The 576716-nt window shown below is 39.3% G+C and overlaps 14 protein-coding genes and 9 long non-coding RNA genes across 50 annotated transcripts in view; 12 read left to right on the top strand and 11 right to left on the bottom strand.

The window, feature by feature from the left end:
* LOC127513283 (NAD-dependent malic enzyme, mitochondrial-like) overlaps positions 1-11031 on the top strand; it is a 23787-nt gene extending 12756 nt beyond the window's left edge. For both annotated transcript variants that reach the window (XM_051894960.1, XM_051894961.1), the window contains exons 6-15: positions 1-108; positions 2334-2547; positions 2758-2855; positions 2989-3102; positions 4385-4496; positions 4902-5044; positions 6106-6208; positions 6339-6409; positions 7652-7750; positions 8222-11031. The exon at positions 1-108 is cut by the window's left edge and continues 54 nt beyond it. In XM_051894960.1, coding sequence (XP_051750920.1) covers positions 1-108; positions 2334-2547; positions 2758-2855; positions 2989-3102; positions 4385-4496; positions 4902-5044; positions 6106-6208; positions 6339-6409; positions 7652-7750; positions 8222-8383 — 1224 coding nt within the window. In that variant the 3' untranslated portion in view covers positions 8384-11031. The remainder of the gene's footprint in view (positions 109-2333; positions 2548-2757; positions 2856-2988; positions 3103-4384; positions 4497-4901; positions 5045-6105; positions 6209-6338; positions 6410-7651; positions 7751-8221) is intronic.
* A 925-nt stretch (positions 11032-11956) lies between these two features.
* Positions 11957-14933, top strand: LOC127513288 (zinc phosphodiesterase ELAC protein 1-like). Its single transcript, XM_051894965.1, has 3 exons — positions 11957-12228; positions 12580-13056; positions 14362-14933. Exons 1-3 carry the CDS (start codon positions 12072-12074, stop codon positions 14841-14843), a joined length of 1116 nt encoding a protein of 371 aa, XP_051750925.1. The 5' UTR covers positions 11957-12071; the 3' UTR covers positions 14844-14933.
* A 1840-nt stretch (positions 14934-16773) lies between these two features.
* On the top strand, positions 16774-30614 carry LOC127513285 (mothers against decapentaplegic homolog 4-like). Its single transcript, XM_051894963.1, has 11 exons — positions 16774-16924; positions 17823-18170; positions 18298-18472; positions 18615-18644; positions 20678-20890; positions 21632-21736; positions 22839-22889; positions 23748-23931; positions 24435-24603; positions 25945-26083; positions 26431-30614. Exons 2-11 carry the CDS (start codon positions 17931-17933, stop codon positions 26640-26642), a joined length of 1518 nt encoding a protein of 505 aa, XP_051750923.1. The 5' UTR covers positions 16774-16924; positions 17823-17930; the 3' UTR covers positions 26643-30614.
* Positions 30615-30946: 332 nt separating this feature from the next.
* LOC127513284 (RNA-binding E3 ubiquitin-protein ligase MEX3C-like) lies at positions 30947-37157 on the bottom strand. The gene is made up of 3 exons (XM_051894962.1): positions 37002-37157; positions 36371-36879; positions 30947-34838 (listed from the first exon to the last, which is right to left on the bottom strand). The coding sequence occupies exons 2-3, from the start codon at positions 36849-36851 to the stop codon at positions 33733-33735; spliced, it is 1587 nt and encodes a 528-aa protein (XP_051750922.1). The 5' UTR covers positions 36852-36879; positions 37002-37157; the 3' UTR covers positions 30947-33732.
* Positions 37158-40057: 2900 nt separating this feature from the next.
* Positions 40058-41407, top strand: LOC127513338 (uncharacterized). Its single transcript, XR_007930384.1, has 3 exons — positions 40058-40205; positions 40469-40619; positions 40796-41407. It is a non-coding gene; the product is annotated as an uncharacterized LOC127513338 (long non-coding RNA).
* Positions 41408-42171: 764 nt separating this feature from the next.
* On the bottom strand, positions 42172-49051 carry LOC127512275 (uncharacterized). The gene is made up of 4 exons (XM_051893049.1): positions 44135-49051; positions 43506-43586; positions 42741-42845; positions 42172-42428 (listed from the first exon to the last, which is right to left on the bottom strand). The coding sequence occupies exon 1, from the start codon at positions 47094-47096 to the stop codon at positions 44904-44906; it is 2193 nt and encodes a 730-aa protein (XP_051749009.1). The 5' UTR covers positions 47097-49051; the 3' UTR covers positions 42172-42428; positions 42741-42845; positions 43506-43586; positions 44135-44903.
* Positions 49052-57212: 8161 nt separating this feature from the next.
* Positions 57213-58574, top strand: LOC127512299 (uncharacterized). Its single transcript, XR_007930187.1, has 3 exons — positions 57213-57374; positions 57638-57788; positions 57963-58574. It is a non-coding gene; the product is annotated as an uncharacterized LOC127512299 (long non-coding RNA).
* Positions 58575-59338: 764 nt separating this feature from the next.
* On the bottom strand, positions 59339-65893 carry LOC127512276 (uncharacterized). The gene is made up of 4 exons (XM_051893050.1): positions 61302-65893; positions 60673-60753; positions 59908-60012; positions 59339-59595 (listed from the first exon to the last, which is right to left on the bottom strand). Exon 1 carries the CDS (start codon positions 64261-64263, stop codon positions 62071-62073), a length of 2193 nt encoding a protein of 730 aa, XP_051749010.1. The 5' UTR covers positions 64264-65893; the 3' UTR covers positions 59339-59595; positions 59908-60012; positions 60673-60753; positions 61302-62070.
* An 8321-nt stretch (positions 65894-74214) lies between these two features.
* LOC127512297 (uncharacterized) lies at positions 74215-87956 on the top strand. 9 transcript variants are annotated; one of them, XR_007930186.1, is made up of 3 exons: positions 74215-74567; positions 87000-87150; positions 87327-87956. It is a non-coding gene; the product is annotated as an uncharacterized LOC127512297 (long non-coding RNA). The 9 variants fall into 9 exon arrangements; XR_007930183.1 differs by lacking the exon at positions 87000-87150 and adding an exon at positions 74831-74981; XR_007930185.1 differs by lacking the exons at positions 87000-87150; positions 87327-87956 and adding exons at positions 80916-81066; positions 81243-81872.
* LOC127512296 (uncharacterized) lies at positions 76533-79597 on the bottom strand. The gene is made up of 3 exons (XR_007930177.1): positions 77868-79597; positions 77103-77207; positions 76533-76789 (listed from the first exon to the last, which is right to left on the bottom strand). It is a non-coding gene; the product is annotated as an uncharacterized LOC127512296 (long non-coding RNA).
* A 4645-nt stretch (positions 87957-92601) lies between the features above and the next one.
* LOC127512300 (uncharacterized) lies at positions 92602-94040 on the top strand. Its single transcript, XR_007930188.1, has 3 exons — positions 92602-92820; positions 93084-93234; positions 93411-94040. It is a non-coding gene; the product is annotated as an uncharacterized LOC127512300 (long non-coding RNA).
* Positions 94041-94785: 745 nt separating this feature from the next.
* Positions 94786-132191, bottom strand: LOC127512280 (cystatin-B-like). The gene is made up of 4 exons (XM_051893057.1): positions 130457-132191; positions 124219-124322; positions 95355-95459; positions 94786-95042 (listed from the first exon to the last, which is right to left on the bottom strand). The coding sequence occupies exons 1-4, from the start codon at positions 130464-130466 to the stop codon at positions 94920-94922; spliced, it is 342 nt and encodes a 113-aa protein (XP_051749017.1). The 5' UTR covers positions 130467-132191; the 3' UTR covers positions 94786-94919.
* LOC127512294 (uncharacterized) lies at positions 103147-105079 on the top strand. The gene is made up of 3 exons (XR_007930175.1): positions 103147-103449; positions 104133-104205; positions 104606-105079. It is a non-coding gene; the product is annotated as an uncharacterized LOC127512294 (long non-coding RNA).
* Positions 115477-251620, top strand: LOC127512273 (cytosolic phospholipase A2 gamma-like). Of its 9 annotated transcripts, none has more exons than XM_051893042.1 (20): positions 115477-115637; positions 115968-116107; positions 153832-153911; positions 153994-154104; positions 156841-156942; positions 164234-164304; positions 167373-167398; positions 167620-167728; positions 167849-167991; positions 170121-170322; positions 171097-171199; positions 171282-171422; positions 174833-174898; positions 175356-175412; positions 175521-175646; positions 176577-176720; positions 177778-177855; positions 177957-178111; positions 178465-178621; positions 251343-251620. In XM_051893042.1, exons 1-20 carry the CDS (start codon positions 115542-115544, stop codon positions 251351-251353), a joined length of 2118 nt encoding a protein of 705 aa, XP_051749002.1. In that variant the 5' UTR covers positions 115477-115541; the 3' UTR covers positions 251354-251620. The 9 variants fall into 9 exon arrangements, with proteins under 9 accessions (XP_051749002.1, XP_051748997.1, XP_051748996.1 ...); XM_051893037.1 differs by lacking the exons at positions 156841-156942; positions 164234-164304; positions 167373-167398; ... (11 more) ...; positions 178465-178621; positions 251343-251620 and adding exons at positions 203742-203843; positions 214768-214838; positions 226040-226065; ... (11 more) ...; positions 247897-248062; positions 248144-248740; XM_051893036.1 differs by lacking the exon at positions 251343-251620 and adding an exon at positions 178703-179290.
* LOC127512287 (cystatin-A1-like) lies at positions 140915-152224 on the top strand. The gene is made up of 5 exons (XM_051893070.1): positions 140915-141022; positions 148459-148560; positions 150903-150973; positions 151552-151653; positions 152001-152224. Exons 1-5 carry the CDS (start codon positions 140929-140931, stop codon positions 152127-152129), a joined length of 498 nt encoding a protein of 165 aa, XP_051749030.1. The 5' UTR covers positions 140915-140928; the 3' UTR covers positions 152130-152224.
* A 2381-nt stretch (positions 251621-254001) lies between the features above and the next one.
* Positions 254002-426064, bottom strand: LOC127512278 (L-asparaginase 1-like). Of its 3 annotated transcripts, none has more exons than XM_051893053.1 (16): positions 425798-426064; positions 424277-424400; positions 413820-413931; positions 413433-413558; positions 396083-396166; positions 387656-387782; positions 385762-385871; positions 385400-385582; positions 385216-385326; positions 383452-383571; positions 382211-382306; positions 381792-381955; positions 377599-377685; positions 377126-377186; positions 376353-376418; positions 254002-254348 (listed from the first exon to the last, which is right to left on the bottom strand). In XM_051893053.1, the coding sequence occupies exons 1-15, from the start codon at positions 425943-425945 to the stop codon at positions 376395-376397; spliced, it is 1677 nt and encodes a 558-aa protein (XP_051749013.1). In that variant the 5' UTR covers positions 425946-426064; the 3' UTR covers positions 254002-254348; positions 376353-376394. The 3 variants fall into 3 exon arrangements, with proteins under 3 accessions (XP_051749013.1, XP_051749014.1, XP_051749012.1); XM_051893052.1 differs by lacking the exon at positions 254002-254348 and adding an exon at positions 374748-376066; XM_051893054.1 differs by lacking the exons at positions 254002-254348; positions 376353-376418; positions 377126-377186 and adding exons at positions 254739-254769; positions 255463-255523.
* On the top strand, positions 271155-300913 carry LOC127512277 (60 kDa lysophospholipase-like). The gene is made up of 16 exons (XM_051893051.1): positions 271155-271517; positions 277341-277464; positions 286044-286155; positions 286451-286576; positions 287743-287826; positions 288336-288462; positions 289189-289301; positions 289478-289660; positions 289734-289844; positions 291362-291481; positions 294197-294292; positions 294547-294710; positions 295995-296081; positions 298454-298514; positions 299698-299777; positions 299897-300913. The coding sequence occupies exons 1-15, from the start codon at positions 271370-271372 to the stop codon at positions 299719-299721; spliced, it is 1680 nt and encodes a 559-aa protein (XP_051749011.1). The 5' UTR covers positions 271155-271369; the 3' UTR covers positions 299722-299777; positions 299897-300913.
* On the top strand, positions 310312-320389 carry LOC127512289 (cystatin-B-like). 5 transcript variants are annotated; one of them, XR_007930168.1, is made up of 7 exons: positions 310312-310468; positions 310549-310629; positions 310876-310977; positions 311416-312314; positions 312522-312598; positions 312687-312740; positions 312864-312878. XR_007930168.1 is itself a non-coding variant. In XM_051893072.1 (4 exons), the coding sequence occupies exons 1-4, from the start codon at positions 310436-310438 to the stop codon at positions 320263-320265; spliced, it is 351 nt and encodes a 116-aa protein (XP_051749032.1). In that variant the 5' UTR covers positions 310312-310435; the 3' UTR covers positions 320266-320389. The 5 variants fall into 5 exon arrangements, 2 of the variants coding, with proteins under 2 accessions (XP_051749032.1, XP_051749033.1); XR_007930167.1 differs by having other exon boundaries at positions 312400-312598; XR_007930169.1 differs by lacking the exons at positions 311416-312314; positions 312522-312598; positions 312687-312740; positions 312864-312878 and adding an exon at positions 320131-320195.
* Positions 331782-365193, bottom strand: LOC127512292 (uncharacterized). 4 transcript variants are annotated; one of them, XR_007930172.1, is made up of 7 exons: positions 353181-353827; positions 352573-352784; positions 351662-351709; positions 351172-351316; positions 332750-332844; positions 332403-332504; positions 331782-332040 (listed from the first exon to the last, which is right to left on the bottom strand). It is a non-coding gene; the product is annotated as an uncharacterized LOC127512292 (long non-coding RNA). The 4 variants fall into 4 exon arrangements; XR_007930171.1 differs by lacking the exons at positions 352573-352784; positions 353181-353827 and adding an exon at positions 365049-365193; XR_007930173.1 differs by lacking the exons at positions 352573-352784; positions 353181-353827 and adding an exon at positions 365049-365193 and having other exon boundaries at positions 351177-351316.
* A 74393-nt stretch (positions 426065-500457) lies between the features above and the next one.
* Positions 500458-501606, bottom strand: LOC127512295 (uncharacterized). Its single transcript, XR_007930176.1, has 3 exons — positions 501492-501606; positions 501135-501236; positions 500458-500716 (listed from the first exon to the last, which is right to left on the bottom strand). It is a non-coding gene; the product is annotated as an uncharacterized LOC127512295 (long non-coding RNA).
* Positions 501607-523896: 22290 nt separating this feature from the next.
* On the bottom strand, positions 523897-574223 carry LOC127512290 (cystatin-B-like). Of its 2 annotated transcripts, none has more exons than XM_051893075.1 (3): positions 574061-574223; positions 573702-573803; positions 523897-524119 (listed from the first exon to the last, which is right to left on the bottom strand). In XM_051893075.1, exons 1-3 carry the CDS (start codon positions 574127-574129, stop codon positions 523985-523987), a joined length of 306 nt encoding a protein of 101 aa, XP_051749035.1. In that variant the 5' UTR covers positions 574130-574223; the 3' UTR covers positions 523897-523984. The 2 variants fall into 2 exon arrangements, with proteins under 2 accessions (XP_051749035.1, XP_051749034.1); XM_051893074.1 differs by lacking the exon at positions 523897-524119 and adding an exon at positions 573030-573288.
* On the bottom strand, positions 537598-544578 carry LOC127512279 (proline-rich protein 36-like). The gene is made up of 3 exons (XM_051893056.1): positions 544512-544578; positions 544219-544338; positions 537598-543010 (listed from the first exon to the last, which is right to left on the bottom strand). Exon 3 carries the CDS (start codon positions 541486-541488, stop codon positions 540112-540114), a length of 1377 nt encoding a protein of 458 aa, XP_051749016.1. The 5' UTR covers positions 541489-543010; positions 544219-544338; positions 544512-544578; the 3' UTR covers positions 537598-540111.
* On the bottom strand, positions 556881-557882 carry LOC127512293 (uncharacterized). Its single transcript, XR_007930174.1, has 2 exons — positions 557176-557882; positions 556881-557094 (listed from the first exon to the last, which is right to left on the bottom strand). It is a non-coding gene; the product is annotated as an uncharacterized LOC127512293 (long non-coding RNA).
* Positions 574224-576716: the final 2493 nt, after the last annotated feature.

The following is a 576716-nucleotide window of genomic DNA, read 5'->3' as shown; positions in this document are numbered from 1 at the left end:
TATGGTATGGGTATTCCTGTAGGAAAGCTGTGTCTTTATACGGCCTGCGCTGGAATCCGGCCTGAGAGTTGCCTGCCGGTCTGCATTGATGTGGGCACGGATAACGAGGTTGGTAACCCTTCATTTCCAAACCAACAAGATTTGATGTCTATTTATCTATCTATCTATCTAAAAAATACTTAATATATAGTATTGTATTTTAATCTTTTATATCTATATATAAATATGACAAATTAAATATAAATAAAATATAAAAATATTTTTTATGTAATATATAATATACAATATTTCATTAAATTTAATGTTTAATTTAAACATATTTTTAAAATACATTAGTGCCTTCAGTCGATTTAAAATAAACTAATTAATTGCACATTTTTTCTGTAATTAATCACGATTAAAAACATTGGAGTTTAATATTTTTACACTGTAATAATTTCACAGTTACTCTCCAAATTAATGTAGAAACAACTTAAAGACAGTATATTTAAAATATTTGTTTAATGGCATTTTTTTATGAATTTCCCCACTGCAGAGAAGTTTCTGCAAAACCCTCGGTAGTAGCCTGCCATACCGAGAAATCGGCGCAACTCACGCTTATTGCTGGGGGTAGGGAACTGTAAGATAGCCTCCACTTTGGCAACAACAGGTCTCACGCATCCCTGACCCACTTGTTTCCCCAAATAAGTGACTACTGCTTTTCCGAATTCACATTTGGCAGCATTTAAAGTTAGTGACGCTGCAGCCAACTGAATACACTCTCAAGTGTTTTAACATGCTCTTCCCATGTTTTTGTATAGACAACAATATCGTCGATATAGACCTCACAATCTGTGACACCTACCAGGACCCTCTGCATCAGGCGTTGAAATATAGCGGGGGCATTTCGCATCCCAAATGCTAAAACCTTATACCGCATGAAATGATCTGGTGTCACAAATGCAGAAGTTTCAGAGGCCCGTGGAGTGAGAGGGACTTGCCAATAGCCTTTACGGAGGTCTAATTTCGACACAAAGTTAGCGGAGCCCACCCGGTCTACACAATCCTCCACTCATGGCAACGGGAACATGTCAGGTTTGGTGACTTTATTCACCTTACGGTAGTCTGTGCAGAAACGAAAAGATGAGTCTGGCTTGGGCACCAGTAAACAGGGGGAACTCCACGGGCTTTGACTAGGCTCGGCAATATCATGACGTATCATGGTCTAGAGGTATGATTCTCGCTTGGGGTGCGAGAGGTCCCGGGTTCAAATCCCGGACGAGCCCCCACTTGTTACGAGTCCCTCTGAAAAGGCTAGGGGTAAACAAAATAGTGGGGAGAGGCTGAGAGAACTGCCGTCTCCAAGTCCCAGGGCCAGTACACAAGAAAGCTCAGCACACCATTTTTAAGCAAATAAACCAAAGGTATTTTATTTAACAGAATGTGGAAGATACTTAAATTAAGGCTTCAGGAGGGGAAAAGGCCAACACAATAAACAAAAATGTTCCCCTGACTAGGGTTTTTAAGAAGTAACTTACCTATCAAAAGAAATTGAAACACGATGAAGAAACAGACAGAAGAAACATGATGGCAAGTTAAATCATACAAAATAGAGTAACTTATGGCCCTATGGATGTAACAAAGGCCAGTATCACTGGTACTGGTACTGGTACTGATGTCTCTATGAAATTGTTTTTTTTTAAAAAACAAAAAACAAAAACATTACTTATAGACATTTAACATTACAGTATAACTGAAAGCTATCAATTTCAACATATATTAGGCTTTAAAAAAATCAACTTTTAATTTGAGTGAACTTAAAACAATCTTCACATTAACCCATTATAATAACTTTCATATTTACTGTGGCCTTTCTACATGTCTAACAAGTAGGAAATGTACAGAAATTGAATAAAGTTATCAAACACTTCACAGATTTCACTCAATAAATTATAGATTAATCCTTATTAAAGCTACAGTTTTCTCTGTTACCTTTTGTTCTTTAATTAACATTACATGTTAATCATGACAGACATCATAGCAACTGGTTTATTAGGCTGCTGTCACTTTAAGAGCTGCTGCTGCTGCCGAACATGACGCGGATCTGACGCGCATCTCATTTTCTCTAAGTTCATTTAAGATATTATTTAACTCATTTAAGACTGCTCTTATGAGGATACTCAACAAAATTGGCATTTTGGCATAGTTCTGTGTGTTATTGTTTGTTCAAGCGCGAAAGAGAACTTGATACTGGCACATCGTTCTGTGCACACGAGTCGTGTGTGTGTCACAGAGACACGACATTCACAGATTTTAAACTTAAAAAAGGGGATTATATATTTGTGTTTGTGCAGAAGTTACTGAGGGACCCGTTCTACATGGGTCTGTACCAGCGGCGTGACCGCTCTCAGCGCTACGACGATCTCATAGATGAGTTCATGGAGGCTGTGGTGGACAAGTACGGACAAGACACCCTCATCCAGTTTGAGGACTTTGGCAATCACAACGCTTTCCGCTTTCTGAAGAAATACCGTGAAAAGTACTGCACCTTCAATGATGACATCCAGGGTGAGTACCGGTACTTGCTAAGGCAAGAATCACTATTACTCATAGTGTTAGTGATTTAAACTCCTCAAGTACCGTTTATGCTCCAGATTCCTCAAATCAATGTGTCTTGTTGAGGAGAGGTGTGCTGTTGCTTTACTATTTGAAAATAAGAAATTATTAAAAAATGTTCAAAATCTAAATGAGAATAATGATCATGTTTGTGTGTGGCAGGCACTGCATCAGTAGCTCTGGCGGGTTTACTGGCGGCTCAGCGTGTTGTAGGGAAGCCAATAACTGAACACAAAGTTCTGTTTCTGGGGGCTGGGGAGGTGAGCACACATGACACAGTTTAAAGCCACAATGACGCAAACTCTGTCTTTTAATCTGTGTGGTTTGATTTGAGATTAAACTTAAGCACTGCCTGTGTTTTTTTTTTAAGCTTTAAACAATTTTCACTTTTAGGCAGCTCTGGGAATTGCTAACCTGATTGTCATGGCGATGATGGAGTCGGGGGTGTCTCAGGCAGATGCCAGAAAAAAGATCTGGATGTTTGACAAATATGGTCTGTTAGTAAAGGTGAGCGGACATGGTTACATAAAGAGTATTTATCTGAACGTCATGACAAAATATTACACTAAATTAAAGTCTTTGCAAAAATAGCTCAGAAATAGTGGGCCATATTTTAACGATCTAAGCTCATGGTCTAAAGCGCACGGCGCAAGTGCACTTAGGGTGTGTCCAAATCCACTTTTGCTAGTTTAACGATGGGAAAAATGGTAGGCGCGCCTGGCGCATGGACGAAAAGGGTAGTCCCTATTCTCGAGTAAAGGGTGTGTTTTGGGTGTAACGTGCAAAAAACCAATCAGAGTGTCATCTCCCATTCCCTTTAAAAGCCAGTTGCGCTCGTGCCATGGCGGATTCGCTATTTACATGGCGAAATTTGCAAGCGGAAAAACTGAACGTTTCTCTAGCTAGGAAACGTATCTGCTCGTGTGCGAGGTTAAAGCGCGTGAGCAGACCATCTACGGGAAAAGCCGGATTCCACCAAAACATTTTTCTTTATGCACACAATAATAATCTTTTACATTGTAATCCTTTTATTTTTTTATATTTGGCATGTGTGCTGCTGCGCGTCCCTGTGTGTGTAACAAGCAGAGTGTAGCACGTTGTGCACCCGCATAAAGGAACATATTACTAACGCGCTCTTTAAATAACAAAAACATATTGCGCCATTAACTTTAGACCAGGTTTCAGTTGGTCAATAGTGCAGTCGTTTTCGGTTGCCTCAAAATAGCAACACGCCAACAATGCACCTGAACACACCTCGTTTTCAGACCTGGACGCCCATGGGTGAACAGATGGGTGCGAGTGCATTTGCTATTTAAACAACGTGGCGCAGGATGTGAAAATGATAACTGCGTCGGGCTGAAACTTGCAAAAAACACTTACGTCGTGCCTGGCGTCGCATTGCGCCGGGTCTATGATAGGGTTCATAAAGTTGGATCTCATCATTTGTTTGCACCAGCATAAGTCTGATCGCTTGGAAAAGTAGTAACATACTTTACCTCTTATCATTCATGACAAAGTTATAAGGCAAAGATTAATACTTGTGATTAGGAGTTTGATAAAATGCTTGCTTTAATTAAAATAGATTTTACTATGAAAATGGAATGTAAACCACTGATTAGTAAATCCAGGTTTTGAACCAGTTCATTCAATCATTTAGTAATCTGAGCTCCTCTAAAAACTCTAAACAGGAATAGTAAATCTGTGCCATTGACCAACTTCTTCTTTCACATGCTTGAGGCTGACAACCACAGTCCTCCAGTAATCCTGTGTGCGTTTCTCTGTTTTATAGGGCAGAGCTTATGAGACGGATAGTAATCAGGAGGCTTTTGTTCACTCTGATCCAGGGGACGTGAAAAGCTTCTTAGACGCAGTCAATGTTATTAAACCCACAGCGATCATCGGTAAGATGAGCTGCTTCTCTACGTCTTGCACTGAAATCCAACCCAACATCAATCTTTCTACCTCAGTTTAACCTTAATTTTATCTAGTTTCCTTTTAATGTTAGTCAAGGATTACACTTCAACAGTTGTCATTTAGTTTTTCATGACCTACAATTAAACAAGCTCCTTTTGTTGCTTTGTAGACTTCTGTATGTAAATGTCCTGTTGTAATCTGCTTGCCTCTTGACATTTGAAATAGGCAACAATACTCCCATCAAACTGTTGGATAATGAATAGGTTTACATTTGTAAATGTGGGTTGCTGTTTTTTTATGCATAAAGCTGAATGCATCATGCATAACCCATAAATTCTGTATTAATATATGTATGTGTATAAATGTTTTGACCACTTTCTCAATGTAAACAGGTGTGTCCGGGGCCGGCCGGCTCTTCACTCATGATGTCATCAGAGCAATGGGCAGCTTAAATGAGCGTCCGATTATCTTCGCCCTGAGCAACCCCACCGCTAAAGCAGAATGCACAGCTGAAGATGCGTACAACCTCACACAGGTAAAATATCATTACTGCATTAACGCTTTGAAGCCTGACAAATCTCACCCCCATGTCATCCAAGATGTTCATGTCTTTCTTTTTTCAGTCGAAAAGAAATTAAGGTTTTTGAGGAAAACATTCCAGGATTTTTCTCCATATAGTGGACTTCACTGGGGTTCAACGGGTTAAAGGTCCAAATGTCAGTTTCAGTGCAGCTTCAAAGAGCTCTACACAATCCCAGATGAGGAATAAGAGTCTTATCTAGTTAAATAATCAGTCATTTTCTAAAAAAAAAAAGAAAATTTATATACTTATTAACCACAAATGCTCGTCTCTGCGATGCTCCACGCATTACACGCAATACTCCACTCAATTTCATTTTCTCCTCCAACTTCAAAAGCGTCCAACATTGTTGTTTTACCTTTTTTCGTAAAGGGCTTTTGATTTAGTCTTTGCACGGTCGCTTTGTAGACACTGAATCAGTACTTTCTCCTACATCACGTTTGACCTTTCCAATGTGATTATGTAATGTGTGGCGCATCGCAGAGCTAGTGCAAGATGAGCATTTGTAGTTTAAAAAGGTATATAGTTTTTATTTTTTATATTTTTTTTAGGAATGTAAAGCTACACACTCCATCTTTTAGGGTTAAAAGAACCGTTGCCACACATATAACATGCTAAAAACATAATAATTACTCTAATAATGATCCATCCATAGACTTATTTATTTGCCTATTAAAATCCAAACAGCAGCTTTTTTTTTGTCCGGGCAGTGTATGATATAGGTGGCTTTAAAGGGAAAAAAAAAATATACATAATGCAAAAATAAACTTGTTTATAATTACAGATTTAAACCAGTAAATTTAGCACTAAAATCAGATTAGATGAGCCACATTTGAAGCCATGTATGCATACACACCATAGTTTTTGTAAATTCACTGTGATCCAAGTCCCCATAAAGGCAAGGTGTTCACAGATTAAATACATTTACACCTGTAGTCATACACAGATCTCATGTGTACATGGATTGTCATACCCGTATGAATATGAATATGGAAATATAAGTGTTTCTGTTACAGGGTCGGTGTTTGTTCGCCAGCGGCAGTCCATTTGCACAGGTGTCACTAGAAGATGGCAGAATACTGACCCCTGGACAGGGCAACAATGCTTATATATTCCCAGGTATTAACACACTAATTATAGTCTTATATATTAATGGATGTTTTGGTGGTTAGCTCTAAACACATCTACAATTATCCAAATAAACAAACAAATAAATGTGTTGACCAGAAGGTTGTAATTGTGATTTCAGGTGTAGCTCTGGCTGTTATACTCAGTGGAGTCCGACACATCAGTGATACCGTCTTTCTTGAGGCCGCAAAGGTAAATACACAGACCAAAGTATCCATCTTAATTTTAATGTAAGAGCAGGTGTGGCTATTTGTAATTTGAATGTGTCTGGCTGGTAGTACTCCACAACGTCACCAAGGCTCGCCCCAATTGGCCTGATGGGGGCGCTACAGTGGTGAAAAGTACAAAATCGCTCATAACTCCTAAACTGTTAGGCGTAGGCTCAAGTGTCTTATTTTGTTGGAATCCTTGGATCAAGACGGACAAAATGATTTGATCACTCTTTTGGCCTGATCAGAACCAAACCAGTGCAGCAAGATTCTCTGGAGTCTGATTGTCAATAATTATCAAAAAAAAAGTTGAAATTTCGATTCACGGTCTCTAAGGGCCGCCAAAACGTTCGAAGTAGCCGGAGCCAGTTTTACTAAAATGGCTATAACTCATGAACAGAATGAGATATTTTCACCAAACTTGGCACACATATGTAAGAGCTCATTCTGTGGTCACATGAAAAAGGACGCGGTGACTGCCCACTTGGTGGTGCTATAACATGGAAAAAAAAAACTTAAAAATGGCTATAACTATGCAACCCGACTTGAAAATTGGCATGCGGTGTCTTTGTCCAAGGTGCCAAGATTGCCTTTGAGGACATTTGAGTATCTCGAAAAATGCGGCCAGCGACGACCAATGACATTTGAGCAGCTATCAGACAAGGTTAATGGAGGCCAATCAGAACGAAACTTGCTGGGCCTGTTTGACCCACGGCCCTAGAGGCCTGTGAGAAATTCCAAAGAAATTGGACCAGAGGGCGCCTTTGCGTTTTTCATGTGCGTAAAGGATTGTATTTTTTTCACACATGCCCATGGCATTCATACCACATGGTAGAACTCCTCATTCTGAGCAACTTTGCCTCTAGGACCGCCGCTGTCCATCGAATCGTTCGTTAAATATTGAAGATTATTTCAAAAAACAACTTTGGCGATCTAGTCCTAGGTTTTTGGCTCAACCTCGATAACTGTTAAAAAGCTTTAAAAAAACATACATTTCCTATGGTAAATTGCCTGCATTGGCTGTAAATGGTCTTTTCCATCTATGATCGATGGTACTAAGATGGGTACAGGCTTGATAATTAAAACATACCTTTTTACGCATATGATTAAAGACTTTTAAAGCACTTGAACCCCGATAATTGCTACTTGCAGCTTTATTTTTACTTGTTTTTGTTAATATTTTATATTGTGGCTTGATAAAACAACAGTGGTTGTGTTGTTTTAGACATTGGCGGATCAGCTCACAGATGAAGAGCTGAGTCAGGGCCGACTGTATCCACCGCTGTCCAAAATCAGAGAGGTGTCACTACAGATGGCTGTCAAGGTGAGTGTGTGTGTGTTTTAGGACAGTCTTTAAAAGCCTCAAATTCAAAAAATTTGTATAATATCTTAACTTGTATGAGAAATAATTTCAAGAGCTCTTAAATTTGTGGACAGAAAAAATGAATACCATATGGTATTAATAATGGTATCTATCTATGGTAACATCCAACCCATAAAATGGCTCTAAAACATCAATTTAAACTTTACAGTTCAAATAATACAGGGTTTGATGGAGAAAAAAAAAAAAAAAAAGTTTTATAAAATGGTAAACCTCACATTTCCACCTTTTAAACTATTTTTTTAAGCAAATGAGACCAGTCAAAATTATAAATTATTATACGGTGAACGGTGACTTCTTTATCTGGTTATATATCTACTGTTAATGTATTATTACAAAATATGAGGGACACAGATGTCATTGTTGGTCAGCATATCATAACCCATTGCTAAGACAGTGTGTTTTTGTGCACAGGTGGTGGAGTACGTGTACTCAAATGGAATGGCGTTCCGATACCCAGAGCCTGTGGATAAGGAAGCGTACGTCAGATCAATTGTGTGGAACACCAACTACGATTCATTCGTGCCCGACATGTACGACTGGCCCGGGGTTTCTCACAGCCCCATTGTAGACTAGACGAGCACATGAGAAAACACCAGACGGAGAGAAACAGAACAAAAACAAGGAAGTCTGAAGGGAGCTTTCATTCTTCTGTTTTAGGCACTCCTTTTTTTTTTTTTTTGTGCAACTTCTAGTATTTATTCATATTTCTGGCCCGTTGTTTAAATTGCAATTTTTTTTCAGATGCATTTTACAAATCTTGCACATCTCCAGGTCACATTTCACTCCAGAATCAAAATAAATAAATGCAAAATAATATTTTGCATAAAGAAAATTAAGCCCGTTTTTAGGATCATTAAGATTTTGTTGCATTTTGACATTTTCCTCACAATGATGAAGCACTTTTTAATAAAATATGCAAAAATACTTTATTCACATTTAAAAGTATTTACACATCATAGCATTTTGTTGTATTTTCTGCCATTTTCATTACTTATTACTGAGAATCTAATAAGAATCCATTGAGAATAATGGGAATTAAAAATGAGGAATTATAGTGCTAAATTGTTATGAAAATAATGTCACAATGCAAAGTAACCTAATGGTCTAATTAGGCTTCATTTAATTTAAGCAAAATATATATATATATTTTTTTTTTATTTTTTTTTTTTTTTTTTTTACTCTGCCCATTGCTCCTGTGTTGAGTTTAATGTGCCTTGTCACTCCTCACATTTGTTTTTAAATGCTGCGTGCAATGAAACTTTTTCTAAAATGAAGTCACACTCCATTTGTTCATTGTGTTTGTGTTCGTTTCTTGTTGTGTCTGTAAGAGTCATTCATTTCATAAAGATCCATTTATTTCCTAGTGCAGGAGTAAGTACAGGACATGAAGGACTAGCGGGGTTTCTAGTATATTGCACAATATTACAGTCATTGTATGCATTTGTAGCTGTGACAGTTTTTGCGGATTTACCAGCAAATATTTACACACATATATGTGGATGCTTAGGATACAAACACATTCTTTATATATATTAAAAAAAGGAAATTAATGTCATTATCACAGAATAAACCCAAACGTGGTCATCTCTTTTAACTTATTACACAGCGACCTCCCAAATAAATAAATATATAAAAATATTGATTTGAGTTCAAATTATGTGAGAAGAAGAATGTTGAGTGATATTAAAGATATAAGACTATCAGCTACAGTATGTAGGTTTCATGCAACAGCAGTAATTTATACATTTGAATGGTCATTATATTAAAATATTTGACTATTGACCCATCAGAAAAAATACCACTGTGGTATTATAAGTGCCTGCTTATATATCTTTATATAGTCATCGCTCATCGTATGTTAAAGGCCCGTTTACACCAAGAACGAGAACTATATTAGCGTCCACACCATCAGACATAATCATTCTGTTTTTTAAAGGGATAGTTCACCCAAAAATGAAAATTTTCCCATTATTTACTCACCCTCAAGCCATCCTAGGTGTAGATGACTATCTTCTTTCAGACGAACACAATTGGAGATATATTTAAAAAATACCCTTAGTCCTCCAATGTTTATAATGGTTGTGAATGGCTGCCCAAATTTTGAAGACAAAACAAATGCATCCATCCATAAAAAAATGAATCCATACGACTCCAGGGGGTTAATAAAGGCCTTCTGAAGCGAATCAATGCGTTTGTGTAAGACAAGTATCTTTATTTAAAACTTTTCAAAGTAAAATAATGAGCTTCCGGCACAACAGCCATAGGTATTTGACGTACGTCCAAAAAGCGTTAACTGCCGCGACGTAGTACACAATGACATGACGTACTACGCTATAACGTGTTGTGTAGAACGTGTGGCTGTCGCGCCAGAAGCTCGTTATTTTACTTTATAAAGTTTTACACAAACGCATCGATTCGCTTCAGAAGGTCTTTATTAACCCACTGGAGTCATATGGATTATTATTATTATTATTATTATTATTATTTTTATTTTTTTTATGGATGGATGCATTATTTTTTTTTACTTCAAAACACGGGACCTCCGTTCACAACCATTATAAACCTTGGAGGACTAAGGATATTTTTAAATATATCTCCAATTGTGTTCATCTGAAAGAAAATAGCCATAGGATGGCTTGAAGGTGAGTAAATCATGGGATAATTTTCATTTTTGGGTGAACTATCTCTTTAAGCATGCGCTGCAGTATTGTCGTCTGCCGCTTTAAATGCTCGTGCTCTTCAAAGCTGGATGGATTCTGATTGGCTGTCAATTAGAATATAAAAAAGTTCTGAAAGTGATTCCAACGATATAATTTCTCTGTGCCGTAATCGTTATAGTTGTGCTGCTATTTTCTGCTACGAGTTTTAGAACTATTATCTTTATAGTTATCGTTCTTGGTGTGAACAGGCCTTATATTTTATACGCCAATGTAAATGCAGTAGATCACAACAGCAACAAATTTATAGATTATCATGATTTACATTTTCACAGAAGTTTAAAAACTGCTCATTCAACAGCATATCGAACAAAATAACTACTGAACACTCTCGTATCCAGGACCAACAACACGTAGAGATGCTTAGTTTCTGTCAGTCCTACAATGTCATTAATGTGTCTGAATGCAGTCCTTCCTCAGACCTAGTGGATTGTGGGTAGAGGTTATTTGCTATGTGATGTTGCCTAGTGTGTGAACATAGGAGAATAAAGTGCAGAATAAACATTTGTGGTCTAGTCTGCAGTATTCATTGCTGGTCTATTTGCTGCCCTCATTTTGAACGGATTAAAGTATTATCTTTTTACAGATTAAAATTAATATATATATGAAATACATTATATATATTATTAATAATAATAAGAGATGCCTTGCTCTGACTAAATTACTAAATTATTAGATTAGTATGTGATGTTATGCTGACCTCTAGTGTAACTGTTTCATGTGGAAGTAGTATATAGTATGCATACTGTGAACGGTGAATACCAACCCCGAAAATGAGCCTCTTTAATGTACTTTATCCAATAAAGAACTTGACGAGACCCAGAATAATATCAGTCACAATTTGTAACATCTTTTTCTTGAATAATTATTTGGAGTCTAAGACAATTCTACCAAAAAACAAACAAAAAAAACGTCAAAGTTGGGAAATGATTTATTTCTGGGAAGCAGTATTCCGGGATCTAACATCCCAACAAATATTTTAAACATCTTCTTTTTGGTTTATTATTAGATGGAACTTACTTCCAAACCAGAAGACAATGTTACACAAAAGTGGAATAAAAATGCAAATATATAAAGTTTATATGGAAGCCCATCTAGTCGTAATTTTGACTTTTTATTTAATAATTATGACATAAAAAGCGAAATTGTGACATAAAAATGAATAATTATGACAGTACATACTAAGTCAGACTAATCATATATTTACTAAATCATAATTATGAGATTAAAAAAATCGAAATTATGACTTCCTACTTGCATTTTTTGACATTTCGATTTAGTATGTCATAACTTCGATTTTTCATCTCATAAATTTGACTTGGTATGTCATAATTTCGTCTTTTCATGTCATTATTATGATTTACAAAAGCATAGTATAGTGTGCAGTATGCAGTATGCAGTATGCAGTATGCAAATAAGTTCATAACCCGGATGTTGATTGAGCACATGTTCAGTTGTGGCTCAACTGCTTGTAGAAGGACGTTGGAGGTTTATTTTAACAGTGTTAACTTTATTTTTACGTCAAATGTGCACAAAACAGCAGAATGTCCATGGACATTACGTTTCTCGGGACCGGATCAGCATATCCGTCTCCCAATCGCGGCGCGTCTGCGCTCGTGTTACGGACTGAAGGGGAAAATTGGCTGTTTGACTGTGGAGAAGGAACACAGACTCAGTTAATGAGGAGTCCGCTCAAAGCAAGTCAGTCACTCATTCATTTGCACGTCTGCGTATTTTTTGCGTGTTTACCTTTATATTGACATGTTGCATCATGTATGTTCGTCCTCATCCTGTGTGAATCTCATAAATCTGTTAAAAATACGGTTTTGAAAATCAACAGAAAGAATTAAGAAATTATTTTATGCTAATAGGCCCCTGTAGAACCACCAAGCTTGAGATTTTAATTTATGCTGATATGAAATACTTTTTACTAATTTGTAAATGTTTTTTTTTTTTTTTTTTTTAATGATTTTGCTGGTATAATGCAAATATTGTATTATAGCCTTCTATTCACTGCAGTACAGTATGAAATTTATTTATTTATTTCCCCAGGCAAAATCACCAAAGTGTTCATATCTCACCTCCATGGTGATCATCTCTTTGGTCTTCCTGGTTTACTGTGCACCATCAGTCTGAACTCAAACCCCCAGCCGGATCAGCCTCCTCCCTGCGTGGACATTTACGGCCCGCGGGGGTTAAGACACTTTGTCCGTGTGGCGTTAGAGCTGTCCGGCTCCCAGCTGCTCTTCCCATATGCTGTGCATGAACTGGAGCCATCAGATGACCAGTGTCCTGCTGAGGGGCGTCTCAGTCCTGTGCAGACCTCCAGCAGCGATACTCTTCACCCACAGGAGCGGCCCGGCAGAACCATATGCCTGGACCCGGACACAGACTGCTATGACCTCATTGATGACAAACAGTTTGTGGTTAAAGCATTTAAGCTGTACCACAGAGTCCCATCATTTGGCTTCTCGGTGGAGGAAAGAGAACGTCCAGGACGGTTAAACACAGACCTGTTGAAAGAACTAGGTAACTCGTTAAGTGTAAAAAATCCTTCTTTTTTTTTTTTACTAGACTGGACCCTTTTCATGCACTGTGATGACCCACAGTTATCAACATCACAAATCTAGTATATTTTAATTTTAATAATCTAAATCTATCAGCGGATATATTGGAGATCTGCTGATAAATGCCTGCTTTCAAACACTTCCATGTGTATCTGTGTAAGCACTGTGTGAACAACATGTTTTTGAAGCGTTGATCATTGTAGCCAATCACAGACATATCTGTTGAGCACGTGAACACAATGTCCAATCAGAGGTGTTTAAGAGTCCGCTCAACAGTGCTCAGTATACCGCTGCAAAGGTATTTCCAACTTCTTTTTACCCCTAAACGAAGAATGAAAATGAACTTCGCGGATATTGGAGCCTTTAGCGTCGCATTTAGCAAGTCAGAGATGGGTGTTAATATACTATAATCTGCTTTTTGCAACGATACATACAAGCAATCGAGCAGTTATATACTATATCGCCCTACTCAAGTATACTTTATGTATCTGGATAATGTTGGACATACTTACATATACAACTTCATATATAGAGCTGGCGATAATATAGTTACATTTGCGATGAAAATGCAACAAAATAAAAGTCAAGCAGTTCAGATTTGCTCTAGTATAGAAAACCTTACATGAGTATACTGTATGTATGCATATTAAGTTGGATATAATATTTATCCTACTTTATATAGAGAGCTGTTAAGATTTTGAAACAATATTAACAATCATGCATCTGAGATTTGCTGTATAGTATATATTGTTTTACAAGAGTGTGCTGCTTTATTTATGCAGGTAGTAGGATGTACTATATATCCAACTTTTAATATATTGCTGTGCGATAATATAGTTTACATTTTTTGATGATATAACAATCAAGCAGTTGAGATTTGCTATATAGTACATCTGGCTATACAGTAAAAATATAATGTCAGTAGTTAAAGGGATAGTTCACCCAAAAATGAAAATTACCCCATGATTTACTCACCCTCAAGCCATCCTAGGTGTATATGATTATCTGCTTTCAGATAAATACAATCGGAGATATATTTAAAAATATCATGGCTCTTCCAATTTTTATAATGGTAGTGAATGGGGGGCGAGAAGCCCAAAAAAGTGCAAAAGTTTGTCTGAAAGAAGATAGTCATATACATCTAGGATGGCTTGAGGGTGAGTAAAGCTTGGGATAATTTTTATTTTTGGGTGAACTATCCCTTTAAGTATTTTACTACATTGATTGAACTGTAAAATTATTTCTTATTATCTTTTGCTTTTTGTAGGTTTGAAACCGGGACCTCTATACGGGCGTCTGAAGAATGGAGAGTCTGTGACACTAGATAGTGGACGTGTGTTGACCGCCAGCGAGGTGCTGGAACCAGCACTGAAGGGCCGTAAGGTGTGTGTTTTTGGGGACTGCAGCGCGGCACTGGGGGAGGGGTTTAAAAGGGCGTGTCAGGGGGCGGACGTGCTGGTGCACGAGGCCACGCTGGAGGACGGGCAGCATGAGAAGGCAGTGGAACATGGGCACAGCACTCCCAGCATGGCTGCTGCGGTGGCACTCGCCTGTCGGGCGCACACGCTGGTTCTGCACCACTTCAGTCAACGCTACAAACCCGAAACACTGCGGCGAGACGGCGAAGACGACGTGACAGAGCTTAAGAGACAAGCTGAGCTCATGCTGCAGGGGTCAAGGACAGAGGTCATTCTCGCAGAAGACTTTCTCACGCTGCCTATTGCACTCAAAAAGAATTTGACGCTGTAGTTCCTGCAAGACTTGTGTATGGATACAATTTTTGATGATTATATTTTAATGCAAGGAAATGTTTTAATAAAGTCTGTAATTTTAACCACTGTTATTTAGTCAGAGGTGAATTCATGAATGCATGAGTACATGCGTGGTGAAATGGTTGTAGACTCTTTTGGACATCCATGAGCAGGTGAGATTTGAACATGTTTAATCATTGTTAATCATTGTATTTTCAAAAACAGAGACTGCTGGACCTTGATGCGTCATGTTTGACCTGATTTATTATAATGAACTGTTTCAGTGTTCTGTGGGTATGATGATGATGATATTAACCCTATAAAGCCTACTAATATCAAAACCAATTCACTACATGTCTTCTGTCGTCTGGTTGATATACTTTTTTAGCAAGTAAAAGGCCTTTTAGTGTCATTGTAAAAACGTCTCCCTTCAGCTCGCGGTTCACGTGTCTTTTTGCTGTGAAACCTTTACTGATTTTTTTTTTTTAAAGTAAACTTAAAAATAAATTTTATATTGTTAGTAATATTTCAAGATGAACATTTACTTTACTAAAGCAACTTAGGTTTACTTGATTATCCATATATCATTAATTAGAAAAGTCATGATTAAATGCAAGTATCAAATATGATCCATCAGGCCTTTGAGGAACGTTTATTTGTTCATCTCTAAATCATCATTTTATTCATTGCATTATATGTTTTTCGCCCACAATAAAACTACAGAGCTTTGATCATAAAACTAAGCATTTAAATATCATCTTAAGACATTATTGGAAGATATTGAGTGACAACTGATATTTGTACATTTTATTTATCTGCTATACTGATATAAAGACCTCATTGATTTGCATTAAAAGCTATCAGAATCTCATCTTACTTTTTGGCCTTATAAATAACATCATTTGCACTAAATTGCATATTTTTTATCCATTTCGGCCTCTGAATTATTTTTTCCCCTCTCCGAGTATGAGATCCATATTCTTATCATAAATGGGCCATAAAAGCCTACAAAATTAATGCAAACTTAGATTCTCTTATACTGCGAATTATTCTTATTCTGATTAAAAAATATGTATGTGTGTATATATTATTTCTATTAATACTATTATAATATAACACTACATACTATTATGTATTATGTATGTTGTATGTCATGCCTGACAGGATGAACAATTTCATTAGCTGCACCACAGAAAATTGCATAAACAATTACTCTTTTTAATGAAGTTTCAAACCCTCCCCTGTCTTTTAAATAGGTTGTTCTGCTCTATATTCACACTGTATCTTGATCCATGTCATGTCTGACCCAGTTGAGGCACACAAACAGATTTTCAGTTTCATTTGGTGCTGATACTGCTGCAGAAATTACAATATTTTATACAGAAAGATGGACTTCCAGGAGTATGATTGATTATGCCTATCTATCATACAGGTTTTAAAGACATTTTAGGACCACAGACTAAAAGAAATCCTAGTCCAGGAGTGCCGAGTCTTAAATTATGTTCACAGCACCAGTATAGTGCTTATAGCACAGTACAGTATATACCGTATACTACATACTGTTTTAAAATTATTTGAGTATGCAGTAGGCTATATAACAGCAGCTTTAAACAGTTGTATGCTGCACATTACTTAGATCAAAAACTAAGGGAAGATTCTTGTGAAAATTGCTGCAGATATTGCTTCAAACTCATTCATCAAAATGGAAATAGTCAAATGCGTTGCGTTATTTCCCTGCAGTGTACAAAGGTTTTCCAGGAGTTCTGTGCATACAGATAATTTGCATACTGTGTACAGTATACTACACGTACAGCAGAAAGTAGTAGGATTGTATACTATTGAGAACTTGGCGCTGTAAGTAAGATTAAGTATCGTCCTAGTATATAACATATTAAGCCTGTGACTGGCCTTTTAACTTATTCTCCAGCAGTTTTACACTAACGTTAGTAGTTTTCAGTCATGAAGCAAGAAGAGCATCTGTGTGGGCGGGGCCATATTTACGCTCACCGCGGCGTCACTCGAGCGATGACATTACAGCGCTTACGTAGAGACAATGTCCCTGCCTTTGCTCCATGAATCGTAAGTGTTTCTGTTGGTATTTTCTCATTTTATTTTTAATCTCTACCTACTATTTTACCATAGCAGTCGCGTAGACACTTTGTTTGCCCATTCCCCGCATATTTAAGGAGTATCTGTTAGCTAGTTAGCTCGTTAGCTTCATAGTGAGATCAGTTGTATTGTCAGAGTGAACTGTGATTTATTATTATTCACATATTTGACTGTTATAGTAATTAAGTGTAATAATGTGCTTTTGATGAGTTTATAATTTATTAATAGATGAGTATGAGTTCATTACTGTGTTTGCCAGGAAAAAAATAAAATGTTAATTCAACTGATTAATCATTATTTCCGTGTAAATATAAACAGAATTTTGTGTAAGTCAATTTATAGAGTCAGTCCTAATTATGTGGTATGTTAATTAAATTACTTCACGTTTCACTTTTCTTGAAATCTGTCTATCTGTCTTTCTGTAATTTTTGTATATTGTGCGTATATATATATATTAAGTGTAATGTGCTTTATAGGTATGACAAATAATGTTTGTTTTATATAGCACAGTGCAAAAATAATGTATATTAAAGTCAGCATGAAACGGAGGTTGCAATCTTATTTTCTTCCCTATTGTGTGACGTATATATCAAAGTGAAAAAAGAGGGCGGGACTTGAATTTGTCTATTGGAAATTGATTGGATCGTTGACGTTTACTATTGCTGCGATCTCATGTGAGTGACAGGTTGACACAGCAAGAGGAAGGGAAAGTTATTTTCATTAAATGAAAATACATGAATTAGAAAAAATGCTGCTGTGCATGGATAAATAATTTATAATCAAACTGCAATTAAAAAAAAATATACAAATTGTCCGTTTTTGTTTCATGGTGACTATGTTGTGCTTACAGTTTCTCTGTGTTTTTTAGGCCGGTGTGGATCACGTCTCAGCATCAAGGTGTAAAGTCAGAAGCTCGAGAGGTTTGAAGGACGTTGATTTGTTCGTTCTCGCATGTGGTTGAGTGTATTCCAGCAACATGTCCATCTCCAGCACACCCACCAGTAATGATGCCTGTTTGAGCATCGTCCACAGTCTCATGTGCCATCGACAGGGAGGAGAGAGCGAGTCTTTCGCCAAACGAGCCATAGAAAGTTTGGTGAAGAAGCTGAAAGAGAAGAAAGATGAGTTAGACTCACTGATCACTGCCATCACTACGAACGGAGCTCATCCCAGTAAATGTGTGACTATACAGCGCACCCTAGACGGTAGACTGCAGGTCTGTTTCTCTAGAATAATTGACATTTACTGTCTTAAGTTTATCTTGGATGTTAAAAAAGGAAGTTACTAGTATGAAACTCTGTCCTTTATCTTATCTTCTGTGACTGTGATTATTTGTTTCTCAGGTGGCTGGTCGTAAAGGATTTCCTCATGTCATATACGCACGGCTGTGGCGATGGCCGGACCTGCACAAGAACGAGCTGAAACATGTGAAATACTGCCAGTTTGCCTTTGACCTGAAATGCGACAGTGTGTGTGTGAACCCATATCACTATGAGAGGGTCGTGTCTCCGAGCATCGGTGAATTGTTTTCTGTTGTCTTGCTGTGATTTGAAACTTTGTCATGGTAAAAGTTTATTGCAAGTGCTTATGTTCATGTCATATTCTTATTATTTTGAATAATTCTTATATATATGGTCTCTTTCTGTCTTTCCATTTTCAGATCTCTCTGTCCTGACTCTGGGCGGCCCAGGTAAGGGTGCACTTTAATTGTGTGATTAACCCAAACAACCAATTTGTCAAATACACTACCATTCAAAAGCTTAAGGTCAGGAAGGTTTTTTTTTTTTGAGAGAGAGAGAGAGAAATCAATACTTTTATTCAAAAAGGAGAAATGAAAGACATTTATAATGTTACAAAAAATATTGTTTCAATTAAATGCTGTTCTTTTGAACTTTCTATTAATCAAAGAATCCTGAAAGAAATGGTTTCCACAAAAATATTGTCAAAAACTGCAAAAAAAAGAGAGAAAAAAACAGCAAAAACTGTTTTCAACATTGATAATAATATAATAAAATTAAGGTTTTGAAGCGATTAAAAATTTTAATCTAATTAATTAAATGATGTGCCGATTAATTTAATTAATTGCACATTAAATTTGGCTGAGAAATTACCCCCAAAAGATCATTTAAAGTCATTATTGTGTTAAATGAGAAAAGCAACAAATAGACATTACAAAAAGTAGCTTTAGAAAGAAATATTTTATTTGATTCAACATAGAATTTATTATACATAATCTTTTAGGCTGTGATTTTTTTCTCTCTCTCTCAGAAGCTGCATCTGAATTGGTATTTAGATATATTTACAGATCAAAACAGTTTGTCTATCAACATTCTTCAAAATATCTTTTTTTGTTACGCAAAAGAAAGAAAGTCATACAGGTTTGAAATGACCCTAGGGTGAGTAAATGTAGGGTGAGTAAATGTAGGCTAAATAAACAGAATTTTCAAATTTTTTTTAATGAACTAATACTCTCAATAAGAATCTAAAACTGCCAGTAGGTGGCGGTAAATGTCTAAATGAGTCATAGGGCCCTATCATACACCCGGGGTAATGCAACGCCATTTTTTTGCTAGTTTCAGCCCGACGCAGTTATCACTTTCACATCCAGCACCACGTTGTTTAAATAGCAAATGCACTCGCGCCCATCTGTTCGCCCGTGGGCATACTGGTCTGAAAACGAGGTGTGTTCAGGTGCATTGTTGGCGTGTTGCTATTTTGAGGCAATTGAAAACGACTACACCATTGACCAACAAAAACCTGCTCTAAAGTCAATGTAGTGCAGTATTTTATTGTTATTTAAAGGGTGCGTTAGTAATATGCACCTATAGACGGGTGCACAACACGCTACATTCTGCTTATTACACACACGCGCAGCAGCACACAAACATGACAAATATTAAAAATAAAAGCATTCTTCATGAATGATCCCACACAGCAAAAGTATTCCGCGGCGGATCGGCCGCGGAGGTATCGTGGCTTCCGGAACGTATCCGCAAACGGACCCGTATCGGCGTCCACTTGCGCGCAGTGACGGATCTGCAACGAAGGCATCCATTCCGCATCCGCGATTAAAACCTTACCTCCGCGGCAGGTCCGTTTGGGACCCGCAAATTGATACAACCGTTACAGTAAAGGCACGTGCACGTCCACGGATCTGACATGGGTCCGCTCAGGATCCGCTGATTGACAGTAGAATTTACGGCGCTGCCCGGAGGCGGAGCTGATCCTCTGGGCGGCACCAAAACGAATGTGACAGTCACGCGGGTTTGGCGACTTGAATGCGGATCCGCCTAGGAGTCTCCTGCTGTGTGGGAGCCATTGAATCATTGGTTCACCCGATTGATTAACTCAAAATGTGGATTCATTCAGAAACAAAATAGCTGTGTTGCTTAGAGACGCACAACAGTTCTGTTCTGGCTTTACAGGTAATATCGTTGGTGAAATTTAGCAGATACAGAAAATATTGTGTCTGAAATATAACTCAATATTAACTTCTGGGGTCTCTCTCGTATATATCACTTCACACATTTCTTCTGGCATAGTTAAATAATTTGAACTCAAATAATTATTTCATGTCCATTTATTATTTCATTTGCTAAGTAGTTGAGAAATAAGCAGGATAATGTACAGTTTGTTTCCTAACCGTATTTATTTTGGGATAATGATCAAATATACTGTATATTGCGGATTAGTGAATAAGTCATTTTTCACATTTATGTGTAGGTCCGAGTGGAGAGCTCATGGTGAAGGATGAGTTCGAGGGTCAGCCGTCACATTCATCTGCTGATGGAGGTCATAGTATTCAAACCATCCAACATACTGCCACTTCCTCTGCTCCGCCTGACACTTTCAACAGCCCCGCCCTCCTGCCTCCAGCTGACTCCGCAAGCTCCGCCTCCACTTCTGCATTCACCAGTATGGCTGCCGTTCCAACCAGTAAGTCATTATTTCATTATTCATTAAGTTTGGAAACATTACAATTTTTTTTTTTTTTTTTTTTTTGTGAAAGAAGTCTCTTATGCTCATCAAGGCTAATTTATTTAATAAAAAATACAGTAAAAACAGTAATAATGTGAAATATTATTACAAATTAAAAGAACTGTTTTCAATCTGAATATGTTGTAAAATGTCATTTATTCCTGTGATCAAAGCTGAATTTTGAGCATCATTACTCCAGTCTTCAGTGTCACATGATCCTTCAGAAATCATTCTAATATGCTGATTTACTGTTCCAAGAAACATTTCTGATTATTATCAATGCTGAAAACAGTTGTGCTTTAGAAAATCAGTTATTTATATGCTCACTTTGATCTCATATTTCATCATATTTGTTGTATTGTAGTACTTTTGATTTCTTTTCTTGACCAGATTTGTTGAGGAGGCTCTGCCTCTCTTGACTCCTCAGAGAAAACACATTGGATGGTTAGCCTAAAGTCAGACTTTCCTCAAAATTTTGTTTATATGTGCAAAATAGAACCTTGCATGCAATAATTTTGCATGTATTGTGAGAAGATGATGATCTGGTGTAGATGATATAGTTTTTTTATTTTTCTCCCGGGTTTGTTTATTGGTTTTAAGCACAAAAAAAAGTGATAACAGTAACAAAGCATAGATAAATGCAATGTGTAAAGATATTGTTTTATGACTGACTGATGTCCGTGTGTTTTCCTCCATTAGATGCCCCCAGCTCATGGCCCAGAGGAAGTAGTTTCCCCCCCAGCATCCCCCATCAGAACGGCCACCTGCAGCACCACCCTCCTCTGCCTCACACGGGCCAGTATTGTGAGTGACTAGAACCACCACCAACTACCATCACTGTCTGTTTTGCTCTCATTAAAGGATTAGTTCACATCAGAATTCAAATTTCATGATAATTTACTCATCCCCATGTCATCCAAGATGTTTGTCTTTCTTTCTTCAGTCAAAAAGAAAAGAAGGTCTTTGAGGAAAACATTCCAGGATTTTTCTCCATATAGTGGACTTCACTGGGGTTCAAATGTCAGTTTCAGTGCAGCTTCAAAGGGCTCTACATGATCCCAGACAAGGAATAAGGGTCTTATCTAGTGAAACGATCGGTCATTTCTTAACAAAAAAAAAAGATGTACTTTTTAACCTCAAATGCTCGTCTTGCACTGCTCTGCGATGCGCCACGGAAGGCAGAAGTACCGATCCAGTGTTTACAAAGCAAACGTGCAAAGACTAAGTCAAACAGCCTTTACAAAAAAGGTAAAACAACGATGTCGGACGATTTTGAAGTTTGAGGAGAAAATGAGATGGAGTTTTTCGCCCTACCATGATACTTCCTCCTACGTCACGTGTAACTCTGTCATGGAAACTAGCATGTATAAACCTTAATTAAACAATTTAATAATCAATTAAAAAGGAATTTATACTTGTATGATATTATGATGTACCCACATTGGACCAGCGGTTTGGAAAATGGATGGATGGATGATTCAGCATGACCTCATTCATTCGGCATGACCCTCCCAGTGCATTATGGGTATTCTCTAGCCGCTGAGTGTACATCAGTTTTTAAATTTGTTACTGCGGTGCATTATGGGATTGAATGAGTGCACTCTATAACTCTGGTTTTAAATTAAAAATACTACAAATGGCTGTCCCCTCAAATAGTGCCCTATTTAAGGGTACAGGGGGTGATTTCGGACACAACCTGAGTTGCTTTCACATTCACACTTTCACATTCACACAAATCGCTCCACAGTTCCAGTGCAACCGAATACAGGGTTCGGTACCCCGGTGCGCTCCCGGGTCCGCATGACAGCTTTCACATGACCAATTTTTCATGCAAACCGTGCCCTGTTTCGAACTAAACTGCCAGTGTGAAGCACCCTAAATGTTTCTCTCTTTCTGTCTTTCTCAGGGTCTGTCCACAATGAGCTGGCGTTCCAGCCGCCTATATCCACACATCCAGGTGAGGAATAAAACAGGCTGCTTTCCGATTCACAAACTATAGAAACTGTATTGTATGTAAGATAAAGAATTAGTCTGTCCCAGTCAGGGTTGTTATTGTTAACTTAAAATAACTATTGAAAACATTTATTTTAATTAGAATAAAGATTAAATAAAATAAAATAGAAATATTAGATGAAAAACTTATTGCAAGGCAACATTTCTAATTTTAGTTTAACAGTAAAATTACTGGAAATAAGTTCTAATAATAGATAAATTAAATGCAACTGAACTATAACTAAAACTTAAATGAAGAAAAACTTAAATAGTAATATTCTAAAAATGAAAAACTAATAGAAATGACAAAAGCAAATTAAAAAATGACTAAAAATTTAAATGAAAACTGTAAATATATAAGCTAATTCAAATGTTAATAAAAACTATAATAGTATATAAATAATACTACAGATCAACAACAGATTGTAATATGACAAAGATGCCTGGATTATACATTATTCCTTGTGAAATTTATACATGTAGTATGTATGGATAAAAAGTGTCTATCCTTAGATGCTTTTTGGGCTAATATTACCCACAACCCCTTGCAGTACAGAGGAGGAGGAGTTCATTTTCCCAGTACATCATCACCTTGTCATCGCTAGTGCCACTGATCTCTAGTTGAGCTACAGCAACTACCGTAATGTCTTCTTACATACAGCAATGTGTTTACTTTCCCATCTTCAGTGAAGTAATCAAAATATTATGCAGCCATGGTTTAACATTTATAGTATTTTAATTAAATATGATACCTACATATTTCAGAACTCATATTATACTCATTGATTTGTAACTGTGCTGTTTCTCTTTGTCTTTCTCTCAGCTCCAGATTACTGGTGCTCGATTGCGTACTTTGAGATGGACATTCAGGTGGGCGAGACGTTTAAGGTGCCCTCCAACTGTCCCGTTGTAACGGTGGACGGTTATGTGGACCCTTCAGGTGGAGATCGCTTCTGTCTCGGCCAGCTGAGTAACGTACATCGCACCGAGGCCATCGAGAGAGCAAGGTATTGATTGACATCCATTAGTTAATTGGATCACTAGTGCAGGGATTTTAACTGACTGACTAACAAAATAAATTTGATTAAAGTAAAGAATTTGGGTATGTATACACGTTTTTCCTTTGCGTTTTTCGAGTACAGACGACAACATTGTCAAAACGATCCCCGTTCACACGGAACGGCGAAAACAACTAAAAGCGCTGTATTCTGCTGCCAGGCCAGTAGATGTTGATGTCACTTTGTAAAGAAACAATACTCGCTTATAGACTGAACACATAATATGCATGCGCATGATGTCACCATTTTCACTAATTTGCATTTATGTAGTTTACACAGAGAAGATAAGTGTATCGTTTTCAAAAACTTGCACTTTGAAAGTCCTAGTTAGGATGGTACAACATGAACCAGTTCTGCAGCTCTGATTTATTTGTTACTCTCCTTCAGATCTACCCATAATTCTCCCCTCTTAACTGCAAATAAGTGAATCTCTCTGTTCTTGTCTCCTCCAGGCTTCATATCGGTAAAGGTGTTCAGCTGGAGTGTAAAGGAGAGGGCGACGTGTGGGTGCGCTGCCTTAGTGACCACGCTGTGTTTGTCCAGAGTTATTATCTGGACCGTGAGGCTGGACGAGCTCCGGGTGACGCCGTCCACAAAATTTACCCCAGTGCCTACATCAAGGTAACACAACCGCTACCACCCACTCCACCTGTTATTTACAGTATACTGAAGTCTTCACGAATAAACAAAATTATGTTCTTGACATAGCAGCATGGTAATATGCTGGTATACTTTTAAAGTAGCATGGGAATACTATGGTATATGCTATGTTATACACTACTCTTGATTTAAAGTAGGCAAACTCCAGTCACTTAGCCACTTAGCCACACTCGCTGATTGGTAAAGGTTGAAATGTAAACTGTCATTGTTCTGAGGTGCGAACTTATGACTGCATATGCGCATTGGCTGGGCTGGCCTATTTGAGCATAAGAAACACCATTTATGGGACCGTTCATGTCCGATTTTGTTGCGAATTTGAAATATGTTATTTAATTGTTAGTTCGCCAAGCAGTTTTTGGGATTCCCCCATTCAAATAGATAGGACTTGGTCTTGGATGCCCAAAATGCGTTTCAAATATGGCCACTGAGTGAACAGATTTTCCTCGAAAGGGACTTAGTCTACTAAAAAACAACAACATTTAAGCTATTTAAGGTGACATCTTTTTAAATATATAAAGAAATGATTTAATCATATTACTTATTAAAAAAATATTAGTAATATTAAATAGCAAATAATATTAGATCATATTTATGTTTACTATCAGAATATTTATAATATTAAACAATAAAATGAAATCATTATTTATGTTTACTATCAGAATATATGAACAATAATAAATCATTATTTGTTTTCTATCAGAATATTAATAATATTACATAATAATATTAAGTCATAGTATTTGTGTACTGTTACTAATATTGAATAACAAATAATATTCAATCATATTTATGTTTACTATCAGAATATTTCTAACATTAAATAGTAAAATTAAATAATTATGTATGTTTACTCTCAGAATAGTAATAGAATTAAATAATATGAAGTCATATTATTGGTTTATTATCAGAATATTTATAATATGAAGTAATATTAAATAATTATTAAATTGTATTATATTTATGTTTACAATCATAAATGTTTATCTGGCCCAAGAAGAATAAGGACACTAAATGCAACTAATAAAATTAATTTGTGTAAATTCTTTTATGCCACCCATGCACCACATTAAAAAAATGTAAACATGTTTTTTCGTAGTATTTGTGTCGTTTCAGTACAGTGTAACAAGTTTGCATCATATTTGATGTCATGTCCTGTACATGGCTTTAACTAACACAAAACGTACGGAAGAACAATTCTACATATGTCTCCGCTGCTTCCGTTGCGTCATCTTCACCCACTACTGAATGAATATCAAAGCCGTGAAGTTGCTCTGGTTTGATGTTTCGGTCTTGTGTCTGCAGGTGTTTGATTTGCGCCAGTGTCACCGGCAAATGCAGCAGCAGGCGGCTACGGCTCAGGCTGCGGCGGCTGCGCAGGCGGCTGCGGTGGCTGGAAACATCCCGGGCCCGGGTTCTGTGGGGGGCATCGCCCCTGCTATCAGTGAGTCTTTCATTTATAGATCCATATTACATCAGTTTTCTGCCATTATTAATGACGCCCAATCACAGAGCTGCTTGTGGCGATCTGGGCTGGTAACTGAAAGATTGTAATTTGTGGAATAATCCATGAAATCTTATTATGAGAACTTAGTCAGAACTTTTTCTGCATTAAAAAATACTGGAAAAATAATTTTCATGACATTCCATTAGCCTAACGGTTCTAGTTTTTAAAAATTTTACTTTAATTTTATTTATTTATTTATTTATTTATTTTAAATGACAGTGTTTGATAATTGACTCTGACAGCGTTTCCTGGGTTTAATAATGATCCCGTCTGCCTATCCTCAGGTCTGTCTGCTGCGGCAGGCATTGGTGTGGACGACCTGCGACGTCTCTGCATTCTGCGCATGAGTTTCGTGAAGGGCTGGGGTCCCGATTACCCTCGTCAGAGCATCAAGGAGACTCCGTGCTGGATAGAAATTCATTTACACCGGGCTCTTCAGCTCTTGGACGAGGTTCTGCACACCATGCCTGTAGCCGACCCACAACCTCTGGACTGATGTTCGAACATTTATTACCTTTACATTACAGTGCATATAGCTCAAAATGACTCAAATGACCTCTGACTTCAGCCATGGCATCTGGCATAAGATTGAAAACCAGCAATACATCAAACAACACTAACACTGTTAGATCAAACAGAACTGTTCAGTCAAACGAGCCTTTTTTAAACCTTAACGAGACCTTCACTTTTGATGTTCAAACAAGAAATGGAAAATGTTTGGAGTGGAGACGTTTAGAAATGTGTATTATATTGCATTTAATCCAGTGTCATGACTTTGGATCAGTCAGATCTATACAGTGGCCACGTACACTCTGAATACAGATGTCACTCCTCTTCAGAGGTGCAACACAAGATGAACCATGTGCAAAAAAAATCTGAACTCAACAATTTACACAATGTAGTTTTATGAACAATTTAACTAAGAAATTCGTTCAACTAGTCATTCATAGTTTGTAAAACCATTTCTCTTTAAATTTAATTGAAAGGTTTTACACAAAAATTCAGAATGATGTAAATTGTTGCATTCATAAATGATGATTCACAAAAGTATGTAAATTATTGCATTAAATTGAATACAGTAATTTAAGTAAGAATGGTTTTATGAACGATTTTCACAAAAATTGTTCTGCCTGTTTCTTTAATGAGGCAGTTCTCATATTTACAGAAATTTGGGATTATGTAAATTGTTGCATTCTATGGAAGCTTGTTTCCGCCATGAAATAAAAAAATAAGAAAGGTAATTTCAACTTTTTATCTCACAATTCTGACTTTTTTCCTCAGAATTGCTGGTTATAAAGTCAGAATTTTGTGATATAAAGTCAAAATTGCGAGATATAAAGTCAAAAATGTGTGACAAAGTCAGAATTGTGAGTTATATAGTCAGAATTGCATGATATAAAGTCAGAATTGCATGATATAAAGTCGGAATTGCGTGATATAAAGTTGGAATTGCGTGATATAAAGTCAGAATTGGTGATATAAAGTCGGAATTGTGTGATATAAAGTCAGAATTGCGTGATATAAAGTCGGAATTGCGTGATATAAAGTCGGAATTGCGTGATATAAAGTCAAAATTGTGTGACAAAGTCAGAATTGTGATATAAAGTCAGAATTGTGAGTTATATAGTCAGAATTGCATGATATAAAGTCAGAATTGTGTGATATAAAGTCGGAATTGCGTGATATAAAGTTGGAATTGCATGATATAAAGTCAGAATTGGTGATATAAAGTCGGAATTGCATGATATAAAGTCAGAATTGGTGATACAAAGTCGGAATTGCGTGATATAAAGTCAAAATTGTGTGACAAAGTCAGAATTGTGATATAAAGTCAGAATTGTGAGTTATATAGTCAGAATTGCATGATATAAAGTCAGAATTGTGTGATATAAAGTCGGAATTGCGTGATATAAAGTTGGAATTGCATGATATAAAGTCAGAATTGGTGATATAAAGTCGGAATTGGTGATATAAAGTCGGAATTGCGTGATATGAAGTCAGAATTGCGAGTTATAAAGTCAGAATTGTGTGATATAAAGTCAGAATTGAAATATAAACTCGCAATTCTGAAAAAGTCGCAATTACCTTTTTTATTTTTTAATTTAGTGGTGGAAACAAGCTTCCATAGCGTTCAATTTAAAGCAACAAGTTGTATACGAATTTACACATTTACATTTACTCACATTCGTTCAGCTTGTTTCGTGATTGATCAAGCATTCTTCTATAACTTTAAGAATTGCTTTACAAAACATTTACACTAAAAATTCAGAGTTATGTAAATTGTTGCTTTCTATACTCTAAAAATGGTTTTTACAAACCATTCTATATGCAATTCATTAAATATATACACAATTAACAATTTACATATACACTTCAATGCAACAGTCTACAGGCTTTTATGAACAGTTTCCACAAAAATGTGTTCAGCTTGTGTTTGGCACTTCTAAATCTCAGTGAGTATGTGGCCAGAATATTGTCCTTTGTGTGTGTGTGTTTTAACTCCTATCCATTATTTTTTTATAACACTAATGTTCACTCATTTATATCAAGCACTTGGTTACTTTATATCACTTGTAAAGGTTGTTTTCCCTGGAACAGGCCTCCATCTCAACATTATCGATCATTTCTCTGTCTCAGTATGGCTGATTCTTTCAGAGACCAGACAATGAGTGCATTCACAATAAAAACAGGCTCATCTTGCTTCTAGATGTCTGTTTGACACTATCAGAAGACATGAAATATGATTTCTTTGAGATGGGGCCAAATATATTTTGTCTTTGATATAAAACTCCATTTAGCTCAGGTGGTTTAGATCAGATATCTTGAATAACTGATTATTTTATTGTACAAACCACTTTTGTCTGGTCTTGTTTTAACTGTATGTGCATTTGTTTATCTTTTTTCTTAATGATGCATGTTTATGTTGGCATGGAGACGGAGCAACCTGTGATAATCAAACAGTTGGCAACAGCTTTGAATCTGAAGGTGTGTTCAGAAATTTTGCAGTATGTATATTGTTCACAGTGCATATATGAATAATGCATAATGCTCAATTTGACCTTCTATTTTCAGTACGACTAAGTAATATTGAAGTACTGAAATAATATGAGCCATGATTTTCACATTAAATATATTATTACATAAAATAAGATTACAAATGCATTAATTTTCAAGATGATAACTGGATGCCATTTGCTGAATTAAACATGCAACTTGGCTCAACTTGACAAAAATATAACAAAGTACAGTTTTAACCCTCTGGTGCTCCTCACGTTCAAAAATGACTGAAATTCTTGAAATGAATATACTACATTTTATTTTGATGTTTTTTATTTAATATTTTGTATTTTTAGGGGATTTTATGGTATTTAATTTATCCAATTTTAAACATAGGCCTGAAAATGAAATTTCCAACTTAAACTGTCATAAATCTTAAATGCACAGACATAAGTTTGGTCTCTTTTTAAAGGCGACACTTGGCAGATTATTTCTGAAGTGAAGAAAGTTTTTAAAAAAGTGAATGTAAAAAAATGTATTTAAGTTTATTGTTATGAAAAATGCACAAAATTTAAAATTTTTATATGAAATATAGGGGTGAATTCAGGGACACATTTTGCCATTGAGATGTGTCCCAATAAACCTGAATTCACCCTATATTTTCCAAAACATGTTTTACTCTAAAACTCCAAGAAAATCAAAGCCATAAATCTGAACAAGTTGTGTTCCAAATTTGAGGTTGATATCTCAAAAAATTAGTTTTTAGTAAGATTTTGTTTGGCCGCAGTACCAAACGTTTCCACTAGATGAAATTCGTTTTTCATTCAATTCCATTGCGGCCATTTTTGACCGTGAGGAGTACAAGTGTGACTATTTTTTCAGGACCAATTAACTTTTTCAAATCATGTCCATGATTTTTTTTTTTTTTTTCACATAGCAAGTGCCAAAACCTTTACCAAGTTTCGTACCATTCCGATGGTTCTAAAAAAAAAAAAAAAGTAACCTTTTTTTTCCGTCAAAAACGACTGAAGAGCACTGGTTAAATGTTTAGCATTGAAATATTACAAACTGTTTCACATATTTAAAAAAAGAACAGTATGTAGTATATAGTATGTATGCTAGTATTCCATTCTGAATACAACTGTATGTCAACCAGAGACAGTTGAAGTGTGTGTGTGTGTGTGTGTGTGTGTGTGTGTGTGTGAATGAGTGACTTGTTGAGCAGGTTGTTCAGGCTGATGGAGAAGTTTTCCACTGTTTCTTCACTTTTTAGAGTTTTTCTGTTAATGTTCTTTTGACACGTACATCAACATAATGACTTTATCTGATCAACAGAAGACTGATATCACCATATGACTGAAACATGCTGTAGATATGAGAATACAATAATTTTGATTACTTTGTCATTAATGTAATTTTAACAATGAAAACGTTCTCTCTGAAACTATTAAATGTGATGATCTGGTTTGTATTTTTTTTAAACAATTGTTTATCTTTTTTGTGTACAATCAGAGGCGCTTTTGAGGCTGTAATGAATGTAATCCAAGTTTTTACTCCCAACAGCTTCCAAATGAAAATTATGACTTCAGTAACTTGTCATTTTTGCTGAAACTCTGGCAATTTTTCATAACGGAGAACTATACTACCAAACTTTGTTTTTCATGACTTTCCTCAAATGTCTCCAGAATATTTTATTCAGATTCTTTCTCGCAAAGCCAGTTTGACTGGAGCTTGATGCCCATAAAAATATGGATAAACCTGGCTGAAGGAAAAACTCAAATCACACATATACACTTAGGTAAGTGAGTTTTAAAGGAATCAATTTATTAAGGAACTTTAATATCAGAAAAATAAAAATCTTAATTCTTTTTTACAGCAAATATATAATATCAGTGCTTTGGCCACAGGACAGTAAGGCCATATCATAAAATATATTTTAAATTTTAATACAACTTATATGCCATCATGTCCCTGCATATGTGTATATACATAATAAAAGAACAGTAAAATTATCAAATACAGAAACATTGTTGCAGTGTGATGGTAAAAATCCCTCAAATAAACAAAATTCCTAGTTATGTTTAACATAGGACTTTTATTTTGTTCATAATGTGGTAGTATGCAGACCTAATGCAGCGTATATATATATATTGGATCCTTGGCTTTTTGTTGCGATTTAGGAATCGTTAGATAATAAATCATGCAGGTGTGCTCTTTCCTGCTCTATAGTACCTAACGTCAATACTCTACAAGCTAATACTTACGGCAACCAGCAGCCGACTGCTTGCCAAATAGTCTTACATTTATTCTTAATATATATATATGTATTATATGAAATATAAACTACAGAAATACTACAAATTTGTAAAAAAAAAAAAGTCAAAGTGAATCTTGAGAGGTTATGTATCTCTGATGCCTTAGCTTCTCTGAGTTTAGTGGTGATTGTGAAATAGACGTCATTAGCCGTGTCAACCTGCACTTTGAGAAGGGATTGTATACAGCACGTTCTCGTCAACAGAATCACTCCTCTCAGGTCCTAAGCGCCCCGTTCCTCTCGGTACGACACCCTGTGCTGGCCCGGCACGACCCCGTCAGTTAAGGCAATGAGAGGAGTCTTTACGGACATATATCGTAATGCAACTTACGAAAAGGGCCTCATTCGTAAAACAATCGACCATATTTTTTTTATGTACATTGCCACTCTACCGGTGTTTTATGGAAGCTTGTTTCTGCCAAGCAATTAAACAATTTAAAAGATAACTGCAACTTTTTATCTCACAATTCTGACTTTTTTTCTCTCAATTGCGACATATAAACTCGCAATTCTGACTTTTTCTTGCAATTGCGAGTTTACTGGTATATCCAACCCGATCTTACAGCAATTTGTACGTATTTTACGAGGTGGCTAATTCGTATGAATTTGTACGAATGACCTACCCCTAACCCCGCCCCTAAACCTACCCGTCACTGGGGTTTAGACAAATCGTATGAATTCGTACGAGTGAGGTTGTACGAATTAGCCACCTCATAAAATATGTACGAATTGGTCATGAGATGGCGTACATATTTTATGTATATTCTGACTTTTTTCCCTTGCAATTACGAGTTTATATTGTGCAATTCTGACTTTATAACTCGAATTTGCGAGTTTATATCATGCAGTTCTGACTTTATAACTCAAATTTGCGAGTTTATATCACGCAATTCTGAGAAAAAAAGTCATAATTGTGAGATATAAACTCGCAATTGCGAGAAAAAAAGTCATAACTGTGAGATAAAAAGACGCAATTACATTTTTTATTTAGTGGCGGAAACGAGCTTCCATAGTGTTTTCATCTAGAGTTGCGAATTGAACTTGCGCGAAAAAATGGAATATCGCATAAAACATTGTGAATAAAACAGTTTCCTTGCTGTGTTCGAGTGAACAAAATCTTCACTTCCTGTCAGACTGGTGCAGAGTATTAATAAAATAGTAAAAAATTGCTGCAACCGGGGAAGCCTATGACTCCTTTCCAACATAATGAATTACTTTTGCATCAGAGCATGCAGACGAAACACAATGACAAATGCTTTCATGTTATTTTGTGTTCGGATGCCTGATGTTTGGGAATGTGATTGTGTGAAACAGTTCTGGGAGGCAATTATACCAGATCATTTTGACATCAGACTTTAGCTCAGGTATTTCAGAATTATATTTTAGATGGTGTGCAATGAGATTGATCCACTGGTTAGTTCAGTTATCCAATCACATGATTTTTTTGTTTTGTTTCGCAATCAGGAATTTATCTAGTAAATTTGTTTCTATCATAGTTTATTATGTGCACGTTTTCTTACCAATAATAATAATTAAAATAAATAAATAAAATAAAATTCGCCTCAAATGAGTGTATACGATTTTATACGCATTAAGACTATATGCATTTTGGCGTTTTAAATACAGCATTTATTATGCGATATCCCAAAATACACATAATAATATGTGGATGGAAACACAGCTACTGAATGAAATTGGGTTTTATTCATGCAATACAAATGTTTAAATTTGACTAAGAACTTTTTGTGTGTGTAACGTGACTCAATTTATTGCAACAATTTATGCAGGAACGGATTTATGAGCTTTTAATGGCGATGTGCAACCCCTTAAATGTTTATGGCGATGTTCAAAGTGCAGGTGTCAGGGTCGTGGAGGTCAGGACGGCTCTTGTATGATCGCATGCTGCTTGACTCTAGTGTTGCAAAACAGAAACTAAAGGCCACAGATGCTTTTGCAGCAACAGCGCCAGTGTGCACCGCTACCGTCATGGAGTCAGGCACATGAAAATGTAAACACAGAGTCGATACCTTGAAAACAAAGTAACAAACCAACAAAAAACACGTAGGTGATGGCAATTTAGCGCTGCTAAACCCCAGCACTGCTTGCCGTAAGTACGACGTAGCAGCTAAACGTAAATGGGGAAATCTTTCTTTGAGATGAACTTAATTGAAAACCTGCATTTCCCAGTTATTTAAACATAATAAAGAAGGAAGAAGTATTTATCAATGTAAAAAATAAACCAGTTTACTCCTTGTGATCCCAAATCTCTCGCTCTCTACGCGCTTTGCAGGATGGAGTTGGAACACTCCAAACAGACGAGGTTTTGCCCACCCAGGACGAGCGCCGCCACATTGTCTCCGCAACGTACGCACGGAGGAACCTGGCTGTGTTTGGGGAAGGTGCGCATGTCCGGCGGAGAGCTGGAGCCCGTGCTGTCGCTCGACGGGGAAAACGCGGGGCCAAAGGCCGGGAGACTCTGGGAATTCTCCTGCACCAACCGAACCAGCGGATGATCCAGTGCCTCCGGAAGAGATGGAGACAGACGAGTGAGAAGGGATGGAGAGAGCCTCGGCGTAGTCGGCAAACTCGTGCCTCCCCGATCAAAGGTGCTCCACAAGGGATTGGTGGACGGGGCCGTCATCGTTAGCCCGTCGTATCCGGCCGAATCTTCGGACCCCAAGGGCAGCTGGGTATCGCCAAACCAGAACGTACCGCCGGTGCTGCCGGGACTGAGATCCGCCACTCCGCTTCCTTTCCCGCTGTAGTAGGACTCGCTTGAGTTGCTTCCAAGTGAGCTGGAGCTGTCGTTGCGGTACCCTGCGGCGTTGCTGTGGAAGCTGCCGTTGTTGAAGCCGGAGAAGAGCCAGGCTCGGTTGCTGCCCGACTCGAAGCCAACGTCGGTGCCATTGTAGTGGAAGTCGTCATCGTCTACGCTGGTGTCCACGTTTCCTGCGGTACGCATAGCAATATGGGCTTCGATTTCCTCCCGAGCTCGATCCACGTTCTCAGGCATGCCAGTCACCTCAAACACTGGCTCTTTGTCACGGCTTGGTGTGACGATGTAGGTGTGGGTTTGCTGCTGGATCCTCTTGATAGTTGCTCCTTTCGGTCCCACCACGAGCCCTACCATTCGATACGGCACCCGAACCTGGATGGTTGTCTGTCCCGGATGGCAAGGGACGCTGCTGTGCCCAACGTTTGGTGCCAATTTGTTCCGAGACGCCCGGATGAGGGAAAAATGCTCGGCCGCTGACAGAATCTCACGCTTGGCCATGATGACGTCCTCCTTCCGCCCGGTCACTACAAACACTGGTTCTTCTCCTCTAACGGGTGTTTTAATGTAAGTGTTGGTCTTTGCTCTCAGAGCTTTGATCTTGCAGCCTGAAGAGAGCAGAAATACAAAGACAAGTCAACACATTGCTAGCTTAAAAAGACATTAATCAATCAATCAGTCAATCACAATGATAGACAAGTGATCTCCTCTCAGGTGTAATTAGAGAAGTCCTTGATGTTGATTGGTCAGTACTAAGATAACAGGGGTGTTGTCAATGTGCTAGTTCACTAGTATTACACAACTTGTTGTCATACAGTGCAGTGAAGGAACATCACGTCATCACAGATAAGTGGGGCAGTTATAATCCATAGTGAACACATGCAGTTCAGTGAGGTCAATTAGAGCATATATTTAGACCACCATTTTCATCAAGGTATCATTATAAATGTACTTATACTATTGTTATTATATACGGTCTGCTGATATTTTCATAGACCTCATCTCATCTATATATATATATATATATACACATACATACATACACACATATGCGTGTGTGTATGGGTCATTGGTCATTGACGAATAAGGTTTTTAAACGTGTAAAAAAAAAAAAAAAAACATAATGGAGATATAATTAATTTTGAAGTTTTATTAAGTGTTATCAATGAGATTATGTGGTTTTTAGAATCAATTAACACTGCTTTTGTCATTTTTTACAAGATAGACAAAATTTGTCACCAAAAAGTAATTTGGTTTAACTAAATTTTCGGTTTTACTGAATGACACTTTTGGTTATACCGAATGACGATATTTTCAAACAATGCTAACAGGCTGATCACTAGCTAGCTAGAAAAAGGACAAACATTTTATATTTAATACAAGTTTTTAGAATATTACAACATTTTCCATGTTTTATAACGGCTGTACTGAATGACCTGATGTTTCGGGACATGCGTATGAGCGAGTGAAACATGAATTTTTCATATAGTTAAAAAGAAACGTTAGTTACTTTGCTTCACGACCATGTGGCCCTTTGCAGGTGTCTTAATGATGTCACATGATACAGTATTGACCACATGACTTGATCCAAAATGGTCCTTTTATATTGGTTACTCCAAATGACATCAATGAAATTCATTTTTCCGGACATTCTTTCTCATAACAAAGCAAAGACTTTTACACAAATTTTAATACCATTTTGCACTATGTTGAAATATGATGTTATAAAATCATGCCAAAACAAAAAAATACATACATTTATTACATTTTAAAATATTTTAATCACAAATGAAATGGCTGTATTGGCCTTTGGATGGTTAAACCTAATGACCTTTTGGCACTTCAAAATACCTTTATATGTAGCGAAATATAATTCAATAAAAGAGGTCTAATTGTACTACTTTACATACTTTGGATGTCATATCTTTATATATATATATATATGAGAGAGAGAGAGAGAGAGAGGTAAGATGAGGTCTATGAAAATATCAGCAGGGCGAGTACAAATATGAATCACTAATCCAACAGGCACCAGCACAAAAAAAATCCTTAATGTTAAGCCCTGCTCTGGCTGAAAAGTGAGACAACATGAGTCACAGAATATTAGAATATCAAACATGACACAAGCAAACAAACCCACCCTGTCGGCCAACTATTTCCGCCACATGCTCAGATGTGGGCACCATCACGCACTCTGTTGTGTTCACGCTCTTCCTCCTGGTATTGAGTGCACACCTCTCACCCTCCTGCATCATCATCATTGCCGCCATCATCATCCTCCCCTGAACCTGGTGGTAGCCTTGGGACTCGCCCAGCCCATCCTGAAAGAGCCCACCCGTCCCTGCTGCCTCCATGCCTGTGAGGGCCAGGACCCTCAGCTGGTCCAGATCAGCATCATGTCTGATAATGTTGTTGTTGTTGTTGTTTTCCTCCTCTGATCCAGTTTGGGACAGGGGCTGGAGGTCCAACACCGCACCCAGGACACCCAGATGAGAAGTATCACGTGGTTCTGATAGACTCTCTTCATCCCGGAGGCTCAACCCGCTCAGGTTCTGTACCAGTACCGGGAGGTCCGGTTCAGTATCGTCTGACTCCAAGAGTTGAGCTGCGTTACTGGGCATGCTCGACCAACAACGTGTCCTGCTTTCGCTGCGGGACACACATAAACAAACAAACAAAAGTGTCACGGCGAAGCTCTTCTGTTACTGTATTTAAGTGCACAGAAATACAATATGCCATTTATAAAGTGTGTTAAATGTATTTAAACTTACAGCTGATGTTTATAGCAGCGGCAGCTGTGGTTCCGTGACCCTGTTTTACTGGATCTCTTTGTTTACGGTTCTTCGGGGATCCTCGCGCAGGTTAGTGAACAGCTGATCTGCGCACACAGCGCTACACACCGGCGCGGATGAACTGCCAAACTGTTTTCGTTTGAGCAGCCAAAACATTTTTTGGTGGGGGTGGGGGGGAATTATAGGAACTATAACCATAAATTAACAGCACTTAAAAAATGTTTTAAAAATGTATTTTCTCTGGTTTTGTAATTTCACTTCTGCTTTAAGCTTTTTTTCACAGACTGTGATGACATGTTTTAATGGTCATCAATATCGTAAATCCTTTTAAGGTTTTTATATTTTCATTTCATTTTATATTTACATTTTTTTTCATGTATGTACATTTATAACACTATATTTAGTATTATATTACATTTGCATTAAATTACAAAAAACTAGTTAACGCTGCTGTGAGGGTGTTTCTAATACAGCGGCTATGGGAGTGACGGTAAAAACGACATCTTTCTCTCTTCTGACCGCCGTTATCAATCGCTCTCTATTTTCCCCCTCTTTTTGAAAGTTGTGAAAACACTATTGTGTAGTTTTTCTTTTGCTATTTGCGCAAATGGAAACACAAAAAAATATATTTAATGTAGTCTCTCATTCCCCGCTGTAAAGTTTACCCAACTATGACGACTTCCGCTTCTGAGAAACCAGGAAATGTGAAAAGGGTCAGTTAGGATTTTTTAAAAATTGTAGGATTTTTTTTTTTTATTGAAATTAAATATCGTGACGCTGATAAAATTGTTGGCTCCTTTACTTTTAAATTGTGTTTTTCCTCATTTGTAGGTCGCTTTGGATAATAAGGACTGCTAAATGAATACATGTGAGTATTTGTGTTCACACGATAAATAGGCTATGAATGATGAATTCAAAAGGATTTTTATCTAACACATGAGCTAACTTGCTTAAGCAATATAAATTATATAGTAAATGTATATTACTTGCTCAAATATATAAACGAGAGGTCGATTGAAAATGCAATGAAACAATGGATTTTTTTGTCGTCATTTTACATTTAATAAAAATTATTATTAATTTTGTGTTTAGCATTGTTTCGTCAGACCATAGACTGTAAAAAAGATAATAAGTCTTTACTATCATTGTTTATCAATTTACACACATCCTTGCTGAATAAAAGTATTAATTTCATTAACATTCATAATAAATCATCATATTAGAATGATTTCTGTAGGATCATGTGACACTGAAGACTGGAGTAATGATGCTGAAAATTCAGCTTTGCATTACAGAAAGTATATTAAAACAGAAAACCATTATTTTAAATTGTAATAATATTTCAAAATTGTACTGTTTTTTCTGTATTTTTAATCAAATAAATGCAGGCTTGATGAGCATATGAGACTTCTTTCAAAAACGTTAAAGTTTCCAAACTTTTGACCGGTAGTGTATGTTTGTGGGATCTTTTTTTAATTGTGACATTTTCGCACAATTACGTACATCACCAATTAACAACATTTAGACAGTGTGTTCAATATAAACACAAGGTTTAGTTAAAGATCAGATGAGATTTTTTGAGCAATTAATGCAGATATCCAGTTAAAGGTGCAGTGAGCAATTTCTGAGAAACACTGTTGAAAGTGGATCGGACTGAGCACCAAAACACATGTGTAGCCAATCAGCAGTAAGGGGGCGTGTCTACTCTTGAGGGGGGATTTGCCTGTGCTGCATAGAGACAGAGTGCATTTAGGCCACGCCCACACCGAGGGGAAAACAATCCAACCGTCTCCAATGACTTTGTATAGCGTGAGGCTGCCTCCTTGTCATTTCTGACTTAAAACAAAAAAAAGAACAATGCCTAAAAGCTGCTATGTGGTGTACAGCAAACAAGCTAAAAAACCCAGAACTAAGTTTTAATAAGCTGTCGACCCCAAAAAAATGAACATTTAAGGACCCAAAAGTGGATGCAGGCAATGACACAGAGCGCAAGGTGTCATATTACTCTAAGAACTACGCTGGAGGGGAACGTAATCGACGTAAAAACTTAGTTCTGGGTTTTTTTAGCTTGTTTGCTTTACACCATGTCAGGGCTGTAACCACCATAGACATTGAGGGGGACAAGTCCCCCCCCCCCCCCCCAAATCGTCTGCTCTGCTGCACTTCATTACAGCACTCTGCATGTTGTTAGGATGACAAAAAGGTTTAAAAGTTACATTTTAGTCTGGTCTGAGCAAAGTCTGGTAAAATCACAAAACATTTTCAAAACTCTTAGTACAAAACTCCAAACTGATCACACTTCTAACACAGCTAGTCGTTCTTTCAAAACCTGATCTCATGCTTTCATTCTAGTTGTACATATTTTCATTCTACATAATCACTGTTTCAAAACACAAGATCGTTGTGATATGTATAATGAGAACATTTGGTTTAATCTCTGAAACACAACAGTATGATCTTCTTTCAATTTAGTACTTTTAACAGTCAGTTAATTCAATAGCAAACAATGCAAGATACATGTTTCAAATCACCCTTGTTGCTGAGTTAATTACAGTTACACAGGCTTCAGATGCCACATTAGAAAATGCACTTACATTACCTACACTGTAAAATGTAACTGATGATCTTACAAATAAAATTAAGTGATTTTAAATTATTTGGAATACATTTGTTGACCTTACTGAGTTTAACTAAGTAACAAAAACTTTTTAGAACTGAAAGACATTAAACTCAATAGATTCAATTATCATCTACTTAAAATAATGAGTAGTACGAAATTTTTCGAGTGGTCATGCACAGTTCTACCTGTAGGTCCTACCAGTTAGCATTTTCAAGTTACTGGTCTTTGGCTGCATGTTTTGAATAAAGGAACATTTTTTATGTTTTAGATATTTTTATTATGTGTACAACGTAGACTGGGGAAAACTTTACTAATTACTCTACTGATTTATATTTGGATGCTAGTTTAGGTGTGTTGTACAGGGATGTTATAATTTTGTTTCTTAAGATTAAAATATTTGAAGACTACACAATGGTTCGTAATTAATATTTAAATCTATATAGTAATAATTATTTTCTTAATTTTCAGAGCTTGTTTTGTGGAACGAGACATGTAGATTAATATAAGGCTATTTTTCTTCATTTGCAGGATCTGTTTTGTGGAATGAGATATGCATTGGAAATGTAAGTAGCCTGCTGTATTTTTCCTTTGAAGATAGAGCTCTACTACTGTAGCAATGTTGCTTAAAACATGGAAGCTGCACCAGGACTAGTCCAATTCCATGCCTTCACACTGACTGTTTGTGTTCATTCAAGTTATTTAATTAATTGAAGGGGTATTTAACAAGAAATCATTCTAAACATGTTGATACAAAATAAACAAGTATGCCTTGAACACACTAACTGTGAACCCAATGTACATTTAACTTTTATTTTCCTTGTCACAGATCAATGCAGATTTCAATCACATCACAATCAGAAGCCTCAATCAAGAATTCTTCTCAGCGCTTTATCAGCTTGCAGCTTGATTTCTGGAAATTTGTGCAACAAAGAAAGTGGCAGTTGAAAAGAGAGTTTCTTGCGCTAATTAAATCTATGGTAAGCTTGTCAATGCTTCTTTCTTAATCAAAATTCTGTTACTGTATTAGCTCAATTTTATATTTCATTAAATGTTGTAACATTTATCAGGGTACTGATGTCACTGATTTTTTTTATACTAGATTTTTTCGCTCATTTGATTTTTCAGTCTATTTTTTTTTTTTTTTTTTTCACAGCACTGTCATCACTGCTAAGTGCACAGTTCTTCATGGCCTTCCTCTTATTCTTGGAGAAGAAACCTGACTTTTTTAAACAGTGCTGACAGGTAACTTTCTCTGTATATTTCATTAAAAACTATGATTCCCCACACATACATTACATATAGGCATTCAATATGCTTCATTTAACTCTCTTATCTTGGATCAGACATTCAAACTCTGCATTTGTTTCATTTCTTTTTTTCTTTTCTTTTTTTTTATCCAGCATTTTGTTAAATGCAAGTTCTGTCATCATTATACAGTTATTTTTTTTATTTTTATTTTGTCTATCTTCCAGACAATACTTTAAAGGGTTAGTTCACCCAAAAATGAAGTTTCTGTCATTAATTACTCAGCTTCATGTCGTTCCACACCCATAAGACCTTCGTTCATCTTCAGAACACAAATTAAGATATTTTTGATGAAATATGAGAGGTATATGACTCGTCCACAGACAGCAATATAATCATCACTTTCAAGGTCCAGAAAGGTACTAAAGACATTGTTAAAATAGTCCATGCGACTGCAGTGTTTCAACCTTAATGTTATAAAGCAGCAAGAATACTTTTTGTGCACAAAAACAAAACAAAAATAATGACTTTATTTAACAATTTCTTTTCTTCCATTTCATTCTCCTACGCTGTTTACGTTCAGTGCTTCCAGGTTCTATGTCAGAATGCCGGCTCAGTATTGGCTGACGCTGTTCACGTGAGCAGCATGACGCGTGTGTGATGCTGATGCAGGAGCCGGCCAATACTGAGCCGGCATTCTGACGTAGAACACGGAAGCTGTGGACTGTGTTTACTACTTTTTACTACTAGTTTCAATAAATGGACTTTGAATGTTAAAGTGTGGTCTATGAAATTTGACCATCAAAACATAAATCTGTATTATTATGTCCAGTGAATATGATAATTGTGAACTGATATTTAACCTCAGACTCAATACAGTGCAAAATATATGTACATGTGATGTATATGGTTGTCCTCTCAGCTTTGGTTAATGTTGTCCTCTCAGAAGAATGAAAAAAAAAAGTTCAAATAAAAGGGAACACATGAACTGATAAAAAAAGAAAAGGAATGAAAATATATACCTTGAATGCAACATAAGTTTTTTTTTTTTTTTTTGATAAATGTAAATATAATGTAAATGTGTTAATGTTTGTGGGTTTGTTCATTTATTTTTCAAAATCTTTAATCATTTCACTTTATTTTAAAAAGCGGTCATTTTATTTTGTTATTTTTGATGATTTGGAATTGTGAAAAATATTTATGTTCAGTTATCTCAGCATAAAACATTTTTAGTAAAATGAAGTGAATTTGGTGCTCTTCACATAAAAACACTAACACAAACACTGAGGGTTTGAATATTGAGTTTAATATTGAGGAATGAAACAGTTTTCAATAGTTCCTCTATACAGTATGGCAGATCATTGTGTGTGTCTGTTGTTAGATAAGACAGACTATTTTCTGCATGCGGTTAGACGTGTTCAGAAGGGTTTCAGAGGGTCACTGAGGGCTTTAGGGTACTGGATTCTAAGCACAGTCAGTTTCTCTCCATGGGGGAGAGTTTCAGATGCCATCGCATGAACGCACTCGTCTCCGACATTCACCTAAGAGAGAGAGAAATCCATGTGGGTTTAATATGCACAAACATTTTTCGTTCACTTTTAACACCTTGATGTAAAAATTTTCATAACAGGCAACATGAGGTTTATTTGTGTGTGTCCAGCAATGCTACAAAATTGAGAAAAAAAAAATATCTTAAATGACTACAAAATACTTGATACAGTGTCTTGATACAGTTTCACTTTGCACCTGGTTAGGATACACTGCCACAGCTGATATTGAAAGAAAGCAAGATGTGCCTTGGAGGAGTTTCATTGATGAATTCACAAATTCAAAATCCATAAACACTCACTTACATTGATCACATAGTTCATTCCTCTTTCCAGAGTCTGATAAGCAAAGCTTACAGGACTGTAAACATCAAAAGTGGTTCTAGCCATCTTCTCTATGTCTGGCTTGACCTGAATAAATAAACAAAAATGTTATTTTCAACTATATTTTTATTATTATTAAAAAACTGAGTTTACTTGTTTAGATAGAAAACACATGTAAAGAATAATTTACTTTAAAGAGGAATGTGTAAAATTTGAGAGGATCTATTGACAGAAATGCAATATAACATGCATAACTATGTTTTCAGTGGTGCATAAAGACCTTACATAATGAACCCTTATGTTTTTATTACCCTAGAATGAGGCATTTCTGTCTACATACACCGCGGGTCCTCCCTCCATGTCAAGTTGCCATAATGCGCCGGTATGTTTCTACAGTAACCCTAAATGGACAAACTACTCTACAGAAGGCATTTCGTCACTATGATCTTCTTCTAAATTGTTCGTGTTTTTATTTTTTTTTACAGGCTATGGTTTTTAGAGGCAGCTTGCATCGTCACTTCTCCAAAAGGGAGGAGTGAGCTCCGTTGGTTGCAGTTCGCAACCTCACTGCTAGATGCCGCTAAAATTTACACATTGCACCTTTAAGTGAAAAAGTAACGTCAAGTTCTCTTAAAAATGACAACAAATAATTTCCCCAACACATTTCACAGCACCAAAACAGATCCTCTTACTACTACATTATAAGAGAAAAAGCATTTACTACATGAGTGATTTTCTGTCTCCTACCACAAGGCAGAAATCCTTCATCCCCGGAGTGACAGGCTCCACTTGGCTCCATTTTGCGTTTACTGACATTGCTGCAGTGTGCTGGTGGTGACGAATAAAAATGTATTGGAAGTCTGACTGCCAGATGGATTCTGATTCAGTATTTATCTTGCCAAAATCACATGACCTGTGCCGTCATTCAATTCTATGGAACTATTTCACTCGTAGATCATTAGCCTACACTCATGGTTATTTCACAGGTCATTTTCCACTGAGCTTTTCTTTTCTTTCTTTCTGCCTTTCTTTGTTTTTTTTTTTTTCTTCTCCAATTTAAGGGTGCAGTCAGCACATTCTGCCTTTCTTTGGAATTTTATCATCACAATTTGATGATTAAAAATAGGTTATTGACTCAACTAAAGTAAAGCTATTTGTCAATATCTGTAAATGTAACGTTTGTAGCCTTGTATCCCCGAATAGATGACACACAAGAATCTGAGAAACAATAAAGTGTATTTTATGGACAAGGAAATACACTGCAGACATAAATCATAAACCGCAGCATCATCAGCCATTTTCTGCTGAATTACACACACAACCCGCAACAATTCCATGCATCAAAACAACAAAGAATATACATGAAATTCACATACCTGAGAAACAATAAAGTGTATTTTATGGACAAGGAAATACACTGCAGACATAAACCATAAACTGAAACAAGAAAAACATAAAATGAACAAACTCTGTATGCACTTTTATCACATTTGTTTAACAGTAATCAGCACAGAAAAGAAACACGCATACCCGCAGCATCATCAGCCATTTTCTGCTGAACTACGGTAAGCGCAAAAGGACAAAATAATTACTCTCTGCAATGTATTAGCCACTAGGGGGCACCAAAACACCATTTGATTTAACTTTACTTCTAATTTCATGTAATTAAACAAAATGAATATTGTTATAATTAACATTCTTTTTAACTGTTACATTCACCCCCGCAGAATTACATGAAACTTAGGCATCACCAAAGGTACAAAAATAAAGTCACATAATGAAAATTTCACATCAAAGAAGAACCTGCCATAAAAGGACGGTCAATATGAAAATTATCCCATAAGGATGAATTGATAAGAGAGTAGCGCCACGCTCCCGTATCAACAAACGACAGCAGAATGTCCACATACATTCTACAATATTCTTCAACAATCTCGTATTCTCAGAATACACCAATAAAAGAGAAGAAAACAAAAATATATAATTGAGTAAATAAAGAGGCCCCCTTAATGGTCAACTAAGGCACCCTACATCCTCAGGTATATCATTTGAACATGAACCAAGAACTTTAAACCAGTCCAGACAAACTAGGAAAGAAAGAAGAAAAGGCTTTCTCAAATGTTCCATAAAAGTAGATTAACTTTCCTAATTAACAAAGGCTCGAAACATAGACTTACAAACAGCCTCAACATTACGCTTTGCATCTTGAATTACAGCCTGGCCTGACATTGTTTGAATTAATCTGTCAACTGGCTTGATGGCACGGCCAAAGCGTGATCTGATCTGTCTGGTGGAACTAGGGTTAACTGGCGTATGTGTGGTCAGAATCACACCGGAAGACTGTGAGTGTGCTCGAGCAGGCGTAACAGTGCTTGCAGACTCTCTGTTTCCTGAATTTGAATAGCTTTTATCTTCAGTGACATTCACATCAGTTGTTACTTCATCTGACTTCACAGATGTACTTTCAAAAGACGTCGCTGGAGCAGCTTGTAGTGTTGGATTAACTAGAACATCACCTGAGACTACAGTTGAAGTAGGTTCTTGACTCACATCAGGTAGGTGAGTAACCCAACTCAATGTTCTGTCAGTATCGTCATCCACATGACTGGTCAGAGGAACTGACTCACAGGCAATGTCATCATCCATGTGTGTGGGTGAGGCTTCACTTAACACTGAGCAGTCTTTCTGGCTTGATGAACTTGAAGGCATGTTACTATGGGGTTCACTCACAAGGGAAACCGTACAATCCACAGATATTTCTTCAGGCACAGGCAGGAAGTTGACCAGCAACAGGAGATTGCGATGAACCACCTTCTCTTGACCTGTGGCAGGGTTTCGAATTCTGTAAGTGTGAGTTTGAGGCTTGTGGTCCACTACTGTGTAGACAGTGGACTCCCACCGGTCAGCAGTTTTTCTTTTTCCCCTCTCGGCCTTATTCGCCAACAACACTTGGTCTCCCACGTCGATGGTGAGCCCCTTCACTCGGCGGTTATACAGAGCTGCATGTCTCTTCTGTGCTTTGGTGGCATGCTGTTGTGCAATCACCATGGCCTCTTTTAGATCTTTAACAAGTGTGTCAACAAACTTGTCGTAGCTGATCACATTCTGATCATTCAAGACTGAACGGAAGAGAATGTCAACTGGAAGGCGTGGTACCCTACCAAACATCAAATAGAAGGGTGCATAGCCTGTAGACTCGTGTGTCGTGCAATTGTACAGGAACGTCAACGTCTGCAAACGTCTCGGCCAATCCCTCTTGACATCCGGAGACAGAGCACGGATCATGTTGCCCAGTGTCCTGTTAAAACGTTCCACACTACCGTTGCCCATCGGGTGGTAAGGGGTGGTATGTGATTTCTTCACCCCTGAAAATCTGAGAAGTTCGCTAATGAGCCGACTCTCAAAACTTGCACCTTGGTCGCTGTGAATACGTTCCGGTAGGCCATAGATACAAAAATATTTGTCCCACAGGACCCTGGCAACTTGCTTGGCGGATTGGTCTCGGCAAACAAAAACCTGAGCTAGCCTTGTAAAATGGTCAGTCACAACCAAGACATCGATGGACTTATTCTTAGCGTCTTCTGCTGACCAAAAATCAATACAGACCAGCTCTAGTGGTCTTGTAGATTGTATATTCTCCAGAGGAGCTCTGCCGGAAGGGTCAGGACTTTTACTAATGATGCAACGTTGACAGTGGCGCACATAATCACGTACTCTGTGCTCCATGCTTAGCCAGAAGAAACGCTGCTTCGCCAAACTAACAGTCCTGAATTGACCTTGATGGCCACTGTCATCATGAACACTTCTCAGAATTACATCCACCATCGAGTCTGGGACAACATACTGGAAGCGTTTCGTCCTTAATGACTGGTTATGAGACACCCTGTAGAGAACACCATTCCTCACAATCAATTTCTCCCAATGTTTGAGGTAACGAAGCACTGCAGCTGCCGCTCCTGCTCTTTCCCGCCTTGTGGGTCTCTGGCGACTCTTAACGTAAGATATGACTCTCGATAACACTCTGTCATTCATCTGCTTGTCACGCAGGTCCTCCACAGAAAATGCTGGCAATGTGTCCTGGCCCGCAGGAACCAACTGAGGCAGGTGATCCACGACTGCCATAGCCCGTGTATCAGCACCAAATTCCCACTCCATATGAGAAGTCAAGACAGCAGTGACATCCGAGCTTGCAACAGTAAGATGATCCATGACAAAATCATTATTGACTGTGCATGACTGTCGTTGTTGGATAACACTTTCTTCCTGATTTTTACCACTGGACCATCCGAAAGCATCCTGCACCGAGTTAGTAGATATCCCTCTCATGTCGGTCAACATGGAATCGTAAGGCACTTGAAGCAGTCTTTGTGTCACCCCACTCTTGACAGGAACTCTGCTGAGGGAGTCAGCAATGACATTCTGAGGGCCAGGTACATACTTTATATCAAAGTTGAAGCTGGCCAATTTGGCCACCCAGCGCTGTTCACAGCAGTCCAGCTTAGGCTTAGGCTGTGAGTATGTGAGCAAGCGGATTGTTGTCAGTTAAAACAGTGAAATTGTGTCCCTTTAGCCAGTGGCCAAACTTTTCACAAATGGACCATTTCAGGGCCAAAAATTCCAAGCGGTGCGCTGGATAGTTCCGCTGTGAACGTGAAAGGGATTTGCTGGCGAAAGCAACTGGTCTCGCTCTAGTCTCCCCTTCCTGGACTTGTGACAACACAGCTCCAATACCATCCAGGGAAGCATCAGTCGCCAATATGAAGTGACGTGAGAAATCCGGGTGAGCTAGAACAACACTCCCGACCAGATACATTTTCAGCTGCTCAACTGCATCATGCTGCGCTTGAGACCAATCCTCAGGTCTTAACTTCCTGTTCTGGCACAACACATTTTGAGTCTTATTTTTCCGTCCCCTGACTTTCTGACCTTGAAGAAGTTCGAAGAGAGGTTTTGCTTTAACAGAATAATTCGGAATGAAATGTTGATAATAGTTCATCATCCCCAAAAATGATCTGATTCTCTTCTGAGATGGTGTCTTCCCATCCGCTTCCATGAGGTCAGAACTGTTCAATTTGGAAATACACTCCACCTTATCAGGGTCCGTAGACACTCCGTCCTTGTTTATGACATGCCCCAGAAACTTTACTGATGCTCTCAAGAGGTGACATTTTTTTGGAGCAAGTTTCAGACCATGGGCCCGTAGCCTTCCAAACACCATCTCCAAACGATCAAGTGCAACTTGCTCATTCGGGCCAAAGACGATCAGATCATCTATATAACACAGAATGCTGAGAAAGTTTTGATCGCCGAAAATATTGTTCATCATCCGCATAAAGCTACCGGGACTATTGCAAAGGCCTTGAGGTAGCCTATTGTACTCAAACAGGCCCATTGGAGTGGTAAAGGCAGTGAATTTACGATCGTCCTCATGCAGTGGCATGTTGTAAAAACCCGACGTGAGGTCCATCGTACTGAACAGAGCATTACCACCAAGCGCTGCCAGGCAATCTGCCTGATGTGGAAGAGGGTGGGCATCTTTTAAAGTTCTTCTGTTTAACCAACGGAAGTCAGTACAAACCCGAAGTTCCCCATTCTTCTTCCACACTAAAACAAGTGGAGATGCATACTCACTTGTAGAACGACGAATTATCTCTTTTTCCTCCATTTCTGTCAGGACCTGGCGCAGCTTGTGGTACTGGCTGGGGGCTACTCGCCTGAAAGGAAGTCGGAATGGCCTGGGGTCCGAAAGGTGGATCCTATGTACAAAGCCCTTAGCTTCTCCACAGTCAAGGTGATTTCTTGAAAAGATGTCTTCATATGTCAAGATCAAACTGACTAATTGCTGCTTGTACTGATCAGAAACATCACATGACTCTACATCGAGGTCAGACAGTCCCATGGATTTCAACCTTTCACTTGCAGATATTGACTGGGCCCCACAGTCAGACAGACCCATTGGACAGCTTACAAGGGGGGGTTCGACTGCATCCACACTATCAACGTCCTCAAGTGCAATACAAGGATATATATCAGCCAGTTTTGCATTACGCCTTAACAGTATAGGTCTCCCTGACGTGTTAATCACCTTCAAAGGGACCCATCCGTCGCTCCACAATGACGTGACAAGTCTAGCTACCATGACACCCCTAGGAATCGAATGAGAAGTGGTGGGCTCTGTCATGACAGCACTACCTGGTGATGCAACAGCTGATTTCGATAGTCTCCCCCACACCAAATATTCAGAACCAGGCTAAAGACAAACAGCCGAATTGCATCTCACTGTTCCAAGTTTCTCAGGCATGTCTTTACCTCTCCAGCGATTTAGTCCAGCGAGCATGGACAGAAAGCTCTCACATTCAGGATCCTTCGATGTAGGGCCTGACACAGCTCTCCAGAAACCCTCACACTGCTTGATATGTCGCAGGATTTGTTTGATGACATTAGTTCCAATTATGAGTTCGTCGTGTTGGCCAGAAACCACTAGAGTAGGTACAATTATTTTCAAGCCATAAACTTCCATGGTCAGATTGTAAACAGATTTAGGCTTGACACGCAATCCACCACAGCCCACAAGGACTACATCAGTGCTCAGCTCACTATTTCCATCGACTATTCCCGCTTTTCTCAGTCTCACCTCAGCTGTGTCATTTATGGTGCATGCCATTGATCCGCTATCCATCATGGCTCCCAATGTCACTTTTTCTCCGATTTTTACAGGTGTATAAAAGAGGCTATCGTGTCCCCCAACAACATGTGTGTTCTGATACACAATATTTAGTTCATCAACACTTTTCTCATTCAGATAGTATCCATCCTCAAACTCAGTAACAACTTGGGAGTTGCAAGAATGACCCGTACTGCCTCCCTCCAAATACGGGTCCACTAGTTTCCCTCCATATTGTCCCGGACAGAGGAAAGTTTTGGACAATCATGTTTTGCATGTCCAGGTAAGAAGCATTCGAAACACAGCTTGTCAGTTATGCAGTGCGTCACAGTGCTGTGCTTGTTATCATGACACACACGACATGTATTTCTGGCATAGCGCCTCTGCAACCTTGAGCTGACTCTGTGAGTGGGAACATCACGTGACTGAACTCTATCCATCAGCTGCTCTAACATCTCCATCATACGTGAGAGCACTTGACTTTCAGGCTGCTGTGTATTCTGTGTCATGGTTTGGACTGCAGGCATGTTCGGAGCAGGACATGACCGACATTGAACAGTACTGGGCTCTGCTCTGCAGTTCTGGCTGCTTACATGTACTTGGCACTAACGGAAAACTTGATGCATCCTGAACAGCAGACTGCGGAAAGCTGACGAGGTGATCATGTTCAGTACATTCTTTATTAAGCACTGCTGAAGTGTGGCTCTTCACATGCACACCAGCACGACCCATGTATTCTCTTTGATAGTCATCAATTCTGCTCTGTACAGGTGCTGGTCATATAATTAGAATATCGTGAAAAAGTTCATTTTTTTATTGTAAATTATTTTAAAAAATGAAACTTTCATATATTCTAGATTCCCTACATGTAAAGTAAAACATTTCAAAAGTTTTTTTTTTTTTTAATTTGTTGATTAGAGCGTACAGCTCATGAAAGTCCAAAATCCAGTATCTCAAAATATTAGAATATTTACATTTGAGTTTCATTAAATGACCATCCCTACAGTATAAATTCCGGGTATCTTTTGTTCTTTGAAACCACACTAATGGGGAAGACTGCTGACTTGGCAATGGTCCAGGAGACAATCATTGACACCCTCCACAAAGAGAGTAAGTCACAGAAGGTCATTACTGAATGGGGTGGCTGTTTACAGAGTGTATATCAAAGCATATTAAATGCAAAGTTGACTGGAAGGAAGAAATTGGGTAGGCAAAGGTGCACAAGCAACAGGGATGACCGCAAGCTTGAGAATACTGTCAAGTAAAGCCAATTCAAACACTTGGGAGAACTTCACAATGAGTAGAATGAAGCCGGAGTCAGCGCATCAAGAGTCACCACACTCAGACATCTTCAGGAAAAGGACTACCAAGCCACTTCTGAACCAGAGACAACGTCAGAAGCATCTTACCTGGGCTAAGGAGAAAAAGAACTGGACAGTGAACAGTGGTCGAAAGTCCTCTTTTCAGATAAAAGTAAATTTTGCATTTCATGTTGAAATCATGGTCCCAGAGTATGAAGGAAGACTGGAGAGGCACAGAATCCAAGCTTCTTGAAGTCTAGTGTGAAGTTTCTGAAGTCAATAATGATTTGGGGGGGCCGTGACGTCTGCTGGTGTTGGTCCATTGTGTTTTACCAAGTGCAAAGTCAATGCAGCCATCTTCCAGGAGATTTTGGAGCACTTTATGCTTCCATCTGCTGACAAGCTTTATGGAGATGCTGATTTCCTTTTCCAGCAGGACTTTAGCACCTGCCCACAGTGCAAAAACCACTTCCAAGTGGTTTGCTGAGCATGATATTACTGTGCTTTATTGGCCAGCCAATATGCCTGACCTGAATCTATGGGATATTTTCAAGAGAAAGAGGAGAAACAGTCGATCCAACAATATACAGATGATCTGAAGGCTCAGTAGTGCCTCAGCAGTGCCACAGGCTGATCACTTCCATGCCACACTTCACTGATGCTGTAATTTGTGCTAGGAGCAAGTCATTTGCTGTAATATGTCCTGCCGATCAAGTATTGAGTGCACAAAAGAACATACTTTAAAGAACTTGAACTTTTCTGTTTTGCAAATCCATTTTTTGATTGATCTTAGGAAATATTCTAATATTTTGAAATACTGGATTTTGGACTTTCATGAGCTGTACGCTCTAATCATCAAAATTTAAAAAAAAAACTTTTGAAATGTTTTACTTTACATGTAGGGAATCTAGAATATATGAAAGTTTCATTTTTAAAAATAATTTATAATAAAAAAAATGAACTTTTTGATGATATTCTAATTATATGACCAGCACCTGTATGTCTTTAGCTCTCCATTCATGGATACAGGTGCTGGTCATATAATTAGAATATCATCAAAAAGTTGATTTATTTCACTAATTCCATTCAAAAAGTGAAACTTGTATATTATATTCATTCATTACACACAGACTGATATATTTCAAATGTTTATTTCTTTTAATTTTGATGATTATAACTGACAACTAAGGAAAATCCCAAATTCAGTATTTCAGAAAATTAGAATATTGTGAAAAGGTTCAACTTTGAAGACACCTGGTGCCACACTCTAATCAGCTAATTAACTCAAAACACCTGCAAAGGCCTTTAAATGGTCTCTCAGTCTAGTTCTGTAGGCTACACGATCATGGGGAAGACTGCTGACTTGACAGTTGTCCAAAAGACGACCATTGACACCTTGCACAAGGAGGGCAAGACACAAAAGGTCATTGCAAAAGAGGCTGGCTGTTCACAGAGCTCTGTGTCCAAGCACATTAATAGAGAGGCGAAGGGAAGGAAAAGATGTGGTAGAAAAAAGTGTACAAGCAATAGGGATAACCACACCCTGGAGAGGATTGTGAAACAAAACCCATTCAAAAATGTGGGGGAGATTCACAAAGAGTGGACTGCAGCTGGAGTCAGTGCTTCAAGAACCACTACGCACAGACGTATGCAAGACATGGGTTTCAGCTGTCGTGTCAAGCCACTCTTGAACAACAGACAGCGTCAGAAGCGTCTCGCCTGGGCTAAAGACAAAAAGGACTGGACTGCTGCTGAGTGGTCCAAAGTTATGTTCTCTGATGAAAGTAAATTTTGCATTTCCTTTGGAAATCAAGGTCCCAGAGTCTGGAGGAAGAGAGGAGAGGCACACAATCCACATTGCTTGAGGTCCAGTGTAAAGTTTCCACGGTCAGTGATGGTTTGGGGTGCCATGTCATCTGCTGGTGTTGGTCCACTGTGTTTTCTGAGGTCCAAGGTCAACGCAGCCGTATACCAGGAAGTTTTAGAGCACTTCATGCTTCCTGCTGCTGACCAACTTTATGGAGATGCAGATTTCATTTTCCAACAGGACTTGGCACCTGCACACAGTGCCAAAGCTACCAGTACCTGGTTTAAGGACCATGGTATCCCTGTTCTTAATTGGCCAGCAAACTCACCTGACCTTAACCCCATAGAAAATCTATGGGGTATTGTGAAGAGGAAGATGCGATATGCCAGACCCAACAATGCAGAAGAGCTGAAGGCCACTATCAGAGCAACCTGGGCTCTAATAACACCTGAGCAGTGCCACAGACTGATCGACTCTATGCCACGCCGCATTGCTGCAGTAATTCAGGCAAAAGGAGCCCCAACTAAGTATTGAGTGCTGTACATGCTCATACTTTTCATGTTCATACTTTTCAGTTGGCCAAGATTTCTAAAAATACTTTCTTTGTATTGGTCATTAGTAATATTCTAATTTTCTGAGATACTGAATTTGGGATTTTCCTTAGTTGTCAGTTATAATCATCAAAATTAAAAGAAATAAACATTTGAAATATATCAGTCTGTGTGTAATGAATGAATATAATTTACAAGTTTCACTTTTTGAATGGAATTAGTGAAATAAATCAACTTTTTGATGATATTCTAATTATATGACCAGCACCTGTAGATTTACATCTGAATACAGTAGCCAAACCTTGGTCTGGACAATGCTTGATGAACATCCTTGTCACCTCTTCACTCATATCAGCCAGCTGCTTTCCTTGTCTATGGAGGCCATCGTTTGCCAGATCAGCAGCCTTGTTGATCCGAATCCAGCTCTGGGAAGAGTAGCATAGAAATCGGCAAGAGGTAAGCATGATGAGGTCTCACTGAAATACTGTAGCAGAATATTATAAATCAGCTCAGGATTCTGCTTTACATCAAGCGTATAATCACTACGCAGACTGATTTTAACGACATCTTTTGCTTTTCCAGCAAGTCTGCTCATAATTTCCTCAGCTTGTTCTGAGATGGGACATTTCTGCTTTCTTATACAAGCTTTGGTTCTATCAACCCACTCTTTAATACAGTACTTGTCAGATCTGTCGCCACAGAACATGTCGTGTTCTGACCCCACATGTACTGACACGTGTGGCACCATCATTGGCATAGACTGTTCTGGTCTCATCTGTGATCGACTTTGGTGGTCTAACGAATCACTCTGGTGGTTATTACTTGCATTTACTAAGCCTGCTGAGAGCAGCCTGGAGACGATTGATTCTCCAATCTGTGCACCTAACTGGCCCACCATATCTGTGAGATGGCTAAGAGCATCCCTCTCAGCATTTGGTGTCGAAGTACAAGGGAATTCAACTGTGGCATGCACAACAGGGGAATTATTTGTTGTTAAATTTAAACCACGACCCCCACTGTGGTCATTGTGAGACCTTGACTGACCCACCCCCCTTCTGCCACCTTCACTGAAAACATCATTCCCAGAAGCTCCAACAAGCCAACCACCTCTCCCTCTGGGAAAACCAGTGGCTTCTATGAATGTTCTATCCATATCAGTATCACAATCAATTTTTGTCATATCTCAGTCACTGTTACTTACAAGTAATAAAGAAAACGAGTATGTATTATATACTTAAACTGTGAAAATGACACACTGAAACAACACTCCAGTTAGAAAATATAGAAAATATATACAAGCAGTTCAAAAAGCAGTGTATCAGTGTAAGTGTGCTCAAAAGTCCGTATCCAAAAAGTGTTAAGTGATTGACAGTCACTCGGCTTTGATCATGTATTGTGTATGCGTTTACAGTCTTTGTCCATGACATTGAAGATCCGAACGGGGTTCAAACACGGCTGAGGAGCAGCAACCACGGCCGATCTGCATCAAGCTGATCAGGGCGATCCAAAGAGTCACGGCACCAGTGTAACGTTTGTAGCCTTGTATCCCCGAATAGATGACACACAAGAATCTGAGAAACAATAAAGTGTATTTTATGGACAAGGAAATACACTGCAGACATAAACCATAAACTGAAACAAGAAAAACATAAAATGAACAAACTCTGTATGCACTTTTATCACATTTGTTTAACAGTAATCAGCACAGAAAAGAAACACGCATACCCGCAGCATCATCAGCCATTTTCTGCTGAACTACGGTAAGCGCAAAAGGACAAAATAATTACTCTCTGCAATGTATTAGCCACTAGGGGGCACCAAAACACCATTTGATTTAACTTTCCTTCTAATTTCATGTAATTAAACAAAATGAATATTGTTATAATTAACATTCTTTTTAACTCCGTTACATAAATATAAGTTGTATTAGAGTTTTTATGCATTACATGTGTAAAATGTGAAATGAGATGGTCTTTTCCAGTCATTCTGGTAGCTTTAACACTTTAAAGGTAAAGCCACTATTTTCAGATTAGTACAGTGACCGGGAGGGGACATGTTCGGTTCACTTAGTTTTGTCGTGGCCATGACATATTAACTTGTGGGAACGTGATAAGTCGTGGCCACGAGATAATTTTTTCGAGGTAACAACGGGATGAGTGCCTTTTCGGCTGACATCAAGTAAAAAAAAGACTCTAAGGAGTCCCCATCCCTGAGGTACACACCAGCGGCTGTCATGACTAATTCCCTAGGGCCAAAGCCCGAGCTGCATTTTACCAGAGAAGACTTGGCTGCACCGATAATTAATTTGGGCAGCTCTTGCGCCCACAAATTACACCCCATTGCGAGGTATGGTCTGACAGCCTCTTCAAACGTGGTAACCCACATGTTTCTACGAAATCCTCATTAAGAGCTATGACTCGTGAAATTTTGTCACAATGCAAAGTCTATGGGACTTTTTCGCCTACTTTTTCGCCCGCCGGGCGAACATCATACACCCGATCGCTTATAAAAAGTCATAGCACACCATTCCTCAATAATCCACAAGATTTGACACCTCATTCATGGGTCTATGACAAACGGTGAGGGAGGAGTAGTGTGCCGACATTTTGTGTGGAAGAATTTGCCAGAGGCAAGCACCATTAATGATTGAATTTAAAATCCTTTTTTTTTTTTTTTATTTAAATCCTATTTTTTAAGATCAATTTAAACATATTTTCCCTCACTCTTGCAAGCAATCTTTACAATGCATTATATTAGTGCATGAGAAAGTGCTGAACACTTTTAGTGATAAAATTCCAGTGAAAAGCAAAAAGATAAGCTCAGTGAGAGACAATTAATTTTTAACCTTCAAGTCATCTGGAGTGAAATAGTTCCATGGAATTGGAAAACCAATAAAAAAACCAATAAACATTTTTCAGCCCCTTTGATGTGATCACATTTTCAAACTAAAAACACACAATACAAGTGACTTGCTAAATGTGCTTGAGTTGAGTTTCCTTGCTCAAATGATAACTGGGCTAAGCAGGGTGACAACAAATGCTGCTTAATACATTTTAACATAATTTCTCGTGGTGTTCCTCAAGGCTCAGTTTTGGGTCCTCTATTATTTAACCTATACACCAGGGGTCGGCAATTAAGTTTGGCATTGGGCCAAAAAAAAACATTTCACCACTAGATGGCGGGCCAGAACATAGTCAAAGTATAATTTAAGAAATTAATTGAAAAATGCAACTAGAATTGCCTGTGACAGACTGTTGCAGTGTCTTTTGTAACTGGTATTGAGCTGTTACTCTGTTAAATCCTGTAGTAGGACAGTCATTACAGTTTTTTTTATTCACTTTGGTACTATTTTCACATCTAAGGTGTACATTTTCAAAACTCTTAGTACAAAACTCCAAACTGATCACACTTCTAACACAGCTAGTCGTTCTTTCAAAACCTGATCTCATGCTTTCATTCTAGTTGTACATATTTTCATTCTACATAATCACTGTTTCAAAACACAAGATCGTTGTGATATGTATAATGAGAACATTTGGTTTAATCTCTGAAACACAACAGTATGATCTTCTTTCAATTTAGTACTTTTAACAGTCAGTTAATTCAATAGCAAACAATGCAAGATACATGTTTCAAATCACCCTTGTTGCTGAGTTAATTACAGTTACACAGGCTTCAGATGCCACATTAGAAAATGCACTTACATTACCTACACTGTAAAATGTAACTGATGATCTTACAAATAAAATTAAGTGATTTTAAATTATTTGGAATACATTTGTTGACCTTACTGAGTTTAACTAAGTAACAAAAACTTTTTAGAACTGAAAGACATTAAACTCAATAGATTCAATTATCATCTACTTAAAATAATGAGTAGTACGAAATTTTTCGAGTGGTCATGCACAGTTCTACCTGTAGGTCCTACCAGTTAGCATTTTCAAGTTACTGGTCTTTGGCTGCATGTTTTGAATAAAGGAACATTTTTTATGTTTTAGATATTTTTATTATGTGTACAACGTAGACTGGGGAAAACTTTACTAATTACTCTACTGATTTATATTTGGATGCTAGTTTAGGTGTGTTGTACAGGGATGTTATAATTTTGTTTCTTAAGATTAAAATCTTTGAAGACTACACAATGGTTCGTAATTAATATTTAAATCTATATAGTAATAATTATTTTCTTAATTTTCAGAGCTTGTTTTGTGGAACGAGACATGTAGATTAATATAAGGCTATTTTTCTTCATTTGCAGGATCTGTTTTGTGGAATGAGATATGCATTGGAAATGTAAGTAGCCTGCTGTATTTTTCCTTTGAAAATAGAGCTCTACTACTGTAGCAATGTTGCTTAAAACATGGAAGCTGCACCAGGACTAGTCCAATTCCATGCCTTCACACTGACTGTTTGTGTTCATTCAAGTTATTTAATTAATTGAAGGGGTATTTAACAAGAAATCATTCTAAACATGTTGATACAAAATAAACAAGTATGCCTTGAACACACTAACTGTGAACCCAATGTACATTTAACTTTTATTTTCCTTGTCACAGATCAATGCAGATTTCAATCACATCACAATCAGAAGCCTCAATCAAGAATTCTTCTCAGCGCTTTATCAGCTTGCAGCTTGATTTCTGGAAATTTGTGCAACAAAGAAAGTGGCAGTTGAAAAGAGAGTTTCTTGCGCTAATTAAATCTATGGTAAGCTTGTCAATGCTTCTTTCCTAATCAAAATTCTGTTACTGTATTAGCTCAATTTTATATTTCATTAAATGTTGTAACATTTATCAGGGTACTGATGTCACTGATTTTTTTTATACTAGATTTTTTCGCTCATTTGATTTTTCAGTCTATTTTTTTTTTTTTTTTTCACAGCACTGTCATCACTGCTAAGTGCACAGTTCTTCATGGCCTTCCTCTTATTCTTGGAGAAGAAACCTGACTTTTTTAAACAGTGCTGACAGGTAACTTTCTCTGTATATTTCATTAAAAACTATGATTCCCCACACATACATTACATATAGGCATTCAATATGCTTCATTTAACTCTCTTATCTTGGATCAGACATTCAAACTCTGCATTTGTTTCATTTCTTTTTTTCTTTTCTTTTTTTTTATCCAGCATTTTGTTAAATGCAAGTTCTGTCATCATTATACAGTTATTTTTTTTATTTTTATTTTGTCTATCTTCCAGACAATACTTTAAAGGGTTAGTTCACCCAAAAATGAAGTTTCTGTCATTAATTACTCAGCTTCATGTCGTTCCACACCCATAAGACCTTCGTTCATCTTCAGAACACAAATTAAGATATTTTTGATGAAATATGAGAGGTATATGACTCGTCCACAGACAGCAATATAATCATCACTTTCAAGGTCCAGAAAGGTACTAAAGACATTGTTAAAATAGTCCATGCGACTGCAGTGTTTCAACCTTAATGTTATAAAGCAGCAAGAATACTTTTTGTGCACAAAAACAAAACAAAAATAATGACTTTATTTAACAATTTCTTTTCTTCCATTTCATTCTCCTACGCTGTTTACGTTCAGTGCTTCCAGGTTCTATGTCAGAATGCCGGCTCAGTATTGGCTGACGCTGTTCACGTGAGCAGCATGACGCGTGTGTGATGCTGATGCAGGAGCCGGCCAATACTGAGCCGGCATTCTGACGTAGAACACGGAAGCTGTGGACTGTGTTTACTACTTTTTACTACTAGTTTCAATAAATGGACTTTGAATGTTAAAGTGTGGTCTATGAAATTTGACCATCAAAACATAAATCTGTATTATTATGTCCAGTGAATATGATAATTGTGAACTGATATTTAACCTCAGACTCAATACAGTGCAAAATATATGTACATGTGATGTATATGGTTGTCCTCTCAGCTTTGGTTAATGTTGTCCTCTCAGAAGAATGAAAAAAAAAAGTTCAAATAAAAGGGAACACATGAACTGATAAAAAAAGAAAAGGAATGAAAATATATACCTTGAATGCAACATAAGTTTTTTTTTTTTTTTTTGATAAATGTAAATATAATGTAAATGTGTTAATGTTTGTGGGTTTGTTCATTTATTTTTCAAAATCTTTAATCATTTCACTTTATTTTAAAAAGCGGTCATTTTATTTTGTTATTTTTGATGATTTGGAATTGTGAAAAATATTTATGTTCAGTTATCTCAGCATAAAACATTTTTAGTAAAGTGAAGTGAATTTGGTGCTCTTCACATAAAAACACTAACACAAACACTGAGGGTTTGAATATTGAGTTTAATATTGAGGAATGAAACAGTTTTCAATAGTTCCTCTATACAGTATGGCAGATCATTGTGTGTGTCTGTTGTTAGATAAGACAGACTATTTTCTGCATGCGGTTAGACGTGTTCAGAAGGGTTTCAGAGGGTCACTGAGGGCTTTAGGGTACTGGATTCTAAGCACAGTCAGTTTCTCTCCATGGGGGAGAGTTTCAGATGCCATCGCATGAACGCACTCGTCTCCGACATTCACCTAAGAGAGAGAGAAATCCATGTGGGTTTAATATGCACAAACATTTTTCGTTCACTTTTAACACCTTGATGTAAAAATTTTCATAACAGGCAACATGAGGTTTATTTGTGTGTGTCCAGCAATGCTACAAAATTGAGAAAAAAAAAATATCTTAAATGACTACAAAATACTTGATACAGTGTCTTGATACAGTTTCACTTTGCACCTGGTTAGGATACACTGCCACAGCTGATATTGAAAGAAAGCAAGATGTGCCTTGGAGGAGTTTCATTGATGAATTCACAAATTCAAAATCCATAAACACTCACTTACATTGATCACATAGTTCATTCCTCTTTCCAGAGTCTGATAAGCAAAGCTTACAGGACTGTAAACATCAAAAGTGGTTCTAGCCATCTTCTCTATGTCTGGCTTGACCTGAATAAATAAACAAAAATGTTATTTTCAACTATATTTTTATTATTATTAAAAAACTGAGTTTACTTGTTTAGATAGAAAACACATGTAAAGAATAATTTACTTTAAAGAGGAATGTGTAAAATTTGAGAGGATCTATTGACAGAAATGCAATATAACATGCATAACTATGTTTTCAGTGGTGCATAAAGACCTTACATAATGAACCCTTATGTTTTTATTACCCTAGAATGAGGCATTTCTGTCTACATACACCGCGGGTCCTCCCTCCATGTCAAGTTGCCATAATGCGCCGGTATGTTTCTACAGTAACCCTAAATGGACAAACTACTCTACAGAAGGCATTTCGTCACTATGATCTTCTTCTAAATTGTTCGTGTTTTTATTTTTTTTTACAGGCTATGGTTTTTAGAGGCAGCTTGCATCGTCACTTCTCCAAAAGGGAGGAGTGAGCTCCGTTGGTTGCAGTTCGCAACCTCACTGCTAGATGCCGCTAAAATTTACACATTGCACCTTTAAGTGAAAAAGTAACGTCAAGTTCTCTTAAAAATGACAACAAATAATTTCCCCAACACATTTCACAGCACCAAAACAGATCCTCTTACTACTACATTATAAGAGAAAAAGCATTTACTACATGAGTGATTTTCTGTCTCCTACCACAAGGCAGAAATCCTTCATCCCCGGAGTGACAGGCTCCACTTGGCTCCATTTTGCGTTTACTGACATTGCTGCAGTGTGCTGGTGGTGACGAATAAAAATGTATTGGAAGTCTGACTGCCAGATGGATTCTGATTCAGTATTTATCTTGCCAAAATCACATGACCTGTGCCGTCATTCAATTCTATGGAACTATTTCACTCGTAGATCATTAGCCTACACTCATGGTTATTTCACAGGTCATTTTCCACTGAGCTTTTCTTTTCTTTCTTTCTGCCTTTCTTTGTTTTTTTTTTTTTCTTCTCCAATTTAAGGGTGCAGTCAGCACATTCTGCCTTTCTTTGGAATTTTATCATCACAATTTGATGATTAAAAATAGGTTATTGACTCAACTAAAGTAAAGCTATTTGTCAATATCTGTAAATGTAACGTTTGTAGCCTTGTATCCCCGAATAGATGACACACAAGAATCTGAGAAACAATAAAGTGTATTTTATGGACAAGGAAATACACTGCAGACATAAATCATAAACCGCAGCATCATCAGCCATTTTCTGCTGAATTACACACACAACCCGCAACAATTCCATGCATCAAAACAACAAAGAATATACATGAAATTCACATACCTGAGAAACAATAAAGTGTATTTTATGGACAAGGAAATACACTGCAGACATAAACCATAAACTGAAACAAGAAAAACATAAAATGAACAAACTCTGTATGCACTTTTATCACATTTGTTTAACAGTAATCAGCACAGAAAAGAAACACGCATACCCGCAGCATCATCAGCCATTTTCTGCTGAACTACGGTAAGCGCAAAAGGACAAAATAATTACTCTCTGCAATGTATTAGCCACTAGGGGGCACCAAAACACCATTTGATTTAACTTTACTTCTAATTTCATGTAATTAAACAAAATGAATATTGTTATAATTAACATTCTTTTTAACTGTTACATTCACCCCCGCAGAATTACATGAAACTTAGGCATCACCAAAGGTACAAAAATAAAGTCACATAATGAAAATTTCACATCAAAGAAGAACCTGCCATAAAAGGACGGTCAATATGAAAATTATCCCATAAGGATGAATTGATAAGAGAGTAGCGCCACGCTCCCGTATCAACAAACGACAGCAGAATGTCCACATACATTCTACAATATTCTTCAACAATCTCGTATTCTCAGAATACACCAATAAAAGAGAAGAAAACAAAAATATATAATTGAGTAAATAAAGAGGCCCCCTTAATGGTCAACTAAGGCACCCTACATCCTCAGGTATATCATTTGAACATGAACCAAGAACTTTAAACCAGTCCAGACAAACTAGGAAAGAAAGAAGAAAAGGCTTTCTCAAATGTTCCATAAAAGTAGATTAACTTTCCTAATTAACAAAGGCTCGAAACATAGACTTACAAACAGCCTCAACATTACGCTTTGCATCTTGAATTACAGCCTGGCCTGACATTGTTTGAATTAATCTGTCAACTGGCTTGATGGCACGGCCAAAGCGTGATCTGATCTGTCTGGTGGAACTAGGGTTAACTGGCGTATGTGTGGTCAGAATCACACCGGAAGACTGTGAGTGTGCTCGAGCAGGCGTAACAGTGCTTGCAGACTCTCTGTTTCCTGAATTTGAATAGCTTTTATCTTCAGTGACATTCACATCAGTTGTTACTTCATCTGACTTCACAGATGTACTTTCAAAAGACGTCGCTGGAGCAGCTTGTAGTGTTGGATTAACTAGAACATCACCTGAGACTACAGTTGAAGTAGGTTCTTGACTCACATCAGGTAGGTGAGTAACCCAACTCAATGTTCTGTCAGTATCGTCATCCACATGACTGGTCAGAGGAACTGACTCACAGGCAATGTCATCATCCATGTGTGTGGGTGAGGCTTCACTTAACACTGAGCAGTCTTTCTGGCTTGATGAACTTGAAGGCATGTTACTATGGGGTTCACTCACAAGGGAAACCGTACAATCCACAGATATTTCTTCAGGCACAGGCAGGAAGTTGACCAGCAACAGGAGATTGCGATGAACCACCTTCTCTTGACCTGTGGCAGGGTTTCGAATTCTGTAAGTGTGAGTTTGAGGCTTGTGGTCCACTACTGTGTAGACAGTGGACTCCCACCGGTCAGCAGTTTTTCTTTTTCCCCTCTCGGCCTTATTCGCCAACAACACTTGGTCTCCCACGTCGATGGTGAGCCCCTTCACTCGGCGGTTATACAGAGCTGCATGTCTCTTCTGTGCTTTGGTGGCATGCTGTTGTGCAATCACCATGGCCTCTTTTAGATCTTTAACAAGTGTGTCAACAAACTTGTCGTAGCTGATCACATTCTGATCATTCAAGACTGAACGGAAGAGAATGTCAACTGGAAGGCGTGGTACCCTACCAAACATCAAATAGAAGGGTGCATAGCCTGTAGACTCGTGTGTCGTGCAATTGTACAGGAACGTCAACGTCTGCAAACGTCTCGGCCAATCCCTCTTGACATCCGGAGACAGAGCACGGATCATGTTGCCCAGTGTCCTGTTAAAACGTTCCACACTACCGTTGCCCATCGGGTGGTAAGGGGTGGTATGTGATTTCTTCACCCCTGAAAATCTGAGAAGTTCGCTAATGAGCCGACTCTCAAAACTTGCACCTTGGTCGCTGTGAATACGTTCCGGTAGGCCATAGATACAAAAATATTTGTCCCACAGGACCCTGGCAACTTGCTTGGCGGATTGGTCTCGGCAAACAAAAACCTGAGCTAGCCTTGTAAAATGGTCAGTCACAACCAAGACATCGATGGACTTATTCTTAGCGTCTTCTGCTGACCAAAAATCAATACAGACCAGCTCTAGTGGTCTTGTAGATTGTATATTCTCCAGAGGAGCTCTGCCGGAAGGGTCAGGACTTTTACTAATGATGCAACGTTGACAGTGGCGCACATAATCACGTACTCTGTGCTCCATGCTTAGCCAGAAGAAACGCTGCTTCGCCAAACTAACAGTCCTGAATTGACCTTGATGGCCACTGTCATCATGAACACTTCTCAGAATTACATCCACCATCGAGTCTGGGACAACATACTGGAAGCGTTTCGTCCTTAATGACTGGTTATGAGACACCCTGTAGAGAACACCATTCCTCACAATCAATTTCTCCCAATGTTTGAGGTAACGAAGCACTGCAGCTGCCGCTCCTGCTCTTTCCCGCCTTGTGGGTCTCTGGCGACTCTTAACGTAAGATATGACTCTCGATAACACTCTGTCATTCATCTGCTTGTCACGCAGGTCCTCCACAGAAAATGCTGGCAATGTGTCCTGGCCCGCAGGAACCAACTGAGGCAGGTGATCCACGACTGCCATAGCCCGTGTATCAGCACCAAATTCCCACTCCATATGAGAAGTCAAGACAGCAGTGACATCCGAGCTTGCAACAGTAAGATGATCCATGACAAAATCATTATTGACTGTGCATGACTGTCGTTGTTGGATAACACTTTCTTCCTGATTTTTACCACTGGACCATCCGAAAGCATCCTGCACCGAGTTAGTAGATATCCCTCTCATGTCGGTCAACATGGAATCGTAAGGCACTTGAAGCAGTCTTTGTGTCACCCCACTCTTGACAGGAACTCTGCTGAGGGAGTCAGCAATGACATTCTGAGGGCCAGGTACATACTTTATATCAAAGTTGAAGCTGGCCAATTTGGCCACCCAGCGCTGTTCACAGCAGTCCAGCTTAGGCTTAGGCTGTGAGTATGTGAGCAAGCGGATTGTTGTCAGTTAAAACAGTGAAATTGTGTCCCTTTAGCCAGTGGCCAAACTTTTCACAAATGGACCATTTCAGGGCCAAAAATTCCAAGCGGTGCGCTGGATAGTTCCGCTGTGAACGTGAAAGGGATTTGCTGGCGAAAGCAACTGGTCTCGCTCTAGTCTCCCCTTCCTGGACTTGTGACAACACAGCTCCAATACCATCCAGGGAAGCATCAGTCGCCAATATGAAGTGACGTGAGAAATCCGGGTGAGCTAGAACAACACTCCCGACCAGATACATTTTCAGCTGCTCAACTGCATCATGCTGCGCTTGAGACCAATCCTCAGGTCTTAACTTCCTGTTCTGGCACAACACATTTTGAGTCTTATTTTTCCGTCCCCTGACTTTCTGACCTTGAAGAAGTTCGAAGAGAGGTTTTGCTTTAACAGAATAATTCGGAATGAAATGTTGATAATAGTTCATCATCCCCAAAAATGATCTGATTCTCTTCTGAGATGGTGTCTTCCCATCCGCTTCCATGAGGTCAGAACTGTTCAATTTGGAAATACACTCCACCTTATCAGGGTCCGTAGACACTCCGTCCTTGTTTATGACATGCCCCAGAAACTTTACTGATGCTCTCAAGAGGTGACATTTTTTTGGAGCAAGTTTCAGACCATGGGCCCGTAGCCTTCCAAACACCATCTCCAAACGATCAAGTGCAACTTGCTCATTCGGGCCAAAGACGATCAGATCATCTATATAACACAGAATGCTGAGAAAGTTTTGATCGCCGAAAATATTGTTCATCATCCGCATAAAGCTACCGGGACTATTGCAAAGGCCTTGAGGTAGCCTATTGTACTCAAACAGGCCCATTGGAGTGGTAAAGGCAGTGAATTTACGATCGTCCTCATGCAGTGGCATGTTGTAAAAACCCGACGTGAGGTCCATCGTACTGAACAGAGCATTACCACCAAGCGCTGCCAGGCAATCTGCCTGATGTGGAAGAGGGTGGGCATCTTTTAAAGTTCTTCTGTTTAACCAACGGAAGTCAGTACAAACCCGAAGTTCCCCATTCTTCTTCCACACTAAAACAAGTGGAGATGCATACTCACTTGTAGAACGACGAATTATCTCTTTTTCCTCCATTTCTGTCAGGACCTGGCGCAGCTTGTGGTACTGGCTGGGGGCTACTCGCCTGAAAGGAAGTCGGAATGGCCTGGGGTCCGAAAGGTGGATCCTATGTACAAAGCCCTTAGCTTCTCCACAGTCAAGGTGATTTCTTGAAAAGATGTCTTCATATGTCAAGATCAAACTGACTAATTGCTGCTTGTACTGATCAGAAACATCACATGACTCTACATCGAGGTCAGACAGTCCCATGGATTTCAACCTTTCACTTGCAGATATTGACTGGGCCCCACAGTCAGACAGACCCATTGGACAGCTTACAAGGGGGGGGTTCGACTGCATCCACACTATCAACGTCCTCAAGTGCAATACAAGGATATATATCAGCCAGTTTTGCATTACGCCTTAACAGTATAGGTCTCCCTGACGTGTTAATCACCTTCAAAGGGACCCATCCGTCGCTCCACAATGACGTGACAAGTCTAGCTACCATGACACCCCTAGGAATCGAATGAGAAGTGGTGGGCTCTGTCATGACAGCACTACCTGGTGATGCAACAGCTGATTTCGATAGTCTCCCCCACACCAAATATTCAGAACCAGGCTAAAGACAAACAGCCGAATTGCATCTCACTGTTCCAAGTTTCTCAGGCATGTCTTTACCTCTCCAGCGATTTAGTCCAGCGAGCATGGACAGAAAGCTCTCACATTCAGGATCCTTCGATGTAGGGCCTGACACAGCTCTCCAGAAACCCTCACACTGCTTGATATGTCGCAGGATTTGTTTGATGACATTAGTTCCAATTATGAGTTCGTCGTGTTGGCCAGAAACCACTAGAGTAGGTACAATTATTTTCAAGCCATAAACTTCCATGGTCAGATTGTAAACAGATTTAGGCTTGACACGCAATCCACCACAGCCCACAAGGACTACATCAGTGCTCAGCTCACTATTTCCATCGACTATTCCCGCTTTTCTCAGTCTCACCTCAGCTGTGTCATTTATGGTGCATGCCATTGATCCGCTATCCATCATGGCTCCCAATGTCACTTTTTCTCCGATTTTTACAGGTGTATAAAAGAGGCTATCGTGTCCCCCAACAACATGTGTGTTCTGATACACAATATTTAGTTCATCAACACTTTTCTCATTCAGATAGTATCCATCCTCAAACTCAGTAACAACTTGGGAGTTGCAAGAATGACCCGTACTGCCTCCCTCCAAATACGGGTCCACTAGTTTCCCTCCATATTGTCCCGGACAGAGGAAAGTTTTGGACAATCATGTTTTGCATGTCCAGGTAAGAAGCATTCGAAACACAGCTTGTCAGTTATGCAGTGCGTCACAGTGCTGTGCTTGTTATCATGACACACACGACATGTATTTCTGGCATAGCGCCTCTGCAACCTTGAGCTGACTCTGTGAGTGGGAACATCACGTGACTGAACTCTATCCATCAGCTGCTCTAACATCTCCATCATACGTGAGAGCACTTGACTTTCAGGCTGCTGTGTATTCTGTGTCATGGTTTGGACTGCAGGCATGTTCGGAGCAGGACATGACCGACATTGAACAGTACTGGGCTCTGCTCTGCAGTTCTGGCTGCTTACATGTACTTGGCACTAACGGAAAACTTGATGCATCCTGAACAGCAGACTGCGGAAAGCTGACGAGGTGATCATGTTCAGTACATTCTTTATTAAGCACTGCTGAAGTGTGGCTCTTCACATGCACACCAGCACGACCCATGTATTCTCTTTGATAGTCATCAATTCTGCTCTGTACAGGTGCTGGTCATATAATTAGAATATCGTGAAAAAGTTCATTTTTTTATTGTAAATTATTTTAAAAAATGAAACTTTCATATATTCTAGATTCCCTACATGTAAAGTAAAACATTTCAAAAGTTTTTTTTTTTTTTAATTTGTTGATTAGAGCGTACAGCTCATGAAAGTCCAAAATCCAGTATCTCAAAATATTAGAATATTTACATTTGAGTTTCATTAAATGACCATCCCTACAGTATAAATTCCGGGTATCTTTTGTTCTTTGAAACCACACTAATGGGGAAGACTGCTGACTTGGCAATGGTCCAGGAGACAATCATTGACACCCTCCACAAAGAGAGTAAGTCACAGAAGGTCATTACTGAATGGGGTGGCTGTTTACAGAGTGTATATCAAAGCATATTAAATGCAAAGTTGACTGGAAGGAAGAAATTGGGTAGGCAAAGGTGCACAAGCAACAGGGATGACCGCAAGCTTGAGAATACTGTCAAGTAAAGCCAATTCAAACACTTGGGAGAACTTCACAATGAGTAGAATGAAGCCGGAGTCAGCGCATCAAGAGTCACCACACTCAGACATCTTCAGGAAAAGGACTACCAAGCCACTTCTGAACCAGAGACAACGTCAGAAGCATCTTACCTGGGCTAAGGAGAAAAAGAACTGGACAGTGAACAGTGGTCGAAAGTCCTCTTTTCAGATAAAAGTAAATTTTGCATTTCATGTTGAAATCATGGTCCCAGAGTATGAAGGAAGACTGGAGAGGCACAGAATCCAAGCTTCTTGAAGTCTAGTGTGAAGTTTCTGAAGTCAATAATGATTTGGGGGGGCCGTGACGTCTGCTGGTGTTGGTCCATTGTGTTTTACCAAGTGCAAAGTCAATGCAGCCATCTTCCAGGAGATTTTGGAGCACTTTATGCTTCCATCTGCTGACAAGCTTTATGGAGATGCTGATTTCCTTTTCCAGCAGGACTTTAGCACCTGCCCACAGTGCAAAAACCACTTCCAAGTGGTTTGCTGAGCATGATATTACTGTGCTTTATTGGCCAGCCAATATGCCTGACCTGAATCTATGGGATATTTTCAAGAGAAAGAGGAGAAACAGTCGATCCAACAATATACAGATGATCTGAAGGCTCAGTAGTGCCTCAGCAGTGCCACAGGCTGATCACTTCCATGCCACACTTCACTGATGCTGTAATTTGTGCTAGGAGCAAGTCATTTGCTGTAATATGTCCTGCCGATCAAGTATTGAGTGCACAAAAGAACATACTTTAAAGAACTTGAACTTTTCTGTTTTGCAAATCCATTTTTTGATTGATCTTAGGAAATATTCTAATATTTTGAAATACTGGATTTTGGACTTTCATGAGCTGTACGCTCTAATCATCAAAATTTAAAAAAAAAACTTTTGAAATGTTTTACTTTACATGTAGGGAATCTAGAATATATGAAAGTTTCATTTTTAAAAATAATTTATAATAAAAAAAATGAACTTTTTGATGATATTCTAATTATATGACCAGCACCTGTATGTCTTTAGCTCTCCATTCATGGATACAGGTGCTGGTCATATAATTAGAATATCATCAAAAAGTTGATTTATTTCACTAATTCCATTCAAAAAGTGAAACTTGTATATTATATTCATTCATTACACACAGACTGATATATTTCAAATGTTTATTTCTTTTAATTTTGATGATTATAACTGACAACTAAGGAAAATCCCAAATTCAGTATTTCAGAAAATTAGAATATTGTGAAAAGGTTCAACTTTGAAGACACCTGGTGCCACACTCTAATCAGCTAATTAACTCAAAACACCTGCAAAGGCCTTTAAATGGTCTCTCAGTCTAGTTCTGTAGGCTACACGATCATGGGGAAGACTGCTGACTTGACAGTTGTCCAAAAGACGACCATTGACACCTTGCACAAGGAGGGCAAGACACAAAAGGTCATTGCAAAAGAGGCTGGCTGTTCACAGAGCTCTGTGTCCAAGCACATTAATAGAGAGGCGAAGGGAAGGAAAAGATGTGGTAGAAAAAAGTGTACAAGCAATAGGGATAACCACACCCTGGAGAGGATTGTGAAACAAAACCCATTCAAAAATGTGGGGGAGATTCACAAAGAGTGGACTGCAGCTGGAGTCAGTGCTTCAAGAACCACTACGCACAGACGTATGCAAGACATGGGTTTCAGCTGTCGTGTCAAGCCACTCTTGAACAACAGACAGCGTCAGAAGCGTCTCGCCTGGGCTAAAGACAAAAAGGACTGGACTGCTGCTGAGTGGTCCAAAGTTATGTTCTCTGATGAAAGTAAATTTTGCATTTCCTTTGGAAATCAAGGTCCCAGAGTCTGGAGGAAGAGAGGAGAGGCACACAATCCACATTGCTTGAGGTCCAGTGTAAAGTTTCCACGGTCAGTGATGGTTTGGGGTGCCATGTCATCTGCTGGTGTTGGTCCACTGTGTTTTCTGAGGTCCAAGGTCAACGCAGCCGTATACCAGGAAGTTTTAGAGCACTTCATGCTTCCTGCTGCTGACCAACTTTATGGAGATGCAGATTTCATTTTCCAACAGGACTTGGCACCTGCACACAGTGCCAAAGCTACCAGTACCTGGTTTAAGGACCATGGTATCCCTGTTCTTAATTGGCCAGCAAACTCACCTGACCTTAACCCCATAGAAAATCTATGGGGTATTGTGAAGAGGAAGATGCGATATGCCAGACCCAACAATGCAGAAGAGCTGAAGGCCACTATCAGAGCAACCTGGGCTCTAATAACACCTGAGCAGTGCCACAGACTGATCGACTCTATGCCACGCCGCATTGCTGCAGTAATTCAGGCAAAAGGAGCCCCAACTAAGTATTGAGTGCTGTACATGCTCATACTTTTCATGTTCATACTTTTCAGTTGGCCAAGATTTCTAAAAATACTTTCTTTGTATTGGTCATTAGTAATATTCTAATTTTCTGAGATACTGAATTTGGGATTTTCCTTAGTTGTCAGTTATAATCATCAAAATTAAAAGAAATAAACATTTGAAATATATCAGTCTGTGTGTAATGAATGAATATAATTTACAAGTTTCACTTTTTGAATGGAATTAGTGAAATAAATCAACTTTTTGATGATATTCTAATTATATGACCAGCACCTGTAGGTTTACATCTGAATACAGTAGCCAAACCTTGGTCTGGACAATGCTTGATGAACATCCTTGTCACCTCTTCACTCATATCAGCCAGCTGCTTTCCTTGTCTATGGAGGCCATCGTTTGCCAGATCAGCAGCCTTGTTGATCCGAATCCAATAGTCTACTGGATTCTCTCCAGCTCTGGGAAGAGTAGCATAGAAATCGGCAAGAGGTAAGCATGATGAGGTCTCACTGAAATACTGTAGCAGAATATTATAAATCAGCTCAGGATTCTGCTTTACATCAAGCGTATAATCACTACGCAGACTGATTTTAACGACATCTTTTGCTTTTCCAGCAAGTCTGCTCATAATTTCCTCAGCTTGTTCTGAGATGGGACATTTCTGCTTTCTTATAATACAAGCTTTGGTTCTATCAACCCACTCTTTAATACAGTACTTGTCAGATCTGTCGCCACAGAACATGTCGTGTTCTGACCCCACATGTACTGACACGTGTGGCACCATCATTGGCATAGACTGTTCTGGTCTCATCTGTGATCGAGTTTGGTGGTCTAACGAATCACTCTGGTGGTTATTACTTGCATTTACTAAGCCTGCTGAGAGCAGCCTGGAGACGATTGATTCTCCAATCTGTGCACCTAACTGGCCCACCATATCTGTGAGATGGCTAAGAGCATCCCTCTCAGCATTTGGTGTCGAAGTACAAGGGAATTCAACTGTGGCATGCACAACAGGGGAATTATTTGTTGTTAAATTTAAACCACGACCCCCACTGTGGTCATTGTGAGACCTTGACTGACCCACCCCCCTTCTGCCACCTTCACTGAAAACATCATTCCCAGAAGCTCCAACAAGCCAACCACCTCTCCCTCTGGGAAAACCAGTGGCTTCTATGAATGTTCTATCCATATCAGTATCACAATCAATTTTTGTCATATCTCAGTCACTGTTACTTACAAGTAATAAAGAAAACGAGTATGTATTATATACTTAAACTGTGAAAATGACACACTGAAACAACACTCCAGTTAGAAAATATAGAAAATATATACAAGCAGTTCAAAAAGCAGTGTATCAGTGTAAGTGTGCTCAAAAGTCCGTATCCAAAAAGTGTTAAGTGATTGACAGTCACTCGGCTTTGATCATGTATTGTGTATGCGTTTACAGTCTTTGTCCATGACATTGAAGATCCGAACGGGGTTCAAACACGGCTGAGGAGCAGCAACCACGGCCGATCTGCATCAAGCTGATCAGGGCGATCCAAAGAGTCACGGCACCAGTGTAACGTTTGTAGCCTTGTATCCCCGAATAGATGACACACAAGAATCTGAGAAACAATAAAGTGTATTTTATGGACAAGGAAATACACTGCAGACATAAACCATAAACTGAAACAAGAAAAACATAAAATGAACAAACTCTGTATGCACTTTTATCACATTTGTTTAACAGTAATCAGCACAGAAAAGAAACACGCATACCCGCAGCATCATCAGCCATTTTCTGCTGAACTACGGTAAGCGCAAAAGGACAAAATAATTACTCTCTGCAATGTATTAGCCACTAGGGGGCACCAAAACACCATTTGATTTAACTTTCCTTCTAATTTCATGTAATTAAACAAAATGAATATTGTTATAATTAACATTCTTTTTAACTCCGTTACATAAATATAAGTTGTATTAGAGTTTTTATGCATTACATGTGTAAAATGTGAAATGAGATGGTCTTTTCCAGTCATTCTGGTAGCTTTAACACTTTAAAGGTAAAGCCACTATTTTCAGATTAGTACAGTGACCGGGAGGGGACATGTTCGGTTCACTTAGTTTTGTCGTGGCCATGACATATTAACTTGTGGGAACGTGATAAGTCGTGGCCACGAGATAATTTTTTCGAGGTAACAACGGGATGAGTGCCTTTTCGGCTGACATCAAGTAAAAAAAAGACTCTAAGGAGTCCCCATCCCTGAGGTACACACCAGCGGCTGTCATGACTAATTCCCTAGGGCCAAAGCCCGAGCTGCATTTTACCAGAGAAGACTTGGCTGCACCGATAATTAATTTGGGCAGCTCTTGCGCCCACAAATTACACCCCATTGCGAGGTATGGTCTGACAGCCTCTTCAAACGTGGTAACCCACATGTTTCTACGAAATCCTCATTAAGAGCTATGACTCGTGAAATTTTGTCACAATGCAAAGTCTATGGGACTTTTTCGCCTACTTTTTCGCCCGCCGGGCGAACATCATACACCCGATCGCTTATAAAAAGTCATAGCACACCATTCCTCAATAATCCACAAGATTTGACACCTCATTCATGGGTCTATGACAAACGGTGAGGGAGGAGTAGTGTGCCGACATTTTGTGTGGAAGAATTTGCCAGAGGCAAGCACCATTAATGATTGAATTTAAAATCCTTTTTTTTTTTTTTTATTTAAATCCTATTTTTTAAGATCAATTTAAACATATTTTCCCTCACTCTTGCAAGCAATCTTTACAATGCATTATATTAGTGCATGAGAAAGTGCTGAACACTTTTAGTGATAAAATTCCAGTGAAAAGCAAAAAGATAAGCTCAGTGAGAGACAATTAATTTTTAACCTTCAAGTCATCTGGAGTGAAATAGTTCCATGGAATTGGAAAACCAATAAAAAAACCAATAAACATTTTTCAGCCCCTTTGATGTGATCACATTTTCAAACTAAAAACACACAATACAAGTGACTTGCTAAATGTGCTTGAGTTGAGTTTCCTTGCTCAAATGATAACTGGGCTAAGCAGGGTGACAACAAATGCTGCTTAATACATTTTAACATAATTTCTCGTGGTGTTCCTCAAGGCTCAGTTTTGGGTCCTCTATTATTTAACCTATACACCAGGGGTCGGCAATTAAGTTTGGCATTGGGCCAAAAAAAAACATTTCACCACTAGATGGCGGGCCAGAACATAGTCAAAGTATAATTTAAGAAATTAATTGAAAAATGCAACTAGAATTGCCTGTGACAGACTGTTGCAGTGTCTTTTGTAACTGGTATTGAGCTGTTACTCTGTTAAATCCTGTAGTAGGACAGTCATTACAGTTTTTTTTATTCACTTTGGTACTATTTTCACATCTAAGGTGTACATTTTCAAAACTCTTAGTACAAAACTCCAAACTGATCACACTTCTAACACAGCTAGTCGTTCTTTCAAAACCTGATCTCATGCTTTCATTCTAGTTGTACATATTTTCATTCTACATAATCACTGTTTCAAAACACAAGATCGTTGTGATATGTATAATGAGAACATTTGGTTTAATCTCTGAAACACAACAGTATGATCTTCTTTCAATTTAGTACTTTTAACAGTCAGTTAATTCAATAGCAAACAATGCAAGATACATGTTTCAAATCACCCTTGTTGCTGAGTTAATTACAGTTACACAGGCTTCAGATGCCACATTAGAAAATGCACTTACATTACCTACACTGTAAAATGTAACTGATGATCTTACAAATAAAATTAAGTGATTTTAAATTATTTGGAATACATTTGTTGACCTTACTGAGTTTAACTAAGTAACAAAAACTTTTTAGAACTGAAAGACATTAAACTCAATAGATTCAATTATCATCTACTTAAAATAATGAGTAGTACGAAATTTTTCGAGTGGTCATGCACAGTTCTACCTGTAGGTCCTACCAGTTAGCATTTTCAAGTTACTGGTCTTTGGCTGCATGTTTTGAATAAAGGAACATTTTTTATGTTTTAGATATTTTTATTATGTGTACAACGTAGACTGGGGAAAACTTTACTAATTACTCTACTGATTTATATTTGGATGCTAGTTTAGGTGTGTTGTACAGGGATGTTATAATTTTGTTTCTTAAGATTAAAATCTTTGAAGACTACACAATGGTTCGTAATTAATATTTAAATCTATATAGTAATAATTATTTTCTTAATTTTCAGAGCTTGTTTTGTGGAACGAGACATGTAGATTAATATAAGGCTATTTTTCTTCATTTGCAGGATCTGTTTTGTGGAATGAGATATGCATTGGAAATGTAAGTAGCCTGCTGTATTTTTCCTTTGAAGATAGAGCTCTACTACTGTAGCAATGTTGCTTAAAACATGGAAGCTGCACCAGGACTAGTCCAATTCCATGCCTTCACACTGACTGTTTGTGTTCATTCAAGTTATTTAATTAATTGAAGGGGTATTTAACAAGAAATCATTCTAAACATGTTGATACAAAATAAACAAGTATGCCTTGAACACACTAACTGTGAACCCAATGTACATTTAACTTTTATTTTCCTTGTCACAGATCAATGCAGATTTCAATCACATCACAATCAGAAGCCTCAATCAAGAATTCTTCTCAGCGCTTTATCAGCTTGCAGCTTGATTTCTGGAAATTTGTGCAACAAAGAAAGTGGCAGTTGAAAAGAGAGTTTCTTGCGCTAATTAAATCTATGGTAAGCTTGTCAATGCTTCTTTCTTAATCAAAATTCTGTTACTGTATTAGCTCAATTTTATATTTCATTAAATGTTGTAACATTTATCAGGGTACTGATGTCACTGATTTTTTTTATACTAGATTTTTTCGCTCATTTGATTTTTCAGTCTATTTTTTTTTTTTTTTTTTTCACAGCACTGTCATCACTGCTAAGTGCACAGTTCTTCATGGCCTTCCTCTTATTCTTGGAGAAGAAACCTGACTTTTTTAAACAGTGCTGACAGGTAACTTTCTCTGTATATTTCATTAAAAACTATGATTCCCCACACATACATTACATATAGGCATTCAATATGCTTCATTTAACTCTCTTATCTTGGATCAGACATTCAAACTCTGCATTTGTTTCATTTCTTTTTTTCTTTTCTTTTTTTTTATCCAGCATTTTGTTAAATGCAAGTTCTGTCATCATTATACAGTTATTTTTTTTATTTTTATTTTGTCTATCTTCCAGACAATACTTTAAAGGGTTAGTTCACCCAAAAATGAAGTTTCTGTCATTAATTACTCAGCTTCATGTCGTTCCACACCCATAAGACCTTCGTTCATCTTCAGAACACAAATTAAGATATTTTTGATGAAATATGAGAGGTATATGACTCGTCCACAGACAGCAATATAATCATCACTTTCAAGGTCCAGAAAGGTACTAAAGACATTGTTAAAATAGTCCATGCGACTGCAGTGTTTCAACCTTAATGTTATAAAGCAGCAAGAATACTTTTTGTGCACAAAAACAAAACAAAAATAATGACTTTATTTAACAATTTCTTTTCTTCCATTTCATTCTCCTACGCTGTTTACGTTCAGTGCTTCCAGGTTCTATGTCAGAATGCCGGCTCAGTATTGGCTGACGCTGTTCACGTGAGCAGCATGACGCGTGTGTGATGCTGATGCAGGAGCCGGCCAATACTGAGCCGGCATTCTGACGTAGAACACGGAAGCTGTGGACTGTGTTTACTACTTTTTACTACTAGTTTCAATAAATGGACTTTGAATGTTAAAGTGTGGTCTATGAAATTTGACCATCAAAACATAAATCTGTATTATTATGTCCAGTGAATATGATAATTGTGAACTGATATTTAACCTCAGACTCAATACAGTGCAAAATATATGTACATGTGATGTATATGGTTGTCCTCTCAGCTTTGGTTAATGTTGTCCTCTCAGAAGAATGAAAAAAAAAAGTTCAAATAAAAGGGAACACATGAACTGATAAAAAAAGAAAAGGAATGAAAATATATACCTTGAATGCAACATAAGTTTTTTTTTTTTTTTTGATAAATGTAAATATAATGTAAATGTGTTAATGTTTGTGGGTTTGTTCATTTATTTTTCAAAATCTTTAATCATTTCACTTTATTTTAAAAAGCGGTCATTTTATTTTGTTATTTTTGATGATTTGGAATTGTGAAAAATATTTATGTTCAGTTATCTCAGCATAAAACATTTTTAGTAAAGTGAAGTGAATTTGGTGCTCTTCACATAAAAACACTAACACAAACACTGAGGGTTTGAATATTGAGTTTAATATTGAGGAATAAAACAGTTTTCAATAGTTCCTCTATACAGTATGGCAGATCATTGTGTGTGTCTGTTGTTAGATAAGACAGACTATTTTCTGCATGCGGTTAGACGTGTTCAGAAGGGTTTCAGAGGGTCACTGAGGGCTTTAGGGTACTGGATTCTAAGCACAGTCAGTTTCTCTCCATGGGGGAGAGTTTCAGATGCCATCGCATGAACGCACTCGTCTCCGACATTCACCTAAGAGAGAGAGAAATCCATGTGGGTTTAATATGCACAAACATTTTTCGTTCACTTTTAACACCTTGATGTAAAAATTTTCATAACAGGCAACATGAGGTTTATTTGTGTGTGTCCAGCAATGCTACAAAATTGAGAAAAAAAAAATATCTTAAATGACTACAAAATACTTGATACAGTGTCTTGATACAGTTTCACTTTGCACCTGGTTAGGATACACTGCCACAGCTGATATTGAAAGAAAGCAAGATGTGCCTTTGGAGGAGTTTCATTGATGAATTCACAAATTCAAAATCCATAAACACTCACTTACATTGATCACATAGTTCATTCCTCTTTCCAGAGTCTGATAAGCAAAGCTTACAGGACTGTAAACATCAAAAGTGGTTCTAGCCATCTTCTCTATGTCTGGCTTGACCTGAATAAATAAACAAAAATGTTATTTTCAACTATATTTTTATTATTATTAAAAAACTGAGTTTACTTGTTTAGATAGAAAACACATGTAAAGAATAATTTACTTTAAAGAGGAATGTGTAAAATTTGAGAGGATCTATTGACAGAAATGCAATATAACATGCATAACTATGTTTTCAGTGGTGCATAAAGACCTTACATAATGAACCCTTATGTTTTTATTACCCTAGAATGAGGCATTTCTGTCTACATACACCGCGGGTCCTCCCTCCATGTCAAGTTGCCATAATGCGCCGGTATGTTTCTACAGTAACCCTAAATGGACAAACTACTCTACAGAAGGCATTTCGTCACTATGATCTTCTTCTAAATTGTTCGTGTTTTTATTTTTTTTTACAGGCTATGGTTTTTAGAGGCAGCTTGCATCGTCACTTCTCCAAAAGGGAGGAGTGAGCGCCGTTGGTTGCAGTTCGCAACCTCACTGCTAGATGCCGCTAAAATTTACACATTGCACCTTTAAGTGAAAAAGTAACGTCAAGTTCTCTTAAAAATTACAACAAATAATTTCCCCAACACATCTCACAGCACCAAAACAGATCCTCTTACTACTACATTATAAGAGAAAAAGCATTTACTACATGAGTGATTTTCTGTCTCCTACCACAAGGCAGAAATCCTTCATCCCTGGAGTGACAGGCTCCACTTGGCTCCAGTTTGCGTTTACTGACATTGCTGCAGTGTGCTGGTGGTGACGAATAAAAATGTATTCTCAGGAAGTCTGACTGCCAGATGGATCCTGATTCAGTATTTATCTTGCCAAAATCACATGACCTGTGCTGTCATTCAATTCTATGGAACTATTTCACTCGTAGATCATTAGCCTACACTCATGGTTATTTCACAGGTCATTTTCCACTGAGCTTTTCTTTTCTTTCTTTCTTTCTTTTTTTTTTTTTTTTTTTTCCAATTTGAGGTGCAGTCAGCACATTCTGCCTTTCTTTGGAATTTTATCATCACAATTTGATGATTAAAAAAAGGTTATTGACTCAACTAAAGTAAAGCTATTTGTCAATATCTGTAATTATAAGTTGTATTAGAGTTTTTATGCATTACATGTGTAAAATGTGAAATGAGATGGTCTTTTCCAGTCATTCTGGTAGCTTTAACACTTTAAAGGTAAAGCCACCATTTTCAGATTAGTACAGTGACCGGGAGGGGACATGTTCGGTTCACTTAGTTTTGTCGTGGCCATGACATATTAACTTGTGGGAACGTGATAAGTTGTGGCCACGAGATAATTTTTTCGAGGGTACAACGGGATGAGTGCCTTATCGGCTGACATCAAGTAAAAAAAAGACTCTAAGGAGTCCCCATCCCTGAGGTACACACCAGCGGCTGTCATGACTAATTCCCTAGGGCCAAAGCCCGAGCTGCATTTTACCAGAGAAGACTCGGCTGCACCGATAATTAATTTGGGCAGCTCTTGCGCCCACAAATTACACCCCATTGCGAGGTATGGTCTGACAGCCTCTTCAAACGTGGTAACCCACATGTTTCTACGAAATCCTCATTAAGAGCTATGATTCGTGAAAGTTTGTCACAATGCAAAGTCTATGGGACTTTTTCGGCTACTTTTTCGCCCGCTGGGGGAACATCATACACCCGATCGCTTATAAAAAGTCATAGCACACCATTCCTCAATAATCCACAAGATTTGACACCTCATTCATGGGTCTATGACAAACGGTGAGGGAGGAGTAGTGTGCCGACATTTTGTGTGGAAGAATTTGCCAGAGGCAAGCACCATTAATGATTGAATTTAAAATCCTTTTTTTTTTTTTATTTAAATCCTATTTTTTAAGACCAATTTAAACATATTTTCCCTCACTCTTGCAAGCAATCTTTACAATGCATTATATTAGTCCATGAGAAAGTGCTGAACACTTTTAGTGATAAAATTCCAGTGAAAAGCAAAAAGATAAGCTCAGTGAGAGATAATTAATTAATTTTTAACCTTCAAGTCATCTGGAGTGAAACAGTTCCATGGAATTGGAACCAATAAACGTTTTTCAGCCCCTTTGATGTGATCACATTTTCAAACTAAAAACACACAATACAAGTGACTTGCTAAATGTGCTTGAGTTGAGTTTCCTTGCTCAAATGATAACTGGGCTAAGCAGGGTGACAACAAATGCTGCTTAATACATTTTAACATCATTTCTCGTGGTGTTCCTCAAGGCTCAGTTTTGGGTCCTCTATTATTTAACCTATACACCAGGGGTCGGCAATTAAGTTTGGCATTGGGCCCCAAAAAAAAATTTCGCCAATAGATGGCGGGCCAGAACATAGTCAAAGTATAATTTAAGAAATTAATTGAAAAATGCAACTAGAATTGCCTGTGACAGACTGTTGCAGTGTCTTTTGTAACTGGTATTGAGCTGTTACTCTGTTAAATCCTGTAGTAGGACAGTCATTAGTTTTTTTTATTCACTTTGGTACTATTTTCACATCTAAGGTGTACATTTTCAAAACTCTTAGTACAAAACTCCAAACTGATCACACTTCTAACACAGCTAGTCGTTCTTTCAAAACCTGATCTCATGCTTTCATTCTAGTTGTACATATTTTCATTCTACATAATCACTGTTTCAAAACACAAGATCGTTGTGATATGTATAATGAGAACATTTGGTTTAATCTCTGAAACACAACAGTATGATCTTCTTTCAATTTAGTACTTTTAACAGTCAGTTAATTCAATAGCAAACAATGCAAGATACATGTTTCAAATCACCCTTGTTGCTGAGTTAATTACAGTTACACAGGCTTCAGATGCCACATTAGAAAATGCACTTACATTACCTACACTGTAAAATGTAACTGATGATCTTACAAATAAAATTAAGTGATTTTAAATTATTTGGAATACATTTGTTGACCTTACTGAGTTTAACTAAGTAACAAAAACTTTTTAGAACTGAAAGACATTAAACTCAATAGATTCAATTATCATCTACTTAAAATAATGAGTAGTACGAAATTTTTCGAGTGGTCATGCACAGTTCTACCTGTAGGTCCTACCAGTTAGCATTTTCAAGTTACTGGTCTTTGGCTGCATGTTTTGAATAAAGGAACATTTTTTATGTTTTAGATATTTTTATTATGTGTACAACGTAGACTGGGGAAAACTTTACTAATTACTCTACTGATTTATATTTGGATGCTAGTTTAGGTGTGTTGTACAGGGATGTTATAATTTTGTTTCTTAAGATTAAAATATTTGAAGACTACACAATGGTTCGTAATTAATATTTAAATCTATATAGTAATAATTATTTTCTTAATTTTCAGAGCTTGTTTTGTGGAACGAGACATGTAGATTAATATAAGGCTATTTTTCTTCATTTGCAGGATCTGTTTTGTGGAATGAGATATGCATTGGAAATGTAAGTAGCCTGCTGTATTTTTCCTTTGAAGATAGAGCTCTACTACTGTAGCAATGTTGCTTAAAACATGGAAGCTGCACCAGGACTAGTCCAATTCCATGCCTTCACACTGACTGTTTGTGTTCATTCAAGTTATTTAATTAATTGAAGGGGTATTTAACAAGAAATCATTCTAAACATGTTGATACAAAATAAACAAGTATGCCTTGAACACACTAACTGTGAACCCAATGTACATTTAACTTTTATTTTCCTTGTCACAGATCAATGCAGATTTCAATCACATCACAATCAGAAGCCTCAATCAAGAATTCTTCTCAGCGCTTTATCAGCTTGCAGCTTGATTTCTGGAAATTTGTGCAACAAAGAAAGTGGCAGTTGAAAAGAGAGTTTCTTGCGCTAATTAAATCTATGGTAAGCTTGTCAATGCTTCTTTCTTAATCAAAATTCTGTTACTGTATTAGCTCAATTTTATATTTCATTAAATGTTGTAACATTTATCAGGGTACTGATGTCACTGATTTTTTTTATACTAGATTTTTTCGCTCATTTGATTTTTCAGTCTATTTTTTTTTTTTTTTTTTTCACAGCACTGTCATCACTGCTAAGTGCACAGTTCTTCATGGCCTTCCTCTTATTCTTGGAGAAGAAACCTGACTTTTTTAAACAGTGCTGACAGGTAACTTTCTCTGTATATTTCATTAAAAACTATGATTCCCCACACATACATTACATATAGGCATTCAATATGCTTCATTTAACTCTCTTATCTTGGATCAGACATTCAAACTCTGCATTTGTTTCATTTCTTTTTTTCTTTTCTTTTTTTTTATCCAGCATTTTGTTAAATGCAAGTTCTGTCATCATTATACAGTTATTTTTTTTATTTTTATTTTGTCTATCTTCCAGACAATACTTTAAAGGGTTAGTTCACCCAAAAATGAAGTTTCTGTCATTAATTACTCAGCTTCATGTCGTTCCACACCCATAAGACCTTCGTTCATCTTCAGAACACAAATTAAGATATTTTTGATGAAATATGAGAGGTATATGACTCGTCCACAGACAGCAATATAATCATCACTTTCAAGGTCCAGAAAGGTACTAAAGACATTGTTAAAATAGTCCATGCGACTGCAGTGTTTCAACCTTAATGTTATAAAGCAGCAAGAATACTTTTTGTGCACAAAAACAAAACAAAAATAATGACTTTATTTAACAATTTCTTTTCTTCCATTTCATTCTCCTACGCTGTTTACGTTCAGTGCTTCCAGGTTCTATGTCAGAATGCCGGCTCAGTATTGGCTGACGCTGTTCACGTGAGCAGCATGACGCGTGTGTGATGCTGATGCAGGAGCCGGCCAATACTGAGCCGGCATTCTGACGTAGAACACGGAAGCTGTGGACTGTGTTTACTACTTTTTACTACTAGTTTCAATAAATGGACTTTGAATGTTAAAGTGTGGTCTATGAAATTTGACCATCAAAACATAAATCTGTATTATTATGTCCAGTGAATATGATAATTGTGAACTGATATTTAACCTCAGACTCAATACAGTGCAAAATATATGTACATGTGATGTATATGGTTGTCCTCTCAGCTTTGGTTAATGTTGTCCTCTCAGAAGAATGAAAAAAAAAAGTTCAAATAAAAGGGAACACATGAACTGATAAAAAAAGAAAAGGAATGAAAATATATACCTTGAATGCAACATAAGTTTTTTTTTTTTTTTTGATAAATGTAAATATAATGTAAATGTGTTAATGTTTGTGGGTTTGTTCATTTATTTTTCAAAATCTTTAATCATTTCACTTTATTTTAAAAAGCGGTCATTTTATTTTGTTATTTTTGATGATTTGGAATTGTGAAAAATATTTATGTTCAGTTATCTCAGCATAAAACATTTTTAGTAAAGTGAAGTGAATTTGGTGCTCTTCACATAAAAACACTAACACAAACACTGAGGGTTTGAATATTGAGTTTAATATTGAGGAATGAAACAGTTTTCAATAGTTCCTCTATACAGTATGGCAGATCATTGTGTGTGTCTGTTGTTAGATAAGACAGACTATTTTCTGCATGCGGTTAGACGTGTTCAGAAGGGTTTCAGAGGGTCACTGAGGGCTTTAGGGTACTGGATTCTAAGCACAGTCAGTTTCTCTCCATGGGGGAGAGTTTCAGATGCCATCGCATGAACGCACTCGTCTCCGACATTCACCTAAGAGAGAGAGAAATCCATGTGGGTTTAATATGCACAAACATTTTTCGTTCACTTTTAACACCTTGATGTAAAAATTTTCATAACAAGCAACATGAGGTTTATTTGTGTGTGTCCAGCAATGCTACAAAATTGAGAAAAAAAAAATATCTTAAATGACTACAAAATACTTGATACAGTGTCTTGATACAGTTTCACTTTGCACCTGGTTAGGATACACTGCCACAGCTGATATTGAAAGAAAGCAAGATGTGCCTTGGAGGAGTTTCATTGATGAATTCACAAATTCAAAATCCATAAACACTCACTTACATTGATCACATAGTTCATTCCTCTTTCCAGAGTCTGATAAGCAAAGCTTACAGGACTGTAAACATCAAAAGTGGTTCTAGCCATCTTCTCTATGTCTGGCTTGACCTGAATAAATAAACAAAAATGTTATTTTCAACTATATTTTTATTATTATTAAAAAACTGAGTTTACTTGTTTAGATAGAAAACACATGTAAAGAATAATTTACTTTAAAGAGGAATGTGTAAAATTTGAGAGGATCTATTGACAGAAATGCAATATAACATGCATAACTATGTTTTCAGTGGTGCATAAAGACCTTACATAATGAACCCTTATGTTTTTATTACCCTAGAATGAGGCATTTCTGTCTACATACACCGCGGGTCCTCCCTCCATGTCAAGTTGCCATAATGCGCCGGTATGTTTCTACAGTAACCCTAAATGGACAAACTACTCTACAGAAGGCATTTCGTCACTATGATCTTCTTCTAAATTGTTCGTGTTTTTATTTTTTTTTACAGGCTATGGTTTTTAGAGGCAGCTTGCATCGTCACTTCTCCAAAAGGGAGGAGTGAGCGCCGTTGGTTGCAGTTCGCAACCTCACTGCTAGATGCCGCTAAAATTTACACATTGCACCTTTAAGTGAAAAAGTAACGTCAAGTTCTCTTAAAAATTACAACAAATAATTTCCCCAACACATCTCACAGCACCAAAACAGATCCTCTTACTACTACATTATAAGAGAAAAAGCATTTACTACATGAGTGATTTTCTGTCTCCTACCACAAGGCAGAAATCCTTCATCCCTGGAGTGACAGGCTCCACTTGGCTCCAGTTTGCGTTTACTGACATTGCTGCAGTGTGCTGGTGGTGACGAATAAAAATGTATTCTCAGGAAGTCTGACTGCCAGATGGATCCTGATTCAGTATTTATCTTGCCAAAATCACATGACCTGTGCTGTCATTCAATTCTATGGAACTATTTCACTCGTAGATCATTAGCCTACACTCATGGTTATTTCACAGGTCATTTTCCACTGAGCTTTTCTTTTCTTTCTTTCTTTCTTTTTTTTTTTTTTTTTTTTCCAATTTGAGGTGCAGTCAGCACATTCTGCCTTTCTTTGGAATTTTATCATCACAATTTGATGATTAAAAAAAGGTTATTGACTCAACTAAAGTAAAGCTATTTGTCAATATCTGTAATTATAAGTTGTATTAGAGTTTTTATGCATTACATGTGTAAAATGTGAAATGAGATGGTCTTTTCCAGTCATTCTGGTAGCTTTAACACTTTAAAGGTAAAGCCACCATTTTCAGATTAGTACAGTGACCGGGAGGGGACATGTTCGGTTCACTTAGTTTTGTCGTGGCCATGACATATTAACTTGTGGGAACGTGATAAGTTGTGGCCACAAGATAATTTTTTCGAGGGTACAACGGGATGAGTGCCTTATCGGCTGACATCAAGTAAAAAAAAGACTCTAAGGAGTCCCCATCCCTGAGGTACACACCAGCGGCTGTCATGACTAATTCCCTAGGGCCAAAGCCCGAGCTGCATTTTACCAGAGAAGACTCGGCTGCACCGATAATTAATTTGGGCAGCTCTTGCGCCCACAAATTACACCCCATTGCGAGGTATGGTCTGACAGCCTCTTCAAACGTGGTAACCCACATGTTTCTACGAAATCCTCATTAAGAGCTATGATTCGTGAAAGTTTGTCACAATGCAAAGTCTATGGGACTTTTTCGGCTACTTTTTCGCCCGCTGGGGGAACATCATACACCCGATCGCTTATAAAAAGTCATAGCACACCATTCCTCAATAATCCACAAGATTTGACACCTCATTCATGGGTCTATGACAAACGGTGAGGGAGGAGTAGTGTGCCGACATTTTGTGTGGAAGAATTTGCCAGAGGCAAGCACCATTAATGATTGAATTTAAAATCCTTTTTTTTTTTTTATTTAAATCCTATTTTTTAAGACCAATTTAAACATATTTTCCCTCACTCTTGCAAGCAATCTTTACAATGCATTATATTAGTCCATGAGAAAGTGCTGAACACTTTTAGTGATAAAATTCCAGTGAAAAGCAAAAAGATAAGCTCAGTGAGAGATAATTAATTAATTTTTAACCTTCAAGTCATCTGGAGTGAAACAGTTCCATGGAATTGGAACCAATAAACGTTTTTCAGCCCCTTTGATGTGATCACATTTTCAAACTAAAAACACACAATACAAGTGACTTGCTAAATGTGCTTGAGTTGAGTTTCCTTGCTCAAATGATAACTGGGCTAAGCAGGGTGACAACAAATGCTGCTTAATACATTTTAACATCATTTCTCGTGGTGTTCCTCAAGGCTCAGTTTTGGGTCCTCTATTATTTAACCTATACACCAGGGGTCGGCAATTAAGTTTGGCATTGGGCCCCAAAAAAAAATTTCGCCAATAGATGGCGGGCCAGAACATAGTCAAAGTATAATTTAAGAAATTAATTGAAAAATGCAACTAGAATTGCCTGTGACAGACTGTTGCAGTGTCTTTTGTAACTGGTATTGAGCTGTTACTCTGTTAAATCCTGTAGTAGGACAGTCATTAGTTTTTTTTATTCACTTTGGTACTATTTTCACATCTAAGGTGTACATTTTCAAAACTCTTAGTACAAAACTCCAAACTGATCACACTTCTAACACAGCTAGTCGTTCTTTCAAAACCTGATCTCATGCTTTCATTCTAGTTGTACATATTTTCATTCTACATAATCACTGTTTCAAAACACAAGATCGTTGTGATATGTATAATGAGAACATTTGGTTTAATCTCTGAAACACAACAGTATGATCTTCTTTCAATTTAGTACTTTTAACAGTCAGTTAATTCAATAGCAAACAATGCAAGATACATGTTTCAAATCACCCTTGTTGCTGAGTTAATTACAGTTACACAGGCTTCAGATGCCACATTAGAAAATGCACTTACATTACCTACACTGTAAAATGTAACTGATGATCTTACAAATAAAATTAAGTGATTTTAAATTATTTGGAATACATTTGTTGACCTTACTGAGTTTAACTAAGTAACAAAAACTTTTTAGAACTGAAAGACATTAAACTCAATAGATTCAATTATCATCTACTTAAAATAATGAGTAGTACGAAATTTTTCGAGTGGTCATGCACAGTTCTACCTGTAGGTCCTACCAGTTAGCATTTTCAAGTTACTGGTCTTTGGCTGCATGTTTTGAATAAAGGAACATTTTTTATGTTTTAGATATTTTTATTATGTGTACAACGTAGACTGGGGAAAACTTTACTAATTACTCTACTGATTTATATTTGGATGCTAGTTTAGGTGTGTTGTACAGGGATGTTATAATTTTGTTTCTTAAGATTAAAATCTTTGAAGACTACACAATGGTTCGTAATTAATATTTAAATCTATATAGTAATAATTATTTTCTTAATTTTCAGAGCTTGTTTTGTGGAACGAGACATGTAGATTAATATAAGGCTATTTTTCTTCATTTGCAGGATCTGTTTTGTGGAATGAGATATGCATTGGAAATGTAAGTAGCCTGCTGTATTTTTCCTTTGAAGATAGAGCTCTACTACTGTAGCAATGTTGCTTAAAACATGGAAGCTGCACCAGGACTAGTCCAATTCCATGCCTTCACACTGACTGTTTGTGTTCATTCAAGTTATTTAATTAATTGAAGGGGTATTTAACAAGAAATCATTCTAAACATGTTGATACAAAATAAACAAGTATGCCTTGAACACACTAACTGTGAACCCAATGTACATTTAACTTTTATTTTCCTTGTCACAGATCAATGCAGATTTCAATCACATCACAATCAGAAGCCTCAATCAAGAATTCTTCTCAGCGCTTTATCAGCTTGCAGCTTGATTTCTGGAAATTTGTGCAACAAAGAAAGTGGCAGTTGAAAAGAGAGTTTCTTGCGCTAATTAAATCTATGGTAAGCTTGTCAATGCTTCTTTCTTAATCAAAATTCTGTTACTGTATTAGCTCAATTTTATATTTCATTAAATGTTGTAACATTTATCAGGGTACTGATGTCACTGATTTTTTTTATACTAGATTTTTTCGCTCATTTGATTTTTCAGTCTATTTTTTTTTTTTTTTTTTTCACAGCACTGTCATCACTGCTAAGTGCACAGTTCTTCATGGCCTTCCTCTTATTCTTGGAGAAGAAACCTGACTTTTTTAAACAGTGCTGACAGGTAACTTTCTCTGTATATTTCATTAAAAACTATGATTCCCCACACATACATTACATATAGGCATTCAATATGCTTCATTTAACTCTCTTATCTTGGATCAGACATTCAAACTCTGCATTTGTTTCATTTCTTTTTTTCTTTTCTTTTTTTTTATCCAGCATTTTGTTAAATGCAAGTTCTGTCATCATTATACAGTTATTTTTTTTATTTTTATTTTGTCTATCTTCCAGACAATACTTTAAAGGGTTAGTTCACCCAAAAATGAAGTTTCTGTCATTAATTACTCAGCTTCATGTCGTTCCACACCCATAAGACCTTCGTTCATCTTCAGAACACAAATTAAGATATTTTTGATGAAATATGAGAGGTATATGACTCGTCCACAGACAGCAATATAATCATCACTTTCAAGGTCCAGAAAGGTACTAAAGACATTGTTAAAATAGTCCATGCGACTGCAGTGTTTCAACCTTAATGTTATAAAGCAGCAAGAATACTTTTTGTGCACAAAAACAAAACAAAAATAATGACTTTATTTAACAATTTCTTTTCTTCCATTTCATTCTCCTACGCTGTTTACGTTCAGTGCTTCCAGGTTCTATGTCAGAATGCCGGCTCAGTATTGGCTGACGCTGTTCACGTGAGCAGCATGACGCGTGTGTGATGCTGATGCAGGAGCCGGCCAATACTGAGCCGGCATTCTGACGTAGAACACGGAAGCTGTGGACTGTGTTTACTACTTTTTACTACTAGTTTCAATAAATGGACTTTGAATGTTAAAGTGTGGTCTATGAAATTTGACCATCAAAACATAAATCTGTATTATTATGTCCAGTGAATATGATAATTGTGAACTGATATTTAACCTCAGACTCAATACAGTGCAAAATATATGTACATGTGATGTATATGGTTGTCCTCTCAGCTTTGGTTAATGTTGTCCTCTCAGAAGAATGAAAAAAAAAAGTTCAAATAAAAGGGAACACATGAACTGATAAAAAAAGAAAAGGAATGAAAATATATACCTTGAATGCAACATAAGTTTTTTTTTTTTTTTTGATAAATGTAAATATAATGTAAATGTGTTAATGTTTGTGGGTTTGTTCATTTATTTTTCAAAATCTTTAATCATTTCACTTTATTTTAAAAAGCGGTCATTTTATTTTGTTATTTTTGATGATTTGGAATTGTGAAAAATATTTATGTTCAGTTATCTCAGCATAAAACATTTTTAGTAAAGTGAAGTGAATTTGGTGCTCTTCACATAAAAACACTAACACAAACACTGAGGGTTTGAATATTGAGTTTAATATTGAGGAATGAAACAGTTTTCAATAGTTCCTCTATACAGTATGGCAGATCATTGTGTGTGTCTGTTGTTAGATAAGACAGACTATTTTCTGCATGCGGTTAGACGTGTTCAGAAGGGTTTCAGAGGGTCACTGAGGGCTTTAGGGTACTGGATTCTAAGCACAGTCAGTTTCTCTCCATGGGGGAGAGTTTCAGATGCCATCGCATGAACGCACTCGTCTCCGACATTCACCTAAGAGAGAGAGAAATCCATGTGGGTTTAATATGCACAAACATTTTTCGTTCACTTTTAACACCTTGATGTAAAAATTTTCATAACAAGCAACATGAGGTTTATTTGTGTGTGTCCAGCAATGCTACAAAATTGAGAAAAAAAAAATATCTTAAATGACTACAAAATACTTGATACAGTGTCTTGATACAGTTTCACTTTGCACCTGGTTAGGATACACTGCCACAGCTGATATTGAAAGAAAGCAAGATGTGCCTTGGAGGAGTTTCATTGATGAATTCACAAATTCAAAATCCATAAACACTCACTTACATTGATCACATAGTTCATTCCTCTTTCCAGAGTCTGATAAGCAAAGCTTACAGGACTGTAAACATCAAAAGTGGTTCTAGCCATCTTCTCTATGTCTGGCTTGACCTGAATAAATAAACAAAAATGTTATTTTCAACTATATTTTTATTATTATTAAAAAACTGAGTTTACTTGTTTAGATAGAAAACACATGTAAAGAATAATTTACTTTAAAGAGGAATGTGTAAAATTTGAGAGGATCTATTGACAGAAATGCAATATAACATGCATAACTATGTTTTCAGTGGTGCATAAAGACCTTACATAATGAACCCTTATGTTTTTATTACCCTAGAATGAGGCATTTCTGTCTACATACACCGCGGGTCCTCCCTCCATGTCAAGTTGCCATAATGCGCCGGTATGTTTCTACAGTAACCCTAAATGGACAAACTACTCTACAGAAGGCATTTCGTCACTATGATCTTCTTCTAAATTGTTCGTGTTTTTATTTTTTTTTACAGGCTATGGTTTTTAGAGGCAGCTTGCATCGTCACTTCTCCAAAAGGGAGGAGTGAGCGCCGTTGGTTGCAGTTCGCAACCTCACTGCTAGATGCCGCTAAAATTTACACATTGCACCTTTAAGTGAAAAAGTAACGTCAAGTTCTCTTAAAAATTACAACAAATAATTTCCCCAACACATCTCACAGCACCAAAACAGATCCTCTTACTACTACATTATAAGAGAAAAAGCATTTACTACATGAGTGATTTTCTGTCTCCTACCACAAGGCAGAAATCCTTCATCCCTGGAGTGACAGGCTCCACTTGGCTCCAGTTTGCGTTTACTGACATTGCTGCAGTGTGCTGGTGGTGACGAATAAAAATGTATTCTCAGGAAGTCTGACTGCCAGATGGATCCTGATTCAGTATTTATCTTGCCAAAATCACATGACCTGTGCTGTCATTCAATTCTATGGAACTATTTCACTCGTAGATCATTAGCCTACACTCATGGTTATTTCACAGGTCATTTTCCACTGAGCTTTTCTTTTCTTTCTTTCTTTCTTTTTTTTTTTTTTTTTTTTCCAATTTGAGGTGCAGTCAGCACATTCTGCCTTTCTTTGGAATTTTATCATCACAATTTGATGATTAAAAAAAGGTTATTGACTCAACTAAAGTAAAGCTATTTGTCAATATCTGTAATTATAAGTTGTATTAGAGTTTTTATGCATTACATGTGTAAAATGTGAAATGAGATGGTCTTTTCCAGTCATTCTGGTAGCTTTAACACTTTAAAGGTAAAGCCACCATTTTCAGATTAGTACAGTGACCGGGAGGGGACATGTTCGGTTCACTTAGTTTTGTCGTGGCCATGACATATTAACTTGTGGGAACGTGATAAGTTGTGGCCACGAGATAATTTTTTCGAGGGTACAACGGGATGAGTGCCTTATCGGCTGACATCAAGTAAAAAAAAGACTCTAAGGAGTCCCCATCCCTGAGGTACACACCAGCGGCTGTCATGACTAATTCCCTAGGGCCAAAGCCCGAGCTGCATTTTACCAGAGAAGACTCGGCTGCACCGATAATTAATTTGGGCAGCTCTTGCGCCCACAAATTACACCCCATTGCGAGGTATGGTCTGACAGCCTCTTCAAACGTGGTAACCCACATGTTTCTACGAAATCCTCATTAAGAGCTATGATTCGTGAAAGTTTGTCACAATGCAAAGTCTATGGGACTTTTTCGGCTACTTTTTCGCCCGCTGGGGGAACATCATACACCCGATCGCTTATAAAAAGTCATAGCACACCATTCCTCAATAATCCACAAGATTTGACACCTCATTCATGGGTCTATGACAAACGGTGAGGGAGGAGTAGTGTGCCGACATTTTGTGTGGAAGAATTTGCCAGAGGCAAGCACCATTAATGATTGAATTTAAAATCCTTTTTTTTTTTTTATTTAAATCCTATTTTTTAAGACCAATTTAAACATATTTTCCCTCACTCTTGCAAGCAATCTTTACAATGCATTATATTAGTCCATGAGAAAGTGCTGAACACTTTTAGTGATAAAATTCCAGTGAAAAGCAAAAAGATAAGCTCAGTGAGAGATAATTAATTAATTTTTAACCTTCAAGTCATCTGGAGTGAAACAGTTCCATGGAATTGGAACCAATAAACGTTTTTCAGCCCCTTTGATGTGATCACATTTTCAAACTAAAAACACACAATACAAGTGACTTGCTAAATGTGCTTGAGTTGAGTTTCCTTGCTCAAATGATAACTGGGCTAAGCAGGGTGACAACAAATGCTGCTTAATACATTTTAACATCATTTCTCGTGGTGTTCCTCAAGGCTCAGTTTTGGGTCCTCTATTATTTAACCTATACACCAGGGGTCGGCAATTAAGTTTGGCATTGGGCCCCAAAAAAAAATTTCGCCAATAGATGGCGGGCCAGAACATAGTCAAAGTATAATTTAAGAAATTAATTGAAAAATGCAACTAGAATTGCCTGTGACAGACTGTTGCAGTGTCTTTTGTAACTGGTATTGAGCTGTTACTCTGTTAAATCCTGTAGTAGGACAGTCATTAGTTTTTTTTATTCACTTTGGTACTATTTTCACATCTAAGGTGTACATTTTCAAAACTCTTAGTACAAAACTCCAAACTGATCACGCTTCTAACACAGCTAGTCGTTCTTTCAAAACCTGATCTCATGCTTTCATTCTAGTTGTACATATTTTCATTCTACATAATCACTGTTTCAAAACACAAGATCGTTGTGATATGTATAATGAGAACATTTGGTTTAATCTCTGAAACACAACAGTATGATCTTCTTTCAATTTAGTACTTTTAACAGTCAGTTAATTCAATAGCAAACAATGCAAGATACATGTTTCAAATCACCCTTGTTGCTGAGTTAATTACAGTTACACAGGCTTCAGATGCCACATTAGAAAATGCACTTACATTACCTACACTGTAAAATGTAACTGATGATCTTACAAATAAAATTAAGTGATTTTAAATTATTTGGAATACATTTGTTGACCTTACTGAGTTTAACTAAGTAACAAAAACTTTTTAGAACTGAAAGACATTAAACTCAATAGATTCAATTATCATCTACTTAAAATAATGAGTAGTACGAAATTTTTCGAGTGGTCATGCACAGTTCTACCTGTAGGTCCTACCAGTTAGCATTTTCAAGTTACTGGTCTTTGGCTGCATGTTTTGAATAAAGGAACATTTTTTATGTTTTAGATATTTTTATTATGTGTACAACGTAGACTGGGGAAAACTTTACTAATTACTCTACTGATTTATATTTGGATGCTAGTTTAGGTGTGTTGTACAGGGATGTTATAATTTTGTTTCTTAAGATTAAAATCTTTGAAGACTACACAATGGTTCGTAATTAATATTTAAATCTATATAGTAATAATTATTTTCTTAATTTTCAGAGCTTGTTTTGTGGAACGAGACATGTAGATTAATATAAGGCTATTTTTCTTCATTTGCAGGATCTGTTTTGTGGAATGAGATATGCATTGGAAATGTAAGTAGCCTGCTGTATTTTTCCTTTGAAGATAGAGCTCTACTACTGTAGCAATGTTGCTTAAAACATGGAAGCTGCACCAGGACTAGTCCAATTCCATGCCTTCACACTGACTGTTTGTGTTCATTCAAGTTATTTAATTAATTGAAGGGGTATTTAACAAGAAATCATTCTAAACATGTTGATACAAAATAAACAAGTATGCCTTGAACACACTAACTGTGAACCCAATGTACATTTAACTTTTATTTTCCTTGTCACAGATCAATGCAGATTTCAATCACATCACAATCAGAAGCCTCAATCAAGAATTCTTCTCAGCGCTTTATCAGCTTGCAGCTTGATTTCTGGAAATTTGTGCAACAAAGAAAGTGGCAGTTGAAAAGAGAGTTTCTTGCGCTAATTAAATCTATGGTAAGCTTGTCAATGCTTCTTTCTTAATCAAAATTCTGTTACTGTATTAGCTCAATTTTATATTTCATTAAATGTTGTAACATTTATCAGGGTACTGATGTCACTGATTTTTTTTATACTAGATTTTTTCGCTCATTTGATTTTTCAGTCTATTTTTTTTTTTTTTTTTTTCACAGCACTGTCATCACTGCTAAGTGCACAGTTCTTCATGGCCTTCCTCTTATTCTTGGAGAAGAAACCTGACTTTTTTAAACAGTGCTGACAGGTAACTTTCTCTGTATATTTCATTAAAAACTATGATTCCCCACACATACATTACATATAGGCATTCAATATGCTTCATTTAACTCTCTTATCTTGGATCAGACATTCAAACTCTGCATTTGTTTCATTTCTTTTTTTCTTTTCTTTTTTTTTATCCAGCATTTTGTTAAATGCAAGTTCTGTCATCATTATACAGTTATTTTTTTTATTTTTATTTTGTCTATCTTCCAGACAATACTTTAAAGGGTTAGTTCACCCAAAAATGAAGTTTCTGTCATTAATTACTCAGCTTCATGTCGTTCCACACCCATAAGACCTTCGTTCATCTTCAGAACACAAATTAAGATATTTTTGATGAAATATGAGAGGTATATGACTCGTCCACAGACAGCAATATAATCATCACTTTCAAGGTCCAGAAAGGTACTAAAGACATTGTTAAAATAGTCCATGCGACTGCAGTGTTTCAACCTTAATGTTATAAAGCAGCAAGAATACTTTTTGTGCACAAAAACAAAACAAAAATAATGACTTTATTTAACAATTTCTTTTCTTCCATTTCATTCTCCTACGCTGTTTACGTTCAGTGCTTCCAGGTTCTATGTCAGAATGCCGGCTCAGTATTGGCTGACGCTGTTCACGTGAGCAGCATGACGCGTGTGTGATGCTGATGCAGGAGCCGGCCAATACTGAGCCGGCATTCTGACGTAGAACACGGAAGCTGTGGACTGTGTTTACTACTTTTTACTACTAGTTTCAATAAATGGACTTTGAATGTTAAAGTGTGGTCTATGAAATTTGACCATCAAAACATAAATCTGTATTATTATGTCCAGTGAATATGATAATTGTGAACTGATATTTAACCTCAGACTCAATACAGTGCAAAATATATGTACATGTGATGTATATGGTTGTCCTCTCAGCTTTGGTTAATGTTGTCCTCTCAGAAGAATGAAAAAAAAAAGTTCAAATAAAAGGGAACACATGAACTGATAAAAAAAGAAAAGGAATGAAAATATATACCTTGAATGCAACATAAGTTTTTTTTTTTTTTTTGATAAAGGTAAATATAATGTAAATGTGTTAATGTTTGTGGGTTTGTTCATTTATTTTTCAAAATCTTTAATCATTTCACTTTATTTTAAAAAGCGGTCATTTTATTTTGTTATTTTTGATGATTTGGAATTGTGAAAAATATTTATGTTCAGTTATCTCAGCATAAAACATTTTTAGTAAAGTGAAGTGAATTTGGTGCTCTTCACATAAAAACACTAACACAAACACTGAGGGTTTGAATATTGAGTTTAATATTGAGGAATGAAACAGTTTTCAATAGTTCCTCTATACAGTATGGCAGATCATTGTGTGTGTCTGTTGTTAGATAAGACAGACTATTTTCTGCATGCGGTTAGACGTGTTCAGAAGGGTTTCAGAGGGTCACTGAGGGCTTTAGGGTACTGGATTCTAAGCACAGTCAGTTTCTCTCCATGGGGGAGAGTTTCAGATGCCATCGCATGAACGCACTCGTCTCCGACATTCACCTAAGAGAGAGAGAAATCCATGTGGGTTTAATATGCACAAACATTTTTCGTTCACTTTTAACACCTTGATGTAAAAATTTTCATAACAGGCAACATGAGGTTTATTTGTGTGTGTCCAGCAATGCTACAAAATTGAGAAAAAAAAAATATCTTAAATGACTACAAAATACTTGATACAGTGTCTTGATACAGTTTCACTTTGCACCTGGTTAGGATACACTGCCACAGCTGATATTGAAAGAAAGCAAGATGTGCCTTGGAGGAGTTTCATTGATGAATTCACAAATTCAAAATCCATAAACACTCACTTACATTGATCACATAGTTCATTCCTCTTTCCAGAGTCTGATAAGCAAAGCTTACAGGACTGTAAACATCAAAAGTGGTTCTAGCCATCTTCTCTATGTCTGGCTTGACCTGAATAAATAAACAAAAATGTTATTTTCAACTATATTTTTATTATTATTAAAAAACTGAGTTTACTTGTTTAGATAGAAAACACATGTAAAGAATAATTTACTTTAAAGAGGAATGTGTAAAATTTGAGAGGATCTATTGACAGAAATGCAATATAACATGCATAACTATGTTTTCAGTGGTGCATAAAGACCTTACATAATGAACCCTTATGTTTTTATTACCCTAGAATGAGGCATTTCTGTCTACATACACCGCGGGTCCTCCCTCCATGTCAAGTTGCCATAATGCGCCGGTATGTTTCTACAGTAACCCTAAATGGACAAACTACTCTACAGAAGGCATTTCGTCACTATGATCTTCTTCTAAATTGTTCGTGTTTTTATTTTTTTTTACAGGCTATGGTTTTTAGAGGCAGCTTGCATCGTCACTTCTCCAAAAGGGAGGAGTGAGCGCCGTTGGTTGCAGTTCGCAACCTCACTGCTAGATGCCGCTAAAATTTACACATTGCACCTTTAAGTGAAAAAGTAACGTCAAGTTCTCTTAAAAATTACAACAAATAATTTCCCCAACACATCTCACAGCACCAAAACAGATCCTCTTACTACTACATTATAAGAGAAAAAGCATTTACTACATGAGTGATTTTCTGTCTCCTACCACAAGGCAGAAATCCTTCATCCCTGGAGTGACAGGCTCCACTTGGCTCCAGTTTGCGTTTACTGACATTGCTGCAGTGTGCTGGTGGTGACGAATAAAAATGTATTCTCAGGAAGTCTGACTGCCAGATGGATCCTGATTCAGTATTTATCTTGCCAAAATCACATGACCTGTGCTGTCATTCAATTCTATGGAACTATTTCACTCGTAGATCATTAGCCTACACTCATGGTTATTTCACAGGTCATTTTCCACTGAGCTTTTCTTTTCTTTCTTTCTTTCTTTTTTTTTTTTTTTTTTTTCCAATTTGAGGTGCAGTCAGCACATTCTGCCTTTCTTTGGAATTTTATCATCACAATTTGATGATTAAAAAAAGGTTATTGACTCAACTAAAGTAAAGCTATTTGTCAATATCTGTAATTATAAGTTGTATTAGAGTTTTTATGCATTACATGTGTAAAATGTGAAATGAGATGGTCTTTTCCAGTCATTCTGGTAGCTTTAACACTTTAAAGGTAAAGCCACCATTTTCAGATTAGTACAGTGACCGGGAGGGGACATGTTCGGTTCACTTAGTTTTGTCGTGGCCATGACATATTAACTTGTGGGAACGTGATAAGTTGTGGCCACGAGATAATTTTTTCGAGGGTACAACGGGATGAGTGCCTTATCGGCTGACATCAAGTAAAAAAAAGACTCTAAGGAGTCCCCATCCCTGAGGTACACACCAGCGGCTGTCATGACTAATTCCCTAGGGCCAAAGCCCGAGCTGCATTTTACCAGAGAAGACTCGGCTGCACCGATAATTAATTTGGGCAGCTCTTGCGCCCACAAATTACACCCCATTGCGAGGTATGGTCTGACAGCCTCTTCAAACGTGGTAACCCACATGTTTCTACGAAATCCTCATTAAGAGCTATGATTCGTGAAAGTTTGTCACAATGCAAAGTCTATGGGACTTTTTCGGCTACTTTTTCGCCCGCTGGGGGAACATCATACACCCGATCGCTTATAAAAAGTCATAGCACACCATTCCTCAATAATCCACAAGATTTGACACCTCATTCATGGGTCTATGACAAACGGTGAGGGAGGAGTAGTGTGCCGACATTTTGTGTGGAAGAATTTGCCAGAGGCAAGCACCATTAATGATTGAATTTAAAATCCTTTTTTTTTTTTTATTTAAATCCTATTTTTTAAGACCAATTTAAACATATTTTCCCTCACTCTTGCAAGCAATCTTTACAATGCATTATATTAGTCCATGAGAAAGTGCTGAACACTTTTAGTGATAAAATTCCAGTGAAAAGCAAAAAGATAAGCTCAGTGAGAGATAATTAATTAATTTTTAACCTTCAAGTCATCTGGAGTGAAACAGTTCCATGGAATTGGAACCAATAAACGTTTTTCAGCCCCTTTGATGTGATCACATTTTCAAACTAAAAACACACAATACAAGTGACTTGCTAAATGTGCTTGAGTTGAGTTTCCTTGCTCAAATGATAACTGGGCTAAGCAGGGTGACAACAAATGCTGCTTAATACATTTTAACATCATTTCTCGTGGTGTTCCTCAAGGCTCAGTTTTGGGTCCTCTATTATTTAACCTATACACCAGGGGTCGGCAATTAAGTTTGGCATTGGGCCCCAAAAAAAAATTTCGCCAATAGATGGCGGGCCAGAACATAGTCAAAGTATAATTTAAGAAATTAATTGAAAAATGCAACTAGAATTGCCTGTGACAGACTGTTGCAGTGTCTTTTGTAACTGGTATTGAGCTGTTACTCTGTTAAATCCTGTAGTAGGACAGTCATTAGTTTTTTTTATTCACTTTGGTACTATTTTCACATCTAAGGTGTACATTTTCAAAACTCTTAGTACAAAACTCCAAACTGATCACACTTCTAACACAGCTAGTCGTTCTTTCAAAACCTGATCTCATGCTTTCATTCTAGTTGTACATATTTTCATTCTACATAATCATTGTTTCAAAACACAAGATCGTTGTGATATGTAATGAGAACATTTGGTTTAATCACTGAAACACAACAGTATGATCTTCTTTCAGTTTAGTACTTTTAACATTCAGTTAATTCAATAGCAAACAATGCAAGATACATATTTCAAATCACCCTTGTTGCTGAGTTAATTACAGTTACACAGGCTTCAGATGCCACATTAGAAAATACACTTACATTACCTAAATTATATAATTGACATAAAATCCATAATGTTTGTAATAGTATTTATTCAGTGTGTTGAAGTAAGACACAGTCATGAGGTTTTGTGTAGAACAGAGTGTGCTGGCAATACAGTAAATGAAGGGTGAGTTACAATAATGAGGCAGTCTCTCTCTACCATGGTACTGCCTCTAATCAGTCTGATGTTCATGAACATTCTGCATTTTTACATTTTATAAAAATATAATTTTGTATGATTTAAAAGCCGTTTTCCTCATGGGGACCAAAAAAAAAAAAAAAAAAAGAGAAAAAAAGTCATGGTAAACCCTGTGTTGTGAACCAAATGTCCAACCAAACCAAAATGATGGTAATACCAGTAATTTTAGACCTAGTGAGGACATTTGGTTCACAACGCAGGGTTTACCATGACCCCACACACTCACTTTGACAATTGTGGTCATCATCTAAGATAAATTGCTTATAATGTAAAAAGAATTAATTACATTTGGTTATCCATATCGGAAAATGCAAACAAGTTCTATAGAAACTATGCCTATAGAATCAATATCTATAGAAGTACCAAATGATCCATCTCATTTTCTCCTCCAACTTCAAAATCGTCCGATATCGTTGTATTACCCCTTTTTTGTAAAGGGTGTTTGGCGTTTGACGTAACACTTTAGAAAACTGATCCTTCATTAATGAATGGAACAAATGAGTAATGCATTATTAACACTCTAGTAACTACTATTAACTAACAAGAAACTCTGATTAATGAATTAGTAAGTAATAGTGCTCAGTTGAATGTGGTAGTTCACTATTAGCTAATCAGTAGCTGCTATTTTTTGATACCTCCCAGAGAACTACTAAGAACTATTATTTACAGGTTCATAATTAACATGAATAATGCATAATGTATAATTAATTCTAAAGTGAAGATCATGGTAACCCACTAATAATGACTGAAGTACTACCAAATACTTCAGAAGGAATTACTAATTATTTGGATCAGTATTCTAAAGTAAGAAACATGATAACTCTCTAGTAACTACTGAAGTCATTGTCAACTTTTGAGGTTTTTTTAAAGTATTGGATAGTAATAACTCAAGAGTTACTACATAATTCTAAAGGAACTACTACTTCTTTGGATCAGTATTCTAAAGTGAAGATCATGGTAACCCACTAGTAATTACTTAAGTGTTACCAAATACATCAGAAGGAATTACTGTACAAAACTGTACAAAAATCTCAAAAGTTTACAATGACTTCTGTAGTTACTAGAGAGTTAATAATGTTTCTCACTTTAGAATACTGATCCAAATAATTAGTAATTCCTTCTGAAGGATTTGGTATAAATAACCAATAACTGAAATAACTGAAGGATTTGGTATAAATAACTTTGGTATTTGAATAACTAAATTAATGCTATGCCTGACTATTTAAAGGACTATTTTCTGATTATAAACTAAGTATTACAATATTGATGCTCAACACACTGGTAACACTTTAAAACAAGGTCCCATTAGTTAACATTAGTTAATACATTAATAATGAGCACTACATTTGTTACAGGCCTATTTCTTATTTGTTAACATTAGTTAAACTGTTCTTTGTTAGTTCATTTAGCTCAAGTTAACAGGTATAACTTGATTTTAATAATGTATATATTGAAATTAACATGAACTAAGATTAATAAATGCTTTAGAAGTATTTCTCATTGTTAGTTCATGTTAACTAATGTTAACCAATATAACAATGTAAAATGTTTATGTAGAACATCTTATTCCTCTCTTTACGTCCATGTTATGGACGTAAATGGATTATGAATGCCGTTTCTAATCTAACTTAAATTTCAGCCTGTAATGTGTACATTAGCTCAAATAATTAAATTATTTACTACAATTTTCATTGATTTAGTCAGAATTGTTTCTGTGACATTTTGATGTGCTTGTACTGTTTTTTGTTTGCTTGTTTTTTGCAGGCCGAACACCCGACCTGAGCTAGTTTGTCTTGGACAATTTCACTGAGTTTTTTCTGAAGCAAGGCATTCTGCCAGAGAACATTGCCATCTTGCCTAAAAATGGTAAAACGGCCAACACAGGCTCATTGGAAAAACTACCTGTGGCAACATTTTTGCAAAATGCAAAATACAAACCAATACATACATATCACTACAGTTTCCAACAGAAATGAACACTAGAGGCAGTAAAACAGCAAGCATTTTTAATCGTTTTCACACACAATTAGGATTAAGTCAAGTCATCTTCATTTATATAACGCTTTTCACAATACAGATTGTTTCAAAGCAGCTTCACAGTGATAATAGGAAAATTAATTGACAGATTGTTTTGGCTTTACAGCAGCTCTAAGAAAATATTATTATCGAGCTAAAGTAGGTTTTTGATCTAATCACTTCCGTTGTAAAAATTGTTAATTATTAACTTAGGGGCCACTTAAATGACACCTTTCCTACTGAAAACCGAAGACCTTTAATGCATTCTTGTCGTTCATTTACGTGTTTGAATGTGTAAGTGTGCAGACGCTTGGTCTTTTTACAAAGTGGCATTGCCAAATTACTTGTCTGGTCCGCATAATACAGAAAAATTAGGTGTGTCCGCGGATCTGTGCGAACTGTAATAATTTTGATAACGTTTTATCTATACATAGGGAAAAGAAAGGGAAAGAGGCCTTCGCAGGGGATAGTTGACACTTCACACCCAGGTTCCTAACTGACGATGAAGACTTAACAGAGCAGCCATCAAGTGTTAGACAGTATTCTAGGTTATTATGTGCATAAGTTTTTGGTCCAATAATTATAATCTCTGTTTTTTTCTGAATTTAGTAGTAGGAAATTACTAGTCATCCAATTTTTTATATCAGCTATGCATTCTGTTAATTTTTTGAATTGGTAAGTTTCGTCAGGGTGCGAAGAAATATAGAGCTGAGTATCATCAGCGTAACAGTGAAAACTAACGCCATGCTTCCTAATGATATCTCCCAAGGGTAGCATGTACAGAGTGAAAAGCAACGGTCCTAGTACTGAGCCTTGCGGTACTCCATATTGAACTTGTGATTGATATGACAGGGGCAGATTATGGATCAGTAAAGACTTGTTTTCACGTGGCTCCTTGCACAATTATGTTATGACCTCAAAACACTATTTACCATAGTGCATGATTTGTAAACGAATATATTTTGGAGTTTGCATCGCTTAACCAGCTCCATATGCTCAGTTTTACTTACATACTAAGCTTGCTTGGTAGTTTAGCTGGTTAGTTCACCCAAAAATGAAATTTCTGTCATTAATTACTCACCCTCATGTCGTTCCACACCGGTAAGACCTTCGTTCATCTTCGGAACACAAATTAAGATATTTTGATGAAATCCAAGAGATTTTTTTTATCCTCCATTGAAAGCAACGTAATTACCAAGGTCCAGAAAAGTAGTAAAACATCGTTAAAATAGTCAACGTGACTACAGTGATTCAACCTTAATATTATAAAGCGACGAAAATACTTTTTGCGCGCAAAAACAAAACAGAAATAACGACTTTATTCAACAAATTCATCTCCCCTGTCATTCTGCTACGCTATTTATGTTACAGAGCTTCCTTGTTTATGTCCAAAAGCCGGCTCAGTATTGGCCGGCTCTGGTCACGTGAGCAGCACGACGCATAAAAATAAAATTACACCATGTAGCACCCTGTAACTACACTGAAAAGGAGTACTTTAACAATGTAGATTGCTAATTCATCTCTTTGGGTATTAATAACTTTTAACACTGCAATTTTTACACTGCTGATTTTACTGTGTATTACAAAATTTAAAATTACATATTACATTTGAAAATGTGATCTGTTGCAGTTAATGCTTAACATCGAAATGCCATTACTTTTGGAAATAATCCATCAAACAAGTTGCGATTTGAGGAGTGTGCACTAATATTTTCAGTTCCATTGGTTTGCGCATTGTCTCAAGGACACGCCCACAATAGGGGAAATATCATGAATATTCATGTATACCTACTGCCATTGGAACAGTTGTTCACTAGAACTGAATACAAAACAGCCCCACAACAGCCCCTTTGATTAGATCACATGAAATTACAATGACGACTCATGTCATGTGATTTTGGCAGCATAAATAGTTGAACAGAATCAATCTGTGAGTCAGACTGCCTGATAAGTAAGGAATAACTGACAACGTGAATTCTTAGAAAATAATGCACACCTGCTTCACATCATGGCTGCATTACCACCTCGGGTGTGCATTATTTTCTAACGGCCCGGAGTCAATTATTCCGCTTATACTAGTTACCACACCTCAAGACACTGTTGTGATGTTGTATTAGGTTGTATTAGATTTTTGTCCTTAAAACACTCTCGTGTTGGGACTAATTTCTTATGCATCTCATCCCAAGCCTCCGTTGCTAATTCCAAAACATCATTTCAGAACTAGTAACGGAGGCTTGAGCCAATTGACAGCAGAATAATACAGTTGATAACGCAGTTGAGAGAATTAGCCTACCTGAGTCTGTGCGTCTCTCATGACAGCAGTGTCTCTACTAATAGCGAAACTATATGTTTATCTACCTCAAGAACCGCACAGTTATTACCTCGCTGGTGAGAAATGTCATGTCTTTTAAGTTGCTAAACTATTTTACTGATTCAGAGCAGTGCTGACAAAATGTTTCTGTGTGAATGTGTGTCTGTACTATACTGTACGTTTGAAAGAGAGAGAGTGAGCACACGAGAGAGTATGCGCTTTCAGGACATAATAAAACATATTTTGTGGCAAATATGTCAATAATTTGTCAGTTTCATCCCATTGTTTACTATATTTATTTGGTTGGTCGGTGTCGTTGTGGGTTTTGTTTCTTTTGCAGTTGTAGGCTGTAGGACCTATTGAAATAACTAAAATCATTTGGCGAAGTGATATGGAACTGTAACACGGCCAAGACCTGCCTAGAACTACTTTAGCTGTGCATTTCCCTGAAAATAATTGCACACCTTAGAACGTTGGTCAACCAATCATATTTGAGCATTCAACAGCCCTGTAGTATAATACATTTTTATTTCATCCAGGCTTCTCAATACTTGACTGGACCCCAGTGACACCTGTCACTCCAAAGGTGAAGAACATCTGCCTTGAGGTAGGAGACAGAAAATCACTCATGTAGTAAATTTTTTTTGTTAAAACACAGCCTAGTAAAATTATAATAAAAAATTATACTTCTAACCATCTATTTTGGTGCTGTGAAATGTGTTGGTGGAAATTATTTGTTGTTATTGAAGACTAAAATGTTATTGTTTAATGTTATTTTCAGTATTATTATTCTTTATTCATGGTCATAATTAAATTGTATAATTTATTTTGTGAAGTCAGGGTATGTCTGTACAGGTGTGCCGAGGAGAGACATGGGTTGAGCTATATTTGGTAGTGTGTGTTTAGGAGTGTGTGTGCGCAATGTAGAAAATGTTTTCCATTGATGCATATGTAACTGAAGTAGAAACACATACAGCTGGAATGAAGACAATAACTCTTCAAGTTTTTTATGTCTGACATATAAAAATAATAAATAAGAGATCTCTTGGCAAAATGACTGGTGTACGGTCCTGTGATTCAACCTTAATGGGGATAAAGCTTAATTTCAAGTCTACAGTCATTTTAAAGAGAACTCGGCTTTACTTTTCACTTAATGTCACAATACTTTTTACATAGCCTAAGTTGTCTGAAATCTGAATGAAAGATGTAACTCCCTAGAGACTGATAAACTCAATCTTATTTAAATAATAATAATATGGATGAATATAAAATGTGCATTGGTTTATTCAGGTGAAGTCAGACATAGAGGCGAAGGCTGGAACCAATTTTGATTGTGCAGGAAGGAACAAACTATGTGGTGAAGGTAAGAGAGTGTTTTATTTTGTTTTGTTTTGTTTTTTATGGATTTTTGAGCTTGTGAATTCATCACTGAATCTCTTCCAAGGCATAATTTGTATGTTTCTAATATCAACAAGCCAACTGTGGCAGTGTGTCTTAAATGAGTGCGATGTGTCCACTAATTTTTCTGTCCTCTCTTTGTAGCCTATAAAAGAAAACTTGTCTCAACTTTGTAGCACTGCTGGACACACAAATCTAGTCAGCTAGGGTCACTGTAGCAGAACTCGAGGGAAATTTGCTTGCTGTCACGGAAAATGAATGCGTTTAGTTCGCTATCAATGCGAACAGGGTTTTATATGGAAGAGATCACTCATAAACCTGTGTGGATCTCTCTCTCTCTCTCTCTCTCTCTCTCTCTCTCTCAGGTGAAGGTTGGGGGAAATAAATGTGTTCATGCGATGATATTTCAACTCCCCCGCTATGGAGGGGAACTGACTGTGACTAGAGTCCAGTACCCTAAATCCCGCAGTGACCCTCTGTTCCCCTTCTGAACACGTCTTACCACATATGAAATTGTCTCTTATCTAATAGCAAACACATACAATGAGCTGTATAGAACAACTATTGAAAACTGTTTCATTCCTCAATATTAAACTCAATATTCAAACCCTCAGTGTGTCAGTGTTTATGTGAAGAACACCAAATTCACTTCACATTACTAAAATTGTTTTATGCTGAAAGAAATAATAAACATAAAAAACATTTAAAAACAAAAAAATCCTCATTCCAAATCTTTATAAACAAAAGGTAAAATAAAATCATGCAAAATGACATTTATTTTTTTAATTGTAAGATTTAATTGACTGTCTGAATGACTTTTAAGGGGGGAAAAAATTTTTTTTTTTAAAAAAGAAAGAAAAGAAAAAAAAAAGTAAAACATGAATGACATTCATTTTTATTTTTTTTGTCTAAATGAATGTAATTTTAAAACATTTCTTAATATACAAACTGTATTTTTACACTGATATGAACTGAAATCTTGTTCATCTCAACCTCACGTCATTCCAAACCTGTACAGTTTCTCTTCTTCAGTCAGTTTTCATGAGAGGAGCAGTTTGAAAATGAAATGATCAAAATCCACAAATGCTTACACAAAATATGAACATGAACATGTATTTTTTATTTCCCCTGCAAAAGAGAAGGGTTTAGCTCTGGACTGTCCTAGGAAGTACAAATGTGTGGCCAGGTATAACCATAGATAGATAGATAGGTATAAACATAGATTCATCGCCGAACAAGTGGATTTATTCTGAAAATAAATATCCTCTTCAAGCGTTCCGGTGAGATCGAAAATGTCAGTAAGGCCTTGCAACGTCTGCGTGGGACCCACTGAGCTCCCGGACGGACATGACTTCTGGTGCCGACATCCTCGTGTCGTTTGGGGCTCCCGGTGAGAAGCGTGAGGATGCCATGTCAATGGCTGCGTCCGACTCAATTGATTGGGCAGGCAGCCCCATGGAGTATTCCACATCTCATCGCAGTGAGGCTGCCTATGCGGATTAAGAACTCCTTCGTATTCTCTCTAAGGCAGTGGAGGAACTCGAGCTGGAGTGGGCTTCTCCCGTCGAACCAGAACACAGCAGGTTGGACGAGTGGTTTCTTTAACCCGGCCAAAGACCAGCCCCCACCTTTAAGCCACGGAAGGAGCTGGAGCTTCCAGTCAGGCCCAAGGAGCCCCGAGCTGTTCGTTACCCCTTTCCTAAACGGCAAGGTCTTCGCCCATCAGGAGTCTCGGCCCCGAGAGCCCAGCCGCGCTCCGGATGGCCCGGTAAGGAAGAGGAACCTGCAGCTCAGTGTTGCACATGAGCTGGCATCAAAATGTGCCTGTTTAAATCCTCTGACAGTTTCCCTCGTCCCCCTGCCTGTTGCAGGCGTCGAGAGTGTTGTGAAATGTTCTGTTGTTGTTTGCTGTGCAATAAAAAATGTTCAACTTCACAAAAAGAGCTGTTTTCCTCTTCCGATTGCCACTCACACTCACTGTTCGGACGGCTTTCTGCCCCCCGCAAACGAGCTGTCACATCACTTCACAATGACACCTCTCGCACTCTACGCAGAGAAATGGAGAGCGCTGCTAAGCGCGTCAAGGTGGGTATTGAATATCATAGAAAAGGGATACACTCTGCAATTTGCTCGCAGACCACCCCGTTTCAATGGCGTGGCAATGGCAAAGCGCTCATTCAGAATGATTACATTAAAACAAATCCTCGTTCAATGAGGGATTGGTTTGCTTCTGTGGATCTAAAAGATGCATATTTCCATATCCAGATAGTCCCTCGACACAGGCGCTTTCTGAGATTTGCATTCGAGGGAATCGTGTATCAGTTTACGGTCCTTCCCTTCGGTCTATCCTTAGCTGGGTATGCTACACATGCGCCTGATCCAGATTTGGCTGAAAGCCCGCGTCCGGCGCGCTTTGCATTCAGGATCGTTGCGTGTGTTGGTGACTCACAAATGTCTGGAGGCGATAGCCTCTTCTGTTATGCGCAGACCAGCACCTTTTATCAGGGTGTTCTCCAAGGAGAATGGAGATTACACCCTTAAACAGTGAGTATGATTTGGAGCATATTCAGACCAGCAGAGGTGGACCTCTTCGCGTCAGCAGAGAACACTCACTGCCCACTATTTTACTCCCTGATGGAACAGTCCACTCCGGGAGTGGATGTGCTCGCTCACCACTGGCCAAAAGCATGCAAGTATGCATTTCCGCCAGTAAAAGTCCTGCATCAAGTGCTGTGCAAAATCAGGGAGGAGAGGGAAACCGTGCTGTTAGTTGCACTGAAATGGCCCACACAACCCTGGTTCCCGGACCTGCTAGAACTGTTAATGGGACCTCCCTGGGCAGTCCCGTTAGGGAAGGACCTACTGTCTCAAGCGGGGAGGCTCGATCTGGCACATCTGGCTGCTCAGCGGAGCCAGCCAGTAGCTACACTCCCTCAGCACGTACTGAATACTATTGCTTTCTACAAGGCGTCTGTACGCTCATAAATGGAAGGTTTTCGAGAACTGGTGTACCTCAAACATGGAAGACCCTGTGAACTGCCCAATTTCAATTATACTATCTTTCTTGCAAGAGCGCTTAGATTGTGGCCGCGCGCCTTCTACGCTCAAAGTATATGTTGCGGCCCGGGTGACTGCAAGGTTATAAATCAGCTTTTGTCTCTAGTGAGCCTGTGATGGGGGAAAAGTGTTCAATGAAGCCCATCCTGCTGCAGAAAGGGGGGGTTTCTGCAGCAAGATGGACACTTTTGCCAGATTCTACAATCTGGATGTTTCTTCGATAGCCTCTCGAATTCTGTCTGTACAGGAGAGCTAGGTTTAATATGTGGCCCATTCAGCTTGCTGTATGCTGCTATACACCAAGCGTTATGCTGCTTCAGAGTACAGAGCTGCATGTATACACACCCTGTCCCCTGCTCATGGGTGCGGTGTTTCAACAAGGTCCGCTAGGTTGCCTTTTTCACAGCAGAGTAGCGCCGGCGCTGCCGCTGCTGCCGCTGCTGCCGCCTTAACTACCCAGTTATACTCCTGTCGGAGCGGGTTCCAGCTAATGTTACGTTGCGTCATCCCTGCATTTTGGCATAGCGTAACAACCCTAATGTCGTATTAATGAACCGGGACTCACCGCTTCATTTTGCAATCACCATAAGATGGATTAAACTGCTTGATTTATGTTTCTAAAATAAATAAAATATAATGAGGGAATCGTGTTGGCGTAAGTTGATCTTTGATTAATTTGTACTAATGAACTGGGATTAACCGCTTCATTTTGGCAAACTATCTTTCGGCCGTGTAACATAGACTGCATGTGTCAAGTTAGACCAGGTGCCGCCTCCGTATCAGTTGGATGCGACTGTCATTAAACCGTCTGACATTGGCCCGACCCAACTAGTCAAATTTATTATTCCATAAGCGCATTTTGTCGTTCTTTTGTCTCTTAATAAGCGGTCACTGACCCCTTTTCATCAGCGAGATATGGTTGTGGTTTACAACATTCACAAGCTCACTGGTACTGCTCGATGAACGCGCTTAGGGCGGATGAGTAAGGCCCCCTTCCTCCCCCCTTTCTTTTGATGTGGTGTTTCAACCAGGTCCGCTAACATACACGTCACAATTGGTCGGCGCTGGCGTTGCCGCCACCTAACCAATCCATAACGCTGGACCTCTGAGAGGCTGGTCAAGTCAAGTCAAGTCAAGTCACCTTTATTTATATAGCGCTTTTTACAATGCAGATTGTGTCAAAGCAGCTTTACAGTGATAACTGGTATATAATTTTGGCTGCACAGCAGCTCTTAAAGAAAATGGTGTCAGTATCCATCTTAAGTAAATTAGTACTGGAGTAAACAGTGATATCATCATCCCTCATTTCAGGGAACCGAGGTTACGCCAGTAACCAGAGACATTCCGGGCTGGATCTCCGGCGTGCTGCGTTTGGCTGTGGAGAAAAAAGAGAGTCCTACATTTAAAAAACAAAATAATAATAATAATAAAAAAAATATCACGTTCGAGTTCATGAGTTCCCCTACCAATGGTATGAGAGGAACACAGCTTTCACTCTTAACAAAACTAATATTACTAGCCAATCAATAGTAGAATGGGGCGGGTTTTGGAAAACGTGTGGTTGAGATCCAGCTGCAACCGAGTCCTACTAACTCAGAGGGAGATCGGGGTGAAAAGCACAATAAACCTCTCAAGAATTGAAAATGGGCTACTCTCCCATAGACTGGAGTGAGACCATAGACGTTTCCCGAGGTGTCGCAATCTTTTTTGGCGGTCTGTGGTGTGACAGATTGCTGTAGCGCTTCAGTTCACTCACAGCGCACTTGAACGGACCATCTCCTCCGCTTTACTAGTTACAACACAAAATAAATATGAATGAACATCCTCAGGTTGGTGGATTCGCGCTGAATGACAGACTAGAAGCGCTCGAGCGCGCTCTCTCTCTCTCTTTCTTGCATGCGATCCCAGTTCTCTCAGACAGCGCGTGTTTACGTCCTTAAGTGGACGTAAACATTTGGGTGAAAACAGGATATGTGTCAGTATCCATGGATTCGGTCTTAAAGGGACCGTAGCCTATATTTGTCATTAACGTTAATAAAACAACAAAAGATGTTAAATAAATGTATACATGGTAAATAATGACCACTGTATCTGAAAAACAAGTGTATTTAATTTGTATCTCTATAGTGTTTGTTTTATTGTTTGTAAAAAAAATTTTATATAACAACAATTATATATATTGGTAATTATGCCCTTTGAAGGTTATTGGACACTGTGAAATTTCTGTTTTTTAAGTTTGTGACAAGCACATAAAAATTATTACTTTTTTATATTAGAGTAATAATAAAGAAGCTGTCCTACATTCATTAGTCTCAATGTGTTGGGCTTGGGAAAACTGCAACATCACCCAAAAAAGAGAGAGAGAGAGAGAGAGAGAGAGAGAGAGAGAGAGAGAGAAATTAATAAATGTATAGGCATCGGTATCGGTATTGGCGAGTACCAGAAAAAAAGTATCGGCACTCGTACTCGTGGTATTGGTGCATCCCTACCGAAATCCATATCATGCCACATGTAATCGATCAATCAGCGTGTCAACCGCGAAAACAGCTTGTAAAAATATCACATTTACCATCACATTTACCTCAGAAAAGCCGTTCAATGTCCAAAAATTCATTATCAGCTACAAAAATGAACTTAGAGAGGAGCATTTTGCACTATAGGCTATTGCATATTCATTGTATTTGTACTTTAACCTGCTTCAATATTAAATGTATAAATCTGTTTTATGACAGCCACCATTTAAATGTTTAGACAAATCTGCAAAGTTATAAAGCAAATATTCTCCCACAAAGAGGTTTTTTTCTTGGTTTCGATTGAATCTGACTCGGGCCCGAACTGATAAGGTAAAGCTGACAACATTATTATTAACTGTGTGTTTTTTTAAATGCTTTAAAAGCCTTGGAAGCTTTGGGCAACCCAAGTTCAAATCCCAGCTAGTGGACTTTTCCTGATCCCGTCACCCTCTCTCTCTTCCACTTTGCTTCCTGTATACATACTGTCCTATCACAATAAAAAGCAAAATCACCAAAAAATAAATCTTTAAACTAATGCTGGTTGAGCTCATCCACACACTGAATAGAATTAGCATCTTTTAAGCCACTACATCAGCCTCTCTCATCATATTGGTGAGGGAACAAATCCAACTCTTTTGCCGTTGGATTCAGTTCTCCCCATGGATTTTACACAATGAGGTTCTAATATTTATCAAACTGAAACAGGCTAGTCAATGCCAATAGCCTAGTGGGCGACTCACTGACATATAGCACCCTTGTGCTTTGGGCAACCAGAGATCAAGTCCCAACTCGTAGAATTAGCATCTTTTCAGTCACTACATCAACCACTCTCATCACATTGTTGGGGGAACGGATTCTAACAGCTGGATTGTTTGCTGTTACATTTTTTCTCCACCATGTTTCTTACACAGTGAGGTTCTAAAGGCATCTTTACACAGCCGATTTATGGCTGCTCTAAAGCGATTCTGCGTCTGCTCAGAATTCAGTGTAAAGACGCAATGCCGCATAAAAGCAGACCTAAAATACGCCGAGTCTCACCCACCTCAGGCCCTAGTATCAAAGGCGAATCTGATACTGTTCTGGTTCAGTGTAAATGAACGCAAAATATAGCCACACTAAACTACGTCATTGTCATGACAACCAAAAGCATTCCAGTCAGCTCAGGCGGCGCGAGATTCAAGAAGCAGGGGACGAAACATATAGGGCAAATTAAAAAAAAATGTCTACCAACAAGGGGCAGTGAAGTAAAAGAGTCCTGTACTCACATTGTGAAGCAAACCACCAAAATAACAGCAGAGAATCGTTGTGTGTCATCAATTGGCTTTCGCCGTTTGTAATCTTCCTATGAAGAGACTGTCAGATCAATGCGCTGCTACATTTCTCTCAGATACGGTAAATGCTTAACACAATGCATTGTTATATCTCCTTGAGGACGATATTTCACCCACACACGACGGTCTGGTGACATCTGCTGTCCTGCCTGACACGCAAACGCTAGCATCATTTGTTGTTTCTGGCTCTTTCGGAAAAAAAAAAAAAGAAAAAAAAAATGTTCGACCTCTTTTAATCCTGTGGTGATCTACCTGGTGTAATAATGAATAATTTCTTTGTAGCATTTGTTCCAACTGTAACAATTTTTATTAAGAAATATCAGTATTATTAAATATCAGTATTTATAAAATAAATATCAGTACCACAGAATTATGACAAACATCGTGAGATAGCTATAGCACACAGAGGAAATTAATTTAAAATGTTGTATTTTTTTTTATTTCGAGTTTTATTTCATTGTTTATTATTTCATTATTTTTAAATTCATTTTGTTAAAACTGTAGTTTTAAAATAGTTATGTTCAAAGCATTGTTTCCCACGATTTTAATTTCTGTGTAAATGCATTTATGCTGCTTGAGAGAAGCATTAAACAGTCTGTGTAAATGCAGATTTTTGTGATTTTATGCCGCTTCAGAGTTGGTTTCTGTGCCGTTTTTTCTGTGTAAAGATGCCTTAATATTATCAAGCTGATGCTGGTTAAACTCCATGCACTCACAGAATAGAATCAGCATCTTTTTAGCCACTACATCAGCATCTCTCATCATGGATAACAGAAACACAGGATGGCCACAGGTGATGGCAAACAGGATTTCAGTGGTAAGCCTGTGTAGAACCTAATTCAACAGCAAATGAGTTATGATTTACCTGAGTGTAAGCAAGCAGAAAAATAGGAAATGTTTATAGAGGATAGGCAGTTTATGTATGTATATCCTAATCACAGTCTGTATCACAGTCCATAGAGCTTGTTGATGGACATCACTGCATTGAGCTTCCATTGAAGAAAAAGGATGTAGTGTTTCCCAACAACTATGTTGTTACTTCTCTGCTCAATTTCTGAATAGGAAATTCAAAAGAAATTCGGCTTTCAACTAGGACTATTGTATTTTCATGGAGGACATGTTACTCAAAGGTCATGCTGAAAAAATTCCTGCAAGTGAAATTGAAGGAAACCCTGTCAGAATCTGTATCTATATCCCACACCACAGGGTGTATCACCCACAAAAACACAAACTTTGAGTGCTGTTTGACTGCGCAGCTACCTACTAAGGAAAATCACTCAACTTTCAACTGTTATAAGGACCCAACTTGAATAATTCTCTCATTGGTGTGCTGATGAGATTCAGACATAAGCCAATAGCCCTTGCAGCAGATGTAGAAGGGATGTTTCATCAGATCAGAGTTCCTGCTAAAGACAAAGACCTGTTGAGATTCCTTTGGTGACCTAAAGGGGACACTGCTCAGGAAATGGAGGAATGCAGAAAGACTGTTCACTTATTTGGTGCTACATCCTCCCCAAGCTGTGCAATCTACGCTCTGCAAAGCTGTGCAAAAGACAACAGTGCACAGCACAGATCAGAGGTAATTCAGACAGTCCTTGGGAATTTCTATGTGGATGACTGTTTGACGTCTGTGGCTGCCTGACGTAAAGAGCTGTTCACATTGAGATTGTTAGCTCTTTGGATACTGACTCATGCATTCATGCACTGAGGAGATTCATTTCTAGAAGGTGTTAGGTTCAAACAATCAGATCTGACAATGGAACAAATTTCATTTTCAGAGATTCAGTCAAGACTATATGTTATCTTTAAGAAATTAGTTTGGCTCTTTGGTATAAATAGGTTGGTAATTGTTTTGCTGAACAAAGACAATTAGGGGCTGGTATGTAAGAGCCAATTTAATATGTCAATAATTTGTATATTATTATTGTATGCTTAAAGTGTTGATTTGCAAGTAATAAATAATTCTGATATTTCCTGTATATATTGCCAAAAGTTTTGGGATGCCTGCCTTTACATGCACATAAACTTTAATGACATCCCATTCTTAATCCGTAGGGTTTAATATGGAGTTGGCCCACCATTTGCAGCTAAAACAGCCTCAACTCTTCTGGGAAGGCTTTCAACAAGGTTTAGGAGTGTTTTTATATGAATTTTTGACCATTCTTCTAGAAGCGCATTTGTGAGGTCAGGCAGTGATGTTGGTAAGAAGGCCTGGCTCACAGTCTCCGCTCTAATTCATCCCAAAGGTGTTCTATCGGGTTGAGGTCAGGACTCTGTGCAGGCCAGTCAAGTTCCTCCACACCAAACTCGCTCATCCATGTCTTTATGGACCTTGCTTTGTGCACTGGTGCACAGTCATGTTGGAACAGGAATCCCCAAACTGTTCCCACAAAGTTGGGAGCATGAAATTGTCTTGTCTTGTCCAAAATGTCTTGGTATGCTGAAGCATGAAGAGTTCCTTTCACTGGAACTAAGGGGCCAAGCCCAACCCCTGAAAAACAACCCCACACCATAATCCCCCCTCTACCAAACTTTACACTTGGCACAATGTAGTCAGGTAAGTACCGTTCTCCTGGCAACCGCCAAACCCAGACTCGTCCATCGGATTGCCAGACAGAGAAGTGTGATTCGTCACTCCAGAGAACACGTCTCCACTTCTCTAGAGTCCAGTGGCGGCGTGCTTTACACCACTGCATCCGACGCTTTGCATTGCACTTGGTGATGTAAGGCTTGGATGCAGCTGCTCAGCCATGGAAACCCATTCCATGAAGCTCTCTACGCACTGTTCTTGAGCTAATCTGAAGGCCACACAAAGTTTGGAGGTCTGTAGCTATTGACTCTGCAGAAAGTTGGCGACTTCTGCGCACTGTGCGCCTCAGCATGCGCTGACCCCGCTCTGTGATTTTACGTGGCCTACCACTTCGTAGCTGAGTTGCTGTTGTTCACAATTGCTTCCACTTTGTTATAATACAGTTGAACGTGGAATATTTAGTAGTGAGGAAATTTCATAAATGGACTTATTGCACAGGTGGCAACCTATCATGGTACCACGCTTGAATTCACTGAGCTCCTGAGAGCGACCCATTCTTTCACAAATGTTTGTAGAAGCAGTCTGCATGCCTAGGTGCTTGATTTTATACACCTGTGGCCATGGAAGTGATTGGAACACCTGAACTCAATGATTTGGAGGGGTGTCCCAATACTTTTGGCAATATAGTGTATATTTCAGTATTATTTCCTATGTTTTCTGATGTATAATTTCTGTACTGTTTCTTTAACGGCCACAACCACATGTTGTTATGCAACATTGAACAAGTTCAAGCAGGGAAATAAGGGAGAAACAGTTTTCTTACTGTTTTGCTGTCATTTATGGATAAAACTTGTGTTTAAATCTTTAAGGAAACACAAGATAAAGGTTTAACAAGTGTAATATCATAGGATACAAGAACCAACAGCATTTTTGTATATTTTTGTATTTTTGTGTTTTGATTAAATTCATACTTGTTTACAGATTTTTGACTGACTTCTGTGATGAGTAAGAACCCATTTTTCCTGCCACTGCAATACCAGTGAAGTTAATCTAGGACTTTGCATCTACAGCTATAGGATATGTTGAATAATGTTTGTTTGTTTAATTGATTTCTTTCCCAAGTTGCACTGACTGCTCTAAAATATGAGACACCAATGTTTCAGGAGTTTAGGACACAGAATAGGACACATGCTTATTCAATAATGGATTTATTTCCTATTTGAGTTTATGTATATGCTTTATTTTTTAAGATTAACTGTTTTTCCAAGGCATTGTTAGATTCCAGTGTTTCCTATCATAGCTATGCAAAGATTTGATTTCAAAAACAGTATCATAGATATTAAACTATTTCTTGTTATGATTTTAAATCTTTATTTAACCTCAGAATGATCTCAAAGTAAAAAGAGGTGCTAAAGTCTAATTCTGTGGTGGCTGTGCTTTAAAATTAAATTATTATAAGTGATGAAGAATTTTGAAAGTCTGACAGTAATCAGTCTTGAGTACTATACTGTTAGGTTAACCCGCCTGGTTTAAATGTTTGAAAATGATTAACAGTTGAAAACATTTGTTAGAAATAAAAAAAAATAAATAATCAAATGTAATCAGTTACATTACTTTAATAAAGTAATTGAAATGGTAATGATACTATTTTAAATAGGGTAACTTGTAATCTGTAACCGATAACATTTTCGAAGTAACCTTCCCAACACTGGTTAAGTATTATGTTGAAGTGCGTTCTGGTTTGTATATGTGTGGGAGTGTTTTTGTGTGTAAGGGGCGTGTTTATGTAACGGGGGGCTGCACTATAAAACAGAATTCACCCTTCGAGGCCCAGATTCCCACACACTCTGGACTGAGCTCTGCAGTAGTCATGCCAACCACTGTGCTGGGATTGCTGGGAGTTTTTCTCTGTGCCCTTGCTGTTAGTTCTGAGGTCACAACACAGCCTGACTTCGACATCAAGAGGGTAAGACTGCAAGGTGCTAATGAGAGGAGGAATCTATATATATAGCTTCCCTTACAAAAGATTACTGCAGTTTTTACATATAGAAAACTGCAGTTTTTTCATGTTGTTTCGTGTTTACTGCTGTTGAACTTCAATGTACTGTGATTATATTTCATTATACTGCAAATCTATAGTTGTGCAGTTTTACTGCAGTTGTACTTCAATATACTGCAGTTCTTTTTTGTTTATTGCTATATGTGTATCCCACAGATTTGTAATGATGCGCGGACATTAACTATATTTAGAGAACAGAATATCTTTTGGAAAATGTTGAGTGTGTCCTTCATATAGGTGCCTGGGAAATGGTACCTGATTGGTATTGCCACCAATGCTGAGTGGTTTGTCACCTGTAAGGCGGACATGAAGATGGGAGTCGCCATGCTGACACTGACTGATGAAGGACATCTGAAGGTGGCATATTCCAGTCTCAAGTAAGATAAACTGATCACTAAAAATAAGAAACTATGAATGAAACTTGTTAACCATGTTGGATAATGCAAAGAATTTACCCATTTGTCCTCTGTCTTTCCAGTCCTGATGGCACATGCTGGAAGTCGATCCAAATCGCTAATAAGACTGATATTCATGGAATATTCAGCCTCCGCAGTGAACGTAAGGAAGATATGATCACCTAGACATGAAATACAGTATAGTGGTTTATACAGGACTCAAATGAAAAAAATGTTTGTTCCACAGGCTGGGAGACTGACAATGAAATAACTTTTGTTGATGTTAAGTATGATGAATATGCTTTGATCCACACTGTCAAGACCAAGGACAACTCCACTATAGAGGTCATCAAACTCTACGGTAACAGCTCCAGCATTAACACACCTTAAAATTAACTTGAATTTGTAGCAGGCTGTGACTTCCGGTAAGATGGCGGTGTGAAAAGTCATGAAGTTCTCTGCTCCGGGTATTTCTTTAATTTAACTACTCACTTAGTGACATTTTTCAACACGCCCCGAAAATATAAAGTAAGAACTTCACTAGCACAATACGCAGAGGGCTAATGCTAAAAAAACGGTCGATATCGCAGAGGATGTCGATGATTCTACACGAGGTGCGGAGGGAGCTGCGGGCGCCTCGGACCAGGGAGACGATATTAGAGAATTCCTTGGAGGCATAAGATCTGAAGTAGCGGCACTCAGAGCAGAGATTCTCACTGAACTTAATGGGTTAGTTCACCCAAAAATGAAAATAATGTCATTTATTACTCACCCTCATGCCGTTCCACACCCGTAAGACCTTCATTCATCTTCGGCAGGGGCGGATCTAGAAAATTATTTATAGGGTGGCAAAGGGGTGGCATCAGGTCTGACACCAAAGCAAGCGCCAATGCATAGTTTTTGGAGGTTTATGGCCTGACATACACAATTGTGTTCACAAATATTGCATTACCACAAAGTAGTCATCTATACTGTTTAAAATTACAAATAAATAACAAGATTTCAATATGCATCATAGCACCAAGTCAAGACACTATATGAAAAACATTAACAGATTCTAAATGAGTCTGAGCTTGTATCACTAAAGATGAGCAGTTTTATTAATATTACATAGGCTACTTCTATGGTATAAATCACATGTTTAGTGCAAGTTAAAGAGCAACAAAAACTTGTTTTTTGCAAACAATTTTTGAGTTTCTGTTATTAACAGAGGTGGGAATGTGTGTTGACCCAGAGCACCCTATCAACCACATACTCTAGCAACACACCAGCAACTGCATAGCAAGAGCCTAGCAACCACCCAGAATCTCCTAGCAACCACCTAGCAACACTTTAGCAATCACCCAGAACATCTATATTCTGGCCTAACTGACCAAACTATTTACGTTTTTTAAAACAAGACTTTAAGTTGGCTTTATGACAAGCCAGCATAAATTTGTCTTTCAAACTTTTCAGTCTAGTTATTGTTTTTCTTGATTGCTAATTATTGTTTCATAATTCATGAAACAATTCAACATTTTCTCACAACTATAAACGCAATCTTAAAACTATACACCAACTTGCACAAACCTCAAACTTCCAGATCAAAATAAAATGTTCTAGTCAAAAACTTGTTCTTATCTGACAAAATCAAACTTTGGCATCAGATGACGCACAAAACTTAACAAATACACAGACTACTGCACTGCCCAGTGAACACTAGTGAGATCAATTCATATAACACTGTAACAAAAACCTCTTACTGGGATTCAGGAATTATTTTGCAGCTCAATGTTTACTACACTATACAAAACTAGATGCAGATATAGTAAAATACAGCAATGAACTTTTGGAGGGAATTTTTTTTTCTCATTTTACTATTGTAAATTGATCTTGCAGTAGATGAAAAGCATGAGAAAAATAAGTATGAACTTGGTATGCAACACAATACAGTATACTGTCAATTACAGTAAAAGTAAATTCAGAATCTTCTGCACACTTGGCCAAATTTCATTACAGTATATACAGTGCTATTGCAATGTATTGGTCTTCTGACACAAGACTATATCCCTAGGCAGTCATTTCTCAGTTCTGCAAAAATACAGTACACATAAAAAATGGCTACAAAGAAAGTTGACAATCACAAGTTTGAGGGTGTACAATGTGCTACAGTTTACTGTACATAGAGTAGTGAAATTTCCCTCATCTACAGTACTGGTACTGTGTGTAAATTATTCATTCAGCTCTCTCTCAGATTTTGACTGGTGTGTCATCAGTTTTGCTACCTAATGTTGTCATTGTTAAACTTTGTAAGAAATGTGTCTGAACGAATGGTTTGGGAAATTGGGCCAAATGAATCACTTAGCAATAATGTGTTAGCAATCGAGAAAAGCTAAAATACGTTTGGTTCTTACCTAACTCTGCTATTATTTTCTGTGATCGGGATCTTCTTATTGATTTTATGTTATTGAAAATTTGTGGATGGCAAAAAGACCTTTATCCATGATAAAAGTGTAGCGGGCAGTCAGAGAATCAGCTTGCCAAAAAATTATGAAAATTAATCTCAGACATATTTGGATGGGATTACATTTCTCGAAGGACTTCTAAGTTAGCCAGGAAGCAGTAATTTTCTGATTCACAAACAAATGGAAAAACAATTCGTAAGTGAACTAGGCTGTGTGTTTTTGACTCACAAAGAACCGGTTTATAACAGTCATTTGTTAATAAAGCTGACTACACTGGGCGAGCTGCGTGCGCGTGCAACCATCATGCACAGTTTATTGAAAGATGTGTTTTCTTGCCATTATTTTGCGTTATGCTGTCTTTTTGGTCATCACATTGAAGCGCCGCTGCTGAAAAGCAGTACTTGAAACAATGCTTGCATTTATATTTTATTCTGTGATAATTTTGGGGTGGCAGATGGGGTGGCAAAGCTTTTTCTTAGGGTGGCAGTTGCCACCCCGTGCCACCCCGGTAGATCTGCCCCGGAACACAAATTAAGATATTTTTGTTGAAATCCAATGGCTCAGTGAGGCCTGCATAGCCAGCAATGACATTTCCTCTCTCAAGATCTATTAATGTACTAAAAACATATTTAAATCAGTTAATGTGAGTACAGTGGTTCAATATTAATATTATAAAGCGACGAGAATATTTTTGGTGCGCCAAAAAAACAAAATAACGACTTATACTGTATAGTGATGGCCGATTTCAAAACACTGCTTCATTAAGCTTCGGAGCGTTATGAATCTTTTGTGTCCAATCACGATTCGGATCGCGTGTCAAACCGCCAAACTGCTGAAATCACGTGACTTCATAACGCTTCGAAGCTTTATGAAGCAGTGTTTTGAAATTGGCCATCACTATATATGCATTAATCATAGGTGGGGATTTTAACTGTGTTTTGAACACATTTTTGGACCGATCCTCAACCAAAGTTATACAGCCCTCTAAGGCTGCTCTAAACATTAAGAATTTTTGTGAGCAATATGGGTTGTTAGATCCTTGGAGATTTCTTTTCCCCTCCTCTAATGCATTCTCCTTTTTCTCACCTGTGCATCACTCTTACAGTCGTATAGATTATTTCTTAGTAGATAAGAGTCTCATACCCTTTATTATAACAAGTACATACCACAGCATTGTTATTTCTGATCATGCTCCCTTTTCTTTTTTACTTAGTTTGCCTGCCCCACATTCAACCTTTAAACCCTGGAGGCTGAACCCTCTGCTCTTGGCAGATGGAGAATTTGTTACTTATCTAAATAAGGAGATAGAGTTTTCACTTGATCAACCTCATATTTCAAGATCTACATTATGGGAAGCATTGAAAGCGTATTTACGTGGCAAAATTATGTCTTTTCGTTCTTATGCTAAAAAACAAGTAACCATTAAGCTCAAGGATCTTTCAGCTGCAATTAGCAGGTTGGATGAGCAGTATGCTACATCTCCTAAACCTGATCTATATAAAGAGAGACTGCGACTTCAAACTGAATATAATCTACTATCTACCTCATATGTAGAGAAAAGGTTGTTAAAAACTCAATATACATTTTATCAATTTGGGGACAAAGCCAGTAAACTGTTGGCCTTTCAAGCTTGTCAATCAAATAACTTGAAAATGATCACTCACATTAAGTCCCTGTCAGGCTCACTGTTGTATTCTTTACAAGATATTAACAATAGCTTTGTTAATTTTTTTGCTGCTTTATGTACCTCAGAATATCCTAATGATTCAATAATTATAGATTCCTTTTTTACAAAAGTGGATCAACCAACTATAAATGTCAATTTTAACTCTGATCTTGGCAAACTCATAATGCAAGTAGAAGTGACAAATGCTATTTCAGCAATGCAGAGTAGTAAAGCTCCAGGGCCAGAACACTTTCCTATAGAATTTTATAAGAAATTCTCAACATTATTAGGCCCTCTTCTTGTAGCAGTCTATAATGAATCTTTTATTAATGGAACCCTACCTCCGACACCCACACAAGCTTCAGTCTCTCTTCTTCCAAAAGAAAAAAAGGACCCTACTCTTTGTGAGTCTTATAGGCCAATTTCACTCTTAAATGTTGATTTTAAAATATTAGCCTTACAATGCGTATAGAACCTGGTCTTCCAACTATAATTTCTAATGATCAAACAGGATTTATTCGTGGACGCAATCTATTTAGTAATTTGCGACACCTTTATAATGTAATGTACACTAACACACAAGATGATCAGGACGTTATAATTTCCCTTGACGCTGAAAAGGCGTTCGATAGGGTAGAGTGGAAATACCTCTTTAACACTCTTATGCATTTTGGTTTTTCAGAAGATTTAATTTCTTGGATTAAGTTATTATATACTTTCCCAGTAGCCTCTGTGTGCACAAATAATATTTTCCTTTGCACGAGGTACCAGACAGGGATGTCCGCTCCCCTTTGCTATTTGCAATTTTGATTGAAACTTTGGCTGCAGCACTTCGTCAGTCTGGTAGCTTTAAGGGTATCACTTGGAATGGAATTGAGCATAAGATTGCATTATATGCGGATGATGTTTTGTTATATGTTTCTAACCCTGATTTATCAGTACCCCATATTATTTCAGTCTTAGAAGAGTTTGGTAAATTCTCAGGCTATAAGCTTAACATGCATAGTGAATTATTCCCAATCAAATCATCTCTCTGCATAGATACTTCCCTTATCCCATTTAGAATAGTTCATGAGGGTTTTAAATACCTAGGTGTACAAGTCACATGATCATTTACTGATTTGTTTATTTTGATTTACTATTTTTTCCCTGCTTTTAGGTCGTTGCAAAGATGATTTTACCAAATGGTCCAGATTACCCTTGTCATTAGCAGGTCGTATTAACCTAGTTAAAATGTCAGTCCTACCTTGTTTCCTGTATTTATTTTCAAATATTCCTATTTTTATAAGAAAAACCTTTTTCATTAAATTAGACAGCTTAATTTCTTCCTTCCTATGGGAAAACAAAACCCCTTGTATAAGAAAATTTCTTGGGGGATGGCATTGCCCAATTTTTTATTTTATTACTGGGCAAGTAATATTCAGAAAATCATATACTGGGTGTCTGACTTAGACCCACACAATATTCCACTGTGGGTGCAAAGGAAATAATTATGTAGTAGATTTCGTCTTCGATCCGTAGTCTGTACTTCACTCCCTCTGACCCCCTTTTTACACTTATTTTATTACTGGTGTTGTAAAAAATTTCTATTATTTTTTTAGATTTATTTATTTTATTATTTTTAAATTATTATGACTGCGATTATTAATATTGTATGCTCTTTGGCACCCTATCTTGTCTTTTCTTTCTTTCTTTCTTTCTTTCTTTCTTTCTTTCTTTCTTTCTTTTTTCCTTTTCTTTCCTCCCCCTTTCTCTTAATTGATTTATTATATTTCTCACTCTCAGCCTTTGGCATAGAACAGCAGCTGATAAGCTGGATAATTCTGGAGGTGTACAGGAATTTTTATTTTCTGTGACATTGCAGAGGTTTACTTTTAATTTGATATCAAGTTACCCATCGTAAAGTTTCATTTTTTGCTCGAAATAAATATTTCTCTGTTCTGTATCCTTTAATTCTCCTTTATAAAAGCTTTATGAGGCATAAATAGTCCTCACTTTAAAGTAACTTGATATAAAATTAAAAGTAAACCTTTGCAATGTCACAAAAAATAAAAATTCCTGTAAACCTCCAGAATACATAACTGCGCAGTAAAATGAAACTACGCCTTTGCAGTCTGATATAAAAATAAATTTCTGTAAAGTGTAAACATTTCTGAATAAAAATTTACCAGTGCCAACACTGGATTACAGGAGTGCCAAAATACAACTAATATATATATATATATATATATATATATATATATATATATTTTTTTTTTTTAATAAAACAATAATTAGATAATAAAATATTTCACAGTGTCAAAACTACCTCAGTACTAACTTTAAAACATTAAAGAACAGCAGTGCAGAAAATAACTGAGCCTTTAAATCTCCTTTTTAAAAGCTTTACAAGGCATAAACAGTCCTCACTTTAGATGAGCTCACAAAAATAGTTAACTGACCACTTCTAAATGTTTTATAACTGCCTGAATTAATCATGAATTACAGTAGGAATATGTGTTAATAAAGCATTTATTAACACACTGAGTAACTATTATGTCTAAATAATAATATGCAAAAATGTACATTTAAATAGTTTATTAATCATTTACTTACACTTTCTAAATGATCTTATGAACCACTGACAACACATTAAACACATTATAGATATGCTTATAAGAACAAAGCATTTATAGCTGTATTTATAAACTGCTTACTAATGTATATTAGTATGCTAATGCTTAATAGCATGAGTTATTATAAAGTGTTACCCATTAGGTAAATGAAAATAATAAATAAATGTGGGGAAAAAATACAATTATACATAAATAAGGAAATAAAAGTATAAATACTTATTTATTTTTGTTTTGTTTTTTACATTTCCTTGTATATTTATTTACGTATTTTTTTATTTATTGTTTTTGCAGGTTTTGTCCTCCATACACTTCTTACTTTCTATAATTCACAGATTTTTTTTATTTTACTTCAATATTATTAGTTAAAATGTTTGTGTATGAAAGAAAAAAAAAAAAAAAAAAAAAAAAAAAAATCACACACATAAAAAAGATCATGATTTGGGACCCTCTAGCATCCTGGGCCCATATGCCTGGCATACTTGCAACCCCGTAATGGCGCCCCTGTGCCCTTGAGCAACACACTTGCAGTATTATTAACAGGTTGGTGTTAAAACCTGCTGGGCATTACTGCCTGACGCACCTCTGCCGGTGCCAAATTGCCAGCTGCTGAGTCATCAGCTGGGAGCCACCCTTCACCGATGTTTTGCCCCTTAAGTCCCTGAACATCTCAGGGTAGTGGAGCAGTGTATCTCCACTGGGGAACTTGTTGCTCTCCATCCCTTTCCCTGGCACTAACTGACCTGCTCTTACAAATTGGACAGGCTGCCTCTTAGGGCTCTGGGGCCTCTTGTTCGCCATCACCCTTGCTCTTTCTGTGCATTCTGCCAACTTCCTCACCTGGTCATGGCACCACCTGTAGCAGCCCTAAGCCAAAGCAATTTTGTGTGGAGTCAATATAATGCCACATATGTTTGCAGAAGAATTAAGAATTGCAAAATAAAAATAAAAAATTGAGCAAAAAAACAATGTTTTGCAAGCAAAATAAAAAATTGCAAAAGAAAAACAAAGTATTGAGCAAAAAAGTTGTGTGTGACGTCATTAAACATCATTTCAATCTTTCTTTTTAAAGAATATTAGAGCCATATATGTGCAGGAGAGACTGAAACTAAACAGAGCCGTGGGGACAATAATATTATTTATAAAAGTAAACAAAAAAAAAATCAACAGCATCAAATCGTGCACAATGACAGAAATAAACAGCAGATTTCAGGCTATTTCAGGAGTAGCCTCAAAGACTTTAACCAATCTCTGAGTATTAAAAGCTTTTAATTCACATTTAGTTAACAAAACAAAACCACACACATTTTAAAGTAAAAGTGTGAGTACAACAAGGAAACGATCCACCCACTTGCCTCTCAACCATGGTACCTTGATAAGTGCCTTGATGATGTCACTAGGAGGGAGGCGTGGCCAGGCCCGCTGAACACGCCCCACTTTCTTGACTCCACCCCATGTCAAAACAGTGCCATGAACTGAAACGCACAGAAAAATGAAAATAGGATCAAAGTTCTTAAGCTTCTTTTACAGCTGTAATTGATTTTTGCAATTAATTATATTTTTATTTTTCCAGTACTTATTATCAGTACTGGAATAATACTATTACTTAAACTTTATTTGTGTTTGCATAACTTATTTTTTTCTCTCAATACTTTACTTTTCTTTTGCAATTCTTTATTTTCTTTTGCAATACTTAGTTCTTTTACAAACATGTGGCATTATATTGACTCCATAGTTTTGCACCCATACAGAATGTGGTGGAGGGTTCCCAGAGCCGCTTCACACAGGCTGCAGATTTCTTCAGACCCAAACCACCGTGCCAGGTTGACTGGGCTAGGAAGTGTATCGTAAGTGGCTCTAATAATGAAACTTAACATGGCTTGAGGAATTCTTCAAAGGTCACTCCAACTGACTGACCTTGGCAGGATGTCTGTCCACTTTGTCCACTGGCCTTGTTGACCTTGGCCAACAGATTTTGGCCAAGTTTTTCCTCTTCCAGTCTTGTCACTTCTGTAACCACTAGCTTTTTCCGTTCCTTTATAGATGCTTTTGACTAGAATTTGTGTGGCTTTCCCCAGCCAAGACCCTATCTTTCCTGCTTGGTTCTCCCAACATACTCTTGGTGCTCTAGGTTGGCATTGGTGTTGTCGATGTAGACGTCTGCCTTCCACTTCCTGCTGGTCTGAACCTTGGCACAAACAATTCGTACAAAATGCTCACTTGATTGTCTAAGCTCGAGTACCAGCCTGGTCTTATCCCGCCAGTGCACAAGTGAAATGCTCTTTAGTGGAAGCTGAAGAGCATTTCTTCCGAACAGTGCTGCATCAGAAAGGCATCGCGGCAGCCCAAGCTATTTGTGGATATAGCTGTTGGAAATGGCATCCAGCCTTGCCACTGTTGTTGCTGTTATTCCAGACATTTTCAGCTGCGACATCACATGTTGGTAGACTGTGAACTGGAAGCACCACAGTTTGTTTTTACCAGGGAGGCAGCTCTTGTCAATTTCCTTAAGGCCATCTTTCAGCTGAGCATTAACTGTGGTTTCCATATGCTTATATGTGATTTTTTGTGATTGATCTGTGAATTGGTTGTTTAGAGAGCACTGGAATTCTTTCCCCTGCCACTTGGAAATAAATTGTGTACACTCACCTGCCCTTGCAGATTGAGTGACTGTGGGACTTGGCCAAATTGATTCTCATCCTGGCCCAGCTCGGCAGCTCTTCCAGCCTCTTGATGAGCTGTGCTGTGCTGTGCATGTCGCTGTCTGGAGCAGGATTTTGACATCATCCATGAAGCAACCGGAATCCTGTACTATTCCTTACTCCCCTCGCAATGGTCCTTGCTCACATCAGGATGAACTCAAAGGTTTCTGTGAATAGAATGGGCAAACTGAGCACCCCATAGCTATTCCCCTGCCAAGTTTTTGCCAGCTGGTTGTAAAGTCATGTAGTGAGTGGCAGATCTTCAAATCCGCAAAATAGCTTTGGATGATGTTACTGACACACGGAGGCATGTGGAAGAAGTCCAGGGCAAAGTCAATCAACCGATGTGAGAACAGAGCCATTGGCTTTCTCCAAATCCATCCAGACAACATGAAGATCCTTCTCGTCCCTTTCAGCAAATTGGATCTGGTCCCAGATTGAAGGATTAGTTCACTTCAGAATTAAAATTTCCTGATAATTTACTCACCCCCATGTCATCCAAGATGTTCATGTCTTTCTTTCTTCGGTCAAAAAAAAAAGAAAAAGGTTTTTGAGGAAAACATTCCAGGATTTTTCTCCATATAGTGGACTTCAATGGCTACCAACAGGTTGAAGGTCCAAATTGCAGTTTCAGTGCAGCTTCAAAGGGCTCTTGTGATCCCAGACGAGGAATAAGGGTCTTATCTAGCGAAACGATCGGTCATTTTCTAAAAAAAAATAAAAATTTATATACTTTTTAAACACAAATGCTCATCTTGCACTGCTCTGCAATGCGCATGCATTATGTAATCAGGTTGGAAAGGTCACGTGTGAAGTATGAGGAAGTACCACGGTAGGGCGAAAATCTCATTTTCTCCTATTAAACTTCAAAATCGTCAGACATCATTGTTTTATCTTTTTTTGTAAAGGGCGTTTGACTTAGTGTTTGCAAGTTTGCTTGGTAGACACTAAATCTGTACTTCCGCATAAGTCACGTGTGACCTTTGTAACGTGATTTTTTTTTTTTTTTAGAAAATTACCAATCATTTCACTAAACAAGACTTATTCCTCGGCTGGGATTGTGTAGAGCCCTTCCACCTGTTGAACCCCACTGAAGTCCACTATATGGAGAGAAATCCTGGAATGTTTTTCTCAAAAACTTTAATTTCTTTTTGACTGAAGAAAGAAAGACATGAAGATCTTGGATGACATGGGGGTGAGTAAATTATCAGGAAATTTTCATTCAGAAGTGAACTAATCCTTTATTGTTGCATGCTCTGAGCACCCTAAGAAACTTTTTACTTCCTCATTCCTAGTCATGCAAATTAGCAGTGTTATTCTTTCATCAATTTGGTCAAAATGCAATAACTTGTTCAACTCTGAAGTGACTTTCTGTTAACACTTTAAAATAAGGTCCCATTAGTTAATGCATTAATAAGCAATACATATGTTACAGGCCTATTTCTTATTTGTTAACATTAAACTGTTCTTTGTTAGTTCATTTAGCTCAAGTTAACAGGTATAACTTGATTTTAATGTAAATATTGAAATGAACATGGACTAAGATTAATAAAGGATTTAGAAGTATTTCTCATTGTTAATGAGATTTAATGTTAACCAATTGTTACGAAATGACAGCACCGAGCACAGAGTGAGGATCCACATGCAGTTTAATGAGAAAATACAATCCACAGTCAGTCCAAAAACCAGGCAGAGGGTCAAAGCACAAATTATCAGTCCAAATCCATGACAAGGCAGAAAACAGAACCAGGAACAACAAAACCACTCAGAAAACTGTCAGTAACATGAAACACAAAAACAAGACTTCATAGTAAAGGAGTATAAATAGACAGAGTTAATTACATGGTATGAACAAGACACAGCTGAGACTGATAAACTAATAATGAACAGAGAGTTCTGGGAAATGGAGTCCGGGAATAACACAGTGTGACAATAAGGAAGGCTGCCATCTGCTGGTAAACAATTGCATCCGCAGCTGACAGATGTAACACCAGTATTACCTTAATGTAAATGTTTCTTGTTGAACATCTTATTCCTCTCTGAAACATCATATTACGGAGGTAAATGGATTATGAATGCTGCTTCTAATCTTACTTAAATTTCAGCCTGTAATGTGTACTGTACAAAACATTAGCTCAAATAATTAAATTATTTACTGCAGTTTGCATTGATTTAGTCAGAATTGTTTCAGACATTTTGATGTGCTTGAACTGTTTTTTTGTTTGTTTTTTGTAGGCCGAACACCCGAACTGAGCCCGGTTGTCTTGCACAAGTTCACTTGGTTTTCTCGGAAGCAAGGCATTCTGCCGGATAACTTCGTCATCCTGCCTAAAAATGGTAAAACGGCCATCACAGGCTCATTGGAAAAAACTTACCTGTGGCAACATTTTTGCAAAACGCAAAATACAAACCAATACATACATATCACTACAGTTTCCAACAGAAATGAACACTAGAGGCAGTAAAACAGCAAGCATTTTTAATTGTTTTCACACACAATTATGATTACAGGGGCAGATTATAGATCAGTAAAGACTTGTTTTCACGCAGCTCCTTGCACAATTATGTTATGACCTCAAAACACATTTTACCATAGTGCATGATTTGTAAACGAATATATTTTGGAGTTTGCACCACTTAACCAGCTCCATATTTTCAGCTGGTTAGTTCACCCAAAAATTAAATTTCTGTCATTAATGACTTGGTGACATGTATTGCACAAAAGAAGAATTAAGAAAGCCAGGATAACAGAAAAAGTGTGGCTTGACCTAGTTTAATCAGCGCATCCTGGCTTAGTCCGTTGCACGTTTGCTGAGCCAGGATGAATACGTGCAGCTATGTCAAGCCAGGTTTAGACAGTTGGGATAAGTGCACGTTCACGGCATTCTTAAACAGACCACGTCATTGCGTAGTGTTTTTGCGTAGTATACACATAAAAAATATGATTTTGTAATATGTTCATTTAGATTTGTTCATAAAAAATAATATAAAAATATATTTTATTTGTAAAAGTAATATAAACAACATCTTTATGATCAGATATTTGTATTTTTAAATTCAACATTAAATTATTGAACAGTTACACATTTTTGAAGAATTACATTTTATGTATTTTCTTAACTAGTAAAATTACCAGAATCCTTTCTGTTTTTCTAAAAAAAAAAAAAAAAGTGTACCTTACAGTGTACCTAACTGAACAACAATTATAGGTATAAGATAAAAACACGCTCTAAATAACCAGTGCTCCACTGTAACCATCATAATTACAATTCAAGGAGTTACTTGTAATTTCCACAAATTAACAGTTGTACACTTTGCCTTAAATGTGACCAGTGGACATGCATGTTATTCAGGAAATTTATCATGAAGATTAATTGCAAATACTTATCCACTATGTGCTTTTTATTTGTGTAGTTTATTTTATCTATTTAATCTATCTCATCTATCTACTCTTTTATCTATTTAGGTTTTTTTCCTAATTGATTTCATCCAATCTATAATCTGACAATTTGATCTATTTATATCTATCTAAACGTTTATCTATTTTATCTCTCTATCCTTCTTAAAGAACAAACATGTCTGGACAAATAGGACCTGGCAGCAAGTCAAGATTAAGTACAAGAACATTTTGCAAGCTGGTAAGTGTAAAAATGTACAAATTAGGTGAATAGTGTCTGCTGACACATTTTATTGTCTGTACTGATTTTAGCATTTTAAAAAAAGGCTCATATTTACACTGAACCATGACTGTAACACAATGTATTAATCATCTTTTCTTTTTTTTTCTCTCCAAAGCTCCAAGCTGACAAGTGACGACAGCAAAATAAAAAAATTAAAAAAAAATTCCAAAAACATTGTGGTTTCCTACCTTTTTCATGAATGTCCAGTACACTACATAGTTATTGATCCAGTGAAGTGGAACTAGAATTTGGGAAGATAAACTGCTACCAATGCTAAATAAAATGCATGTACACATGAAAGAGTGACATACATTATCCTTTATTAAAGGATAGGCTAAATCAAAACAAACTGTAATAATATATGTATTCATCAAGCCTCTGACAGCAATATGAACAGCAGTCTTCATAATAACAGTAAAATAACAGTAGGCATAATTAGATGATTGACAGTATATCTAGTATTTTAATGTAGGATAATTAAAATGATGCAACATATTTACAGAAGACCTTGGAGTGACTGTAAAACACATTAATTTCTAGTAGGATTGACAGCAGAACTAACAGATAAATCACTAGGATTAATCTTAGCCTGGTTGTTAGCCTGCTCTGGAGCAAATCTCCATAGTAACTTAATATAACTTAATTTAGCCTGCTTTCATGCATATACGAGCGTATGGGACGCTCAGGGGGTTCAGGTGTAGTGCACCAAAGATGGGGTGTGTGTGTTTCCGGTAAGAAAAACACGAGAGGGAATCCCAGTTTAACTTGTTTAATCAAAGGAGGTTTGTATATGTTACTTCACACATGTGGTCTATAATAAACAGAAGAGAAACAAGGAAAACAGTTGTAAATATATCAGTAAAATGACATAAACATTCAGTTATTAAGTAATATATTAATTAACATAAATTGTTTAACTGTGTGCTGATTATATTTAATAATTAAATAAACAATGACATATGCTCAATATTACAAGGAATATATGCAACGTCATCAAATTCAACAGTTTCAAACAACACTGAACAAAGTGGGCGATATGCAACCAGTAAGTGAACATAGTATCCATACTTCAATGGAAAAACTCTTATTTTCAAGATCAAAGTCCGATATGAAAACACCCTGGTTTCACTTTGTGACGCAGTTCCAAATGCGCTCAATCCACGGGCAAATATCAACATTCAGAACAACAATATCAACCACAAAGGCAAAATACAGATGAAAACTCACCAGCAGTCATTCACGCACTGGAGAAAACATACACAAAGTGGAATAAACAGTCCAGCCAGCCTGACTCATACTCGCAATTCAGCTACCGACTCTGCACGTTTGCGCCTGAATGAGCTGTGTATGCTACATTCCACTAGGGGGCGTGTTAGGGCTTTCTCACATAGCCGCCCCCAAATGTGAGTAAGGACATTTGAAACAGTGAGAAACCCTAACTAATTAGTAGGCTCAAAAGGGTGATCATCAGAAAGCTTAGGGAGTGGGACTATACGGGATACAGGTCTCACATATGTGCGATTGTGTACCTGAACTGCAACTGTTCTGGTACGTCCATCAAGTCCAGGGAAAATATTCGTCACTTTACCTACTGGCCAACATGCACGTGGAAGTTGTGGGTCCACTATCAGTACCACCTGGTCTAGACCAATTTCTCCTCCATCTTTACGCCACTTCTGTCTTTCTTGCAGATTCGGGAGATAGTAATGGATGAATCTAGACCAGAAATGGTCAGCAAGTACCTGGCTATGTTTCCATCTTCTGGTTCCCAATTGATTACTTGAATCATAGAGCACTTGTGGGAGTGAGGAATCATGTCGGCCCATTAGGAGAATGCTAGGCATAACTGGGTCTGGATCCGACACGTCGGAGGACACGTATCCCAAAGGTTTGGCATTTAGGATGCCCTCTACCTCAGTGAGCACAGTACACAGTGCAGTTTCAGTCACTGTTTGATCCTTCAGTACTACCTTTAGGGCTTGCTTTCCTGACTTAACTTCCCGTTCCCAAGCTCCCCAGAAATGAGGGGCACCAGGTGGAATAAATCTGAATGAAATCTGTTGTTCTGCGAGTTGTTCCTTTAGTTGAGGCATCATGGCTTCATAGGCTGCTCTCATCTCTTTGTCTCCTCCAACAAAGTTGGTACCATTATCGGAAAGAAGCTCAAATGGTTTCCCTCTTCGAGCTATGAATCTGCGGAAAGACATCAAGAATGCATCTGTGTCAAGGCTATCTAAGAGATCAAGATGGAGACAACGGGTGGTCAGACATTTGAAAACTATTCCCCATCTTTTCTCTGTTCGTCGGCTGATCTTCACTGTGAATGGACCAAAGCAATCCATTCCAGTGGAATAGAATGGGGGTTTGTACAGACATGCTGGTGGGAGGTCGGCCATTTTGGGTATATTAGGCTTGGCACGCCATTTCTGGCAGTCCATACACGTATATTGATGCTTCTTGATAGCTTCCCTTCCTCGCAGAATCCAGTATCGTCTTCTCAGCTCAGCAAAGACTCTTTCTGGTCCAGGATGTAAAAGGGAGGCATCATAGTCCTTGATCAGAAGCTTGGTTAGGTTGTGTTGCGGATCAAGCACAATGGGATGTATTGCATCCAATTCCATATGCTTAGCATGTCTTAGTCTCCCTCCAACCCTGATAAGTCCACTTTCTTTGTCATACTCGGGGGATAAGGATGCTAATCTGCTGTTGTATGGTAACGGTCGCTCAGAGGCGAGAGCCTTAAACTCATCAGGAAAGGAATCTTTCTGAGCCTTTTGTAGTAGGAGCTTCTCTGCTGAGATGTAACTATCTGAATCATCTGTTGACTGCGTGGAAGATATAGCCGCCCCATGAAGGGTCACTGTGTGTCACTGTAGCCTTTAGTAGCTCAGTCCAGGTACTAAATTGGTTTACATCAGGAAGGGGAATGTCTGAACTAGTGCATACATGCAGGCAAATTGCTGACCTTTTCAACTCTGCTTCTGGTTCAGGTTCATCTGCTGGCAAAGTGGGCCAACATGACTCTGGCTGAAGCAGGAAATTTGGTCCATTAATCCAACGGCAAGGTGGGGTTAAATCCTTTAATGGCTGACCTCTTGTTATGAAATCAGCAGGGTTGTTCGCTGAATCAACGAACCTCCAAGAATCAATATCGGTAAGTGACTGAATTTCAGCCACCCATGTCCCGACAAAGACTTTGTATCTGCATGAGTCAGATTTAAGCCACTAGAGGACGGTAGATGAGTCTGACCAGAGAATGACATGATTAATGTCAACAGTTAGTTCAGCTTGAAGAATATTAGCCACCTGCGCTCCGGTAAGTGCCGCACTAAGCTCCAGCCGAGGAATTGTCATTTGCTTACGAGGTGCCACTCGTGAACGGGCTAACACAAATGAGACATGCACATACATCCTTCATTGTTTTCTGTGCGCATGTAGGCCACTGAGCCGTAAGCCCTCTCCGATGCGTCGTAGAATATATGTAAATCCCGATTGAGGATTTCCCCATGCTCCTCAAATGAAATGTAACATCTTGGGATTGCAATCTGATTCAAACTTTGGAGCTCTTGTTGCCAGTCTTGCCATCTGGTTAACAGGCTGTCAGATGTGATTGGGTCATCCCACCCAAGATTGTTCTTCCACAAATCCTGGACCAGCACTTTGGTTCAGGTAGTAAATGGAATTAGATAACCCAGGGGATCATATTGTGATGCCAAAACTCTGTAGACATTAAGCAGAGTGGGTTCAAGGCATCCGGATTGACTGGGTTTGTAGCTGAATGAGTCTCTGAGGCAGTTCCACAGTAACCCAAGTGTACCTTCCAGAAGGTCAGTACTCTTTTGTGATAGCCAGAGTTCACTATTCTGTGATATTGCTTCAGAGGGAAGATGCTGGATTACCTCGGGTCTGTTGCTGGCCCATTGGCGGAGCTCAAATCCACCGGTGAGCAAAAGTTGCCGTAGGTCGTCTACTAATGCTCTAGCTTCAGCAACTGTATGAAGGCTATGTAGACAGTTGTCTACATAAAAGGAACTTTTGACTGTTCTGACCAGAGCTGGGTCTACTTGCGGGTGGTTCTGAGCGATTTCCTGGAGTGCATATATGGCACAGCACGGGCTGCACGTTGTGCCAAATGGCAAGACTTGCCATTTGTAGATCTTAGGCTGTTCTGTCCTCTGCATGTCTCTCCACAGAAAGCGCACTATAGGCTTATCACTTGGCAAGAGGCAAACCTGGTGGAACATGCCTTTCACATCTCCGCTGATGGCTACAGGGTATTCGCGGAACCTCAGCAAGACACCAAGTAAAGACGGACCAAGAACGGGCCCAGGCAGGAGGATGTCATTTAGAGCTTGGCCTTGGTATGAATAAGAACAGTTGAAAACTATTCTGTCCTTGTGGTTATGCGTCGCCATATGGTGAGGGATGTACCATGACTCAGGAGACTACTCAGCTTCTTGTGTTGATATCTCTGCCACATAGCCAGCTTCTTGCAGTTTTCTCATTTCAGAACAATAAGACTCAGCTCGCCTAGGGTCTTTAGCAAGTTTACGCTCAGTGCTTCGAAGGTTCACCATTACTGCTTCTTTTGGGGCTTTAAGAAGTTCAGAATTGGGCCGTCTAAGCAAGGGAGTGGCATATTGCATAACTCCGCTGACTTCTACCCTTGTTGTATGTGTCTGGAGAAGAGCAAGGGCATACTGGTCTTGTTTGGAACGAGCGGCTGTCTTCTCATTAACATATGGCAGAGTATCAATTTGCCAGAGGTGTTCCACATTCTTGAATAACTCGGTATTCTGTGTGGTTGTGGTTATGTGGAAACACCGTGGGGAGGAAAGATTGGTTTGACTGAGCCCAATGGGACCTTGGAGGGTCCAACCAAGTCTCGTACAGACAGCAATCGGTCCTTTGGCGGGTCCCACGCACACTGACTGAACAGGAGTAAGCAGGTGAGGCATGTCAGACCCAATGAGCAATAGAGGTTGGGCTCGGTCGATCAAGGGTAATGGCAAGGACCTAATATGCTCATACTTGTGCTGAAGAGCAGACACAGGGTAAGAATGTTCGGAAAGTCTCAGGTTATCTGCGGTGAAAGCATGATGAATCAGGTATTTCCGGCCTGGTTTGTGCAAGGGTGACACATGAAGGGAAACAGTGGCTCCATGCAGATTAACTACATCCTGATGGACAGTGCGTAGAATGAGTGTTTCAGGTTCAGTAGGGAGATTCAGCTGGTCTACAGCCTGTGACAGAACAATACTACGCTCTGAACCATCATCCAGCACTGCGTATGTTTCCATGACTTTCTCTTGATTGTGCAGTAAGACCTTGACTATCTTCAACATTACCCTTTGAGATCGGTTAGGCTGGTCTAAATAGACCTGAGGGGTTGGAACATTAACCAACAGCACACTCTTGTGGATCTGTAAGGCTGCATCATGCAAGATGGTCAGATGTAACTCTTTACAATTTGTACAGGTTCTTTTCAGAGTACAACTGTCTGGAGTATGCATTCGCCCACATTTCCAACAGCGCTTCTCTTTGGATATCCACTGTACTATTTGCTCTGTGGTCAGTTTCTTGAACTTGGGACAAGCATTAAGGAAGTGGTCTTTGGTGTTACAGTATGGGCAGAAGGGTTGCATCTTAGAAGGGGTCTTAGATTTCATCTGTCCCTGCAAGACTGAACTAGCCTCAGCTGAATACAAGATTGGGCGATTGGGCGAGAAGGTAGTGACCTTTGCTGATCTTTCTTGGCAAATCTAGCAGTATCAGCCTGATACAATGTAGCTGCTTTATTGGAGATGCGCTTCGCCTGTGACTTCATCTGCAGCCATGCAGACAGATCAGGTAATGTATAAGTGCGGTCTGTGTCAGTTTGCAGAATACCTCGGCTGAAACAGTACTCGACGAGCCCATCGCGATATGATGGTGGCATCTTGCTTAACAAGCGATCAACATGAGAGCCACAGCGCAGCTCGTATCCGTTTGGGCCCTCCAAAGTTCTGAGCATCCCTACTAGTGTTTGGATAGATAAGGAAAAGGAGTCAAACGCTTCTGCATCACCGAACTTGACTGCTGGTGCATTCAGTATGACACCTAATTCGGACTGTACCAGCTGACTAGGTTGACCATATTTTGCTTGTGCTTGTAATGCAGTTGTGTATGGCCTGGGGTCATGCATGTATGCTTTGGCCAACTGGAGAGCGCTAGGAAGTTTTAAGTGACTTAAAAGGACCTGATATTTGTAATGTTCACTCAAATGAGGCTGGTTATTCATTACATTGTCTAAGGACATCTTCAGTAGTGCAAAGTCACTTTCCCTGCCAGTGTCAAAGTATGAGATAGCTGGCTTTGGGACACCATAAGCTGAGGCAGCTAGCATTTCCAGACCAGGTGGTTGGGCTGGGGAGGGGTACAATGCTGGCTGACTATGAGAGGCATCAGGTGGGGGAACAGGATACGGTACTGCTGTCCAATGAGGGCTAGGATTCGTGGTTTGGTAGGACTGAGTATGTAAGGGAGCCCCTAACGTTACAGGAACTGTAGGTGGAGCTGTAGGTAGGACACTAACAAAGGGTGTCTGACTATAGGTGACAGAGATGTCTGAGTAATGGTGCGGTCTGGCCACCGCAGCTGGGTTAAAGGGTAAAGGAGCAGCATAATCTGGCCTAGACATTAAGGTGGGCTGTGCAATAACTAGCGAAGCCGATGACCTTGTAACTATGCTGGGCTGGGTTACCTCGGCAGCTGAGGTGACAGAACTGAATGGGGGTTCAGCTACTGAAGCAGTAATGTGTACAGCAGGTAATACAGGGCAAGGCATTACTGATGACACAGGTATAAAGTTAACATGGCAAGGGGTAGAATGACTAGGCATTACTTGGGCAGATGATTTAAGATCATCGGTAGCAGAAACTCTGTGTTGTTGAGCGCTGACCTCAAACAGAGGATCAACAGCATGGCTAGACTGTGAATCAGGAACATTTACATCTTGAGATTCCTGTTTAATCCATTTGGCGCGTCCGTTGAGAATGTTATTTGTTGACATAATATAGAGGCTACTATGTCCTTTCTAAAAGCTGCTGAGAGACTCAGACAGGGACTTCATTGGTGACGCATAAATAAAATATAGGTGAGGCAAAAAGTACTTCTGGTTGCTTTTCTTTTTATTGCACAGACTGATATTTCTTGATGGTATAAAGGTTTTTGTGGTCAACAAAGAAATACATCGTCCCTGCTCACCCCCTCTCCCCTCCCCCCCTCAATGACAACAGATAAGTAACGCACATTGCCAAATACGATCGCAATTCTTTGCACAAACATTTTTACTGAGAATGACTAGAAGCCTAAGCAACACTGACAGCCTTAGCAACAGCATGTTGCCAATACCTGATAGCTTTAAAACAATGAGCATTAAAAGGAACTTAGCTTAGCATTCAGAGATGAAGGAGAGTGAAATAGCCGGCTGTGACGTGGATGCTTGATCTTCTCTTGAAACCTTCTTCATGCGGGGAGTGCAGATCCATCAGAACTTGTTCTTGAGTCAGTCAACTTCTAGTCCAGTTGCAGCGATGCGAGAAGCAATGCTAACTAGTGATGGGCAAATGAAGCCTCATGAAGCACTGAGGCTTCTCCCTCATTGTTTCAGGAAAAGATTCAAAACGAAAACAGCGCCATCTGGTGTTTAGTAAAAAATAAAGCAGGCAAAACTCTGTGAAAGAAGCTTCGTCGGAAGTGCTCAAATAAAAGCCTAATAGTGCGTGTGTGTGTGTGTTGAATTTATCTCAGTGATAAATAAATGTACCCATTAAACTATGGCATAAATGCCAGTATGAATATCAATATGATGTAACAGAAGAATAAATGTACACATATATGAATTGCATATGGCAAATATTTTATTTTCCTGAAATAAATTGTATTCTTCATATTACTTGTATAACTGGGTATCTAAAATATAGATATAAATATGATATAGATAAATTAACTAAATTAATAACTATTGATTCTTACAATGGAATGAATCAATACTGAATTTACTTAAGCTGGACAATGACATCATTTTCTTTAACAATCTGCATTGTAAAAAGCGCTATATAAATAAAGGTGACTTGACTTGACAGATATCAGTAGATACAAGCACAAGATACAAGGTGTAAAAACCTTTCTAAAAGTGAATTTACAGTAGGTCAGTGATAAAAAGATGTTTGTGTTTGGAAAATGCAGTTACAGGAGAATTAGGTGAAGAAGCAGAGAGTAAGTCATGTTGGCTGTTGTTAGGCTATTCATTTATTTTCATGTATTTTAACTCACTCTGGATAATATGTTGTGGAATGGTCTCGAACCCCGGCCCGATCGCTGCTGGCATGCGAGGCAAATGCATTATCAATAGCTATGTTTCCATCCAAAGTTGCATTTTTAACTTATGCGCAAATTTTGAATATCGCAAAAAACATTTGCGAATAAAGCAGTGTTTCCATCCAATGAGTCAAAGAGAACAAAAACGTCACTTCCTGATACACTGGCGCTAAATATCACTAGGAAAAAGGGAAGTTTCTGCAAAAGAAGCCATTGTATATAATAATTTTCATTTATAATAAATTATTTATGCTCAGACCGCGCAGATGAAACACAATAAACACTGTCATGTTATCTTGCATTCAAATGCCTGGTATTTGTGAACGCAATCGTGTGAGGCGCTGGAGGGAATTAAACCGAACCACTTTAATGACAGACTTTGCTCAGGCATTACAGAATGACCAAAAACAGCATTTCAGATGCTGTGCAACGAGATCGGTCCGCTGGTTGGTCCAGTTATGCTGTTACATTGCAAAGTCACGTCTTTTTTGATGCGCATCAAGAAATTCAACGTTTTTTTATGTGATGTTCCAAAATGCACATTAAAATAGGTGGATGGAAACATAGCTATTGACGCTGAACACCTCATTCTCTAACAGTCGTCAGTGTGCAGTAGTATAACTGCAAAACTCTCACTATTTGGCCACTGTTACACACGCAATGCAAGTGGATGTCTGTTTATTACAGCTGACGCACAACAAAATGCTTCCCGAAAAATAAAGCGCAAATGATGAATGAATGACAAGGAAGCACAAAAAATGAATGTACAGTACACCAGAGTAAATACAGACAAGGGTTTGTTGTTAATCGCCAACAGCACATCAGCTCCAGACAATCAAAACCCAGTGTTACGCACATGATAAGGAATCAAAGCAGCCTCCGCGTCTGTTTTCAGGCCTTCCCACTTAGCTGGAAAGCTGTTCTAATATAAACGCGGGTCCTAAAGCACTTGCTCAGTCATAAACCTTCATTCCAGTGTTATTCTTTTGAGCTGTTTTGTATTGTGTCCCATCTCTTGTTCTGCAGTTTTTTTTCTTTTTATTTTCAAATCTCCTTCTAGCTCGTTCTCTCTCCTCGACCGCCATACGCCCCCTAATGCAAATTGGTTACAAGTTTGTTGTTGGTATCGGCCAGACTAACTTCCAAATAGTGTATTTGAAATAATACTGAGTCCACCTTTAATTTAAACTGGAGGGTTAGATGTTGTTATACAGTTCTATAAAGATCTGTACAGTTTATTGATATTCATTTTTATTTATTTAATAAAAATCGAACTTTGTTTTGTTCAAATTAGTTTACTACGGTAAGACTATTATAAGTGTTTCTAGACCGGGCAGGATTGTTTTCACGGGAAATTGCGTGATACGTCATTTGCCTGTTAGTTGTCACAACAAACGAGAAACCTCGAACCTCTGGAATCACCTGTTTTTTTGTAAAAAACAGGAGATGGCGTTTTTATTACTCAACAGGTGATTAAGCTATTTTATTGAACAGATAAATTGGCATATCATATGTAGCTCTCTGACAGAGTTCAGTGTAGCCTAAGCATTATCTATCTGAAAGGCTCATTTTTATTATGGTTGTTGCAGCGCTGTGCTGGACTTTATTTTCAATGAAGTAGGCTACCGTGAATATTAATGGGGAAAGCTTACAGTAACGTCTTCAGCTAGTCAGCTTCAGACCCTCCCATCTGAACTGGTCATAATGTATCTGTGGATGTATACGATCTGCAAAGTTATAAAGCAAATATTCCAAATAACCCAAGTTCAAATCCCAGCTAGTGGACTTTTCCTGATCCTGTCACCCTCTCTCTCTTCCACTTTGCTTCCTGTATACATACTGTCCTATCACAATAAAAAGCAAAATCACCAAAAAAATAAATCTTTAAACTGATGCTGGTTAAGCTCCATCCACACACTGAATAGAATCAGCATCTTTTTAGCCACCACATTAACATCTCTTGTCATGGGGATGGGGGAACATGACAAGAGATGTTAATGACAAGCTCGATTGTTTGCTGGCAGATTCTGTTCCCACCCTGTTTCTTACACAATGAGGTTCTAATATTTATCAAACTGATGCTGGTTAAACTCCATGCACACACAGAATAGAATCAGCATCTTTTAAGTCACTACATTAACCGCTCTCATCACATTGTTGGGGAAATGGATTCTGACAGCTGGATTGATTGCTGTCACATTTTTTTCCCCACCATGTTTCTTACACAGTGAGGTTCTAATATTTATCAAACTGATGCTGGTTAAACTCCATGCACTCACAGAATAGAATCAGCACCTTTTTTTTAGCCACTACATCAGCATCTCTCATCATGGGATTGGGGAACGGATTCTCACAGCTGGATTGTTTGCTGGCAGATTTTGGCTGGATTGTAAATGGACCTTTGGAGAGAGAGAACATCCAAATGAACAAAACACAGGATGGCCACAGGTGATGGCAAACAGGATTTCAGTAGTAAGCCTGGAGAACCTAATTCAACAGCAAATGAGTTATGATTTACCTGAGTGTAAGCAAGCAAAAAAAATAGGAAATGTCTATAGAGGATAGGCAGTTTATGTATGTATATCCTAATCACAGTCTGTATCACAGTCCATAGAGCTTGTTGATGGACATCACTGCATTGAGCTTCCATTGAAGAAAAAGGATGTAGCGTTTGTTGTTTCTTCTCTGCACGATCAATTTCTGAAAAGGAAATTCAAAAGAAATTCAGCTTTCCACTAGGACTATTGTAGTTTCATGGAGGACATGAAATTGAAGCAAAACCTGGCAGAATCTGGTACATCCCACACCACAGGGTGTATTACCCACAAAAACGCAAACTTCGAGTTGTGTTTGACTGCACAGCTACCTACCAAGGAAAATCACTCAACTTTCAATTTTCAAATGTGTGTGTCCTTCATATAGGTGGCTGGGAAATGGTACCTGATTGGTTTTGCCACCAGTGCTGAGTGGTTTGTCACCTGTAAGGCGGACATGAAGATGGGAGTCGCCATGCTGACACCGACTGATGAAGGAGATCTGGAGATGGCATATTCCAGTCTCAAGTAAAATAAACTGATCACTAAAAATAAACTATGAACGAAACTTTCCCATGTTGGATAATGCAAAGATTTTACCCATTTGTCCTCGGTCTTCCAGTCCTGATGGCACAAGCTTGAGGTCGAACCAACTCGCTAAGAAGACTAATATTCCTGGAAAATTCAGCTACCGCAGTGAACGTAAGAAAGATATGACCACCTAGACATGAAATACAGTATAGTGGTTTATACAGGACTCAAATGAAAAATGTTTGTTCCACAGGGTGGGAGAATGACAATGACATGCGTTTTGTTGATGTGAAGTGTGATGAATTTGCTTTGATCCACACTGTCAAGACCAAGGCCGACTCCACTACAGTGGTCAGCAAACTCTATGGTAACAGCACCAGCATTTACACACCTTAAAATTAACTTGAATTTGTAGCAGGCTGTGAATTTAATGTTTGCACGTGGTTTGGTTCAGCTTTGTTTTGCATGACTTCTCATGCTGCGCCTAACCCCGGGCAGGGTGGGGCAGTATTTCAGATACAGTACATGCATATTTGAGAAACAAAATACTATTTTGTATTTTAAAGCCTTTGAAAAAAAGTACTCAAATACATTTAAGTTAATTATTCTTTTTATATTCTGAATACTATTTCCTGTATCAACTAGTTCAGACCACCAACCTTACCTTTCATGCACATGAGCTGCAGCTGTACAACATCTAGCATTGATTGGGTGAGCGAATTATCTGTGTTAAAAAGGAATAGGATAAGGTTACGATGTCATGGTCGATTCTACTTGTTGATTAAGGTTAAAACAAACATTCAGATATGCCTTTAGTTAAAATGAAGAAATAAAAGAGCACTGGCAAATGAGAAAAACAGTGTTAGCCAGTCAGTCTTGATAGTTAATTGGTTGTTGGTTTTATCAGCTAGCTAATCAAATGTGTTTAAGCATTACTGTTTGCTAGGACTGTATGATTTAACTTTTTCTATATTGTTTATACACTGATCAGGTATAACATTATGACCACTGACAGGTGAAGTGAATGACACTGCTTTTCTCTTCATCACGGCACCTGTTAGTGGGTGGGATACATTAGGCAGCAAGTGAACATTTTGTCCTCAAAGTTGATGTGTTAGAAGCAGAAAAAATGGGCAAGCGTAAAGATTTCAGCAAGTTTGACAAGGGACAAATTGTGATGGCTAGACGACTGGGTCAGGGCATCTCCAAAACTGCAGCTCTTGTGGGGTGTTCCTGGTCTGCAGTGGTCAGTATCTATCAAAAGTGGTCCAAGGAAGGAACAGTGGTGAACCGGCGACAGGGTCATGGGCGGCCAAGGCTCATTGATGCACGTGGGGAGCGAAGGCTGGCCCGTGTGGTCCGATTCAACAGACGAGCTACTGTAGCTCAAATTGCTCAAGAAGTTAATGCTGGTTCTGATAGAAAGGTGTCAGAATACACAGTGCATCACAGTTTGCGTATGGGGCTGCATAGCCGAAGACCAGTCAGGGTGCCCATGCTGACCCCTGTCCAGCAACGAAAGCGCCAACAGTGGGCACCAGAGTATCAGAACTGGACCACGGACCAATGGAAGAAGATGGCCTGGTCTGATGAATCACGTTTTATTTTAAATCATATCATATTTACTTAAAGATTTAAACCCCAAGCATCAATGTTTTACCAAACAAATTGATCATAATGAATTAATGTGTGTCAAGATTAAACATTAGTCACAGAAATAAAGTGGTATTTACTGTTATTTCACAAAAGAAACACGCGCACTTATTCAGTTGCGTCTGTTTCTGTTTATTTGTAGTCATGTTATTTGTAGTCATATGATTACATCACATTTACAAAGAATGATAATTTCTACAAATTTTCCACCAAAAATACGACCTGAGGAGCTTTAGCACTCTCTCCAGTGACAGTCCCAACAGTTATATTTTCAGTCTGAGAAACAGAGGAATCCCGAAAAACGTCTCAGGTTACGTATGTAACCATGGTTCCCTGAGAACAGGGAACAAAACTCTGGGGAACCGTCACTCGTGACAGGTGTCCGAATGCCAAAGAATCACACCACTCCAATCCTATTGGCCTGCGACAGCCTATGACGTCATCATAGCGCGAACCCGGAAGTATAAAAGAGCACTTGGGGAAACAGTCAGTACCTACTCGTCTTGAGGGACTGTTCAGCAGGCAGCCTGAAGCATGGCAAGGCAACGCAGAGCCTCGTTCCCTGTTCTCAGGGAACCATGGTTACATACGTAACCTGAGACATGTTGTAGAGTAATTACTTACCAGTGTAGAAAACAAAGGCATAGACAGAACAGTCCCGAAAGACGAGAAGATACTAACTGTTTCCCCAGGCGCTCTTTTATACTTCCGGATTCGCGCTATGATGACGTCATAGGCTGTCGCTGGCCAATAGGATTGGAGTGGTGTGATTCTTTGGCATTCGGACACCTGTCACGAGTGATGGTTCCCCATAGCGGTAAACGCAGAGTAGAGTTCCCCTTCGAAAGGGAACTGGAGTTGCTTTAATTTAAGAAATATGCGGAGCTAAATATGGATATCAGACAGTCCGTTAAGAGACGAGACGTGCTGACAGATAAAATAAATACATGATTGTGATAGCCTACGTATATGATTTGTCTGATTTCTTCAAGCCGTCGTATTTACCATGTTTACTATGGTAATAACGAGCATAGTCTTGGTGATCAGCATCCACATCGGATCACAAACAGAAGTTATTTCAAACACTTGCTGCTGTCTGAAAGTGAGCTTTGAGCTAAAATGTTTTTAAAAGTCTTTAATGCTGATGTTAGCTGGTAACCTATGTAATCATCCATGGCGCCTCCGTCTCCACACACACTGCATACTGACAGGCAGCTTTCTGTGCATGGCTAAACGGCCAAATGCACACAAAAATGTCAAAATCTGAGTATTCGCATAAACACGGCCAGTCTTGAGTAAAGGTAAACAAATGGGAGAATTTGATGTATATCAATATATTGGGTCCGTGCATAAGCTCTTAAAGTTACAGCAGCCTAAAATGAACATTATTTAAATGAATATAATAAATAAATGTGGGGAAAAAATACAATTATACATAAATAAGGAAATAAAAGTATAAATACTTATTTTAATTTTTTTTTTTTACGTATATTTATTTTTTAATTTTTTTTTTTACATTTCTTCATATATTTATTTACGTATATATTTATTTATTGTTTTTGCAGGTTTTGTCCTCCATACACTTCTTACTTTCTATAATTCACTGATTTTATTTTATTTTACTACAATATTATTACATAAAATATTTGTGTATGAAAGAAAAAAAAGAAAAGAAAAGAAAAAAAAAAAACACAAAAAAATCCAAAGTCATGATTTGGGGCCCTCTAGCATCCTGGGCCCATATGCCTGGCATACTTTGCACCCCCGTAATAGTGCCCCTGTGCCCTTGAGCGACACACTTGCAGTATAATTGGAAAGAGGTTGGTGATAAAACCTGCGGGGCATTAATGCCTGACGCACCTCTGCTGGTGCCAAACTGCCAGCCGCAGGGTCATCAGCTGGGAGCCACCCTTCACTGATGTTTCGCCCCTTAAGTCCCAGAACATCTCAGGGTAGTGGGGCAGTGAACAGGGACGTCTCCCTGCCGCTGGACTTAGATCTCAGGTTCTTATGCCTTGAGGCTTCTCAGCATCCCAGCTCTTGTCAGTCCTCCTCAGCCATAGCCAAAAGCTTTCTTTCTCCGCCTCTTCGGCAAGATCTTTTACTTCTTACTGACCTCGCCAGAGCTGAAGCCGATGTGCCTCAGGAAGTGGCTGGTCGACTGAGCAACGAAGCCAGCCTATCTCCACTGGTTAAGTTGTTGCTCTCCATCCCTTTCCCTGGCATTCCGCTACCAGGTCGGTGTATCGTGACTTTTTCTGCTCATATGCCTCATATCCTGTGCTGCTTCTTCCCAGGGCACTGTGAGTTCCACTAGCACTACCCGCTTACTCGTCTCAGACCACAACACAAGGTTTGGTCTCAATGTGGTTTGTGCGATAGAAGCAGAGAACTGCAGCTGCCTGTCAAGGTCTGCTCAAAATAATCAGTCCCTGCCACTGGTCAGGATTGATGGTTTATGCTAAGTAGGGCACTTCTGCACTAACTGACCTGCTTTTACAAATTGGACAGGCTGCCTCTTAGGGCTCTGGGGCCTCTTGTTTGCCATCGCTCTTGCTCTTTTTGTGCATTCTGCCAACTTCCTCACCTGGTCATGGCACCACCTATAGCGGCCCTGAGCCAAAGCAGTTTTGTGTGGAGTCAATATAATGCCACATATGTTTGCAGAAGAATTAAGTATTAAATAAGTTAGTGCGTTTCACTTCATGGCATTGTTTTGACATGGGGTGGAGTCAAGAAACTGGGGCGTGTTCAGTGGGCCTGGCCACACCTCCCTCCTAGTGATGTCATCGGCTCGAGACGCAGATAACAACTGATCAAGGCATCATGGCTGAGAGGCATGAGGGTGGATCATTTTCTTGCTGTACTCACACTTTTACTTTAAAATGTGCATGGTTTTGTTTTGTTAACTAAATGTGTATTAAAAGCTTTTAATACTCAGAGATTGGTTAAAGTCTTTGAGGCTACTCCTGAAATAGCCTGAAATCTGCTGTTTATTTCTGTCATTGTGCAAGATTTTATGCTGTTGATGATTTTTTTTGTTTACTTTTATAAATTATATTATTGTCCCATGTTTTATACATGTTTTATAAAAAAAATATTATATAAAAAATTGTTCATAAATCATTTTCATAAACTTCTATAACTTTTTTGGTTTCATGTTTTAAACTTTTTTTTTTTTTTTTTTTTTTTTTACACAAATTAAAAAATTTCTGTCACTAAAAGATATGTTGAATAAAACAGAAGTCAAAAATTTAAGCTGAGTCTTAGACCTTTTTAATAATGCATAGTCTGTCAAGTTACATTTATAACTTACATTAAACCTAGTAGTAACTTTGAAATAATGTAATCAAAGTGTGTGCTGGGTGTTAACAGGTTTTAAGCAAACGCTGGTAATACACATTTAGTTAACAAAACGAAACCATAAATGCTATAAAATGTGCACACTCACACTGAGAGAAAAGAACAGCAGATGCTGGCTTTTTCAGACAGTTCAAGTTAGCAAACTAGCCTCTTAACTGATATCTAACTTCTTTAACTTAAGCAAACGTTGTTATAATACACATTTTGTTAACAAAACAAAAAATTTTAATGCTTTAAAAATGTGCACACTGGGAGAAATAAAGAGCAGATGCTGGCTATTTTCATACAGTTCATCAAAAAAAACAAAACAAAAAAAAAACATGCACATATTAATGCTCTAAGCGAGTACAATAAGGAAATGATCCACCTGCATGCCAAACCAAGATGTTCAGGGAGGTTAGTACCTGGATGGGAGACCTCCTGGGAAAACTAGGTAGCTAGGTAGCGGTGTTAGTGAGGCCAGCAGGGGGTGCTCACCCTGTGGTCTGTGTGGGTCCTAACACCCCAGTATAGTGACGGGGACACTATACTGTAACAAGCACCGTCCTTCGGATGAGACGTTAAACCGACGCCCTGACTCTCTGTGGTCATTAAAAATCCCATGGCACTTCTCGTAGAGTAGGAGTGTAACCCCGGTGTCCTGGCCAAATTCCCTCCATTGGCCCTTACCAATCATGGCCTCCTAATAATCCCCGTCCATTGAATTGGCTCTATCACTCTTTCTCCTCTCCACCTACAGCTGGTGTGTGGTGAGCGCACTGGCACCGTTGTACTGTGGCTGCCATCGCATCATCCAAGTGGATGCTGCACACTGGTGGTGGTTAAGGAGAGACCCCCTGATATGATTGTAAAGCGCTTTGGGTATACAGTTGTACATAGGAAATGCGCTATATAAATATACCATTCATTCATTCAGTAACTGTGGTTGCCATATGCGTATCTGTGAGCTCAGCTAATTACTCTGACAGGCTCTTATTGGTTGTTCAGAGAGCACTGGAATTCTTTCCCCTGCCTCTTGGAAAGAAATTGTGTACACTCGCCTTCCCTTGCGGATAGAGAGACTATGGGACTTGGCCGAATTGATTTTCATCCTGGCCCAGCTCAGCAGCTCTTCCAGCCTCTTGATGAGCTGTGCTGTGTGTGCATGCCGCTGTCTGGAGCAGGATTTTGACATCATCCATGAAGCACCGGAGGAGAGGCAACCTGAATCCTGCATTGTTCCTTTAATCCCCTCGCCATGGTCCTTGCTCCAATCAGGATGACCTCAAAGGCTGCTGTGAATAAAATGGGGAAACTGAGCACCCCATAGCTATTCTCCTGCCAAGTTTTTGCCAGCTGGTTGTAAAGTCATGTAGTAAGTGGCAGATCTTCAAATCCGCAAAATAGCTTTGGATGATGGTATTGACACATGCAGGCACGTGGAAAAAGTCCAGGGTAAAGTCAATCAACCGATGTGAGAAAAGAGCCATTGGCTTTCTCCAAATCCAGCCAGACAACATTAAGATCCTTCTCGTCCCTCTTAGCGAATTGGATCTGGTCCCAGATTAAAGGATTAGTTCACTTCAGAATTAAAATTTCCTGATAATTTACTCACCCCCATGTCATCCAAAATGTTCATGTCTTTCTTTCTTCAGTCGAAAATAAATTAAGGTTTTTGAGGAAAACATTCCAGAATTTTTCTCCATATAGTGGACTTCAACGGCTACCAACAGGATGAGGGTCCAAATGTCGGTTTCAGTACAGCTTGGCACTTTTTTGTGTGTGTAAAGACTTTTGTAAAGTCTTTGCACGTTCGCTTTGTAGACACTAAATCTGTACTTCCGCATAAGTCACGTGTGACCTTTGTAACGTGATTATGTCATGCGTGGCGGATCGCAGAGCTAGTACAAGACGAGCATTTGTGGTTAAAATGTATATACAATTTTATTTTTTTTAGAAAATGACCGATCATTTCGCTAGACAAAACCCTTATTCCTCGTCTGCGATCGTGTAGAGCCCTTCCACCCATTGAACCACACTGAAGTCCACTATATGGAGAAAAATCCTGAAATGTTTTCCTCAAAAACCTTAATTTCTTTTCGACTGAAGAAAGAAAGACATGAACATCTTGGATGACATGGGGGTGAGTAAATTATCAGGAAATTTTCATTCAGAAGTGAACTAATCCTTTAATGTTGCACCCTGAGAAACTCTTTTTACTTCTTTGTTCCTGGTCTTTGTGCAAATTAGTCGTGTTATTCTTTCATCAATTTGGTCAAAATGTAATAACTTGTTCAACTCTGAAATGACTTTCTGGTAACACTTTAAAACAAGGTCCCATTAAGTTAACATTATTTAATGCATTAATAATGAGCACTACATTTGTTACAGGCCTATTTCTTATTTGTTAACATTAGTTAAACTGTTCTATGTTAGTTCATTTAGCTCAAGTTAACAGGTATAACTTGATTTTAATAATGTAAATATTGAAATGAACATGAACTAAGATTAATAAATGCTTTAGAAGTATTTCTCATTGTTAGCTTATGTTATTCATGTTAAATCATGTTGACCAATATAACCTTAATGTAAAACATTTCTTGTTGAACATCTCTCTGAAACATCATGTTACGGAAGTAAATGGATTATGAATGCCGTTTCTAATCTTACTTAAATTTCAGCCTATAATGTGTACTGTAAAAAACATTAGCTCAATTAATTAAATTATTTACTGCAGTTTGCATTGATTTAGTCAGAATTGTTTCTGTGACATTTTGACGTGCTAGTACTTTTTTTTTTTTTTTGTAGGCCGAATACCCAACCTGAGCCAGGTTGTCTTGGACAAGTTCACTGCGTTTTCTCGGAAGCAAGGCATTCTGCCGGAGAACATCTTCATCCTGTCTGAAAGTGGTAAAACGGCCAATACAAGCTCATTGGAAAAACGTACCTGTGGCAACATTTTTGCAAAACGCAAAATATGTACCAATATGTACATATCACTGCAGTTTCCAACAGAAATGAACACTAGAGGCAGTAAAACAGCAAGCACTTTTAATCGTTTTCACACACAATTATGATTACGGGGGCAGATAATGGATCAATAAATCATGCAGCTCCTTGCACAATTATGTTATGACCTCAAAACACTTTTAACCAGCATGATTTGTAAACGAATATATTTTGGAGTTCACTTAATCAGCTCCATATGTTCAGTTTTACTTACATACTAAGCTTGCTTAGTAGCTCAGCTGGTTAGTTAATCCAAAAATGAAATTTCTGTCATTAATTACTCACCCTCATGTCGTTCCACACCGGTAAGACCTTCGTTCATCTTCGGAACACAAATTAAGATATTTTGATAAAAATCTGAAAAAATTTTTATTCTCCATTTAAAGCAACATAATTACCACATTAAAGGTCCAGAAAAGTAGTAAATCATCGTTAAAATAGTCAACGTGACTACAGTGATTCAACCTTAATATTATAAACCGACAAAAATACTTTTTGTGCACAAAAACAAAACAAAAATAACGACTTTATTCAACAAATTCATCTCTCCCCTGTCATTCTGCTAAGCTATTTACGTTGCAGAGCTTCTGTGTTTATGTCCAAACGCAGGCTCAGTATTGGCCGGCTCTGGTCACATGCATTGACACTATTCTTTAAGAGCTGCTGTGCAGCCAAACAATGTACCAGTTATCAATGTAAAGCTGCTTTGACACAATCTACATTGTAAAAAGCGCTATATAAATAAAGGTGACTTGACTTGACTTGACATGAGCAGCACGACACATGCATTTGATGCTGACACAGGAGCCAGCTAATACTGAGCCAGCGTTCTGACGTAGAACCTGGAAGCATTGCAACGCTCTAACTTTATAGTTTTGCATTAGATAACGCAACTTGCATGGTAACCGCAAACCAATTCCACGTTCTACACTTCCCCACCTCAGTCTGCAGAAAAACTGCATTTCTTATTTGCACTGTGCGTGACAAGACTCTTAAACACGGTGTAGTTAATGAGTATGAGTCACAAAAACGGAATTGATAATGTGTGAATAACAGTGCCACTTTTACAGTGTTCAAAGCATGGGCACAACATAATGCCACACTTAGTGCTTTCAAAAACAAGTATAAAATTACCATTTGATGAATTCTCTCATCTGCGCAGAAAAACACCCAAATGTGGTGCTTCAGACCTCCTCATCAGCCTCAGCGTCAGACTCGTTGTAAAACCAGGCCTCGGCGTGACTGAAGGCGGAAATGCCAAAATGAAAGACGCTTAAAGTATATGTAACAAATTGTAAGGACATTCCAACAAATTTATTTTACTTGTAAAATCACCTTCATCCAGGAAATCAAAACAGCATGAGAAGCTTTACATTATTCTGTACATCTCTGCCTCTCATGAACTTAACTTTAACGAGCGCCCTTAACCTTGACAAAAAACACATTTAGTTAGTCATTTCTAAAATGTGTTCACCACCACTTATTTTGACTAAAAATGTTTAAAGGAATGTATTTCCTATTTAATTTTAGGCAGAGAAAACCAATCAAACTTACCGTCTTGGTCGCATGAAGATAAAATAGCGGCGGCAGCGTTTTGCGAGGCAGCAGTCATCAAAGGGTGGAGTCAAGACATTTCGGGGTGGGGTTTTTTGCACTTTCAGTGTAAAAATGAAATTACACCATGTAGCACCCTGTAACACTGAAAAGGAGTACTTTAACACTGTAGATTGTTAATTCAACTCTTTGGGTATTAATAACTTTCAACACTGCAATTTTTACACTGCTGATTTTACTGTGCATTACAAAATTGAATATTACATAATACATTTGAAAATGTGATCTGTTGCAGTTAATGCTTAACATCAAAACTTCATTATCTTTTGGAAATAATCCATCAAACAAGTTGCGATTTGAGGAGTGTGCACTAATATTTTCAGTTCCATTCATTTGCGCATTGTCTCAAGGACACGCCCACAATAGGGGAAATATCATGAATGTTCATGTATACCTACTGCCATTGGAACAGTTTTTCACAGGAACTGAATATTACACAACAGCCCCAAAGTGAAACTGCCTATTCATTCAGTCTCTTTGATGTGATCACATGAAATTACAATGACGACTCATGTCATGCGATTTTGGGAGCATAAATAGTGAAACAGAATCAATATGTGAGTCAGACTGCCTGATAATACAGTTTATTTCATCCAGGCTTTGATTGTTTTGTTTATTTCACACTGCAGCAAAGCTAATGAATGGTGGCTTTACCTCAGTGAGGCCTGTCACTCCAGAGGTGACAAACATCTGCCTTAAGGTAGGAGACAGAAAATCACTCATGTAGTAAATGAGTTTTTTTGTCAAAACACCGCCTAGTAAAATTATCTATTTTGGTGCTGTGAAATGTGTTGGTGGAAATTATTTGTTGTCATTGAAGACTTGAAATTTTATTGTTTAATGTTATTTTCAGTATTATTATTTTTTATTAATGTTCATAATTAAATTGTATAATATATTTTGTGAAGTCAGGGTGTGTCTGTATAGGTGTGCTGAGGAGAGACATGGGTTGAGCTATATTTGGTACAGGAGTGTGTGTGTGCAATGTAGCAAATGATGCATAAATGTCCAGTGATGTATATGTAACTGAAGTATTCTTTATAGGTTTATATATTCTTTAAAGTTCTGTGATTCAGCCACAATGGGGACAAAGCTTAATTTCAAGTCATTTTAAAGAGAACTCGGCTTTACTTTTCACTTAATGTCACAATACTTTTGACATAGCCTAAGTTTTCTGATGTCTGAATGATAGATGTAACTCCCTAGAGACTAATAAACTCAATCTTATTTAAATAATAATAATTTAGATGAATATAAAATGTGTATTTGTTTATTCAGGTGAAGTCAGACATAGAGGAGAAGGCTGGAACCAATTTTGAGGTTTACACACCTTTAAGCTTTGCTTCTCAGATTGTGGCAGGGACAAACTATGTGGTGAAGGTAAGAGAGTGTTTTGTTTTGTTTTGTTTTTGTATTTTATGGATTTTGAAATTGTGGCAGTGTGTAATAAACGGGTGCGATGTGTCCAGTAATTTTTCTGTCCTCTCTGAAAGGTAAAATGCATCAAGTCACTGTATAACGTTTCTCTGCGTTTGCAGCCTATAAGAGAAAACTTTTCTCAACTTTGTAGCGCTGCTGGACACACAAATCTAGTCAGCAGCGGTCACTGTAGCAGAACTTTGCATGCTGTCATGAAAAATGAATGTGTTTAGGTCGCTAGCAATGTGAACAGAGTTTTACATGGAAGAGATCACTTATAAATCTGTGTGGATTTCTCTCTCTCTCAGGTGAACGTCGGAGGAGATGCGTGTGTTCATGCGATGATATTTGAAGCTCTCCCCGTCTATGGAGGGAAACTGACTGTGACTAGAGTCCAGTACCCTAAATCCCTCTGTGACCCTCTGATCCGCTTCTGAACACGTCTAACCACATATAAAATAGTCTGTCTTATCTAATAACAGACACAATGAGATTTCATTCCTCAATATTAAACTCAATATTCAAACCCTCAGTGCCTGTGTCAGTGTGTTTGTGAGAAGACGTAAACAACACCAAATTCACTTCACTTTACTAAAATTGTTTTATGACGCCCACTTGTTGTTATGCAAGATTGAACAGGTTCAGGCAGGGAAATAAGGGAGAAACAGTTTTCTTACCGTTTTGCTGTCCTTTATGGATACAACTTGTGTTTAAACTAAGGAAACACAAGATGAAGGTTTAACAAGTGTAATATCACAGGATACAAGAATCAACAGGATTTTTGTATATTTTTGTATTTTTGTGTTTCAATTAAACTCTTACTTGTTTACGGAATTGTTTTGACTGACTTATGTGATGAGTTCAGTAAAGTTAATCTAGGACTTTGCATCTACAGCTATAGGATATGTTGAATAATGTTTATTTGTTTAATTGATTTCTTTCCCAAACTGCACTGACTGCTCTCAAATATGAGACACCAATGTTTCAGGAGTTTAGGACACAGAATAGGACAAGTGTATTCAATAACAGATTTACTTGAGTTTATGTATATGCTTTATTTTTTAAGATTAACTGTTTTTCCAAGGCACTGTTAGATTCCAGTGTTTCCTGTCATAGCTATGCAAAGATTTGATTTCAAAAACAGTATCATAGATATTAAACAATTTCTTGTTATGATTTTAAATCTGTATTTAACCTCAGAATGATCTCAAAGTAAAAAGAGGTGCTAAAGTCTAATTCTGTGGTGGCTGTGCTTTAAAATTAAATTATTATAAGTGATGAAGGATTTTGAAAGTCTGACAGTAATCAGTCTTGAGTACTATACTGTTAGGTGTTACCCTGCCTGGTTTAAATGTTTGAAAATGATTAACAGTTGAAAACATTTGTTAGAAATGTTGAGAAAAATTATCAAATGTAATCAGTTACATTACTTTGATAAAGTAATTGAAATGGTAATGATACTATTTTAAATAGGGTAACTTGTAATCTGTAACCTATTACATTTTCAAAGTAACCTTGAAGTGCATTCTGGTGTGTGCATGTGTAAGGGGCATGTATTTATGTAACGTAGGGCTGCGCTATATAAGAGCATGTCGTGGGACTCCGCTCAGAGTTCACCCCTCGAGGCCCAGATTCCCACACACTCTGGACTGAGCTCTGCAGTAGTCATGCCAACCACCATGCTGGGATTGTTGGGAGTTTTGCTCTGTGCCCTTGCCGTTAGTTCTGGTGTCACGCCACAGCCCGACTTCAAAATCAAGAGTGTAAGACTGCAAGATGCTGAGAGGAGGAATCTAGCCTATATGTGTAGCCCACAGATTTGTAATGATGCAGGGACATGAACTATATTTAGAGACCAGAATATCCTTTGGAAAATGTTGATGTCTGTGTCCTTTATATAGGTGGCTGGGAAATGGTACCTGATTGGTTTTGCCACCAGTGCTGAGTGGTTTGTCACCTGTAAGGCAGACATGAAGATGGGAGTCGCCATGCTGACACCGACTGATGAAGGACATCTGGAGATGGCATATTCCAGTCTCAAGTAAGATAAACTGATCACTAAAAATAAGAAACTATGAATGAAACTTTCCCATGTTGGATAATGCAAAGATTTTACCCATTTGTCCTCTGTCTTTCCAGTCCTGATGGCACATGCTGGAGGATGAACCAATTCGTTAATAAGTCTGATTTTCCTGGAATATTCAGCTACTGCAGTGAATGTAAGGAAGATATGATCACCTAGACATGAAATACAGTATAGTGGGTTATACAGGACTCAAATGAAAAATGTTTGCTCCACAGGCTGGGAGACTTACAACATAACTTTTGTTGATGTGAAGTATGATGAATATGCTTTGATCCACACTGTCAAGACCAAGGACAACTCCACTACAGTGGTCAGCAAACTCTGCGGTAACAGCTCCAGCATTTACACACCTTAAAATTAACTTGAATTTGTAGCAGGCTGTGAATTTAATGTTTGCACGTGGTTTGGTTCAGCTTTGTTTTGCATGACTTCTCACGCTGCGCTTAACCCCGGGCAGGGTGGGGCAGTATTTCAGATACAGTACATGTGTATTTGATTCAAATACATTTAAGTTTATTATTTTTTATATTCTGAATACTTTATGCCAGTCAGCCTTTATTAGGCTGCTGATTTCCTGTATCAACTAGTTCAAGTCGGCCAACCCCAACTTTCATGGGGTTGCATTGATTGGGTGAGTGAATTATCTGCGTTAAAAAGGAATAGGATAAGGTTACGATGTCATGGTTGATTCTACTTGTTGATGAAGGTTAAAACGAACATCATTCAGATATGCCTTTAGTTAAAATGAAGGAATAAAAGAGCATTGGCAAATGAGAAAAACAGTGTTAGCCAGTCAGTCTTGATAGTTAATTGGTTGTTGGTTTTATCAGCTAGCTAGTCAAATGTGTTTAAGCATTACTGTTTGCTAGGACTGTATGATTTAACTTTTTCTATATCGTTTATACACTGATCAGGTATAACATTATGACCACTGACAGGTGAAGTGAATGACACTGCTTTTCTCTTCATCACGGCACCTGTTAGTGGGTGGGATATATTAGGCAGCAAGTGAACATTTTGAAGCAGAAAAAATGGGCAAGCGTAAAGATTTGAGCAAGTTTGACATGGGACAAATTGTGATGCCTAGACGACTGGGTCAGAGCATCTCCAAAACTGCAGTTCTTGTGGGGTGTTCCCGGTCTGCAGTGGTCAGTATCTATCAAAAGTGGTCCAAGGAAGGAACAGTGGTGAACCGGCGACAGGGTCATGGCCGGCCAAGGCTCAATGATGCACGTGGGGAGTGAAGGCTGGCCCGTGTGGTCCGATTCAACAGACGAGCTACTGTAGCTCAAATTGCTCAAGAAGTTAATGCTGGTTCTGATAGAAAGGTGTCAGAATACACAATGCATCGCAGTTTGTTGTTTGGTCTCAATGTGGTTTGTGCGATAGAAGCGGAGAACTGCAGCCGCCTGTCCAGGTCTGCTCAAAATAATCAGTCCCTGCCAATGGCCAGGATTGATGGTTTATGCTAACTAGGGCATTTCTGCACTAACTCTCGTAAAGAGTAGGAGTGTAACCCCGGTGTCCTGGCCAAATTCCCTCCATTGGCCCTTACCAATCATGGCCTCCTAATAATCCCCATCCACTGAATCGGCTCTATCACTCTTTCTCCTCTCCACCTACAGCTGGTGTGTGGTGAGCGCACTGGTGCCGTTGTACTGTGGCTCCCGTCGCATCACCCAAGTGGATGCTGCACACTGGTGGTGGTTAAGGAGAGACCCCCTGATATGATTGTAAAGCGCTTTGGGTATACAGTTGTACATAGGAAATGCGCTATATAAATATACCATTCATTCATTCAGTAACTGTGGTTGCCATATGCGTATCTGTGAGCTCAGCTAATTACTCTGACAGGCTCTTATTGGTTGTTCAGAGAGCACTGGAATTCTTTCCCCTGCCTCTTGGAAAGAAATTGTGTACACTCGCCTTCCCTTGCGGATAGAGAGACTACGGGACTTGGCCGAATTGATTTTCATCCTGGCCCAGCTCAGCAGCTCTTCCAGCCTCTTGATGAGCTGTGCTGTGTGTGCATGCCGCTGTCTGGAGCAGGATTTTGACATCATCCATGAAGCACCGGAGGGGAGGCAACCTGAATCCTGCACTGTTCCTTTAATCCCCTCGCCATGGTCCTTGCTCCAATCAGGATGACTTCAAAGGCTGCTGTGAATAAAATGGGGAAAATTGAGCACCCCATAGCTATTCTCCTGCCAAGTTTTTGCCAGCTGGTTGTAAAGTCATATAGTGGACTTCAACGGCTACCAACAGGTTGAAGGTCAAAATGTCAGTTTCAGTGCAGCTTCAAAGGGCTCTACATGATCCCAGACGAGGAATAAAGGTCTTATCTAGCGATTCTCCAACTTCAAAATCAACCAATATCGTTGTTTTACCTTTTTTTTTTTTGTAAAGGCCATTTGACTTAGTCTTTGCACGTTCGCTTTGTAGACACTAAATCTGTACTTCCGTCATGCGTGGCGGATCGCAGAGCTAGTGCAAGACGAGCATTTGTGGTTAAAAAGTATATACATTTTTATTTTTTTTAGAAAATGACCGATCATTTCACTAGACAAAACCCTTATTCCTCGTCTGCGATCGTGTAGAGCCCTTCCACCCATTGAACCACACTGAAGTCCACTATATGGAGAAAAATCCTGGAATGTTTTCCTCAAAAACCTTAATTTCTTTTTGACTGAAGAAAGAAAGACATGAACATCTTGGATGACATGGGGGTGAGTAAATTATTAGGAAATTTTCAGAAAGTGAGGAAAGTTCAGAAGTGAACTAATCCTTTAATGTTGCACCCTGAGAAATTCTTTTTACTTCTTGTAATTAATTTAATTTAAAATGTTTCTTGTTGAACATCTTATTCCTCTCTGAAACATCATGTTACGGAAGTAAATGGATTATGAATGCCGTTTCTAATCTTACTTAAATTTCAGCCTATAATGTGTACTGTAAAAAACATTAGCTCAATTAATTAAATTATTTACTGCAGTTTGCATTGATTTAGTCAGAATTGTTTCTGTGACATTTTGATGTGCTTGTATTTTTTTTTTTTTTTGTAGGCAGAACACCCCACCTGAGCCAAGTTGTTTTGGACAAGTTCACTGCGTTTTCTCGGAAGCAAGGCATTCTGCCAGAGAACATCATCATCCTGTCTAAAAGTGGTAAAACGGCCAACACAAGCTCACTGGAAAAACGTACCTGTGGCAACATTTTTGCAAAACGCAAAATATGTACCAATATGTACATATCACTGCAGTTTCCAACAGAAATGAACACTAGAGGCAGTAAAACAGCAAGCACTTTTAATCGTTTTCGCACACAATTATGATTACTGGGGCAGATTATGGATCAGTAAAGACTTGTTTTCACACAGCTCCTTGCACAATTATGTTATGACCTCAAAACACTATCATGGTGCATGATTTGTAAACAAACATATTTTGGAGTTTGCATCATTAACCAGCTCCATATGTTCAGTTTTACTTACATACTTACAACGTAATTACCAAGGTCCAGAAAAGTAGTAAAACTTTGTTAAAATAGTCAACGTGACTACAGTGTTTCAACCTTATTATTATAAAGCGATGAAAATACCTTTTGTGCGCAAAAACAAAACAAAAATAATGACTTTATTCAACAAATTCGTCTCTCCCCTGTCATTCTGCTAAGCTATTTACGTTGCAGAGCTTCTGTGTTTATGTCCAAACGCAGGCTCAGTATTGGCCGGCTCTGGTCACATGAGCAGCACAACACATGCATTTGATGCTGACACAGGAGCCAGCTAATACTGAGCCAGCGTTCTGACGTAGAACCTGGAAGCATTGCAATGCTCTAACTTCATAGTTTTGCATTAGATAACGCAACTTGCATGGTAACCGCAAACCAATTCCACGTTCTACACTTCCCCACCTCAGTCTGCAGAAAAACTGCATTTCTTATTTGCACTGTGCGCGACAAGACTCTTAAACACGGTGTAGTTAATGAGTATGAGTCAAAAAAATGGAATTGATAATGTGTGAATGTATAACAGTGCCACTTTTACAGTGTTCAAAGCATGGGCACACCATAATGCCACACTTAGTGCTTTCAAAAACAAGTATAAAATTACCATTTGATGAATTCTCTCATCTGCGCAGAAAAACACCCAAATGTGGTGCTTCAGACCTCCTCATCAGCCTCAGTGTCAGACTCGTAGTAAAACCAGGCCTCGGCGTGACTGAAGGCGGAAATGCCAAAATGAAAGACGCTTAAAGTATATGTAACAAATTGTAAGGACATTCCAACAAATTTATTTTACTTGTAAATTGTAATGAAGGGCTGACAGCGTGAGGATCCATTTGCAGTTTCTTTATTGTGACAACAAAGCACAAGGCAGACAAGGGCAAGACAGTAGCAGAAAACAGGGACAGGCTTGGGTCGAGGCAGGCGGCAGACAAACAGAGACTTACAACAGGCAGAGTTCAGGGCAGGCGGCAGACAAACGTAATCCAGGAAACAGGCAAGGTTCAAGGCAGGCGGCAGAGGTTCACAAATGATAAACAGTCCAATCGATAGCAAGATAACAGTCCACAAGAAAACGCTCAGTAGTGATCACCGGGGCAAATCAAGACTTCGCAGTGTATGGATGCGTGTGTGCGTCTTAAATAGTGTGAGTGTGATGTAATGCAGGTGTGTGCAATCAGTCCCAGGAATGAGGGCCTATGGGTAACGTAGTCCACAAGGAAGTGACTCAGAACTCAGGTGATGGCTCCCTCCGGCGGCCGGGAGGAGGAGCCGCGGGAGCCGTATTCGTGACAGAGCCCCCCCCCTGCGAGCGGCTCCAGACGCGAGGGAGTGGGCGCCGAGGTCTACCACGTGGACGAGGGGCCGGTCTCTCCGGATGCGTCCGATGGAACTCTTCAAAAAGAGATGGGTCCAGAATATCATCCCTGTTGACCCAAGATCGCTCCTCCGGGCCGTACCCCTCCCAGTCCACCAGATATTGTAGCCTTCCACCCCGGCGCCTGGAATCGAGCAGTTCTCGAACCTTATAAGCCTCCTCGCCTTCGATGATCAGGGGTGGGGGGTTGCGGGTCTCAGCTCCCACTGGCTCCTCTCTCGGACCCCCGGAGGGTTTCAGCAAAGATACATGGAAGGTGGGAGAAATACGATAATTAGCAGGCAAATCGAGTCGAAATGATACAGGAGTGATTTGTTTAAGAATTTGAAAAGGCCCTACAAACCTGGGACTGAGCTTGCGGCATGGAAGTCGGAGGCGAAGATCCTTGGTGGACAGCCAGACCCACTGTCCCACGTAGTAGTGAGGATTGGGACGTCGATGCCGGTTTGCCTGAGTCTCTTGTCGCCTTACAGCGCGCTGGAGATGGTGATGAGCCAGATCCCAGGTCTCCTCGCTACGACGCATCCACTCTGTGACTGAGGGCAAGTCAGATGGTTGCCCTGACCAAGGGAAGAGAGGTGGTTGGAAGCCCAACACGCATTGGAAGGGTGTGATTCCGGTGGCAGGTTTCCGTAAGGAATTTTGAGCATACTCCGCCCACATTAAATATCGGCTCCAGTCGGCCTGGTTCTGATGGCAGTAGGTGCGGAGGAATCGTGTCAGCTCCTGATTCAAGCGTTCAGTCTGGCCGTTGGATTCGGGGTGGTACCCAGAGGTAAGGCTGATGTTAACATTGAGCTGCTTGAAGAAGGCGGCCCAGACACGGGAGGTGAATTGAGGACCCCTGTCCGACACTATATCCTCCGGCAGGCCGTAGAAACGAAAGACCGAGTTGCACAAGAGTTCAGCGGTCTCTAGAGCTGTGGGTAGTTTGGGTAGTGGCAGTAAGCGGCATGCTTTGGAGAAGCGATCGACGACTGTGAGAATTGTGGTGTGGCCCTGGGATTCGGGGAGATCCGTGACAAAGTCGATTGCAATGTGGGACCAAGGACGTTGGGGAATGGGAAGAGGTTGAAGCAGACCGGCAGGAACTTGACGTGAGGTTTTGGTGGTTTGACAGGCGATGCAGTTGTTGAGGAATTTAGTGACATCCGCGAGCATGGTCTCCCACCAGAACTGGTTTTGGAGGAGTTGCAACGTTGCTGTGATGCCTGGGTGGCCAGAACTCGGGAAATCATGGACTTGATGGAGTAGTTTATCCCTGAGCTGACTGGGGACGAAGGTGCGGTTTGGAGGGCATGCTACTGGGGGTGCGGTTTGCTCGTTGAGTTGTGAAATTTCCGTCATGACATCCCACTGTACTGGAGCGAGTAACAAGGCTTCAGGCAGAATGTTTTCAGTACCCTCACTCCGTCCTGTCTCCTCCGCTTGCCTTGATAGTGCGTCCGCCTTGACATTCTTGGAGCCGGGTCTGTAAGTAACAGTGAAGTGGAAGCGTGTGAAGAACATTGCCCATCTTGCCTGTCGTGGATTCAAGCGTTTGGCTGAGCGCAGGTACTCCAAGTTTTTGTGGTCAGTGAGAATAGTGAACGGGTGTCTTGCCCCCTCCAGCCAATGGCACCACTCCTCCAGCGCCGCCTTCATCGCGAGTAATTCTCGGTTGCCCACATCGTAGTTACGTTCTGCCGCTGATAGTTTGCGAGAGTAGAAGGCACAGGGGAACATCTTGGCCGGATTACCTTGCTTTTGGGAAAGGATTGCGCCAATGCCAGTACTGGAGGCGTCCACCTCCACGATGAAGGGAAGCTTGGGGTCTGGGTGACGTAGGATGGGTGCTGACGTAAAACGTTCCTTCAATTCCTGGAACGCACTTATTGCTTCGGGTGACCAGACGAGTCGAGAAGATTGGCGTTTAGTCATGGACGTTAGGGGAGCGGCAACCCCACTGAAGTTTCTGATGAACCGCCTGTAGAAATTGGCAAACCCCAGGAACCGCTGTAGCTCCTTTAGTGTGCGTGGTTGTGGCCATTCGAACACCGCCTTTACCTTGCTATCGTCCATTGCCACTCCATCTCGACTGATGACGTAGCCCAAGAAGGATGTTGAGGTGCGGTGGAATTCGCACTTCTCAGCCTTGGCATAAAGTTTGTGTTGTATTAGACGTTGCAGCACCGCTCGAACGTGTTGAATGTGTTCGTCGTAGGAGTTGGAATAAATGAGAATATCGTCTATGTACACGATGACCCAGCGGTTGAGCATATCTCGGAAGACATCATTGATGAAGGATTGAAAGACTGAGGGACTGTTGGACAGGCCGAAGGGCATGACAAGGGTCTCGTAGTGGCCAGTGGCAGTGGAGAAAGCGGTCTTCCATTCATCACCCTCCCTGATGCGAATCAAGTTGTATGCGCAGCGTAGATCCAGCTTGGTGAAGTACTTGGCTTGACGTAGTTGTTCGAGGGCTGCAGGGACCAGTGGTAGCGGATAGCGGAATTTTACAGTGATGTCATTCAGGCCGCGATAGTCAATGCAGGGTCGTAGACCGCCGTCTTTCTTCTTGACAAAGAAGAACCCGGATGCAGCTGGTGATGTTGAGGGCCGAATGAATCCTTTAGCCAGCTCCTCCTCAATGTAAGATCTCATGGCTGCATCCTCGGGCTGTGACAAAGGGAATATCCTGCCCTTGGGCGGAGTGGTACCAGGTAATAGTTCGATTGCACAATCACTGGGGCGATGAGGTGGTAGTTCCGTGGATTTGGACTTACTGAAAGCGATGGACAGATCTGTGTATTCGGCTGGTACAGCAGGTTCGAGGTCGGTTGGGGTCTTGTCGACAGAGATGGTATGGAGGGGTAATGGCGTAACGGGACTCAGACAGCGATGATGACAGGCGGGGTCCCACTGGACGATCTGACCCTCCTTCCAGGAAATATGCGGATTGTGTGTTCGAAGCCAAGGTAATCCGAGGATGATAGGGTTGTTAGGTGAATGGATGACGTAGAACTGAATTTGCTCATGGTGCAGCGCCCCGACTTGTAGACCCAGCGCTGAGGTAATGTGCGCCACTCTTCCTCCTCCTATAGGTTTCCCATCTAGCGCCTCCACTGTTAATGAAGAGTTGCAGTTGGTTAATTGTATATTGTGTTGACGGATGAATGTGTCTGACATGAAATTGCCTGCTGCACCAGAGTCCAGAAGAGCATAGGTAGATATAGTTTGAATGTCACTGGTCAGTTGGATGGGGATTTTAAGGCAGTTGGGCAAATAGTCGACATGTTGGGCTGAACTCACCGCTTTGGGATTAGAAGCATTGGGTCGAATGGGACAGTTGAGCTTGATGTGTCCTGCCTGGCCACAGTATAGGCATAAATGCAGCTGGCGCCTTCTCTCTCGTTCCTCTGGAAGGAGGGGAGTATATCCGAGTTGCATGGGCTCAGGAACGGCAGAGGTTGGCGTGAGTTGGCGAACGGGTCGTCGGCCTCGGATGAGGTTGTCGATGTGAATGGCCAGCTCAATGAACGCGTTCAGCGATCTCCCCTCGTCACGGCAAGCGAGCTCGGCCTGAAGCTCCAGAGACAGGCCCTTGCGAAACAGTAATTTCAGTGTATCCTCCACCCAGTTAGTTTGTGCGGCCAATGTGCGAAATTGCAATGCAAATTCGGCGGCGGTAGATTTACCTTGGTTTAGGGAAAGCAGCTGATCGCCGACGCTCTTGCCGCCCTCTGGATGTTCGAACACCTCCTTGAAGCTTTGCAGAAAGGCCGTAAACGTGGGGAACACAGAGCTATCTTCTCTCCATACTGCTGTGGCCCAGTCAAGTGCTTTGCCCGTGAGTAGGGAGAATACAAACGATATCCGACTGGTATCGTTGGGATACAGCGAAGGCTGCTGGTTTATAAGCAAAGAACATTGAAGGAGAAAGCCCCTGCATTTGGCTGGACTGCCGTCGAATTTCTCGGGTAGAGCGAGGCGTGGATTTACAGCGGGTGGAGAAGTAAACGCTTGACTCACATTGATAGCGGGAGGCGGCGTGATGGCTTCAGGAGAGGGAAGTCGCAGGCTTTGCAGGGTTTTCACCAGCTCCTCGGTGAGTGACGCAAGACGAGTCAGCTGGTGCTGGTGCGCGGCAAGCTGAGAGGCCTGTGCTGAGAGTTCGGTGGAGATTTGCAGGAGAACTGCTGGATCGTTTGATGGCGAAGTCTTCTGTAATGAAGGGCTGACAGCGTGAGGATCCATTTGCAGTTTCTTTATTGTGACAACAAAGCACAAGGCAGACAAGGGCAAGACAGTAGCAGAAAACAGGGACAGGCTTGGGTCGAGGCAGGCGGCAGACAAACAGAGACTTACAACAGGCAGAGTTCAGGGCAGGCGGCAGACAAACGTAATCCAGGAAACAGGCAAGGTTCAAGGCAGGCGGCAGAGGTTCACAAATGATAAACAGTCCAATCGATAGCAAGATAACAGTCCACAAGAAAACGCTCAGTAGTGATCACCGGGGCAAATCAAGACTTCGCAGTGTATGGATGCGTGTGTGCGTCTTAAATAGTGTGAGTGTGATGTAATGCAGGTGTGTGCAATCAGTCCCAGGAATGAGGGCCTATGGGTAACGTAGTCCACAAGGAAGTGACTCAGAACTCAGGTGATGGCTCCCTCTGGCGGCCGGGAGGAGGAGCCGCGGGAGCCGTATTCGTGACATAAATCACCTTCATCCAGGAAATCAAAACGGCATGAGAAGCTTTACATTATTCTGTACATCTCTGCCTCTCATGAACTTAACTTTAACGAGCGCCCTTAACCTTGACAAAAAACACATTTAGTTAGTCATTTCTAAAATGTGGTCACCACCACTTATTTTAACTAAAAATGTTTAAAGGAATATATTTCCTATTTAATTTTAGGAAGAGAAAACCAATCAAACTTACCGTCTTGGTCGCACGAAGATACAATAGCAGCGGCGGCGTTTTGCGAGGCAGCAGTCATCAAAGGGTGGAGTCAAGACATTTCTGCGTTTTTTTTTTTTTTTTTGCACTTTCAGTGTAAAAATAAAATTACACCATGTAGCACCCTGTAACACTGAAAAGGAGTACTTTAACACTGTAGATTGTTAATTCAACTCTTTGGGTAATAATAACGTTTAACACTGCAATTTTTACACTGCTGATTTTACTGTGCATTACAAAATGTAATATTACATATTACATTTGAAAATGTGATCTGTTGCCCTTAATGCTTAACATCAAAACTTCATTATCTTTTGGAAATAATCCATCAAACAAGTTGCAATTCTCAAGGACACACCCACAATAGGGGAAATATCATGAATATTCATGTATACCCACTGCCACTGGAACAGTTTTTCCACAGGAACTGAATATTACACAACAGCCCCAAAGTGAAACTCCGCCTATTCATTCAGTCTCTTTGATGTGATTGCATGGAATTACAATGACGACTCACGTCATGCGATTTTGGGAGCATAAATAGTGAAACAGAATCAATATGTGAGTCAGACTGCCTGATAATACAGTTTATTTCATCCAGGCTTTGATTGTTTTGTTTATTTCACACTGCAGCAATGACAATGCCTGGTGGCTTTACTTCAGTGACGCCTGTCACTCCAGAGGTGACAAACATCTGCCTTAAGGTAGGAGACAGAAAATCACTCATGTAGTAAATGAGTTTTTTTGTTAAAACACCGCCTAGTAAAATTATCTATTTTGGTGCTGTGAAATGTGTTGCGGAAATTATTTGTTGTCATTGAAGACTAAAATTTTATTATTTACAGTTTTTTTTTTTAATTGCTATGGTGCAATTTTCACAAGCAATTGGTAAATTTTCAAAACTCTTAGTACTAATATCACAACAGATCATCAAAAGTGCACTTTTTTCAAACATTTCAGCATATTTTCAATTGTTTTAGCACAATACACAAAATCACAAAGTATCCTTTTCACTACACAGATAAGTGTTTCATCTACAGTATATAAATGTTTCATGCACAGTAACTGCCTTTCATAATGCTATTACTCTTAAACTTTTGATTTGCATCTTTTTCGTTCAGTTAAATACATTTGTCTAATATTTAATCCAACTGAACTTAATGGTTAATCAATGAATCATTTGGTACACCTATAGATTTCTATATATATTGATTCTATAGGCATATGTTCTATAGAACTTATTTGCCATTTCTGATATGGATAACCAAATGTAATGAATACTTTTTACATTATAAGCAATTTATCTTAGATGAGAACCACAATTTTTAAAGTGTGTGTGTGTGGGGTCCTGGAAAACACTGTGTTGTGAAAACAAATGTCCCAACAAAGATGGTAATAACAGTAATTTTAAATCTTGTTTGGGCATTTTTTTTTGGTCCCCATGAGGAAAACAGCTTATGAATCATACAAAATTATATTTTTATAAAATGTAAAAATGCAGAAAGTTTTCTGTGATGGGTAGGTTTAGTAGTAGGGGATAGAATATACCGTTTATACAGTATAAAAATCATTATGTCTATGGAAAGTCCCCATAAAACATGGAAAAATTAATGTGTGTGTGTGTGTGTGTGTGTGTGTGTGAGAGAGAGAGAGAGAGAGAGAGAGATACTAGGGATGGGCATTTTTCCAAAATATTGTATTCGAATATTTGGGCTTGTAAAAAACGAATATTCGAATATTCGTTTATTTAAATGAGGTTAAATGAGAAGGACGTTATTTATTTATTTTTTTTTTAAATTCATCAAGATTTTGTAACCATTTCTGAACAAGCTTACGATTAGGCAATATACACAACAAGCTTACATCTTAAGCTTTTCTTTTAGTTCAAAGCATTAAACAATATGTGCAAACAAATATATATATATATATATATATATATATATATATATATATATATATATATATAAAGAACAAAAAGCATTTAAGCTCAAGCAGCGCGAACGGGAAAAACGCCAATAAAGCAGACAGTGTCAGTTATCGTAAACATAATACACTCGAGTCAGTATATGGTTATCGTTTTCATATTGTTTCACATGTTCATGTTGAGAAAAACAATATCCACATGGTCCGGTGAGAAAACGCGCTGCGCTGACAGACGTTGCAGAAACACAAAGATAACGATAATACATAACGGTATGCTAAGCTAAGTTTCTAACAGCAGCACTTTGTGTTTTCTGTTCGCAAATATATCTCCCTCGACGAAACTTAAAGGAAGCATATGTCTCAAAATCATTTTGCTATCAGATTATCTTCTCGGCTCACTCGGAGGGACAGCTGCGCTTACCTGTCGTGAATGCAGTGATGGACAGCTGTCTTTCCTCATTCGATTTGATTTCATGTGCTTTCTCAATATGGTGGTGATATTATGATAACTCGGTTTCATTAATTTATTTGATCAAAACTAATTCCATTTTGTAGGATCATTTTCATCTAAGTAATTCCAAACTTCGACAACATTATGTGATGATCAAATAAAATTAACTTGTTAAACGAGCTCCACAGCGCCACCCGGTGCATTTAGTTATAACTGCGAGTTTTAGTGCTTAGGATTTATCATGGATTCACTGCATTCACGGCAAGCAAAGCAACATAGTAAAATTCGAATAGTATTTTTATTTTTCGAATATTAATTACAGATCGAATATTCTAATATTCGACTATTTGTGCACACCCCTAACAGATACAGATACAGAGGGATTTGAAATTTGCAAACAGAGCAGGACAGAGTACAAGGGAAAAGAAACAGTCAACGACTGTACAGTATAACATCAGATTGATCAAAGATGCATCAGAAGAAAGGAGACAGATGGCATTTGAAAATATACATCTTACTTGTGAAAATAGTACCAAAGCAAATAAAAAAAAAAAAACTGTAAACTTGGTTGTGAAAATTGCGCCAAAACAATTACAGTTTTTTTAATTTGCTTTGGTACTATTTTCACAAGTAAGGTGTACATTTTCAAAACTCTTAGTACTAATATCACAACAGATCATCAAAAGTGCATTTTTTTTTCCAAACATTTCAGCATATTTTCAATTGTTTTAGTACAATACACAAAATCACAAAGTATCCTTTTCACTACACAAAGCGTTTCATCTATATAAATGTTTCATGCACAGTAACTGCCTTTCATAATGCTATTATTATCAAACTTTTGATTTGCATCTCTTTTTGTTCAGTTAAATACATTTGTCTATTATTTAATCCAACTGAACTTAATGGTTAATCAATGGATCATTTGGTACACCTATAGATTTCTATATATATATTGATTCTATAGGCATATGTTCTATAGAAATTATTTGCAATTTCCGATATGGACAATCAAATGTAATGAATTATAAGCAATTTATCTTAGATGATTACCACAATTTTTAAAGTGTGTGTGTGTGTGTGTGTGTGGTCCTAGTAAACACTGCATTGTGAACCAAATGTCCCAACAAGGATGGTAATACCAGTAATTGTAGACCTTGTTTGGGCAATTTTTTTTGTCCCATGAGGAAAACAGCTTATAAATCATATGAAATGATATTTTTATAAAATGTAAAAATGCAGAAAGTTTTCTGTGATGGGTAGGTTTAGGGGTAGGAGATAGAATATACCGTTTATACAGTATAAAATAATTATGTCTATGGAAAGTCCCCATAAAACATGGAAAACCAACATGCGCCAAAACAATTAAGAAAAAACTGTAACTCTAATGTTTTATAGATGAGCGCATCCAAACTCCAGGAAAGGTAATCCTGCTCAGATTCCTGCAATTATTGAAGCAGTGCACTTCATTACATAGTACTGCTGCATTACTTTTTCTTTTTACATTTAAGTCTATAACAAAATGGATCATTCAGGGAATAACTGTCCAGAATGAACATTAGATTAAATTATATTCAAATCAGGAATGAAAGCCAAATAATTTAAATAGCAGTATGTAATGATGTTCATGGTCTGTCACCAACAGTGAGGTGAGAATCAAACACTCTCTGAATAAGAATGAGGAGGAGTTTATATTCAGAAGGAGAAACACTATTCAGCAATGCCTGCAGAAGCATAGGATACACTGCAGTCTGGTAAAACATCTTATACTTCATATATCTGTCTGACTGTACATTCTTGAAATAACCTACAAAATGGTTTTGTAGCAGCTGAACATCAAATGTTTGTTAAAAAGCAAACCATTTGTTTTTCAGGATAATGTGCCAAACATTGCATTACTGGGTTCTGGAGGAGGACAAAGAGCCATGGTGGGTTTGCTGGGATCCCTGGTTCAGCTCCATAAAGTGGGACTTCTGGACTCCATCCTTTATCTGAGCGGAGTCTCTGGATCAACCTGGTACGAACCCAAATAAACACACATACACACATCTGGTAGGAATGCACGATATTATCGGCACGACATCGGAAACGGCCAATAAAGGCTTAAAATATAATAATCGGGATCGGCCGATATGAAAAAATATGCCGATATGCCTTACAGATACGATATTGTGTTGATATGCACCTGCAATAACTCGCGTGTGTAAGGAGTGCTAGCGATACGATCACGTCAGCAGTGTGGTTACTCTTAAAGGGGTGGTTGATTATGATTTCACTTTTTAACTTTAGTTAGTGTGTAATGTTGCTGTTGGAGCATAAACAACATCTGCAAAGTTACGACGCTCAAAGTTCAATGCAAAGGGAGGTATTTTCTTTTAAAGAATTCTTTGTTTAAGGACTACAACAAATGGATGGTAGGGACTACAACGAGCTTCCTCCTGGGTTAGTGACATCACTAACCCTAAAATTTACATAAACCCCGCCCCCAAGAACACACAACAAAGGGGTGAGGCCATGTTATTGCAAAACAGTATGTAACACAAATGCAATATCATGTCATAAAAGCAAGATGACAACATAAGTAATTAAACTAAACTATACCTGTTCTATCTTCATGCAGCGTAAATTCTCCAACTCTGTAGGATCTTACAACAGTTCCCACACAAGCGATTTATAGTTTATCATGACAGAATATGCTAATCAATGACTTTAAGATAGTTAACTCCACATCAGCTACATAAATTAATCAACTAACCGTTCAGAAACGTCCTGTTACATTCTACATGTTGTCACTTCTTCTTGAGTCTCTCCATCATTGTCCGACTCCGGCTTAAACAAAAGGCTGAACAGTTTCTGACATTTTCAGTGAGTCTGCATGAGGTAATCGGCGCTGCTAACAGGAGCTCTTGAAACTCCGCCCTCTTCGTGAAAGCAGCAGCTCATTTGCATTTAAAGTGACACACACAAAAACGGAGTGTTTTTGCTCACCCTCAAAAAGTGACAAATTTAAAATGCTATAAAAATTATCTGTGGGGTATTTTGAGCTAAAACTTTGCACACACACTCTTGGGATATCAGAGACTTATTTTACATCTTGTAAAAGTCATTATATGACCCCTTTAAAGTGAACTTTTGCATGTATGGTGATTAGATTCACAGTTTTCGATTGCTGCCTTGAATTTGTCAATGTGAGAACAGAAAGACGCATCCGTTGTGCGATACCGTCAACAGTCACTCTCTAGCACGTGCAGCAGCCTCCACAGCAGCAGAGCCCCCTCCAGGTCCTAGTGCCCACCCATGTTATATTTATTTGGTGGGGGTGCTGTTGTTATACTAATAAAATGAAGAATACACAAATAACTTGAAGTTAGTCTACTCCTGATTCGGAATAAATAATGCAGTAATTGATGTCAAAAATCACAAGCATGACACTTGTAAATTAAATAATTTTATATACAGTTTATTCATCTGTAATAAAATTTAATCAAATGGATGATGAAAATAACTTGAATCCAAGGAGCTCTAAAATAATTGTTATATAATAAAATAATTGTTAGAATTTTTATTTGATGCTAAAGAGCATCAACTGAAGTCATGCCACCCGCACTTCATGTGTTGACGACTCCATTACTCTAGATCATCTACAAATGTTAAATCCAACAATAAAATATTTAGGTTACAAATGCATCTGTCTGAGGGAAAAATGTTTTTATTTTATTATTTTAAAATGACTTTATTATTGCTATTTTCAGAGCTTTTAATGTACACTTATTATAAAAATAATTGTACTAACATTTATTTATCTTTAACAAGTAACATTTTGGTAAGGAGACCTCAGAAATAATGCATTTATAATTATTGCTCAGGAGAGACTTGGTGTTGTTTCCAAACAAAGGGAAAAAATAAATCTATATCGGCATCGGCCAAAATTAGTTGAAAAATATCGGCATATCGGATATCGGCAAAAATCCAATATCGTGCATCCCTAATGTCTGGTTCACCATCCTTGGGACTCTCCATAGACGTAATGGTTTAATCCATTTGGTCCCCACAATATAATGTAAACCTGTACACATACACGCACACACACACACACACACAAAGATGGGGTGAATGTCAAAAATGAGAGCAGTATGTTCTCTGTAGGTGCATGGCCTCCTTATATCAAGAACCAGACTGGTCCACCAAACTAGAGACTGTGAAAGACAAGATCATCCAGAGACTCAGCGGCCCTAAAGTCAGCTGGACAGATGCATTTGCCAAACTGAAGAAATATTACTATGAGAAAGACATCTTCAGCTTGACTGACTTCTGGGCAGCGATGGTCGTCACGACATTTGTGAAAGAGGTCTGTAACTCTTCATAACACACCCTCCATGACTTACATGATTTATGAGGTGGTCATTATTTAGGTCAAAGTTGTGTTGAATATTTTTAATATTATGAATATTGTAACATTGTTCAGATTACAAAGTACTACAAACCTGCCATACTTAGGTAAAGGAAATATACATGCAAGAAAAACAAAATGAAAATGTGGGATTCATAATCTAATTTTAACCTGGAAATAAACAAAGTTTTGTCATTTCAAATAAATATAAATATGTAAAATAACATTAGTAATATAAGATTATACATTTTAGATTGTGCACTTCTAGGTCGCTAATCAAAGCAAATGCATTGTAAAAGTACAACAGTAATACACAGTAATACCTCTGCATGAGGTAATCGGCGCTGCTAACAGGAGCTCTTGAAACTCCGCCCTCTTCGTGAAAGCAGCAGCTCATTTGCATTTAAAGTGACACACACAAAAACGGAGTGTTTTTGCTCACCCTCAAAAAGTGACAAATTTAAAATGCTATAAAAATTATCTGTGGGGTATTTTGAGCTAAAACTTTGCACACACTCTGGGGACACCAGAGACAAGTACAACAGTAATACACTAAAATACTATATTGAGTCATTTTTAAGTAATTACAAGAGCCTTTACTTTAAATTCTTTTCTTAAGAAAAGATAACTTGAGTAAGTTTTATCGCTTGAAATCATTTGTGATTGAAGAAACTGTTCTAATTACCCCTGGTCTCCTCTACAATAACATACAAGAAATGCGTCCTCTTTAAGATCGATGAACACACTCTCACAGAGCAGTGGAACCAGCAGAGTAAAGACCCGTTTCCCATCTACACAGTGATCGACAAGCAGTGCAAACAGAAAAAGGAAGCAGGTCTGTTTGTTTGTGTGAAAAAAAGAGACAGACAGTTAAAGTGCTTGTGTCAGCTGTTATATGGACTTGTTTCTGTCTGCAGATCCCTGGTTCGAGTTCACTCCACAAGAGGCAGGTTATTCCCTCATTGGAGCCTTTATGAGAGTCTCCAACTTTGGCAGTCAGTTTAAAAAAGGCTCTATGATGAACGAGCAGCCTGAAATTGACATGCTGTACCTGCAAGGTAACAAATTAATAGATCAATAGTTTTTGTTATGTATTGATCCGGTGATCAGGTCTATAGGAGTTACTCATTTCCAAGTCAAAACTGAAATGTAAACAATAACATTATGACCAGAAATGTTCAAAAATCGTTTGACATCAGTTTCAACAGCACATTAAGTATTTGGAGAGGAGTTTAGTATGTCCACTATATTATTAGGGGAAATAAATGAAAACATTTGGTAATTTAGCTAATTTAATAATTACACAAAATTGAACTCAAAACGGGGCCATATTGCCCCACTAATGGGGAAAACTAACATCCTACCTAGGGCAAGAAGCCACCTGGGGTAAACTTATCCCAATTATTTTTATAGAATATGTAAAATACATATATGCTTTTAATGGCTTTTTTTTTTTTTTTTTTTTAAATGTGTGTAATTAATGTAAAATAGTAAATCAAATATTCTGTGTAAATGTATGTATTTTGACAAAATAGTTAAATAGTCAAATAATGGCAGACCAATTCAATAACAGAATAGCCTCTTACACCAAAGATCAAAATCAAAATAATATTTAATACCTGTTGCGGGGTGGCACCAGGCCTCAGACAGGCATTTCTTTGAACATAAAATAAACAAAGTTAAAAATAGGGGAGTAAAGCAGAAGTGGTGAGGGCTCAGAGATGAAAGGCTTTGGTCCAATAGTCATGTGCCTCAACAAGTCTTAATATAATGATATCTTTGCAAATCATTAGCTAATGATTCATTAAAACAGACAGCTGGAACTTGAAATATGTTGCTATTTCAATCTATTAATCAGATTCAAACTCTTTTGTATTTGCTGATGCTGCAGTCATTATTGAATGGCTTAGTTTTTCATGAGTCATACTGTAACGATGTATGCAGGGGATCCAAAGAAGGCAGAGGAATAAGGTTATTCAAAACTCAAAAGCTATAATTCAACTCAAAGGCAGGCAAAGTAACATCTAAAGATAACAGAGACAGGACAAAGAGTGCAGGAAAGAGTGAAGGTTAAATCATTGACAGAAATGAGATTATTAATGACGAACAGCTGAAACAACTAAACTAATGATGATGGTAACCGTGGACACAAAGTAGCGGCAGGAAACTGAACAAAGGAGCACAGAAACGAATCAAACTACAAACTGAAAGTCCAAACATGTGACACATACATTAACTCAAGATTATCTATGCATTAGTTTAGCATGAATTAATGCATATTAGTGCATCCGTACCGTAAAGTGTTTCCTTAATGAGAACTATGAATGTATGAATCAAACACTAAGACTGACGACAGTTTCTGTTCCACGCATAATTTTATTAAATCCATGTATGTGGTCAGAAACAAATCATATAGAACAGTGAATCCTGTCAGGACCGCTATCGTCAAATATGATTGAAAATTACATAGAGTTTGTATTGGCGGTATGGTTCTGTTTTGGGCAAGAACTCCCTGCGCATCCATGCAGCCTAGCATAGATAAGAGCAGGGAGAGCAGCAATAACCCCCCAAAAACAAAACCATATGCTGAAATCCAACAAACTGACTGCGAAAAACTGAATGCCATGTTTCCTTAATGCAGTTACCTGAATGAGCCCAGGCCTGTAAAAACCCAGATTTTTTTTATTTTATTTTATTTTTTAAAAATGGGGCAAGCTTACACCCCTAGCAGCAGCAAATCTGATACAACAAGCATGTTGTAAATCACAGACTAGTATTAAACTAGTGGTAGTCTGGTACTCGCGTATTCGCAGTTTCACCTATTAAATCCAGTCATGCAGCAGGTTCTTTTACCACTCAGTCCGGCTGAGGGAGCGTGTTCCGGCGGGAAAGTGACATCAATGCATTCCCTCTATAGAGGGTATGCACGCGACGTCACTGACGGCCATCATGACTGCGGTTACGCCCACTGAGTGGCAGAAAGACTGAGTGGCAGCATTGGTTTTTAGCGTGAATGCTGCAAAAAACACACAAACACATCCAAAACGGGAAAGAGCTTTTAGATTGACTGTACAAACAACTTTGACACAAAATCTGAGGTATATTTTTACAGACTGCCGAAAGCTACAGAAAAAAAGAAGCGAATGGGTCACTGCAATTTACAGAAACAACTGGACTCCAGGGAGTGAAACATGAATTTGCAGTTATCATTTTGTGTCAAAATGTTGGATTTTGCGGTAAAATCATACCATATATATTGTATTGTTATATATTGTGTTGACAACTCATCAATTAACTATTTACCATCTCATATTGTGCATAATTGGGTGTTTTTAAATAAACACTGACAAAAACTATACAAGTTTTAGGGCTGGACGATATGACAATATATATAACATTGATATAAGTCATAACTCCAATTTAGACCTACCTATATTGTAGTTATATAAGGCTTTCATTGGCAGATTTGCTTTATGTATTTCCCCAGTGTCGAAATCAGGCACATATAAATTTCAGTAAACACGATTCCTGGCTGCATATCAATATCCATGGATTAGGTTTCTTTGTTATAAGGAACACTTTCGAGCCCGAGGTTTAGAGTAATCGTTTGTTTTACTCGCGTTTTCGCAGTTTCCCCTATTAAATCCAGTCATGCAGCAGGTTCTTTTACCACTCAGTTCAGCTGAGGGAGCGTGTTCCGGCGGGAAAGTGACGTCGATGCATTCCCTCTATACTGAGAAACTTATATATGGATGCTGTGATAGGCGTCGTATTCCTATAGGTAGACGTGAGTCACCTGGGAGTCAGCTGATGCGAGCTTGACTGACGTGACCTGCCAGAACTGACGCTACGCTAGATATAGCTCCAGAAATTCTCTGTCCTGTCTTGCCTGCACTTGAGAAATGGTGTGAACTGGGATTAAATGCATTATATATCCCCCATTAACAAACTGACATAAAAACCTTGGTAACACTTTATTTTAGGGTATTTTAACTAGTTGCTTATTAGCATGCATATTACTAGAATATTAGCTGCTTATTAGTAATTAATAAGCACATTTTAATGCCTTATTCTGCATGACCTTATTCTACATTCTTAATCCTACCTAATACCTAAACTTAACAACTAACTTACTAACTATTAATAAGCAGTAAATTAGGAGTTTATTGAGGGAAAAGTCATAGTTAATAGTGAATACGTGTTCCCTATACTAAAGTGTTACCAAAACCTTTAATGTCCAACTTAAAATCAATTCACAGATCAAAAACAATTGATCATTTAAAATTTGATTAAATGTCACAATTGTTCTGATGAAAAGTCAAGCAGAATTATTAAATAAATGTGTTGAAACTTTATAAATGCAAGCATATACATATATACAGTATATTATTTATTTAAAAAAAAATGTTAGGCCTTTGTTCCTTTTATTTTAAACTTCCTGTTTGTTGATATTGTGTGTTTTCTGCAGCTCTGTGTGGCAGCGCTTTAGCTGATGGAGAAGAGATTGTGAAATTCATCTGGCAAAAGATAAAAGGTGCAGTTGCATTTGTTCTAAAGATTCACTTCTGCCTAAAACTGTCAGTCAATTCATCAAGGGCACTGAATTTATAAAGGACACTAGGGACATGTCCCCACCAATATGCAGTGACTACTGAATTGTCCCTAGCAATAATTTTGTTCAAACAATTAAAATATATTTATTTGCAGCCACTGTTGTTGTAATTTTGGCCGCATCTGAAATGGGTCTTACCTTTGACATTACATGAGAAGTCAAAGTAGGCCTACGTTAGAAAACTGCATGCTCTCTTTTAAGGACATGCATTTAATGCATGAATTGAGAACATGAGGTAAGTTTAACTTAATGTTGTTAAACAATGTACGAAGCAAACTGTTAGCTGAAATATCCACAAAAGTTAAAACAACATTGAAATAAGGGAGGGGGGGTAGGGGTTGTCATTGTCATATTATGAATTCTGTTTTTTTCTCTTCAGATTTCTTTCAACGTTTGTTTACTCAAATAAAAAAAATGCTTCAGGAAATGGGGAAAGGTAATGCATTTCTTGTTGCTTTTATTTATTGATTACATGTAGTAAAATATTTGATAAAAACATTTTTCATTGTGTTCATGTTTGTTCAATGTGTGTTTTCTTGAGAAGATCCAGACTCTCCACCTGCAGACAAGTTTTGCCAGGTGGTCTCGGACCTTGTGGACATGAATCTCTATGTTTTGGATGGCAAAGATCCTTCTGCTCTTGATGAATCCATCAGAAAAACGTTGACTGGTAAACCTTTTATTAAAGTGTGCTAGAAATTAGGTATTTCTTGGCATTCCATTTTTAAAAATTTATTTTTGAAGAGACACAAACAAACATTGAACATTTGATCTGTTATTGCCCAACAAATATATTTAATATTGATGCCAATGAAAATGAGGCTGTTAGGGACAGACGTACAATCTGTTCAGTGATTATGCTGTCAGATTTTCAGAGTGCATGTTTTCTTGAGATTTTGTTTATTAACACTGATTTAAGAAGAATACCTTTTATTTTTTGAAATATGAAATACAATTTCAATTCAAATTGGCCCTATTTCACATCATAACTGTGTTTAAAATGTATTACATTTACTGTTTCTTCAACAAAATTGATTATTTGTTAAAACAAAATTGATTCAACAAAAATATTACACAAAACAAAGAATTCGTGCAACAGCAGAAATGGCAAATGCAAAAATATCAAAACTGTGATTGAGGTTTTAATTTAAGCATTAAATTGATTTGTTGATTTGAACCCCTGCAGACAGAACTTTGTAAAGACATCAAGTTGAGGAAATTCATTGTGCAGACCCTAGAATTTCTTTCAATAAGTTTACTGATGATAATTCAAATGCAAATAAGTGTGATTTTTTTATATGCACGCACACTATATTACATCAGTAAGCTCAAGATGCTGCCAACAAACATGAGATGAAGCAGATGAATCTGGATACAGTTCACTTTCACTGCATCTGCTCAGCACCTCTGCTCCACTTCCTGAATCGGTGGTGACGATGCATATTTTGATTGGTCAAACAGAAAGTAGCCTTTTTCACAAAACCACTGTTTTGGCCAACAAAAAAATTAATTGTTTGTAAATTATGTTTGTAGTTACACAGACTAGAACTATATGTTGTTAGATAAGAAGAACTCAGTAATGTTCTCCTGTTTTATACAGATCTCGCTGGAGGCGAAAGTCAGCTGATTTTTCCAGTGGGAGAACTGAATCTTACTGATAAAGAAGCTGCAAAACTGTATATGGAGCATTACACCATGGATGTATCCAACAATTTGAGTGTTTGGTTCAAACTCTGGCCATTCGGTAGGTTGAACTGATATATAGCCTAGCCTACAATGTAGTTCATTTTTTATTTTTAAGCCAGATTAATGCATAAAGCACTTTACACAACCATAACTGATCTTCTAGTTTGAACCAGTGTGATTTAATTCCTAATGCCCAAACTTTCTCATACTAGGACCCTAGAGAGGTATTATTTATCTTGAGAATACATTTTAGGTAAATATGAGGAGAAAAACCTGCATTTGTTCTCCTTTAGTAAACATTTTCGTTTTCCTTGTCATATCATTAGATTGAGAATGGCTACTTTTCAGTTTCATTGCATCAGCATAAGGATTGTCAGGGTTTTTCCTGGGTCAAAAATAGTCTTTGGTGGTGGTGGACAAACACGATCATCCACACACAAACACACACAGTACAAAGTACCCTACCTATGTGAACTACGAGCCAAGTGCTGACAATATATCCAAAATGAATGCAAAAAAAAAAAAAAAACTGTTTATTCATTAAATACAAAATAATCACTCTCAGGACATATCATAGTAACAAAGAACAAAGTAACACATTAAACATTAAAATTAAAATTTCAGGATGTGATCTACCCAAATGATGCAGAAACAATATAACTGTTGACTTTATTCTTCTCTATGATTTTTAAGCTATTTTAGGGATGAGTTACTTGGATGATACTTTGGAGTGGAATCTGGGTCGAGGAAGACTAAAATTTCTTACAGAACCTTTGATGTTCTTCACAGAACGCTTACACAAACATTCACTGGGGCATTTTAACGCATATTTCCTTTCTTTATGCTTTGCAATGTTCATCAGTAAAGGAATCATAAGACTTGATTCATGTTGCTAGTTCTTTAGAAAATCAGCTATGTAGTTCTTTAAAGCAAAAACAAAAACAAAACGTGGATCTGAAGAACCTATAATGAAACATCAGTAACTTTTTTAATCTCCAAAGAGACTTATAGTCAAGTCAAGAACCCTATATGGGCAAAGACTGTCCTAAGAACCATTTAGGGAACCAAAGAATCACTGAAGAAACTTTATTTTGAAGAATGTATTTGTTGTACAGATCTTTGCTTGAGCATTATTAGATGCATGGCTATGTGGATTTGGGGCAGGAAATATGACTTTCTCCACATCATGACAGGTGAGAAGAGACTTGCTGATAACTTGCACTTCAGTGTGAATAATAAATGTGACTCAATGTGACTCATTTTGCACTGTGATCTCTCACTCAAATACTGTCAGATGAACCCGTGCCCGTCGCTCTACTGGAAAGTGAGACGAGGGACTATATAGACGCTGGACTGTTGCTCAACTCACCCTACTTCTCAGTGCTGAGAAAAGATAGAAAGATTGACCTCATCATTTCCCTGGATTTCAGTGATGATGATCCTTTCATGGTATTATATATAATTCTCTCTAATTTAATAATGTACACATACTCTCATATAAGCTCTTTTAAAGAAATAATTCCCCAATAAATGGAAATTCAGTCATAATTTTCTCACCCTTGAGTTGTTCCAAACCCTTCACAAAAGGAGATTTTTTTGAAGAATCCTGCTGAAAACCATTTAAATATGTTTAAATTTAAACATCTTTACATGGTATATACAAAAATCTAATACATGGAGAGAGCTATCTGTTAGCATTCCCATTCATCTCAGTGGCAGTTTCTCGGCTGACTCATTAGTACTTCCACAGTGATGCTGCAATACTTTTAACTGAGTGACACTGCAATGCTTTTTCACTACAGACAGTGAAGAAAGCTGCTGAGATGTGCAGGGAACAAAACATCCCTTTCCCTGAAGTCATCATACCCCCTGGGGACTTGAAGGACTTCTATGTGTTCAAAGGCCAAAATGTTCCAACTGTGATACACATCCCTCTCTTTAATGTGGTCAACTGTGGAGGCAAGTTAAAATCTTACAATGTCCTGAATAAAACTGAAATATCAACTGTGTTCTGATTTAAACGTGTTACTGATCCATCAGATAAAATTGAGGAGTGCAGGAGCAAATATAAGACTTTTCAAGGATCTTACAGTGCTGAGATGATCACTGATCTTATGGACAAAGCTGGAAAAAACATTGCAAACAATAAAGAAAAGTTGGAGAAAGTGATTCGTGCAATCGTTGAGCAAAAAAAAAGAAAAGCTTACACACAACATGACAGTGATGTATCTAAATACAGACTAAACTGATCTGCATGTAGTTGATTTAACAATAAATGGTGTTTCGTTTTTTTTTCTATCTCTTAACATTGATCAGCATTATTACCTTTTCTGCAAAATGTGATTTGTGTGCCATTATAACAGCATCAGAGATTGATAAAGTTTGCGCTTCATTTCTGTTTAATGTTGAAAATGTTTCTGCATGTTTCAATCTGTTTCTTCACGATTGACCTTCATTAAGCAATAAATATCTGATCATTAATAATCAAATCAGCAATAACAGACTGGATTGCATGTATGACAACAGTAATTGCAGATTAAAAATATATGTATTACTTTAACAAATATTGCACTCTTGCCTATCATTGGTTCTGTTCCAATGAATTAATAAAGGGCTCTTGATAAATAAGGTTTTGTCCTGGTCATTTGATATATAGCAAACAGCGCAAATGCTCATTATTACAAAACTGATAGTTGTGTTCCTGGATGCTGATTGGTCAATCCAGAGCTCCAGTCATTTTTTTTTTTTTTCTTGGATTTGGACGCATTTGAAATGGGTGGTCAAATAGAAATGTCTGACACACCCTAAGCAGAGTTTAGTAATACTGGGTACAGGAAGCAGTAAAGGATCAAGCACGGTGTAACAGGAGAGAATTTATTGTTTAATTCATAAGTTAGACTTAAATTAAAAATCCTTTCAATGTAAGTGTAATATTTTTATTGCAATGCCTCCAAACTGCCATGGAATGTATTGTTTACACTTAAATTTGGCACTGCAGAAGATGAAGATCATTTTTAAAGTGATCACATGATGTCTATTTTGTCAACAGAACATCTTTTAAGTCATAATCTTATTGATGCCAAATGTGGCTTAGAGCTGAATGACTGGACTGATACTGACTGCACTGAATACATTTACATTTGATCATTTAGCAGACACTTTTCTCCGAAGCGACTGACAAATGGTAACACTGGAAAGAGTTTCGGATTTATTTGTGTAGCGTGTTTCACAGTACACGTTGTTTCAAAGTGATTGTCACTTTCATGCACTATGATTTATTGTAAAGATTGCATGGAAGGCTGGAAGTTTAAATAATGTTAAATGTGCACATTTAAAATGAGCATGAAATACAGTCTTTCATCTTTTCAATTTCTACTGTTGCAGTTTCAGATTAGAATCAAGACAGGTGCTCAGCTAGAGGTGTGTGACCTGAATCCTGCCATCTTCACTCATGAGCAACTCTGTTCAGTGAACATTTTAATACAATCACCAGTGGCCTGTTGCATGAAGCTAGTTGAACAAACTCTGAGTTTCAGAGTAGGTTTAGAGTTGACAAATCCAGATAAATCCAAACTGGTTAAGATCAGGATCAGATGTTGCACAACGCTCGGTATAAACTTTCTCTGTCAACTCAGGTTTAATCCAGAGTTTGCGATTAACTCTGAAGCACGTACACCTGAAAGCGTGACACGTGCGGCAAACAGCCAATCACACGGAACATGCAGAGTGTCCGTTTGAGTCACTTCTCTTCTGAAGATTAGATCGTTATGAAAAATATCATGAAATTAAATGTATTTACAAGGCAGGAATAAACACTGCTGCAGTGAAAGTTTGAGAAGGCAGCTGAAAGAAAATATCTGACTATGTCAATGCATGTGAATCAAAGAAATATGCCTAATAATTTATAATGTAATAATTTACATTAGATTCACAAAGAGCTCAAATGAATTCACAAGCTTAATTTGTTTAAAAGTTTTATATACCGATGCATGTATTATATCAATTTAAAAGCAAAGTTAAATATTAATTGTCAAATAATAATAGTTATATGAATATACTATTATATGAATTATACATAATTCATAATATAAATTAATAAATAATTAGCAGCAAAAGATGAGCAATTTTGTCTCTAAAATGTTTTCACTATAAACTGCTTTAATTTGGAGCAAGAGATACAGGGGGAGTGGCTTTATTGCATCAGATATGTGTCACTTTACTCACAGCTGATTGGTCCAGTTTGGGTTTGCGATCTCTAACCTAGAATTGTAATGAAGGGTCAACAGGAAGTGGATCCATTTGCAGCTTTATTCACGATAGCAGAGATACAGACAAGGACAGAGCAATACCGTAAACAGGGACAGGCAGGGGTCGAGGCTGGCAGCAAGAATCAGAGACGGGTCACAGGCAAGGATCAAGACAGGTGGCAAACAATCACAGTCCAGAGTACAGGCAAAGTTCAGGACAGGCGGCAAAGGTTCACAGATAACAAACAGTCCAGGTAATAACAAGATATCAGTCCACAGACTAACGCTCAGAAATGACCACCGTAGCAAATCAAAACTTCGCAAAGATATGGTGTGTGTGCATGTCTTAAATAGTGTGCGCGTGATGTAGTGCAGGTGAGAGTGCAATCAGTCCCAGGAATGAGGGCCTATGGGAAATGGAGTCCGAATGGCAGAGAGTCAATATTCCGTGGGAGCCATATTCATGACAAGAATAAAACCTGCTCCTGAGCAGGTTAGCCGTGTAGTGTAAGTTACCATAGCAATGAAACCCGCTAAAAACCAATCCCCCTTCATAAGCCCGAAAAAAACATATTTTACTCAAACTAATCTTGAACTTACCTGGGTAGAAACTGAAACCGGCTTTGTGCAACAGGCCACAGAGCTGGAACTCAAAAATAGCTATAGCTATAAAAAATGAATGTGATTTTAACAGTAAAATATTGTAAAAACGCTACGGAAAAAAATTGTAAATAGGTTAACAGTAAGTTCCAGTACTATATACAGGGAAAAACTGTAAAAGCTCTTACCAGACATTTTATGTAATTTTCACAGTAAAATGCTGTAAATTTTACAATTTTTAGAAGTAAAAAAGAACAAATCAATGTATAATTTACAGTCAAAAACTGTAAACTGATATTCCCACAATTCCCTGTGTGACACTCCACATTTGAAAGTATTTTGTTTAAAAAAATCAAGTTTCTTAATAGTGTTTGTTATCAGTTATGTACATTAGGGTTTTATGTTACATCTTCTGTTGTTTAATGAATGTTTATTGCATTATGTAAGTGTTGTGGGTTACCATGATGGTGTTTTGCGTTTGCGTGAATGACTCTTTGCACCCTCTTTACATTAGTATATACTTCAGCTCGTGGAAAAGCTATTTGTGATGAACTCTGATTCTTCATGTGGCTTTCTCTTTTACCACCTGCATTATTATGGTGGTTGTCAGTATATGTTAAAGGTACAAAACAGATTTTAGTAGTAGTGTGCATTGTTGAATTTACTTGTTTACATTAAAATTTTCTTGTTTGTAAATTACAGTTTTATACTGTAAAATTGACAGTTTGTTCTGTAAAGGTGTTTACAGTTTTTCTGTGTTTTTTACAAAATTATTCTGGCAACCACAGCTGCCAAAATTATTTTGTAAAAACTACGGAATATTTTTTACAGTGTATGTATAGATGTTTTGCAAGTGTTGGTTTTTTTTTGTTGTTGCTGTTTGTAATTTTTTTGTTTTTGTCACAGCAAGAGCTTTTGAGAATAATTTGACGTGAATATGGAACATACTTATTATTTTTAAATTTAAATATTTTATTCTTTGCATTTTAGGTTTCATAGGGAAATTATTAAACGGATAGTAAAAATGACAACACCAAGGAAAGTTCGGTAACACTTTATAATAACTTTCATTAATAAATCATAAATATTATGTAATGCTTAACAGATCATTAGTTAATACATATTAATATAGCTAGAAACATGAGATAATGTGCTTGTTAATGTTTACTAATGAACTTATTACCTAACGATTAACAGATCATTATTTCTTGTCAATTAAAATGCTTACAAATGTCAGTAAAGTTTCAATTCATAGGATCATGGAAATCTACAAATGATTTTAACCAATGTTATACAATGATTAACAACACATTTGCTGCCATTGAGGTATGATGCGGGTAAGGTTAAGGACAGATTTGGTGGTACGGGTAGGTTTAGGGTTGGTTAAGGAGTCGGAATTGTACAGGGGTCAATTTGATTACTATAAGGCAACACAGATGAATCTGTTTATATTACACTGTTTTGATAAAGTATTTTCTTGAAAATTTGATTTGTTTTCTCTTGTTAATATATGATTCAAGGAATATCCTGTTTAATGATATACAATAGTACACTAATATAATAAAAACATGTTTTGCACACAAAATACAATGTGTGTTATGTCTTTAGCAAGCATTTAGCTAGTATTTAGCTAAACTTAACTAACCACCTTTACACAAACATTGTTGCAGCAGCTAAAAGTCTAATGGCCATAACCATACTGAATGATTAGTAAATGTTCATGAACATTTACAAATGATGAGTAGTTTCATTTTTTAAAGATGTGTGAATAGGGTGAATTCAGAGCATTTGGGACATTTTTGTCATCGATATGGCTGTTCATGAAGGTACTAATGATTAGTAAATGTTTATAAACATGACTAGTTTCCAATTTAGATTGGGTCCTGGAAAAACATGAACAAATAATTAATAAATTATTTGTTAATATGTGTAAATAGTAGAAGTCTGCAAAACAAACAAAGACCAAAAACAAAACAAAGACCAAATATGTCACCATTACAGACTGTGGTTATAAGTTAATGAATGTTAACACGAATAGTTTGTGAAGTGCTTAAAATTACTTAAGCTATTTATTTATTTATTTATTTTTTGACATTTTGCTATTTTATTGACATTTGTTAGCATTCAAAAGTACATTAACAAATAACCTTTTAATCATTGCATAATTTCTGTTAAAATCATATGTAGATTTGCATGAAAAATGCATGATCATATGAATGGAAACTTTACTGACATTTGTAAACATTTCAATTTACATTAAATAATGATCTGTTAATCATTAGGTAATGTTTAATAAGTTCATTAGTGTCACAGATTGGTGTCTGTAGTTAAGCGCACAACCAAGGAGATCTATTCATGAGACTTTTAATATAACAATCAAAACAATAAACAGGAGAATCAACCAGGAGAAACACACCACTTGACATAAACAAAGCTAGACGAGGAACAGACAGAAGCATATTATATACATGGTGAACAGAGACTAAACGAGACTAATTAACTAGACACATCTGAACTGAGGACACTAATCAAATCAGTAACCAAGGATACAAACAAGTGGAGAACTGAACAGACTCAAAGAATAACAAAGAAACTCAAACATGAACAGGGGCCTGTACCATGATGGTAGTTGAACAAACTCAGGGTTATAGGATTAGTTTCGAGTTGACAAAACCAAACCACTCCAATCCGGCTTTGTTGGTACCATGATGCTGATCATCAACTTTCTCTGTCAACTCAGGCTTTGATCCTGAGTTTGTAGAGCGCGTGCATGTGAATGCGTGACATCAGTGGTGAACAGCCAATCACATGCCTTGCAACAGAGAGAAACTCTGATTCACTTCTCGTGAGAGAGCCAGCGCGATTCAAAACTCTTTTGCTGAAGGTTAAGAGATTGAAGAAAATGAAGAATTTAAATGCATTTACACTAAAGAAAATACTTGTCCATGAAAGAGGAAAAATAAAAGAAATGATCTTGCTCTATCAGTGCAAGTGAAACTTGTGAAGTTAGTTTATATAGTTGCTTGATAATATAGAGCAATAGAGACTCAAACATGTAAAGTTACATGAAGTCATTTTTAAACAGTTATCTATTGATTCTACAGCTTATTTATATTACATGTGATCTGTATATATCAATATTCATTTAAACTAAATGCTTAATAATAACTGTTAAACTAAAATTGCTTGTGTGTAATGGATTAATAATAATATATATCATATAATAATTATATAAATCATAAAATAATTCTAATTATCATTAAAGCCAGACAATTTCATCTTTAAATATTTGTTTTTACTATATAGTGACCTTTAATTTGGAGGAAGTGAAACCGGGGGCGTGACTTTATAGCGTTGGATGTGTCAGTATCACTTTGCTCACATCTGATTGGTCCAATTTCGGTTTGAGATCTCTTATCCAGAACATAACCTGCCCCGGAGCAGGTTAGCTGTGGAGCGTAAGTTACTATGGTGATTAACACAGCTAAAAGCCAATCACTTTCATGGTACCTAAAACCCAGGATTGGTGCAAACTAATCTGAAACTTACCTGGCTAGCCAGTGAATCCGGCTTCATGGTACAGGCCCTAGGACAGAGAAACAGATCAAAAGACAAACTCAAAACGTGACAATTAGTAAATATTAACAAGCATATTATCTCATTTAATATATATTAACTAATGATCTGTTAAGCATTATATAATGTTTGTTAATGATTTAGCAATTAAAGTTTTTATAAAGTGTTACCATGTTGGGGAAAGTTACTTTTAAAAGTAATGTATTACAATATTGCGTTACTCCCTAAAAAAGTAACTAATTGCGTTACTTAGTTACTTTTTATGGAAAGTAATGAGTTACATTTCCTCACCTGGGCTGAGCTTGCTTGTTTGATTTTTCATAACAACAAAAAAGGCCTTTTCACACTAAAAGTTAAATGAATAAGCCTCAGACTGAGCAAAATGAAAATTCACATCTGTACAGTAGAGGGCGCAGCTCAAACAAACCTTTCAGCTGTGTTGCCACTCTGGATTGAAGAAGAACAGGATGCAGGAGAAGAAAGTCAGCAGCAAAGACATTGGTTAATAAAGTGAGATTAAATACATATTTAATCTCAAAAATATGTATTTAATATGTATATTTGTTTAATACATTTAATTATTGCAGGTTTGTGCAATGTTCTGAGATTGCATTTCATTGTTTTTATTAATTTTGAGGAATACTGACTCTGTTTTGTGCAAGTTGAATGAAGAAATGATGACTACTTGCATGGTCAGTTTGACTCTGTTATGGTCAGGGAACTCACACAGTTTCACAGCTCTTGCAAAGAAACAGGATTCTGAATTTCAGATTGATTGATTTAGTAAATCCCTGTTATAATCTTTTACCATCATCAGTGTGGTCAATGCTCGATCATGAATTCAGAGTCTGATTGTCTGTTTCAGAGTGTTTGTTTCAGTTAGCTTGGAAAACATACATGTGCGACAAATCATCTTATGTGTAGCTGGGTCCATTTATGGTGACAAAATGATATTGCATAGGAACAAGCAGTATCATAGACAATGCAAAATTTATTGAGTCTTTGCTAAATATATAGACACATCTGTGGGATTTTTGGTCTGTGCTGTCATTTTAACAGTCAAGTGCTGTATAAATTCATAGTCGTAGTTCCCAAGAACCTTCACAGAGCTGAAATAAGCTTCATTCCTCTGTTGTCAAGTTTGATGCTCGACTCTTTCTGCTCACAGTTCTTCCTGCTGAAGCCACTCGTTGAATCCTCCAGCATAATGACGGGCCCTGAGAGACAAACAGACATACTGATGTCTGACTTTTATTGTTTGTGAGTGACTGAGGATGAATCCAACGAATTATCTTGACTTGTCTAGGTTTTTGTGATTACCGGATGATAATTTAAATCATAAAACATTATTTAATAGCAATATTTATAGAGCTTTTTCTAGCCAGTTAAATAATTTAGAGCAAAGCATAACTGACTAATGTCACAAAATCACCCTGTTTGGACTTTGTTTTCTGTTTGCATTATTTCCCTGCCTGTTTATCATAGTTAAACTGATTTGATTTCTTCATTACATTCAGCAGTGTTGTCATTATCACCTCATTTGTCTGTGTATTTAAGCCCTGTGTTTTCAGTTCAGTTTTGTCCAGTATTGTAAGTGTATGGTTGTACTTCTTCGTTTACGTGTGTGGATTTACTTATGGATTCATTAAAGCCTGTTTGAACCGTCATCTTCCTCGTTGTGACTGTGATTAACAACCGGTTGTGACAACTATATAGATATTACAATGACTTATATGATTTTATTCATTTCCAGGCCTGGCATTTATTTAAATTCCCTGATATAGCCAGGTTTTCAATGATCAAACGAAGAAAAGCAAACATAAATCATAATTGTTAAACTGCATTATATGCAACCATTTCTACATGCAAACAGTCATATAACTGCCCATAAAAAAACAAAAGTGTATTTGAACTTTTGCCTGATTTCTCACACCGAGTTGTCAGCAGACTCTCCTGGAGCGCATTCTGTTTTACAGTGAAAAACCCCGATCGTTCCGGGGTGCAAATCAGGCCCAAAATCTAGCTTAAAATCTTCAAGTGTGTGGCCAGCTTTAGCCAGTCATCTGATGTGAAAATTCTATTACTCCAGTGCTGATATAGATAAATTAACTAAATTAATAACTATTGATTCTTACAATGGAATGAATCAATACTGAATTTACTTAAGCTGGACAATGACATCATTTTCTTTAACAATCTGCATTGTAAAAAGCGCTATATAAATAAAGGTGACTTGACTTGACAGATATCAGTAGATACAAGCACAAGATACAAGGTGTAAAAACCTTTCTAAAAGTGAATTTACAGTAGGTCAGTGATAAAAAGATGTTTGTGTTTGGAAAATGCAGTTACAGGAGAATTAGGTGAAGAAGCAGAGAGTAAGTCATGTTGGCTGTTGTTAGGCTATTCATTTATTTTCATGTATTTTAACTCACTCTGGATAATATGTTGTGGAATGGTCTCGAAACCCGGCCCGATCGCTGCTGGCATGTGAGGCAAATGCATTATTAATAGCTATGTTTCCATCCAAAGTTGCGTTTTTAACTTATGCGCAAATTTTGAATATCGCAAAAAACATTTGCGAATAAAGCAGTGTTTCCATCCAGTGAGTCAAAGAGAACAAAAACGTCACTTCCTGATACACTGGCGCTAAATATTACTAGGAAAAAGGGAAGTTTCTGCAAAAGAAGCCATTGTATATAATAATTTTCATTTATAATAAATTATTTGCGCTCAGACCGCGCAGATGAAACACAATAAACACTGTCATGTTATCTTGCATTCAAATGCCTGGTATTTGTGAACACAATCGTGTGAGGCGCTGGAGGGAATTAAACCGAACCACTTTAATGACAGACTTTGCTCAGGCATTACAGAATGACCAAAAACAGCATTTCAGATGCTGTGCAACGAGATCGGTCCGCTGGTTGGTCCAGTTATGTCTTTTCTTGATGCGCATCAAAAATTCAATGTTTTTTTATGTGATGTTCCAAAATGCGCATTAAAATAGGTGGATGGAAACATAGCTATTGACGCTGAACACCTCATCCTCTAACAGTCGTCAGTGTGCAGTAGTATAACTGCAAAACTCTCACTATTTGGCCACTGTTACACACGCAATGCAAGTGGATGTCTGTTTATTACAGCTGACGCACAACAAAATGCTTCCCGAAAAATAAAGCGCAAATGATGAACGAATGACAAGGAAGCACACAAAATGAATGTACAGTACACCAGAGTAAATACAGACAAGAGTTTGTTGTTAATCGCCAACAGCACATCAGCTCCAGACAATCAAAACCCAGTGTTACGCACATGATAAGGAATCAAAGCAGCCTCCGCGTCTGTTTTCAGGCCTTCCCACTTAGCTGGAAAGCTGTTCTAATATAAACACGGGTCCTAAAGCACTTGCCCAGTCATAAACCTTCATTCCAGTGTTATTCTTTTGAGCTGTTTTGTATTGTGTCCCATCTCTTGTTCTGCAGTTTTTTTTCTTTTTATTTTCAAATCTCCTTCTAGCTCGTTCTCTCTCCTCGACCGCCATACGCCCCCTAATGCAAATTGGTTACAAGTTTGTTGTTGGTATCGGCCAGACTAACTTCCAAATAGTGTATTTGAAATAATACTGAGTCCACCTTTAATTTAAACCGGAGGGTTAGATGTTGTTATACAGTTCTATAAAGATCTGTACAGTTTATTGATATTCATTTTTATTTATTTAATAAAAATCTAACTTTGTTTTGTTCAAATTAGTTTACTACGGTAAGACTATTATAAGTGTTTCTAGACCGGGCGGGATTGTTTTTACGGGAAATTGCGTGATACGTCATTTGCCTGTTAGTTGTCACAACAAACGAGAAACCTTGAACCTCTGGAATCACCTGTTTTTTTGTAAATGCTGGTTAAGCTCCATCCACACACTGAATAGAATCAGCATCTTTTTAGCCACCACATTAACATCTCTTGTCATGGGGATGGGGGAACATGACAAGAGATGTTAATGACAAGCTCGATTGTTTGCTGGCAGATTCTGTTCCCACCCTGTTTCTTACACAATGAGGTTCTAATATTTATCAAACTGATGCTGGTTAAACTCCATGCACACACAGAATAGAATCAGCATCTTTTAAGTCACTACATTAACCGCTTTCATCACATTGTTGGGGAAACGGATTCTGAGAGCTGGATTGATTGCTGTCACATTTTTTTCCCCACCATGTTTCTTACACAGTGAGGTTCTAATATTATCAGACTGATGCTGGTTAAACTCCATGCACTCACAGAATAGAATCAGCACCTTTTTTTTAGCCACTACATCAGCATCTCTCATCATGGGATTGGGGAACGGATCTCACAGCTGGATTGTTTGCTGGCAGATTTTGGCTGGATTGTAAATGGACCTTTGGAGAGAGAGAACATCCAAATGAACAAAACACAGGATGGCCACAGGTGATGGCAAACAGGATTTCAGTAGTAAGCCTGGAGAACCTAATTCAACAGCAAATGAGTTATGATTTACCTGAGTGTAAGCAAGCAAAAAAAAATAGGAAATGTCTATAGAGGATAGGCAGTTTATGTATGCATATCCTAATCACAGTCTGTATCACAGTCCATAGAGCTTGTTGATGGACATCACTGCATTGAGCTTCCATTGAAGAAAAAGGATGTAGCGTTTGTTGTTTCTTCTCTGCACGCTCAATTTCTGAAAAGGAAATTCAAAAGAAATTCAGCTTTCCACTAGGACTATTGTAGATTCATGGAGGACATGAAATTGAAGCAAAACCTGGCAGAATCTGGTACATCCCACACCACAGGGTGCATTACCCACAAAAACGCAAACTTCGAGTTGTGTTTGACTGCACAGCTACCTACCAAGGAAAATCACTCAACTTTCAACCCTCCCCACTCCCCCGCTGGCCTGCACTCACACTGCACTTAACGTTCCGTGCCGGAGCACGCTTACGTCATATACGATGCAACTTTTTGAACGGAAGAAATGCACTTTTGCGCTAATACATTTATCATTTATGCCGTGCAACGATTTTCACTTGCACGTAACAGAGTATTACGAAGGCAGCTGATAATGGAGGAATTTGCAGCTTTACTTGCTACAATTCCTGTTCATCAATAAGGTAATAAAGATGTTTGCCGTCGTAATGATGACAGTTGTGCGCACAAAAGTAGTAGCTGTTCCGTGCTCCGGCGCGATTAGCGCTCACACTGCATGCGAACCGCGCTCGAGCCCAACCGAGCCGTGCTCTGGCCCACCTCTTCCAAGCGGGCCAGGGACGGCTAAACGAACCGGGCACAGAACGGAGCGATCACACTTGTCAAACGAACCATGCTTTGGGGGTCAAACGCGCTCGGGCACGGTTCAGAGCGCCTAGTGTGAGTACACCCTTAGAGCGCTGATTTGAAAGTAATAACTTAAAGTATAATTTCTGTAACTTTCTTTGAGAGGCAATTCTGATATTTCCTGTATATATATTTCAGTATTATTTCCTATGTTTTCTGATGTTTTCTGTACTGTTTCTTTAACGGCCACGCCCACTTGTTGTTACACGAGATTAAACAGGTTCGGGCAGGGAGATAAGGGAGAAACAGTTTTCTTACCGTTTTGCTGTCATAAAACTTGTGTTTAAATGTTTAAGGAAACACAAGATAAAGGTTTAACAAGTGTAATATCATAGGATACAAGAACCAACAGGATTTTTGTATATTTTTGTGTTTTGATTAAACTCGTACTTGTTTACAGATTTTTTGACTGACTTCTGTTATGAGTAAGAACCCATTTTTCCTGCCACTGTAATACCAGTGAAGTTAATCTAGGACTTTGCATCTACAGCTAGGATATGTTGAATATTATTTATTTAATTGATTTCTTTCCCAAACTGCACTGACTGCTCTAAAATATGAGACACCAATGTTTCAGGAGTTTAGGACACAGAATAGGACACGTGTATTCAATAACAGATTTATTTCCTATTTGAGTTTATGTATATGCTTTATTTTTTAAGAGCAAATCTTTCTCCAAGGCACTGTTAGATTCCAGTGTTTCCTGTCATTGCTATGCAAAGATTTGATTTCAAAAACAGTATCATAGATATTAAACTAAAAAAGTAATCAAATGTAATCAGATACATTACTTTACTTTAATAAAGTAATTAAAATGGTTACACTACTTATTACACTTTAAATAGGGTAACTTGTAATCAGTGACCTATTACATTTCCCAACCTTCCCAACACTGGTTAAGTATTATGTGTGTAAGGGGCGTGTGTTTATGTAATGGGGGGCTGCGCTATATAAGAGCATGTCGTGGGACTCCGCTCAGAATTCACCCCTCGAGGCCCAGATTCCCACACACTCTGGACTGAGCTCTGCAGTAGCCATGCCAACCACCGTGCTGGGATTGCTGGGAGTTTTGCTCTGTGCCCTTGCCGTTAGTTCTGGTGTCACGCCACAGCCCGACTTCAGCGTCAAGAGGGTAAGACAGCTAGATGCTGATGAGAGGAGGAATCTAGCCTATATGTGTATCCCACAGATTTGTAATGATGCAGGGACATGGACTATATTTAGAGACCAGAATATCCTTTGGAAAATGTTGATGTGTGTCCTTCATATAGGTGGCTGGGAAATGGTATCTGATTGGTATTGCCAGCAACACAGAGTGGTTTGTCACCTGTAAGGCAGACATGAAGATGGGAGTCGCCATGCTGACACCGACTGATGAAGGAGATCTGGAGATGGCATATTCCAGTCTCAAGTAAAATAAACTGATCACTAAAAATAAACTATGAACGAAACTTTCCCATGTTGGATAATGCAAAGATTTTACCCATTTGTCCTCGGTCTTCCAGTCCTGATGGCACAAGCTGGAGGATCAACCAACTCGCTAAGAAGACTAATATTCCGGGAAAATTCAGCTACCGCAGTGAACGTAAGAAAGATATGACCACCTAGACATGAAATACAGTATAGTGGTTTATACAGGACTCAAATGAAAAATGTTTGTTCCACAGGCTGGAAGAATGACAATGACATGCGTTTTGTTGATGTGAAGTGTGATGAATTTGCTTTGATCCACACTGTCAAGACCAAGGCCGACTCCACTACAGTGGTCAGCAAACTCTATGGTAACAGCACCAGCATTTACACACCTTAAAATTAACTTGAATTTGTAGCAGGCTGTGAATTTAATGTTTGCACGTGGTTTGGTTCAGCTTTGTTTTGCATGACTTCTCATGCTGCGCCTAACCCCGGGCAGGGTGGGGCAGTATTTCAGATACAGTACATGCATATTTGAGAAACAAAATACTATTTTGTATTTTAAAGCCTTTGAAAAAAAGTACTCAAATATATTTAAGTTAATTATTCTTTTTATATTCTGAATACTATTTCCTGTATCAACTAGTTCAGACCACCAACCTTACCTTTCATGCACATGAGCTGCAGCTGTACGACATCTAGCATTGATTGGGTGAGCGAATTATCTGTGTTAAAAAGGAATAGGATAAGGTTACGATGTCATGGTCGATTCTACTTGTTGATTAAGGTTAAAACAAACATTCAGATATGCCTTTAGTTAAAATGAAGGAATAAAAGAGCACTGGCAAATGAGAAAAACAGTGTTAGCCAGTCAGTCTTGATAGTTAATTGGTTGTTGGTTTTATCAGCTAGCTAGTCAAATGTGTTTAAGCATTACTGTTTGCTAGGACTGTATGATTTAACTTTTTCTATATTGTTTATACACTGATCAGGCATAAACATTATGACCACTGACAGGTGAAGTGAATGACACTGCTTTTCTTTTCATTACGGCACCTGTTAGTGGGTGGGATATATTAGGCAGCAAGTGAACATTTTGTCCTCAAAGTTGATGTGTTAGAAGCAGAAAAAAAATGGGCAAGCGTAAAGATTTGAGCAAGTTTGACAAGGGACAAATTGAGATGGCTAGACGACTGGGTCAGGGCATCTCCAAAACTGCAGCTCTTGTGGGGTGTTCCCGGTCTGCAGTGGTCAGTATCTATCAAAAGTGGTCCAAGGAAGGAACAGTGGTGAACCGGCGACAGGGTCATGGGCGGCCAAGGCTCATTGATGCACGTGGGGAGCGAAGGCTGGCCCGTGTGGTCCGATTCAACAGACGAGCTACTGTAGCTCAAATTAGTCAAGAAGTTAATGCTGGTTCTGATAGAAAGGTGTCAGAATACACAGTGCATCACAGTTTGCTTATGGGGCTGCATAGCCGAAGACCAGTCAGGGTGCCCATGCTGACCCCTGTCCAGCACCGAAAGCGCCAACAGTGGGCACCAGAGTATCAGAACTGGACCACGGACCAATGGAAGAAGGTGGCCTGGTCTGATGAATCACGTTTTATTTTAAATCATATGGATGGCCGGGTGCCTGCGCGTCGCTTACCTGGGGAACACATGACACCAGGATGCACTATGGGAAGAAGGCAAGTCGGCGGAGGCAGTGTGATGAAATACACAGCAAACAAGGGGTTAATGAGACTAAATTAACAAGACACACCTGAACTGAAGACACTAATTAATCAGTAACCAAGGAAACAAACAGACAGGCACACAATGAGAACTGAAACAATTAAACTAGAAAACTGACTAGAGTTCGCAATACTAAGTTCGCAAAGTTCGGACTTACGTCCTTGGTAGTTAGGACTTGTTAAGTTTGACTCAGGAAAACGGACTCCGGTGGACGGGAGGACGCACGCCCGGTGATTCTGCAAATGGCATAGCAGCGTGCCTGATAACATCACTCAGCTCGCTCTGGCTACTCCGTTTATCTCTGTATGTGTATTTTAGGCAACATTAAAACGAAACGGGTTATAAAACACCACTCTGCCTCTTTTCGTTTTATTAAAAAAAAACCAAAAAAAAACCCCCAACATTAATATGGTTCAAATGTGGTTCAGGAAATGCATTCATCTTCAATGTCTGCATACAGTATTTATAACAAAACGAAATATTAAACAACCCTGCCTCTTTTCGTTTACATTTCAAAAATATTAAACATTAAGATATGTGCATACTCTGATCTTCACAGTAATAAAATGAAATATAACATAGACTAAAACACAACCCTGTCTCTTTTTGTAAAATGTCAGTTTTAATGATCCATTATAAATTAATAGCCATTATAAAAGGTATAAGAATATACAATAAGAAATAAAGCAAACAATTCAGTCAAACGTACAAAATTAGTGCTTTAGTAGGCTACAACGGTAAAGTTAAATAGCCTAAATAAAGTTATGAAACGTCACTTTGCCCTTAGCCAAAATGAACAAATTATAGATTCATGAGACCAAAGATCGCCGTTAGATATACAAAAGACGAATTATGTCATGTTAAACCACTACAGAGACATCAGAGCCAGCGGCAAACGTCAGAAGGACTAGCCGAGGTAAGGCTGTTCTCGGCAGGGTACATGAGCGCTGAGCACCCGTTGATCGCCTGGATCTCACAACTCCGACAACGTCAGATCCAAATTTTAGAAAGGCGCCATCTTTATCAATAAACCACAAATGTGAGCTTTAAACCAGTACATTCTCACCTGAAAACTCTTAAAACTACATGTCATGACGTAACAGTAATATGTTTAAATTACGCAGGTTTTCTCCTTTACTATTGACGCTTGCTGGTTAGTGCAAGATGCATTCTGGGATTCCTGGCTGTCTCAAGTCCGCACAAGTCACCTCTCGATGCATCCTCGATAAAAGGGGCGGATCAAGAACACATCCGGGGATTTGAACTGTACTTGGCTAGATGTGAACTTTGAATTGGAACAGTATTTGGGCAGCGACTGATGACATTTCACAAGTCCACAAGAACAAAAGTACAGACAAGAACACATACTGAGAAACGGCTTATGAAACTGAAGACAGGGAAAAAGCATGAAAACAGATCAAAAACAAACTCAAAACGTGACAGTACGCCCCCTCCTGAAAAAGGCACGTCCTCGCACCGTAAAAGATAGTCCAACAGAGGGAGGGAGGGAGGGAGGGTGGGTGGAGGCCGTTGAACAAACAAAAGTCCAATGGGTGGGAGGGTGGGTGCCCTGGAGACTGACTAAGAGAGTCTTAGGCAAGGCGGTAAGCCTCCAGGGTGGTATTGGTGGTACAGGGAGGTGCAGGAATTTCTGGGGCCCAGGGTGGTGCCGGCAGCTCAGGGGGCCATGGCGAAGCCGGCCTCCTTGGCCATAGACAGGTACCCCGTCTGCAAAATTTTCTTGGGCATAGCTATGGGTTTCTAGACTGGAATGGACCCAAGAGTAGGCTCGTAGGTTGGCGCGGGCTCTGGAGCAGACTTGGGGACTGGAGCAGACTCTGGAGCAAACTCAGGGGCTGGAGTGGACTCTGGAGCAGACTCAGGGGACTGGAGCCATCACTAGACACTAGTCAGGGGCTGGAGCCATCATTGGACACTGGTCAGGGGCTGGAGCAGACAGTGGAGCAGACTCAAGGGCTGGAGCCATCTCTGGACCCCAAGACATCCCCTCATACTCCACTAGAATGCCTAAGGGCACAAGTGTGGTGGCCATAACGGCCGAGGGCTCAGGCGTGGCGGCCATCTTGGCTGAGGGTTCAGGCGTCGCGGTCATCTTGGCTGAGGGCTCAGGTGTGGCAGCCATCTTGGCTGAGGGTTCAGGGGCAGTGACCATCTTGGGACGAGACTCAGGAGCAGCGGCCATCTTGGGACGAGGCTCTGGGATGGCGGCCATCTTGGGACGAGGCTCTGGGATGGCGGCCATCTTGGGACGAGGCTCTGGGATGGCGGCCATCTTGGGACGAGGCTCTGGGATGGCGGCCATCTTGGGACGAGTCTCTGGGATGGTGGCAATCTTATTTTCTGGACTGAGGACCCAGATGGTCTTAGGAACTGCAGATGGATGGAGTGAAGCAGACTTCAGCGCTGACCGATGTTGGACACCCATTTACGTGCACGTGGGAATGCCAGTGGACAGAAATGGACCGATCCATCGGGCCAGGCTAGGCTAATAGCCCCGGACTTGTAGCACCGATCCCAAAATCACGCTGCATTTCCACCATTGGGCCAGAAGCTCCGCAGCGCTTCACTAAAACCCGCCCGTGACACGCCTCTCTGGAACAACGTCACACAAACCCGTCATTTCACAAACAAATGGAAGTTTTATCAGAAAAATAATCAAAAATAAATCAGTGGAAACTAGCGAGATCGTAAAGTGAACATGATAAAAGCAGGCATTTGTTGGCATTTTGTTGTTTACTTAAAGATTTAAACCCCAAGCATCAATGTTTTACCAAACAAATTGATCATAATGAATTAATGTGTGTCAAGATTAAACATTAGTCACAGAAATAAAGTGGTATTTAATGTTATTTCACAAAAGAAAGTTGCGTATTCAGTTGCGTCTGTTTCTGTTTATTTGTAGTCATGTTATTTGTAGTCATATGTTTACATCACATTTACGCCACAAATAAGAACTAATAAGAACTAATATTCAGTATTCGCATACTGACAGGCAGCTTTCTGTGCATGGCTAAACGGCCAAATGCACACAAAAATGTCAAAATCCGAGTATTCGCATAAACACGGCCAGTTTATGTCTTGAGTAAAGGTAAACAAATGGGAGAATTTGATGTATATCAATATATTGGGTCCGTGCATAAGCTCTTAAAGTTACAGCAGCCTAAAATGAACATTATTTAAATGAATATAATAAATAAATGTGGGGAAAAAATACAATTATACATAAATAAGGAAATAAAAGTATAAATACTTATTTTAATTTTTTTTTTACGTATATTTTTTTTTTTTTTTTTTTTTACATTTCTTCATATATTTACGTATATATTTATTTATTGTTTTTGCAGGTTTTGTCCTCCATACACTTCTTACTTTCTATAATTCACTGATTTTATTTTATTTTACTACAATATTATTACATAAAATATGTAGCGTCTGGATAGATCCGGCTAGTCAATCAACTTTGGACATTTCAGAATGCTTTTAGCCTCCTGAACTGTGCATGTAAATCACGAATCGGCTCCGGCAAGTCCGGGACCAATTGCCCTATTGGCACCTTTGTTACCCCAGTAAAGAAAAACAGAACATATTCTCACCAGCTCCAGAGACTTCAAAGAGTCACCCTGGTGGGACTAAAGGTGATATGGTCACAGACACTGGCCACAACCCCAATACACACACACATACAGACACTCACAAACACGCATGGAGATTGTGAATGTACATTTATCCTCCAAATATGACTGTGCCAATATGTACCCGTCGCTGTATTTAAAGGTGCATGTATTTATCCCTAGTATATAAGCTTAGCTATGACTGTATTTGTATCAGTTTTCTTCTAAACGATAAAACTCAAGTATAAACTGTATCTCACCTTTTATGTCTTTGCCATCTGACAAGTTTGGTCTCATTGTAAAGCTTTCGTTATGCTCTAATTGAAAATGTATGTCACATGACTGTAAAATGCATTTTTCTATTTTTAATGGTACTTTGAAGAAAATGTACTCAGATCGGACACTTTATAAACCATGCAAATTAGGTCATAAATGGAGACAAAGAAAGAGTTTGCCCGCCAAAATCGCACCCTCATCATTGGCTGATGTATCCCAGGAGGCGTTCTGGCCTGTTGTCCTTAAAACACAATGACACGCATCTCTCATTGTCTCTCGATTGTCTCTCGCCATTTAACACACGTCTCTCCCGGACGTCTCGGCGACCGCGCTTCCATCACGCGCCCCCTCTCTTCGGGACGACCATCTTTTGGCAACAAGTTTCTTTGTCAAACCCTCTTCATCCGTCGCCCTAAGTCTTCTCTCTTCATCGCCTAGGAGACGGACTCTTTTTCTTTATTTTCCGGTTATCTTACTCTTAAGTTAAACCCTTGTTTGAAAATCCCGCCGAAGAACACCTTCTCGGAAAAGGACCAATCGCTTCAGCCGCACGCACCGAAACTCCTGCAGAAACACGAAACGACCACAGCACCTGAACCTATGCAAGTATAGAACCATTCTTTCCAAAGCGTTTTAAGCTCGATGTGTAAGCTGAGTTTCCTTGCTGGCTCTCAAAGGTTTTAACTGTTAGTAAGTTGCCATTCCTTTGATCACCTCTGTTTTCTTGACTTTACTTTCGCTTTCTATATATGTGTATTGTTTGTGTATGTTTAGTAGTATAGTCTCTGTATCCGTAGTTTCATATATATTAAATACATTATATTCATGCTCGATTGTTTTTTTTGCTCATGCAACAAACCCAGGTCACTTTAACGTTTCGATCCAGTATCCTTGCTTTACGCATTGATGCTAGAATAGGAAGTCTTTCTCGTGGCCAGAGAAAAACCTTCCTTTTATAATCGGCTATGAGGAGCTAACGGTTTGCTGGACAAACTAATAGTTTCTCTAAATTATTATCAAACCAGAACTAATCATATATGTGATTGATTATAATTCGTTGTAATTAACTCACAATATATGTATAATTCCCTCTCGGGTCGGTATATGTATTATAATTAATCATAAAGCTTTATGATTTATTATATTCATATATTTCACCCATAAATTAATTAAATACCTGTACAGATTCGCTACAAATATTTGTGTATGAAAGAAAAAAAAGAAAAGAAAAGAAAAAAAAAACACAAAAAAATCCAAAGTCATGATTTGGGGCCCTCTAGCATCCTGGGCCCATATGCCTGGCATACTTTGCACCCCGTAATGGTGCCCCTGTGCCCTTGAGCGACACACTTGCAGTATAATTGGAAAGAGGTTGGTGATAAAACCTGCGGGGCATTACTGCCTGACGCACCTCTGCTGGTGCCAAACTGCCAGCCGCAGGGTCATCAGCTGGGAGCCACCCTTCACTGATGTTTCGTCGCTTAAGTCCCAGAACATCTCAGGGTAGTGGGGCAGCAGACAGGGACGTCTCCCTGCCGCTGGACTTAGATCTCAGGTTCTTATGCCTTGAGGCTTCTCAGCATCCCAGCTCTTGTCAGTCCTCCTCAGCCATAGCCAAAAGCTTTCTTTCTCCGCCTCTTCGGCAAGATCTTTTACTTCTTACTGACCTCGCCAGAGCTGAAGCCGATGTGCCTCAGGAAGTGGCTGGTCGACTGAGCAACGAAGCCAGCCTATCTCCACTGGTTAAGTTGTTGCTCTCCATCCCTTTCCCTGGCATTCCGCTACCAGGTCGGTGTATCGTGACTTTTTCTGCTCATATGCCTCCTGTGCTGCTTCTTCCCAGGGCACTGTGAGTTCCACTAGCACTACCCGCTTACTCGTCTCAGACCACAACACAAGGTTTGGTCTCAATGTGGTTTGTGCAATAGAAGCAGAGAACTGCAGCTGCCTGTCCAGGTCTGCTCAAAATAATCAGTCCCTGCCACTGGCCAGGATTGATGGTTTATCCTAAGTAGGGCACTTCTGCACTAAGTGACCTGCTCTTACAAATTGGACAGGCTGCCTCTTAGGGTTCTGGGGCCTCTTGTTTGCCATCACTCTTGCTCTTTTTGTGCATTCTGCCAACTTCCTCACCTGGTCATGGCACCACTTATAGCGGCCCTGAGTTAAAGTTGTTTTGTGTGGAGTCAATATAATGCCACATATGTTTGCAGAAGAATTAAGTATTAAATAAGTTTGTGCGTTTCACTTCATGGCATTGTTTTGACATGGGGTGGAGTCAAGAAACTGGGGCGTGTTCAGTGGGCCTGGCCACACCTCCCTCCTAGTGATGTCATCTGCTCGAGACGCAGATAACAACTGATCAAGGCATCATGGCTGAGAGGCATGCGGGTGGATCGTTTCCTTGTTGTACTCACACTTTTACTTGAAAATGTGCATGGTTTTGTTTTGTTAACTAAATGTGTATTAAAAGCTTTTAATATTCAGAGATTGGTTAAAGTCTTTGAGGCTACTCCTGAAATAGCCTGAAATCTGCTGTTTATTTCTGTCATTGTGCAAGATTTTATGCTGTTGATGATTTTTTTTGTTTACTTTTATAAATTATATTATTGTCCCATGTTTTATAAAATAAATATTATATAAAAAAAATGTTCATAAATCATTTTCATAAACTTCTATAACTTTTTTGGTTTCACATTTTAAATTTTTTTTTACACAAATTAAGAAATTTCTGTCACTAAAAGATATGTTGAATAAAACAGAAGTCAAAAATTTAAGCTTGAGTCTTAGACCTTTTTAATAATGTATCGTCTGTCAAGTTACATTTATAACTTACATTAAACCTAGTAGTAACTTTGAAATAATGTAATCAAAGTGTGTGCTGGGTGTTAACAGGTTTTAAGCAAACGCTAGTAATACACATTTAGTTAACAAAACAAAACCATAAATGCTATAAAATGTGCACACTCACACTGAGAGAAAAGAACAGCAGATGCTGGCTTTTTCAGACAGTTCAAGTTAGCAAACTAGCCTTAACTAACTTCTTTAACTTAAGCAAACGTTGTTATAATACACATTTTGTTAAAACAAAAAGTTTTAATGCTATAAAAGTGTGCACACTGAGAGAAATAAAGAGCAGATGCTGGCTATTTTCATACAGTTCATCTTTTAACATTTAGTTAACAAAAAAAAAAACAAAAAAAAAAAACATGCACATATTAATGCTATGTGCGAGTACAACAAGGAAACGATCCACCTGCATGCCAAACCAAGATGCTCAGGGAGGCAGCTCTGATCAGTTCTCTTAAGGCCATCTTTCATCAGAGCAGCAGCCATTTCACCCTGTAGCCCAAGACTGGTTTCCCACTGAAGCTAAACAGGATTGAGCCTGGTTAGTACCTGGATGGGAGACCTCCTGGGAAAACTAGGTAGCTGCTGGATGCGGTGTTAGTGAGGCCAGCAGGGGGTGCTCACCCTGTGGTCTGTGTGGGTCCTAACACCCCAGTATAGTGACGGGGACAATATACTGTAACAAGCACCGTCCTTCGGATGAGACCAAGGTCCTGACTCTCTGTGGTCATTAAAAATCCCATGGCACATCTCGTTAAGAGTAGGGCTGTAACCCCAGTGTCCTGGCCAAATTCCCTCCATTGGCCCTTACCAATCATGGCCTCCTAATAATCCCCATCCATTGAATTGGCTCTATCACTCTTTCTCCTCTCCACCTACGGCTGGTGTGTGGTGAGCGCACTGGCACCGTTGTACTGTGGCTGCCATCGCATCATCCAAGTGGATGCTGCACACTGGTGGAGGTTAAGGAGAGACCCCCTGATATGATTGTAAAGCGCTTTGGGTATACAGTTGTACATAGGAAATGCGCTATATAAATATACCATTCATTCATTCATTCAGTAACTGTGGTTGCCATATGCTTATCTGTGAGCTCAGCTAATTACTCTGACAGGCTCTTATTGGTTGTTCAGAGAGCACTGGAATTCTTTCCCCTGCCTCTTGGAAAGAAATTGTGTACACTCGCCTTCCCTTGCGGATAGAGAGACTACGGGACTTGGCCGAATTGATTTTCATCCTGGCCCAGCTCAGCAGCTCTTCCAGCCTCTTGATGAGCTGTGCTGTGTGTGCATGCCGCTGTCTGGAGCAGGATTTTGACATCATCCATGAAGCACCGGAGGGGAGGCAACCTGAATCCTGCATTGTTCCTTTAATCCCCTCGCTATGGTCCTTGCTCCAATCAGGATGACCTCAAAGGCTGCTGTGAATAAAATGGGGGAAATTGAGCACCCCATAGCTATTCCCCTGCCAAGTTTTTGCCAGCTGGTTGTAAAGTCATGTAGTAAGTGGCAGATCTTCAAATCCACAAAATAGCTTTGGATGATGGTATTTACACATGCAGGCACGTGGAAAAAGTCCAGGGTAAAGTCAATCAACCGATGTGAGAAAAGAGCCATTGGCTTTCTCCAAATCCAGCCAGACAACATGAAGATCCTTCTCATCCCTCTTAGCGAATTGGATCTGGTCCCAGATTAAAGGATTAGTTCATTTCAGAATTAGAATTTCCTGATAATTTACTCACCCCCATGTCATCCAAGATGTTCATGTCTTTCTTTCTTCAGTCGTTTTCTTCATTTTCATTCAGAAGTGAACTAATCCTTTAATGTTACACCCTGAGAAACTCTTTTTACTTCTTCGTTCCTGCTCTTAGTGCAAATTAGTCATGTTATTCTTTCATCAATTTGGTCAAAATGTAATAACTTGTTCAACTCTGAAATGACTTTCTGGTAACACTTTAAAACAAGGTCCCATTAAGTTAACATTATTTAATGCATTAATAATGAGCACTACATTTGTTACAGGCCTATTTCTTATTTGTTAACATTAGTTAAACTGCTCTTTGTTAGTTCATTTAGCTCAAGTTAACAGGTATAACTTGATTTTAATAATGTAAATATTGAAATTAACATGAACTAAGATTAATAAATGCTTTATAAGTATTTCTCATTGTTCATGTTAACTAATGTTAAAGGTACAATATGTAATATTTTTGCAGTAAAATATCCAAAAACCACTAGGCCAGTGTTATATATTTTGTTCACTTGAGTACTTACAATATCCCAAATGTTTCCAACTATTTGTAAATCGTGAGAAAATTGCAGTTTTAACCAAGGCTCCGGGACGTGTGAGGAGTCGCCTGTCAATTGCGTCATACCCGCGGTCTGCCTCGGTTTCCAGTTTTATTTTGTAGAAACCATGGAAACACCAAAGACGCTTTAATATATTACGTGTTTTAATAGACAAGGGAACAACTGTTTTGATATATTTATAGACAGAAAACGAATTGTTATATAGCTCAACACGTTTAGTCTTATTGTTTAAATCAATTTTCTTGATTTTTTTTTCGAGTACCATGCTTTACCATGCCTCAGAGAAAAACACTATTTTGTCAAGTAGCTAACATAGCATAATCAGATGCAGCTATATTTTTATTAACAGTAATACATAATTTTCTTCATCATACGTTTTAAAATTAATTGCATGCCATTTATCAACACAAGACATCCAATATTTAATATATTCTAAAATCGATCAGCTTACTGCACTGTGTCTCACAGCAGCCACCGAGCGAACGCTCAGAGTAATGTTATAACATCATTTTCAACACTCTCAAATGTATCTAATATGATAAACAGAGCTGTTACCTCATACTCATGACCGGAAAAGCGGAAGCGGCGCCAGCGACTGTGTCATAATAAAAGTTCTGCTGCTCGTGAGACGTGTGTTGTGCAATCACTCCAGCGGCCTCGTTCAACTCCAACAACGCTCGGTCCTGCTCTGCTTCATACTACAGTAACGTTAATAATCTCATCCATGAACATGAGTTCTTCCCGACTCCAATCCCTATTCTTTTGCACCGTCCGCTCTAAAACTTGGCGTCATCAACCTCTAGCGGACAAAATTATTACATATTGTACCTTTAACCAATATAACCTTAATGTAAAATGTTTCTTGTTGAACATCTTATTCCTCTCTGAAACATCATAATACGGAAGTAAATGGATATGAATGCCATTTCTAATCTTACTTAAATTTCAACCTGCAATGTGTACTGTAAAAAACATTAGCTCAATTAATTATTTACTGTAGTTTGCATTGATTTAGTCAGAATTGTTTCTGTGACATTTTGATGTGCTTGTATTTTTTTTATTATTTATTTTTTTATTTTTTGTAGGCAGAACACCCCACCTGAGCCAAGTTGTTTTGGACAAGTTCACTGCGTTTTCTCGGAAGCAAGGCATTCTGCCGGAGAACATCGCCATCCTGTCTAAAAATGGTAAAACAGCCAACACAAGCTCATTGGAAAAACGTACCTGTGGCAACATTTTTGTACCAATACGTACATATCACTGCAGTTTCCAACAGAAATGAACACTAGAGGCAGTAAAACAGCAAGCACTTTTAATCGTTTTCACACACAATTATGATTACAGGGGCAGATTATGGATCAGTAAAGACTTGTTTTCACACAGCTCCTTGCACAATTATGTTATGACCTCAAAACACTATCATAGTGCATGATTTGTAAACAAACATATTTTGGAGTTTGCATCATTAACCAGCTCCATATGTTCAGTTTTACTTACACTAAGCTTGCTTAGTAGCTCAGCTGGTTAGTTAATCCAAAAATGAAATTTCTGTCATTAATTACTCACCCTCATTTCACACCGGTAAGACCTTCGTTCATCTTCGGAACACAAATTAAGATATTTTGATGAAATCCGAAAGATTTATTTTATCCTCCATTGAAAGCAACGTAATTACCAAGGTCCAGAAAAGTAGTAAATCATCGTTAAAATAGTCAACGTGACTACAGTGATTCAACCTTAATATTATAAAGTGACAAAAATACTTTTTGTGCGCAAAAACAAAACAAAAATAATGACTTTATTCAACAAATTCGTCTCTCCCCTGTCATTCTGCAAAGCTATTTATTAGTGCTGGGTAAAAAAATATATAGATTTCTCGATTTTAATCAATTCTCATTTTTATTGTGCTTTGTTACTTTTGATATGAAGCAAAGTCTCAGATTTCAAATGACGTCCATCTTATTAGAAGATTCAAAAAATAAATACCGTTTTGGCGCTGTTTAATGTGGCGTGACAGATCGCTTCAGCGCCTCAGTTAAAGAGAAGCGGCAGCACGGAGTGCATGTGAACATCCTCTCCTCCGCTTTAATACCAGTTACAGCGTGAAATAAACATGAATAAACATCTAAAGGTATGTTAAAATATACAGTACAACTTACCGAAATCCGTATCATGTCTTGTGTAATCGCTCAATCAGTGTTTCAAACTCGGAAAGACGTCAATAAAACAGCTTGTAAACAATGTCACATAACGTCACATTCATAACATATTCAGTGACCATAAACTCATTAGTCAGCTAGAAAAGTGTACTCTAGAAAGCAAAATTCTGATAAATATAGCTATGCACCGTTACATATTCATTATAATTTTTAATGTTCTTCAATATTTACTGCATGTTTGAATAAATCAGTTATGACAGCCAAATGTTTATATTTCAAAAAAACGAATTGGAGTAGAAATATGATTATGTAATTCTAAACTCTATTTATACTCTATTTCGCTACTCGCTACTCTATTTATAGAAGTAGCGAGTAGCGAAATAGAGTATAAATAGAGTTTAGAATTTATACTCTATTTATACTCTATTTATCAAATTCATCTACAGCTCAACCTGGCAAAGACTGAGCTTCTCGTCTTCCCTGCCAATCCAACTCTAAATCATGATTTCAGCATCCAGCTAGGCACATCTTCTATTACCCCATCAAATTCGGCCAGAAATCTTGGAGTAATCCTTGATGACCAGCTGACCTTCAAAGACCACATTGCAAAGACCGCTCGGTCATGCAGATTTGCACTATACAACATCAGGAAAATCAGGCCCTTTCTAACAGAACATGCAACACAACTTCTGGTCCAGGCCCTGGTCATTTCTAGGCTTGATTACTGCAATGCTCTTCTGGCTGGACTGTCATCATGCACAATCAAGCCTCTACAAATGATTCAGAACGCTGCAGCACGTCTCGTCTTCAACGAGCCCAAAAGAGCACACGTCACGTCATTGCTGCTCGCATCAAATTCAAGGCGTTGACGCTTGCTTACAGATCTACCACAGGCTCTGCACCCTCCTACTTCCACTCACTCTTACGAGTCTACACTCCTACCAGAAGCCTACACTCATTAAAGGAGCGAAGGCTCATGGTACCATCACAGAGAGGCGCGAAATCACTCTCCAGAACATTCTCGTTCACTGTTCCTTGCTGGTGGAACGATCTTCCTGCCTTTATCCGGAATGCAGAATCCCTGGCAATATTCAAAAGACAGCTGAAAACTCATTTCTTTCGTGAGCACTTAACCTCATCTTAAAACAACAACAACAAAAAAATTCTTATACCTATCCTTTCACTTTCTCTAATCCCTCTCTATTGTAGCTTATGATACTCTGAGCATTACCTAAGACTTGTATTGTGAGCACTTTTTGTGTCTATTTGCCTTGTCATGACGACTCGCTTGTTGTATTCCTCACTTGTAAGACGCTTTGGATAAAAGCGTCTGCCAAATGAGTAAATGTAAATGTAAACAATAAAAACATAGGCTAATTGAGTGTAATTTAAGTGTCTGTATATACATAAGTTAATTTAACCTTTAATATTATTATAGTAGTACCAACTGACTTACATGTGTAGTTTACAGCATTAGTTGAGATTTTTTTCCTCTAGAAAATTTGCCATGTACTTTAACTGAAATACTACATCCAGAATAATCGATATCAAATCGAAATCGTAATCGAATCGAAAGCATGTGAATAGTAATCAAATCGAATCGTGAAAATTGTCAATAGACCTTATTTACCAGAGAAACAAGCGCGCCACTATCTTTAGAATATTGTCTTTGAGCAGGCTCAGTATTGGCCGTCTCTGGTCACATGAGCAGCACGACGCATGCATTTGATGCTGACAGAGGAGCCAGCTAATACCAAAGAGTATAGAACCCAAGAGTAGTGATGGGAAGTTCGGTTCTTCTCCGCAAACCGGTTCTTTCGGACAGTTCGTTTCAATAAACCGGTTGAAAAAAACTGTTCTTTTACGCTCCGACATAATGACGTCATCCGCGATGACGTCATCTATTGCAGGCTGGGATGAAAAAAAACAACACATTCAAATAAAGTCAGTAATCATAACATCAGTCAACTAAAACATAATTATAATCTGAAACGTTTCTTACAATTTAGTTTTGCATCTAAAGCATCCAAACACATATACAGGCAGTGATGTGCAAACGAAGTTTTACAGTTATGAAGTTAATAAATTAGTCTTCATCAGCGCAGAAACCATGATCCTCTTACATTACGATTTATGTGGAATTAAATAAACTTACGATTTGCCTCATTCGAGTCCTCTCATAGCATCAGTTGTTCTAGTTAAACGGTGCTGTGACAGTCATTACTGTTCGGTAGCTTCAGATCATCACACGCTGAAACATGCATGCGCAGTATCATCAGCTCATCGTTTCTCAAATCGAACGTGTCCGAAAAAAGCAGTTCTTGGTTGTGTACTGGTGATCTGAAAACCGTTGCAACCGATTCTTGACTCGAGAACGAGAACGGTGACAGGCCATGTACGTTTGTTCGTGTACGCCGCGCATGCTCACTCATTATATCAGCTGCTCTGCTGCTCGTGCTCATCATCATCAGTTCTACACAGCAGGTTATGTCAGTGTACTGTTGGAGTAACTGAATAACTCCGGGATGTTGGTTTATTTCGAGTCAGAGCAAGTGTCAGTCATGTCAAAAAGTGAGTAACTTTAGTAATTTGTCGATTAGTGTTTGCTTACTGGAGATGCGAACTGTTTAGAACGATTCAGTCCGATTTGGTGAACTGGTTTGACCGTTTCACTAAAAAGAACCGGTTCAAAAGAACGATTCGTTCGCGAACCGGACATCACTACCCAAGGGGCGATACTTTTTGGGCAACAGCCACTAGATGGCGCTCCAGTAGTGTGGCTGCCATTATGGGGTGAAAATACTAACTGGACCATAGAATCCTTCACATCTTACGTACCCAAAATCGGCGAATTTCACTGCCAAATCAGAAGCGCAATAGAACATTTTTCAAATGAAATCATCAGTAAACTTTATGGCACCTACAGTATATTGTCTTATATACGTTTTATTTTACCAGTTGTGGAATTCAACCACTCAACCATCTAACGTAGTTAGCCTACTTTGAGTATTTCCATTTTATGCAACTTCAGGACTGTAGAACCCCCCCTATTGAAAGGGGGGGTTCTTTTTTTCAAAAAGTGGACCTTTTTGCAGTTTTTCTCCTCCTTTTGTATTTAATTATGAGGTTCAAATACTTCATTTTGATGACCTTTTATGCACTAATTTGTGCTGGATTAGCTTGTCTGCTGGTATCTTAACGAGCACGCTTTTTGATGCACCTAAAATATTTACTGCATTGTTGTCAAATTGCTTCCATATAGGCTATTATATTGTAGACTATTGAGTGGATAAAATATAGAAATCCTTTTAATTAAAAAAAAAAAATATATATATATATATAACCCCTCCCCCCCATCATTCAGAGGCGATGCTTCCCTTTCATGGGAACTGTCGACGCTACGTCATATGACGTTATGGGAACCTTCTGCGTGATTGCGTCGTGAAGCACTCTTGTATCTAACCAATGATGAGACGAGACGTCGGAGGCGGGTGACGTCACGGACCAGGAAACTATAAAGCATACCCAGAACAAAGAACGCTAGCTTCTGTTGTCTTCAGCAAGCGCTCTGTGTTATCGTGTGTCTTATTTGGTGTTGTTTGTCTTATTACATAAACAAGTCACAATCTCTTCGTCTGAGGACAAGAGTATCTCACACCAATCCATATATTTATATATAAAAAAGACACGTATTATGGCGAAAAACAGCAGTTGAATGGGAGTTGAGCATGCCCAGGCAGCTCTTGAGGGAGCTGTCTGTGCGCATTGTAAAAAACTCACTCTCAGGACACTGTGTTCCTGTGTTCCCCGCGGATCGGGTCCCGCTTCTGCTGAGGCAGAGCGGAGGCTCCATTCGTGGGGTTCACAATTGGATCTGACAGAGGGGTTAGAGACGGGCGCCGCCCTTTCTCTGCCCTTACCTGCCAGGTTCAGTGCCGTCTCCCAGGTGGAAGCACGCTCTGCGGTTTCTTCCCCCGGATTGAGGCACCGGTATTTCACATGTCCAGCTCTGAGGAGGTGGATATTGTGATATCGATCTGAGGACTCGCCACCTCACACACATATCGTGTTTCAAAAATCACACGTTTATAGCAATAGTGAACAGCAGCTTGAATCGCGTTTCCCCCTGTGCTACATTATAAAGCGAGTGGGGATACACGCGGTTTATGTGTTGTTTGCTGGGAGTGGAGCATGCACGTCAGCTCACAACTGACAGTGAGCAGTGTTCGTTCATCAAAATGTCCCGAAGAGCATGCACTAGCGGGAGTGTTTAGCTCCACTCCTGTTGGCTTTATTCTCGAGGGAATAAAAGTCTAACGCAAGGCTCGGATCTCGCGCTTGCCGAGGCAGCGCGTGGATTGAGTTTTCATTAAAGATTATATAGCTCGGATCTCGCGTTGCCGAGGCAGCGCGTAGATTAAGTCTGCAAGAGAGAATATACGGCTCGGGTCTCGCGTTTGCCGAGGCTGCGCATAGATCACGTGTCCGTAATTTTATATATATATATATATATTTATATTTGGAGGGAACTGAGTAGACGGGAGTTTCCCTTTCTCTCTTTCCCTAAAATACCTTGCGAATTATTACGAGCTATAATTCTTTTTTGTATTCTAAATATATTCAGCCTGTTCAAAAAAAAAAAAAATCTGGCTGCATTTAATTTGAGAATTAAATGAAATATTGAATACATTGAAATACATTAAATTCTGAGGAATTTAAAAGAAAGTGTCGCCACCCGTGCTCCCCCGCAGAAAGCTTGGGGACAGGGACAGGCGACACAGCTGAAGTCTTTGTGGGGTAACACAGATCTGCGGACTGTAATTATCACCAAGAAGGCTTCGAAGAGGTCCTGATGCCAGTGGCGAGGGACATTGGAGGGCAGCCCCCTCCAGAGAGGGTCGGGTATTAAAATACTTGGTACCCATCCCTCTTTGGCGCCCTCAGGGGGCCGTTCTGCTAACCCTGCCACCCAGTGTGCTTCAGGGCGCAGCGGTCTCCACTGACCCTCCGAGGAGGGCCGGTCATCACTTGATTCGGCTGTTCCTTGCCGGTTCGCCGTTTCAGGGCGCCGAGTTAAGTGCTCAAAAAACACCAGAGGCCAGTCTCGAGAGACTGGTTCCCTTAGTAAATTTTCTGGCAGAATGGAAACTTCTCCCAAATATTTCAAAATGGGTGCTGCTCACAATAGAAAAGGGTTACAAATTCGGGTCTCGCCCGCCCCAGTTTATTGGGGTCCTTCCCACAGTGGTGGCCCCCGAGCAGTCTCTGGTAATGGAACAGGAGATTATGACGCTCTTGCAAAAAGGAGCTATAGAAGGGGTTCTCCTCCCAGCAAGCTGTCAGGGTTTTACAACCAGTGCTTCATTGTTCCAAAGAAGGATGGAGGGTTATCCCACAGATCAGGTCCGAGGACTGGTTTGTTGCAATAGACCTGAAAGATGCTTACTTTCATGTATCCATCCATCCTCAACACAGGAAGTTCCTCAGGTTTGCTTTCGGGGGCAAAGCTTACCTGTACAGGGTTCTTCCCTTCGGCCTTATCACCCCGCACATTTACGAAGTGCGTGGATGCAGCTCTGGCTCCACTGAGACTCCAGGGCATCCGCGTACTCAACTATATCGACGACTGGTTGATTATAGCTCAAAACAGAACATCTGGCAGTTCAACATCGAGATGTTGTTCTGTCACACATGAAGAGGCTTGTGCTGAGGCTCAATGCCAAGAAAAGTGTGCTGGTTCCGGCTCAAATTACCGACTACTTAGGGGTAGTTTGGGATTCCACCACGATGCAGGCACATCTGTCTCCTGCTCGTGTGAGTTCCATTCTTAATGCCGTGAATGGGGTGAAACTAGGCCAGTCACTCGCTGTTAAACAGTTTCAAAGACTGTTGGGTCTCATGGCAGCTGCGTCCAACGGGATACCTTTTGGCCTGCTGCACATGAGACCCTTGCAGTGGTGGCTCAGGACCAAGGGGTTTTCTCCGAGGGGAAATCCTTTTTGCATGATCAAAGTCACGCGGCGATGCCTTCGTGCTCTGGTCGTGTGGAAAAAGCCTTGGTTCCTGTCCCAAGTACCTGTGTTGGTGGTTCCTTGTCGTTGCGTAATGCTTACGACGGATGCTTCCCTCACGGGCTGGGGGGCGATCATGAGTGGTCGCTCAGCTCAGGGTCTCTGGGAGGACCATCAGAATTCCTGGCACATAAATCGGCTGGAAATGATGGCGGTATTTCTTGCAGTAAAATACTTCCTCCCAGACCTGAGGGCCCATCACATGTTGGTCCGCACGGACAACATGTCGGTGGTCTCATATCAACCATCAGGGGGGTCTGCGGTCTCGCCAACTATGCAATTGGCCCGTTGGATCCTCCTGTGGGCCCATGGGAAGCTCCTCTCACTGAGAGCAGCTTACATCCCAGGGCATCAAACGTGGGAGCATACGCCCTGTCGAGGCAGGGGCCGAGGCCCGGGGAATGGAGACTCCACCCTGAGGTGGTGGAGCTCACTTTGGAAAACTTTGGTCGAGCGGAAGTCGACCTATTTGCTTCAGGGGAATCAACCCAGTGTCCACTGTGGTTCTCCCTATCTCATCCAGCACCACTGGGTCTGGATGCCATGGTATAGACGTGGCCGAGGCTGCGTCTGTATGCATTTCCCCGTTCGCTCTGCTCCCGGGAGTTCTGGAGAAAGTATGCCAGGAAGGGGTCAGTCTAATATTGATAGCCCCGTACTGGCCAACCAAAATATGGTTCTCAGACCTAGTGTCACTTCTAGATGGCTCCCTGATGGAGCTTCCTCTCAGGCAGGACCTCCTGTCTCAAGCGGGCGGCATGATAATTCATTCACGCCCAGAACTACGGAGACTGTGGGCCTGGCCTCTGAGGGGGCCAGGCTCATAGATGCTGGTCTCCCAACTGAGGTTGTGGAGACCATACTCCACTCCAGAGCTCCCTCCAAGAGGAAGTTGTATGCGTATAAATAAAAACTGTTCTCTACTTGGTGTAGACAAAGCAATGTGGACCCTGTCCTCTCTTCTATTAGCCTTGTGCTTCAATTTCTCCAAGACAAGTTCTCGGATGTTTTTATCCCCTTCAACCTTGAAGGTTTATGTTGCGACCATTTCGGCCATGCTCCTCTGGGGGATTCCTCGGTAGGTCGAGACCCCCCTTTTTTATACGCTTCCTCCATGGTACTCTGAGGCTGAGGCCTTCAGTACGTACAAAGACTCCGGCCTAGGACTTGGCCGTGGTATTAGAAGGGTTGGCTGAGGCTCCCTTCAAACCACTAGAGGAAGCTTCAAAGAAACTCCTCACCCTTGTATTCCTATAAATGGAATTTATTTTCTACTTGGTGTAGACGAAATAATACGGACCCTGTCCACTCTTCTATAAGCTTCGTGCTAAGATTCCTCCAAGAAAAATTCTCGGAGGGCCTATCTCCTTCAACCTTAAAGGTCTATGTTGCGGCTATCTCGGCCTATCATGCTCCTCTTGAGGGGGATTCCTCGGTAGGACGAGACCCCCTCGTCACACGCTTCCTCCGTGGTACACTGAGGTTGAGGCCTCCAGTGCGCACAAGGGTTCCGGCCTGGGACTTGGCCATGGTATTGCAAGGGTTAGCCGAGGCTCCCTTCGAACCATTAGAGGAGGTTCCAGAAAAGTTCCTCACTCTAAAAACTATCTTCTTACTTGCTATCACTTTCCTGAAAAGGATAGGAGACTTACAAGCACTTTCAGTTGCTCCATCTTACCTGGAATTTGCCCCAGGAATGGTGAAGGCATTCCTTCATGCTAGACCTGGCTATGTGCCGAAGGTCCCCACCAATGTCCCAGGTCCTATTGTGCTCCAGGCCTTCTATCCTCCTCCCTTCGAGACTTCGGATCAGGAGAAACTCAATCTGCTCTGCCCAGTGAGGGCTTTAGATGCATATGTCCACAGAGCTGCCCTGTGGCATAAAAAAGATCAATTGTTTGTGTGTTACGGGTCTCCTAAGAAAGGAGGCCCAGCATCTAAGCAGAGAATGAGCAAGTGGGTGGTCGAGGCTATCTCACTTGCTTATGAGGCGGCCGGACAGCCATCTCCATTAGCTGTCCGTGTCCACTCTACTAGGGGTATGGCGGCCTCAAAGGCCTTAATGTCAGGAATATCCATTAATGACACATGTGATTCAGCTGGATGGTCATCCCAGCACACATTTATTAGGTTTTATAACCTGGAAATAGGCTCCACTCCGGGGTCGTCAGTTCTGTCTACAAGATAACAGACAGGTACTTGGTTCTACGGCGTAGTTGGGACAGTGTTCCCATAACGTCATATGACGTAGCGTCGACAGTTCCCATGAAAGGGAACGTCTCGGGTTACTTGTGTAACCCTGGTTCCCTGAATAGGGAACGAGACGCTACGTCGCGTTGCCGTATCCCTGGCATACCTGTGAGCGTCTTGCTTCAGCCATAATCCAGAAGCTAGCGTTCTTTGTTCTGGGTATGCTTTATAGTTTCCTGGTCCGTGACGTCACCCGCCTCTGACGTCTCGTCTCATCATTGGTTAGATACAAGAGTGCTTCACGACGCAATCACGCAGAAGGTTCCCATAACGTCATATGACGTAGCGTCTCGTTCCCTATTCAGGGAACCAGGGTTACACAAGTAACCCGAGACGTTTTGCATTAGATAACGCAACTTGCATGGTAACCGCAAACCAATTCCACGTACTTCCCCACCTCAGTCTGCAGAAAAACTGCATTTCTTATTTGCACTGTGCGCGACAAGACTCTTAAACACGGTGTAGTTAATGAGTATGAGTCACAAAAACGGAATTGATAATGTGTGAATGTATAACAGTGCCACTTTTACAGTGTTCAAAGCATGGGCACAACATAATGCCACACTTAGTGCTTTCAAAAACAAGTATAAAATTACCATTTGATGAATTCTCTCTTCTGCGCAGAAAAACACCCAAATGTGGTGCTTCAGACCTCCTCATCAGCCTCAGCGTCAGACTCGTAGTAAAACCAGGCCTCGGCGTGACTGAAGGCGGAAATGCCAAAATGAAAGACGCTTAAAGTATATGTAACAAATTGTAAGGACATTCCAACAAATTTATTTTACATGTAAAATCACCTTCATCCAGGAAATCAAAACGGCATGAGAAGCTTTACATTATTCTGTACATCTCTGCCTCTCATGAACTTAACTTTAACGAGCGCCCTTAACCTTGACAAAAAACACGTTTAGTAATTTCTACATTCTTATTTTGACTAAAAATGTTTAAAGGAATGTATTTTCTATTTAATTTTAGGAAGAGAAAAACAATCAAACTTACCGTCTTGGTCGCATGAAGATAAAATAGCAGCGGCGGCGTTTTGCGAGGCAGCAGTCATCAAAGGGTGGAGTCAAGACATTTCTGCGTTTTTTTTTTTTTTTTAAATGAAATTACACCATGTAGCACCCAGCAACACTGAAAATAAGTACTTCAACACTGTAGATTGTTAATTCAACTCTTTGGGTATTAATAACTTTTAACACTGCAATTTTTACACTGCTGATTTTACTGTGCATTACAAAATGTAATATTACATATTACATTTGAAAATGTGATCTGTTGCAGTTAATGCTTAACATCAAAACTTCATTATCTTTTGGAAATAATCCATCAAACAAGTTGCAATTCTCAAGGACACGCCCACAATAGGGGAAATGTCATGAATATTCATGTATACCCACTGCCATTGGAACAGTTTTTCACAGGAACTGAATATTACACAACAGCCCCAAAGTGAAACTGCATATTCATTCAGTCTCTTTGATGTGATTGCATGGAAGTACAATGACGACTCATGTCATGCGATTTTGGCAGCATAAATAGTGGAACAGAATCAATATGAGAGTCAGACTGCCTGATAATACAGTTTATTTAATCCAGGCTTTGATTGTTTTGTTTATTTCACACTGCAGCAATGTCAATACCTGGTGGCTTTACCCCAGAGAAGGTTGTCACTCCAGAAGTGGAGAAGATCTGCCTTGAGGTAGGAGACAGAAAATCACTCATGTAGTAAATTTTGTTTGTTTGTTTGTTTTTTTGTTAAAACACCGCCTAGTAAAATGATCTATTTTGGTGCTGTGAAATGTGTTGCGGAAATTATTTGTCATTGAAGACCAAAATTTTATTATTTACAGTTTTTTTTTTTTTTTTTTTCATTGCTATGGTGCAATTTTCACAAGCAATTGGTACATTTTCAAAACTTTCAAAAGTTTCAAAAGTATCCATTTCACTATGCAAAATAAGAGTTTCATCTATATAAGTGTTTCATTCACATTAACTGCCTTTCATAATGCTATTACTATCAAACTTTTGATTTGCATCTCTTTTCGTTCAGTTAAATACATTTGTCTATTATTTAATCCAACTGAACTTAATGGTTAATCAATTGATCATTTGGTACACCTATAGATTTCTATATATATTGATTCTATAGGCATAGTTTCTAAAGAAATTATTTGTCATTTCTGATATGGATAACCAAATGTAATGAATACTTTTTACATTATAAGCAATTTATCTTAGATGATAACCACAATTTTCAAAGTGTGTGTGTGGTCCTGGTAAACACAGTGTTGTGAACCAAATGTCCCAACAAGGATGGTAATAACAGTAATTTTAGACCTTGTTTGAGCATTTTTTTGGTCCCCATGAGGAAAACAGCTTATAAATCATACGAAATTATATTTTTATAAAATGTAAAAATGCAGAAAGTTTTCTGTGATGGGTAGGTTTAGGGGTAGGGGATAGAATATACCGTTTATACAGTATAAAAATCATTATGTCTATGGAAAGTCCCCATAAAACATAGAAAACCAACATATGTGTGTGTGTGTGTGTGTGTGTGTGTATGTGTGTGTGAGTGTGAGTGAGAGAGAGAGAGAGAGAGAGAGAGAGAGAGAGAGATTTGATTTTAATAACAAACTTTATTCAATCATAACAGCATAAATATTAAACACACATCAAATCCAAAACAGATCAAAAATTAACTCCTCCTCCACCACCGTACAAAAAAATCGAATTGTAACACCACTGTAGTTTAAAAGTTTCTATATCATTCATTGTAATACTTAAACTCTACAACAATTCTTGACTTGTTTTATAAATTGCCAGCTTTGCCTGTCCAAACAGAAAATTAATCAATTGCCATTTGATCTTTTGCTTCAGATTGTACCCAGCCCCCAAAATAAAAACCTCTGATGTCTTTTCCCCACATTTACCAATCCAACAAGTTAAAAAGAGCATGGAGTCTTTTACATTCTAAGAAACAATGAAAAATAGTTTCCCTAAATCCACAAAACACACATTTATCATCAACATTGGGATTAATGACTGAAATAAAAGCGTTAACAGCCACAGCCCCATGTAAAATCCTCCATTGTAAATCACCAGATCGTTTCATCAATGGTGGTTTGTACAGCAACCTCCACATTGGCTTCATTTCCTCTTTCAACCCAAGTTTGTCTTTCCAAACTTTAACAAAGCATTTATACATCACTTTCCCTCCTACTTCATTCAGTTCTAAATTTTGTAGTCCGTTAAGGTCCAACAAAGGACCCGATAATTCTTTTAGGTCTGGTGTGATCCCAAGCTTTGGAAAAGGGTCTCTTACATCCAAAGTCGCTCTTCCATTTTTAAAATCCTTAATCAAAGACAATTCCTCCTTTTTTAGCCTTGTTTTCCACATCTCCACTATGGTTAATGTGTGGCAAGTTGATTTCTGACCCAACAAACTGGCCACCGCATTTATATCACTCAGCTCAGGTTCAGCCACATCAATTTTGTGCCTCAATGTCACAGATTTGGTACCACACAGTCTCTGCACAAGTCCTGGAACATTCCCACCCACAATGTCCATACAAGCTCCTTTAATAAGAGGTTCTTGTAATAACCAGTACAAAGAATTGGTCTCCTCCATCCTGCACACGTTGAACAGTCCCCACGCTTTGAAAAGTCCTCAGTCAAAATTGACACAATCCAGCCAGACGTAATTGTTTCACATCCATTAGAAACAGGGTAGCATCCAATCCGAGTCCATTCACTGTGTGTAAAATTATTTTTGCCACCTTCCTCCACACCGGATCCACAGGCCCAGTCAGAAATTTCTGGATGAACTGTAAACGAAAAGTAGCATGTCTGCTTGGTAAATGGACTAGCCCTTGTCCTCCCTCTTCTTTAAAAAGAAGGAGCACACCTTGAGGAATCCAGTGCAAACTGTCCCAAAAAAATCACTAAGATTGTCTGTAATCGGGACAGCAATCCAACAGGCGGATCCACACAAGATAATTTATGCCATAATGTTGAAGCAACCAAGTTGTTGACTATTAAAACCCTCTCTCTAAAAGACAATTGTGAATGAAGCCACTTCCACTTTTTTAATTTTCCTTCTATCTTTTCAAAAACCCCTTCCCAATTCTTTTGTTGGGTATTTGAATCCCCAAATACACACCTAGATATTTAAAACCTTCTTTCTTCCAGATCATCTCACTAGGTAATTTTGGTAGCCCTCCCTCCCATTTCCCAACAGCCAATGCTTCACTTTTCTCCCAATTAACTGTGGCAGCTGAAATTATTCCAAAATTATTAATAACAGAAACCAGCTGATTAATGTCTTCTTGTCCGTTTACCATGACCATAACATCAACAGCATAAGCTGAAATTTGATGCTGAATATCATGATGCAATATTAAGCCATTAATCTTGGTTCTCAGTCTATTCAGCATTGGTTCAATAGCTAATGAGTAAAGCATACCGGACAGTGCACAACCCTGTCTGATCCCTCTACTAACTTTAAAAGGGGCGCTCAAACCACCATTGATCTTCAGCAAATTTTCAGTGTCTTGGTACAGCACTTTTATCATACCAATAAAATCAGAACTAAAATCAAATGCTTCTAGGGTATCCCATAAATACTGGTGCTCCACTCTATCGAATGCTTTTTGTTGGTCAATAGAGATAAAACCCAAATTTACCCCTAAAAGTCTCAAAACACTTAAAACATCCCGTATGAGACTATGTAAGAATTAACCCAATTAATTAACAAAAAAAGGTAATTAAATTACAGTAAATCAGAACCGAATTAACTGTAAATGATTCAGAATTAATATTTAACACTTCATCAATTATTTGTCCACTGAAAATTGAGGTTAAAGTATTTTACCAATTCTGGACAAAATATGATCCCGTGACCAACGGTAATAATATAAAGTTATGATCACTGATTATGATTATGATTATGAGCAAGGTAGCACAATCTTAAGTTTAAGGCAGCAATTTGGCAACCACAGCACAAGACACTTGTATGCGTGAAATACCAAACAAGACTTTATTGAACTAATCTACTACATACAAACTAATCTAACGAAAAACATACACACATACACACACACACTCATTCATTCAGTTACAGGGAAATGGTGAGATTGTTATTGGGAGGTGAATGGATTCCCCAACTGTCTAGTTTAACAATATTCTTTGACCGTAACCTGAGAGAATTAATATACTAGCAATTCAACCATAGTTTCATTTGCTTAATAAAAATTGCACCAGCTCAGCAAATTTAGGAGACATGTGTTACTTGCGTTTGGATGCTCCTGTAAGCACGCGTTCCTTTCGTGACGGAGTTGAAGGAAATTTTGCAGTGCTGCTTGGTCAAGAGTTCTGAAGGACGGCGTTCCGTGGGGAAATAGTTGGCTTTGCAGGAAATGGAATCTCCGTTGAGTGGTTGCAGGGTTATGCATTGCTGCGGAGATTTCTCTCATCGTCTCGAGGAGTTGCTGGAACTAAAAGACTTTGAGTTAGTCTTTTTCTGCAAAGTTCAAGGAAGGTTCTTGCAGGGGGGTTGAGTGAGTTCTTGAAGAGGTTTAGCTTGCAGGCAGGACGATGGTCGGTCCACCGACTCAGCGAAGTACAAGCAAAGGCAAAAAGCAAAAGCACAATGCGCGGTATTGAGTTTTGAACGGTTTGTTGGTTCCGCCTTTCCGATTGTTTTAGCCAATCAGATATGGTATTGGGCGGGTCCTACGCCCAGTTTTCCTGTCCTTGTATGTAATTACCATAATGTCCTTACAGTCCTTTGTTCTTGAACCTTTAGGGATTTTGGTCAGAACTTTGAGAAATTAACTTTGCTAGTTCAAAAGTCGTACATCTTACATAAATCAATTTTGCATCAAAATACTGGAAAGCATTTATCCATCACAACCATACCAAACAGTACACACTTTCTGTAATTGAGGTAGATTTTCTTCAAATTTACCTGTAATCAATATTTAAACACACAGAAAGAATTGTATAAACACAAACAAAACATGCCTAATACATATGATATGTTAAAGACTACTTCTGGTGATAAGTTCATGTCTTTGGCAGTATTTCTGAAATTGTTTCTGTTTAAAAACAAAGAGAGTAGCTTCATTGTCTGCCAGGGGAACTTTGGAATGTCTTTTGAAATGCAAAGCTGGGCAGAGGGAATGTTTCCTGTAGGTGATGGCCTGCTGTGATTTTCACCTCGAGATGTGTCGCAGGTCCGAGTTTCCTGATAACAGTGGAAATTTACACCTTGTGTCCTGGTGTTTGTTGATCTGTTTTCTTAAAGTCAACAAAGTAAGAGAGAGTCTTTTTGATCTGTCTCTACAATCAATGGTCTCCAAATGGCAGAAATTGGAGAACAGGGTCTTTCATGAATGGCTCTGTGAGGGAATGAGTTGACTCTCTTTGATCTTTGGGGTGTGGAGTTTGTGGTAATTTGGTGGGCTTCGTTCAGGAATAATCCTACAACTAATGACCTGCTCCATCACTTTTCTCAGTCTATTAGCTAAAGTCTTAGAAAGGACTTTAAAATCAGAACAAAGCAAACTCACAGGTCTCCAGTTCTTGATCTCCTGCAAATCACCTTTTTTTGGTATCAATGTGATCACTGCCCTCCTACAGCTCAAGGGCAAGGAGCCAACAGACAAACTTTCATTTAGGACTGCCAACAGGTCCTCGCCCAGCACAGCCCAAAACTCCTTATAAAATTCAGCAGGGAGTCCATCCATCCCAGGAGCTTTTCCGCTCTCCATGCCCTTCAGAGCATTTAAAAGTTCCTCTGCAGAAAGAGGCCTCTTCAGCTCTGCCTTTGAGTCCTCCAAGACACTTGGCAGACCTTCATAGAAGCCAGCAGATAACTCCTTGTCCTTTCTGTATTCACTACTGTACAGTTTGCCATAGAACTGTACAGCACGTTTTCTGATATCAGATGTCTGTGTTAACTCTTGCCCATTCTCAGAGCGTAGACAGTGAATATAATGACTCTGACCATTCTTTTTTTCAAGGCTAAAGAAAAACTTAGATGGGGCATCCATTTGTGTTAATTTCTGAAAACAAGAACAGACCAGAGCCCCCTGCGCTTTAATGCCGAGCAAATCTGCAAGAAGAGACGTCTTAGTTTTAAGTGTCTCTGTGTCTTCCCTCCCCAGTAACCTCTGCTAACCCTTGTGCTTCTATAAATTCAGATTCAAGTTTTTTCATTGATCTTAGTGATGTCCCGAGAAATACTGAAAGTATACTGTTGACAAAATACTTTCACCTCAACCTTTCCATAATCCCACCACTCACGCAAATTTTTAAAACAACGCTTTCTTGGTTTAAAATTATTCCAGAAGAAAATAAAAACATCTCTAAAATTCACATAACTTAACAGGGAGGTGTTAAAATGCCAATATGCACTCTTTGACTTCACATTTGCTATATACACATTACATGATACTAAACAATGATCAGAAAAAACAACTGGTGTAATAAAACAACCTGTTCCTTAAAGGGAATGTGGCCAGGGAACCGAAAGGAGCCCCGGCCAGTCACTAGAGGGGAACGAAGTCACCCCCAATGCCACCAGGGAGGCCGACCTGGTCTGATGAAGGACAAACTTAGTCTTGGCCAACCCTGTCTGAATACAGAATCTCAATAACGCATACTTCAGAGAAGAGAGCAAGTAAGAGCGACTGCGAGAGGGGTAGTACCCACGCGTAGAGACGGGCATCTTGGAGAGCAGAACTCAGCTGAGTGCTATAACCCTCGTATTGAGGGGAGTATGATCCGCTCATCCTAGGATCTACTCAGCGCTTGATTATTTGCACTGAGGAGGCTGTGCACTAGGGAACCCTGATACAGGGGAGCACTAACCAGCCTGGGGCTGATCCTCAATGGGAGGCCTCAAGGAAGCCTTCACCAATGATCAGCTTAGGGAGCTAAGCACTATTACACAGACAACCTTAGCAGGGAAGTACAAAGCTCAACCTAACAGGTAGACCATACTGTGGGCACATATCCATGGAGGCCAGAAAGGGCCTACATCATGATAGTGGTTTTATGTGGAGTAAGACTCACATAAGCTAGAGTACTTTGTCACAACAGTAGGACATTCTTGAACACCTATCTTGCTGAAAGCAAGAAACATGACTTAAGTATACAGCAAAATGAGACTGTGAAGTACCCACATAACAGTCCACCTAACACAATCCAACAAGCAGTGCACTCGGTAAAAGGAACCCTTTTTACTCTTTAAAGCAAGAGGAGTACAACATACGCCATCACACGCTAAGGAAGGCCCCAAAGACGGGCCTATGACCTCAGCAGACACGTGGCATCAGCTCGTGGCAGTGTTTCAAGCACCAGGAAGGACAAATAACCGAACCATAAGGAGGTTAAATTATCACCTGGGGCCCTGGCCAACCAGAAATGTACTCAATAAAACACTTGTAACTCTCTCAGTGAGAGGAGTACACTAATACATACACCAGTATGTCCAAAAGGTGGCCCAGAGGGCCTAATACCTGTAGAACATACAGCATTAGTCTGGTAGCCACGTAGAGACGGGCATCCTGGAGAGCAGAACTCAGCTGGGTGCTATAAACCCTCGTATTGAGAGGAGTATAATCCGCTCATCCTAGGATCTACTCAGCGCTTGATTATTTGCACTGAGGAGGCTGTGCGCTAGAAACCTTGATACAGGGGAGCACAAACCAGCCTAGGGCTGAACCTCAGGAGGAGGCCTCACGGAGGCCTACAACCCATGATCAGCTTAGGGAGCTAAGCACTATTACACAGATAACCCTAGCAGGTAAGTACAAATCTCATCCTAACAGGTAGACCATACTGTGGGCACATAATCATGGAGGCCAGAAAGGGGCCTACATCATGATAATAGCTTTATATGGAGCATGACTCACATACGAAAAGCAACCATATTAGAAGGACATTCAATGGTGGTCTGTGAGGGCCACCTTGAACACCTGTCTTGCTGGGAGCAGGACATATGACTTAGTAACAGTAGTTAAACTGTAAAGTGCCCACATGACAATCTACCTAACACAATCCAACGAGCAGTGTACTCGGTAAAAGAACCTTTTTACTTTTGTAAGCAAGAGGAGTACAACGTATGCCAACACGCACTAAGGAAGGCCTTTGACAGGCCTATGACCTCAGCAGACACGTGGCATCAGTTCGTGGCAGTGTTTAAAGCACCAGGAAGGATAAATAACCGAACCATAAGGAGGTTAAATTATCACCTGGGGACCTGGCCAACCAGAAGTGTATTCAGTAGGATACTAATAGCTCTCTAGTAAGAGGATTACACTACACACGCTAGTATGTTCAAAAAAGGTGGCCCAGAGGGCCTAAAACCTTTAAGACATACAGCGTTAGTCTAGTGGCCATTAGGGTTCTAGGAGCAAAAATAGAACCAACCTAGATACTAGGTAGCTATTTAGCTCAACTAGAGTAGAAACCCAGACTCAAGGAGGCTGATGTAGTTAAAACCAAACCTCAGTAAGGTTTTACCACAAAAACTCACCCCTGAGAGGTCAGCCACTCAGAAGAGTACTCGGTAAAAGCCTTTTTACTTTCAAAGTGAGAGGAGTACATAACTGAACTCCAACATGCTACACGGGAGGCCCATAGGGCCTACCCTAGTAAACACATGGCATCAGCTAGTGGCGACCATAACCATACCAACCATCAGGCCATGCATTCAGCAATTTAGTTTCCAAAAAGGAAATGCATATACCGCCACCATACTCTACGAGAGGCCTGCCTAAGGCCTACTCAAAGCAGAGGTGGGGCGGGGCCGATGGTGGTACTTTCTTGATTGGATTCACAAGCATCCTGCCAACATGTCAGCTAAAAAGGAGGCCCTATGGGGCCTTCAAGTTCAGCAACACGTGGCGTTCAGCCCGTTTGTCCATATAAACACAAACTGTGCCAACATGTAAACTAAAAGGAGGCCTTATTAGGGTCTACCCTAGTAAACACGTGGCATCAGCCAGTCCATGACCATACCAACCATCAGGCCATGCATTCAGTGGAAAACCTTTCACGCATCATACTGAGAGAAGGAATGCATATTACGCCACCATACTCCATGAGAGGCCTGCTTAAGGTGGGGCGTGGCCGATGGTGGTATTGGATTCACAAGCATCCTGCCAGCATGTTAGCTAAAAAGGAGGCCTTATGGGGCCTTCAAGTCCAGCAACAAGTGGCGTTCAGCCCGTATGAAACATATAAACACAAACTGTGCCAACATGTAAACTAAAAAGGAGGCCTATTAGGGCCTACCATTTTAGTGACACATGGCACCAGCTCGTGAATATAAGGGAATCAAGCTTACAGGGAACCAGCTCTAACCCAGCAAAGCTGTGGGAAGCTAACTACAACCTGAGCTACACATTCCAACAGGCAATGTACCCTACACCAGTGACTAAAGGGAACCAATAAATGCCTACATGATCTAAGGGAGGCCTACCAAGGCCTACTACCCCAAACAGACACGTAGCAAAGCCTGTGGCAGTGTAAAATCATGTGATTAAACTATGATCACATAACAACAGCACTTGAGAAACACAAGCTGCTAAACTAGAAGGAGGCTAAAAGCACTAGAGCAACTCCAAAGTTATATGCTGTTGTCAAGATCACCAAAGGGAGCTAATAGAAACCAGACTGCGAAAGTGGTTCTAACACTACCCTGAGTATGCAATCCAACAGGTGATGCACTCAGTGACACACAATAAACCCTAACTGGGGAGTATAATAGTCACCATGCTCTTAAATAGAGGCTGATTTCACAAGCCTACTATTATGAGAACAGGTGGCAACCTGTGGCAGCACTAGAGTAAAGCTCACACAAACAAATGTAGGGCAAAAAGCTAGAACTCAAAGCAAACACAATGCTTTGAAATACATGCCATCCTAACGAGGATAAATGCTCTTACCAAACAGATTTAGCAAATCTGTGCTGAGCCCTAGAGGTCGGAGGCTAAAAAGCTAGCACCGTCAACTCAAACTTGAATGTTAAATCAAGTGGCTCAGGGGAAAGACAAATTCATAGCATGAATGAAGTTCTAGAGAGTGGGGCCTAGCGTACACTGCATAACTTATCTACGCAAAGATAAGGGCCTACCACCTGAGAAAAACAGCACCAGGGAAGCTAACAACAGTCTACAACCTTAGCTGTTAAACTCAACCAATTGCACCGACATGAACAAGGAGAAAAATGGGCATACGGCCTAAAAACTCCCTCAGGAAGAGGCCCGAACTAGGAACTATACGACCTGACAAGGGATAGTTTCATGCATAGGGTAGTAACAAACACACCTAACCTAGCTCTAGCCTGGCCGCTGAGCTGCGGACCTAAATCAGGGCCACACGCCTAACAGCTTGGGCTTCACCTTCAAATCTCATGTATAAGAGAAAGAAAGCAAAGCTCACAAGCAAACAATGTCAGGCGGCCGATTAAGGCCGACCTAAACATAGATACTAACTGCAGTAACGAGTGCTAACTCAAACTACTCTAGCAAACAGCAGATGAAAAGCTACTCTAAACAATAGGTGGCCATTTTGTGGCCTGCATAATATATCGTTCTAGCCAACCTATCAAACTTCAGTTTGCCCCCAAAAAAACCTTACTTTTTCCGATTACATACTCAGAAAAAACTATACAGGAACACAAGGTCAGCATATTTAGAAATATAAATATAGACCCAGTTCACTTTCCTGCGGCTCGAAGACCAAAGACTCCTCCTTCCATTTTCTTTAACAAGGAGGGATGGAATCTAGGGTTCTTTAAAGCATGTAATCATCCATCCTGATGTTACAAATTTCCAACGAACATGCGCCGATCCCGTGGATGCTCAGGTGCCACCCACGGAAATGGTTGAGCACCTACGGAAAAACATCTCCATTCGTTTTAACCAATAAAAAATTGATTGCGACTTTCAGACACGACTGTCTTCTCACGTTAATAGTTCATTTAATCCGGCTTCTATGGCGTTATTATAATGAAAAATGTCGAGAGCGCATGATTGTAACACGAGCACATCAAATGCGCGAACAGGAATCTCCCCGCTCGCAGACGGATTTTGGGCGCGCGCTCTCGCTCAGATATTACATGTGCGTTGTCCTCGTGCATGTGCAGCCATGAATCTAGAATTGTCTTCTCTCCAGGATTTAATGTTTGCCAGAAGCTCAACATTACAGTGTGGGCACCCACCGCGAGAAACATTAATCGGCGCATATGCCAAGTTTGCCAACAAATGTAAATCAACATAGCGTAGTAGTTGTAAATTTATCTGTCTCACACGTGTCCCGCATTGCCCCGCAAAATCACATCTACTGCCCTGCAACAGATCAATAGTCAGGAGGTCACCCTAGGAAGGAATGGAAAGCTTATGGGAGCTTCAGCGTTCATGGACAGAAAGGAACCGCTCGTCGAGCCGTCCGCGTGCGGTCCCTTTCTTAACACGCCCTCGCGGCAGCTGCAGCCTGCCAGAAGCGCGTCCCAAAAACATCAGCAGCTCCGCATACACAGCAGCCAGAGAAGCGCGCGCTGCCGGAAGCGATGACGTCGAACACGGACGTCATCGTCATCCAACAACTCATCTTCGTCAGCCCTGGGGAAGCTGAGAGAGAATACAACTCTCTCAAACTTCCCAATGAACTCACCTGCAAGCCTCATGATTGCAGCCGCCGCTTTGCCTCAGCAAAAACGGGGCCAGAATCACCAGGCACATGCGTACACCTCTTCCCTCGAGAAGAGTGCCAAACGAGAACGGAGCGTCCCAATAGGGAGACGCTCACAGCAAATAACAGAAAACACACAGACAACCAACATGAGCCAAAAAAATTAAGAAAAACTGTAATATTTCTGTTTTATAGATGAACGCATCCAAACTCCAGGAAAGGTAATCCTGCTCAGATTCCTGCAATTATTGAAGCATTACATAGTACTGCTGCATTACTTACACATTTAAGTCTATAACAAAATGCATCATTCAGGGAATAACTGTCTAGAATGAACATTAGATTAGATTATATTCAAATCAGGAATATATGAAATCCAAATATATTAACTAGTAGTATGTGATGATGTTCATGGTCTGTCACCAACAGTGAGGTGAGAATCAAACACTCTCTGAATAAGAATGAGGAGGAGTTTATATTCAGAAGGAGAAACACTGTTCAGCAATGCCTGCAGAAGCATAGGATACACTGCAGTCTGGTAAAACATCTTATACTTCATATATCTGTCTGACTGTACATTCTTGAAATAACCTACAAAATGGTTTTGTAGCAGCTGAACATCAAATGTTTGTAAAATCAAACCATGTGTTTTTCAGGATAATTTGCCAAACATTGCATTACTGGGTTCTGGAGGAGGAGAAAGAGCCATGGTGGGTTTGCTGGGATCCCTGGTTCAGCTCCATGAAGTGGAATTTCTGGACTCCATCCTTTATCTGAGCGGAGTCTCTGGATCAACGTGGTACAAACCCTGAGAAACAACAAATAAACACACACACACACGCGTCTGGTAGGAATGCACGATATTATCGGCACGGCATCGGAAACGGCCGATAAAGGCTTAAAATATAATAATCAGCCAATATGAAAAAAATATGCCGATATGCCTTACAGATATGATATTGTGTTGATATGCACCTGCAATAACTCATGTGTGCAAGGAGTGCTAGCGAGAAGATCACGTCAGCAGTGTGGTCATTCTTAAAGGGGTGGTTGATTATGATTTCACTTTTTTAACTTTAGTTAGTGTGTAACGTTGCTGTTGGAGCATAAAAAACATCTGCAAAGCAAACCCCGAGAACACGCAACAAAAGGGGTGAGGCCATGTTATTGCAAAACAGTATGTAACACAAATGCAATAGCATGTCATAAAAGCAAGATGACAACATAAGTTATAACCTGTTCTATCTTCATGCAGCATAAATTCTCCGACTCTGTAGGATCTTACAACAGTTCCAACACGAGAGATTTATAGATTATCATGACAGAATATGCTAATCAATGACTTTAAGAGAGTTATCTCCACATCAGCTACATAAATTAATCAACTAACCGTTCAGAAACGTCCTGTTACATTCTACATGTTGTCACTTCTTCTTGAGTCTCTCCATCATTGTCCGACTCCGATTTAAACAAAAGGCTGAACCAGTGGCTTAGCCACGGGGGGGCCTGAGGGGGCCTAGGCCCCCTCATTAACATGTAGGCCCCTCCCACCCAGATTTCTGATCGATTTGCTATTCTCACGTTAATTTGTTACACTGACGCATGCTGCGCAGTAAAATGCAACAGCTGTTTTTAGACTTATTAGTTTGATTATTTCACATGTTTTTGATTTTTAAATGCCAGTCACAGTTTTTATTATATTTCTTATTGTGGTATTGTAATTCCAGGGATGAAAAAAAAAAAATAATGCAGACATAAATGAAATGCGGGACACTATTTAAGTCCTGCGGGACACTATTTAAGTCCTGCGGGACACGGACAAAGCTCCCAATTTCGGGACTGTCCCGCAACATGCAGGATGGGTGGTCCCCCTACCGGAGGGTGCTCGGGCTCACTAGATACTCTCCATTCATTTTAACAAATAAAAAGTCGTTAGAGAATCAAGAACCTCTGCAGAGCACACAGCTTTCTTCTCGTCGTTATAGTTAATTTGAGGCAGTTTCCGTGGCGTTATTTGCTCTCGCTCAGATATTGCGTGCGTGTGCGGCCGTGCGCGCTTAAACTTTGTTCCATGTAAATCAAACATGCTTTTTCTCTAGAATTGTCTTCTCTCCTGGATTTAGTGTTGCTAGAAGCTGTCGGCCATCAAACTGTTAAAATAACACCTATAAATTGTAAAGAAATGAAGTACCTTTTTATATAATAACTCCATGTTCTCTAGATATTTTTATTACTTATTTTATATATATTTTTAAAGTTAAGTGCTTATTGTAGCCTAAATAGATGCTTATTGAATTATTAGCGAACCACTCATCAAATAGGATTCAAAAAGCAAATTACACAATCAAACAAAATAATATGTAGGGCTAATTTACTTGAGGTTCTGACAAAATGTTTTAATGTTCAAAATTAATTTATAAATGTCTAAACTGTTATAGATGAGTCTAATAAATTTTTTATTATTATTAATTTAAAGAATTCATCATGTAAAAAAAAAAAAAAAACCTGAAATTAATGAACGAAATACATTTTAACAGTCACTGGTCACCACCTACTGGCATAATAATGTAACAGATACAATGTTTATTTAAAGCTTAGTTTCAAAGGTCGTCAAGTCTTTTTGATCGTGGCTACCGCAGCATCTGTATAAAGTTTACTTTCACATAAAAAGATAAAATTATATATATATATATATATATACAGATAAAATTATATATTTATATATATATATATAGAGAGAGAGAGACAGTTTCTGACATTTTCAGTGAGTCTGCATGAGGTAATCGGCGCTGCTAACACGAGCTCTTGAAACTCTGAACTCTTCTTGAAAGCAGCAGCTCATTTGCATTTAAAGTGACACACACAAAAAAGGAGTGTTTTTGCTCACCCTCAAAAAGTGACAAATTTAAAATGCTATAAAAATTATCTGTGGGATATTTTGAGCTAAAACTTTGCACACACTCTGGTATGGAAGCCCGTTTCCGCCACAATTGAGTAAAAAAAAAATATCATTCTGTAAGTCATAATAATGAGAAACTTTCTCATAATAATGACTTAGTATCTCATTATATTGAGAAAGTTTCTCGTAATAATGACTTAGTTTCTCATAATAATGAGAAACTTTCTCGTAATAATGACTTAGTTTCTCATAATAATGAGAAACTTTCTCGTAATAATGACTTAGTTTCTCATATTAAAATGAGAAACTTTCTCGTAATTATGACTATGTTTCTCATAATAATGAGAAACTTTCTCGTAATAATAACTTAGTTCCCATTCAGTCGGTCACGTTCGACGTACGTCGGACAGACCGACGAATAGGAATCTCGCTAGAGAGGCCAATCTACTTCGAGTGTAACTACAACGAGCCAATGCACATTGGCATGCAATCATATGCATCAGCTGCTCGCCTCGCAGCGCGGGTATATAACGAGCAGCAGGTGCGTTGCATCTTCAGCTTTTCGCTTTGGAGCCGAACAGTGTTTGTTCCTTTTCTCTGCAAGCAAGTGTCTGCTAGAAGACGAGTCAAGCTTTTTGGTTGAACTTCTCTTTTTTTTCGAGTGCGGGCGAACAGCACAGCAGCGGGGTCGAAGTCCTCTCTTTATTTTCTGTTTTTTGTTTCGTTTGCCATTATAGAGCAAATAGCTGTTTTGACAGCGTCAGAAGGCTGTTCTCACGGCCGGTACGGTGCGCTTCGAGCGCTGAAAGCCGTTTTTACGGCTGGTAAGAGTGAGCGCCTTCAAAGAGAGAAAGAGCACACGACAGGCTGCACACAATCCCTGTCTGTGTTGCGGCGGCCGTTCCCCTGCGTGCTTCAGCACTCTAAAAGAGTAAAGTCCCTAAAAGAGCTTACACAAATAGAGCTTGCGTCTTTTTAAAGATGACATTCTATTTGTGTGTTTCTGGATGCGGTCGTTTCCTGTCCTCACTGACGGCCACGATCACTGTTTCACATGTCTGGGCGCGTGCTGAAACGATGTTCGTGGGTGGTTCATGTTTTCGTATGAGAACATGATCACGTCGACACGCCGGTCGTGACTCTTCTTTCTCCGGGAAGCTTGAGTCCCCTCTGTTGTTGGCCAGCTGCCACTTGTGTGTAAAAGCACAGCCGCGGGTCTGCCCGACACTCTGGGAGACCGCGGAGATCAGCGAGAGCAAACCTCTTGCTCCTCTGCGTGTCGTGTGCCGTCGAGCTGTCGGGCTGCAGCGCGGGTTGTCACGGCAACCCAGCGCTCGCTCGGCGCTCTAGATGCGCAGTCTCCTTGCCTAATATCCATTGTAGCGCCCTCTCTGGTGCACCAGAAGAGGTCTACTTTGGTGAAATGGCTTGGGTGTCTTGAGGTTGAGGGGTTCCTTCGGGGAACCAACCCCCTAGGGCCCCTCCCTCTCTAGCGCATTACATGCTGTTCAGCTTCTGGATTGGCTTGCTGGTCCTTTTCATAGGGGAACCTAGCATTTCATTCAGGGCTCCAGCTGAGGGTCAGATGTCGATTGCAGCATCGGAGAGAGGGCTGTTATGCTCTGGAAATGAGGGTGACGCTGCCCACTGTAATGGTGTGTGCTTATGCTGACTCAGATTCAGAGTTTACAGCCATGCTTTCCCGGGTGTTCCGGATGTGCATGAAAAACTTGGCAGTATGGAGCTATATTGGTGCCGTAAACATGGAATGCCAAAAGTGCCAAAATCTGCATAAGTTTTTACTCTCTCACTACCCTTATGTGTGGGGTGGCTGTTCACAGACCACACCCACCCTGCATGTGAGGCCAAGGCACTCTTTATGCATGAGGGTAGTTCTGAGCCGGGGTTGAGCTGCGCTTGTTGACTAACCGTGATCAAAGTCACGGCGCAGGCCTTCGGCCAGACGATGTCCACCTCAGTGGTCCAGAAGCGCCCCCCTGGCTTACCTTGCTGAGGTGCAAGAGGTCGTCAAGCTAAATGCTTTCTCGACACTCCCATCTCACAAGGTGGCCTTTTCGGTGACACTGTCGGGGACTGAGCCCAGCAGTTCTCCTCAGTTAGTGGCAGACCGGGGAGCCTCCCCCGACAAACCATTGAGTTCCTCGTGGGCCCTCAGTCTGCTCGTCGCCAAGGGTGTCGTCCCCTGCAGAAGAAAAAAAAAAACTCCGGCCCAGTCTGCTCTACTGTGTCCGCTGCAGGAAGATGATGCCTCCCGTCTCTGCTACTGTTTAAGTGGTTAGTGAAAAATCACCCCTGAGACGGGTGACCCAGAGATGGGTGGGGCTGCTCTCCCCCCCCCGGAGGAGGGCCGGGTGGTAAATCCTGTTGGTTGGGTTTGTTTCTGTTCTCCCGCTGGTCCAACAGCCAGCGGTACCCAAATTTTCAAAAAGAGAGCAGTTCCTCCATCTCTGGGTCTGAAGAGGGCTCGGAGAGCAGTGGGAGGAGAAAAGCCTCACCACTCTCATCCCCCTCTTCCTTCGCCAGAGGGCAGCAGCGTGCAGTCGAGAAGGCAGCAAAGCCTCTCCTGCGCCCCCTGCCCAACCGTGGAACCAGGTAGGTGTTGCACAGCACACTCTGACCCCGCTTCGGGCCGCCTCGCAGAGAGAGCCTCCCGAGCTGCGTCCCTGTGTTCCACCTCGCTGCCTCACTGCGGGTACGCCTGCGGTCCCTTTGATCCCGCTTGTACGGTCTCTGTGAGCCTGGTTAGCGCTCCCCAGTCCGTCTCGCTGGCTCATTCGGACCATCGGGCTCGGCTATGCGATTCAGTTCGCCCGGCGTCCCCCCCAAGTTCAGGGGTGTTCACCTCACTGCAGTGAAGGCTGTCGATGCCCGTGTCTTGCGTGCGGAGATCGCGGTCCTACTGGCGAAGGACGCGATAGAGCCGGTCCCTCCAGCCGATAGGAGGTCAGGGTTCTACAGTCCCTACTTCATTGTACCCAAGAAAAGCGGTGGGTTACGACCGATCCTGGATCTGCGAGTTTTGAATCGGAGCCTTCACAAGCTACCATTCAAAATGCTCACGCAGAAATGCATTTTCGAGTGCATCTGTCCCCAGGATTGGTTTGCAGCGATCGACCTGAAGGACGCGTACTTTCATGTTCGATTCTTCCGCGACACAGGCCATTCCTGCGTTTTGCGTTCGAAGGTCGAGCATATCAGTACAAAGTCTTACCCTTCGGGCTGGCCCTGTCTCCCCGCGTCTTCACGAAGGTCGTGGAGGGAGCCCTTGTTTGCATGAGAGATCAGGGTGTTCGCATTCCTCAACTATCTCGACGACTGGCTCATTCTGGCACAGTCCCGGGATCAGTTGTGCGAACACAGGGATTTGGTGCTCAGACACCTCAGCCAGTTGGGTCTTCAGGTCAACTGGGAAAAGAGCAAACTCGCCCCGGTGCAGAGGATCTCTTTTCTCGGTATGGAGTTGGATTCGAGCACGCCTCACAGAGGAACGTGCTCAGTCGGTGTTGAACTGCCTGAATACGTTCAACGGCAGGACAGTGGTTCCACTGAAATTTTTTCAGAGGCTCCTGGGGCATATGGCAGTCGCAGCGGCAGTAACCCCGCTCGGTCTGCTTCATATGAGACCGCTTCAACACTGGCTCCACGGCCGGGTCCCGAGATGGGCGTGGCAACGCGGCACGTTCCGGGTGGCAATCACTCAGGAGTGCCGCCAAACCTTCAGCCCGTGGTCGGACCCCTTGTTTCTTCGGGCTGGAGTACCCCTAGAGCAGGTGTCCCGGCATGCTGTGGTATTCACAGATGCCTCTGCCACAGGCTGGGGTGCCACGTACAACGGGCATGCAGTGTCAGGGGTTGGACGGGCCCCCCATCTGCATTGGCACATCAACTGCCTCGAGTTGCTAGCGGTACGCCTTGCCCTGAGCCGCCTCAAAGGGCTGCTATGGGGCAAGCATGTACTGGTCCGTACGGACAACACTGCGACCGTTGCGTACATCAACCGTCAAGGTGGTCTACGCTCCCGTCGCATGTCGCAACTCGCCCGCCATCTCCTCCTCTGGAGTCAGAAGCATCTGAGGTCGCTTCGTGCCATTCATATTCCCGGTGTGCTCAACCGTGTGGCCGACGAGCTATCACGAGCTGCGCGGCCAGGAGAGTGGCGACTCCACCCCCAGGTGGTCCAGCTGATTTGGAGAGAGTTCGGAGAGGCTCAGGTAGACCTGTTTGCCTCACCAGAAACCTCCCATTGCCGGTTGTTTTACTCCCTGTCCGGGGGAACACTCGGAACAGACGCACTGGCGCACAGCTGGCCCCGGGGCCTTCGCAAATATGCGTTTCCCCCAGTGAGCCTACTTGCACAGACCCTGTGCAAAGTCAGGGAGGACGAGGAGCAGGTCCTGCTAGTTGCGCCCTATTGGCCCAACCGGACCTGGTTCCCAGAACTCTCACTCCTCGCGATAGCCCCTCCCTGGCCCATTCCTCTGAGGAAGGACCTTCTTTCTCAGAAACGGGGCACTCTCTGGCACCCGCGTCCAGACCTCTGGAAACTCCATGTCTGGTCCCTGGACGGGACGCGGAGGTTCTAGGTGACTTACCCCCCGAGGTACTTAACACCATCACTTCGGCACGTGCACCGTCTACGAGACGCGCTTACGCCTTGAAGTGGAACCTGTTCGTCGAGTGGTGTTCTTCTCGTCGAGAGGACCCCCGAAGATGCTCGATCGGTGTCGTGCTTTCCTTCTTGCAGCAGGGGTTGGAGCGTAGGCTGTCCCCCTCCACCCTCAAAGTCCATACTGCTGCTATCTCCGCATATCATGACCACATAGATGGCAAGTCTGTTGGTCAGCACAACCTGGTCGTCAGGTTTCTTAGGGGGGCGAGGCGGTTGAATCCTCCTCGTCCTCCCTCCATACCCTCTTGGGACCTTGCTCTGGTGCTGAGAGCACTTCAGATTGCTCCCTTTGAGCCCTTGCAATCAGCAGACTTAAAGATTCTGTCTATGAAGACTTTGCTGCTGGTTGCATTGGCCTCCATCAAGAGGGTAGGGGACCTGCAGTCTTTTTCGGTTGACGAATCGTGCCTAGAGTTCGGGCCGGGTGACGGCCACGTGGTACTGAGACCCCGGCCTGGCTATGTGCCCAAGGTTCCTACCACTCCCTTCAGGGACCAGGTAGTGAGCCTGCAAGCGCTGCCCCCGGAGGAGGCAGACCCAGCCCTGGCTTTGCTCTGTCCAGTTCGCGCTTTGCGACTGTACATAGACAGAACTCAAAGCTTCAGGACCTCAGACCAGCTCTTTGTCTGTTACGGAGGCCAGCAGAAGGGAAAGGCTGTCTCCAAGCAGTGGATGGCCCACTGGATAGTGGATGCCATCGCCCTGGCTTACCAAGCTCAGGGCGTGCCCTGCCCGCTCAGGTCGCATGCGCACTCCACGAGAGGCGTCGCATCTTCCTGGGCGCTGGCTCGTGGCGCCTCGCTAACAGACATCTGTAGAGCTGCGGGCTGGGCGACACCTAACACGTTCGCTAGGTTCTATAGCCTTCGTGTCGAGCCGGTCTCCTCCCGTGTTCTCACCTCAGGTCAGAGGCACGGAGAGGCCCCGGCTTAGTGTCGGCTTGCTGCGCTTACACGCGCTTTTTCTCCAGAGAGTCCCTACAAGGCAGACCCTGTTGAGTCCTCCGATCTCCCTTCAGCAGCCGACGTGGCGGAGCGTCTGGCGCTAGGCCTATACTCCGTTGTATCCTTGAGAACCGGGTTTAGGCTGGGTACCATATGTGTGACCCTACAGGGATCCCATATGTCTAGTTCCACGGTTGCTCCTAAACGAAGCCCGTGTCTTTCCCTCTGGGAGAACCCACCTCTCATCGAGTTGGAGTCACCCCAGTTCTTCCATATGTAGTACAGCCTACGGGTTAGTCCATATGTACTTCTCCACTTAACTCCTTCGGGAAGGATGTGGCTTCCGCAGCGTTCCTTTCCCAGCGGAAGGGTACGCTTTCCCAGCGTTATCCAATAGTCTCACTGAATGGGTTTTGGGGAACAGCAGTGATCGACACTCTCTGTGTTAGCCCTGTCCCACCGTCTGTAGGCAAGGGGGTTCAGGTGGCTTACAACAGAGCACTGGAAGGGGGCAGCCCCTGTGGCGCTTTGGTAGGGATTCCTATTCGTCGGTCTGTCCGATGTACGTCGAACGTGACCGACTGAATGGGAACGTCTCAGTTACAAAGGTAACCCTCGTTCCCTGAAGGAGGGAACGGAGACGTACGTCCCGTCGCCACAGTCGCTGTACCCCGCTAATGCTGCCGCCTATCCGGTTCGGCTCCTCAGCGAAAAGCTGAAGATGCAACGCAACTAAGTCATTATTACGAGAAACTTTCTCAATATAATGAGATACTAAGTCATAATTATGAGAAAGTTTCTCATTATTATGACTTACAGAATTATATTTTTTTACTCAATTGTGGCGGAAACGGGCTTCCATACTCTGGGGATATCAGAGACTTATTTTACATCTTGTAAAAGTGTCATTATATGACCCCTTTAAAGTGAACTTTTGCATGTATGGTGATTAGATTCACAGTTTTCGATTGCTGCCTTGAATTTGTCAATGTGAGAACAGAAAGACGCATCCGTTGTGCGATACCGTCAACAGTCACTCTCTAGCACGTGCAGCAGCCTCCACAGCAGCAGAGCCCCCTCCAGGTCCTAGTGCCCGCCCATGTTATATTTATTTGGTGGGGGCGCTGTTGTTATACTAAAAAAATGAAAAGAAGAATACACAAATAACTTGAAGTTACTACTGATTCTGAATAAATAATGCAGTAATTGATGTCAAAAATAACAAGCATGACACTTGTAAATTAAATAATTTTATATACAGTTTATTAATCTGTAATAAAATGTAATCAAATGGATGATGAAAATAACTTGAATCCAAGGAGCTCTAAAATAATTGTTATAAAATAAAATAATTGTTAGAATTTTTATTTGATGCTAAAGAGTATCAACTGAAGTCATGCCACCCGCACTTCATGTGTTGACGACTCCATTACTCTAGATCATCTACAAATGTTAAATCCAACAATAAAATATTTAGGTTACAAATGCATCTGTCTGAGGGAAAAATGTGGTGAAAAATGTGACTTTATTATTGCTATTTTCAGAGCTTTTAATGTACACATATTATAAAAATAATTGTATTAACATTTATTTATCTTTAAGAAGTAACATTTTGGTAAGGAGACCTCAGAAATAATGCATTTATAATTATTGCTCAGGAGAGACTTGGTGTTGTTTCCAAACAAAGGAAAAAAATAAATCTATATCGGCATCAGCTATCGGCCAAAATTATTTGAAAAATATCGGCATATCGACTAATGTCTGGTTCACCATCCTTGGGACTCTCCATAGATGTAATGGTTTAATCCATTTGGTCCCCACAATATAATGTAAACCTGTACACATACACGCACACACACACACACACACACACACACACACAAAGATGGGGTGAATGTCAAAAATGAGAGCAGTATGTTCTCTGTAGGTGCATGGCCTCCTTATATCAAGAACCAGACTGGTCCACCAAACTAGAGACTGTGAAAGACAAGATCATCCAGAGACTCAGCGGCCCTAAAGTCAGCTGGACAGATGCATTTGCCAAACTGAAGAAATATTACTATGAGAAAGACATCTTCAGCTTGACTGACTTCTGGGCAGCGATGGTCGTCACGACATTTGTGAAAGAGGTCTGTAACTCTTCATAACACACCCTCCATGACTTACATGATTTATGAGGTGGTCATTATTTAGGTCAAAGTTGTGTTGAATATTTTTAATAGATTGTAATAAAAATATTTAATAGTATCAGTATTGTAACATTGTTCAGATTACAAAGTACTACAAACCTGCCATACTTTGGTAAAGGAAATATACATGCAAGAAAAACAAAATGAAAATGTGGGATTCATAATCTAATTTTAACCTGGAAATAAACAAAGTTTTGTCATTTCAAATAAATATAAATATGTAAAATAACATTAGTAATATAAGATTATACATTTTAGATTGTGCACTTCTAGGTTGCTAATCAAAGCAAATTCATTGTATAAGTACAACAGTAATACACTAAAATATTATATAAGTAATTCTTAAGTAATTACAAGAAAAATCTCCCCCTTACTGCTTTAATATTTAGATGGCACTAATTTTCTTTGGTGAAATTGACTCAACATGTTCTCAGTAAAAAGCTCTTTATAAAGTAAAGTCCATAGTAGCATTTTGTTTCAGACAGAACCCCCAATATCCTTTATGAACTCAAGGACCTTCAGTATATTTCTTCTTTATGATGAGGTCACTGGAGGAACTGTTGACAGTCTTTAGAGTTCTTGCAGGAACATATGGACATTTTATAAGAGATGTTCCCAAATGAGAATTTTTTATTTTCCTTTTTACAGTGAGAGCCTTTACTTTAAGTTTTATCACTTGAAATTATTTGTGATTGAAGAAATTGTTCTGATTACCCCTGGTCTCCTCTACAATAACATACAAGAAATGCGTCCTCTTTAAGATCGATGAACACACTCTCACAGAGCAGTGGAACCAGCAGAATAAAGACCCGTTTCCCATCTACACAGTGATCGACAAGCGAAGCAAACAGAAAAAGGAAGCAGGTCTGTTTGTTTGTGTGAAAAAAAGAGACAGACAGTTAAAGTGCTTGTGTCAGCTGTTATATGGACTTGTTTCTGTCTGCAGACCCATGGTTTGAGTTCACTCCATATGAAGCAGGTTATTCTCACACTGGAGCATTCGTGGGAGTCTCCAACTTTAGCAGTCAGTTTCAAAATGGTTCTAGGTTGAAGGAGCAGCCTGAAATTGACATGCTGTACCTGCAAGGTAACAAACTAATAGATCAATAGTATCTGTGATGTATTGATCCGGTGATCAGGTTTGTAGGAGTTACTCTTTCCGAGTCAAAACTGAAATGTAAACAATAACATGACCAGAAATGTTGACACCAATTCCAACATCACATTAAGTATTTGGAGAGGAGTTTAATATGTCCACTATATTATTAGGGGAAATAAATGAATACCTTTGGTAATTTAACTAATTTAGTAACTGCACAAAATTGAACTCAAAACGGGGCCATTTTGCCCCACCTAGGGTAAACTTATCTCAGTTATTTTTATAGAATATGTAAAATACATATACACTTTTAATGGCTTATTTTTTTTTAAATGTGTGTAATTAATGTAAAATAGTCAATCAAATATTCTATGTAAATGTATGTATTTTGACAAAATAGTTAAATAGTAAAATAATGGCAGACCAATTCAATAACAGAATAGCCTCTCTTACACCAAAGATCAAAATAATATTTATTACCTGTTGCGGGGTGGCACCAGGCCTCAGACAGGCATTTCTTTGAACATAAAATAAACAAAGTTAAAAATAGGGGAGTAAAGCAGAAGTGGTGTTCTCGTGGTGAGGGCTCAGAGATGAAAGGCTTTGGTCCAATAGTCATGTGCCTCAACAAGTCTTAATATAATGATATCTTTGCAAATCATTAGCTAATGATTCATTAAAACAGACATCTGAAACTTGAAATATGTGGCTATTTCAATCTATTAATCAGATAGACTCTTTTGTAGTTGCTGATGCTGCAGTCATTATTGAATGGCTTAGTTCTTCATGAGTCATACGTTAACTGAAGATTATCTATGCATTAGTTTAGCATGAATTAATGCATATTAGTACACCAGTATTGTGAAGTATTTCCTTAACGAGAACTATGAATGTGTGAATCAAACACTAGCATAATTTTATTATATCCATGTATGTGGTCAGAAACAAATCATATAGAACAGTGAAATTGCTCCAGAAATTCTCTTTCCTGTCTTGCCTGCGCTCAAGAAATGGTGTGAACTGGGATTAAATGCATTATGTATCCCCGATTAACAAACTGAGGTAAAAACCTTTAATGTCCAACATAAAATCAATTTACAGATCAGTAATATCCAATGACAAAAAACAATTGATCATTTAAAATTTGATTAAATGTCACAAATATATATATATATATATATATATATATATATATATATATATAGATAGATAGACAAATGCAAGCATATACATATATACAGTATATTATTTATTTTAAAAAATGTTAGGCTTTTGTTCCTTTTATTTTAAACTTCCTGTTTGTTGATATTGTGTGTTTTCTGCAGCTCTGTGTGGCAGCGCTTTAGCTGATGGAGAAGAGATTGTGAAATTCATCTGGCAAATGATAAAAGGTGCAGTTGCATTTGTTCTAAAGATTCACTTCTGCCTAAAACTGTCAGTCAATTCATCAAGGGCACTGAATTTAAAAAGGACACTAGGGACATGTCCCTACCAATATGCAGTGACTACTGAATTGTCTTTAGCAATAATTTTGTTCAAACAATTAAAATATATTTATTTGCAGCCACTGTTGTAATTTTGGCCGCATCTGAAATGGGTCTTACCTTTGACATTACATGAGAAGTCAAAGTAGGCCTACGTTAGAAAACTGCATGCTCTCTTTTAAGGACATGCATTTAATGCATGAATTGAGAACATGAGGTAAGTTTAACTTAATGTTGTTAAACAATGTACGAAGCAAACTGTTAGCTGAAATATCCACAAAAGTTAAAACAACATTGAAATAAGGGAGGGGGGGTAGGGGTTGTCATTGTCATATTATGAATTCTGTTTTTTTCTCTTCAGATTTCTATCAACGTTTGTTTACTCAAATAAGAAAAATGCTTCAGGAAATGGGGAAAGGTAATGCATTTCTTGTTGCTTTTATTTATTGATTACATGTAGTAAAATATTTGATAAAAACATTTTTCATTGTGTTCATGTTTGTTCAATGTGTGTTTTCTTGAGAAGATCCAGACTCTCCACCTGCAGACAAGTTTTACCAGGTGGTCTCGGACCTTGTGGACATGAATCTCTATGTTTTGGATGGCAAAGATCCTTCTGCTCTTGATGAATCCATCAGAAGAACGCTGACTGGTAAACCTTTTATTAAAGTGTGCTAGAAATTATGTATGTCTTGGGGTTCCATTATTAAAAATCTATTTTTGCAGAGACACAAACAAACATTGAACATTTGTTCTGTTATTGCCCAACAAATATATTTAACATTGATGCCAATGAAAATGAGGCTGTTAGGGACAGACGTACAATCTGTTCAGTGATTATGCTGTCAGATTTTTAGAGTGCATGTTTTCTTGAGATTTTGTTTATTGACACTGATTTAAGAAGAATACCTTTTATTTTGTGAAATATGAAATACTATTTCAATTCAAATAGGCCCTATTTCCCTATATCTGTTTAAAACGTATTGCATTTACTGTTTCTTCAGCAAAATTGAAACATGAAAAATATTATACAAAACAAAGAATTCATGCAACAGCAAAAATGCAAATGGCAAAATGCAAAACTATCAAAACTGTGATTGAGGTTTTAATTTAAACAATAAATTGATTTGTTGATTTGAACCCCTGCAGACAGAATTTTGTAAAGACATCAAGTTGAGGAAATTCATTGTGCAGACCCCAGAATTTCTGTCAAAGTTTACTGATGATAATTCAAATGAAAATAAGTGTGATTTTTATATGCACGCACACTATATTACATCAGTTAGCTCAAGATGCTGCCAGCAAACATGAGATGAAGCAGATGAATCTGGATACAGTTCACTTTCACTGCATCTGCTCAGCACCTCTGCTCCACTTCCTGAATCGGTGGTGACGTTGCATATTTTGATTGGTCAAACAGAAAGTAGCCTTTTTCACAAAACCACTCTTTTGGCCAACATAAAAAATTTAATTATTTGTGAATTATGTTTGTAGTTACACAAACTGGAACTATATGTTGTCAGATAAGAATAACTCAGTAATGTTCTCCTATTTTTTACAGATCTCGCTGGAGGCAAAGATCAGCTGATTTTTCAGGTGGGAGAACTGAATCTCACTGATAAAGAAGCTGCAAAACTGTATATGGAGCAGTACACCGTGGATGTACACAACAGTTTAAGTAAATGGTTCAGTTTCTGGCCATATGGTAGGTTGAACTGATACATAGAATACAATGTACTTCCCTTTTAATTTTAAGCCAGATTAATGCATTAAGCACTTTACTCAACAAAACATTTTCATATTTTAAATAGCCATAACTGAGCTTCCAGTTTGAACCAGTGTGATTTAATTCCTAATGCCCGAACTTTCTCATACTAGGACCCTATAGAGGTATAAATTATCTTGAGAACACATTTTAGTGAAATATGTGGAGAAAAACCTGCATTTGTTCTCCTTTAGTAAACATTTTTGTTGTCCTTATCATATCATTAGATTGAGAATGGCTACTTGTTAATTTCATTGCATTAGCATAAGGATTGTCAGGGTTTTTCTAGGGTCAAAAATAGGTGGTAGCGGACGGACACGATCATCCACACACACACACACACACACACACACACACACAGTACAAAGTACCCTACCTATGTGAACTGCGAGCCAAGTGCTGACAATAAATCCAAAATGAATGCGCAAAAAAAAAAAAAGAAAAAAAAAAAAGTTATTTTTAAAACTTATTCTATTTATTCATTAAATACAGATCATAGTAACAAAGAACAAAGTAACACATTACACATTAAAATTCTACAATTGATGATGATTTGCTCAGGATGTGATCAACCTGAATGGTGCAGAAACAATATAACTGTTGACTTTATTCTTCTCTATGATTTTTAAGCTATTTTAGGGATGAGTTACTTGGATGATACTTTGGAGTGGAATCTGGGTCGAGGAAGACTATAATTTCTTACAGAACTTTTGATGTTCTTCACAGAACGCCCCGGGTTACTTCACTGTAACCCTGTTCCCTGAAAAGGCGGGAACGAGAAGCTGTGCTTAATACAGAGCTATGGGAACGTTTTTAGTCATGACCAGCTGTGAATATGTGTAAAAAAACGTCAGTGAAATTGATCTATATTCATAGCCGTGACGTCATTGGAATGCGTCGTATGCGAGGCTATAATTAGATGTGCCACAGGTGCAGGCTGTGAAGTGTGTCACAAAGCGCAGAGAGTCTCAGACACTAGCTTGCGATGTTGACTCAAGGATGTGAGAGCCCGGAGTAACATGAACATCCAAACTATAAAACCTTATGAATGTGTGCGGAGAGGACTAGCCTGCCGCAACACAAACATTTTGTAAGGGGGCGCCCCCCGCCAAAGGTCTAGAAGAGGCAACCCCCTGGTGGAATGAGCCCTGATTCCTGTTTGGCGAAGTGTGACCACGCGCCTCTATTGTCCCCTGCACCTGAGACAGAAGGTTCCTCCTTTTCGGTATCGCCAATGGTGAGCCGTCGAGGAGAGATATCTCCGAGAACCATATTCCATTCAGCCAACGCAGTGCTATCGGTAAGAGGCAAGTCCCTTGTTGGCGAACTTTGGCTAGATCTCCTGGGAACACAGAAACCAGAGGAAACGCATACAGGCGCATTCTGGGCCACGTATGCGCATCACATCCAGACCCAAGGGGAGCTGGGTGACTCCGAAAGAAATAGATTGGACATTGCGCTGCCTGTTGGGGAGCGAAGAGGTCCATCTCTGTTCCATAAATCTTTACCAGATTTGTTTGACTACCTCGGGTGGAGTTTCTCCTCCCCTGTCAGTATGCTTTGTCTGGACAGATATCTGGGGATATAAATCGCCTTGAGGGACAGGAACTTGTCCTGAGCCCAGAGCAGAATGTGCTGCACTAGCCTGTCTAGACGTTGCAAACGCAGTCCACCCTCTACTAGAGGCTACCACAGTAATGTCCACCCGCACTAGGACATGGTATCCCCTTATCTGGTGGAGGAAGTACTTCAGGGCCAGAAATACAGCCATCAATTCGAGGCAATTGATGTGCCAATTCGAGATGATGACCTCACCATATCCCTTTGAACTGGACGGCCACCTAAGGCCGCTCCTCAGCCCGTACGGGAAGCGTCTGTTGTTGGCATCTTGCAACATCAACGCATATAGAGTGGGACCCAAGGTGAAGAACCGGGGTCTGAGCCACATAGAAAGGGTACGAAGCCGCAGCGCTTAACCCTTACGCGCTTTAAAAGTGCACGAAGCATTAGCGCATGACTTACCATAAACATGGATTTTAGAAAGGGCACAAAGCACTCAGCGCGTGCCCTTGCCCTTATTTGCTGTGGGGAATTGCTTAGGCAAAACCTCCCGGCTTTGAGCCACAACTGAAACGGCCTCCTATGCAGAAGGCCTATAGGAATCACCGTGGACGCTGACGCGACCTAACATTTCTTGATACTGCAGAACAGTGCAATCTTGGCCTAGCCTGACATTGTTCAGGGTGGTTAGAATGGTCTCGACTCGAGTTGGAGACAATTGTGCCCGCATTGTGGTCGAATACCATACGACCCCTAAATATGTCATTCTCTGGGTAGGACAGAGAACACTTTTCTTCTCATTTAGTCTCAACCCTAGAGAAACTAGATGAGCTAGTACAACATCTGTGTTGTAACGCCATCTCTTGTGACTGTGCTAGTATTAGCCAGTTGTCTATGTAATTCAAAATGCGAATGCCCTGGAGTCACAATGGAGCCAGTGCTGCATCCATGCATTTTGGGTATGTGCGGGGTGATAAGGCTAGGCCGAATGGAAGAACCTGATATTGGTAAGCTTCACCCCTGAAAGTGAACCTCAGGAACCTCTTGTGTTGTTATGGCAATATTTCTATGTGAAAATATGCGCCCTTGAGATTGATCGTGACGAACCAATCGTGATGTTGGATTGCGACACGATCATCTTTACGGTTAACATCTTGAACTTGAGAGCTTTGACTGAATGGTTTAAGCCTCGAAGATCTAAGATTGGACGCAGCCCCTCATCCTTTGGGAACTAAGAAGTATCTGCTGTAGTAACCTGAATCTCTCTCTAGAGGGGGAAACATGCTCTATGGCCCCTTTCTTCAGATTGCAGCTCTTGTGACAGTAAAGTCGCTTGCCCAGCTTCACGGTAGTGGAGACCACGCCGTTGAAATGCCGAGAACGATGAATAAATTGGATTCTGTATCCTTTTTCTACTGTCTTTAGAACCCACGCAGAAATCCCTGGCAGTAGTTACCACACTGCCAAGCTCTCTGAAATGGGCACTAATCTTGATACTTCCCTTTGAGGGGATGTTAGATGTTCCACGTCCTGATGTGTTACAGGAATCAACGGAACACCTAACATTTCACTGAAAACCGCTGCCCCCCGAAGCACCAGAGGTGGCGGGGAAGGAGGGTTTATGTGAAGATATTGAGAAGGGGCGGGTGTTAGATATTATGAGGCTGCTGAGCGTGACAAGCTGGTCCCCAGTTTTACGAGGGGAAGCACAACTCGCCACAGTCTGCTTTTGAGCATTCTTAGCAGGTCAGCCTGGTCCACCTGCAACACTGCCATAGTGTGCAGAGCAGTACCAGTCTGACACACTGATCGAAACGCCTTCCCACCAGTATGGATGTTATTATGCATAGCTTGGTGGGGAGTGCTGCCTCTTTTCAGCCAGATCGCCACGCGAGCCCCACAATCACATTGTGGGTGCTACCCCTTTGAAATAAGCAAAGCGAACGCGAAGCACTTAAACTGTGAACATTCACAATGCTCGCACTCGCCCTGTTACAATGCAAGGGCAGCGTGCTCTTCCCCAAACAAACAAAACAATACTGGTGTGTGTCCGATTCGGAGATGGAACGTGAACACGGAGACACACACCATTTGCTTTGTTCAGCCATGACTTTCTCTTAAATATATGTTTTCACTTGTCAGACAGAGTTGAAAAAGGAACAAGGGGAGAGAAAGTTCTGCGCACTGCCTGTCAAATCTAACTCCTAACAAAGTAATGAAGGAAGGAAAGAGTTTGAGCAGAGCTGCTTCACACACACTTCACAGTATGGTCTCTGAAGACAAAAGACCTGCTGATGCACCTGTGGCACATCTAGTTATAGCCTCGCATACGACGCATTCCAATGACGTCACGTAGGCTATAAATATAGGTCAATTTCATTGACGTTGTTTTACACATATTCACAGCTGGTCAAAAAAAAGACGTTCCCATAGCGCTGTATTAAGCACAGCTTGGAGTGTAGCCTTTGAAAGGGAACGCTTACACAAATACTCACTTGGGCATTTTAACGCATATTACCTTTCTTTATGCTTTGCGATGTTCATCAGTAAAGGAATCATCAGACTTGATTCATTTAGCTAGTTCTTTAGAAAATCAGCTATGTACTAGTTCTTTAAAGCAAAAACAAAACATGGATCTGAAGTACCTATAATGAAACATCAGTAACTGAAGTAACTGTAGAAACTTTATTTTGAAGAATGTATTTGTTGTACAGATCTTTGCTTGAGCATTATTAGTTGCATGGCTCAGTGGATTTGGGGCAGGAAATATAACTTCCTCCACAACATGACAGGTGAGAAGAGACTTGCTGATAACTGGCAATTCAGTGTGAATAATAAACGTGACGTGACTCATTTCACACTGTGATCTTTCACTCAAATACTGTCAGATGAAGCAGTGCCTGCTCCTCTACTGGAAAGTGAAATGAGAGACTTTGAAGATGCTGGACTGTTGCTGAACTCACCCTACTTCTCAGTGCTGAGAAAAGAGAGAAACATTCACCTCATCATTTCCTTGGATTTCAGTGATGGTGATCCTTTCATGGTATTAAATATAATTCTCTCTAATTTAATAATGCAAACATACTCTCATATACAGGTGCATCTCAATAAATTAGAATGTTGTGGAAAAGTTCATTTATTTCAGTAAATCAACTCAAATTGTGGAACTTGTATAATAAATAAATTCGATGCACACAGACTGAAGTACTTTAAGTCTTTGGTTCTTTTAATTGTGATGATTTTGGCTCACATTTAATAAAAAAACACCAATTCACTATCTAAATAAATTAGAATACTTCATAAGATCAATAAAAAAAAACATTTTTAGTGAATTGTTGGCCTTCTGGAAAGTATGTTCATTTACTGTATATGTACTCAATACTTGGTAGGGGCTCCTTTTGCTTTAATTACTGCCTCAATTCGGTGTGGCATTGAGGCGATCAGTCTGTGGCACTGCTGAGGTGGTATGGAAGCCCAGGTTTCTTTGACAGTGGCCTTCAGCTCATCTGCATTTTTTGATCTCGTTTCTCATCTTCCTCTTGACAATGCCTCATAGATTCTCTATGGGGTTCAGGTCTGGTGAGTTTGCTGGCCAGCCAAGCACACCAAAACCATTGTCATTTAACCAACTTTTGGTGCTTTTGGCAATGTGGGCAGGTGCCAAATCCTGCTGGAAAATGAAATCAGCATCATAGTGCTCTAATATTTCTTGGTAAACGGGTGCAGTGACTTTGGTTTTCAAAAAACACAGTGGACCAACACCAGCAGATGACATTGCACCCCAAATCATCACAGACTGTGGAAACTTCACACTGGACTTCAAGCAACTTGGGCTATGAGCTTCTCCACCCTTCCTCCAGACTCTGGGACCTTGATTTCCAAATGAAATACAAAACTTGCTCTCATCTGAAAAGAGCACTTTAGACCACTGGGCAACAGTCCAGTTCTTCTTCTCCTTAGCCCAGGTAAGACGCTTCTGACGTTGTCTTTGGTTCAGAAGTGGCTTGGTTCGTAGAATGTGACAGTTGTAGCCCATTTCCTGAAGACGTCTGTGTGCGGTGGCTCTTGATGCACTGACTCCAGCTTCAGTCCACTCCTTTTGAAGCTCCCCTAAGTTCTTAAATTGGCTTCGCCTGACAATCTTCTCAAGCCTGCGGTCATTCCTTTCACTTGTACACCTTTTCCTACCACACTTTTTCCTTCCAGTCAATTTCCATGAATATGCTTTGGCACAGCACTCTGCGAACAGCCAGCTCTTTCAGCAGTGACCCTCTGTGGCTTACCCTCATTGTAGAGGGTCTTGATGATCATCTTCTGGACAACTGTCAAGTCAGCAGACTTCCCCATGACTGCTGTTGGGATTACTGACCTAAACCAAAGTCCCTTTCAGACAAGTCATTTCACTCGGTGGACATCTTTGAAAGGCCTCTGGGGCATTCAAGTGCAGCTCCTCTCTCTTTGAATGGGGAAACATCAAATTCTCCAAAGCTGTTTGCCAAGCTTTCAATTAAATTTCATAGTTGAAATCACCAGTGAAATCTGACAACATCTGTCTAATAAATTTTGTTTCTAAATGCTTGAATTATGACAAAAAAAAAATGGTATTTTTCAGGCTGGATCAAGCTAATGCGCATGCACAGTTCTAAATGTGCGTCTTGTGTCTCATTTCGGTGGCGTGCGTATGACTGTTTCTATAGGAACCAGAGTTTCTAACGGCCACTGCAGTGACGCGATGACTTTACCAATCGGCGAATGGCTCTTATTTAGAAGGCGGAACTTATTCCGACATATTGCGCGTTGCAATTTCTCCCATTCAAAACAATACAAGTGACATGTCTTGTGTTATTCTATAGTTTTTGCCTAAACCCAGTTTTTATACCCTGAGAATGGTAATTTAATAGAACTTGAAATTAAATATTCTAATAATTTGAGATACTGATTTTTTTTATTTTGATGAGCAGCAAGCTGTAATCATCAAAATGAAAACAAACAAGTTTGGAAATATTTTACTTTATGTCTAATAAAGCTAGAATATATTTAAGTTTTACTTTTTTAATTAAATTACAGAGAAAAAAAAAAAGAAAAAAAAAAAACTTTTACATGATATTCTAATTTATTGAGATGCAACTGTAAGCTCATTTAAAGAAATAATTCCCCAATAAATGGAAATTCAGTCATAATTTTCTCACCCTTGAGTTGTTCCAAACCCTTCACAAAATGAGATTTTTTTGAAGAATCCTGCTGAAAACCATTTAAATATGTTTAAATTTAACCATCTTTACATGGTATATATGAAAATCTAATACATGGAGAGAGCTATCCGTTAGCATTCCCATTCATTTCAGTGGCAGTTTCTCGGCAGACACATCAGTACTTCCACTTTTAATTAACTGAGTGATGCTGCAATGCTTTTTCACCACAGACAGTGACGAAAGCTGCTGAGATGTGCAAGAAACTAAACATCTCTTTCCCTGAGGTCATCATACCAAGTGAGGACTTTGAGAAACCGAAAGACTTCTATGTGTTCAAAGGCCAAAATGTTCCAACTGTGATACACATCCCTCTCTTTAATGTGGTCAACTGTGGAGGCAAGTTAAAATCTTACAATGTCCTGAATAAAACTGAAATATCAACTGTGTTCTGATTTAAATGTGTTACTGATCCATCAGATAAAATTGAGGAGTGCAGGAGCAAATATAAGACTTTTCAAGGTTCTTACAGTGCTGAGATGATCACTGATCTTATGGACAAAGCTGGAAAAAACATCGCAAATAATAAAGAAAATTTGGAGAAAGTGATTCGTGAGATCATTGAGAAAAAAAAGTTTAACACTGTGTTAACACACAAATTACAGTAATGTATCTAAATACAGACTAATCTGATCTTCATTTAGTTGATTTAACAATAAATGGTGTTTTGTTTCTTTTTCTATCTTTAATAATCACTTAACATTGATCAGCATTATTACCTTTTTCTGCAAAATGTGAATTGTGTGCCATTATAACAGCATCAGAGATTGATAAAGTTTCATTTCTGTTTAATGTTAAAAATGTTTCTGCATGTTTCAATCTGTTTCTTCACGATTGACCTTCATTAAGCAATAAATATCTGATCATTAATAATCAAATTAGCAATAACAGACTGGATTGCATGTATGACAACAGTAATTGCAGATTAAAAATATATGTATTACTTTAACAAATATTGCACTCTTGCCTATCATTGGTTCTGTTCCAATGAATTAATAAAGGGCTCTTGATAAATAAGGTTTTGTCCTGGTCATTTGATATATAGCAAACAGCGCAAATGCTCATTATTACAAAACTGATAGTTGTGTTCCTGGATGCTGATTGGTCAATCCAGAGCTCCAGTCATTTTTTTTTTTTTTTTTCTAGGATTTTGGACACATTTGAAATGGGTGGTCAAATAGAAATGTCTGACACACCCTAAGCAGAGTTTAGTAATATTGGGAAGCAGTAAAGGATCAAGCACGGTGTAATAGGAGAGAATTTAATGTTTAATTCATAAGTTAGACTTAAATTAAAAATCCTTTCAATGTAAGTGTAATATTTTTATTACAATGCCTCCAAACTGCCATGAATTGTATTGTTTACACTTAAATTTGGCACTGCAGAAGATGAAGATCATTTTTAAAGTGATCACATGATGTCTAGTTTGTCAACAGAATATATAAGTCATATTCTTATTGATGCCAAATGTGCTTCAATTCGAGTCAAGATGCATTATCTAAAAGCTAATTTATGTAAATATCGCAACACCAATCACGTCAGATTGAACGTTTGTTCGATCAGATCGGGTGTGCCTCACATAAACATTATTATAATGTCTATGGTGCCTCATACGTCCTGAAAAGTGAAGCTGCGGGCTCTTTGATCGCCCCCTAGTGGCTGGATGCAGTACAGGTCATAAACCTCGCCCTCTCCATGCACAAGAACAGGAATTAGTCAAAATAAAATAAATTACGCTTCAAATAAAATTTTCCGAAAGATGAGTTTGGTCATTTAAGGTAGTTGTTATCACGCTCATATATATTCAATTGTTCATTTTTGTGATAAGTTTGATTTTAGCTAGCAATTTGATGCTATAGAAATGGGGCGTGTCGTTATGATTGACAGTTGTGATCGACAGCTTCTCTGAGCACTGTCGGAGCTTCGAGGGAAGATTAAAGATATATAACTAACTATTAATTTTCGATTTCTGTGTTATTTCACACCAACAAAATGAGTACTGACCGACCTACAGGATCCGACGGATCACTGAGCTTTTTTTCGGTAACGTTAAATGTGGGCTTTATAAGCTAATTAATAAATGTTATTAGTTAAGATAACACGCCTAACGTTAGCCATGTCGGGAAAAAGCAGGTGATCGTTATCTGGCAGTTACTAATTATTTTCATGGGTATAAAATAATAATTAGCAGGACAAAAGTAATGATAGCCTACTCTAATTAATTATAGAGCACTGTCTACAGCAGTGGTTCCCAAACCTGTCCTGGAGGACCCCCAGCCCTGCACATTTTGTATATCTCCCTATTTCTGACACACCCATTTCAGGTCTTGCTGTCTCTACTAATGAGCACATGAGTTGAATCAGGTCTGATAGATGAGGGAGACATACAAAATGTGCAGGGCTGGGGGTCCTCCAGGACAGGTTTGGGAACCACTGGTCTACAGCAATCGACCTCCTGTAACGTTAGTTTAACTTTATTTAAAATGGCAGGACCGTTTCTGACATTTTACAGTTGTTTCTACTGGCATATTATATGGAGTTTATCTACTGAATTGGCAGTTTCAAAAATATTATTGCTCTAGAAACAGAATAGCTTATTATTTTATAGGTAGAATTTTAAATTGTGTATAATTGATATAGCCTATTTAAAATACATCAATGATGACGCAGTCGTCTGGGCGGTGTTGTGTAATATTCGGTTCCTATGAAAAGCTGTTGGGGAACAGAGGAAATATCATGAATATTCACGTATACTCCATACGTGAATATTCATGATATTTCCTCTGTTGTGGGCGTGGCCTTGAGACAACGCGCAGACGAATGGAACTGAAATTATTAGTATTAAAATCGAACTCGTTTAATGGATTATTTCGAAACGGTAATTAAGTTTCAATGTTAAGCATTAACTGCAACAGTTGGCATTTTCAAAACAATGAATATATTGTGTAGGCTAATATGAATATCGTCTGTGCTGTTTTGCCTGTTTTATTACAGACACAGCAAACAATCAGCGAATAACCCATGCTCGCCTAGGTTAGTACAGATTATTACTATTTGATGTCTTTATCTTTATTATTATTATTATTATTATTATTATTATTATTATTATTTCATTTGTGAGGTTTTCGATTTAATTTGAATATTTTGGTTAGTAGTTGACATTTTCAAAACAATGAATATATTGTGTGATATGATAAATCGTCTTTGCCTGATTGATTACAGACATTCGGATTTAGGTAAGAGCAAACAATGAGCGAATAACCTGTTCTAATCTGGGATAGTACAGTTTATTACTTGTGTCCTATTAAAATGTTTATAAGCTAGCCTGTTGTGAGTCATCCTTAATTTCTTGTTTATTTCGCATATAGCCAGTGTTTCTGTTAACTACATACCTGAGGAGAATGTTTTATTAATCTTGCAGTCATCATAAACATTGCAATTTGTACTTTATCATATAATACAGTGCATAAACCTTTAAAGCATTGTTCTGATGGTCCAGTCTTTCTTATATAGGCCAGCAGTTACTTCAAGAATATTATTTTCTATTATTTTTCAGAAGCTTCATTTTGCTTTTGTGATGCATATCATCATCATCATGTAAAGTCACTGTCTGTTTCAGACTGGATGTGAGCGCTGAAGTCACTGGTAGCTCTGGCAGTGTGTGATCTGGACAGACATGGAGGCTGTTCTCATTGAGTGCCAAGGCTCTGTTTTAATAATCTCAGAGACCAGACATTTTGCTTTATTAGAGTTGATGAAAAGCACACTCTTGATGAAAATCACAATTGTTTTACAACTGTAAAAACAATCCAAATAAAACACTAAAAAAGATGACATATTTAATTTGTTTACATGCACATCACCATTAAACAACATCAGAGAACAGTGAACATGAAAGTGTGTTGTTGAATTATTGAAATATTAACTTTATTAATCTCAGGGGGACTTCAAGTAAATATGTTAGGTCAACAGAGTTTGGCTGACAAAAACGTTTGGGAATCCCTGCCCTACAATGTTGAAGATCAGAAATGATATAATTGTATGTATACTTGTAAAATGAGAAGAAATACTTTTGAATAATATTTTCAAATCTTAAACACAATTAACACAACATTATGGATTATTAAATTTTGGATGATTTCACGTACCATAAAACACATGACGTGAAAGTAGGTTGTTTTTCAGTGCAACGTATGGTCAAAGAACAGACACGATGTATGCTTTATATAAATATATTTAAGTGTGTGTGTGTGTGTGTATGAAATATTTAGTAATATAATATTTATTAGTAGTAGTTACTTCTCTAAATGGTATTTCACTCTTAACTAAATGCAACCTGTTTTTGTTAATTGTAACAGATGTTATCAATTTATTAATTTCACACACAGTTATTAAATGACAAGAAACTATCTATTTTTGTGTTAAAAAACGAATTCTAATCTTATTGAAAGGTTCTGGAACATGATGTATTCGTTTTGAGTGTTTGTTAATCAAGATTTGTGGCTAAAATGATCTGTTTTGACTTGCAGGTCAATGCCAAAAGGCCACGGATTGACTTTTGATTGAATTTTCCTTTTTATTCTCTCAGGAATGTTTTCTATCCATGTTTCTGTTAATATTGTTGTCTTGAATTCATATAAAATGTTTTATAGTGAGAAAAATGTTAATGTTAACTGTAAATATTGTTGATCTGAAAATTGTAATATAAAGTGCAGTTCGCGGTAAGCGCGGCTGGGGAAAGGTCAATGCCAAAAGGCCACGGATTGACTTTTGATTGAATTTTCCTTTTTATTCTCTCAGAATAAAAAAAATAAGTGGTCTGAGGAATTTCTGTTGTCCGGTCTCTTCAATAAACATCACAACGCAGAGTGAAGGCGCAGACCGGTCACATAATGAAAACAGGATGTACTCTTTTGAAGGTCCATGTTAAAGGGATAGTTCATTAAAAATAAAAATTCTGATGCCCTCATCTTATTTCAAAGTTGTATGACTAATTTTTTTGTGGGACATATATTTGAAAAACGTATCAGTGTATTTTTCATACAATGGAAGTCAATGGGCACCAAAATTAGTTCTACTGGTTCCCAATGTGCTTCAGAATATCTTTTTCACAGAAGAAAAGAAAACATACTAGTGAGTAAATGATGACAACATTTTCATTTTTGGATGGACTATATCTTTAATCTATTATAATCGATTAGTACTTGGAGACTAGTGATTCCCAAATAGGTGTGGAAAGATTTTGATGTTGCTTTGTTAAAAAAAAAAAATAAATAAATAAAATAAAAAATTGTGACAGATACAAGTAAATGTGCAATTGTTTTCTTTTAATTATAATTTTACACAATATCCAGTATAATATGAGAAAACAGGAAAAATGTGTCGTTTGGTGTTGATAAAGGAAGTTTAAACGATTCCAAACCGATCCGTTTTGTTACCAGCGTCACGGGCAATAACGTCAGCTGCGCGTTCTCGCTCTCTCTCTCTCTCCGACGGTGAAGTGACACACAGCCGCGCCGGCGCCTCCTCTCTCTCACTCGTCTCATTCGCTCCGGTTAAATAGTGCTTGTATTGCGCAAAATTTGAGTCATTCCCGCAGGTTTACTGATATATATATATTAGTGGAGCGCACAAGTCACGCTCAGTCTCAAAGAGCTTGTGAGTCACAAGAGTGGCTTACTGCGCTAAAACGGTCAAATATATACAAAATTATGACAAATTGACAAAATGCAATTCATTGTCATATGAACTGTTTTTTTTTTTTTTTTCTCAGATTTCTTTTATAATTTGTTTCCTACCATAAAAAAGTGCTTCAGGAAATGGGAAAGGTAATGCATTTCTTGTTGCTTTTATTTATTGATTACATGTAGTAAAATATTTGATTAAAAACATTTTTCATTGTGTTCATGTTTGTTCAGTGTGTGTTTTCTTGAGAAGATCCAGACTCTCCACCTGCAGACAAGTTTTGCCAGGTGGTCTCGGACCTTGTGGACATGAATCTCTATGTTTTGGATGGCAAAGATCCTTCTGCTCTTAATGAATCCATCAGAAAAACGCTGACTGGTAAATCTTTTATTAAAGTGTGCTAGAAATTATGTATTTCTTGGGGTTCCATTTTTTAAAATCTATTTTTGAAGAGACACAAACAAACATTGAACATTTCCACTGTTATTGCCCAACAAATATATTTAATATTGATGCCAATGAAAATGAGGCTGTTAGGGACAGACGTACAATCTGTTCAGTGGTTATGCTGTCAGATTTTCAGAGTGCATGTTTTCTTGAGATTTTGTATATTGACACTGATCTAAGAAGAATACCTTTTATTTTGTGAAATACTATTTCAATTCAAATAGGCCCTATTTCACATCATAACTGTGTTTAAAATGTATTACATTTACCGTTTCTTCAACAAAATTGAAACATGAAAAATATTATACAATTACGAACTTTTAAAATAGCATCATATGACCCCTTTAAGAGTATAATTGTCTAAGTAAGGAAAATCTACTGTACGTCTGCTTAAAATAAGAAAGCGGATGTATGATAAGGGCAGGAAGTGACAGCTAGCAGGACAGCCTCCTCGAGATCTTGGAGAAGCAGTAAACTTGATAAACTCGCCATTCTAGAGAACAAACAGAAAGAGAATGTGAGCATTACATGAGTTCTGCGCTTCAACTGCAACAAGTTATGCAATGTTAAATATGCAAAAAAAAAGGCTTTAAACTATTAATACATTAAAAAAACAAATTAATTTAAAAGTATATTGAAGTCTTTGAGGAGTTGCACAACATGACACTTTACATGAAATGTTGCATTTAATTGTTGTAATTTATTATTTTTGAATACAATATACACACACACACACACACACTATATATATATATATATATATATATATATATATATATATATACTAATATATATATATATATATATATATATATATATATATATTTATATTAGTTTTTGTTTCCTACCTGAGTTTGACACTGAGCCGCCTGTTGCAAGAACTCAACAGTCTACTCACCTCCAGTGGCACTTGCCTAAATGTGATAGAAGCCCATTAATAAAAGTTTACAGCATGGGTGTCCAATCCTTCTCCTTGAGGGCCACTGTCTCACAAAGTTTAGCTCCAACCCTAATCAAGCACACCTGAACCAGCTAATCAAGAGCTTTGTTCGAAATCGACCCCAACACCCTTAAATAGGGCACTGTTTGAGGGGACGGCCATTTGTAGTGGTGTCCGAAACCACAGTGGATGTTAGAGTGCACTTATTCAATCCCATAATGCACCGCAATAACAAGTGTACAACCGATGTACACTCAACCACCAGAGAATACCAGTAATGCACTGTGAGGGTCATGCCGAATGAATTCCCGCGTCTTCCTTCTGGTGCAGTCAGTGTCCGAATTCGCTCACTCGTTTTTATTCACTCCTTCAAGTAGACTAGTAAACAAGTAATGTAGTGAATAGTGAATGAGGATAAAGCTCAGCTAGGCAAGTTGGAGCTAAACTCTGCAGGACAGTGGCCCTACAGGACTGACTTTGGACACCTCTGGTTTACAGGAAGCATCTTTAAAATATATTGCCATTTTTGCTTTGACAATGCAGAACTAAGCCAATGCAACACTGGATGTATCTTTATTCAAATAGTTATAAAAATAAAATGTCACTGAAGGCATCAAATGTTTGGTTATAATTCTGTATTACACACAGATCTCCATCATTAACTCACCACTTCAACCCCAGCTAGCTGCAAAATCTCCAATCCTTCCAAGTCGCCACTCTCCGCAAGACTCCTGAGCATTCATCAAACTTAACACATCAGGAAGTTCATAAACTGAAGACAAACAGTTCTGGTATGTACACAAAACTGTACAGAAATTCTCAATTGAACCCCCCCCCCCCCCCTATTTGTGACTGCACTTCTGTTGAACTTTAATGTGCCATTTAAAAAACAAAACAAAAAAAACTTATTTATATTACTTAATGGAAGAATTGTAATGAAATAAATCAGTACTACAGAAAAGTACTACTACTGCTGCTACTACTACTAATAATAAAACTGATATGTGTGTCATTTATCAAATTACTGTGTCCACAAGTTTATAAAAGCATTAAGAGCAGGATTGATTGAGAAGAAATGTGTGTATGTAAATGAGACCTGCACAACTTCATTCCAGCATCAACCATTTCATCCTGGGAAAAATGAGCTCCAGTCTTCCTCAGCAACTTCACAACATCCTTGTGCCTACAGACATAGAAAAATGACATATACAGCCACATGTGTTTAATTGACTTTGCCAGGTGTACTGGTGCTCATCAACGACAGCTGTCACAGTTGCTAGGCCATCCCATTTAACAATGCTCATTTCGACCTTCGTGGACTTCGAAGTAGAGTTGTCAAAAGTACCGACTTCAGTACCAATCAGTACTGAAATTTTAAAAATGTGATGCTTTGAGCACTGTTGAGTGAATTCGTAAACACCTCTGATCGGTGCGCTCATCGGATATGTCTGTGATTGGCTACAATGAGCAACGGGATTTAACAGGAGTGTTCTAAAGCAGATGGAAGTGTTTGAATCTGAAAGCGTTTTGAAAGCAGGAGCATTTAAAAGCAGGTGTCTATCAATGGACCGGTCTGCGATAGATGCCTGCTTTCAAGCGCTCCTGTGTGTATCTGTGTAAGCGTTCGGTGAAGAGCGTCATTGATGACTATTTACAACGCCAATCACAGCCAATCACAGACATCCGATGAGCGTATGAACACAATGGCCAATCAGAGGTGTTTACGAATCCACTCAACAGTGCTCAAAGCATCACATTTTTAAAATATCGGTACCGACTAGGTACCGAAGTCATTACTTTTCAAAACTCTGCTTCGAAGGTGTGGCCTTTGAACTTTATGCTCCTCTAAGGATGCAGTCTCTGAATTGGGACACAGCTACTGTTTTGGAATGAGGGTGAGTAAATTCTATGCTAACTATAAATGATTATATGTTGACTTGCATCAGAGCAGACTTTTGACTAGGGATGCACAATATATCAGCCACCATATCGGTATCGGCCGACATATGTTAATTTTTAATGTTATCATTATCGCCCAATAAGAAAATTTGGCCAATAAATAATGGATTATTTATTGGCCAAATCAGATGCACATCAGATGCACACTGTTCAGTATGATGGTTTTGAATTACTTGAAATATGACTGAAGTACAACATGCAGCACAAGTTTGTCATATTGGCTACATAAAATTATAATGAGAACATTATAATTGGGTGCTTGGGACATGGCTTTTAATGGTGAGATTTTGTTTTTGTAATCAGGCTCTCAAAAATTATATAAAAATTTGGATGTAGGTTTATTGGAAAATTTTATGAGTTGGGGGGGGTGGGGGGGGGGGTGATTTATCCTATATGTAAGCATATAGGATAAATCACTATTCAGGATTTACCCTATTATACTTTATCGACACGAATTGGTAGGTGAAACAACAAACAGCCACCCACAAATAGTCTATAAACAAAACATCAGGCTGTCTTTGAGTTCACATGATCACATGAAAAAAAGTTTTCGTCAGGCTACAGAAGAATACCATAATTGATTAATTACCAGGAAATTGACGCTACAGAACTGGATGTGACGACTGTTATAAAGGCATGACAACGTCAACGATTGTTTGTTTGTTGGAAGCGCATCATAGATCAGTATGAATAAATATAGATCAATATTGTAGTAGACAATATTACAGACAAGAGATAGCAAGACAGTTAACAGTCATTAACAATACATTAACGAGTGCACTCATTCAGTCCCACAATGCACCGCAATAACAAGTGTCCAACTGATGAATGCTTAACGACTAGAGGATACCCATAAAGCACTGAAAGAGTCACAGGGTGAATGAATTCCCGCGTCTCATCAGAAGATGCTGCCGCAGCCGAATCATCCATTCATTACAAAGGGCTCATCCAGAGCGTACAGCGTAATATAATACAGGTATAAATTTCTTTTTAAATGATTATTTAATTGTTTAATTAAGGTTTCCACATAGTTTCCAATACAGAGTTCAAGATAAATCCTTTAATCTTATAACTGGAGCTGCTAGTTTGCTTCAAATGCTTATCAAACAAGAAGCACTTGAAAGAGTGGCCCTTCCAATGCACTCAGTGTCCGAATTCACTCACTCGTTTTCATTTACTCCATCAAGTGAACTATGTTTAGTGGGCCAATGTAGGGAATAGTGAATGAGGATATTGGGAATTTGGGATAAAGCCTAGGCCTCTGGTGTCACTAAATTCCAGTTGGAGTAAGGTGTTAGCAAACCAGGAGTCCAATCAATAAAATGAGAATCAAGGTGTCGCCATTTCAAAATTGGCAAGTTTCAGTTCGTCTTCTTGGTCGCGGTAACATTAAATAGACGTATCTATGGAAGGACACCACGAAGGAAGCCATTGCTCTCCAAACAAAACACTGCAGCATACTTAAAGTTTGCCAAAGACCACCTTCACACTCCACAACTCCAAAACAAATGATAGAACATTTTGGAAAGAACATGCAGCTTTATGTATGCCATACAAAGAAAACAGCATACTAACATGATCCATAACATGATCCACAATTATGGTGGAGGGAGCATCATGATTTGGGACTGCTTTGCTGCCTCTGGACCGCTTGCCATTGTGGAGGGGAAAATGAATTCCCAAGATTATTAGGATATTCTACAGGATAATCTCATGGAGGCTATCCACAAGCTGAAGCTCAGAAGAAGCTGGGTGATGCAGCAGGATATTGACTCTAAACATTGTTTTAAAATCTACTAAATAAAGACTTTGGAGACATAAAATCCATCTTTTGGAGTGGCCCAGTCCAGACCTTAACCCAAAAGAGAATCTGTGGAATGACCTCAAGAGAGCCATTCACACCAGACATCCTAAGAACATGGGTGAGCCGAAACAGTTCTGTAAGGAAGAATTGTCCAAAATTACTCCTGAAAATTGTGCAGGTCTAATTCACAGCTACAGGAAGCACTTGCTTGAGGTTATTGCTGCCAAAGGTGGTTCAACCAGTTATTATAAGCACGGTTTCACTTACTTTTCCCACCATTACTTTGTATGTTTAAAGGTGCAGTAAGCAATTTCTGAGAAATGCTGTTGATATTTGAAACCACCAAAAACAAACACGCCGCTATCTTGATAGCTCCACCCCCGAATTCACTATCATGCTCTGCAGCACAGGCACCTCACCCATCATGAGTATACACACCCCTTACTGCTGATTGGCTACGAGTGTGTTTTGATGATCCACTTTCAACAGCGTTTCTCAGAAATCACTTACTGCACCTTTAATGGGTGTGTTCAATAAATACATGAAAGATCATGATTGCTTGTGTTTTATCAGCTTAAAAATAGTGTGTTTGTTGGTATTTGCGACTTTAGTGAAGATCAGGGGCCGTATTCACAAAACATCTTAAGGCTAAAAGCAGCGTCTAACTTGCCGATTTAGGAGAAACTCTTAAAAATAATGGGCGTGTCAGTCCTAATTTTAGGACTCCTAAATGTTTGCTTTAAGAGTATTTCACAAAGCATTTTAGCGCTAAAACTAGCTCCTAAATCTGTGAAACGTCAGGAGTAGTCAAGAGGACTCCTAAATCACTAAGACCAAATCACAAGCAATCCTAATCCCCCTAATCCCCGTTGCTGCCAATTCACCTCAGCAATCTGCCCAAAGACACTGGCCGTAGTGACAGAGTCTTGGGTGCTGAACATTTTCTTCATAACTGCAATAAACTGCAGAAAATAATAATAATAATAATAAAAATAAATAAATAATAATAATAATAATAATAATTAGAGATTGACCGATATATCGATTTACCGATATTTTCCCTGATATTTAAGCATTTTACCATAACAATTTACCAATAAACGCCGCCATATTGTGGGTGTTTTGAAAATTGCACGCAGGATCGCCATTACAGCACATCTGAGGGGAGACAAGATAACGTCGTGCACGTCTGCTGCTTTGCTGCTTTCCAGCCCAAAACATCACCCGCTAGCTCCTTGCTGACGTCGCAGTCTTGTTGGAACGTGGTAGCCGTTCACCAACCATGCAGAAATCCATCCATTTAGACCATCCATTGTAGTACGGCATTAGTCAGTGAATAAAATTATTTAAAAATGAGTCTTCATGTATTTCTAAACCCACTGTAAATGTTTCTCTTTGTGAGCTTGGTTTGGAGTGGCTGAAATGCATCTTTACGCACAACTGCCAGCCTGCATGAAGAGCTTCTTGAGACTCCAGAGACACCAGCAGCTTCAAATACCTGTTTGCTGCTCAACATTGGCTTTTTTATAGCTGCCCTTTTAATACAATTAATTTTTTTGACAGGAACTTTCTTTAATAAGCCTTTATCTGAACTAGTTCTGCTGTGCTCTAAATCACTCACAAATCTTATGATAATTTGATCATCTCCATTCAGTTTTCACACAATATTAGTTGTTTTCATGCCTTTTGCACAACATTGCACCATTTCATGCTTTTCATCTTCAGAAAGATCTTTCTTCCTCCCCATATTGCATGAGAACTGTGACTTTCTTAATAATGTGGAACAACCTGTAAGTAGGGTTCCATAGACCTGGCAAATTATTTTTTCTGAGATTGATACCAGTTATCTAAAAAGACATGGATAAATAAACAAACAAACATTTTCTTAGAAAAACTAAAATCTGAATGTTTATTGTACTGAAATCTTACTGATATGTCACTTGCATAATAATTTGGAATGCGGTGTATATAACCATTAATTCGCGAATAAACATCCAAGTAAACGCAACTCTCTGGAAATTAATTATTTATTATCTCTGCGAGCGGTCGCAGTTTAAGAATAGTTCTGTGTAAATGCATAGATAAACAGCGCTTTGTCAGCAGATTATTCATAATCTAGAATGACAAAAACATTATTAATAATTCTGCTATAACATACCAGTTGAGAAATGCAATAAGATACGATGTTTTGTTTGTTATATTCCAATATTCCAGAGAATATTATTCAGTTATTTAACATTATCCAGCTAATTATTCTTCACTCTTTAGCCCATTAAACAGCTTATAAATCTACTAAAACTGTAGTTTAAAATGAAGTAATACATTTCTGCAAAGTTGATATGACTCCTGTCTTTAATTTATTTTCTTCATTTGAAAACATTAGACATTGTACATTTATTTTGCTTATTGTTAACATTAGTGTTGCTGCTGATGCTTTTTATAAATAAAATTATTTTTGTAATATGAAGATTAAAATTAACATGAAAGACTACTAATTTTCAACAAAAACAGTTTAGTAACAGTGCACTTTTTTAAATTTTTTTTGCACTTTCATACCCCTCTATTTATTGGTGTATAAATAAGATTTGTTTTGTTTTGTATGCAAGGAGGGAGTGATCGTTATAAATAAAATGGTTTGTTCAGTTCAGTGGTGTTGTAATTGTGTCAAAAACAGAAGTATAACAGTAAATAAATATCGGTTCTGCATATCGGTTATCGGGCACATAAACACACAAATTACCGGTATCGGTTATAAAAAATCAATATCAGTCGATCAATAATAATAATAATAAGCGTATTTGGCGTGCTGTATATCGTTTAAAGCCCTTTGAAGCTGCACTGAAACTGTCATTTTGACCTTCAACTGTTTGGGGCCAGTTGAAGTCCACTATAAGGAGAATAATCCTGGAATGTTTTCATCAAAAACCTTAATTTCTTTTTGACTGAAGAAAGAAATATATAAACATCTTGGATGACATAGAGGTGAGTAAATTATCAGGAAAATTTTATTTGAAAGTGTACTAATCCTTTAATAAAGAAATACTACCTATTTTGAAGGCTATATTATTTTATTTATAATTCATTATATATACACACACACACACACACACTTTACGAACACACATATACACGTTTTAAATTGATGCTGTAAAACGTCTTGGTTACATATGTGACACTCGTTCCCTGAAGGAGGGAACAGAGACGTACAGTTCCTGTGCCACCGCTGAGTTCGGGCTACATGCTCGTCTCCTCAGCGAAAGATCACATTTATACCCACTCACGGGGGCGGTGCGTGTGATGCAAAGCTCGCACGCCAATGTCCATTGGCTCGTTTAGTTACACTCAAAGGTGATAGGGCTCTCATGCGATATCCCAATTCGTTGGTTCACTTCTGACGTATGTCGAACGTGACCGACTGAAAGGGAACGTGTTTTTTTCCTGGTTTCTCTTACAACTTTACATTCACTGTGCTCTACTGTAGAAGGATAAACTTACAGAGTGAAGAAGAATTTTCTTCCTCAGCCACCATCTGTTTTCTGCCGTAACACCGGGGAGATCCCAAGGGGGGTCACAGAGAGAACTTTTGCCTTTTGTTCCTCTGAGAAGTTGCTGTTTTCTTCCAACTGTGCAAAACAGAGCTCAATCAAAACAGAGCCTTACCATGCAATAACAGATATTTACATACATTTCACAAGACAAAACAATTTAATTGTTCTATGCAGGTTTACATACCATGTATTTAAACAAAACAGTCTTAAGAAAATATGTTGACTCGTTGAAAACAAATGACTACTGGCAACCTAGTGTGATATCTGAACCTACTGACTCAATTGTCCTGAGTGGCAAAGCTGGATCAAACATCATGTGGTTGAAGACTCAAACAAGCAGAACATGTAAGACAATGAGATAGAGTAGCCTAGCTAATTGTGAAAAAAAAAAAATCCTTGAACAGATTCACTGCCCAAAGATTCATACCCAGCTATCACGCAAGGCTACAAACAATTACTGATGCTTGAGGACAAACAATGTTATGAAAGTCAAGTCAAGTCATCATTTATATAGCGCTTTTCTCAATTCAGATTGTTTACTGATGAAACAATGGCATATAAACTTAAGAACTGGTTCATCTGTGTAAATTCAGGTACTACTTTGCCCGGGCATGGTTCGGAGAGATCACACTAGTCAAACGAACCGGGCTTTTGGGGTCAAACGCGCTCGGGCATGATTCAGAGTGCCTAGTGTGAGTACATCCTTAATTGCTTTGCCAAGATATAATAAATGTTTTATGATCCCTCTTTTTTAAAAAAAAAACAAAAAACAAAAAAACATCCTGCATAATCTGCAAGGGATTTGTATGTACACTAAAGATAAAAACTATAAGATATTTATAAATTAGGGGGGAAAAAAAACATCAACAGACCAACTGTAAAACTTCCCGGACATCCTGGTCCACACAGTCCGATTCTGTTATTGTTGCGGTCTCTGGTTCTCCCCCGAATAACACATGCATAATTGCAGGGCTCAGTCCAGCAAAATGTGGGCCTCGGTTCAAAAAACAGTGCGCAATAATGCGTACAGCCACAATAAAAAAAAAATTGCTTTCCAAAAGCGCCTTAGAGGTGGAAGGAATGAGATGGTCCTGCTCTCCCTCAAAGAGCAAAGTTTTCACTCCTGAGAAGAAAAAGTAGGTAACACTTTACAGTAAGCTAATATTAATTAATTACATTGATTAACTTGAACTAATAATCAACTATTTATACAGCATTTCTTAATCTTTAATTTCAACATTTACTAATACATTATTGAAATCAAAAATTGCATTTGTTAATATTAATACATTGTGTGAAATACTTAGTAATATTTTCATTAACTCATGTTAAATGCACAATATGTAATTTTCCGCTACTAACCGATTCAAAACAATAAACTCAGACTGACGATGCAGTGCATGAGTGTGGAATCATGGGACTTGTCGTTGTGCCAATGGAGCTAATAATGTTTATTGTTAGTGTTGTCAAGGTACCAAAATTCCAGTAGTCGGTACCAATAGCCTACCAGTAAAATTGTACGGTTCTCAATACCAATTTCGGTACCACAGGAAAATCTGTTGGAACTATTTTACTATTTTATTGAACTAGCCTATATTTAAAAAACATATTAAATATGATGGTTATCATACATATAAATATTTGGAGGGTGTGTGTTTATGTTTGTGTGTGTATATATATACCTCAATGAAATAAATTCTGAAATATAAAAAATAAAAATAAACAAATGCTCAAACATCCATTTTGAAACAGGCGTGCATGTTTATTTGAGCTATTCCTTCAGTGAAACGACACACTACAGCCTGTAAAACTAAGAAATAAATATCGGTAAATAATGGTAACCTAAATAATAAGAAAGTGAAGTACTATTCTAAAAAACATTAGTTTTTTATTTCCATGCAAAGATGCATCATATAGCCTACCGCTCTGCTCTTTGAGAGGGATGAGGGACACGAGCAGAAAAGAGACCATTTCTCTTTAATAATATCTTCATGTTATCTCCTGATGTTACAAGCAACTGACACTTGTTGTAAAAGGTCTGAAGAGCGAGTTTTATCTTCAGCAGGGGCAAGACATTCAGGCTATATTTGATTTAGCGCTGCCAGAGAAAGCGAAACTAAAAATCACTGGCGTGTGTGAAACGCGCTATACAAATAAACTTGACGCGCCTTATAAAGTCTAATAACAAGCGCAAACTGTGTTAAATAGAAATTGACATGCCAGCAAAAAGGTTTCTGTCCTATAGTGTTTTTTCTACTTCACCACAGTAAAGAATGCGAATATATTAGGCCTAAAAGCGAACAAAAGGAAGAAACGTTTATAATACCCTGCGTGAGTGAAGATTTTAGAAAAGCCTTACACTGTAATATTTATCTGTTTTTTACTCTTTTGGTTTAGAAGCTATGTTCACAAATGCCACGGCTTTTTAGGTCAGGTAGAATCTGCAATCTCTGATCCACTTTGTTTGTTGGCTTCCATGGCTGCAACACACGTTGTTTTCCATGAACTGGCAATCTGGGTTGTTGTAATGCTGTTGGCTAAATTGGCAGTGGGCGGGATCACACAGACTAAACCAAAAACCTTACTGACAAGAACACACATTTTGAAATAGAATAACTGTATGTATCATTGTTTTTCAGACAAACAAGCATTTCATCCAAAAGTAAAAAAGTAAATGCAGACTTATATTCTCCATATTCAGATTTCTCTGCAGTGGGCGAATGTAAATAATATGAATTACCAGGAGAACAGGATCTTTCAGGTATGTAACAGTGTAACCCTGATTAGGGCATGGGATTAAGGACAGATGACGATTACGAGTAGTTCCTGATATCTTAAGTAACTCAAAACCACCTGCATCTCTCAGCTTTGGGTAAGAAGAGAGAATGAACTCCATGAACTCTGATGAACTGTCTTGATTGCCTGTAAAGACAAGTCAGCTTAGTTTTATAATTGTTTTTCACATTACACTCAGGTAATGATCTATGTCTAAATCACATATCCCAGCAGTGACCAGTTTTTAAATACATTTTGTCAGAAGACAAACCTCGAAAGACTAGGCGCTTGTCCCCCACCCCCAATCTTTGGAGTTGGTCTTTGCCAACCCTACTTGGCACAGTACTTGTATCTTTCCGTCCAAGGCAACAAAATGTGTGTGTGTAAGTGTGAAGTGAATGTGTGTTTCTTGCAGGTCGCCTTGTCCTGCTTTGGTTATTACACTGCAAATAACCTAGTAAACTCAGCTGGTAAGGGGGAGAAAAAAAAATTGAATAAGACAACATTTCCCAACATTCTAAACCAACAGATCACCAGCTGTTTAAACTGTAATAATATATAAAAAAATACTTGTAAGGCTAGATTAGAGAACATTTTAAACCATTCGAAAAATCTACTGACAAATCTAATAGTATAAAAATAGTAATTTAAAAAATAATAATAATACTAATACTAATACAGATGTTAAGTTTACCAGATCACTTCAACAGTCTACTGACCTACTACTGGCAAAGTTAACTGGGATACATAATAATAATAAAGCCTAGTCACTGCAGTGCAACAAGTCTAAACTTTTAATGTACATTTAAGCAATTGTTACTGTTATTAGTTCAGCTAACAGGCAACAATGTTATTACTATGTTACAGGGTCATTGAACCCGTTTAAATGATAAATATATTACTTAAATGCCAGTTAAAGGGTCATATCACCCAAAAATGAAAATTCTGTCATTAAAGGATTAGTTCACTTTGAAATGAAAATTACCCCAAGCTTTACTCACCCTCAAGCCATCCTAGGTGTATATGACTTTCTTCTTTCAGATGAACATAATCGTAGAAATATTAATAAATATCCTGACGCATCCGAGCTTTATCATGGCAGTGAAGGGGTTCAACGAGTATGAGCTGAAGAAAGCGCCTCCATCCGCATCCATCCATCATAAAAATATCCATATTTAAAACAAGTTATGAAGTAAAATATCGAGCTTCCACCAGACCGCCTTCCGTATTCAACATACGAAGAAAGTGTAAAACTCTTGCAGTTCACAAAGCTTACCCTACGTCCTACGCCTTCCCTATTCAGCTTACGTAAAAAGTGTAACTGACGCGATGCCAGCTTACACTTTCTTTGTAACTTGAATACGGAAGGCGGTCTGGCAGAATCTATATATTTTACTTCATAACTTGTTTAAATATGGATTTTTTTTTTTTTACACAAACGCATCTCTTCACTTCAGAAGGCCTTTATTAACCCTCTGGAGCCATGTGGAGTGATGGATGGGTGGATGTGGATGAAAGCATTTTCTTCAGCTCATACTCATTGATCCCCTTCACTGCCATTACAAAGCTTGGATGCGTCAGGATATTTATTAATATTTCTCAGATTGTGTTCATCAGAAACAAGAAAGTCATATACACCTAGGATGGCTTGAGGATGAGTAAAGCTTGGGCTAATTTTCATTTGAAAGTGAACTAATCTTTTAATTACTCACCCTTGTGTCGTTCCACACCCCTAAGACCTTCGTTCATCTTCGGAACACAAATTAAGATAATAATAATAATAATTATAATAATAATAATAATAATTATAATATAATAATAATAATAATAATAATGATTAAAAACTTATGTAGCCTATATACTAGCCTATATATTTTTTACTGTTTTTGGCAGTCGTTACAGAAAATTTTAATAATAAATAATTTTATTTGATCTTTGAAGTAGATTATTAAATAGAGATACCTTCGATATTTGATCTCTATGATGATACTTGGTTACAATGACACTAATAATTCCTAGTTTCTATTTATTGATATTCTGAAAAGAATGACGAGATACAAACCTGTAAATATTCAATCGACTTTTCTGAAATTCAAAACAAAATATTAATGCATTCGTAATTTCCATTTCTGAATAGTTGCTATGGTCATGCAGGTTTGTGCATTAAACTCATGGCCACGAGAAATAGCCTATCAACAATTAGACTCAAAACAATTTACTTTCACTGTTGTTAGTTTCACTTAAACCACCCTTGTTCACATTACTTAAAAAACTCATGTAACTATATGAACTTAATTTGACTGCGTTGTTTCTACTAAAAATGAGTTTTGTCAGCTTTACTTAATAAGTGTTTGTTCAGTCAACTTAACATTGCTGAGTGAAATGCACAAATTAATGTTGACATAACTGGGCAGTGGATCCATAGTTCCCAGCATGCTTTGCAAGAGACTGCATTAGGAGAGTAAATTTAGGGATTAAAGTGTTATTTTATGTTTTTCAGTAAAGGGAAAGATGTTATGTTATGTTGTACATTTAGAGGAGTTTCTGTAATGTTTTTGAATTTTGTTACTATTATGCAGAAGAGTGGTGCCTGTGTTTAGGCTGTGCGCACTCATATAGCTTGTTTAGGATGGAATTCCTGCTCTCAATTCAATTGCGTTTGTTCAGTGAGTTATTTTTTGAGTGCATTTTGTAGAGCAAATAGTTCATTTAATGAGGTAAATGAAGTAAATAAACATGTTCACCTTAAATAATAAACATAACATTATTAAGTAAACTGCACATATTAATATTATGTAACAGTGACAAATTCAAATGATTTGTATTTACTCCAAGAAATTTTGTCAGCTTTCCTTGAATATCTTTTGTTCATACAACTAAATTGTTATTTGTAATCCAACAATTCATTTTTTTGAGTGTATGTTGTTCCCCCGAACATGACCTCTCTCTGCCCCCTTTTTGAATATTGGTCATGTATTTTTTTTTTAAATAACGCATTAGGCCTAAATAGAAACAGAAACAAATCTACAGCTGAACCGCTGCAACACGTTGTGTTGTTTTTGAATCAGCGTATTTGAAGGAATCAAACGAATGGACTGAACTCACTCGTGAAGACAGTGACATGCCGCCACCTGCTGTCTGTTTTAGTTTCATATTAAACGTATCATTTCATTGATTCCATCATGTCATATTTCTGTCTTCAAAATGTAAAACATTTAGGTATCTCATAACATGTTTATGCACTTCTCTTCTGTATTGATGGCTCTGATAAAGCTCTGATTACATTTTACTGGTAACTGCCCTACAGCCTTGTCATCTAACTGAATTTATCGACTGGAATTAGCGTGGCATTAGCGTTTGTCACATGTTGGCATGTAAAAGTAGGAAATATGAATGTGAAGTGAATTTTTGGTCTCGTTTCAAATGCATTGATCAATATGCTTGTGTCGACTTCACTGTAGCCTACGCTGTAAAACCTAACAGTTGTTCTAACTAACCCTTTTTAGTAAACTTTACTTAATGTCCGAGAATTTGTTGAACTTACTTAAAACAATTTAGTAATTATGCTTTGTTACTCAGAAAACCCAAGTAAAAATTACTTGACTGGTTTGAGTACCACTTCGTCAAGCAAAAAAAAAAAAAAAAAAAAAAGAAAGAAAAAAGGGCAGGGCAACAGGTTTTTAAGGCGGGGCAATTCTTATAGACTTTTCACTCATTTTCTCCACTTCTGCAGTTATCTTTCTTTAGTTGCATAAATTATCGATACAACTAAAACGTTTGGGATAACGTCACGTAAGTACTGATAAAAATGAATCATTGAGGCTGTAAGTGTAACATAAAAAAATTCATTATTTTTTTACAAATAAATATTTGTTTGTTAATTTACTTGGATAACTTGAGTAGCTCACTTAATTTGGATTTGTAGCAAAAACATATTTTGTATAGATATATATCGCACGTCTTATCTTGAGTAATCTAGACAAGGCTTTGTAGACATGTGCATTTCCAACATACTATTTAGCCTACTTAAAATATTTAGGCTACTGCTGGATTTGGCTGATGCAACGAACCCTTTTCACATAGTGACGACATATTTTTTTTTTTTTTTTTTACAATGCAACATAAATCTAGCAATTTTTCTCATATTTCATATTTTAGGGTAATTTTTTAACAGCGTTTTCAACAACAGCCGTGACCGTAGTTGTTTCACGCCGCACCGCAACAGCTTGAAGCGGTCCATCCATAGACATCTATAGCGGTGCAACGCATCAATGCGAACTTTACAAATCCTGACTGCTGTTGGAAGCTTCGCAACTGTGCATTACCTCAGGTATACAGGGCATCCGTTTACTGTCTCATCGCGCTGCACCGCATCGTAATAGTTCACTGATTGTAATGGTGTCTTGCTTTTGACGCGTCGCAATTTGCTACTCGCATTTTGCTGTAATCTTGTCTTTGTTTATTTCATTGTTTGGAAAGTCATGGATTTTTTTTTTAGTTTTGCTACTGAAATGGAAGCACTCACTTAAAACGAGGATGTTTGCTGCTTGTTCAATATTACATTTAAATGAACATTTACTTAATTTTATAATCTACTTATTGGGGTTCTAGTTCCCAGAATGCTTTGCATGGGATTTAATTCGAAGAGAAAATGTTGAATTTGTTTATTTTCATGTGTTTTTAAGCAAGATAAACAAGTAAAAGTCTTGTTGTTTAATGTTCTATTAAGGTGGGATTTAGAAAAGTTTTTTTTGTCATGTTGGGAGTTTTGGGAGTTACCGTCGTGGTGACAAATGGAGCCTGACGTAAGCTTGACGACAGGTTAATGTAACGCGTCATATGAATTACTCTACTTAATGAGAAGTTGTTAATGTTAAAACTGTAATGCGGTTTGCATGTATAGCAAACTGTTTATTACATATTAAAAAAGTTATGTTTATATATGATGATTTGTGGTCTGTTTACTGGAGTTATATGGGTGTAAACTCAGTTGATTTATGTTTATTAGTTATTTTTATGAGGAAAATTGAGTAGAAATTACTTAAGGGTGCATGTTGAAGACGTGTAAAAGCCAGTTGGTCAAACACAAATTAGATGAGTTCAAAATACTTAGAAGTCTGATGCAAACTCAATTTTTTTGAGTAAAACGAAGGCAATATTTTTTAAAGTAGCAAACTGCCGTGTTTTGCATGCGCATGCAAAACACAACAATGGTAACAGTTAATTTTTTTTTTTTTAATTAATAAGACCATTACAATTTTGTTTGCTGTTGTTGTTGGGGTAATACTGACACAAGACAGCAAATAAAATTTTAAAATAAAGCCACAAACAGTAAAACAAAGCGTTTACTTTATTTGTGCCGCAATGCACTCTGGGAGTACTTAGATCACAGATAGAATTAAGTTGACAAAACTTAAATGGTTTAAGTAAGATCAACTTAATAAAATTAAGTAAAGCTTACTTAATTGAATTAAGGCAACAAGTTTGAATTAAGTAAACTGAACAAATTTGTTTTTACGGTATATTGTGTATTGTGTACACAAGCCCATTCATTCAAATGATTAATAATGGGAAATAACAAACGCTTCCATTTCAGAGTCCCTGTTATCAGATCTGTTTGCCAGCCCAGGACATTTTATAGCTAAATCCAGACCAGATGATATTATACGGCCATGTCTGGAATAAAGAGTAGCCTATCCATGTCACACAGTACAGTTAGGGTGATATTACTTAACACGTGATATAAGATTTTGGTCATACACCTATCCAAGTCATTCATCACAGACAGTATCAACGTCAGTAGGCTACACTTCTTGTATTTCGGGCACACCACAAGGTGTCACTGTGGCCTCAACGCTTCGCTCTCGCCTACTCTGAGCTCGATTGCTATGTCTGAGGTAAACCACGCCCTCCTCATTACCATACGGACAAAGAAATGTAAAAATACATAAATGTAAAAATAAAGAAATGTAGAAATACATAAATGTAAAAAAAAAAAAAAAAAAAAGAAATGTATAAATGAATGAATGTGGAAATAAATAAAAATCGAAATTAATAAATGTATAAATAAAAGAAAAAATAAATAAATGTGGAAAAAAATAAATAGGCTATTATAAATATTTTTTGCTTTCCTATGTTTATTTATTTTTGCTTTTTTACATTTCTTTGTATATTTATTTATGTATTTATTTATTTTTAATTTTGGCAGACTTGGAATTCCATAGTTAACGTGCTGTACAACGGGGACAGCTACAGTCATTGACAGACCATCAAAAACCGGGACTGTCCCCGGAAAACGGGGACGTCTGTTCACCCTAATATATATAAGCTACACATATGGAGACTTCTTTGTGCTTTATTTTCATATTTGAACAATTGAGACTTTTGAGGGCGGTCTTAGAGATTTTCAGAGGGAGGTGTTTGCCACCACCATATAAGTAAGTCCGATATGGCAGAATGGAAACACACCGGCTTCATCTTCAACAAGCATGTCTTCGCTGGGTCAAGCTCTTTCTCGAAGCAGGTTAAGTCGACCTGATGCGATTCGGGCGCTGAAATCTCCGCTCTACGAGTTGGAGGTGAGTGTCCTGGTCATATACACCGGCGGAACCATTGGAATGAAGGATTCTGGAGGAGGTAAACACTTTCAGCAGCGCTCACACACCTGTCTGCATGAGAGTTTATATACGAATAATATTGTGCACTACGCAGTATTATGTTGTGTAATTATGTTGTATAAGACGTTTATGGGATTATTTGTTTGCTGATCTCATATATATATATATATATATATATATATAAAAACTGATTAAGAGGGGGCAGTTTAAATGGTCGGTGTAAATATTAATGCATGGGTCTTTGGAAAGTAATATATTTAGGATGAACCTAGAATGTATTAATGCCACTATATGTGATACATTTCAAACCAGTTGACATCAGTAAATAAATGATGCTCGGCATTTCTAGATCTAATTTTCTGAGCATGCCATGACTTAACTAACCTGTACCAAGATTATTTTTAATATAACTAAAATATATTATTTATTTACTTATTTATTTTCAGAATATTTTTGAACATATTATATATCTTACAATAAATGCCACTTGATTATGCACAAATGTGCTTTTATGTTTACATAAGTATTCTTTGGGATAGTCTGTGTTGGATTATTTGCTTATTTTTGAGATTTTCATTAACCTTTTATATTAAGCTATACATTAATTTGGTGGATGATTTGGTAACTTCATCTTTAAATTGCCATTGTCTAATGATTTTAATGATTATTGATGACAACATTTTTGTTTTATTTATTCATTTTTTTATAAAATGTGGATGTAGGCTACACTGTAAAAGAAAACAGCAGCAGTGGTGCCAGAAAATGTCTGTTTAAAAACAGAAAAACACTGTCAAAAAAAAAAAAAAAAAAAAAACATAGATAAACTGAATATATATAATATATAAAATACACTATATAAAATACAATAATTTCTTATCCTATAATAACTGTTAGTATAATCCTACATAAAATCACCAACAACAAATGGTAATGAGAAAGTCATATGATGACTCAAAGCACATCACAAGCTTTTCCAAAGTGTGTACATTAATAGAAGGTGCACAGTGTCATTCACACAAACACTAAACACCATCATGGTAACACACATGACATTAAAAAATAAACTAGTATTTATATGTTGTTAGAATTGTCAAGTTATTTCATTTGAATCCAATGAAAAGGATTATTTCTTAACATAAAACTGAACTGCAAACACTGAATGTGTAACAGGGAAATAATCAAAACATAATTTTATGTCTATGGAAGCAGCAAAAATAATCCGTTCCATTAGACGACGCATTATATTAACATCAGGTACGTATTATGTAAGCAACTGTAAAGTTTACTCTGTTCTTCTCCCAGTTCACCAGACACTTACATTCATGTATTTCGAAAGAAGCGGATGAATTCACGTTTCAGATCCGAGTCTCTGAACTGCGGCATAAACAAACATGGCGGCGCCCATCGCGCATAGGCTACAGCTCAACTAACGCGATCATTATAAAGGTGTTCAAACAACAAAACACATTCACTTACACATATTTGACAATCGGAAGATCAGCTATTTCATGACATACAAGTTTGTGAATATTTTAAATAAAAAAAGAAAAAATTACATAAAAGCAATCCATCAGTCATCCAGTGCTGTTGTTGCTGCAGTGTCACGTGACAAGCAGTGACGTGTTGCCATGGAAATAATAAAATAATTACTGTTTTTCCTTGATTTTACGGTAAGCAGGGGCACCCGTAAATTACTGTTTTTCTAAAGTCTATTGCCATAAATTAATTTACAATTGATTACTGTTAAATTACCATTCACCCTGTTTTACACCTTACATCTTACACCTTTAACCCCACAACAAAATCCTCAGTTACCATTTTTATGATCAGTGTTTGCTTTAGTTGGGCTTTTAACCCTTAACTTTTAACATTAGTTTTTGTTTGGCTGCTGTGTCTGTGTGTTTTTGAGACACATTTGTTGTAGCAAAAGCTCAAGGAGAAATGTGTTCAGGTTATGTTCTGATACATAACCATGTTGTAAAGCATGATTCACTGATTTCATTGAATGTTTAGCAAAAGTGTTTAATTAATACACCTTAAATTTATCTTGCTACCACCACTGTGATTCTACAGCAAAAAAATAAAAAAGCAGTCTTTAAACAACCAGTTATGAAAGGCTTTTAAACACATTCACAAAAATAAAAACTTTGAACTACTGTGCTGTTTAGACACACACAGACATCAAGAATCAGAATATGAATCTCAACGATGGTGACAATCGACAAAATAGATAAACAGATTAGCTCTGAATATCACAAAACAAGCTACTAAAACGTCATAACAAAAACAACAGCAAAAAACAAAAGCAAATAGTAAGATTTAAGAGAAAATAACAGGACAACTCAGCGGCATAATTTATTCATGCTGCAATGCATGCTGGGAGTCATGAATGAGTCTTGTATTATGCTGGTACCCAGCATGGCTTGTCACCATTGTTGAGATTCATGCTGATTCTTGATGTCTGTGTGTGCCTGAATGTTACAGATGTTCAAAATATTTTAAGTACAAGCTGTTTTTAAAATGTTTCATATTATCTGATTGTCATGATACTGATGTACGTCATGCTGTAGAATCACAGGAATATCAAAATATAAAACATCACCCATATAATTACAGATTAGAAAGAGATATCAGTGTACCAGGCCATTAGATGACTGTGACTGTTAATAAACAGCCAATGTCATCTGATCACATTTTTTTTGTGCTTTTTTGCTATAACACATGTACCTTAAACACACAGTTACAACAGACAAGGAAAAACTAATGTTGAAAAGTCAAGGGTCAAGAGCCCAACCAAAGAAAGCACTGACTACCACAATGGTAACATAAAATAAAACATCAATATCTAAACCTCTGTTAAATCTTAATGAGAACTTCTGTAGATGTTTGACAAAAATAAAGTCAGTCTGGTTAATAATAAGTGAAGCTGGTAATGCTGTTTGTGGAGTTGTTAATCAGATTTTGAAACTTTTCATGTATTATTTCCTCTTCAGTTGATTTCATCCAAGGCTGTGGCTGAAGTCAGCTGCAGTTCTTGGGCAAATTCCAAAAGGCATTTTTGCACCCTTCAAGGGCACTTTGGGAAGGGAACGCCATTTGAGGAGTGTTCCAAACGAAAGTGAGCAACGGGTGGGTGGTATATACTCGAGGTATGCTGGTTCCAAAAACGCGTTCGGGAATAAGTTCAGCCAGCCCAGAGTATGTTCCCGGTTAACACACACGACATTCTCAACCGAGCGACGAATCGATTATTCACCATGGAAACAGACGCTAAGAAAAAGCGTGCCATTCTACTTCCTTCTTCTTCTTTTCTTTAATGGCGATTTACATAACCTACTTGCTACTACAGAGCAGGTTATGTTCAGAGAGCAAGTTGCTATGGCTACTTACATACCCTGAAAGTTACCCCTGTTTTGGTATCTGCTTACTCTTAAACATACCCAGGTATGTCACATAACCTGCTTTCTGGAATACCCCCCAGAGCAATTCAAATTGTTGTTTTTTTTGGTGATATATTTCACACATTTTTGTCATGTTAGACCTATGTTTAAATAAGTAAGAAATGTGTTAGGTAATGCAGGGTCCAAAAGATGAGACAGCAAGTTTTGAAGTTGAGAGCAGTGAAATACACTCTCACACACAGATAATAACACATATATTAAAACTTTTTATATATGTAGCCTATCTTTATTTGCAACAGTTATGATAACAGCAATAATAAGAAATTTCAGTTGTAAGAACAGCTAATCACCTGATGGTATTGTCATGGGAACATCCCAGGTGAAGATAATGAGGAAATTCCATTGTCTGTCATTGCTCACTTCGCCAAGTGCATTCCAAATAGCTACATAATGGCACAAAAGTGCCCTGCTCACTCCAAAGTCCCCGCTTCAAGGGCTCTGCCCTTCAAAGAGAGTAGGGCACAGGGATGCTCACTTCAGTTTGGAATTTGCTCCTTGTGCTTCTTCTCTTCCCTTCACTGATTCTGCTTGTTAACAGCAGGTGTTCATCAGTGTAATTCACTGTCTCAAGTGGACTTTATTAGTAAACTAATGTAGGGAATAGTGAATGAGGGTATAGGGTGTGATTTGGGACACAGCCTCTGAGTGTCGACTGTGAGTGCTGCTAATTCAAGTTATACTGCTGTAGGCTACTTTCTCGAAAACAACAAATATTACCCAGAATGCATTGTGTTGTACGGTATATTACTGTTTATTTCAATTACAACAAATATCTGTAAAACAACAGGTATTTTATTGTATAATGACAGACCATTACCTGTAAAATTACATTTATTTTTAACAGTGTAGAAGGATGTATATCAATGAGCATGTTTATATGCACACCAGTACCAGTAACTCGTAAAATATCAGCTTATTGAAATAATCTGTTGTCCGGGTTTACATGCAAACTAATAACCCAACAACACTTGCAGTAAAAGGTTTACTGAATTTATATGACTTTTTTATTAAATCAGGTTTTTTATCCCTGTAATGACGTCAAAAACTCTGACACCGAGTATTTAATTTATGTGGATTGAGATGTTAAATAAAGCATTAAAAACCGAAAAAGCTGCACAAGATGAGAACACTTTTATAGGCCTACTTTTTTGGGGGGTGAAGAAATAGTCTTAGTTTGCGATATATTTCCTCCTCCCTTAATTCAAAACGCTCGCTCTGTCTGTATCTCGCTCGTTCCTGTCACATATCTCACATGCGCACTTCAATAAACCGAAAGAAAGCACTTTAATGTGTTTAGCCTACATGCTGGGCAAAATCGGCGAAAGGGGCAAAAATCTAGCTGTGATGATCGGTTTATGCTGTTTATGACCTTACTCTGATAAAGCAAAACGGGTTAACACATTTACATGATCACGTGCAATGTCGGCTTATTAAGCATTATCGGGTTATGAATGAATATTAAAAACAGGAATGGATTACACAGCTGAAACTCTGAATAATGCACATATTGTGACTTGATTATGTAAAGTAATAAATGGGAATGGGAAGAGTGCTTGAAGAGGATGCTGATCTTGTTTTATGACTTAATTAGGAAATTCTATGAATAGAATGATCAAATATTTGCCTGCTGTAAACAGTTCATCTTTTGCAACGCTATCTCATGACCAGTTCTTCTGTATTTTACGAGGTGGCTAATCGTTCGAGTTCGTACGACCTCACTCGTACGAATTCATACGATTTGTCTAAACCCCAGTGACTGGTAGGTTTAAGGGTGGGGTTAGGGATAGGTCATTTGTACAAATTCATACGAATTTGGCAAAACAATGTACGAATTTGTACGAGTGAGGTCGTACAATTTCGTACGAATTAGCCTTTTCCGACAGTGGGTTTTAGTACCATTTCCTGCCCAATAGTCTAGGCTACTGCTTAAATCCGCTGTTTTTAAGCCTAATACATTTTTTTTTTACTTGGGAATATAATATAATATAATAATACAGTCTGATTAAACCCACAAACCTTAATTTTGTATGAAGGAAGACCTTTGACTGTCTTTATGTAGGCCTACTTTGTGTACAGTTTTATTTATTTATTTATTTATTTATTTATTAATTATATTATATTGACTGGCAAAATGTGATTATGTAAACCGTTTTTTCAACTCCCAGCATAAATAATATATAATTAGGAAAACTAAATATTTTTTTTATTCTACACTGTAAAAGGGAATGTTGATCAAAATATGGTCTTTTTGGCTTCGTTGCTGTGCTGAATTCTGGTCAACAGAACCCGAGGGATGCAAACATGAAAATCCATAAGTTTGTATGGTGGTGTGCATATATATTTGGTGCAACTTTTTACAGGCTTTTCTTCTATATTTGCAGGTCTGAAACCAGAACCAAATGCTCTTTATTATTTTCTTCGCACACTCCCTATTCTGCATGATGAGCAGTACGCGGAAGATACAAAACTGTATGAGCGCTATCCGGAGTTCACGCTGGTGCTGCCGTAAGTTTCCACGCAGATGCACACACATATGCGATCAAATCAGAAGTTTTCCTATTTATAGATCTAGACAATATTGGAATTGATCTATTTGTAAAAATAAAATAAAAATAAAAACGGTTTGAATTGTTGGTTTCTAATTTTATTACAGTTTTCATGGAATAGTTCTCCCAAAAATGAAAGTTCTGTCATTACTTGCCCTCATTTTTTTACGTGCTGTTTTATAATATAAATCTAAAAATTTATTAAAAATGAAAATAAAGTAAAGAAATTATTGAAATTGTATTATATAGCCCATGGAGGATGGTGTTTCTTTCATTTTTACACATCTGAGAATATTACAGACAGTAAAAATGTATAGTATTTTGACAGGAAGTCCACTCGTTCAGCTGATCCTCTGTTTCATGCTGGTAGCATAATGTTTGCCCATGCGGGATCGGATGTAGCATGGGCGTAGAATACACGGGGGATGGGGGGGACTTTTAATAAAACGTGGCCTAATCTTGGCCACCCCGCTCACAACTGCTGTTTCTGTCTACTTTTTTTGTTGACAAGAATTGCGTTTATTTAAATGCAGAACCATCTCTTTAAGACCACAAAAAACGGGAGACTTTTCAGACGCGCACTCCAACTTCGCCTCAGCACCAGGCGCAAGTCAAACGCACGCGGAAATGATACAGGTGCCGAATGAGCTTCAGCAGAACAACAGTGAACGGCAAACATTATATATAGCTTACATAAATGTTTCTGAACTAGTGGGTTGCGAGACCGTGCACTTTTCAATCACGCGCAAATATAGCGCTGTATATTACGCACTATAAATGAACCGCAAGAGAAACTACAAGCATGCAATGTCGTAGTCCTGACGTCCATTAAGTCATGAAATAACCAAAAAAGGTGATTAAAGCTGCGTTAAAACTGTGCATGCATGTATGTAGGCCTATATATTCTGCTATGTGAGATCACAATATAAGGCACAAACTGATATGTAATTTTTTAATGCATAAATACATGAGGGAACTGTGCATGTCACGATCCCAGTTCTGTGTCTTTTGTTTTTGTATGGACCTATGTTGAAGTGCCTTCTCTGTTATCATTGTTTCCATGTTCTTTTCCTGTTTGATTTCTGTCTCCCCCTGCGGTCATTAGTTGTTATAGTTAGCATCATTGAACACACCTGCAGTTGATTAGCTACTCATTGTTCTGTGTATTTAAGACCTTGGTTTTCAGTTATGTTTTGTTAGTCGTTGTATGCTGTTGGTGGAGCATGTTTGTATTTTGGGTTTAATGGTCCTGTTTATTCATGTCGAGTTTTGTTATTAAATGTGCGTGCAAGTGGATTCTCTCTCTGCCTCGTCTCTTAGTATTGTTACAGAACGACTAACCAACTATGAATCCAGCCGCACAGATCATGCGCCTTCGTCAGGGGAAATGGACAATTGAGGAATATACCATGGATTTTATTGAACTGGCACACTTAACTTCAATGGACATGGTATGTCTTATGATTTTTTTTCGTGGTGGTCTTTCTGAGCCGCTCAACTCGGTTATGCCATTACATGACCCAAATTGGACTCTGGAACATTATATCAATTTGGCATTACAAATAAGCGGCTCACAATGTTGTGGAGGAGGAATGTGACATCCACTCTACTCGCTACACCAAAGTCTCCAATTGTCACAGCAACCACCTCAAAGTCTCATCCCAAGATGGCCACCATTCCAGAGCCTCGTCACGTCTCAGCAGATCTTCCGGAGCCTCATCACGTCTCAGCAGATCTTCCAGAGCCCTCAGCCGAGATGGCTGCCACGCCTGAGCCCTCAGCCGAGATGGCTGCCACGCCTGAGCCCTCAGCCGAGATGGCTGCCACGCCTGAGCCCTCAGCCGAGATGGCTGCCACGCCTGAGCCCTCAGCCGAGATGGCTGCCACGCCTGAGCCCTCAGCCGAGATGGCTGCCACGCCTGAGCCCTCAGCCGAGATGGCTGCCACGCCTGAGCCCTCAGCCGAGATGGCTGCCACGCCTGAGCCCTCAGCCGAGATGGCTGCCACGCCTGAGCCCTCAGCCGAGATGGCTGCCACGCCTGAGCCCTCAGCCGAGATGGCTGCCACGCCTGAGCCCTCAGCCGAGATGGCTGCCACGCCTGAGCCCTCAGCCGAGATGGCTGCCACGCCTGAGCCCTCAGCCGAGATGGCTGCCACGCCTGAGCCCTCAGCCGAGATGGCTGCCACGCCTGAGCCCTCAGCCGAGATGGCTGCCACGCCTGAGCCCTCAGCCGAGATGGCTGCCACGCCTGAGCCCTCAGCCGAGATGGCTGCCACGCCTGAGCCCTCAGAGATTGCAGCACTGGCCATTATAGCCACAGCCATTGGGAGTGTTTGGGCTGTGCACTGTGCTACAGTTGAAGAGTTCGCTCCAGAGCCCGCTCCAGTCCTTGAATCCGCTCCAGAGCCCGCTCCAGTCCATGAATCCGCTCTTGAGACAGCTCCAGTCCAGGTCATCTGCTCCGCCGTGGAGATCATCAGCCCCGATTGCACTGTGGTGGTCTTCTGCTCCGCCGTGGAGGTCTTCAGCCCCGATTGCACTGCTGTGGTGGTCTTCTGCTCCACCGTGGAGGTCTTCAGCCCCGACTGCACTACTGTGGTGGTCTTCTGCTCCGCCGTGGAGGTCTTCAGCCTTGACTGCACTACTGTGGTGGTCATCTGCTTCGCCGTGGGGGTCTTCAAGCCCGTTTGCAAGGCCCACTGCCCAGCCTGCTGGTCAACCGCTCTGCTCCAGTCTCTTCTGCTCCACGGGCCTAGTCCTCCATCCCGCCCCCAGGTCCGCCTCCGCTCCACCTCCGCTGGACATCTGGTTTTTAGGAGCGTCTGGAAGCCACTCCTTTGAGTGGGGGCTATGTCAAAATCCCAGTTCTGTGTCTTTTGTTTTTGTATGGACTTATGTTGAAGTGTCTTCTCTGTTATCATTGTTTCCATGTTCTTTTCCTGTTTGATTTCTGTCTCCCCCTGCGGTCATTAGTTGTTATAGTTACCATCATTGAACACACCTGCGGTTAATTAGCTACTCATTGTTCTGTGTATTTAAGACCTTGGTTTTCAGTTATGTTTTGTTAGTCGCTGTATGCTGTTGGTGGAGCATGTTTGTATTTTGGGTCTGATGGTCCTGTTTATTCATGTGGAGTTTTGTCATTAAATGTGTGTGCAAGTGGATTCTCTCTCTGCCTCGTCTCTCAGTATTGTTACAGTGCATTTGTACTAGAAAATGCTAATTTTGCTTTAATTTATAAAGTACAAAACAAATGTATCACATTTTAAATGCATAAAATAATTAATTTACATTCTGGCATTTATGTGCTGTTGGCTTCCGCATCAGCAAATGGGAATTCAAAAGAGAACACTTTTTTTTTTTTTTGTACTGAGTTTAATTTAGGTATGATAGAACTGTTGCAATTATTTATTTTGACAATATAGAAAGTTAAACATCTAGCGTTTACTTTTTTTGGTTAGTTTTTGAAACAGACAAACTCAGAATTGTTGAAGTTCATTGATTATACATAAAATTCAATGAAGGTTAAATAGTCTTTGAACTACAGTATTATCTACATGTCTCATCCATGAAGATGCAACAATGGAGAACAAGCTACTGGGGGTTTTGAGAACCAGAACTGACTGAACAAGTTGAAATTTAGCTGTAGTGTGATGCCCTTTATTAATATGCCTGCAAGTGAGGAATGAGGAATTCACTCAGCATTCCATGTTCTAATTCACTATCTCAATTACAATTAAGTAGGCTACAAATTAACTGTATTCAGTTGTGTTGTAGGCACAGTCCAGTACATTATAGTCAGACTCATTTTTATGTTGAAATAATGAAGATTTCTGTGCCACCCCAGACTGGTTGCTGGCCCCTGCCTGGCCACCCCTATGAAAAAGTCCTGGCTCCACCACTGATACTCACTGATCATTAAACCAAACAAAATACAACACTTTCAAAAACACTCAATATGTGATTATTTTATTGAGTGATAGAAATTGGGTTCAATTAGATTTGCTATACAGCGTCTTCCCATCACCTCCTCAAACTGCTTCCCTTAGTGTCCTTTTACACGTAGAAAAGACGAAAATTGTATTACACCGTCCAGTTTTTTCCCTGAACGATGAAGTGAGCTCCTGTTGCAATTCTCGATTCAGCATAAATGACTTACAATGGCGACATTTTTCACAATCACGACAGAAAATCAAAAATATTGCCCTTAATGTAACTAGCAGAAAGGCAGTGCGATATAAACAATCCAGACTAGAACTGAATATGGCGTGACGGCAGCTTCACATTCTCTACACCGCGTTCCAAATTATAATGCAAGTGACATATCAGTAAGATTTCAGTACAATAAACATTCAGATTTTAGTTTTTCTAAGAAAATGTTTGTTTATTTATCCATGTCTTTTTAGATAACTGGTATCAATCTCAGACAAAATAATTTGCCAGGTCTATGGAAACCCTACTTACAGGTTGTTCCACATTATTAAGCAAGTCACAGTTCTCATGCAATATGGGGAGGAAGAAAGATCTTTCTGAAGATGAAAAGCATGAAATGGTCCAATGTTGTGCAAAAGGCATGTAAACAACTAATATTGTGTGAAAACTGAATGGAGATTATCGAATTATCATAAGATTTGTGAGTGATTTAGAGCACAGCAGAACTCGGTCAGATAAAGGCTTATTAATGAAAGTTCCTGTCAAAAAAATTAATTGTATTAAAAGGGCAGCTATAAAAAAAAAGCCAGTGTTGAGCAGCAAACAGGTATTTGAAGCTGCTGGTGTCTCTGGAGTCTCAAGAAGCTCTCCATGCAGGCTGGCAGTTGTGTGTAAAGTTGCATTTCAGCCACCTCTAACCAAACCTCACAAAGAGAAACATTTACAGTGGGTTTAGAAATACATGAAGACTCATTTTTAGAAAAACTAAAATCTGAATGTTTGTACAAACCCGATTCCAAAAAAGTTGGGACACTGTACAAATTGTGAATAAAAAAGGAATGCAATAATTTACAAATCTCATAAACTTATATTTTATTCACAATAAAATATAGATAACATATCAAATGTTGAAAGTGAGACATTTTGAAATGTCATGCCAAATATTGGCTCATTTTGGATTTCATGAGAGCTACACATTCCAAAAAAGTTGGGACAGGTAGCAATAAGAGGCCAGAAAAGTTAAATGTACATATAAGGAACAGCTGGAGGACCAATTTGCAACTTATTAGGTCAATTGGCAACATGATTGGGGATAAAAAGAGCCTCTCAGAGTGGCAGTGTCTCTCAGAAGTCAAGATGGGCAGAGGATCACCAATTCCCCCAATGCTGCGGCGAAAAATAGTGGAGCAATATCAGAAAGGAGTTTCTCAGAGAAAAATTGCAAAGAGTTTGAAGTTATCATCATCTACAGTGCATAATTTCATCCAAAAATTCAAAGAATCTGGAACAATCTCTGTGTGTAAGGGTCAAGGCCGGAAAACCATACTGGATGCCCATGATCTTCGGGCCCTTAGACGGCACTGCATCACATAGAGGAATGCTACTGTAATGGAAATCACAACATGGGCTCAGGAATACTTCCAGAAAACATTGTCGGTGAACACAATCCACCGTGCCATTCGCCGTTGCCGGCTAAAACTCTATAGGTCAAAAAAGAAGCCATATCTAAACATGATCCAGAAGCGCAGGCGTTTTCTCTGGGCCAAGGCTCATTTAAAATGGACTGTGTCAAAGTGGAAAACTGTTCTGTGGTCAGACGAATCAAAATTTGAAGTTCTTTTTGGAAAACTGGGACGCCATGTCATCCGGACTAAAGAGGACAAGGACAACCCAAGTTGTTATCAGCGCTCAGTTCAGAAGCCTGCATCTCTGATGGTATGGGGTTGCATGAGTGCGTGTGGCATGGGCAGCTTACACATCTGGAAAGGTACCATCAATGCTGAAAGGTATATCCAAGTTCTAGAACAACATATGCTCCCATCCAGACGTCATCTCTTTCAGGGAAGACCTTGCATTTTCCAACATGACAATGCCAGACCACATACTGCATCAATTACAACATCATGGCTGCGTAGAAGAAGGATCCGGGTACTGAAATGGCCAGCCTGCAGTCCAGATCTTTCACCCATAGAAAACATTTGGCGCATCATAAAGAGGAAGATGCGACAAAGAAGACCTAAGACAGTTGAGCAACTAGAAGCCTGTATTAGACAAGAATGGGACAACATTCCTATTCCTAAACTTGAGCAACTTGTCTCCTCAGTCCCCAGACGTTTGCAGACTGTTATAAAAAGAAGAGGGGATGCCACACAATGGTAAACATGGCCTTGTCCCAACTTTTTTGAGATGTGTTGATGCCATGAAATTTAAAATCAACTTATTTTTCCGTTAAAATGATACATTTTCTCAGTTTAAACATTTGATATGTCATCTATGTTGTATTCTGAATAAAATATTGAAATTTGAAACTTCCACATCATTGCATTCCTTTTTTTATTCACAATTTGTACAGTGTCCCAACTTTTTTGGAATCGGGTTTGTACTTAAATCTTACTGGTATGTCACTTGAATAATAATTTGGAACGCAGTGTATATCTACCACCTCGATGGCAGTCAAGTCTTTCAATTCAGTAGAAAAATTGCTCCTCTTAATAACATAAGGTTCACATCCAAAATATGTTGTGATTTTCTGTTTATACCTTTCTACACCAGCACAGTATGGACTTTACACCATCTCTTCCATTCTAATTTTCACTGCTTGCCCTCCACATTAAATTTGTGCGTCACCAGAACCACGTGATTGCAAACAACCTATCGGTACATCATACAAATTTCAACCCATGTGTGACATCAACCTGGCAACCTACAGCCCAGTTGCGCTGTTGATATCTGTGCAGGTAGTAGACGCAGGAAGTTGAATCAAGCATCAATGATAGAAATGAAAGGGAGAAGACTCGGTATTTGTAAAATATACATGTAAATTTAACAACAGCTGGTCGGAAGAATTTAGTTTCATATCTCGAAGCCATGTTGACAATGCCCACGCCTTTTGCAAAGAGTGTCACACTGATTTTAATATCGGACATGTGGGAAAAATGACTTCACTCAGCACATTAAATCACAACGGCACAATCACACAGTGGAGGCACAGAAGGGCACAGTGGCCATTTCGACCTTCAATATAATATTAATGTACTAAGTTTAATACATGAAATACGTGTGTTTTTGTTACATGTTCCACAGTTACATGCACCACAGTTTTTGAATAAGTAATATTACATGAATAATATATATATATATATATATATATATATATGGTTCCACAGGTTTTATAACTTTATTTTAAAACCTTATACACTGATCAGGCATAACATTATGACTACCTTCTTCCATTGCTCCATGGTCCAGTTCTGATACTCACGTGCCCACTGTTGGTGCTTTCGGCGGTAGACAGGGATCAGCATGGGCACCCTGACTGGTCTGCAGCTATGCAGACCCACACACAACAAACTGTGATGCACTGTGTATTCTGACACCTTTCTATCAGAACCAGCATTAACTTCTTTAGCAGTTTGAGCTACAGTAGCTCGTCTGTTGGATCGGACCACAGGTCAAGCCTTCGCTACCCACGTGCATCAATGAGTCTTGGCCGCCCATGACCCTGTCGCCGGTTCACCACTGTTCCTTTTTTTGGGCCGCTTTTGATAGATACTGACCACTGCCAACCGGGAACACCCCACAAGAGCTGCAGTTTTGGAGATGCTCTGACCCAGTCATCTAGCATCACAATTTGGCCCTTGTTAAACTTGCTCAAATCCTTACGCTTGCCCATTTTTCCTGCTTCTAACACATCAACTTTGAGGACAAAATGTTCACTTGCTGCCTAATATATCCACCGACTAACAGGTGCCGTGATGAAGAGAAAATCAGTGTTATTCACTTCACCTGTCAGTGGTCAAAATGTTATGCCTGATCAGTGTATATTATGTAAGCAAATTGAATTTGAAATGTTGCATATATACCAGCCTATATTTTACAAGTGTATGGGTTAAGATTATTGTCATAGAAAGGAGCAAGAAAGTCAATTTTATGTTTGATGCCTTAGTTCTGTATGTATTAGCTTTATTATTTATTAACTTATTACTTATTTAACTGATTTATTTATTAACTTTCTTTATCCCCTCTTCCTTACTCCTAACTAGGCTACACCATGTTTCCACAGATTGATGAGCGAAGTCTGAAGTCTGCTGCTTCACAACATTTACTCATCTGTTGACGCACAAATAGTTTTACTTTTAAATAGAGGAGACACCCCAGAAACCAAACAGAATCTCACTGTCAATAAATAATATATATCTTTTTTTTTTTTTTTTAGTTAATTTAGCTAAACTAACCCATATGTGCCCAATGGTCTTTGCTGGTTTAAATAAGAAGTTTTGCTTTACTTTTAGAGCTTGTTTCAGTGCTTGGGTGATTTTATTTTAGAATAAACTTAAAGACTTTGCTGTATTTTAAACATGTTCTTTCTCTTTTTTTCACCCCAGACCCTCCAAACAGAAACCAAGGGTTGTATATACCATTTTAGAGTACTCTCCCCTCCTCGACTCCTCTAATATGACCCCAGATGACTGGGCTAAAATTGGAAAAGACATTGAGGTGCTTCCCTTTTAACCATCTTTATGTTTATGAGTTTCAGGGCTTTTTTTTTAAACTGATATAAAACAGTCGCACTGTCGAGTACTGAGACATGACTGAATATACTGATTTGTGAACAGAACTGATCTGATAAATTGTTTTTTGTTTTTTACAAAACATGAACTTTTTGTAAATTTGTAATTGTAGATAATCTTTGAATTTCTTGAAGGTAGATCAGTGAACAGTTCAACAATTCTTTAGTTGGCATGTCAAAATCACTACTGAGATTTTCAAAGTTTGTTCCCCATGTTCACAGAAATTCTACGAGCAATACAATGGTTTTGTCGTCCTGCACGGCACAGACACCATGGCTTACACCGCTTCTGCCTTATCCTTCATGTGTGAGAATCTGGGAAAGCCTGTCGTCCTCACTGGCTCACAGGTAACATGTGACATTTTCAATTGATCATTTACTCACCTTTGTGTTGCACATATTGAGCATTTCAGACTATTTATACTAGACCAGTGTGTTGTGATTGGTCAACTGCTTTGAGTGTGTTTTTGGAAAATGTCCCGCCCCTTACCATAACCACGAGTTTCAACACACTAACTCAACCAGGCCCTACCCCTTTATTTTGAGTATATCTTGAATTATATGAATTATTTCCCCCTGTGGTGAAAATCAAGTTTTTAATGTTGTTTATATGTCTATGTGGTGTTTTTAATATGCTTTAAGACAAACCATGTGCAAATTCATAAGTCAGCACCATTGCTGAGTATTTTCTCTTTAAAACTGCAGTGATCTGAAGACAGTCTCAAAAACACGGTTTGAAATTGTTGGTGATTCTTACATCAGAAAGCTACCTTGTAACCAATCACATCAACGTGCGGGTGGGCTTTAGCGTATCATGAACTGTGCTGTGAAGCAGGGGAGTCTCAAGAAGCCAGGTTATCCTGGTATATTTTAACATTAGCAACACATTATTAGCTGTTTGATAATGTAGTCAAGCACAAGGCTAATCATATTAATTACCGTTATGTGTCCGATGCTGTAAAAAAACGATACCAGTGTGCAGTGTTTACCTCAGTAAGTTGACCAAGTGGATCTCTGAGCTCATGCGTGTGAGTGGAGGCAGGACTAATTAGCGTATTCATGGTATACTAAATGAAGCAAGGGTGTAAAGTTACATTCAAGCTATTTTAAAGCATGAAGAAATGTTTTCACATGAAAAAAAAAAAAAAAAAACTTTAAATATGTCATTTTAGTGATCAAAGATTAGTTTTAAAGGATAGGGGGGCTTTAAATGAGTGATATGGTGACATGTTTGTTCTCAAAAGAAAATCAAGACTACAAAGGAGGCATTTCAGGGAGTTCAGAATCGGTGCTTACTGATATAGAGAATAACTCCCTTTGGAGTGACTTTGTACTTTGTAACTTTGCAGACATTTTCAAGCTCAAACAGCAACATTACGCTCTAAAGAAAGTTGAAAATGCATAATAGGACCCCTTTTAAAGTTACCTCCAATATTAACATTTATCTAGTGGTCATCAAAAGACACATCATGTTAAATTCCCTATTAGCTTCTCAACCATCTTATATGTTGCAGGTGCCCATCTATGAGTTGAGGAATGATGGGAGGGATAACCTCTTGGGGGCGCTGTTGTTAGCAGGACAGTATATCATCCCTGAGGTGAGTTTTTTTATTCTCTGTGAGACTGACCCTTTGTAGCCATTACAAATGCAGTATGTGCAAGATACCTTCAAATAGTTGTGATGTTTTGGAGAATGTTGGCTATTAAATAGTTTTCATTCAGAATTTCATTATTAAAGGGATAGTTCACCCAAAATGAAAATTGTCATCATTTACCCATCATTTATCAGTTGTTTCAAACCTGAATTGATTTTCTTTGTTCTGCTGAACACAAAAGAAGATACTTTGAAGAATGTTTGTAAGCAAACAGTTGATGGGCCTTATTGACTTCCATAGTTCCATACTATATAAGTTGATGGTGCCCCACAACAAACCATATTCTTCAAAATATCTTCTTCTGTGTTCAGCAGAAGAAAGAAAATCAATTCAGTTTTGGAACAACTTGAGGTTGAGTTAACTATGATATAATTTTTCTTATAAAAATAATTATAAAACAGTTTAAATTGAGTAAAGGACCAGAAAAAAACCCTTTGTGTCTTTCTTCACAGGTTTGCCTGTATTTTTATCAAAAGTTGTACAGGGGCAATCGTGTCACCAAAGTGGACGCTGAAAGCTTTGGCGCATTTACCTCACCAAACCTGCGGCCATTAGCCAGTCTTGAAGTCGACATCATAAGTGATTACAGTTCTGCCAACATCTATACACAATCTTAGTGCCATATAAGTCTATTTATAGACTAGTTTTCCTAAAAAATGAAAATTTACACAAATGTTTTCTGCCATAGAAATTCAGTATGTACTGGTTGCTCTTTTCTATGCAATTACAATGATTTGGAACTGAGGCTTTTAAGGGATAGTTCACCCAAAAATGAAAATTCTGTCATCAGTTACTTGCCTTCAAGATGTTCCAAACCTGAATTGATTTTCTTTGTTCTGCTGAACACAAAAGAAGATATTTTGAAGAATGTTTATAAGAAAACAGTTGATGGGCTTTATTGACTTTCATAGTTCCATACTATATAAGTTAATGGTGCCCCACAACAAACCATATTCTTCAAAATATCTTCTTCTGTGTTCAGCAGAAGAAAGAAAATCAATTCAGTTTTGGAACAACTTGAGGTTGAGTAAACTATGACATAATTTTTGTTATAAAAATAATTATAAAACAGTTTAAATTGAGTAAAGGACCAGAAAAAAGCCCTTTGTGTCTCATATGTAATAAAAACTACATATACACAAATGATTAAGAAAAAAAGTTTAATTTTTAGAGAAGTATATTATGTTACGTTACAGGACACTGCAGCATCACTAATAAGGGAGTTGACATTAAATTTCAAGCAGTGTTATTTATTTCATTCAGACATGTTATTTTGAGGATTATGCTTAATTTCTTACTCTTTAGTTGACTGGGACATTGTGTGGCGATCCTGTACAGTGGACAAATTCACTGTCAGCACAGAATTGAACAGTAATGTGGGTGTCCTGCGACTATTCCCAGGAATCACTACTGATACGGTAAGGCCATGTGGTTAAGTCTGCCTTTATTTGCCACACATTTTTCCCAAATCTCTTCATTCTGTCCATAACAATGTTCATTATTTTTACAGTGTTTAGTAAATACTGACAGTTTAATTTTCAGCCGAAATTTTGGGAGTTTCAGATGTTTAAAATGAGATTCATTCTCTCATCAGGTCAAGGCCTTCTTGCAGCCTCCTATGGACGGGATCGTTTTGGAGACTTACGGCACCGGTAATGCTCCTGACCGCGATGACCTGCTGGATGAGATCAAAAAAGCGACCGATAGAGGAGTCATCATCATCAACTGCACCCAGTGCCTCCGGGGCACGGTCAAAGGCACATATGAAACTGGCCAGGTTTGGGAGTTTGCTTAAGAAAGGCCTTATGTGGGTGGATTCCAGGAGTGTGTAATTTAATTTTCCCTCGCAGGCTCTGTATAAAGCCGGTGTGATCGCTGGAGGTGATATGACCCCAGAAGCTGCTCTTTCAAAACTCTCCTATGTGCTGGCAAAAGACCTCAGTACAGAAGAGAAGAAGAAGGTATGGAAAAATGTCTCTTAAAAATACATTAAAATCACATTTGGGTCAATAACATATACACTAACATTCAGAAGTTTGGGGTCAGTAATCAATCTTGTATCACGTTTTCCACATAATATGAAGCAGCACAACTGTTTTCAACATTGATAATAATAATAATGTTTCTTGAGCACCAAATCGCCATATTAGAATGATTTCTGAAGGATCATGTGACTGAAGACTGGAGCTGAAAATCAGCTTTGCCGTCACAGGAATAAATTACATTTTAAAATATATCACAGCTGCAAACCGTGATATTTAAAAATTTTACTTTTTAATATAATAATATTTTATAATGTTACTGTTTTAATATATTTTTTGAGCAATTTAAATGCAGGTTTGGTGAGCGGGAGAGACTTCTTTCATTGAAAAAATCTTACCGACCCCAAACTTTTGAACGGTAGTGTATTAGTAAAAATTTTTTTTTTGAAAAATCAAATATAAAATGCAGATGCCAAGTATTAAAATTAAAATTAAAATGTTTTCAATATATTTTTCAAGCTAATTTTTATTACCTTTTCTTTAATTATTTTTGTTAGTAGTTTGTTAGTTGTAACACATGAATTTGATTTAAAGCTGCAGTCCGTAACTTTTTTTTGTTTAAAAATGATCCAAAGTCAATTTGAGCAAGTACATAACCAGCCAGTGTTCAAAACTATCTCCTTATCTAGCCTGATTCACAACGGTAAGCTTGTAATAATGTTTTCTAATAAAATCGGTACTGGTGGGGGTTTTTTTGTGGGAAATTCAAGCATGATCCAGAAGCGTAATTCAGAAAGGTCCAAATGACAATCATCAGTGACAGCTGGAGATTCACCCGTAGTCAAAAGCAAAAGACTTCGGACTTTGGAGTGGATACAGAAATGGAAATCTACAGGTAACACTAATACATGCTAAATACACATAGTCACGCAATGCTGATGTTGTTAACATTAACTATTTGAGAACAAAGTATAACAATAATAATAATTTGCACGGTTTGATGTGATATGAGTTGATGATTAATCACCATTGGTAGCGCAATTTATTGTAATGCTTTTTTTTTTTTCAGTTGGTCAGAATAAAAGTGGCAGATTTATTAATTACTTGTTCAGATGATATTTTCCGTTTAAAATTCCTTATTTTGGTCATACTTCCAGACTACAGTCTGTGATTCTGAAGTACAGTATCCACACCGATGTGGTGACTGACGGCAAACATTAGATTCATCAACTCTGAGGAGCCGTGCCGATGCACAACCCACGTAAAGATGATAATTCTGCAAATAACTGCAATTGCTAGTTTCAAACAGAGATAGCAACAAAGAGGCAAAACTTACAGACAGCAGCTTTAAATTTGAGTTTAATTCAAATAATAATAATAATAATAATAATAATAATAATAATAAGCAGTAGTTCTATTGTAAATAATAATAATAATGAGATAATTATTACTTGTTTTAGATCACTTATTAATTAAACATGTTATTTGTTCATAAGATGATGAGTCAAAATCTGCGTGGTGAGATGACAGATGACCTGGTCGGTCCAAAGCTTTCTCTCAGCGACAGTCGCTTTATTCAGGTCATCGCCAAGTCCCTCAGCAGCTGCTGTAAAGAGGTAATGTAACCTGGACTTTCTCTCTTTCTAACTTTGTCCCCAATTTTTCTGGGGATTTTGCTGAAAACAGTAATTGGATTATATTTAGCTTAGTGTTTATTTGTGCTGGTAACTTGGTTGGTTTAGGTCTGTCGTGGACTGCTGACTTCTGAAAATATTCAGAAATACCATTCATATTCTGTGCAGTGGTAAGCTCAGAGCAGTGACCAAAATTAATTTTTATATTTAAACTGAATTCCATTTTAAATGGACTTTATACATGCAACTTTTTTTCTAACCTTATTAGACATATACATGATCTTTTATGTCAAATTCTTACATTTATTCAATAAATTAAATTAGAATAATAAGATACTATGGTGTTTTAAAAACAGAATTTTGAATATTGAAAATATGAAATAATTTTAAAAATTAAATGTTATTTTAAAATTTGAAACTAAATCTGTCATTAGGTTCAAAATGACTGATTTGTTCAGAAACTGAGCAAGTCACTCGCCACATTTAATTAGAAACGTACTTTTAATATGTTTTGTATAGTATGTGTGTAATATGAATGAAATTTGGATGTACTACATTAACCATATTTTCATTAGTGTCAGCTTCACTGCCATTCACAAATCTCCCGTAGCATCATGAGATAGTAAAGTGTCCATCGAATGTGCTTTACAGAATCTCAATGGAAGTAGTAAGTCATTCGGGTCGCCTAGTTTTTCGAATACTATGTATTTGGACTTGCTACTATGTTGGCTTACTGATTTTTGCATACTATTGTAGGGAACTAGGCCTATTCGATTTTGGATGCAGTGTCTTTATAAACGGGTCATTGAGTCATTCACTCTAATGTTTCGTTCAAAAACACTGAATCATTTTGTAACAAAACCGCTGTATTTCGTACATAGTGTTATAACTTTTGGCAGAAGTACAGGCTTTTGGTGTCTTTGCACCGCAGGAACTGGGAATGATTTTAGCTATAGGAACGCCTTTTGGGGAACTAAATTGGCTTCTACTTCAGAGTAGGGTCTAACCCTGCACAAAAGGAACTAACAGAATTTTGAGATTGCAATAGACGTGAAGGACTATAATGTGTTAAGAGCTCCCTCAAGTACTGAGGAGCTAAACCACTTATTGCGTTGTAAGTAATTAGAAAGATTTTAAAATGTAAATAATGTTTAATAAGGAGCCAATGCAGTGTTGACAAAACCGGGCTAATATGGTCATACTTCCTGGTTATAGTAAAAACTCTAGCTGCTGTTTTTTTTTACCAGCTGGAGTTTGTTTATTAGGCATGCAGGGCAACCACCCAGTACATCGTTACAGTAATCTAGCCTTTGTCAGGGCTGGTTGCCAACGAAGTGAGGATGCAGGATCTAGTTGAGCAGCAAAGGTTTATTGACAATAACTATAACACAAAACACTCAGGAGCAGGAACAAAAACAACCAACTAAACACTGACGAGGACAGACAAGGGAGTGCAGGAGGAGTGAGTCTTTAAAGGGAGTGCTGATGAGGATGTGCAGGTGCAGGGAAGGTGCTGGCCGCTCGGGACGCCACAGTGGCGCTGGCTGCTCGGGACGCCACGGCGGGTCAGGCTCCTTTGGTTCCGTGGCCTTGGCCCAGACCCCATGCTTGGCCACCAAGTTCGGGGACGGATAGCCCTTGTTTGTTTCTGATGGGACTGGATGAGGAGGATACTTTTTTACTTTAACTTCTTCAACTTCAAAATTAGAAGCGTTTAGATAAAGAACAAGATTTATCGATTCGACTAGGGAGAAATAACAAGCAGGTTCACTATACCGAATAGTATTTTAGACCCTACTCTATAAAGTATTTTGATACAAAATATGAAGCCATTTTCATCAACCCTATCAAATACAAATTACAAAATACTATTTTATATTTGAAATACATGTATCATAAATACTGCCCATTCCTGGCTAAAGTTACCATTTGTTTCTTATTGTATTCACGGAGACCAGAGCCATGTCATTATTTTCATTTTTAACCTAAAAACGCTTGCAGTATGTATAATTCATAAATGCAACTCCATTCTTATTGAGTCTCTTCAACAGTGTGTAGCTTTAGCCATGTTAGCCGTGCAGCACGCCATCAAAACTCTTTCAGAATCGAATGTTAGCAAACATCCACAAAATACATGCCATACCTACATGATCTGATATGCTGCATCACAAACAGTTTGTAATGATCCATTTTGAGAGTTATATTTGCTGTGTGAGCTTCTCCTGTATTATTTATGCTTTGGTGTATTGGAATCATGAGCTTGGGGGCGGGAAGCACAAGCTCATTTGCATTTAAAGGTACACACACCAAATCAGCACATTTTTTCTCCCACCCAAAAATAGGCAGTTAAAACATGGTATAATAAAAAATCCATAGGGTATTTTGAGCTGAAACTTCACATTCTGGGGACACCTGAGACTTATTTTACATCTTGTAAAAAGGGGCATAAGAGGTCGCCTTTGAACTATTATTTAATTTATTTATTTAAACGTGGCATTGTTGACGTTATTGAATGCTACACAGCCCCTATATAGTGTACACCCCTAATTGGGAGTGGTTTCACTAAACAGTTGTGCCAGTTTGGTGGACTGCATTTTAGTGTAAACTATGATGACAAAATTGTACAACTACAACCATATAATGAATCAGAAGAAACTCAGATGTACAGATCAACTATAATATTACTGATGTCCACAGGAACTTGATGCCATAGGAGATGCACTAACTCCCTCTCTGGCCTGTGCTGCTGCTAAGGTTGGAGACATCGAAGCTTTGGAGGCCATAAGGGAAATGGTAAGATATTGATACCTGTTTGGACACCCATTTAAAAGGGCAAACACTGCCTGTAAAAGTGGAATCAAATAAATGCAGCCTATTCCAAACTTTTTACAGTTTGTGGTAGTGTATGCCTGCAACTTTTTTGTATTTGAATGTTTTTTATTATATTAAAAATGGAGCATGCGAACAAGTCAGCTTTGCTGGTTTGCAGTATTAGATGCAGTCTAGAAAATCAGGATACGGGTTATGATTCATATCTTTCTATATAGGGCTCTGACTTGAGCATGGCAGACTATGATGGCCGCACTCCTCTCCACGTCGCTGCATGTGAGGGTCATCTGAAAGTGGTGGAGTATCTGCTGAGTAAAGGGGCCACAGTCTACGCCAGAGATCGCTTTGGTGATACACCACTTCGCAGTGCTGTTTTCTTCAGGTAGTACTGATTTAAGTGTCCAAATACTTTTTAGGGCCACCAAAAGTTTTGAGTTAACTATTTGCCACGTAATTTATACAAACAGTCTTTAAGGTGAACTAGACAAGACCACTGGTTTTAAACTGGTAGTTGCGACCCATAAAGGGATAATAATAATTCTTTATTTTCAAATAAACTTACATCCACATTTTTATATTTTTAAGAGCCTGATTACAAAAACAAAAGTCTCATCATTAAAAGCCATGTCCCAAGCACCCAATTATAATTTTAAGTAGCCAATATGACAAACTTGTGCTGCATGTTGTACTTTTTGAAGGGATTTCAGTAATTTTTCAAGTAATTCAAAACCATTATAATGAACAGTGTGCATCTGAAGTGTCTCAGCTGAAGGAAATACATTATTTATTGGCCAAATTTTCCTATTGGGAGATAACAATAACATAAAAAATGAACATATATCGGCCGATACCGATATGGTGGCCGATATATTGTGCATCCCTAGTCACAAGTCTGTTCTGATACAACTCACCATATAATAATTTATAGTTAGCATAGAATTTAATCACCCTCATTCCAAAACAATAGCTGTGTTCCAGTTCAGAGACTGCATCCTTAGAGGAGTCCAAAGTTCAAAGGCCACACCTTCGAAGCAGAGTTGTCAAAAGTACCGACTTCGGTAACTAGTCGGTACTGAAATTTTAAAAATGTGATGCTTTGAGCGCTGTTGAGTGGATTCGTAAACACCTCTGATTGGCCATTGTATTCACATGCTCATCGGATATGTCTGTGATTGGCTTCAATGATCAATGCTTCAAAAACGTTGTAAATAGTTATCAATGACGCTCTTCACCGAGCGCTTACACAGATACACATGGGAGCGTTGGAAAGCAGACATCTATCACGGACCAGTCCATTGATAGACTCCTGCTTTCAAAACGCTTTCAAATTTAAACACTTCCGTGTGCTTTCGAACACTCCCGTGCGTTGATCATTGTAGCCAATCACAGACATATCCGATGAGCTCATCAACACAATGGCCAATCAGACGTGTTTACTAATCCACTCAACAGCGCTCAAAGCGTCACATTTTTAAAATGTCTGTACCAATTTGTACCGAAGTCAGTACTTTTGACAACTCTATTTCGAAGTCCACGAAGGTCGAAATGAGCATTGTTAAATGGGATGGCCTAGCAAATGTGACAGCTGCCGTTGATGAGCACCAGTACAACTTGTAAAGTCAATTAAACACATGTTGCTGTATATGTTGTTTTTCTATGTCTGTAGGCACAAGGATGTTGTGAAGTTGCTGAGGAAGACTGGAGCTCATTTTTCCCGGGATGAAATGGTTGATGCTGGAATGAAGTTGCACAGGTCTCATTTATATACACACATTTCTTCTCAATCAGTCCTTCTCTTATTGCTTTTATAAACTTGTGGACACAGCAATTTGATAAATGACACACTGTCACAGTCACCGTCAGTCTCACCTTCCCCGGACTCCATTTCCCAGCATCCCTCTGTTTCCTCACCTGCACTCACTCACCAATCACCTGCACCTGCAAGCTATCACCATTGTTAACACTTATCAGCACACCACTACATAAGCCCCATGTTCACTCCACCACATTGTCTGGTCTCGTCAATGGAAAGCACTACGTCTCTCTTACCTGGGCTCCTTACCTGGGCTCCTTACCTGGGCTCCTTACCTGGGCTCCTTACCTGGGCTCCTTACCTGGGCTCCTTACCTGGGCTCCTTACCTGGGCTCCTTACCCGTTACTCACCTGAGATCCCTGTATCCTCTTCCATTCGTCTTCCATCGTCTGTTCCCCATTCCCCATGGATCCTTCACCTACAAAGACATCATCTGTTACACTCCAGCTAAGTGACTGTTCCAAAGTGCTTATTCATTCATTCACTCACCTGCATTCTCCATCTGCCAAATACCGTGCCTCTGTCTCAATAAAACTACCTGTTTAACACTTACCTGCCTGCCTCCGTCTGTGTCCCTGACAGAAGACCAGACCCCATGCAGAGCTCCACAGACTCTGGTGTGGATCGACCATCGGTCCCATCTGCCGCATGTCACACCGTGCCTGCTCATTGTCTGCTCACCCTGTTCCAGGATGACCGCCCTATTGAGGATTATGTTATGGAGTTCCTCGATCTCTCTAATTTGGTGTCCTGGAACGACGACACACTGAAGATCGTCTTTTGGGGTGGGTTAGACGACCAGCTATACCAGCAGGTCCCAGCAGCAGCTACAACATGTTCCCTGGCACAGTATGTTGATTATGTGCTGTGGTTGAGTGGTTCTTCCCTCACAGTCGGTGAGGTTGATGAAGACACCACCGCCACTCAAACACAGTCACCCTCATCCACTCCTGTCACCATGATCGCCACGCCTGAGCCCTCAGTCAAGATGGCCACCTCCACGCCTGAGCCCTCGGTCAAGATGGCCGCCACCACGCCTGAGCCCTCGGTCAAGATGGCCGCCGCCACGCCTGAGTCCTCGGTCAAGATGGCCGCCGCCACGCCTGAGCCCTCGGTCAGTTTGGCTGCCGCCATGCCTGAGCCCTCAGTCAAGATGGCCGCCGCTTCACCTGAGCCTTCATTTACGACGGCCGCCGCCACAGCTATGAATCTCTTCTTCATCCTGGTTCCTGTCCCTGACCTCAGTCCTGTGATGATTCCAGTCCCTTACCAGAGTCCAGAGGCGACTCCCTCCTTCATCCCAAGTCCAGGGGGCCAAGGCCATGGCGAAGGCCGAAGCACCGCCGTGGCCTCCCAAAGGGCCAGCACCGCCATGGCTCCGTCCTGGAGTCTTCATATCTACCTGCACCGTCACTTTCCTGTCAAGACTCCAGGATGCCCACCCTACCTCCCTGGTTGTTCCATCTACAGCACGAGGATGCACCTACCGGGAGGGGGGAGTACTGTTACAGTCACCGTCTGTCTCACCTTCCCCGGACTCCATTTCCCAGCATCCCTCTGGTTCCTCACCTGCACTCATTCACCAATCACCTGCACCTGCAAGCTATCACCATTGTTAACACTCATCAGCACACCACTACATAAGCCCCATGTTCACTCCACCACATTGTCTGGTCTCGTCAATGGAAAGCACAACGTCTATGGAAAGCACTACGTCTCTCTTACCTGGACTCCTTACCTGTTACTCACCTGAGATTCCCGTATCCTCATCCGTTCATCTTCCATCGTCTGTTCTCTATTCCCTGTGGATCCTTCACCTACAAAGACATCATCTGTTACACTCCAGCTAAGTGACTGCTCCAAAGTGCTTATTCCTTCACTCACCTGCATTCTCCATCTGCCATTGTCCGTGCCTCTGTCTCCATAAAACTACCTGTTTAACACTTACCTGCCTGCCTCCGTCTGTGTCCCTGACACACCCATGTCTGTTTTATTATTATTATTATTATTATTATTAGTAGTAGTAGTAGTAGCAGTAGTGGTACTTTTTTGTAGTACTGATTTATTTCATTACAATTTTTCCATTAAGTAATATAATTAAGCTTGAGGTGGATTTTTAAATGGCACATTAAAGTTCAACAGAAGTGCAGTCACAAATATGAGCAAATCTGGGGTTTTTTTTTTTTTCAATTGAGAATGTATGTACAGTTTTGTGTATTGAGCACATACCAGAACTGTTTGTCTTCAGTTTACGAACTTCCTGTGTTAAGGTCGATGATTGCCCATTTAGAAATTTTAATGTGTTTTACAGTCTTGCAGAGAGTAGCGACTTGGAAGGATTGGAGATTTTGCAGCTAGCTGGGGTTGAAGTGGTGAGTTAATGATGGAGATCTGTGTGGAATACAGAATTATAACCAAACATTTGATGCCTCCGGTGACATTTTATTCTTATAACTGTTTGAATGGAGATACATCCAGTGTTGCATTGGCTTAAAAAATGAGTTCTGCATTGTTAAAGCAATGACAAAAATGGCAATATATTTTAAAGATGCTTCCTGTAAACCAGAGGTGACCAAAGTCGGTCCTGGAGGGCCACTGTCCTGCAGAGTTTAGCTCTACTTGCCTCAACACACCTGCCTGGAAGTTTCTAGAAATCATTCTATTGGTCCATTATGGGATTGAATGAGTGCACTCGATAACATCCACTGTGCTTTCGGACACCACTACATTTGGCTGTCTCCTCAAACAGTGCCCTATTTAAGGGTGTTGGGGTCGATTTCGAACACAGCCCTTGATTAGCTGGTTCAGGTGTGCTTGATTGGGGTTGGAGCTAAACTTTTGTTGCGTTCCAAACGGGATATATCGCCCTCCGAAGGGCACTACAGAGTGAAAATAATCATGGCTGCCATATTGAAGGGCCGTTCCAAACCGAAGTGCTCAAAACTGGCCACTTCAAAGGGCCCTTCGGAATGAAGGATTTCAAAGGGTACAACTGATGGACACATCAGGCCCCCATGATCCTTTGCACAGGGAAGTTGTTTGTCATCACAGAATGGGTACAGGAGGTTCAGAGTTCAATTTTACCTATAAATGTATGTATAGTATTTTTCTATACTACTGTAATATTTATACGAGTTAGATTTGGTACAATATTATGGTCAAAACGACATTGTACTACAACAAAAATACTTTAGCTCCCTTTATCAGTCCATGCAAATGTTTCAAATACATAGACGCAATATACAATATGGTGCGATAAACCAAAAATAAATAAATAAACTAACGTTAAACAAAAGGCGCAGCTTGCACGATCTACTCCTTGATTGTCTCGTTAAGATGACGCAGAAGTGCATTCCAAAAAAAGATTGTTTTTGACCCCTACCCTCTTCATCCCTTCGAAGCTCTCACTCTGGAGGGTAAAGCCTTTGAAGGGATTAGGGCATAGGAATGAGCCCTTCTGAATAGAACGCAGGGTTTGTGGGACAGTGGCCCTCCAGGAGAAGGATTGGACACCCATGCTGTAAACTTTTATTAATGGGCTTCTCTCACATTTAGGCAAGGGCCATTGGATGTGAGTAGACTGTTGAGTTCTTGGGCGGCTCAGTACCAAACAGATGGCTCAATATCAAACTCAGGTAGGGAACAAAAACTAATTATATATATATATATATATTTTATATATATACATTGCATAACTTGTTGCATTTGAGGTGCACAACTCATGTAATGCTCACATTCTCTTTCTGTTCTCTAGAATGGCGAGTTTATCAAGTTTACTGCTTCTCCAAGATCTTGAGGAGGCCGTCCTGCTAGCTGTCACTTCCTGCCCTTATCATATATCCACTTTCTTATTTTTAGCAGACGTACAGTAGATTTGCCTTACTTATACAATTATACTCTTATATGATGCTATTTTAAAAGTTCATAATTTTGATTATTGGGTGTAATAGAATAGGTTAATATGCTTTAATGTTCAAAAAACACATTATTTCTGACATATTGCAGCTTCTCTATACCCAGTCTGTCTGAAACTGCTCATTTCTACAAAGCCCCTCCTTCTGAAACCGCTCATTTCTACAAAGCCCCTCCTCCTAACCATGCGACTTGAAAGTATATAAGGGGTGCCCAGATAACATGTCATCCTCTTTTCGTCTTCAGGGACTGTTATGTGTGAAACACTATCGTGGCAATTTTGAAACGCACAGAGAAATTAGGAAGTTTATTAGGTGTGTGGATCCGTGTCCTCATTATCTGGCACTCTCATGCCAATACCCTCTGTCTGGAGGGAAGAGCACGCACGGTAAGTTCTCGAGGGAGCTGCCTGTGCAAACTGTGAGCATTTTCCTTTAAGAATGCTCCGTTCTCGTCTGGGTCTCTTCTCGAGGGAAGAGAGTTCAGCATTTGGGCCTGGTGGTTCGGGTCAAATTCGATTCTGCATTTTAATATGCATTCATAGGGTTGTTGAAATGCTTCCCTAAATGCGTCTTAGTCAGGGTAAGAATTACACAGCAGCCTTCAGGAGGTCAGAGAGTAAGGGCAAAAACAAACAAACAAACAAAAAAACTTTTGTCCATTGTTAATGTTAGTTCAACTGCGCACTCTTATGTCATTCTTGTTAATGTTGTAGTTATTTCAGCAGTTTCCTTGACATATTCAGTTAAACGACATTAAGTTCATAATTTCATTTATCATTCATTGAACTGTGCGTATGCATTTAGACACTTACATTATGTTTGCTCCATCCATGCAATAAATGTGCATCTTGAAACTGCTCAGGTAATGTCAATGACCCATTTCCTTAACTTCATTATTATTGTATCTTATATAAAATAACGGTGATGTTTTCATGCAATAAAAGCATTTTATTTCAACAGTAGTGACCACACAATGACTTGGCAGCTTTATCAATGGCTTGAGCTGTTTGACTCAGAACCTCAGCACTTTGGGTATGTGACAGCTAGCAGAGGTTTGCTGTCAGGTAGCAGGCCTTGGTGGGCCTCCCTGTGGGCGAACCCCCAATGTTTTTGGGGCTCTTAGCAGCTAGCAATGACTTGCTATTGGATAAGTAGGCCCTAGAAGGCCTCTCTGTGAGCGAGTCCCCAACAGTGTCCCCATCTTGCTGGAACTTGGTAGCCAGAAGATTTGCTCTGGTAGTTGGCCTTAGCAGGCCTCCCTGTGGGCGAATCCCCAGTATTTGGGTACTTGGCAGCTAGCATTGGCTTGCTATCAGTTGTATGGCCCTAGCAGGTCTCTCTGAAGGCGAGCCCCAGCAGTGTGGGTGCTGTATTTAGCCATGAAGTACTGGCTGCCAGGCAGCTGGCCCTAGTGAGCCACCTTGGAGGCTAGTCCAAAGCAGTAATGGGTTTTCTGGTAGGTGCATGTAGACTTGCTTCAGATAGAGAGGCCTGCTGAGGCCTACTGAGGGCAAGTCCCCAGTTGTGTGGGTTTCTGGCAGCTAGCGAATGCTTGTTCTCAATTGTTGGCCTTAGCAGGCCTCTCTGAGAATTAGCAGGCCTCCCTGTAGGTGAGCCCCAGTGTTGCAGGCCCTAGACAGCTAGCTAGTCTTGCTATCAGGTAGCTGGCCTCAGCAGGCCTCCCTGAGAGCCAGCCCCCAATAAGTGGATGCATGGCAGTTAGCATTGACTACATTCAGACAGTGAATTTTGCCATCAACGTGTTTGGCCTTACTGGGCCTCTCTGAAGGTGAATTCCCTCACAGCGTGGGTACTTCTCTATCAGTCAAGACTTGATACCAGGTAGCTGGCCACTGTAGGCATCCCTGATGCGAGTCCCCAGCAGTTGGGTATCGGTCAGCAAAGTCTTGTTTTCAGGTGGTTGGCCTTTCCGGCCTCCCTGAGACCGCACGCTACTATGTGTTGCTGGCTTGGCTAACCTAGTTCACCTTTGTTTTCTAAACTATAGCCTGGTCGATCTAATAGGTCGAGCTTTTGACTCCCCTTACTTTGGGGTAGATTTGAGTACTTAGCTCCCCAAGTCTGGTCAGAGGTTGAAGGCTTCTCTCGAGGTCTCCCAGTTAGATCAGCCCTTAGGCTGTGAGCACTCCCCTCGCGAGGGTTCCCTTTTAGAGTGCGCGGCCTCCTTAGCACCTTGAAACATATGTGCTTTGTAGATCCTAGGATTGAGCAGAGTTACTCCCCTCGCTTGCAAGGGTTGATAGCACTTTGCTGAGTCCTGTTCCCCTCAGCATGGCGGCATGGGTATATCGTTCCCCTAGCACTCTGATGCAGCGCGAGTTCCCTTTCGAAAGGGAACGTCTCAGGTTACGCATGTAACCATTGTTCCCTGAGAACAGGGAACGAGACGCTGCGTCTCTTAGCCATGCCTCAGGGCCTGCCTGCATACAGTCCCTTCAGACGATAAGTGGATGATATGTTATCTGGGTACCCGTTATATACTTTCGGGGCTCATAGTTATGACGTCATGGGCTGGCGCCGGTCAATATAATATTGCCGAGATTGGATATGTGTTTCAGACACCGGTTCTCGTGGAGCCGGTTCCCCTAGCGCTCTGACGCAGCATCTCGTTCCCTGTTCTCGGGGAACCATGGTTACATGCGTAACCTGAGACATTTTGTAATATATTTTCTGAGCTGTTTTACCTGATTGGTTACAGGTATTTTAGATAAATAAGGAAACAACAAACAATAAGTGAATAACCTATGCTAATAGGCTAATGCTAAAACACTGTATTAGGCTAGTTTGATTCATTTTACAGGTTACTACAAAAAGTTTTAAAAAAGTCATGCAGACAGTCAACTAAATGTTAAAATTATTTTACATTATTTTATTTTACTTTTTTGGAAGTAAAAAAAGTAAAAAAAAAAAAGATTTGGAATGAGAATTTTTTTTTATTATTATTGTTTGTTTATTATTTCAGCATAAAAATATTTGAGTAAAGTGAAGTGAATTTGGTGTTGTTCACATCTTCAGATAAACACACTGACACAGGCACTGAGGGTTTGAATATTGAGTTTAATATTGAGGAATGAAACAGTTTTCAATAGTTCCTCTATACAGTATGGCAGATCATTGTGTGTGTCTGTTATTAGATAAGACAGACTATTTTCTGCATGTGGTTAGTGATCAAAGGGGATCAGAGGGTCACTGGGGTTTTTAGGGTGCTGGACTCCAAGCAAAGTCAGTTCCTCTCCATCGCGGAGGAGAGCTGCAACTATCATCGCATGAACGCACACATCTCCTCCAACGTCCACCTGAGAGAGAGAGAGAGAGAGAGAGAGAGAGAGAGAGAGAAAAATATCCACATGGATTTATAAGTAATCTCTTCCTTGTAAAACCCTGTTCACATTTATAGCAAACTAAACGCATTAATTTTTTTCATGACAGCAAGAAAATTTCTGTGAGTTCTGCTACAGTGTCCATTGCTGACTAGATTTGGGTGTCCAGCGGTGCTACAAAGTTGAGAAAAGTTTTCTCTTATAGGCTACAAATGCAGAGAAACTTTATACAGTGACTTGATGCATTTTACTTTTCAGAGAGGAGGGAAAAATTACTGGACACATCACACCCGTTTAAGACACACTGCCATAGTTGACTTGTTGTTATTAGAAACATACAAATTGTGCCTTGGAAGAGTTTCAGTGATGAATTCACAAGCTCAAAGATCCATAAAAAACAAAACAAAACACTCAGTTACCTTCACTAAATAGTGTGTTCCTCCTAGCAGATTTAGAGTCCTAAAGCTTGAAGGAGTGTATCTAAAATGGATTCCATACTTCTTCTCTCTGTCTGACTTCATCTGAATAAACAGATGCACATTTTATATTCATCTATATTATTATTATTTTAATAAGATTTAATTCAGTCTCTAGGGAGTCACGTCAATCGTTCAGATATCAGAAAACTTATGTAAAAAGTATTGTGACATTAAGTGAAAAGTAAAACTGTTCTATTAAAAATAACAAATAATTTCCCCAACACATTTTACAGCACCAAGATTATTTTACTGTTTTAATAAAAAACTGCATTTACTACATGAGTGATTTTCTGTCTCCTAGCTTAAGGCAGATGTCCTCCACCTCTGGAGTGACAGGCTCCTCTGTGGTCCATTCTCCAAGATTTCCAATAAAATCTAATTTGTTTGAAATAATTTGTTGTAATTTTGTTGTATGAACTTAAATTCCTTTAGTCAAGACTAAAAAATTGTGTCATTCCTACTAGATAAAGTTTTGCCATGCCTAATAGAGAAAATTACAACTGATGACCATATGAAGACTGTAAACGGTGTGCTGGCCCTCAGACTACACTGTGTAATTTCAGTCAATGCAACAGAAATGATTCATGTAGTCTCAACACAAATGGTTTAAGTTACCTTTACCTTTACAAATGTACTTTCATTTAACATAATAAAATTGACAAGTTAGTAAAAACTAAAGATTTGTGTTGTTTCAGCTTATTTTATTTAAAAATTTTTATATTAAAAAATCCTTGGATGGAACTGCAATAGTTCTCATTTTCAAATGTAATATAGTCCAGGTGATATGTGCTAAATTTGAGGTGAAATGTTCACTTTTTTTATAAAAGCATGAAAATTGGTACACTTGTACAGTTTGGGGCCCTGAACATTTTCAGAAAAACATTTTCAGCCATCACAAAAACACCTCATGGTCGCCATAATGACCATTTTACTTTCCGCCATAACCAAATTAAGTGTTTTGTATCATATCTTCTGAATCAAACATGATAACACAGAAAAGGTGATGTCTACCCCTATGTTTTGATGGTCAAGGATTGCAGTAATATAATATAAAACATCATAAACTGTTCAGGTGAATAGTTAATGGTGAATTCAGTGTCGTGAGAAGGAAATCACAGTATCTGAGAACCTAAGCTAGACTTTATAATATCATGTCTGTTGCATGCGTGTTGTGTAGAGTTTCAAAAGCTTAATCCTTTTGTTCATTAACCCTGACAATACAGTGACTGTAAAGAGTAGAATATTCAATATGACCTTAGCAACAGAATGTCAGACACAAAGATTTACTTCAAAAAATCTATTTCAGAAACACATTTGTTTGATTGTCTATTCTTCAGTCTTCTTCACAGTGTCCTCCACATTGACACAGAGCTGTGCACTTTAAGGAAGCTTTTTTAAATTCGCAGTGCCGACCGGCAGCCTTTCTTGCAGCCACAGCTTAAGAGTTCAAGGATGGTCTGGCTTGGCTGTGGAAGAGTTGACCACAATGGTCTCCAAATGCTTGGGTTCAACCAACCCCAGTCTGTTGCCTCCAGTACATCCTTATTTTTTTTTCGGTTTACTGTTAAATACTGTAAATTTACTGCAAGTGCTTAATTTAAGGACCATTACCTTTAAATTTACATGATTTAACTGTTTATTGAAATAACAGTATTTTACTGGAAATTGGCTGTAATTTTACAGCAATTTTTTATATATGTACAATTAATTTAGCGAGCAGCCTTATAAAAATCCCTTTTATGTGGTCATGCCACAAGTTTGCCTGTGGAAGTGTTGACCACAATGGTCTCCAATCGCTTGTGTCCATCCAACTCCAGACTGAGATGGCATATTTGGTGCCAAAAATTGGCACGGGGGACAGGGGAGTCAGGACCCCCGCAGTTTTAAAAAGACAGAAATTGACCCCTGCACTTTTGATAAGGGCTGCTTAAGTCAGTATCAAACTAAAACAGTATCAAAAAAGCTACAAACTAGTTTAGGATATTTTCTTTCAAATGAGACCATTTTCACGTTTCTGAATAATAACTGTTTTGTCGTGGATGTGCAGAATGAAACACGCAAATTTTCTGAGGACATGTCAATGGTATATAAATCATGCCCGAAAGTTAGCTTGCGTGGGGACGTCAATCAAGCCAACCGTCCATTCAGAGACAGAGAAATTTGACACAGGCTGATCTCTCCCATTCAGTTCCGGTTGACGCGCAAGCTGTCTTGAAGTCATGTTTTTGAAGTATTTTATAGTATTTGTGAGTTTTTGTCACGCTCCAGTCATTCCCGGACTCCAGTTCCCATAATCCTCCCTGCCAATCACCTGCACTCACTCCACCCATCAGTAATCACCACACCCAGCTGCAGCACATTACCTGGACTATTTAAGTCCCTCACATCCACATACAGTTTGCGAGGTCTTGTTTACTCTTGTGGCAATTCTGAGCGTTCTTCATTGTGTTTGCTTGTCTGTTACTGATCCTGTCTGTTCCCCGTGTACGATTCTCTGCTGCCTGCCCTTTGGACTATTTGCTCTGTTTTGGAGGAGGGAGGAGAGGAGAGGAGAGGAGGGAGGAGAGGAGAGGAGAGGAGAGGAGGGAGGAGAGGAGAGGAGGGAGGAGAGGAGAGGAGAGGAGGGAGGAGAGGAGAGGAGAGGAGAGGAGGGAGGAGAGGACTCTGCGTTTTGGTATGTATAAACTATTACTGCATTTACAATGCTTATACTCATTTTTGATTGAATTATTATTTTAAAATGTGAAAGAACAGCAACCAATATGATAAACTATTATTTGACCAAAAAGAATGTCAAAACTATACGTTTGGGATATGGCAAGGCTGCAAACTTGAATAGAATTACCATTTCAGTAAATCTACATTTTGATATTGTGAAATGAGTATTATTACAGTGCAAAAACTGTGTAAAAACAGTAATTTCTTTGTTTCAGTTTCTGAAGATTAGTGAGCAGCAGCAGCAGCTGGAACACTGTATGTGGGTATGGGAAGCTTTTCAATTTGGGTATGCCAAATCCAGGTGGAAATCCCCAAAATGGTCCCAGTGCTTATGAGGTTAATGATCAGGCAAGTTTAATATATGATGGTGGTCCAATGGTGAGCCTGAAGTGGTGATCTGATATCTGGAAATCTGATCTTACTATCTGGGCTTTTGCTTACAGTTTGGTCCCCCCCCACTTTGAAAATGTCTCCTGCGCCCCTGGGTGCCACCTCAAGTGCTTGACCCCAGCAGTGTCCTCCTTGGTACACTGATCTTTTGAGGTGCTGCACCAGTGCGTCCTTAGATGAGGGGATTTGTTCCATTCATCTTCCTTTCTTTGTCAACAAAGCAAGATGAGCTTGATCGATGTTGAGTTGGCAATCATAGAGGAGAATTGTAAAGTGGTTCATAATGGAAATCACCTCCTCTGGACAGGGCACTGAAGACCTCTGTTGTCATGCCTTCACTGGCTGTGACACAGTATCTACATTTGCAACCAGGGCCAAGAAGACCGCAGTGGATACCTGGAATGCAGATGACATGACAACAGGCCAAATCCCCCCAACTGGGACTGGGGTTGGTTGAACCCAAGCATTTGGAGACCATTGTGGTCAACTCTTCCACAGCCAAGCCAGACCATCCTTGAACTCTTAAGCTGTGGCTGCAAGAAAGGCTGCCGGTCGGCACTGCAAATGTAAAAAAGCTTCCTTAAAGTGCACAGCTCTGTGTCAATGTGGAGGAGACTGTGAAGAAGACTGAAGAATAGGTTCAACAACAAAACAAACAAACGTGTTTCTAAAATAGATTTTTTGAAGTAAATCTTTGTGTCTGACATTCTTTTTAAGCTACATTGCTAAAGTCATATTGAATATTCTACTCTTTACAGTCACTGTATTGTCAGGGTTAATGAACAAAATGATTAAGCTTTTGAAACTCTACACAACACGCATGCAACAGACATGATATTATAAAGTCTAGCTTAGGTTCTCAGATACTGTGATTCCCTTCTCACGTCACTGAATTCAACATTAACTATTCACCTGAACAGTTTATGATGTTTTATATTGTATCATTGTAATCCTTGTCAATGAAAACATAGGGGTAGACATCACCTTTTCTCTGTTATTCTGTTTGATTCAGAAGATATGATACAAAATAAATAATTTGGTTATGGCGGAAAGTAAAATGTTTTTTTTTTTTTTTTTTTTGCTAAAAAAAAGGTTTAGTGCATCAAAATGTTTACAGATATAGCTGATAGAAATGCCAATGATCAATCTTATTTATTTATTTTTTTTGCAAATGTTGACACAATCTTTTTCCGTTTAAATTAAAACTTTATATATATATATATATATATATATATATATATATATATATATATATATATATATATATATATATATATATATATATATATATAAAAATTCTATGTAGATACTTCAAATGTCTCGAAAAAAATATTTTTGTCAACAAAAAGGGCTTTAACGCAAATAAATGTGGTCACATGACAGAATTAGTCCTTATTTTTGTAATTTTGTCTGTTCTTTAAAATCTAATAAAAGTTAATCAGAAAAATAATACAACTGCACTTGTTTTTGAATATTGCTTGATGATCAAATATTGATCTAAATAGTCTTTATTTTGAAGACTACAAAAAACATGACACATTAATAAAAATAATTTTATGTAGGCCTATACAATGTATTAATATATTATAAAGATTTGTTTTAACATGAATGAGGATAATATAGTGTCTTAAAAATATATGCAGCTCGTCAAAAATAAAATGTGGGCGTCTGTCAGACGAAGGAAGGCTGTTGGAGTTTCCAATGCTGACAAAAGAAAGGTAAACTACACGTTTCTTGTATCTGAATAAATAAAATTAATGTCATAAAATCACGATTTCATGGTCAGAAGCTGGCTACTTGACAAATGAGACATGACACTAATAAAATAATTTTATAAACAATTTATTAACATGTCATTTAATTTGATCACAAACAAATTAAGGATAAAAAGTGGGTTGAATCCAAAAAGCTCTAAACGAACTTTAGAATTGTTAAGAAGGCAGATATGAAGCATTTAAAAATGTTAAATATAGTTGTTTGCTCAGTTTATTTAAATAAAATAAGCTGAAACAACACAAATCTTTAGTTTTTACTAAATTGTCATTTGCACTCAATTTTATTGCTTTAAATGAAATTACATTTGTTAAATGTTAAGTTAACTTAAACCATTTGTGTTGGGACTACATGAATCATTTCTGTTGCATTGACTGAAACTACACAGTGTAGTCTGAGGGCCAGCACACCGTTTACAGTCTTCATATGGTCATCAGTTCTAATTTTCTCTATTAGGCATGGCAAAACTTTATCTAGTAGGAATGACACCACTTTTTAGTCTTGACTAAAGGAATTTAAGTTCATACAACAAAATTACAACAAATTATTTCAAACAAATTAGATTTTATTGGAAAAATGTAATTCAATTCCGTGGAAAAGTTTTTCTCAATTTAATGAAGTTCGTTTTTGTAATTTTTGGGTGGGGGGGTTGTGTAGGTCACAGCTGCATCTGTCTCTGAGAAAAAAAATTACCAGAGATTTGATCTTTTTCATCGTTTTGAACTCTGAAACCAGAACAAATAACTTTTTTTTTAATTTGTTTGTTTGTATGATCTGAATATATGCGTTCTCGGCCACAGCAAACCACGACTGGCTTGACTGTTCAAGGCTTATACATTAAAGATTGCATATGACCGAACATTTCACCGTATCAATCTTTTTTATGGATCCTAAAATTTCGCATACAGGACAAATGAGCTGCCCTGAGTCCAAACCCATGGGCTTCATCACATAAATTCAGTTACATACAGTCCTGTCAGACAAGCTGTCCCACTTCACCCTGATCTGATTTCCTAATATTTCATAATTTAGTAACAGGCCAATTATTCGTGAAAACAGTAAGCAGTAGGCCTATTTGCGATAAATGAGAAATTAGCAACTCAAGGGATTATTTTAGCGACACAACAAAACTTATGTGACAATGCTTATTTTTTAGGCATGATGTCATTACGTACACCATTTTATTAGTAAAAGGCCAATTAGATGGAAACAGGCTGGTGAGAGCAGATTTCGCAATCGTTTTAGGTATATTCACTTTGTCGATAAATAAAATGCAAACATTGGGTGGAAACTTGACACTTTATTATACTGTTTTAGAAATAATCCATTAGCCTAAACAAGTTGCGATTTGAGGAGTGTGCACTAATATTTTCAGCTCCATTCGTTTACGCGTTGTCTTAAGGACACGCCCACAATAAGGGAAATATCATAAATATTAAAGTATACCCATTGGAACAGCTTTTGAATATTACACAATATTGAATATTACACAACACCCCCAAAGTGAAACTCCGCCTATTCATTCAGCTCCTTTGATGTGATCACATGGTATTCCAATGACGACTCATGTCATGTGATTTTGGGAGCATAAATAGTGGATCATAATCAATCTGTGAGACAGACTGCCTGATAATACAGTTTATTTCATCCAGGCTTTGATCACCAGCACACTGCAGAAATGTGTGAATATAGACAACGGATCTGCCGTCAGGTAGGAGACAGAAAATCACTCATGTAGTAAACGCAGTTTTTGTTGGGGACAGTTATTTTATCACCAGCTTTGATCACCAGCATACTGCAGCAATGCCAATATGTGGTGGCTTTACCCCAGAGGAGCCTGTCACTCCAGAGGAGGAGAAGATCTGCCGTGAGGTATGAGACAGAAATGTAGTAAATGGAGTTTTTGTTAAAACAGTAAAATAATCTTAGTGCTGTAAAATGTGTTGGGGAAATTATTTGTTGTCATTTTTAAAAGAACTGTTTTACTTTTCACTTAATGTCACAATACTTTTTACATAAGTTTTCTGAATGATAGATGTGACTCTCTAGAGACTAATAAATTCAATCTTATTAAAATAATAATATAGATGAATATAAAATGTGCATTGGTTTATTCAGGTGAAGTCAGACATAGAGGAGAAGGCTGGAACCAATTTTGATGTTTACATTCCTTTAAGCTTTGCTTCTCAGATTGCGGAAGGGACAAACTATCTGGCGAAGGTAAGAGAGTGTTTTATTTTGTTTTTTATGAATTTTGAGCTTGTGAATTCATCACTGAAAGTCTTCCAAGGCACAATTTGTATGTTTCTAATATCAACAAGCCAACAATGGCAGTGTGTCCTAAACGGGTGTGATGTGTCCAGTAATTTTCCCGTCCTCTCTGAAAGGTAAAATGCATCATGTCGCTGTTTAAAGTTTCTCTGCATCTGTACAAGAGAAAACTTTTCTCAACTTTGTAGCGCTGCTGGACACACAAATCTAGTCAGCAACGGTCACTGTAACAGAACTCGCAGACATTTGCTTGCGGTCACGAAAAAATGAATGCGTTTAGTTTGCTATCAGTGTGAACAGTTTTACATGGAAGAAATCACTTTTAAATCTGTGTGGATTTCTCTCTCTCTCTCTCTCTCTCTCTCTCTCTCTCTCTCTCTCTCTCAGGTGTACGTTGGAGTGGATAAGTGCATTCATGTGATGATATTTCAAGCTCTCCCCTGCAATGGAGGCGAATTGACTGTGACTGGAGTCCAGCACCCTAAAACCGCCAGTGAACCTCTGATCCCATTTGATGACTAACCACATGCAGAAAACAGTCTGTCTTCTCTAATAACAGACACACACAATGATCTGCCATACTGTATAGAGGAACTATTGAAAACTGTTTCATTCCTCAATATTAAACTCAATATTCAAACTCTCAGTGCCTGTGTCAGTGTGTTTATCTGAAGAACACCAAATTCACTTCACTTTACTAAAAAATATTGCTGAAATAACTAAACATAATTATTTGAATTGTCAATTTGAAATCCATTTTCCAAGTCAAATGTGGGACATTTATTGTCTCGAAAGTTTGAGAAACGCTGCACTTGAAAAAGTGCAGAGATATTTGAGGTGTTTTGTTGATGATCGGGTATGTGGATAGCCAATATGAAAATTCTATCTTGTCACTAATTCTCAAAACACTTAAAACATATTGTCTTGCACATTTATTTTAAATAATTAAAATAAGTCTGATGAATTTTATATTAATTTTAATTGCTTGCAGACCACCACAGCTCTTGCACTGTGACTGGATGGGGTTGTGCCAGGGTTACTCCAGCCAGGTTTTTGTTGCTGGTACATTCTGCAGACTTCTTGGGCTTGTCTTTGCTACTCTGAGTACCGACTTTTTGGCAGTAGTCTTTTGCTCCCATGCAGTACTTTTCCACCATTGACCCGACCTTCACCAGCTACTCCACGGTGTTCTTCAAGCAGAGAGCCCAGTAGTCATAGGCGAAGTCCATCAGACGTTGTCGCGGCTGCTGGACCAATGTCCTCAACTCCTCCTCCACTTCTGAGAGGTAATCGTCTGAAAGAAAAACAGCCATAAATGCCTTTTTGAAGGTTTGCCAGTCAGTTAGCTTAACCTTATCTGCTTTCCACCAGCTCTGAGCGGGTCCCTTCAGGACCGTGCTAGGGTTCTGATGAGCTCGACGCTGGGAAGGGGCCTGATCTCCAGGAAGTTTTCACACTGCTCGATGAAGTTTAACACATCTGCTGTCTCGCAGGAGTCGCGAAAGAGGGGAACTCAAGGCGGATGGGAAGCCGAGCACAGAATGAGGATGAACCAGCCATAACTGAGGAGGTAAGCACACTAGGTGGATGAATATGCACAGGAGGATGAATGTCATAAGTAGCATTATGAGTTTTATGTGTCGGACTTTTGTCTTTAGATACTGGCACTGGGGTCTGTGGATAATGGACAGCAGAAATGTGGGAGGAAGCTGGTAAGTAGGCCCGTAATCTGGAGAGTGTGGAGGTGCTAGTGAGTCTTAACTTTTTCATTTGACTTTCCCATTTAGCACTCTCCTTAGAAAACAATCTTTTACGGCCTTTTCTAATTTTTCCAGGGACTTCAAAATAATCTTCCAAGCTAGCGTCCATGGCCTGCCTGAAACTGGTTTCCCGGTTTAATGTACTGTCCATTGACTGTTTGAAATCATGTTCCAAAGTTTGAACTTTTTGATTCAGAGCCAATAAATCCACTTTTACCTGGGTTATGTCATCTTGCATTGTTTGTACCATTCCAACATTTATAATACAACTTCTTTCATCATCATCATCATCATCAGACTGGTTAGAGCCAGAAATGTACAATGAACTGAGCTTAGATGTTATTGCTGCTGTGGGATTGTGCCTTGTTACAAATGGGCCTGCTGTAAAATCCATATCTGGCTGCTCAACATTATCTTGGTCATTTATAGGTGTACATGGGTTTTCGGTATTCACTACTTGAACATCAGTAACTGTCTCAGCGTTTGTCACATCCATAAGGATAACTATACAAATCCAAACACAACAATAGAGGATCCCCGTATGGGCCACCAATATGTAACACTCAGCCTAAATAAGGCAGGTTACACAAATAAAGTTTGTTCTTTTCCCTCCTAAAATTGTGTTCGAATAAGTGCAGACACAATAAATAACCACAAAAACGAAGAATAAATACCAACCCAGAGTGTATTATACAAGAAGACACTCACACACACACACAAAAAAAAAAAATATATATATATATATATATATACAATATATACAAAAATGTATGTGTGAGTAAGATTGTCCATAAAAGTCTAGTGTGTGTGTGTGTGTGTGTGTGTGTGTGTGTTATGGTTCGGCCTCACTGGTGAAGCGTTTGAGTCCGGGAGCATGAAGAGGAACAGCGCTGTCCTGTGATGAAATCCCCAATGTGAAAATAATCTGAAAAATTCTTTATTTACCAAAATATGTGAAACAGCAGCCACAGACAAAGACAGCCAAAAGGGTAAAGCGCGATTGGTTGCTAAATCCAAAATTGAGCTTGTTAAGCGTTGCTCCAGAACGCCAGTAAGTCCGCTTCTTTTATAGGAAATGTAAAATCAGCTGATCCCAATGACGTCACTGGGATTCCCTGGCGCACTGTGGCGGAATTCTCGTGAGACAAAACAGGAACACAAATACTCGGGTAGGCCAATTATTCGTGAAAACAGTAAGCAGTAGGCCTATTTGCGATAAACGAGAAATTAACGACTTGAGGGATTTTTTTTGCGACACAACAAAACTTATGCAACAATGCTCATTTTTTTTAGGGATGACGTCATTACACACACCATTGTATTGGTAAAAGGACAATTAGATGGAAACAGGCTGGTGAGAGCAAATTTCACAATCTTTTTAGGTATATATATATATATATATATATATACATATATATATATATATATATACATACAGTGGTGGTCAGAATTATTGGCACCCTTGGTAAATATGATCAAAGATGACTATAAAAACAAATCTGCATTGTTTATCCTTTTGATCTTTAATTCATAAAATTAGCAAAAATCTAACCTTTCATTGAAGGGAATTGAAAAGTGAATTGAAAGTGGGGGGAAAAATCACATTATGAAATAAATGTTTTTCTCCAAAACACGATGGCCACAATTATTGGCACCCCTAGAATTTTTTATGAGTAAAATATTTCTGAAGTATATTCCCATTCATATTTAAATTTTTTTTAGCACACCAGGGTGATCATGAACATGAAATTGTCCAGCCATGACTTCCTGTTCCACAGGAGTATAAACATGAGGAAACACAAAGGCCAAATTCCCTTAATCATTCATCACAATGAGTAAAACCAAAGAATATAGTTCTGATGTGCAGCAAGAGATTGTTGAGCTTCACAAAATAGAAAGTGGCTGTAAGAGAATAGCTAAAGCATTGAAAATCCCCATTTCCACCATCAGGGCAATAATTAAGAAGTTCCAATCAACTAAAGATGTTACAAATCTGCCTGGAAGAGGACGTGTGTCTAAATCATTCTAATGCACGGTGAGGAGGAGTTTGAGTGGCCAAAGACTCTCCAAGGATCACAGCTGGAGAATTGCAGAGATTAGTTGAGTCTTGAGTCTCAGAAAGCCTAAAAAAAATTATCAAACAGCACCTACATCCCCACAAGTTGTTCGGGAGGGTTTCAAGAGCATATTCACTTGTCAGACACAACTGGAACTTCAAACGGGACCTGATTCTATGGTCAGATGAAACTAAAAAAAGGCAGCAAACCCACCAGATAGGTTTGGTGCACACATGGATAAAAAGTACCCCATGTCCACGGTTAAATATACTGCTGGATCTTTAATGTTGTGGGCCTATTTTTCTGCTGGAGGTCCTGGACATCTTGTTCAGATACATGTTATCATGGATTCTATCAAATACCAACAGATAAAAAAACACAACCTGACCGCTTCTGCTAGAAATCTTATAGTGGGCTGTGGTTGGATCTTCCATCAGGACAATGATTCAAAACAAACATCAAAACCAACACAAAAATGTGTCACTGAGCACAAAATGAAGCTTCTGCTATGGCCATCCCAGTCCCCTGACCTGAACCCTAAAGAAAATGAGTGGAGTGAACTGAAGAGAAGAAGCACCAACATGGAACTGGGAATCTGAAGGATCTGGAGAGATTCTGCATGAAGGAATGGTCTCTGATCTCTTGTCAGGTGTTCTCCAAACTCATCAGGTATTATAGGTGAAGACTCAGAGCTGTTATCTTGGCGAAAGGAGTTGCAAAAAGTATTGAATAAAAGGGTGCCAATAATTGTGGCCAACGAGTTTTGGAGAAAAACATTTATTTCATAGTGTGATTTTACCTCCACTTTCAATTCTTTTCCTTCTATGAAAGGTTAGATTTTTGCTAATTTTATGAATTAAAGATCAAAAGGATAAACAATGCAGATTTATTTTTACAGTCATCTTTGATCACTTATCAAGGGTGCCAATAATTCTGACCACCACTGTATATATACACAATGAATTTAGCAAGCAGCCTTATAAAAATCCCCTTTATGTGGTCACGCCACTAGCTTGCCTGTGGAAGTGTTGACCACAATGGATTCCAATCTCTTGTGTCCATCCAACCCCAGACTGAGATGGCGTATTTGGTTCCACCTAAAGTGCCCAACAGTGTCCTCCTTGGTACACTGTTCTTTTGAGGTGCTGCACCAGTGCATCCTTAGATGAGGGGATTTGTTCCATTCCTCTTCCTTTCTTTGTCAACAAAGCAAGATGAGCTTGATCGATGTTGAGTTGGCTGCTGGTGCAATCATAGAGGAGAATTGTGAAGTGGAAATCACCTCCTCTGGAACGCTTTTTGGAGCCTTTGACAGGGCACTGAAGGCCTCTGTTTTCATGCCTTCAATGGCTGTGACACAGCATATACATTTGCAACCAGGGCCAAGAAGACAGCAGAATGCAGATGACATGACAACAGAGGCTAAATCCCCCCAACTGGGACTGGGGTTGGTTGAACCCAAGCATTTGGAAACCATTGTGGTCAACTCTTCCACAGCCAAGCCAGACCATCCTTGAACTCTTAAGCTGTGGCTGCAAGAAAGGCTGCCGGTCGGCACTGTGAATTTAAAAAAGCTTCCTTAAAGTGCACAGCTCTGTGTCAATGTGGAGGACACTGTGAAGAAGACTGAAGAATAGGTTCAACAACAAAACAAACAAACGTGTTTCTAAAATAGATTTTTTGAAGTAAATCTTTGTGTCTGACATTCTTTTTAAGCTACATTGCTAAAGTCGTATTGAATATTCTACTCTTTACAGTCACTGTATTGTCAGGGTTAATGAACAAAATGATTAAGCTTTTGAAACTCTACACAACACGCATGCAACAGACATGATATTATAAAGTCTAGCTTAGGTTCTCAGATACTGTGATTTCCTTCTCACGTCACTGAATTCACCATTAACTATTCACCTGAACAGTTTATATAAAAATTATGTTTCATATGGTATCATTGTAATCCTTGACCATCAAAACATAGGGGTAGACATCACCTTTTCTGTGTTATCATGTTTTATTCAGAAGATATGATACAAAATACATAATTTGGTTATGGCGGAAAGTAAAATGGTCACTATGGTGACCACGAGGCGTTTTTGTGATGGCTCCATTTCTGAAAATGTTCAGGGCCCCAAACTGTACAAGTGTACCAATTTTCATGCTTTTATGAAAAACTGAACATTTCACCTCAGATTCAGCACATATCACCTGGACTATATTACATTTGAAAAAGAGAACTATTGTAGTTCCATTCAAGGATTTTTTTTTTTTTTTTGCTAGAAAAAAAGGTTTAGCGCATCAAAATGTTTACAGATATAGCTGATAGAAATGGCAATTATCAATCTTATTTATTTATTTATTTAGCAAATGTCGACACAATCTTTTTCGTTTTAATTTTGGCGTATAAATTCCATGTAGATACTTCAAATGTTTCGAAAAACTATTTTTTGTCGAGAAAAAGGGCTTTAATGCAAATAAATGTGGTCACATGACAGAATTAGTCCTTATTTTTGTAATTTTGTCTGTTCTTTAAAATCTAACAAAAGTTAATCAGAAAAATTATACTACTGCAGCCGTTTTTGAATATTGCTTGATGATCAAGTATTGATCTAAATAGTCTTTATTACGAAGACTACAAAAAAACGTGACACGTTAATAAAATAATTTTATGTATACAATTTATTATATTATAAAGTTTTGTTTCAACATGAATGAGGATAATATAGCACCTTAAAAATATATGCAACTTGTCAAAAATAAAATTTGGGCGTCTGTCAGACGAAGGAAGGCTGTTGGAGTTTCCAATGCTGACAAAAGGAAGGTAAACTACACGTTTCTTGTATCTGAATAAATACAATTAATGTCATAAAATCACGATTTCATGGTCAGAAGCTGGCTACTTGACAAATGAGACATGACACTAATAAAATAATTTTATAAACAATTTATTAACATGTAATTTAATTTGATCGCAAACAAATTATGGGAAAAAAGTGGGTTGAATCCAAAAAGCTCTAAACGAACTTTAGAATTGTTAAGAAGGCAGATATGAAGCATTTAAAAACGTTAAGTATAGCTGTTTGCTCAGTTTATTTAAATAAAATAAGCTGAAATAACACAAATCTTTAGTTTTTACTAAATTGTCATTTACGCTCAATTTTATTGCTTTAAATGAAATTACATTTGTTAAATGTTAAGGTAACTTAAACCATTTGTGTTGGGACTACATGAATCATTTCTGTTGCATTGACTGAAATTACACAGTGTAGTCTGAGGGCCAGCACACCGTTTACAGTCTTCATATGGTCATCAGTTCTAATTTTCTCTATTAGGCATGGCAAAACTTTATCTAGTAGGAATGACACCATTTTTTAGTCTTGACTAAAGGAATTTAAGTTCATACAACAAAATTACAACAAATTATTTCAAACAAATTAGTTTTTATTGGAAAAATGTAATTCAATTTCGTGGAAAAGTTTTTCTTAATTTAATGAATTACCAGAGATTTAATCTTTTCGATCGTTTTGATGTTATTGAACTCTGAAACCAGAACAAATAACTGTTGTTTGTTTGTTTGTATGATCTGAATATATGCGTTCTCGGCCACATCAAACCACGCCTGGCTTGACTGTTCAAGGTTTATACATTAAAGATTGCATATGACCGAACATTTCACTGTACCAATTGTTTTTATGGATCCTAAAATTTCACATACAGGACAAATGAGCAGCCCTGAGTCCAAACCCATGGGCTTCATCACATAAGTGCAGTTACATACAGTCCTGTCAGACAAGCTGTCCCACTTCACCCTGATCTGATTTCCTGATATTTCATAATTTAGTAATAGGTAGGCCAATTATTCGTGAAAACAGTAAGCAGTAGGCCTATTTGCGATAAACGAGAAATTAACGACTCGAGGGATTTTTTTAGCGACACAACAAACTTATCCAACAATGCTCATTTTTTTTAGGGATGATGTCATTACACACACCATTTTATTGGTAAAAGGCCAGTTAGATGGAAACAGGCTGGTGAGAGCAAATTTCACAATCTTTTTAGGTATATTCACTTTGTCGTTAAATAAAATGCAAACATTGGATGGAAACTTAAACCTAAACAAGTTGCGATTTGAGGAGTGTGCACTAATATTTTCAGTTCCATTCATTTGCGCATTGTCTCAAGGACACGCCCACAATAGGGGAAATATTGAACTATATATTCATGTATACCCATTGGAACAGCTTTTCACTGGAACTGAATATTACACAACACCCCCAAAAGTGAAACTCCTCCCCTTTGATGTGATCACATGGTATTCCAATGACGACTCATGTCCTGTGATTTTGGGAGCATAAATAGTGGAACAGAATCAATCTGTGCAAGAGACTGCCTGATAATACAGTTTATTTCATCCAGGATTTGATCACCAGCATACTGAAGAAATGTGTGATATTGGAGGATGGACCACAGAGGAGTCTGTCACTCCAGAGGTGACGAACATCTGCCTTGAGGTAGGAGACAGAAAATCACTCATGCAGTTTTTGTTAAAACAGTAAAATAATCTTGGTGCTGTAAAATGTGTTGGGGAAATTATTTGTTGTCATTTTTAAAAGAACTGTTTTACTTTTCACTTAATGTCACAATACTTTTTACATAAGTTTTCTGATATCTGAATGATAGATGTGACTCTCTAGAGACTAATAAATTCAATCTTATTAAAATAATAATAATATAGATGAATATAAAATGTGCATTGGTTTATTCAGGTGAAGTCAGACATAGAGGAGAAGGCTGGAACCAATTTTGATGTTTACATTCCTTTAAGCTTTGCTTCTCAGATTGTGGCAGGGACAAACTATGTGGTGAAGGTAAGAGAGTGTTTTGTTTTGTTTTTGTTTTTTATGAATTTTGAGCTTGTGAATTCATCACTGAATCTCTTCCAAGGCACAATTTGTATGTTTCTAATATCAACAAGCCAACTGTGGCAGTGTGTCCTAAACGGGTGTGATGTGTCCAGTAATTTTCCCGTCCTCTCTGAAAGATAAAATGCATCATGTCGCTGTTTAAAGTTTCTCTGCATCTGTATAAGAGAAAACTTTTCTCAACTTTGTAGCACTGCTGGACACACAAATCTAGTCAGCAACGGTCACTGTAACAGAACTCGCAGAAATTTGCTTGCTGTCATGAAAAAATGAATGCGTTTAGTTTGCTATTAATGTGAACAGGGTTTTATATGGAAGAGATCACTTATAAATCTGTATGGATTTCTCTCTCTCTCTCTCTCTCAGGTGTACGTTGGAGTGGATAAGTGCATTCATGTGATGATATTTCAAGCTCTCCCCTGCAATGGAGGGGAATTGACTGTGAATGGAGTCCAGCACCCTAAAACCGCCAGTGAACCTCTGATCCCATTTGATGACTAACCACATGCAGAAAACAGTCTATCTTCTCTAATAACAGACACACACAATGATCTGCCATACTGTATAGAGGAACTATTGAAAACTGTTTCATTCCTCAATATTAAACTCAATATTCAAACTCTCAGTGCCTGTGTCAGTGTGTTTATCTGAAGATGTGAAGAACACCAAATTCACTTCACTAAAATAGTTTTATGCTGAAATAATAAACATAAAAAACATTTTTAAAAATCCTCATTCCAAATATTTAAAAACAAAAGGTAATATAAAATAATGTAAAATGACATTCATTTTTCTAATTTTAAGATTTAATTGACTGTCTGCAATGAAGACTAGTGGAGACTAGTTATTCCCAAACAGGTGTGGAAAGATTCTGATGTTGCTTTATTAAAGTTTTAAAAAACAAAATCTCTTAAATGTGCATTTACTTGTGTGACTTTAATGATTCTACATGATATATAAAATGTGAAAACGTGAAAATGTGAGGTTTGGTGTTGATCAAGGGAACTTGAGCCTTACTGATGGGACTGTGGAGGCTGGGAAACACCGGCGATTATCAAAATAACCAAGAAATTAGCAATGACACACAATACTCACACCAGGCTAGCTTATATTTTATTAGACCATAGATATATCTGTGACCTAATAAAATATAAGCTAGCCTGGTGAGAGGTTACAGGTTGCAGTGTGTCAACAACTGCTTGTTTGCTCTGTTGTGTCCTTATTTATCTAAAATGCCTGTAATCAATCAGGTAAAACAGCTCAGAAAATGTATTACAAAACATATTATGCTACATAGTGGTGTAGTCAACGTGATACGCAGGTGTACGCCGTATCATGACAGAAATGATGCAATATTGATGTGCGCACGCGCAGTAAACCCGGGTGGGACAATCTGACAGGTAGGATGAAATGTCAGGACACCGATACTCTGAGCGCCCGCCCCACACCGAAACATAGAATCAGACTATGAATTAATTGCATAGCCTACATCGCGCGTTCGGAGCCTTTATAAGCTGCACGAATTGAACGGATCAGTTGTATGCGCAGTATGACTGTCTTTGACTGAAGCCCAATTGTTTAATTTTGCATAAGGGCGCGCGAATCACCGTAAGCGCGTTCAAGTGTTAAGATTTGCACGAGCCGTTCCATGCGACCCGTTTGAATTCATTTGAGAATATAGTAAAACGCTACGGAGAAAGTCGAACACGATCTAAAGCCACTTAAATGACTGATGAAAAGACGGGAAAACAATTTATCAAGTTCTATTGCATTTATTGTGGCAAATTTACACTAGTTGTTGAATTTATAATAGATAATCTGTTAAGGGAATAGATTCTCACTAAAGATTTATATTACAAATGTGCCATGTTGTAGCTATGTTGCTATTTTTCATAACAAATGCTATAGATAAAAACAACCTTATCGTAACAAATGCTATAGTTGGAACTATGTTACTTTTAAGGCTGAGTACAAGTTAGAAAGAGCTTTAAAATATGGACCTTCTTGAATTATTGACTAAACAATTGGTTTTCCCCATGTGTAAAATATTTTCAGCTAATAATGATATCCCTTTAAGTTTAGATTTAGATATGCACAGCACAGTGAATCCCTGTAGTAAAACTGCACTGTGCTGAGAGAACTACAGGTGCTGGTCATATAATTAGAATATCATCAAAAAGTTGATTTATTTCACTAATTCCATTCAAAAAGTGAAACTTGTATATTATATTCATTCATTACACACAGACTGATATATTTCAAATGTTTATTTCTTTTAATTTTGATGATTATAACTGACAACTAAGGAAAATCCCAAATTCAGTATCTCAGAAGATTAGAATATTGTGAAAAGGTTCAATATTGAAGACACTTGGTGCCACACTCTAATCAGCTTATTAACTCAAAACACCTGCAAAGGCCTTTAAATGGTCTCTCAGTCTAGTTCTGTAGGCTACACAATCATGGGGAAGACTGCTGATTTGACAGTTGTCCAAAAGACGACCATTGACACCTTGCACAAGGAGGGCAAGACACAAAAGGTCATTGCAAAAGAGGCTGGCTGTTCACAGAGCTCTGTGTCCAAGCACATTAATAGAGAGGCGAAGGGAAGGAAAAGATGTGGTAGAAAAAAGTGTACAAGCAATAGGGATAACCGCACCCTGGAGAGGATTGTGAAACAAAACCCATTAAAAAATGTGGGGGAGATTCACAAAGAGTGGACTGCAGCTGGAGTCAGTGCTTCAAGAACCACTATGCACAGACGTATGCAAGACATGGGTTTCAGCTGTCGCATTCCTTGTGTCAAACCACTCTTGAACAACAGACAGCGTCAGAAGCGTCTCGCCTGGGCTAAAGACAAAAAGGACTGGACTGCTGCTGAGTGGTCCAAAGTTATGTTCTCTGATGAAAGTAAATTTTGCATTTCCTTTGGAAATCAGGGTCCCAGAGTCTGGAGGAAGAGAAGAGAGGCACACAATCCACGTTGCTTGAGGTCCAGTGTAAAGTTTCCACAGTCAATGATGGTTTGGGGTGCCATGTCATCTGCTGGTGTTGGTCCACTGTGTTTTCTGAGGTCCGAGGTCAACGCAGCCGTATACCAGGAAGTTTTAGAGCACTTCATGCTTCCTGCTGCTGACCAACTTTATGGAGATGCAGATTTCATTTTCCAACAGGACTTGGCACCTGCACACAGTGCCAAAGCTACCAGTACCTAGTTTAAGGACCATGGTATCCCTGTTCTTAATTGGCCAGCAAACTCGCCTGACCTTAACCCCATAGAAAATCTAAAGAGGAAGATGCGATATGCCAGACCAAACAATGCAGAAGACTGAAGGCCACTATCAGAGCAACCTGGGCTCTTATAACTCCTGAGCAGTGCCACAGACTGATCGACTCCATGCCACGCCGCATTGCTGCAGTAATTCAGGCAAAAGGAGCCCCAACTAAGTATGCTCATGCTCATACTTTTCATGTTCATACTTTTCAGTTGGCCAAGATTTCTAAAAATCCTTTCTTTGTATTGGTCTTAAGTACATCAGTTTCAGTTTGGATCCAGCCTCTTAAGAAGACCTCAGATGACTAAAACTTTGGAAGAGATGGCGCCAACTCCTGCGATGACTTCATAAGATGCAACATCTGGATCAACATGCACATTCGCAAATTTCTATATATCCTAATTATTGTTAATATGTAATTCATTTTTCCAGGAGCTCTTTGCTTCTACCTTCAATTAAATTGCTAACAGTGATTGTATGTTAATCGCCTAAATTATTACATTATTAGCTAACTGCAGTCTCCAAATTGTAATGTTGACATGCATTCTCTGTAAAGCTGCTTTGAAACGATATGTATCGTGAAAAGCGCTATACAAATAAATGTGAATTGAATTGAATTAAGTAATATTCTAATTTTCTGAGATACTGAATTTGTGATTTTCCTTAGTTGTCAGTTATAATCATCAAAATTAAAAGAAATAAACATTTGAAATATATCAGTCTGTGTGTAATGAATGAATATAATATACAAGTGTCACTTTTTGAATGGAATTAGTGAAATAAATCACCTTTTTGATGATATTCTAATTATATGACCAGCACCTGTAAACATGAATACTCAGCAAGATTCTAATCTACTTTCATAACACTAAAGCCACCTTTGTTGTAGCCTATTTGACAAAATTGTAATAATACATTTTTTTCAACACACAAACTGTTGTAACTGAGCCTTCACACATAATGAACTATGAACATGAACTAAAATGCTTTTAACATACTATCTCTGTATTAAAACATGTATTTAGTTGCCACTAAACTAAAACATTTAGTTCACATTCATGGAGTCTCAAAATAGCACAGTTGAGTACACTTAGATGTTCTAAAGATTATCTTAAGAAGTACTAATTAAGAATTTTTAGTTTATTAAGTACAAAATAAATGCACGAAAATACAGCACGTATTATGGAAGTTTACTAAGTGTACTAAAATAAAGTGTATTTTACTGCACTTTTTTCACCTGGGGACTGAGAGATAAAGAAAGAGTGATGGAGATGAGGACAGAGCAGGTATTGACAAATAATCTACCTACTGACAAATTGTCAAAATCTCAATTTAATACACAAATAAATGCACAGCCATTCGCATTTTGTTCTCTGCATCGAACACGCTGTTGCATCTTTGATAACTTTTGAGACTTATTTTACGTCGTTTTTATAAGCCGTTTGATCGGTTAAAGAGCCGTAAAGAACGGTTACACTCACAGTGTGGATGAACCACGTTTGTGTCGAAGACACCAATATTGAAGAGAACTTGTGCGACGCAGAAACTCTTACAAAACAAAAGCAAACACTCGTTTTTGATCCATTAATGCATCTCTAGCTTATTGTATGCGATCTCACTGTTTGAAGCGCCTGTCAGAGGATGAATAAGGCTGAAGTCCACCTTTCTCCCGTTATCGTAGCTCTCTCGAGAAAAATGCTTGCTAAACACAAACAGTTTCGATGTGTCGGTAGTTGATGGCCAACCAACCGCCCGCAGGCCCTGCCCTGGCAGCATCGCGGGGAAAGCCATGCAACACACCCGAACTTTTACACCACAAAAACAAACACTTAAGACCCATGAACGCCTCTCTCATCTACTGCGCGATCTAACAGTTTGACATGTCTGTCATTTGAAAGAATCACGTGGTGTCCCGAATAATTAAGAGATGGTGTCTTCTCATAGGATAAGAAAACTCAGTCTCATTAATAATTATGAGACACCGACGCGTCATCGAAGTCTTATATTGCACAGCCTGTGACGTGGACACGGTGTAGATTTTAAACCCGGAAGACGAAAATAACAGAAAAAAATCTCAAAATTAACCACTTTCCCCCTACATTTAAATCTAACAGATGCTAACATTGTATTCAATGACGTTCAACACACATACCTCTGGTAAAATCTCAGAAAATTTAGTTTAGGGTTTCATGACCCTTTAAGAAATCACCAAAGAAATGAGATAAGATTTTATCACCAAAAAAAAAAAAAAAAGAAAGAAAAAAAGAAAGCTACACCAACATGTAATGAATTCGGTTTCTTAAGAAAATTATAGTACAAAAGAGTGATTCATTCTGTGTGACACTGGTACCATTCATGTCTTTTAACCTTTTAATAATTATAAGGGTATCAATATACACATTTCAAAAAACAAAAAAACAAAAACAAAACTGGAGCACAGCAAAAAAACAAACCAAAAAAAAAAAAAAAATGTAAATTTAATGTCATTAAATCAAAGTCATTTAATTCTTTATTTATGCTGATTTCATTCTTATTTTCATTTTGTATTTTTTTTTCACTTTCATATTTTTCATTACATTTTAAAAACTTACTAAACTCTAAAGAGAAGATAAAATGCTGTGTTTTCAAATGTTTAAACATTTTCATTTGACCTTCAACACAATACACAAAATCAAGCATTAATTTAGTACGTTTTGAAAGTATTTCATCTGGACAATCTTCCTTGAAAGTAACTTTCATTTTCAATCCATGAAGAGCAGCTGAATGGAGTCAGATGTATTCAAATGAATGAGAATAGAAGCAAATAAATGTATTTTTTCTCTCAGATCCTGACAAACAGATGCTTCTTTCTAAGAATTTAATCTATAAAAAACAACTTCACCAGACAGATGTTTTATCCTGGAATAAGCACATTTTTCCAAAGTTTCTTAATGATGTAGGCCTAGTTGTTGTTTTTTTTGTTTTGTTTTTTTTTGTTTGTTTTTTGCACTTCATTGTCTTGTGTCTTAGGGTTAATGGAAATGTCTGTAAAAATTAGTTGCATGGTTAATGTCCTGGTAATTATCTAGAAAAATACCTGTCCTCAGCTCTGTAATGATATATGCAGATAATTTGAATAAGACAGAAGAATCAGGTTCCAAAAATTCAAAAGGTTTAATTGTAATTCAATAAGCATGCAAACAAGCACTGCAAACACATCTCAATTCAACAGAGACTGGACCAAAAGTGCAGGCAAGGGTGATGCTTAAATAAACTGAAACTAGATAATTAATGACACACAGCTGAAACAAATAAACTAATGATGATGGTAACCATGGAAACAAAGGAGTGGCAGGAAACTGAACAAAGAAACATATAAAACAAGCAAAAACAAACTAACGTGACAAGCTCTCTCTACATTCATTGAATCTCGCTGATTAAACAGTATCTAAATGTCTGCATGATCTAGACATATTATTAACCACAGAATAAAATATTTAGGCATTTTACTTACTTGAATGTTGATTTATCCAGTCCAGCAAAAAGGCAATGTGCTTCGAGGCAGGTTCCCAGGTTGTGAGAGATTATGGCCAGGTAAACAGACCAATTTACTAAATCTACCATTCAAAAGCATCGCAGGGTTGAACAGTATGACTTATTAGTTGTGTAAATGGTGGTCTTAAAGAAAAAAAAAAAAGGTGCAGGTATATTTTAGTAGAGCTTGAACTGATGTTGCAATATTACAACAGTAGGCCTTACAGGGTTAATATTTTATTTCATTTTATTTGAAAAAAAAAAAAAAAAAAAAAAACTGATAAGGTGGATGGCTCCCCCATCAGTTTTGGTTGGGAAGGATTGCTTTAATAAAAAATGAACATTTTGCCTTAATTATTGCCCATTATTACATCCAATGCAGACTGTTCCAGTTTAAGGATTCAAGAGATTCAACAGCTCATTTATCTCAAGCAAAAGTAAACCTAGATTGAAATTCTCCAAACTGCAGCTCTCTAGCTCGATGGGTGGTTTGGACCTTCTTAATATTAAATGATATCAGTTGACTTGCCAAATCTGTTTTGTCACTAAATGGCACAAAGATCATGAATCCTCACAGTCCAGTTGCTCTTTACAGAATGTAATATTTGTCCATCACACAGGACATGGAGTTGGGTTCCTTGCCGCTGTCTCCTTTGGCTTGCTTAGTTGGGGACACTTGACATTTGACTTGACATTTGATATTCAACAGTGCTTTGATCTGCCTGCATTGACACTATTCTTTTAAGAGCTGCTGTGCAGCCAAATAATGTACCAGTTATCAATGTAAAGCTGCTTTGACACAATCTACATTGTAAAAAGCGCTATATAAATAAAGGTGACTTGACTTGACTCTGTGTGACTGTGAAATACTCTTAAGGCTTTGCTATTCATAGGTTGGAGTAGGAATGATACTTCCTCTCCTCTTCATTATCCAGAGTTTCTCCTGAACGTTACAGATTCTAGTTTTAACCTCTAGTTGACTCTTGGTATGCATACAGGTTATGTGACCTGCATGAGGAAGGATCTTGAATGTCCTTCCATGGTGTGGGTTCATAATATAACTTGCGTATAGGCACTAAACAAATCCTTAAGTGAGCTTACTACATAAAAATGTTGTCTAAAAGTGGGACAGTCCACTAAAATATGTTTAATGGAAATACTTTTCTTGCAGAAATACACAAAGTTGTATCAAAGTCAGTCTTGTATGACCTGTACTGTATATGTGACATCTAGTGAACACCACTTGATCAAGTCTTGTTTTAAAGGAGATTAAAAGTCTGTTGGGGATTTCAGGATGGTTTTCTTACAACTTCAAGACTATGTGTTCAAAAGCAAGATGCTTACCTTTAACTACTCACTGTCGAGAAGATCCTCCTGAACCCTCCTTCACTCAAGCAGATCTCTTATGTTTATAAAGCTTTATGCTCTTAAAACATCAAATCACAGATTGACCTGGGAGAGGGAGCTTTGGGTGGACATTTCAGGAGAGGAATGGGAGAAGGTTTGGACTCTGTCTCTGCAATAAAGAGCGATTCAGCTAAAGATCTTGTACAGGTTGTATATCAACCCTTATTAATTCAGTTTTTTCTCCACTCTTCTTCAAATGCAGGGTACAGAGGATTACACCTGTTGTTTATGGGACTGTCACATAATTAAAGCCTCTTGGTCCAAAGTTGTCGTTGAATTGAGTCACTTATTCCTCGTAAATTAATTTCCAATTAATATGCCAGACGACTTTTTAACTTGTTAACTATTTGGAAAAAATATTTTGATGTCTTGGATTAGCGATAAATCTTAATCTAGCGGTAAATTATACATATTTTCTATTTGTATTTTTCATTTATTTATATTTATATTGTGTTGTAATACTTGATTTTTGTTATCATTCATTTTTCCCCCTTTACTATGTCTCAGGCAATGTTTGCTGTGTTGAACTTAAAAATATTATTTAAAAAAGAAAATATTTTGAGCATTGCATTGCTCATGTGAATATCTCGGTATGTTCAGTTTTATATTTTTCTTGGGAGTTGCATTTGCCGGTTGTCATACTGTACAGTGTCACCTGATGGATTTATGACTGTCTGTGATGAAACTTCATTGAAGCAGCCCACAAAAGTTGCATACTTTGTGTAATGTGTCAAACGTTTTGGTTTTGCTTTTCTGGGAAAATCCTTAATCTCAAGAGATAATCAAAAAATGCTGAAGAACTCTATTTGATTTCTGCAAAACATAGAAACTCACCAAAAAGTTGTACAGTACTGCAGTGTGTCATCCAGTGGCAAGGCCTGTTCTCACGAAATGTGCACGTTTTTACGCAGTTTTCGCGTGTAATACGCACGTAACCCACTCCAGTAATCCTACCAAAGGGGTTTACAGTGCATATCATATGTAAAAACAGCTTTGAGAAGAGCTCTGCTTTCAAAACAAGCTACTTTACCCCAAGGATTTCTGTTCTTTTCAACTTTCTATTCATCAGAGAATCCTGAAAAAAAATTGTACACAACTGTTTTCAACATTGATAATAATAATAACAATAAATGTTTGAGCAGCAAATCAGTGTATTAGAATGATTTCTGAAGGATCATGTGACACTGAAGATTTGAGTAATGATGCTGAAAATTCAGCTTTGATCACAGGAATACATTACATTTTACAATTTATTCAAATTAAAATGATACACATTATTATTCACAATATGGAAAGAGGAAATAAAACAGTTCGTTAAGAGCATGACTCAAACATGCCATTAATGGGCTTATTCAAGTCCTCTTTTATTTTTTGAGTTATTTTTATCCATTCTGCATCTCACACATGTGTGTTTTAGCAAGGCGGTCTGTGCAAGTTGGTGAATGAAGATACTTTTGCCAGGTTATATGTCACTACTCTGCTTTATTAATTTATCCAGTGTAAAACCTGGACACCGCCACACAAATGTAGCTTTTTGTTAATGACTGTCCTACTACAGGATTTAACACAGAGCTCAATACCAGTAAAAAAAAGACACTGTAACAGTGTGTCAAAGGCAATTCTAGTTGCATTTTTCATCAATTAATTTCTAAAAATTATCCTTTGACTATGTTCTGGCCTGCCATCTAGTGCCGAATTTTTTTTTATTGGCCCGATGCCAAACTTACTTGCTGACCCGTTTTAGAGTGTAGTAAATTCTGGCCCTTATGTGGCCTCGCCACTCAACCCAACATAGCCACAACATGTCACAGTTGTAATATAAATCTTCAGTGAGAATCTATTCCCTTAACAGATTATCTATTATAAATTCTACAACTAGTCAACTGATAAATTCTATTAAATGTGGTCATCATGAGTTTAAAGCTTGCAGGATGATGTTTTTCCCTCTTTTCATCAGTCATTTTAGTGGCTTTAGATCATGTTCGACTTTCTCCGTAGCATTTTACTACATTCTCAATAGAATTCAAATGGGTCGCACATTTTGTCACATGGAACGGCTTGTGCAAATTTGAACACTTTTGGACGCACGCTTATGGCGATTCGCGCGCCACTTATGCAAATTAAACAATTGGGCTTCAGTCAAACCAAAGACTACAGAATAACACAAGACACGTGTTTTGAATGGGAGAAAGTGCAATGAGCAATATGGTGGAATAAGTCCCGCCTTCTAAATAAGAGCCAATCGCCGATTGGTAAAGTCTTCGCGTCACTGCAGTGGCCGTTAGAAGATCCAGTTCCAGTCAGATGCATAAATAAAAAAGCAAGGAAGACTTGTCACATTTTTAAGGAATATTCAGTTTTTGATTAATGAATCAATAGTTTGTATGCTCTGGCATGTTTTTCTGTGTATTAATATGTAAATTTCTGTATATTATTATATATTTCTTTGGTTAAAAAAGAAACAAAGAAAAAAAAAAAAAAAGGTTCCAGTCAGAACCGGGCCTTCAAAATGAGACACAAGAGACGCACACTTATTACTGCGCATGCGCATTAGCTTGATCCAGCCTGAAAAATACAGTTTTTTGTCATGGTTCAAGCATTTAGAAGCAAAATTTATGAGACAGTTGTTTTCAGATTTCATTGGTGATTTCAAATATAAAATTTTTTAAAGCTTGGCAAACAGCTTTGGAGAATTTGATGTTTCCCCATTCAAAGAGAGAGGAGCTGCACTTGCATGGCCAAGAGGAGTTTCAAAGATGGCCGCTGAGTGAAATGACTTGTCTTAAAGGGACTTTGGTAATGCGCAGACAATTGATCCGTTCAGTTCGTACAGCTTATAAAAGCTCTGAATTAACGTGCGATGTATAATTAATTAATAGTCTGCTTCTATGTTTCGGTGTGGGGCGGAGCACCGGTGTCCTGACATTTTATCCTACCTGTCAGATTGTCCAACCCGAACTTACTGCGCTGCGCACATCAATATTGCATCATTTTTGTCATGATACGGTGTACACCTGTGTATCACGTAGACTACACCACTGTATAGCCTAATATGTAATATTCAGTTTTGTAATACATTTTCTGAGCTGTTTTACCTGATTGATTACAGGCATTTTAGATAAATAAGGACACAACAGAGCAAACAATAAGTGAATAACCTATACCACTTTAGGCTAATACAGTTTTGTACTCTTTGATGTCTTTAGCTGTTTTTTTTTCATTTGTGAGGCTTTAACTTGAATATGAATAGTTTGATTAGTTTTACAGGTTACTACTGCAATGTGTCAACAACAATAATACCTGAAATAAACATCTACGAATGTATCTGTGGCCTAATAAAATATAAGCTAGCCTGGAGAGAGTATTGTGTGTCATTGCTAATTTCTTGGTTATTTTGTTTTTTGCCGGTGTTTCCCAGCCTCCACAGCCCCATCAGTAAGGCTCAAGTTCCCTTTATCAACACCAAACCTCACATTCTCCTGTTTTCTCATTTTATATATCATGTAGAATTATCATTAAAGTTTTAAGAGGTTTTGTTTTTTAAAGCTTTAAGAAAGCAACATCAAAATCTTTCCACATACACCTGTTTGAGAATCATGTATTTTTTCCCTTTAAAAAAGACATGCAGACAGTCAATTAAATCTTTTTTTTTTTTTTTTTTTTTTTGTCATTTTACATTATTTTTTTTACTTTTTGTTTTTAAAAATTTGGAATGAGGATTTTTTTTTATGTCTGTATGTTTATTATTTCAGCATAAAACTATTTTAGTAAAGTGAATTTGGTGTTGTTCACATCTTCAAATAAACACACTGACACAGGCACTGAGAGTTTGAATATTGAGTTTAATATTGAGGAATGAAACAGTTTTCAATAGTTCCTCTATACAGTATGGCAGATCATTGTGTGTGTCTGTTATTAGATAAGACAGACTGTTTTCTGCATGTGGTTAGTCATGAAATGGGATCAGACATTCACAGGCGCTTTTAGTGTACTGGACTCCAATCACAGTCAGTTTCCCTCCATTGCAGGGGAGAGCTTGAAATATCATCGCATGAACACACACACCCACTTCAACGTACACCTGAAAGAGAGAGAGAGAGAGAGAGAGAGAGAGAGAGAGAGAAATTCATTTTTTCATGACAGCAAATTTCTGCGAGTTCTGTTACAGTGACCGTTGCTGACGAGATTTGTGTGTCCAGAAGCACTACAAAGTTGAGAAAAGTTTTCTCTTATACAGATGCAGAGAAACTTTATACAGTGACATGATGCATTTTACCTTTCGGGGAGGACGGAAAAATTACTCATGATCGCACCCGTTTAGGACACACTGCCATCGTTGGCTTGTTGATATTAGAAACATACAAATTGTGCCTTGGAAGAGTTTCAGTGATGAATTCACAAGCTCAAAAATCCATAAAAAAACAAAACAAAACACTCAATTACCTTCACCAGATAGTTTCTTCCGGCCACAAGCTGAGTCCTAAAGCTTAAAGGAATGTAAGCCTTAAAATTGGCTCCAGCCTTCTTCTCTATGTCTGACTTCACCTGAATAAACAAATACACATTTTATATTCATCTGTATTATTATTATTTTAATAAGATTGAATTTATTAGTCGCTATAGAGAGTCACGTCTATCATTCAGATATCAGAAAACTTATGTAAAAAGTATTGTGACATTAAGTGAAAAGTAAAACAGTTCTTTTAAAAATGACAACAAATAATTTTACAGCACCAAGATCATTTTACTGTTTTAACAAAAACTGTGTTTACTACATTTCTGTCTCCTACCTCACAGCAGATCTTCTCCACCTCTGGAGTGATAGTCTCCTCTGTGGTCCATTCTGCAAGATTTGACATTTCTTCAGTGTGCTGGTGATCAAAGCCTGGATGAAATAAACTGTATTATCAGGCAGTCTGTCTCACAGATTGATTCTGTTCCACTATTTATGCTCCCAAAATCACATGACATCAAAGGGCTGAATGAATAGGCGGAGTTTCACTTTGGGGTTGTTGTGTAATATTCAGTTCCAGTAAAAAACTGTTCCAGTGGGTGTAGCTACATGAACATTCATTATATTTCCCCTGTTGTGGACGTGTCCCTAAGACACTCCTCAAATCGCAACTTGTGGATTATTTCCAAAACAATGAAGTTTCACGTTTCCATCCAATTTTTGCATTTTATTTATCGACAAAGTGAATATGCCTAAAAAAGATTGCGAAATTTGATTTCACCAGCCTGTTTCCATCTAATTGGCCTTTTACCAATAAAATGGTGTGCGTAATGACGTCATCCCTAAAAAAATAAGCATAAGTTTTGTTGCTATAAAAAAAATCCCTCAAGTTGTCAATTTCTCATTTATCGCAAATAGGCCTACTGCTTTCACAAATAATTGGCCTATTACTAAATTATAAATTATTAGGAAATCAGATCAGGGTGAAGTGGGACAGCTTGTCTGACAGGACTGTACGTAACTGCATTTATGTGATGAAGCCCGTGGGTTTGGACTCAGGGCTGCTCATTTGTCCTGTATGTGAAATTTTAGGATCCATAAAAAAGAGTACGGTAAAATGTTCGGTCATATGCAATCTTTAACGTATAAGCCTTGAACAGTCAAGCCAGTCATGGTTTGATGTGGCTGAGAACGCATACATTCAGATCATTCAAACAAACAAACAAACAAAAGTTGTTCGTTCTGGTTTCAGAGTTCAATAACATCAAAACGATCAAAACTATCAAATCTCTGGTAATTTTTTTCTCAGAGACACAGCTGTGACCTAAACATTTTATTTGTGCACATTAAAAAAAAAGCTGTTGAACGAACTTCATTAAATTAAGGAAAACTTTTCCACGAAATTGAATTACATTTTTCCAATAATATCAAATTTGTTTGAAATAATGTGTTGTAAGAACTTAAATTCATTTAGTCAAGATTACTAAAAAAATGGTGTCATTCTTACTAGATAAAGTTTTGCCACCATCCCTAATAGAGAAAATGAGAACTGATGACCATATGTAGACTGTAAACGGTGTGCTGGCCCTCAGACTAATTTATTTTATTTATTTCTATAAAAACTAAAAGCCTACACAACACTTCGTCCCCTTGGAATTATGAGGTTCTATCTGCGTTCTGAGCAGTTTTGAGATATTGAGCTTCAAAGTTTTTGTATTCCACATAGCAAAAATTATATGGGGAACAAGTTTCTTTCAAACATGAAAATGACAGGGACCCTAAATGTATTCTAAATATACAATATCAAAATCCTCTCAAATTTGTAAATGGGGATTTTTCGAACGGGTCAAACGCAGATAGAACCTTCTAATTCTAAAACATCACTTTTCGCTTGGAATTATAAAGGTTCTATCTACCAAAAAATTAATTGAAGCAATAATTTTCAAGAAACACAAACAGTTTACTTATTTGTTTTAAAACACAAAATTAGTGTTGTAAAAATGTGTTTACATGCATGAGAAAGTTAAATGTATTGGTTTTTATGACATTTATTTCATAATATAAATGAATATTTTTTTCTTGTTCAAGTTAAGCATAAAAGGCAGTGCTAAATATTTTGTCCAATGCAGATGTTAAATTTAGGTAGGAATATGAGTAATTTAACACATTATTGCAGGAACCATTTAAGTTTAAGTTTCCTTTTGTTTAGACAGAAAGCAGCTACTGTAATACATCTGAGCAGGACTTTATTCCACAGAAAGTGGGACATATACAATGACATCAGTATGGCTGAAATAACATGCTAACGTTTATTCTTGTAATTAAGACCCCATCAATTAGATCGGTTTGTGCGAGAAACTGAACAGTATTTATATATTTTTTTACCTCTAATATACCACTATGTCCAACTGCCTTGAGCATCCGGTGTGTGAGGTCTGAATGAACTCTGATGCCGGAAGTGATCGCTCGCACTCATTGACATATACACGCGAGAGATCACTTCCGGCCTCAGAGCGCGTTTTCAGACCTCACCAACTGGATGCTCAAGGCAGTTGGACATAGTGGTGTATTAGAGGTAAAAAATTATATAAATACTGTTCGGTTTCTCTCACAAACTGATCATTTCATGTCTCAGGACATCAATGTGTCGTCACGAGCCGCAGAGTTTAATTTGGATTTGTCTGTGCATGTTTTTTTGACTCTTACAGATGGAGTTCCCATTGACATGCATTATACGACTGACAGACCACAACGGTTGGAGTTAAAAATCATCATTTGTGTTCTACTGAAGAAACAAAGTCACCTACATCTTGGATGCCCTGGGGGTAAGCAGATAAACATCAAATTTTCATTTTTGGGTGAACTATCCCTTTAATAGCGCTGCTGGCTAACGTGGTGTCTAACTGAAAATAACTCCTCAGCAACAGATACAGCAAAACACACAAAAGGACTAATTCCCTGGAATTTAGGCTGCTGTCATTGGCAAGATCATAAATAAAATAGTCCATCATGAGGTTTCTAATAAACATCGCGTTGTGTGAAATTATTTAGTCTTCTCTTCACAACATATATTTATTTTATGTAGCCACAGCCTAACCACAGGGTCTACACTTCAGCATAATGGTAACCTCAAAAACTGACATAACATAAACTCATAATAAATTTCAAATATAACTGAACATCAAACTTTAACAGGTATTTTACCTTTCTTTTGTCAGCATTGGAAACTCCAACAGCCTTCCTTCATTTGACAGACACCCCAATTTTATTTTTGACGAGCTGCAGATATTTTTAAGGCGCTTTATCATCATCATCCATGTTGAAACAAAACTTTATTATATATTAATAAATTGTATATATAAAATTATATACAAGTGTCATGTTTTTTGTTGTTGTTTTGTTGTTTTTTTGTGGTCTTCGTAATAAAGACTATTTAGATCAATACTTGATCAAGCAATATTCAAAAACGGTCGCAGCTGTATTATTTTTCTGATAAACTTTTATTGGATTTTAAAAAACAGACAAAATTGGTCATGTGAGACCACATTTATTTGCGTTAAAGCCCTTTTTCTTGACAAAAAAAAAAACATTTGAAGCATCTACATAGAATTTATACGCTAAATTTAAACGGAAAAAGATTGTGTCAACATTTGCAAAAAATAAATAAATACATTTTTTTTAAAAATTAAATAAAGTAAAAAAATAAGATCGATAATTGCCATTTCTATCAGCTATATCTGTAAACATTTTGATGCGTTAAACCTTTATTTAGCAAAAAATAAAATAAAATAAAATAAATAAATCCTTGGATGGAACTGCAATAGTTCTCATTTTCAAATGTAATATGTCAGTGGTTTTCAACCTGTGGGCCGCGGCCCACTAGGGGTCCTCAGTGATCCTCCAGGGGGGCCGTGAAATAACTTAAAATTAATTTAAATATATTAATATAATTATGGTGGGCCTTGCAGTAAAAAAGGTTGGGAATCGCTGCTATAGGTGAAAGATCTGGTCTGCAGGCAGGCCAATTCAGCACCCGGACTCTTCTACGACAAAGCCATGCTGTTGTAATAGCTGCAGTATGTGGTTTTGCATTGTCCTGCTGAAATACACAAGGCCTTCCCTGAAATAGACGTCGTCTGGAAGGGAGCATATGTTGCTCTAAAACCTTTATATACCTTTCAGCATTCATAGTGCCTTCCAAAACATGCAAGCTGCCCATACCATATGCACTTATGCACCCCCATACCATCAGAGATGCTGGCTTTTGAACTGAACGCTGATAACAAGCTGGAAGGTCTCCCTCCTCTTTAGCCCGGAGGACATGGCGTCCGTGATTTCCAATAAGAATGTCAAATTTGGACTCATCTGACCATAGAACACTTTTCCACTTTGAAACAGCCCATTTTAAATGAGCCTTGGCCCACAGGACACAACCTTGCTTCTGGACCATGTTCACATATGGCTACCTTTTTGCATGATAGAGCTTTAGTTGGCATCTGCAGATGGCACGGCGGATCGTGTTTACCGACAGTGGTTTCTGGAAGTATTCCTGGGCCCATTTAGTAATGTCATTGACACAATCATGCCGATGAGTGATGCAGTGTCGTCTGAGGGCTTGAAGATCACGGGCATCCAATAAAGGTCTTCGGCCTTGTCCCTTACGCACAGATTTCTCCAGTTTCTCTGAATCTTTTGATGATGTTATGCACTGTAGATGATGAGATTTGCAAAGCCTTTGCAATTTGACGTTGAGGATCATTGTTTTCCACAATCTTTTTATGCACTCTTTCACAGCTCTGCCCATCTTTACTTCTGAGAGACTCTGCCTCTCTAAGACATCCCTTTTATAGCTAATCATGTTACAGACCTGATATCAATTAACTTAATTAGTTGCTAGATGTTCTCCCAGCTGAATCTTTTCAAAATGTCTTGCTTTTTCAGCCATTTGTTGCCCCCGTGCAGGCATATTTGACATGAGCTCATTTAGTGGATAAAAGTGTAAAATTTCTCAGTTTAAACATTTGTTATGTTATCTATGTTCTATTGTGAATAAAATATTGGCTCATGTTGTTTGAAAGTCTTTTAGTTTTCATTTTATTCAAATTTAAAAAACGTCTCAACTTTTCCAGAATTCATGTTGTAAATGCATGTTCACATTTAGTCCAGAACTGCAATAACCATCATGTTCACACACAGCGCACACAACGCTTCTGCACTTTATTTATCTCAACATGGGGACAGGAGAGCTGTCAGTCAATTCATGTGAAAAAGTAATTTGTGTTACTTATTTGAAAAAGTAACTTCGATATTTTGTTGTAAATTGAAAAAGTAATGTGTTACTTTACTACTTACTTGAAAACGTAATCTGATTATGTAACTCAAGTTACTTGTAATGTGTTACCACCAACACTGGGCTTGACAACGTAAGTGTATTCTGCGGAACACTCTTCGTTGTAGGTAAAGTGCTGCCGGAGCTCGTCGGGTTGGGACATGGTACAAAGGACAGGGCGGGGTCAAATGCTGGAAGAATTGTCGCTGGGATGATGCAGTGACTGCTGCTTATATACACTCATAATGGTGATTGATATGACTGAATGTTTAGGCTCCTCCCGAACCTACATTTGGAACTACATTTATTACAAAACTGACAGTTGTGGTCCTGATAGTTGTGGAGCTCCAGTCATGCTAAAACACATCAGCTACTGTATATAACTTAATAACCTTTTATCATTTTTTCTTTGATTTCTAGGATTTTGGACACATTTTAAATGGGTGGTCAATTAGAAATGCCTGACACACCCTAAACAGAGTTCAGTAATATTGAGTAGAGTTTAAAAATGACAGGAAGCAGTAAAGGATCAAGCATGACGCAATAGGAGAGAATTTAATTTCATTCATAAGTTAAACTTAAATTAAAAATCCTTTTAATGTAAGTGTAATATTTATATTACAATGCCTCCAAACTGCCACCGATTGTATTGTTTACACTTAAATTTGGCACTGCAGAAGATGAAGATCATTTTTAAAGTGATCACATGATGTCTATTTTGTCAACAGAACATCTTTTAAGTTATAATTTTATTGATGCCAAATGTGGCTTAGAGCTGAATGACTGATACTGATTGCACTGAATACATTTACATTTAATAATTTAGCAGACACTTTTCTCTAAAGCGACTTACAAATGAGAACAATAGAAGCAATCAAACAAACATGAGGTCAACAGTATTCCATCCAGAAGAATCAGAGGTTATGCATTCATGATTCATCTCCTTTTGTGCTCGTTGAGCATATCTTTTTACTTTTCACTGGAATTTTATCATCACAAATTCCAAAGTGTTTCAGGTTTATTGGTGTAGCATGTTTCACAGTACACATTGTTTCAAAGTGATTGTCACTTTCATGCACTATGATTCATTGTAAAGATTGCATGGAAGGCTGGGAGTTTACATAATGTTAAATGTGAGCCTCAAGAAATCTATTCCCACAGATTCTCACAAACTTTTATTGTTGTGTTATTGAGAGTATTCTGACTAATTCCCTCAGAGTGTGGTATGGCAGCTGCATGGTGAGTGAAAGGAAAGCCCTGCAAAAGGTGGTGAATACTGCCCAACGAATCATTGGTACTCAATTACCAGCAATTGAACATCTTCACCAAAGAAGGTGTCTGCGCAGAGCTCATAAAATCATAAGAGAATCCTCTAATCCCAACTATAAACTGTTTAAATTGCTCACGTCTGGAAAGAGATACATGAGCATCTGCACTAGAACTAGCAGGCTTAGGGCCAGCTTCTTCCCGTCAACCATCACCCTATTGAACTCTACATTACACCGCTAAGTTTTTACAACTAATTGGAGCTATATATATTTTTTAACATTTCGTTGATGAGTACTTGTACTTTGCAATGCCAATAAAGTTGTATCTATCTATCTATCTACACTATATTGCCAAAAGTATTGGGACACCCATCCAAATCATTGAATTCAGGTGTTCCAATCACTTCCATGGCCACAGGTGTATAAAATCAAGCACCTAGGCACACAGACTGCTTCTATAAACATTTGTGAAAGAATGGGTCGCTCTCAGGAGCTCAGTGAATTCAAGCGTGGTACCGTGATAGGTTGCCACCTGTGCAATAAGTTCATTCGTGAAATTTTCCTCACTACTAAATATTCCACGGTCAACTGTTAGTGGTATCATAACAAAGTGGAAGCAATTGGGAACAACAGCAACTCAGCTACAAAGTGGTAGGCCACATAAAATCACAGAGCGGGGTCAGCGCATGCTGAGGCACACAGTGCGCAGAAGTCGCCAACTTTCTGCAGAGTCAATAGATACAGACCTCCAAACTTCATGTGCCTTCAGATTCTCTCAAGAACAGTGCATAGAGAGCTTCATGGAATGGATTTCCATGGCCGAGCAGCTGCATCCAAGCCTTACATCACCAAGTGCAATGCAAAGCGTCGGATGCAGTGGTGTAAAGCACACCGCCACTGGACTCTAGAGCAGTGGAGACGTGTTCTCTGGAGTGACGAATCACGCTTCTCTGTCTGGCAATCCGATGGACGAGTCTGGGTTTGGCGGTTGCCAGGAGAACGGTACTTTTGGTGAAAGTAACTCAAAAGTATTACAGGAGTAATGTAATGCATTACAATTCTGAGACAGTAATATTGTAATGTAAGGAATTACTTTTAAATAACAGTAACAAGTAATCTATAATGTATTACAGTTTGGAAGTAACTTGCACAACACTGTATATCATGATGTGAAAATAATAAAATTAAGGTGCTTAGCTAGAGGTGTGTGACCTGAATCCTGCCATCTTCACTCATGAGAAACTCTGTTCAGTGAACATTTTGATACAATCATTTGAGCTGGAACTCAAAAGTAGTGCATAGATCGTCCTTTATTATTATTATTATTCTTTGCATTTTCAGTTTCATAGGGAAATTATCAAACAGATAATTGACATTTTGTACTGTAAAATGTCAACACCAAAGAAAGTTCTGCTTCAGGATTTTATTGAAAAATGTTTGTCATGTACAGTACGAGTCTCTCTCTGGAGAACAGGATCATGTGTTCAGAAGTTTTCAGAAGGGTTTGATTTCATCCTGTTTGCTTTTAGGATAAAAGCAGAATTCCAACCAGCTCCACTCCCTCTCCAAAACAAAGATTAAGACATTTTAGCACGAACACATTCATTCTCACCCAACTGCACCTGACAGAGAAAATAAGAGGCCATCACATATTACATCATTAAAAGTTAAAGTAAAATAATAAAAAAACACCTACTTACCTTGGCTATGTACTGTATTTCAGTAGCAATCACTCTGAAGTTAATGGCAGTGTAAGCACTTTCTTTCCAGTCTGCTTTCACTGAAGTAAACTGATACACATTCATTCTACATGGATATTTATATAAAAGTATAGGTTTTTCAAAAAAAAAATCCAAAATACCCGAAAATTTTCTGGTATTTTGGATTTTTTTGAAAAACCTATATTTTTGTGAACTAGTCCTAGGTTTTTGACCCAGTCAGAACTAAATGAGTCTGATTGTCAATAGTTATCAAAAAAAGTAGAAATTTCGGTAACACTTTATTTTACAGTGCCGTAGTTACATGTTACTACATGTATTTACTATAGTAATAACAGTAAATTATGCATAATTACAAGTAACTAACCCTAAACCAAACCCTAACCCTAACTGTAACTCTATAGTAAGTACATGTAGTTAATTAATATTACTCAGTACTTATTTGAGTAATTACAATGTAACTACGGCACTAAAATAAAGTGTAACCGAAATTTCGATTCACGGTCCCTAAGGGCCGCCAAAATGTTTAAAGTGTGCGGAGCCACTTTTACTAAAATGGCTATAACTCATGAACGGAATGAGATATTTTCACCAAGCTCAGCAACTATGTAAGAGCTCATTTTGTGTTTTTCGCGTGAAAAAGGACACGCTGACTGGCCACTTGGTGGTGCTATAACAGGAAAAAAAACAAAAACAGCTTTAACTACTTCACCGTTAGTCCGATCGACTTGAAAATTGGCATGTAGTGTCTTCATACGAGGGGCCTGCATACTTTTATGGAGATAGACCCATAGATGGGGCTATAATTGTTAAAAAGGTGTAAAAATATTGTACTTTTATGGCAAATCCCATGAAATGGCTGAAAGTGGCCCTCTTGCTGCCCGATTTGCGTACTTCACAAAATCGGGTGTGCACGTGCGTCACATGATTCTAAAGAAGCATGGAAACTTTTAATGGTGCTTTAACTGTTATAAAGGTGGAAAAAAAGCCTTTATTATCCTATACAAAATTACATTCAAATTGAAAATTGCCATGCAGTGTTTTCGTCCGAGGTGTCATAACGGTCTATGCCAGTTTGAGCAGCTATCAGACAAGGTTAATGGAGGCCGATCGGTACAAAACTCACGTTAACTGCTGCTTGCAGCCATATTTTTATGTAGATCTGATTGTTTGTCTTGTTTTTGTACAGGGCAATGTGGTACAGTTGTGTATGTGTATCTAGTGGTCATATATATGTATGTGTTTCCATAAGTATATGGTTTAACTTGTATTCCGTGTACTGTATGTATTGTACCACTAAGTCTATTTACAATTAAAAAAAATGTGATCACATCAAAGGGGCTCAATTAACCTGTAGCGTTCCACTGTACTGCTCGTGGTACATATATATATATATATATATATATATATACTTTCAAAAGTTCTATATCACCTTGAAGAATTGCATGGAACTATTGTATTTAACTTCAAAAGGAATCAGAGGTCATAAATTTCAATCTCCTATTGAGCCTTTGTTTAATCTATCAACACACTTTACTCCTCGTTGAAATTTTAAAGCACTGATTATGGGGCCTAATGGTTAGTGAGTCCGACTGGTAACCCAAAGGTTGCTGGTTCGATTCCAGCACTGGCAAGAAATGACTGAGGTGCCCTTGAGCAAGGCACCTAACCCCCAATCGCTCCCTGGGCGCCACAGCATAAAGGCTGCCCACTGCTCCGGGTGTGTATCACGGTTTGCAGTGTGTGTGTTCACTACTCACTACTCTGCTCCTAATGTGTGTGCACTAACTTGGATGGGTTAAATGCAGAGGACAAATTCCGAGTATGGGTTACCATACTTGGCCTTCACGTGTCACTTTCACTTTTTTTTTTTTTTTTTGATTGTAAACACTGCTTGAAATAGGGAGAGGAAAATGAGCTTAAATAATGATGAAGGTGCACATTTAGATTTATCTTAAAAATACAATGCAAATAATCTATGTAGAATATGTAACCTATCTGTTTATTTAGGGGGTTTTTATTATGGTTATTGGATATTCTTGTAGTTAACGCACTATAACCACCAGAAAATATGTAGTTGCACTCTTTATTGCATGTGCAGCTAAAAGAGAGCGTTATGAACGGCCACCTGGCATGTGAATAAAGACCATTATGTCTATATCAAATATCCCATACACATAATGGTTCATATAAAAGAAGGCTTCAAAGACTTTTAAAATAATTTACCAACACAAACTAAATACTGAAAATGCAATAACAATTAACATTAACTATTTTTTTAAAAACTGCAACATAATTCCAGCTAAATTTGCATATTACATTTTGAGACTGTATTTAGTTGTATGGATTGCCTCTTTGTTGTAGATTTATGGCTTAGTTCAGTGAATTCAGGATCACGTCTGTTGATGATGCTAATCTGAAACTCTAGTGGCTTTACCTTTAAAGTGTTAAAGCTAACAGAATGATTACAAAAGCCATTTCATTTCACATTTTACACATGTAATGCATGAAAACTCCAACTTATATTTACAGATGTGACAAATAGCTTTACTTTAGTTAGGTCAGTCACTTTTTATCATCAAATTGTGATGATAAAATTCCAAGGAGAGGCAGAACGTGCTGACTGCACCTCAAATTGGGAAAGAAAAAAGAAAAAAGAAAAAAAACCTAAATGGAAAATGACCTGTGAAATAACAATGAGTGTGATTATCTAGTGAAATAGTTGCTTAGAATTCTGAATGACAGCACAGGTCATGTGAAATCAAGGTCATCAAAATGTAACAAATGTGATTTTGGCAATATAAATACTGAATCAGAATGGGAGTCACTGCCTGATTATTTGATCACCAACACCAACACAATGACTGCACCAATGTAAGAAAGGTAAGAAACAGAAAATTTTTTCTTATAATGTAGTAGTAAAATTATCTATTTTGGTGCTGTGAAATGTGTTGTCGAAATTATTGTCATTTTTTAAGAGAACTAGGTTTTTACTTTTCACTTAAAAGGTGCAATATGTAATATTTTCTGTCCACTAGAGGTCGCTAGAGGCCTATTCAAAACAAAGGTGTAGCTTGATGGCGGCAAGTTTGAGCGCGGAATCTTGGGACATGTGATCTTTACCTCAACGGCCGGTGGAAAAGAATTGGGCTAGAACTCGGGAAGAAATCATGTTCATGGAAGCGATTATTAACATTACTGTAGTATGAAGCGCTGGAGCGATTGTGCAACACACGCCGCGAGCAGCGGAACTTTTATTATGCCACAGTCGCCGGCGCCGCTTCTGCTTTTCCGGTCATGAGTATGAGGTAACGCCAGAGATTGTATATTATAGGGAGATGAGATGGTCTGTATCTCTTACCACTGGAGAAAGCGTAACGGCTAACTTAATCACGTGCAGCACCTCTCAGCCTATCGTGTAATGGCAGTGACATCAGTCGCAACATTCCCTAGTCTGCCTTCTCTTAGAAAATACATTTTTATCAAGCTAAAATCTATATATCATTCCCAATGAAAGTATCGTTTAGTGTAAACCATGCTGAAGATTAGCAAACAGGCTGTCGATGAATTAAATGATTAGCTATTTCCCCACAAAAGCTGTTTAATCAGCATAGTGAAGCCTCTCATCCATTGACATCCATTCAAAGAAAACAGCCTCTGGTCTCCTTTCCTGCGTACCGCCAGAGGCGGAGCATTAGCATTAGCCGTTACACTTTTTTGGCTAAAGGTTGCAGAGTTGCCTTCCAGTGGCTTTGGTAACGCAGCTCTGTTTATCATATTAGGTACATTTGAGTGTGTTGAAAATGTTATAACGTTACTCTGTGCGTTCGCTCGGTAGCTGCTGTGAGACACTTGTTTGAGACACATTGCAGTAAGATAGATTGATTTTAGAACATATTAAATGCTGGATGGTTTGTGTTAATAAATGGCATGCAATTCATTTTAAAACATATTGTATGATGGAGAAAATTCTGTATTACTGTTACTAAAAATAAAGCTGCATCTGATTATGCTATGTTAGCTACTTGACAAAATAGTGTTTTTCTCTGAGGCATGGTAAAGCATGGTACTCGCAATAAATCAAGAAAATTAGATTTAAACAATAAGACTGAACGTGTTGAGCTATATAACAACAATTAGTTTTCTGTCTATAAATATATCAAAACAGTTGTTCCCTTGTCTATTAAAACGTGTAATATATTAAAGCGTCTTTGATGTTTCCATGGTTTCTACAAAATAAAACCGGAAACCGAGGCAGACCGAGGGTTAACGCGGGTATGACGCAATTGACAGGCGACTCCTCACACGTCCCGGAGCCTTGGTTAAAATTGCAATTTTCTCTAAATATATAACGCTGGCCTAGTGGTTTTTGGATATTTTACTGCAAAAATCTTACATATTGCACCTTTAACATGACTGCAATGGTAGAATAAGTGAAGCAAAGTTTCTTTCTCAACTTTGCAAAAATACACATAAGTCAGAGAGATCAACAAAAGAGGCAATTTGGGAGTTGGATGGGTAAACATTATGTAAAATTTTAAAGTGTACCTCTCTTATTTTATTGGACATACAATATTTTTCAGGGAGTAACCACGCTTTCTTCCAGTGAATACTGTCAAAAAAATTGTTCCAGAAAAATTTACATCTAGGGGATGTATAAAGTATGTAATGTAACAATAGCTTTATATGTTTACTATTACATTTTTTATCAAGAAGGGAAACTCCATCCAATAAAAGTTTAGGCATAATTGTTTTTCTCTCATTAAAGAAAAGGTGTGTTTTAAATAAGTGCACATAACTTGGAGACAAAGCTTTGATGACAGAATTGAAAGTTCTAGCAGGCAAAGGGAAATTATACAAAGACATAAATTCTTCATATTCCAGTATACTGCTATCATTTTTAAATAAACCCAAAACAAAAACAATACCTCTATCATACCACTTGTCTATATAAAAGGATTTGTTTCGGATTAAAATGTTTGAGTTATTCCACATAATTTCTTTGTGGGGAGAAAAGTTGTGCACATAACACAATTCCCAAGCAAGTAAAACTTTGAAATTATCTAGATAGAAATCAGTAATTTAGAAGAATCTCTAAGCCACCTAATCTATGAAATATGGCATTGGGGATATAGTACTAGATTGAGTCATTACTTCAAAGACATTTTTTCAACTAACTAATTCTAAAAGAGCTGACCAATTCCTTAAAATTTAAAACTTCCAGTCCACCCTCAGAACGTCTATTAGACAAAACAGATTTCCTAACTTTATGAGATCTGTTCTTCCAAATAAAATGTAATAACATTTTATCAGTATCATCACAAATTTTGTCACTAACATATAAAGATAAAGAGGGATAAACACAACGAGACAAACCCTCTGCTTTGGATATAAGAACTCTTCCATAGATTGACAAGTCTCGTTGTAAACAACAATTAAAGACTGTTCTAGTTTTCGTTATTTTAGGTGAAAAATTAAGTTGTTGGCGGAGCAATCTATCTTTAGTAAGGAAAGCCCTCCAGTGGCTTTGGCTGAACTGCGGAAGAACTGATGACGGCACTGTTTAATGTTTGGTCGACCGATCAGCTGAAAGGTTTTTTTTTTTTCCCGCCCACATGTGGAGATCAAATATTCAAGTTGTTCATTCATTTTCCCTGAACGAAAAACGAGTCTAATTCTTGTTTTTCGTTTTATTTGAAAAAAATGAAAAACGGAAAAGGTGCCGTTTTTTCATTTTCCGATTTCTGTATTAAATCAAAAAACGAATGACCAAAAGGTACTTTTGCGTACATTCCTTTTTCCTTTTTTAAACTAGAAATGAAGCTATGCACGATCATTATTTTATTAAAAATAATATAAATGATATACAACTTGTTTTTTTTTTTTTATATGTAAAAATGCTAAATTTAATTTCTAGTGTTTTTGCGTCATACACAGACGCTAAAAGTGCCCTCTAGTGCCTGACTCGCATCAAAACGCCTAAAAAACAAGACATTGATTAATGTTCATTCCAATTCCCTAAATTATTATGTTTTTACAATTATATTTTAACCTAAGGACCATTTCTAAACCTTAGCTCTTGTTTAGCGCTCCAACACATATCGAGTTCCCGCAAGCGGCCCGCTTGTATAGTCTCGATCGTCCAAAAGCCCAAAACGACATCTAAATTACTGTGACTTTTTTGTCTGGCTGTTAGGTGTTTTATATCGAGATTTTTTAAGATAAGGATTTGCTTTATAGCCTAAACTGATGTCCTGCTGTTCAAATTGAAAATACCCCAACATATGTCATGATGACAAACTTATACCCCAATATGTAACTTTTCATGAAGACAAATTTCCCATACCCTTTGCCTCAGTGGAGGTTTGACATTAAATGTTTCTCAATTCTCATTGAAAGCAATGCGGTACGGCTGGGACATTAACGCTTTACGTGGCTTAATCCTACTAAAACAACAACCAGTAAAACTAATTTCTCGCACATTTTCTTGTCATAACAGCATCTAAGACAACGGCAACGCAAACAAAGTGGAAATACAGTATTTTTATGTTTAGTGGTTTTCTCTAACACTGAACGTGTAAGCGAGTTGCCTTCATATTTGGCCTGACCTGCTTGTCTAAAGCTTCATTGGTCTTTTAATATCACTGTCTTAATGCATTAAGCGTTTTCTTTATTACTATATTCTTTGTTAACTTTATTTTCTAGGAAAATACTTAATGTGTTAGCTAATTTGTGTTCATAGTGTGGGCTCATCTGCTTGTCTGTAGCCTAGCTGTATTTATAAGGTCAGCATTTTTCACATGTCGCTGGGCGCGTTTGCCGTCAATATAGCATTCTTTTGGACATGCGGCGGTATCGGACCCCTCGTGAGTGAGAATGGGTTGACTTTTTAACGGGAACAAGAGGGGAGCAATCTCGCCAGTCACCATGTTGGGACAGGTGTTCTGCAATTCCCGTTTCAGTTTTAAAATCAAGTTATCTATTATCATGGTTTTAGAGACATGGCTCTCGAAAGTGTGGGAGAAACAAGTAACAAAGGAAAACTTGTAAATGGACATTTCTTCGACTTTAATTTTCCATGTTTAATTTTGGTTTATAAAGATGCAAAACGTAATAAACAAAAATCTGAAAAGAAGTCAATATTTATTTTGTGCGCATGAAATTTGTGTATTAATTTAAATTTTGGTATTCAACATAGCATTTAAAAATATAACAACCGTTCGTTTTTTGTTTTCCTCGACGTGGTTAAAAAAACGAAAAAAGGAATGGACGCAAAAGTACACGGACCCCAAAAGATACACTGACCGACATACCGTGCCATCATCAGTTCTTCCTTAGTTCCGCACAGCAGAATAATAGTCCTCCTCTGCGGCAGTTGTATGATTCTTAATGCGTTTATTGCAAATACATTTAATATTTTTCTCATCAAACAACCAGACTAATGAATGGTTCGACGCAACCTGTACCGGAGCACAGCCTAGACAGGGCTTTCTAGACCAGCGGTTCTCAAAGTGCCAGGGGGTCCGCGAAATAATTTGCTATAGCCTACCGTATTATAAAGATTAGTTTAAGTTATACCCTTCTGAGGATCCCCTTCCGGCGCGCTCACACAGTATCAGTTCTGGCAGAGCTGACTTTTCATCGCAGCCTGTTCATTATTAAAATAAAATACATTCAATCAAACGTATAAAAACGTTTTTCTGCTTAATTTAATTTGTCTGTTGTACAATATAAAGATGACGGTAAGTCATCAACTGTCACTTGCTGTTATTCCAAACTCATTTCTCTGCATGCCTTCTTTGCATAGTTAAGCATCCAAGTTACATCGCAAATAGGCTATGGAAACTTCGGACTGATTGAGAGAGAGAGAGAGAGAGAGAGAGAGAGAGAGAGAGAGAGATTCAAAAACTCGTTTAGGTTTGGCGTTTAAAATAAATGTTGTTTGTAACCAATGGCACTAGGCTACAATATATATATTTATTATATTTATTATATTATTTATTATCATTCTTTTTTTTCGAACATGGAGTGAGGGGAAGTAAAATACACATAGCCTACTTAGTTTATTATGTTTGTTAATCTTGTATTTGTGTACAAATTCACTTATGGCTCTACGCATGGCTAGATAAATGGTTACAGGTGTTTATTTAATAAATATGAATGTATCTTCTCCCGTACACTGTCCATTAGTATACTTTTTAGGCCTGTTTTGTTTAGCTGGCCAACTGTCAAAATCGCACACACACACACATTCTTGTTCGCACTTGTCTATTTAATGTCAGAGACTTTCGCTTTTTCTACCCGGATGCAAATCTGTCGTAAAATAATCCTATGTAATTCCTGTCATATTTTCCAAGCGTTCTGAAGGTATACTCTGTATGGTTTAGTGAGAAACAAACTGAAATTGCAAGTTATTACATTTACAAAAATCGTAAAATCAGTCCTGTGTGCGAGTGCGCAGCAGTTTGCGGTGCGTCCTTTGGGGATACCAGTTATAATACATTTTAATAAAACACAAGGCCTACATTATCTCAGAAGAGAATGTATTTTAATCTCTCTGTTGTTCTCCGGATGTCAGATAGTCAGAATGACAGTTCTTGCATGAACGTTATAGGCCTATTATATACCCAAACCCAGGTCAATGCATTATTCTTTCCTTTTTGTATTAGTATGTAAAACTATTTAATTTACAACTAATTATATTTACTTTATATTTAATTTCATCGTTATTCTGGTTGTTTGATGAGAAAAAGAATAAATGTAGGTATTTGCAACAAACGCGTTAAGAATCGTGCAACTGCAGCAGAGGAGGACTGTTCTGCTGTGCGGAACTGAGGAAGAACTGATGACGGCACAGTTTGATCTTCGGCTGACCAATCAGCAGAAAGGGGCGTTTTTCTTTTTTTTTCTTTTTTCTTTTTTCTTTTTTTCTTTTTCTTTTTTTTTCGTTTAAACAAATTAAAGAAAAAGTAGCCATTTTCTTGTTGTTCTACTTGTAATATTAAATCAAAAAACGACTGAACGAATGATACACGTATTCATTCACATGGCTGGTCTTTGTGTGCAATTCCACAAACCTGGAAGACCTTTCAGTGTTTTTTAGAAAGAAAATTTTAAAAGATAAAAAGTAGTAGGGAGAATCAATGATTTATGAATAATTTGAGAATTATTGTGAGAATAGCATGTAATCATGTAATCAATAAAAAAAGTAACTGTAGTCTAATTGCGAGACTACAGTTGTAATATACAGCTGTAACATAATCTAACAAGTAGCTACTTGATTTTTGGAATCTGATTATGTAATCCAGATTACATGTAAGCAGTTACTACCCAGGGGTGTGTTTCCCAAAAGTATTGTTAGCTAACTAACATTGTAGGCTAAGTTCTGTCGTTACTAACATAGTTCAGCGATTTGCTGTTTCCCGAAACCATAGTTCAAACGAACATTCGCAAACTGCAAACTTGTGTGGTTGGATCGACAGATCTCGAGCTGTGGTTAGATATGGCGGGCCGGAAGGTCCAAAAATATGACTACCGACTTGTCGCGGGAATTCACTATACAATTGCCAGTAGCCACTGAGTTTACCACTGATAGGCCGGCGGTGCATCTGTATACACACTCTCCTCACGCAGCGAACGACTCACTTTCCTCACGCAGCTGACCACTGACTCTCCTCAGCGGACGACTCACTTTCCTCACATAGCTGACCACTGACTCTCATCAGCTGGCGACTCACTTTCCTTACACAGCGGACGACTCACTTTCCTCACGCAGCAATTGACTCTCCTCATGTTTCTTTTCAAATACTGTGATGGTGCAATAACTAACAACATCTAGTAAAGTTTATCATTTTTGTGTTGTAAATGTAATTTATTCTGAAGCAATATTCCCATCAGTGTTCTGTAAACTGTTACTGTTAAGATGTAAACTGTTAATAATCAGATGTAGGGATTTTACCATTATTTTTTCCAAGGCAGAGGAAACAGAATCTGCATCAGAAGTGGCATTTAGATGCATGTATAAAATTGAATATGAATGTGCAAAACAAGCATGAAAAACACTGTTTAACAACTTTACAATAAAGATCTATAAAGCTTTTGTGGATTTTACAAATTATCTTTAATATACAATATTCTGAAAAAGTGACATTGTCATGCTTAAACACTGGTTCTGCAGATTTTTGACATTTCAAAATTGCATTGTTTTTGTAACCATCACATTAGTTTATGGTATATGTTACTTTCATGTTTTTTTTTTTGTTTTTTTGTTTTTTTAAATCAGCTTACAACAGATTCCTTATTTGGTAACACCATTCAAAAGAGCATTCACTACAAATAACATTTTAAACAAGGCACCAACAGCTATACCGCTTGGGCCCCTAAACAGTGACTGTTTCACTGAGTCTTAGTGCCTGTAAATAAACAACAAAGCAAAAACACTGACTTGACCTTAGGGGATTGATGTTTTGGGTGTCTTCTCAGAGTACAGCCTGCCGAAGCGATGCAGGGGCCTCAGGATCTTCAACAACACCACAATCCATGGCAGGAACAGGACCATCCCAGTCCACTCCAAAGTTAGTGAAATCCATCTGTTAAACCAGGATAGATGAAGGGGTTAGTTCAGTTTGAAATATCTAGTGTTAAAAATATATCAAATTATTACATTTAAAAAAAATGTATCGTTATAGACAATTAAAAGTTGTAATTAATGTCAAAATAAAAACAAGGCACAAGCTGCTGTGACAGAGATTTCAAAGCTAAAGTGTGTTCTCAGGCAGAGTACCTAAACCTCCTTAAACACCATGCAATAAAATAAACACAAAGCAAACAAAATATAATAATTTATTAATAACTGTAGTTCTATGCAGTGTGTCAGGTGGTCACCCTAATCCAAATCCTGCTGAATTATCTAATGTTGTTTCAATACAACTCACTGGATCAGCTGGAAAATATGTGTTCAACAGTTATATAGCTGGTCTTCTCTGTGTAAACATAGAAGAAAAAGAGAAACAAACAGTCACTGTTACTACAAGAAATTGTATAAAAGTGTGTATAAATATGCACACTACCAGATGAACATTTGGCTACAAACATTTCTTCCTATAACTACATTTTAAACATTTATGTCAGTGGTTCTCAATGTTTCTTTGAGGCCAGCTTCCCCTTTTCCATTATCCCCCCCAGCCTCCCCAATCACCCCCCATATAATAGCGGTTTGGACAATGGATAGATAATATATTAGTGTTGTTCTTGCTAGTAGTAGTAGTATTATAAACACAGAATAATATTCAATACTATTCAGGGAAGCATGTAATTGAATGCCAAATAAACATTTTAATTTCACTGAACAGTTGGAATATAATTATTACTATTTTCCAAGAAAGCAAAACAGCCTAAAACAAATTTGTTTTACACTCATAAATATAACAGAAATATAATAGAAATTTGTCATTCAAACTTAAATTAGGGAGCTTATTAGGAACACCAGCCAATGAAAAAAGAAGCTTTCTTATTAATCCACTGGAAAACAAGAACAATAAAACAGTAACATTTTCTTAAATGTGTTTAGTTTAACAACACCAGTTTTGATATAGTGTCTGGATGTAAGCCAGAAGCTACATTAATTTGAAGTCACACAACTGTGCTACAGACAAATAACACAAACACTAAAGTGAAGAGAAGTTGCTATGGAAAAGTCATCTCATTTATTCAGATAGGTATAAACTGGCAGGTTTTAGACCACACTACATCATACTCTAACGGTGCAACACGTCCCAACAAAAGCAAATGGAACCCGTTATTGTGAGACAGTATACACTGGGTGTGGCACGATGCATGTTGTTACCTGGCCCACGAAGAGGATGCTCCAACATAAACCGTGCCACATCAACATTCTCACCGCCCTTATCACTCCTCACTCTACTTGGCAAACCAAACTGCTCGACAGCTTCCAAAAATGCCTCCAAAACTGTTGCTGCCTGGTTGTTGGTGGAAGCCTTCAAATACATGATTTTACGGCTGAATCCATCTATGCCCCCATGGATGACGATGCGCCACCTTATAGGATGCACAACCAGTTTAGCTGTTGCACACACTTTCTGCCACCAAATTCAAATTGAATGTGCTGTGTTCAAAGGCATTGTAAATCACTATAAACACACATTTTATAGATATTCTTTTAATAATTTAATTTGGCATTAAAAGGTTAATAAGCCAATATAAAAGCAATTTCATGATTTTGAAAACGTTTACAGTATCACACATAATTGTTTACACATACAAGTAGGTCTTTATCCATGAAAAATATTTTTCCTATATATATTTTTGAAACTAGCAGAGGTCACTTACAGAGGATCATTATTATAATAGGGGGCCCTTGGCATCAAAAACCCCAGACTTGGATCTACATCGTAAAAAGCCATAAATAAATAAAGGTGACTTGACTTAACTTACTTGATGCCTGAACTCTTGAGATATCCAGACACCATGGCATATCCTGAATTCGGACACTGTTGAATGAATTCGCTAACCACCTTTTTCAGGTCTTCAGCTGATATCTGGGTGTATGTTTGTTTCACAGAAAGCCCATATTCTTTCATTCTTCTCTTGACAGTGCTCAAACTGACATGCAACAGGCATGATATCTCAGGAATCGTGAAGTCTAGCTCAAGGAGGTATTCCAACTGATCCATGCTGATGTCAAAAGCAGGCCGTCCCTTCTCACCAGTATGTTTAAGCACTGGAGCTTTGTAGCCATGAGATGTAAATTACATTTACAACACAAAAATGATAAACTTTACTAGATGTTGTTAGTTATTGCACCATCACAGTATTTGAAAAGAAACATGAGGAGAGTCAATTGCTGCGTGAGGAAAGTGAGTTGTCCGCTGAGGAGAGTCAGTGGTCAGCTGTGTGAGGAAAGTGAGTCGTTCGCTGCGTGAGGAGAGTGAGTCGTCCGCTGTGTGAGTCAAGTGAGTCGTCCGCTGAGGAGAGTCAGTGGTCAGCTGCGTCAGGAAAGTGAGTCGTTCGCTGCATGAGGAGAGTGTGTATACAGATGCACCGCCGGCCTATCAGTGGTAAACTCAGTGGCTACTGGCAATTGTATAGTGAATTCCCGCGACAAGTCGGTAGCCATATTTTTGGACCTTCCGGCCCGCCATAGTTTGCGACAATACGGTTTCGGGAAACAGTCATGACTAGCTAGTTGATTTGTTCAACGATACATAGTACTATGGTAGTTAAACAGCGAGTTGCGTCGTCGTATGGGAAACGCACCCCAGCACTATTGACATCGGTGAGCATTTAACTGAGATCTGCATCAGACTGTAACTCCGAAATGAATGTGAAATCCAAGTGCACTTACTTTTGAAAAAAATTTATTAGGGGCAAAATTGTTGCTCGTGGTGGAAATTATGCCATTTTGTGTAAAAACTGGCATGACTAGACAGTTTTAATGTGATTTTCATTTAACAAGACAAAAGTTGGAATCAAAATCAACCCTGGGACATAAAAGTAGCTGTAGAATAAATTACAATGTAAAAAATAATATTCAACAATATTGAATATTCATCATTATTATTTTGGCCACACTGATACTATTGAATGAGAACTTTATTTTTAACTCTATTTTTCTGGGCCAATACAATATTCTCTCCTTTCACTCAGGAATGCCCATGGGAACAAGAATCATGAACATGGAGACTCGTCTCTGTTCACAAAACTTCTTCAGCTTTATTTTCTGCCCGTTAGCTTTTATATGTTGTCAAACAGTGGTGTAGCAACCGTCCAATGAGAATATTCATTAGGACAAACAAGGCCAAGTATGTTAACCCATACTCAGAATTTTTACTCTGCATTTAACCCATTCAAGTTAGTGCACACACATTAGGAGCAGGGAGTTGTGAATACACACACACACACACACACACACACACACACACACACACACTCACACACTGCATGGACACACACCCGGAGCAGTGGGCAGCCATTCGCTGCGGTGCCCGGGGAGCACTGTTCATTCATTCCCCCACCTACATTTTTCCTGCCATGTTGAGAATCAGCCCACAGTCTGACACTCCATTAGTCCACGGCTGGAGAAATGCAGATGTGGCAGTAAGTTCTGGACCAAGATCAACTTCTCCCCTCTCCCTATCTAACTCCCCATCTTTCCTGTGTACTCCAAGTTCAGTGAGTTTATACAGACTGAAGAAAGGTTTCATAGAAAGAGGGAAAAGTGGGACAGACAGAAAAGTCAGGCTGAGAGGTTTATTTTACAATCCACCCATTTGATCATAGGATGATCAGGTGGTCTCAGTGTAACTTTTCTTTACAAAACTTAATTATTTTCCTTTACCTTTATTAAATAGCATAATCATAAAGCATATTCAACCTTCAAAAAACATCCCCTTAAGGATGAAAATACCTTTAATATAAAGCTCACAATAATTGCGCTTGTTACTGCACAAATCTAAAACTGGAGAGCAAAAACAGCTGTCTAACTGTAAACACTGTGTTTTCAATGTAAAACGCTGACGTTGTTCTCTGTTCCAGGTTCCAGAACGGCAGAGAGAGAGAGAGGGACAAAGACTGAACCCTCTTCTTTCATTTTTTTCAGTCTCATTGCTGCTCTCTGTAATTATTTGCCCTGTATTTTACCACTTGTTCAGTTATGTGATAACATATATGCAATATAACCGTGTATATGTGTTTTTTCCCCCTTTTTATTTATTTATCTATACTTGTATGACTTTTTACATGTTTATTGCTTTGGCAACATTGTGCTATCCCACAGTCATGCCAATAAAGCTGAATTGAACTGAACTGAACTGAATTGAATTGAATTGAATTGAATTGAATTGAGAGAGAGAGAGATTTTGATTTTTAGAAAACTTTATTTACATTAATTATACAAATTTCACATTCTGTTTCATCTTATACTATCACCAAATATTAAAAAATTGTTTTCAATTTTACAGAGTACCTCTTCACAAGTCCAAATCATTTCAAAATCCAATAGGTTTTTCATACATAAATAAAAAGCAAAATCATGTCTAATTCTTGTTTTTACAAGTCCTTTAAAAGCATTCACTACATTACATTCAGTTCCACACTCAACTTTCTGTTTTCTACTTAAATAAATAGACATTTTTGCTTTTCCTATAATAAAATTCAGCAAACACCCCCCTTTTTTTTCTTTGCTTTAAACTCCTTGAACCCATAAATAAATACAGGTACACTGAATATTTCATTAAAATCATCAAAAATCACTTTCAACACTTCAAATAGAGATTGCAACCTTTCACAGTATATATAGCAATGAAAAATGGTTTCTCTCTGCCCACAAAAAACACAACTATCTTTTACTTGTGGATTCAAGATAGAAATGAAGGCATTAACTGCAACAATACCATGCAAGATAACATACCCCACATTGGTTTAAAATTGGAATCAACATTTAATTGACTACACCATGGATTATCAGAACGATGTACCAACTTTTCTTTGTTCATCACCTTTACACACATTTTATAAAAACATTTTCCTCCAGTAAATTTAAAATTTCTGTCCCTCAAATTTTTTGACACTATTAAAGGACAGTTAATATCCACATCTGGCAAATTATCATTTCAAGAATTATCATTTCTGTGATGTTGAATAATCAAAAGCATCCACTCTTCTTTACATAAAGAGCTTTGACATTTTTCCAACATCTGGCCAACTACTCGTTCAGAACGAATTCCAAGTCTTTGAGTCAGTACAACAATATTACTTTGATTCCGTCCAGCCACTTCAATTAGATCCTTCAATGTTATAATCTGTGCATTCTTCAATTTTTGTCCAATCCATGATGGTATCTCGCAAGATAAATTCAGATGAGACCCATTAGTCAATGGTTCTAACAACAACCAATTTAGGGATTTTACATCAGTAGACCTTGTTATTTTCATCAAACACCATGATTTTCGAACACCTTCATAAAAAAAGACATTTCTTTCCAATCTATTTTCTTACAATTTGTCCAAAATAATTCTTTACTTAATCCGAGCTTCCCAACCACGCTTAAAAGTTTAAATGCTACATTTGTCCAAGGCAGCTTTTGTTACAATAATTTTACAAACTGCAATCTAAAAGCTGCTTTCCTACTTTCAAGATGTATTAAACCTTGTCCTCCCTCCTCTAAGGAAAGATACAACACACTTTTAGGAAGCCAGTGTAATTTATTCCATCAATTTTTGTTAGTCTATTGACATCTTCTTGGTCATTAATTAACACTATTACATCATCAGCGTATGCTGACAACTTTACAGACATATATGTACTATCATATTTGAAACCACACATACTCTTCCTTATTTGATTTAAAAAAGGTTCCAAAGCAATAGAATATAACATTCCAGACATTGAACATCCCTGTCTTATTCTTCTTCCAACCTTAAACGGAGCACTCAAGCCACCATTGATCTTCAATATGCTTTCAATGTCCTCATAAAGGACCTTTATTATATTTATAAAACCATGAGGAAAACCAAAAGATTTAAAAGTATCCCATAAATAACAGTGTTCTACCCGGTCAAAAGCTTTTTCCTGGTCTAATGAAATCAGACCACATTTTAAGCCAAAAATCCTTGAAACCTCTAAAACATCTCTGATTAATGAAATATTGTCAACAATTGACCTGTTGGGTATACAATATGACTGATCTATATGTATTATCAATCCCATCACTTTTTTTAATCGATTAGCCAAAGTTTTAGATAGGATTTTATAATCAGCACATAATAATGACACTGGTCTCCAATTTTTGATTTCCTTTAAATTGCCTTTTTTTGGGAGCAGGGTTAAAACTGCAGCTCTGTGGTAGCTGTCCTCCATTCAAGCTGTTATTCAGAACTTCAAGCAAATCATCTCCCAAAAAATCCCAATAGGCCTTATAAAAATCAACAGGAAGACCATCAATTCCTGGTGCCTTCCCATTTTTTAAACTTTGTAAAGAAGCATACAACTCCTCCTTTGACTACGGTTTCATCAATTCTTCATAAAATTCTTCAGGCACCTGAGGAAGATCTTTATAAAAATGTTTTGCCAATAAATCATTTTCTTCATGTTCACTTGCATAGAGCTCTTCATAAAAAAAAAAATTTAAAAAAATCAACTGCTCTTCTTTGTATATCCGACATTTTAGTGATTTCCTTCCCATCATTGGATTTTAAACAATGAATTAACCGGCTTTGGCCATTTTTTCGTTCCAGGCCAAAAAAAAAAAAAAAAAAATCTAGACGGGGCATCCATTTCAGATATATTCTAAAATCTTGATCTCACCAAAGCCCCTTGCACTCTGACTCCTAATAGATCAGTCAAAATTGCTTTTTTCTTTTTCAAAGATTTAAAATAATCTTGATCTCCTGTGGACCCACATAAATTCTGAAGCTCCACAATATCAACTTCTAATTTAGTAACACGTTTGCACTTTTTATCCAGTGTCGAATCACTAATCAATAACTTCACTGTTCTCACATAGCCATCTGTACCACTGTGTACTTCTGTTACCTTCGCTAACTTCCATTGACTGCGTGGAGCAGTGTCATCTTTCAGAATGACAATGTCATTGACCTTTGCATTTCTACGACGTTTGTGCCATTTCTGCCTGTGTTGCAGGTTTAGAAGATATTCTTTTTCTCCATCGTGACCAGAACACATTTGCTAAATACTGCACCTTACGCCATCTCTTGCGAAGGTAAAGGTCTTCCTTCACAAACTCTCCAGGTGGTGGCAAAATTATTGAAGACTTCATCGTCAAGATATGGTTAGGTGTAAGTGGCTGCGGACCAGATGGATCATTCAGGTGCTCTGTGGTTAAAGGTCTGCTATTCACGATAGCCATGACTTCATAGAGAAATGTTCTTAGAGAGGCACTATCAAGTCTTTGAGCTGATTGATCCAGAATGGATGTCAAGACACTTCTTATTGTTCGAATTTGCCTCTCCCAAATGCCACCCATGTGACTGGCTGATGGGGTGTTCATGATGAACTCACAGCCAAACTCCTTTAGGCGTTCTTGATTCATTTCCTTTAGTGCTTCAGCAAATTCTCGTCTTGCACCAACGAAATTAGTGCCCTGGTCAGATCTAAGTTGACGCACTGGTCCACGTATGGCAATGAAAGCATGCAAAGCATTAATGAATGCGTCAGTGGACAAATCATCCAGCATTTCTACATGTACAGCCCTGGAACACAAACATGTAAGTAGAAGCCCATAGCGTTTCAACTCCTTTCTTCCTTCTTTGACATAGAAAGGACCAAAACAGTCCATCCCACAATATGTGAAAGGAGGGGTTGTTTCCATGCGTTCCTGAGGAAGATTCGCCATCCTTTGCTCTTCCGTGCATCTTCTGAGTTTCCTGCACCTACTGCATTTGTAGATATATGGAGACACTGCTTTGCTACATCCCAAAATCCAGAAACCGTTTGATTGCAGCTCATTTATAGTCATTCCTCTCCCTTGGTGATACACTTGTTCATGATAATGTTTGATGAGTAACAATGATATATGACTATGTCGTGGGAGAATTGCTGGGTGTTTCACATGTGGGTGCAATGCAGCATGTACTAAGCAACCTCCCACCCTGAGGATACCATGCTCATCTAAGAAGGGATTCAGGCGATGCAGTTTGTTTGTGCTGTTGTTGGACCCAATCTCCTTCTGTTGCTGGAGTCTCTGGATCTCATCACAAAAGGCTGATTGTTGGACCATTTTGATAATGGTAAGCTCTGCATCCTTTCTTTCTTCAATGCTGGTGGCTTCATTGACCCTTGGACTTGGATCTTTGACTTCCTTGGCACGTCGCTGAAGTCTTGCAATAGCTTTTACCACTCTTGTCCAATCTGAAAACTTGTGAAGTCGATCAGGCAATGAGCTTTCTTCCCTTGTTTGAGTTTTATGAACTTGAGCTTTTCGCATCTCTGGGTCATTGTCTACGATCTCTCCCACCTTAACATCTCTGGGCAGTTCATCTTGCCACAGAAACTTTGGTCCTGTAAACCAGTTGGAGGATATGAGCTCTTCTGCTGTAAGGCCTCTGGACACATAATCGGCAGGGTTCTCTTCAGAGGTCACATATCTTCATTGTTTAGCACCTGTACTTTGTTTGATGCGCTGAACACGGTTTGCTACAAAGACATGAAATCTCTTTGCGTCATTATTAATGTACCCAAGGACAACCTTTGAGTCTGTCCAGAAGTACTCATCTAGGTCGTCTATTTCTAGCTCTTTTCTGAGCAAGTCACTTGTTTGTACAGCAACTACTGCCGCTGATAACTCCAGCCTTGGTATGGTTGTAATCTTAGTAGGAGCAACTCTGGCTTTGCCCATAACCAAGGAACAATGAACATCTCCTGATGCGTCAATGGCTCTGAGATATGTGCATTCTCCATATCCTGATGCACTAGCGTCAGAGAAATGATGAAGCTCATAACGCTGAACTTCCTTAAAGGTCGACGGGAGATAACATCGCGGAATCTTCACATCAGCCAAGTGTCGCAGATCTGAAAGCCAAGCTTCCCACTTTGGTCGCAAATCTTCTTTAAATGGTTCATCCCAACCAGCTTTATCTTGACACATCTGCTGTAGTATTTGCTTACCAACAAGAATGAAGGGTGCTGTAAAGCCGAGTGGGTCATATATAGAAGCTACAGTGGACAGGACACCTCTTCTAGTGAGTGGTTGTTCTTTAACCAATACTCTGAACTGGAAGCTGTCAGATCTGATGCACCATTTCACACCAAGTGCCCTTTCCATTTGAAGCTCACCCAAAGCCAAGTCATGATCTACAGCACTCTGAGCACATTCTGCATGAGGAATCAATGCTTTCACTTCTTGACTGTTTGATACAAATTTATGCAAATTAAGCTTTCCTGTGCTACAAAGTTCTCTTGCTTCTTTAATCAGCTTGATAGCTTCATCTACAGTTGAGACGCTTGTCAACCCATCATTGACATAGAAATTTCTTTCTATGAATCGAATAGAGGTTTCACTGAAGCAACCACGACCTTGAGCGGCGATATGCTTGAGGCCGTAGTTGGCACACCCGGGTGATGAGGCTGCACCGAAGATGTGTACTTTCATCCTATAGACCTGTAGCTGGGATTCTAGATCTCCTTTCTCCCACCAGAGGAACCGTAAGTAGTCTTGATCTTCTTCCTTTACATGGAATTGGTGAAACATGCGCTCTGTGTCACACATGATTGCCACCGGACCCTTGCGGAAACGACAGAGAACACCTACAAGGGTGTTTGTTAACTCTGGACCAATTAGCAAATTAAGGGATGTACCTTGGAACTTTGCTGAGCAATCAAAGACTACACGGATCTTCCCAGGTTTTTGAGGATGATAAACCCCATGATGGGGAATGTACCAAGCAGGGTTCTTGTCAGTTTCTTCAGCTGGGACCTTCTCAGCATCTCCTCAAGTAATTGTCTCATTCATAAAGTCTACATAGTCTCTATAGTATTTCTCATCTCTTTTAAGCCTTTTTTCTAAGCATTTGAGGCGATGAATAGCACATCCCTTATTATTGGGCAAGTTTGGTCTGTCGTCTTTGAAAGGCAAAGGCATTTCATAATGACCATCTTCTTTGTGTCTGAAGTTTCCATTTTTGACAGAAAACGTAGATCTTCTTGAGAAATTCGACTGTCCTCTGCTGCCTTTTCATTGAAGTCAGACTCAAGAGCTTTGATGACATTTGGTGGAGTGATGATTTCCTTGATATGTGTTCTACAGATGTACTGAACTTCACTTGTAAGATTGAGAGAAGACGGCAGACTTGGCATCACTTGTTTCACTATGATGGCATCCCCGTAGTCTACAGAAGAATTTCCATAGCCAACAATGCTCCAGCCTAGATCCGTTCTTTGAGCAAAAGGCTGATTTTCTTTAACAGACACAATTTCTCTAAGGAGAGCTTGAGGGCAGTTGTAGCCAATCAGAAGGCCAATATCACAAACTTGTTGAGGAGCAATCTTCCCAGCTATATGCATTAGATGAGGCCACGCTCTTGCAGTTTTGGGTGTAGGAATGTGAGTTCTGTTTGCAGGGATGAACTCTCTTGAATAGGTTACTGGCAGAGAGATCTTCTTATCTGAATAAAATCCTCTCATCACTAGACCAGCTACCTTCTGGGATGGAACAATTGTACTCTTGGATACCATTGTTGAGAGCTTCAGCTGCACAGATTCCTTCTTCGTGTCAAGAGCTTGAGCTATCTCTTCCAGGATGAAGGTAGTATCACTCTGGGTGTCAAGAAGTGCATATACCAGAACTTCATGATTTGGTTTTGGTAGTTGAGAACCATACTGGTACAACTGTAGAGGTACGAGTATTATTCTCATCCTATATTACTCGGTTGGATGTTGCTTCACTTGTGGTCTCTTTATTCTGCATCAACTCTGGTTTTCTTTCCTTCAACTTGTCCTTTGACTGATCTGATTGTAGAGTCCTCTTTGCTTCTTTGGTACGATCCTCATGTAGACATGATGGGTGTTTCTTCTGACACTTCTCACATACACTTCTATCTTCACAGTTCTCTGAGCGATGACCAGGTTTTAAACATCCAAAACATAACTTGTTCATTTGAACAAACTTGATTCGCTCTGCAACACTCTTCTCCATAAACCTGCGACATTTGTGAACACCATGTCCTGGTCTCTCACAGAAGGCACATTTTGCAGCATCTGCTTTCTCACTGGACTGTACTGTTAACACCTTTGCTCTAGTGTCTTGATTTCTTGATACCTTTCCTTTTCCAACCTCATTAGACTTAAGTGCATGAAGTGATGTAACTGGGTTTTAAGCAATTTTAGCTTCTCCTGTTAGAAACTTTACAAACTGACTGAAGGTAGGAAATGTCTTAGTTTCTTCTTCAATTTCTATGACCTGACGATTCCACCACATCGAGGCCAACCAATCAGGAACCTTGGAAAGGATTTTCTGGTTCTCGTTACAATCATTAAGGACTTCAAGTCCTTTAATCTGAGACATAGCTGCTTCACAGCCTCTGAGGAAGTCAGTAAATTCTCTCAGCTCAACACTGTCCTTGGAACCAATCTTTGGCCATGAATTAAGCTTGTCTTTAGCAATAATAAATGGGTTTCCATACCTTTCTTCTAGTACGACCCATGCTGCATAATATGCCGACTCTGTGCCTAGCAGGAAGTAACTTTCAATGGCCTTCTTAGCTGGTCCTTCCACATACTTGCGTAAGTAGTAAAGCTTCTCATTCACTGGTATGTTTTTTCTGTCGATCAGAGTTTGAAACGAGATTTTCCAATCACTAAATCTGAGAGGGTCTCCATAGAATGTTGCAGGTTCGGGTATAGGAAGACGACTTGAGCTAATAGATTCTGCTCACATCCTAACAAGGTCTGGAGTGCTGTCTTCTTGATGTGATTTTGTCACACTTTCCTGTGGAGGCATGCTCTGTAATATGGAGCTGCTTAACTTTGGTACATGCTTCTTTTTTACAGATGTGCAGTCACGAAGTAGCTCTCTTGTTTCTTCCTTTGAGTCTTCGTTCTGCTTGTAAACCTGCATTCGTGCCTTTGCAGCATTTAACTTTTTAGTGTCTCCAAGCGCTCAAGCTCTCTGCGCTTGTCTTCTAATGCCTTCCGTCTAGCAGTATTTTCAGCTTCAATCTTAACACGTAGCCGAGCTTCTTCTTCTTCTCTTTCTAGTCGTCGCTTCAATGCTTCAGCTTCTTGTTCTGCTATTTTCTTTTTATCTTTAGCCTCAAGTCTTTGAAGTTCTTCAAGTTCATGCTCTTGTTGCTGTAATATTTCTAAAGTTGCTTCAGTTGCAGCAATTTCTGCAGCAGCCTCTTGTTTCTTAGCAGAAGACAAACTTGAACCTCTGGAGCTCACACTTGAATTGTTCACAGACTGAGAAGAAGACCTGGTACATCCATGACTTGATTTCGAGGCTATGGATGAGAACACTGAACCAGTATCAATGCAGCATGCTTCTAGTCTAAGAGGATCTTGACTCTCAACTCCCTCATCTAGACGACTCCATGCAGACTCAACTATCATTTTTGTGACTGCAACACAAGTGTCTACTCTGCGACGAGTATCACTGTCTGGACTCACATTTTGTCGCAACTCATCATAAGCAACATCTACATCCTTTTACGCACCACTGATTGCATCTATGAGGCTTTGTAGCGTGTCATTGGATAGACACCCCATTAGTCTCTGTCTAGCATCTCTAGCAAGAGTCTTCCATTTCTCATAAGAGCTTTGAATGTGATTTTTAAGTTTAATAAGCTTCTCATCATGTAATTCTTTACCTTTCTCGGTAAACTTGCATGCTCTTTGACTTCTTCGTGGCTCTTGTTCTGTTGTATCATCAACAGCTACTGGTGCTTGTGTGTCTACACAATCTTGGGATTCTAGCTGCTGCTGTGATTGCACAGTCTCTGTTATATTCTCTTTGCCATTCTTAGCAGACTGACCACCTTCTGCCATTTTCTGTATCTCTTAGTTACAATGACTACTCTAATTGACAAATTACACATGTAACGTGAATCATACTGAACATGGGTATTTTCAACAGATGCATCTCTCTTAGATTGTTAACTCTAGTTAAAGTGGTATTTTAACAGTTCAATCAACCTGTATATTAAACTTGTAACAGAAATTCAGAGACACTTAGACCAGGTTATTTGTAGGCTTTGCACTTTGCGATTCTTCACAATTATTGTCTTACTTGCAGCTTGATACCTGCTCCAAAATTACTTAAACTTAAAAAGGTAAGTACATAACACCAGCACTACTTTAAACACTGTACTGCACACTTAAAGAGTCTCTTTTCAGCAAATGGCAAAAATAAGTCCACTTTAAGCACCTTAACTTGAACTTGGTTGTGCTTATCTTCTTGTTGGCCTTAACTTGACAATGCCTTTAAACGCTGTACATGTACATGTCTCTAGCTTCTTAGTTACCGGAGTATGCAGTAGTTGAAGAATCCAGAATGATCGAACTTGGAGTTAACTTGATGCTTTATAGTCTGCTGGTTGGAAACGTTCCTTCTTCTAACCGTGAAGAGCAGATGAATTCTCACTGTAGCTCCCCCCAGTAATTTCACGAGCACAAGGATTCTCTGATGACTGGCGATTTATTGACTGCTTCCAACTCAAGATGCCGTGAGAACTTTTAAACAGAGTTAAATTCACTTCAACAGCATAACTGTAGTCTTTGCACAGATATTGCTCTTTTCCACATAGCAACACAATCCACATCAATCACATTCAATATAAATGAAAAACTTACTTCATTGGCTGCTTATTACCAAAGGAGAACTTAATCTTGCATCTGACGTCCTTTTTAACTCCAGATGAGTAGAATATAAACATTTAGAAATGTGGAAAACGCTTCAACTTTCCATGCGGTGCAGACATCTTTCTTCCTGATTCACTCTGTGCTTTCATAATAAAAGTCTCCATTCAAACAGCTCTTTACTAAGCAGTTTCAAATTAAAAGATCTTTAACAAAACATCTATAAAATAATTAAATAAGCATGAAATATAAACTGACTTCTCTGTCAGTTACACTGTCTTATATTGCTATTCAAATTCCTCCAAATATCACAAAGTTCATTTGATGCAATTAATTGTGACAATCTTCGTCTTGAAGCACATTGAGGCTCTAGATGATTCCTATCAATATCACTGACAGTACAATTAAAATCTCCACCAATTATTAAATAATGATCTTCACATTGCTGAACTGTATTAGCAAGTGTATCTAAAAAAAAAATCATTCTTTCATATGCCTTAACTGGAGCGTAAACATCAATCAATACTAGCGTTATCTTTTCATATTTTGCTGTAACTTTTAATAATCTTCCTTCTACTACTTGTTCTATCTTATATGAATCCGGCAAAAAATTCCTTGAATATAGAATGCCAACTCCTGCACTAAAAACACTTTTATGACTAAAACAAATCTGACCATCCCATTCTTTTTGCCACTCTACAACATTATCTGGTGTGCTATGGGTTTCTTGTACAAACGCTATATCTATACCTTTCATTTTCAAAACATCATATAACTTTTAGCAGCATCTCTCGCTCCATTCAAATTAATGGATGAGATTTTAAAATTATTCATTAGGAGAGAGCATATCAAAAAGCACAAAACAAGCACATTTGTATTATTATTCCACCATTTGATCATTTTCATTTTGCCTTCATTGAGATCTCAATCTTTTTACTATTTTTTTCAGCCGATACACATCTGGATTAGACAAACTGTTATCCCCTCTTTCTCTCATCAAAACTTTGCCTGACTCAATAAACAATATCCGATCAGGAAAGTAATCAGTGACTTCAACATTCCGCTTCCCTTTAGTGGACTGTAAAAAGCTTCTCATTTTCTCTAAACTATAGCCACTAAAATCCTTCTTCTCATTATTGAATGAATCAAAAGATTCTTTCTCACTATCCGAACCTGAACCTTCATCAGCGCTGTAAGACTCTCTATAAGCCCCAACCTCCTTAGTAGCGTCACTGTTCTGCATTTTTTTCTTTGATTTGGGCACAACCTCACATTGATTTTTCTTTTAATTGTTGGAACTTTAAAAATCGATTCATCATCTCTAAGCTGTTCTTCTTCTAGCTCATTTAGATCCATTTCTTCACTTTCCTGTGTTTCCTTCGTGTTTTCCTCTATACTTTCACTTGCTTCCTCCCTTTCCATCATTGTTTCTTTTTTTCTCACTCTCTTTTCTATTCATACCACCATCATCCAATTGCTCTGTGTTATTCTTTTCACTATTTCCTACCTCTACAACCTTTTCCACAGTAGGCCTACTATCATTCTGAGTTTCTTTTTTCTGGACATGAAATCAAATAAGGATATTGCCGCATCCAAAACACTTCAAGCTTTCAGTTGACGCAAAAATCACATAGTCAAAACCATCGATCTTAAACTTCAGAACAATATTCAAATCCTCTACCTCACTCTTCAGAACCATATATACTTGTCGCCTGAATGAAACGACATGCTTCAACAATGGCGATTTGCAACCTAAAGGGATCCTTTTTAAGGTTGAAACCATCTGACCATGTCTTGAAAGTTCCCTTTCTATAGTTTCATCCTTAATGAAAGGAGGCACATTTGACAACAATACTTTCTTCGCTGGGTTAACAAGAGGAAACACTTTCACAAAACTATCGTTCAAGGTTATTCCTTTTTCAACCACCTCATTCACTTTGTCAATCTTGTCGAAAAACAAGACAACAGCACCGTCCATCCTAGATGCAGACCTTATACTATCACATCCAACAATATTCCCAATCGCCAAACTAACTTCTTCCACTGAGCTCTCAGCACCAACCGGCACTTTAATTCCATGTCGCCGAGTTAGCTGTTCAAACGCCGCTCCTCCTGAACTAGCCATGGCCGTCAGTTAAAAAACTGACGAACACTCCCGAACCCCACCCCCCTTTTTACTATCACTCAAATACCAACACCACAAGATATAGAAACAATACACACATAAGAAAAAGAATAGAAAAACAGACCGTAAATAGTTGAAGAAAAAACTCCAGCCATGCTCTGATTCACTCTCCACTCACTCCACAGACACCCACGCATGCGCAAACGCGGAGAGAGAGAGAGAGAGAGAGAGAGAGAGAGAGAGAGAGAATTGAATTTTAACAATCCTTTATTACAAAAATAAATCACAATACAATTAATTTACATATTACAAGAATTGTGTAAAAGACAAATCTCCTTCAAAAACACAGCACAAAGCTTCATTGCAACACCAAATACCTTCAAAGGTAACAAGATCGTCCATATATTTATAATAATTAAAATCAACCAATATTCTAGCCTTCACCATATTTGAAAACAGCACAACAATATTCTGTTCCACATTTTGATCAACTTTCTTTTTTCTACTTAAATAAATAGCCAATTTTGCTTGGCCCAAAACAAAGTTCAGTAACTGACAAACAGATCTTTTTTTCAACACATATTTAAAACCCAAAATAAATAAATCCATAGAAAAAGTCTCATTACAACTACTAAACATATTCCTTAAAACCAAAAACAAAGGTTCTAATCTATTACAGTTCACAAAAGCATGGAAGATGGTTTCTCTTACATTGCAAAACGGACATTCAGCACTAACTTCAGGATTTAAGATTGAAATAAAAGAATTGACAGCAACAGAGCCATGAAGAATTCTCCACTGTAAGTCACCCGTCTTCTTGATCAACGGTGGTTTATATAGTGCTCTCCACTCAGGCTTTCTGCCCTCGATTAACTTAAAAAAATTGCGCCATGGAGTGTCAATTTTCATATTCAGCATATTTTTATTAAAACTAATCACACAATACTTATACAAAGCCTTTCCAGTGCTTGAAAAAAGTCTATACACACAGATCCAACAGTTTCTAGAAAAAATCCAGAAAATCCTTCAAGGTTCAGTGAATAAAACAAACAAGGAAAAGAGTCTTCAGGATTTGGTTTACAAAGACCATCACAATACCCAGTCAACAAAGTCTTTTCCGTTGGTTTAAGAGCTGCCCGCCATTTCATTAATAGCTGTGCAACTACACGTGTTGACCTGATTCTCCAATGTTGAGCAATCGCTTCTTCATTCTTGAAATCGAGTCCTGATATTTCCAGTAACTGGCCCAAAGTTATTACTTTGCTACCAATGAGCATCTTGTTAAGTCCTGGGAAAAGTCTATTTGCAGACACATCCAGACGTGCTCCACAAATTAAGGGCTCCTCTAAAAGCCAGTGAAGAGACTATGGACCTTCTGCTTGTTTAAAAACAAAAAGACTCCAAACCTTAAAAATATTTCTGTAAAACACTGGCAGGCCAGAAGTGTTCAGTTTCATTGGGTCCATAAGAAAAAGAGTCTTATCTAAACCCAGACTCCCAAGATTATGTAAAATGACATGCACAGCAGCACACCATTTAAAATCAGTTGAGCCAACTAGTAGTCTTTGTACAAATTGCAAACGAAAGGTTGCTATTCTACTTTGAAGGTGTATTAAACCGTGTCCACCCTCCTCCTTTGGCAAATATAACATTCTGTGGGACCCAATGAAATTTGTCCCAAAAAAAATCTACTAAGATAGCCTGAATTTTTGTTAACAGATATAGAGGAGGATCAACACAAGCAAACTTGTGCCACAATGAAGATGCAACCAAGTTGTTTATAATTAAAATACGCACTCTATATGACATCTTTGGCACTAAGCATTTCCATTTGTCCAGACGACCTTTAACCTTTTCAATGACTCCTTCCCAATTTTTCTGTACTGTTAACTCATCACCCAGAAACACTCCTAAATATTTAAAACCAAATTTACCCCAACTTAAACCTTCAGGAAGTTTTGGTTTCCCACCTGCCCATTTACCCAATAATAAATCTTCACTTTTACTCCAGTTTACACTTGCAGAAGATAGACCTTTAAAAGTTTTAAGTAAATTTAAAAGAACCTGAATGTCACTTTGCCTGCTAATCATAATTATAACATCGTCTGCATATGCTGACAAAATAAAATTACTTTTACAGTTTGGCAAACATATACCGTGAAGTTTACCCCTAATTTGTTGTAAAAGAGGCTTTATAGCCAAAGAGTAAAGCATACCAGACAAAGAACACCCCTGCCTAACACCTCTTTGAGCTTTAAAAGGAGCACATAAACCACCGTTCACCTTAAGAATACTCTCTATAAATAACTTTAATATAATTAATAAAACTCTGACAAAACCCAAAAGCTTCTAAAACTCTCCACAAATAACAATGCTCAACATGGTCAAAAGCTTTCTCCTGGTCTAAAGAGATTAACCCACAATCTAATTCTAACATCTTGGAGACTTCTAAAACATCACGGACCAATGAAATATTATCAAATATTGATCTACTGGGAACACAGTAAGTCTGGTCAGGATGGATAACACCATCCATCACTCCTGCTAGCCTATTAGCCAGGCTTTTAGAGAGCAGTTTATCACAGTTAATCACTACAGAGTAGTTATACGGGTCGCCAACACTTAATGTCTGTAAGGTCGCCTTTCTTAGGCAGGAGGGTTAACACTGCTCTACGGCAGCTCATGGGCAACTGACCTTCAGCCAGACTTTCATTCAACACCTCCAGCAGGTCCTCTCCCAACTCTGACCAGAAAGACTTATAAAAGTCAACTCCATTCCTTATAAAAGGACTCTATTCCTTGGAGGGCTTTGTATAACTCCCTCATGCTCAAGGCGCCTGAGATCTCAGCATTGGCTTTTTCTGATACCTGGGGCAAATCGTTACAAAAAAAAATTCACTGTCACTCCTGTAATCCACCCCAAGTTCATTTTTATACAATCCCACCACTGTCTTAAGGATTTAAAGGATTTCCTTCTGGTTCTAAACTCATCCCAAAACAATTTAAACATATTTTTAAAATACTTGTCACTTAACAAATTGGTATTCAACTGCCAATATGCACTTCTTGTCTTAATGGAATTTAAAAACACAGAACACTGCACCATACTGTAATCAGAATAACTCACTGGGGTAATTAAAACCCTTCTTACAATATTACAGTGATTCTTAAAAACATAAAATCGATCTAATCTTGCCAGAGAAATCACACTGTCACGAATATGAGTCCAGGTATACTGTCTTTGTTTCTCATACAACTGTCTCCAAATATCACATAAATCATGCGTCTTAACAAGCTGAATTAACCAATCACGAGAGGCCAAGTGGGGTTCAACATGATTCCTATTCAAGTTTGATACCGTATAGTTAAAATCACCACCCCAAGAATAAATATTCTTCCACAGAACATTTTTGCAAAGCAGAACACAAAGTATTTAAAAATAGCATTCTTTCTACTGATGAAGTTGGAATGTACACACACATAAAAACAAAAACAAAATTTTCTTAAGTTGCTCTTACTTTTAAAAATCTACCTTTGACTACTTCTCTAACCTGGTAAGAATGTGGACTGAAACTTTTCGCAAAAAGGATGGCAACCCCTCCGCTAAGTGAGGTGTTATGACTCAATACAGAGACTCCATCCCACTCCCCTGCCCAATCAGCTTCTTCTGTTTAAATACCTCAAATATTTCAGCTCTCTTTCTCATTTCTCTTGCCCCATTTACATTCAAAGTCGCAATATTCACTTCACTCATGTTTAAAGAAAAAGAAAGAGAAGAAACACAGCAGCATTCCACACACACACACACACACATCACTAGCCAAGCTATTATGCTTTGTCGCTAACTTCGTTTGCATTGTCAGAAGTGAGTTTTCTTTTTTAAACGATACACTTCCTTGTTTGTAAACAAGCCCTCCAACATAAAATACCTAGTTTTGTCCACAAACCGTTTTGTGTGGGGAAAATACTCATCAACACACACCCCTCTCTTATTTTTTGTAGCTCTGAGAAAGAGCTTAATATCGTCCAATTCATAACTGCGACCAGTGAAGTCACTCTGAGAGAAACTGACGCTAGAATCAGAAGACTCACTGCCACTTTCCATTCCGTCCTCACCAAAAACATCTTCCACGTCTGCTTTCTTAGCTCTAACAGCTTGAAGGTCACTAGATTTCTTCCTTTTAGAAGGGATTTTAAATTCTTTCTGCTCTGCCTCCATTTCAATGCCATCACTAAACAAATTGGGCTGCTATCGCTGACTTTCTTGTCCGTCTTCGTAACGAATTTACGAGACTGAGTATTCAAGATTTCAGCATTTACCGATCTATTTTCATCATTCATATTGTTGGTGTCAGTGAATCGCATTTTTGAGGGCCTGAACATGCTCGAAAACTCATGAAACTTTGCACACGCATCAGAAGTGGTGAAAATTTACGTCTGTTATGGGTTTCAGAATTGGGCGGGGCAAAATGGCTCGATAGCACCACCTAATGAAGTGCCCCTCGCGCTACATTTCACGTAGATTTTGAAATTCGGTACACACGTTTAACAGCCCAATACCTGCCCAATTCTGCCCTGCAACAGAGACTAGGGGCATTTCTGTGAAGTCCCAGGATGTTTTTGCAGAACTCGAAGTGAAAAAAATTTCAGTGGTGGTTTATCCCAAGATTTATAGTTTAATTTAAATTTGGGGCCCTAGATTTCACAGCCATACAGAAGAATGGGCTTGAAGATGCTATTGAAAATTTTCAGCCACAGTTTAATAGGTGGGTTAAATTTGAACAGTGACTTTCTTATACTGTAATAAGCCCTGCATGTATGCCTTATCGGTCAGAACTTTTACTGCCATCTCAAATTGTCCAGAAGCTGAGATTGTGAGACCCAAATAATTATAACAGGTGACATGATTAAGAAGTGTTTCCCCGATTGTAAAATTATATTATTTATCAGAAATGCAAGTTTTTTTCCATGTTTATTGGTAAGGCCAGTCACTAGTGTACTGTTCTAGAAATAAGATGCTTTCATGCAGTCTCTCTTCATGAGGCGACAGCAGCAGAAGTTCATCAGCATGCAGGAGGCATTTTATTTCACTGCCCTTGAGGGCCAGACCAGGACAAGAGGACTTTTGTTGATTTTTTTTTTTTTTTTTTTTTTTTTTTTTTGGGATGGTTTCCACTGGCTTCCTTCTGGAATTTTATATTTGCCAGTAAATGAGGGAGGACAGGTGCTGTGTTCGAAATCGCCCCCTATACCCTCATTCACTATTCCCTACATTACTCCACTAATATAGTCCACTTGAAGGAGTGAATGAAACGAGTGAGTGAATTCGGACACTGAGTGCGCCGGAAGGGCTGCCGATTTCGCATAGTTTGTCCTTGCTGTTTAATAATCATTTGAAATGTAGCAAATTGGCAGTTCCAGTAGTAATGAATATTTATGTTAAATTTTGCCACGAAAACTAGCATGTACAAACCTTAATTAAACGATTTAATGATCAATTAAAAAGGAAATTATCTGTATGATATAGCTACTGGACCAGCGCGGTTTGGAAAATGAATGGATGACAGTAGCCTACATTATGGTGCATTATGGGTATTCTCTAGCCGTTGAGCGTGCATCGGTTGTACCAAAGAATATACACTAACAAGAAGCGACACTATTTCAATTCAGACCTAGATACTATTACTATTACTCCACTAGGTCTGAAATATATTGTTCGCTGCAAACATGATGATCTTAAATTTATTAATTAATTTACTATAAATAAATGTGTAAAGTTGCATAAAATGGAAATACTCAGTAAAGTAGGCTAACTACGTTACCTCAGATGGCTGAATGGTTGGATTCCACAACTGGTAAAATAAAACATATATAAGACAATACAACATTTACTGGGGAGCCATACAATTTACTGGTGACTTAATTTAAAAAACTGTTCTATTGCGCTTCTGATTTGGCAGTGAAATTCGCCGATTTTGGGTGCGTAAGATGTGAAGGATTATATGGTCCAGTTAGTATTTTCACCCCGTAATGGCGGCCGCGCTACCGGAGCGCCATCTAGTGGCTGTTACCCAAAAAGTATCAAAGTGTCGCCTCTTGGGTTCTTAGCTCTTTGGTTGTACAATCGTTATTGCAGTGCATTGTGGGATTAAAAGTTAAATGAATAAGCCTCAGACTGAAGAAAATGAAAATTCACATCTGTACAGTAGAGGGCGCAGCTCAAACAAACCTTTCAGCTGTGTTGCCACTCTGGATTGAAGAAGAACAGGGGTCCTTTATTCGTACCTTAATACATCTGAGATGATTTGACAGATGCCAGATCTTTTAATCGTGATAACTGAACTCTGGCTAATTTGGTTCTTCAAACGAATTTGCGGACTGGATTAAAATATCTAGATTAAATTATCTGCGATTACTGCGCGTTCATGTGTTCCTCGAAAAGGGCAGATGTATCGATACTCGAAACCACGATCAGCAATGCAGCGATTGGCTGGCGTCAAGATGGAAACGTAGTGACATCATATAATTAAAAAGACACCTGACAAAATACTCAACAAATTTCTGCACCTTTTATAAGAAAACAGCCAAGCAAAAAAAAAAATAAATAAATAAATAAAAGTTATAATAGATAAATGAAATGTGCACTGTTTTTTTCACATGACTCCCATTATTTAGGCTATATTACATGACAGCATTAATTAAAGTTTCTTAAGGGTCAAGGTCAAGTTATCTGCATCTCCTGTGCTGCATCAAGCCACTCCCATAATAGCGTCACCGTTCAAATTAATGCATGCACCATAGACTAACTGTAGCCCACATCATGTGTAAGACTCCAATAAAATTATTAGGTAATTATTTCCTCACGAATAAATCTCTCAATGAGTAAAACTGGCGGTGTCTATATTATGATAGACTACACACCATTATAATATTATTTGTAAATTTATTTTTAAATCATTATTATTGTCCCTGGTTCACATTAGGGTACGTTTGCAAGAAAGTAGCAGTGGCTGGGACAGATTAAGTATTAATTTAAGTATCAATTCTACTTAAAAAGATGCGATCTAATCCTGTTTACATGAAATAAGTCTGCTCCAGAGCAGGTTTGAGCTTACGGACCTGTTGCTGTGACCACGATAAGAAGGACCGAACAATCCAAGATCATGCCAAATCGTCATCAATCAAATCCAGCTAACCAAGTTAGTGACATACGAAGAATGGGCCCCAGGATGCAGGAGAATAAAGTTCAACACTCTTTAGGAATTAAACTATATATATATATATATATATATATATATATATATATATATAAAACACAAATTTGATGTATAGCTAAAGTCATTTTTGCTTATTGGTTGAATTGGATCATCAAAGTTCAGCAGCAAAGACTGGTTAATAAAGTGAGATTAAATACATATTTAATCTCAAAAATATGTATTTACGTTTGTCTGGTGTGTGCAACTCTGCAAACCTGTCAACAGAAAGTCTTGTTTGGTACCTCAAGACTCACTCATATTAACAGCCTTCTAGAGTTTGACTGAGAAAGCCAGAGAAGAGACGTAAAGGAGTGATGATAATAAAAAGCAGGGTTTATTGAATAATCTTAGTTGCGTATGTCAAAGCTCAGACTTCATCTGGCCAGTACAATTCTTATTATACCAAGGGAAAACAATGGAAAATTACTGCTTCACAACATCGGTCTGTGATGTTAAAAACCTTGAAATGGAGACATTCTGTTAGAACATCCCTATAGATGACTAATTATTATAAATGAATATAAAATTACATCATATATAAACTATGTATGATTGATTTATTTAAAATCTTCAGATCTTTCATTCCCTCTTAATCATATATGAAAACATTTGATTACATAGATTGATTAAAAGCAAGCAAACCTTCATGATCATGATCAAAACTTGAAAAGCTTCCCTTCTACATGCTCTTTGAAAGAACAGTTCTTCTCTGTCAAACCGCATTCCAGCGTCAGTTGAGGGAATGTGTCTAACATTGGCATTGGATGATGGCCTTACAGCAGTCAAGTGTCACACAAAAAAAAATCAACACTCTTATGGTAATGTACAAGAGTGTATAAATGTCTAATGATTATAAATGATTATAAAATTAAATAATTTAAAAACTGTATGTTCAGATCTTTCAGTATGATTGTTTTACAACATCACAACACATTCATATCTGATGGCCTGTTTAAGAGGCATGGATCTAAAAATGTATGACTTGTGCTCTTTGTTTTAAGAGGTCAAATGATGCTTTTTAATGTTTTCCCTTTAGTGTGAAATGTATCTGTGCATGTATACGGCCTGCAAAGTTATAAAGCAAATATTCTCTCACAAAGAGATTTTTTTTCTTGGTTTCTATTGAATCTGACTCGGGCCCGAACTGATAAGGTAAAGCTGACAATATTATTATTAACTGTGTGTTTATAAATTCTTTAGAAGCCTTGGAATCTGAAGCTTGCAATTATGGTGAGTGGCGTTACATTTCCGACACACGCTTGAGGTGTTTGGCCAATCACAAAGCACTAGGCCAATCAGAGCACTCTAAGCTTTTCGGAAGGAGGGGCTTTGTAGAAATGAGCGATTTCAGACAGACTGGGAATAGAGTAGCTGCAACATGTGAGAAATAATGTGTTTTTTGAACATTAAAGCATATTAACCTATTCTATTACACCCAACAATCAAAATAATGAACTTTTAAAATAGCATCATATGACCCCTTTAAGAGTATAATTGTCTAAGTAAGGAAAATCTACTGTATGTCTGCTAAAAATAAGAAAGCGGATGTATGATAAGGGCAGGAAGTGACAGCTAGCAGGACGGCCTCCTCAAGATCTTGGAGAAGCAGTAAACTTGATAAACTCGCCATTCTAGAGAACAAACAGAAAGAGAATGTGAGTTCTGCGCTTCAACTGCAACAAGTTATGCAATGTTAAATATGCAAAAAAAAAAAAAAAAAAAAGGCTTTAAAATATTAATACATTAAAAAAAGAAATTAATTTAAAAGTATATTGAAGTCTTTGAGGAGTTGCACAACATGACACTTTACATGAAATGTTGCATTTTTTATGTAATTTATTATTTTTGAATACAATGTACACACACACACGCACACACACACACATATATATATATATATTAGTTTTTGTTTCCTACCTGAGTTTGATACTGAGCCGCCTGTTGTAGGAACTCAACAGTCTACTCACCTCCAGTGGCACTTGCCTAAATGTGATAGAAGCCCATTAATAAAAGTTTACAGCATGGGTGTCCAATCCTTCTCCTTGAGGGCCACTGTCTCACAAAGTTTAGCTCCAACCCCAATCAAGCACACCTGAACCAGCTAATCAAGGGCTTTGTTCGAAATCGACCCCAACATCCTTAAATAGGGCACTGTTTGAGGGGACGGCCATTTGTAGTGGTGTCCGAAACCACAGTGGATGTTATCGAGTGCGCTTATTCAATCCCATAATGCACCGCAATAACGAGTGTACAACCGATGTACACTCAACCACCAGAGAATACCAGTAATGCACTGTGAGGGTCATGCCGAATGAATTCCCGCGTCTTCCTTCTGGTGCAGTCAGTGTCCGAATTCGCTCACTCGTTTTCATTCACTCCTTCAAGTAGACTAGTAAACAAGTAATGTAGTGAATAGTGAATGAGGATAAAGCTCTGCTAGTTGGAACTAAACTCTGCAGGAAAGTGGCCCTCCAGGACTGACTTTGGTCACCTCTGGTTTACAGGAAGCATCTTTAAAACATATCGCCATTTTTGTCATTGCTTTGTCAGTGCAGAACTCATTTTAAGCCAATGCAACACATAATGTCTAGTATCTTCATTCAAACATTTATAAGAATAAAATGTCACTGAAGGCATCAAATGTTTGGTTATAATTCTGTATTCCACACAGATCTCCATCATTAACTCACCACTTCAACCCCAGCTAGCTGCAAAATCTCCAATCCTTCCAAGTCGCCACTCTCCGCAAGACTGTAAAACACACATTAAAATCTCTAAATGAGCATTCATCAACCTTAACACAGAAAGTTCATAAACTGAAAACAAACAGTCCTGTGCTCAATACACAAAACTGTACATAAATTCTAAATTGAAAACAAACAAAAAAAAAAAATAAAAAAAAAAATAGATATGCTCATTTTTGTGATTGCACTTCCGTTGAACTTTAATGTGCCATTTAAAAATCCACCTCAATCTTAATTATATTACTTAACGGAAGAATTGTAATGAAATAAATCAGTACTACAAAAAAGTACTACTACTGCTACTATTAATAACAATAAAACCAACATGTGTGTCATTTATCAAATTACTGTGTCCACAAGTTTATAAAAGCAATAAGAGAAGGATTGATCGAGAATAAATGTGTGTATATAAATGAGACCTGCGCAACTTCATTCCAGCATCAACCATTTCATCCTGGAAAAAATGAGCTCCAGTCTTCCTCAGCAACTTCACAACATCCTTGTGCCTACAGACATAGAAAAACAACATATAGAGCCACATGTGTTTAATTGACTTTGCCAGGTGTACTGGTGCTCATCAACGGCAGCTGTCACAGTTGCTAGGCCATCCCATTTAACAATGTTCATTTCGACCTTCGTGGACTTCGAAGTAGAGTTGTCAAAAGTACCAACTTCAGTACCAATCAGTACTGAAATTTTAAAAATGTGATGCTTTGAGCGCTGTTGAGCGGATATGTAAACACCTCTGATCGGTGCGCTCATCTGATATGTCTGTGATTGGCTACAATGATCAACGCACGGGAGCGTTCTAAAGCACACGGAAGTGTTTGAATTTGAAACCGGGAGCAGGAGCGGGAGCGCTTGAAAGCAGGTGTCTATCAGTGGACTGGTCCGCGATTGACACCTGCTTTCAAATGCTCCCGTGTGTATCTGTGTAAGTGCTCGGTGAAAAGTGTCATTGATGACTATTTACAACGTTTTTGAAGCGTTGATTATTGAATCCAATGAGCACGTCAACACAATGGCCAATCAGAGGTGTTTATGAATCCACTCAACAGCGCTCAAAGTGTCACATTTTTCAAATTTCAGTACAGACTAGGTACATCAGTACTTTTGACAACTCTACTTCAAAGTCATGGCCTTTGAACTTTGCGCTCCTCTAAGGATGCAGCCTCTAAATTGGGACACAGCTATTGTTTTGGAATGAGGGTGAGTAAATTCTATGCTAACTATAAATGATTATATGGTGACTTGCATCAGAACAGACTTGTGACTAGGGATGCATGATATATGCACGGTATCGGCCAAAATATGTTCTTTTTTAATGTTATTGTTATCGCCTAATAAGAAAATTTGGCCAATAAATAATGGATTATTTCCTTCAGCTGAGACACTTTGGTTGTTGATGGTTTTGAATTACTTGAAATGACTGAAATCCCTTCAAAAAGTACAACATGCAGCACAAGTTTGTCATATTGGCTACATAAAATTATAATGAGAACATTATAATTGGGTGCTTGGGACATGGCTTTTAATGGTGAGATTTTGTTTTTGTAATCAGGCTCTCAAAAATCATATAAAAATTTGAATGTAGGTTTATTGGAAAATAACGGACCAGCCTTTTTTTTTTTCCCATGTACGTTTGGACAGAGATGAGAACTCTGGTAAAAAGAGAGGTGGGGGAGTTTGTGTATATATTAACAATAGCTGGTGTCGTAATTTTGCAATCAGAGACAGCATATGCAATCCTGATTTAGAATTACTGTGTATTACATTACGGCCATACTATTTACCAAGAGAATTTACAAACATTTTTATTTGTGCTGTGTACATTCCACCTAGTGGGAATATTAACAGAGCAGCCAGTCAAATTACTGACTGTGTTCACAGGCTCTTACAAAATAAGCCTGATGCACCTTTATTGATCCTTGGTGATTTTAATCAGTGTGGATTGGAGAGGTAATTACCAGGATTTTTTCAATATGTAAAGTGTGGTACGAGGAAAAATAATACTCTTGATAAGTGCTATGGTAATATCAAGGATGCATATGTGGCCAAAGCCAGACCCCCCCTAGGTAATTCAGACCACAACGCTGTCCATCTGCTCCCTACTTACCGGTCAGTTTTTAAGTCCAGTAAACCAACATCTAAGGTGGTAAATGTGTGGTCCAGTGACAGTATAGAGGAGCTGAAAGGATGTTTTATCTGTACAGACTGGGACATTTTTTATCAGGATGCAGATATAGATATCGTAACTGAATCAATCACTGCATATATCTCCTTTTGTGTGGACTCAATTATACCTCAAAAAGTTGTGAGGACATATCCGAACAATAAACCGTATATAACACGGGGGATTAAAGACTCTATAAAAATGAAGAAAATAGCCTACAAGTCGGGGGACATTGTGGGACTTAGGTCAGCACAAAAAGACCTTAACCGGCAACTGAGGTTAGCAAAAACGCAATATAAGGAACGGGCTGAACAACATCTGCTAAAATCAGACACAAAAGGACTGTGGAACTCAATTCGGAGAATGACTAACATGACCCCAAAAGGAAAAGCAATGGTAGCCTGCAATGAATTGGAAAGGGCAAATGGACTGAATAAGTTTTAAATGAGATTTGAGACTGATACTTTTAAAGAATGTGGTGAAATATTAAGTGAAATAAATTATAACAGTTGTAATGATAGAATATTAATAGATTCAGGCGCTGTTATGAGCATTATGTATTTTTAAAACTTTGCATTTTAACAAAGCAACGGGACCAGACGGAATGTCATGTTTTCTTTTAAAGACATTTGCTGAGGAGCTCACACCAGCCTGGCATAGCCTCTTCCAGCTCTCACTTGATTTGCATAAAATACCAGAGCTTTGGAAAAAATCAATTATAATTCCAACTCCTAAAAATTCTTCTCCTTAGGACAATACTGACTATAGGCTGGTGGCCTTGACATCTAATGTCATGAAATCAATGGAAAAGCTTATTATAGAAGAGCTGCAAAGACAAGTGGAGCCATCTTTAGATTACTATCAGTTTGCTTATAAGAGTAACCGTGGTACTAATGATGCTATTTCAACACTAATGCACCTTGTTTTGAAGCATCTGGAAAGCCCAGTTGCCTATGCTAGGTTGTTTTTATAGATTTTAGTTCTGCGTTTAATACAATTCAACCGCATATTTTGCTGGAGAAATTATTTAATTTAAATGTTAATTCTTCTTTAATAAATTGCTATTATTCTTTCTTGACAAACAGGACGCAACAAGTAAAAATTAACTCAGTGTTACCTGACACTGCCCCACGGGGATGTGTAAGTTCGCCTTTTCAATTTACTTTACACACAAATGACTGTCGTAGTCACCAATCAAACCAATTTGTATTAAAATTTTCAGACGATACGGTAATTGTGAACCTGTTAACAAGAGATTCCAGTACTGATGAGTATAAAGCAGCTGTGGAGGGGCTTATAGGCTGGTGTGATGCTCATCACCTACTGATCAATGTTAAGAAAACCGAAGAAGTTATTATAGATCCCAGATCAATGGGTGACAGGAGCTCTGTTGTAATATATGGACAGGAGATTAAACAGGTGGCTTCTTACAAATATTTGGGAGTCCACATTGAGGGTGAGCTCAAATGGCACACACACTGTTTTAAGTGTTTGTTCAAGAGTTCATCAGCGATTACATTTTTTTAAGAAGACTAAGATTATTCGGAGTCAGTAGCAATATTATGCAAATTTTTTATAAAGCTACGATTGAGTCTGTCTTGCGTTATGGAATCATCATTTGGTTTGGGAATCTAATAGTGAAAATGAGAACCCAAATAAGTAATTTGGTCAAGGTAGCAGGAAAAATTATGGGAGTACGGACACTAAACACTTTACAAGATATTTTTGAGATGTCTATGATACAGCAGGTTAATAAGATTGTACTGGACCCCTTACATGTATTGTATTCTGAGTATGTGTTGAACTCTGGAAGGAGACACAGGGTCCCATTATGCAAGCATTATCGCTATAAACATTCATTTGTCCCGTTGTCGATAAAATTACTTAATGAGCAACTCCAGTAAGGTGGTTACGTAACTGCATGTACTGATGGTAGTGTAAGGTAATATGGGAAAGATGCAGCATGCTTTTAAGGTAATTATGTGTTAAATTAAAATTATTTAGACTATTTAATAAAAAGTGTGTTCTTTTGTAGGTATTCTTATTAGTATTAGTATTATGTGTTTTTTTTTTTTTTTTTTTTTTTTTTTGGAGATTAGAGTGCTTTATGTGGAATTGATGTATGTATGAAATGTTTGGGTGGGCTGATGTGCAGCAGTTCTCTCATCCAAGACAAATTTCTCCTAAGGGAGACAATAAATGGTACCTTGACCTTGACCTTATCAGTTATCGGCTTTCAAAAATAAAGAATTATTGGTTATCGTATCTGCCAAAATTTTTTATATCAGTGCATCCCTTTATGGGTCGCAACCACCAGTTTAAAACCAGTGGTCTTGTCCAGTTCGCCTTAAAGACTGTCTGTATAAATTACGTGGCAAACAGTTAATTCAAAACTTTTTGTGGCCCTAAAAAATATTTGGACACTTAAATCAGTACTACCTGAAGAAAACAGCACTGCGAAGTGGTGTATCACCAAAGCGATCTCTGGCGTAGACTGTGGCCCCTTTACTCAGCAGATACTCCACCACTTTCAGATGACCCTCACATGCAGCGACATGGAGAGGAGTGCGGCCATCATAGTCTGCCATGCTCAAGTCAGAGCCCTATATAGAAAGATATGAATTATAACTCGTATCCTGATTTGCTAGACTGCATTTAATACTGCAAACCAGCAAAGCTGACTTGTTTGCATGCTCCTGGACCATTTTTAATATAATAAAAAATATTCAAATACAAAATAATTTTACAAAAATACATTACTGCAAACTGTAAAAATAGGCTGCATTTCTCTGATTCCACTTTTTACAAGCAGTGTTTGCCTTTTTAAATGGGTGTCCAAACAGGTTTCAATATCTTACCATTTCCCTTATGGCCTCCAAAGCTTCAATGTCTCCGACCTTAGCAGCAGCACAGGCCAGAGAGGGAGTTAGTGCATCTCCTATGGCATCAAGTTCCTGTGGACATCAGTAATATTATAGTTGATCTGTACATCTGAGTTTCTTCTGATTCATTATGTTTGTAGTTGTACCATTTTGTAATCAAAGTTTACACTAAAATGCAGTGCACCAAACTGGCACAACTGTTAAGTGAAATCACTCCCGAGTAGGGGTGTACACTATATAGAAGCTTTCGCACCGGGTAATTATAGGAACTAGCAACCAGTGTGATCACTTGAGAACTAAGTTTTCCCCTAGGGCTATTTTCCTGGTTACATTCGCACCTCCAGTAGGAACTCTGAAGTAATGTAAACCGTCCAACAGCAACGTCATTTAAATGTGGCATACAATGCAGTTGTTGACATTATTGAATGGCACGTTTAAATGCTGTTTTTGTTGTGTGCCGTTGTGTGATAACGGAGATGGAATGTAGACATGTAAGTTATGCGACTGAAAGAGCAAAATGGAGGGCTAAAAGACGAAAACTCCTATGACAACTTGCAGTGCTACATATCATCGAGGCTGAGAAAAGAACACAATGCCGCAAAGACAGGCGACAGGTAAATTACTTTAACATGAGCTTCCTTTTATTAAAAATATATATAAATTATGACATATGCACTCCATGACAAATGCAGAACAGTTAGTTCATGTGTTCATGACCTCAAGACTAGATTATTGTAATGCTCTACTGAGTGGTTGCCCTGCACGCTTAAGAAACAAACTCCAGCTGGTCCAAAAAGCAGCAGCTAGAGTTCTTACTAGAACCAGGAAGTATGACCATATTAGCCCGGTTCTGTCAACACTGCATTGGCTCCCTATTAAACATCATATACATTTTAAAATCTTGCTAATTACTTACAAAGCACTAAATGGTTTAGCTCCCCAGTACTTGAGCGAGCTCTTAACACATTATAGTCCTTCACGTCTATTGCAATCTCAAAATTCTGTTAGTTCTTATTGTGCAGGGTTAGACCCTACCAATTTATTGAGAGTATTTGAGAGTATAAAAGTATTTTCAAAAGTCAGCAGTCCATGACAGACCTAAACCAAAGTTACCAGCACAAATAAATAAATTATAAATTGATAGTAAATTAGTGTTTTCAGCAAAATCCCCAGAAAAATTGGGGACAAAGAAAGAGAGAAAGTGCAGGTTACATTACCTCTTTACAGCTGCTGCTGAGGGACTTGGCGATGACCTGAATAAAGCGACTGTCGCTGAGAGAAAGCTTCGGACTGACCAGGTCACCTGTCATCTCACCACGCAGAATTTGACTCATCATCTTATGAACAAATAACATGTTTAATTAATACGTGATCTAAAACAAGTAATAATTATTATCTCATTATTATTATTTACAATAAAACTACTGTTTATTATTATTATTATTATTATTTGAATTAAACTCATATTTAAAGCTGCAGTCTGTAAGATTTGCCTCTGTCACCATCTCTGTTCGAAACCTGCAATTGCAGTTATTTGCGGAATTATCATCTTTACGTGTGTTGTGCATCGGTACGGCTCTTCAGCATGGATGAATCTAATGTTTGCTGTCAGTCACCACATCAGTGTGGATACTGTACTTCAGAATTACAGATTCTACATCTTGGAAGTATAACCAAAATAAGAATTTTCACCAGAAAACGTCATCTGAACAAGTAAGAAACAAATCTGACACTTTTGTTCTGACCAACTGAGAAAAAAAAAAAGCATGACAATAAATCGCGCTACCAATGATGATTAAATCTAATGATCACTTAGCTCATATCACATCAAACCATACAAATTATTATTATTGTTATATTTTGTTCTCAAATTGTTAATGTTAACAACATCAGGTATTGCATGACTGTGTATTTAGTGTGTATTAGCGTTACCTGTAGATTTCAATTTCTGTATCCACTCCGCAGTCCGAAGTCTTTTGCTTTTGACTACGGGTGAATCTCCAGATGTCACTGATGATTGTCATTTGGACCTTTCTGGATTACAATCCACCATCAAAATGATAAGTTTAATTATTGCAGCTGCTGTGAGAAAAGGCTATAATTGATTCATCACCTGCAGCATCCTCACATGATATAGCCTACTAGCTGGGACTCATTCTTCATGTAAACAGATGTGACGTAATGACGCAAAGACGAACGGCTGCATGCTCAAATTTCCTGCAGAATCCCACCAGTACTGATTTTATTAGAAAACATTATTACAAGCTTACTGTTGTGAATCGGGCTAGGTATGGAGATAGTTTTGAACACTGGCTGGTTATGTACTTGCTCAAATTGATTTCGGATCATGTTTAACTAAAAAAAAGTTACGGACTACAGCTTTAAATCAAATTCATGTTGTACAACTAACAAAAATAATTTTAATACTTTTTTTTAACTTTTTTTTAATACTATTTACTTAATGGTTACACCACATGACATTTCTTAAACTTTTCTTGAAAATGGTATAAAAGTCAAAAATAATATGAAAGGAGTATAACTAAGAACTTTGCATTTGCATTTTATATCTGATTTTTTGATATTTTTTTTTACTAATTACACTACATTTCAAAAGTTTGGGGTCAGTAAGATTTTTTCAATGAAAGAAGTCTCTTATACTCACAAAGGCTGCATTTAAATTGATTTAAAATATTAATATTATTATATTAAAAAGTAAAATTTTTAAATATCACAGTTTTCCTGGGATGGCAGCTCCAGTCTTCAGTGTCACATGATCCTTCAGAAATCATTCTAATATAGCAATTTGGTGCTCAAGAAACATTATTATTATTATCAATGTTGAAAACAGTTGTGCTGCTTCATATTATGTGGAAAACGTTGATACAAGATTGATTACTGACCCCAAACTTCTGAATGTTAGTGTATATGTTATTGACCCAAATGTGGTTTAAATGTATTTTTTAAGAGACATTTTTCCATACCTTCTTCTTCTCTTCTGTACTGAGGTCTTTTGCCAGCACATAGGAGAGTTTTGAAAGAGCAGCTTCTGGGGTCATATCACCTCCAGCGATCACACCGGCGTCATACAGTTTCTGCAAATGAAAATTAAATTACACACTCCTGGAATCCACCCACATAAGGCCTTTCTTAAGCAAACTCCCAAACCTGGCCAGTTTCATATGTGCCTTTGACCGTGCCCCGGAGGCACTGGGTGCAGTTGATGATGATGACTCCTCTATCGGTCGCTTTTTTGATCTCATCCAGCAGGTCATCGCGGTCAGGAGCGTTACCGCAGCCGTAAGTCTCCAATACGATCCCGTCCATAGGAGGCTGCAAGAAGGCCTTGACCTGATGAGAGAATGAATCTCATTTTAAACATCTGAAACTTCCAAAAGTTCGGCTGAAAATTAAACTTCTGTCAGTATTTACTAAACATTGTAAAAATAATGAACATTGTTATGGACAGAATGAAGAGATTTGGGAAAAATGTGTGGCAAATAAAGGCAGACATAAGCACACGTCTTTACCGTATCAGTAGTGATTCCTGGGAATAGTCGCAGGACACCCACATTACTGTTCAATTCTGTGCTGACAGTGAATTTGTCTGATGGACCAGGTAGCACAATGTCCCGGTCAACTAAAGAGTAAGAAAATAAGCATAATACTCAAAATAACACTACAGCATCACTAATAAGGGAGTTGACATTCAATTTCAAGCAGTATCCTGTAATGTAACATAATATACTTATCTAAAAATTTAACTTTTTTCTTAGTCATTTGTGTATAGCTATTATTACAAATGCAGTTTTTATAAACTAATATTAATTTTGAGAGTACTTTTGAGAGTAATTGTGAGACTAATATTTGTACTTTGTAATTCATTTTTCTTCACACAGGATTATTAAAGTGAACAGCAAGTGATTAAAAATAATTTTAAAAAACATACTAAAACTAAAACCATAAACAACAACAACAAAAAAACATTTACATTAATTAAAATAAATATTTATATAATTAATAAAAATAAATAAAATGTAAAAAAAAAGCTTGCCAAGGCAACATTTTCATTTAGTTTACCTTGATGTACTAAAATAACTAAAATTAACTAAAACTAAAATTAAAATAACTAAAATTGAACTAAAAATTATTAAACACTGCATAGACATTAAAAAAAAAATAAGAAAAATGACAAAAAACACAACAAAAGTACTAAAAATGTAACTAAAAATTTAACTGATTATATACTGTATATATATATATATACACATGTATAAACTGTAATAGTATCTCAATGATACTAAAACAGCACTGCAAGTCAATCTTCCTCTATACATGCACATGCGTTTTATTAATGAAATACTATCAACTACCAATGGTGAACTTTTGGAATTTTTATTTCAAATATGGATAATATCTAATCAACATTTGTTACTTCACATGTTTGTGACTGCTTCTAAAAAGAGAAAAAATTTAAAGTGTAATCACCTGCTCACTTCAATGTCGTTCCAAACCATGAAATTAGTCTTTCACATTTCAAAAAAGATTCAAAAGCACCATACAGTACCATAAAAGTCACCTATATGACTCATGTCTATTACAAATCTTCTGAAATCAGATTTATGCGAGAAACATTCATTTAAGTGACAAACAGAAATCACATGGACCACTTTTTCAATACTTTGATGATGTTATTGCATCCTTTTTGGAGCTCAAAGGGATATTTCACCCAAAAATTAAAATTCTGTCATAATTTTCTTTCTTCTGCTGAACACAAAAGAAGATATTTTAAAGAATATGGGTAACCAAACAGTTGATGGTCACCATTGACTTCCATAGTATTTTCCCCCCATACTATGGAAGTCAGTGGGGCCCATCAACTGTTTGGTTACTCATTTTCTTCAAAATATCTTCTTTTGTGTTCAACAGAAGAAAGAAATTCATACAGGTTTCAGAACAACTTGAGTGTGAGTAAATGATGACAGAATTGTCATTTTTGAGTGAACTATCCCTTTAAAAGCCTCAGTTCCAAATCATGGTAATTGCATAGAAAAAGCTAACAGTATATACTGAATTTCTATGGCAAAAAACTTTTGCGTAAAGTTTCATTTTTTAGGAACACTAACTTATAAATAGACTCATATGTCACTATGGCCCGGTTTCACAGACAGGGCTTAGCCTAAGTCAGGATTAGGCCAATTAGGACATTTAAGTAGCTTTTATAAATGTTCACTAGAAAATAACATTACTGGTGTGCATCTTGAGACAAAACAATGGTACTGACATATTTTAAGATAAGCCAATGCAAGTTGCTTTTGGTTAAAACAGCTCAAACATGCATTTTACTCTAGGACTAGGCTTAAGCATTGTCTGTGAAACCGGGGGTAAGACATCTAAGATAAATGTTGGCAGAACTGTAATCACTTATGATGTCGACTTCAAGACTGGCTAATGGCCGCAGGTTTGGTGAGGTAAATGCGCCAAAGCTTTCAGCGTCCACCTTGGTGACACGATTGCCCCTGTACAGCTTTTGATAAAAATACAGGCAAACCTGTGAAGAAAGACACAAAGGGCTTTTTTCTGGTCCTTTACTAAATTTAAACTGTTTTATAATTATTTTTATAACAATAATAAGTATTATAAAATTATTACAATAAATTTATAATAAAGTATCTTCATTGGTATGGCGGAAACAAAATGTACTGCATAACATATAATCACCTCAAAGGACACTTAAAACCACATTTCATCAAATATTATTTCCAGTATTTTATTACAAACTATCTTCCATATTTTAAAGTGCCCCTATTATGGATTTTTGAAATTTACCTTTCATGTAGTGTGTAACATAGCTCTAAGTGAATGAAAACATCCTGCAAAGTCTGTTTAAATCTGAAAGTGCACCGTATATAAGTTATTGTCTCTCAAAAGTAAGAGTCGACTCAGAGTCAACTAAACGAGTCGTTTGTAAAACGAATCACAACGAAACATTAGCATATTGCCCGCCCACTTATTGCGCATGCAGACGCCAGGGAAAACTCATTTTTTCAACAGTACCACAGCAGTTCAATATTTTGGTGTGTTCCTGTCATTTTACTGACTGCTTCTCAAACCTCGGGGAGATTAACGCAGGATTCACAAAACGCTTGGTCTTAAAATATGGATCAGTGCCGTTTCTTTGGACCAGCTTGCTCCTCTGAATCTCAAACTGTAAGTATGATTAATAATTGATGTTTATATTTTCTAGCGATCGTTCAAAATTCGTAGTTTTGTATGTTATGTTGTGTAAAGTACACCCTTAGTTTGTCTCCTGCTAACTGGCTAACTCATGTTTCTGTAGTTCTGCTATTCAGATGTGGGTCCAATATTGTCTAAAAATGTGTCGATTAATGCAGCTTGTCTGTCTTATTACTTGGAGTAATGATCAAGGATGGAGCAGGACTTTTGTTTACAATGTGTATTGCATTATCGGCTATTTGTGCTTTTTTTTTTCAAACAAAACATTTTTTTCCTCTGTGTTTTTATTATTACAGTAGAGTGGAGCTCTATCTGTATTGTAATAGGATGTTAAGATGCTAGTCCGCGCTAACTAGTTGAAGTATTCTCTCTGTAAACGGTAAACACCCCTTGTAATGTCAAACAATGATATAGCCATTTTTCTTTGTTAATAGTTATGACGAAAAAGTCTGTACACATCTGGCCTAAATGTTTATCTTATATTAAGTTTTTTTTTTAGCTTCGCTTGGCATTCTGATACAGTTCCCATAGGCACACCTACATAAAGTATAACAGTGATGCTGCTATCATGTCTTATAAATAACTAAGGTGACACTTACCATATAGAAACGTCATACTCCAGTCGTGATTGCGAATCAGTTTATGGTTGATCAACTACCTCAGACATTTCATCGTCGGACTTGGGCTCGAACTGATATGGTAAAATCGATGCTATCTTTTCTGTCCATAGATTGTACAATGTCTTGCGAATTGATAGTTGTCATTCAGTTATGGCAATGGCCGCACGGTGCACGCAGTAGACCAATCACAAAGGATTGGGCCATCTGACCAATAAGACCAGTGTAGGCTCACGGAAAGGAGAGGTTTAGAGAGACTGACTCTCTGAACTCTGAATCGTTTACATAAGATTGAAAACTCAGGTGAAATGAAATGTATATTATGAGAAAACAAAAGTATTTGTTGACCTTGCATGCATGTAAACCTGTGGTAGGAGACTCCCAAAACAATATTAGGAACCTTAAAAAAGGCATAATAGGGGCACTTTAAAATAAAATTATTTAAATGTTAAAACTAATTAAAGGGTTAGTTCACCCAAAAATGACACATCTCACACTCAAGTTGTTCCAAATCTGAATTAAATCTGTTGAACACAAAGGAAGATATTTTGAAGAATATGGTTAACCAAACAGTTGTGGGGCACCATTAACTAAGTATGGAAAAAAAAGAAAAAAAAAAAAACTTTGGAAGTCAATAGGGCCCATCAACTGTTTGGTTATGAACATTCTTCAAAATAACTTCTGTGTTCAGCAGAACAAATAAAATCAATTCAGGTTTGGAACAACTTGAAGGCGAGTAAATGATGACAGAATTTTTGTTCCCTTTCAGTCGGTCACGTTCGACGTACGTCAGTAGTGACCGACGAATTGGGATATCGCTAGAGAGCCCTATCAGCTTCGAGTGAACTACAACAGGCCAATGAAGTTGGCGTGCGATATTTGCATAATGCGCACCGCCCCCGCCAGGTGGTATAAATAGGGGAGCAGATGCAATCGCACTCTGTCTTTTCGTTTCGGAGCCAACCTGTGTGTTCCTGCTGTTAGTCTGAGAGTGACTTCGCAAGCCTTTGAAGAGCTTTTGTTCTACAGTGCTGGCTTTATGGCACCTTACAGCGAGGCCGCGAGCTTCCCAGAGTGAGCTTCTCGAGCTGTTATACAGCTCTCAACTGCTGTTTTCACAGCATTATTTGCCCCGTTGGTTTGCGATTTGGGCCGGTTCCTCTGTGTGTGTGACTCAGGGAGTGAAAAGTGTACCTGCAGTCACATCGCGGCTGTTCCCTGTGTGCTTCGGCACAAAGAACAAGAGCTTCTAAAAGAGCTTCACAGACAGACACTGCGTCTTTTTCAAGACGTCATTCTGTCTGTGCGTTTCTGGAGGCGGTCGTTTCCTATCCTCACTGACGGCCACAATCACTTTCTCTCATGTCTGCTTAGCGTGCTGAGACTGTGTTTGTGGGTGGTTCATATTCTCTTGTAAAAAAAGAGAGCATGCCCACGTCGGCGCGTTGTTCGTCTTGCCTTTCTCGTAAGGGCTTGAGCGCTCAGCGCGCCGTGTGCCGTCGAGCTGCCGGCTGATAGCGCGCGTTGCCATGGCAACCCAGCGCGTTGTTCGGCGCTCTAGATGCGTGGTCGAGACTCGAGTGCCTCAAACGAGGTGGAGTCCCCTCACCTATTCCCCGATCTAGTTTCTCTTTCTGAATCAGAAAAGTACTACTTTTGGTGAATAAGCCAGGGTGACCAGAGGATCACAGTGGGGCATTACCTGCCGAGCCAATCTCCGTGGGCCCCCCACTCCTCTAGCGCATCGCAAACATGCTGTGACTGTGTTCGTGGGTGGTTTATGTTTGGTAAAAACATGGCCACGTCGGCGCTCAGCGCCGTGTGTCGTTCAGTTAGACGACCACGTTCACTCTCTCACATGGCTGGTAGCTTCTGGGTGGATTGCTGGTCCTTCTCATGGGGGACCTAGCATCTTAGTCAGGGCTCCAGCAGAGGATCAGATGTCGACTGCTACATTGGAGAGAGGGTTGTTGGGCTCTGGACATGAAGATGAGGCTGAGCGTCCCACGGTTGTGATGTGCTCATGCTGAATCAGATTCAGAGTTAACGACCATGCTTTCCCGGGCCCCTGGGGGCGTGGTGTGACGCGTACTCGCCTTGCCCCGCCCCCTGTCTTAGCCTGGACGTGCATGAAAAACTTGGCAGTTTAGAAGCCTTTCTTGGTGCCAAATATGGAACACCAAAAGGGTCATATCTGCATTAAGTTTTTTTCTCTCTCACTACCCTCTGTGGTGGGGTGGCAGTGCTACGGGCACACCACCTCTGCCCTGCATGGGTCTTGGCCCCCGGCAAGTCTGTGGAAGGCCAAAGCACTCATTGCATATGGGTAGTTCTGAGTCGGGGTTGAGCTACGCATGATGCAAGTCATAGCGCAGGCCCCTGGCCAGACAATGTCTACCATGGTGGTCCGGAAACACCCCTGGCTAGCCTTGCAGAGGTGTGTCATCGTCTAAGTACGCTTTCTCGATGCTCTCATCTCACAAGCTGGCCTAAAATCCAGCCCGCTCAGCCCGCAGCCAAGCCACTTGGCTAGCGAGAAGCGGTCCTGGAGAAACTGGTGACCTGGAGCTGAGGTAAACAGTTCTTCGGGAGACGATGCCCGCATCGCTCCCTCCCCGGAGGAGGGCCGGGTGGAGAATTTTGGTTTGTTCCGCCGCTGGCTCTCCGGAGACCAGCGGTGCCCACGGAGTAGAACTGTTTTCTGACCCTCCAGGTCCCAAGAGGGCGCGGCTGGCAGTGCGCGAGGCCCCACCTCGCCACTCTCAGCCCCCTCTCACTTCGCCAGCAGGTCCCAGTGTGTTGGTTGAGGCCGCCTCCCATGTGCCGTCTCCCATTCACACTGCCACCTTGCAGAGTCTGACCACACTACGGGCCGCTATGCCGTCCGAGTCGGGTCCAGCACTCTACCTCGCTGCCCCACGCCCGGTACGTCTGTGGTCCATTTGGTCCCGCTGGTTCGGTGTCTGGAAGCCTGGCTAGCGCTTTCCAGCCCGTCCCGCTGGCTCATTTGTACCATCAGACTCGGCTATGCGATTCAGTTCGCCCGGCGTCCCCCGGTGTTCAGGGGTGTCCATTACACTCGTGTGTCCCTGGACAATGCACCTGTTCTCTGGGCGGAGATTGCTGTCCTCCTGGCGAAGGATGCAGTCGAGCCGGTCCCTCCAGCCGATTTGAAGTCAGGGTTCTCCAGCCCCTACTTCATTGTACCCAAGAAGGGCGGTGGGCTACGGCCAATCCTGGATCTGCGTGTCCTGAATCGGTCCCTTCTCAGGCTGCCGTTCAAGATGCTTATGCAGAAGTGCATTTTCAAATGCATCCGTCCCCAGGATTGGTTTGCAGCGATCGACCTGAAGGACGCGTACTTTCATGTCTCGATTCTGCCTCGTCACAGACTCCTACGGTTTGCGTTCGAGGGTCGGGCATATCAGTACAAAGTCCTACCCTTCGGGCTGGCCCTGTCGCCCCGCGTCTTTACGAAGGTTGCGGAGGCGGCCATTGTTCCGCTCAAGGAACAGGGCGTTCGCATCTCAACTACCTCGACGACTGGCTCATCCTGGCCAGCTCGTGGGAGCAGTTGTGCGAACACGGGGACATGGTGTTAGCTCACCTCAGTCGGTTGGGTCTTCGGGTCAACTGGGACAAGAGCAAACTCTCCCCCGGGCAGAGGATCTCTTATCTCAGTAGGGAACTGGATTCGGTCGCCTGGACCGCGCGCCTCTCCGAGGAGCGCGTCCAGTCAGTGTTGACCTGCCTGAGTACGCTCAAGCGCAGGACGGCGGCCCCACTGAAACTCTTTCAGAGGCTCCTGGGGCATATGGCATCCGCAGCCGCAGTCATGCCGCTCGGATTGCTTCATATGAGGCCGCTTCAACACTGGCTCCGCGGCCGGGTCCCGAGATGGGCGTGGCAGCGCGGTACGTTCCGTGTCCCCGTGACACCGAACTGCTGTCGCACCCTCACCAAGTGGTCAGACTCTTCGTTCCTGCGGGCTGGAGTTCCCCTCGAACAAGTGTCCAGGCATGCTGTGGTCCACACAGATGCCTCTGCCACAGTGTGGGGGGCCACGTACAACGGGCATGCAGCATCGGGTCTGTGGACGGGGCCCCAACTGCATTGGCATATCAATTGCCTCGAGTTGCTAGCAGTACGTCTTGCACTGGGCCGCTTCCAGGAGCTGTTGACAGACAAGCACGTACTGGTCCGCTCGGACAACACTGCGGCCGTTGCGTACATCAACCATCAGGGTGGTCTACGCTCCCGCCGTATGTCGCAACTCGCCCGCCATCTCTTGCTATGGAGTCAGAAGCATCTGAGGTCGCTTCGTGCCATTCACGCCCCAGGCGTGCTCAACCGTGCAGCCGACGAGCTCTCACGGCAGCCTCCGCTTCCGGGCGAATGGCGACTCCGTCCCCAGGTGGTCCAGCTGATCTGGCAGCGCTTTGGCGAGGCACAGATAGATCTGTTCGCCTCCCGGAGACTGCCCACTGCCAGTTCTATTCCCTGACCGGCGGCACGCTCGGCATGGATGCCCTGGCAATCAGCTGGCCCCGGGGCCTACGCAAATATGCGTTTCCCCCAGTGAGCCTTCTCGCACAGCTCCTGTGCAAAGTCAGGGAGGACGAGGAGCAGGTCTTGTTAGTGGCTCCATACTGGCCCACTCGGACCTGGTTCTCGGACCTTACGCTCCTCGCGACAGCACCTCCCTGGCCCATTCCTCTGAGGAAGGACCTCCTGACTCAGAGACGGGGCACCCTCTGGCACCCGCGTCCCCACCTGTGGAAACTCCATGTGTGGTCCCTGGACGGGACGCGGAGGTTCTGAGTGATCTCCCGCAAGCGGTCGCAGACACCATCACTTCCGCTAGAGCTCCTTCTACGAGGAACCTCTATGCGCTGAAGTGGAACCTATTCGTCGAATGGTGTTCCTCTCAACCAGAGCGAGAGGACCCCCGATCATGTTCGGTCAGAACCGTGCTTTCCTTTCTGCAAGAGGGCCTGGAGCGAAGGCTGTCTCCCTCCACCCTCAAGGTGTATGTTGCCGCTGTCGCCGCACATCACTATGCAGTTGATGGTAAATCGCTAGGGAAGCACGATCTGATCGTCAGGTTCTTGAGGGGGGCGAGGAGACTAATCCTCCCTGGCCCCCCTCTGTACCCTCTTGGGATCTGACCCTGGTTCTTACATCTCTCCGGGGTCGTCCCTTCGAGCCTTTGCAATCAGTCGAGTTAAAAGTACTGTCCTAAAGACCGTCCTCCTGGTTGCATTGGCCTCGCTCAAGAGGGTAGGGGACCTGCACGCATTTTCGGTTGACGAATCGTGCCTGGAATTCGGGCCCGGTGACTCTCACGTTATCCTGAGACCCCGGCCTGGATATGTGCCCAAGGTTCCTACCACTCCCTTTCGAGATCAGGTAGTGAACCTGCAAGCGCTGCCTTCGGAGGAGGCAGACCCAGCCCTAGCTTTGCTCTCTCCCGTCCACGCTCTGCGCCTGTACGTGGACAGAACGCGAAGCTTTAGGACCTCAGATCAGCTCTTTGTCTGTTACGGAGGCCAGCAGAAGGGAAAGGCTGTCTCCAAGCAGAGGATGGCCCACTGGATAGTGGACGCCATCGCCCTGGCGTATGAGTCCCAGGGCGTGCCTTGCCCGCTCAGGTTGAGAGCCCACTACACCAGAGGAGTGGCCTCTTCCTGGGCGCTGGCGCACGGCTCCTCGCTGACAGATATCTGTAGAGCTGCGGGCTGGGCGACACCTAACACGTTCGCTAGATTCTATAGCCTTCGTGTAGAACCGGTATCTTCCCGTGTACTCGCTTCCACCAGCCGGTAGACGCGAAGAGCCCGTTCTAGTGTCGGCTTGCAATGCCACTCCCGCCCCCTGGGCCGGATACGTGCATCCTTTTTACACCAGTTGAGTTCCCCGCTTGGCGAACCCTGTCGAGTTCCTCCGCCTCCCCCTTCGGCTCGGACATTGCGGAGTGTCTGATGCCAGGCCAAACCTCCGTCACCGACGTTGACGTTTGGCTGGGTTCCACATGTCGTGACCCCTCCACGTGAGCGGTCCCATGTGTGTATTTGTCCACGGTCAACTCCCTACGGCGAGCCCGTGTCTTTCCCTAGCAGAGCCAGCTCTGCTGTCACCTGTCAGATGAGTCTCCCCCCTACCCAGGTGGAGCCATCCCAGGGACTCCATATGCGTACTGCCCACGGCCAGTCCATATGTGTACTCTCCACGTAAATTCCTCCCCTACAGGTGGGTAGTGGTCTCCGCAGCGTCCCCTACGGGTTCGCTTCCCCAGTGTAGTCTAGTTTACTTAGTGGGTATATCGGAACAGCAGTAGACTCTCTCGGCGTAAGCTCGCCCCCTTCCCCGTCCCACTGGTGCGCCGGGTGGCTAGAGCTTGCGCTGGGCACTGGAAGGGGTTCATACTGTGGCGCTTTATTTGGGATCCCAATTCGTCGGTCACTACTGACGTACGTCGAACGTGACCGACTGAAAGGGAACGTCTCGGTTACGTATGTAACCCTCGTTCCCTGAAGGAGGGAACGGAGACGTACGTCCCGTCGCCACAGTTGCTGTACCCTCGCTGTAGTGCAGACTAGGTTGTCTCCTCAGCGAAAAACAGAGTGCGATTGCATCTGCTCCCCTATTTATACCACCTGGCGGGGGCGGTGCGCATTATGCAAATATCGCACGCCAACTTCATTGGCCTGTTGTAGTTCACTCGAAGCTGATAGGGCTCTCTAGCGATATCCCAATTCGTCGGTCACTACTGACGTACGTCTCCGTTCCCTCCTTCAGGGAACGAGGGTTACATACGTAACCGAGACGTTTTTGGGTGAACTAACCCTTTCATAATGAAATTCTGAATGAAAACTATTTTATAACTGCAGACCTAACATCCTCCAAAACACCACAAATATTGGACGGTATCTTTCACATACTGCATTTGTAACGGCTACAAAGGCGTCACTTGCAGAGAATAAAAAAATAAACTCACCTCAGGGATGATAAACTGTCCTGCTAACAACAGCGCCCCCAAGAGGTTGTCCCTCCCATCATTCCTCAACTCATAGATGGGCACCTGCAACATATAAGGTGGTTGTGAAGCTAATAGTGAAGTTAACACGATGCGTCTTTTGATGACCACTAGTTAAAGGGTTAGTTCACCCAAAAATGAAAATTCTGTCATTAATTACTCACCCTCGTGCCGTTTTACACCCGTAAGACCTTCATTGATCTTCGGAACACAAATTAAGATATTTTTGTTTAAATCTGATGGCTCCGTGAGGCCTACATAGGGAGCAATGACATTTCCTCTCTCAAGATCCATTAATGTACTAAAAACATATTTAAATCAGTTCATGTGAGTACAGTTGTTCAATATTAATATTATAAAGCGACAAGAATATTTTTGGTGTGCCAAAAAAAACAAAATAATGACTTATATAGTGATGGCCGATTTCAAAACACTTCTTCAGGAAGATTCGGAGCATAATGAATCAGCATGTCAAATCATGATTCGGATCGCGTGTCAAACTGCCAAACTGCTGAAATCACGTGACTTTGGCGCTCCGAACTGCGGATTCGACACGCTGATTCATTACGCTCCGAAGCTTCCTGAAGCAGTGTTTCACTAAATCACTAAATAATTTTTTTTGGCGCACCAAAAATATTCTTGTTGCTTTATAATATTAATATTGAACCACTGTACTCACATGAACTGATTTAAATATGTTTTTAGTACATTAATGGATCTTGAGAGAGGAAATGTCATTGCTCCCTATGTAGGCCTCACGGAGCCATCGAATTTAAACATAAATATCTTAATTTGCGTTCCGAAGATTAAACGAAGGTCTTACGGGTGTGGAACGACATGAGCGTGAGTAATAAATGACAGAATTTTCATTTTGGGGTAAACTAACCCTTTAAATGTTAATATTAGAGGTAACTTTAAAAGTGGTCCTAAGCCCTATTCGGACGGGACAAGTTTTCTAAATGACGTTTGAGTTACAATTCTTATCACTCGACATCTCCATGTTTATCACAGAGATGGGAGTGTGTGTGTGTGTGTTCTGGATGTGGGCGTTACAGAGGCTCACATGCTGTATTTACATGTATCATCTATGACGTATATATCTTTTAATCCATTATTTATTAATATAATTTTTATTTATTATTAAAACCCCATTTAAGTAAACTTCACGAGTTGTACAAGCAGCTGTTTATAATAAACCCACATATGTCAGCAGTGAAATCTAGTATCTTACTCTTTCTTATTTGACACTGAAATTAAAATTTGGCGCCTTCGCAATTTGGCTCTATTTTTTAGTTTTATCATGTATTATTTCATGTATTATTATTATTTTTTACTATCCACATTGAAGTGAAATAGAGTACCTCAGAGATGACGTGTTTTTGTATACAAAACCTGGAAGCAAGTTAGCATTTTAGGACTTCTGTTTCCATCGCCCTGAAGTCAATGGGTTTTTTTAATGAGTTTTTGCTAAATCGCCTGAAATAAGGTCTGTGGTTAACAAAGCCTCTAAATATTTTCACGTTTTGATCTATGACATAAAACATATCAGTTATAACCCACTTGTGATTTTTTTAAATCTTTATTGTGTCTTAAAAACGGTGGTTGCTAACAAGTTGCTAAAAGGGACTACTTCCTTTGGCGGGGACTTTAGACTTCATCGACTTGAAATTGATACCGCCATAGCTAATGCTTCTGAGATGGTAAGCACGTTTTTTTTCTGGGTGAATTGGCAAATGGTATGCAAACACAGTATACAATCAAACATAACACAGTGAAAGATAATCTTTAAAGTTTATTTGAGGCACAATGATCAAGCATAAGAATTTTTAAATGCAAAGAAAATAATATTAAGGTTTATATAAACTAACAAAATAATAAACAAATAAATAAAACATTATTAACAGATAAAAGATAAAAATATCTCAGAGAGGCACGCATAAACAAAATTATTTTCTAACATTTTTGGACAAAACGAATGGACAGAATTTCTCATGAAAAAGTGGATAAGTATTCATACACAGCGCAGATCATAATCAGCGAGCATGTTTTTAAATAAAGTTGTTTTTTAAATAAAGTTTGAGGAAGCTTGGTGGTGGTGACGATGATCCGCGACCATGGTGTGCTGTAGTCCGTTTATAGCCTACTGTTAGCTTTTTATATCTGACAACTTTATTTAGGCTTCAAAATGTAGAAATGTTGTGTTAACTTGTAAAGATTATCTTGATAGACAAAACGTGTAAGTGTCATAACCCTTTGTTAAACACAGAGCTTATTTTTTGCGATTTTCCAAAAGTCTATGGGAAAAATGCATAGGCTTTCGATTGAGGGAACCCGTGCGCTGCTAACTTCCGGGTTGCCTACAAAAACACATCTCTGAGGTACTCTATTAAAGTATAGCCTACAGAAGATGGGGGTGCCAAGATAGCAGCGGTGTGAATGATCATGTTTTATACGTGTCTAAGTAATTTGAGCAAACTGAAATTTGAGTATGTAGTAGGGATGCACCGATACCAATACCAGTATAGGTATCGGGCTCGATACCAAGCTTGTGTACTTGTACTTGTAAAAATACCCCCGATACCAAAGACCAATACCTCGCATGACGTAACTGACGTAACCTGCACAGAGACACCGGCGGCAGCAGCAAAAACAATGTCAGCCTCAGAGGTGTGGAAATACTTCAAAATTAATGATGACAACACACACATTGCGAACTGCATGCTTTCTATCACAATTCGTTATTGATTAGTGAAGGCGGGATAGGCGGAATCGCGCTGAATATGCCCTTTTCACAATGACGTCAGTTAACTTCCGCCTATCTGCAAAGCAGTGGATCTGTTGTTACGTCTTACCTTCGTGCTGGCGACATCTCAGGAAAATGCTTTAATAACTTTAAACGCGAACTGTTTATGTCAAGAATTTACACAGTCAGCTTCTTTTGGTAACGTTATTTATTATTTCCTTTCTGTAACTGCCTTGCTTAGGGTTTCCGCGAGCAGAAACTTTAGCAATGTTGCGTCCTTGAATTGCTGTCAGAGTTGCGTCCACACAAATCTGTTAGCCTATTTGGAATAACAAGAATATTGTCTTTAAAAACAAATCTTTATTTTTAGAAATTGGTAGGCTATGATAACGGTATTGTTTCTTGTGAGAATTATTCATGAGTAATGGACACCTGAAAGTAGCACATCCACATATAATAGGCTACTCTGAAGAATTAATGGTGTGAAGATTTTAGATCATTTTACATCATACCAGTTGTAAATGACCATTAAATTCCCAATCTCTGAAGTAGGCCGTCATCTTTACCTCCAACCATAGAGGGCAGTGTTGCCATAGAATACCTGAGAAAGGCTTTCACAAGAAAGGACTTTATTATTGAAAATGTTACTTAAAAAAAAAAACAAAAAAAACAAAAAACATTTTGTTTGTTTTGGTTGACTAATAATTCTCGCTGCATACTTAATGTGGACATTGTATTCTTATTTGTTTTACAAGAGTGTTTACATTTTTTACCACACATGCCTTTATTTGGAAGTCTGGAAAAGGAAGTGCAGCGGCACCCTGTGTGTACATTGGCGCACTTTTTACGTGAAACATCATTCTGATTTAATGTTACCAGAGAAAGGATGAACTTTTGGGTACACACTGTACAAATGTTTGTTTAAAAAGGTTTCTTTCTACATCTTAGCTCCTGGCTGAAGGGCACAAGGTACCGTTTTAATTTTATGTTGTGTGGTAAACTTTGAAGGACTTTGAAGTGTTTATTTTATTGATCTCTTTCATTTGCTAATGTTGTTAGGCACAGTTTAGTATTGCCTCGTCAGTGTTTCTCTTGATTTGCACTCCAAATAGACTGTTTACAGTAAATCAGCACTTTATTTGGTAATTTTATATAATTAATGTTTTTCTCTCTAAATTGAGATCGTCAGTTTCACCAAAATTAATTCATTGTTAACTCAGGTGTTTCATATAACGTAGTTAACATCGCACTCTAAAGGGAGATTGTTGTAATTAAAACAATTCATAAAATCATATAGGTTATTACATTAGCCTGTATACTAAAATGTGATTTATTGTCACATTATTTATGGTGTAAGCCAATTAATTGCAAATGTATTCATTTATAGGTTTATGGATATTTGTATACAATTAGCAGGCAGATGTCTAATATTGTTTGTTTGTTTGTTTTTATTCAGCTCTTACGGTGTTTTTGGAAATTAAATTCTTTATAAACATCAGTTCCTGAGAGTAAATTGCATCTGTTCAGCCGGGAATGCTACACTAGTTTAAACTGAACTGGTGCAATATATTAAGATTGTATAATTTGTAAGAAGTGTATTGAAAATACAAAACGGAAGTATGTGTTCATTTAATGTTATTCCCTGGAGAAATAATTTTATTTAATTCATTTAATGCAGCTATAACAATGAGTACTGTTGTAAATCCTCTGTGTCGCATACAAAAAGTCTTGTTCTACAATAAAGAGATGAATGACGGGTTTTTTTTTTTTTTTTTTACTAATAAAAATACCATGTACAGGAGTCAGTTTTTACAACATTAACAGTCTTCATGTAGAAATAGTATTATATTAAACACAATTTTTATTATTATGTATGTCATTATGTTGATCTTCATTGTACATACAGGCACTAAAATACGTAGTAGCTACATTAAACATTGAATGAAAAGTTTTTTCTGCACGTAAATGTCGGAAACGTGTGTTTGTTTCACAAATACTGACAAATATAAACAGCTTCATCTGCAATAAAGTTTGCACGTTACTACGGGCAGCAGAAAGTGTACGGCTTCAGTGCTCCGTATTCAACTCCTCCGACTTCAAGCAGCAAATCTCTCCGATCGGTAAGTTCGTTTGAGATCCGCCAAACACCTCGCCTTGAATTTACATGAAATTAAAAAAATAATCAAAATAACAGAAGATCTGACACAACGGACGAGGGAGGCACGGAATAAACTGGCGCTGGTAAGTCAAGCCAGGAAAGATGGAAAACGAGCTGGGTTCAAGGGATCGTTTGCCACGGAAAGAAGATTACAGCGGATAATATGTGAATTATGTTAACGTTTGCCCTTTACCTTTTTGAGGACTAAAAAAAAAAAAACCTGACCTATCCACAAGCACAGCTGTAACCTCTTTGCAAAGACTGTGTCCTGCTGTTCTCCCATGGCATTTCCTTTTGAATACAGTAGTTACTTTAGCCTATAGATTTTGGTATTTTCTATGGCCATTTATACGGAAGCCCTAAACGGCCATGGATTATTATTTTTGTTTTTCTATCTTGTTTTCTCGTGATCACGACTTAATTTCTGCTCTAAATTACACAAATGTGCCAACAGGTGTCAGTATATTACCAAATATAACTGATGGGGTGTGGTAACGTACAGTTCTGGCGGCCATGGGCAGGAATTGGGGGGCCTGCTGTCTCCCTTCACCTGTTCTCCAGCTCCATGTCCCACCAACCACCAGTCCTTGCTTGTTTTCACTATATATATATATATATTTATCAATAGGCTACTGTTATCAAAAGTTATCGTTTTGTATATACATAACTTCTGAATAAAAATAAAAATGCGTTTGGTCTGATTTTTTAAAAATTAATTTTAAACATGATGCTTTTGATTGTATGGCTGAAGAAGGATGCAGATTATTTTTGTCCTTATTTGAATATACTTTGAGGAAAGATGCTGTGTTGGCCAAGATAGCGCAGACTATCCCTCTCAATGCTAGGTATATTAGCCATGACATTCAAAACCGTTTGATAGAGATTATGAGTACTTTGGTCACAGAGCACATAGTGAAAGAGGTTGGCGAGTCATTTTACACAATAAAAGTGGATGGAACTCGAGACTGGACAGGAAGAGAGAATATTTCGATAGTTGTGCGTTTTGTGAATGAACTGAATGAGCCAACTGAACGTCTTCTTACAGTTGCCACTGCTGACCAGGGAGACGCAGAACTGCTCACTGCACACTGCTCTGAGAAACCAACAGCAGCCCAGCCTATGGAGCAGATGTGCGAGTTGAAGCAGCAGGTTTACTACGGGCCATGTCTGAACCCAGCTTTAGGTTCATTGCCGAGATGGTGCACAAAATCTTATCGTATCTCGAACCCCCTAATCTGATGCTACAGGCAGAAGACATGGATCTGTTAACAGGTGTGCAACTTGTAAATTCAGCATGTACGTGTATTGAAAATCTCCGTTCTGAGACGGAATTTGTGACACTCCTGAAGCGTTGCAAGGATGCAACAATAGAGCCTGTGCCAAAGAAAAGACGACGCACACTAAACACATCCTTCGCTATGTATGCAGTTGAGGAAAGAATTATATATGAAGATCTCAGCGACGAAACAGAGCTACACAGGATGCATTTCAGTTGTATTGATGCAGTTTGGGGGGAAATGAAGGAACGCTTTGGGGAACGCAATTGTGTGCTGATGGATGCGCTCAGATCTCTGGACCCAGAGGATTCTACTTTCTTGGATGTGTCCAAAGTGAAACCTTTACTGGACCTTACTAATACACCCATTGTAGAATCTGAATACACAGTGGCTCTCCAATTCATAAGCGTGCAAATGAAGGACTCATTTCCAGCTGACAGGGGAAAATGGACAATGAAAAAAGTTCTACAACACTTTCAGAAACCTCTCGAAGCAATGCCAAACGTGATGACGGCGCTCAAACATGCTTTGACCTTTGGTGCAAGCACAGCACTCTGTGAGAACTCTTTTTCCACATTAAAGAACGTCCTTACAGAGCATCGCCTTAGCATGCTTCATCGACGCAAGGCCAATTTAATTAAGTTGGCTTTTGAAAAGGACCTAACCAAAAAGTTCCGGGAGGAGTGGAAGGACATTGTTTTAAGAAGATTTCACACTGTTGCACAACTTCGCCTACCGCTCTACTAATGTGATGAGTAGGCTGTTTTATTTTAAGCAGGTTCTTGTCTAGACATTGCGAAAAATGAAATAAAACATATGATATGGTTATATACAAGAGAAAATAGCACTTTGAGTAGACCTAGTTTTATATTATTTTTTATTATTATTTGTTTAAACTTGTTGGAGTGGTGAGTTGCTTATATTTGACTATTTTATAAAGTCCCTGCCTTTTAAAAAACAAAATGTAACACAAAGATATAGGCTGTAACAATGAATACATAAATAAAATGTATCAGGGCTTGACATTGTGACAATTGTGTTATATATAATTGATTATGTAACAATATTTTCATCAGAGTTAAATCAGCTTTGACATATTTAAATATGTATATTTGAGATATTTTTACCTTTATAAAGGGCATTTTCCCCTTAACTTTTTAAATATATGCTTCATCTTTCATTTTAAATTCTTAATTTTGATCACTAAATTAAATTAGAATAAGACACTATAGGGCTGTTACCAATCAAATTGAATAATTTACATTAAATAATTTACAGATTGCGAACTGAGATTGTTTTAAATATTTTTTTGCATATACAAATAAGAAATGTTGGAAAGAATGACACTTTTAAACAAACTAAACCGCCAGTAGGTGGCGGCAGGTGATAAGCGGTCTTATTAAGCGGGTCATTGAGTCATTCATTCAAACGATTCGTTCAAACGGCTGATTCATCAAGAATGAGGCAGTTGTTTCTGAATGGGTCATTGAATCTTTGATTCAACCGATTCGTTCAAAACGCTGAATCATTCAGTAATGAAAACACGGTTGAGTGCTGCCGTGAGACTGAGGCGTTATGGTTCTGCTGTGATCTTTGAACTATTTTCGCTGCTGAAACAACAAAAACAGCCAATATTGCGTCTAAAATGTAAGTGACTCAATATTAATTAGCTACTTGTTTATTGAACTGTCATCAGTACATTTTCAATCGTGATGGTATTCAGCACTCTTGGTCATGTGATGTTGCTTAACTGTATCATGTTATAAAAACTCCACATTTTTTTTATTTTTACTGCAGTATGTTAACGAAGTTTAACTCGCTTTGTGTTTGCTGCGCTCATTTGTTTCGATTTCTCCTCGAGAGAGGCAGTGCATCCTTGTTAGCTTCATTCAATGCACTATCGATCGCCATTTAGACTAAATGATGCAGAATCATTGTCGCGTTTTAATCAGGCTAGGCTACTTGTCCGGTCGGGCAAGTAAAATTCTCTTTCATTTGGACAAGCGTTGATGTCGAGCCCTGTGACCTGTTTCAGCTTCAGTGGCCTGTTGCACAAAGCCGGTTTCAGTTTTTACCCAGGTAAGTTCAAGATTAGTTTGAGCAAACTCTGGTTTTTCGGGTTTATGAAGGTGGATTGGTTTTTAGCGGGGTTCATTGCTATGGTAACTTATGCTACACGGCTAACCTGCTCTGGAGCAGGTTTTATTCTGGGTTAGAGATCGCAAACCCAAACTCGACCAATCAGCTGTGAGTAAGTGACACGTATCTGATGCAATAAAGCCACTCCCCCTGTATCTCTCGCTCCAAATTAAATCAGTTTATAGTGAAAACATTTTGGAGACAAAATTTCTCAACATTTGCTGTTAATTATTCATTATATTTATATTAAATAAATTAAAATGATGAATAATTAATTACATATTCATATAATTAGGTTGACAATATTAAACTTTGCTTTTAAATTGAAATAAATATAATACATGCATAATATATAAAGCTTTTAAACAGATTAAGCTTACATGTATTCTTTTGAGCTCTTTGTGAAACTATATTAATTATTTGGTTTATTTCTTTGATTCACATGCATTGATATAGTCAGTTGACCTGATCTAAACCAGGTTGGATTTATCTGGATTTGTCTACTCCAAACCTACTCTGAAACTCAGAGTTTGTTCAACTAGCTTCATGCAACAGGCCACAGGAGGCTAGGTCCAATCTTTACGACTCTGTTGTATTGCGTCAATGGAGTGGTACGTCAGTTCTTCCTTGTTTTTTGTCCATTTAATTCATAATTAATGTTATTATGCAATGAGGTTGATCTCATTTGTGCCCCCCTGAAAAAATGAATTGCCCGTCCGTGAATTTGTGTCTGGCGCCGGGTCTGCACACATACACATAAACACTCTTCCCAAACAGCATCCCAAGATTGTTTTAGCCTATATCAACTGGATTAAAGTTTTGTTTTTGTTTTTTTTGTTTTTTTTTGGAAATCTGGAGTATTGCACCTCTTTTTTAGTGGAAGAGCTAGGAGGAGGAAGACAGTTTAACGCACATGATATCACAGCCTATCCTACATGATGAATAAAAATAACAAACACGTTATGTAATATACATTTTATTTCAAGCGAATGAGGACAATAAAGTGGGTTTAATCCAAGCAGTTTTAAAAGTTTTTAGAATTATAGAATAATCTGGCATCTTTCTGAAGGCACTCCGTCTGCACTTGAGATGTTGAATGCTCTGTTGATTATTAAACATGTAAATTACACATAAAATGTTTAGCGTACATTTATTGAAAAGTGATTGATTAGCCTATATGTAGTTATTTATTGTAAACTTTATTATTAAGCAAAGTAAACATTTTGCTGAAATATCCACAAGATATAAGAGCGCATGATTTATCCGTCGATATGATGCGAATGAAAGTTGTGTTCGTTTCTATAGCAACAGTAGAATTCGGGTGCAGTGTTTCAGAATCAATAATTGTAAAAAGAACTCTTATGTCGAGATGACGAGAAAATTAAGTCGTGATCACGAGAAAACAACTTGTTATCTCGAGATCACGAGAAAATAAGTCGTGATCACGAGAAAACAAGATAGAAAAAAAAATAATAATAATCCATGGCCGTTTAGGGCTTCCGTACATTTGATGCTTGATATGGAAGGTTAAAGAGATAGGGGCTGTGTCCGAAATCGCCCCCTATACCCTTAAATAGGGCACTATTTGAGGGGACAGCCATTTGTAGTGGTGTCCGAAACCATAGTGGACGATGTTGAGTGCACTCATTCAATCCGATGCACGCTCAACGGCTAGAGAATACCCATAATGCACTGTGAGAGTCGCGCACTGAATGAATTCCCGCGTCACGCCAGGAGATGGCGCCCGCAGCTGAATCAATCATCCATTCATTTCCAAACCGCGCTGGTCCAGCATTATCATACAGGTATAAATTCCTTTTTAATTAATCATTAATTCGTTTAAAAGATTTGAACATGCTAGTTCAACATAAATATTCATTACTACTGGAGCTGCCAGTTTGCTACATTTCAAAAGATTATTAAACAGCATCACAAACTATGCAAAATCGGCAGCCCTTCCGGTGCACTCAGTGTCCGAATTCACTCACTCGTTTCATTCTCTTCTTCAAGTGGACTATATTAGTGGACTAATGTAGGGAATAGTGAATGAGGGTATAGGGGGCGATTTCGAACACAGCAATGGTTTGCGCTTTGTTCCTTCTCACCTAGTTATCTTCTTTGCCCCTAAGGCAGATTGCTCTTTTCTTTCTTTCTTTCTTTCTTTTTTTTTTTTTTTTTTTGTTCCTATTCAATGTTTAATTTTACTTGTTGTTCTCTTAATGTTCGGAGGATTCGTGATCTTACTAAACGAAAAGCTTTATTTTTATTTTGTAATTCTAAAAGAAGAGATGTTTATTTATTTATTTATTTTTACAAGAAACTCATTCTAGTGTTAATGATGAGTCTTTTTGGTCAGCACAGTGGGGAGGTAAGACTTTATTTTCACATGGGTCTACTCACTCAGGGGGAGTTATAATTTTAGTTAACCATAATTTTAGTGGTAAAATTCTTGAGTCACACTGTTCTTTAGAGGACAGATGGATAATAGCCGTTGTTCAGTCAGGAGAGGCTGTTTTTATGTAATGTATATGGCTTTAACAGCTCTAATTTACCATATTCTCTTCCAATCTTTGTCTACAAAATTGCTTGCTTTAAGTCTAAAATTTCCTTCAGCAGCATTTATTGTGGGTGGGGATTTTAACGAAGCTCCTAATTTGCATTTAGATAGATTCCCCCCAAGACTCAATGTTAATTGCCTTAATTTAGTTATAAATGATTTTTGTAACAGTCTTTATTTGCTGGATGCTTACAGACATGTCCATGGAAACAGTATCTCCTCATTTACATGGTTTAAAGCAGACATGTCACCAAAATCTAGAATAGACCTTTGGCTTATATCTGTCACGAATGTGGCTCCCTCGCCTCCTCCTCCGCACCACCGGAGGGAGCCATCACCCGAATATTGACTGTTCTCATTCGGACTACGTTTCCCATAGGCCCTCATTCCTGGGACTGATTGCGCACACACCTGCACCCCATCACGCTCTCACTATTTAAGCCGCACACACACACACACACACACTCACCGCGAAGTCTTGATTTGCCCCGGTGATCATTTTTGAGCGGTTTCCTGTGGATTGTTTATTCTGTTACTGTTGGACTGTTTACCCGTTGTGATTCTCTGCTGCCTGCCCTGATCTGTGCCTGTTTACTGGACTGTGTTTGCTTGCCGCCTGCCCTGATCTCTGCCTGTGACCCGTTACTGTTTGTCTGCCGCCTGCCTCGACCATTGCCTGTTCCTGTGTATGTCTTTGCCTTTGCCCCTGTCTGCCTTGGTGTTTAATCTAATAAAGCTGCAAATGGATCCCCATTCTGCCGACCCTTCATTACAGAAGACTTCGCCAAACAGCGATCCAGCAGCAATAATGCAGATCTCCACCGAGCTGTCCGCCCAGGCCAACCAGCTCGCGGTACACCAACACCAACTGAATCGTTTGACTTCACTTACCGAGGAGCTGGTGAGAACTCTACAGAGTCTTCGATTCGACGCCACCGAGGCCGCCACGCCACCGCCAGCAGCTCCCGCCAGCCAGGCCTTCACGGCCGTTCCCGCCGTAAATCCACGCCTCGCACTCCTGGAGAAGTTTGACGGAACCCCCGCGAGATGTAAGGGATTTCTTCTACAATGCTCGCTGTTCATCAACCAACAACCCACTCTCTATCCCACCGAGTCCAGTCGGATTTCCTTGGTCTGCTCTCTGTTGACGGGACGAGCGCTGGATTGGGCCACGGCTGTATGGAGAGAGGATGGATCTGTATTTCCCACCTTCTCGGCTTTCCTGCAAAACTTCAAAGAGGTCTTCAACCATCCTGAGGGAGGCAAGAGCGCGGGAGATCAACTGCTGTCGCTGTCTCAAGGTAACAACACAGCCGCCGAATACGCTCTCAGCTTCCGAACCCTCGCCGCACAAACAAACTGGGTCGAAGACACGCTGAAACTGCTGTTTCGCAAGGGACTGTCATTAGAGCTTCAAGCCGAGCTCGCGTGTCGCGACGAGGGAAAATCACTCAACAATTTCATTGAACTGGCTATTCACATCGATAATCTCCTCCGGTCTCGATGCTCAGCCTGTCTGCCCACTCTGACCACTCCGACGTCTGAACCCATGCAACTCGGATACACCCCGCTTCGTCCAGAGGAGAGGGAGAGGAGACGACAGCTTCATTTGTGTTTGTATTGCGGCCAAGCAGGCCACGTCAAGATCAACTGCCCCATCCGACCCAGTCCATCCAACCCGAAAGCGGTGAGTCCTCCACTCTCCACCGACTATCCCTTCAACTGCCTCAAAATACCCATTCAAGTCACAGTGAATAACCTATGTGTAACCACGCACGCACTTCTGGACTCTGGGGCTGCGGGTAACTTCATGTCAGACACATTCATCCGTGAACACAACATCACATTAACGGACTGCAATTCTCCATTGGCAGTGGAGGCGCTAGATGGGAGACCAATCGGAGGAGGAAGGATAGCGCACATCACCGCTGAACTCACACTGCAAGTGGGAGTACTTCACCAAGAACGCATCCGATTTTACGTAATTCACTCACCCAACAATCCAGTTATCCTTGGTCTTCCATGGCTCAGAACTCATAACCCGCTCATTTCCTGGAAGGAGGGCCAGATCGTTCAGTGGGACGCCACCTGTCACGAGCGCTGTCTGAAACAGATCACACCCATACCAGTCCAGGCCGTCTCAATTCACGAGCCCAACCATGGCGAGGCCGACATTCCCGCTGAGTATGCTGATCTGGCGGTTGCTTTCAGCAAAAGCAAGTCGACCGAGTTACCTCCTCACCGTTCCAGTGACTGCGCCATCGATCTGCTTCCAGGTACCACGCCCCCCAAGGGCAGAATATTTCCCCTGTCTCAACCAGAATCGGCAGCTATGAAAGCATACATTGAGGAAGAACTGGCCAAGGGGTTCATCCGACCCTCGACATCTCCGGCAGCGTCTGGCTTCTTCTTCGTTAAAAAGAAGGACGGCAGTCTTCGACCCTGCATAGACTACCGTGGACTGAACGATATCACAGTTAAGTTTCGTTACCCTCTGCCATTGGTCCCCGCAGCCCTGGAACAGCTAAGGCAAGCCAAGCACTTCACTAAACTAGACCTCCGGTGCGCTTACAACCTGATTCGCATCCGAGAGGGTGACGAGTGGAAGACGGCCTTCTCCACTGCCACCGGCCACTATGAAACTCTTGTCATGCCGTTCGGGCTGTCCAACAGTCCTTCCGTCTTCCAATCATTCATCAATGACGTCTTTCGGGATATGCTTAATCGCTGGGTCATCGTCTACATCGACGACATCCTCATATACTCCAAAACCTTCGAAGAACACGTCCAACATGTCCGGGCCGTTCTGCAGCGACTCATCCAGCACAAATTGTATGCCAAAGCGGAGAAGTGTGAGTTCCATCGTACCTCTACTTCATTTCTGGGGTATGTCATCAGTCAGGAGGGGGTGGCGATGGACGACGGGCAAAGTGAGGGCGGTGCTGGAGTGGCCGCAACCACGCACGCTGAAAGAACTGCAACGATTCCTGGGGTTCGCCAACTTCTACAGGCGATTCATTCGAAACTTCAGTGGCATTGCGGCGCCCCTAACCTCCATGACTAAGCGACAATCCACACGCCTCTCCTGGACCCACGAAGCAGTGCACACTTTCCAAGCTCTGAAGGAGCGGTTCACCTCTGCACCCATTCTCCGCCACCCAGACCCAGAGCTCCCATTCGTGGTCGAGGTCGATGCCTCCAGCACGGGCATCGGGGCTATACTCTCACAGCGCCAAGGTAATCCAGCAAAACTGTACCCATGTGCGTTCTACTCCAGAAAGTTGTCGGCAGCAGAACGCAATTATGATGTAGGCAACCGGGAGCTTCTGGCTATGAAAGCGGCGTTGGAGGAGTGGCGCCACTGGCTGGAGGGAGCACAACATCCATTCACCATACTCACAGATCACAAAAACCTGGAATACCTCCGATCTGCCAAGCGTCTGAACCCTCGGCAGGCAAGATGGGCCATGTTTTTCACCCAATTCCAGTTCACAGTAACTTACAGACCCGGTTCAAAGAACGCTAAGGCAGATGCATTATCTCGCCAGGCAGAGGTGGTGGAGCGGACGGAGAGTGAGGAGAGCATTATCCCTGCCAAACTGTTACTCGCCCCAGTCCAGTGGGACATCATGACCGAAATCTCACAGGCCAACGAACACACTGCACCACCACCAACCAGTCCACCTAACCGCACTTTTGTCCCTGTGCACCTCCGTAATAAGCTGCTCCATCAAGTTCACGATTTCCCCAGCTCAGGCCACCCAGGCATTACCGCCACCTTACATCTGTTACAGAACCGGTTCTGGTGGGACACCATGGTAGCAGACACCACCCAATTCATCAACCAGTGCACAGACTGTCAAACTTCCAAAACTCCACACCAAGCCCCAGCAGGGCTATTACAACCGCTGCCCATACCACAACGCCCCTGGTCCCACATAGCCATCGACTTCGTCACTGACCTCCCTGAATCCCGTGGCCACACCACGATCCTCACAGTAATCGACCGTTTCTCCAAGGCATGCCGACTCATACCACTGCCCAAGCTCCCCACAGCATTCGAGACAGCAGAGACCCTATGCAACTTCGTCTTCCGTTTCTACGGTCTGCCAGAGGACATCGTGTCTGACAGGGGTCCACAGTTCACGTCCCGGGTATGGACAGCCTTCTTCAAACAGCTAAACATCAACGTCAGCCTCACCTCAGGATACCATCCAGAATCCAACGGACAGACCGAACGCATGAATCAAGAACTCACCAGATTCTTACGCACATACTGTCAGCAGAATCAATCAGAGTGGAGCCGCTATCTATTGTGGGCCGAGTACGCTCAAAACTCTCTGCGGAAACCTGCCACTGGTGTTACACCCTTCCAGTGCGTCCTGGGCTTTCAACCGCCTCTCTTCCCCTGGTCCGGGGAGCCGTCCAACCTGCCATCGGTGACCGAGTGGTTGCAGCGAAGCGAGGAGACCTGGGACCTGGCCCATCATCACCTTCAACGTGCTGTGAGGAGACAAGAAATACAGGCCAATCGACATCGTCGCCCCAACCCTGAATACGCCGTGGGGCAGTGGGTCTGGCTATCAACAAGGGACCTGCGCCTAAGACTCCCATGCAAAAAACTCAGTCCCAGGTTTGTAGGGCCTTTTCAAATTACTAAACAAATTACCCCTGTATCATTTCGTCTTGACTTACCTGCTAACTACCGTGTTTCTCCCACTTTCCATGTGTCGCTGTTGAAACCCTCTGGTGGTCCGAGAGGAGAGCCGGAGGGAGCCGAGGCCCACGACCCCCCGCCCTTGATGATCGAAGGCGAGGAAGCCTATCAGGTTCGAGAGTTACTCGATTCCCGGCACCGGGGTAGAAAACTACAATACCTAGTCGACTGGGAGGGGTACGGCCAGGAGGAGCGATCCTGGGTCAATACGGATGACACCCTGGACCCATCACTCGTGGACGAGTTTCATCGAGCGCATCCGGAGAGACCGGCCCCTCGACCACGTGGTAGACCCCGGCGCCCGCTTCCTCGCGTCTGGAGCCGCTCGCAGGGGGGGGGGGCTCTGTCACAAATGTGGCTCCCTTGCCTCCTCCTCCGCACCACCGGAGGGAGCCATCACCCGAATGTTGACTGTTCCCATTCGGACTACGTTTCCCATAGGCCCTCATTCCTGGGACTGATTGCGCACACACCTGCACCCCATCACGCTCTCACTATTTAAGCCGCACACACACACACACACACTCACCGCGAAGTCTTGATTTGCCCCGGTGATCATTTCTGAGCGTTTTCCTGTGGATTGTTTATTCTGTTACTGTTGGACTGTTTAATACTGTTGATTCTCTGCTGCCTGCCCTGATCTGTGCCTGTTTACTGGACTGTGTTTGCTTGCCGCCTGCCCTGATCTCTGCCTGTGACCCGTTACTGTTTGTCTGCCGCCTGCCTCGACCATTGCCTGTTCCTGTGTATTTCTTTGCCTTTGCCCCTGTCTGCCTTGGTGTTTAATCTAATAAAGCTGCAAATGGATCCCCATTCTGCCGACCCTTCATTACAATATCTGACTGGCTAGTTCCCTTTATTAATTCCTGTACTATTTCTCCTGAAACTCTAACTGATCATGCTCTATCGATCTTGAAATATCTGAGGAGCATACACATTTTCAGAGACAACCAGGATACTGGAAACTGAATACTTTGTTTTTAAAACTTTCTTCATATTGTGCAGGCATTAAGAATATTATTGGGAAATTTAAAGTTAGTTCAGACTCTGCTACAGCAAATTGGGAACTTCTTAAGTATGAGTGCCGAAAATTTTCTATACAGTTTAGTAAACAACTTTCTAAGGCAAAGCAGTCGAGAAGCTCTGCAATCATCAAGGTGCATTCATCAGATCAAGGGCAAAATTGTTAGAATTTGGACTACATACTTTTTTAATTTAGAAAAAAGAAGAGGTGAGTTAAAAAGGATCTCAACCCTTAATATTAATGGTACTCTCACTTCCGATGAAGGCAAAATCTCAAAGTTTGTAGCTGACTTTTATCAACGACTTTATACTTCTTTTCATTCTGAATTTTCCGCTCAAGTTTTCTCTAAGGTAGATACATTTATTTCAGCTAAAAGTGAAGATAGTCATGCAGTTTGTGAGGGTGAGATAACCGTGGAAGAACTGGACATTTTAATTACAAAGACCCCTTTTAATAAGAATCCGGGTCCTGACGGTTTTCCATTTGAATTTTATAGATCATTAGACTCAGAGGAAGACCGTGAGGGTTTAGAGTGCCATTTGGGACCAGGCCCTAGTGTGTTGAAACTGACAGTTATGGTAAGGGGTGGGACATTTCCCAAACACACTCAAAGCAGTTGACCAATCACAACACACTGGTCCAGTATGAGTAGTCACACAAAGGTGAGTAAATTATCAATTGAAAATGTCACATTACCTGTGAGCCAGTGACGATGACAGGCTTTCCCAGATTCTCACACATGAAGGATAAGGCGGAAGCGGTGTAAGCCATGGTGTCTGTGCCATGCAGGATGACAAAACCATTGTATTGCTCGTAGTATTTCTGTGAACATGGATGAACAAACTTTGAAAATCTTTGAAATCTAGTGATTTTGACATAACTAAAGAACTGTTCACTGATCTACCTTCAAGAAATTCAAAGATCATCTACAATTACAAATTTCCAAATAAAACAAAGAAAAAACAAATAATTGATCAGATCAGTTCTGTTCACAAATCAGTATATTCAGTCATGTCTCAGTGTGACTGTTTTATATCAGTTGCCTGCAACTCATAAACATAAACATGGTTAAAAGGGAAGCACCTCAATGTCTTTTCCAATTTTGGCCCAGTCATCTGGGGTCATATTAGAGGAGTCGAGGAGGGGAGAGTACTCTAAAATGGTATACACAACCCTTGGTTTCTGTTTGGAGAGACTGAGGTGGAAAAAAGAGAACATGTTTAAAATACAGCAAAATTTTAAAGTTTATTCTACAAAAAAAAAAAAAAAAAAAAACCAAAAGACCCAAACATTGAAAAACCTCTAAAAGGAATTCACTCTGAGACTTGTTATAGAGAGGTTTACGAATCACCAAATACAATGGTTTCGGTTTAATAAGATACAGAATAAAAAACAGAACATAAAGACGAGAAAGTCTTCACCCGAGGTGTGGAAACCTTGTGTTACAATGTTTTCAATATATAGTCTCCAAACATCACATCCTTTTCCCAACATAAACATTTCCTTATTTGTAAACAGGAGTACAGCCCCTAATACTGCACTGTTTCCTGTTTCATACAAAGTATAAGAAACAAAGTTCAGCGGCAACCTGCTAAACAACACCTTTTGTAGTCTGCGTCACATTCTACGAATTTTGACACATTTTAATCACTTGAACTTACGACCTTCACATTAGTTCCCTTTAACACTTCTAGTTAAAATAAAAACTAGAATGAAATGAAAGGCCATTGTGTAATTCGCACCCTGATTTTAAAGTGATAGAGGAGATTAGGAGGATAAATGGTTAGATATTAAAGGGAAACAGAGGTTTTACCGAGTTTAATGGCTCTGGCCGAGCTGTGATATAAACAAAACGCTATTGGCTATTTTAAAAACGGGGCGGGCCTGTTCGATATATTGCCCTGTCTTTCTGTTTCAGTTGAAATTACGTCAACACATTGAATAATGCTGCGTGTTCCACTTCAGCGGGCCTTTAAATGAGTCTCAATTGCTTAGAAATAGTACATAGAATGGCAGCTAACGGAGCCTGATGAGCCTCTTCAACTGTCAAAATTTGAATTTTGTCAGGTGGAGTTTGAACAGTCTTGGCTCATTTGAACATTCCGTCAATGAAAGTCACTGGGATTTTTCCAAGTTTTAATCAGCATTTTTAGGAAAACCGTAAGTCTGAAAAGATAAAGCAATTTGAGTCAGATGTAGCTTGAACAGTCTAGGTAGAGTAGCATTTAGAAATTTAGTCTAAGAGTCGGAAGAATAATTAAAGGGGACCTATTATGCCCCATTTTACAAGATGTAAAATAAGTCTCTGATGTCCCCAGAGTGTGTATGTGAAGTTTTAGCTCAAAATACCCCACAGATCTTTTTTTTATAGCATGTTAAAATTGCCACTTTTTGGGGTTGAGCAAAAATGCGCTGTTTCAGTGTGTGCCCTTTAAATGCAAATGAGCTGCTGCGCTCGGCCTAAGAGGGCGGAGCTTCAAGAGCTGATTTTCTGGTGTCAGGATTCAGTCAGGACGCACTATAATGTCAGAAACTGCGAATATATGCTGCAAGGAGATAGAACAGGTATAGTTTAGTTCAATTACTGTTATAACTTATATTGCCTTCTATATAGTGGATATTACTACTAGCCTGTTGTACCGGACCCTGTTCGACTTTACTGATGAGTTTTATGACGTTTATTGTACTTCACACAAAAGATGAAGCGACCGCTTTCAGTCTAGAAAATCACTGTAAGAGCTTAATAAAACACAGTGTAAGTGTGAATTAAAAATTATCCATAAACTCTCTCTCTCTCTCTCCCTTGTATTATCATCAACATATACAGTGAATTACACAGAAACACTCATTACAACTAACAGTAAGCAAATATATAAAGACCTTATGCCTTTTCGGGTGGTGCTTAATAAACTGGTAAACTTTATATCCGTAAATCAACTCCGATGAACTGTAATAAAGTGCTCTCACCTTCATTACTGCCGTATCACTCTGGAGGCTGTAAGCTGGATCACGAACAGTTTGTACTGATCTATCCTTGAGTAACAAAATTTTAGCACAACTGTTTTATATTGTCCCTTTGTATTGACATTCATTCAAAAAGCAGTCTGGTGTGAAATGATTCACGCAGACATAAACGAATTTCAGTAGAGCTGAGGGAGCATTTTCTTCGAAAACAAAATTAATCCAACTTGTCTTCAGCGGCTCAGATTTAGGGAGTAAATGGAGAGAGCTATGTGGATTAATCCATCCAGCTACAGAACACCTAAAACGCTTGGGAGACGTTCTCGGCAGTGCAGCAATGGCGGACTGTGCAACTGGCTGTGAACTCGCTCAGGGCGGTTCTATGTTAAAACGGGAGTGTCTGTCAAAATTCGTGGGCGGGGCCTGTGGCTAATGTGACATCACACTGCCAGGGATCTGGAAAGGCTTGTTCAGAGACACTGCTTATGATTTATGGGGATTTAAAAAAAGAAAAAAAAAAGGAGAGGTTGGATTTTTATCATTATAGGGTGGTTGTGTACACACACTGCCAACACACATTTATAGCCATACACCATGCAAAAGTGAATTTTGCATAATAGATACCCTTTGGTGCTGTGATGAACAACATTGCGAATACAAAAATAATAATAATCATAATAATAATAATAATAATAATTAAACAAACAAACAAACAAAAAAAATAATAATAATGGCTGTTTAAAGCATTTTACGCCAGGGGTGCCCACACTTTTTTGCCTGATGATCTACTTTTAAAATGATCAACTAAATGAGATCTACCAACCCAAAAAAAAAAAAAAAAATCAATTTTAACAATTTTCAATTTTAAGACTAAACTCAAAACACTTACAACAGATTACAATAGCCATTTACCTTCTTCTGATGACTTGCACTGTATAGAATCGGACAGTTTTACATAATCTTTGTCGACAAAACACAGCTGCCAATGTCTAAACTGGTGTCAATCACAACTGACGGAGCACATGCGAAGTCGGCCATTCAAACGGATTCATAGGGACTTTAAGCAACAGCTGTTGATGGAACGGCAACGGCGACCGGAAGTAAACTGTCAACTGCCGTAGCTAAAGAACGCAAAAATCGCTAAGCAACAACAAAGAGAATGGCGTGAATCATTTAGTCATTTGACATAGTAAACAATACATTACATGTAAATAAAAGCAAGAGAATGGTTGCTTTTGGCATTAAATGACATACAGATACAACTAAAATACCACATAACCATAGAACATAACATTTACTTATCTAATCTGTCACGTATTATCGACTACGGCAAATCAGCTATTCTCCCATAGTAAACGGTTACAGTAAAACGTCAAGAAGTAGCAGTTAAATTTGCGCATGTGCAACAGAACGCCAGAATGCCGTTGCCGTTGTATCAGCAGCTATTGCTTAAAGTAGGGCTGGGCGATATGGCTGATGTGGCTAATGCTCTACTGGGTGGTTGTTCTGCTCGCCTGTTAAACAAACTACAGCTCGTACAAAATGCAGCAGCTAGAGTTCTTACTAGAACTAGGAAGTATGACCATATTAGCCCAGTTCTGTCAACACTGCATTGGCTTCCTGTTAAACATCGTATAGATTTTAAAATCTTGCTAATTACTTACAAAGCACTAAATGGTTTAGCTCCCCAGTACCTGAGCGAGCTCTTAATGCATTATAGTCCTTCACGTCTATTGCGATCTCAGAATTCAGGCCAGCTGATAATACCTAGAATAATAGATAATACCACTTCAGAGACGGCTGTTTCGTGCGTATTTGGAGGAAGCCGTCTTCGCGCTCTGTTCTCTGGCTAGTTGTCATGTCAACTGAATAAACAAAAATCTTGCCTGGTAAAAATTCATTAGTCAAATGCAAGTCCGACAGAAACTAAAAGGATAAGGAAGGGCATCGTTATATTTCTTTTTATTAAAATTTAACAAAAGCATTTATTAAAATTGTGTGCGATCTACCAGCATTGTCTTTGCGATCGACCGGTAGATTGCGATCGACCTATTGGACGCCTGGTTTAGGCGGTTTCCGGGGTAACCATAGTCTCGTGTAGCCAGACTTTCAGGCTGACAGCAGAAGGTCTGGACTCTATCGCAGCTTTCATTGGCTAAGGACCCCCAAAGAGGACGTTTGACTGACATAAAAGCAACCAATTAGAGTACGGCTGTAACGATTCCTCGATTAAATTCGAATACTCGATTTTAAAAAAATCCTCGATTTCAATTTGCCTGTGTCGAGTAACCGGTAAAATACTGGAAGTGGCGCTTTCCACGGACGAGAATCCATGAAACGCATTATTAGACCGTTTTCTAAGGCTGCACGATATTAAACCCGTTTAAAAATCATAATAAAGCATAATGCTATTGTGACTTTACAAAGGCTGTGAATTAATTAAATGTATGTGCTGCAGGTTTAATATACAAGTGCTGTAATTATTTACATATGTGTAGGTTATCCATGTGCGTCTCATGCGGCTCCATTCGCAGTAAATGCTGCTTCATGTGAACTGTTATTTACATGAGTGGCGCGTTTCAAACTCCATCTCTGCATATGCTGTGAGTTTGGATTGCTTTTAATGTTCATCTGGAAACGCAATGCGCGACATTTAATCAGATTTGAAAGGTAAGTGTCACAGTTCCAGAACAGACCGAAACCGTTGGAGATCCACAAGGTTTACAATGGGTATCTTACTTGTTCCTGTACCCCTGAAGAAAAGCAGACATCAGCTCTCAGTGGAGGACCGTCTCTGGACTGCCAGACAGGACGGCCGCCCGCTGGAGAAGTATGTGGAGGAATTCGCTGAGCTTTCTTCTAAGGTGAGCTGGCCAGATGCAATTCTTAACTCCTGCTTTCTGAGGAGTCTGGACGAGAAGACGATTCGTTATATTGAACCTGAATGCCTCTTTTCCCTAGTCGAGTCTATTAATCTGATTCTCTTTTTAAATGGTTCCGAGTTCAAAATTAAAGAGGTTCAATTGAAATCGCATTCTTCTCGTCCGGTCCTCTCAGAAGCACAGGCGGCCTGGCTAGTTCACCAGCCGCCAATTTCCTCCACCTACCGCTCCAGTGGGCATTCCCCTATGGCCTTGTCTGACCCTCAGCCCAAGCCGCTCAAAAAGAGGAGGTCCACCGTGAGGTCCAGACGGCCTAAGAAGCTGGCCACCGCCACGTCTGAGCCCTCGCTTCCACCGGCTCCCACACTGGTGCCACTGGGACTTCTTATTGAGTATGAGGGAATGCCTTGGACTCCGTCTCCAGACCTCTCACCAGTCACCCACGAGCCCGCTCCGGCCTTCGACGAGCCCGCTCCGACCTTCCTCGAGCCCAAGTACCCGTGGGTGGGGAACTCATGGGCGGGGTTTCGTCATCACCATGGCCTTCCAAGGCTCCTGACTCGCCATGGCCTGCCGAGGCTCCAGTCCCGCCATGGCCTGCCGAGGCTCCAGTCCCGCCATGGCCTGCCGAGCCTCCAGACCCGCCATGGCCTGCCGAGCCTCCAGAGGTAATGTCACAGTTCCCTCTGTTCCCAGACTCAAATTCCCAAAATCCTCCTGTTTCCACATCTGTACTCACTTCCTCGTCATCTCCCCATCAGCACTCATCACCTGCACCTGGACTTCATCATCAGCACTCCCTTTATAATGGACTCACTCCTTGCACTCCTTGTCTGTTCTTATTGTTAGTTAGATGTGTTTGTGTTGTACCTTTACTCCTTCATTGAATAAAATACCCTTATCTGTGGATTTCCGTGAACACCTCATTTCTACAACTATACACAGTAACAGTAAGTCATCTATAAACTTTAGCAAACGCAGGAGAATACATTATACAGTATGCTACTGTGCTAACTGCTCGTCGCGATTTAAAAATATAGTTTAAGCCCTCGTTTAAGTCCACATGTTCTTGTTCAAGAAATTACAGTGGATGTAGCATTCCTGTTGTAAAGAAATGGACAAATATTTAAGATTAATTGGACAGTTGAAATAAATGTTGTAAGCCAACATTAAACAAGGATTAGACCGCGTTTAGAGTGTAAAAACAATCGTCTGGCCACTGGCGCCCTCTGCAGGCATTTGTTATAATACAAAAAGAACATTAGTTGTACAATTCAATACATTATGTATTTTGACAGTTTTGTTCAATAAAACCATACGATTACTTGTTTTTCATACTTTACTTGAATACATTTTTATTGTGTTATTGCTATTATAGATTTATTTTTAAGCCATATGTGTAAGTGAAAGTGTTTTGTTGTGCAAGCACCTTTATAATGATCGCGTTAGTAGTTGAGCTATATGCGCGACGAGCGCCGCCATGTTTGTTTATGCCGCGGTCAGGAGAATAGATCTGTCGGATTTACACTTGAATTCTTACACTTCTTTCGAAATACACAGATGGATATAAGTGTCCGGTGAATTGGGAGAAGAACAGGGTTAACTTTATAGTTGCTTGCCTTACTCACAGTATGTAATATGTATCTGATATGAATATAACGCGTTGTCTAATTATAACGGAAAGGATTATTACTGCAGCTTCCATAGACATCAGTGTATATTTTACAAACTTTAAATGAATTGTTACTAGTACTTATGTGTATTTAAATATCTGAAATGCCAAGCACTGAGTGCATCTGTCTCTGGCTCAGCGCCTGCGCCTGGGCCTGGAGGGGGAGGGGGTCTGGCCCAATTACTTGAGGAATCGTTAGAATAATTGAACGATTACTCTATTACCAAAATAATTGTTAGCTACAGCCCTAGTCACAGCATTTGTTTCCAAGCAGACCATTAAAGAACGCAACACACACGTCTCCCGGACATCCTGTAGAATTCAACCAACTACATGACGACTTCGATACTGCTAAAGTGTTTCCAGGGCTGCGTTCAGCCCCAACAAAACGTTGCAAAACGTTTTATAAATAAAATAAATAAGTTTTCTTTATGTTTAAATAGGCCTATTATATTGTTATTTTTTAATTTCGGCTATTTGATTATGAAAAGTGAACTGCATGACTAAGATAGAAAACATCATAAGATGCGCAATATATCGGGAGACATGGAGTGGGTCAGACATGATTTTGACCACTTCGTTAAGTTTTGTTTTGTAGAAAGCCTTTCTTTAAAGTGAATTTCGTTTTGTAAAAATTGTATCTTAATTTTAATCAATGTTTCATCAACCAATTGCCTGGATTTAATAAATAAGAAGCAAATATAGCTGACAATATAATCCTGACATGGAGGCACGGACGCAATCACTTGCACGTGAACTGGAGCGCGTTTTATAGGCTAAATGAACTGAAACTCAGCATATAGGCTGCTTGCCTCGCAGACATGAGAAATATATCTATAGAAAGCGTGAAATGTCTACTTTTAAACGAAATAATTCAAAACGAAAAGAAATAGGCTACTCTCTGATTATGTAGACCTAATTCAAATGAAATGTGCATCTCTGCGGAGATGATGAGAGTCAGCAATGTCAACATCTTTGCAGCCGACACTGATTCAGAAAATATCAGTTTATTAATAAACAATTAAAATGTCTCCTTGCTGTTTTTTTTTTTTTTGTCACATTCATAATCATTACTTTAGCCGGTTCTTTATGGCAAGCTTTATGCGTGCGCTTGAGTGCTATATAGCCTATATTAGTAAATGCTCATTATTATGGTTTATTCTCTCCAGTACTTAAGAAATTAATAATTTAAATGTGATTAGTCAACTATTGGCTTAAATGAACTGCTACTAGTCGACTAGAAATAACTTATTTCACATATTTTCGATCCAGCATGTCACAAAGGTTTGAGCTTGAGCTCCGCTCCCATGTTCTGACACAGACACACACAGAGCATCGTACATTATTATTATCAGTGAAATACGCGTTAAATGTTGACGTGTTAAAATTCCTGTGTTTTTGGCCCTTTTGGCCTTCCATAGTTTACATCTGAGTACGCATGTCACTTTGACGCAGCATACAGCGGTGTTGTGCATTTTATACGGTTGATGTGCAAAATGTGCAAAATTTTAACAAAATAAGGGAGATAATACAAAATGCATGTTTTTTATTTAGTACTGTCCTGACTAAGATATTTTACATAAAAGATGTTTACATATAATCCATAAGACAAAGAAATAGCTGAATTTATTAAAATGACCCAGTTCAAAAGTTTGTGAACCATTGATTCTTAATACTGTGTGTGGTTGCCTGGATGATCTATGACTGTTTTTTTGTTTTGTTTTGTTTTGTTTTTGTGATGGTTGTTCATGAGTCCCTTGTTTATTCTGAGCAGTTAAACTGAGCTCTGTTCTTCAGAAAAAAATCTCCAGGTCCCCAAAATTCTTCAGTTTTCCACCATCTTTTGCATATTTGAACCCTTTACAACAGTGACTGAATGATTTTGAGATCCATCTTTTCACACTGAGGACAACTGAGGGACTCAAACACAACTATTAAAAAAGGTTCTAACATTCATTGATGCTCCAGAAGGAAACACGATGCATTAAGAGCCGGGGGGTGAAAACTTTTGAACAGGATGAAGAGGTCCAAATTTTTCTTATTTCGCTTGAATATCATTTTTTTTTTCATTTAGTACAGAGCTCAGTTTAACTGCTCAGAACAAACAAGAGACTCGTGAACAACCATCACAAAACAAAAAAAAAACATTTTTATAAAAAATCTTCTGATTTAACCTTGAGATTTTAAGTATTAGACAGCTTTGTCAGATTTGCACCACTATTTACGATGACACTAATAATTCTTAATTTCTGATAGGAATGCAAAATCAATCGGTAGTTAGAATAATGAGACACAAAAATGTAGATTTCCCTGGTGTACATATGTGCATTTTTAAGGCGTTTTTAGGCAAACAAATTGGATAACAATAGCTTTAAAATCATGTCAACAAATTATGTTTTATTAACAAAATTCGGGAGGAGCAACGTTCAAATAATCTGACTAATCACGTCATTTCAGCCAGCTGTTAGCAATCAGTAATCAACATATCTACCCAATCAGCATGAGTGAAAGCATATATATAGACACAGTCGACTCACCCATATTCCTTGACAGTTTTACAGCATCCCTTCACCACCCCGTCTCCTCACACTTGCCTGGTTACTTTCCTAACCAGAATGCGGTGGGAGTACTCTGGGTTCGGGCCAAAATACCGAGCTCGGAGCCCTCTCCTCGGACAGCATGCCAAATACGCATACTACTACTCATACTATTTACTATCTGATTATTTGTAAGTGTGAACCTTTGAAGTGTATGAAATACATACATGCATGCACAGTTTTGAGGCAGCTTTAATCGCATGTTTGGTAATTTCATGACTTAATTTACAACAGAACAACGACGGTGCATGCTCGTAGTCTCTTTTGCACTTTATCTAAACGATAATAAAGTAATATGCAGTGCGCGCCGCCGCATTTGCGTGTGAATTCTTCATTTTACGAGGTGGCTAATTCATAAGAATTCATACGACCCCACTCGTACGAATTCATACGTTTTTTTGCTAAATCGTACGTATTTTACGAGTTGACAAATTTGTATGAAATCATACAAATGACCTACCCCAAACCCCGCCCCTAAACCTACCCATCACTGGGGTTTAGACATATCATACGAATTTGGATAAAAATAATTCAGCAGAGGCGGTGTCATGATCCTTGTCTGTGTTCCCTGTATCTCCTCTGTTTGTGCACCTCATGTTCCCCTGCTGCTCCCCTTTGTTGGTTAACACAGACAAGGATCATGACACAGGGATACATAGACCAGAAGGGGGGAAATTCCATCCCCCCTACACACACACAAGGTGCGATTTGTATGTATGTGTGTATATATATATATATATATATATATATATATATATATATATATATATATATGACTGTGTCATTTAGTCACATCATCAGGCGTTAAATAATGCCACAGTAAATTACACGGGATTAAGTTTTTGTCAGCTGACACGGAAAGAAGAAGCACAGTTGAATCTACCATCAATCATCTGCCATTCTCATAACGTGAAACATTATTGTACATTGCGCTAAGACCATCCAGCAAATAAACTGCACAAACCAAGCAAATTTGTTCAGAGTTCAGCAAACATGTTCAATTACATATGGGTAAACATTATGCTACCAGATGAAACAGAGCATCAGCTGAACGAGTGGACTTCCTGTCAAAATAACACACATTTTTACTGTCTGTAATATTCTCAGATGTGAAAAAAATGAAAGAAACATCATCCTCCATGAGCTTTAATACAATTTCAATCAATTCTTTATTTTATTTTTAAAAAATATTAATTTTTAGATTTATATCATAAAACAGTGCGTAGTCTTTAAAAAATATGAGGCTAAGTAATAATGACAGAATTTTCATTTTTGGGAGAACTATTCCATGAAAACTGTAATAAAAGAAACCAACAATTCAAACCTGTATTTTGTATACAAATAGATGAAATCAACTTGTCTGGATCTATAAATAGGACAAACTTCTAACTTGATCGCATATGTGTTTGCATCTGCGTGGAAACTTACGGCAGCACCAGCGTGAACTCCGGATAGCGCTCATACAGTTTTGTAGATTCCGCGTACTGCTCATCATGCAGAATAGGGAGTGTGTGAAGAAACTTATAAAGAGCATTTGGTTCTGGTTTCAGACCTGCAAATATAGAAGAAAAGCCTGTAAAAAGTTATGAACAAATGCACCAAAGTCATATGCACACCACCATACAAACTTATAGATTTTTATGTTTGCATCCCACGGGTTCTGTTAACCAGAATTCCGCACAGCAATGAAGCCAAAAAAGATTATCTTGAATATTCGACTGAGCTAATAATTGTAGTATAATTTTGCACATTTTGATATTTTGATCAACGTTCCCTTTTTACAGTGTAGAATAAAAATGTATAGTTTTCCTAATTATATATTATTTATGCTGCACGTTAAATGAAAAAACGCTTTACATATAAAATATAAATATTTGCAGACCTGTCGCGATTATTGATTAATCGTATGATAGTGGTTATTCAATCTAATCTAATAATTAATAAACACAATAATTGTGCAGTTTAAATTTCAATCACATTATAAAAAACTGTACACAAAGTAGGCTACATCGTTGTTCTAAACACCGTTTTTAACCTCGGGTAAAGGAGCGTTTCACACTTGACGCTTCCCAGCAAACATTGGTCCGACGGCAACGTCGTGTCCCTGGCCAAAAATAGTCGCGGTTGGATGGCATAAATCGGTAAATTTGTAACACAGAACATTTCCTAAAAATGCATTCAGATACGTTTGTACATGTCAACAATTCTCTGGGGTTGTATGTATAATTGTTACTTTGCCTTTTAGCTGTAATTGATTGATTGATTGATTAAGACGCCCGTTCAAATTTCATTTTGGAACTATTTTTTAACCATGACGGGACGTGTCCTATGGACGTCTTTTCAACGGTTATTAAACCTCCAAACGTTTGTTGGGTTTTTATCAGCGTTTATAAGATATACTTTTTTAAGATAAAGACCCATGTTTGTGAATCAATTCAAGCAGTAGGCTATTGTACAGGAAATGGTATATAATGTCGGAAAAGACGAGCTGTTTACAGCAGGCAAATATTTGACCATTCTATTTATAGAATTTGCCAATTAAGTCATAAAACAAGATCAGAATACTTTAAAGAACACTTATGTGAACATAAAAACACATTTGTTCATAATGAGAGATATATAATAGGCTATGTTCAAAAAATATTTTGGAAATAAATAAATAAATAATATTTAGTTATATAGGCCTATTAAAAATAATCTTGTAGGTTATTTAAGACATGGCATACATGCTCAGAAAAATTGGAATTAGGGCATCATTTATTTACAGATGCCAATTGGTTTGAGATTTATCACATATAATCCTAAAGATATATATATGAGATCAGCAAACAAATAATCCCTTAAACGTCTTATACAACATAACACATCATAATACTGCGTAGTGCACAATATTATTCGTATATAAACTCTCATGCATGCAGGTGTGTGAGCGCTGCTGAAAGTGTTTACCTCCTTTAGAATCCTTCATTCCAATGGTTCCGCCGGTATATATAACCAGCACCCTCACCTCCAACTCGTAGAGCGGAGATTTCAGCGCCCGAATCGCATCAGGTCGACTTAACCTGCTTCGAGAAAGAGCTTGACCCAGAGAAGACATGCTTGTTGAAGATGAAGCCGGTGTGTTTCCATTCTGCCATATCGGACTCACTTATATGGTGGTGGCAAACACCTCCCTCTGAAAATCTCTAAGACCGCCCTCAAAAGTCTCAATTGTTCAAATATGAAAATAAAGTACAAACAAGTCTCGATATGTGTGGGTACAACGGGGTTAAAGGCGCCGCGGGGGAAAAGGCGCCTTTGATTTTATTTTTCTCTGAACCACTAGATGGCACAAAACTTGCCGCAGCACTTTCCTAAACATCCGCTTTTCAAAATGCACGAAATTTGTCTGATCTTTGATCTACTACTGTAAATCTATATTAACCCTTAATCAGTCCAGCTGACCCCATTGACAGTTTCCTTCGTTTTTAAAAAGGGTTCCCTTCATCTCAGGGGCATGAGACTCTGTGACTTTTCCTAAATAATCTATCTAAACATGCACAAAAAATCTGGGCTTGATTTGGTTGTTCTAAAGGTGTGTAAAAAAAAAAAAAAAAAAAAAAAAAAAAAAAGTTTAAGGTCCTCTGGGTCAGATAGACCCCACATTGAAAATGAATGGGAAAATTAAAAAAAAAAAAAAAAAAAAAAAAAAAAAATTCAATGAAATTTTTTTTTCATTTTTTCTTTTGTCAAAAAAATAAAATAAATCCAGTATAAATCTAAAAATTTCTAAATAAAGGTCTGGTCCTTGACCATAAACGCAAAGTGGAACGAACTTTCTATCTCACACACACACACACGTGTGTGACTGCAACAAGAGAGCATTTTTATAAAAAAAAAAAAAAAAAAAAAGAAAGAAAAAAAAAAAGGCATAAATCTGAAAAATTCTACATTTAAATAACGGTCTGGTCCTAGACCATAAACACAAAGTGGAACGAACTATCTCTCACACACATACACATACACACACACACACACACACACACACTCATGTGTGTGACTGCAACAGAGAGCATTTTTATAGAAATGGGCAAATAAAATCAACAAAACTGGCATAAATCTGAAAAACTTACACACGTTACAAAGGTAGCGTAAAAACGCCATCTATTGGCCATTAGTAGATGTGCTGGAAGTGATTGCGCATGAGAAATACGCATGACAAAAACAACTGCGCCACAGGAAGACTTGTTTCAGAAGTCGCAATGCAGTGTTTGGGTTAATTATTAATAACTGTGTGCGTCCATTTGAGAAAATTGAGTCTCTAATTTTTCATTACTTGTTTAAGATTTATTATGCGAATATTTAGAAATATAGTTTAGTTTTTGGGTCATAAATCCACTCGATAGAATTGATGAGTCATGCCATGTCGTTAGCAAGGATGAACGTTATTGTAGAATGTTTATGCACGTTGTTTGTAAGAGATTTAGGTGTTGATCTTGTATTATTTAAACAGATACATTATTATTTGTTCTGTACAAATTAATAAGTGAAGACATTGTGAATTATAAGTTATGATTCAGCCTGGTTAAGCTGTTGTATTCTGCTAGACATGATGTTAAGCTAATAGACATCAATAATTATGCTTTATGTAACATTTATTACTGTTTTGTTTATTTGCAGCCACACACACAACATGCTCATGATTATGATGTAAACCTACCATCTCCATTAACATAAACTGAGTGGCAACTGCTACATGCAAATCTGCACCTGTATTGTAAAAGTGTGGCAACGTTGCTGTCTAATGTATGTCTGTGCTGCTGAAGAAAGTTCAGTAAACTGTTCAAACTGATTCCTGCCTCCTGTCCTGCGTTCTGACCGACGCTCCAGGGCGAAAACTAAAACCTTCTAAGCACCTGTGGTCCTTTCTCTCAAACAACACATAAATGAAGGACTAATACTAGAACACAAAAGCAACATGGACACACACACACAGCTAAGGGTATAATAATTTGCAAAAGCAATTGGAAATATATCAAACAACATCAAAAATAAACACAAAAATACAGATTTTCAATGTTTTTTAGAATGTTTAAATATATATTCACAAAATATATATCAAAAAGTTGTGAGAAGTTAAAGCATCAAGAAAAATGAAGTGAAAATGAAATAAGTCCCTATTGACCTCTATTGGATATATGTGGTCATTGCACTTTCTTTCTTTAACTATAATTCCTAAAGTTTGTAGATATTAGTATAGTCAGTATTAATATAGTAATATAGTCAGTATAGTCAGTATTCTATCCCTAACACAAAGAGCAATGTCCAAATACAATTTAGATTTAGATTAGACCATCATTAAAGTGATTTTTTTCATTAAAAATCAATTTTTCATAAGCCAATTTATGGCATAGTTAAGTAATTGTGCAGTAAATAGGTAAAACAAATTACCAAATATGCACAAAAACACAGCATAATGCATAGTTGAGAAGGAAATAAAAAAAATTATATATTGTTTGTCATATAAAAAATTTATATTTCCTCATGCAATCGCTCTGTAAAAGTTTGGGGTCTATCTGACCCCAAGGACCTTTAACATTAGTCCAATTGAGGGACGGTTAAGGGTTAAAGTGATCTATTTTCGCACACTAATTTTGTAGTTAATATACTAAAAATTCTTCTTTAGCACTTCTTAAGATCATCTAAATGTACTCAACTGTGCTATTTTGAGACACCACCTGTGAGGCTTTAAATTTACTACAAATGTGGCCTAATAAATGTATATAAGCGAGTCTGCTGTGGGTATTCTGTGTCATTGCTAATTCCTTGGTTGTTTTGTTCCCTCAATTTCCCTTTATTAACACCAAACCTCACGTTTCACCAAACATCACATTTTCAGTTTTTTTCCGATTATACTGGATATAATGTAAAATTATCATTCAAATCACACAAGTAAATGCACATTATTATTATTATTATTATTATTATTATTATTTGAAGCTTTAATAAAGCAACATCAAAATCTTTCCACACACACTTCGTTCCAAATTATTATGCAAGTGACATATCAGTAAGATTTCAGTACAATAAACTTTCAGATTTTAGTTTTTCTAAGAAAATGTTTGTTTGTTTATTTATCCATGTCTTTTTAGATAACTGGTATCTGTCACAGACACGCCAGGCTCCAACACCATCCAATCACAGCTCACTCCCTCACCAGTACTGATCACACGCACCTGCACTCAATCAGTACTCCAGTCACGCACCAGTTAAAAGACACTCACACTCACTCAGTCACTGTTTGGTCTCGTTCGCATCAAGCCTTACCTTTATGCTTACCTCAAGGACTCCAGTTGATCTACTTACCTGTCTCCAGCGTTTCCAAGTCTCCTGCTGTGTCTCCAGTCTTCGTGTGTGTTGTCTGTCGTCTCCTTTGCTCTGCTTCCTCAAACCATTCGCCAAGCACCCAGGATCATCATCACTGCAACACAAGGGATAGTATCACTTATCGACCCTTCACTATTCACCTACAAGATTACTCAATACTCACCTGCATTCCTGTTTAACTCTGCTGGTTGTCAATAAATACCTGTTACTTGTATTCATCTGTCTCCGACCCCTCTGTACTGTAACAGTATCAATCTCAGACGAAATCCTCGCTGCTCAGAGTGGTTTGCGTCTGTAACTCCGTATAGCTTTGTTTTGAATCTCTTACTTTCATTCATTGTTGCTTATATTATCATTACCTTATATATAATATTGCCTACCACATTAATCTGACGTCACTAGCTTTTAATCTTTGAATCTAAATCGCTATTACAACGCGTTTGCATCTCGCTAGCTTGTTAACTTGTCATCAGTCTCTCGCATTCTCATTTCCTTTTCAACGAGTTCATCAAACAGCTGTGGTAAGTCAGATCAGTCTACAAACACGGTGAGTCATGTCATCCTCTCCTAGTGTTATATCGTGTTCTGTTTGCCACATGTTCAGTATAGCTTTCTCTGTCAGCGGCGAGGGATTTACATGTCATAAATGTAGAGAAATAGTCAGGCTGACAGAGAAAATCTCAGAATTAGAGACACACATCCAAACTTTAATTGAGGATAGTAAGAATGTAAGGGCTTCAGATAATGTTTTGGATGCGACTAGCTTAGTGAACTCTGTACATTGTTCGGTTCCGGCTGTAGAGCCCGCGCAGCAGGGCACTTAGGTAACAGTGAGGCGGCCTAGCTGCGGAAAACACCACTCTTCCGTTCCAATAAGTACATCAAACAGGTTCTCCCCACTGATACTGATACACCCACTGAGAATCCTGTTGGAAGTGCCCTAGTTATTGGAGATTCTATTACACGGAACGTGAAAATAGAGAGATTTGCTCTTATCATCAGATCGTGGTTGTATCTCTCTATTAGTGTTACTGGATCTTAGTGCTACATTTGACACTATTGATCACAATGTTCTTCTAAATAGACTCGAAAATTATGTTGGCATTAGTGGAATTGTTGTGGTTCAAATCATACTTATCTGACCGTTATCAGTTTGTAGTAGTAAACGAAGAGATTTCATATCGATCACAAGTTCAATATGGAGTACCGCAAGGCTCAGTACTAGGACCGTTGCTGTTCACTCTGTACATGCTACCCTTGGGAGATATCATTAGGAAGCATGGCGTTAGTTTTCACTGTTACACTGATGATACTCAGCTTTCTATTTCTTCGCGCCCTGGCGAAACTTAACAATTCACAAAATTAACGGAATGCATAGCTGATATAAAAAATTGGATGACCAGTAATTTCCTACTACTAAATTCAGAAAAAAACAGAGATTCTAATTTTTGGACCAAAAACTTCTTCACGTAATAACCTAGAATACTGTCTAACACTTGATGGCTACTCTGTTAAGTCTTCGTCGTCAGTTAGGAACCTGGGTGTGCTCTTTGATACCAATCTTTCATTTGAAGGCCATGTTTCTAGCATCTGTAAAACCGCATTCTTCCATCTTAAAAATATATCTAAACTACGACATATGCTCTCAATGACAAATGCAGAACAGTTAGTTCATGCGTTCATGACCTCAAGGCTAGATTACTGTAACGCTCTACTGGGTGGTTGTTCCGCTCGCCTGTTAAACAAACTACAGCTCGTACAAAATGCAGCAGCTAGAGTTCTTACTAGAACTAGGAAGTATGACCATATTAGTCCAGTTCTGTCAACACTGCATTGGCTTCCTGTTAAACATCGTATAGATTTTAGAATCTTGCTAATTACTTACAAAGCACTAAATGGTTTAGCTCCCCAGTACCTGAGCGAGCAGGTATGCATTATAGTCCTTCACGTCTATTGCAATCTCAGAATTCAGGCCAGCTGATAATATCAAAGAATATCAAAATCAACTGCAGGCGGCGGATCCTTCTCCTATTTGGCACCTAAACTCTGGAACAATCTTCCTAGCATTGTTCGGGAAGCAGACACACTCTGTCAGTTTAAATCTAGACTAAAAACGCATCTCTTTAACCTGGCATAAACATAACACATTATCAATTTATTTTTTCAAATCCGTTAAAGGATTCTTAGGCTGCATAAATTAGGTCAGCCAGAACCGGGAACACTTCCTATAACACCAGATGTACTCATTACATCAGAAGAAGAATGGCATCTATGCTAATATTAGTCTTTCTGTTTATCCTGAGGTTTACCGTAGTCAACTGGACCTACGCCTTGACACGACCACAACGCACCCCTGAAGTATCAGCAAAGATTGAGTCAACTAGATCATCCATTGTGAAGGCCTCATCGACACGACAGCCAGTGGCACAGTTCCTCAACAAACCGCCCATACCGGCGTGATGAATACGATCCTCAATTGGATTGAACTGGAATAAATACTTTGAATGTTGCGATCCTATCTGGCTTATGATAGCTACCTGAATCGTAACAAAGCACTGTTTGCCAGAGGAGAACTGGCCCCCCCGACTAAGCCTGGTTTCTCCCAAGGTTTTTTTCTCCATTTTAACACCTATTTGCCACCTGATGTCACCTCTTGGAGTTTGGGTTCCTTGCCGCTGTCGCTTTTGGGTTGCTTAGTTGGGGACACTTGACATTTGATATTCAACGGTGCTTTGCATCTGCCTGCATTGAGACCATTTTCTTTAAGAGCTGCTGTGCAGCCAAAATTATATACCGGTTATCACTGTAAAGCTGCTTTGACACAATCTGCATTGTAAAAAGGGCTATATAAATAAAGGTGACTTGACTTGACTAAATAATTTGCCAGGTCTATGGAAACCATACTTAGAGGTTGTTCCACATTATTAAGCAAGTGTTAGAATCTAATAATTCAACTTAATAATACAATTCAAGAAGATCTGTTCAGATTGAGCAATCTAGCACAGAAAAGCTGGTACCAGGGTATCAAATGGAAGACTCAGACACAGGGAGTGCAGTTCAACCAAGATACAAAGTTTATTCGGCCAGAGGGTCAATATATATTTGAAAATATAGGAAGTGAAAACGACAACTCTGAGCATGTTCTCTAAGCATGACGCAATGACTAGACAGAGATACAGAGACAGAGAAAAACAGGCACAGGATGTTCTTAGAATCTCACAATGGCCACTTTAAGACAGAATGACAATTTTAGCAAAGATAACGTTTTCAGGTGGTAGTCCGAGGTTTGACAGTGCTTTTGATGCTACTTCAAACCACGTTTTTCCTTGTACTATTGTCCACTCACGTAATAGGTCCGATAAGGACATTAATATATTTTGCGTTGATATATTTTGAAAATTCCGTTCTTTATTGTGAACAGGTAAAACACAATTCTATCTGGGTATGGTCTCTGAAGTATTATGTTTTCCAATGTTGGTTCTGACTCTAGGGAACTTTTAACCAAGTGAACAATATTCTCGCTGAATGCTTCGATAGCTTCTATGGGTGAACACTGTATGAAACTCTCAAGCGGCGGTACATCCATTAATAAGAATTTGGCCCTTAGTGCATACAGGGTTGTGTAAGGAGTTAGCACTGTTTGACTCAATGGGTCATATATCTTCTCGCTTTGGATTACCCCCATCTCACTATTTGAGGTAGTTCTTTCCTCAGCTTAATCAGTGTTTTTCCTCCTCCCTGTTAGGCAGTAAGGTGAATCCCCTTTTGAGATTCTGTTTTTGAATTGGAGCTTGCCTGCTCTCCTGTAGGACAGTGCTTTGTTCTTGAAGCGTGTATCCACTGTGGTTGGTAATCTGTCAGAACTCCTGTCCTGGTTACTGCGATCACAGTGGCTGGTCCAAGATACCTCGGTTCTCCCACCTTCATTGGTTTTAAGCTTTTGATCAGCACACTTTGTCCTGGAACAAAAGGGTGAGGGGTTTTCTGAGGGAAGAGGAAGACACAGAGAGACATCAGCACATATGGAATTAAGTTTCTCAATGAGGGAAGTTATGTAGTCCTCCTGTATCACCTCCAGGTCACCTAGGGAAGTAATGGCTGCACAACCTTTAACCCATGGGGTCGGGAAAGGCCTGCTCATTAGTATTTCAAATGGTGAGAATTTAGTTGTGGAAGATGGAGTCATTCTTATCTCTGTCAATACCATGGGTAATAAATCTACCCATTTCTTCCCCGTATCTATGGCGGCTTTTGTGAGCCTTCTCTTGAGGGTCTGATTCAGACGTTCGACGTTACGTTATCGATAGCGTTTTGGCTAAAAGCTGCGTTACCCTTGACGCAAATGGCGTCCCATTATCACTTTCAATAGTGGTAGGTATGCCAAATCGAGGAATTATTTCTTTGGTTAGAATCTTTACCACAGTTTTAGCATCTTCTTTCGCACATGGGAATACTTCTGGCCACTTCGAAAATCGATCCACAATTACCAAAAGATATTTCAAATTACCTATTGGCGGCATGTGCGTGAAGTCAATCTGCACATTCTGAAATGGTGCTTGTGGATGCGGTAGTGCATCATATTTAATTGGTCTGTGCGGATTTACTTACACACGTAAGACATGAGTCTAGAATGAGCTTCGCAGTTTTGTGTACATCTGCAATACAATACAATTGATTGATTATTGTACTACTTGTACTAACTTGTGTGTGACAAACCATGGTAATGTCGAGTGAGGATTATTAATACTAACTTCAGAAGTGCTATTCTTCCTTTTTCATCTCTCACGATCCCTTCTTTATCTGGGCCACAGCCGTGTTTTCCCCAATGCTCTAAGTCAGCCTGTGTCGGTTGACTCTGCAGGATCTTAATGTCAATATCAGGTATATTAGTTATATGCACAGTCATAGTTACCTGACTCTGGTTACTCATATTGAACATCGGTCTGATTTGGGCCTTCGCTGCTTCTTTGGCTATTTCATCTGCTTTTCTGTTCCCTATGGCTTGTTTGCCATCCCCTGTTGCGTGACCTTTTACCTTTACTATGGCCACTTCGGTGGGTAACTATACTGCCTTAGTTAATTGTCCTATTAAATTTGAATGAGCTATGGGTTTTCCATCTGCTGTTTTGAATTCTGTAGCTTCCCATGTTTTGGCAAAGTGATGTACCACCCCCCATGCATACTTTGAATCAGTGTAAATTGTTACATGTTTTCCTGCCATCAACTCACATGCTCGTATTAATGCAACCAATTCAGCAGCTTGAGCAGAATTGTAGTCCAAGGCAAAAGCCTCTATTATCTCTCCAGTGCCTGACACCACTGCATAGGCACAAAGATAAACCCCATGAGAAGGTTTTGAACATGACCCATCAACATATACATTCCCCTCCCCATCCAGGGGCGAGTCCAAAAGATCGGCCCTGGAGAAACATGAGGAAGTCAATTTGATGATACAATCATGATCTGTAGAATTATCTACCATGTCAGCCATACCTATGACTCCTGACAACGCGGGGTTAATAGACGCTGTTGGCTGTATGGTCAGGTTTTTGGTGGCCAGCAGGATTGCCTCGTAACCCGATCATATGTTGTGTTTGCATATTATGCAATATGGCCCCTACCTGATGAGAGGTATAAAGGATCAGCGGATGCGATAACACCATTCTTTCTGCCATCTGTACAACCAGAGCAGCCGCAGCTACAGCACGAAGACATGCTGGCATACCTGAAGCTATATTATCTAATTTCTTAGACAGGTATGCTAATGGTCTATAGGTGGACCCATGTTGTTGCAACAGGACGCCAATAGTCAGGTATCCAGGATCTACAATAGTTCACTAGCCCCAAAAAACTTTGAAGCTGCTGTACAGTTCGAGGGGACTTCATTTTTCTGATCATCTGGACCCTATCCGTAGAGATTGCTCATAAACCGGGCATTATAATGTGTCCCAAGTATGTCACTTTGGACTGGACCCACTGAAGCTTGTCTTTAGAGGCTTTAAAGCCAACTTGGGCAAGCACATTGCAGACGATGATGGAGGCCTTTTCGCAGTCCTCTTTTGTCTCCCCGGAAACCAAGATGTCGTCCGCATATTGAAGAACGCAGACTGTTGAAGGTAAATCAGTCATTTTGGCTAATGTCTTTTGCACTGCTGCCGAGAAAACGGTGGGCGAATCAATGTAGCCCTGAGCAAGGCGTGTCCACGTTAGCTGTTTACCTTGAAATGTAAAAGCTAAAATGGGCTGAGTATCTGGATGTACAGGTACGGAGAAGAATGCCGCGCAGAGATCTATAACGATGAAGTATTTATGCGTACATGGAATTGAATTAACAACGGTTGGAACATCAGGTACGATCGGTGCCAACGGTGTTATTAACTGATTTATAGCCCTTAAATCTTGTGTCAAATGCCATGTCTTTCCGTCCACCTTGACCACTGGATTAACCAGCGTGTTGTATGGCGAATGGATTGGTACGAGGACACCCTGCTGGATAAAATTGTCAATGATTGGTTTAATACCAAGTTCCTTATCCTTAGATAAAGGATATTGCTTAATATAGACTGGTTTGTTAGTCTTCAATTTGGCTTTGTAGGGTTCCATATCAATGAAACCTGTGTCATCTTTATATTGTGACCACAACAATGGGTTAATCATGCTGTGTACCGTCTGAGGTGGGTCAGGCTTCGGTGGGATAGGCAGTGATTCACTGGATTCTTCCCATGTGGGCAATGGGTTCATCGAGACCTGCAAGCTGGATAGGAAGGAAAACACAACCTGTTTATCAGTGAATTTGATATCCATATTCAACCTGTGCATCATATCGCGTCCCATTAAATTCATTGGAGCTCCTGGTATAATTGTAAATTTGTGAAAAAAATGGTTTAAATCCAGGAGCTCTGACTTCCAAAAGGGGTGTTACCGGACATGCAATGTCAGTTCCTGATATTCCCACAGAGTTAACTACTTGATTAGACAGATGACCCTCATAATGTGTGGAGGTCATTGATGTTACATCTGCTCCAGAATCTAAAAGGAATGTTTGTGGTTGACCATGCACCATTAATGTAATATAAGTTAAATCTTCACTATGGTTTGAAAATTTGAGGGTCATCATTGATAAATTAGAACTGACATTTCTCTGTGGGCCTCCCTATTCTGTCTTATTGTGCCATGTAGTAGGATACATGCTAGCTGGTGGCCATTCATTCTGCCTCTCTCTATTGCTTAGCTGCACACTGCATTTAACTGGCACCTCTCTAACCATTGCATGGCTACACGCTGAATCATATTGCTTGCAATGAGGAAACTGCTATTTTTAGTAATATTCATTTTTTCATTACTCACCATGTCTGATTTGGACTCAGAACAAGAACAGCTTTTGCCGGAAAATGCAGGTGAAAATATTGATCCAGATGAATAACTAGTTCCCGTTCGCAGAAGTTCGCGTCTGGCCAATAAAGAACCTTCTCCGTTCATTTCAGACTGGCCCCCTGAAAAAATTCTCACGACTCTATATAGTCGTAACATCCAGGCGCCTCTCAGAATTGATCACGAGGAACTTTTTCAATTCTTTCTAGAAAAAGTCGAAACTCTTCAGATGCCATCGACTCCAACACCATCTGGCACCAAGAAGGCTACTGCGAAAAGGAAGCACTGTTCCCGTACCTCCAACGCACCTGTTCCAAAAAGAAGTACAGAGAGATCTGGCAATATCTCCCAGCTTCAGTCCGCACAAGATCCCGTGATGACAGCTCTCCAGAGCATCCAGCTCTCCAGAGCATCCAGCTCTCCATTTCTAACCTAGACACCAGGAAAATCGGCCCTCTTCCATTACAACGGCCATCACATCTCCTTCACTTGCTCCCACAGCTCCCAATGCAGCTGCCGCTCTCACCACAGCATCCGCCTCTGGATTCGCAGGCCTTCTGCCATGCAAGAGCAATGGCTCTTCCAGCTCCCACCATCGGAGCCCCCTTTTTTCCACCTGCTGCTCCCATCTCTCCCCAGATGCGCGCTCAGATCCTCGCAGGTTAATTTGGTTAAATTTCTGCTATGTTCAGAGGGTCAAGACAAATGCGTATTTGACTGTGGCGATATATCCGTACTGCTGAAAGACAATGACCAAAGATTGTCAAGTTGTTTAACTACGAGTTCAGTGTTGCTTTTGGGGTGTTTAGAGATGTAATCTGCGAAACTTAACTGGAGCGCAGCGCAGAACTGGACACTTATCTAGCCATTATTTCAGACCTTGCCATTACCTATGGCGATACTCTTTTTTTTTTTGAGTACCATAAGTCTTTCTCTGCGAAATCTGCCATGTATATTCAACGGTTCAATCAAAGACTGGACTGGTCCGTGGTAGACTTGGCTTTGATAAGTAGACATTTTACCGGCCATTGCGCTTTGTCTTGCTCTTTATGCAGCTCCTTCACGCACACTCCCTCTTTATGCCCGAGATCCGCTAAACCCACGTCAAGCCAAATAAAAGAGGATGATGGAGAAAAGGTTACTACACCAATGATTCATACTCCTATGTGTTTCAACTTTAATGAAAGTGTATGCAGGTTCCCTATTTATAAGTTTATTCATGCTTGCAGTTATTGCGGAGACGGGCATCCCAAGTCAGTGTGCCCCCGACGAATGCGTGTATTGAAAAAGAAAAAATAAAGCCTTCTACGCCTGTCAATGTTCCTGAAGAGCATTGATGAAGCATCCAAATCGTTGTTTCGTGAATTATTTGCTAACCGGACTTGTTCAAGGATTTTTTGCTGGTTTAACGCTCCTTCCAAAAATATCTCTTCAGTCAGCTCTTAAGGAACCTGAAGTAGTAAACAGTCTATTGGCTAAAGAAGTCGAGAAAGGATACATGATCGGACCTTTCGATAGTTCTCCTTTTCCAGTTTTTTCGGATTAACCCAATAGGTGTGGCTACAAGGAAGTATTCGGGGAAAAAACGCTTAATTATAGGTCTGTCAGCTCCTCACAATAACGAATATGTTCCTAGCATTAATAACTTGATTTCCCTTCCTAATTTTTCATTGTTTTATGCTTCGGTAGATAATGCAATACAGTTTATAAAAACAGCTGGGAAGGGCGCTTGGCTGGGCAAAGCCGACATTGTCGATGCTTTTAAAATCATGCCGCTCCACCCCTCTCAGTGGCACCTCTTCGGAGTACGTTGGCGTAATAAACTGTTTTTCTCTGTTAGACTTACGTTTGGCTGTTGTAGTAGCCCCCGTATTTTCGATTCCTTATCGGAGGACCTTTGCTGGATTCTTTTAAATAATTGCAAGCTGCCTTTCGTGCTTCACTTGTTAGATGATTTTTGGTCGTAGATTACAAACCTGAGCAATGTATTAATATTTTGAAGGATACATTCACTAAGCTAGGCATTCCTCTTTCAGAAGAGAAAACACTGGGACCATTTAATACTATCAAATTCCTCAGAATTACTTTAGATAGCAATCTCATGCAAGCTTCTCTGCCCCTCGATAAACTTAATCGCATTAGGGAGGCTATGAAAGATGCCATGGAGTGTGAGACTATGTCAAAAAAAGAACTGCTTTCTCTATTTGGGCATTTAAATTTCATGATGTGAATTATTCCGCAAGGTCATTCTTTCATTTCTAGGCTTATTGATCTCTCGAAAACAGTTGATAGATTGCACGATTCTATCAAGTTAGATTTAGGCTGCAAATCTGAACTGCAATTCTGGTCCCTCCTTTGTGAAGGTTGGAACGGAATATCTTTCTTTTACAATGACGAGATCGAGACATCTGTCACGCTTAAATTCTTTACTGACGCTGCTCCTTCAATTGGATTCGGAGGTTTTTACAATAATCAGTAGTTTGCTAGCGCTTGGCCAAAAGAATTGTCGGTTCTTCCATCTAACACACTTTCTATAGCGCTGTTAGAATTATATCCTGTGGTCGTGGCTTGCATTCTTTGGGGCAATCAATGGTCCAGGAAACAAATCCTCGTATACTGCGACAATGAAGCTACTGTTCACATTATTAATAAAGGGTGCTCCCATGTTCCCATTATTAATAGATTTTTAAGGTGTCTCACATGGACGTGTATGAATAACAATTTTACGGTCCGTGCTGTGCACATACCTGGCCTTGACAACAAAATAGCTGACTGCCTGTCTCGTTTTAAATTTTCAGGAGTTCAAAATACTGTGCCTAGAGGCCTCTCCTGTGAGCCTGCCTTGCCCACCATTCGCCCTGACTGTGCTCGACTAAATGCCACTCTGCAGTCTTACCTTTCTGCAGTATCAATGTATATGAGATCAAGTGTAGCCAAATCTACATTAAAAGTGTATGTGACTCTGCTTGGCTTCACTTTACTACCTTTTGCGCTACTTTTTCAGTTTCAGTTTTGCCTGTTAATATAGCTATTGTATGCTTATACATCATGTATTGCCATTTCGAAAAAAAATGCAGCCCTCCTCCATTAAAAAGTCAGGTTTCAGACATTCAGTTCCATCTAAGATGATTGGATCCATTCGTCTGCAGCTTGTTGGGGCATCCATCTATCCGTTTGCTCCTTGATGGCATCAAAAAAGAAGCACCAAAAGGCAAAGACAAATGCCTTCCTCTTACTATTTTTCTTGTTAAAAAACTGGTTACCAAATTAAGACAGGGGTGTTTCAATCCTTACGAGGATTCACTTTTGGAGGCTGTATTTCTTTGTGCTTTTTATGGGTTTTGGAGTGGGTGAATTCACAACACACAATAATTATTTTGATTCTTCTTATGATCTCACGGTGTCTGATATCACTTTTGACGAACAATTTTTTACCATTATGCTTCATTCTAACATGACGTCAAGGAACTTTGCTGCCATACCATGGCTGCAGCAGGTGCAATGATATTATGCAGCGTCTCTCACAAATGTCTCCATGGTTGCAAGTCACGCTCCCTGTGCAAGCAGGGGGTCACAGACACTGCGAAGTTCCTTGATTATTACGCTGGCATGACAGTATAGTTCCTAGTCATATCGGCCTAGAAAATCACAACTTTTAATTTTCCTTCGGCCTTAGTACACGATGTAACTACAGAAGAGTCAAGTTTTAAATAGGAAAAATATTGAAACTCTTTGGTCATTTTTTAACGAGATGCTAACGGTCTAATCAGATTCAACGAACTATGCTAAGCTATGCTAAAAGTGGTACTGCCAGATCTGGAGATCGGCTGAATGTATTCGAAAACGGTAAAACTCAACTTTTTAACTCTAGGGGAGCTGGAAAATTTTAATTTTCAAAAATAGTGGAGTGTTCCTTTAACTGTCGAGGATAGAGTAACAGTACATCCTTCTAAATGCAGATTGTGGTCTGAGAGATTCTATGTACAGGTTTTTGGCCCAATAAGTAATACTTCAGTCTTATCTGAATTTAATAGAAGAAAATTACTAGTCATCCAATGTTTTACATCTTTAACACACTCTGTCAGATTAGATAATTTAGAGGTTTCATCTGGTTGTGTTGAAATATATAACTGAGTATCATCGGCATAGCAGTGGAAACTAATTCCATGTTTTCTTATAATATTGCTGAGTGGCAGCATGTATATTGAAAATAGCAGAGGGCCTAACACAGATCCTTGCGGCACTCCATAATTTACTATCGTTAACTTAGATTTTTCCCTGTTTAAATAGACAAAATTGTGACGGTCTGATAGGTATGACCTAAACCACCGTAATGCTTGTCCCTGAATACCAGTATAATTTTGTAGTCGATCTAGAAGTATTTTATGATCTATAGTGTCGAACTGCTAGCTTGAACGGTCTTGGGACATGACCTAGAGATAAAGACGAGTTGATAATATTGAGAAGAGGCTCTTCTGCTACAGGTAACAATTCTTTCAGTAGTTTAGTGGGTATTGGATCTAATAAACATGTTGTTGGTTTAGACGCAGTGATAAGTTTATTTAGCTCTTCCTGTCTCATAGTTGCAAAGCACTGCAACTGTTCTTGAGGGGTGATAATTGAGGCTCTATCATAAAACGCTGTCAAAGGTTGTACATTTACAATTGTATTTCTGATGCTTTCGATTTTCTCAGTAAAGAATTTCTTAAAGTCATCGCTACTAAACTATAATGAAATGTTTTGTTCTGGTGATGTCTGTCTATTTGTTAATCTAGCCACTGTACTAAACAAGAGCCTTGGATTGATTTGGTTATTTTCTATGAGTTTGCGGAGATGCTCAGCCCTGGCTGCTTTTAGAGTCTTTCTATAACGGGACGAGCTGACTTTCCACGTGATTCTGAAGACCTCAAAACGAGTTTGTCTCCATTTGCTTTCTAGATTACAAGTTTCTCTTTTGATAGTGCGAGTAATACTGTTGTACCATGGTACAGTATTTTTCTCTCTAACCTTTTTTAATCTCATCGGTGCAACAGTATCTAATGTACTAGTGAAAATGGTGCACATGCTGCTAGTCATTTTCTCGAGATCATTTGTGTGTTTAGGTACACTGAGCAGCTGAGACAGATCAGGCAGTTTATTTGTGAATTTATCTATAGTTGTCAGGAGAATTGTTCTACCTAGTCGATATCGCGGCACAATTTGACAAATATCAGCAGTATGTAGTACGCATGTTACAATGTAGTGATCAGTGACTTCATCACTTTGCGGTAGAATTTCTATATCGGTAGGATTGATTCCATGTGATATAATTAAATCTAGTGTATGATTAAAACGGTGAGTGGGTCCAGTGACATTTTGTTTGACCCCAAATGAGTTTAGTAAATCTGTAAATGCAGCCCCTAATGCATCATTTGTATTGTCTACATGAATGTTAAAATCTCCAACAATCAGTGCTTTATCAACGTTGACCAATAGGTCTGAGAGAAAGTCTGCAAACTCTTTTAGGAAATCAACATGAGGTGCTGGAGGTCTATAAACGGTAGCCAAAGCAAGAGATAGTAGCGACTTTTTAGTTATATCTGAGAGTGTAACATTTAGCACAAGAATTCCAAATGAATTAAACCTGTAGTTCTCTATATCTCTATAGATGCAACACCACGCCTAGTCGGATGGCATTTATTTTTATAACAGTAGCCAGGTGGACAAGACTCATTAAGACCGAAATAATCATTTGGTTTAAGCCATGTTTCAGTAAGGCAAATCTGTGATCATTTCATTTATAATAACCGCCTTAGGTGTCAGCGATCTAATGTTTAGTAGCCCTAGATTTAGAAATTGTTTTTGTTCAGTAATTTTGCGAATTTCTGGTTTGATCACGATCAGATTTTTTTTAGATCCTTTATTTTTATTGTTAAACCTCACTATTTGGGGAATAGACACAGTTTCTATAGACTGTACTACACTCACATTTCTATCAATTAAGTGGAGAGAACACAGACTGTGATTTGAGGTTTGACTTACTAGTCATACGGTGCAAAGCGTCTTGGAGTTGTTTTCTGACAGAAGATCAGCTCCGATTCTGCTGGCGTGCAGGCCATCAGCAAGGAAGAGCCTAGGTCGCTCCCAGAAAAGATTCCAATTATTTATAAAGAGCAGCTTCTGTTCATTACACCAAGACATCAACCATTTATTTAAAGCCTTTCATGTCCACGTCGGTATGTCGGAAGCAGTCCGGATACGATGATCCTCTTCGCCGGCGATGTGGCTCGTACCGTCTCGATCAGGCTCCTGAAGTCCTGTTTCAGCCTAGTGTCATTCACTCCTGCGTGCAGAACAACAGCTCCGATGCTCTCATCACCATTCAGGATCGCGGGTACCTGTGCAGTGACATCGAGAACATGAGCACTAGGAAAACAGTGACTGCACTCCTTACCTTTGGTTGTGGTAGCGTGGACGTGGCGGACAATGGAGTCTCTGATGACCACGGCGTCGCGTTCCGCCTCGCGAAGAGGGGAGAAGCAGTTCCTCGTCGAGACCTCGAAGACCAGGGGTGGCGGAGGAGGAGAGGTCCTGGTCCGAGGCCTGGCTCGCGCCTTCCACTGCTGAAGAACCCAAGGTCCCTGGTGTGTCTGCGCCGGAGTGAACGAGGGCTGGGATGAACGCGTTCTGGGTGCTCGGTCCCTGTGCAGAGAAACACACGGCGTAGAGGAAGCAGGAGTGTTAATATCGCGCTGCAAACTTACCGAGGATTGGTGAGCATCAGCACGGGATTTTCCAGCGCTGTTTGCCGCTCCCATAGCTCGGCCTGCTTCTCAAGAAGGGTCCGAATCTGTCATTCCAAGGCCTCCAGCTCCAACTGCACCGCATGCAGCTCGAACGTGTCCTCACCTGCACTCAAAGGTAGAGACACATCCGATACACTCGCCATTAGTATAGATGAACAATAATATTGTGAGTGAGAAGAGTACAAACGCTAGTGTGACCATGCTGCTATTGCTAACGGGCTAAAGCTAGTAGCGAATGTTCAGGAAGTCAGATAAAACTAGCGATATCAAGGCAATCCAAGTGTTTTTTTTTTTAATAAAATAATGTCGGGGATGTGTTCCCCTGCTGTAAAAGAGAGAATGATAGGTTATAAATTTGATTGTAAGAGAAAAAAAACAAACAATTAGGAATCAACTCGACGGAGCTCTAACTCAAACAGCGCGGCAGCAAAAAAAGCTAATTTAAAGCTCCCTTTAGGGTCTCTGAGGGTGTCAAAATGACTTCTGCAAGATATGTGGAGTTCATAACTGGCCATTTTCAGCTATGGTATAAAAAGGAAGATAGTGCCTTTTGAAATACAATGCACTATGCACTATCCCATGCTGCAAAAAAAAAAAAAAAAAAAACACCACAGCAATAAAACTGTTTGAAAATGTATTTCTACACCCACTGTAAATGTTTCTCTTTGTGAGCTTTGGTTTGGAGTGACTGAAATGCATCTTTACGCACAACTGCCAGCCTGCATGAGCTTCTTGAGACTCCAGAGACACCAGCAGCTTCAAATACCTGTTTGCTGCTCAACACTGGCTTTTTTATAGCTGCCCTTTTAATACAATTAATTTTTTTGACAGAAACTTTCATTAATAAGCCTTTATCTGAACGAGTTCTGCTGTGCTCTAAATCACTCACAAATCTTATGATAATTTGAAAATCTCAATTCAGTTTTCACATAATATTAGCTTATTGTATAAATTAGTTTATTGTATGAATGTTTATTGTACTGAAAATTTACTGATATGTCACTTGCATAATAATTTGGAATGCGGTGTACATATGTTTGGGAATCACTATTCTCCAAAAACTAATAGATTAAAGATATAGTTCACCAAAAAATAAAAACTCTGTCATTATTTACTCATCCGTTCAAAACCAGTATGACTTCTTTTCTTCTGTGGAACACAAAAGATTTTCTGAAGAATACTGGGAACCAGTTGAACCAATTTTGGTGCTGATTGACTTCCATTGTTTCACGGTTTCAGAGAGTCAGGACCAAGATATATTGTATATACAAAAAAACATAATTGAAAACATTTTTCAAAATATGTTCCACAGAAGAATGAGTTGTACAACAATATGAAGGTGACAGAATTGTTGTTTTTGAATGAACTATCCTTTTAAAATTCAAACACAAAAGCATGATGTCTTCCAAATACAGAGCAATGTTTAACAGTTTAGAGAATCTGAGAGAAAGAACTACATCTATAGCACGAATTGTATTTATCGTGCAATTGATATACGCAAAAATGAGTTTTTACGTGCCTTTTACGTGCATTGTAAACCCCTTTGATAGGATTATTGGTGTGGGTTACAAAGTGCGTATATGCACGTGAAAAGTACACAGTACAACTTTTGGGTGAGTTACTACGTTTTGCAGACATCAAATACAGTTCTGATGTTCCAGCAAACAGCTGTGACAATTGAGCTTACAGTTTAGAGAATAGGAGAAATGTAAAAAAAAATGTAATAGTTAAAAAAAAAAAAACAGCATGTTTGATGATCTGTTGAGATTAAGACTAAGGATTTTGATAATTTACCATTTAGTAATACCATAATATTATACTAAATAATTTACCATTTAGTAATTTGGGGGGGGGGTATCTCTAATCCAAGTCATTCAAGATAAAATTTTAATTTACTGAATTATCCATTTGTTTTCTGACATGGAACACATGGAATGAATCACCGCTCCACATTTTGATTGAGAGCCGTCACAACTTTACTCCTTTCTTTTCAACCATTGGATAGGATTTTTAAAAAAAACGGCTGTTGTATTTGTGTAAGGCGGGAAGTTGCTTCTGACGAAATGCTGTTAAATATAGGTGAAAAACTACACCGCAAAAGAATAAATAAAATGCTTTCTTAAAAAGGCAAAAGAACGCATGCACGTTTTCTTAATATGATCATTAAAAACCAACAGACTGATGAAAATGTAGGACATTTTCTCAATATGTGACGTGTGGGACATGGGGTGAAAATGCTGTGCGGTACAATGCAAAGCGAACGGGGTGGTCACCCTACTCTAAACTGTTGAATGAATACGTGTCATGTCCCGCTTGTTTACTTCGAACCGGAAGACACTCCCACTTTTGACGCAAGGCCTCATGGGGCGTAGGAAACTTGTGGATAGGCCACATCATTACAAAACTTAAAATGCTTGATTTTAAGTCAAATGAAAATGTTTAAACATTTGAAAACTCACAGCATTTTGTTCTCTTTAGAGTTTAGTAAGTTTTTAAAATGTAATAAAAAAATAATACAAAAGTAGAAAAAAAATATAAAATGAAAATATGAAATCAACATAAATAAGGAGAGAATTAAATTACTTTGATTTAGTGACATTAAATTTACTTTTTGTTGTTGTTGTTGTTGCTGTGCTCCAATTTTTTTCCCTTATGATCATTGAAAGGTTAAAGACATGAATGGTACTAGTATCACATGCTGCAATGAACAATGAAATCACTCTTGTGACCTCTAAATTTTCTTTAGAAACAGAATTCATTGCATGTTGTTGTTTCTTTTTTTTTTTTTTTTTTCTTTTTTTTTTTTTTGGTGATAAAATCGTTTCTTTGGTGATTTCTTAAGTAGCCTACTCAACAGATCATGTGAAGATGGAATGCACCTAACGACTGCTAAAGCTGTAGGAATCAGAGGTGCAGTTGCATGCAGACAAGACAAAGATCACGTGCACACGTTCCAAAACGTTTGTACTTAATATACTAAAAAATTCTTCTTTAGCACTTCTTAAGATCATCTAAATATACTTAACTGTGCTATTTTGAGACACCACCTATGAGGTTTTAAATTTACTACAAATGTGGCCTAATAAATGTATATAAGCGAGTCTGCTGTGAGTATTCTGTGTCATCGCTAATTTCTTGGTTATTTTAGCCGGTGTTCCCTCAAATTCCCTTTATTAACACCAAACCTCACGTTTTACCAAACATCACATTTTCAGTTTTTTCCTATTATACTGGATATAATGTAAAATTATCATTAAAATCACACAAGTAAATGCACATTATTATTATTATTATTATTATTATTATTATTGTTATTATTATTATTAATATTTGAAGCTTTAATAAAGCAACATCAAAATCTTTCCACATACACCTGTTTGGGAATCACTAGTCTCCAAAAACTAATAGATTAAAGATATAGTTCACCAAAAAATAAAAACTCTGTCATCATTTACTCATCCGTTCAAAACCAGTATGACTTCTTTTCTTCTGTGGAACACAAAAAAATTTCTGAAGAATACTGGGAATCAGTTGAACTAATTTTGGTGCTGAATGACTTCCATTGTTTCACGGTTTCAGAGACTGAGGACCCAAGATATGTTGTATGTATATAAAACATAATTGAAAACATTTTTCAAAATATGTTCCACAGAAGAATGAGTTGTACAATAATATGACGGCAATTGTTCTTTTTGAATGAACTATCCTTTTAAAATTGACACACAAAAGCATGATGTCTTCAAAATACAGAGCAATGTTTAACAGTTTAGAGAATCTGAGAGAAAGAAGTACATCTAAAGCACGAATTGTATTTATTGTGCAATTGATATAAATGCAAAAATGAAAACTGTGTATCATAAACACATAGCATTTTTTTAAAATCAATTTCGTGAGAACAGACTGGTTGACACACAGTACAACTTCTGGGTGAGTTACTACATTTTGCAGACATCAAATAGAGTTCTGATGTTCCGGCAAACAGCTGTGACAATTGAACTTACAGTTTAGAGAATAGGAGAAATGTACCAAAGCAACTGAGAAAAACTGTAATAGTTACAAAAAAAAACAAAAAACAGCATGTTTGATGATCTCTTGAGATTAGGACTAAGGATTTAGATAATTTACCATTTCGTAATACCACAATATTATACTAAATAATTTACCATTTAGTAATATGAAGTTCATCCACAGGTTTTCTCGTTTTTCCGAAAGCAAAACAAAAATGTTTTGACATTTCACAATGTATGCAGTTTGTGTGGGTTGCTTCAGTGAAGTTTAATTAGAAACGGTCATAAATCCATCAGGCGTGACACTGACAACCGCAAATGCAACTCCCAAGAAAAATATAAAACTGAAGATACTGAGATAGTTTCATGAGCAGTTATGAATCCACATAATCACAGGTTTTACAGTTTGTTTGTTTGTTTTTCATACGATTTGAGACTTTATTCTAGGAAAATTTGTTTCCAATCTTTAAGCAGATCCTTAAAACAGTTTAAAAATAAACAATTTATTAATTTACTAACAATATGGAAATACCTTTAGAGTAAATAACATTCACAATGCAATGCTCAATTTTCTTTTCTTTTTTTTAAATAATATTAAAACAAGATTTGATCAAGTGGCATTCACTAGATGTCACATATACAGTACAGGTCATACGAGATTGATTCATACACGTAAAGGTGAAGATCCAACTCTGTGTATTTCTGCAAGAAAGGTATTCCCGTCAAACATATTTTAGTGGACTGTCCCACTTTTAGACAAAATTTTTATGTAGTAAGCTCACTTAAGGACTTGTTTATATTACCAAAAAAAGGTTTTAGAATTTTTGGTAGCACTTTATTTTACAGTATGTGTACTTTCCTGGTACATATATAGTAATTATGTTGTACATACAGGTAAAAAAGTGGTAAAGCAAGGTACTTACCTGACATGTATGTACATGGACACTAATAAGAAACACTGCTGTACTTTCCAATGGTAAATACATGGTAATTACTTTGTACCTATAGACAAGTGTTGGGTAATAACAGGCACTTACTTATAATGTCCATATATGGTAACTAACGGACACATTACTGTACTTACTAATGGTATGTACATGGTAACTATGTAGTACTTGCAGACAATTGTGGGTAATAATAGGCACTTATGTGTAGTAACTAGTAAGACACATTACTGTACTTACTAGTGGTATATACATAACTATGTTGTACTCACGGACAAGTGTGGACACAAATAACGGATACTTACTTAACTACTGTGAAACAAATGTGCTTACCAAAATGCATTGCATTAACTAATACACTGCATTAACTATACAGCACTCCATAGTGTTAATACTTATCAAGTAGTTCTTTTAAGCAAGGCTTTTGACACATGACAACTGAGTATACCAAGTACAGTTATAGTGTTACTGATCTGTATGTAAGTCATCAAAATACCCCTATTGGACCAATCGGTTAAGTGAATCATTTTCCAGTAAAGATTAGGCAAGTTGAACCGCAATAGTATATCATCCATTCCCCCCCCATGCACGTCAGCTCTCATTGGAGCTGACAGTGTTCATTCCTAAAAATGTCCAGATGTGTAAAGAAAAGCATGCACTGTCAGGAGTTTTTAGCTCCGCTCCTGTTGGCTTTATTCTCGGGGGAATAAAAGTCTAATGCAAGGCTCGGATCTCGCGTTTGCCGAGGCAGCGTGTAGATTACATGCCCGTAATTTAATAATTCTTTTGAATTCTATAGGCCTATTCAGACTGTCATTCAGCCATTCTTGTCTGTTTGTTTTCTGGCTGCATTTAATTTAAAAATTAAATGAAATATTATCTGCTTTGAAAAGTGTATGTCTGTATAAAAATACTGTATCCAGCCTCTCATCCAGACCATTTTTACTTGTCTGGTTGATATAGCTGCATTTAATTTTTGAGGAATTAAATGGTAAATACTTTTCAGCAGTTAGATGTCTGTATTAATACATTATATTCAGCCTTTCATCCAGACCATTTTTAATTGTCTGTTTGATATCTGGCTACATTAAATTCCGAGGTATTTAAAAGAGAAAAAAGAAAAAGGTGAACGTTGCCACCTGAGCTCACCCGCAGAGAAACTGGGGATCGAGTGGGCACTCACAGCCGAAGTCTTTTCTTGATAGGCTTTTCTGAGGACTGTCCTTATCACTAAGAAGGCCTGACGCCAGATGTGCTGGGCTTCTGAGGGCAGTCCCCTCTGGGTTGCATCAGATTACACCTCATTATACGGTGCCCGTCTCCTCTCCGTGCCCTCAGAGGGCCGTTCTGCCAACACTGCCACCTCGTGTGCTTCAGGGTGTAGCGGTTCTCAGCGAACGTATGTCTCAGTGTCCGCCCAGAAATGTAGCGGCTCTAGGACATTCGCTCTCTCTGAGAGTTTCAGAGGGGCCAGTTCGGTTGTTCCCTGCCGGTTCGCCGCTTCAGGGCACCGAGTTGGCCTCTTGTCTTATACCAGAGACCTGTCTTGAGAGACTGGTTCCCTTAATGGATTTTTGGTAGTGTGGAAACTTCTACCAAATATATCTCAATGGGACCTACAGACAGTAGAAAAAGGGTACAGAATTCAGTACGGGTTTCGCCCGCCCAGGTTCAAAGGGGTTTTGTCCACAGTGGTAATCCCCGAGCAAGCTCTGGTCATGGAACAGGAGGTACAGGCTCTTCTGCAAAAGGAGGCAATAGAACAGGTCCCTCCTCCCAGTGTTACGTACAACGAAGGGGACAGCGACACAGGAATGCAGGTATTAAAGTTTATTGAGCGACCAGAATATGACAGAGTGCAGGTGAGTGAAGACAGGTTAACACGTTGACTGGTGTAGCTGATAAACTGATACTTGTCTTGGTTTTGCAGGATGGGCAGACGGATGGCATACTTGAAGCTTGAGCAGACACAGATGAACTCATAGGAGACGAGGAGACAACGAGGAGTCGAGGGAACACAGGAGACAGGTAAGTATCTTCAGAGGAGTCCTTAAGGTAAGCAGACTGGTGAGTACCAAGTGCAAACGAGACCGGACAGTGACTGAGTGAGAGCGTGGGCCTTTTGTGCTGCTGGTGATGAGGGTGCTGATGAGCTGCAGGTGTGAGTGATTAGTATTCTGGTGATGACGTGTGCTGTGTCTGTGAGAATGTAGAGCCTGGCGTGTCTGTGACATTACCCCCCCCTCCACAGCCCGCTCCTGAGGGCCGCGGACCCCGACGTCGTGGTGGTCAGCCTCTGCCACGGGGTGCTGGTCTCTCTGGGTGAGTAGCATGGAAGGTGTCAAGTAGGCTGGGGTCGAGTATGTCATTCCTGGGGACCCATGAGCACTCCTCGGGGCCGTAACCTTCCCAGTCCACCAGATACTCGAGAAGACCACCACGACGCCGGGAGTCCAGGATCTCTTTCACCAGGTAAGCAGCTCCATCATCCACGATGATAGGAAGGGGGGGTTCCTCGGCTGCGCCAGGCTCTGTGGAAACAGAAACAGAGGGGTAGTGAGGCTTCAACAAGGAGACGTGGAATGTGGGGTGAATTTTGTATTCAGGTGGGAGCTGGAGTTGGTAGGTGACCGGGTTGATCTGCCGCAGGATGGTGAACGGGCCAATGAATCTGGGACTCAGTTTCCTACAGGGCAGGCGCATTCTGACGTCCCTTGTGGACAGCCAAACCTTCTGTCCCGGCTGGTAATTGGGAGCGTTGGATCGCCGAAGGTTGGCTGTCATCCTGCGCCTGCATAGGGCTCGTTGGAGCTGGTGGTGTGCGGAGTCCCAGACCCTCTCGCTCTCTCGGAACCAGTAGTCGACCGCAGGTACGTCCGAAGGCTCTCCTGACCAGGGGAACAGTGGGGGTTGGTAGCCGAGTACGCATTGAAACGGGGTGAGTCCGGTGGTAGGCTGTCGCAGGGAGTTTTGGGCGTACTCGGCCCAACCCAGGAGCTGGTTCCAAGAGTCCTGGTGGCCGTGGCAGAAGGTACGGAGGAAGCGGCCGATCTCTTGAACCTTCTGCTCCATCTGCCCGTTTGTCTGGGGGTGGTAACCAGAGGAGAGGCTGACGGTCACACCTAGGAGGGTGAAGAAGGCCTTCCAGACCCTGGAGATAAACTGGGGCCCTCTATCTGACTCGATGTCCTCCGGAATTCCATAGTATCTAAAGACATTGTTGAACATTAGCTCAGCAGTCTCCATGGCCGTGGGTAGTCCCCTTAAGGGAATCAGGTGACATGATTTGGAGAATCTGTCAACGACAACTAGGATGCAGGTACAGTTATCCAAAACAGGGAGGTCGGTGATAAAATCCACTCCTAGGTGTGACCAAGGGCGGTTGGGAACGGGCAGAGGTTGGAGTTTGCTGGAGGGAAGGTGCCGAGGACTCTTTGAGATGGCGCATTCCTTGCAACCCTGCACGTACCTTCTGACGTCCGATGCCATGTTCGGCCACCAGAAGCGCTCTTTCAGCAGCGAGAGGGTTTCATTGACCCCCGGGTGGCCAGTGCCCAGTGACGTGTGAGATGCGTGGATGAGGGGAGTGTGCCGTGTCCGAGTGATGTAAAGCAAACCGGGGGGGCAACCCGGCGGAGCGTTGGTGGAGGCATTGGACTCGGGAAGCGTTTCCTCAGACCAAACGATGGGACTTACGAAGAGCTTCTCAGGTAGGATAGGCTCAGCAGTGTCTGAGGGTTCATCGGGACCATGGAGGCGGAAGAGGGCGTCTGCTTTCACGTTTTTAGAGCCTGGACAGTAAGAGATGGAGAAGTGGAAACGAGTGAAAAACAGAGCCCAACGTGCTTGGCGGAGGTTAAGTCTTTTTGCTTCACGGAGATACTCCAGGTTTTTATGGTCAGTTAACACAGCGAACGGATGTTTAGCACCTTCGAGCCAATGCCTCCACTCTTCCAGGGCAAGCTTGATTGCGAGAAGCTCCCTGTTGCCGAAGTCATAGTTTGTCTCCGCCGGGTTGAGTTTGCTGGAGAAGAAGGCACATGGGTGGAGTCTACTTGGATTCTCCTGCTGCTGTGACAACACCGCTCCCACTCCGGTGGTCGAGGCGTCGACCTCCATGATGAAGGGTTTCTCGGGGTCTGGATGTACCAGGAGGGGAGCGGTGATGAAGGCTTTCTTGAGGGTTTCGAAGGCTTGGGTGGCTGCTGGGGTCCAGGACAGAGACTTGGGCTTACTGCGCAGGAGGTTGGTGAGTCGAATGGAAATGGTGTTGTAACCTTGAATGAATCGACGGTAGAAATTGGCAAAGCCCAGGAATCTTTGGAGTTATTTTATGGTGATGGGAATGGGCCAGTCCTTGATAGCAGAAACCTTCCTCTCGTCCATCCGGATACCACTGCGGTCGATGTTGTACCCAAGGAACTGCACTGAGGGTTGGTGGAAGGTACATTTCTCTGCTTTGAGGTACAGGTGGAACTCCCTCAGGCGTTGCAGGACCTCTGCAACGTGGTGGCGATGGTCGGCCATGCTCCGGGAGTAAATCAGGATGTCGTCGATGTAGACCAGGACTGACTTGTGGAGGAACTCCTGGAGCACCTCATGGATAAAATCCTGGAATACGGAGGGGGCGTTGACCAATCCATACGGCATGACCAAGTATTCATAGTGGCCAGTAGGGGTCACAAATGCGGTCTTCCACTCATCCCCCTCACGTATCCGGATGAGGTTGTACACGCTGTGGAGGTCCAACTTGGTGAACACAGTGGCACCCCGGAGGTGTTCGAGAGCAGATGGGACGAGAGGAAGTGGATAGCGGAATTTAACAGTTATCTTGTTGAGGGCTCTGTAATCTATGCAGGGCCGCAAGCCTCCGTCCTTCTTGGTCACGAAGAAAAAGCTGGAAGCAGCAGGGGAAGTAGACGGACGGATGTAGCCTTGTGACAGAGCCTCCTGGATGTATTCCTCCATGGTCTTCTCCTCCGGGATGGAAAGTGAATAGATCTTCCCTTTGGGCACTGGCTCACCCGGCAGCAGATCGATGGCACAGTCCCATGGCCGGTGTGGAGGCAGCGTGGAGGCTTTCTTGGGGCAGAAGACATCACTGAAGTGGGAGTAACATTGGGGAATCTCCACGGAACGGTTTTCAAGGGGGCTTTCGATGGACGTGGCACAGACTGGTAGATTCTCAGTGTGAGGAGGGCTTGGAACGGGAAACTTGGGAAAGCAGTCCAGGAAACACTTGTCACCCCACTTCAGGATTTCCCCAGTTCTCCAGGAGATGACAGGATTGTGCTGCTCCAACCATGGGTGCCCTAGAATCACGTCAGAGGTAGATTCCTCCAGAACCAGCAGATGGAGTTGTTCAACGTGTAGGACGCCGACTTGAAGTTGGATGGGTCCAGCACTGAGACGAACTTGTCTTCGGCTAAGGGGTTTTCCAGTCACCGAGTGGATCTCGTAAGTCGTCGGCGTGGCTGTTGTCTTGAGGCGTAGCTGGCGGCAGAGGGCGCCGGAGATGAAGTTGCCGGCTGACCCAGAGTTGAGGAGGGCACTAACTGGAAGAGACAAACCGGCAGCAGTAAGGTTTACTACAGTGGTGAGTGGTTTCATCTTATTGAGAGAGGGAACGATGACACTCACCATTGGACGAGCTGGGCGAGTGGGGCATTCAGAGATGTAATGCCGGATGGAGAGTTGGATAAACCGTTCGTGCCCGATGGAATCCTCGTATGCAGCGAGATGCAACCGCACGTGTGGATCCAGCCCTTGACGATAGGTTGTAATGAGGGCTTGCTCATTCCAGCCTCTTGATGCAGCGAGGGTTCTGAACTGGAGGGCATAATCGTTAACAGACATTGAACCTTGTTTGAGTTGGTATAATTGCTCACCGATAGAAGAGTCCCAGGCAGGTCTTCCAAAAACTTCTTTGAAGTGAGCGATGAAACTGGAGAGAGACTGTGTGATGGGATTTTTCTGCGACCACAGTGGTTCAGCCCAGCGAAGAGCCCTCTAGTTGAGAGATTATGAAAGCGATCTTAGCGCGATCGTTCGGGTACAGGTGCGGTTGCATCTCCAGGACCAGCGTACATTGCAAAAGAAATCTGTTGCAATCCTCCGCCCGAACCAGAGAAGGGCGCCGGTTGAGCCATGGGGCTGGCGACGACAGGTGGTGAAGGAGAAGCGGCGGTGGATGCGGAAGTGCTCGCTGGTGCAGATGCTAGCGGTGTACCGGTGAGTGCTCGGCGCAGGGTGTCCACGAGCTCCTGGAAAGGGTCCTGGGTGCTCATTCTGGTGCTCAGTGGTGTAGGTCCGGTCTTCTGTTACGTACACAGAAGGGGACAGCGACACAGGAATGCAGGTATTAAAGTTTATTGAGCGACCAGAATATGACAGAGTGCAGGTGAGTGAAGACAGGTTAACACGTTGACTGGTGTAGCTGATAAACTGATGCTTGTCTTGGTTTTGCAGGATGGGCAGACGGATGGCAGACTTGAAGCTTGAGCAGACACAGATGAACTCACAGGAGACGAGGAGACAACGAGGAGTCGAGGGAACACAGGAGACAGGTAAGTATCTTCAGAGGAGTCCTTAAGGTAAGCAGACTGGTGAGTACCAAGTGCAAACGAGACCGGACAGTGACTGAGTGAGAGCGTGGGCCTTTTGTGCTGCTGGTGATGAGGGTGCTGATGAGCTGCAGGTGTGAGTGATTAGTATTCTGGTGATGACTTGCGCTGTGTCTGTGAGAATGTAGAGCCTGGCGTGTCTGTGACACCCAGCAGGGAGTCTGGGTTTTACAGCCGGTACTTCATAGTTTCAAAGAAGGATGGAGGGTTGCTTCCCTTTTTTTAGATCTAAGGTATATCATTGTCAAGAAGCTCAATTTCATAATGCTCACTTTGAGACAAATCATATAACAAATCAGGTCCAAGGACTGGTTTGTCACGATGGATCTAAAAGACGCATACATCCATATTTCCATCCTTCCTGAACACAGGAAGTTCTTGAGGTTCGCTTTTGGGGGTGAAGCATACCATTATCGGGTTCTTCCATTCGGTCTAGCTTTATCTAGGCGTGGTATGGGATTCAACTACGATGCAGGCACATCTACCTCCTGCTTAAGTAGATTCAATTCTCATAGCTGTAAACAAGTTAAAGCTAGGCCAGTCACTCACTGTAAAACAGTTTCAAAGACTGTTGGGTCTGATGGCAGCTGCGTCCAATGGGATACCTTGTGGCCTGCTGTACATGAGACCCTTACAGTGGTGGCTGAAAACCAAGGGGTTCTCCCTGAAGTGAAACCAGTTTTGCATGATCAGGACCATGCAGTGATGCCTTCATGCCTGTGTCAGGTGGAAAAAACTTTGGTTTCTTTCCCAAGGGCCAGTGTTGGGAGCTCTTTGTCATCGCGTAATGCTTACGTCGGATGCGTCCCTCACCAGCTTGGGGGGGGGCGATCATGAGCTAGTCGCTCAGCTCAGGGTCTGTGGCTCGGCCATCATCTTTCGGGGCATATAAACCAGCTGGAGATGATGGCTGTGTTCTTGGCACTCAAGCACTTCCTCCAAGACCTGAGGGGCCACCATGTGTTGGTCTGCATGGACAACACAGCAGTGGTCTCATATATAAACCATCAAGGGGGTCTGCGCTCGTGCCCATTATGCCTTTGGCACACCAGGTCCTCTTGTGGGCCCAAGGGTAACTGTTGTTATTAAGAGCAGTTTACATCCCGGGGCGTTTGAACCAGGAAACACTTTGGGGAAAGCGGAAGTGGATCTGTTTGCGTAGAGAGACTACTTACTGTCCCGCGTTTTATGCCCTCATGTATCCAAGCCCCTCTGGGGTTGGATTCAATGGTACAGACGTGGCCGAGGCTGCGCCTGTGCATTTTTTCCTGATTGCTCTGCTCCCGGGAGTTCTGAAGAGAGTATGCCGGGACGGGGTCCGTCTTTTGCTAATAGCCCTGTTCTGGCCAGGCCAAGTACAGTTCTCGGACCTAGTGTGTCTCCACGACTGGGAGATTCCTGTCAGGAGGGACCTTCTCTCTCAGGCGAGGGGTTCACTTCTTGAACCCCGGCCAGAGTTATGGAAACTGTGGGCTTGGCCTCTGAGGGGGCCCAGGTTTGTTTAGTGGTGGCTAAAATGCATCTTTATGCACAACTGCCAGACTGCATGGAGAGCTTCTTGAGACTCCAGAGACACCAGAAGCTTTAAATACCTGTTTGCTGCTCAACACAGGCTTTTTTATAGCTGCCCTTTTAATACAATTAATTTTTTTGACAGGAACTTTCATTAATTAGCCTTTATCTGGCCAAATTTGCCCATTGGCCTCTGACCATCATGGCCTTCTAATCATCCCCATACACTGATTGGCTTCATCACTCTGTCTCCTCTCCACCAATAAGCTGGTGTGTTGTGGGCTTTCTGGCGCAATATGGCTGCCGTCGCATCATCCAGGTGGATGCTGACGAAGTTCTGCTGTGCTCTAAATCTTATGATAATTCGATAATCTCAATTCAGTTTTCACACAATATTAGTTGTTTTCATGCCTTTTGCACAACATTGCATCATTTCATGCTTTTCATCTTCAGAAAGATCTTTCTTCCTCCCCATATTGCATGAGAACTGTGACTTGCTTAATAATGTGGAACAACCTCTAAGTAGGGTTTCCATAGACCTGGCAAATTATTTTGTCTGAGATTGATACCAGTTATCGAGAAAGACATGGATAAATAAACAAACAAACATTTTCTCAGAAACACTAAAATCTGAATGTTTATTGTACTGAAATCTTACTAATATGTCACATGCATAATAATTTGGAATGCGTTGTGTGTGTGTATATATATATATATAGCTCAAATTGAGTAAAGAGCGTTTTTTTACAACTTACCAGATTGTCCGACCTCCTCACTCACTTTCTTCCAAGTAAGATCCTTTTTTTTCTGTTTCTATAAAAGTATGAAGATGTATCGTACAGCTCCAGGTATCCACATGCAGCGACAATTATTTTGTCCTCCATTGATGTTTCGGATTTCTGCCTCCAATCGCTACGTCATAATCACGTCACTACTAGAGAAAGCTCCTGATTGGTTAAAGGGTTAGTTCACCCAAAAATGAAAATTCTGTCATTTATTACTCACGCTCATGCCGTTCCAAATCCGTAAGACCTTCGTTAATCTTCGGAACGCAAATTGAGATATTTTTGTTTAAATCCGATGGCTCCGTGAGGCCTACATAGGGAGCAATGACATTTCCTCTCTCAAGATCCATAAAGGTACTAAAAACATATTTAAATCAGTTCATGTGATTACAGTGGTTCAATATTAATATTATAAAGCGACGAGAATATGTTTGGTGCACCAAAAAAAACAAAATAACGAATTATTTAGTGTTGGGCGATTTCAAAACACTGCTTCAGGAAGCTTCAGAGCGTTATGAATCAGCGTGTCGAATCCGCAGTTCGGAGCGCCAAAGTCATGTGATTTCAGCAGTTTGGTGGTTTGACACGCGATCCGAATCATGATTCGACACGCTGATTCACGCTGATGGACGGTTTGTTGAGGAACTGTGCCACTGGCTGTCGTGTCGATGAGGCCTTCACAATGGATGATCTATTTGACTCAATCTCTGCTGATACTTGCGTTGTGGTCGTGTCAAGGCGTAGGTCCTTAATCTCACCTGGATACGGCCTGGATCCGGTTGACTACGGTAAACCTCGGGATAAACAGAAAGACTGCTATTAGCGTAGATGCCATTCTTCTTCTGATGTAATGAGTACATTTGGTGTTATAGGAAGTGTTCCCGGTTCCGGCTGACCTAATTTATGCAGCCTAATAATCCTTTAACCAATTTGAAAAAATAAATTGATAATGTGTTATGTGTATGCCAGGTTAAAGAGATGCGTTTTTAGTCTAGATTTAAACTGACAGAGTGTGTCTGCTTCCCGAACAATGCTAGGAAGATTGTTCCAGAGTTTAGGTGCCAAATAGGAGAAGGATCTACCGCCTGCAGTTGATTTTGATATTCTAGGTATTATCAGCTGGCCTGAATTCTGAGATCGCAATAGACGTGAAGGACTATAATGCAATAAGAGCTCGCTCAGGTACTGGGGAGCTAAACCATTTAGTGCTTTGTAAGTAATTAGCAAGATTTTAAAATCTATACGATGTTTAACAGGAAGTCAATGCAGTGTTGACAGAACTAGGCTAATATGGTCATACTTCCTAGTTCTAGTAAGAACTCTACTCTACTCTACTCTACTCTGCTGCATTTTGTACGAGCTGTAGTTTGTTTATCAAGCGAGCAGGGCAACCACCCAGTAGAGCGTCTTGAGAGCGTCTTGAGGTCATGAACGCATGAACTAACTGTTCTGCATTTGTCATTGAGAGAATATGTCTGTTACAGTACAGAAGGGTCGGAGACAGGAGATCACAGACAAGGATGTTTATTGATACCAGCAGAGTGAAACAGCAGTGCAGGTGAGTATGTGACAACGTGACGATGAATAACTGAAGTGCAGATGAGTTATACTGTCCTTTGTGGTTGCAGACGTGGCGACCTTGAATGGCGTTGGAATGGATGAATGTAGAACAAGGAGAACACTCACACACGGACTGGGAATCACACGAGGAGAACTGGAGACGCTGGAAACAGGTAAGTAGTTTGGTAGGAGTCCTTGAGGTAAGCATACAGGTAAGCGAGACCGGACAATGTGGCTGTGTGTGTGAGTGCTCTATATACTGGTGTTGACGAGGCTGTGATGAGGTGCAGGTGCCGGTGATCAGTACTCAGGGGAAGTGGTGCGCTGTGATTGGTGAATGGTGGAGCCTGGCGTGTCTGTGACAATGTCGGAGTTTAGATATATTTTTAAGATGGAAGAATGTGGTTTTACAGATGCTAGAAACATGGCCTTCAAATGAAAGATTGGTATCAAAGAGTACACCCAGGTTCCTAACTGACGACGAAGACTTAACAGAGCAGCCATCAAGTGTTAGACAGTATTCTAGGTTATTACGTGAAGAAGTTTTTGGTCCAAAAATTAGAATCTCTGTTTTTTTTTTTTTTAATTTAGTAGTAGGAAATTACTGGTCATCCAATTTTTTTATATCAGCTATGCATTCCGTTAATTTTGTGAATTGGTAAGTTTCGTCAGGGCGCAAAGAAATATAGAGCTGAGTATTATCTGCGTAACAGTGAAAACTAACACCATGCTTCCTAAAGATATCTCCCAAGGGTAGCATGTACAGAGTGAACAGCAACGGTCCTAGTACTGAGCCTTGCGGTACTCCATATTGAACTTGTGATCGATATGACATCTCTTCGTTTACTACTACAAACTGATAACGGTCAGATAAGTATGATTTGAACCATGACAGTGCAATTCCACTAATGCCAACATCATTTTCGAGTCTATTTAAAAGAATACTGTGATCAATAGTGTCAAATGCAGCACTAAGATCCAGTAACACTAATAGAGAGATACAACCACGATCTGATGATAAGAGCAAATCATTAATAACTCTAATTAGTAACTCTAATGAGAGCAGTCTCAGTACTATGGTACGGTCTAAATCCTGACTGGAAATCCTCACAGATACTATTTCTTTCTAAAAAGGAACATAGTTGTGATGATACTGCCTTTTCTAGTATTTTTGACAGAAAAGTGAGATTTGAGATCAGCCTGTAATTGACTAATTCTCTAGGATCAAGTTGTGTTTTTTTAATAAAAGGTTTAATAATAGCCAGCTTAAAAGTTTTCAGTACGTATCCTAGTGAAAAAGATGAATTAACGATATTAAGAAGAGGATCTATGACCTCTGGAAGCATCTCTTTCAATAGCTTAGTCGGTATAGGGTCTAACATACATGTTGTTCACATAAAATCACCGAGCGGGGTCAGTGCATGCTGAGGCAGTGCGCAGAAGTCGCCAACTTTCTAGAGTCAATAGCTACAGATCTCCAAACTTTGTGTGGCCTTCAGATTAGCTCAAGAACAGTGCGTAGAGAGCTTCATGGAATGGGTTTCCATGGCCGAGCAGCTGCATCTAAGCCAGTGCAATGCAAAGCGTTGGATGCAGTGGTGTAAAGCACGCCACCACTGGACTCTAGAGCAGTGGAGACGTGTTCTCTGGAGTGACGAATCACGCTTCTCTGTCTGGCAATCTGATGGACAAGTCTGGGTTTGGAGGTTGCCATGAGAACGGTACTTGCCTGACTGCATTGTGCCAAGTGTAAATTTTGGTGGAGGGGGATTATGGTGTGGGGTTGTTTTCAGGGGTTGGGCTTGGCCCCTTAGTTCCAGTGAAAGGAACTCTTAATGCTTCAGCATACCAAGACATTTTGGACAATTTCATGCTCCCAAATTTGTGGGAACAGTTTGGGGATGTCCCCTTCCTGTTCCAACATGACAGCGCACCAGTGCACAAAGCAAGGTCCATGAAGACATGGATGAGTGAGTTTGGTGATGGAGGAACTTGAATGGCCTGCACAGAGTCCTGACCTCAACCCGATAAAACACCTTTGGGATGAATTAGAGCGGAGACTGTGAGCCAGGCCTTCTCGCCAACATCACTGCCTGACCTCACAAATGCGCTTCTAGAAGAATGGCCAAAAATTCCCATGAACACATTTCCCAGAAGAGTTGAGGCTGTTATAGCTGCAAAGGGTGGGCCAACTCCATATTAAACCCTACGGATTAAGAATGGCATGTCATTAAAGTTCATGTGCACATTAAGACAGGCATCCCAAAACTTTTGGCAATATAGTGTATGTTACAATACTTTTTGTATTTATGGTATTTTTTATTTCTAAATTATATTACTTTTATATTAAGTGATTCCATTTTTTTTCTTTTTTTTTCTATTTTTAAGATGCCACCTAAGACAACAAAAGAAAGGTCACAGGCCTATAGGGACAAAATAAAAGCTGACCCTATAAAATATGAAGAGAGACTTAAAAGAGACAGGGAGAGATAGCTGAGGAAAAAAGAAAAAGGAGTAGTAAAAGCAATTGCAGATCTGTCAAACGCTCTCTCTCTCTCTCTCTCTCTCTCTCTCTCTCTCTCTCTCTCACACACACACACACACATACAAACATACATACACTCACACATTCAAGGTGCTCAAAATTTTCCACATTCCACATCTCTGTTTAAATTATACAGTTTCAGGTGTTCTTTACAGTTACTCTTTACAGAAGATGAGTGTTCATTTAAGAGACCAATGAGAACATTTCAGTATCAAACTCTCACAATTATATAGCCTTATAATTATCTCACAATGTTGAAATTTTGATGCATCATTTATTCCTTATATTTTTGCCTTGCCATCATTTGTGTTAGTTATTTACAGTATGCACTGTAACCGTTCACCTGTAAAACAAATCAGTTTTATACATCAAACTCAGCACTACACTAAAAACAGGTGTGGTTATGTTTAATGACTCTGTGCATTGAGTTTAATGAGTGTGATAAGTTTAAGATTTTTTCTAATAAATATCTCTACAGTTTCTCTACATTCACGTTAATTCATTGTCATTTCCATCACCACACACATTTTTAAAAAATATTTTAAAAGTTCTCATCACACATTAAAAATGTATCCACAATTTATGAGCTCATACCCAAACCAATATTAAATTTGTGACAGGTGTACATTTCAGCATTTGGTCCTTAGGGCAGGTAATTTATCTCATTGACAAATGTATAATTATTGTACATTGTGGAAAAACTGGTAAAAACTAGTTACAAAAATGATCTTAGACAATTCTTGTGTGGCATAAGTCTATTTTTAAATAACAGCTGTATATTGAGATGTGGTGGAAATGACATTTGTTCATTGCAGGTCGGAAAAAAGGAAAATAATAACAATTTCTCTTGTAATTTAAGTTTGTCCTCTTACCGATCTTAAAACTAGAGAAATTATTTAAACTTATGAGACTGTGTTATGTGACTTTTGAACAAGTTTTTTTATTCAACTTCACAAGGCTAAAAGTGCCCCTAGTTGAAGAAATGCCCATATATACAATTTGGGACTTTTTGTTCTAGGAACATTTTGACCCAATCTTCAAGCAGATCAGTTTAAAAAATAAACCATTTATTAATTTACTAACAATGTAGAAATACCTTACAGAGTAAATAACATTCACAATGCAATGCTTAAAATATTTTCTTTTTTTAAATAATATTTTTAAGTTCAACACATTACAACACAGCAAACATTGCCTGAGACATAGTAAAGGAGGACAAAATGAATAACAAAAGCAAGTATGACAACACAATATAAATAGATATAAATAAATGAGAGAACTGCAAGGAGCAGAGCTGTTGAAAGAGTTTAAAGTTGAAAGTATTTATGAATAGTTATGGCAATTAATGTTACATTCGCATATTCTATTGTATGAATAGGCATAACAAAGTAAAAGTGTTGAGAAGCAGCTGAGGCTCTGTCATTTTTTTAAATTTTACTTTATTTACCTCAGGATTGTTTACTATACGGCTGCGTGTGGAAAAGAAAGCACATGAGATGAGACCAAGACCATGGATTAAGAACACATTTACACATAATTAACCAAATCAGAAATTATTTTCATATGGCATGACAGTTAATACAGCTTCAAATCTCTCAATTAATAGCTGCAATACTCATACAAATATATAATAAACATATACGTTTTGATTATATTACATTATATGTGTTTTGTATATGTATTTTGGTGATTGGGACATAAGGTCAAATGGGACAGTATAAGTATATAGAATTTATTTTCTCACCTAATGAGTGAAAATAAAAACTTTGTTTGCTAAGCCCTAGCTGTGAGACCACATAATTAAAATGGGATGACCTCGCTGGTATATACATATATATTTAAACAAATCTGGTAAAGATTTTATGAAACAGAGATGGACCTCTTCGCCTCCCAACAGACAATGCAATGTCCCCTCTACTTCTCTCTGAGTCACCGAGCTCCCACTGGGTCTGGATGCCATAGCACATACATGGCCTAGAATGCACCTGAATGCATTTCCTTAGGTTTCTCTGCTCCCAGGAGTTCTAGCCAGGGTCATGCCTTTTACTGATGCCACCGCGTTGGCCAAACAGAGTATGTCTCTAATATCTCTCCTCGATGGCTCACCCTGAGCAATACCGGAAAGGAAAGACCTTCTGTCTCAAGTGCAGGTGACAATATTTCATCCCCAGCTCGAAATGTGGAACCTTCATGTTTGGCCCCTGAGGTGTACCAACTGAGGAACACTGAGCTTGTACCTGAAGTTATTGAGACCATTCTCAGTGCTAGGGCTCCTTCCACTAGAAGAATTTATGCCAACAAATGGGGTGTCTTTGAAAGGTGGTGTACTGCACGTGATGCAGATCCAGTCAACTGCCAGATTGCTTCAGTTCTGGAATTTCTGCAGAGAAATTATCAGCAGACACCTGCACCGCCACTCCCAGGGTTATGTGGCCGCTTTATCGGCTTGCCACGCCTTGACTGATGGGGTACCATTGGGGAAGCATCCTCTGCTCGCTCCCTTCATTCATGGGGCCAGACGACGGAGGCCTCTTGTTAGTACCAACTTTCCTTCATGGGTCTGGTTGAGACCATTAGAGTCGGCTACTTACAAACTTCTAACTCTAAATTTTTCTTATGGCTATCACCTCACTCTTGAAGCCTTCTGCCCTCTGCCGTTCACGACGCCGGATTAGGAGAGACTTCACAGACTGTGTCCAGTCATTGCTCGTCAGACTTACATCCACCACAATAGCCAGTGGCATACGTCAGAGCAACTATCTGTTTGTCATGCGCTTCATTGCCGCACTGAGGATGTCCCAGGACTGCTCTTCAGACAAAATATACCTGACGATGCACCTGTGGCACATCTAATTATAGCCTCTGATGCGGGCGTATGCTGATGATGTCACTGCCAGAGGCTATAAAGCTCTGAGTCAATTCTATTGACGCGTTACATTACCCAATGGTTAGAGAGTCGGACTTGTAACCCGGAGGTCGTGGGTTCGAGTCTCAGTACCGGCAGGAATTGTAGGTGGGGGGAGTGAATGTACAGTGCTCTCTTCCACTCTCATTACACACAACTGAGGTGCCCTTGAACAAGACACCTAACCCCCAATCGCTCCCCGGGTGCTGCAGCCAAAAAGTCTGTCCACTGCTCTGGGTGTGTGTGTTCAATACTCACTGCTGTGTGTGCACTTGGATGGGTGAAATGCAGAGCACAAATTCCAAGTATACTTTAGTTTGAATACCTCCAACCATGTACAGTAAACTGAAGCGTTGATCTGGTTTAGGTTCACCACAGAGCCTTTAATGTTCACTTATCATGTTGCACTTGTGTCCAAATCAAATGAGTCAAGCGACTTGCTCTGGTTAGTGGCTATTGATTCAACAAAGCAGTGAAAGCGTCAAGCGAGTTCATCAGCACTATGCGGGAGAAGGTCCAGCTGCTCATGCACTGTGACTGCTGGATGCGCACGTGGTTTAATCAGGTAGCCGTTTCATCACTTGGCTTTTGTTTTTTGTTTCCCAAGTGCTCCACTAAATAACAGCGCTCAATATGTGGGGTCGTGCTGGGCTTTGGCGATCGGCCCACTGGGAAAAGTTCAGGTACTCTCGATGGCCAGTCAATCACGGGCCCCCTCCTTGCTCGGGCACTGGGGCTTCAGCCCCGTCTAGACCGATAATGCAGCCCGGCTAGTAATTATTTACTTTTTTAGAGTAGCTTATCCAACACTGATGATAACCACAGAGGACTAAAACATTGTACAGTATGTTGCTTTAACAATTGTATTTTATCTCAAGTAATAGTTTTGCACATTTTCTTCTTGTAGAAGATGAGCATGGGCAGGGTCTATGGACAGATCATCCACTGTGAGGGCCTCATCGACACGACAGCCACGACACAGTTCCTCAACAACCGTCCATACCGGCGTGATCCTCAATTGGATGGAACTGAAATAAATACTTTTAATGTTGCGATCCTATTGGACTTATGATAGCAACCTGAATTGTAACAAAGCACTGTTGGCCAGAGGAGAACTGGCACCCCGACTAAGCCTGGTTTCTCCCAAGGTTTTTTTCTCCATTTTAACACCAATTTGCCACTTGTCTGCCACCTAATGTCACCTGATGGAGTTTGGGTTCCTTGCCGCTGTCGCCTCTGGCTTGCTTAGTTGGGGACACTTGACATTTGATATTCAACAGTGCTTTGATCTGCCTGCATTGACACTATTCTTTAAGAGCTGCTGTGCAGCCAAACAATGTACCAGTTATCAATGTAAAGCTGCTTTGACACAATCTACATTGTAAAAAGCGCTATATAAATAAAGGTGACTTGACTTGACTTGACAGCACTTTCTAATGGCATCTCCAAAACACACTTCTTTATATTTGTCAATAAGTAAATAAAATAGCTTTTATGTATCAACAGCAGTCACAGTTTACAGTTACACATGAGATGAGATTTGAACCATTTCTATTTGAGCACGTACTCCAACTACACACTGAAACATCATGATCAATAGTATAGAGATCAAGTGCTTGTGTCTCTGTGCGCGTCATTCCTAAAAAACTGTCCAGTTTTTTACTAAGCTACCTGCTATAGCCCAATAAACTCCCCACTGGAAGGGTTTCAGGACGAGCACGGCGGATACAACTCGAGACACTTTTTGAGCTTTTATTGCGTACACATACACAATAATCATTCACAAGCTAGGTAGCCTGAATGCTACTGCTACACTAGCCTATCAGCTAGTTATGTATGACGTTTTAGCTCGTCAATTAACTAATCAGTTAGGTTGCTAGGTTGTAAACCTGCAATGAAGACACAAAAACAAACATCATAATTAACTAATGAAGTTACACAATCATGAGATATTAATTCTTAATCTGAATTACTAGCAATGCTAGTTTACAAATACTCACCGGCAAGCGTACCAGTCCTGATCAACAATAGAATGAAAATGAACCTAAAGGCGGCGCTTGCGCACTGACTAATTACACATATACAGATACACGATCTGGTGACTAGGAACGATAATAAAATGTATCTGCAACCTAGTAAGATTATAACATGAAATATGAAATATAACATAAATGTGCCTGCAATTAGAATAAGATGGTAAATATACACACTTACTTCTTCAAATACCCCAGAACATAATAATAACATCTATCACTTGTAATATACATACGCAAAACAATAGTGACACCTGCTGGAAACCACCAACCTCCTAACATCCCTGTAGAGGATGGTGGAGGGATAGTTCTCCTCACCTCGGTTTCTCTTGGACTGTTCATCGGAAACTGGACAACTTCGACATGTTGTCACTCTCACATCTCATACTACACCCCTCGCATCAGGACACACCTCCACGACTCGACCCAGCCTGAACTGGCCCCTCAGTGCATTCTGATCAGCTAACCATACCAGATCACCCGCTGCAACATTTCTAGCAGGTGCGTGCCACTTCTGGCGGATGTAGAGGTTTGGACCTGCCAGCTGGCTCCACCGCTTTGTTCTCAGACGCACGACGGGGTAAGTTGGATACTCAAACCCTCGGGAGTCCCCATTGGGTTGTGCACGACCGAGCAGAAGTTGGGAGTGATTACTTCCACGGTCTCATCTTGTACCTGAGCTCTGGCACCGATAGGTCTCTCATTTGACAGATTAGCAGCCAGGTACAGAAGGGTCTGGAACTCCAGCGCTGTCAGATTACATTCCTTGCCAACACTACTTAACACTCTCTTGAGTACACGAACTGCTGCCTCAGCTGCTCCATTCCGATGGGGAGAGTCCGCCGGGTGAAACACCCACGTCCAGTCGGTTCCTCTAACTACTGCTTACTTCTGGACCTGATCCTTGTCGATGTTACTTAGGAACTCATAAAGCTCCTGTAATACTGGTCTGGCACCCACAAAGTTGGTCCCTTGGTCCGACCAGAGCTTTCTTGGGTGACCCCTGAGAGCTGTGAAGCGCTGGTATGCTATCAGGAATCCTTCCGTCGACAGATCTTCCACAATGTCAGCATGTACTTCTCTTGAAGCCATACAGCTGAACACCACACCCCAGATTTTCATCTTCCTTCTTCGTCTTACAGTATCTTTAACAACATAGGGACCGAAAAGGTCTAATGTCGTAAACGCGAATGGTGCGGCTGGTTTAGTTCGTTCAAGGGGAAGTTCACTCATCACCTGTTTGCACATTCTCGCTTTGATCTTCCGACAATGCATACAAGAATCAACGACATTTCTAGCAATCCTTGAACCCATCACCACCCATGCCTTAGATCTCACACGGAGGTGTGTGCCAGCAACCCCTTCGTGGTTAGCTTCATGGGCCTCTCTCGTGAGAAGAGTGCTGATCCACGCCTTGTAGGGAACCAAGGGTACACCAGTCTCTCCCTGGGTCAAAGCCTGGACTCTACCATGACATCTCAGGAGCCCTGAAGCCTCATCCCTGCTGACAACGAGTCTGTTTAGCGTCGTCACAGGAAACGTAACTCCATTCTGGGCGGCTAAGCACAGGTCTTGGAATGCAACTTTGCGTTCCTTTACTGTCAATACTGCCTCCCACTTTGCTGGCTCGGAGGCCCTGCCTACACGGGCCAACCACTTCTTTACAGCTCTGCAGACATAACCAACTACTCCACAAAGTCTAGTAAGAGAACTGCACCTTGTTGGATCCAATTGGTCTATGAGCGCTGCTCCCCACAGAGTCTCCTTCTCCTTAGTCTCAGTTAAGAACAGTTTCATCCCATTTTCTGAGGACACTGAAGCCCCGCTAGCTCCATCTGTGGCTATTGGATCTTCACCACAAGGACTGCCAGGATTTAACAATATCTTGCCTTAAACTCTGGTAAGGACTGCTGAAAAGGCCTTTTTCTGGAGTCTACTCACTACCTCTCTAGCATCAGCTGCCACCACCAGTCAGTTACAGCTCCAGCCTTCTGAATCTCCCCGATTCGGTTCGCAAAGAATGTCTGGAATCCGTAGCTCTCTCTCTGGATGGCTCCAAGCACCGTCTGACTGTCAATGAAATGATACTACTTCTCCACATCCAATCGTCCATGCTTCAACACGTATCCCTTCAGACATGTGGCAAAGACAGTTCCACATACCTCAGCCTTGACTGCGTCACCTTTCTGGTTGAGAGGAGTTAACTTGGCCTTTGACTCTACCAGCCGAGTGACCACACCATCTGATGTCTCCCATCGCAAGTACAGCACTGCGCCATAGGACTCACAGCTCCCATCAGAAAACGTGATCCCCCAGGGTCTACCCTTCCAGCCAGAAGGCGTGAGGCTTCTGTAGAACTTGATGCTACTCAGACGAGCGTACTCCTTGAACAGCTCAATTGCCTTTCTTCTGAGCTCGTCAGACAGAGGTTCATCCCAGGTATCTTTAGTAAGCTTGCCAGCTTCCTGGAAGGCTCTTTTCACAAGGATTACTCCTTTCTGTTTCACAGGAGTTACCAAACCGATCGGGTCATACAGCCCAGCGATTTGGCTCAGTAGAACACCACGAGTAAGTGGGTTTGGTGTTTTTACGTCTACTTCTTCTTCAGTGAGGTCAATCTCAGTTCTCATCTTCTTCTTCCTACTGGAGAAGTTCATAGAGACCATCACAAAGAGTTTTGTCCTCTTGCACGAGGTAACCAACCCCCAGGGCTTTGTTATCTTCATCCCTTAACTGGTTGGGCAACATCAGAGTCACTGGCTTGGACTCTGTCCCGTCTCTCCTCCCACTTTGACCAGACCAGATCCAAGGCTTGAGGTAGAAGCCTCCTGCTTTCAGTATCTTCTCCACTCCCTCTTGAATCTTGTTTAGACAGTGTGGGTCATTGTGGGACGTGAGGAGATGATCGATGTAGGAGTCTTCCTCAATGACCCTTCTTTCCTCCTTCATATCAGAAAACTGGGGTAACTTTGCGGTCTCTTGCATGGCAACCTGCGCAATACATCCCGCAGGTTTGTCCCCCATGTTGTCACCCTCACGACAGCGTAATCCTCAATCTTATCCTCCGGTGAGTCTCTCCATAGGAATCGATGCACATGGACTTCTTGTTCCTCCAGCCAGATCGAATTATACATCTTGGTGATGTCTCCGATGGACACATGTTCTCCTTCCCGGAATCTAAGGAGCACCGCTCTGATGGGATTTAAGACGTCTGGGCCTTTGAGCAGAATGCTATTCTCCGAACTCCTGGCTGCTATTCCAGACGAGTCGTACTGGCGTAGTCACTGAATGGGGGTTTGGGGCGGTTAGGTGACTCACCCACCACACAGCACCTTTCCAGCCGTCCATAACATCCTTAGTGAGCTTAACAGCAGCTCCCCTCTCTACCATCTCGTGGACTTGCCTCATGTAAACATCTTTCCACAGAGGGTCTCTCGTGAGCCACTTCTCAGTCCTCAGGAACGTTGCTTCCACAGCCTTTCGGTTGTTAGGGAGAGAGACTGGGTTTTCCTTCCAGGGGTATTTCGCATCCCAGTGGGGCTGGTCGCTGTGAGCGTCTCTCCCTCTGAAGGTTAGACCTGCCTTTATTATCTCCAGCCCTTTCTCATCAGCCAGGGACATCTCCTCTCCTCCCGGCGAGCACTTTCCACAGCGACATCCTCCACAGATAGGGTAACAGGCAGCACCGATGCTGTCCCACTTTAGCCACTCAAGGAACTCTTTATTGCACGCTGCTGTCGTTTGAACTTCTACTCTGTTTTCTTGCTCCAAATGGCCTCCTGGCCTTCCCACGAAGTGTTCTTCAACTTTGAAGTGCGTCTTCGACCGCCATGCAGCCACCTCCACTTCTTCGAAAAGGTCTGGATACACACCACTCACGATCTTGCCCACAGGACCATCCCACAACACCAGATTGCCGACCCTTTGCAGTCTTTGCGGAGCTAATTGGCCTTCACGAGTGCTGATTAATAGATCGATCTTCTTTGGGCGGGCCATTCACCACTCGATCCACTTTGGCGATGTCTTCCATCCCATAGCAAATCATCTCGTGGAGTTTCAGGGTTCCTCGGGAGGTCCACACTTTTATTTTCACGAGATACCTTTTTGTATCAATTTTCACCTTCATTGTACCGACACCATACACGACAAGGGAGATCGGTTCACCGGTCAGTCCGAGCCTTTCCGCAGCTTGGTGTGTAATGTAATTCATGTCGAGATAGAAGTGAGACCGACGAGACCGACCAAAGCTCCAAGGCTGTCTCCTCTCTTTGTCGTGACAGGTACGAGCATCATGAGGACTGGATGTTCTTTCAAGCCACTCTGTTCTATCAGACTCTTGCCAGAACACACTGTTGACGTTGCCTTGTTAGTACAGGCTCTGCGGACAGCCTCCAACTGGTGGGGAGTCAGTCCCAACTCAGTGAACACAGCTTCTTGCTCCTCCGTCGGACCTCGAGTTCCCCTCTTTTCCTCTGCTTTGTTTTCTCTCCTAGCTGTGTCCTTCTTTGTTGATGCTTTAGGGCAAAGGAAATAGTGGTGGTCTGCTGGAGTGTCGCCTTTCTTACACTCTTCTTTACGACAGAGAAACTTTGGAGTGCAGTCACTCTCGACTCCGTGAACATCCAAGCACTTTGTACATGCTTTTACCTTTTTCACTTGAGCTTTCTTCTCTGACAGATTGGCTTTTCTGCAAGTTTTACAACGAAACAGTTTACCTCCGTGATCTCCATCACCACACACGGCACATGGTAACTGCTTGGAGTCCCTTTTGACTTCACTTGCTGAAGTCTTAGTGAACGACTTCTTCTCTCTCCATCTGTCACCTGGTTTCTCCCGGTGGCTTGATCTCTCAGGAGCATTAGCAGGCCATGGTTTGCTGGGTAGCAACTGCTCCAACCTCACGAGCAACGACTTTTGGTCTTCCAGGAACATCAAGAGCCTGTCGAAACGGTTTCCAGGATGGACGTCGTTCACAGGGTTTCTCACACACATGAGCCACTCTCTCTTCATAACATCAGGGAGTTTACTCTCCAAAGACCGAATCACCAGCTGATTCGGTATAGCGTCTTCACACCCCAGGTCTGTGAGGTCCAATACTGCCCTCTCCACTGCTAGAATCAACTCTAACGTCTCTTGTGACTGATGGTTCTTTACAGCAGGTCGTGATTGAAGCTCCAACACGATCAATTCGGCCGTTTGTGCTTTGTCACCATAACGGTTCTCCAATTCCCTGAAGATATCATTTGCGTCTCTGCAGCACAACAGCAGGAGTTCACTTTTCACAGACTCACTTATACTGTCTAGTAAGTGAAGTTTCTTGCATTCCCTTGACCCCGTAGGTTCTTGACTGCAGAATGGGCTGTAACGTTTGATGGGGGTATTGTGTGCGGTAGCTGCGACATACCTGCTCTGAGGTTGACCAGTGACTGTAGAACCTCGAGCAGCACAGGTAGAGATGCTTGCTCTGTCTGTAGACATGAATGAAGGTGAGCTCGTAACATATACAGTTCCCTGCCCCTTGATGGGCGGATTGACAACAGCAGGCTGACTGTTAACAGGTGGAGTAGCAATAGCAAGGGTTACTGGTTGGGTAAAGGTGATGCTATCTACAGCTGTAAGGCTGTCGATATCCGTTATGTCATGCCCACCGACCACGTCATCGCCTCTTTCATCTTCATCCTCTGCCTCCTCACCTCTGCCACCATCGCCATCGCCTTTTAGTTCTGTACTGTTCCTCTTCATAACCTCATTCTCACGTCTGTATACCCACTCATCCATTAGTTGCTCTTTATCCTCTCTCAATGATAAAAAGAGCATCCATTTGTCTCTTCCATGTGGCCGATAATCTCTCCAAGTGTACACAGCCTCCCTGAGTTCATGGAGTTTCCTATCCAGTTTACCACTTTTGACCCTTTGCTGCGTCCATGGCACTTTACTTGTGCAGAGCGCCTCGGCTCGATCAAAAGCAGACTTGAACTGTGTTACAAGAGCATCTATGTCTGGCTCTGCATACTTAGAACACAGCATTTCCATGATCTTGCTCTCAGTTTCAAGGAATTTTTGCTCACTGGCATCTCTCCTCGCCAGAGCGTCCCGCGACTCACTGTCGTCACCTGTACTGACATCAAGGAGTTTGTCATAATCATCCTTCAATTTCGCTAACTCTTCTGACAACTCAACTTCACGTAAACGGCCAGCACTAACTTCAAGGCGGTTTATTCTTGTCGTAAAGATTTGTTGCGCATTTGAGCGTTTCCGCTTTAAACTCTCTAGATCTGGTTTGTCATCTGCCATTTCTGTCTCTTTTTCCTCTTCACGGTGATCAGAATCACTAAAATCACTTTTTAGCGAAAAGAATCGTTCAAAAGAATAGACTCAAAAGACTCGTTCAGAAAGATTTGGTTCAAAAGATTCAACTCAGCTGTTACGGCTGGTAGCTGCGATGTTAGCCCCGCAGCTATTATTATCCACACAGTTTTACTCACGGTTGTAGAAGTTATTCAGCCCTTTAACGGCCCCGTTAGCTCTTGGCTTCGGCTCCTCCGTTGCAGTGGTGTTGTTAACAGCCGCTTCCTTCTCCGAATACGGGTCTCCGATCCCGACGTCGGTCATCACTTGATTGAACTGGTCAGAATTCCCAAGATTGAGCGATGTATTGCGCTTTCAGTGTTTTATCAAATAAATTATACATTGCGACATTATACTTTACCTGAAACCACCGAGTGACTGAGCGAGGGGGATTCAGACGAGGACTGTGACGTCAGCAGCTCTGATTGGCTGAAGGCAGTGAGCAACAAAATCTGATTGGTCACAGACCAAGTTGAAGAGACATTTGAATTCCGATAAGTCTCAAGTTTAATACAGAAGACACTGGTAATTATTTTGTAATGTACTTAAATTACAAATAAAGTGTACTTATAACACAAATAAAGTGTACTTATAACACAAAGTGTACTTATAACACAAATAAAGTATACTTATAACACAAATAAAGTATACTTATAACACAAAGTGTATTTATAACACAAATAAAATATACTTATAACACAAATAAAGTATACTTATAACACAAATTAAGTACACCTAAATATCACTAATCAAGCATGTAATTAGTCTCTACACAGGCATATACTTAAAGTGTACTAAGTATACTTGAAGTTGTTCCAATTTAGCACACAAAAGTACAAACCCGATTCCAAAAAAGTTGGGACACTGTACAAATTGTGAATAAAAAAGGAATGCAATGATGTGGAAGTTTCAAATTTTAATATTTTATTCAGAATACAACATAGATGACATATCAAGTGTTTAAACAGAAAATGTATCATTTTAAGGGGAAAATAAGTTGATTTTAAATTTCATGGCATCAACATCTCAAAAAAGTTGGGACAAGGCCATGTTTACCACTGTGTGGCATCCCCTCTTCTTTTTATAACAGTCTGCAAACGTCTGGGGACTGAGGAGACAAGTTGCTCAAGTTTAGGAATAGAAATGTTGTCCCATTCTTGTCTAATACAGGCTTCTAGTTGCTCAACTGTCTTAGGTCTTCTTTGTCGCATCTTCCTCTTTATGATGCGTCAAATGTTTTCTATGTGTGAAAGATCTGGACTGCAGGCTGGCCATTTCAGTACCCGGATCCTTCTTCTGCGCAGCCATGATGTTGTAATTGATGCAGTATGTGGTCTGGCATTGTCATGTTGGAAAATGCAAGTTCTTCCCTGAAAGAGATGACATCTGGATGGGAGCATATGTTGTTCTAGAACTTGGATATACCTTTCAGCATTGATGGTGCCTTTCCAGATGTGTAAGCTGCCCATGCCACACGCACTCATGCAACCCCATACCATCAAAGATGCAGGTTTCTGAACTGAGAGCTGATAACAACTTGGGTTGTCCTTGTCCTCTTTAGTCCGGATGACATGGCGTCCCAGTTTTCCAAAAAGAACTTCAAATTTTGATTCGTCTGACCACAGAACAGTTTTCCACTTTGCCACAGTCCATTTTAAATGAGCCTAGGCCCAGAGAAAACGCCTGCACTTCTGGATCATGTTTAGATATGGCTTCTTTTTGACCTATAGAGTTTTAGCCGGCAACGGCGAATGGCACGGTGGATTGTGTTCACCGACAATGTTTTCTGGAAGTATTCCTGAGCCCATGTTGTGATTTCCATTACAGTAGCATTCCTGTATGTGATGCAGTGCCGTCTAAGGGCCCGAAGATCATGGGCATCCAGTATGGTTTTCCGGCCTTGACCCTTACGCACAGAGATTGTTCCAGATTCTCTGAATCTTTGGATGATATTATGCACTGTAGATGATGATTACTTCAAACTCTTTGCAATTTTTCTCTGAGAAACTCCTTTCTGATATTGCTCCACTATTTTTCGCTGCAGCATTGGGGGAATTGGTGATCCTCTGCCCATCTTGACTTCTGAGAGACACTGCCACTCTAAGAGGCTGTTTTTATCATGTTGCCAATTGACCTAATAAGTTGCAAATTGTTCCTCCAGCTGTTCCTTATATGTACATTTAACTTTTCCGGCCTCTTATTGCTACCTGTCCCAACTTTTTGGAATGTGTAGCTCTCATGAAATCCAAAATGAGCCAATATTTGGCATGACATTTCAAAATGTCTCACTTTCAACATTTGACATGTTATCTATATTCTATTGTGAATAAAATATAAGTTTATGAGATTTGTAAATTATTGCATTCCTTTTTTTATTCACAATTTGTACAGTGTCCCAACTTTTTTGGAATTGGGTTTGTATTTACTGTGGTAAATTTAGACTAGTTGTAGAATTTAGATAATCTGTTAAGGGAATAGATTCTCACTAAAGATTTATATTACAAATGTGGCATGTTGTAGCTATGTTGCTATTTTTCATAACAAATGCTACAGATAAAAAAAGAAAGAAAGAAAAAATGGTAATGAGGAGCCATCAATGGTCAAAAAACTGTTACTTTTAAGGCTGAGTACAAGTTAGAAAGAGCTTTAAAATATGGACCTTCTTGAATTATTGACTAAACAATTGGTTTTCCCCATGTGTAAAATATTTTCAGCTAATAATATCCTTTTAAGTTTAGATTTAGATATGCACAGCACAGTGAATCGCTGTAGTAAAACTGCACTGTGCTGAGAGAACTAAACATGAAAACTCATCAAGATTCTAATCTACTTTCATAACACAAAAGCCACCTTTGTTGTAGCCTATTTGACAAAATTGTAATACATTTTTTCAACACACAAACTGTTGTAACTGAGCCTTCACACATAATGAACTATGAACATGAACTAAAATGCTTTTAACATACTATCTCTGTATTAAAAAATGTATTTAGTTGCCACTAAACTAAAACATTTAGTTCACATTCATGGTGTCTCAAAATAGCACAGTTGAGTACACTTAGATGTTCTTAAGTTTATCTTAAGAAGTACTAATTAAGAATTTTTAGTTTATTAAGTACAAAATAAATGCACAAAAATAGAACACTTTAAGGACATTATGGAAGTGTACTAAGTGTACTAAAATAAAGTATTTTACTGCACTTTTTTTCACCTGGGGAATGAGAGATAAAGAAAGAGTGATGGAGATGAGGACAGAGCAGGTATTGACAAATAATCTACTGCCCACTGACAAACTGTTATCCAAATTCTTTTGGCCTTCAAATGTCTTGCAATGCACATCAGAGACATCAAAATTTCCACACACACACACAAATTTGAAAATAAGCTGAAACAGTTCATTTTTGACTTTGCTTGTGTAAATAGTGCCAAAGCAAGAAAAAAATGTACATCATGACACTTCACTCTTTATCACAGATGTATGACTAATAGTGAAGTAGAGGCTATTGGAATGTGTGCACGTGATGTTTGTCTTGTCTGCATGTAACTGCACATCTGATTCCCACAGGACAGGTTTAGCAGTCATTGAGTGCATTGAGTGCATAGTAGCCTACTTAAGAAATCACGAAATCAAGAAATGAGATAAGATTTTATCACCAAATTAAAAAAGAAACACCAACATGTAACGAATTCGGTTTCTAAAGAAAATTTAGAGTTCAAAAGAGTGATTCATTCTGTGTGACACTGGTACAATTCATGTTTTTTAACCTTTCAATAATCATAAGGGTATCAATATACATGTTTCAAAAGAAAAAAAAACTGAAGCACAGAAAAAAAAAAAAAAAAAAAAAAAAGTAAATTTAATGTCACTAAATCAAAGTCATTTAATTATTTTCTTATTTATGTTGATTTCATTCTTATTTTCATTTTGTATTTTTTCACTTTCATATTATTTTTCATTACATTTTAAAAACTTACTAAACTATAAAGAGAAGATAAAATGCTGTGTTTTCAAATGTTTAAACATTTTCATTTGACCTTCAACACAATACACAAAATCAAGCATTTGGTTAATTTAGTACATTTTGAAAGTATGTCATCTGGACATAATCTTCCTTGAAAGTAACTTTCATATTCAATCCATGAAGAGCAGCTGAATGAAGGTCAGATGTATTAAAATGAATGAGAATAGAAGCAAATCAAATGTATTTTTTTCTCTCAGATCCTGACAAACAGATGCTTCTTTCTTAGAATTGAATCTATAAAAAAAAACAACTTCACCTGACAGATGTTTTTTTCTGAGAATAAGCACATTTTTTCAAAGTTTTGAAATGATGTAGGCCTAGATTTTAGAACCAACTTTTTAACCATGATGGACTCATGCTGACCTAATCTCTATTTCTCAGTAAATATAAAATTACAGTTACTTCTAAAGATTATGATGTCTGCATTCTTATACATACATACATATATATATATATATATATATATATATATATATATATATAATGTATAATATATGTATATGTATTGTATATGTATTTATATGCATGTATATATAATTTATATCATGCTCAGATACTTCTTATGGTCAGACTGATGGCTGGGCCCATAGTGATTATTTTCTGTCGGCCGCGTTTTCGGTTTGATAGTGAGAGGATCTTTTAGGCTTAAAAGAACCCTAGATTCTATCCTTTTTCATGTAGAGAAAAGGAGTTTTAGGAATCTTCGGTCTTTGAGCCGCAGGAAGATGAGATGGGTCTATATTTTATGTGTTAAAATGAGACCTTGTTTTCCTGTATAGTTTTTTCTGAGCATGTAGTTTATCAGGGGGCTGGTCCATCTCGAGCTGGGGCTCTGAGATAGGGCCAGAGATCCAGTATGGCCACTCGAGTGCCTCCTCCTTTCGGAGCAAGGCGTAGAGACGGCTGGACTCGAGGAGGAAGAAGCAGGCTTTGGAGGAGGTGATCGATCACATACACCAATAGCGTCTGTAATCATTCCCTCTTGTTGCGGGGGCGACTTTGCATTTGCCCTCGCCCCTTCTTCCTCCGCCTCCTGAGTTTTTGGTTTCATTTTACATGCTCAGGTGGTTTTACATGCTCATTTTACAGTCAGTCTGACGGCTGGGCCTTTGATAGTATTTTTCTAAGGCCGCCTTCTGGCTTGATAGTGAAAAGTGCTTTTAGGCTTAAAAGAACTTTTTGATTTCATCCTTCTTCATGCAAGAAGATGAGGAGAAATCTTTGTTCTACGAGCCACAGGAAGGTAAGCTTAAGGAAGGAAGGTACTTTACCCCAAGGATTTCTGTTCTTTTCAACTTTCTATTCATCAAAGAATCCTGAAAAAAATTGTACACAACTGTTTTCAACATTGATTATAATAATAAAAATAAATGTTTGAGCGGCAAATCAGTGTATTAGAATAATTTCTGAAGGATCATTTGACACTGAAGACTGGAGTAATGATGCTAAAAATTCAGCTTTGATCACAGGAATAAATTACATTTTATTCAAATTAAAATGATACACATTTATTATTCACAATATGGAAAGAGGAAATAAAACAGTTCGTTAAGAGCATGACTCAAACATGCCATTAATGGACTCATTCAAGTCCTCTTTTATTTTTTGAGTTATTTTTATCCATTCTGCATCTCCCACATGTGTGTTATAGCAAGGCGGTCTGTGTTGCAAGTTGGTGAATGAAGTTACTTGCCAGGTTATGTGTCACTACTCCACTTTATTAATTTATCCAGTGTAAAACCCAGACACTGCTACACAAATGTGGCTTTTTGTTAATGACTGTCCTACTACAGGATTTAACAGAGTAACAGCTCACTACCAGTTACAAAAGAGACTGTAACAGTCTGTCACAGGCAATTCTAGTTGCATTTTTCATCAATCATTTTCTTAAATTATCCTTTGACCATGTTCTGGCCTGCCATCTAGTGGCAATTTTATTTTTATTTTTTTGGCCCGATGCCTATGGGGTTAAATTCCCACCAATAGTATTGCGGTCACAGATCAAAAAATAAAAAAAAAATTTAAAAACTCAAGTAAAAATATATAGCACAAACTTAAAAAAATAATACAAAATGATCAGAATGGCAAAGAACGTGGTCACGGATCAAAATATAATAAGCATGAATAGAAAAATTGAAAGAGCATTTTTAAAAAATAAGCATGAATCAAAACTTTAAACACGTTAAAAATGATATTGCATAAATCTTAAACTTGTGTTTATGTGTTCTTAAAAGTTGTTTTCCCTGGTTTCATTACTCTGTACTTTGCGCTCTTACATTTTCTGCTCATATTTTACTCTTTTGTGCGCTTGTGCTGTTTTTCTCTTTGCTCTTCTTTCCACGTTCTGCTCTTGCTTTTCCAAATGTTGCAGTTTGAGTTTCATGTAAATTAGGCCAGGCTTAAGTGTCACTCTAGCAATAAGTTAATTTTGAGTGTTTTTGCACTATTTTGATGAAAGGAGTATCAAACAAAGCCACAGCAGAACAGCATTGCCCGTCTCTGAGCAACACAGCAGTGTTTCCTTAATGAATTCCCGATTTGAATGAGACTTCTAAAAGAAAGACTCACTCATAAAGACAGTAACTTTCCGCCACCTACTGGCCATTTAAATTCATATTTCTATAACATGGATGGGCAATGTCGGTCCTGGAGCGTAGAGTTTAGCTTCAACCCTAATCAAACACACCTTAACCAGCTAATCTGTGTCTTCAGGATTATTAATACTACAGACAGGTGAGTTTTTCTTTTTTTTTAAATTGGGGTTGGAGCTAAACTCTGCAGGACAGCAGCACTCCAGAACTGATGTTGCCTATCCCTGATATAATTTTGTTTTTAAAGCTAAAACATTAATCTTATAGTATTATACAATTATGTATATGTAAATAAACACAATAAGTATGTGAATAAATCGCTGCATATCAAATTCACCTGGTTTCTGTAACGTCTTGGTTACGTATGTTACCCTCATTCCCTGAAGGAGGGAATGGAGACGTACGTCAGTAGTATAGCTAGAGAGCCCTATCAGCGTCGAGTGAACTACAACAGGCCAATGGAGTTGGCGTGCAATATTTGCATAATGCGCACCACCCCGCCAGGTGGTATAAATAGGGGAGCAGATGCCATCGCACTCTGTTTTTTGCTGAGGAGACAATCTAGTCCACGCTACAGCGAGGGTACAGCAACTGTGTCGACGGGACGTACGTCTCCGTTCCCTCCTTCAGGGAACGAGGGTTACATACGTAACCGAGACGTTCCCTTTCAGTCGGTCACGTTCGACGTACGTCAGTAGTGACCGACGAATTGGGATCCCAAATAAAGCGCCACAGTATGAACCCCTTCCAGTGCCCAGCGCAAGCTCTAGCCACCCGGCCTCCCCTCCATAGGGGAGGAATTTACTTGGAAAGTACACATATGGACTGGCCGTGGGCAGTACGCATATGGAGTCCCTGGGATGGCTCCACCTGGGTAGGGGGAGACTCATCTGACAGGTGACAGCAGAGCTGGCTCTGCTAGGGAAAGACACAGGCTCGCCGTAGGGAGTTGACCGTGGACAAATACACACATGGGACCACTCACGTGGAGGGGTCGCGACATGTGGAACCCAGCCAAACGTCAACGTCGGTGACGGAGGTTTGGCCTGGCATCAGACACTGCGCAATGTCCGAGCCGAAGGGGGAGGCGGAGGAACTCGACAGGGTTCGCCAAGCGGGGAACTCGACTGGAGTAAAAAGGATGCACATATCCGGCCCAGGGGGCGGGAGTGGCATTGCAAGCCGACACTAGAACGGGCTCTTCGCGTCTACTGGCTGGTGGAAGCGAGTACACGGGAAGATACCGGTTCTACACGAAGGCTATAGAATCTAGCGAACGTGTTAGGTGTCGCCCAGCCCGCAGCTCTACAGATATCTGTCAGCGAGGCGCCGTGCGCCAGCGCCCAGGAAGAGGCCACTCCTCTGGTGGAGTGGGCTCTCAACCTGAGCGGGCAAGGCACGCCCTGGGACTCATACGCCAGGGCGATGCCGTCCACTATCCAGTGGGCCATCCTCTGCTTGGAGACAGCCTTTCCCTTCTGCTGGCCTCCGTAACAGACAAAGAGCTGATCTGAGGTCCTGAAGCTTTGCGTTCTGTCCACGTACAGGCACAGAGCATGGACGGGACAGAGCAAAGCTAGGGCTGGGTCTGCCTCCTCCGAAGGCAGCGCTTGCAGGTTCACTACCTGATCTCGAAAGGGAGTGGTAGGAACCTTGGGCACAAATCCAGGCCGGGGTCTCAGGATAACGTGAGAGTCACCGTGCCCGAATTCCAGGCACGATTCGTCAACCGAAAATGCGTGCAGGTCCCCTACCCTCTTGAGCGAGGCCAATGCAACCAGGAGGACGGTCTTTAGGGACAGTACTTTTAACTCGACTAATTGCAAAGGCTCGAAGGGACGACCCCGGAGAGATGTAAGAACCAGGGTCAGATCCCAAGAGGGTACAGAGGGGGGCCGGAGAGGATTCAGTCTCCTCGCCCCCCTCAAGAACCTGACGATCAGATCATGCTTCCCTAGCGATTTACCTTCAACTGCATAGTGATGTGCGGCGATAGCGGCAACATACACCTTGAGGGTGGAGGGAGACAGCCTTCGCTCCAGGCCCTCTTGCAGAAAGGAAAGCACGGTTCTGACCGAACATGATCGGGGGTCCTCTCACTCTGGTTGAGAGGAACACCATTCAACGAACAGGTTCCACTTCAGCGCATAGAGGTTCCTCGTAGAAGGAGCTCTAGCGGAAGTGATAGTGTCTGCGACCGCTTGCGGGAGATCACTCAGAACCTCCGCGTCCCGTCCAGGGACCACACATGGAGTTTCCACAGGTCGGGACGCGGGTGCCAGAGGGTGCCCCGTCTCTGAGTCAGGAGGTCCTTCCTCAGAGGAATGGGCCAGGGAGGTGCTGTTGCGAGGAGCGTGAGGTCCGAGAACCAGGTCCGAGTGGGCCAGTATGGAGCCACTAACAAGACCTGCTCCTCGTCCTCCCTGACTTTGCACAGGAGCTGTGCGAGAAGGCTCACTGGGGGAAACGCATATTTGCGTAGGCCCCAGGGCCAGCTGATTGCCAGGGCATCCGTGCCGAGCGTGCCGCCAGTCAGGGAATAGAACAACTGGCAGTGGGCAGTCTCCGGGGAGGCAAACAGATCTATCTGTGCCTCGCCGAAGCGCTGCCAGATCAGCTGGACCACCTGGGGATGGAGTCTCCATTCGTCCGGAAGCGGAGGCTGCCGTGAGAGCTCGTCAGCTGCACGGTTGAGCACGCCTGGGACGTGAATGGCACGAAGCGACCTCAGATGCTTCTGACTCCATAGCAAGAGATGGCGGGCGAGTTGCGACATATGGCGGGAGCGTAGACCACCCTGATGGTTGATGTACGCAACGGCCACAGTGCTGTCCGAGCGGACCAGTACGTGCTTGTCTGTCAACAGCTCCTGGAAGCGGCCCAGTGCAAGACGTACTGCTAGCAACTCGAGGCAATTGATATGCCAATGCAGCTGGGGCCCCGTCCACAGACCCGATGCTGCATGCCCGTTGTACGTGGCTCCCCACCCCGTGGAGGAGGCATCTGTGTGGACCACAGCATGCCTGGACACTTGTTCGAGGGGAACTCCCGCCCGCAGGAACGAAGGGTCCGACCACTTGGTGAGGGTGCGACGGCAGTTCGGTGTCACAGGGACACGGAACGTACCACGCTGCCACGCCCATCTTGGGACCCGGCCGCGGAGCCAGTGTTGAAGCGGCCTCATATGAAGCAATCCGAGCGGGGTGACTGCGGCTGTGGATGCCATATGCCCCAGGAGCCTCTGAAAGAGTTTCAGTGGGGCCGCTGTCCTGCGCTTGAGCGTACTCAGGCAGGTCAACACTGACTGGACGCGCTCCTCGGTGAGGCACGCAGTCCGGGCGACCGAATCCAGTTCCATACCGAGATAAGAGATCCTCTCCCAGGGGGAGAGTTTGCTCTTGTCCCAGTTGACCCGAAGACCCAACCGACTGAGGTGAGCTAACACCATGTCCCTGTGTTAGCACAACTGCTCCCGCGAGCTGGCCAAGATGAGCCAGTCGTCGAGGTAGTTGAGGGTGCGAGCACCCTGTTCCTTGAGGGGAACAATGGCCGCCTCCGCAACCTTTGTGAAGACGCGGGGCGACAGGGCCAGCCCGAAGGGTAGGACTTTGTACTGATATGCCCGACCCTCGAATGCAAACCGTAGGAAGGGTCTGTGACGAGGCAGAATCGAGACATGAAAGTACGCGTCCTTCAGGTCGATCGCTGCAAACTAATCCTGGGGACGGACGCATTCGAAAATGCGCTTCTGCGTAAGCATCTTGAACGGCAGCCTGTGAAGGGACCGGTTCAGGACACGCAGATCCAGGATTGGCCGTAGCCCACCGCCCTTCTTTGGTACAATGAAATAGGGGCTGTAGAACCCTGATTTCATATCGGCTGGAGGGACCGGCTCGATTGCATCCTTCGCCAGGAGAACAGCAATCTCCGCCCGGAGAACAGGTGCATTGTCCAGGGACACCTGAGTGTAGTGGACACCCCTGAAGACCAGGGGACGCCGGGCGAACTGAATCGCATAGCCGAGTCTGATAGTGCGAATGAGCCAGCGGGACAGGCTGGGGAGCGCTATCCAGGCTTCCAGACACCGAGCCAGTGGGACCAAAGGCACCACAGATGCACCGGGGGTGGGGCAGCGAAGCAGAGTGCTGGAACCCGACTCGGACGGTGCAGCGGCCCGAAGTGGGGTCAGACTCTGCAAGGTGACAGTGTGAATGGGAGACGGCTGGGGGGCGGCCTCGTCCACCACACTGGGACCTGCTGGCGAAGTGAGAGTGGGCTGCGAGTGGCAAGGCGGGGCCTCACGCACTGACAGCCGCAGTCTCTTGTGACCTGGAGGATTGGGAAACTGCTCTTTTTGTGATGAAGTGGGTACCACTGGACTCCGGAGAGCCAGTGGCGGAACAGACAAATTCACAAATTCCCCCCGGCCCTCCTCCGGGGGTGGGAGAGACGATGGAGTCCTCTCCCGAAGAGCAGGAACCTTCCCCTCCAGGTCGCTCGTCTCAGGGTCACATCTTCCTCGACCTCTTGCCACCTGGCTTGGCCTGAGCGGGCTGGGCGCCGCATCTGCAACCGGCACCCTGCTGTTTGGCTGGTGTTGGCTGCTGCTTTGCCGTCTTAGCAGGGGCGGAGGACGACGCAGGTGGGCGCCCTCGGCGACAAGCAGGCTGAGGCTGTGCGGCCGGCGGCGGGGTGGAGGCAGCAGCGGACCGCCAGGGCAGGACGTGTTTAATAGCCTCAGCCTGCTTCTGGGCAGCAGAGAACTGCTGGGCGAAGCTCTCTACCGGGTCACCAAAAAGGCCGACCTGTGATATGGGGGAGTCCAGGAACCGATACTTGTCGGTATCCCTCATATCAGCAAGTGTCAGCCACAGGTGGCGTTGCTGGACCACAAGCGTGGCCATCGCCTGACCAACAGAACGTGCCGTCACCTTAGTCGCCCGGAGGGCGAGGTCCCAAGCAGCTGCTGGTCAAGACCTCCCTGGGGCATTTCCATCAACGCTTTTGCCTGATGAACTTGCAAAAGGGCCATGGCGTGCAGGGCGGAGGCAGCCTGTCCGCAGGCTCTGTAAGCTTTCTCTGTCAAGCCTGACGAGAATTTACAGGTCCGAGATGGGAGACGCGGCTCACCGCGCCAGCCGGAGGCTGTTGGACACAGTTGCATCGCAACAGACCTCTCGACTGGGGGAATCCGCGTATATCCCCTAGCCTCCCCGCCATCCAGGCGGACGAGGGACCAGGTCTTGCACGAACGCTATAGGGCGTCCGCCAGGACCTGGTCACCTCATCATGCACCTCCGGGAAGAATGGCATCGGGGCAGGGGGCTGGGGACCAGCGCGGGCCGCCCCGAGGTACCAATCATCGAGCCGAGAAGGTTCGGGACACGATGGAGGGTTCCAGACAAACCCGAGCCCGGGAAAGCATAGCCGTCAACTCAGGATCGGGCTCGGACAATGCTACGGTCCTGGAGGGAGGTAACGCAGCCGAGTCCTCCTCTCCCAAGGACTCTTGCTCACCTTCCGATGCCGCGATTGACCTGCGGTCATCCGCCGGTGCTCCGAAAGAAACGGCTGGTCGCTCCGTAGAGGGACCAGCACGCTCAGTCGGCAACACCACCGGTTGCAGTGAGGTAGAGGGGACAGGGGCCCGTGGAGCGGCGCTCGGCGGGGAAGCCCTGACCGTGATCCTCAGATCACCCTGCCTACACGCCGACGCACCGTCACCCCGGCCGAAGCCAGAGAAAGTGGCGGCACGGGGCATAGGGGAGGGGACCCCCACTCCCTGAGAACCAAGGAACGAGAGTCTCGATCTCAACACTGCAATAGTCATGTTCCCACAATGAGAACATGAACTATCCACAAAAGCTGCTTCAGCGTGCTGAACGCCCAGGCACGTGATGCAGCGATTGTGGCCGTCAGCGGGGACCAATGAATGACCGCATCCAGTAACGCACAGACGAAATGATATCTTGAAAAAGACGCAGGGTTCGTCTGTGAAGCTCTTTTAGGAGGGGAAAATTCAGCTCTCTTGTGCTGAAGCACACAGGGAGTGTCACAATGTGTTCGGGTACACCACTCCCCGAACACAATGGAGGAACCGGCCCAAATCGCAACAGACAACAGCTGGAATTTGGAAATTCTATGCTGTAAAAACAGCAGTTGAGAGCTTAAGCTCAGGCTCCTCGGGAAGCTCGCGACCTCGCTGAAGTGCCGTCACACCAACACAAGAAGTAATTTTCCTTTCTTCCTTGGCTTGAAGAATTCACTCAGAAGTCTGAAAGCTGGAACACAACTAGATGGCTCCGAAGCGAAAGACAGAGTGCGATGGCATCTGCTCCCCTATTTATACCACCTGGAGGGGGCGGTGCGCATTATGCAAATATCGCACGCCAACTCCATTGGCCTGTTGTAGTTCACTCGAAGCTGATAGGGCTCTCTAGTGATATCCCAATTCGTCGGTCACTACTGACGTACCTCAAACGTGACCGACTGAAAGGGAACTATCTCCTCTGTAACACTATCGTAGTCAATGCAGAAATGATACATTCAGTCTTAAAATTAATTTACCAGGTTACCTATGATCGTTTAACAACAACAATTAAGAATTACATTAGCTACAGTAGCTTTAGCATATTAGCATCATGAGCCAAGTAATATTTTAACACCAAACACCATATATTATGAACATAAAGATTAACAATCATAACAAGACTGCACATTAAAAAAAAGTATCTCATGCATCCAGGGCCGGATTATCCATAGACGGGATCGAGCGAGTGCCCTGGGGCACCAGCCAATAGGGGGGCACCAAGCAGGGCCAGCACAAGCTCAACTGCCGCTCTAGGCAAAACACTGTCGTGCCGCCCCCACTTCACACTCACGATTAAACTCGATCTTTGAGATGCACTGGAGGTTTTGTTTATTGATTTATTAATAAACTTGCACTAAAATAAAAGCATGTAGAGACAAGTTTTCGGATTTCTTTTTTTTCTTTTTTCTTTATTCTGCAACGTAAAAAACTACCCTTAAGTGCAAATGCAAATGCAGTATTATATTATATAGCTAGTAAGAACATCTCCTGGAAGATTCAGGAAAATTCCTGGTGGGCCACTGTTAATTTGGCCGGCGGTAGCTTACTTCGACATAAAGACAGTTTTACATGGGACCCGCAAAGCACAAGTCTCTAGTTCATTTTCAATGAGACACGCGAAACTGGCAAAATTGGTGGTAGTTCTAGTAGTGGCGAAGCGACGGTGTGCAAGCGGTTCTCACGCTCAAAGTCCGGTCACTTGCGCATGCATGTTCGTTATAAATAGAGGTTATAAATATATGGTGCATATTAATATTACGCACACAAAAAGGTGAACTACGTGACCTCTCCTCCGCTTTCTCTCACACACATAGGCGGAGGGTGAACTCCAAGGGAAGGCAGAGAATTTCCCCTTTAAAAACACATACATTTCCTTTTAATAGTTTACATTTACGTGTCGTCGCACAACCTACACAGCCCGATAGAGTATTTTATCTGTCGTACAGAAAACAATTGTAGAATTAGTTTGCTTACTATAGAAGCTAGAAGTGTCAGATGTGTCTGAGGAGTTAGCTTGACCACTAAGCATAATTTGTTGGTAATTTTCCACTAGACAACAGGTGGCTGTGAAATGAATAAGATCACTATTAAGGGTGTCATGTGAAGGCTTCTTGCCTCTGGGCAGTGTTGATTGTTTTTGATACAATGTTTCATTTTGCCTATGAGAAAGGGTTGACCATCAATTGGCAGAATTCCACCACGAGAGATAAAGTCAAAAGATGTAGACTAGTTGGCAGTCGTCCACCCTTACAAAGAGAATCAGATGTGGAGCTGGCATCTCACTTTGTTGCTTGTCAATAAAGTTAAACTCCTGGGACTTGGAACTTCGACTCTGAGAGTTTTTCTTTGAGACCAGAACTGAAGGGAGACAGAGACAACGAATTTGCCACAACAAGCCCAGCATAAACACTCCTGATAAATCATTTGTTATTAAAGCTACGTTCACAAACCACTGTTAATTTTAACAGAAAAATAATCATACTGTTAAGAGATTTTGGCATGTCAGAAAGCGTGCAAAGAGCGCTCCCTCTATAATCACTAAAAAGTTGTCATATTAGGCTACTTCATCACGATCTCACAAAATTTAGTATGCTCACTTATTCTTTTATATATTTTAATACGTACAGGTCAGAGTATGTTGTTTCAATTTTTACATAAATGTAAGTGTTATACTAAATGACAGTGGAACATTATTTCACCCACATTTCGACGTTTTATTCTTTCAAAACTTATTTGAAACCTTAGAAGTAGACATTTTACTTGCGTTTAATGTGCTTTCTATGCATATAAAATCACTTTTGTAAATTTCTATTGACGTGGACATCTAAATGTATTTGACCCTTAAATATATTTAAAAACTAAAATGACATAACCTACTATGCTCATATGAATACTCGACAAGAGTATTCATATTCATTCAAATTAGAGTGTGGAGGGCGTGAAGGAGAACTCAAGTTGGCATTGCGCGCTGTCCTAGAGGCGGCTTTTCTGTGCACACTCTTCGGGTGTGTGTCAGATGGCGCAAGTACCACAATGGGTTGTTTTCTGAGGTTTATTATGTTTAATAACTATTTTTAATGTCAAGCTAGTCACACATAAGTAACAGTCGTGTGCCCAGTCTATTCCCTGCTGTATGCATTGGCCTAAAACTTTGACCTTTTACAACTTTTTTGAAGTAGCCTATTAAAATCATTCAGATATCACAAGCTGCAATGTAGGGTAATGAAGAAAGAGAGATAACCACATCAAGTTACAGGAAGAAGTTAGCAGGTGCACACAGAACACATGAGGATGAAAGGAAAATGGAGGCATCAAACCATAAGGGAATCAAGAAAAGAGACACCAAGGCCGTACAAAGAAAGACTAAAGAAAAAGGAGACATCTAATTCAAGTCTGTCCGATATAATGGAGTAAGAGCGAGACATAGGAAGGACTGATAAATGGATAAAGAAAGGGAAGTAAGCCCTGAGAAAAGAGCTGGCAAAAATGGATTTCAGAGAAAGCAACAGACAGACAATCAAAGGTTAAAATACAACGCAAGACCACCAAAGAGTAAAGTAAATGATTGTGAGCTAATGTATACCGGTTAGGAGATTTAGGGAAAAGATGTAGAGAAAACAATTATCAAATGAGGAAAGTACATAAAAGGGCAACTCCATGACCAATGTATGCAACACAAAAACTGAATTTCATTTAATTTACAATGTTTGGGACCTCTCCAAGTCAGGGGTTTCTGTTTTTCGGTTGGCCTGGTTGAGTTTTGGTGAGTTGAGTTTTGCCAATTGTGGCAGCGGTCTCTTGTCAGAAGTGGTATGTTAAGCTGACGGAAAGGTTTGGTTTGCCAGGCCATGTTGTCGGTCTGGTTGGATGTTTTGAATAGTGGTGAAAATTTTGTCTTTCTTGCTGTCCAAAAGGCAAAAAAATGTCAGTCTTTTGTGTTTTAGACTTGTTTAGCCAACACTGATTTTTCACTTCGGCTTGATGGATTGACTGTGGACAGTTGGAGGTGTTCGGTGAGGGTAAATTTTTGATTTTGGATGAGGACCTTGACCTGTTACAATTTAGAAATGGACCCAGAACTCGAAAAGAAGAGGTTAAATGACACAAAAGGGGCAGAAGGTCCTGTTAATTCCACAATATAACAATAGGCCCACAAGGGGCAGCAATGCAGGTTGAAAAAGTTAAGTTTCGAATTCCAAATTCAATTCCACATGACACTTTGTATGTAGAGGATGCCACTTAAAATATTTAGGTACAATGATGAAACAAGTATTAAAAAAAAGCAAATGGAAAGCCATAGACAAACTTCTCAAAAACTGTATTCAAAAACAGCTGAAGTACTAAGAGAAATGGAAAAACAAGGACATATGTAGGATTGAAGAAAAAGGCTAAACTAGTTAGAATTAAAAGAAGGCCAATTGAACAATTACCAAGAAAACTCCAACAAATATGAATAAGAAATAACCCTGAAAGAAAAAATTAATATTACATAAACGTTAGTTGACCGGTCCATAGGGAATTAAATTAATAAGCAGGCCTGATAACAGGGATTGTTCTGGAGGATTGCACAAACTGGTGGCCACCAGTCCTTAGTATAAGTGGTTTGTGCAGTTCCCTGAGGAAATCCAAATAACTGACAAAAAGAATTATAGAAATATCTGATAGATGAAAAAAATAAATAAAAAATAGTGATATGCTAGATGTGGGTTTTAAAACTGTATTACTGACACTGACCTGTCATATGAAGACAGCTGAAATTTGTATCTTGTTATCCCTGGGAGACAGTTTGAAATTTGATCCATTGCAGAGATTCTAAGATTTTTGGATTGTGTTAATCAAAATAACTTGTGCATTGTGTTGAATAAGCAAGATTGAGTGACCAAGCTAAACAGACATTTTTAACAGACATGTTATACAGATTTTACAACAATGAGACTCATTGATTTAACCCTAAAAGGTTTGAGAGAATAGGGATCAATATAACGAGTGATTAAAATACTATAGTATATATGGGACTAAAAATAAGGCAACCCAGACAGATTGAAAGGCTGCTATTTTTCTGCATTCTGCAAAGAAGAAAAATGCTTGCTCTTTTCTGCAAAGAAAAACTTGCTTTATTAAAATAGCATGGGGAAACTGCTGTTATCAACCAGATGAGACTTTGTAGAATTTATAAAGTATAAATTTGATTAATGCGGTTCTCCGAGTGTTCAATTTCCAGATGACTTCTGGGATGGCTGCCTTGACATACTAACTGAAAGCAACTGGACTGTGCAACAAGTGAGAGCAAGAAACACAAGGACATGGCTGCAGAGAGAAGAAGAGGCATTGGTTGATGGGCCCTCATCCCCCCTGAAAGAGCAAGTTGAAAACTTCTGAGGGGCTGATGTGGACAAAGACAGAGTCAATGCAGTAATGACTGAGAAAACATGCTGTTATCATGCAAATGGTCTCCTCTGCGGCTTGATCAAAAGTCAGACTGAGGAGAGGCAGAGAGACAACAGCATCCAGAGTCAAACCACTGTCACACCATGACACCAGGCCCTTGAATGCCATCACAGACTGAGAGCAAACACATTGGATGAGGAGGGAAACACTCAAACAGCAGCCCGACCAGTACAACTGATCGCTGATACAAGCAGGACGACTTCATCCTTTCCTAAGTGGACACAGGTGGTACATTTTCAATGATCACTACAGAGACCGCTTCAAATTTTACTGATTGGCCATATTAATTGTATTTTGATAAGTTAACACTCTCTATCTACTTTCTTTCAATAGACATCAGTCCAGCCGTAAGCATTAAAAATCAGAAAGAAAGAAAAAAGGAGGGGAGGTTGAGTGTTTGCTTGACTCAACAATTAACTAAAACTGGGACTGGACTTAACTTAGTGAGGGGATATTGAATTAACTAACTAAGGGCAAATGCATAATTAGATCACTGATGATGTTGTCTGATGTAGCAAGTTTTCAACTTGCATTTTAAGACAGAGCTGATGAGCCTGTATGATACTGAGCTCTCTATCAGGAAAAAAGGACATAATGTACTTGGTGATATATAAAGTCAATTCAAAGAGCAGCTTATGACAAACTGGAAAAAAGGCTTAAGACAAAAGATTAAATTAATAGATGAATGACAAATTAGCTTTGAGAAATTAAAATTGGTTCCTTCACACTGCGATATGTCCCAGACATAGCAGATCATTTGATTTATTAGATAATTGGAACATTTGGGGTTTATGACTGTGGTGTTTAACACAACTACTTGGTAACTGATATCGATCAGCTGTATTATTGGAAACATTTAGACACTGTCAAATAGGGAATGCCACATTGCCTATGTTCAGTAGTTCATGTCATTAGAATTTTGTTACTAATTTAGAATTGGTGGTATTTGCACCTTGATATTTAGGATGGTTAATTGCAAATAAAATTAAAGAAATATTGATGAGTCAATTAGGAGGCATACACTAAAACAGTGCTTTTCAAACCGGTCCTGCGAGCACCCCCAGCACTGCACATTTTGTAAGTCTCTCTTATCTGACACACCCATTTCAGGTCTTGCAGTGTCTACTAATGAGCTCATGAGTTGAATCAGGTGTGACAGATGAGGGAGACATACAAAATGTGCAGTGCTGGGGGTGCTTGCAGAACCGGTTTGAAAACCACTGCTCTAAAACAATATAAGAGGACACATGATTACACCAGCAACTCTTAGATGCGTATGGTTTTTAACCATTGCGCAAAGGGGGAAGTAAAAATCAAAGTCACTGACAGATGATTTGATGATTTTTTTTTGATAAATGATTGATGTTTGTTTTTGTTTTTTTTTTAGCCAAATGCAACATTTGTGTCCAAAACAATGTCAGAAAAGATGTGTACATGGATTTGAATGGTCAACCAAGGGGAATAACAAATGAATTTAAGGATGGAGATGAAGTAAAAATCAGAATTTGAGTGTATAATTTATGAAAAAAAAAAAAAATAAATATATATATATATATATATATATATATATATATATAATATAATATAATATAATATAATATAATATAATATATATGAATTATATTTATTGTGATTAACAGAAGCTCAACCACACTGAAGACGCATTGAGAGTTTTGGGAGAACAGTTGGGGATTTTCCTGTTAATTTTAACAGAAAAATAATCATACTGTTAAGAGATTTTGGCAGGTCAGAAAGCGCGCAAAGAGCGCTCCCTCTATAATCACTAAAAAGTTGTCATATTAGGCTACTTCATTGCGATCTCACAAAGTTCTGTTATAATAAATTAATCTGTCTGCACAACGAATCTCTTATTTACAAAATGTCTACACTTTGTTATTATGAGAGGATTTGTGAACGTGCAGAACTCAGAGTCCACTCACCGCTCAAAACGCCAGAGTTTTTGCTCAGTACTAACTTAAACACCTCTGATTGGCCATTGCGAAATCAACAGATAGACCCATATGCCGCTCTTGGTTGGGGCGGGCGGGTATTGGTAGCTACTTGGTAGAATGGAAAGATCATTTAGATTTAGAATAACTAATCGGGTGATAACTTTTTGATATAAGTGAAATAATGTCCAAAAAGATAAATACATTAATTAAATTAAAAACTAAATCCCTCTTGTTCTTGCCGCCCTGACTGTGCTGCCGCCCTAAGCGGCTGCCTAGTTCGCCTATAGGCACGCGCCGGCCCTGGCACCAAGTGATTAAGATAATGACTAGACCTTTAAAAAAAATTTCATGTTTTGTATATATATTATTTTGCTGGAAAGATACGGATACAAAATGAACAGTTAATGATACAATATATACAGAGAGAATATAAAATATATACATATAAAGAACTGCGACTGGGTCAGGTCACAGTGTATTTACCCCCTCCCAGTCAGAGTCAATCAAAATAGGCAGCATCAGCTTAGCGGTTGTGCGAAATGTAAATTTAAAAAAAAGAGAAACTATCACGACACATAGCCATCTTTAAAAAGTACCTGCAATATCAAGTTTTTTTTTTTTTTTTTTTTTGGAAAATCGTTCACCGAAAAAATGGGCTACAGCCTACTTTCCCAAGTGTATTCGCTGCACTCAGGCTGTACTTTACCATGCCCGTTGCCAACTGCGAGGGCGAGAGAGCCTTCTCTCAACTTAAAAGAGTGAAGAATGAACTCAGGACAACCATGAGACAGAAGCGGCTGTCTGCACTCTCCCTGCTGGCTACTGAATCCGAACTAGTCAGGGGACTTTGAGGATTGATGCTTTACGTGCTATAGGAAATTTCATAATTCCCACTTCAGAAGTCGTGATTACACGATTGTTGCATTCAAGTGCTTTGTTGTCGGAATGAACAGGACTCATGGAGGACACCAGGTTTATTCTTGCCTATTTATTGGGAAAATCTTATTAAAACCAAAATTATAGGCCTATGTAGTGTCCCATGCACTGACAACCATATAAACATTCACAGCGCTATCTAGGTAAGTGTTTCCCAACCTGGGGGTACCAGTTTGATAATAAACCACTATGCTAGATCTGACGCAGTGGTGTAGTCCTAAAAAAAAATCACGACAGTAAATGTGTTTTATGTTGTTGTTCATTAGTAACACTTGTTTAATTAAAAACAAATGAATACAGTGCATTCTAAAATTGGTTGACATTTTTCAGATTATTTTTGACTGCATTTCAGTGTGACTATTATTTAAACATGTTGCTTTGGAATTATGTTTAAAAAAAAAAAAAAAAAAAAAATGAAATAAAAATTTCCAGATAATATATTTTTTAAAGATTTGCTTCGACATTAGTGGCAATTTAAAAGCCAATTATTCAAGGGTGTAGTTTTGTTGTGAACATTAGGTAAAAATTGGGAGTTTGAGTTTCACAAACAAAAACCGCAGCCAGGCTGAATGAAAATTTAAATCCACTCTCTGTCAGTAGGTGGCGCTTATGGTACAGCAGAAATAGAGCTGTTTCCCCGGTAACCTCAGTAAACAAAGCAGTGCTGCTTATAAACGCTCCGCATTACATGGAGGGAAGATGAAAAGAAAATGCCATCAAAACTTTTCTCAAGTCAGTCAGTTCCCTTCAGGGATACATTCATATAATTCATTCATACTTTAATTCATTTAATTTCATACAATTTCCATCAGCACTCACGTTAAACCTCTCACTTCTTTAAGTCATTTTTTTTAAACGAAACGAAACCTACCCTGTGTCTGCATGACACTGTGGCTTACTTTCATAATTTTAATGATTTACGGCCCCCCCTCCCCCTCCACCCGGCCCGCACCTGATCTCAAAAATAAAACATAATCCGGCCGCTAAATTATTATTATTATTATTATTATTATTATTATTCTGTAGTTGTCTCATACACAAAGAAAAAGTCGCCCTTCTAAGGGGCCATTCACATATCGCATCACATAAGCGGCTGCGCCACTTTCTCCTCCTTTCCAAAGCGCTTTCGCTCCCGTGTTGTCTGTCGTTGCTATGCAACCATGAACTGCGCTCTCCATGATGACGAGGAAGTTTCAGCAAAAGAAAACTTGATTTCTTGTCCTTGCATTAGCTCTACTACTAGATATATTTATGGAGATGAGAAATAAAAATCCGCCCTGTACAGCTATGATCAGCTGTTTGGCTGAGCTTTCCATGTTGTTAAGGCCGAAGCTCATTGGTTGGTCCTTGTCACATGACCTGCAGTGCACTTGCGGCATTCTGAAAAGTTGAGATGTTTTCATCTCGCCGCGGCAAGATGAAAGTAAGTATACGGCGTATACGTGCGTATGGCCCCGACTACGGTATTACAGTTTAATATTTTAATCATCATTAAACCCGTACTTGATTGCCATCTGAAAAACTCAGGGTAAATACTGTCCAGTATTAAGCAATGTAACCGCTCACGCAGATACAGCATCCAGTGTAGGTTTCGTTTGGGGAAAAAATGGCGGAAAGTGAGAGGTTTTACAACCGAGTTCTGAGGTAAATTATATGAATTAAAGTATGAATGAATTCTATGAATGTATCTCTGAAGGGAACTGACTGCCTTGAGAAACGTTTTGATGGCATTTTCTTTTTATCATCCGTCTGTGTAACACGTAGTGTTTAAAAGCACTTTGTTTATGGGGTTACCGGTGAAACAGCTCTATTTCTGCTGTTACAAAAGCACTACCTACTGACAGATAATGGGTTTACATTTTCATTCAGCCTGTCTGCGTTTTTTGTTTGTGAAATTCAGACTACATTTTTATGCGTTGTTGTAAATTTTAACAAGTTAATGGAAAATAAGCTAATGTGCATTCTAAAACAATTCTGATTCTAATTTGGATAATAAGGTATCTAGAATTATTAATTAAGCTGATTAAATAATCATTTTGACTCATCCTGTTTCTTAAAAACGTTTTAAAGGAATATTAGGTTTATCATTTTATAAAACATTTTGGTCAATACTTTATTTTTGAACATGTAATAGGCTACAAGATATTATTATGTTCAAAGTCAAATCTGGCCGTAATTGTTAATGCTCTCGACATTTGTTATTAAAATAACCATAGAAACTGATAGTTGCAATCACTTTTTTATTGGTTAAAATGAATGGAGAATATCTTGTGTTTTTCCATGGCTGCTCGAGCCCTCAGGATCGGCACTTATGGTTTCATAAATGTAACCGGGTTCCTTACTAGATGTAAGGGGTGAAGCAATTAGGTGGATGAAGGAAGGGGAAATGGTGACAGTTACATCGGTGCCACAACCATGGTGTAATAGAACTCAAGGCAGAGTAGTCCAGTTTGATGGAAAAATGAACCAGTTTGGAGAATCATCTGAGTTGAATGAAATTAAAGACATGCTTAAAAGTCAACAAAAACAGATAGATGCTATTAATAAGTGTCTTAATGACCTTAAGCCTAAGTCTGAGAACAGTCCTCCTATTTCTTGGCCATTGACTTTACATTATTGGAACCTTCTTCCAATGGAACAGAAAATGTTTTAGTCATGACAGATGTCTTCTCGAAGTTTACCCAAGCTATACCAACAAAAGATCAGACCGTACAGACTGTGGCACGAGTATTGGTTGAGCGTTGGTTCCATTTGTTTGGGTTGCCAAGGCAAATTCACTCTGACCAAGGTCGATGCTTTGAGAGTAGAATTATCCAGGAACTGTGTAAAATATATGGCATTGTCAAAACACGTACAACACCATATAGGCCCCAAGGAAATGGTCAATGCGAGAGATTTAATAGGACAATGCATGATTTATTGCGAACCCTTCCTGCTGAAAAGAAGTACCATTGGCCAGATTTTCTTTCACAACTTGTGTTTGCTTACAACACTACAGAACATCAGTCAACCGGTTATTCTCCATATGTTTTTATGTTTGGGGAGGAGCCTCAGTTGCCAATTGACTTCATTTTGGGGCAGGATAATCTTGATCTTACTGGAGAACCTTGAATAGTACAACATAAAGAAAATTTGGAACAAGTTTTCAAAGGTGCTAGAGCTCGCCTGCAAGCTGCTGCAGCCCAACAGGCTCGATTTAACAATGAAAAGGTGAATTGTGATTCTCTGCAAGAGGGTCAGTTGGTGTATCAAAGATCTCACAAGGTAAGAGGCAGGAATAAAATTCAGGATGTTTGGGATCCTACCCTTTATAGGATTGTGCAGAGCCCAGATGATTTAGGTCCAGTGTATTCCATATGTCCGGCGGATGGGAGTGGGTAAGTTAAACGAATACATCGTTGTGAGTTGCGTCCGGTCTGTAATGCTACAGAGGATCCAGGGTTGCCCCCTCATATGAGAGATGAAGAGCTCAATCCAAATGAAGACCTCATTTTAATGGTATCCCAGTCAACAGAGGAGGTACATTCACATGATGAATGTACAGGAAATGCCTTGTCTGGTCCAGGTAGGAGTCAAAGTAGTGTGTTACCAGCTTCACAGTGTAATGGGGAACCAAGACGCACCCAGAGATCAACTGCAGGATGTCATCGGAACCCATATCATATCCCTCAATCTGTGTGCATTAATGACCAGATAGTTCTCCCTGTGATAAGGCCACCCAATAGTCCCCAAAGTTGTTTGTTTAGGCCATGGGTGTGAAAATATGATTTATCGCCGGGGCGTCGATTCATTTTTGGGGGGGGTGGGTGTAACCGGGTGACGTATGGGTTTGGCACTACAACTCCCATAAGTCTTTGGGGCAATTATAAGAATTGCGTCATTACGTAGTTGGCGTGCTATAAAAAGACGCACGGAAGTATAGCGCATCCTCGTTTCATTCATTCATTGACTCTGGAAACAAGCGTGAGCTAGCCTTAAGTAACTTATGGTCTGTTTATAAAGAGACGTACAGAAACGTAGTGCGCCCTCGTTTCATTCATTCATTCATTGACTCTGGAAATAAGCATGAGCTTGCATCAGGTCACCTTTATGTGATTTGAATGCGGGGCATAAGGCAGTCGTATATATTTGTTTTATCAAGAAGCCATTGTGTGTTGATGGTGATTGGCCTGGTGATGCAGTCTTCAGAGTGTTGAATGAGTTGAGAACGAATTAGGTTTCTTTTAAAGAAGAACCGTCTGGTTGATTTATTCTTCCCTTTTCTTAAATCCAATTAATTTAAAGGATTAGCACGACTATTGTTACTATTTGTTTTCTTTTCTTTTTTTCTGGTGAATTACCCTAATTTTCCTTTTTGATGTTGTGTATTCATATTATTGTATATTTTCAACTGATACTTTTTTTCTTTGTTTTCTTCCTTTTAGTTTTTCATTATTTCCGTGGCAGTTGCAGGGTCTCCTCCAAGGGTGTGACTGGCACTGGTGAGGTGGTGGGCATTCTTTTGTGATTCCTGGTGATTTATTTCCTGGTGCCGTGGATTTTGTGCTGTATTTGGAGTGTGCATTGCAAGTAGTGGCTCTATTTTTCTACACACGTATGGTTGTACCTTGTTGGAGCCCTGCGGTTCGTCATAAATTTGTTTTGTTTTTGTTTCTCCTTGCTGAATGATGTGTACCAGTGTTCTAAACATTTAATTGTTTTTACACAAAATTTGGTATTTATTAATGTGAATAAAAGCTTGTACAAGCAATAAATTTTCACTACAGTCTGTGGCCAGTCTGTGGTTTCATAAACAAGGCCCAGTTCCACGCTGGATTTACAGATCGTTTGAAACTGAAAGATGGAGCGGTCACAGCAGTAAGGATCCCGGTCATGAGTCGGAACCGCAGGTGGTGAGTAAAACTGCTTCAAATGTCTGTTTTGTTGGCAATAGGCGCCTAAGTGCATATACAGGTGCTGGTCATATAATTAGAATATCGTGAAAAAGTTCATTTTTTTATTGTAAATTATTTTAAAAAATGAAACTTTCATATATTCTAGATTCCCTACATGTAAAGTAAAACATTTCAAAAGTTTTTTTTTTTAAATTTGTTGATTAGAGCGTACAGCTCATGAAAGTCCAAAATCCAGTATCTCAAAATATTAGAATATTTACATTTGAGTTTCATTAAATGACCATCCCTACAGTATAAATTCCGGGTATCTTTTGTTCTTTGAAACCACACTAATGGGGAAGACTGCTGACTTGGCAATGGTCCAGGAGACAATCATTGACACCCTCCACAAAGAGAGTAAGTCACAGAAGGTCATTACTGAATGGGGTGGCTGTTTACAGAGTGTATATCAAAGCATATTAAATGCAAAGTTGACTGGAAGGAAGAAATTGGGTAGGCAAAGGTGCACAAGCAACAGGGATGACCGCAAGCTTGAGAATACTGTCAAGTAAAGCCCATTCAAACACTTGGGAGAGCTTCACAATGAGTAGAATGAAGCCGGAGTCAGCGCATCAAGAGTCACCACACTCAGACATCTTCAGGAAAAGGACTACCAAGCCACTTCTGAACCAGAGACAACGTCAGAAGCATCTTACCTGGGCTAAGGAGAAAAAGAACTGGACAGTGAACAGTGGTCGAAAGTCCTCTTTTCAGATAAAAGTAAATTTTGCATTTCATGTTGAAATCATGGTCCCAGAGTATGAAGGAAGACTGGAGAGGCACAGAATCCAAGCTGCTTGAAGTCTAGTGTGAAGTTTCTGAAGTCAATAATGATTTGGGGGGGCGTGACGTCTGCTGGTGTTGGTCCATTGTGTTTTATCAAGTGCAGAGTCAATGCAGCCATCTTCCAGGAGATTTTGGAGCACTTTATGCTTCCATCTGCTGACAAGCTTTATGGAGATGCTGATTTCCTTTTCCAGCAGGACTTTAGCACCTGCCCACAGTGCAAAAACCACTTCCAAGTGGTTTGCTGAGCATGATATTACTGTGCTTTATTGGCCAGCCAATATGCCTGACCTGAATCTATGGGATATTTTCAAGAGAAAGATGAGAAACAGTCGATCCAACAATATGCAGATGATCTGAAGGCTCAATAGTGCCTCAGCAGTGCCACAGGCTGATCACTTCCATGCCACACTTCAGTGATGCTGTAATTTGTGCTAGGAGCAAGTCATTTGCTGTAATATGTCCTGCCGATCAAGTATTGAGTGCACAAAAGAACATACTTTAAAGAACTTGAACTTTTCTGTTTTGCAAATCCATTTTTTGATTGATCTTAGGAAATATTCTAATATTTTGAAATACTGGATTTTGGACTTTCATGAGCTGTACGCTCTAATCATCAAAATTTAAAAAAAAAAAAAACTTTTGAAATGTTTTACTTTACATGTAGGGAATCTAGAATATATGAAAGTTTCATTTTTAAAAATAATTTATAATAAAAAAATGAACTTTTTGATGATATTCTAATTATATGACCAGCACCTGTAATGTAAACAACACGAACGTAGTGAATTCATAAATTCATAAATATGTAATATTCAGTTTTGTAATACATTTTCTGAGCTGTTTTACCTGATTGATTACAGGCATTTAGATAAATAAGGACACAACAGAGCAAACAATAAGTGAATAACCTATACCACTTTAGGCTAATACAGTTTTTTACTCTTTGATGTCTTTAGCTTTTTTATTTAATTTGTAAAGCTTTAACTTGAATTTGAATAGTTTGATTCGTTTTACAGGTTGCTACTGCAGTGTGTCAACAACAATAATACCTGAAATCTACGAATGTATCTGTGGCCTAATCAAATATATAGCCTGGTGAGAGTATTGTGTGTCATTGCTAATTTCTTGGTTATTTTGTTTATCGCCGGTGTTTCCCAGCCTCCACAGCCCCATCAGTAAGGCTCAAGTTCCCTTTATCAACACCAAACCTCACATTCTCCTGTTTTCTCGTGTTATATATCATGTAGAATTATCATTAAAGTTTTAAAGTTTTAAGAGCTTTTGTTTTTTAAAGCTTTAAGAAAGCAACATCAAAATCTTTCAACACACACCTGTTTGGGAATCATGTATTTTTTTTCCCTTTAAAAGAGACATGCAGACAGTCAATTAAATCTTAAAATTAAAAAAAATGAATGTCATTTTACATTTTTATTTTACTTTTTGTTTTTAATTTTTTTTTTTTTTATGTCTTTATGTTTATTTTTTCAGCATAAAACTATTTTAGTAAAGTGAAGTGAATTTGGTGGTGTTCACATCTTCAGATAAACACACTGACACAGGCACTGAGGGTTTGAAGATTGAGTTTAATATTGAGGAATGAAACAGTTTTCAATAGTTCCTCTATACAGTATGGCAGATCATTGTGTGTGTCTGTTATTAGAGAAGACAGACTGTTTTCTGCATGTGGTTAGTGATCAAAGGGGATCAGAGGTTCACTGGCGGTTTTAGGGTGCTGGACTCCAGTCACAGTCAGTTCCCCTCCATTGCAGGGGAGAGCTTGAAATATCATTGCATGAATGCACTTATCCACTCCAACGTACACCTGAGAGAGAGAGGGAGAGATCCACACAGATTTATAAGTGATCTCTTCCATATAAAACTCACATTCATAGCGAACTAAACGCATTCATTTTCCATGACAGCAAGCAAATTTCTGCGAGTTCTGCTACAGTGACCGTTGCTGACTAGATTTGGGTGTCCAGCAGCGCTACAGAGTTGAGAAAAGTTTTCTCTTTTAGGCTACAAATGCAGAGATACATTATACAGTGGTTTGATGCATTTTACCATTCAGAGAGGATGGAAAAATTACTGGACACATGATTGCATCCGTTTAGGACACACTGCCACAGTTGGCTTGTTGATATTAGAAACATACAAATTGTGCCTTGGAAGACTTTCAGTGATGAATTCACAAGCTCAAAGATCCATAAAAATCAAAACAAAACAAAACACTCAGTTACCTTCACCAGATGGTTTGTTCCAGCCACAACCTGAGTCCTAAAGCTTAAAGGAATGTAAGCCTTAAAATGGATTCCAGCCTTCTTCTCGATGTCTGGCTTCATCTGAATAAACAAATGCACATTTTATATTCATCTATATTATTATTATTTTAACAAGATTGAATGTATTAGTCTCTAGGGAGTTACATCTCATTCAGATATCAGAAAACTTATGTAAAAAGTATTGTGACATTAAGTGAAAAGTAAAACAGTTCTTTTAAAAATGACAACAAATTATTTTCCCCAACACATTTTACAGCACCAAGATTATTTTACTGTTTTAACAAAAACTGCATTTACTACATTTCTGTCTCATACCTCACGGCAGATCTTCTCCTCCTCTGGAGTGACAACCTTCTCTGGGGTAAAGCCACCACACATTGACATTTCTGCAGTCATTGTGCTAGTGATCAAAGCTGGTGATGAAATAAACTGTATTATCAGGCAGTCTGTCTCACAGATTGATTCTGATCCACTATTTATGCTCCCAAAATCACATGACATCAAAGGGCTGAATGAATAGGTGGAGTTTCATTTTGGGGGTGTTGTGTAATATTCAGTTCTAGTAAAAAACTGTTCCAGTGGGTGTAGCTACATGAACATTTATGATACTTCCCCTATTGTGGGCGTGTCCTTAAGACAGAATAGAGCTGAAAATATTAGTGCACACTCCTCAAATAGCAACTTGTTTTATGGATTATTTCCAAAACAATGAAGTTTCACGTTTCCATCTAATTTTTGCATTTATTTATTGACAAAGTGAATATGCCTAAAAAAGATTGCAAAATTTGCTCTCACCAGCCTGTTTCCATCTAATTGGAAAAAAAAAAAAATAAAAAAAAAATAAAACCTTTTACCAATAAAATGGTATGTGTAATGATGTCATCCCTAAAAAAAAAAGCATAAGTTTTGTCGCTAAAAAAATCCCTCAAGTTGTCAATTTCTCATTTATCGCAAATAGGCCTACTGCTTTCACGAATAATTGGCCTATTACTAAATTATGAAATATTAGGAAATCAGATCAGGGCGAAGTCGGACAGCTTGTCTGACAAGAGTCATGCATGTAACTGCATGTATGTGATGATGAACCCCATGGGTTTGGACTCAGGGCAGCTCATTTGTCCTGTATGCAAAATTTTAGGATCCATAAAAAAGATTGGTACGGTGAAATGTTCAGTCATATGCAATCTTTAATGTATAAGCCTTGGTCAAGCCAGTCGAGGTTTGATTTGGCCGAGAACGCATATATTCAGATCATTCAAACAAACAAACAAAAAAAAGTTATTCGTTCTGGTTTCAGAGTTCAATAACACCGAAACGATCGAAAAGATCAAATCTCTGGTCATTTTTTTTTTCTCAGAGACACAGCTGTGACCTAAACATTTTATTTGTGCACATTCAAAAAAAGCTGTTGAACAAACTTCATTAAATTAAGGAAAACTTTTCCACGAAATTGAATAAAATCAAATTGTTTGAAATAATGTGTTGTAAGAGCTTAAATTTATTTAGTCAAAATTTCTAAAAAAATGGTGTCATTCTTACTAGATAAAGTTTTGCCACCATCCCTAATAGAGAAAATGAGAACTGATGACCATATGTAGACTGTAAACGGTGTGCTGGCCCTCAGACTAATTTATTTTATTTATTTCTATAAAATCTAATAGCCTACGCAACACTTGATTATATGCTAAGTGTGACTTTTGTTGCATGCATGTTATGATCAAGTAAAAACTTCTCATACATTAACACAGTTACAGCTCATTGAGAACAACATATATTTATTTTATGTAGCCACAGCCTAATCACAGGGTCTACACTTCAGCATAATGGTAACCTCAAAAATTGACATAACATAAACTCATAATAAATTTCAAATATAACTGAAAATCAAACTTTAACAGGCCTTTTACCTTTCTTTTGTCAGCATTGGAAACTCCAACAGCCTTCCTTCATTTGACGGACACCCCAATTTTATTTTTGATGAGCTGCAGATATTTTTAAGGAGCTTTATTATCATCATCCATGTTGAAACAAAACTTTATTATATATGAATAAATTGTATACGTAAAATTATTTTTATTAACAAGTGTCATGTTTTTTTTGTTGTTTTTTTTTTGTGGTCTTCGTTATAAAGACTATTTAGATCAATACTTGATCAAGCAATATTCAAAAACGGGCACAGCTGTATTTTTCTGATTAACTTTTATTAGATTTTAAAAAACAGACAAAATTACAAAAATAAGGACTAATTGTGTCATGTGAAACCACATTTATTTGCGTTAAAGCCCTTTTTCTCGACAAAAAAAAAAAAGTTTTTCTGCCACATTATCTACAAGTATCTACATAGAATTTATACGCTCAATTTAAACGGAAAAAGATTGTGTCGACATTTACAAAAAATAAATTAATTAAAAAAATAAAATAAAGTAAAAAAAATAAGATCGATAATTGGCATTTCTATTAGCTATATCTGTAAACATTTTGATGCGTTAACCTTTTTTTTTTTTTAGCAAAAAATAAATAAATAATTCTTTGGATGGAACTGCAATAGTTCTCATTTTCGAATGTAATATGTCAGTGCTTTTCAACCTGTGGGCTGTGGCCCACTAGAGGTCCTCAGTGATCCTCCAGGGGGGCCGCGAGATAACTTAAAATTAAGGCCACGTTCACACAGTCATTTTTTGGGATTGACAACCACATTTACTTAACAGGTGTGAGTCTCAAAATGTCTCGTTCACACAGCAACTTTCAGTAGCGTTTGGAACACTGTCTGTATGAACGTGCAGCGAGAGTCAAGCCCATATTCTCTTACTTTTTCACATGACAAGAGACTAACTGAACCGCAAGTTCATCCATCAAAACTTCATTAACCAACAGCAGCACGTAAATGCGCTAGCCGGAGTCTTTAAAGGAACACTCCACTTTTTTTGAAAATAGGCTCATTTTCCAACTCCCCTAGAGTTAAACAGTTGAGTTTTACCGTTTTCGAATCCATTCAGCCGATCTCCGGGTCTGGCAGTACCACTTTTAGCATAGCTTAGCATAGTTCATTGAATCTGATTATACCGTTAGCATCTCGCTCAAAAATGACCAAAGTGTTTCGATATTTTTCCTATTTAAAACTTGAGTCTTCTGTAGTTAAATCGTGTACTAAGACTGACGGAAAATGAAAAGTTGCGATTTTCTAGGCCGATATGGCTAGTAACTATACTCTCATTCCGCCGTAATAATCAAGGAACTTTGCTGCCGTACCATGGGTGCAGCAGGCGCAATGATATTACGCACCGCCTGTGACCCTGCTTGCACAGGGAGCGTGCCTTGCAACCATGGAGACATTTGTTAGAGAAGCTGCTTAATATCATTGCACCTGCTGCAGCCATCGGCAGCAAAGTTCCTTGATTATTAAAAATATCGAAACTCTTTGGTCATTTTTGAGCGAGATGCTAATGGTCTAATCAGATTCAATGAACTATGCTAAGCTATGCTAAAAGTGGTACCGCCAGACCCCGAGACCGGTTGAATGGATTCAAAAACGGTAAAACTCAACTGTTTAACTCTAGGGGAGTTGGAAAATGAGCCTGTTTTCAAAAAAAGTGGAGTGTTCCTTTAACCGCTGCACACGCGTGTCACGTCCTTTTCGGCATCTCTCACATGACACGGCATTTGAAAAGAAACACAAAACTGACATGAGCTGCTCCAGTGGAGAACAGTGACTGGATCTAACACCTTAAGATGACGCACAGCTCACATCTCTGTCGCAGTAAGTTACTGAAAGTGAAACCACACACAAAACACCTTAGAAGAGCGGCTCTCTCGCACTGTATGACGTGACAGACAACTAGTTGTCCAGTCCTGTACTGTTCACATAGCGCGAATATTCCGAGAATGCGGTTGTGAGTCCTGAAAATGTAAGGGTGTGAGTTCGGTTATAGAATGCGGTTGTCACTCCTGTAAATAACCGTACTGCGTGTGAACACAACCATATTAAGGACTCAAATACAGGACTGACAACCGTATTCTGCTGCTGTGTGAACGTGGCCTATGTCTCTCTTCATCTGAATAAATACATGCACATTTTATAATTACCTGTATTATTATTATTATTTTAATATGATTATTAGTCTCTAGGGAGTTACTATCATTCAGATATCAGAAAACTTATGTAAAAAGTATTGTGACATTAAGTGAACAGTAAAACAGTTCTTTTAAAAATGACAACAAATAATTCCCCCAACACATTTTACAGCACTAAGATTATTTTACTGTTTTAACCAAAACTGTGTTTACTATATGAGTGATTTTTCTGTCTCCTGCCTCATAGCAGATGTCCGTCACCTCTGGGGTGACAGGCTTCTCTGTGATCCATCCTCCAAGATTTGACATTTCTGCAGTCATTGTGCTGGTAATCAAAGCCTGGATGAAATAAACTGTATAATCAGGCAGTCTGTCTCACAGATTGATCCTGATCCAGTAGGCCTATTTATGCTCCCAAAATCGCACGAGTCGTCATTGGAATTCCATGTGATCACACCAAAGGGGCGGAGTTTCACTTTGGGGGTGTTGTGCAATATTCAGTTCCAGTGAAAAGCTGTTCCAATGGGTATACATGAATATTTATGATATTTCCCTTATTGTGGGCGTGTCCTTAAGTCAATGCGCAAACGAATAGAGCTGAAAATATTAGTGCACACTCCTCAAATTGCCACTTGTTTAATGGATTATTTCCAATAAGGTAATGAAGTTTCAAGTTTCCATTTAATTTTTGCATTTTATTTATTGACAAAGTGAATACGCCTAAAAAAGCGAAATTTGCGAAATTTGCGAAATTTGCTCTCACCAGCCTGTTTCCATCTAATTGGCCTTTTACCAATAAAATGATGTGTGTAATGACGTCATCCCTAAAAAAAAATAAGCATTGCTGCATAAGTTGTGTTGTGTCGCGAAAAAAATCCCTCGAGTCGTTAATTTCTCATTTATCGCAAATTATATCGTATCTTTCGCATCCCAAATATTTGTAAAATGCAGAGAGTATATGAGACAATTGAAATTCGCCAGTTTACTGCCCACTGTTTTCGCGAATAATTGGCCTATTATTACTAAATTAGGAAATATTAGGAAATCAGATCAGGGTGAAGTGGGACAGCTTGTCTGACAGGAGTCAGGACTGCATGTAACTGCATGTATGTGATGATGAACCCCATAGGTTTGGACTCAGGGCAGCTCATTTGTCTATATGTGAAATTTTAGGATCCATAAAAATGATTGGTACGGTGAAATGTTCGGTCATATGCAATCTTTAACGTATAAGCCTTGAACGATTTCAAGCCTTGCGAATTTCATTACTCTCTGCATTTTACAAATATTTGGGATGCGAAAGATACGATATAATTTGCGATAAATGAGAAATTAACGACTCGAGGGATTTTTTTCGCGACACAACACAATTTATGCAACAATGCTTTTTTTTTTTTTTTTTTTTTTTTCCCAAATAATCCCCATCCATTGAATTGGCTCCATCACTCTCTCTCCTCTCCACCTACAGCTGGTGTGTGGTGAGCGCACTGGTGCCGTTGTACTGTGGCTGCCGTCACATCATCCAGTGCTGCACACTGGTGGTGGATGAGAAGAGACCTCTGATATGATTGTAAAGCGCTTTGGGTGTACAGTAGTACATAGGAAAGCGCTATATAAATGCCTCATTCATTCATTCATTCATTCATTCATTGAACAGTCAAGCCAGGCGTGGTTTGATGTGGCCGAGAACGCACAAATTCAGATCATTCAAACCAGCTGCAGCTGTAACATAAACATTTTATTTGTGTAGGCTACAAAAAAAAAAAAAAAAAAAAAAAAAAAAAAACTTCATTAAAAAAACCAGAACTTCATTAAATTAAGGAACACTTTTCCACGAAATTGAATTACATTTTTCCAATAAAATCTAATTTGTTTGAAATAATTTGTTGTAATTTTGTTGTATGAACATAAAATTCATTTAGTCAAGATTACTAAAAAAATTGTGTCATTTCTACTAGATAAAGTTTTGTCATGCCTAATAGAGAAAATGAGAACTGATGACCATATGTAGATTGTGTAAACAGTGTGCTGGCCCTCAGACTTATTTATTTTATTTATTTCTGTGGCCTGTTGCATGAAGCTAGTTGAACAAACTCTGAGTTTCAGAGTAGGTTTGCAGTTGACAAATCCAGATAAATCCAACCTGGTTTAGATCAGGTTCAACTGTTGCACAACGCTCGGTATAAACTTTCTCTGTCAACTCAGGTTTAATCCAGAGTTTGCAAAGCGTGTGCACCTGAAAGTCTGACACGTGCGGCAAAGAGCCAATCACACGGAACAAGGAGAACGTCAGTTTGATTCACTTCTCGCGAGAGAGCCGCGCAATTCATGTCGCTTCCGAAGATTAAGAGATCGTTATGAAAAATATGAAATAAAACGCATTTACAAAGCAGAAATAAACACTGCTGCTGCAGTGAAAGTTTGAGAAGGCAGCTGAATATCTGACTATATCAATGCATGTGAATCAAAGAAATAGACCAAATAATTAATATAGTTTCATAAAGAGCTCAAAAGAATACATGTAAGCTTAATCTGTTTAAAAGCTTTATATATTATGCATGTATTATATTTATTTTAATTTAAAAGCAAAGTTTAATATTGTCAATTAATATAATCGGCCTAATTATATGAATATGTCATGAATTATTCATAATTTTAATTTATTTAATATAAATATAATGAATAATTAACAGCAAATGTTGAGAAATTTTGTCTCTAAAATGTTTTCACTATAAACTGATTTAATTTGGAGCGAGAGATACAGGGGGAGTGGCTTTATTGCATCAGATACATGTCACTTTACTCACAGCTGATTGGTCGAGTTTGGGTTTGCGATCTCTAACCCAGAATAAAACCTGCTCCGGAGCAGGTTAGCCGTGTAGCGTCAGTTACCATAGCAACAAACCCCGCTAAAAACCAATCCACCTTCATAAACCCGAAAAAACAGAATTTGATCAAACTAAACTTGAACTTACCCAGGTAAAAACTAAAACCGGCTTTGTGCAACAGGCCACTAGGGATGTAACGATTCGGTTCACGACTCGATTTTTCTACGATTTTTTTTAAACAAAATGAGATTTAAATGATAAAGTGTCTTTTTATTATTTCTCAGACAAAATGCTGCATATTTCATTGTGAAATAGAAATATCTTTATAACAAAACAAAACTATCTTTAAAACAAATCCTAAATTAAATAAATAATACAAATAAAACAAATCTCTTCATATGAGTACATGAATAAGATGTTTTTTTGCTTTATTACAGGCTGAACTATCTGTAGCCATTTCAAATTAGAGGCAACCACTTTATTTTAATCACGATCCCAACAAAGATGCAAAGATGAGCAGTTTTTTAAATTTAAATTACATTGTATAATTTTTAATATTTGAAGCAAAAACAGAATGTTCAGATTTGTGAAAATTATATATATATATATATATATATATATATATAGATCATTGTTGTTATTTAATTTGTTTTAAATCTTACTGAAAAAGGCTACATGGATTCATTCAAGCTACTGCTGTCACATTCCAGTTATAATGATATTAAGCCTTTTAATTGACCCATTGCTGAAAGCTTTAAATGATATACTCACAACTCTTGTATAGTCTTGTAAAATCCTGAGACTTCACCAGCAACACAGCAGCCGTTGTCTCTCTGAAAAGGCAGAAGATGCCCTTTTATACACTCAAAAAAATGATTTTTGATGCTGTTCACTTTATTTAAACAACTTATTTTGATTCAACACCATTGTATTAGGTTTCTGGTTCAAATTTAATTGCTTCATGTTAAATTGACTTGAAACGATTACTTTTTGACTTAACTTTATGTTTTCATATTAAAATGACATGTTTCACTCAAGTAAACTCAACCAGGACTCAATCAAACAGGACTTTCACTTCCCATCATGCTTTGCAAAGGGGCTGATCTGGGAGATTAAATGTTGAAATAAAGTGTTATTTTAAGGAGTTTTTAGCAACATGAGAAAATGGAGAGACTTTTTAATGTTTACTGTTCTATTATGTTGGTATTTAAAAGTTTCTGTTATGTTAATAATTTTGGGGTTACCATTGTGGTTGTTACAATACAGACAGGTCGGAGACGGAAGATCACAGGTAAAGTTGTTTATTGACACAAGCAGAGTGATACGGGAACACAGGTGAGTCAAACAGAAGTTGTTAAGGTGAATGATGAATGAAGGAATGGTGATACTGTCCTTTGTGTTTTGCAGAGTGAAGATCCAAGTGGCAGCCGTAGAGTTGAGACGTTGGAGGATGACGACACACACACACACACACACACACACACGGAGAACACAAGAGGTATCTTGGAGACGCTGGAGACAGGTAAGTATAACAATGGAATTCCTTGAGGTAAGCATGGAGGTAAGTCCTTAATGCGAACGAGACCAGACGGTGACTGTGTGTGTGTGAGTGTCTTTTATGTGCCAGTTGATTGGAGTGCTGATGAGGTGCAGGTGTGTGTGATCAGTACTCTGGTGAGGGAGTGCATTGTGATTGGATGGTGCTGGAGCCTGGCGTGTCTGTGACAGTACCCCCCCCTCCACGGCCCGCTCCTGAGGGCCGAGGACCCCGACGTCATGGTGGTCGTCCTCTTCTACGAGGGGCAGGTCTGTTGGGATGAGCAGCGTGGAAGGTGTCCAGCAGGATCGGGTCAAGTATGTCGTTGCGTGGAACCCATGAGCGTTCCTCGGGACCATAACCTTCCCAGTCCACAAGGTACTCGAGCTGACCACCACGGCGCCGGGAGTCCAAGATTTCATGAACCTCGTAGGCAGCACCGTCGTCCAGGATGAGTGGAAGGGGGGGTTCGGCTGCGGCTACGCCAGGCTCTGTGGAGAGAGGAACAGAAGGGTGGTGAGGTTTCAGGAGTGACACATGGAATGTGGGGTGAATGCAATACTCAGGAGGGAGTTGAAGCTTGTAAGTGACCGGGTTGATCTGCTCCGTAATGGTGAATGGGCCAATGAACCTGGGACTCAGATTACGGCATGGTAGACGCAGTCAGATGTCTCTGGTTGACAGCCAGACCTTCTGTCCTGGTTGATAGGCTGGAGCTTTGGAGCGGTGAAGGTCTGCTGTCATCCGGCGTCTACGTAGAGCACGTTGTAGATGATGGTGGGCTGAGTCCCAGACCCTCTAACTCTCTCGGAACCAGTGGTCGATAGATGGGTTCCCCTAACCAGGGGAACAGTGGCGGTTGGTAACCGAGCACGCACTGGAAAGGTGTTAGTCCGGTAGATGGTTGTCGTAGGGAGTTCTGTGCGTACTCGGCCCAACCCAGGTACTGGTTCCAAGAGTCCTGGTGGCCATGACAGAAGGTACGAAGGAAGCGACCAATCTCCTGAATCTTCCTCTCCGTCTGCCCGTTCGACTGCGGATGGTATCCCGATGATAGGCTGACAGTCACACCTAGGAGTGAGAAGAATGCTTTCCAGACCCGAGAGATGAATTGAGGTCCTCTGTCCGACACAATGTCCTCTGGAATGCCAAAGTATCGGAATATGTGGTTAAACATGAGCTCGCAGTCTCCATGGCAGTAGGCAGTCCCTTTAAAGGAATTAAACGGCAGGATTTAGAGAATCTATCAACTACCACAAAGATACAGGTACAGTCCTTAGAAGCTGGCAGGTCAGTGATGTAATCCACCCCTAGGTGTGACCATGGTCGGTTGGGAACGGGCAGAGGAAGGAGCTTGCCAGATGGTAGATGACGTGGACTCTTCGAGATGGCACATTCCTTACATCTCTGCACGTACCTTCTGACATCGGATGCCATGTTGGGCCACCAGAAGCGTTCTTTCAGCAACGAGAGGGTTTCATTGACCCCCGGGTGGCCAGTGCCTAGTGAGGTGTGAGCAGAGTGGATGAGTGGAGTGCGCCGTGTCCTGGTGATGTACTGCAAGCCTGGCGGGCAACCCGGCGGAGTGTTGGCGGAGGCATTGGAGGAGGGTATGGTCTCCGCTGACCAGGTGATAGGGCTGACGATGAGCTTTTCTGGGAGAATGGCTTCAGGCTCTTCAGAGCTTTCTTCCGGTGTATGCAAACGTGACAAGGCATCCGCCTTGACATTTCTGGATCCAGTACGATAGGAGATTGTGAAATTGAAGTGGGTGAAGAATAAAGCCCAGCGGGCTTGTCTGGGGTTAAGTCTCTTAGCCACTCGCAGATACTCCAGGTTCTTGTGGTCAGTGAGTACCAGAAACTGGTGTCTTGCTCCCTCCAGCCAATGCCTCCACTCTTCAAGTGCCAACTTGATGGTCAGAAGTTCTCTGTTGCCGATGTCATAATTCACCTCCGCCGGGTTGATCTTGCGGGAGAAGAAGGCACATGGATGGAGTCTGCTGGGATTCCCCTGCTGCTGTGAAAGTACCGCTCCTATTCCTGTGGTGGAGGCGTCGACCTTCACGACGAAAGGCTTGTCGGGATCGGGATGGACCAGGAGAGGAGCGGTAGTGAAAGCTTCCCTGAGAGTGTTGAAGGCTTCCATGGCAGCTGGTGTCCAGGACAGAGACTTGGGCTTATGTCGGAGGAGGCTTGTAAGTGGACTGGCGATGGAGCTGTAATCCCGGATGAAGCGACGGTAGAAGTTGGCGAAGCCGAGGAAGCGTTGGAGTTCCTTTATGGTAGTGGGTGTTGGCCAGTTCCTGATGGCATCCACCTTGCCCTCGTCCATCCGGATGCCACTGCTGTCGATGTTATAGCCAAGGAACTGCACTGAGGGCTGATGGAAGGAGCACTTTTCGGCTTTCAGGTAGAGCTGGAACTGATCAGAATGTCATCGATGTAGACCAAGACGAACTTGTGGAGAAACTCCCGGAGCACCTTATGTATGAAGTCCTGGAATACGGAGGGGGCGTTGACCAGGCCATACGGCATCACGAGGTACTCGTAGTGTCCAGTGGGTGTCACGAAGACGGTCTTCCACTCGTCCCCCTCACGTATCCGGATGAGGTTATACGCGCTGCGGAGGTCCAACTTAGTGAAGACAGTGGCACCACGGAGATGTTCCAGGGCCGCTGGGACGAGAGGAAGAGGATACCTGAACTTGACAGTGATGTTGTTGAGAGACCGGTAGTCTATACATGGCCGCAAGCCTCTGTCCTTTTTAGCCACGAAGAAGAAGCTAGAAGCAGCAGGGGAAGTTGATGGATGGATGTAGCCTTGAGCCAGAGCCTCCTCGATGTACTCTTCCATGGCCTTCTACTCCGGGATGGAAAGGGGGTAGATCTTTCCCCTTGGCACTGACTCACCCGGAAGCAGATCTATGGCGCAGTCCCATGGCCAGTGTGGAGGCAGCTTGGAGGCTCTTTTAGGGCAGAAAACATCACTGAAGGGGGCGTAACACGATGGTACATCCACTGAACGTTTTTCAATCAGACTCTCGATGGATGTTGCACAGACAGAGAGGTGTTCAGGACGCGGAGATGGAGGAACTGGAAACTCGGAAAAACAGTCCATGAAACAAGTGTCGCCCCACTTCAGGATTTCACCACTTCTCCAGGAGATGACAGGATTGTGCTTCTCCACGGACGCCCTAGAATCACGCCAGCGGTGGATTCCTCCAGAACCAGCAGATGGATCTTCTCCACGTGATGTATACCAGTTTGTAGTTGAAGTGGACCGACACTACGGCGAACTTGTCTCTTACTGAGGGGCTTTCCAGTTATTGAGTGGATCTGGTAGGTAGACGGCGTTGCCGTGGTCTTGAGGTTGAGCTGACGGCAGAGGGCGCCAGAGATGAAGTTGCCTGCTGACCCAGAATCGAGGAGTGCGTTGACTACAATGGAAACATCAGCAGCAGTAAGTTTTACAACAATGGTGAGTGGCTTCATCTTATTTATGGAAGGAAAGATGGCACTCACCATGGGACGAGGAGGACGTATTGGGCATGTGGAGATTACATGCCCCGGAGATCCACAATACAGGCACAGATTCTGGGTCAGCCTCCTCTGCCTTTCAGTTATAGTTAGATGAGTTGAATCAAGTTGCATGGGTTCGTGGACTGGTTCTGGAGGGCTGACGGATTCTGGTCGGCAGAGGGAGGTGTTGTGCTGAGGCTGGCCCTGGTACTCTTCGAGACACGACTGCATACGAGTGGCGAAGCGTATGGAGAGTTGTATGAAGCGTTCAAGCCCGATGGTGTCCTCGTATGCAGCGAGATGCAACCGCACTCGAGGATCCAACCCTTGACGATATGTAGTCAGTAAAGCTTGTTCGTTCCATCCACTCGTGGCAGCGAGGGTTCTGAATTTAAGAGCATATTCAGTCACAGTCATTTTGCCTTGCTTTAAATTGTAAAGTTTCTCACCGATAGACGAATCCCAGGCGGGTTTTCCGAAGACTTCTCTGAAGTGGTTGACAAAGCTGGAATATGACTGGACAACAGGATTATTTTGGGTCCAAATGGAATCAGCCCACTGAAGTGCTTTACCGTGCAACTGGGAAATGATAAACGCTACCTTGGATTGTTCGGTGGGGTATGAGTGTCCCAGATTTCCAATCTTAAAAATCCATCATAAAAAATTATTACATTTTTAAAACTATCGTATTACGGAAGAGGATTAGGGCCAAGCAATTGTAAAAATAAATAAATAAATAAAACCATCTCGAGATTAAAGTCGTTATGTTTCAAGAAAAAAGTCGATAGTGGAATGTCGAGAATAAACTCATTAAATTTTGAGAATTGTTATGTTTCGAGAAAAAACGTTGATAATAAAATGGCGAGAATAAACGCGCATTCGAACAGTGTCATGTTCATTGCATACTGATAGAGTACATGACAGAGTTAGATCACTTAGTCAAAAAGCTTAACGTGGCTTAATGCATTAATGATATTAAAAGATCAAATTCTGTACACCTTAATAAACCATACTATGTGCAGATAAACAGATGAGCGCATATGAACGCAACGCGTTTAATTAAATACGTTAAGCATTTTCCTCCAGAACGCGTCTTATAAAGAAAACCAATAGCGTGGCTTAATGTACAAACTAAGACAGTGGAATTAAAAGATCAAATTCTCTAAACACCTTATTAAGAAACCATACTATGTGCAGATAAACATAATGACTTCACCCTATAGGCTAGAAGAGTGTATATAGACATTTTTCAATAGTCTATAGGCCTATTTCTTTTTGTGTAGCCTATTTACAGTTTTTCTCAGTTGCTTTGGCACATTTCTTGAATCATCCTTAAAATTTGCAAAACAGTATGTTCATTTCTCAAAACAATTCGTACAAACAGCCCAACATTTTGGATTACCTGCAAAAGCCTGTAACTTGCTCAAAATCCTTGGTTCATCTCTCAAAAGCAAGTATTTATGTCAATGAACATATCAGTGCCATCAGAATGACAAGTCCTTGTGTCATTGTTCTCGAACAAGATAGTCAAAATGCTTAGCCATGTTGTCAGTATAACAGAATATTTCAGATGTAAACTATGGCTGTGGTTTTTATGACAGTGATTGAAACTGCACAAGACTGCACTTTTTATGTATGACATATCAATTTTAACAGTACAAATGGACACATTACTGTTTATGGGAGACTGACTGCAAAAGGCTGGACAGGATTCACAATTTTGTATTTACTGTTGGTCTGTCAACAAATTACTGTAAATTGTCCTTGTGATAAATAAAAAAGACAAGACTATATATACATACACTGTATATATGTATTCATGTGTGTGATATAGTGTGTATCTGTATAAAGTTCATTTAGCCTACTATACTACTATAAGTGTAAAGCAAGTGTAATATGCTACTGTAAGTGTAAAAATGCTACTGTAATATTAAGATTATAGCATGCATACCATATTAGAGTACAGTGCACATTGCTGAAATGCATACCTGTTATGTCTACGAAATGCTTGAATGATTGAGGAAAAGGTTTTTCTCCAAACGTTCGGCTGCACATTTAGACCCGCATAAGCCATTGTAAGGTCATTGAGAACATGACCTTACAATCGCTTTTCTAACTGTACTGTCACGCTTTGTCAATTTAATGAGTCCATAACATCATAACGCTAGAGTAAAAATGTCTAAACATTTGAATGATGATAGTCAAGCACCCCAAATGAGCCAAGATTGGGTCCATAACTTTAAAATGGTACAGTAACCAACAATGCAAGGGCTCTTTCAGTTGAATGCAATTTAATTCACATTCACTTGTATAACGCTTTTCACTATACATATTTCAAAAGAAGCATTACAGCAAATTCATGTTTCTATGTGACAAAAACAATAGTCTTCTTTTATGAGATGATATCAGAACGTACAGTTGTAAGATACAAATTGTAGAATTTACTTTATTTAAGCAAAAGTAGTGTGCATGCAAAGCAATGATAACATGATCATTTTGTATAATCATCCATGTTTGATGTTCTGGAGTCCTTCATCTGAAGTCTTCATAAGAGGCTGGATCCAAGCTGGAGTCTATAGTTACCTTGTGATATCTGTAATATTTGCTTGAATTATTTTTTTATTCAATTGATTCATTAATGCATTCAAAGGATGACGTGCAAAAAGAATGATGTAATTGTTTTTTATATACCTTTGTAATTTTACAGAAATTTTCACTGATATTTCGGTGTTATTTACATTTCAGAATAGTTTATTATTTTTTTTCTGAAAATAGACAATAATAACATAAAAAGCGTGAATAAGAGAAAAACCACACGGCCCTTTAAGTTGAGCTGATGACACGTTCAATAAACAAAGAATACTATAATTATATTTTATATGCCTTTATATTTTTGCAGCCTATTTTCGCTGATATATCAGTGTTATTTGCATTTCAAAACAGTTTATGTTCCTTTAATTCTGAAAATAGACACAAAAAGCAACACAATACCTTTAAAAAGCGCGAAAAAGAGAAAAACCGCACTGTCCCTAAGTTGAGCGTGAATAAGAAGCTACAAACGCGGAAGCTTAGCGTCTTTTAAGGTGGACCGGATAGCGTCAATAAGAAGCTGCGAATAAGAAGCTGGACTCAGCCTCGTTAATGTCGAGCCATGTATGTAATCTTAATGGGCCGCATTTCAGTCACCATTTCATATTGTCTGACAACAAAAACAGAAAAAATATATAGATGAAACAATTTTATTGGGAATTTGACTGTATTAAAATACATTATGTGAGCAAAAGAGTAGCAGCAGAGAAGCAAACAAATGTAAAGGGCTGACACTTGGCAGAATGTGAATGCAACAATGACATGATGAATATTCTAATTGCCGTACGTCGTCATCTATCGACATTTAGCGGCATATATGGCATTAAAACATTTAAAAAATGGCATTAAAAAGGCATTAAAAAGCATTAAATTAGATTTGATGAAACCTGTAGAAACCCTGGCTGTGGGTTACGGATATGACATTATTGATTTTCAAGAGGTTAATGTTTATTTTTCATGATCTTATAATTCAAATATGTCTATTTCTATGTATGTGAGTCAATTTGATAATTTTGTTGGTATTGTACTTTATTATTGTTGAACTCTCAGTTGTCTACCAGCTGAATGTCATGTGACTCTTCCTGATTTACTTAACCTGGAAGTATTAACGCCAACGGTATGGCCATGTGTGAATTCAGACACACATGTTAGGGCCCCTGACCATTCTACTACTGGTTACCAGGCAAACACGGTGAAAATTTTTTAATATTTTGTATATTCTTTATTTGATTTGTGGTTTAGTGGTGTTGTGTGTAAAACTGTGTTTGTTGTTTCTGTTTGTGTCTAGTTTTCATGGTGTTCCATAACAAATAAAACGCATGGACATCAGTACTTTGGAATCGTGGACTGTTTAACCAGCAAGTAGTTACAAGCTCCCTTTATCAGTCTATTCAAATGTTTCAAATTCATCGACACAATGTACATTATATTTAAAGTCCCCCTGTAGTAAATTATTTGATCCCTTAAAACTCATCTTTGATCACCAAAATGACATATTTAAAAAAAAAAAAAATCAAGTGAAAAATATCTTAATGCCTTAAAATAGCTTGAATGTTACTCTACACCCTTGCCTCATTTAATATACACTGATCAATGAATATGCAAATTAGCCCCACCTCCACTCGCTCGCGCCTGCTCGGAGAGTCTACTGTTGCTGTAGTGACGAGCAGTTTGTTGTTTGTGTTGTGGATATTTAAGAAAAAAGCTTGCTTCGCTTCGTATATTCAGTTTAACAGCTGTGCAACTGAACTGCTCATATTTTCTGACGCTCAAATTGTGTTTTAAATTATGAATTGGTAAAACGCCTTTGCAAAACGGTCTGAATCCACTTGCATTAGTTGGACTGCTCTCTCACTGAACAACGTGATCTCATGAGAAAACGTGTGTATTTTTACGTAAATTGTGGTTCTACCACACGTACATTTACTTACGTTTTCATACACACAAAAACGTACAACATTGACGTATTTAGAGGACTAAAACGTAAAAATACTTACGTATTAACAGCAATAAAAACGTAAATCATGTAACGTAAAGTGTGAATGTATATGAATGTATAAACTATCCCATGTATTAATATTAAATATCGTGGCTTTAATGATTTAACGATGTTTTTAGTCGAATTTATTGAAAGCAGTTTACTCATCTACTTAATATGAAATAACATTTCTGTTCGTGACTTGTGCTGCTCGTTTCGGAGGATTACATAATGTTAAACAAGACTACAATTTGAAACCTTATGAATAAAATTTCTGTAATTCTTTAACCATTTTGTAATATTTAGTTTGTTTGCTGTGAGACACAGAAGGCGTTTTCTCCTATGCAGCGACTGACAATACAACCATAAGATACACCAAAACACAACATAAATTCACAAATCACATCAATTTTATTATTCCTATCATTTGTATTAGTAATGACCTGCTGGGGGACTGTGGATGAAAATGAGCCTTCGGCTATTTTACGTAGCTACTGCTCCGAAACACGAATGGTTGAGGATCCAAACGCAGTAGGCTGTTTATTCAGAGGGTAATCCACAATCGTAATCCAAACACAGGCAGATAGGTCAAAACACAGGCATGTAGTCCAAACAAAAAAACTCAAAACAAGGCAGGGTACATGGGCAAAGAGTAATAGTGATGTTCGATTCTTGAACGAATCGTTATTTTGAACCAGTTCTTAGGAAGTAATCGGTCAAGCCGGTTCACTAATCGAACTGAATCGAACTTTAGTTCCAAGCTGATGACGCAGGACGCACAGCCGAAGTAACACGTCAGACTAAAAAAGAACGGATTGAGCCGGTTCAACCAACTGTCGAAGTTTGGCGAGGATTGCAGAGGAGTCTGATGACTAATAAGCATATTTCCAGTATGTGCCTCAGGCTTGCATTGTATCGTCAACTCACTCATTGCAAACCAGATACAGAACCTCGGTTACAGTAGCCTTTAGTAAATTTACTTGTCTAAGAATAAAATGATTCATAAATTTTCTACATTAACGCAGATGAAAATGAAAAGACTGTTAGTCAAAGCTCAGCTTTAGGAGGAAAGAGACAGGGCAAAATGTCCAGGTGAAAAAGTACACTTCTATAATGTACTAATGGCTCGTTTCCATTGAGCGGTATGGTTCGGTTCAGTACGGTACGCAATTTTTTGCCGTTTCTATTATCAAAAGTTGTGAATGGTACCCTAATTCCGTACCGTACCACTTTTTTGGGACCCTTCCTTTGGGGTATCAAGCACGATAGTACCGTACCAAAAGGGTGGAGCTACACTCTGCAGAACGTTGATTGGTTGACAGAGAATTGTCACTTGCGCGTGCTACAAGGGGAATGACAACACAAGAAGCGTCACACAAATGTGGTTCAGGCAACGTGTGCATTGATTATCTTCACTTCATGAAGGCTATATAACAAAACAAAATATAAAACACAACCCTGCCTCTTTTCGTTTTCATTTAAAAAATATGAAATTTTGTTTCTTCAGTAGAACACAAATGATGATTTTTAACTCCAACCGTTGCGGTCTGTCAGTCGTATAATGCTTGTCAATGGTTACTCCATCTATAAGAGTCAAAAAAACATGCACAGACAAATCCAAATTAAACCCTGCAGCTCGTGACGACACATTGATGTCCTAGGACACGAAACGATCGGTTTGTGCGAGAAACTGAACAATATTTATATAAAAAAAAATTTATGTGCTCGTCATCACTTGTTGCAACTGGAGGTGGGTTCACAGTGAGACGAGAAAATGAGTCAGCTGCGTTCTGTGGAACAGGTTTGTAAATTACTTTAAATTTGTAGGGCCCAACGCTCAATCCTGGCAGGCGGTTTTGAATTTGGTGAGTAAATCACCTCCAATGGCTTGTGGTCAGTTATCATTGAAAATTCTTTACCGTACAAGAACACATGGAACTTCTCACAGGCCCACACTATGGCAAGCGCTTTCTCTTTCAGTCTGAGAATACCGCCTTTCCACATCCGTAAAAGCACGGCTGGCATAGTAGACTGGCTTGTATGCACAATCAGTTTGTGCTTGGGTCAAGATCGCACCAAGCCCTACTGGACTAGCGTCTACGATCACCTGTGTGTCTGACTCCTGGCTGTAATAAGCCATAGTTTGTGAACTTGCCAGTGCAACCTTCAATGCCTTGAACGCGGCCTCTTGTTCTTTCCCCCATGACCATGTACATGTTGACCTAGTGAGATGCCTTAGAGGTTCTGCAATAGTGGCCAGGTTGGGAATGAATCGACCACAATAATTAACCAAGCCAAGGAAACTCCTCACCTCAGTGGCATTCTCTGGCTGTCGAGTGTTTTGCACTGCCTCCACTTTAGATTGTGCTGCCCCAACTCCGTTCTTTGAAAGCACGTGGCCCATGAATTCCATCTCAGTCATCCTGAAGACACACTTATATTTGTTTAGTGTCAGCTGCTTCTCTTGCGAGCGTTTCAGTACGTGATGTAAACGTGCATCATGCTCCTGCACAGTCTTTCCAAATACCACAGTGTTGTCTGAGATGTTGTGGACTCCATCAATGCCCTGCAAAACTTGGCGAATTACATTTCAGGAGCGGAAGAGATTCCAAACATGAGTCTCTTATATCTCCATAAGCCAGTGTGTGTGACAAATGTAGTCAATGCTTGTGGTTCGGGTTCCAGCTCAATTTGTTGATATCCCCATTTCAAGTCCAACTTGGAGAACCACTCGGCACATGTCATGTCATCCAGAATTTCATCAATGGTGGGAATGGGGTATTGTTCACGCACAACAGCTTCATTGACTCGCATATCCACACAAATCTGGATGTCTCCACCTTTTTTATGCACCACCACGAGAGGTGAAACCCATGGAGTAGGTCCTTCTGCCTTTTCAATGACATCCAAATGTTCAAGCTGCTGGAGTTAACTAATTTTCTGACACGGCAGTCTGCGAATCGGCTGTGCAACAGGAACAGCACTGCTGTCGACATGTAATTGCAAGCGGTAGTCTTTTAGCTTCCCCAAACCTTCAAAACATGACTTGTATTCCTGCTGTAAAGATGTTGTAAGTGCAGAAGTGTTTTCATGGTGCACTGCATTGATATTTGACACAGCACCAATGTGCAAGATTCCAAGAGTAGTTGCAGTTTTGCGTCCCAACACAGATGTCTGTGCACCATTCACAACCAAAACATTCGCTTTGATGTTTTTATTCCCTGCAACAGGTCTAATGTCGGCAGTGAAAAATCATTCCACGGCCAGTGGTGTGTCTGATCCATAAGCGTATAGCTGCTTGGATGTGCTCTTTAACTGTGTATGACCATTGTTATGCAGTGCTTGGAACACATTTGAACCGACAATGTTACAACTTGCACCCGAGTCTATTAGCATGGTCACTGGCATCCCGTCCACCAGTATTGACATTTCAGCATTATTTGTGTCTCCTTGCAGAACAAACACCCATTCAGAATCATCGTCTCCCATGATGTCCACTGATACTTTGTTGTGTGGCACCTTATTTGTCACTTGGTTTACTTTTCCTGTTTTGGTATGGCAAACTGCTGCAAAGTGGCAGCAGTTGCCACAGGAGCGACACTGTTACCCTTTTGCAATGGTGCACATTTTTCCGTAATGTCCTACACGGCCACAACGATGGCACGTTAGTTGGTGTGCAGATTTTGTGTTTTGTTGTGAAGATGCAGACGATTTGTATTTTAATTGTGGCTTTCCACCAGCAGACTGTGTATTTACGTGCTGCGTTTTGCCTTTTCCAACAGCATATAATAGTGAGTTTTTCCATTTTTGCAGCTTGTTGGTCTGCAGCTTCCATAGTTCTTGCAAAATAGACAATGTGAGATCTTTCTCACGCAACAGTCTTCTCCTGAGAGCAGTGGAAGTACACTTGTCAATGACTTGATCACGAATGAATTTTTTTTGTATGCTTCAAAATCTTAAAATCTGAAGAACAATCCACATTAAAGTGCCTTCATCCAAGAGCTTTAATCCTCGTCGCCAGATGTAGTGTATATCAGATGCACACATTTGTAGGTGAACATACTTCTTTATTACTTCTCTTGCCTACATACACATCAGCCTTCCTACTTCCTCTGGCTCCCCCTAATGGTCACTATCCTACAGGTACATTAGCACTGAGCGCCCAGTGATCACCTGGATCTCACAACTCTGACAACGTCAGATCAAATTTTCAAATAGGCGCTATCTTTACCACAGATTTGAGCTTTAAACAACTACATTCTCGCCTAAAAAAACTTTTAAAACTACATTTCATGACACAATGAAGTAGTTTTTAAATTACGCGGATTTTCTCCTTCGCTTCTCCGCTATTGACGCTTGTGCTTCTGCATGGACGTCTGAACTTTGCGTACTTGGTATTATGAAACGCAGAATGTTGGCGTGCAGCAAGCAAAGCTTGTCTTCGTCTTGTGACAGACAGCCTCAAGCCGAGGAGCAAGAACAAGATCTGCTGTATCCATTGTTGTTTACTGTGTCGTTTTCTTCTTTGCGCGAGAATGACATCAATCGCTACTTTCCGGCTACACCACGCCTATCAATTAAAGGTACTGTTGGCGGTGGAAACGTAAGCCTGTTCAGGGTGTACCGTTCCGAACTGAACCAAACTGTACTGAACTGAACCGTACCGATCAGTGGAAACGAGCCATTAAAGTGCTCTATTTTCGCACACTAATTTTGTACTTGGTGTACTAAAAATTCTTCTTTAGTACTTCTTAAGATAATCTCAAAAACATCTAAGTGTACTCAACTGTTCTGAGGATTCATGAATATGAACTAAAATGCTTTTAACATGTCTCTGTATTAAAAACTGTATTTGGTTGCCACTTATAGTAGCCATTTATGGGTTCAAGTGTACTACAAAACATTTAGTTCATATTCATGGTGTCTCAAAATGGCAGTTGAGTACACTTAGATGTTCTTAAGATTATCTTAAGAAGTACTAAAGAAGAATTTTTAGTTTATTAAGGCAACTTTTTAACCATGATGGACTCATGTTGACCTAATCTTCATTTCGCAGTAAATATAATATTACAGTTACTCCTAAAGATTATGATGTCTGTCTCCTCTCCACCAATAAGCTGGTGTGTGGTGGGCGTTCTGGCGCAATATGGCTGCCGTCGCATCATCCAGGTGGATGCTGCACATTGGTGGTGGTTGAGGAGATTCCCCCTTCCATATGTAAAGCGCTTTGAGTACCCAGAAAAGCGTTATATAAATGTAAGGAATTATTAATTATTTATATATATATATTTCATCCTACCATGTCAGATTGTCCAACCCAGACTTACTGCGCGTGCGCATATCAATATTGCATCATTTTTGTCATGATACGGTGTACACCTGTGTATCACGTAGACTACACCACTGTATAGCCTGATATGTAATATTCAGTTTTTTAATACATTTTCTGAGCTGTTTTACCTGATTGATTACAGGCATTTTAGATAAATAAGGACACAACAGAGCAAACAATAAGTGAATAACCTATACCACTTTAGGCTAATACAGTTTTGTACTCTTTGATGTCTTTAGCTGTTTTTTTTTTCATTTGTGAGGCTTTAACTTGAATATGAATAGTTTGATTAGTTTTACAGGTTACTACTGCAGTGTGTCAACAACAATAATACCTGAAATAAACATCTACGAATGTATCTGTGGCCTAATCAAATATAAGCTAGCCTGGAGAGAGTATTGTGTGTCATTGCTAATTTCTTGGTTATTTTGTTTATCGCCGGTGTTTCCCAGCCTCCACAGCCCCATCAGTAAGGCTCAAGTTCCCTTTATCAACACCAAACCTCACATTCTCCTGTTTTCTCGTGTTATATATCATGTAGAATTATCATTAAAGTTTTAAGAGCTTTTGTTTTTTAAAGCTTTAAGAAAGCAACATCAAAATCTTTCCACATACACCTGTTTGGGAATTATGTATTTTTTCCCTTTAAAAGAGACATGCAGACAGTCAATTAAATCTTAAAATAAAAATAAAAAAATGAATGTCATCTTACATTATTTTATTTTACTTTTTGTTTTTAAAAATTTGGAATGAGGATTTTTTTTTTTATGTCTTTATGTTTATTATTTCAGCATAAAACTATTTTAGTAAAGTGAAGTAAATTTGGTGTTGTTCACATCTTCAGATAAACACACTGACACAGGCACTGAGAGTTTGAATATTGAGTTTATACAGTATGGCAGATCATTGTGTGTGTCTGTTATTAGAGAAGACAGACTGTTTTCTGCATGTGGTTAGTGATCAAAGGGGATCAGAGGTTCACTGGCGGTTTTAGGGTGCTGGACTCCAGTCACAGTCAGTTTCCCTCCATTGCAGGGGAGAGCTTGAAATATCATCACATGAACGCACTTATCCACTCCAACGTACACCTGAGAGAGAGAGAGATCCACACAGATTTATAAGTGATCTCTTTCATATAAAACCCTGTTCACATTGATAGCGAACTAAATGCATTCATTTTTTTTTATGACAGCAAGCAAATTTCTGTGAGTTCTGTTACAGTGTCCATTGCTGACTAGATTTGTGTGTCCAGGAGCTCTACAAAGTTGAGAAAACTTTTCTCTTCTCTTTTAGGCTACAAATGCAGAGAAACTTTATACTGTCACATGATGCATTTTACCTTTCAGAGAGGATGGAAAAATTACTGGACACATCGCACCTGTTTAAGACACATTGCCACAGTTGGCTTGTTGATATTAGAAACATACAAATTGTGCCTTGGAAGAGTTTCAGTGATGAATTCACAAGCTCAAAATCAATAAAAAACAAAACACTCAATTACCTTCACCAGATACTTTACTCCGGCCACAACCTGAGTCCTAAAGCTTAAAGGAATGTAAGCCCTAAAATTGGCTCCAGCCTTCGCCTCTATGAATGGCTTCATCTAAATAAACAAATGCACATTTTATATTCATCTGTATTATTATTATTTTAATAAGATTGAATTTATTAGTCTCTAGAGAGTCACATCTATCATTCAGATATCAGAAAACTCATGTAAAAAGTATTGTGACATTAAGTGAAAAGTAAAACAGTTCTTTTAAAAATGACAACAAATAATTTCCCCAAAAACATTTTACAGCACCAAGATTATTTTACTGTTTTAACAAAAACTCCATTTACTACATTTCTGTCTCATACCTCACGGCAGATCTTCACCTCCTCTGGAGTGACAACCTTCTCTGGGATAAAGCCACCACACGCTGACATTTCTGCAGTATGCTGGTGATCAAAGCTGGTGATGAAATAAACTGTATTATCAGGCAGTCTGTCTCACAGATTGATTCTGATCCACTATTTATGCTCCCAAAATCACATGACATAAAAGGGCTGAATGAATAGGTGGAGTTTCACTTTGGGGGTGTTGTGTAATATTCATTTCCAGTAAAAAAATGTTCCAATGGGTTGTAAGACTTGATTTTCCTGCTAAGACAAAAACTGAGATCAAGCACCCTGCAATAAAGCAATAAAACTCATCTGGTGTGAGAAGATCTCAAAGAAATAGCATAGGACAACGCCTTGCCCTCACACATCTACAGGATGCAATAGCCCTCCCCCCAACACACACAACACACACACACACACCCTCCTTCCTTTCCCCCTGACTCAAGTCACTGAAAGTTCTCTAAGATCTGGTGTATCTATTGTTTTTTCCTTTCATGTTTGGTATCATTTTAAATGTCTCAGTGCGATTGGTAAAATGGTCTCAATTTCACAGCAGTCACTGGTATTATGAAGAAGATTAAAAACTAAGGAGAATTCTGTCCTCCTTTTGGGTGTTGAAACACCCACTCCTCTCCCACAAAACAGGTGTTGGTGTAATAAATATTTACAACCCTTTTGTTCTGGTCTGTATATAAGGTAAAGTGCAAAGCAGTCAGGGGGGATTTTCTGTAGCCAGAGACCCCCACACAGTGATGGACAAGTGTCTTCAAACACTAATCCACCACTGTGTGCATGTGCATTTCAATTGATGTTATGCATTTATTTCTGAATTGGCTTCTAATTGTCCAACTATGAAATTGACATGATACATTTTTACTTGACAAATAAAATGTTATATTTGATTTACTCTGGATTCTTCTGAAATCATTATGACCAGTAGATTATTGGAGTCCATATTTCCGCAAATCTGCGTCAGGATAGATTCAAACTAAAGGCCCATGAAAGGAGCATGTTAGCACATCATGGGACTTTTTTGATTTTTATCTATCAGCTGGCTTAGCAAGTTGCAGTATCGTGACTAAGAAAACTGTGTTTTTGTATGAACAAGCATGTGGCGGTTCGACTCAAATGCATTAGTAAACTCTGCACCCTCTGACTAAGATCAGAACTGGCGAATTTGTGATCGTGAAAGGCACTCACCGGCCGAAGTGACTTTTCTAAGTGATATGGGTAATATCGTAATGAACGAATAATTGAAAATATGAGATACCCAGAATAATCAAAAATCTAAATTAATACATAACAAATGATTAATTTCCAATTGGGAACAAAACCTAAGAGTAATAATCATTTAAAATTGGAGTCAGATTAAACAAGTGAAATTAAGTGAACTTCACAGATGCGCTGAAAAGGCATACACGCGTTAACCTTCGCCCAGGCCGTCGGATTCCGTTTTTGGGCCGATGCGGGGTTCCTTACAGGGTGTAGCTACATGAACATTCATGATATTTCCCCTATTGTGGGCGTGTCCTTAAGACAATGCGCAAACGAATGGAGCTGAAAATATTAGTGCACACTCCTCAAATCGCAACTTGTTTAATGGATTATTTCCAAAACAATGAAGTTTCACGTTTCCATCCAATTTTTGCATTTTATTTATCGACAAAGTGAATACGCCTAAAAAAGAAATTGCGAAATCTGCTCTCACCAGCCTGTTTCCATCTAATTGGCCTTTTACCAATAAAATGGTGTGCGTAATGACGTCATCTGCAAAAAAAAAAATCCCTCAAGTTGTCAATTTCTCATTTATCGCAAATAGGCCAACTGCTTTCAAAAATAATTGGCCTATTACTAAATTATGAAATATAAGGAAATCAGATCAGGGCAAAGTCGGACAGCTTGTCTGACAGGATTCATGCATGTAACCGCATGTATGTGATGATGAACCCCATGGGTTTGGACTCAGGGCAGCTCATTTGTCCTGTATGCAAAATTTTAGGATCCATAAAAAAGATTGGTACGGTGAAATGTTTGGTCATATGCAATCTTTAATGTATAAGCCGATTTGGCCGAGAACGCATATATTCAGATCACTCAAACAAAACAAAAAAAAGTTATTCATTCTGGTTTCAGAGTTCAATAACACCAAAACGATCAAAAAGATCAAATCTCTGGTAATTTTTTTTTCTCAGAGACACAGCTGTGACCTAAACATTTTATTTGTGCACATTCAAAAAAAGCTGTTGAACGAACTTCATTAAATTAAGGAAAACTTTTCCATGAAATCGAATTACATTTTTCCAATAAAATCAAATTTGTTTGAAATAATGTGTTGTAAGAACTTAAATTCATTTAGTCAAGATTACTAAAAAAAATGGTGTCATTCTTACTAGATAAAGTTTTGCCACCATCCCTAATAGAGAAAATGAGAACTGATGACCATATGTAGACTGTAAACAGTGTGCTGGCCCTCAGTGAAGATGCGGGAAAGTTTCTTTCCATCCTGTCCTTCCTTCATATCTGCGTCAGGTTAGTAACAGACTAAAGTCCAGTTTTGAGTGGAACATTGGGGCACGCCAGCTGAGATTTTAGAGCTCTGACTAATGCTTGGCATTAGTTCAAGTGTACTTGGACTGTGAAGGCTAATAAAGGGAATTTCCCTTTAGGACAACAGAATGTTGACCGACCAACCTAAATAGGGTGAGCCTTACCTCTGTTTAATGTAATGTTACTCTAGCTAAGTGTACATGGGAAACCATGCATGACCATACCAAAACTACTATTAGGGAAAGTATTGGTCGGCTTATATCTGGAGTAGTGGTCATGACCTCTGACTAGAGATAATGTTGCTTTAATTCAAGTATACACAGATCTATGGGGACTAAATAAAATACTCTTAGAGTGAGTAAGCATGGGAGCAACCCTCTAAATAGTATAGTCAATTACCTCTATCTATGACCATCCTGGCCAGTTTGTGACCGTGGGCCCGCATAATAAATGAACGGCTGTTGCGAGGACCCTGTGCAACTCTAGCACCCGAATGAATGAGAATAATAAGAGTAAAAAGTAAGAGTCAAATGTGTAGCTAAACTATTATACAAATGACCAATAATCAATTGACATTCCAACCTAAATTCGAGGTCATAATAAAATGGAGTCAGATAAGAGTTTAATTGGAATTAAACCACCTTGCCACCTTGCCACCTTGCCGTTGGGCCGATTGGGCGGGCCTTACAATAGTTATTAATTTAGTTCAGTCAGGACCACTTAAGTCAAAACATTACCAGAGACAAACTTTTTAGTCAATTTTTTATTGGCATATTTTGCTGAAGTTACATTTGGCAGTATGGCTCTGTTCTAAATTCCCCGTCCTTTTCATGAGCTCCATGAAAGCTAAGACCGGGAACAGCAGCAGCTTCTGGGGACTACCTCCCATTTTTTTAACTGGGAGAGCAGCACAAAATCCCCCCCAAACAGACCATACCAGGCAATCCTCCCTGGCTCTTCCTGCTAAATCAAAGAGCCAGCCGAGGATCCAAAATGAGCGTTTCAGAAAGCTAATCTAACTGAATTTAAGAGCCAATCGATCTATGTGAAGCTAGCATGAGGAATGTAGCAAGAGCTAATGATTGAAACAGTTTATTTTGCGTCAAAAGCATTTTGAGAAGCAAGTACATTTAAGCACTAGTCGCATACATAAGCGCTCTTCACAAAGCGCACGTGAGAATTTGAAATCAAAAGCAGCCTTTCATCAGCGAATTTCATATTTTAATATATAATCAATATATAATAATATCAATATATAAGCCCACGGCATTCCAAACAACATAAATTATGCCTTCATAGAGCATTTGTACAGAAAATAGGCCTACCGGTGGGTGAAACCACAAACAGCAAGTGTAACATCAAGTAAAGCACACGTTTCTCACAGCTCTCTCATACCTTGTGCAATGAATCCCGTGAATGTAATTTGCTTCAGCTTTTCCGAACTTCACACTCAACTTCAAAGAAACTAATTGAAAACGCTCGCTCTGCTCCTTGCCAGTGGACACGCACCAAGCACACGCAGCGTCATCACGCATCTGCGGTCAAATTTACAGTATTTAAATGTAAATAGCCCCAACAGCTATTGAAGCCATAATATTTATTTTCAAGCCATGGATCAGGGAGCAGCACCCATTGCTTTTCTCAAGGATGGCTCGAGCATCGGGCCGGAGGTAACATTCATAAGCAGCTGAAGACCATCGCCCCATGGCTTTCAATGTAGAGACAAGAGTGGAGGAAGCTGCAGTTGTAGCAGCACATAGCACAGTGAATGAAGGAAGCTCTGGGGAAGGTCGTAGCATTGCAGAGAGGGCGTAGATGGGAGGCAAACCAGGCCCTGGACATGGGCTTTCCCTCCTCCGTAGCAAATAATGCATCCTGCTGACCAGCTTGTGGACGGCTCCTCAGGTAGCCCAACATAGATGACAGAGGATAAAAGCAGAGTTAGATTCAGAAGTAAAAACGACTATTCCTTTCTTGTTCCTATCAGTTTTAGAGTGCTTTAGAAATATGAAGTGGTGCGAATAAATTGATACATCAGAAATTGTGAGGTCATGTGACAGATTAAAAGAATCTGTGCATGTGGAAAACTCGCCACCTCTGAGAAAACCGTGAGCAAAAGGTAAAAGCTGATCATTGACTTGAGTTCTCTCTTAAAGCCCGTTAGCAGGAAACAAATAGATGGATTTTCTAGTACACTGATGGTGCATGGATCCAGGCAGCGCAGGTGACCATACTTTTGGTTGAAGGCAGTACAGCTAAGGAGAAAGTGGCACAGAAGAACTGAAGTGAGACCAAGCAAGCAGTCATACAAGGGTCAAGGGTCATATCTAGTCTAGTATAGTTTGGCTGTAAGGGGGGCAGACCAGGCTGATGGCACTGCCTCTGGACACAGGAGGTGGAATTTCTGAAATTCAAACCGAGACAGAGAATCAGAAATTGGTTGTTTAAGCATGGAATGTGAGCAGCCTGAAATATGAATTTAACCATGACTGAACCAATAAGGCAACTTCAAATCTGTTTGTAATCTGGACTGAAGAGAGTCCCTTATTAATATGAACGGTTCCTCATTGTTGCAAAGAACAAGGTTCTAGACCAGTGTTTACCCCACAGAATAAAGCTATCACAATGGGATTCAATTACAACAGAGCGTTTGACAAGGTGTTAGCAGGCACGGATAGCAGCTCATTGCCATACACTAGCAAACCAATGACCATTAAAACACAAGATCACAACAAACCCTCTATACTAAATGTGGAGGTCATTTGGAGAGCAGATGATAGCATGCGTCTAACACTCATTCAGCTGAAACCAGCCCGAAACACATGGTTAAATGAAAATATCAGCCCATTGGGAAAAGGCGTTGAAAATAGTTGAGCCCCGGAAAATGTCTATACATGAGAAAGCCCATCAGTGAACATCTCTCATGTCCACTATGCTTAATTTTTTATGTAAATGGCTTGCTGCTGCTGCATAAACTTAATATGTAAAAACTATGCAAAACTGTAAACACCCTTCTTAAAACAAACAAGGCTTTGTTTGATGATTCGTAGATTAAAAGAAAAGGTTTAGACGTGAATGCCAAGCCCGGTTCTGGAATCCAGAATTTTTCCCGAATTTAGTGAGGGTGCTCTAATGCAGATACTATTGAGCAAGCAACAGCTTCTGAAACTAATATTCTATTATCCTATTAGTCCGTGTAACATTAATGCATTACTACTTGGCATATCTCTGTCCCTTGCAATGTTATGTCAGTCCATGCATTTTGATAGTGAATCTCACATATATGTAGATGTCACTTCCAAAACCCCACACCGTGTAACCGACTGTCGGTCCTCACAGCAGTATGAACACTTTATTTCATAAATTACATATGGCCGCGAGAGCATGCAAAGACTCCTCCACTCAATCTTAGCCCGAGCGGTCTAAGGAAGTGCAGCTGCATCAATAAGCTGTTAAAATTGGTGATGGGAAACCAAGGCTTTCTGAAGCGTTTGAGGCTTTCATCAAATTTTGCCGAAAAACGCTTCTTAACTCGAAGCTTTTATCACAATGAACTTACTTAAGCTGGACCTGAACTTACTTAAATGACATGAATTTATTCTAGAGCTGCTGTGCAGCCAATTGTTTTTCTGTTAACACTATTTTGACACAATCTGCATAGTAAAAGCTCTATATAAATAAAGGTGACTTGACTTAATGTGCATTAGCAATATCTGTGGTCAGACTTGTTTTCTCAACCTTATCTAACAAATCACTGCAGCAGTTAGCCTATACGTTTTGAAAAAGCGTGTGACCAAACAAAACATTGGAAGTCTGAATAAATATTAACCCTTATATTCTGTTAAAAAAATAAATGCATTTCCCTTTAATGCGACAGCTCGCAAAGCGCCAATTTTCAAAAATTTAAAGCAGCTGTCCTGATCTTCCGATACTGCATGACATTCGAAGCTTCAAAACGTCAATCAATCACGTGGTATTGATATTTCAAGCAGCGGCACAGCGTGTGATCATAGTCCATATATCTAGTCTTTGGTGTGATACAATAGTGCTTTGAAAACTGTGTCAGAGCTTCGGAGTCCCAGTATAACCATACCATCACCACGGTCCAGCAGTAGTGACTGTGACTGATATAGTGAACACCTGATGACCGCAAACTAAACACCCTCCAGAGCCAAAGAACCAGTAAAAACGTTTGCCAAAATGATATGATTACAGCATTAACTGTGCTCTTGCTTCGATGAGAATACCTGGAACTGCCTCGGCACACTCGGTAAGTTGAAACAATATTCTTACATGACAGCAGTGAAGTCTACCAATACACTGACGAATACGTCATTATCATAAATCGCTGTTCGTCCCATAGTTATGATATTGTGTATATATATGCCCAATATAATCGCTTGATTGCAGCTGCTAGCATACTTCCTAAACAGATGAATACATTGTTTGCATTTAATCATAAGGTGCAAATAGTAAGCAAACACAGCGTCTACTTAACTGCAAATCTGCTAGCGATCTATTTCTGTTGATATTCGCTAACATGCAGTCTGAATTTGTTATGCATTCTGCTGTACAAAATCTTTGATTGCTGAAGCTTCGTTTGATATCCGAATACAAAGCGAAAATCCTCTTTCCTTTTATAGAGTTCAGTATGGAAGCCCGTTTCCGCCACAATTGAGTAAAAAAATATGATTCTGTAAGTCATAATAATGAGAAACTTTCTCATAATTATGACTTAGTATCTCATAATAATGAGAAACTTTCTCATAATTATGACTTAGTTTCTCATAATAATGAGAAACTTTCTCGTAATAATGACTTAGTTTCTCATAATAACGAGAAACTTTCTCACAATAACGAGAAACTTTCTCACAATAACGAGAAACTTCTACGCATGCGCAGAGCAGCGGAGCAGAAGGGCGTGGCACGCTAGCGACATCCGCTGGTCAAAGTCTCGTAAATGCGAGAACAGCAAACATGGCACGTTATGCAAAACAGTTGTTTTCGTTAAAGTAATCTACAAAGTGCAGTCTATCATTAAATAACATCAGTTATTATAAATTATCAGTATATCTTCAAAACTTTTCCATGCGCACGAGAACACAGTTCCGGATGACCTAATTTATGCAGCCTAACGATCCTTTATTGGATTTGAAAACATCAATTGATAATGTCTTATGGGTATGCCAGGGTAAAGAGATGCGTTTTTAGTCTAGATTTAAACTGACAGAGTGTGTCTGCTTCCCGAACAATGCTAGGAAGATTGTTCCAGAGTTTAGGTGCCCAATAGGAGAAGGATCTACCACCTGCGGTTGATTTTGATATTCTAGATATTATCAACTGGCCTGAATTCTGAGATCACAATAGACATGAAGGACTATAATGCGTTAAGAGCTCACTCAGGTACTGGGGAGCTAAACCATTTAGTGCTTTGTAAGTAATTAGAAAGATTTTAAAATCTATACAATGTTTAACAGGGAGCCAATGCAGTGTTGACAGAACTGGGCTAATATGGTCATACTTCCTAGTTCTAGTAAGAACTCCAGCTGCTGCTTTTTGTACGAGCTGTAGTTTGTTTATCAAGCGAGCAGGGCAACCACCCAGTAGAGCGTTACAGTAATCTATCCTTGAGGTCATGAACGCATGAACTAACTGAATTTCCAGTAAAAAACTGTTCCAGTGGGTGTAGCTACATGAACATTCATGATATTTCCCCTATTGTGGGCGTGTCCTTAAGACAATGCGCAAACGAATGGAGCTGAAAATATTAGTGCACACTCCTCAAATCGCAACTTGTTTAATGGATTATTTCCAAAACAATGAAGTTTCACGTTTCCATCCAATTTTTGCATTTTATTTATCGACAAAGTGAATACGCCTAAAAAAGAAATTGCGAAATTTGCTCTCACCAGCCTGTTTCCATCTAATTGGCCTTTTACCAATAAAATGGTGTGCGTAATGACGTCATCCACAAAAAAAATCCCTCGAGTTGTGAAATATAAGGAAATCAGATCAGGGCGAAGTCGGACAGCTTGTCTGACAGGATTCATGCATGTAACCGCATGTATGTGATGATGAACCCCATGGGTTTGGACTCAGGGCAGCTCATTTGTCCTGTATGCAAAATTTTAGGATCCATAAAAAAGATTGGTACGGTGAAATGTTCGGTCATATGCAATCTTTAATGTATAAGCCGATTTGGCCGAGAACGCATGTATTCAGATCACTCAAACAAAACAAAAAAAGTAGCCCAACATAGATGACAGAGGATAAAAGCAGAGTTAGATTCAGAAGTAAAAACGACTATTCCTTTCTTGTTCCTATCAGTTTTAGAGTGCTTTAGAAATATGAAGTGGTGCGAATAAATTGATACATCAGAAATTGTGAGGTCATGTGACAGATTAAAAGAATCTGTGCATGTGGAAAACTCGCCACCTCTGAGAAAACCGTGAGCAAAAGGTAAAAGCTGATCATTGACTTGAGTTCTCTCTTAAAGCCCGTTAGCAGGAAACAAATAGATGGATTTTCTAGTACACTGATGGTGCATGGATCCAGGCAGCGCAGGTGACCATACTTTTGGTTGAAGGCAGTACAGCTATGGAGAAAGTGGCACAGAAGAACTGAAGTGAGACCAAACAAGCAGTCATACAAGGGTCAAGGGTCATATCTAGTCTAGTACAGTTTGGCTGAAAGGGGGGCAGACCAGGCTGATGGCACTGCCTCTGGACACAGGAGGTGGAATTTCTGAAATTCAAACCGAGACAGAGAATCAGAAATTGGTTGTTTAAGCATGGAATGTGAGCAGCCCGAAATATGAATTTAACCATGACTGAACCAATAAGGCAACTTCAAATCTGTTTGTAATCTGGACTGAAGAGAGTCCCTTATTAATATGAACGGTTCCTCATTGTTGCAAAGAACAAGGTTCTAGACCAGTGTTTACCCCACAGAATAAAGCTATCACAATGGGATTCAATTACAACAGAGCGTTTGACAAGGTGTTAGCAGGCACGGATAGCAGCTCATTGCCATACACTAGCAAACCAATGACCATTAAAACACAAGATCACAACAAACCCTCTATACTAAATGTGGAGGTCATTTGGAGAGCAGATGATAGCATGCGTCTAACACTCATTCAGCTGAAACCAGCCCGAAACACATGGTTAAATGAAAATATCAGCCCATTGGGAAAAGGCGTTGAAAATAGTTGAGCCCCGTAAAATGTCTATCCATGAGAAAGCCCATCAGTGAACATCTCTCATGTTCACTATGCTTAGTCGCAGTAATTTATGTAAATGGCTTGCTGCTGCTGCATAAACTTAATATGTAAAAACTATGCAAAACTGTAAACACCCTTCTTAAAACAAACAAGGCTTTGTTTGATGATTCGTAGATTAAAAGAAAAGGTTTAGACGTGAATGCCAAGCCCGGTTCTGGAATCCAGAATTTTTCCCGAATTTAGTGAGGGTGCTCTAATGCAGATACTATTGAGCAAGCAACAGCTTCTGAAACTAATATTCTATTATCCTATTAGTCCGTGTTAACATTAATGCATTACTACTTGGCATATCTCTGTCCCTTGCAATGTTATGTCAGTCCATGCATTTTGATAGTGAATCTCACATACATGTAGATGTCACTTCCAAAACCCCACACCGTGTAACCGACTGTCGGTCCTCACAGCAGTATGAACACTTTATTTCATAAATTACATATGGCCGCGAGAGCATGCAAAGACTCCTCCACTCAATCTTAGCCCGAGCGGTCTAAGGAAGTGCAGCTGCATCAATAAGCTGTTAAAATTGGTGATGGGAAACCAAGGCTTTCTGAAGCGTTTGAGGCTTTCATCAAATTTTGCCGAAAAACGCTTCTTAACTCGAAGCTTTTATCACAATGAACTTAAGCTGGACCTGAACTTACTTAAATGACATGAATTTATTCTAGAGCTGCTGTGCAGCCAATTGTTTTTCTGTTAACACTATTTTGACACAATCTGCATAGTAAAAGCTCTATATAAATAAAGGTGACTTGACTTAATGTGCATTAGCAATATCTGTGGTCAGACTTGTTTTCTCCACCTTATCTAACAAATCACTGCAGCAGTTAGCCTATACGTTTTGAAAAAGCGTGTGACCAAACAAAACATTGGAAGTCTGAATAAATATTAACCCTTATATTCTGTTAAAAAAATAAACGCATTTCCCTTTAATGCGGCAGCTCGCAAAGCGCCAATTTTCAAAAATTTAAAGCAGCTGTCCTGATCTTCCGATACTGCATGACGTTCGAAGCTTCAAAACGTCAATCAATCACGTGGTATTGATATTTCAAGCAGCGGCACAGCGTGTGATCATAGTCCATATATCTAGTCTTTGGTGTGATACAATAGTGCTTTGAAAACTGTGTCAGAGCTTCGGAGTCCCAGTATAACCATACCATCACCACGGTCCAGCAGTAGTGACTGTGACTGATATAGTGAACACCTGATGACCGCAAACTAAACACCCTCCAGAGCCAAAGAACCAGTAAAAACGTTTGCCAAAATGATATGATTACAGCATTAACTGTGCTCTTGCTTCGATGAGAATACCTGGAACTGCCTCGGCACACTCGGTAAGTTGAAACAATATTCTTACATGACAGCAGTGAAGTCTACCAATACACTGACGAATACGTCATTATCATAAATCGCTGTTCGTCCCATAGTTATGATATTGTGTATATATATGCCCAATATAATTGCTTGATTGCAGCTGCTAGCATACTTCCTAAATAGATGAATACATTGTTTGCATTTAATCATAAGGTGCAAATAGTAAGCAAACACAGCGTCTACTTAACTGCAAATCTGCTAGCGATCTATTTCTGTTGATATTCGCTAACATGCAGTCTGAATTTGTTATGCATTCTGCTGTACAAAATCTTTGATTGCTGAAGCTTCGTTTGATATCCGAATACAAAGCGAAAATCCTCTTTCCTTTTATAGAGTTCAGTATGGAAGCCCGTTTCCGCCACAATTGAGTAAAAAAATATAATTCTGTAAGTCATAATAATGAGAAACTTTCTCATAATTATGACTTAGTATCTCATAATAATGAGAAACTTTCTCATAATTATGACTTAGTATCTCATAATAATGAGAAACTTTCTCGTAATAATGACTTAGTTTCTCATAATAACGAGAAACTTTCTCGTAATAATGAGAAACTTTCTCATAATTATGACTTAGTATCTTATAATAATGAGAAACTTTCTGATAATAATGACTTGGTTTCTCATAATAATGAGAAACTTTCTCGTAATAATGATTTAGTTTCTCATAATAACGAGAAACTTTCTCACAATAACGAGAAACTTTCTCACAATAATGAGAAACTTCTACGCATGCGCAGAGCAGCGGAGCAGAAGGGCGTGGCACGCTAGCGACATCCGCTGGTCAAAGTCTCGTAAATGCGAGAACAGCAAACATGGCACGTTATGCAAAACAGTTGTTTTCGTTAAAGTAATCTACAAAGTGCAGTCTATCTATAGTATCATTAAATAACATCAGTTATTATAAATTATCAGTATATCTTCAAAACTTTTCCATGCGCACGAGAACACAGTTCCGGATGACCTAATTTATGCAGCCTAACGATCCTTTATTGAATTTGAAAACATCAATTGATAATGTCTTATGGGTATGCCAGGGTAAAGAGATGCGTTTTTAGTCTAGATTTAAACTGACAGAGTGTGTCTGCTTCCCGAACAATGCTAGGAAGATTGTTCCAGAGTTTAGGTGCCCAATAGGAGAAGGATCTACCACCTGCGGTTGATTTTGATATTCTAGATATTATCAACTGGCCTGAATTCTGAGATCACAATAGACATGAAGGACTATAATGCGTTAAGAGCTCACTCAGGTACTGGGGAGCTAAACCATTTAGTGCTTTGTAAGTAATTAGAAAGATTTTAAAATCTATACGATGTTTAACAGGGAGCCAATGCAGTGTTGACAGAACTGGGCTAATATGGTCATACTTCCTAGTTCTAGTAAGAACTCCAGCTGCTGCTTTTTGTACGAGCTGTAGTTTGTTTATCAAGCGAGCAGGGCAACCACCCAGTAGAGCGTTACAGTAATCTATCCTTGAGGTCATGAACGCATGAACTAACTGAATTTCCAGTAAAAAACTGTTCCAGTGGGTGTAGCTACATGAACATTCATGATATTTCCCCTATTGTGGGCGTGTCCTTAAGACAATGCGCAAACGAATGGAGCTGAAAATATTAGTGCACACTCCTCAAATCGCAACTTGTTTAATGGATTATTTCCAAAACAATGAAGTTTCACGTTTCCATCCAATTTTTGCATTTTATTTATTGACAAAGTGAATACGCCTAAAAAAGAAATTGCGAAATTTGCTCTCACCAGCCTGTTTCCATCTAATTGGCCTTTTACCAATAAAATGGTGTGCGTAATGACGTCATCCACAAAAAAAAATCCCTCGAGTTGTGAAATATAAGGAAATCAGATCAGGGCGAAGTCGGACAGCTTGTCTGACAGGATTCATGCATGTAACCGCATGTATGTGATGATGAACCCCATGGGTTTGGACTCAGGGCAGCTCATTTGTCCTGTATGCAAAATTTTAGGATCCATAAAAAAGATTGGTACGGTGAAATGTTCGGTCATATGCAATCTTTAATGTATAAGCCGATTTGGCCGAGAACGCATGTATTCAGATCACTCAAACAAAACAAAAAAAGTAGCCCAACATAGATGACAGAGGATAAAAGCAGAGTTAGATTCAGAAGTAAAAACGACTATTCCTTTCTTGTTCCTATCAGTTTTAGAGTGCTTTAGAAATATGAAGTGGTGCGAATAAATTGATACATCAGAAATTGTGAGGACATGTGACAGATTAAAAGAATCTGTGCATGTGGAAAACTCGCCACCTCTGAGAAAACCGTGAGCAAAAGGTAAAAGCTGATCATTGACTTGAGTTCTCTCTTAAAGCCCGTTAGCAGGAAACAAATAGATGGATTTTCTAGTACACTAATGGTGCATGGATCCAGGCAGCGCAGGTGACCATACTTTTGGTTGAAGGCAGTACAGCTATGGAGAAAGTGGCACAGAAGAACTGAAGTGAGACCAAACAAGCAGTCATACAAGGGTCAAGGGTCATATCTAGTCTAGTACAGTTTGGCTGAAAGGGGGGCAGACCAGGCTGATGGCACTGCCTCTGGACACAGGAGGTGGAATTTCTGAAATTCAAACCGAGACAGAGAATCAGAAATTGGTTGTTTAAGCATGGAATGTGAGCAGCCCGAAATATGAATTTAACCATGACTGAACCAATAAGGCAACTTCAAATCTGTTTGTAATCTGGACTGAAGAGAGTCCCTTATTAATATGAACGGTTCCTCATTGTTGCAAAGAACAATGTTCTAGACCAGTGTTTACCCCACAGAATAAAGCTATCACAATGGGATTCAATTACAACAGAGCGTTTGACAAGGTGTTAGCAGGCACGGATAGCAGCTCATTGCCATACACTAGCAAACCAATGACCATTAAAACACAAGATCACAACAAACCCTCTATACTAAATGTGGAGGTCATTTGGAGAGCAGATGATAGCATGCGTCTAACACTCATTCAGCTGAAACCAGCCCGAAACAAATGGTTAAATGAAAATATCAGCCCATTGGGAAAAGGCGTTGAAAATAGTTAAGCCCCGGAAAATGTCTATATATGAGAAAGCCCATCAGTGAACATCTCTCATGTCCACTATGCTTAGTCGCAGTAATTTTTTATGTAAATGGCTTGCTGCTGCTGCATAAACTTAATATGTAAAAACTATGCAAAACTGTAAACACCCTTCTTAAAACAAACAAGGCTTTGTTTGATGATTCGTAGATTAAAAGAAAAGGTTTAGACGTGAATGCCAAGCCCGGTTCTGGAATCCAGAATTTTTCCCGAATTTAGTGAGGGTGCTCTAATGCAGATACTATTGAGCAAGCAACAGCTTCTGAAACTAATATTCTATTATCCTATTAGTCCGTGTTAACATTAATGCATTACTACTTGGCATATCTCTGTCCCTTGCAATGTTATGTCAGTCCATGCATTTTGATAGTGAATCTCACATATATGTAGATGTCACTTCCAAAACCCCACACCGTGTAACCGACTGTCGGTCCTCACAGCAGTATGAACACTTTATTTCATAAATTACATATGGCCGCGAGAGCATGCAAAGACCCCTCCACTCAATCTTAGCCCGAGCGGTCTAAGGAAGTGCAGCTGCATCAAAAAGCTGTTAAAATTGGTGATGGGAAACCAAGGCTTTCTGAAGCGTTTGAGGCTTTCATCAAATTTTGCCGAAAAACGCTTCTTAACTCGAAGCTTTTATCACAATGAACTTACTTAAGCTGGACCTGAACTCTGAAAGCTGGACTCTGGAGATACAGTCCCAAGAAATTTTTTACTAGATAATCCACAGAAGAATACAGGAACAGGCAGGAACATACACCAACACATACATGAACGATACCGGACAACACTGGACTGAAAACATAGGGTATATATATACACATGGGATAACAAGGTGGGTAATTAGACACAGCTGGATGTGATGATGAGGTGATCAGTTACCATGGTGAATGACTAGTGGCGGGAAATAGAACAACAACAAGTCCAAAATGAGTCCAAAACAGAGTGCACATGTAACATATCGCCCCCTCCCGGAAAGGCGCGTCCTCGCGCCGTGGAGAGGGGAAGATGAAGATGAGATGCAGAAGATGGTGTAGGAGGTGGCTCAGGAGGCGGATGGCTAACCGGGAGGAGGCGAAGTGCAGGAGTCCAGGGAGGTGCAGAAGGTGGAGAAATCCAGTGAGTAGCCTTGAGCAGAGGAGTCCAGATGTTGCTCCAGGCCACAGCCAGGACAGCGACCCACGGCGGCGTTGCTGGAGGGAGGAGCCGAGGTGGTGAATCGCTCCAAACAACCTTGGGGAGGCGTGGAAGCAGCGCAGCCGATGTAGATGGATCCTGGGGTGAAGACAGAGAGCCGAAGGAGCGGAGTGATGCCGATGGTCTCGAGGTCCGCGACGGAGTCGCAGCGACGACCCCCCGAGGCAGCAGCAGGGTACCAGAGGGCTGAGGTGGAGCTGGAACGACTGAGGGCCGAGGCGGAGTCTGAGGGAAGGCGGTGCCCATCGGAGCCGTAGGGGTGGAGGGTCGGAGAAACTCGAACGACCCGTAGGTCCGTGGCGATGTGATGGCGATGTCTGACCCAGGCGGAGTCGCAGGACCAAGGGAGTCCAGTGGAGCCGAACGCTCGATGGTCACTGCTGTAGACGAGGGTGGAAGGAGCAGCGGCGGAGGAGTCAGGACGATGAGCCGAGGTGTAACAACGTGACCTGAGGCCAGAGGCGGAGCCGCAGAATCCTCATCGCCTGAGGCTGGCTCACAGCAGGCCCCAGGTGTAGCCACACCACTGAGAGGAGGCTGGTGTAGAGCTGAGGGCATGATGTGAGACAGCGAGGGCTGGGTAGCAGGCAAGGTTGTGGGCTGGAGAACAGGTTGAATAGTAGAGGGACTAGAACAAACAAAGTCATTATCAGGGTTTTGGAGAGGAGGTGGGAGAGGGAGGCTGGGCGGGACCATTTCATCCAAAATGGAAATGATAGTTTCAGGAGGAATTAACTGAGGTAGGGAATCCTCTACAAAGTCATAACAGTCCATAGTGCTTGCTTGGAACTCACTCTCAGTGGCGGGAGTGTGGGCGGGGCTCCCTTCCAACCCCTCGTCTTCCACACTGTCTCCCTCAGCGATGGTAACAGCAAACTCACACACCTGGTCAGACACGCTGGGCTCCGTCTCCGTGCCGATGTTACGCTCGGTCATTCCGCTGGTCGCTGGCTCCTGCAGGCTGCTGTCCGGGTAATGTGTCAATGGTGCAAGGAGCAAAAAATTGTCCAAATGTTCCTCGAGGGAGCGGTCCTTCTGCTCAAGGCAGAGCAACAGAAATGCGGGTGTGTACATCGTGACGGTAACGAAAAGTGCAACACGAAAAACACTGATACGGAAAACAAAAAACACGCCGCAATCTGTCTTAACTGTTGGGTCCGGTATTCTGTTACAATGGCTGGTGTATTAAGCACACGACGAGGAGATACAGTCCAAATAAGTCTTTTGCTAGATAATCCACAGAAGAATATAGGAACAGGCAGGAACATATACCAACACATACATGAACAATACCGGACAACACTGGACTGAAAACATAGGGTATATATACATGGGATAACAAGGTGGGTAATTAGACACAGCTGGATGTGATGATGAGGTGATCAGTTACCATGGTGAATGACTAGTGGCGGGAAATAGAACAACAACAAGTCCAAAATGAGTCCAAAACAGAGTGCACATGTAACACAAACACAGCGTCTACTTAACTGCAAATCTGCTAGCGATCTATTTCTGTTGATATTCGCTAACATGCAGTCTGAATTTGTTATGCATTCTGCTGTACAAAATCTTTGATTGCTGAAGCTTCGTTTGATATGCGAATACAAAGCGAAAATCCTCTTTCCTTTTATAGAGTTCAGCAAAACTCGTCTCTGAATAAAAGCAAATCTCATATTGACTAGCTTCTTATATGCTTAGTAAATCACTCTGAGTATTAAAACAGACTGTTCACTGACATGTGAATTAAACCTCATGTATTGTTACTTTGTAATGAACTGATAAAGCAGACCACATGAAAACGATAGACATAGCATAAAAAGACCATTTCACTTATCTTGATTGATTGTAAGCAGCGTGCAGTGGAAGCAGCCAAGCAAGCACAGAGACGGAAGCTGCGTTTAAATAATGCGCCTTATTTGAGAGTTGCCAATTGAGTCCATAGAAATCAGATCAGCTGATATGGGTGGGGTTGGAATTTGCGAATCAGCTGATAGCGGAGCTTGACTACGAGGCCTGCCTGAACTAATGCAGAATGCTTGATTTAATTTATCTATATCAGCACTGGAGTAAACAGTGATGTCATCATCCAGCTCAGTTCAGTTCGCATACAATGGTGTCGATGCAGGCAGATCAAAACACTGTTGAATATCAAATGTCAAGTGTCCCCAACTAAGCAAGCCAAAGGCGACAGCGCAAGGAACCCAAACTCCAACAGGTGACATCAGGTGGCAATCAGGTGTTAAAATGGAGAAAAAACCTTGGGAGAAACCAGGTTTAGTCAGGGGGCCAGTTCTCCTCTGGCCAACAGCGAACAGTGCATGATTATGATTCAGGCAGCTTTCATAAGTCCGATTGGGATCGCAACAGTCAAAGTATTTATTTCAGTTCCATCTAGTTGAGGATCTTATTCATCACGCCAGTATGGGACAGTTTGTTGGGAATCTGTGCCACTGACTGTCGTGTCGATGAGGCCTTAACAGGGGATGATCTAGTTGACAATCTCTGCTGACACTTCAGGGCTGCGTTGTCGTCGTGTCTAGGCGCACGTCCTCGATCTCACCTGGATACGGCCCGGATCCGGCTGACTACTGTAAACCTTGGGATAAACAGAGAGACTAATATTAGCATAGATACCATTCTTCTTCTGAAGTAACGAGTACATCTGGTGTTATAGTAAGTGTTCCCAGTTCCGGCTGACCTAATTTATGCAGCCTAACAATACTTTAATGGATTTGAAAACATCAATTGATAATGTGTTATGGGTATGCCAGAACTCTAGCTGTGCATTTTGTTCAAGCTGTAGTTTGTTTATTAAGCGAGCAGGGCAACCACCCAGTAGAGCGTTACAGTAATCTAGCCTGATCGGCCTGTAATTGACTAATTCTCTAGGATCAAGTTGTGGTTTTTTAATAAGAGGTTTAATAATAGCCAGCTTACAGAGGTGGAAAGAGTAACAAAATTTCAAGTAAAAGTACTGCTACTTCAGTAAAATTTTACTTAAGTACAAGTAAAGTTACCAGTCTAAAAATCTACTCAAGTAAAAGTAAAAAGTATCCCATTAAAAATTTACTCAGAGTAAAAGTTACCAAGTTACTTTTTTAACAGCGGGGGTGGGGTGGGGGATTCTAGTGTAGTTCAAAAAAGGGGATATAAATCTCAAACTATTTGTTTTTAATTGAAGGAACACCATTACAAATGAAAGTGCAATAATAAAAAATGTAATAAAATAAAATAAATAAAAATAAAAACCATTTAAATTTTTTTAGGGAGATATGAGTCATTTTAGTGCAGATCATCCCATAAAACATTTTAAACAATACAACCACTGAATATGGCTGTGAACTGTGGATTCAGTAGAGCATCCTTTTCTTAAATACAAATGAGTTGTACTACAAAACTTTAAATCTAAGCTGGGCCAGGGACCTTCAAGTATTTAAGACAAAACTGTGTCATTTTCAGATAACAGACCTGACAAATAACAAAATGTCAAATGAACAACATGGTAACTTTTTATTTATTTTTTTAATTGCCCTGCCCTTCTGTATATCTTTACAGTGTATTTGTGTGTTCATTCTTATTATATGAGCTTTTTGTTAAGTTTGAGCAGCAGCTGATTTTCAAAGTTAGCAGAGTTCATCCTTGCAGTGAACAACAGTCCAGCACTGCTGAAGAGACGCTCACAGGCGGCTGAGGCAGGAAGACCAGTGTTGAGTTTGAGAGAAAGGTTTTTGATGTGTGGAAATGAGTTCAACAGATCCATTTTGTTTGAGACACAAGCAAGGTACCCATCTAGCTCCCCTGTACCTTGTGACCTTCTGGACTTCATGGAGGAGAAGAAATCATCTTCATCTGATGAATGTTGCCCTACTTGCTCCACCGCTGCCTCTGCCATCTGGTCAAGGTGTTGTCTCACATAGACCAGACCTGTTGAGTGACAACACACAACAATGCATAATGAATATTTCTGTCAACGCTGAAACTGCAAAGATGAATTTTACTGCACTTACAACACTATTATTGAGTAGTAACAAAGTAGACAAAACTGGGATTGAAATTAACAAATGATTACACTATGATATAAAACAGTGAAATCATACCTGCTTCTATGATTTCAGCCCTCTCAGTCCAGGTGTTCTTGAACTTTGGCCATGGTACAATGACCACACTCGGGCCCTAAAGTTAGCAGCCAGAAAAATGGAGCGCAGCTGGAAGAAATCAAAACTAGAAGTATTTCGTATTTCGTGGAGAGAGAGAATGATTGAGTACAGAAAGGCCTTAAAATCTGCTAGATCTGCCTATTTTTCTAAACTCTTAGAAGAAAATAAACACAACCCTAGGTATTTATTTGATACAGTGGCTAAATTAACAAGAAATAAAGCTTCAACTTCTGATGTTTCCAAAGAGCACAGCAGTAATGACTTTATGAACTTCTTTACTTGCAAGATTGATAATATTAGAGAAAAAATAATAACCATGCAACCGTCTACTACAGTATCGTGTCAGATGCATTGTAGTGTCCCTGAGGAAAAATTCAATTCATTTACTGCTTTAGGAGAGGAAGAATTGTCTAAACTTGTTAAATCATCAAAATCAACAACATGTATGTTAGACCCTATACCGACTAAGCTATTGAAAGAAATGCTTCCAGAGGTCATAGACCCTCTTCTCAATATCGTCAATTCATCTTTATCATTAGGATACGTACCAAAAACTTTTAAGCTGGCTATTATTAAACCTCTTATTAAAAAACCACAACTTGATCCTAGAGAATTAGTCAATTACAGGCTGATCTCAAATCTCACTTTTCTGTCAAAAATACTAGAAAAGGCAGTATCATCACAGCTATGTTCCTTTTTAGAAAGAAATGGTATCTGTGAGGATTTCCAGTCAGGATTTAGACCGTACCATAGTACTGAGACTGCTCTCATTAGAGTTACTAATGATTTGCTCTTATCATCAGATCGTGGTTGTATCTCTCTATTAGTGTTACTGGATCTTAGTGCAGCATTTGACACTATTGATCACAATATTCTTTTAAATAGACTCGAAAATTATGTTGGCATTAGTGGAATTGCATTGTCATGGTTCAAATCATACTTATCTGACCGTTATCAGTTTGTAGTAGTAAACGAAGACATGTCATATCGATCACAAGTTCAATATGGAGTACCACAAGGCTCAGTACTAGGACCGTTACTGTTCACTCTGTACATGCTACCCTTGGGAGATATCATTAGGAAGCATGGCGTTAGTTTTCACTGTTACGCTGATGATACTCAGCTCTATATTTCTTCGCGCCCTGACGAAACTTACCAATTCACAATTAACGGAATGCATAGCTGATATAAAAAATTGGATGACCAGTAATTTCCTACTACTAAATTCAGAAAAAACAGAGATTCTAATTTTTGGACCAAAAACTTCTTCATGTAATAACCTAGAATACTGTCTAACACTTGATGGCTGCTCTGTTAAGTCTTCGTCGTCAGTTAGGAACCTGGGTGTGCTTTTTGATACCAATCTTTCATTTGAAGGCCATGTTACTAGCATCTGTAAAACCGCATTCTTCCATCTTAAAAATATATCTAAACTACGACATATGCTCTCAATGAAAAATGCAGAACAGTTAGTTCATGCGTTCATGACCTCAAGGCTAGATTACTGTAACGCTCTACTGGGTGGTTGTTCTGCTCGCCTGATAAATAAACTACAGCTCGTACAAAATGCAGCAGCTAGAGTTCTTACTAGAACTAGGAAGTATGACCATATTAGCCCAGTTCTGTCAACACTGCATTGGCTTCCTGTTAAACATCGTATAGATTTTAAAATCTTGCTAATTACTTACAAAGCACTAAATGGTTTAGCTCCCCAGTACCTGAGCGAGCTCCTAATTCATTATCAACCGGATCCGGGCCGTATCCAGGTGAGACCAAGGACCTGCACCTTGACACGACCACAACGCAGCCCTGAAGTATCAGCAGAGATTGAGTCAACTAGATCATCCCCTGTGAAGGCCTCATCGACACGACAGCCACGACACAGTTCCTCAACAACCGTCCATACCGGCGTGATGAATACGATCCTCAATTGGATGGAACTGAAATAAATACTTTTAATGTTGCGATCCTATTGGACTTATGATAGCAACCTGAATTGTAACAAAGCACTGTTGGCCAGAGGAGAACTGGCACCCCGACTAAGCCTGGTTTCTCCCAAGGTTTTTTTCTCCATTTTAACACCAATTTGCCACTTGTCTGCCACCTGATGTCACCTGATGGAGTTTGGGTTCCTTGCCGCTGTCGCCTCTGGCTTGCTTAGTTGGGGACACTTGACTTGACATTTTGATATTCAACAGTGCTTTTGATCTGCCTGCATTGACACTATTCTTTAAGAGCTGCTGTGCAGTCAAACAATGTACCAGATATCAATGTAAAGCTGCTTTGACACAATCTACATTGTAAAAAGCGCTATATAAATAAAGGTGACTTGACTTGACTTGACTTGACATTTGATATTCAACAGTGCTTTTGATCTGCCTGCATTGACACTATTCTTTAAGAGATGCTGTGCAGCCAAACAATGTACCAGTTATCAATGTAAAGCTGCTTTGACACAATCTACATTGTAAAAAGCGCTATATAAATAAAGGTGACTTGACTTGACTTGACTTTGGGAGAAGGATTGCGGCAGCAATCAGTTCAGGGTCATGCATCATCCCACCAAAGCGCTTTTGGACACCATCCTGAACTGCTCTGATAAGGGGCAGACACATCTTGGTGGATGTCTCCAGTCTGCTGAGTTTGGCTTGTAACTGGAAGATCACTGGCAGGAGCCACCCCATGTGTGTGTTGGTCTCAGACTGAAGAATGTTCAATGCCTTCACAACAGGTTTCATAACAGTACAATACTCAGTCAGGAAAACAATTTCAGCTGGACTCAGCCTGTAGGACATAAAACATATGCAACTTTTAAAAAACTTCTTGCAGGAATAGGCGTGGAATGTGTAGCCGAGTATGGAAATGTATTTTGACAATTTTACACAAATATATAAAAAAAGAAATACAAAGGGGAACTTCGGGAAATGATTTTCATTTGTGTCATTTCATACTTATGAAATTGTATATATAAAATAAAATAAAAACTCACATTTTCACTTTGAATTCTTCACAGACATTTCTGATAGCATCTTCACCATTCTCTTGTATGATCCTTATGATTATCTCCACAGCCATGTATGTAGAGTTCCACCTAGTCTGATTTGGCCAGATGAGCTGGAGCTTGCATTTATCTTCTACAATTTCTGCTGCCATGTATGACCGACCTGACTTGTTCCACATTGCTTGGCATTTCCCAAAGGCTGCACGTGATAGCCGTTTGTATGTGTCATTGTTCTTTTCTGCCAAGGCAGCATCTGTTGTGGCGACTAAATTTAACAGGTGGCATGCACACCTTTGATGTGGAGGAAGCTGGTACTCTAGACCACTGTCTTGTTCCAGGATGCTGAATGTGTCCAGGTAATCAGCTTTGGGCTCTTCAGAAGAGTCTTGATCTGATTCTGACTCTGCTTCCTCTGTCTGGCTTTGCTCACCAAACACACTGAATGCCTTGATGAAGTTTGAGCCGCTGTCTGTTGTGGTTTTTACCACTTTTCCCCTTATTCTATACTGACAATGAATGTCATCAAGAGTGCCTGCCAAATCATCAAAGGTGTGTGACCCTTTCAATCTCTGGTAAGCAAGCGCGGCGGATCTCCTCTCCAAGGTTTCCTCATCTATCCAATGAGCTGTCACCCCTATGTAACTTTGCTGGTGCGCAGTCCAGCAATCAGTAGTGGTGGCATCATAGCGGACTTTACTGAGGTGTGACAACAATGTCTTCTTCAACTGATTGGCAGCTTTATCAATTCTGGTCCAGAGAGTGGGTCTGGATATGACCTTGCATTGAGGATTCAGTGTAAGTAAAAGTTCTTTAAAAGCAGGTTGTTCAACCAAAGAAAATGGATGAAGACCCTCACAAATGAAGTTAATCATGAGCTTGTCGACCTTTGCCTGTGGCATACGTTTGTTTGCACCCAGTGCAATTACGTCACTTATTTTTGCTTGCTTGGTTGGGATTTCTGGTGGTTCCAGGGTTCGTTTCCGTGTTGCCACAAAGTCACTGAAGGCCTTCAGCTTTGATGGATGTTTTCTCTGTAACCAAAACATTTTCATCATTTAAATCAATGTCATGTTCATTACACATGCTGAATCTGAAATATTTACATTTATAGATAAAAGGTTTTTCCCCACACACATCACATTTTGTCTTTTACATTTCATAATGCTTGCTCACTGTACCTTAAGATATGAACATGACTATAAAAAAATACTGAATTTAGTATAGACATGTTAGTACATCCACTGTCATATTCATTCATATTAAAAGGGATAGTGTCAGGTTTTTGCAGGAGTGAGGACCCAGGCGCAGAATGAGCAATAAAGGGATTTTATTAACAACACTAAAGACAAGGCACAACAGGGAGATTAAGGTGTGAAACAGTCAAACAGCAGGGCAGGGCAGGCGACACGATGACAGGCAGGGAGGATGACCACTGAGAATCAGTGACAACAGACTTGAGGACAGCTTGGGAAGCAGCACCAGGTGGGATGAAGGTGGGAAGAACCAGTCAGGAATACGAGGAACTCAAGGCTTGAAGCTTATCTCTCAAGTAGTTCCAGTCTTGGCTGCCAGGCAGTAAAAAAACAGTGGCCAGGCAAACTCAGGACACAGTTCAGAGGAGGGCAGGAACAGACACAAGACAAGACACAAGACAAACAGGCAAGGCACAAGAGAGAGTTAATAAAATAAAACATGAGGCAACAAATTCTGAAGCAGAGAACTAACACTAGAGAAACAAAAGAAAATAAAAATTATAAAAGTAAGTGACTGAAACTAGCAAACACAAAATAAAGCAAGAGAACACCCTTGCAGAAAACTAAAATAAAGGATTAGTTGACCAAATCAAAAACAAAAGATAAACCAAAAAATGAAGCTTTGGAAAACTAGAGCAAAATAAAAAGTAGAACTAGACAAAACTCAAGAAAAACTAGAATTTATCAAGAAGGAAAATAATCAGACAAGGAAAGCTAAATCTATCACTGACTGACAAGATCTAAGAGCTATATTATTTATATATATATATATACATACATACACACACACACACACACACACACACACACACACACACACACACACACACACACACACACACACACACACACACACACACACACACACACACACACACAGTGAGCACAACAAACCAGCCAAGACATGAGGGAAGGAAGCACAATATAAAGGGACCAGAGCACACGAGGTACAGGTGATTAGCACAATTAGTGAAACGAGGACTAGACCGGACTAAACAAGGGGGCGTGGTGACAGCAAACAAGGAGGCAGGACAAGAGGAGCACATGGCAAACACAAACAAAGACAAAGCCATGTGCTGACACACAACACAAACATAGAGACATGGAACAAAGACAACACAGACAAGGCCGCCAGGGTAGAACCCTGACAGATAGTTCAATAGTTTTGAAGTGGGCTTGTAAGAGGTATTTATGTCTAGCCTGTGTATTCACTGTTTGAAAGAGCATAGAGATACACTGAGCATGTAGACAGCAACGAAAAACATTTTCCCCTGGTTTCACAGACCAAGCTTAAGGCTAGTCCCAGACTAAAAAGCATGTTTGAGCTGTCACAAATTAAAATAATTTGGTAATTTTAATGAGACATCATTTAACGTTATAAACTAGGTAGAAAAACAAGTCATTCGCAAGAGCAGATTCAGAACTCAGAAAGTGAGCGCACAATTGAACTTCACAGTGACAAATCAAAACAGTACAGTAATGTTGTAATGTTAAACAGTAATGCTTAAATCTAATGCAACAGCAGCAGATCTACTCTAAAATATAACACTTTTCATTCATTTCATATGACACTTAAATCATGACATTCGAAATAGAGCTAGCTTAATTGTGCATCGACAATTTTGCCTCAAGTCCCTGTTAATCACCGACCCTCGTGCTAACCAACATTAAAAATGTTGCGCACTGACGCAACGCAACAGTACAACAATTATGTAAACTAAAGATACAAGTAATATTAACTTACCTCTACATGTTTGCGCAGGTTTGATGAGATTTTATAAGATGCCAGTTCAGTCGACTTGGACAAACACAGCTTACACTGCATAATAAAGCTTTTGCCTTTCTTGCACTTGAAGTCAGTGGTCGCTTAAATATGGCCAGGGGTTTGCTTCATGAGAATTTTATGGCATTTTGCTTTCAGCTGGGTCTGCATCATCTGTTTTGTCCGTCTCCATCATTCTTGTGAGTTTAGCGCATTTGTTCTCCCGCCAAACAATCAATCAGTGCAGTAGTTTCCCGGGCATAATTTTTTTTTTTTTTCTTCCCCTTTGCATTATTTTTATTTTATTTCTTTATTTTATTTATTCAGTAATGGTTATGATTTAAAATGTAGCAAAGTACAATACTTAAAACAAAACATACTTAAGTAAAATTAAAATTACAGATTTGAAATACTACTTTAAAAAGTAGAAGTACACAAAAAAAAACTACTCAATTACAGTAACGCGAGTAAATGTAATTCATTACTTTTCGCCCACCTCTGCCAGCTTAAAAGTTTTTGGTACGTATCCTAGTAATAAAGATGAATTAACGTTATTAAGAAGAGGATCTATGACCTCTGGAAGCATCTCTTTCAATAGCTTAGTCGGTATAGAGTCTAACATACATGTTGTTGATTTTGATGATTTAACAAGTTTAGACAATTCTTCCTTTCCTATAGCAGTGAATGAATTCAATTTTTCCTCAGGGATACTACAATGCACTGTCTGACGCAATACTGTAGTAGACGGTTGCATAGTTATAATTTTCTCTCTAATATTGTCAATCTTGCAAGTAAAGAAGTTCATAAAGTCATCTGCTGTGCTGTTTGGAAACATCAGAAGTCGAAGCTTTATTTCTCGTTAATTTAGCCACTGTATCAAATAAATACCTAGGGTTGTGTTTATTTTCTTCTAAAAGATTTGAAAAATAAGCAGATCTAGCAGTTTTTAAGGGCTTTCTGCACTCAATTATTCTCTCTCTCCACGAAATGCGAAAAACTTCTAGTTTTGTTTTCTCCCAGCTGCGCTCCATTTTTCTGGCTGCTCTCTTAAGGGCCCAAGTGTGCTTGTTGTACCACGGCGTTGGACTAATTTCCTTAATCTTTTTTAAGCGCAAAGGAGCTACTGCGTCTAATGTGCTGGAAAAGAGAGAGTCAATAGTTTCTGTTGCAACATCGAGTTCTTCTAAGCTATCTGGTATGCTAAGGTAATGAAACTGATCAGGAAGATTATTTATAAAGCAATCTTTAGTGGTAGAACTGATAGTTCTACCATATTTGTGGCAGTGAGGCGGTTTAGCAGCCTTGGCTAAATGTAGTATACACAAGACTAGATAATGATCTGAGATGTCATCGCTCTGCTGCAGAATTTCAACCGCATCAATATCGATTCCATGAGACAACATTAGATCTAAAGTATGATTACGACAATGAGTGGGTCCTGACACGTGTTGTCTAACTCCAATAGAGTTTAGAATGTCTATAAATGCCAATCCCAATGCGTCTTTTTCATTATCTATATGGATATTAAAATCACCAACAATTAGGACTTTATCCACAGCCAGTACTAACTCCGATAGAAAATCAGCAAATTCTTTGATAAAGTCTGTATGGTGCCCTGGTGGCCTGTATACAGTAGCCAGCACGAATTTCAAATGGGATTTGTCACTTACATTACATAATCTTACATAAAGCACCATTACTTCAAAGGAATTATAATTGAAAGACTTTTGAGTAATACTAAAGATATTGCTATAAATTACAGCAACACCTCCCCCTTTGCCTTTCCGACACGGTTCATGTTGATAATAGTAACCTTGAGGGCCAGACTCATTTAAAGTAATGTAATCGTCTGGTTTTAGCTAGGTTTCTGTCAAACATAGTATCACAGACAATAATCTAGATGTGCTATCACTTACAATAAGTGCTTTTGAAGAAAGGGATCTAATATTCAGCAACCCAAGCTTTATAATTTGTTCATCAGTATTATATTTGTTTTTTATTTCTTGAACATCAATTAAATTTTTACCTTTAAATGGGTAAAGGAAGTTTTTTTATATTTACTAATTCGGGGTACAGACACAGTCTCTATGTGATAATATCTAGGTGAAAGAGTGTCTATGTGTTGGGATTTATCTGACTTCTGTGATGTGAGACAGCTAGCAGATGGTCGGTTTAGCCATAATGTCTGCTTCCTGACCTGGGCCCCAGTTTGTCATGTTTCAGCTCTAAGACTATGTGCCATATTACTAGAGAGAAGAGCGGCACCATCCCAGGAGGGATGGATACCGTCTCTTTTCAACAAAGGAGAGAGTCGCCCCTGGACTTGGGACGAAGGAGAGAGTCGGCCCTGGACTCTGGTCACGGACTGAGGCAGACACTGGAGCAGACTCAGGGGCTGGAGCCATCTCTGGGCTCCAGGACATCCCCTCATACTCCACTAAAAGGCCTAAAGGCACAAGTGTGGAGACCATTACGGCTGAGGGCTCAGGTGTGGCGGCGGCCATCATGACCGAGGGCTCAGGCGTGGTGGTGGCCATCTTGCCTGAGGGCTCAGGCGTGGCGGCGGCCATATTGACCAAGGGCTCAGCCGTGGCTGTGGCCATCTTGGGTAGAGGCTCAGGAGCGGCGGCCATCTTGCGACGAGGCTCGGGTGGGGCGGCCATCTTGCGACGAGGCTCGGGTGGGGCGGCCATCTTGCGACAAGGCTCGGGTGGGGCGGCCATGTTGTGAACAGGACATGGTGTGACAGGCAAGGCGTGAAAAAGCCCTGGCGTGGCAGGCATGGCGTAAGCAGGCCCTGGCGTGGCAGGCATGGCGTGAGCAGGCCCTGGCGTGGCAGGCATGGTGTGAACAGGTCCTGGCATGGCAGACGTAACATGAAGAGGCTCAGGCTTGGCATATGCCTCAGCCTCACTCACGGTGAAACTTGACCCACTTAAAAACAAAATAAAGTCCATTTGCTGGCATAGCGTAGATGGGTGCTCAACCGAGGGCCTGAGTTCAGCAAATTCATCATCCAAACCACATTGAAAGCACCATTTTAAATAAGTCTCGTCCCAGGGTACATGATCAATGAAACACAAAAAATCCCTGACATAGTCCTCAATAGATCTTTCCTCTTGATGAAGATTCAAGAGCTGAGAAACTGCTGGGTCCATATTGTGGGTTGTGTATTCTGTAACGATTAGTCCAAACTGAAGGTGAGATGATGAACCCAAGCGCAGTTTAATGTATCAACATTAAACAAACAAAGCAACCAGTTGACATGAACTTGAACAGACTTGACTTGAACAGACTTGACTTGAACAGACTTGACAATAAGACTCACCAACAGCAGGGTTACAATAAACAATACATGACAAAGTAACATGGGGAAGACAATGGCTTTAAATACAAGAACTAAGAGAACACATGACTAAGACAACCAATGGGGAAGTGACACAAGGAACAAGGGAACCAATGACAGAACAGAACTCAGAAACACGTGACCATAACCAACCAATCAGAACATGACATATAGCCTAAGGGAGAACATGAGGAGCAAGGGAAGCATGACACAAACAAGCAACATGAACCAAACTACAAAATAAAGGACATGTAATCATAAACATGAACACGAACATAAAAACAAGAACATCACCCAAAACAAGACATTACACCAGAAAAATCGGAGGTTAAATGCATTCATGATTCATCTCCTTTTGTGCTCGTTGAGCATGTCTTTTTACTTTTCACTGGAATTTTATCATCACAAATTCCAAAGTGTTTCAGGTTTATTGGTGTAGCATGTTTCACAGTACACATTGTTTCAAAGTGATTGTCACTTTCATGCATTATGATTCATTGTAAAGATTGCATGGAAAGCTGGGAGTTTAAATAATGTTAAATGTGAGCCTCAAGGAGCCTCAAGAAAGCCCATCTATCCCCACAGATTCTCACAAACTTTTATCATTGTGTTATTGAGAGTATTCTGACTAATTCCCTCACAGTGTGGTATGGCAGCTGCATGGTGAGTGAAAGGAAAGCCCTGCAAAAGGTGGTGTATACTGCCCAACGAATCATTGGTACTCAATTACCAGTAATTGAACATCTTTACCAAAGAAGGTGTCTGCGCAGAGCTCATAAAATCATAAGAAAATCCTCTCATCCCAAACATAAACTGTTTAAATTGCTCACGTCTGGGAAGAGATACATGAGCATCCGCACTAGAACTAGCAGGCTTAGGGCCAGCTTCTTCCCGTCATCACCCTATTGAACTCTACATTACACCGCTAGGTTTTTACTACTAATTGGAGCTATATATATATATATATATATATATTTTTTTTTTTTTTTTTTTTACTTTCTCTTTTTGTGGTATATATTTATTATTCAACAATTTAATTATTATTTTAGATACATATTTTATAATTGCACTTTTGTCTATTTGCACAATGCTACTATTTGCACTTCTGGTAGATGCTAAACTGCATTTCGTTGATGAGTACTTGTACTTTGCAATGACAATAAAGTTGTATGTATCTACACTATATTGCCAAAAGTATTGGGACACCCATCCAAATCATTGAATTCAGGTGTTCCAATCACTTCCATGGCCACAGGTGTATAAAATCAAGCACCTAGGCATGCAGACTGCTTCTACAAACATTTGTGAAAGAATGGGTCACTCTCAGGAATTCAAACATGGTACCGTGATAGGTTGCCACCTGTGCAATAAGTCCATTTGTGAAATTTTCCTCACTACTAAATATTCCACGGTCAACTGTTAGTGGTATCATAACAAAGTGGAAGCAATTGGGAACAGCAACTCAGCCATGAAGTGGTAGGCCACATAAAATCACAGAGCGGGGTCAGCGCATGCGTCGCCAACTTTCTGCAGAGTCAATAGCTACAGACCTCCAAACTTCGTATGGCCTTCAGATTAGCTCAAGAACAGTGCGTAGAGAGCTTCATGGAATGGGTTTCCATGGCCGAGCAGCTGCATCCAAGCCTTACATCACCAAGTGCAATGCAAAGCGTCGGATGCAGTGGTGTAAAGCACACCGCCACTGGACTCTAGAGCAGTGGAGACGTGTTCTCTGGAGTGACGAATCACACTTCTCTGTCTGCCAATCTGATGGACGAGTCTGGGTTTGGTGGTTGGCAGGAGAACGGTACTTGCCTGACTGCATTGTGCCAAGTGTAAAGTTTGGTAGAGGGGGGATTATGGTGTGGGGTTGTTTTTCAGGGGTTGGGCTTGGCCCCTTAGTTCCAGTGAAAGGAGTAAGAGTAATTAAGAGTAATGCTTCAGCATACCAAGACATTTTGGACAATTTCATGCTCCCAACTTTGTGGGAACAGTTTGGGGATTGCCCCTTCCTGTTTCAAAATGACTGCGCACCAGTGCACAAAGCAAGGTCCATAAAGACATGGAAGAGCAAGTTTGGTGTGGAGGAACTTGACTGGCCTGCACAGAGTCCTGACCTCAACCCGATAGAACACCTTCGGGATGAATTAGAGCGGAGACTGCGAGCCAGGCCTTCTCGCCAACATCACTGCCTGACCTCACAAATGCGCTTCTAGAAGAATGGTCAAAAATTCCCATAAACACACTCCTAAACCTTGTGGAAAGCCTTTCCAGAAGAGTTGAGGCTGTTATAGCTGCAAAAGGTGGGCCAACTCCATATTAAACCCTACGGATTAAGAATGGGATGTCATTAAAGTTCATGTGCACGTAAAGGCAGGCGTCCCAAAACTTTTGGCATTATAGTGTATCTATCTATGTGTACATTTAAAGTGAGCATGAAATACAATCTTTCATCTTTTCAATTTCTACTGTGGCAGTTTCAGATTAGTATCAAGTCATGCATGTCAAACATACCTGTATACTCAATAACTCTCAAATACTGACCAGTTTTATTAATAGCGCCTAGTAAATCTACTCTTATATCATGATGTGAAAATATTAAAATTAAGGACATTTCTGATTTTCAGACTCTTGTTCTGCTTCCCTGTCACTTCATGTCAAAGGTCTATTATACATGCAGAGAGATATCCATAACATTCCCATTCATCTCAATGACAGGTGCTCAGCTAGAGGTGTGTGACCTGAATCCTGCCATCTTCACTCATGAGAAACTCTGTTCAGTGAACATTTTGATACAATCATTTGAGCTGGAACTCAAAAGTAGTGTATAGATCGTCCTTTATTATTATTATTATTATTATTATTCTTTGCATTTTTCAGTTTCATAGGGAAATTATCAAACAGATAATTGACATTTTGTACTGTAAAATGGTAACACCAAAGAAAGTTCTGCTTCAGGATTTTATTGAAAAATGTTTGTCATGTACAGTACGAGTCTCTCTCTGGAGAACAGGATCATGTGTTCAGAAGTTTTCAGAAGGGTTTGATTTCATCCTGTTTGCTTCTAGGATAAAAGCAGAATTCCAACCAGCTCCACTCCCTCTCCAAAACAAAGATTAAGACATTTTAGCATGAACACATTCATTCTCTCCCAACTGCACCTGACAGAGAAAATAAGAGGCCATCACATATTACATCATTAAAAGTTAAAGTAAAATAATAAAAAAAAACCACCTACTTACCTTGGCTATGTACTGTATTTCAGTAGCAATCGCTCTGAAGTTCATGGCAGTGTAAGCAGACTTTCTTTCCAGTCTTCTTCTGTATCTCTGCTTTCACCTAAATAAACAGATACACATTCATTCTACATGGATATATATATTGGATAAACCATTGTCTTTGAGGGTTGATTGAGTCAAGTGTCTTATATCGTTGGAATCCTTGGCTCAAGGCTGACAAGATGCATGCCTCAGATTCGTTAGTAAAATTTTCGGGTATTTTGGATTTTTTTGAAAAACCTATACTTTTGCGAACTAGTCCTAGGTTTTTGACCCAATCAGAACTAAAGGAGTCTGATTGTCAATAGTTATCAAAAAAAAAGTAGAAACTTTGGTAACACTTTATTTTACAGTGCCGTAGTTACATGTTACTACATGTACTTACTATAGTATTAACAGTAAATTATGCAGTAACTAACCCTAAACCAAACCCTAACCCTAACTGTAACTCTATAGTAAGTACATGTAGTTAATTAATATTACTCAGTACTTATTTGAGTAATTACAATGCAACTACGGCACTAAAATAAAGTGTAACCGAAATTTCGATTCACGGTCCCTAAGGGCCGCCAAAACGTTTACTAAAATGGCTATAACTCATGAACGGAATGAGATATTTTCACCAAACTCAGCAACTATGTAAGAACTCATTTTGTGTTTTTCGCGTGAAAAAGGACACACCGACTGGCCACTTGGTGGTGCTATAACAGGAAAAAAAACAAAAACAGCTTTAACTACTTCACCGTTAGTCCGATCGACTTGAAAATTGGCATGCAGTGTCTTCATACGAGGGGCCTGCATACTTTTATGGAGATAGAACCATAGGCGGGGCTATAATTGTTAAAAAGGTGTAAAAATATTGTATTTTTATGGCAAATCCCATGAAATGGCTGAAAGTGGCCCTTGCTGCCTGATTTGCGTACAGCTTCACAAAATCGGGTGTGCGTGTGCGTCACATGATTCTAAAGAAGCATGGAAACTTTTATGGATATCAGGCCGTTAGTGGTGCTTTAACTGTTATAAAGGCGGAAAAAAGGCTTTATTATCCTATGCGAAATTACATTTAAATTGAAAATTGGCCTGCAGTGTCTTCGTCTGAGGTGTCATAACTGTCTATGAGGACATTGACGCATCTCGAAAAACATGTCTGCCAGTTTGAGCAGCTATCAGACAAGGTTAACGGAGGCTGATCAGTACAAAACTCACTGGGCCTGTTTGGTAAGTGACTGTTTTTATTTATTTTATTTTTTTTATTTTTTTTATTGAAAGAGTGAAAGGTGACATAACATAACAATAAGCCAATAGGTAGAAGAGAAAAAAAAAAAAAAAAAAGGACAACAGAACAAAGATACAGAGATACATAAAGAAATAAAGATACACACCTACCTGTACATAAATATAAATGTCATCTATCATGTACTAAAGTGCAAAGGTGAGTGTTTTTATTATGGATTTTAATTTTTGTGAATTCATCAATGAAACTCCTCTAAGGCACAAGTGAAACTCCATCAAGACATTGTAACGAAGGGAACTGGACGACAGAGTTGGGAATCTAAGTTCAGGCTTTATTAAAATGAGCGTAGTCGTACAGGCAGAGGTCAAACACCAGCAAACAGATGCTGGAGGGCAAGACAAAAGAGTAATCCAAGACACAGGCAATGGTCAAGACAGGCAGCAAACGATCATAAAACATGGAAAACAGTCCAGGGTCAAAGGCAAGGCAAGGCAAGGCAAGGCAAGGCAAGGCAAGGCAAGGCAAGGCAAGGCAAGGCAAGGCAAGGCAAGGCAAGGCAAGGCAAGGCAAGGCAAGGCAAGGCAAGGCAAGGCAAGGCAAGGCAAGGCAAGGCAAGGCAAGGCAAGGCAAGGCAAGGCAAGGCAAGGCAAGGCAAGGCAAGGCAAGGCAAGGCAAGGCAAGGCAAGGCAAGGCAAGGCAAGGCAAGGCAAGGCAAGGCAAGGCAAGGCAAGGCAAGGCAAGGCAAGGCAAGGCAAGGCAAGGCAAGGCAAGGCAAGGCAAGGCAAGGCAAGGCAAGGCAAGGCAAGGCAAGGCAAGGCAAGGCAAGGCAAGGCAAGGCAAGGCAAGGCAAGGCAAGGCAAGGCAAGGCAAGGCAAGGCAAGGCAAGGACAATGAAACACGGAGACAAGGTCGGATAAAGGCTAAACAATACTCAGCAATGAGTGTGTGTGAGTGCAGCTTATAAAGGGTCACTGATGGGAAACAGGTGTGAGTGCATGATTGGTTCCTAGGTGAGGGATTGTGGGAAATGTAGTCCAGAGTGAAGTGACTGCATGTGTGCAATGAAAAAGTCTTAATGTAGAAACAGAGACCTCTGGTGGGGAGTGGAAGGAGACAGCAGTGGGCGGAAACGTGACAGACATCAAGATCAATTCTTGAGCATGTCTTGCATTCATATAAGATCAAGTTTTTTCTCAATTTTATAGTGTTACAGGACACACACATCTACTCAGAAAACTGTTTCATTCTTCAATACTAAACTCAATATTCAAACTCTCAGTGCCTGTGTCAGTGTGTTTATGTGAAGATGTGAACAACACCAAATTCACTTCACTTTACTAAAAAAATATTGCTGAAATAACTAAACATAATTATTTTTCACTATTCAGAATTGTCAATTTGAAATCCATTTTCCAAGTCAAACCTATTGGCACTCATAAGATGGTGATGATCAGATCATGTGGGACATTTATTGTCTCGAAAGTTTGAGAACCGCTGCTTTGGGTTTTCTTGAAAAAGTGCTGAAAAATTTAAGGTGTTTTTGTTTATGATCGGGTATGTGGATAGCCAATATGAAAACTCCAACTTGTCACTAATTCTCACAACATTTAAAACATACTGTTTTGCACATTTCTTTTAAATAATTTAAATAAGGCTGATGAATTTGATATGAATTTTAATCGCTTGCAGACCACCACAGCTCTTGCAAAGAAACAGCATTCTGAATTTCAGATTGATTAATTTAGTAAATCCCTGTTATTATAATCTTCTACCATCATCAGTGTGGTCGATGCCCGATCATGAATTCAGAGTCTGATTGTCTGTTTCAGAGTGTTTGTTTCAGTTAGTTGGGAAAACATACATGTGCGACAAATCATCTTATATCGATGGTGACAATCATATGGCATAAAAACAAACAAACTGTATCATAAATGATGCAATATTTATTGAGTCTTTGCAAAATATATAGACACATCTGTGGGATTTTGTAAATACTACATTTTTGGTCTGTGCTGTCATTTTAACAGTCAAGTGCCGTATAAATTCAGTCATATTCCTCTAGGTCCTTAACAGAGCTGAAATAAGCTTCATTCCTCTGTTGTCAAGTTTGATGCTCGACTCTTTCTGCTCACAGTTCTTCCCGCCGAAGCCACTCGTTGAATCCTCCAGCATAATGACGGGCCCTGAGAGACAAACAGACACACTGATGTCTGACTTTTATTGTTTGTGAGTGACTGAGGATGAATCCAATGAATTATCATGACTTGTCTAGGTTTTTGTGATTACCAGATGAGAATTTAAATCATAAAAAATCATTTGATAGCAATATTTATAGAGCTTTTTCTAGCTAGTTAAAAAATTTAGAGCAAAACATAATTGACTATATAGATATTACAATGACGCGTATGATTTTATTCATTTCCAGGCCTGACATTTTTTTTAATAGCCAGGTTGCACCAAATTGCAAATATCAGCATCAATTGTAAAATTGAGGGTTTTTTTTCCTCTGTGAGTGTGAGATCCATATTCTCACTATATCAGATTGTTACAACCAAGGTTAGTTTATGTGTTTTGTTATATCTCTGTTGTTTTAGGAGTGTTTGTGTCTGTCCAGGAATGTCATCTGATTGGCTCCTGCAGGCTGATTGATGCTATGTCCTGATTGGTGCACACTACTTTAAAAAGCACATCATCACTTCCTCTAGAGACATTCTGTGTTCTGAGCAGGGAGTTGGTTTGGAGTGCAGAGTTTGTATATGTTAAAGGGTTAGTTCACCCCAAAATGTAAATTATGTCATTAATTATTGTTCACTTGGCTTTGTAAATAGTTTTGTAAATATATTGTAAATACTGAGGATTGGGAAAGTAAGGAATCAGATGCCATTTTTGTTTATTGTAAACTTTTTGTTTTTAGCTAGGAGTTTAGTGATGGGCGCTTTCAAAACATGCTTTGTGAAGCTTCGAAACCTGTTTTGAATCAGTGAACACATATCAAATTGTGAGTCCAGTAAACTAGGCTTCTTACATCATACTGTTTTGAAATGTTTTGACATTTCAATGGTTCGCTGCTAGGGGGCGATTGATCTCTGTGAACTCTGTATGGTTTTTATCTGATCTCAAATTAATTTCATAAAATTGTATACATTTAATGAGACATTTGTATAATAAAAAGGAAGAGTTGCATATAAAGGTGTCTTGGTTTGATTAGCCAAACTTTCCATAAAACAAGCCCTACAAGTCAATAAAATAACACATATTTTAAAGACACTTCATATGTATTGGTATATGATGATTACTGAATAGATTACACCTTCAATAAAACATTTGCAATTGTTTTGTAGCCTAAAAAGGTGTTTTTTGTTGTTGCATGTTTGAGCTGAGTTTTTGCTGCATTTACATTGTTCTGACCGGCAGGGGTCACCAACGTGTGGCGTTTCGAGCGCTTCAAAACAGTGAATCATTTTGTGAATCAATTGGTTCAATTGATTCAAAGTTTCGAAAAGCTGCGTTTCTCACATCACTAAGGCAGTTAGGTTAGCGTATTGTATTTTCTTTATGATTATATTTAGGAAATAAAACTAAGAACGTTTCATTAGTTATTTTGACTCTGTCAGCTCCTGAACTTAGATTCCCAATTAAAGACAAATTCATTATTGTTTTGCAATTTCGCTGTCTATGTAAGTCTTTCATGTTGCACTCTTTTCCCTAGATGGAGCACAACAATGAGACATAACAAATATGATACTCAACAAAAAGCTAACTATTTTTTAGATTTTTTTTTTTTTTTTTTTTGGTCTAAAAATTCAATAAACATTTAAAAAGATTCAATAAAAGTTAAAAAGGTGTGTGTCCGTACTTTGTGTATCCCAGAGCTCTTGCGGTCTCCAGCGCAGTGAGGCTGCGTATCCCTCTCTGGCAATACAGCACAAAGCCTGTGTCTGCTGCTAAATTCCAAAATAAAAGCCCTCCAACACTCATATATAAATAAGAGTTTACAAGACAAGTTTACAAGTTTACAATCTTGCTTGGCTGCACTGTACTTTAACACTGGATTGTCTGAGAAGGGTTTGCAATGTCTCCTTGATAGGCACATACTGACAAAAGAGCTCTTTGCCAGCAGTATCAGTTCCCAGATAAATCTGTATTGGCTCAGTGTAATCAAAATGCTGCTTGTAGAATGTTTTTCTTGTTTTGTCTGATCTCAGTGGTCCTTCATTGTATAGAGTGAAGAGATCCTCTTTACTGAGACTAAATTATTTGATCTATCTTAGTTTGTGGAATATTCAGTTCTAAACGCTTCTCTTTCAACTTGTCAAAGAAGTCTGCCAAACTGGAGGTATGAACATGCTGAAATCCTTCAATAATGCACTGTATGGTGCTAGCTGGCAACTGCATTTTTGCATGCATTTTCAGATAAAACTGGGCCAAATTATGCAAAAATGATTCATGCTCATCATGCTCAACATCCTCTTCATGATCTTCTGTTGAAAAACAAAGTTCGCACTCAGGAGCACCACTGATTTTGGAGGGACTTGACATCTGGGCAGTGGCCACCTGGGAATGTTTTCTTGAAATGTGCGCAGAAAAGGATGACCTTACTCTGAAATATTTTTGGCAGTTGTCAAAGGGGCAGTAAACTTTCTTTCCATCTCTAATATAGCTTCGCAAATGTGCATACAAAGCTGAAAGACTGTCTGCCACAAATGAACATCCTTTAATGTTGCACGCAAGAGTACCTCTGGACTGAGAATTTTTTTTATTTTCTGGTTTAGGCATGATGGGATGTGGGATCTAAATGTTCTAAAGTTTTTAAAAGAAGCAGGACATTGCTCATCTCCACAAGCAAACCTATGGTTTGCTGTGTGCTGATGTTTTTTTACATGCCTGCAGAAAATTCTCATGTCAGAGGTACACAAACTACAGTATGTGCACTTGTACATACTTGCATGTGCTCAGGTCTCTCTCTGTCTTCTCTGATCTCTGGCAGGATATGATCTGCATATAAAATAATGCATACATATGTTTAAGTGCATGCAACTAATCATTTTTAATTACTCTGTCATGTTATGCAGTGGCATATCCCAAATGACACAATAAAACAATCACAACAAGATAAAAAATGGATGCCAAATAGGCAGAAATGTAGGCAATTGTTTTATTGTTGAAATAATAAAATATTATAGATTACAAGTAGGGGTGTAACAACACATCGTAATATTGAGATATCGCAATACAAAAATGTGACGATATACATCATTGATGTAAACGATGATTGGCGATATAGAGTTAGTTTTATCCAAGGCTCAGTTTGCAGTTTTTATAAGGTATAATTCACCCAAAAATGTAAATCCTGTCATCATGTACTCAACTTCGTGTAATTTTAATCTTATAAGACTTTCGTTCAACTTCCAAACACAAAGATATTTTTTTATGAAACCTGCGAGGTCCATCCATTTAAAATCCATTCCTATAAACTTAAAAAATAATAATAATAAAGGCATCGTAAAAATAATAAATCGAGTGGATTAGACCACTCAGTTGATTATTTTTACGATGCCTTTATGACATTTTTTTGATCTTTTAAGAGGAATGGATTTGGGATGTTTAGTTTTAGTCGTATGATTATTCAGGGCTCAACAATAAGGACTGCCCGATTTCCTGAGGCCAGTGTAAACGACGCTCCGGACAGTAGACGGAACAGTCACTTGCCCGATCGGGTCAGTGTTGTAGGGTTTGCGATATATATCGTCTATGACATCATAATTGTTGATTTAACAATCTGAAATTATCGAGTATGGCCTTCACTTTACAAAAAACAAACAAAAACACACCCATTGAGTGCACGCATGCACTATGTGACGTAGTCAAGGTAAGACTGGTGCATGTGCATATTAGAGTGTATGCTTTTACTGCGTGATTTAGTCGATTAAAATGCCTTTAGAATGCCCCCAGAATTCAAGATAAGGGGCAAAAAGGCTTTTATGTTTATATAATTTAATATAGGTATATATTTTTTGTTTATAATATAAATGTGTATATATATATATATATATATATATATATATACACACATAAAGAGCTGAATTAACATTGCTTTATATTATGTCTGGCATTTTTGGTATTTTATATAAGATACAGTAAGAACATGAACAAAGAAACAAAGTCAAACAAACTGACAAATACAATAAAACAAAGATACAAATGAAATAAAGTGCTTTCATTTGTTCATGTGTTCAGGTAAATAATATAGGCCTAGCCTATAAAAGAAATCTAAGTAAAGTAACCAAATGTAAAATAACATTGCATGGTTTTCACAGTGTAAATTAATAGATTAATGCTTATTAAAGCTAACTATATTCAGAAGAAGATATGTGAGTGATTTTCTCTTTGCATTTTGTTGTTTGATTAACACTGATGGCACAATTGTCAGAAGGTGACTGCTGTCACTTTAAGAGAATAGATATTAACACACATCGGATATTCTCCCAGCTGTTCATGTACACTTACGATATAAACTGCATTTAAGTAGTTAAACACGCTGCAATCCGGTCATTTTTAACATACTTTTGTGTGTATTTGATCGCTTGAACGTGCACCTGAAGCCCAACGTGTAATTTGTTTGTCTATTTGCGATCCGTTTTGGAGCACGCACACACAATTCAGCCTGAGGAACAGCGTCTATTGTGCAGATTATTGTGCTTTTAACATTTTAAAACGTTGATAATAATTATCAAACATTTACTGCAATTTAGCAACAGTAAAGACTGCATTTTACAACAATCACCGATTGTACTGATTCTGACGTCAAGTTTGGGTTTAGGGAGGAACGAACGCACACACAGCTGTGAATAGAATGAAGGTGCTAGACGAAACGTGGCTAGTTTTTAATAGTTTTACCTCAGATATCTTATTTCTGATCCTTGGAAGCCAAAATCAAAATCAAAAATAAAATTAGCTTAATATCACAGGCCTAAAGTATAAGCAGACGTTTAGTTGTTTAGTTCTCTCCTCCATCGTCACCATTAAACAGGGCTTTCATGTTGTGAGCGGCTGCGCGCGCTGTAGCTTCTCTGCTTGATGGTCTACGTTCTCTGCTAGTAGCTTTTGGTGTCATAACCCTATTTATTAAGGGTAAATGTAACAAAGACAACAAAAACAATAACTAGGCTTATTTTATAGGCCCATTTTCTTTTCTTTTACTTTATTAATTGTTTGTTGTGGGGTCAGTGAAAATTTTGGCGGGGCAAGTAAAAATTTTAACCACTGGCCCGACCGGGCCAGTATAAAAAAATTCTTAGCGTTGAGCTGTTATTCAAAGCGTTTTAGATGTACAGCATCGGCCAATAAACGTAAATCTAACATTTATCTGACGTAAACACGAAAGCTCTGCACTGTGTTCACTACGTCAACAGCGTAGGAGACTGAAGAGAAAAAATAGTTGAATAAAGTTATTTTTGTTGCAAACAAAACATATTCTAGTCTCTTCATAACATTAATGTTGAATGATGTCTTTAGTACCTTTCTGTACCTCAAAAGGTGCAATGATGTTGCTGCCTATGTGTGGTTCAAAACCCTCAGATTTCATCAAAAATATGTGTTCCGAAGATGAATGAAGGTCTTACAGGTTTGGGACGACAGGAGGGTGAGTAATTAATGACAGAAATTTCATTTTTGGGTGATCACTTTTACCAATAACTGGAATAGAATTTCAAAAGTATTTTGGTATGAACATATTTCAGTTAAACTATTAGACTGCTTTTACATTGCTTTAATCTGTTACTATCTTAACATGTCATATTTCTGTCTGGTGTAGACTGAATCCAGCATTTATTTGTAGCTGTCATTTCCGAAAGTTTGAAGCATGCAATTGGCCATCTGTCCTCTTAGCACCATGAAAAACTATAGTTTTATTGAACGGAAGCCAAGGCCCGCTCCCTTTACGATCATGAAAATGGGAGAGGTGGGCCATTTTGAGCACCAGGAGAGTTTGCGTACATGGCTTGTCTGCGTGAATTGTCTGCGCAATGCCTGCATTGAAACCGCAAGTACTGCATCAGGGAAAAAATGAAAGTTTATAAAGTTTCAGTAACATTACTACATTAAACTACAATATATATTGTTGGGGGAATATTTGTGGGTTCTCATAATAATACAATAATACTATTTTAATAATAATAATAATAAAAAACTCTTCTTTATTTCTGCTTAAAATATCGCGATAAGTATTACATTGTGAGTTCAGTATCGTGATTTTATTGAATCGTGACATGAGTGTATTGTTACACCAATATGTACAAAATGTTAATCACATAATGCACATGATGGTTAGTCAAAACATATACTTACAAAAGCCAAAGAAGCTCCGGGTTGTGGCTCTTAAAAGAGCCTTTGGGGTGTAGTTAGCTCCTGTTGACAGAGAAAAGAGAGAAAAAGAAGAATGAACATTGTTATGAACATTAAGTCACGAATCAAGGATGACTGCTAGGTTGATCACTTACACAATCAGATGACAAACAATCAACACTGAAAAAAGAGAGAAGAGAATATATAGCCTACAGTAATGTAAATATGTGTTAATAGGAAATAACAAATAAGAAGCCGTAATAAAATATGTAAGGAATAATTGACGACGGGCCATTGACGACGGGGACAAAAAAACAAAACAAAAACATTGTTCGTGTAAATAAAGTTACTAGATTGGGTACATTTACTGGAAACGACAGTCAGTCAATTGTATGACATTTTATGGGTTTAAAATGAAAGCGGCAGTTATGAGGAAAAAGAAGTTCCCTCAGAGTGACTTTCATGTTAAAAGCATATAATATGTTATTATTTAATTTCTTCTTATACATATATGTATATTTAATTGATATTGGTAATATTTTACGCTGTAAACGTAACTTAAAAGAAATTTGTTAAGTAAAAAGTACTTACCTCAGAAAAACTCGGCTGGCTTCTAACGTTAGCGTAGCGGTCCACTCAGCAGTCCGTTATGCGCGCACTCGACACAAACCTCAGTTTATATTCCCTCTGCCAGCTTGTTGCGCGGGCTTTGCACGCGAGTAACAATTCAAATTTTTGAGACTTAAGCAAAGTTTATATATATATATTTTTTATTATTATTATTTTTAATCATTATCATTTATATCACCACAGTTGTGCTGTTCCAACGCATTAAAAAATAAATAATATGATTGCAGGAACGCAGTTGTGGGACAGGGCAACTATGGCTACGGACAGTTGGCAGCTACCAATCTGAGAGGAGCAAAACTATTGCCAACACAATAAATACTTTATTATTACACTTGTTAGGCACTTTATTTAAGCTTTTCAAAATATTATCTTCATTTTTATTAAATATAAATGCCTTTCCGATCGGGTTTGTGATGTGAAAAGGGAGAAGAGCGAGTTTGGCAAAAGACGAATTCGAACCCGGGTTGATGATCGCGTCAAAAGCAACTTCTTTGCATCACCCGCTTTACGACCTACGCCACTATAACATTACGAAAGTTACGTCTTTTTTCTATTTAACTGAAAACATTCGATGGTGAAATTACAGCCTACCTACCACAAATGTTGGTATTTTACGCATTAAATGAGGTAAATTCCCTGTTTTGGGTTGACACATGACAACTTACCAGCGTAAAAATATATTAGTTATATATTAGTTCACGCTCTTTTCTTCGCTCCCTGCCACAGAGAGGCCGCCATCTTGTTTGAATTTTTCTGAAAGCGCCAAGCCGGTCACGTGATCGGCTGATAGCATTCTGATTGGAGGATCTCAAAAAATCGCCCACGACCCATCTAAAGTATCCAAATAGAAATTTGTTGCTCATTCTCAATGGAAAAAAGTGCCCATGCAACATTGCTTGGCAACATTGCTCAAAAAGGTGCCTGATGTATCATCACCTGCAGTCCGCAGGACCATACACACTTCAAGAAATCAGTCTTCTTAATTTACAGTAGCACTACTGCTTTTGAGTAAACAGTAAAGTACTGTAAATTCCCATATACAGTAAGTTACTGTAAATATCATAAAAAATACCCATAATGCAGTGCATACTACAGTAGTTAACCGTAAAAAATATATATGGTATTTTACTGGGATTTTTTGCGGTAAGTAACTGTAAAATTACAGCAAAGTCTAACAGTGTATGCGCGATGGGCGCCGCCATGTTTGTTTATGCCGCAGTTCAGAGACTCGGATCTGTTGGATTTACAAAACGTGAATTCATCCGCTTCTTTCGAAATACATGAATGTAAGTGTCTGGTGAACTGGGAGAAGAACAGAGTAAACTTTACAGTTACTTACATTACATACGTTGTAATTATAATGGAAAGGATTATTATTGCCGCTTCCATAGACACAAAATTATGTTTTGATTATTTCCCTGTTACACATTCAGTGTTTGCAGTTCAGTTTTATGTTAAGAAATAATCCTTTTCATTTGATTCAAATGAAATAAGTTGACAGTTCTAACACCATATAAATACTAGTTTATTTCTTAATGTCATGTGTGTTACCATGATGGTGTTTAGTGTTTGTGTGAATGACACTGTGCACCTTCTGTTAATGTTCACACTAGGCATGTGATGGTATCAAATTTTCATGTTGTGATAATTGCTGAAGCTTTTATTACGGTATACGGTATTATCACGATATTGAAATAAGATGCAAAAAAAGTGTTGTTATAGTATAACAGGTTTAAGAACTCTTTTTTTATAACAAAAAGAACTCTGAACATTTAAATACAATAACACAATACACACACACACACACACAAAGTAAAATGTTTCAAACAGATTAAAGTGCAAAAGAATTATAAAGAACAACAGGTAACACTTTATAATAAGGTCTCATTATTTAACGTTAGTTAATGCATTAAGTAAGATCAAGAATGCTTTGTTACAGAAGGTATTATTTTTTGTTAATGTTAAAAAATACAACTGATCATTGTCAGTTTTAGCTCAGGTCCATTAAATAATAGTTACAACTTTTTAGTAATGTTATTAAACTTTAACTAAGAAATTAGTATTATCTAGGATTAATAAATGCTTTATAAGTATTTTTCATTGTCAGTTTGGTGAAAATGAACATGTTAACTAATGAAGCATGTTTTAGTCCATATTAAAATATAACAATGTTTAAGTTTGAAAATTAATAGCCTTTTAAGTTTAGAGTAGGACGAACTTAATTAAAACTTAAACAATTAAGTATTTTGAGCATTAGGGTTTACAGTGTACCCTTGATTCTTAATATTGTGTGTGGTTACCTGGATGATCAACGACTGGTTGGTTTGTTTTGTGACAGTTGTTCATGAGTCTCTTGTTTGTCCTGAGCAGTTAAACTGAGCTCAGCCCTGCAGATTCTTTGATTTTCCAGCATCGTTTGCATATTTGAACCCTTTCCAGCAGTGACTGTATGATTTTGAGATCCATCTTTCACACTGAGGACAATTGAAGGACTCCACTATTAAAAAAGCTGCAAACATTCACTGATGCTCCCAGACAGCAACATAGTTTGGCCCAGATCCGGCCCACATCTGGTACATGTGGATTACACGCGGACCAGATGTGGACATAATATGTTTTTATTTCACGCCGGTAAACTTGGCTTTCCAGAGTCGCGACAGCAACTTTTTCTATGCAGCATGAGTCACGCTTATAATAGCCTATGTGTTTTTACAGTGATTATTTATTCTACAGTAACAATTTATTCTATGGTAACATAGTCACCTGTGTGTAAACAATTTCTACAAAATAAAGTGATGACAATTAAATTGAGCTTTAAGGTTCAGTATTGTGTCCTTCCTGCACACCATTATGACGGTCTGCTTTCAACAAAAGCTTTTCCAGTAAAAAGCTGCTTTTCCCCAACAATTAGCTGTGCAGCGCGGCAGTCTCTGTTTTTAATGTCACATTTGTATACTGACGAGCGAGCGGAGGTAAACAACCAAACTGTCGGCTCCATCTTGTATAGCCCTGGTTATTCTTGAATCGGTTTGTCTTAAACGGTCCTCCTCTCATGTGTAGTTCTGGAAAATCGGATTCATTCTAGTGAATCGGTTCATCTAAACGGTCCTTTCTCTCATACTTCGTTCGGAAAGTTCGTAATGAACAGATTCACCGATTTGAGTCATATATGGCATTTCTTTTTTCTTTCTTTTTTCAAATAAAGTTTGAAACTGCTCACCCATTTTGCCCATCGCAATCTAATGCCGGCGGGGTCAGTATGCACATCAAATGGGCAGAGAGGAGGTAGATTCAGCACCATCGCCATGTTACTGATATTTCCTTTTTTTTTTTTTTTTTTTTGTATGCTTCAAAATCTTAAAATCTGAAGAACAATCCACATTAAAGTGCCTTCATCCAAGAGCTTTAATCCTCGTCGCCAGATGTAGTGTATATCAGATGCACACATTTGTAGGTGAACATACTTCTTTATTACTTCTCTTGCCTACATACACATCAGCCTTCCTACTTCCTCTAGCTCCCCCTAATGGTCACTATCCTACAGGTACATTAGCACTGAGCGCCCGGTGATCACCTGGATCTCACAACTCTGACAACGTCAGATCAAATTTTCAAATAGGCGCTATCTTTACCACAGATTTGAGCTTTAAACAACTACATTCTCGCCTAAAAAAAACTTTTAAAACTACATTTCATGACACAATGAAGTCGTTTTTAAATTACGCGGGTTTTCTCCTCCGCGTCTCCGCTATTGACGCTTGTGCTTCTGCATGGACGTCTGAACTTTGCGTACTTGGTATTATGAAACGCAGAATGTTGGCATGCAGCAAGCAAAGCTTGTCTTCTTCTTGTGACAGACAGCCTCAAGCTGAGAAGCAAGAACGAGATCTGCTGTATCCATTGTTGTTTACTGTGTCGTTTTCTTCTTTGCGCGAGAATGACATCGATCGCTACTTTCCGGCTACACCACGCCTATCAATTAAAGGTACTGTTGGCGGTGGAAACGCAAGCCTGTTCAGGGTGTACCGTTCCGAACTGTACCGAACTGTACTGAACTGAACCGTACCACTCAGTGGAAACGAGCCATTAAAGTGCTCTATTTTCACACACTAATTTTGTACTTGGTGTACTAAAAATTCTTCTTTAGTACTTCTTAAGATAATCTCAAAAACATCTAAGTGTACTCAACTGTTCTGAGGATTCATGAATCTGAACTAAAATGCTTTTAACATATCTCTGTATTAAAAACTGTATTTAGTTGCCACTTATAGTAGCCATTTATGGGTTCAAGTGTACTACAAAACATTTAGTTCATATTCATGGTGTCTCAAAATGGCAGTTGAGTACACTTAGATGTTCTTAAGATTATCTTAAGAAGTACTAAAGAAGAATTTTTAGTTTATTAAGGCAACTTTTTAACCATGATGGACTCATGTTGACCTAATCTTCATTTCGCAGTAAATATAATATTACAGTTACTCCTAAAGATTATGATGTCTGTCTCCTCTCCACCAATAAGCTGGTGTGTGGTGGGCGTTCTGGCGCAATATGGCTGCCGTCGCATCATCCAGGTGGATGCTGCACATTGGTGGTGGTTGAGGAGATTCCCCCTTCCATATGTAAAGCGCTTTGAGTACCCAGAAAAGCGTTATATAAATGTAAGGAATTATTAATTAATTATTTTATATATATATATATTTCATCCTACCATGTCAGATTGTCCAACCCAGACTTACTGCGCGTGCGCATATCAATATTGCATCATTTTTGTCATGATACGGTGTACACCTGTGTATCACGTAGACTACACCACTGTATAGCCTGATATGTAATATTCAGTTTTTTAATACATTTTCTGAGCTGTTTTACCTGATTGATTACAGGCATTTTAGATAAATAAGGACACAACAGAGCAAACAATAAGTGAATAACCTATACCACTTTAGGCTAATACAGTTTTGTACTCTTTGATGTCTTTAGCTGTTTTTTTTTTCATTTGTGAGGCTTTAACTTGAATATGAATAGTTTGATTAGTTTTACAGGTTACTACTGCAGTGTGTCAACAACAATAATACCTGAAATAAACATCTACGAATGTATCTGTGGCCTAATCAAATATAAGCTAGCCTGGAGAGAGTATTGTGTGTCATTGCTAATTTCTTGGTTATTTTGTTTTTTGCTGGTGTTTCCCAGCCTCCACAGCCCCATCAGTAAGGCTCAAGTTCCCTTTATCAACACCAAACCTCACATTCTCCTGTTTTCTCGTGTTATATATCATGTAGAATTATCATTAAAGTTTTAAAGTTTTAAGAGCTTTTGTTTTTTAAAGCTTTAAGAAAGCAACATCAAAATCTTTCCACATACACCTGTTTGGGAATCATGCATTTTTTCCCTTTAAAAGAGACATGCAGACAGTCAATTAAATCTTAAAATAAAAATAAAAAAATGAATGTCATCTTACATTATTTTATTTTACTTTTTGTTTTTAAAAATTTGGAATGAGGATTTTTTTTTATGTCTTTGTTTATTATTTCAGCATAAAACTATTTTAGTAAAGTGAAGTAAATTTGGTGTTGTTCACATCTTCAGATAAACACACTGACACAGGCACTGAGAGTTTGAATATTGAGTTTAATATTGAGGAATGAAACAGTTTTCAATAGTTCCTCTATACAGTATGGCAGATCATTGTGTGTGTCTGTTATTAGAGAAGACAGATTGTTTTCTGCATGTGGTTAGTGATCAAAGGGGATCAGAGGTTCACTGGCGGTTTTAGGGTGCTGGACTCCAGTCACAGTCAGTTTCCCTCCATTGCAGGGGAGAGCTTGAAATATCATCACATGAACGCACTTATCCACTCCAACGTACACCTGAGAGAGAGAGAGATCCACACAGATTTATAAGTGATCTCTTTCATATAAAACCCTGTTCACATTGATAGCGAACTAAATGCATTCATTTTTTTTTATGACAGCAAGCAAATTTCTGTGAGTTCTGTTACAGTGTCCATTGCTGACTAGATTTGTGTGTCCAGGAGCTCTACAAAGTTGAGAAAACTTTTCTCTTCTCTTTTAGGCTACAAATGCAGAGAAACTTTATACTGTCACATGATGCATTTTACCTTTCAGAGAGGATGGAAAAATTACTGGACACATCGCACCTGTTTAAGACACACTGCCACAGTTGGCTTGTTGATATTAGAAACATACAAATTGTGCCTTGGAAGAGTTTCAGTGATGAATTCACAAGCTCAAAATCAATAAAAAACAAAACACTCAATTACCTTCACCAGATACTTTACTCCGGCCACAACCTGAGTCCTAAAGCTTAAAGGAATGTAAGCCCTAAAATTGGCTCCAGCCTTCGCCTCTATGAATGGCTTCATCTGAATAAACAAATGCACATTTTATATTCATCTATATTATTATTATTTTAATAAGATTGAATTTATTAGTCTCTAGAGAGTCACATCTATCATTCAGATATCAGAAAACTCATGTAAAAAGTATTGTGACATTAAGTGAAAAGTAAAACAGTTCTTTTAAAAATGACAACAAATAATTTCCCCAAAAACATTTTACAGCACCAAGATTATTTTACTGTTTTAACAAAAACTCCATTTACTACATTTCTGTCTCATACCTCACGGCAGATCTTCACCTCCTCTGGAGTGACAGGCTTCTCTGGGATAAAGCCACCACACGCTGACATTTCTGCAGTATGCTGGTGATCAAAGCTGGTGATGAAATAAACTGTATTATCAGGCAGTCTGTCTCACAGATTGATTCTGATCCACTATTTATGCTCCCAAAATCACATGACATAAAAGGGCTGAATGAATAGGTGGAGTTTCACTTTGGGGGTGTTGTGTAATATTCATTTCCAGTAAAAAAATGTTCCAATGGGTTGTAAGACTTGATTTTCCTGCTAAGACAAAAACTGAGATCAAGCACCCTGCAATAAAGCAATAAAACTCATCTGGTGTGAGAAGATCTCAAAGAAATAGCATAGGACAACGCCTTGCCCTCACACATCTACAGGATGCAATAGCCCTCCCCCCAACACACACAACACACACACACACACCCTCCTTCCTTTCCCCCTGACTCAAGTCACTGAAAGTTCTCTAAGATCTGGTGTATCTATTGTTTTTTCCTTTCATGTTTGGTATCATTTTAAATGTCTCAGTGCGATTGGTAAAATGGTCTCAATTTCACAGCAGTCACTGGTATTATGAAGAAGATTAAAAACTAAGGAGAATTCTGTCCTCCTTTTGGGTGTTGAAACACCCACTCCTCTCCCACAAAACAGGTGTTGGTGTAATAAATATTTACAACCCTTTTGTTCTGGTCTGTATATAAGGTAAAGTGCAAAGCAGTCAGGGGGGATTTTCTGTAGCCAGAGACCCCCACACAGTGATGGACAAGTGTCTTCAAACACTAATCCACCACTGTGTGCATGTGCATTTCAATTGATGTTATGCATTTATTTCTGAATTGGCTTCTAATTGTCCAACTATGAAATTGACATGATACATTTTTACTTGACAAATAAAATGTTATATTTGATTTACTCTGGATTCTTCTGAAATCATTATGACCAGTAGATTATTGGAGTCCATATTTCCGCAAATCTGCGTCAGGATAGATTCAAACTAAAGGCCCATGAAAGGAGCATGTTAGCACATCATGGGACTTTTTTGATTTTTATCTATCAGCTGGCTTAGCAAGTTGCAGTATCGTGACTAAGAAAACTGTGTTTTTGTATGAACAAGCATGTGGCGGTTCGACTCAAATGCATTAGTAAACTCTGCACCCTCTGACTAAGATCAGAACTGGCGAATTTGTGATCGTGAAAGGCACTCACCGGCCGAAGTGACTTTTCTAAGTGATATGGGTAATATCGTAATGAACGAATAATTGAAAATATGAGATACCCAGAATAATCAAAAATCTAAATTAATACATAACAAATGATTAATTTCCAATTGGGAACAAAACCTAAGAGTAATAATCATTTAAAATTGGAGTCAGATTAAACAAGTGAAATTAAGTGAACTTCACAGATGCGCTGAAAAGGCATACACGCGTTAACCTTCGCCCAGGCCGTCGGATTCCGTTTTTGGGCCGATGCGGGGTTCCTTACAGGGTGTAGCTACATGAACATTCATGATATTTCCCCTATTGTGGGCGTGTCCTTAAGACAATGCGCAAACGAATGGAGCTGAAAATATTAGTGCACACTCCTCAAATCGCAACTTGTTTAATGGATTATTTCCAAAACAATGAAGTTTCACGTTTCCATCCAATTTTTGCATTTTATTTATCGACAAAGTGAATACGCCTAAAAAAGAAATTGCGAAATCTGCTCTCACCAGCCTGTTTCCATCTAATTGGCCTTTTACCAATAAAATGGTGTGCGTAATGACGTCATCTGCAAAAAAAAAAATCCCTCAAGTTGTCAATTTCTCATTTATCGCAAATAGGCCAACTGCTTTCAAAAATAATTGGCCTATTACTAAATTATGAAATATAAGGAAATCAGATCAGGGCGAAGTCGGACAGCTTGTCTGACAGGATTCATGCATGTAACCGCATGTATGTGATGATGAACCCCATGGGTTTGGACTCAGGGCAGCTCATTTGTCCTGTATGCAAAATTTTAGGATCCATAAAAAAGATTGGTATGGTGAAATGTTTGGTCATATGCAATCTTTAATGTATAAGCCGATTTGGCCGAGAACGCATATATTCAGATCACTCAAACAAAACAAAAAAAAGTTATTCATTCTGGTTTCAGAGTTCAATAACACCAAAACGATCAAAAAGATCAAATCTCTGGTAATTTTTTTTTCTCAGAGACACAGCTGTGACCTAAACATTTTATTTGTGCACATTCAAAAAAAGCTGTTGAACGAACTTCATTAAATTAAGGAAAACTTTTCCATGAAATCGAATTACATTTTTCCAATAAAATCAAATTTGTTTGAAATAATGTGTTGTAAGAACTTAAATTCATTTAGTCAAGATTACTAAAAAAAATGGTGTCATTCTTACTAGATAAAGTTTTGCCACCATCCCTAATAGAGAAAATGAGAACTGATGACCATATGTAGACTGTAAACAGTGTGCTGGCCCTCAGTGAAGATGCGGGAAAGTTTCTTTCCATCCTGTCCTTCCTTCATATCTGCGTCAGGTTAGTAACAGACTAAAGTCCAGTTTTGAGTGGAACATTGGGGCACGCCAGCTGAGATTTTAGAGCTCTGACTAATGCTTGGCATTAGTTCAAGTGTACTTGG

Source organism: Ctenopharyngodon idella, chromosome 5, assembly GCF_019924925.1.
Source record: "Ctenopharyngodon idella isolate HZGC_01 chromosome 5, HZGC01, whole genome shotgun sequence".
Classification (NCBI taxonomy): domain Eukaryota; kingdom Metazoa; phylum Chordata; class Actinopteri; order Cypriniformes; family Xenocyprididae; genus Ctenopharyngodon; species Ctenopharyngodon idella.
This window is presented reverse-complemented; position numbering and strand designations above follow the sequence as displayed.

Excerpts from the sequence above, each read along its gene's own strand:
- LOC127513288 (XM_051894965.1), top strand. The coding sequence starts at position 12,072 with ATGTCCATGGACATTACGTTTCTCGGGACCGGATCAGCATATCCGTCT. Across the intron at positions 12,229-12,579 it reads GAGGAGTCCGCTCAAAGCAA|GCAAAATCACCAAAGTGTTC; the intron begins GTCAGTCACTCA and ends TTATTTCCCCAG. Across the intron at positions 13,057-14,361 it reads AGACCTGTTGAAAGAACTAG|GTTTGAAACCGGGACCTCTA; the intron begins GTAACTCGTTAA and ends TGCTTTTTGTAG.
- LOC127513285 (XM_051894963.1), top strand. The coding sequence starts at position 17,931 with ATGTCCATCTCCAGCACACCCACCAGTAATGATGCCTGTTTGAGCATC. Across the intron at positions 18,473-18,614 it reads GGTCGTGTCTCCGAGCATCG|ATCTCTCTGTCCTGACTCTG; the intron begins GTGAATTGTTTT and ends TTCCATTTTCAG. Across the intron at positions 23,932-24,434 it reads GAGGCCATCGAGAGAGCAAG|GCTTCATATCGGTAAAGGTG; the intron begins GTATTGATTGAC and ends TGTCTCCTCCAG.
- LOC127513284 (XM_051894962.1), bottom strand. The coding sequence starts at position 36,851 with ATGCCCAGTAACGCAGCTCAACTCTTGGAGTCAGACGATACTGAACCG. Across the intron at positions 34,839-36,370 it reads GGAAATAGTTGGCCGACAGG|GCTGCAAGATCAAAGCTCTG; the intron begins GTGGGTTTGTTT and ends TGCTCTCTTCAG.
- LOC127512275 (XM_051893049.1), bottom strand. The coding sequence starts at position 47,096 with ATGTTGACCGACATGAGAGGGATATCTACTAACTCGGTGCAGGATGCT.
- LOC127512276 (XM_051893050.1), bottom strand. The coding sequence starts at position 64,263 with ATGTTGACCGACATGAGAGGGATATCTACTAACTCGGTGCAGGATGCT.
- LOC127512280 (XM_051893057.1), bottom strand. Across the intron at positions 95,460-124,218 it reads TCATCAAGGCACTTATCAAG|GTCAAGCCAGACATAGAGAA; the intron begins GTACCATGGTTG and ends TTATTTATTCAG. Across the intron at positions 95,043-95,354 it reads GAATGAACTATGTGATCAAT|GTGAATGTCGGAGACGAGTG; the intron begins GTAAGTGAGTGT and ends TCTCTCTCTTAG.
- LOC127512287 (XM_051893070.1), top strand. The coding sequence starts at position 140,929 with ATGCGTTTTGTTGATGTGAAGTGTGATGAATTTGCTTTGATCCACACT. Across the intron at positions 150,974-151,551 it reads TGACAAACATCTGCCTTAAG|GTGAAGTCAGACATAGAGGA; the intron begins GTAGGAGACAGA and ends TTGTTTATTCAG. Across the intron at positions 151,654-152,000 it reads GGACAAACTATGTGGTGAAG|GTGAACGTCGGAGGAGATGC; the intron begins GTAAGAGAGTGT and ends TCTCTCTCTCAG.
- LOC127512273 (XM_051893039.1), top strand. The coding sequence starts at position 191,399 with ATGTCGTGGGACTCCGCTCAGAATTCACCCCTCGAGGCCCAGATTCCC. Across the intron at positions 226,383-226,500 it reads ATAGGATACACTGCAGTCTG|GATAATTTGCCAAACATTGC; the intron begins GTAAAACATCTT and ends TGTGTTTTTCAG. Across the intron at positions 245,518-247,896 it reads GTGATGGTGATCCTTTCATG|ACAGTGACGAAAGCTGCTGA; the intron begins GTATTAAATATA and ends TTTTCACCACAG.
- LOC127512277 (XM_051893051.1), top strand. The coding sequence starts at position 271,370 with ATGTCTTCGCTGGGTCAAGCTCTTTCTCGAAGCAGGTTAAGTCGACCT. Across the intron at positions 291,482-294,196 it reads TCAGCAGCTGCTGTAAAGAG|GAACTTGATGCCATAGGAGA; the intron begins GTAATGTAACCT and ends TGATGTCCACAG. Across the intron at positions 294,293-294,546 it reads TGGAGGCCATAAGGGAAATG|GGCTCTGACTTGAGCATGGC; the intron begins GTAAGATATTGA and ends CTTTCTATATAG.
- LOC127512289 (XM_051893072.1), top strand. The coding sequence starts at position 310,436 with ATGTGTGAATATAGACAACGGATCTGCCGTCAG. Across the intron at positions 310,469-310,548 it reads GACAACGGATCTGCCGTCAG|CATACTGCAGCAATGCCAAT; the intron begins GTAGGAGACAGA and ends TTTGATCACCAG. Across the intron at positions 319,711-320,130 it reads GGACAAACTATGTGGTGAAG|GTGTACGTTGGAGTGGATAA; the intron begins GTAAGAGAGTGT and ends TCTCTCTCTCAG.
- LOC127512278 (XM_051893053.1), bottom strand. The coding sequence starts at position 425,945 with ATGTCTTCTCTGGGTCAAGCTCTTTCTCGAAGCAGGTTAAGTCGACCT. Across the intron at positions 381,956-382,210 it reads TGGAGGCCATAAGGGAAATG|GGCTCTGACTTGAGCATGGC; the intron begins GTAAGATATTGA and ends CTTTCTATATAG. Across the intron at positions 376,419-377,125 it reads AGCTAGCTGGGGTTGAAGTG|GCAAGTGCCACTGGAGGTGA; the intron begins GTGAGTTAATGA and ends TATCACATTTAG.
- LOC127512279 (XM_051893056.1), bottom strand. The coding sequence starts at position 541,488 with ATGTACACACCCGCATTTCTGTTGCTCTGCCTTGAGCAGAAGGACCGC.
- LOC127512290 (XM_051893075.1), bottom strand. The coding sequence starts at position 574,129 with ATGTCAGCGTGTGGTGGCTTTATCCCAGAGAAGCCTGTCACTCCAGAG. Across the intron at positions 573,804-574,060 it reads AGGTGAAGATCTGCCGTGAG|ATGAAGCCATTCATAGAGGC; the intron begins GTATGAGACAGA and ends TTGTTTATTCAG. Across the intron at positions 524,120-573,701 it reads GAGTAAAGTATCTGGTGAAG|GTGTACGTTGGAGTGGATAA; the intron begins GTAATTGAGTGT and ends TCTCTCTCTCAG.